General features: G+C 43.5%; 10 protein-coding genes, 3 long non-coding RNA genes and 2 other non-coding genes across 45 annotated transcripts; 7 read left to right on the top strand and 8 right to left on the bottom strand.

Annotated features, from left to right (window-relative positions):
* The first annotated feature begins 4,448 nt into the window (after positions 1 to 4,448).
* DUSP27 (dual specificity phosphatase 27, atypical) lies at positions 4,449 to 36,420 on the top strand. Of its 2 annotated transcripts, XM_032680619.1 has the most exons (7): positions 4,449 to 4,584; positions 6,974 to 7,068; positions 7,991 to 8,222; positions 8,977 to 9,194; positions 11,296 to 14,590; positions 20,403 to 21,594; positions 36,408 to 36,420. In XM_032680619.1, exons 1-5 carry the CDS (start codon positions 4,460 to 4,462, stop codon positions 14,118 to 14,120), a joined length of 3,495 nt encoding a protein of 1,164 aa, XP_032536510.1. In that variant the 5' UTR covers positions 4,449 to 4,459; the 3' UTR covers positions 14,121 to 14,590; positions 20,403 to 21,594; positions 36,408 to 36,420. The 2 variants fall into 2 exon arrangements, with proteins under 2 accessions (XP_032536510.1, XP_032536509.1); XM_032680618.1 differs by lacking the exon at positions 36,408 to 36,420 and having other exon boundaries at positions 20,403 to 25,733.
* A 4,736-nt stretch (positions 36,421 to 41,156) lies between these two features.
* POU2F1 (POU class 2 homeobox 1) lies at positions 41,157 to 145,472 on the top strand. Of its 7 annotated transcripts, none has more exons than XM_032680625.1 (17): positions 41,157 to 41,277; positions 101,521 to 101,586; positions 108,396 to 108,496; positions 111,401 to 111,454; positions 113,106 to 113,225; positions 114,893 to 115,072; positions 120,524 to 120,650; positions 129,662 to 129,756; positions 132,030 to 132,203; positions 135,990 to 136,131; positions 138,273 to 138,418; positions 138,928 to 139,107; positions 141,920 to 142,025; positions 142,457 to 142,802; positions 143,573 to 143,661; positions 144,310 to 144,396; positions 144,808 to 144,922. In XM_032680625.1, exons 1-16 carry the CDS (start codon positions 41,214 to 41,216, stop codon positions 144,384 to 144,386), a joined length of 2,067 nt encoding a protein of 688 aa, XP_032536516.1. In that variant the 5' UTR covers positions 41,157 to 41,213; the 3' UTR covers positions 144,387 to 144,396; positions 144,808 to 144,922. The 7 variants fall into 7 exon arrangements, with proteins under 7 accessions (XP_032536516.1, XP_032536517.1, XP_032536515.1 ...); XM_032680626.1 differs by lacking the exon at positions 144,808 to 144,922 and adding an exon at positions 144,494 to 144,786; XM_032680624.1 differs by lacking the exon at positions 144,808 to 144,922 and adding an exon at positions 144,480 to 144,786.
* Positions 145,473 to 158,154: 12,682 nt separating this feature from the next.
* CD247 (CD247 molecule) lies at positions 158,155 to 197,738 on the bottom strand. 3 transcript variants are annotated; one of them, XM_032680958.1, is made up of 8 exons: positions 197,653 to 197,738; positions 165,056 to 165,162; positions 164,288 to 164,341; positions 163,289 to 163,372; positions 162,554 to 162,589; positions 161,451 to 161,507; positions 159,921 to 159,962; positions 158,155 to 158,474 (listed from the first exon to the last, which is right to left on the bottom strand). In XM_032680958.1, the coding sequence occupies exons 2-8, from the start codon at positions 165,080 to 165,082 to the stop codon at positions 158,409 to 158,411; spliced, it is 366 nt and encodes a 121-aa protein (XP_032536849.1). In that variant the 5' UTR covers positions 165,083 to 165,162; positions 197,653 to 197,738; the 3' UTR covers positions 158,155 to 158,408. The 3 variants fall into 3 exon arrangements, with proteins under 3 accessions (XP_032536849.1, XP_032536851.1, XP_032536850.1); XM_032680960.1 differs by having other exon boundaries at positions 159,921 to 159,959; XM_032680959.1 differs by lacking the exon at positions 197,653 to 197,738 and adding an exon at positions 172,745 to 172,852.
* An 18,534-nt stretch (positions 197,739 to 216,272) lies between these two features.
* LOC116782488 lies at positions 216,273 to 237,973 on the bottom strand. Its single transcript, XR_004355251.1, has 3 exons — positions 237,963 to 237,973; positions 223,369 to 223,376; positions 216,273 to 216,766 (listed from the first exon to the last, which is right to left on the bottom strand). It is a non-coding gene; the product is annotated as an uncharacterized LOC116782488 (long non-coding RNA).
* CREG1 (cellular repressor of E1A stimulated genes 1) lies at positions 216,277 to 222,616 on the bottom strand. 3 transcript variants are annotated; one of them, XM_032679233.1, is made up of 5 exons: positions 222,244 to 222,579; positions 219,962 to 220,081; positions 218,439 to 218,623; positions 218,274 to 218,306; positions 216,277 to 217,864 (listed from the first exon to the last, which is right to left on the bottom strand). In XM_032679233.1, the coding sequence occupies exons 1-5, from the start codon at positions 222,562 to 222,564 to the stop codon at positions 217,828 to 217,830; spliced, it is 696 nt and encodes a 231-aa protein (XP_032535124.1). In that variant the 5' UTR covers positions 222,565 to 222,579; the 3' UTR covers positions 216,277 to 217,827. The 3 variants fall into 3 exon arrangements, with proteins under 3 accessions (XP_032535124.1, XP_032535125.1, XP_032535126.1); XM_032679234.1 differs by lacking the exon at positions 218,274 to 218,306 and having other exon boundaries at positions 222,244 to 222,616; XM_032679235.1 differs by lacking the exon at positions 218,274 to 218,306 and having other exon boundaries at positions 217,744 to 217,864; positions 218,366 to 218,623.
* On the top strand, positions 232,197 to 264,981 carry RCSD1 (RCSD domain containing 1). The gene is made up of 7 exons (XM_032679232.1): positions 232,197 to 232,380; positions 255,543 to 255,650; positions 258,177 to 258,266; positions 259,479 to 259,550; positions 260,831 to 261,034; positions 261,398 to 262,121; positions 262,951 to 264,981. The coding sequence occupies exons 1-6, from the start codon at positions 232,375 to 232,377 to the stop codon at positions 262,106 to 262,108; spliced, it is 1,191 nt and encodes a 396-aa protein (XP_032535123.1). The 5' UTR covers positions 232,197 to 232,374; the 3' UTR covers positions 262,109 to 262,121; positions 262,951 to 264,981.
* Positions 264,982 to 266,521: 1,540 nt separating this feature from the next.
* Positions 266,522 to 266,593, top strand: TRNAP-CGG. The gene has a single exon. It is a non-coding gene; the product is annotated as a tRNA-Pro (tRNA).
* A 402-nt stretch (positions 266,594 to 266,995) lies between these two features.
* TRNAP-AGG lies at positions 266,996 to 267,067 on the bottom strand. Its single transcript has one exon. It is a non-coding gene; the product is annotated as a tRNA-Pro (tRNA).
* Positions 267,068 to 271,619: 4,552 nt separating this feature from the next.
* On the top strand, positions 271,620 to 308,863 carry MPZL1 (myelin protein zero like 1). Of its 5 annotated transcripts, none has more exons than XM_032677866.1 (6): positions 271,620 to 271,720; positions 286,431 to 286,591; positions 289,377 to 289,590; positions 293,560 to 293,692; positions 297,018 to 297,123; positions 302,899 to 308,863. In XM_032677866.1, the coding sequence occupies exons 1-6, from the start codon at positions 271,648 to 271,650 to the stop codon at positions 302,998 to 303,000; spliced, it is 789 nt and encodes a 262-aa protein (XP_032533757.1). In that variant the 5' UTR covers positions 271,620 to 271,647; the 3' UTR covers positions 303,001 to 308,863. The 5 variants fall into 5 exon arrangements, with proteins under 5 accessions (XP_032533757.1, XP_032533758.1, XP_032533756.1 ...); XM_032677867.1 differs by lacking the exon at positions 271,620 to 271,720 and adding an exon at positions 283,024 to 283,047; XM_032677865.1 differs by lacking the exon at positions 271,620 to 271,720 and adding an exon at positions 283,624 to 283,738.
* A 973-nt stretch (positions 308,864 to 309,836) lies between these two features.
* On the bottom strand, positions 309,837 to 317,407 carry MPC2 (mitochondrial pyruvate carrier 2). Its single transcript, XM_032677870.1, has 5 exons — positions 317,196 to 317,407; positions 313,451 to 313,491; positions 312,067 to 312,151; positions 310,727 to 310,838; positions 309,837 to 310,088 (listed from the first exon to the last, which is right to left on the bottom strand). Exons 1-5 carry the CDS (start codon positions 317,299 to 317,301, stop codon positions 310,043 to 310,045), a joined length of 390 nt encoding a protein of 129 aa, XP_032533761.1. The 5' UTR covers positions 317,302 to 317,407; the 3' UTR covers positions 309,837 to 310,042.
* Positions 317,408 to 317,983: 576 nt separating this feature from the next.
* Positions 317,984 to 399,462, top strand: DCAF6 (DDB1 and CUL4 associated factor 6). 7 transcript variants are annotated; one of them, XM_032680362.1, is made up of 22 exons: positions 317,984 to 318,115; positions 333,366 to 333,427; positions 339,739 to 339,831; positions 342,851 to 343,036; positions 347,753 to 347,866; positions 348,991 to 349,126; positions 351,044 to 351,258; positions 353,588 to 353,681; positions 354,962 to 355,081; positions 355,319 to 355,564; positions 360,358 to 360,528; positions 367,600 to 367,659; positions 373,455 to 373,560; positions 376,071 to 376,186; positions 376,979 to 377,062; positions 377,235 to 377,556; positions 382,398 to 382,439; positions 388,173 to 388,311; positions 393,816 to 393,972; positions 395,381 to 395,469; positions 397,969 to 398,074; positions 399,016 to 399,462. In XM_032680362.1, the coding sequence occupies exons 1-22, from the start codon at positions 318,022 to 318,024 to the stop codon at positions 399,078 to 399,080; spliced, it is 2,817 nt and encodes a 938-aa protein (XP_032536253.1). In that variant the 5' UTR covers positions 317,984 to 318,021; the 3' UTR covers positions 399,081 to 399,462. The 7 variants fall into 7 exon arrangements, with proteins under 7 accessions (XP_032536253.1, XP_032536257.1, XP_032536255.1 ...); XM_032680366.1 differs by lacking the exon at positions 360,358 to 360,528; XM_032680364.1 differs by lacking the exon at positions 367,600 to 367,659.
* Positions 396,168 to 424,257, bottom strand: LOC116783101. Of its 6 annotated transcripts, none has more exons than XR_004355467.1 (6): positions 423,950 to 424,257; positions 421,991 to 422,135; positions 421,466 to 421,595; positions 409,567 to 409,731; positions 409,103 to 409,326; positions 405,843 to 407,626 (listed from the first exon to the last, which is right to left on the bottom strand). It is a non-coding gene; the product is annotated as an uncharacterized LOC116783101 (long non-coding RNA). The 6 variants fall into 6 exon arrangements; XR_004355468.1 differs by lacking the exon at positions 405,843 to 407,626 and adding an exon at positions 420,810 to 420,903 and having other exon boundaries at positions 408,400 to 409,326; XR_004355471.1 differs by lacking the exons at positions 405,843 to 407,626; positions 409,103 to 409,326 and adding an exon at positions 396,168 to 399,702 and having other exon boundaries at positions 423,950 to 424,255.
* A 741-nt stretch (positions 424,258 to 424,998) lies between these two features.
* GABRR3 (gamma-aminobutyric acid type A receptor subunit rho3) lies at positions 424,999 to 457,064 on the top strand. 5 transcript variants are annotated; one of them, XM_032680374.1, is made up of 10 exons: positions 424,999 to 425,822; positions 431,254 to 431,606; positions 437,893 to 438,005; positions 445,324 to 445,391; positions 446,334 to 446,557; positions 448,954 to 449,036; positions 449,763 to 449,903; positions 452,597 to 452,749; positions 454,948 to 455,144; positions 456,122 to 457,064. In XM_032680374.1, the coding sequence occupies exons 2-10, from the start codon at positions 431,479 to 431,481 to the stop codon at positions 456,410 to 456,412; spliced, it is 1,398 nt and encodes a 465-aa protein (XP_032536265.1). In that variant the 5' UTR covers positions 424,999 to 425,822; positions 431,254 to 431,478; the 3' UTR covers positions 456,413 to 457,064. The 5 variants fall into 5 exon arrangements, with proteins under 5 accessions (XP_032536265.1, XP_032536263.1, XP_032536264.1 ...); XM_032680372.1 differs by having other exon boundaries at positions 431,115 to 431,606; XM_032680373.1 differs by having other exon boundaries at positions 424,999 to 427,744.
* Positions 457,065 to 462,793: 5,729 nt separating this feature from the next.
* LOC116782693 (maestro heat-like repeat-containing protein family member 9) lies at positions 462,794 to 470,859 on the bottom strand. The gene is made up of 10 exons (XM_032679540.1): positions 470,821 to 470,859; positions 470,389 to 470,706; positions 469,894 to 470,041; positions 468,318 to 468,427; positions 464,619 to 464,767; positions 464,044 to 464,191; positions 463,611 to 463,798; positions 463,385 to 463,522; positions 463,005 to 463,120; positions 462,794 to 462,912 (listed from the first exon to the last, which is right to left on the bottom strand). Exons 2-10 carry the CDS (start codon positions 470,659 to 470,661, stop codon positions 462,896 to 462,898), a joined length of 1,287 nt encoding a protein of 428 aa, XP_032535431.1. The 5' UTR covers positions 470,662 to 470,706; positions 470,821 to 470,859; the 3' UTR covers positions 462,794 to 462,895.
* Positions 470,860 to 473,993: 3,134 nt separating this feature from the next.
* On the bottom strand, positions 473,994 to 474,590 carry LOC116782694. Its single transcript, XR_004355318.1, has 2 exons — positions 474,536 to 474,590; positions 473,994 to 474,144 (listed from the first exon to the last, which is right to left on the bottom strand). It is a non-coding gene; the product is annotated as an uncharacterized LOC116782694 (long non-coding RNA).
* Positions 474,591 to 491,676: the final 17,086 nt, after the last annotated feature.

Genomic DNA, 491,676 nt, shown 5'->3' with positions numbered 1-491,676 from the left:
CTCCTCTCCCCCAGTGCTGCAGGGAGATGGGAATGGGGGCTGTGGTCAGTTCGTCACATGTTTCTGCTGCTGCTTCCTCCTCAGGGAGAGGAGTCCTTCCCCTGCTCCAGCGTGGGGCCCCTCCCATGGGAGACAGTCTTCCATGAACTTGTCCAGCAGGAGTCCTTCTCACAGGCTACAGTTGTTCACAAACTGTTCCAGCATGGGTCTGTTCCATGAGGTGCAGTTTTTCAGGAACAGACCCATGCTGGAACAGTTTGTGAACAATTTTAAGCAATGTTAATTTTGTTTCTGGGTTGATTTTCTTTCCCTCTCTAGTGTGAGCTGCCAAAACTCACAGGCTCACCACAGCTGAAAGAACTGCCATAGGTACCAGCAGCACTGCCAAAGCTTTGCAATGGCCCTACTTAGGCTGACACAGGCCTGTGTCCCAGCAGAGGCTGACACATACCAGCTGCTTCATCCCTCACCCATGGGCAATGCAAACCCTGGAAGTCTTATTTTTGCTGATGACTGCAGCTCTGGGGAATCTTTTTGCTGATATGTAGGGGTTTTAGGGGATATTATTAGGTTATTTAAATGAAACTACCGTTGATACGAAAAGCTTAACACGAAATCAGGGTGACTTCATTGTGTTGCCAGAAATACACACTGATAAAGCTTGCCTGTAAAAGCCAATGAGGATTAATGCATTGGTAGCATAGTGCTAACACTATAAATTAAAGTAACTTCTGTTAGTTAAGAGAAAGAGGAACCTCCCATCAAGATCCCACCTTTCCCACCCAAGAGGGCAGCACCTGGCCTTGTTCAGTTTGGGTTCATTTATGAATGAATACATTAATCTCCAATGACAGAGACACAACCACTTACAGCACAAACACTTTTTGCTATGTTAGCATGTGTAAACATTCCTTAGCCAAGCTTCCCCTCATCCTTGCCTCTGCTCTACGTGATCATCTTGATCCCAAGAAGCAAAAACCTGCATCCAGCAGTGAGGAGGAGCTGCCAGGCTGCCTGCTCTGAGTATTCTCCACCAGTCTGCAGCCTACGGGATCCTCTCAGCATCTCAAAATCTGAATGGTTGCAGTGGGCGTGGCAGGGCCTTCAGGTCTTGCCACCATCCCTCTGCTGCTAAAGATTCACAAACAGGATTTTCAGAAGCAGCTCAGTGACTTAAAAGCATCAGTTTTTATTGGGTGTCAGTGGAAAATGTGCTCCCACAGCATTCAGGCCCTTTGAAAGCTCTGTTCTCCGATCATAAGGCAGTCCATAAGCAATCATCTTTAGATCACCTCCTGCCTCAATTAGCAGTAATTAACAAGAACACATATCACACATATGTCCCTGCATTGCAGAAGTGGCTAAAAATTGCATTGCCCAGAGGAGGCAGCTGCAGGATCAACACAATTCATCCTCTTTTTGTCCATGAAACTGTTGGGATCTCTCCAAGCCTGTAATCAGTCCTCCATTTCTCCCCTTTGATATGGCACCTGAGAGTCAATGTCCTGCTTTCTCTTGTTCCTACTTGCTCACCCCAGTAACTGTGCTAACACAAGTCCGGGACGTGGGCACATGAAGACCCGAGTGCCCATTTCATGGCTCTTCCCTGCCATGGTGTGGCATCCCAGGGAGGTGGTGGATTCACCATCCCTGGAGTTTTTTAAAAAGAGATTGGACGTGGCCCTTAGTGCCATGGTATAGTAGTTGGAGTTGGATCAGGGGTTGGACTTGATGATCTTGGAGGTCTTTTCCAACCCAATCTATTCTATGATTCTATGATCCCTACGGATGTGGGGATGCAGCACTCAAGCAAGAAGGAAGGGCGGAATGCAGGCCCTTGCCCAGCACGATGCAGTAGCAAAGGTATCTGTGGTATGAGATGGGTGAGTTTCCCTTTCCACTTCCTTTCTTTGCTTTCTCGTTTGCTTGTTTGTTTGCAGAGGGAATCAACAGTTGGGATGTCATCGCGTGACTCAGAACTGGAGCCCCCAGTGCAGGCAAACAGCACTTTGGGCTTTCACCTGGCTGTGCCCCGGACCAGCCTGGCCTGTGAGCTTTGCTGGGGAGTCAAGAGATGGGAACCAGGGTTTCCTTTTTGAAAAGGCATCAGAGAAGACACGGTATAGCTCAGTCCTAGCTCTTCCAAGGACAAAAATCAGCTGATCATATGATCACAAAACCACAGAATCGTTTGGGTCGGAAGGGACCTTTCGGGATCATCTAGTCCAGCCTCCCTGCCACAAGCAGGGACATTTTTCATTAGACCAGGTTGCTCAAAACCCCATCTGACCCAGCCCTGGACACTTCAGTGATGGGGCATCCACAGCTGTCTCCAGGCAACCTGTTCCAGTGCCTCACCACTCTCATAGTAAAGACCTTCCTCCTTTTATTTAATCTAAGTCTACCCACTTAGTTTAAAATCTTTGCCCTTTGTCCTGTTACTACAGGCCCTGGTAAAAAGTCTCTCTCCTTTTTTTTTAAGATCCCCTTTAAGCACTGAAAGGTTGCAATAAGGTCTCCCTAGAACCATCTCCTCTCCCACAGGAACAGACCCAACTCTCTCAGCCTTTCATCATAGGAGAAGTGTTCCAGCCTTCTGATCATTTTCATGGCCCTCTGGTCCTGCTCCAAGAAATCCATGTCTTGTGCTGGGGGGGTCCAGAGCTGAACACTGTCCTCCAGGTGGGGTCTCACAGCAGCAGAGTGGGAGAGTCACCTCCCTTGGCCTGCTGGTCACAGTTCAGATGCAGCCCAGGATATGGTTGGATTTCTGAGCTGTCAGTGCACATTGCTGGGTCACATCCATTTTTTCATCCACCAGTACTCCCAAGTCCCTCTCCTCCAGGCTGCTCTAAACCCCTTAATCCCCAGCCTCTATTGATATTGAGGACTGCCCTGACCCCAGTGTAGGACCTTGCACTTGGCCTTGTTGAATTTCATGAGGTTCACATGGGCCCACTCCTTCTGAATCGAGTGCACCCTCAGCCTGGTGTCATCTGCAGAATTTCTGGGGGTGGCTCAGAAATAATGACACTGTCTGTGTCGTTGTTAAAGATATTGAGCAGTACTGGTCCCAGTAGGGATCCCCGAGGGACACCACTTGTTGACGATCCCCATTTGGATCAACGCCAAGCCATTGACTGTAACTGGATCCCATCCAGCCACTTCGTTATCCATCAAATAGTCCATCCATCAAATCAGTCTCTATCCAAATTGGACGTAAGAATGTTGTGTGGGACCATGTCAAAGTCTTTACAGAAGTCCAGGTAGCTGACAGGTAAAGACTGAATGGCTTATCCTGCACTGCGATTCCCAAGGACATCAGAGGTCATACCAGCATTTCAGTTTGTTCCTGGCAGGATCCCACTTGCCTGGAGGCTCCCTGCAGGCAGAGGTCCAGCCTCACGGCTCTGGGCTCTTTCCTGCCACTGGGAAATGTCAGAGGATCAGCCCACAGCAGGGAAGGAGTTAAGTGCTTGACCAGCTGCTGTCTGTGAGGCACTAAATTCCTTCTCCGTGCAATGCAGCAGCCAGTGTCAGGACAGCTATATTTAGAGAGCTGATAAAGGTTTGGTGCCAACAGTTGTCCTGCCCCTCGATGAAGAAGCCGCAGAGAGAGCAAGAGGGGGCAGCTGATTGCTTTCTTCCCAGTGCCATTCCCTGCTGTCTTCAGTGGACTCTTTTGCCGTGTCTCCAGCAGGGACCCCCAGTGGAATCGTCCAGGCACAGGGGGTAAGTTCCCTTTCCTTGCTCCCCTGCCTCGTGGGCGGCAGCCACTCCTCAGCCCTGCTGGTGACACAGGGCTGTGATCCTCCCTCCCAAGGCTGGTGCCGGGGCCCTGTGGAGCTGCCACCGCTGTTGTGGCACAGTGAGGTGACAGCCCGTGTGTCTGGACACGGGGAAGTGTCGGCTGCGGCGTTTTCACGCTCCTGCCTGAACTACGTCCCCGTCGCTCTCCCACGCCCAGGGCGAGCGCGGCAGCCTCCACACAAAGGAGTGAAGGACAAAATCCCAAGCCTGAAAGCGCCTTTGGCCTTAAGCTTGAGGAGCGTTTCATTTTGGGGAGCTCTCATGTTTCTTTGCCCCTGACACTCCTTCCAGCCCGGCTTCGGCTCTGTACAGCTCCTTCCAGCCACCACGTGCGGTCAAGGGGGGGTATAGAGTTTCTGCCCCTCCACCCCTTCCTTCCTGGCCTTCCTGCACCCTTACTCACGGGCAAGGAGGGCACTGGTGCTCGCTGGGCAGCAGCCAGGGAGCTGCGTGAGGCCCTGGGAATGGCAGGCACCCCGGTGGAGGAACCAGTGTAGATGCCTCGTGGCCAGGGCTCCTTACAGGAGCAAAATGTGGGAGCCCCTTCTGCTGTACCCCCCATCCCTGCTGCCCCACAGCTGGGAATGGCCTCTGTAATGGTTCTCCCTCCTGCCCTGCTCCCTGTGCAGCGGATCCTCTGGCAGCCGCCATGGCCAGCGGCAGGGACTCGGACAGCGAGCCGGCCGTGCCGGAGGAGGAGGAGGAGGAGGAGGAGGAGGGCCCGGACGTGAAGGCCGTGCAGGCCCATTACCTGCGCAGCCCCTCGCCCAGCCGGTGAGTACAGGACCACTGCCACGGCCTCCCGGGAGCACGTGGGAGACAGGGCTCCTGTGCTGGTTAATCCCACTGAGAGAGTACATGCACACGGGGGGGGGACAAATTGCATTACTGTGGGGTGGTATCATCCCTCTTCCCTGTCTCACCCTCTCATATCCATCCCCATGCTGAAACTTCTGATCCGATTTCAACTCTTCCCAAATCGTTCTGTCCATTATAAGGACTTGTGGATTTTTTTAATGTCAATATTAGGCTTTCCCAGCCCAGAAAGACCAAGGGTCTTCGGATTTGGGTTTGGTTCGGAGCCAACTTTAGCTACAGGCTTCAGGCACTGAACAGGAGGCTGTAACAGCACAAGCAGAAATCGAGTTACCCCAAGCAAAACAAGCATGATTAGATGTGTTTTCTCCTAATACAAGGAAAAATACATCCCTTTGTACTCTTCCTAAAGCAAAATGCTCTGCAGGGCTTTCTGTAGCCTTTGAGATGCTTTAGCTGAAAGCAAGGGGAAGGGATTGAGTTTGAAAAGAACCTGCCCCAGTGGCCCTGAACAGGTAGGAGATTATGAAATGTTTCCTGTTGACTGTGGGATACTGCAGAAAAATCAAGACAGAGTGCTTATTGCATTTAACTGCAAGCATTTCAGAATTGATGAGGAAGATCATTGAGCTAACATAAAGAAAAATTATGTATTCAACTTGGTAAATCCTTGTCCATCTGCTCATCACTCACTGAAAATGAACAGAAGCACCTCTCCAATTTATTTCCCTTGCCTTGCCTTCCCTGTTCCTTTTCTTCTCCCCTTTTTCTCTCTGTCAATGATAAAAGCAGTGATGAAGTTGATAAGATCCATCCCATCCAGAACAAGGCCCTGGAAGCCTCCAGGGTTGGGCTGTGCTGCACCCGTGTGTTTCACAGATGCTCAAGGCAGCCACAGGTAAAATGTGTTGAGGCTGTGGTGGCAGGTTATTACCACTTGTTATGATTTTATTGAGCTTGGAGGCAACCTTTACAGCAAAAGGAATCGAAGGCAGGGCATAGCTGCTAATTTGTGTCAGCTCCAGTAAATGAGACTGAGACTCCCCCTGCTCATCTCATAAACTCCTTTGAAGAACTAGAAAAGGATTACTTTCAGTCACGGTTGACAAGTGCTGGAACTCAACTAAATGACCTAGATGAGCCTGTTAAGTGGTTTCCAATGGCTGTGCCCTCTGTTTTGGTTCTGGAGCATGAAAGCAGTTCAGCTCTCCAGACACTGCTGCACCCTGACTGCGTATTAATCACCCTTCCTCACCTGCCTTAATTAAACAAAAATAAACGCTGTTGGAAGTACACAGAGCTTCTGTGATGGCAGCAAACTTGTCCTAATGACCTGTACCATCTATTTGGAAGGAAGTGTAGACGGTGTAGATGAGGGAAAAAGCTCTGTAAAATATTTTGTTAAGATGGTCTAAATGAGAGCAGATGTGCCTGGATTGTACAGGTCGACCGAGATGGAAAGATAGTTGTTTTCAAGACTGCGACCCCTTTTTTGATTAACAAAAACTTATGTGAATCACACTGTGTGTCAAAGAACTCCCTTCAAAGGTGCTTGTGGGTGTCATAATGGTTCCTGAACTGCAGTTGGACAACACTGAGATTGAGTCAGCTGGTTAGAGCATGGTGCTAATAACACCAAAGTTTGATCCCTGTACAGGTCATTTACTTAACAGTGGGACTCCATGATCCTTGTGGGTCCCTTCCAACTCAGAATATTCTGTGAAATCTGTGAAACACTGTGTGAGTGGAGAGACTGACCACAGATTCATGCTATGAAGTGACCAATGTGCTGAGGGAGAGAGTCACGGGCTTCAATCTCAGTGCTTGCATCGCAGCTTGTGGTAACTCAGAGGATGCTTGTGGGCAGTTAACCAGCAGAGAGAAAACCCAACACCCTGGTGTAATCTGGTGTTTTGAATTGTTCAATGAATTCTAGTTAGGACAATGTTTTTATCTGTCTGTCTAAGTGAGAGCTACTTGTGAGACTGCTCCTTGTGATCCATCCCCCTCCCAGTCTCAAACCAGACACTGATCTTCTCCACCCAAAAAACTTCTCCACCAGGCATTGGTTTTGCACTCCCAGTCCATGAAGCTCCTCTCCATGAGACCTGTCTCCATCCTGCAGACACTGGATACCAAGAGCATATTTAAAGTCTGTAGTGCCATGCTGGAGAGCAGGGTGGGAATGAGGGGTGGGAGAAGAGCTGGGGCTTCCCTTCTGCAATTAAAGGATCCTCTGTGCTCCAGTTCCCTGCTGCTCCCCTCTGGAATGGGTGCAAAGGGCTAAAGTCCTGGGGGTAGGATCCCAGTGGAGGGCATTGCCTAATAGACAGTGGTTGGTTGGCAGGTATTCCATGATATCAGAGACTGATACAGAGAGCATCTTCATGGAGCCAATCCATCTGTCATCTGCTGTGGCTGCCAAGCAAATAATCAGCGAAGGTAAGAGGAGGAAGGATAAGAGAACTGTGTAAGTAATAGAGGCCTGAGTTGCACTAGTTTTGCCTTTTGTCATCCAGAGATCCTAAAATGATAAAAAAGCCTTTGTGAGAGAACCCCACCTGAGGTAGAGGTGAAAATCACAAAGAAATAACAATTTACAGAAAGGTTTGGTGACTTCCTTTGAAGTTGTGCAGTGAATCTGTGGCAGTGGTGAATGTAGTTTGAGTGCTGGTTGCTCACTGCAACAAACTGAATTTAGAATAGAATAGAATAGAATAGAATAGAATAGAATAGAATAGAATAGAATAGAATAGAATAGAAATAGAAATAGAAATAGAATAGAATAGAATAGGAGTATTTCAGGTGTAAGGGACAAACAATGCAATGATCATCTGAGTTCAGCTATCTAACCAAAAGTTAAAGCATATTATTAAGGGCACTGTTTTACTCCTCTTAAACACTGACAGGGCTGGGGCATCAACCATCTCTCTAGAAGGCCTTTTCCAGTGTTTGGCCTCCCTCTTGGTGAAGAAATGTGTCCCAGTGTCTGGTCTTAACCTCCCCAGTGCAGCTTTGAACCCTTCCCACCTGTCTGATCACTGGATACCTGGAAGAAGAGCTCAGCAGCTCCCTCTCTACTTCCCCTCTTCAGGGAGGTGTAGAGAGCAGCTGCATTCTTCTGGGGCTGGGATAAGGGTGCCCTTAACTCCCAGGCCTTTGGCCAGTGTGGGTCTCTGGACTGAGAGGGCAGTGCCATGTGCTCTTCCCATAAGCAGGTGCTGCACACATTGCAGACAGAACAGTGTGATGTTTCTGGGGGAAAAATAGTAAATCAGAAGGCCTGTCCCAGACACAACTAATGACAGGTCATATGTTTGCATTGTTTTTACATGCTTTGAGTTACACTGTCAGTTTATTCCAGAACTGAAGACAAAGGAGGTGAGGGTAGATTCAGTGTGTCCCAGGATGTTGGAGTCTGCGCAGCAGCTGATGGTGGAAGACCTGTACAACCGAGTTAAGGAAAAGATTGATGACACCAGCTTGTTTAACACGCCGTGTGTGATGGACTTGCAGAGGGCACTCGTGAAGGACAGGCTGGAGACCCCCAGGGATGCTGTGGATGAAGTCTGGCCTAATGTCTTCATAGCAGAAAAGTGAGTGTCGGCTTTTGCCATCGAGTTGCGTGAGATTCCCAGTGAAGGGTCAAATGGAACCATCGAAGGCATAACATGTATTACATGTATCTAATTCCTTTCATCCCTAGAGAGCCCCAAAGTGTTTTTCAGACTGTGCTCGTAGAAATCTCCATGCACTGTAAAGTAAATATTTCTGGAATAGAATCAGCAGCTTTCCTGTGCTATTTTGATGCTGCAGCAGTTTAGGAGAGGAAAAGGCAAATGAGCCCAAATTCCACTGTTCTGATTGGAATTTGGCCCTGAAATTGGAAGTCTTTATTATGTCAAAGAGAGTTAAAAAAGAAATGCCATAGCACGTGTCAAGTGGAGATAGTTAAGACTTCTGTACCATGGTTCAGCTGTCCGAGACACCTGTGTTAGTGACCAGACAGAATTAGAAGTGGATATAATGTAAAGCATCAGTTATGGAGTGATAAAAGTGGGTAAATCAGTACACAGCCTGAACCCAGGATGGCAGCATGAGTTTCAAATCAAGCTGTAGTGGAAACAGAGCATGTGGCTCTACAGGTGAATGCAGGTTTCTCATTGTCTTTTTCCAGTGAGTACTGGAAAGAAATACCTGTAGGACTCTCACAGGACATTAAGGTGTGAGTGGAGCCACATGTTGGATGAGTAACACGGATGGAGAGTTCTGTAGACCTTGCAGCAGGCAGCTCCTCTCCTACCCACCACAGGAGCACTGGTGCCTCACGTCTCTTTTTCCTTCTTGAAGGAGCGTCGCGGTGAACAAAAGCCGTTTGAAGAGACTGGGCATCACACACGTCTTGAATGCAGCTCATGGTACAGGGGTCTACACAGGACCAAGCTTCTACAACGGTCTCAATATCCAGTACCTGGGCATTGAGGTGGATGATTTCCCAGATATGGATATCTCCAAACACTTCCGCCCGGCTGCAGAGTTCCTTGACGAAGCACTGCTGACTTACAGGGGTAAGGGGAGAAGGTTGCAGTGGTTCCAGAATGCCTGGGAATTATGGGTGGAAGCGTTACTCTGATAAACAGCCAATGCCACGTTTGCAGTGGGGTAGGAAGAAGGCAGAGCCTTCATTCCCTGCATGCAGCACCAGTGACCTCTTGTTCCCTGTCCTGCCGTGCCTCATCCAAAACAGGAGGGAGCAAACTAGTAAGGGGAGGGAGCCCAACAGCCCCTGCTGCAAGCCCTGTGTTTTCAGACTCAAAGTGGCTGCAAGTCACCTCCCTCAGCTGCTTTGAAAGAAACCTAATACAGCAAAGAGCAGAAGTCTTGCTCTGATATGTATTTTTTTAATATTGATGTAATACTAAGTATATATAGTTATATTCCTGTACCCTGCAAGCTTCAGTTTTGCCATGATGCAAAAACCAGGCTGATTTACTAGAACAATCCAAACAGCTGAGCTGAACCTTTGGATGTCTGTCTAATTTGCTGGACTCCAACTCCATGGCAGCTGTTATTCTGTGGGCCTCCAGTGCACACTGGTCATTCAGCTGCAGCTTCAGTGGACAGTTCAATATGGAAATGAACACTATGATCAGTGATATTATTTATATATTTAGTCAATTAATTTAATTATTGTAGAGAGACAACAGATTACCTCCTAGCAGAAGTGACAGTAAGACAAGTTTTGTTAGTACACAAGGAAAGTTGAGACAGTGTTAAGAGCTCAGCACCACAAAGTGGGACACTGCCTATCTGTGTTCTTCCTCACAACTCCCATTACTACCCTTGGCATAGTCCAGGTGCTTACTGCTGCTGCCATTCATCGACCCTTCAACTCACTACCCAGCAAAAATGACAGCCCAGCAGGAGAGAGAAGGTTTTCCCCTGGGCTGGTGATCTGAACTGGCTCGTTAAAGGGCCAGTAGTAGAGTAGCAGAACCGACACGGGAAAGGGTGCACGGAGGCAGAGGAGCCTTGAAAGGAAAGAGAGGAAGGAGATCTCCCCCTGTTGGTGAACTGTTAGATTGGCTTTACTGCCCGGTAAAGTACTTGGAAGGCAACCAAGACTTTTGGTGCTAAGAAGGGTGTAAAAGACATTTCAGGATTGTAGGAAGAGGTTCATATAGGTAAACACTTGGGGTAACATAGCAGCAGTCAGAAAGGTGGTGTTTAAACTGGCTCCATGAAGTTTCAGCGCAAACAATTTGATTAAAGTGGGGTTTATCACACATTTAGAAACAGTAACTTCAGTTATTTGTAAATTGGCAATGCCTCATTTGCACTCTTCATATTTCCAAGCTTTTCTTTAGCCGTAATTTGCTATAAAAGTAACTTTAACGTTTTTCGGTGTCAAAGTGTGGTTTTCTGCAAGAGGTAGTAAATGCCATGAAATAAAGCAGATCTTCAGTTTTGATTCTTGCTCTTACTTTTACAGGACAGTGGGTCCCAGTGGTTTGAAGCAGCTGTTTCAGTTTGTCAGAATCAAAATCAGCTCTTTCCTGCCAGTTGTTTGGTTATCCTTTTCAAAGATATACTATGACTTTGGCTTCCTACATATTCCTACATTTGAGGGTACCTTGCCAAACTGATCTGGATTCTGGCAAAAACCCAATCAAATTAATATAAAATTGTATTTAAGCCCCATAATGTGCCTTATGAAAAACTAAATTATTCTCTTATCTTCCCAATACCTTCCTGGAGGCTAATGCTAATATCTCCCTTTTTACATATTGAGAAACAAGCTTGGAAGGCTTTAATGTCTGACCCTATATCAGGCAGCAAGTCAAGAACACTGTATTGCTTCTCTTTCTAATAGCTGTTATAAGCTTTTTGACTATTTGAGTACGTGAAGTGTGTAGGCAAAACTACAAATATTATTTAGCTTGTTTTGAAATGTGCCTGCCCACAGCTTTTGAAACTAATGTGCTTTTTATTCATATTTTATCAAGGTAAAGCTATCAAATATTTAGTATTGGTTTCAGTCACTAAAACACATAATCTGTCTAATTTTTAACACCATTCAGAGAATGCTTTTGTGCTACATATCAGAGCGTATGTACCACGTGTCTGTGACTGGAAATAGCTGAACTCTTTCCTGTTCCACATCTGTAGGCAGAGTCCTGGTCAGCAGTGAGATGGGCATCAGTCGCTCCGCCGTGCTGGTGGCTGCCTACCTGATGATCTACCACCACATGACCATTCTGGAGGCTCTGATGACTCTGAGGAAGAAACGAGCCATTTACCCCAACGACGGCTTCCTGAAACAGCTGCGGGAGCTCAACGAGCAGCTGCTGGAGGAGCGGGAGCTGGAGCACTCTGGAGACGAAGAAGTGACTCCCAGTCAAAGCCCTGTGGCTCGTGCAGGGGCTTCTTCCCGTTTGTCTGGAGCTGGGGACGCAGAGAGCGTCGTGGGAGCCCGAGCCCACTCCATCACAGTGGAAGAGGAGGACACGAGCAGCATGCTGGGTAGTTTTATGAGCTCTTCGTCAGTGTCAAAAACCAGCTGGGTTTCCAAACGCTCCACCCTGATCAGCGAGGAGGAAGAGGAACAGTTGTATGAGGAATGGAGGAGAAAACAAGGCCTGTCTGCAAAGGAACCAGGAGTTAACCATGAAAGAAGAGCATCTCCAAAGCATCTGGATCGGGAAGAGGAACAGTCTGATGAGGATGTGGAACAGAGGATCCACGACTGGCAGCGCAGAAATGAGAAATACCAAATGGAGGGTGCAGCCAGGGAGGAGGATGGTGATTCCAGCATGGGAGGAAGACCTTACCCACCAGGTGAATTCAGTGATGTTGAGAGTGTGAGCAGTTTTGAGATCCGAACCCTGAAAAAGCAGCTGGAAGCCAGTAGCTTTAGCAGGATGAGGAGGAGCCGCACAGGCTCTATGTCTTCTGAGAGCACTTGGGACATGTGGAATCAGAGGCTTCTGGAGATAGAGAAGGAAGCTGCTCAGAGATACCATTCCAAGAATAAAAATTGTGGGGAAATGGGAAGAAAGGAGAGGGATGTGGATGAGGAGAGCGTGCTTTCAGACAGTAGCTCCTTCTACAATTTCTGCCAAAAGAACAAAGACAAGCTGACTCCTCTAGAAAGGTGGAAGGTCAAGAGGATCCAATTTGGCTTTCACAAGAAGGATTTAGAACCATCATCATCAGCTGCACCATCTCCAGCAGAAGATGGCAACCAGGCAGGTGAGGAGGGAGCAGAAGGGAAGAGTTTGTCAGATATTGACCTGACTGCTTACCAGGCTTGGAAAATGAAGCGGCAGAAGAAGGTGGGCAGCGAAAGCAGCAAGGAGGAATTCGTGGAGTTTGCCAAAACCGAGGATTCTGCTTCAGCTAAAAAGAGGCAGAGGCGTGTAGAGCTCCTCGAACGTTCAAAGAAGATTTTAGAGGAAAGCCAGTCCATGTGCAGCTGGGAGACAGACAGCACAGTGAGTGGGAGTATCCCCCTGTCGGCTTTCTGGCCCTCGGCGCCTTCTGCAGATGGTGCCGACGATGCAGCTTCTGCCCTGAGCATGCAGACAAATCATTCATCTCTGTCACGGACCAGGAGCAGCACAGGAGCAGTGCAGCCTCAGATGCCGAGTGTACCCCTTCCCAACCTCCCGGTTGGTCCGGGTGACACCATATCCATGGCAAGCATCCAGAACTGGATCGCTAACGTGGTCAGCGAAACCATCGCTCAGAAGCAAAACGAGATCATGATGCTGTCCCGTCCGTCGTCCGCGATGGCCTCCCTGTCAGGAGACCTGGGCAGGCGAGGAGATGATGATGACAAGGTTTCTCTGCTCAGTGCTCGGAGCGGCTCATCTGTGGCTGCCTCTCAGCTGCGCCAGCAGGAGCTGCGCCGGGCCGAGTCTCAGTCTGTCCTGTCCTGCAACACCTCCGGGAGCGCAAGGACAGAAGGGACTGCTTCAAACATGAAGACTACACAGACGAGCAAGCCTCTGTACAGCCTCTTTGCTGATGATGTTGACCTCAAGAAACTCAGGAGGAAGGAGAAGGAGATGCAAATGGAAATGAGAGAAAAAATGTCAGATTATCAAATTGAAAAGGTGATCAGAGACAATAAACGCAGCACTTTATTCAAGAAAAAGGTGACCAAAGGAGAGGAAAATGAAAGGGAAGATGGCACAGAGAGTACAACAAACAGCCATGGGCGTCCCTTGCAAGCAGATTTTGACAGAACTGGTACAGTCTTCGATCTGTCCAGTCAACCTGCAAACTCAGGTGCACGAGAGTCAGAAATAGAGACTGATATTAGCAAGTGGCTCAATGGCCTGAAAGCAGAGAGAGAACCACCATCTTATTATGAACAAACTGAGAGAGCTAGAGAGAAATATAGCAGATCATCCAAAGTTAGACAGATGGATTCTGAGACATCCAGTTACAGATTCTGCAGGTCCCAAAGAGAAGAGGTAGACAGCTGTTCTTCCTACGAGTCAAAAGGAGATTCGCTGAGAACCACGTCAAGATTTTCCTCCGCGTCTGCGAAAGAGGACAAAAAGATGTACAAGTTCACAAGGTCGAGGGTCAGTGAGACAAGTTCCAGGGAAAACAGCCCAGAGCTGCATGTTTTCAGCCGATCTCCTGAGCCACCCTTTGACTCTGAATCCCCCGAACCGTCTACACAGAGCCGAGTCAGATCCCATCACGTGGAGGCGTGTGAGGAGGAGGCCAGGTCAGACGTGTCAGAATTTGGAGCAAAGAGAAAGTTCACCCAGAGCTTTTCGAAGTCCGAAGAGGATGGAAAGAAGGAGGCAAAAGTGGAGCAAAGCGAGGAGAGGTTTGCATCTAGACAGCGCTCTCAGTACAGGCGAAGCACACGTAAAGAGGAGGAAGAAGAGATGGATGATGATGCCATTATTGCTGCTTGGAGAAGCCGACTGGAAGAAACTACAGCAAAGCTCCAGCGGAGAAGGGAAGAGTGACCAAGATCAGACTACAGGAGCACAAGCAGAGCCAGAGTCCCTGAATCACTCACTCATCATTATATTTTTGATAATCCTTTGTGGTTTGTAGGGCATTTCCTGCAGATAGTTCTCTTCTTAATCAAAAGCGATGAAGGGAAGAGGTCAAGTTCTGCAAGTGTTTGTGGCTTGTCAGAAAGAAGATGCTAGAATTAAATGATCAATGTAGGTAGGAACACAATGTTAGAAGCCATTAGGAGCCAGACAATGTTTCAGCAGCAAAAGCAAGTAACGGTGGCACCTCAAGTCAGAAGACCAATCACATCCCATTTTGGTTATTTCAATTTCCTAGTGTTGTTAAAAACTGGACATATTTTTTTCTCGGATCTTTTTGATCATAAGTGGAAGAAGCCAACAGCCTTTTCTAGGAACTTGAAGAATGTTTCTCTCTTAATCAGCTTTACTTTATGCCACTGAGAAGATATTACCAGGTAGGCTCCATTTTCTGCACCAGCCTTATGAATGTCTACAGAAATAAGACAGTTCGGGGAAATACATGTTCTGTTTTACTTTGCTAAGTAGCAGAAGCAAAGTAAAATGCTAGGAAAAAGAAGATGCCTCCTTTTTAGAAGTTCAATGCAGTAATGAATGTATTCCTGTGGCACCATTTTTTCTCTTTTCTATTAGATAGAGTCATCTCTGCTCCATTATGGTTGGTTCCTGCTAATAACTTTGGGTCAACAAAGGACAAATGCAGTAATATTAACAGCCATCTGAAAATCATGTTTTGATGTAGTTAAAGAGATGGGGTTAGGGCTAGGATTAGTTTTAGGTTAGTCTGGGTTTCTCAGTACTGACTTCACTTTGGTTTATGTATGCAGCTCAGCTAAGTCCGTGCTTTCGTGTTCGTAGTCAGATTGTCGTGTGTTAATTTTCAGCATGATTGCCTTAAAAGAGAAGAGTGGTACACAGACTGACCTCGAAATAAAATTGTGTGTAACTGGAGCATGGGTATAAGGCAGCATGCACCAGCTGTGTGTCTGTGAAGGTGGTAGCTGGAAGCTCGATTTGAGAGGTGGTAGGTCTGGTTGGCACGTTCAGTTAATGCGTATCCTGAGCCACAGGGTACACTTTTCAGAGGGAGAGGGGAAAGCACAGTCTCCACGTTAACTGAGTGCACCAGCTTAGGAGCCTGAGGTCCTTCCATGCCCTGCAGAGCCTGGTGAGCTTGTGTGATCCACCAGACCTGCCTCAACATCCCCTGTGCGGCTTGTGTGACACCGTGTCTTTGACGCACCAAAGCACCCAACTCTCTGTCACCAGTCACCAACGTCCTCCACCTCTCTCTTGTAAACACATAGGCCAGTTTCTACTGACTTTGACTCTGGAATTATCTGTTCCCTCCTCTGTACAGACTGTATTTTGAAACAACAAAGCCCTCTGGCAGAGCTGAATATAAAACGACAATGGAGGGATGATGCAGTAGTGCTCTCTCACAGGAAGTTTTTCTTTTTCTTGTAATCTCCTCTCCCTCCCACTGTGATGCTTAGAGCTCACTATTACCATTATGCTAGTCCCTCTCCCTGTTTTAATTGTGTAATACAGACAGCAAGCTCCACAGGGCAAGGGCCTGCTCTTTGTCCCTGTCTGTGTGACGCTACGCACATCAGCAACGCTATCTAAATAATGGTTACTGATAACAAAATGCAGCTGGCAATCTTCCTAAACTTAGAATCATTTCTCTCAACTATAACTCACTGATTAGACATTATCCCTGCTTCTCTGAAGATAAAGATGATTCTTTCTGACAGCCAGGACTGGGGTAAATGATAGCTACTTATTGTCAGGTAAATGGAGCCTCAGAATCAGGTGATTGAACAGTAACAGTTGTAGAAAAATAAGAGAAAGAACACGTTTTAGTTGTGTGGGTTGCTTTCTTGGTTTTGGTTTTTTGGTTTTTTTTTAGTAAACTCAGATTACATTTTGAAGTGCATAAGAGGCATGGTCTTGTTAATGTTTCAGGCACGCAGAGATGCTCTGAGGTTTATAATGCTCTTCTACTACAATGTAATATATAATACAATGCATCCCTTGTTTCTGCATACCTCTGTGAGTTGTTATTTTTTTTTAAGCAGTGGAATTCCAGGCCTTGATCCACGCTCTGAGATTTTATATTAAATTTCTGGAATTTGTGTTAGGATAGGCGTTTTCCTCTTCATCCCTGGTAAAGTTGCTCTGTGTGGAAAACAGCCCTGCATAGACGTATTTGGAGCTTGCTTTCATTTCAGCCTAGAAAAGGTCTTAAATTTCGATGGATCAAAGTGGAAGTGTGCAGTACCTTCTGGCACTGAATTTACTTTTTTATCAAAGGGCCGATTCCCTCTGAAAAATCCCTCTCCCTCTTCCTGTGCCTGGCTGTTCCCAGCAGACAAGCCTGTCCTCTGCAGTACTGTAGGGGGCATCTCGCGCTGTAAAAGAGGAGCAGTGGATGATGTGGTAATTGGTTTCATTTTGCACTGTACAGCACGGCCTTTGTTTGGGCAGCATTTTGATTTAAACACTAATCTAGGTCTGCTGCACAAATAAATTATTCAAGACCGAGGGGCAGAATATGGTTCTGTAACAAGTCTGAGCCACACCGTCCTGATAGCGAGTTTTGACCCTTGTGAGAAAGGGTTAAGTGGGTTCTGCTGACTCATTGAGGTAGGTGGCTTATTAGTTCACTTGTGTAAAAGGGAGATAAAAATGGTTTGCTGGGGAGAGGCCATCTAAGATGCTGGCTGAGCAGTCATGAGGGAGAAGCCTTAGAAATAGCTGAACTTTATTTTCTTATTGCTTATATCCTTGTTAATAAAGCCAAACCCCCAAAGCAATAAGGGGGTGGGGATCATTTTGGACTCCGTGCAGTGTACGGCCAGTGCTTGAAAGCAAGATGGGAAAGGCTCCAGCTCACAGGTATAAATTACATGAAACACTGACATAAAGACCTTGCATGGTGAAAATATTAAAGCATTCAGTCATAAGACCAATAACCAGGAGAGACAGAAATGGAGAGGTTGAAGGCAGGCTAGAAAGTCAGGTTTTAAGATGAGAATTTAGAAGGAGATAAGGAATTGTGGAAAGGGGAGAGGTCTGCACAGATTGTTTCAGGTGACCAGAGCTGCAGAGTGAATGGTTTTTCAGCAACGACACCAGTCTGACACTAGATTAAAAGAGTAAATAAGTACCCAAATTCATCTAGGAGGGATTTTTCAGCAAAGATGCGCTGGGACTGATATTTTTGCTCAGACTCAATTTGCTGCTGTAGGAAGGAGGGCGTTTTTTTGGCATTGTGTAGTGGAAGGTGAAAGTGCAAGGAGCATCCATACGGTCAGTTAAGAATATAAACACAGGAACATCAGAAAGGCTGTATGGGGTCAGACCAGAGGTCCACCTGGCTCAATATCCTGTCTCTGGCAGAGAACAACAGCGAATACCTAGGGAAGAATATAAGAGCAGTGATATAAGTGATATTTCCCCAGCATGATCTTCCAGCTTCTAATAATTTGCAACTCAAGGACTTCCTGAGCCAGGTGTGATATTCTTGTATTTAATAGCCCTTAATAGGTTTTCCTTGTATGGAGGTGCCTAGTAATTTTTGAGTTATAGCCATAATAGCCTTGTACCCGCTAGCCTCTGTAATCTCCTGTGGCAAGAAGTCCCACAAGTTACTCTACATGGAATGCTAAGCCATCTCCTATTTTTTCTGTTCTGAACCCTCTGCCCACTAGCCTTTAATGCCAGTGTAGTATCTGTTTAGTATCTACATGTGCCATGAGATTTTACCCCCTCTCTGTCATTAAATCCCATCCTTAGCTCTCTGGTTCTCAGCCAGAGTTACTCATTCCTCATACAGGGGTTGCTCCATGGCTCTCATTATCCTGGCCATTGTTCTCCAAACACCTTTCTAGTTCTTCTTTGTCATGCTTGAGATGAGGGACCAAATCCTCACACAGTATCCAGGGTGCAGGTGTGGGAGGGATTAATCCTAGGGCATAATGACCTTCTTTTTTCTGTTCTCTGTTCCTTCCCTATTAACTCCTAACAGTTTGCATGTTTCTTTGGCTGTTGCTGGGCACCACAGTGATATTTTCATAGAACTGTTTATTATATACACAGAATCTTATTGTTGGATGGCAGTGGTCAGCTCCAAGATCATCATTTTTTATGTCAGGTTTTCTTACATGTAGTGCTTTACATTTATGAGCCCTGAATTTCACCTGCCATCTTAGTGCTCAGCCTCTCAGTCTCATGAAGTCCTTCTGTGTTTTCCCACAGCCACCCTCTTATTTCCACTGCTCTGTTTCCTTAATGTCCTTTAGCAGTGTAGAAGCTCAGAGGATACGGGAAGCAAAGAAGTTAAGGAGGGATAGATGAGAGAGAAACCCATTTGATGCTGGTCTGCTTGAAGTAAGAAATAAGAAAGTGATGAAAGCTGGAGAGCAAGGAGATAAACGTTCAAAAAGAGATCTGAAGACAATAGGCAAATTGAGAAGGGGACCCACACTGGATGGAGACAGGAAGATGTAAGATGTAAGCCAGAAAGGCTAAAGCAAAATAGTAATTTGTTTAGATGTATAAAAATCCGGGGAAAGGTTATGAGGCAACCTCTGTGGGAAGGATGGAGATTTAAAGATTTCTCACGGATCTGTGAGAAATGCGAAGAGGATTGGGAGAAATGGCAAGGGTGAGAGACATTAGTGGGACACAGATGATAAAATGACATCTGTGCTGGACTGGGACTTCAGTGTGGCAGGAGCAAGTTTGGCAGGAAGTGGAAATGTGCCAGAAACACGTTATTCCTCCTGTAACAGCCGCATCCTGCGTCCTGATACTGATAGGTGTGGGGCCATGGCCCATTTCCCCCATCCAGGAACCTCAGGGAAACGTGATTTATTGTGTGCAGCACCAGCTTAGACTGGATCGTTTGAAAAGGAGTTTAGCACCATTTCCTTCCTTTACAGCTCCATGAGAAATGGGTACACATTAGCTGTGGTGGAGAGCCGGGTGAATGGTGAGACAAAAAGTTTTATTTGGGGCTGCTTATGTTGCACTGCCTGCCCTTCCTTAAAGGGTTTAGCTGGGGTCCATTCAATATGGACATTACAATGTGAAAACACGATATCCATGACCTCCCTAAATTTACAGACAATCCAACAGAGATACTGAAAGCATGTGATTAGTATAGTTGAGGGCTTGGAAACAGACACTGCGTGCTCATGTGCTCCAGCAAAATCTCTTTGAGTGCTACCTACCCATTCTCTGGAATTTCACTTGTCATTTAGAAAAATGAAAGTGGGTCAAATCTCTCTCTGTTCTAATTGTGAAGAAAACTTCCAAAATGGGAACTATGTGTAACAAATAAACAGCTCTCTGGAGAGGTGGGAGTGCAGCTCTAAAAGGTGTGTGAGTTGCCCCAGTCATCTCAGCAAGGTGCTGACTTATTTGCCCAGGAGTAGTAATTTAAATGCCAATAATATTTGTTACGTTGTTCTTCATGTAAAAAATTGAGAAAGATTCAAAGTACACGTACTTAGGTTGTGAATTGCCAATACCAGCAGAAGCTACTTGAACAATCACCTGTACCTTTTTGGCTATCCCTAGGAACAGAAATTTTTTGGACATGAAAGCACTGAAGGATCTTATCTTTTTTTTTTGTTCTTTGTTACATTTCAACCTATTCAGGAGCTGAGTTCATGTTACTTCCATCTATCTATCTATCTATCTATCTATCTATCTATCTATCTGTCTATCTATCTATCTGTTTATCTATCCTCATTACAACCTCTCAGTGGCTTCTGAGCTTGGTGTGTTCCTGTGGCTGCTGTTCCCCTGCCACAGGGTGCACACACAGACACACACACACATAAACAGACATAAAGGAAAAACATTGCTTGTGACTTATAAAAGCAGGCAACAACATGAATTCACTTCTTCCCAGGACTACCCAGGTGTGGCGATGTGAAAACTGTCTTAGAGAGCAGGAGAAGGGACATCCTGTCTGTGCTTTGAACCTTCCCCTCTGGACAGCATTTCATTTTTATTTGCGTGTATCTTTAAAACAGACAAACTTGATCCTTAGACAAGAGCTTCCATATCTTGATTCAGACCTGCAGGCAGACTGGTTTTCTTTTAATTAAGATATGTATTCCCTGGAAGACACAAATGAGTGTAATGGAAAACTAGCTTCATTTTTAACTAGGAAGAGAACAATGTCTCTACACAATCAATCAATCAATCAATCAATCTCTTATTTTTTTCCAGTGCACCCTTCATGCCAACATGCCTGAATGCTTTATGGTCATTAAATTAAATCAAAGAACACACCACAGAATGGACAAGGCCAGATCAATAAATCTTAAAACTGATTCAAACTTACCAAGGACTCTGCACAAGTAACCATGAAAGGAAGGATGACTCCAGCCAGAAGGGTATTTGTGTGGGCATAAAACTGAACCAAGACATAGGTGATACTAATTAGAAGACAGAAACATTTAAAGGAGCTGGTCATTTTTATAGCATCACCCAACTACCAACAGCATTGACCTGCAGCCCAATGTCTTAAGGGTATTTTTGGATTTCTGAGTGATACATGAAAATAACCGTGGTGGCAAGAACTTTTTGCAGCTGGCTGGAAAGCTGTACAGCTCCAGGTCACGTCCTGCCACGAACATGCCTAATTTTAGAGATTTGCCTATTTGTGACCTCCCCATTTGATTATTGCAGGGCACCACATTAAAGAAGGATGCAGTGCCCACCAGCTGGCATGAACCATTGTGTGACTGTTCCGTCTTCATGGACCATCCCAGCAATTTGATCTTTGCAATGACTCTATACTGAACTTGGATCCAGTTGAAAGCCATCCATTAGTTTGGCAGAACATTTCTCCCTCCTTGCTGGAGAGGAGAGCTTTACGAAACTGCAAAAGCCTTTATGAAACTGCCAATTAATGGGGAGCTTTGTACATTTGGCTCACAGAAAAATCCCAGCAGCTGTCATAACCTATGAAGGTTCATTCCCAAAGCGCATAAAATGACCACAGGCCTAACTACAGTCAAAACTAAATGCAAACCCCAGTTCTTCAACTTAAACTTCCCTCCCTCAATAATTTTGCAAGGCATGTGCTCCTTAGTCTGTGAATTGCATCAAAAGTATTGCCCAGAGGCAGAGGGTCAGAGGAGATTCCACATATGAAAAACAGGAGGCCCTCAAAAGGGTGCAACCTCAGTTGCTGAACAGACACCACAAATAGGATGGATAAAAGCCCACATGAGACTGGTATATGAGCAAGCAGAAGCTGACAGTTGCCCCTCAGGAATACAGTATAAAGCTTTCAGTTCTGCAGGAGACGTGATCTGAAAGTTTGCTTCCTGGGAGCAATCACACCTGAACTGTTGCATGGTGCTGCGGTTGCATAATTTAATAGTTGTCATGTTTCATCCCAAGGTGAGTGGTGGTGGTGGTAGTGTACACAAAAAATTTGTACGTCATTAGGGATAAAAGGGTCCATGCAAGAAGAGGTCAGACATTATCCTCATGACCAGCAGAAGAGGTCCGTATTAAAACAAAGGAGGTGTTTGATTTTCTTTTGAACGTGGGCAGATGATTCAGACCCATGTGCCCTTCATATGCTCTGTCTCTCCCCTTCCCATCTCCTTCCTTTTGAAACAGATTTAAGTCCATCTACTTTTATATTTTCAAACAAAACCCATAAAAGGGCCATAAATATCATGACTCGCTAAAATGAAAGCTGTTTTCTTCTTCTCCCAGGAGACTCCTGCCTGAGAGAGAGACAGAAAGAGTTCACCCCTTTGAAAATTTCCTCCTCTGTCGAAGTAAAGCTCGTATCTAAAAGCAGCCTTCAAGGCTTTGTTCTTATCATCTTGACCTGGCTTTGTACTGGCTTCTCTCTGTATTGCTTGTGGAAGTGTGAAGGACGGGGCTAGGGGAAGGAGTTTTGGCTATCACTGGCAGAGCAAGGGTCATGCTTGGAAAGGGATTTCATTGTGGTTTCAGAAAATGTTATAAACTCAGCACACTGGCAAAAAGAATGAAGAAACTCATTCCCCTCCTGGATCAGACCAGTGATCCACCCCTTCTGTCTCTGATGTTGGCCAGAACCAGATGCATCTCAGAAGGTATAAAGGAAGTTTAAGTGGGTAATTATGGAATAACCTGCCCTGAGTAAAATTTTCTCCCCTTCTGGCCCAGAGCCCTCCTTCATCTCTCTCCTTGGTTAGAGTTCAACTCTATGCCCTGGAGCATGACGGCTTCTCTCCCTTCCAAACCGCTTTTCATCCTGGCCTGTCTCATGTAACTGCCTGTGACAGTGATGGGATGTATAGGTCTTGTCCAGTGAGAGTCTGTGACAGATCACAGCCTTATTGGAAAGAGAGGCAGAGAGGCCGAAGAGAAGGTGAGGGAGGAGAGCATAAACTCAGATGAAATATCCATCAGGAAGATGGAAAGAAGAGTGAGTGCTTGGGAAACTAATTGCTGCCTGCTGATCTGGGCTGTGGAGATAGCTTGCAAGTGAGCATTTTTGCTTTTCAGAGATTTCAGCCTGGAGCACTCTAGGAAAGTCAACTCTTTGGGTTGAAAATACTGTTCATCAATACTTCCCCTTATATTTTTTTTTTAAAGCTGTGGAAGTATAAGAGTAGTCCTGAGAAAACTGTTCTATTATATGCTGAGGGAGCTTTTTCTTCCACTGAAGTTCACTATGCATTTCTGAACAGGTATTGGCGTAGTTTGGGCCTACTAGACGTTGAACACCGATGAAAATCGGGCTGCTTTTCTGCTGCCCAAAAAGGGTTTGGGAACCCAAAGTCAGATATTCCTGTCTAGGTCCCTGTCCAGGCCTTACAGAGATGGCTGCTCATACTCCCGAGCTGAGCACAGAGCGTATCCAGAAGTGTCTGTGGAGGTTACAGCTTTTGTGGGTTGGTTTGGTCATTGCACAGGCCATCAGCATTTGTGGGGCACAATGCCAGATGCCCCAAGGTGAGGGTTAGAATTATCCGACACACTGAGACTTTTTAGCCATTGTCAGCATTTCCTCTGGTGCCTTTACCACTGAAAGCATTAACAAAGTTCCAGGGAATGCTTAGTGTACTTTCTAAATGGATACTTCCAGTAATACACAGGTTGAACAGCAGCTTTTATTTATCCAGGAGCTCAACAATTCCTAAGGAGGGGGAAAGAAGAGTTAGGTGTTTGGTCATATCCAGGCCTCAATAATCATTAATTTCACTCCCACAATATCCACAGTTTCCCATATTCCTTTCCCTCAAAAGTGTGGCAAAGTGATCTGGAGTTTCCCAAGTGATGGGTGTTGAAATCTCACCCCATCTCCTGGATACCACACTGAGGTTCAGAGCATCCTGCTGGTGTTGGCTGAGCACAGGAGATTGTTCATTAAGAAAAATGACTGTATCATTTTTACTGAGAACAGCTGCAGTGAGCAGCTCAGTGCCAGTGTTCAAGGCTCTGTAATCTCCTGTTAGTTGCCACTTGCCATTAGATTTTTTTACTGGCCATAAAGGAGAATTGTAGGGGAAATGAGACGTGACAATGATTCGCTGTTCTTCCAGCTCCTTTATCAATTCAGTAACAGGACAAATTGCTCCAGAAGGTAATGGGTATTGTGGAATATTAACTATCTTGCTATGGGGTAAAGGAGCAGCTGTTTGCAACAGATTAGCAGTCAGAGATGCATTTGTAGGAGGTAAACTCTGGGGCAGAAAGGGTGATGTCCCTATTTCCCATTTTCCCCACGACTGACCCTTCAATACATCCATACCCAATATATTAAGGGCACTTAAAAGTAAGGTCAGGTGGATTGTCTGTCCCTCAGACAGAATTAGTTTAGCCCTGACCAGTGGGTGGTTAGTGGGTTTCCCATTAACTCCTGCAATAGAGACTAACTGCTTGCTGCCCTTTGTAAGTGTGTTTACCTCCCATCGATATCCGGGCTCCCGTGTCAATGAGGAATGTTCTAAAGTAGGAATGGATCATTAACTGCCACCAGGATCCTCAGCAGTGGGAGTAGCACCCACCCTGGTTTCCTGCATATCCGCAGTCCAGGTTTAGTGGTGATAGTTTGGTTACATCCCTGAGCTCGCAGCCCTTGCATGCTCTGGCTCTCTAGTTATTATCCTTTCAAACCATACGGTGTCATCCCATCTCCAAACACAGGTCCCAGAGGGTTATCATGAGAAGTAAATGAGGAAAACCTGTCCAGCTGCCACAAAAGGGAAGTTGGCAGCTCAGAGACAGCTGCTTCTCTAAACACATTTCCCATCGTCTTTTACGCTCAGTACTAACTGATGGTGTTCCTCAACTTACCCTTTTGCTCTTCTGCATTTACTTTAGCTGAGGTTGTCCCTCGGTTTTTATCCTCTGGGATGTACAGTGGTAAATCTGCTAGCCTGCACTGAAGGACCTCTTGGAAACTAATACCATTTAAGCCTGTCTTGATGGCTAACACTAAAGACTTCCACACCACCTCCGCTCCCACTATTATGGGTCAGAAGTGTACAGGCTCCCAAATCACCTCCCAGGGATGCAGTTCTCCGGGAAGGGGTTGTCCAGCCCCTGGAGCAAGGTGTGCTGGTCCTTCTAATTCAGCTGAAATCACAGGTTGCAGCAGGGCACTCTGCAGACTGGCTGCCAAGGCCTGGGGACACACATTTTTCCTGCCATGGGCAGTGCACAAAATGCAAGTCCACGAGGGACTGGTAATATTTGGCCCCGTGGTATCCAGCAGTATTCCTGGGCCTAATGCCCAGGATCAAGCCTCAGCTGGGGCAAGGGGAAGCTCATTGGCTCTGGCTATCCAGATCCATGGTAGCCCATTCACAGGTGTTTTCCCTGGTTTAGCTCAATATCTCTCCCCCAGACCTCTGAACCCGAGGGCAGTAAACCCTGCCGTGGTTCCTGTGGAGGGAGGTGAGTTCTGTGCCCCTGTGGGAGTGCTGTGTTCAGTTTTGGTTAGTGCTGCTGAGAGCAGGGGGCAGGGAATCATCATCACCTGGCTTTGAGGGGAGGGGTGCAGGTCTGCTTGTTTCCAGATATCCCTCTCCCAGTCAGCATCGCACTTGGCACAACAGTCTTTAACTGGGTCTCCTGCAGGAGCTTCCAACAGCCTCCTCCTGCACTCCTCAGCTTCAGCAATTGTCTGGGGCTGAAGCTGGACTCAGGTGGTCTGTTTTGCGTTTCTAACTGCTTACACTTCCCAAGTATTCTTTCCATTTTCCTTTTCTTGTTTTCCCTTTTCAGTTGTACGTTTTCCCCTTTCAAACCATCAGTCACATCCACTGCTGCCCTCTGACAGCTGCCTAGTAGCCAGCATATTGCACTTTGCCCTTCTCCCTTCTTTACCTTACAAGAAAACTGCCCTCTGGCAAACTCCTACCAAATACCATCAGCATCCCTGCAGTGGCTCTTGACCGCAGGACAAATCCCGCTTGGGATTTTGCCACTCCTCTTTCTCAAAGTCTTCTCCCAGTTGTTGTCACTCAGTGTCTGGTTTTTCGTGGCACAGACAAACAGACCCACAGAGGCAGTAATTTTACGCTCACACCAAACTGGCTGCTTTGGCAGGCACGGCAAAGCACCTTGTGCTTGCCAGCAGAGCATGTCCAGGGGAGATCCCACTTGTGACACCAGTAAAATGTCACAGTCTGTTTGGATGTCTCAGTTTTACAGGGAACCAGCAGACAAAAGGTGAGAGCTGCAGGAGGCAGCACTTTGCAGGTGACCACGGCTGCATAAAGGCCCTTTAGCTCTTCCTGACCACCTCTCCTGCCTACCTGGTTCTCTGGCTTTGACCTGATGACACTGCTCCCAGCACACATCAGGCCTCAGCATGAGCTGGGTTAGCCAAAACCTAAGCAGGAGTTGAGTGAACAGTCACAGAAAGGCCAGGGTCTCAGACAAACAAAAACAAAAAAAATTAATAATAATAAAAAAGGTGTTGCTATTTATCAGGGAATGCAATGATAGAAGTTGGGGTAACCATTTTAAAATGAAAGAGGGTAGATTTACTTTAGGTATTAGGAAGGAACTCTTTGCTGTGAGGGTGGTGAGGCCCTGGAACAGGTTGCCCAGAGAGGCTGTGGATTCCCCATCACTGGAAGTGTTCAAGGTCAGGCTGGATGGGGCTCTGAGCAACGTGCTCTGGTGAAAGGTGTCCCTGCCCACGGCGAGGGTTTGAAACTAGATGGTGTTTATGGTCCTTTTCAACTCAAACCGTTCTATGATTCTATGACAACTGTTTTCCTCTAATCCAATTACACAGTGCCACTGCCTCATATGTGTGGGGTGAAAAGAATATTATTTCACTGAACTGACCTTGTACATGTGTCTACAGCTCTGTCCGATGATGGTTACACACTAAAATAATACCTCATCTCTGTGGCAAATCTCTCTTCTGTCCACAATTAAGTCCACTTTATAATTCCATTTTTTGGCCATGTTTACAACAATATAGCTATTGCAAGCGTGTAGAAAATGTAAATAACTTGCCTGTTATTTTTCCCAGTCACCTTTCTCCTTGTCTCTCCCTCAGTTATGAATGCCTTGGAGAACAGATCATACTTGCTTAGTGCCTGAAAATTCTTTAGCTGTTAGGGGGAGCTACAGTAAATAAAACTAAAATTATGCTGAATTCTGTTTTCACTGAAACTAAAAAAGAAAGCCATGTTATAACCTGATTTGGTGTGATTATACTGTAAATAGGCCATAAACAGTCAAAGGGAAAATAACCCACAATATTCACACCATTGAGAGACCGAGGGGGTAATCGCTGTTCCTCCCTGCTGTTCCAAATATTTTCCAAGTGTTCCCAAAACTGCATTGGCAGCAGAATGTGGCCCAATTCGAGGGCTTTAATGCTCCTGCTAAGTAGAAATGATTTTTCTCCTCGAAATTTTCAGTGAAGTAGTCTGTATTTTGCAAAAAAAAAAATCATAGCTATTCACTGCAAAAGCACTAAGGAAAAGGCAGAGACCATCAGAAATCTTTCTGACAAGTCAGTTCCGTGTTATAAAAGAGATTTGTCCAATTTAAGAAAAAGTACAAATGTTGAATTTCAAAAATAGGCACGTTCTGTCTTAAGATGCCAAAGAATTTCAGTGTTGATTGCCGAAGCTAATAGGGAGCATAACCTCCACTTTATGCGTGGGGAAACAAGCAGAGAAATTTACCTTCAGCTCATTTTTCCCCTTTTCCCCAAGAATTGTTACACTTCCCGTGCCACACAGAGAACTGGCATTTTAAACTGGCGGTGTAGCTTACCTTTAAGACCACAAACCTTCCTCACAAGCAGCATGGCTACCTCTGCCTGTCGCAGAGCTACGGAAGAGCAGGGAGATGCAGGGAGATGCTGTGCTTTCCCTGCCCTTTGTGGTGAGAATCTTTTTCATCTTATATCCACGCTCACTCCACGCTTCCAAATATTTCCCCTTCGTGACCTATTAGTTCTCAGCGTCCTTTTGGGCTCAGTGATAGCTAAGGGTATAGTTGTTTACTGTTATTCCATTAATATCCAGAGGCCTTACCCAGCATCAGGACCCCACTGCAGTGTGTCCTGCTTGCAGCACAATTCTGGATGTTCTCACCCTAAAAGACTTGCAACAGACAAAATGAACGAAACAGACCCAGGCTGGGAGAAAGAGTTTGCATCTTGTCAGTGTCTTTGAGACCCAGGAACCGAGCCCAGCATCGTAAGTGGGTACTGCAGCAGCAGAAGTCTGCAGAAAATTTCAAAATATAGGGCTAAATTCATCTTGCTAACAAAGTCGTTCTCCATGAGCAATCACTCAGCTCTCTGTGGCACAATTAAACACTCACTGGCCTCCAGAGAGCACAGGCACGACTCTCTAAACTGGTGATTAAGGCGTTTGCCTGTGAGGGGCAGACATACCTTTCAGGCCTTTTTCCAGAGAGTGTGCAGTGTGAAAGAGTTAAAGTGTTCATCCGTGCAGGCTTTTCCCCTCCCGAGTCGTGGCTCCTGGCTGCTCACCTGCAAAGGTGTGCCGTGCCTTTCTGGCCCAAAGAATACTCAAATAACCAATTCAAAAGGAAATAGTTGATTTGGGACTCTTTAACAGAATAATCGACAGCAGAGGGAAAGAGCCTGACACGTCCTTGGACTTAGATTCAGGTTCTCTCTGTGAGTTTAAGCATTGTCTTCTGAACACTGAGCTACTGAGTTGAAAAAGGCCACTCTCTGATTTTTGTCACCTGCTGCTTACGGGCTCTGTCTTATCCGTGGATAAGGTTGGTGTAAGAACCGAAGGTAACTTCATGTCTGTCAGCATAGGCTGGGGAGAAATTCTTCATTGCAGTTTCATGTTTATCCATTATAATCCAGTGTAATTGCAGACTGTCCCTAAAATATGCTGCACTGAATTTTATAGGGCTTCCATCATCTTTTGGATCTGGGTCACGCTGATGGTACAGGTGGCTTCAAACATAAATACGGGCCGTCACATGGATGGGACGTACATTCCTGGCAAAACCGGCAGCTTTACTTATGTTTTTCTGTGTGAGAAATGATTCAGAAACAATCAGATTGGTTCTGGCTCAGTGTGGCAGATTGCACTCGAGCACGCGGCAGCCTCCCGGCCAGCGGGGAGCTGGGCTAAATCACCCACTGGAAGTACGAGCCTGCTTTAGCATTTAGCACTTCCTTAGCATTTAACAGCAAAAACCAGCAGAACCACGGCTTTTTTTTTTTTTTTTTTTTTTTGCTTTGTCCTACTCCCTCTCCCAAGGCTCAAAAGATTGCAAATGCCTCTGGAGTATCAAAGCTTCAAATCCAGTGTAGCCCGGTTATTATTCCCTTCAGCCGTGAGCGTGGCAGTTACGGGGATGGGATGAATGCTCCCCATCTGGATCATTTAAAATCTGTGTTTAGTATTAATTCTGCGGCTTTTTAACCTGACTCTCAGTTTGGAAAGCAGGCAGCTGTCGACACAGGGCGATGCGATGCCCTGTGCTTCTGCTGGACTTGCACCTGCCCGTGGTAAGAGACCATCTTGTAAGATCAGTGTGCTTGCTGGAATGGGAGGGCTAGTGTGGCTTTGGCTGAGATTAGCTACTGGCCAGAAGAACCTGCTCTGAGGGAAGGGTCTTGCCGAGAATTATGCAGGCAGTGACAGGATTATAAAGATATTGCATGTGGCACGTTACAGTGGACACACTAAGAATCTTCCTGTTCCCTTATTCTGTCATATGGACTGAGTTACACGCTGTGAAAACCACGTTCCCTGCACGAAGGAGCAGAATAAAATACTGTTTGGCTTAAATCTGTTCCTGCTTGTGAATGTCAATTAAATCTGTTCTCCTTCAAATTTCTTTTGTTCTGCTGCTTTTATCTTTGTGCAAATTTGCCTTGGTGACTCCTCTGTTCTCAGCCTGGTCCTGACAGATGAAAATCATGAACCCTTCTAACGTTACAAGCTGTAGGAACGTGCACTTGGCTGAGGGTAACGTGGAGTTACAGAACCCCAACCAGAGTGCACTGGTACACTGGCTTTTCCTGCCCTCCTCTGTGCAATTATTTTGGGGAAAGTTCTGTAGGCCAGGGAGACTGTATTCATAACATCCACTATTTAAGCCTCTCACTCGGGCTCTTTCCTTGCAGCGAGAGCTGACACACTGTCAAAGTTGACGGCACTATGCCAGTTTATTGCACCAGAAGACCTGGCCTTTCCTTTCCTCCCAGCTCCTGATCTCGGCTGCTCCCATTATATGAACCCTGTCTCAGTCCTGCCCTTAATAAAATCTCCATGCTCCATATGCTCCCTCAGCCTCCCTTTGATTAGTGCTCCCAGAGTCTTCCTCGCTGCTGACGTCGGGGGCATGCACAGCTCTGTAATTTCCCGACAGCCCTTTTCAAACCCTGGCTTTTAATCAGGAGCTGTTTTACCAGCACTTCCTTCTCTCGCGGCGCGCCTTTGAAGCGAGGCCGCCAACAGTGGTGGGGTTCCTTCCCCGCTGCCCTTTTTTGTTGTTTCCATACAGGATTCTGGGACAGAATTTCATAGCTTTTTAAATGCTCTGATTTTTTTTTTTTAATTTTTTTTTTTTTTCTGTGCTGTGATCCTAATTTCCTTCAGGATTTCTTCTTCATCTCCTGGGAAATTTGTCTCTATTTCTGGCATCTGTCCTTCCTAACCCTTCCCACGTTTCTCCCCTTCCAAAGACAGGGGAAAAGAATCCATTTAATATTTTTCTGTAGTAACGTCTATCTCATCTGTCAATAAATTACCCTTTGCCATCTCTGGGAGACCCCTTTGTCTCCCTTCACTGACCTTATTCTGTACCTTGCCTGTTTTTTTTTGAGGGAGGATGCAATATCCCTGGGCTGTCATTCCATGAAGAACAGCTGTCATTCCTCCCATAGTGCATGCGTATGTGTTTGAGGAAGGAGGGGAAAGGGAGGGGGGAATTAGGGGAGGACGGGGATCTGCTATTGGGAAATATGGCCCTATTCACAGTGGTAAATGTTTTTTCATTCATGATATTCAGCTGCAATTCTGTCTTTTTCTTCCCGTGGTTTTAGACATTCATTTTCAGATTAACGGAAATCTTAACGCTCGTCTATCTGAAATGTAACGACAAGATTATTTATTAAACATATTTTTAAAACTTATTATGTATGCGTTTTATAAATTTCTAATTTTCTTCGTGGTCTCTGCTACTGTGGATGCCATCTCACTGTGAGAGCTGCAGCCTAATGCTACAGAGGTGGATTCAGGAAGCGTTATCTGTTGCTAAAAAAACATACGACTTCCATACATTTTCAGCATTACAGACTGAAATGCTCACTGAGAGGGTCAGAGAGCATGGCATAGTCCTGCATGTCGCTAACTGGCTGTGCAGACCTGCAGAGGGCAGAGGCAGGTCCACCAATCCAGCAGTTCCTGCCCTGTCCATGCTGTTCCTTATGCTTTGTGAAGCGCTGCAGACTCCCAGAGAAGTCCTCGCGGAGCGTTCCCTGTGTTTCTCGTGGTCTGGCGGCTTTGTGCTGGTCACACGTAGCACAAGTACACGCTCCTTTCTTCCTGCCCCTGCTCCCACACACAGCCTGACCATAAATTAGTACAGCTTAGAAAAGCAAATACTAGTTTTGATCAAATTTTACCGACGTATTATTTAAAGAAACAAAAGAACTGAAAGAAATCCACCAAAGACACCCTCACCCCTGTAGCATCTGGTAATTACACTTCTGACTGCATTTATTCTCACAATACGGAATGAAATAAGGAAATGCAGTTATTACCTACGGTGTGCAGCGGGGACGCACCAAAGTGACCTGGTGCTACAAGGCACGGCACGTGCTGGGGCCCTCATTCTCCACGTACCCGAGTCAAAAAGCTGGTGGAACACACTGTGAGTCTTGTCTGATCCAGCCTTGGCGTTTCCTTTGTTTGGGAACCAGCAACAGGCACCATGTTTGTGTCACAGCCCAGATCCAGGCATGGCTTCTGGACCTGTGAGCCCAGAGGTGTTCCAAAGCCCCGGATTAGCCAACACTAGAGAGAGGCTGAAGAACTTAAGCGAAGTCAAAAAGAATGTCTAGATGTGACGTACATACCAAACTCCTCACTTCCTTGCTCTGTGCTAGCGGGACATCAGCAGAACATCTTTTCTCTTAAAAGCACTATACTACTTATTTTACAACTGCTTTGCGATTGATGTCCGCTCTGGCCCTTTCTCTCTCATCTGATGGCTCTGACAGTCCCTGCTGGGTTTAGCTGCCCTAACTGAAAAGGTAACCCATCTCCACAGCTAGAGGTAATAAATTCTTTAGCCACCACAGCAAAATACATTGATATGATCTTGAATTAAATCACTGGTGTCTGCAGTTCTCAGTCCAGGACGTCACCGCAAACTGGTATCAGCTGAAATCAGATTTACATGAGTGCATCAGGCTCAGGGCTGAAACAGTTTGCACTGCCCACAGCAGTCATTGGGCCACCTCTTCTTTGGGATAGCTGCCTCCAGCACTTCAGTAATGCAGAACGGTGATATCCTAAACTTCTCCAGGCTGAATCACTAGGGCTTGGGAACAAGAGCCTTTACTTCCCTGGAAACAGTCCCTGTGCCTTCAGGGACTAAGGCTCTGCCTGCATATGGAAACAGGGTTTTCAAATGTGTCCTACTGGTAAAACCAACCCTGCTCAGCACCAGGAAGAACGCTGGGAATCTCCTGAAGAATGGCTCCTGGCTACTGCCATCTTCGGGACTATCCCATGTTAATTATTCAGATCTTCTGTAAAAAGACACACCTGTGGCAACTGGCAGAGTAACTGCACAAACACTACCAGCCTCGAGGCTGAGAATCTGCTAAATAGCCTTAGCAATAGAATATTAACACCTTGATGATGAGTAAGTGTGGGTGGAATAATTGTCTGCCCAGAAAGAGGCACCTTTTTCTCATTCTATTCCTGTAGTTGAATCCTTATCTCCTGGATAAATAAAAACAAACCTCCCCAGTTATTATTGTTCTTGTTCACCTTTTGACTCTTGATTAGATTTACCACAGATACATCCCTTTGGCAATGAAAATGGAATCAACACATTTCTGATGCACTCCAGTGGAATTCTCACCCCCTGCTCCACCCTCAGACCGCCGAGGTCCTGGTTTTCTGAACGGCTGTTAATTACCTGTCCCTCCAGCCCGTGGATGAGATACCATTTCTGAGAGATTACTTGCCCTGATCAACGGACTGTTCTATATCGCTTTGAATCTTTATCTTATTTTTAATCCTTGGCACTTGGAGCCAAACCTGATACCTTTCTGAAGACAGAAACTCATGGTGATAGAAGCTGCCTCGCTTGGGCTGATTCTCCCTTCTATATTTTTCAGTGTTTTCCCAGATGAGGCCCCAGGATTATTGCAAACCAGTCCCAGGAAGAAATGCTGCTCAATTAGGCGAAAAGAAACTCGAAGGAAAAAAGGAGTAGAGCCAGCAAATTGCTTGAGATAACAATCTCCCTCCACCCGTGTGTCTCTGTAACTAAGAGGATTAGCTGAACTTTCTGTGTCACACCAAAACTGACAATAAGCAACAGTGACTTCCCCCCGCTGGCACTTGTACCTTCACATGTTTCATTTTCTTGCCCACACTACTGCCTTGCCCCTTGCTGATTGTATGACAAACTTGGGGATGAACATGATGGCTCTTTCCTTTCCTTTAAGATTTATGACTCAAAGCCAAATAAAACCCAACTCAAGTTATTACATGCTCTGTTTCCTCCTAACAACAACTCACTTTTAACAGTGTAAGCTAACCAAGGAAACATGGAAATATGGTCTCCTTGATCTCACCTGATCTATCTGCTGTTAGAGACACAAACAGCAGCCTGGGGTCTGCCAACACAGGAGCAGGCATAAAGACATCCCTTGGGAGCAGGACCAAACGTCTGGAATATATAAAGCATAAGATCCATCAAAATTCAAAGTAACTGAGGTTCTGTGTAGATACAGCACTGCCAGCAAGGAGTTGGATGCTTATTTCGAGTTAAGATTTATCGTTGCCTGGTAGGAGGACTACCCAGGGTACTCTTGCAGTGAAGGGAAATAAACTCTGGTAAAGGACTCTGTTGCCAGTCATGGAATCAGCCTCGTGTTCCTCTGACAACGGTGTACAGATGATGAAAAGTACATGGCTTGTGGCTGAAGGTGATCAAACATCAAACAATTCCAGTTTCTACAGTAAACGAATCCCTTTTGCTGAGCTGCGTAGAACATCACTTCAAACCAGGTGAACAACTCCTTTCCATGGGCCTGCCACAGAACTTGAAGGAGGAGAGGAAGTTTGTTCTACAAGACAAGGCAAAAGAGGAGAGTTCTCCCACCAGCACATGGTCCCTCCCCTTCTCCACCCTGAGCTTCCACAGAAGACCCCAGCAGAAGGTGGTGGAAATACAGAGGATGAATGTCTCTGATACCCAAAGGGCCGCACAGGGGCACACTGACCAAGTCAGCACCTGAGCCACGGCGAGGAGGGAAGGAGGAAGCAAGAGGAGGCAGGAGAAGCAGAAATGTTTTCACGTTGACGTAAAGTAGATACTAACACCCAAAAAGGGAATGCTGTGATAAAACCAGTTGGGATGTGGGACTCAGGTGATCGCCACCAGGGTAAGGACTGGGGGAAAATGCCGTTACGACAAAATATGCAAGAAGTGTTTGGGTTGGATCATAAAATGCATGGGGCTTGCCAGTTCTTGTAAAGCATTTTACTGAACTAGGCATCTGTGCCACGTGCCCTCTCATTGCTACTCAACTCCCCGGACCTAAATTAAATCACTATGGCACTTCTGCCATGTTAAACGGTGCGAGCAGGTACTCTCAGGCCACATCAATTCAGTGAAGTAGTGGTTTGGGGGTCCCTGTACAGCTTTATTTGCCATCAAAGGGTATGGTGTTGTGGGGGAGAAATACTTCCAGACAGATTTAGACTTTTACTCCAAAAATCTCTTCAGACTGAGGCATTGTAAAAACTGCCCAGTGTATTGCCATGGGGTAAGACTGCCTTGTCACTCTGTAGCAATCCCTGTCTCGCCTATACGGAGCAGCAGTTTTAGTTCAAAGGGGTCCAGGTCCATTCTCTTTCCCCATTTACATGAAATGGGACTAGAGTGGAGCGTGGCAGCCTATTAACAGTGCCCCACAGCACTGCAAGAGTTCTGCCTAGAGAGTGAAGGACACCGTGTCCAATTGAAATTACAGAGGAATTTGGGGTAGGCAGAATGTAATTACACAATTGAAATTTAAACTGTGAAATTAAAAGGAAATATTCAAGGATGAAGGGGCAGAGAGAATCCCTAATCTCCAGCCAGGCTAGGCTGTGTGACAGAAAAGTCCCTTTCTGAAGAGGGAATAAGTGAGGAGCTGTCCTGGAAGAAAGGGAGGTAGAGAATAAAGACAATGTTTTCAAAAGCACCCTAACTCCAGCTGTGTGTTTGTTTCATAGGCTGTGTCTGTTCTACAGAAAACCTTGCGGTTGCTAAAAGGTGTCAGATGTGTCCCTCTTGGCCCCCTCTCCACCGAGGTCAGAAACAATTTGGTTCCTCATGTAAGCAGCACCACGGCATTCCCAAGGTCCACAGCAGAAACCATGCTGGACAAAAAGAGGAGTGCAGGCCTCTTTTTTCAAATGGGTACAAAACAGAATTTGCCCTTTCTGCCTGGAGTTTGTCAGACTGCTGGCGCTGCCGCTGCAGTGCCTGAGGTTTTACCAAGTCTTAGTTAATAATCGTCGGAACAAAAAGTATTTTGCATTTTTAAGGGTTGCCCTGTAGGAAAGGGAGGCAGAGAAACCCGCTGAAAGCAGATCTGTGACAGTTTTGAGGGGCAACTTGAATCAGGCAATTGCAAATCCCGCTGCCCCAGAGGTCTGAATCAAGTTGTAGGACCCCGCTGTTGTCCCTCTGGGAGCAGAGACAGGTAAAGACGGAGACAGCCTTGTGGATCTCCAGGAGAGGAACAAGGACAAACTGAACGGGGTCCTTCAATCAAGGCAAAACAGATCGAAACGGGGGCTCCTCTTCTTGGGCTGCCCAGCCACACATGCAACTGAAGGCAAGTTCCTTAATTTCTCTGCCTTAGTTTATCGTTGCTAAAAAAGCACAGTAATAATTTCCTGAATCTTCTAAGCTGGTGATTTGTAAGATGTAACCGGTTAAAATTGGAAGGTTCAGAAGCTGCATTGATGGCAACCATTGAAATGCATACAAAAAAACTGAGATAGAGCTAAAGTAAGTGCAGCCAAAGCAGCAGAGAGTGAGAAATAGATTGAAAAACCCACCTGAAAAGATAAGTGTCCTCTTAGTAATTACCTCTCCCTTTCCTGAGGATGTGTGAAGGTTCTGAATTAAGGGGGTTTTTTTAAATATGAAAATGAAAAACATGCTTCTTTTCGTCCGTGCTCCATTTCTTATCTCCAAAAAAGCAGTTAGCTGCACCTGGGAGGGGCAGAGTATAATGAGATGGTACAACTTTCCTGCCACAATTTTATTATCCGAGAGCTTCAGAGGATCAGCAACAACTCTCAGAAATAAGAGATTCGGGGTCATCCTTTCTCCAATTCAGAGACAACAGAATAGGGGCAGAACCAGAGCTGGAAAGCAATCTGGTCAAAGGCAGCCAGAAGAGTGTGCAGGGGGAAAAAAGCCAGCCAATCTATGCAATGGACAGTCTCCATTTCTCTTCTGCTGTTCGTGCTCAGCACGCACAAGGTGCGTAGGAAGGAGATCTGAAGAGGGGGAAGAGCATAATGCTGGAAAGAGAAGGGATGGTGGGTCCCAAGCCTGGGGCACGAGGATGGACTGTCGGAACAGGAGGAGGGCAGGGAACAATGCAGGAGAGAAAGGAAAAACAGCTTTGTGGTTGAAGTGCTGCAATGCACAGAGCACGTGGTGCAAGTCTGGGTCCTGCTCTATCTACGGTGACACTGGAGGGACTACGCGTGGTCCTTATATTGCTTTTCTTCACTTCTCCTCCATCAAGAAGGTACTAATCCTAATTTTCCCTCGTTCATTCCCTGCCACGTCTCTAAATTGGAAGCTTATTGAGACACAGACTGTTTTTTGCCGTTCCTATCGATAGCGTGCTCAAAAAATGAGACTAACAGGGAGACTGCAGTTGCTCTGTCGGGTAAACAGACAGAAACACACAGAAAATTCCATTAGCAGTCAGACAATCTGTGCGGTCTCCGAGCGAAAGGCACAGAGAGGTTTGGGGGAGGTATGCATGAAAACATAAGGGGCAAAGAACAACTGTTCTGAGGCAGAAGCCTCTGTTAAGTATCTGCAGGACCAAAGGGAAAGCTGAAGCAAACATGATTCTAGAGACAGGCCCTCCTGGAGGAGAGAAATCTGATGTGAACAGGACAGAGAGAAGGGGGACGCCGTGTGAGAAAAGCAGCATCTGGGATTCCCATCTGAGTGGCACGGTGGAATTGGAGCAGAGCAGATAAGTTTGCTCTTAATTTCCTTATACACCAGGGCTGTGTGGGGGAAACGATAATTTCCTTCCCAGTGTGCTTTTTGCTTAAATATTGCAATTCGTGTTTCTTTTGCCCCCTGCCTTCCCACCTTGTGTTTCTTTTGTCCCCTGCCTCCCTACCTTAAAAAAAAAAATCGTCTCTGAAACACTACTGAATTAATTCTAACAGGAGACAGAAAATTCAGAAGGTCACAGCAATCACAGAAAATTTGGTGTTATGGGAACAAGTCAAGCAGGCCAAGGAGGGCTGGGAATTAGGAGGCATCTGGATCAACATCAAAACAATGGACACAGAGATGCTGCAGAGCTTTAAAAGACCCTCAAATACCATTTCTTCCCTTTACGCATGGTGTCGATTTTGAGCACCGTATTGCTTTTCACTGCCAGAACATCTTTTTAAAGCAAAACCCCTGCAAGAGGCGATTCTGTGAGGCTGACAAGCCCAGTCAGAGAACGGAAACACGGAGTCCTGCACGGCCCTGGCTGCTTTGGGCTCTGTTTCAGCAGAGGATGTAAGCAGCACGTTCTTAACCACCACTGTGAGCCCAGTCTCGCTGGCTGCAGCTGAACAACTCAGTTTCCTACTTGCGTCTTTTTGTGAAATGAATCCAAAGTGCTCAGCTTCTCGTAAGGCTAAGCTTTGTATCATCCTCGCGTCCAATTATCTCAGATTTCAAGTATTTCTAGCAAGTTGCTCATGAGTAAGACACCAGTCAGGCACTATGTGGCACTCACAATTGAAAGAGAGGTAAAATTTATCTGATAAATTATTCATCACTAATGATTTGGCCAGCTTTCCTGGATATATAGCCACAGGGATGTATGACACCTTGGGGAAGGCATCAGATAGAGATGCATTCAAAGAGAACTAGAGGAGAGGATGCAGACACAGATCCAGAGTAATCTTTACAGACACAGGGAGAGCACCTATGTGGCCAAAGTGAATTAAGTTCTCTTTATAGCTGGTCAATTCCAAAACACAGAGCAGATTAGTAACTGGTGAACTACCAGGAAACAAAAAAAAAAGCCCCAAACAAACAAAAAACCAACAAAACACAGACAAAAAACCCCGAACCACCAGCAACTACTTGTTTTCAGACATCTTTTCTTCAGCAGCTGTGGGTTCCAGCGAACTGTGCAGAAGCTGAGCGAGAGCAAAGGCTAAATCAGGTGTGGTAATGGGAGCAAATTCTCCCCAGCGAGAAGCTGCTGCTGCTGTGAGGGAGGAGGTTACTGGGAAGTGGCATGCAGGACTGAGAGGAGTCTCTGGGTGAGATGGGGAGATACGGGAGAGAATATTCAGCGTAGGCAGGATTAGAGCTGTGCAGAGTCTTAATCTAGGCAGCCCTTTCTCTACACCTTTATCTGTCCTGGTGCAGCCCCTGCGTGCTGCAGTGCTGGTATAACCTGGCCATAAAACTGGATTAACTGGCCCGCGAGGATCATGGCTGAACTGAAGAGGAGCACGACAATATGCCTTTGTTTACATGCTCACTCCTGTGAGTGAAACACAGATCTGCACGAGACAAAGTGCTTAATTGCTGGTGTAGAGTATCATCAAATGAATGTGCATGAGTAAGAATCGGTGTTAGGGGGAAGGCTTTTGCTCTTTCACAGCACACTCCTCATCTCTCTTAGTGTTCTCTGCAATGAGAAGAGGTTATTTTATAGTACGGCAAGGAAAAAAAAAATCCCATTATCAGAGGAACTTATTTTTAAATAAGAACGACAAAATTACCTTGCTGATTCACCCCTTGGAGATAAAACCCTGCTGCTGCCTCTCCCCTTCAGCCTTTCCTTTCTGGCTCTTCCCTAACACTGAAAAAAAAAATCTAGTGACTGCCTCTGATACGACTCGTAATTTCTTCAGCAACAGCGTGCAAGAACAGATCCCTGACAGTTCCTCTCACTCCACAACCGTTTTTAGCCCCAGAAAAAAATCTGGCTTGGACTCTGACCCGTTGGAGTTAATGACTCTTGGAAAACATTAAGACCAAGTCCTTAATGAATGCCACTCTACATCACCCTCCGTTTCTTCTTTTTCTGGATGCACGTTACAAAGCTCAGGGATAACATGCAGTATTAAGAATGTAAGCACATTTTAGTTTTACTCTGCCAAATCTGTCGAGAATTAGAAGTTTTGCCACTCTGGCTGATTGCTTGTCCTGATTTGAAAGTTTTGAATCTAAAGCTGATTTTATTTGTTGGTCCCTCTGGTCTCTGATTTGCTCCCCTTTAACGAGGGAGACATGAAACCCGACTCCCCTTCCAGGACAGTCAAAATTTGATGCGGGAAGCGTAAGAGGATGAAATATTTGGGAAAGGCATCCCAGGAGCGTTGTGCTGCCCGGAACGAGGGGATCTTACGGCGGGTTTCCTAACAGAGGGGAAGCGCTTCGGTGCAGTCGCTCTCTTCTGGAGGAAAACCAGACCCCCCCACCCAGGCGCCCACCCTCCTCCACGGGGACTGCAAGTTCTGTGATTCCATTTTCCTGGAAGCAATCCCTCTTTATTCACAGGGGCTTGGTTCTGCCCAGGGTCTGGGCTGTACCTGGGTGTGGGTGCAGTTTGGACGGGTATTTCCACACCACCACTCACAGACACAGCACCTTTGGAGCACCTGTTCAGGGACAGACTCCTGCCAGGCGCCTCCCCCATGCAGATTGTTTGAATTTTAACTCCCCAACAATTTCCCTACCTGTCCACTACTGATTACTTCATTTTTACCTCAAAATGTTCATTCTCTCCCCTACAGATTTCCTTACAGATTTTGCCCCCCAAAAATATAATTTTTGTCTCCTATAGATTACCTAGATTTTAACCACCATAAAACCCCAATGACTACGTTTACCTTATTCCCAAAATGTTCATTCTGCCCCTAAGGATTACCACAGATTTTTCCTTCAGAATATTCCTGTTGTCTTACAGATGACCTCAAGTTTTACCCCCAGAACTTTCCCTACCTTTCCATTACTGATTATCTCAGTTTACCTCAAAGTGTCCATTCTCTCCCCTCAGGTTTTACCCCTAAAATTCTCCCTTCCATTCCACTACTGATCACCTGAGTTTACCTCAAAACGTCCATTCTCTGCCCTCAGGTTTTACCCCTAAAATTCTCCCTTCCTTTCCACTACTGATTACCTCAGTTCACCTCAATATGTCCATTCTCTCCCCTCAAGTTTTACCCCTAAATTTCTCCCTTCCTTTCCCCTACGGATCACCTCAGTTTACCTCAAAACGTTCATTCTCTCAAGTTTTATCCCTAAACTTCTCCCTTTCCATTATTGATTACCCCTCAGTTTACCTCAAAACGTACATTCGCTCTCCTCAGGTTTTACCTCTAAAATTCTCCTTTCCTTTCCACTGCGGATTATCTCATTTTACTTCAATACATCCACTCTTTCTCCTCAAGTTTTACGCCCCAAATTCTCCCTTCCTTTCCACTACCGATCACCCCAGTTTACCTCAAAACGTTCATTCTCTCAAGTTTCACCCCTAAAATTCTCCCTTTCCATTACTGATTACCTCAGTTTACCTCAAAACGCCCGTTCTCTCCCTTCCCGTCCACTGCCGACCACCTCAGTGTGTCCATTCTCTCCCTTACCGACTAACTCAGATTTTACCCCCCCAAAACATTAATTTTGTCCCCTACAGATCAGCTAGATTTTAACCACCACAAAACCCCCAGTGATTACGGGGAGGACCTTTATCTTTTGGGGGGGGGGGGGGAAGGCGGTCGGACCACCCTGTGCCCTGAGGGGGCGCGCGGGGGAGCCCCCAATGCGCATGCGCCGGCGGCGGGGCGGGAGGAGCGGGGGGGGGGGGACGGGGACGAGCTGGTCCGCCGCGCGCTGCGCATGCGCGGGGCCGCTCCGCGCCCTTGCCGGGGAAGCAGCCGAAGGAGGGGGGGAGAGAGGGGCGCCGCGCGCGCATGCGCGGAGCGGCGCCGGCGGGCGCGGGGAGGGAGGAGGAGGAGGAGGGAGAGAGGGAGGGGGAAGGGGAGGGGGGAGGGTTTATCGCGCGGCCGATTTTTGGTTAAAATATTCAAAATGGCGGACGGAGGAGCAGCGAGTCAAGATGAGAGTTCGGCGGCGGCGGTGGCGGCGGCGGCAGGTAATCATTACTGCGTTTTACATATTCATATTCATACTCGCGCGCGCGGGGCGCTCCCCCCCCCACCACCACCACCCCCCCCCCGCCCGCCCGGCCGGCCCCGCTTAGCATAATTTATTAGTACTCAGGATTATTATAATTAACGGCACAGGAGGGAGCGGGGGGGGGGGGTGGAAAGCAGAAGGAGAAGCAGAAGCAGAGCAGGCTCCCCGCGCTGGGGAGACACACACGCACACACACACGGTCCCTCCTGCACACGGAGCCCGCACGCCGGGGCACCGGCCATGGGGGCGATGGGCGGCGGCGGCGCGGCGAGGCGGAGGGGTCGGGGCGGGAGGGAGGGAGGGGAGGGAGCCGTGGTGGTGGGGACACACGCGCCGGGAGGGAGGGAGGGGGGAGGCAGCCCCGCACCCAAAAGCGTTCGGGGGGTGGCTCGGCCGCCACCCGGCCCGCACGCCCACAATAAACCCGCTTTACATATTCATAGAGCCGGGGGGGGGGGGGGGGGCTGGGGGGATGCTGGAGGAGCGGTCCCGGAGGGTCCCCGTGAGCGGGGCAGGGTCCCCCCGGCGGCGGGGCGGAGGGGGCCGGGGGAGCTGCCCCTCGCCGGGGCCGGGCGAGGCAGAAACCCGCGGTTTCCTTATCGCTCTTCTCCTTGTGTCGTCTCCCCCCGCACCCCCCCGCAGCCCCCCATCCCCAGCCGGGCTTATTTCCCCAGAGCCTGGGCCTTGCAGCGTGGGGTGGGTGGGTGCGGGGAGGGGGGCAGGAGCACGGCGTGGTTCGGCTTTTTATTTAAACCTCCTTCCCCCCTGCTCCCCTCCCCTTTCCTTAAGGGGCAGGTTGGGTGGGGGGCGATCGGGGGGTGCGCGGGCAGAGCCCCCCCCGTACCCCTCGGGATCCCCGAGGGCTGGGTCTGCACCGCCCCGAGGGCTTTGCTTGTCCCCCACCCCCTGGAGCTGGATCTGCACCCCCCCAGGGCTGGATGTGCCCCCCCAGGGCTGGATGTGCCCCCCCAGGGCTGGATGTGCCCCCCCAGGGCTGGATGTGCCCCCCCAGGGCTGGATGTGCCCCGGCGGTGATTGCCCCGCTCCCCCTTTGCCCTCGGGCTCCGGGGGAGCCCCCCAGGGCACGGTGGTGCCGGTCAAGTCCCTCTCCCCCGCGCTCTCCCTCTCTCTCCCTCTCCCTCTCTCTCTCTCTCTCTCTCCTTCTCATTTGAATAATGTCTAATTCGGGGAGGTTTATATTATTGAAATGGCCGCCCGGCTTTCCCCGCCTCTCATGTTTAGTAATTCAGACCTTTAATAACAGCCACTCAGAGCCCAACGCCGTGTTTATATTTTACATTCGCCCCATGTGCTTTTGTGGTTCAATATGATTCTTCTTTCTCGCTCTCTCGCTTTTTTTTTTTTTTTTTTTTAAATTTTCTTGGCAAACCCACAGGGCCCCGAGATCAAACCCAGGCTGTGTGAGGAGAGGAGGGGGAGAGCCAGGCCCTGGCTCCTCTGGCAAGTGCCTAGGCCTCACTCTGCTGCTTGATTTATTTACTAATAACCAAAATGACCCCCCCATCTCCACTCCACCCCTGCCAGCAAAAACAAAACCCTCCTGGGGCCTGAGCAGCATCAGATCTGCTCATAGATTCTCAAACACTCATGTCTTTTAAATAAGGAGCTTATTTTTAATTTATAGCAACTCAAGACTGTAAAGCTGTTCCTTTCATATCTGCTTTTCAGAGGCTTTGGCATTTTTGGTCCCTTTGTCCTTGATTCTTTTCCTTAAAGGAGAGTTGCTTCTAATTTACGTTTCCTGGCACTGAGAAAGCTATAGAAGACACACTCAAAATCTGAACAGCTTTCCTCCTCCCTCTGAACACAAACAGAATTGAATACATTGAAGATAATCTTATTCACCTTCTTTTTACTTAATGTGGATGCAGTTTAACAGTGCAGTGTGTCAGATGCTTTTGTCGCTGCTTGTATCTTTGACTGTTCTGGGTTGGGTGGTTTTTTTTTTTTTCCCCCTTTCATTTAGATTTGGCTTTCAAGACAGAAGACACCACTAGGCAGCACAGGGTCTAGAAAGGAAGATAAGTTTTCTGTGATTGTGTCATAAGAACGCCAAGTGAAAATTGAAATTAATCCTCTTAAATGGTCCGGAGTGATTCGGTTTTAAACCAGATATTAGTCTACTTAGAAATAAAACAAATGGGCTACTTTGTTAGAAAGAGGCAGTAATTTAAAAAAGGGAAATATTTATGCGGGGCTGGGTTTCAGATAAAACTATGTGGGTTTTCATTAGTGACCATTGTTTTCACCCTGTGGAGAAAAAGGACCGAGCAGCAGGGTACTTCAGAGTAGCAGTGCCAGATTAGCATGTAAACATCTCTGAAACGAGACTGGGAAGCGAGTTCACGTGCGAGTGCAGACGGCGGATTCCGTAGTTTGGTTCTAAATTTAATTTGTCACAAAAAGCCGCGCTGCAGCTAATGAAAAGCATTTTGATTTAAAAAGTAGCGACTCAGATTATTTATCCTTTTTCTTCACCCTTGGCGAAGACAGGCCTTGAATACTAGAAGGAAAAAAAAAAAATAAAAAAATCTGTAGAAGCAGTAATGAGACTGTTCAGGTGACTGACTGTTTCACAGACCAACAGCACAAGGCTGGCTGGACAAAAAGCAGTAATATGATTTCATGCCTTAAATAGCATATGTTTTTGCACTCGCTTCACGAGATGTGGTCAAGCCGATGATGTCATTGGCCAGAGGACAAGGTGCAGTTAATTTGATTTATTGACCTGAGGTGAGGTGTAGCACTGAAACCTTCTCATAGGGAAACCATTTATCTGAGGACAATTTCCTTTATAGCAGCAATTTAACCACTGCTGAGACTGTAGATATTTTATCCAGCATGATAAAAATGTACATTGTGCACTGCAACCAAAATTTCTTTGTCGCTGACGTTTTAGTAATTTTTATAGAATGGAATACTGGACAGTGGCCTTGTGCAGTCTTAAGGCTTATGGTGCTGAATTCAGGTATTTACATGCCAAAATACAGATGTGTTTCTCTCAGACATATAGCTGTGTGCCTGTGTTGTGGCTTAAAATTTTACTGGAATGTGCTGCGGATAGAAATGTGTCTTCCCCAGTGAAGCCCATAGGCAACATGTTAGTGGGAAGCGCCTTTTCCCAAACCTTGGCATCATCTTCACTTCTCAGAAGGTGCCCAGACTGGTGAGTGGGTATTACCTCTCAGTCTTGAGTAAGGACTTCTGTGTTAGTTTATCACTGGTAGGTGTCAGATTTTAAGCTGCTTCTTGGACCATCTTCGTGTGTGTTGGGTCAGAGGGTAAAAGAAGCTTTTTTTTCTTCCCTATGGACTACCTGGCTGTGGTGGAAGTGGAGGGTTGTGCTACTGTTGCAGTGCTTTCTAATTTTTATCAGGGAGAGTATATTCTGTGTTGGCTGTCTTTTCAGCTTTTGAGACAGAAGTAAGACTTGTTCTCCCTATGAAATAGTTCCCCCACCTGATTACATCTGCTCAGTTATCAGGGTGATGCTGCATTTTTTTCTCTTTTTTTTTTTTTTTCCCCCTTTTCTTTTTCAAACCTGACCAAAATTTAGCAATCTGACAGCTGGTTGGAAAACAGGCTAAGCTGTGCCAGTAGCCGTGTGGAGCAGAACTGGGGAGGTGTGTGTCAGTATGGTGATTTTTTAAAAACTAGAGGAGCTAGACCTTACCCCTCACTTCCCAGAAAGAAGGGGGAGAATCTAAGCTTCCCAACCTGTCATTTCAAGAGGGGGGGAAAAAAAAAATCTCAGGTTTGCTGTCAGTATCAATTTCTCAAAGATTAGCCTGCAGCCATAATTCAAGCAGTAAGTGTTAATACTGACTGCTGATGCTGGACGTGGGTACCTTCTGAGTGCTTGTCCCAGCGAGTGGCAGTGTCTGGAGGTGCCTCACTTGATGGAATCAGGGAGGTTCCCTTCAACTTGGTCTGCCTGTTAAGCCTAAGGAAGCACCAACATAATCTGTGTTGGGAGTCTCTTACATGGTGGTGAAGAAGTGCTGTTCTTACTTCAGCTTCGTTATAATCATTTGTTGCCCAGAAAAAGGGGATTTGGAACACCATTGTCACTTAAATAATAGTTTTCAGATTTTGAGCAGTAAGTTCCACGTTTAGAGTAGCTCACTTTTGCTGTTTTCTTTATATTCAGATGTGTGAGGATACGAAAGATTCTGGGGTAAATGTTTTGCCTGTGCTGTCCGGGATGTTTTGGTTGGGTTCATGTATCATCCAGTTTCTTTCTGTTAAAGAGGGTTCAAGTCTCCCCCTAGGTTTGTTTTCTCTCCTGGTTCTCTGGCAAATTTGCCGTAGTTTTTTGTAGCATCCCGTAAGTTTTCATTTGTTTTCCTAAATTATGACTCCTGTAGAGTTCAAGACTTCAAAACAGGTTGCAGCATCCTTTTCTATTCTTCTTAAACTGTCGTTGCCCTCAGGACAATAATCTTGATACTGCTATTTTATACAGCTGACAATTAGGCAGCCTCTGCTACTTGCACGTACAGCTTTATTATTTTTATCTTAGGAGAATCAGTGACAATCCTGGCAAACGACTGTCTTCTATGCCACCCGTGTTTTTCAGTCTTGGTGACAAAGCTGTTGTCTAAAGAAGGTGTTGAACAAAATTAAGTATGACTTGAGTGTCCCAAATGTGATCTGCTTGGCTGTGCTTAAGCTGGAATGTGAATGAAAGACTATCTCGTGCTGCTGGATAGACTTACAGTGCTGGCTGCTCACTGCTGCAGAGATTTGCTTCTGTGTTAACAAATTCCTCCTCCCCCCCTCCCTTTTCCAAATGTGCTTCCTTGTTACACAGGGCAAGTTAAGTGTGGGATTTGTTGGGCTGAGTGCAGGAGATGAATTTAAGGAAAGATACTGCTCTTGGATCGTGTGTATTAAGTAATTGCTTGTATTTCACACGAAACAGTTTGACAATGCTGATCTGAGAAAAAAGATGCATTAGATGTATTTTCCTTTCTGGAGCTCTTTGCATTACATTTCCTGAATCTTGTGAATAGGCCCTCATCCTGCTTCAGGCACACTTATTTTTCTCTATAGAAAAGGAAATAATTATTTAACTCTCAGTATTATTCCTTTCTCTAGTTTCTTATTTTCACAGCTATCTAGGAGATGCCCACGTTCGTTAACTGTATTATATCTGTGAGCTTTATAGTGCGTTACAAAGTCTTTGCAAAAGGAGGTTTTTGATAGCCTACTAATTGAATTAGTTTAGGGTTAATAACACAGCTGAGTGATGAAGTGTTGGTTTGCCGTAGAGGATTTACCAGGTTCCAATCCTGAGTTTGTCACCGGTTTCGCTTGCTCTGCTGTTCTGGGCTAAATCTGTGTGATGGGAATTACAGAGCCCCCATTTTCGCGGGGGTGTCGCCAGGGAGAGAATTGGCTAATGTTTCACAGTATTTCTGAAGGTGAGAGCGCCGTGGCTCTTCTGCTTTGCCGCGTAACCGCGCGGGCTCGTGCCCGGGTTGAGCCTGGCGCGGGTGTTTCGGCGCTGCCGCCGTCGGGCACTGCCGGCGGTGCCGAGGGCCTCCCGTTGTACGGGCGCAGATTACTGTCAGTTCTAACTACGGTGCGATGCAGATCTGCTCCAGGGGATGCGGTTCAGTGACAGTTTAAATCAGCCCCGGCCTGTCCTCATCTCCCTGTGTGTTCCTGCCCCCCCTCCCCTGCACCGGTGCAGATGGCTCGGGCCGATCCCTTTGCCGAGCTGGTGCGGGGGAATTGAACTGGCAGAAAACGAACCCTCGCCAAAAAAACGATGAATGGTTTTTTTGTTGGTGTAGCTCCCTGAACTGGCTTACGACGAGATTAGACAAATAGCGGCACCAATCAAGAAAGAGAACAAGAAGCACACGTGTTGACCCGAGTCTTCTCATAATTTTGTTCTCCCCTATGGCTTTCCTGCTGGCATAAATGGGGAGTCATGCTCTCAGCCATGTGATCCTACCACTTACTTGGCACCCATCCCAGCGCTTAAATGGTTTCCAGGATGCTCTAGCTTAACTTGCTAACTTGGTGGAAAACTAGCCCCAGATTATTTTACATCTTTGGTTTATGAGTTGAAGTTGACTCCACAAGTGCAAGAGAGAAGATAGAAAGAGCCATGTGAGTGAAAGCGGAGGAAAAGGAAAGGAGGAAGGGAAACGAAGCTTCCTCTTTTCAAAAGCAGCAGCAAGTGTTCTGGTTAGCTTAATTGTGTAGCTTTGCTTTTAGATTGACATAAACCACTCTGAAACCACAGTTGATTGAGTTGATGAGCTCAACTTGATCTAAAACGGTACTGGCCAAAGGGAAGCCAGTGTAGTTGTGGGCACTATGCTGGATCTCCTGTTCTAGCAGTGGGCTGTGCATACATCACTGAAGCCAGAAAAGAAACTGCTCCTAAGCAGAAGAGTAGCTTAGAAACCGATAGATGCTGAAAATTTGATGTGGTTTGTGCTGTCATAGGTATGGTTACATTAACGGTAGCGGGGACAGAAGCTCAAATAAAAATTTGTGGATGAGACCTTTAAGTGGTTCCCGTTATTTCAGTGCTGCTCACGGTGAGACGCCTCTCCAAAAATGGACTGTGGCTTAAAAGGACATATCGACAGAAGGACTTGGGAAATTACAGACACCATTACTCCTGCTAAATATTGGACTGATATCCCTGTAAAGCAGCCTTAAAAGAACCCTCACCAAACCCAAGCATAACTGCTTCAGCCACTTAATATGATCACTCCGAGACAGATTCATCTTTTCTATAAATTGTAATACCGTGACAAGGAACCTTTTGCTCATCGTTCCTTTTATTTTTTTTCTTCCCAGAAATCTGATTTGGCTGTATAGAGATGAAGTAGCATATATAGCATGTTTGACACTGTATGACAGGGCATGAAGCTTTGGAAAAGGAAGATATGAACATCTGAATTACTAAAATAGTAAATACAGTTGAAGACTTAAATATAAGTGTAAAAAGCCCTGTTGAATCAGGCTGAAGATGTAGCTTGTTTCTTTTTTCCCCTCATTTTCTTTGAGGGTTGGTAGGAAGTCACCATGTTTTTTTGCAGTGAGCTCCTTTGCTGTTTGTTCTCTTTGTCCTTTCGATGATTCAGTTTTATTTGAAAAATACCACGTGACTTAGTAATTTGTGCCTGACCATACCAGTGTGAAGTTGTGGCTTTATACTACTTGGATACAGCTGAAGGGAAGGAATATACAGTGGATGCAGGTAGAAATGACTCAGATGTTTGAATCACTCATTTCTACATTATTAGTTAATGCAGTCTACTGAATGGGAAATGAGATTCAAGTTTCTTTCAGGAATTCTGTTTGCAGACTCCCTTCTGAGCATTTGTAATTTTTTCTTACCTGATGATCTTCAGTAGTTTATCACTGTTATTTGAATTTTCAGATGTAAGTTTGAATAGACAATTTTCCAAGGCTGTAGGGAGATGGATATGCCAGTAAATGCTATCTCCCTTCCCTATCAGCTCCTCTAGGAGTGTTTCCCACCCCATCCTCCAATGGCATGGGCATAAGCTTTGGGAAAAGTACCAGAAAGCTTGGGCTGGGGACAGCTTCTAGCTCTTGGTTACAGCAGTAGAAGACATTACAGCTTCTGGCTGTCAGAGTTTCCTGTTCCCCTGCATCTGTTGGTGTGTCTTCCCACTCAGGTACTGTTTAATCCGTTTCAGTTCAAATTAGCTGGGTTAGGAAAGGCTGTGTGTGATCTGCGCTGCCTGAAGTAGCTCAGATAATTCGGATTGAAATCTGTGTGAGGGATCCTCTGAGTTGCTTTGTCATCACACCTGAGAGTGCAGTTCATGTGAATCAAATTTAGGGGTGGGCTGCTGCCCAAAAGAAGAGGGAACATAAGCAGGGTATGTATTTAGCTGTCACTTTGTGGACTGTTTTCCGTGACAGAGACTGCGTTAAACTGTCCCAGCTTCCTGCAGAAATGTGTTTGGGATTGTGTGAAGAAACTGGAGGTAGAAGGGCAAAGGGAGCAGTAGCTTTCCACTTGTAACTTTTGTTTCTGAATGAGGGTGTCTGTTCCCAGTGTTGGAAACATGTGGCCCTTTTTGGCTGTTACTGAACTTTCCAGTGATACTTTTCTGGTTTATTGAATTTATGTTGATCTGAAGTACACAGTGTAAATTGCTACAAGTATTTCCAGTATCTCAAGTGAAGCCTGCGACTTAGAAGTCATTGCCCTTAAACTTTATCATTACCTGCTGTTCCCTTTTAGCCAGAATACAGTTATGTTAGACAGGTTATGGCAACAAAGTTAGCTAAATTTGGGAGGGTAGGAGTGTCTTTTGGAACAGTGGAGAATTTACTCCTCTGTGTGTTTAGTCTGAGGTCCAGTTTGTGCAGGTGGTACAAAGAAGGGCTGAGCAGTCTGTTGCATGTTGTTCTTTAACTCTGGCTCAGTCATGTACCGGGCTGCAAATTCTTGGTGTTTGGGAATGTAATCAAAGGAACTGTTTCTGTGCTTGCCCTGTTTTTACACTCTTTCCTAGGTGCCTGCTGTTGCAGGAGGGTCAGGTAGATGTTTGATCAGAGCCTGGATGGTGATTTTAGTTTTTTCTCTTTCAAACAAAAAGAAAACACTTTCCCACTCATTTCCCAGTGCATCCTGAATTTGGTACTTGGCTCCTTTCCTCTCCTGAGGTGCTCAGGAGCACCGTAAAAGAGTTCAGGTAAGATGATGTTCCTTGTCTGCTCTGCACATTTCCAGCTCTGGGAAACAAGTGTGAGGTTGCTCCAAGGGCTTTCCTACTAATTTCTTCCCTACCAGGGAACTTGAGAAATGGAAGCTCCTTTTGCTCTCTTAGTTTGTGGAGATAAGAGGGTGGGTGTTAATGATTCAGCCTTGGTTACTACTTCATGTAAAAGATCCACAACTGAGCAGATTCTCAACTCCTTAAGACCAATTGAGGGTCTTGAGTGCAACAATTATCCTACAGACAGGGACTGCAGAAATCTGTAATTTTTGAGCTAATTTTATTTCAAGTCTGTTCCTTCTCTCATCACAGTGGGATACAATGGCATTGCACAGAATGTCTCCTCTCAGTTCTGAGAGATGAAAATGCTGTGGTTTATCATTATATGGTTTAATTTGGTTTGGACCCTGGTTGCAACATAGGTGCACCTTATTATGTGGTTCAGGTCAGTGATGCATAAGGGACTTGTTCCAAATATACTAAGGCATGACTAAAGGCCAATGCCCCAAAACTTCCAGAGAATGTGCTTCTGCCATGCCTGTGTTAGGAAAAACTACTTCTTTAATATTGTTCTCAACGTAGTCAAAATTGAAACGGGATCCAGGCACGCCTTGTAACGTTTTTTAATGATATCTGTAGTGTTTCTGAACTAACAGCTAAATTTAACGGCATATCATCGTATTTAAGTGCTTTTACACTTAAGTTTTCTGTAATTGTGGATGATGAACTCTCAGCAGTGGGAAGAATTTGCTATAGGGAAGTTTGAATAAAGGCATAAGGAGTTAGAATAGTTGTGTGGCATCTTAAATCCCCGAGCCTTTCTCAACTTGATTTGTTGGGGGAGAGAGGAGGGACAAGTAGTGTTTTTCGTGTTGTGGTGTCATTAGTCAGGTTTGCAAGTGCTGTGGGCGTCTCTAAGGATCCTGGCAGAATATTTTCAGTTGTTGCTTCTGTTATAATAGTGATACATGATTAATACAAGGAAAAATATCATGTGCAGAGGTGGGCCAGCACTTACATATTTGCATTCCCCTGTCAAGTGTTAACATAAGCAGAAGTTAGACTTAGCAGAAGGACTGTTGGAGGAAACCTAATTCAACAAGTTCATTTTAAAGTTATATAAAAAGCTTTTTAAACTTTTGAGATAATCTGTAATTTTCTGTGTGCACTCAGAGAAGCAACATTAGTTGTTTAAGGAGTCAGTTAATCTGTGAATCTTTGAAAAAGCAAAATCAGCTGCAGACAGTGGTTTTATTTTTCGTTACTTATAAAGTGGTGATTTCATATTGTGTAAGTTAAAGATAGAAGTGCTGTGTTTACTAGTGAGGAAGGGAATGTCATTGCCATTTGTCTTCTTTATATGACAAACAGGTTTGCCAGTTGTACAGTACAGAGACTTAAATTTATACTCAGTTGCAGAGAAGATGCGAACTCTGCATTTCTCATGTAAATTGTGTGAGGTTTTATCAACTTCCTTAGTTTTCTGAGTTTGTGGCAGTTGTTTTAACTGTATTTGGTGTATTAGGATATATGGTTGGAGTCATCATCAAAGGCAGCATCTGTTCCTAAGGTTTTTAAAAACGTGTGAGAGACTGTTCATTTCCTTAGGCTTCTGTGGCAGGGAATAGATTGACACACTCCATGATTTCCTTAGAATGTGTTGTCAGCTCTAGTAATTTCCTAAGTACACTGCACATTGTGGAACATTAGTTTAAACTTGGGATTTTTGTGGTGTCATCCTTCAAGTAGTGGTCATCATTCTTGGTTGTGTGAAGTAATACTAAGGGAATACTGAAGACAGAGGCATATGGGATACAGCTGTCTACTAATCATCAGAATTTGAAACTCCTTGTTTTATTGTTTGTATTCTCTACTTTGTTGCTCATTTGTTGACCCTCTTTATAAAGAGAGCAGAGCCTGGAGAGGCAGGTTACTTCAGTGCTTTTGGTTTTGGTGTAATCAGTGAACTTGATATCAGCAGAGAGAGTGGCCTATGAAGGCATGAAGCCAATGTGGAGATGTGGTGCTGTTGTTTAATTGGTGACTGGGGCAGTTTTGTTTTCTTAGAAGCTGAAAAAATCCCCATCATTGTGTACTGAAACCATTTAGACACATTGACTAATTACAAGTAGTTGTTGTGGGAGTGTTCTTTGGTCCAGCAGTAATTTATAGATTGCTCTTTAAGAACCACTGAGGTAGCAAATAAGTATACTTTACTACACAGTGTGGTCTGTTTGTTAAAATTTGTTTTGAAAACAATTTCTTTGGTGCTAATCAACCATGAGGTTGAACTGTGAAACGCCCTCTGGTATTACTGACCTGCAACTCTTGACTTTTTCTATTCAGCAAGTTAATATGAAGAAGTTATTTTCCAGGTGCACTTTCCTTCATGTGCCTGGGTGATTTATTTCAACAGATATTTCCTCTTGCAGCATCAAACGGGGCACTTGTGCATTTTATACTTACGTGCTGGTCAACAAACATTAATTGCCATCTGAGAAATCGGCAGCGGCTTTTTTGAGTTTTTGAAGCGTTTGTGTTCGTGCTTGGTGAGAAGCTGGGAATAGCAGATGCTCCTCATGTAAAACAGGGCTGCTTAGAGGAAAAAGGGAATGACATTTTTATTTACAAGGAAGCCACTCCGGGGCTGTTGTCGGGGCCGTGCGGGTTTGATGCGTTGCATGAGAACCGCGACTGGAGTCTGAGGGCGCTGCTCGTGCAGCCCTCAAACAAAAGGAGTTGTGGGCTCCAAATGTGGAATATGCTCTCTATCAGTTAGTCCTGCTGCTGTGTGACATTTCCAGTTTGACTGTGTCTGGCTGGCTGAAGTAAGAACTGGAAAATGTTGTTGGTGGAGGTTTTTTGTCCAAACCCCCCACACACCCCCCATTTCACGTCTAAACTTGTCGTGTATGTTTTGTTGTGTATGACTGCAGTCATATGCATAGGAGAGGAAAACACGAAGAGAAGAATTACTCTACTGGAGAAATTGAGGAACACTGGGAGAAAATGATAATTTTTTTTCAGTTAGACTCTTTTTATCATGTATATCAGAGCTCTTTATATGTGCCAGGGTGTTTAACCAGTCTCACACCAGGTGAACAAAACAAGAGGTATTGAAAAGGCAATCCACTTACAGCAATATCTTATTTCCTGTGTTGTTGGCTGGATTTTTGTTCGAATAAGAACATCTATTTTGTGGCAGCACGGGTGCTCCTTGATTCTGCAGTGAAGGCAGTATTCTGTGCTTGATACTGGCTAGTTGCCATGGCAACAATTATGATGTCATGAATCCAGTACAGTGACTTCACTGCAGTGTATTTTATCTTTATTTTCAGTTTTCTTCAGATCTTTCTAGCAAACCGAAAAGCACCTACATGTCATAGTGTGACTTGTTTGTTATGTGATTCAGCTGTACTGGTCCAAAAAGTTTGCAGATAGGCATGAAGAGGAGAGAATACTTGTTTTTTTTTTTAATCACTCTAATGTGGTTATTTTCACTCTGAGAGAGAAATGTATTTTTAAAACTCAAAATGAGAGTTGCAGTGTCCCGTCTTGTCTCTTCTCCCAAAATAATTTTGTTCAATCCTGGCTTGCCTTTCTTGGTCCTGTTCTCTACAGAAGCAGGTGAAATGTTTTCTCAGTCTCTTTTCATGGGTTTCTTGACCTGCAAATTGTAGCAGGAAACTTCCTGCCCATCAGCCTTTGGAAATGGTCACCTGTTTTCTGCTCTCTGAGCACTTCCATTTATCAGCAGGTTGTGCACCTCCATTTCACAGGTAGCAGAGCTGACTGTTCAGTGCACACTCTGCCCTCTCTTGCTTTCTGGTAGTCAAAGAGAAGTGTTTAGCATTTTTTCCTATTTTTTGAAAATGATATGACTTCCAAATTTAGCCTCAGTAAAAATGCCAATAAAAACATTTGAGTTTGACTGGCCTGCATTTCTCTTGTTGACATAACTGTGTGTCTGTTTAGAACTGGCTTATTGGCTTAACTCAAAGGTTGCCTGAGACTCCTGGGCCATCAGACTTTGCATTATCAGTGAATAGTACAGAGTGTGTTAAAGTGGTATGCCAGGTATTTTTTGTAAGGCTTTTTTTTGCCCTTGATGAGTAAAAGGTTCTTCACCTTTGGCTTAGTTTGACAAAGGTAGTTTCTGTGTATAGATAATGCCTGTGTTGTAAGACTAGAAAGCCTTTCTAATAACAGGAGAAACTGTGGGATGTGCTGATTTCTTCCCATGGCTTATTGCTGCAGTGATCATTTGCATTAAATTATATTGAGCATAAATCCATTTGGATGAGGTTAGAATTAAGTGGCCTCTTCATATTTTTCTCCTCTGAAGAAAGATGGAGACTTGGAAAGCACCCACTGGCGAATGGGAGGGTGTCACGGACAGCGCGTAACGAAGATGAAAAACATAACGGGGGAAAAAAGAAGTTGCAGTTGTCTTTCTGCAGAAGAGGAATAATACCCTCTGTAGCCTGTCATTTGTGATAAACACATCACGAGAGTTGAATTGTGACACGCTGCAGCTGGAGTTAAAATGTGTGATTGAGATGTTTTTGTTAACGAGCTACTAATGGAGCAAACTACAAAGCACTGTGGCAGGTACGGTTGTTCCCGTTCCCTCAGTGCAGAGGTCCTGTGCCTGAAGATTTCCTGGTTTATGTTGGTAACAGCTGTCCTTAGTAGCTCTTTTCTTTAATCAGCATAAATGTGCTGGTGATGGGGTAGCTTGTGTTAAATTCTCTGAATGCTTTTTCAAAATTGCAAACATTGTTATCTTGTTATAATAATGCCTGTGCACATGGAGGGGTTTATTTACTTAAAGAATACTGGCTGCGATTTAATTTGTTAAAGCTTTTGGTCTTTAGACACCTCAGAGTAGCCTTTTGTAATTTAGGTGTTGGGATTTGTTTGTTTGTTTCTGTTAATTTGTAAACATTAGGGTTTTCCTAAATATGTAGGTTTTCAAGATGCAATTGGGCATGGAACTAGAGGATCTCATCTAGGCTTTCTTTCCCACAGGAGGTTGGACCAGGTGATTTCTTCAGGTTCCTTCCAGCCTGGGCTAGTCTAGGATTCCAGGCTTGAGCTTTTCAAAGGAGTAGGAGCTTTCTTAATGGCAAACTAATATAACCGTGCACGAAAAATTGCCAGCTCAAAACTAAGTTTTTAGTCATGTGGAGGTTGGATTACTCAGTTCCCAGCAGTATTTGCATGAATGAGTGTTGCATTTAGAAACAGCATTATGGTGGTTAATACCAGACCGAATATATATGGAATTTAAGAGGCTGGGATGATGACATGGGAGGGAGCAACAACAAGAAAACACTACCACCCACCCAACTGTTTTCATTTAGATTTACTGAATGAAACCACCTAAACTTTCAGCGCTCTCTTTTATTGCACTCCAAGTGCTTCTATGAGAACCAGTTGTGTTTTTGCCCACTGGGACTTGGAAAGTAAATAAGCAAATTGGAATTGCCTCAGTTAGTGCTGTTGCTTCTGCTTAAGAGTACAACATAAACCGAGTACAGACCATTAGTGCTGAGTTCTCATTACAGTCTCTTCTACATGTTCTGTTCATCCAGGGACTGTAGAACTGACTTTGTAAGTTATTACCAATACTGGGAGTGCGTGGAAAAATGGCAATATTGGTGAAAGTATGGGAAAGTGTTCACCTTGCATTTCGGGATAAAATGACAGATGGAGGCTTGAGTTTGTGTTTGTTCAGTGTCTGGGACTAATGTGTGTGGTTTGGTGCTATTTTGGTTGAAGCTTTGAAGAACTTTTCTCCAGGTCAGCAGTTTCAACTGGATTTCAGCGGAAAGAGTTAAAATGCTTGGATGTGTCTTTTTGCAGTGCCTGCTTCCCAGTCCAGAGCCAAATTTGGTTCCAAAGTGGAAAGAGGAGTCAGCAGAAGAAAGTGGAGGCTTGAAGGGCTGCTCGCTGCTGTAGGAAGGTTGGGAGGCTGGAAGTGCCAGGGAGGTGTTTCCCAGGCAGTTACCTGGAGAAAAGCTGAGCTTCTAAACTTGGTCCTGCTCAGGGGTCCCTTCTGACCTATCAGCCTATCAATGGGTTCATCTGTCATCTTTCTGAATATCAGGTGACCTAACCAACCAGTCCTTTGCTGCTTCCAGTCTGCCAGGGAAGGCTGTGAACAGCATCACAGGTAGATGTGTCCTGTCCTCTGACAGAGACTGTCTTTAGAGAACTGGCTTCATAAACTGCTGCATCTCTTGCAAAGACCTATAAAGAAAACTCTATATATCGCCTCTCAAAGCTGTAGGGGTTTGAAATTCATTGTTTTGAAAGCAGTCAGGAGAATCTTCATCGGTACAGAGGGGCTGGCCTTAGCAAGCCTGTATTAAAACTGTTACAGATGAGCTTTGAATTAAAAATTTGCATCAGTCGGGACCCATGTGAAAACCTCAGTGACAAATTGGTAGATGGGTGATTCCCCTCCACACCCAGGTCTACGACAGGGAGTGCTGTGGGATGTGGGGTGACATGGTTATCTTGGCCTCAGCAGGCTGCCTGGTTCCCTTTTGCTGCAGCTCTGATTCAGATTACCCAGCAGTCCCTGTGCTGTGCTATGATCAAACGATACAGCCCCTCACGGAAAAATGTGCTACTCAAAGCTCTGTGTGGCTCCCGTAGCCAACTTGATCTATACAATGGGAAATAGGAAAGCCTTCTTTATCTGATTAAACAGCCGACTTTGGCATGAAATCTCCTTTTTAAAATCAACTTGCTGGAAGTGCTATGACAATAAAAATGCCTTTTTTTTTTTTTTTTCTTTTTTTTCCTCTTGTTGTGAAAGCAAAAAAAATTGACTGACGCTTCCTCGTTTCATGTATTACTGCCAGAGCCTTCTCTGACATTCTTTGAGTTTAATCATCAGATGTGATGCCCTGGTTGTACTTAAGCACAGAACTTTTCAGCTCCCTGTTAACTGCCAGCATCTGTGTTACATGAGGGTTTGTTCATGGTGACCTCAACTATTGTTTCTTCTTCCTTTCTATATTGGTGTTAAATGAATCGATAATAAAGTGAATTATGTCTCAACAGTAATCATTAAATTACAGACATTGAATCATCAATTTGGGAAATTACTGTGCCTGCTTTAATAGTGAAACACTGCCTTCCACGCAGAAATCTAGAAGTGCAGTGTGTTTTCTTCAAAAAATGGGGATTCTTTTTCAGCTGTTCCTTGAGAAAAAACTTTCCTGTCCTTCTTTTGGCACTAAGTTAAGATTTTACTGAAACAGAGGCATACCATTAGTAGTTGAAGTACTGTGTTACCATGCATATTGTTTTGTCCCAAAGCACAGTAGAAAGTACTGTACTTAAGGTACAAAATTGAAGAAACAAGCTGACCTGATATCCCACTTGAATAGAAGGAAAAGGGGAAGGTTTACTATATAGCTCTTTTGGAATTTTCAAGGCTGTTATATAAATGGTGTCAGGATAAACACATTTGACTCCTGAATTTCTCTTTAAAAACAAATGTAAATTTGGGGAATTAACTTTTAACACGCAAACTGTATTTTAAAAGTAAAATACATACGTGGTTAATAAGAAAAAGTTTGTTGGAGTTGTCTGTATACACAATAAAGCAAAAAAGGCTAGTTCATTGTGTATCTTTTTTTTTTTTTCCAGAGAGCTTTATGAATGTGTGTATCTCCAACTAATTTGAACCTACTGAGTTTTGCCTAACGAAGCTCCCTCTGCAGTCAGTGTAGCTGCATAATAAGCATGCCTTAATGAACTTTCAAAGAATAGTCTAGTTTATGGTTCTGGCCTGGTTTCTAGTTTTGCTTCCTCTAGATAATTTTGGGGTTTGGGGGCTTGGGAAAGGAGGTATTATTTACACACTTTTCTTTGGATGTCTAGCTTAAGATTCTCTCCTTGTTCACCAAACACAATCATGCTTCTGCTGCAGTGCAGTGGTGGAGGAAAGATTTGGGGGAAAGGGAGAGGAAGCACAAAGGTAGGGGCATAAGCCATCAGAAGTGGTTTGGAGAGAGATACATCAGGGAAAGAACAGCTCTGTAGGAGAGGAATATTCTGCATATTCTTAATAAATAGTTCATCCCGTGGGTGAGCGTCTTGGCCACGTCTGCGGTATAGCAGGTAGAGGTACCTGCCTGGTTGTGATTGCCAAGTACTGTTGGAGTAAATGCTTCTGAAGAGAAGAGTCACAAACTGTGAAGGAGAAACCTTAGCATCTGTGGGCTTTCTCCTTTGTCACTCAGATATCTGTTAATGCTTGTAGAGCAGCTGGCCTAAGGGCGGTAATGCAACCTGAAGACTTTCGGCAGAGATTGCCATTTCATCTGGCTCCCCAACTTTGTGGTGTTTGCATTGGCTCCTGCTTCTCAGATAGCACTGATTGAGGAGGAAAAAAAAATGTTTACAATGAACACTGTCTTTCGTGTAGTGTTTGCAAACACTGTAATTAGTTGTAGAAACAGCGAATTAAAGGATTAGGATAATAAACAAGGTTGATAATAAATAAGGTTGGTATCTAGTCAGACTGAAGAAAAGTATCATTGAGATGTTCCCAACCCTAACAGCAGAGGGAACAGCATTTTTTGGGCTCTGAGGGGGATCACAAGGTTCCACATGTGATTTCTAGGGGCGAGTTCAGTTTTGAGAGCACGTGAAGCGTTATGTGTGTGACAGATCTCTTTCGAGCTGAAGGAATTCCCTTTACCATCGTGTTTTACTAAACACACGTCCATTATGATAGTTTTGTTCTTTGACCCAGAATTAAATTAAAACCCAGAGACTGTGCAACTCAAGTGGTTGAGCTCTGTTGGTAGGTTTGTATTTTAATTTGGGCAGTGTCTACAACGAGGAGAAGACATACGGACTTCTTAGGAAGAAAGAACACGGATGTTTGATATTTCCTGTTCCAGAACCTTTGCTTGAGAAGTCGTGTTGGATTTATTTCCCTTTCAGAATTTATAAAAGCTATCCTGAACACTCAGCTGTTTAAATACTGGTCTGCTGTGCTGCTGCAGAGGCGTTTTTACTTTCATATTGCTTTCATTCAATAAGATGCGCATTTTTTCTGTATAAATGAACTCATATTCAGTAGTGCAATTGATGAATTCTCCTCCTCTTTTTTTCCTGCTGTAACACTGGCAAGCAGTTCAGTTCATCCAGGTGTCAGTGCTTTTAGTTGTGTGATCAGAATTTTCTAATGAGGGGAGGAAACGGTAAGAACTGGTTTGAAATCACTTTTCAAGTTCCAAAAAGAAAAAAGAAAGCAAAGCCATCTTAAAATTAACAGCTGGAGTATTATTCTTTATGGCCTTTCAGAAGGGAAAGAATAGAGATGGATTTTTTTTTTTTTTTTTTTGGGGCTTGTGTGAGTGCAACCTTACACAGTTTTCCTCTCATTTTTCTCTCATGTTCACCCCTCATCTTTATCCTAGAAATGTAATTCCTCTTCTGATGTCTTTCCTCTGAGGTTTGTCCTCTGTGACGCAGACTTGGTTCGGTTGACACAATCTCTGATTCTGTTCAGTTTTGCTCTTTTTTTTTTTTTTTTTAAACACCATGTCTCACTGTATTTTTGGTCAATTAATTTTAATGATCTTTTTAGAGAAATTTTTTTTCCTCTTTTTTTTTTTTTTTCTTTTTTCCCCTGAAGCCCAAGTAAATTGAAAGCAAAAATAAAGCCATGCCAAGTGGTTTCAGGGTGCTTAGGACAGAGTAGTGTCTGCACAAGGGCACTCCACCCCATCTTGTGAATAAAAAGCTTGAGTGAGGTATGTATTGCTAGGCTTCAATTACTGTTTTCTCTTGGCAGTGGGGGTGGGGTTAATCACATTTAAATAATATTTTGGTGTGGGGTCCTTTTTTTTTTTTTTTTTCCTGTGGAAATGTTTCTACAAGGAGCTGTCGATGTATTTTGGTTTTCCTCTTCCCTTCCCCCAAAACCACAGGACAGAAATGAGGAAGTACTTCAGCAACCAGGTGATCATAGATGAAATACTGTGTATCTGATGTGACTGGCTCCTGACCTTACTCATTGGTTATGAGAGCTTTTTTTTTTTTTTTTTCCTGCTACAGGATACTTGTATCCTACTTGGAGTAACTTTGTAGGCTTTATTAGGATCCACTTGGACAACAGTGGGATACAACACTTCTGCTGGGCAACTCATGATTTTTGTACAGTTGAATCGTTGGGTGGTTAAGGCAGATGATGGCTTTCATGTAAATAGTTTTTTTTTTCCTAAAGCCAGTGTTTCTGGTGACTTTGAGCAGCAGCACTGATGTGTATTCTGCCTAATTAAAAGTATTTTGAAATGGGCTTTGGGACAGGAAGCTGCATAATAACCAGGTGTAATTTCTAAATACAGCAGGTTGTTCAGATAAGAATATTTGGTGCTGTTAAAGACTCAAGGTTGGGGGTAGAAAAACATGCTATTCAGGCTGCCTTGTAGCATTGATGCTTCCAGTGAGCAGAAACAAATGTTTGGCATACGAAGTCTTATGACTCTTTGATTTCAAAAGATAGTCCAAGTTTACAGTAATAAAAGCCTATTTTGTATTTATAGTGTTATAACAAGGAGGGTTTTTTTTTTTTACCCTCAGAAAGTCCCTGTAGGAATAGAGAGTCTGTAAATGCATTTACAACTTGGGTCTGTAAACTGGCAGCACAGTGCAAAGCTGCAGAGTTGAGTGCCAGAACTTGCATTTGTAGTAGAAACAGATTTTAATAGACATTTGCTGCAACATGATGCATTCTGGTATTTAAAACAGCCACTTGGAAATGCCCTTCCCTGGGTTTTCAGGTGGTGGCAGTTTTAGAGCACCTTTCAGTTGAGTAGCAATTCAAAGGTACCCTCTGCCTTTCTGGTCTTGGATGTGAGGCTGATGCTGCAAGGACGTGCTTTGCTTCTTAGAGGAGACTCGTCAGTATGATGGGCTTTAATTCGAGGTAAAACTGAGTGGATAAATAGTGAGAAATGATATGACACTTCCTGCCTTTCTTCCTGAGAACCCAGCTCTTGGTGCCTGCTGTTCTGTCTCAGGGCTACCATCATAAGTGATCCTCATGTGCAAAGAAGAAATGAGGACTCTGTGATTTCCTCTTCCATTTGGTGGAGTGTCAGCTGACTGCTTGCCCTTATACAGCAGATATTTTATCAGTTATGCTGTTTAACAACAACTTGAGGGGAAATTATATCATAAGGTAAAGTCTGGTCCTCTTATGAAGTAGCCATAGTTTCAATTACTTTGTTTCATTTCGGAATGGGGATCTTGTAAGAGTTAAAACAGCTTTGGCTTCCTTCAGTGCTGTGCTGTGAATGGGTGTCATCCAGCAAAAATGTGAAGCACACACTTGCTCTTCATCTAAAAGGAGAAAGTGTTTCAAGCTGTAGTATCTCAAATTAATTTAATGACATCGTGACAGTATAACAGAGGGTCTGGGAATGCTGTTATAATTCATTCATATAATTCATGCTATTTTAATTCAGTCATAGTTAAGAACTCAGTTTTGCGTGTAGATCTTGGGGAACAGCCTGTCCATTCATCAGGATTATGGTGAAACTTGAAGATCTGTAAGGATAAAAGAATAAAAGCTGATGGGGGGATGAATAGGGGTAGTTAAAAATTCCTTTGTCGCACTGTACAGCAGTTCTAGCCATGAAAATAGGCTGGATGTTATCTCTTTTAAATCAGAAATTTGTGGAAATCAGCTGAAAAGTTCAGCCTTTCAAAGGGGCGTAATAAACCAGAGGTCTTAGCACTGTCTTTCTGCTTTTCAAGTGAGAGACTTCCAGGTGTCTGAGCTTTGATCTCGGAGCCAGCAGTGAGAGGCAGTGCCTATTGCAGGATTGTTGCAACTCCCGGCGTCATCACCAAATTTTAATTTTATTGTTGGTTAGGGGTTCTTTTGTCTCAGCTGCAATTCCTTGAGGGGTGTTGTTTCATAAGTATTAGCGGATCTTCCTCTTTTTCCCTCAAACATAATTCTGCCCTGAGGTGTTGCTGTTTCTTCCCTGCATTAAGGTTGTGTGTGTTTACTCTGCACATATTCAGCTGAAGGTATTCCAGGCACATAATGTATTGCTATTTAAGGGTTTTGGATGCTGTGAGATGGGAAATAAGAAAACCAGTTCAGTGGGATAACTGCTGTGCTGTTAGCTGAGGAGCAAAGAAATAAGGTACAGAATATGTATTAAAAGAAGTGGTTTGCAGTATTGTTTTGGCAACAAACTTGTGTGTTGACAGAGCAAGGGAAACTCTGAGGTACTCGGTTCCATAGCGAAGCAAAACATGAAATGAAGTAAACCCCTTAAAATAAGGGTTGATTTGCCAAGTAAAATATTACTATGCTGCTTTTAAATATGTTAATGTGAGTAAATTCAGAGAACTGAGCAGAGATTGTCACTGGTTTATGCTGCCTCTAAATGGTATCTTAGCAAGTTGCCTTGCTCATGTGTTCCTCAGTTTCTCAAGTTGCAGGATTTTGATTTGCTTTAGCTTTTTTCCAAGTTAAAAACCCAAACAAAGAAATAAAACAAAATGACAAACAAACAGAAACCAAGCAAAAAACCACCCCCAAACCAAAATCCTAAATAATATCCTGCCTTGTTGGGTGCTTGAGATTTTAACGTTTGGGATGTATTTTGTAACCATTAGATAAAATACACCGTATAAATGTGCAGTAATAGATACACAATTTTCCCCTTCTTCCCCTAATAATTCATTTAAGTGCTTGTGTAAGTAATCCCCAGTGTTGTCCCACTGATAAAAGATACTTCAGAGTGGATATGGCTCAATATACAAAAGTGTGTTCTTTTACTTTTCCTGCCCAAGAAGTAGCAAGTGTCTCGATTGCAATTTTTCAGATTAGGATTTTTTTTCTTCCTCTGAAATCCCCCATCTGCTTTATGTTATTCAATATTCAATCTGTAGTTTTCAGAGAGTGTTATTCAAGCTACAGTAACCCTTTGCAGCAGTTGGCTTGTTTTGCACTGTCTGGTCAGGCTCTGGTCTTCTGATTGCTGTCAAATATCTGCATTGTGCTGTTTGGTTAGCTCTGGATAGTCCTCTTGGATGTTTTAGAGCTCACTAACACGTAAAAAAATCACAGGTATAGTAATCTAGCACTGATGGAAAAAAAAAATCTTTCCTTTGAATTCTCGAAAATCAGAATTGGTAAGAACAGAAAAGTATGGCTACCAAGAAAGCTTTGGCTCTGTTACATCGGATTCCTGAAAAAGAAGAGCCATACAGATATAAAAGCTGTTGTAGCAACATGCTTTCCTGGTGGAATTAATAGTGAATGCTCCTCTAAAAGCACCCTTCCTGATGAACCCACATCAGTTACTGATAGGTGGGGATAGCTGAGTGAGGAGTCACCAGCAGTGCACTGAAGAAGGTGAGTAGTTGTCAGAAGGACTTAAGGAATGCTCTTCCTACGTGGCATTTGTAAACTGCATGGTGTGAGCTGCTGCTGTTGTGAAGCAATAACCATGTGTCTGTGATACCTTAAATCAGTTGCTGTCAAATGTTTGCTGTTGGCATCTCAGTATAGTAAAATAAGTTCGAATAAATTGGCAGGAAATGAGTCAGTCTGTGTTTAAAAACCCATTAGCATACAGTGCACAAAGCCTTGTCATGAGGGAAGTTGTTTCCTCTACTCTAGTTTCCTTTATGAGTCTCCCAGCTTCTCTAAAATAAGCATGAAGGGTTTCTTTAGTTGACGTGGAAGTTGTGTCATGCCAAGACAAAAGGTGGACTCTTCTGGTAGAGTAATTTTAGACAAGGTGTCAGGGAGATATTGTTCTTCTGATGTGAAAAATGGACAGTGGTGCTATCAAGATGCAGTAAAACAATATGCAGTTTTTAACTGCCTTTAGCTGAAGCCTTTGGATTACATTGCAGCCACAGATCTCAAGGCTGCTGTTTCCATAAGCTGCCTTGACTGTTTTTGATAAGGATGTGGTTCTGTGGTGCCAGGTTTGGGAAGCTTACAGCAACTCCTCGGCAAACTTTGAGACCACTTAATGAATTCTGCTCTGCACGGACCAGATCTTACTTTTTGAGGGGACAGAAGCAGTATCCATTTGTTTGTGCAAGCAGCAGTGTATCCATCTCCATCACTCAAACAATAGCTTCTCTTTTTCCAGCGGCCGCAGCTGCTGCGAGAGAAGGATGGGGAGGCCGACTGAAAGGGAGGGTTTACAGCTCACAAATCGGAGGGTGTTTGGCAACGTTGGCTTGGGGAAAACTCATACAGCAACTGCCCAGTGTTTTTCTGCCTCCTTGGTGTCAGTAGCAAGTCTGTCTCCAGATAAGACTATGCATGTAAGAAAAGCTGAGCTGTCTGGGCAGCCATTCCCTTCTTCAAGAGACTTTCTTGAAAAGATGGGAATAGCTGCTGAGCAGGTGTTCAGCCACGCTGGTTTTATGTTGACTTTTGAGCTGACAAGTCTTGGAAGACAAAATAACTCAACTGGCTTAATACTGCTGCAGAATCTCCTGATTGTTCAGGGCTTGCTAGTTAACAAAGTGTCAAGGGCAGAATTTGTCATGGTAAAGGATCTCGTACCAACCAAGTTGAGGGGTTTGTATTTTAGAATCTGTTGAACACAGCATTTTTTTTCCCTCCTCATGGTCTCTTTTTTGAGGATGGATTTTATCTAAACTATGGCTTCTCCAGTCACATTGGCTTTTAAATCCTGCAGAAAAGTTACTTCTAGTGCAGTTTCCTGTTAGTTCATCTGGTATCTGGCCCCCAACGAAGGGCGTCCCCGTGTCTCTTTGACTTAGTTTTCTGAACGTTTTGTTCTGTAATTGAACAATTAAAATATGGCTGTTCCAACTTGTTGGTTGGGTGGAAATCTGTCCCTCATTCAAGGGTTGCTTTTTCTCTGTATCAAGCAGGGGAACCAATTCTCCTGATGTGCCACATAGTAACCATGTGACAGAGGGAAGCGGTGGGAGCATTTGCTCTTTGGGAAAATTTTATGGCTTCACCTTTGTGTTTCTGGTCTGTGTGAGGTTCTCTTTAAAGAAGCAGTCTGATATAAGTAAAGTATCTTCGTAATGAAGAAGTGGTTTTGTCTGATTGCTTTCAGTTCTGGTTTGATTTTTGTAGTTTTGCTTTCTCTACAGACGCCTATGGGAGGTGGGGCTGTGGTTTGATCAGGAAAGAATGTCAGAAAAGTGAGAAGAAGATGAGAATGTGGAGGGATGATGATGATTATTATGATTATTATTAGGTTTATTTTTGCTTCTTACTCTGGGTCTATTATAGCCCTGAAATATGATGTATCTTAAAGTAAAATAAAAAAAAAAATGAGAGCAATTACCTGGTTTTGGTAGCGTGGCAACATTTCTGGAGACATTCTCTGAAGTATTCCCAGTGGACATGCACAATTAAGGGAAGTAAGTAGTTTAAGATAGAATACATAATCTACATAGTGACTTCTAGAATAGAAAGCCTCTAAGTAGACAGGTGATTACTGTGTGCATTACAGGAGAAGGCAGACTGTATGAAAGCTATTTACACAATATACATATTCCCTGTCTGAAAGCTAAGTGAGCATATGCCTGGGAGCTGCACTAACAAAATAAACAGATGAGGTTTCTTTTTAACTTTTAAATAATACAACTGCTGCCTCCAGTCAGTGTCAGGATGAATGACTTCTCTTTTGTGATCCGTGTGCTGGATTAATGCAGGAAATTTTTGGGGGTTGCTTTCTGAGCTATTTCTTGATGACTGGTTCAAATGTGGTGTAGGACTATACTCTACTTGTTGCCCTAAATATTAAGGGGTAGCTGCTCTCTACAAGTCTTTCCTTCAGAAGCTGTGCTTAACACCCTGTTCTCCTGTGTGACAAAATGATTCAGGGCCTGTCTGCTGAAGGAGTGGTTTGACTCTTACATCAGTCAGTACTGTCATGATGGGTATTGCTTGTCTAATATTTGGTATTTTCTTTCCATATATGCAAGGTGTTCTACTGCCTAAAGCTAGTTTTGCTGTCTTTTCTTTAGGCTGAGAATTGCCAGAAGTCACTTGTTGGAACTTTTAGGCTTAAGCCAGAAAGGTTTTATACAAATCGAATCTCTTATTGCAGGAAATAACTAATTTTTAACTTGGCTTCTTAACTAATGGTGTGTCTCTGTTTCCAGTTCCCTGGTTAACTTTCTGATCTTTTGGTTGACTGTGACCAGTTTGGCAAAAAGGCAGGTGTGCTTAGAAATTTTTCTGCAAGTTCCATGGAACTGAGCCAGGGGAGGAGGGGAATCCTCTAGGAAGGCTCAGAGAAGAAGACAGTAAGATGGACTCACATTGCAGAGTTAACATCAATAAATCTGTCCTCAAAAACATCCCAAACACAAGAAAAGCTGTGGTCAAACGTAACATACGAAAAATTAGAAGACAAGCCAGTGTTCACAGAATGAGCTGTTTGAGGTGGTCAGAGCTCTGGGTTTTGGCAGAATAAAAGTAATTTTGACATGTTTGTGGGGGGGGTTCTTAAATATATGAGAGTTCTTGTAAGCAGCCGTAAACCTCTGCAGTTATTCTTCTGTTTTCTTTGCCAGCTGTAGGAGCTGAAGTGCTGTCCAGCATCACCAGGTTCTTGTGAGTGCAGTTCTCTTCAGGTGTGTGTGAGATTTTTGGGTGGCAAAGGTTAACTTCTTCTTGTGATGAAACAAGTGTGAGGGCAGACAAGTTCCAACAGAATGTCTGAAATCAACTCTTTTATGCAAAATTATGTTAATAATGGTCTCAAATATTTTACATTTCTGTAGTCAGTAAATCACAAAATATTCCAGTGCTGGCTGCTTTATATGGCTGTAACACTGACAGTATTCAAAGTGTTTTATAAATTAATACTCAAAGAGACTCGTCGTGCACAAAACAGATTGAGTTTTTTGTCTTCAATTACTTAAATTGCTCTGTGAGCTATTTACTTCCATCTTTTTTTGCTTCTACTCAATATCTATAATCTGAAATACAGTGTCTGACTTGTGAAGTTGATCTAATTAATAGGTGCAGGTTCTGTAATTCATTCCAGGGGAATTCCCCCAATTTATTATTATTATTAAAAAACCCCAAGCAAAGCCCACATAATTACTTCAGAAAACACAGTTCGTAATCACAGAAAACAAGCTTGTGAAAGATTTCTACCAATTCTGTTTCATGGTGTTTCCCAGGTCACCTCACAGGTGACATAATAGGATACAATGTGAGACAGAAACCTTTTTATAAAGCTCAGTGACAACTAAACTCTGTGTCAGTGGCTGCACTGGCAATCTGCTGGAGACTTATTTGTCTGTCAGTTTATGAGAATGCATCTTTCATATCATTTGCATAGTCTGTGTGTTGACTTTTAAATAAAATTAACCTTGTGCTGGCTAGTTAAGATTCATGTCCTTAGAAACAGATGTGCTTCATAGTGCCATTTGGAAAAGGAAGAGAAGTGCTTCAAGTTACTGAATGAATTTTAAAATTTTGATTTTTAGGGTACCTCTTTTTGTTCAGATGAAGAAAAGATCTGTCCTCAAATTAGAATGGTCAAGTAATGAAGAGGGCATTATCCAGTAGGAAAGTTTAGATTGTGGATTTAATGTTACTTTCTGCACTCTGGAAATAGCATGGTCTAGGCAGATGCTTATGGTTGTCAGAAGATGTAAATCAGGGTGGAGACGGGTTAATAGTTGATAAGGGACAACTTAGCATCATTATGCATTAAAAATCTTTTATTGAATTAAGCTAAAACAATTAACTGTTAATAATTTATCGTGGTATTGACACAAATCTCTGCATTTTCCAATCTCGTATTTTATTACAAATACTATTGGCAGACATTTTCGGTGTATACATCAGAGGTAAAAACCCACAAAGGAATATATAAATTATGTGTAAGTAGTTGACTGCACGGCACCGAGGGGAGGAAGTGGTCTAGTGGACAGAAAAAAAAACCCAACCAAACGCTTGGGAGAAGCACAGTCTGCAGTTATGAATTATTTCATATAAATATTGCCTATGGCATGGATATTTAAAGAGGGTGAAAAGCCGAATATATTACAAGAGCTCATATGAGCTGCTGCTGGAGAGCTCTGGGAGCAGGGAGAGAGAGGAGGGGACCCAACTTGGGAGCCGGGCTCAGAGACACCCCGGCGTTGTTTCCTTAGGTAACCAGGCCCGAGTCACCTCGTCTTTTTGAGGAGCTGAAATGTGTCGGTTCTCCCCGGGAGCGAAGAGAAAGGATTTTTGAGGGGCGGGTGGTTTTTCGGAGCGGTCTGCGCCGAGCCGGAGGGCGCGGGCAGCACCCCCCAGATGGCGCTGGCCCTGCTGCTGCTGCTGCTGCTGCTGCTGCTGCTCTCCCGCCGCTGTCCGAGCAGGAATCGGCTGTGCTGGGAATTCTGATGGGGCTGCGTGGAAAATGTGTGCCTCTCAGGTGACTGCTGGAAACCAGATGTTTTTGATAAGGTTTTGATAAATGTATCGGGATCCATTGAGAATAAGATTTAACATGAAAGTAAATAAAAAGCACCCAGGGGAGTGATTCTATTTTATTTATATTCCTTAGCTCAGATGGATTTATTTTTAAAATTTTTTTTGTTCCGTTCCTTTCTTCCAGCCTTCTTAATAAGAGCGTTGGACAATTTATCCCCACGATGAAATTATATGAAATGTTTTTTTGCCCTTTTTTGAATCTAAAACCTTCAGCAATGCATACAGCACAACTGAATTTTCAAAGGAAAACTCTTTGAAGTCCTTTTTTCTTTTTTCTTTCTTTGTGTCTCTGTCTCCCCCTTTCTCCATCTCTCCCCCCTCCTTCTCTCTGTCTGTCAAGTTCAAGAGCAGCTCAGATGCCATGAATTAAGTGAAGCACAAAAGGGGAAAAGGAGACCCTTTTGAAGAACAAAGGCCTCCCATTAGGCTGCCGTGTTCTTTCTCTGACCAAAATTGCTCCCTACATGGTTTTTATTGCTGTCCACATGCTTGGCACATAAGGTAAATACAGTAGGACCCTCGTTACCTCACACTCTCTCTTCCTCTTCCCCCTTCAATAAATGTTTTGTCTCTTTGATGTCCCTAGTAATTCTTATACTGATTGTTCCCACCCTCATAAAAGCCCCAGGGGTAGTCATGGTGGTGGATAGCATTAGATACTGTGTAAATGCTTCCAGAAAAGAAGACAAACTGCAGCCAAAGAATTTATTTCAGGTGGAAGAGAATGGGAAGGAAATACAGATGTTTTCTTCTCAACATGTTGTCTCCATGCCCCAGCTATGCTTGTATATCCCAGGGAAGTTCATAATTTCTTCCTGTTTGTTTCAAAAACAAACAGGGAAGGAGGGCTAAATCAGAGTTAGGAGAAAATTCATGGCACAAGACTTTAAAGCTGTGTAAGTCTTAAGCCTTCTTGATTATTTATTTGTCTTCAGTTAAGACAGCTCTCTGTGTCAGAGTTTTGGTGAAAAGTACCAGCTAAGGTTCAGACCTAGGCAGATTTTAAAATGTGAACTCTGCATTGCACACCTTTTAAAAGTACATCAGCCAGGCCCTTCTTACTGAAGAGAAGATTAAAAATAGCACTGAAATGTATGCATGCGTATAAAAAACTGAAACCAGTGTAAAACACTGTCTTAAACCTAAAATTGCAACTAAACCTTTTAGTACTTGAATGACAAAATTTGTTTCAAAGACATCTTTTGGTGAGTTGATTTTTATGGCAGAGTCTTGAGGGGTGAAAAAGAAATGATGTGGGATAGCATAATTCGTGCCTAAGGTGCCTGGAAATCGTAAAGTATACAAGTATTTTTTAGAATTTGGAACTATGTTCTCCCAACTTCTTCCCAAATAAACAATTTTCAGAGACACCTATTTGGTTTGGTATTTGTGCTTGCTTTCATCTTCTAATTCTGCGTTTTCACTGACATGAAGTATTTTTATTAGCTTGTGTAACACAGTTAAATATGTGATGATTAACAGAACATGCCCTGCCATTTTTATTTTTGGCACTGCTTCTTAATGCTTCCACCTCACCTCCTGGAGTATATTCTTTTATGAGCATCTACTGTTATGAACGTAGTAATTGCAGAGAAAATGTCAACAAGACTGCTTAAATAACAATGACTCTTATCAGTCTTATTACTAGGCAAGGAAAATCACCTTGAAATCTGACTTTTCATGGCAAGTTGGATTTTTTCTTTTCTTCCCCTTCCCTGCCCCATGTTGATCATGTTGCATAAGAAATGTTAAAATAAATTATTGATTGTAATCAGTCACTCTGTGTGAGCAAGATTTTACATACCCGTGTCTCTGCAGAGGAATTAAACTCACTTCCCCCATCCACTCTTAATTGGCCCACTTAGCTTCCTGCTGTGTATGTGTGTGGTGGGGGGGGGGGAGGAGGTGATGCTGCCACTTATTGAACTTCCAGTGTGTAATTTGCCATATTTTGAGCCATATTTTATGCAGGAAGGGATGGTCTGAAGTGGAGTCTGTAACTTCAGGTGTTCTGGTAGGATGCCCCCGTAGGTAGCAGCAGCACATCTGCTCGTGGTGGATGTGGATGCTGTGATTAATGGCCGCGGCTACAGCTGCCTGAGTAGGGAAGATGAACCTTTGTTCTGCCTTCCCCCCTCCCTCTTGCCATGCCCCATTTGTCATGTAGCCTCTCCTGTTGTCGTTTAACCTATGTCCTCTTACCCTGTCGTGGAGCTGTACCTGGAGCCGTCTCCCCCAGCCTCACAAATCTGTGCCAAACCCTCCCTTCCCATCTGCCCGTTCCCTCAGCGGGTCCTCGCTCTGCTCCTGAGCAGCAAAGGCAGGTCTGGGCTGTGCCAGGATGGTCGTGGCAGCTGCTGGAGGTGGAACAGAGGGTGAGGAGACACTGCTGCCACATCACTGTTTGGCCACAGCACTCGCTGAATGGTGTTATCCACCAACCACAGCACGGGGATGCTTTTGTTGGGAACTGTGTGGAGTGTGGTGCACACACCACAAGCCTGTGAAACGCTGGGCTCCAAGGCTTCATGTTGGGTTGAGTAAGAGGAAGACTTTCTGAGGGAGGTGGGGCTGCATCGTGCAATTTAGTAACATGATTTTAATGCTACTTGGAATTTCTATAAAGATGAGGAGTAACTTTATATAAATAAATTTTACCAATGCAAATAAGCAGCAAGTGTCAGCTTCCGAGTATTCCTTCCAGCACTAACAGGAGAAGGATTTTCCCAGGAACATCTTGTAGGTAACTTTTTATGAATTCTGTGAGATTATATCCTTCCTTACCTTTTTTTTCCCTGAGAATATGTAATGTACACCCAGAAGAGAACACTGTGAATTTTCAATCTCATGTCTGCACAAAACAGGCTTAGGGCCTGAACTTTGAGTTTTATTTGGCCATTTCCATGACCTAGTAGATATAAAAACTTGGTGGCTTCCATTGAAGACTTCTTGAAATAAGTAATGAAAAATGTGTTAGCAAGAGGCTTAGTTTTAATTACTCTGAACCACGTTCCTTCCTTACATAGGAACTGCAAATCTTGAAGTGTTTTGGGGTGGAATCCCTCAATGGAAAACACTTATATTGCTACTCTTGAAATAAGCTGAACATTTTTAAGAAATGGTGATGTCTTCAGAATGATTTTATTTCTTTGGCATGGATGCTGCCAGAAGTTTCTCAGCTTTGTCTTAATTTTGAACTCTTAGACATTCAGGAAAGGCTTGCTTAGCAGAGCTCTGAAATGTTAGGTCAGTTGTCCTGGTCGTTGAATAGTCGTATTCACAGCATCAGTCCAGGATAAGAGGTTCATTACATCATCTGCTCCTTCCCAAAGGGATAATGTTTCTTATTAGATTCTTAGTAGAGCTTTGAAGCTGTGTAACTTACTCACATCTTCATCACGCAAAACATAAAATTTCTTACGTTCAAACAAATAAAATTTTCTGCTCTTTGGTTTGCAGGCAACAATAGGCAAGGCTCCTTGCACTTTGGACTGTAGCTGGCATCTGAGTTCTCTGCCACTGGAACGTGCTCTTTTTCACAAGTTTGCTTTAGGTTATAATATGGAGATTATTCTTTTCACTTTTAACTTCCTTGTTTCTTGCATTTAGCATTTTTTTTTCAGGCAGCAGCGTAAAACTTATGCAAAAAAGATTGTGTTGCATCTTGGATTTTGAACACTGAGTAAAACTTCCAAAGTTTGTTACCATTCCTCTGCAAGAGGAGGTTTTGTGTACTGACACTTGGTGTTTTCTATTCTAAGGGCAAAACAAAGTGTTAAATAAATTAGAAATAGGTGTAGCAGAATCCATTCAACCACATTCAGTAAAGGGTCCTCTTTGGTAGGTGAATTTTTCAGGCTGTAATGGTTTAGGAAATGATGACCTGTCTCTTTTGCCATGACACTGTGGTCTGTCCTGACTGGCCATAAGAAAAGAGAAGACAGGACTTCACATACAACTGACCTTTTGGTAACCTCTTGCTCTGAAGGAGATAGAGGAACTGTCCATGTATAGAACAGTCAACACCTTTTTGACTGTAATCTGCTTTTATGAAGTGCAAAGATAATCTAAGTTTTGTACAGCTGCAGGCACACGGCTGTTTAACTCAGGTTATTGACACACTATAACTTGTGATGCTGGAGACTCTTTTATTTGCACTCCACTCCCTGGATTAGAACAAAAGAATCATTGTTTTCTCCATGTGTTTCTGTTTCTGCAGTCATCAGGAATATGAATAAAGGTTCATCACCTTGACTGAGCAGAGAAGTGCTGGCTTCTGCTCCCAGCTCTGTTGCGTTGGGGTTTGTTTGGGGTTTTTTGGGGGGCATGATGGGGTTGGGGGGGTTATTTTGTTGAGTTTTTTGGGGGGCATGATAGGGTTGGGGGGGTTATTTTGTTGGGTTTTTTGGGGAGTTTGTTTGCTGTGTCCCTTCACTATTTCATTATAGTGTCCCTTCCTCCTTTTCACACTTTTGTCCCATTTTTATTGTTTGAAATAGAGGCAGCGGCAACCAGTTTTGGAGGTTTTGGAGATAATTGACAAAATCAGTCTCGATTTAAACTTGTCAGTTTGATTTCTGTTGTCCAGTCACTTGACTGATCTCAACAGTACTTCACCATGTTTTTGAAGTCTGAGTGGTCTCTAAAAATTACAGCAATGCACAATCAGCCCTCCCAGTTCAGATTACTGGTGTCAATTCAGTGAGCTGTTCTCAAGATTTTGTACCTTGTTTTAAAGTGAAATATGTTGTTATTTTCCCTTCACAAAATACCCCATCCCAGCCTAATCCATGAACCAAAAAATCCTCAAACAGTAACAGAAGCAAAACCTCCTGCTGTACCAAAAACCTCCACCAACTCTTGTAATTCTTCACCTTTGGTGTTTTATTTTCCATATCAATTCTCACTGATACAGTCCAGGTTATTCTTATGCATTACAACCCATTTGGTTTCACCACCCTTCCAGTTTTTTGGTGCTGCACGTCCCAGTGTAGAGATTTTTAAAGACTTGTCTTGCATTCAGAACCATTTCTAGCTGATCTTCTCTGTTCTGGAAGTGGAACCAGCCCAATGTCTCTGGTTTAGACCATTGCAGCTGCAGTATCTGAGAGCCTCATGATCTTTCCTCACAATACCCTGTGAGGCAGGAAGGATTTTTATAGACAGTAAACTGAGGCACTAAGGGCAAGTCTATAAAGATATTTAGATATGGTTGTGGGTATGTCTTCTCTCTTGTTGTGGAATTACCTTGTTAAACACTGTATCAGGTTTGAGTAGGTGCTTAATTATCCCTCGTGGATTTTCTCCTGACTCCCCTTGACGTGGGAAGTCTAAAACCAGGTCTCCCATGCCCAAAGTTTATTAACTTTGTTGACAGGGAGCTTTATAAGTGGGTGGATTTTTTTTTTTCTTGATAGATCAGGATTTTAGTTCTCTAGGAATATTAACCCTTCCGTTGGGATTTCTTGTTAAAAGCGACAATAGTACAAAGAAAGCCATGAAACCTATATTCTGATTAGATCTCTTCCTTTTTCTATTTACCATGACACAATAATCTTTGCAGCTGGAGTAGGACTACTGCCATATTCTGAACTCCTTTCAGTTGGATCCTTCTTTCTGTGTGACTATCCCTGCTTACGCTTCATTTTTGGACAAGTAGTCTGTTGGGTTGATTTTTGTTTTTTTTGATGTGTGTGTAGCATTAGAATTCAGGAAAATCCATTCTCAGGAGAAGATTTTAGATGTGGAGCACTCCTTAAAATGTAGCCCTAAGCTGTTACCCAGAGAGAGAGAGAGAGAGACATGAGGTGTTTACACTTACCTGTTCTCCATGGTTCACGTTTAGGGAACACCCCCCCTGATTTTTTCCTGAGTTACTTAGGAATTTGTATGAGCATGTGTTGTAATATTGTGTTGCAGTAACTGTCAGTATTCTTGGTGAGGTCTAGAGAGTTGTGTAAATGACTTTTTCACTTCGGAGCTCCTGCATGAAATTTGCTGTCTAGGATTAAGCACTCTGATCCCAGATTCTGTTTTTGGACATACAACCCACACTGGAAGAGAGTAGCCCTGCAGTATGAAATTTTACATTATAGTCTCGTGGATATCTTCCATATCCATACTTGGAGAGCTTAATTAACGGAACTAATTACTGTTCCAAATAGATCTACATGTCCCGACGTGAATTAACACAGAGTTTGAGAAAGCGGATAGGAAATGAAGCTGTCATGTTTGTGGCTGCTTATCAGCTGTTGAGTCTAAACACTCAGCTCTCCGTGGGAGTTACAGCCGTGGCCCAAACAGTTCTTTTTCCCAGAAGGCATGATTTTCTCAGCTGAGAGAACACAGGTTTCCTAAATAGAGAATCGCTGCTGATAATCCACTTCAAAAAACAGGGAGCGAACCCCCGTCTTCTGGCTTTGGAGCGCACACTGACCCACCCCTGTGATACCCACAAGCTGAAATGTTGCACCCGTGGTTGTCTTTGCTGTTAGAAGAGGCACAGGAGCCCTTTCTGAGAGGCCAGTCTGCTTTTCTTTTTGCTTGCCTCATAGCCAGGGTGCAGCTGGCTTTGTCTTCACAAGGAAAATTGCTGCTGCTGTTGGCTGCGCGGGTTCGCTCTGTCTCGGGAGGAGAGAGACTCGCAGTTCTAATCTCGCCTTGCCTCTGGTCAGGCAGCCGATTGTTTTTCTGGTTTGGTTCCTCCGGGTGGCATCTGTCTTCAGGAAAAATTTCCTTACAGCCCAGTGTGGGCTGCTGAGCTGTGGCTGCCTCAGCACCGCTGTTTCTGGCTGCTGCGCTGAATTAATTATGTGAGCAGTTGTGATGTAGGTGCTCGAAATGTTTGTGGCTGTTCAGAACGGAGGAGCTGCTTTTAAATGAATTTCTTTGTCATCCTCTGAAGCCTTTTTTGGTTTGTTTTGACTTTACTCTTTTTTTTCTTTTTTTCCCTGAAAAATAATACTTCATATTTCATATGTATAAAAATAGGGGTTGTGCCACTAAGGGTGCCTTTCCTATTTGTTAATGTCTTTTGTGATCTTATTCTCAATATTGAAAGTGGTTCATATGCTTACATAGTACTTCACTTCTGTCTCCTAAGCTTTATCTTACTGTAACTTTCTATGTGTATATGCTCGTTTAATACTAAGCAACTGTTCCTTTGTTGTTCAACATGTTATATTTTAACTGTGTATAATTGCCTCGGTATTACTTGAAGGTTTCTCATAAAAACCTGTTTTAAAGGACTGAAAAACAGTGTTCTTTAAAAGATTGGGTTAAAATCGCTTGATGTACAGAATTAAAAATATGTGAACAATGTGGCTGTACACAGCCAGATGTTGCAAGATCAGCATGAACCTAACAAAGCCTAGAAGGGATTCTGCTCTCAATAGGTAAAGACTTGAACAAATACATGGGACTTGCAGTGTTCCCCCCAAAGGCCAAAAGAAATGAATTCTCTCAAATCAGAATGTGATTTCTCTGGAAAAGTTTACTCCACTGAGAACACCTTCTCAGCATCTCCTGGGACTTGAACCATAAAGGTCTTTGGTTCAAAGCAAGCTGGAGTTTGCACAGGGCAAGGGTAGAGAAATAATTAATCTAGTGAAGACTGAGGCGCTCAGTTATCTTGTGTTTCATGGAGAGAAAATGTGTACATGTGGTTGTGTTCTTGCCAGATGAATTATCCTATTGTTTTCTGTTGAAATATTCTCATATTAACAAGGGAAGAGCTTTAAAGGTTCAAATGTTGTGTGTGTGTGTGTGTTTCATTTTTAAGAAGTTATAGTGGTTTTGGCTGGCATAGTGATTTATGCCATTCGTAGCTGTAAAACTGAAGTTCTTCATAGTGTTAAATTCAACTCATATAATAGCAAACAATTTTCCAAATACAAAACAAACATGTGTTCTGCAATGTTTGGATTGCTTTGCCTGAAGTCAGCTACTGAGATGCCTCTGCTGCTCAACAGTTTTACTAGTCAGTGGCTAAATAAAGTTAATAGGACTTGCAGGTAGTAAAAACCTGTTTAGGTATTTAAAAAAAAAACAAAACAGTAGCATCACTTTTATGCTCTGTTTTTGTTCCTAGGGAAACCACGACTAAAGACACACGTTAAAAACGTGCTGTAAAGAAATGGGAAAATTCTATTAAAGTAACAGAAACATTTCTTAACGTTTGCTGGTGTCTAATATATGTGGTGTGGTGTATTGTAGCCTGCCTTCAGAGAGAACTACTGTATTTTTTCTGTTGAAAATTGAACACAGCCCAACTGTTGTGCAGCAGATACTTAAAGCATTACTGGGACAGCTTTGCCTACTCCACTCCTACTATCACTTTATGTTAACTGTACCAAAATCTGGATTTTGAGGAAATGCGTGTGCTGAAGTTTCCAATACTGTTTCTACAGATGTTTTGAGCTTGACTGATGTGTGTAAAGTTCCAACTGCAAGTGTTGCTTTAAAACGAAAATTAAAATTAATTTTTTGCATTTAAAAAGCACGTTGTTCCAAATAAAGGAAGGCAACTCTCTTATTCTATTTCAGAGAAATTTCTTGAGGAGGAACCTGTAAAAATGCTGCTTGTGTGAAATTTCTCCTCTTTGTGGGCAAGGTGGGGAAGTGGAGTGGAGCAGCAGTTGGAACTTGAAAATGGATATTTCCTTATAACTAATAAAATTACTCTTCAGGTCACCAGGGCTGCAGAGTCAGCTGTTGTGTCCGGTGGATTTTGATTAAATTGGAGCGCAACATTTTCTTTTCCCCTTTGTGTGAATCTGGCTCTTTGAGGCAATGCCCTCCTAGAGCATGTACTGTTTCAGTCCTTATTTCAAACATTTCCATTCTTTGTACCTGCTTTGAGCACTAGGAATTTTTTCCTTCTGCCTTGACCTTGGTGTACCATGCATTTGTGAAGCTAATAAGGTGGATTTAAGAGAGTAGCCTGTCCCTCAAGTTGAGGGTGAGAGTCTGTGAAATAAAAACACAGTGTGTTGTAGAATGGAAGAGAACAGAAAGAGATGTTTAAGAGGAAGGTAAATATGCCTTTACACAGTTTCTAAGTGGCAGGGGAAAAGATGATGCACTGTCAAAAGGTCATATTTTCTTTCTTTGGTAATGTATTTTTGTTGTTTGTTAACCTGTTTACAAGCTCTAAATTATATTTTTATACTAAAAGTCTCTGAGCTTAAACCCCCAAGGCTGGCTGGATTTTTTGGGCAGGGGGATGTTTAAGCCTGTTTTTCAAAGAATGTTGAGATTATTAGATTATGCTGACTGTTAATTCCATTTCTTGTGATTTTTTTTTCCATGCACTGTCCAGTTGGTCACATTTGTCAGGAACATGGAAGTCTCAAGGAGAGTAGATTCTTAGGCATTCCCCATAGATGGTTAAGTAGAGGAAACTGCTACTGTTCACATCAAAGGAAAGAATTAAGTAAGAACACAAGACTCATCAGTTGTTGGAAAATTAATGCAGAGAAGAGACCTTTTTAAACACACTTATTGCAGAAATTCAGCAAATCAGAGAAACTCATCCTTACTCTATTATGTGTGTGTGTATATATATATATATGTATGTATGTATTTATCATGCCCTTAAGGTAGACAAGTCTTTTGTATGTTTAACTGTACAGTTACTTTTAACCTGTTTGTTGGGGGACTGTAGAAATGATTGTACTGGTAGAACTGAGGGAGTAGAGTAGGGGTGGAAACAGTGCCAAAAGAAGTGCTTCGCCAAAAATGTGGCTCCTCTACCCCACCTCTTGTTCTGAGATGACACAGATTTTAAGAATTTTTGGAAATCAGGATGTGAAGAACAACTTTCTTGTGGGTGGAGTCTCTGATGTATCAAAAGGGGCAAACTCTTGCTTTAATCATAATCGGGTTAAAAACTCCAAAATACGACAATTGCGAGGTACAAGTAACTCAGAAAAGAACGTTTGCTGGTTTAGTTGCCCAGTGAATTACATTATCACTGCCTGTGGTTTAATAACATTTTTATCTTGCTTTTTTTCAAGGGCAGAAAAGTTTTGGACAGCTTTTAACCAAAATATGTAAATAGTATCTGTTCACCACGTGTTCTTGGAAGCTTTTGTTCTGAGAAAGGAGGTGGTACCTAAACAGGTTGAGAACTTAAGGAAAGCTCTTAAGTTGAGCAGTGCTGTGCCAGCTTTTTTTTCTATGAACTTCCCCTATTAGAATATTACATGTATCAGTTTCTAATTCAGCCTGAAATAACTGTGTTTATGCTATGTTGGGCTCTATTTTGTTCTTCATTACCGTGGCAGGTAGTAGAAGAAAAAGGAAAGGTTTATGGGTATCTTTTCCTTCTCTGTTGCTGGCAAAAGAGTTGATGTAACTCAGACTTCTTTTATTTTTTTCAGTCAGAGTAGTATATCAACTAGTTTTTAACGTGCTTATCTATGAACTGTTGATCAAAACCTAATTCTCAGAGATGAGCATTACTTCTGCTGTCTTGAGTCAGCGTTGACAAATAATGACCCAGCTTCAGTGGGTCTCTCTTGACATTGCTTGGTGCACTGCATTTTGCACATTGCCTTGTGTTTGAAGGAAGCTGAAAACATAGGAGTGCAAGTGTATTTTGCAGTACAAAATTTTTGGGTGGTCACATACGTGATGCAAACAAGGGGGAGATGTTACATCTTACAGTGTCTTACACACTGTAAGACAATGTTTCTGCAGGCCCGAGGAGGGCTGAGTTACAGTGAGAATTGTCAGGGGGTTGTGAAAAATATGAATCAACAGAGGAGATAGAGGAGGCTCTGATGGATAGGAGGTATTTAACTGGAGCTTCTGGGAGTCAGTATGAGATGTTCTTGGTATATGTTCTTGGCAATCACGTTCCCATGGTGATAGGAAAGCACTCAGTTTTCTGTGTCTTGGTCTGGACTTGTATTGGACAGATGGAAATCAAAATACAGATCTTATACTTCTTGCATAATTAACATTTGCATCTCACTGCTGTGAGATGTAACTGAGGCCAAAAGATTAACAGGATCAGGAAAGAAAAGGGATTATTCATTTACAGTACATTATGTTAGGTTAAATGAAAGTTTTGTAAAGCCTTTGTGAGGAATTGAAAAACCATTATACAACAGGGAACAAATAAAGTGCTAACCAAAGGGGATTAGGAAGAAACTTCTCTGGTAAGTAGGCTATTCCATGGGTGTCCACTGTGAGGTTTCTTGTACCTTGTATTAATCATGGTCAGGCAACTTTTAGGTTAAGTGATTCATCTCTTCACAACAACTCTTTATGGCCACTTAAACAGATGCTCTCTGTTGACTTGAATAGAAACGTGTAGCTGGAAAGACTGCTTAGGGAATCCAAGTTTAAATTTAGTTATACACGAGATCTCTTTCCAGAAGAGAGAGCCTCTGGAGAAGGGCCAGGGTCTGCCCCCATCAAAGTGTAACCAGAAAGCTGACAAAAGGAATAGCAGGGCTGTTATTTGCAGTAGGGGTGTGTGGTCAAAGTTGTGAGCGAGGGGGAGCATTTGGAGCATCACATCTGTGCTAGGGAGGCCAGTGGTGGTATCAACCTTACCAATTAGAGAATTTTTACAGCTAAAATAGTGGGTATGTGATGTAGAACTGAAAGCATATCTGATTTCAAGTGTGATAATAAAAAAAAACCAAACCCCTTGTTAGTAAAAACTGGTATTAAAAACAAATAAGGTGAGCTCAGCAGCAATAAAAAAGGCCTTATTTAATATGATACATATGTTTCTGTAATTAGGCAGGACAAAACCCTAAGAAATTAATTATTAATTCGACCATTAATTTAATAGCCAAACTGATGATTCATTACACAGGTAGGATAGATTAACTGTGAGCTGAAGTAATACTGTACAATTTTGAACTTGCACAGTGAAGTAAAATTTGAAAGAGGAGTTGTTTGAAGGGACTTCCTGATCTTGTAGTCTACCTGTTGACTCCTGCAGCCAAATTAATCTCTGAGAGCATAGATCTCGGTGAAATGTGCAAGTACAGAGGGCTGATATTTTCAAAATGATGTAAAAATGAGGGACATCAAAGAATGAACTCGGTGATGATAGCTTATCTAAATTGTACCTCAGCTACGGGGTAATTCCATCAGCAGAACCTGCTTGACAGAGAAGTGGCTGTCCATACTCTGCTATTTAGAATGATGCCATGGACTTTTTACATTTAAAAAAAGGGAAAAAAAAGGTTTATCGAAGGATAAATATAGTAAATACCTTACATGGCTTCCTTCCTCCTCATGAGGCAAAGAGTAGTCCAAATGAGGGGGCTGGTCTTCACTGTTTTTCTGCTGCCCTGGGAGACCAGGGGTCCCAGCTCTGCCTTCATCAGTTTGTTCACTGTGCTCTCCTTCTGAAACAGCAGCCTGTGTTTTCTCCTCACGATGGTTATGTCCTGGTCAGCAAATAAGGAGGAGAGGCAGTGGCATGGTTTGGGAAGCACTGTTTGATGTAGCCATGTGGAGTTACAGTATCTGCCTTTCTCAAGCTATTTAAATGCAAGTACATAAGAAATACCCTAATCTGTTTTTCCTGATGGTGTTTAGCAAGCTGCTAAAGCTCAAGTAATGCCAATAAATGCCTTTATTTCAAAATTTACATCTAACACTTGTTGTGACTGCGTGATGAAGGATGAATGTCTCTGCAGGCGGGATTTCATGAGCCAAAGGGAGTCATCATAGCAGATTGTTGTCTAAAGATGCAGCACCTCTGCCCCTGCTCCCCAACCACCCCCTTCATCTCACTTATCAACTTCTTGGGCTAGTTAAACAGCTCTGTGGCCTGATAAAGCAGTGCCAAAAAACCACACCAACCCCCCCAAGAAAAGAGGAAATGGTGAGATTTCCACTCCCCTCTTGGGTGGGAGGCAACCGAAGGGTTGACTAACCGTGGAGCTGCAGTCCACAGGCACCTTTTGAAACGTGCAAAAGGATGAGGACCTGTGTCCTGACACAGATCACCACCTGCTTTTGAATGGCCTTAAGTGTTTCCAAAAAATGAAGAGAAAATGCCATTGGCAAAATAAATGGGAATGGGGAGAAAGCGGAATGCTTGAGACTGGATGAGTCGGATTTCTAAAATCTGCAAGACAAAGCAGCTTGCATTTAGTAATTTAGACTGACTGGAAAGAAATCTCTCTGATTTGTTGATGTTATGTATTTGTTGATGTCAGTAAATCTTAAGTGGCCGAGGAAGCCGCAGAGGGAGTGGAAAAATGAGTGAGTCAATAATGTCAAAAAATGGGGCAGTTTTATTTTAAAAGCTGGAGGTCAGTTGCACTCGCTTGAGTGACTAGATAATTTTATTTGCTGATAGACAATTTTTGGTCAGTAAATATAATCTAATGTCAATTCATACAGTTTTCTGTGGTAGGAGAGAAAGTCTTTTCAGATGAATTTGCTGTAAGCTTTTTCAGTTCTTGTTAAGATTAAAGCTCTGTTTTGTAATTGTATTGATAAAATGCACTCTTCTATAATGTATCTGATTTAGAATGGCTTACTTCATTGATTACCAAATTAAAGTGATACAAAATCAATAGTAACACATACTAAAAGGATTAAGGACAGGATAACTGAAAAATCTCTATATAGTTGTTAATGGAAAGTCAAAATCTACTGGCTGTGTCTTTTTCTGCAGCAAGTACTCTTCCATACCTGCCAGTGATGAGGAAGAAATACAGAAACTTCATTGGTAAAGTTGTCATAGGATGCAGAGATGGTTGGAGTTGCAACTTGCAGATCAGTTACTGCAAAGGGATGTAAGAGTTACCAGGTTTTTTCCAAGAAAGTGACCCACGTATTTTAATTTAGCTAAATACAGTGTCTGTTAAACATATGACAAAAATGATGTAGATTTTTTGACAAAGGAGTTTGTGCTCTGAAACGCATACACTCTAGAAATCAGTTGAATTTTGATGAATTGCAGTCTGGAAATGGCTTTTGGAGTGAGACAGTACCTGTGATAACAATTAAAATACTTGAATTGCAAACACATTCGAGTCTAGCCTTATGGTGCTGCTAGGAAATTTGTAACATCAAAGGAGTTGCTAACAAAGCCAGAGGTGTTTCTGAGAAGAGTTATTCTGGATTCAGCATGTGAAAAACCTGTCAAACTGAATTTAAAATTCAGAATCTTTGGTTACACCAAGTTTGACCTAGTGAAGAGTGACTTGCTCACAGAGAATAGGGGGACTTCTGTTTGAGGAAGGCTCTTTAAGCAGCCCAAGGTGCATAAAAAAATCCAGTTGCTGGAAACAGGTCCTAGGTGATTTCAGTCTTAAAGCATGCCTTATAAAAGAGGGACTGCTAGTTAAGAGCTACAGGTAAGAAAAAAGTATATAGCTCTGCATCTTAAATTGCATTAATGAGAATACAGTGTTCTTAATCTAATATCTGTCACCTGGAAGTTGAGGCCCAAGTTACCCAGGAGAGTTTAATGGCCTTCTTTTATTACAAAAGTGCTGTGCTCATCTCAAAGTCTGCTCAGAAGTCAAAGCCTTCACTCCTCCCTGTTCTTCCTTTCCCTCCATCCCCTATCCAAGTTGTTCATAAGCAAGTACCACGTGTAGGGTTAGTGCTGATCAGGCCAAATGACATTCAAAGTGCAGAGGGGCAGTTCCACTGCAGGCTTGTCCTCAGCGTGCGTGAAATACTGTGAGTAGAAACCACAGTGGAGATAAGAGCTGGAAAGGACAGAACCAATCTGTATTTAAACCTTCTGCATTTTTGAGGTGTACAAAACTTACCTGTTTGTTGGTACAAAAGACACATGTGAGTGCAAGTGTGTGTGTGTGTGTGTGCACATCCACATTTGGTGTTTGACATTAAATATTTATTTGGAATACCAGTATTAGCTGGTAATACTGCTACTAATTCTTTCAAAATTACGTGTCCACTTCCAGTTCACATCCTCTTCATTTTTCAGCTTCTCAGGTTCCACACTCTGCCACCTGTATGTCCATTGCATTTCATTCTGTAGACTGTGTAAACCCATTGGCTTGCAATACAGACAGAGAGCCTTCGGGTTTTAATTCTTTGGCTTTTATTAACATGCAGTGGACTGTTAATGTTAATATAGTGTGATTCTTAAAGTGCAAATTATGCCAGGCATATAGGGGAATACTAATTTTTTCTTCCTTCTAATGGATTGTGATTTTTTTTTTTTTCTTTTTTCCCCAGTTGAATGGGCTTAGAGTCATCATTTTTAACATTAAATGGCGTGTTTCTCTTGCTCAGTGGTTGTACCCCGCTAAAGCTTTGTGTGTTTCCCTGGTCATTTTAATGCCACCAGCTCAGCTGTTGCTTTGAAGTGCTGCTGATTAGTCTGAAAAGAAATTTGGAAGGGAATGCAGAAAAGGGTAGAGAAGAAAACTAAATCTACTTAAGCGAGCGAGCAGCTTTCAAGTTAGTGATGGATTAAGGCCACTTCCCCCAGGTGGGGTAATGGATAAAGCTCACAGGTGTACAATTATTGGACGAATAAAATTTATAGCTGATGTCCAGTTTGCACATTAAACTGCTCCTGTTTGCTTCTACATAAATGTACATTCTCCTGTGAGACAGCTGGCCTGGTGGTGGCCTCTTGGGAAGTTAGAAGTTGAATGTTCCTGGGTGAGCTTGCCGTGCCCTCCCTGAAACACAGGCATCACTTGCAAAGGGATGGTTAAGGCAGGTGCAAGAACAGGCATTTTGTAAAGTCAGCACAAACAGAAGTGGCTGATACTGAGCCTATTCCTTATCATCTGCCTGCTCTTTTGGAAGCAGATAAGCATCATGTTGTTATTTGTACGTTCAGCAGATTTCTAAAGGAAAGAGAGGTTTGTGTTATTTCTTTCTGACTTTTTCTTTCCGCTCTCCCTCGTGAACAGTTGTCCAGTTTTAACCAAATTGAACAAATGATGACATTTCAGTGATATTAAGTTCCTGTTGAATAAGTTAGAGGTAAGATCTTCAGTTCATGTGCAGTAGTATAGGCATTCTTAATGCTCCAGGTACAAGATCTTTCTTGTTACGATTTTTCATGGAAACAGCTACTGTATTTTCATGCTCAAAAGTAGTCAAAAAAGCAAATCAAACGCTAGGACTTAGCAAGAAAAGATCAGAGTGAAAAGCAATACAAGAAAAAATAGCATTGTGCCACGATCCATTAATGCTTCTTTCTCTTGGGCACTGCACTGTGCAGCTCTTCCCCTCAGACATCAGAAGAAAAAAATATGTAGAAAAGCAGCATTAGGAATTACTTTACGGAATTCATTCACACGTTTTATAAACATTCTTGAAGATAGAGCTAAGGGGGGATATGACATAAGTCAGTGAAGTGTCATGGGCAGGGAACAGAGGCTTACAGTTTATGGTCTCTTTTTGTGCAAGAAGTGGGGGAAATGGAAGTAGTGCTACAGAAGGAGATAGAGTCAAAGCAAAATAAATAAAAATGTTCTTCGGTGTATACTTAAGCCATGGGACTCCTTGCTGCAGGCTGCTTCCTAAAAGTTTGCAGGGATTCAATGAGGTGTTGATGTGGATTCATGGCAGAGAAAAATCTTTTGAGACTTACTTTAGTGTTTAGCAACATCCTCTGTCCCAAAAATTGCTCTCATTTGTGACTGGGGGCAGGGGAGGGTGGGCAGTGTCTCAGGTGCCTTCCGTGTTCCTGCACTTTTGCCTGAGAATTAGCTTTTGGTTCCTGCTTCCCAAGGTATCCATAGGATATCAGCAGGGATACATGGGCCCTTTCCCCTAAGCCTGTAGGGCTGTTCTTACTTGAAACCACGGCGTGAGCAGAGGAGAGGAGTTGCAGGCTTGGATGCAGGCAAAAGTAGTGAGCTGTGCTTGTAGGATGCAGAGGGGAGTGGAATGAACCTGTGTTTGTAGGTAAGGAACAAAGGACAGGTTTTGTACGTGATGAACGGTGGTTTGTCAGTCACAGGGTAACTCTGGATTTTTAGAATGAGACTTTGAAGGCTGATACAGGAAAAAATACAATGAAAATCCGCAATATTACCAAGCACTTGTCAGAGAGGTGCTATCTTGTGGAAGTCTTAAAACTTGTCCAGAAGGGTTTGAGTTTCTGACTTCTCTCTGTGAGAGAACTGTGTGTGGTTGATGGCAAAGTGCAGAATAACAGGCATTTTCTAAATGCTGTAGTGTTCCTTAAACTTCAGTACCTCGCAGCAAAGAGAGAAGCCATTTCCTTCACAGGCATCGCCTCCCGTAAATAACAGATATTCACTTTACATGCTGAGCCAGCCTCCGAACTAGGAGCATATCCAGAGGTTTATTTTCCTGTTTTAATCAAGGAAGAATGGATGTGCCTTTTAGTCGATGTTTCCTTTACAAGATGCCGTAATTGGTGTTTCGCTGGCTGAGTGTTTAAACTCTGTAGCCAATATGAAGCAGATACAACCTCTTTCTCATGGCCAGCTGTGCAAGTTGCTATGGGAACTCGGTGGGGACTATCTGCAGATTACTGCTCCGGGGACCACACCTGGCTTATTTGCATTCAATTTAAGTTGGGGGAAATTCAAAAGAAGAAAAAGGGGAGTGTGGACCCGGCCGGTAGGCAGGCAAAAAAAAAAAAAAAGGGGGCTTGTCATTCTGAGACTGTCACGTTGGAGGGAAAAGCTGCTCGTGTTCACCGTTCCTGCAGACTCATGCAGTGTTCTGAATTTTGTAGCCTTTTTTCGTGCATTTTGCCAGTGTTGTGAGGCTTGTTGGAAATGTAACGTCAAAGAGGGTTTGTTTTGGGGTTTTTTTAGGTTTGTTTTTTTTTTTTTGGTATTATTGCCTCTGACTTAGTTAAATCCTGGAGAATTTGCTAACTTTCTCTGCATTTTTAACGAGTAATCTCCCTGTGGTGGTGAGGGATTGTGAAGGCAATATGGAATACAGGTCCTTCTTTTAAAATGGCATGTTAGATCAACTCAGTGCAGTATTAAAATGTCAGTGCAATACTGAGTGTGGCTGAAGAGCTTAGCTTGAGGGGGGGTTTTTTCTGAATACTGAATTGCTCTTCTTTCAGTGGTGACTGTGACTTCCTAAGAAGGCTGGGGAATGATTTCCATTCAAGTCAGCAGCAGTGGTCAGTTGGCAGCTCTGGAGCTGTTTGTGGCTGGATTTTTAGGGATGATGGTATCCTGGCACTTAGGAGCTCTACTTTTTTCTTCTTGCTTGTTCATTCTCACTACAGCAACTTGCCTTTTGACCAGGACTGGACAAAAGTGATGAGAGCAGCACTGTATGCTGAATTGCTCTTTATGCTTATGTTTCTTCCCCTGGGTTGGCAAACTGCCTTGGTACCTGTCTGCAGGAAAGCAGAACATGCAAACTATTTTCAGAACAGTAGGCTTAGAAACTTTGAGAAATCTGAGATCACTGTCTCAGTTCTTAAAAAAAAAAATAAGCATACTACAAAATATAAACATACTATATATAATGTTTTGTATAAAACTTAAAAAATAGTATAAATGCACAAAAAGTATATACGTTTCTATATTAAACATATAAAGTTCATAGAAATATATACATTACAGGTATATTTACATATTTAAAAAAATTCAGAGGGTTAATGTCTGGTTATCTGCTTGTAAACTTTTTCAGTTCTGATTTATTGTTAATGGCACCAGAGCCACAGTCTACCTTAAAGATCCCAGTTTTCAACCTGTTGTGATGCTGTAGGCCAACCTACAGGCTTTTTATATAGTGGCCTCAGATATTTATAAGGTGTACTTCTTGTTTAATTCTGTAGATTGGTCTACTGTGATATCTTAGGGTTATTAGTTGTTATCTTTAAATTCATCTGTGAACAGTTCCTTGAGTTTGGGGTTTGGTACTTGAAGCTGGGTCTGTGCTAAACAACTTACCGGTGTAATTTTAGCTCTTACTGTGCTGCTACTTCTGTTTCTCACCAACAATTCCCCATTTTTTTACTTTCGAAACCGTGTGGTTCTAACGCCTTCTTCAATGCATCTGATGAAAACAAGTGATTATAGATGGTTTGGGAATCACATTTCCATGTTTGAGCGTGGAAATGGTGTGTGTGAGACCAGAAATCAGAGTATTCTCAAGCATGGCATTGGAGGGGCACGTGCATGTTTAAGTGTACTAATTGATACAAGTTGTCAGCCTTAGGGGCTGAGAGTCAAGTGTCTCAAAGAAGAAATAAGTAGTCGTTGTGAGGGTTTAGTTTCTTCTGTTTGTCACACAGATGCATGATAAGAGTTCATAAGATGGATGTGGAACGTATCAGTGGGCCTAAACTGCAGGCAATAAAAGTTTTAAGGCATCATTCCTGCTGAAAACATCTTTTCCTAGTTGTTTATCTCTGCGTCCTCGCTGCTTTTGTGCTTCAACAGGGTAAACGTTTCTCCCCCTGGATTAAACAGCAGATTTGGGTCAGTATTTCTCCTTGCAGTAGGAGTAGTTTTAACACAGTTGATGTAGTTTTAATTCTCTTGTTCAGCTGTGTAAGAGGCAGCAGTGCTGGATTTTTGCTGACTCAGCGTTCATGGCCCATGGCCATGGTACTGACAGGCATCTATTCAGGATCCTAAATGAAGTGTCCTGCTTTTAATTTTTGGTTTCTCTGTGCAAACGGTGAGATATGCATATAAAACTTGTTGTTTTGTTGAGGAATGGGCTGTTAAGCATTAAAATATTCTGGGCGTTGCTTTTAAAAAACTTTAGGCCTTTTGACCTGATTTTTTCAGCTGGCTTCTTTTACTCTGTAATTTTTGAGTAGATCATGACTTTCTTTTGAGAGGATGGATGCTGTATCTGTCAACCTAACACTTCCAATCAAAATAAGTTACAGAAAGTGAGGCAGTGTGGAAAAGTTTACCTCTTGTCTGATTTGTTGGAGACATAAACAAGACATTCCCGTCTTCAGTGGTGCGTCCATGGGCCTGCAAATAAAATGTGCTTGCCTTCCCAGCAAATCCTCTGCAAACACAGCCACAGGTGTCAGGCATACTGCCTGCACTTCAGCACTGCTTCTAGTAAACCTGTTCTTGTGGTTATTTCCTGGAAAAGCTAATCAATGCCTTTTCTGCTTTAGCACAGCATAGCTGCTAAAACGGGCAGAAGAGGGCTTGTGAACATTTCCTGGAAAAGCTTACCTAGGTAGTACTTTAGATGTGTAGTTATGCTGTGGTTTTCACTTTCTACTGTTCCTAAATTATTGTAAACTAAAGACCCAGGTGCCCAAGCACTTAGCTGTTGGGGGGAGTGGTTTGTTTGTTTTTGTTTTCCTCTGTCTGATAGCAAATACAGTCTTATGTTAGCTCTGACCATCCAGAATGACAGATACCTGGATAGTGTGCTGATGGATGGAATCAGTGTCTGCAGTGTGAATAACTCTGTTTCTCTCTTCAGATCTTGCATCTGGCAATTTTTTGTTCGATTTGTAACATACAAAGCAGCTTGTCTGGAATTTGGCCTTTTCCTCTTTTGAGATCAAATAATTTAAGCTTCAGAAAGAAGCGTTCTCATGACATGTCTGGTGGTTCCTACAGGTGTTAATAGTGTCTGTATCAGTGTGCTGAGGGCATTAAAGCAATATCCTCCTTCAGATTTGAGATAGTTATTAAGGAAGAGGGAGCAAAAGCAGTTTCTGCAGAGCGTGGTGATAGCAGCCCTGCAACTGCGACTCCTACGATGAACTGCAGAGATTTTGCACGTGCTTCTTTCTGTTAATTTTGTTTGTCAGGCACTCTAATTCTAACTAGAGCTCAATAGTATTTGTGCTGTTGATCTTGATGAATCCAGTTGGCTTCAGCAGGAATCGTAGCGAACTTAAACCTGCGACTTTGATTTATGTATTTTGAGAGTGACCTGTCGTGTAGTTAATGACAAGTAGTGTGGAGACTCTGGGTTTTGAATTGAGCAGTGCTATATGGTTAAGTCATACACTGAATTAGTCTGTTCTTTGTAGAGACCCTATTCATCAAGCTGGACTAGTAATTGCTACTTTGGCAAAGTGGAGAACAGAGGAACAGCGTGTTTGCATAAGGCATTATGTTTTGGTTTGCAAGTGAATTTAAAAATAATGTTTTTAAGCTTTGAGGACCTGCCCCTGCTACATTAATGGACATGGGGAGGCAAAATCAATCCTTTTGGAGGCACCACTGTATGTGTGTTCCAAAATGTAATATGTCATACAACTGCTTAAACAAATATTGTTTTCAGTATTTGAGCTTGGCATAAGTACCCTTCATATGTTGTCGGATCAATTATGTTGTGATTTGCATATTAGTTAATATTTTTTTAACTGAAATATTTTTAGTGTGTATTGCAATAACAATTTGTAGCTAGCAATATTTATGCCCCCTTCTCTGCGTGGTGTTCTGGCAGTTTGAGCTGCATTTACCTTCTCCGTTCAAATGTGTGCACAATTCCAGTAGCCACTGCATTTTGTGGAAGACACTGACCCCACCTTAGGTCCAGGGGATACATGAGGATTGGCTGGTATTTATTCCCTGCCAAGGGAAGTTTGGGATCACCCCACTCCTCATGGGGGCTGCTGCCTGGTGGTGCTCCAGGTTCTCCAGCTGCCCCAAGCTGCAGCATCCCATAAAAGCTTGCAAGTTTTTCAAGGTGCTTTTTTTGTTGTTATTTGGTTGGTTGGTTTTGGAGAGGGGGCGATGTGGTCTTCCCCCCTACCCCCAGTATTGCTATAACAGACCTGTGTCCTTGAATTGCCCCTTTTTTTCTTATTCTGATAAATGTTGAAGTCCTACTGATCTTGTTCTTCAGCCCTCCCTTGTGTTTTGTTCATGTAACTTCACTACCAGGCTTCATTTCAGACTTTATTTTGTGTCCTCCAGTACTTTTTTGAAAAGCAAAGTGAGGCATGCAAATCCTGTAAAAGTAATCAAATATAAGCTATGTTTGCTAATAAGACAATGTACCTCTGCCCAAAGTGTTCAGTACTTGTCAGTGTGAAGTATTTTAGATTTGCCAAACCAGTAATTTTAAAAGAAAATGAGACCCACATATGTGGGCAAAAACTCAAAATGGGTGTTTCCCATACAATATTTACATCGTAAGAAATTTTTTGTTTGTTTGTTTGTCTGTTTTTAAATCCCGCTTGAGTTTGGATACTACTTTTCTTATGCAAGTTTACTAGAGCAGTGTATATGTAGTGGTATAGAACCATGCCTCAGGTGTGGTGGAATCAGAGCATGATTTGCTCATTTTCTATGCTAACTTCTAGTTAAATTGAAAGGAGGTGAATGCCCTGCAGACAATAAAATGTGCTCGTGTGCAGCAGCTCTGTGGCAGGTGGAACATGCTAGTTAAATAATACACATTTGTTTTCAAATGTGTGACACTTTGGGTTGTTTTTTGAATTAAGTTCCTGGAGTCAGTGCTTATGATGTGGTTGTTTGGTGCATGCAAATAAGTAATAATAAAAAAAAACAAACAGAAAAGGTCTCAAGCCATTATGAAATAGTCATGGAAACCTTGAAAACATGATACGAGTGAAACGAGTGTTTAAATCAGGAGATATAAAGACCTAATGTTTGCTATCTTCAAAATATCCCATAATTTCTAAGTAAATGTTATGACAATAACATTTACTTAGACAACAAGGGTTGACTGCACTGAACTTATCTCCTTTGCTGTGGAAAAGAAAACATTCAACTGAATGAAAGAAAAACTTCTATGTAAATATAATATGGATCTTTTCTTATGTGCCATGGCTTGTGGGCAGTAAGGGAAGGGCACAACTGTTCAGAGGATGCCCCAGAATGACAGAATTAGCCTTGAGTTTCAAATAAAGCTCAGTTTCCTCGTGAAAGCTATAATTCTGTAGTTTTTGAGTAAGGGTGTTTATTTTCTCTTGTTGTATCTGCCTCCCTTTTTTCTTCCCTCCTCACATGGTGGTACTCTCCTGTGAGTTTGTTGTGGCCATGGTTTTCTTACTATAAAAAAGAAAAAAAAAAAAAAAGAATTCATGGTAGTTTCTACCATGTGTGGACAAAAATAAGTTGAGACCTAAAAAGCCAAACCCACAAACAAACCCCTTTATATTAATGTGTCAGGTGCTTGTGAGTATCTGCTGTCCTGCACTGATACCATAAATTAGCATCCCTGCTTAGCTCTCCATGTACTTAATTTCCTTCAAAAAAACCGTACACTAAAGAATTTTTAAAGGTATTTTGTGCGGTGGGAAGTTTTAAAGGATAGTTATGTTTTGAGTTTGTGAGAAGTAAAATTAGATGTAGATTGAAATTCCAATTCATGACCAGTAATTCTAAACCAGACCAATTTTATTTGACTTTTCCAGACAGCTGCTCTTTGGCTTTACCAATTCTCAGATAAAATGAATTCTGTTGGCCAAAGTCAAAGGTGGTGGCTAAAATTAGAGCTTAGTTTGCAGCCCCAGCTATGAACAGGCCGCTGTGTGTCTGTAATTACTCTTAAGAGGATTGTGCCAGCTTTAGTAACAGTTAATTTTGTTGACACGTAGGTGATTTTTGTAAATTTTTTTTTTTTTTTTAAATTTTTATTTTAGCAGCACGTCGGAGTTCTGTTTGTTGAAATTTTTGTGAGGTTTGGGAGCTTGGGAAATGTTTTGAGTTGAAATGTAGCTGTGTGTGATGCCCCTCCAGGGCAGGCTGTGCCAGTGGTGTGGCACAGGGAGGGCAGCTCACTCTGGCCTTTGCAGTGTTGGTTGGCATCATATGTCATGCTCTGGTCTCAAAGCTTGGGTGACCACCCTTCTTCAGTAGTTCTTCAGGGCAAAATCTCCTAGGCAGTGATGCTCTAATGAGGGCAACACGCCAACATCACAGTTGATACCTTATTTCCCTTCCCTGTAATTTTGTATTCCATTTGTATGTGTTCCTTTGCACTCTGTTCCAAGCACGCTGTTCCAAAGGGAAATAATGAATTAATGGCTTGTTGGGTAATCTCTCCATGTTGCATCACAAAGTGTGCCCCTGAAGTTTGCAAAGGTCATGCTTGTCACCAAGCTGGCTAGGGGCTGAAATTTCTTCTACTGTCACAGGAAGGCATGTAGTAAATGGCATTTTACTAACATATGCAAACACATCCATATAAAAATGAAGATTCCTTTCCCCCATAAATGTGTTGAATAGAATAATGTTGATAATATCTTTGCCCTTCATCCCTTTAATTCAGCTTTATTTGTATTGTTGGGGGGTTTTTTGTTGGTTTGTTGGGGGTTTTTTTAAGAAAAAAAAGAAAAAGAGAGACTGACCATCTGAAGATAAGGGTTTAAATGTCCTTTCACCCTAGTTTGGAACAACTTTTATTATCTATAGCACTTATTTACAATAGATGACATTGGGGAATGATTTTGTGGAGTTTACAGTCAATCAGTTGGGCATAATAAATGAAATAAAAGAGAAGATGTAAAAGGAGGTCTGGCTGAGAGTTGTGTCGCCTGCAGGGAAAAATGAGTTTCCCTTTCCAAAAACAAAGTTATTAAGGGATCAGGTATGGTCATTATAACTGACTAAATAAAGTGAAATGTTGGTGGGACAAACAGCAAAAGGAAAGCATTCATTTGAAAAGGGAAAGTGTGGAAGATGCATAAAGAGTGACAAAAACAAGAGAATGGGGTAGAAAGAGTCTCCTGAAGTGTTACCTGCAGACTCTGAAGTGTTTGGCTGAAGGACATCTGCCTTTCTCATACCTGAGTTAGTGGCTTAGTTCCTCTGGTTTTAAGGGTGAGTATGAACAGAATTATGGGAGAAAAAAAATCATCAATGTAAGACCTGTAGAATTGGATGAAGAGGAGAGAGACAGTTTTTGAGATATCTGCAGTTTGACGGGATGTGGAGCGATTTTTATGCTGACGATCACAAGGGGCACCACTTTCTCCTCTTAGAGGTGCCTTTGGAGGGAAAATGAAACTTTGTGTGCAAAGAGTGCTATTTTTCTGAAACGTGAGCACCAGAAGTATGACTTTGGTTGAGGGTGTTAAGTAACCTTTAACATAAGAAGCCAGAAAGAAAAAAAAACGAGCAGTGGTGTGGCAGAGCCTAAACAGAACTTTAAATGAACATATTCCACCACTGGTGTTGGAGCAGGGTGGAATGCACCATTCCTCCCCAGACATTTTCCTTCTTATGTCTACAGGCCTCCTTCAGAAGACTCTCAGATAAATAGCTGCAGTAGTGTGGCATAAATGAGACAGTAGGGTGTTTTTTGGCCAGAAATGAAGAACTTGGGTGCCTTCTACCATGCTCACTATGGGAGGAGCAGCTGGAGCAGCAGGGGTAAATTTAAAAAGAAAAAAAGTGGATATCCCATCCCTGGAGGTGTTCAAGACCAGGTTGGATGGGGCTTTGAGCAACCTGGTCTAGTGAAAGGTGTCCCTGTCCAGGGCAGAGGGGTTGGAACTAGATGATCTTTAAAGCACCTTCCAATCCAAACCATTTTCTGATTTGATGAATTTACGTAAAGGAGGAGATAATAAAGTTGTCAAAGAACGAAGTGGTCACTGGAAGAGCAGTGTGGTTTGGGGTGGTTTTGTGGTGTTTGTTTATGGTTGGTTGGCTTGGGGTGGTTTTTTTAATTAATTTGTCTGGGTTTTTTTTGGCCAACAGTTGGTTTGACAGGGCAATGTACAAGTTTTTATTTCGATTAGCAGGTTAGTGGATGTTACAGCTGAAATGCACATTTGTGTGGGGGTCGGTGTTGGTGAGGTGGGTTCACTGACACAGTTGGGAAGGGGAAGAAGCTTTCTGCCTTGTCTTTCTTAGCTGTCCCTGCAGTGTTGATATGCTGGCAGCACCAGCACGCTTCCTAGGGCTGCTTCAGGCATGTCCTTACCTGGCCTTTCTTTGCTGTTTGCCGGCTCTGTTGTTTGGTAAAGTCACCCATCACTACCCACGTGCCCGAACTCAACGGTCCCTTCCTGTGGTCTTGCACTCTTGACGCTGCACCTGCGCTCCACCAGCTCAACACTCTCATTTGAAGAGGACCCCAAAGAGGACACTGCTGTCCTCCCACTCTGCTGCTGCTGCTTCCTCAGCTCAACCACTGCCTAAACCAACCCTGGCTTTGTGAAGGGTGCGGGTTGTTCCACCGTTTGTGTGCAGGCTCTTCCAGTGAAGCAAACGGATTATCTCCCGGTGCGCTCCAGAAGCACGTGTGCAGGAGTGAAGTTCACTGAAGGTCTGTGAACCATGAAGACGTACCTCAGAGGTCTCAGTGGGACACGTGAACGAGTAGAAAACCAAGTTGGAAACAAGGTGTTAGGAAAACCTATTCAGTGCACGCAGTTGTTTCCCTGCAGTAGGGAGCACCTTCTCTTCTTGCAATCTTTTTCAAGTGTAGATCACTCATGTTAAATATATAGCTGGGAACATCTTGTGTTAAGTAGAGATATGAACCTGAACAGAAGAAGAGGTCAAGCGTGGAAATAAATTCCAGTCAGTACTGGATGATTGAGAAGTCCCTTTTCTCTCGCTCCCTCTTGTTTGGAGAGGCGGTGCTTGAATTCACTTCAGAAATGAGGAGAAAAGTACAGCTAAGGTTTCTTTTAAAGAAAGAAAAAACCCAAACAAGCAACAACTTCCTCTTTAAATTCACATTAACATCTGGAAGTGGGTGGCTCAACCCTGTAATCATCTGCGTCATCACATTACGTTTTCCTGATCAGCGTATGGAATATTAAGTGTTGTGATGTCCCACACCACGCTTGAATTTTTTATATAAATGTTCTTGCTGTTTAGGACACTAGTATTTGACGGGTAAACAAGCTGTTTGAAATGGTTTAACGAAGCCTTATAGGTGGTACTCTTAGTTCTGTGGCCCGCCTTTGGAAAAGAAGATTGATTTCTCCATGAGCCAAAGCCTCTTCCCAGTTCTCCGGTGCCTCAACGTACTTTGTGGTCACAGCAGCGAGCACGTTCTGGTTGTCACTGGGTGGTTCAAAGATGCAACGTGGGTGTGACGTGCCCCTTTCACAGACCATAGCTCCACAGCAAGCTGTATTTAGCCATACTGTGTGTGTGTTTGAAGGGATTAGTAATAGATTTTTGGTTTTCTTTTTTTTTTTTTTTTTTTTTTTCTTGGAAGTCATCGGAAAGCGAAAGACTTAAATCTATTTTGATTTCGCCCGGGATAGATTAATGGGTGTCAAATGTTACACAATACTTGACATATCCACTGCTGTTAAGTTGGCCGTGGCAAAGGGATTACCCGATAATGAATCACCAAGCTGTTTAGCTGTTTAAAGGGAATCCTGCCGCTTCCTTGCCCTGGTGGTACTCCCTTCCCTGCCCAGGACCTTCCTGTGACGGTGCGTGTTCGGGTGTGGAAAGCTCCACGCAGATGTGCAAGCACCGGTTTGACAGCTTTGTGTTCGGCTTCTACCTTGCTAATTGTTTTCGTGGGATTATTCGGATTGTGTAGAAAGCTTTTTCCAAATCCCCTTTATTACCGAAGTTATTGTTGCCAGCAGGAATAAGATTAAAGGTGCTTAAGTCTGTAGAGTTGTTTCTAATTTGTACGTGTCATTTCAGTGGCATTTGAACAGAGCTCTGTCTCTTCCCCTCCCTGCTCCCCTGTGGTACTGTGCTTGAGTTAGGGCTGAGAAGCCAAGCTATTGGAAGAAAATTCATTTTGTTCCCTAATTATTATGCTGGCACTCGGGAGATAATTTTTCCCTTCATGCACTGCCAATTAATATGCAAATGAGCTGATAAATATTTATACCGTGATTTAAATTATGCAGGGAGCGCTTTCAGTGTACTCTGCAAATGAATTGTTCATGGACTTCAAAGTGCTGGCTGCTGTGCTAACGAGAGGAGATTTGCATAAGGCCCTAATCAGGCGCATACTGATTAAGCTTCATTATGGAAACTGCCAGCTGCAATCTTTGTTTCTATTTTATTACAAAAAGGGGAACTTTTCACGCTTCAGTCGCCTTGACAATGTCAGACACAGCTAGTAGGAGAGACTAAAACTCCACACAGCAACCGAAGTTTCCCCGTTCAGTTGAAGATTGCTATGGTGTAACTGAAGTTGTATTTCTCCCCCCACCTCCCCACTCCCTTTCGTGCTCGGTCAGAGCAGTAGTGTAGATTTGATAGAAATTGCCATTCTCCCGTTCCTTGGACTATCTGAACCCGTAGAGGAGACCACAGCAATGCTGGACTGCAGCGACTACGTTCTAGGTGGGTACCAGCTCAGCTCTTTCTTACGGACACCGAGGCTGCGAGATTGACTATGCATAGAGGCTTAATCACATATGCAGAGGCTGGAGAGGGTATTTGGGAGGCTGGAGCTCACCACTGAATCGGCAGCAAGTAGCTGCCTGGTAGATAGATAGCTAGATCTGTACCAGGGAAATACATGGCTTGTTTTTTGTTGTGGTTTGTTTTTTTTTATTTTATTTTATTTTTTCCTCCCACCTTTCCCTCGCTGCAGGAGAATTCGTTTCCGCTGCACAGACTTGGATGATATTAATACAGACCTTTTGCTTTTAGGATTTCAATCTCAGAAGCATTTGGCTTCTAACAAACGCTGGACTTGACTTGCACGTCCCTGTGTTATGAATTTTAAAGCATTAAAATGAATGAGAGGGAGCCTCAGTCTCAAAGAATTTAGTAACTGTATTGAGCCATTCCACAACAGAATGCATGTTATGTCTGTGTATTTTTAATACAGCAAGGCTCTTCGTGCGTAATAGAAAATAAGGTGGAGTGCACAGTGGTTGCCATTGAGACCGTGGCAAGCTGTGCTTAAGGTTACTGGGATAATATATTTCCTGCGCCGAGATTCCACCAGGGCTGCAGAGCAGACATGCCATAATTTCTTCTCCATGTCTTCTAAAGTTATTTATAGTAATGGATCATCCCAATTTTACAACAGGTTTTATTTATTTTCAAGGCTTTTTCCACAAAGCTCAATGTGTGTGTGTATGTGTGTGTATATGTATATTTATTATTCTTTTCATTCCATCATATAAGTTCAGGTGAGAACTTATGTGTCAAAGAAACAGAATATATTTTTGGGCGGTTAATTTTAAAGCAGACACCTGAATGTGTTTGTTTCTGAATGTGATGTGGTTTTTTAAAAATTAATTTCTAGGCAATTCTTGACGTGTTTTCACTCACATTAAACTTCGGGTTTTCCGTGCGCGTCAGTGAATCATTTATTCCTGGTGCTGATGGAGCATTAGGCAGTTTCACTTTGATGGGTGAAAGGAAACAGCTAATGGCAATACAACCATGTTAAGATTTTCGGTGTTTTACCAGCTGTGTACAGTCCCTGATACTCCAGGTTGGTCCGGTGTCCGCTGCTTCTTTCTTCTGGATGCCTTTGGGAACGTTCCTGAGGGTGTGTGAGAGCCTGGCACGGCACTGCCTGGCGACACCTCAGCCCTGCCAGCAGAGTAGCTGCACGGAATCTATTTGCTCCTGAGAGTTTGATTTCAATCATGCACCTGCTGCTTTCGATCCTTCCTTCTGTGGAGTTTGTTTTTTAGATAATGTTGGCAGAAGTTGTAGCCCAGGGCCTTTATTTAAAACCCGAGCAAGATCTAAAGGAAGAAGAAGAAAAGGTGAAGGCATTAAGGTTTGGGTTTTTTTTTTTTAGCCCACTTCATTTGTTTATTCTTTTACCTTTAAAGCAGAAATTGTATGAGCATGCATAAACCAAATAGCCTTTTTATTTGACATATAATGAGTCCGTAGGTTCAGTATCCCGCGGATATGAGTCTGTTTTGCTGGTAGCAGTTTTGTGCTTCAGATGCATGTTCATACCATTTGCAATGGAAATAGCACCATTGTTCTTGATGCTTTACATGCAGAAGGCCCACAGATTGAACAAGAAGTAGTCAGCTGGTGAAATAATGGATGCTATCCTTCGTTTGAACCTGAGCACTACCAGAAAGATGTTTCTTCTTCCAACTTGCTGCTTTTTTGCAATAGGAACATTTGAGGTCTTTGTTAAGGACGGATCTTTACAATAAAATATTCCTCATCTAGACAAGCTTTTAGTAGATAAGTAGTTCTGTATGCCTAGTACTAGAAAACACTGGAAACCTTTTCTAAAAGGGTTTATTTTGCAGCACAGTCTGACAGGAAAACATCTTGGCTTGCTTTATGGAAGGTGTAACTGAGCAAACTTGCTCATCATGCAGGAAGGCTCCTTGTAGGAGCCTCCTCATACAGACAGAACAGTCACTACCTTGCTTTGAATTCTGTGCACAGGACACCTGTGTCCCCTCCTCTGGGTTTCTTCCATTAGTGTACTGCACTGCAGCTCCAATACTTCAGTTTCTCCAGCAAACCAGCAACAGGAGGCCCTGTGTTGTTTTTCTTGCATGAGTTTTCTGAAGTGACTCAAGGAATGGATCCCATGCTGTTGAGAGACAACCTGCTCAGCCTGTGTTCTTCCCTTTTGTGGTCAGTTGTATAGTGAGTTCAGGCCACCCCTCTGCTCTGGGCTTAAAAATGTGCATCCTACATCCAGTAGCACCATGAGTTAGCCCAGTTTCCACAACCAAATGTATTTTACTTGAAAGTGCTTTTGCTCATCTTCCTGTTGGATGGGGACTCTTGATGTTTGCATCAAAAGCAGAGAGTCCCATTCAGTGCTCTCTAAACATAAACTACTTTCAATCGCCCTCTCTGTGTAAAAGAATGAGCTAATGCTGTTTATCAAATGCACGTTGCCTGTAATCATTCCAAATAAATGTGCTGTTGCCACAGGACTAAACTCAATTTAAGGTATATGCAATGTCTAGATAGAAATGTACTTTGTATTTATTTTGCACAGAGATCTATCTGCAGAGAGGGCTGTGTCAACAGCAAACATTTCTGTGCAGTCAGTGGAACCCATGTTCTGCTTCTAGAGTGTGGATCATGCTATCCAAATATGGAAAATGACAAAATAAGCAAAAGGTTCTGCACCAGCAACCTTAGCACAGTTCTGTCGTTCCAGACTGAAGTCACAGCTTGAATGTGCTAAGCAGAGGTTGTGAAAAACAGGGCAAAACTTGCAGCTTCTTGCTGAAGTGTGGGCCAGCAGTGCTTAACTGCAAAGTTTCTCCTCACTCTCTCTCTCAAAAAGCAGTTTAACACATCTGCCTTTATACTAAGAGTAGCACTGATAGTTCAGATCTCTTTTACATGTGGCTGAACATCTGAAAGATGTAAGGATAGGCATAGGAACTTTCTGAGAAGAGTTGAGGCTCTGGAGAGGATGTGTTAACTTGTGAGGGGAAGTTTCCTGCTTGTTACAGGCCTCTGGGTTTTCAAGGCTCTACTGGGTTCAACTGCCACGGTTGTTTATGTGGAAAATTATATTAGTTTTAAAAATATTGATCACGGAATCACAGAATGGTTTGGGTTGGAAAAAGATCATCTAGTTCCAGCCCTTAAACCCGTGCCAAAGGCAGGGATACATTCCACTAGACCAGGTTGCTCAAAACCCCATCCAGCCTGACCTCGAACTCTTCCAGGACTGTGGCATCCACGCTGTCTCTGGGCCTAACCACCCTCTCATCCTAATAGCCAGTGCAAACCTACCCTCCTTCAGTTTAAAGCCATTCTCCCTTGTCCTGTCACTACATGCTCTTGTAGAAGTCCCTCTGCAGCTCCCTTGTAGGCTCCCTTTAGTTACTGGGGGGCTGCTGTAAGGTCTTCCTGAGCCTTCTCTTCTCCGGGCAGAACAACCCCAACTCTGTCTGTCCCCATAGCAGAGGAGCTCCATCCCTTTAACCAGCTTGGTGGCCTCCCCTGGACTTGCTCCAACAGGTCCACGTCCTTCCTGGGCTCTGGTGCCTCTGGGTAGTAGCAGGTGATGGTACATGGCCACAGTGCATCTTCTCATTCCCAGCTTTCACAGACTGCCAAGGAATGAAGGGTCTGGGCATTCCTGGGACTGTCTGGGGTGGGGGGAAAGATGCAGCAGTTAGTGCTGTTACTGTATTCTTCTTCAGTCCATTGGTGTTTTGGAAATCACTGCTTTGATGAAAGTACATGGCAGAGGTAACCTTTTAAACACCTTGCAAGAGAATATCCTGGAATAAAGGGTTCATTTTAAGCTCATTGAACTTGATTTTAGCTCGTTATGGGAATGAAAGAATGGGCTCAAGGATTTGCTTACAGTTCATTTTATGATCTGATCTGTCTTGAGGTTCTGTTTGTAATTTTGGTTTGTGATAATGTGGCTCAGTGGGGTCAGTAGCAAGGAATGAGGAGGTAATAAGCTGGAAAGCTGATGCTGTATACAGGACATCTGTATAGATTCCTTTATGAGGGAACTATGTTCTCTGTCTGCTGTCTGGAGAGGCCCTCTGCATTGCACTGCATTCAGCTGACAGGCTTTGAAACCAAGAACAGACTTTGCAATAGACTCATCCAGAGGGAGATAGAAGATGAGTTGTTTTATATCTATATGGTTTTGCATGAATATATAGGAAATATAAAATAACTTAGTGTCAGTGACATTCCAGTAAAACAGAAATGGCATCCATTTAATTGTAGTGACTGAATTTCCTTTCTCTTATCAGGGTAGAGTAGGGGGAACAAACACAAGAATAATGTAGGCCATGGTGGTCAGACTTCACGTTTTTGAATCTTGGTGTAGTCATTATTCCTTCCTCCCCCCCTCCTTTTTTTTTCCTTCTGTGACTTTCATTGTATTGAAAATTAAGTTCCTACCTATCATTGCCCTCCAGCATGCTGTCTTTTCTTCCCTTAATACCTACCTTTTCACATATGGGAATAATGACATAGAAAATTTTGAAACAATATTTATCTGGAAGATTCAGTGTTGTGTTCTGCTTCTGGTTGCTCTTTTTGTGTTATAATCTGAATTAGGGTAAAGTACATAGCAAATTTCTGATGTTCTGTACTTCCCCTAGGCAAAAAGGTGTTAATAGATTTGGGGGTTTTTTTGGCTGTATTGGTTTATCTTTATTTCTGTTTTAATGCAGACTCAAGAATGAACAATCCGTCAGAAACCAGTAAACCATCAATGGAGAGTGGGGACGGGAACACAGGTAAGAAATGATGAATTGGTGCACAGATATTTTCTGGTGGAATTGAATGAATGTGAAAAACCAAATTTCTTTACCAGCTTACTGGGATAAAAAAAATACCAAACCAAAAAAAAACCCCAAACCCCACACCCACTGTTTTTAGAGACTTGGGAACACTTTTATCATTAACCATACTGTATTGGAGCACTACCCACACAGTCTTAGATTCCCCTTCCCCCTTTTTCTATCTGTAATGTTTATGATACTACAGAAGACCTGATGGCACTGGCTCTCCAAAAGTAGTCTCGTTTTTTCCTGGCAGAACAGACCTTCAGCACTTCTAACTTTGTCATTTATTTTTGGGTTGAAGTTTTCCCTGGCAGGTGTGGGCCACTGCCTGATCTTGTTTCCATTTTAGATTTCATTCAAGCTGTCACAACAGTTCTCAAGAACAAGTGAAAGGGAGAAAGCCTGATTTCTTAACATTAAAAAAAAAAAAGTTGCCCAGCTTTTCTGTAAGTTCCTTGTGTGTTAGAACAGAACCTTGAAATTTGGTCAAATTTAGCCTTTGTGCCAGGGCCAATGTGCCTTTTGGTGCATCCTTAAGATGTGCCCAAATTCTAAGCCATTGGAGAAGGTTGTTAAGCCTCTGTAGCTTAAGCATTCTATCTTATGCTTTAATTCCTTTCTGGAAGTAATTTAATGTTCACTTTGGAAGCAAGAGGAATGACAGTTCTGAATGGAAGGCAAATAGTTTAACCTGACTCAGAATCTTTTCTGAGCTCAGAACAGCGTTTGGGAAGAGAAAATTTTAATGAGAAGGAACTTGTTGCTTTGAGAGAAGTCTGGTTACCTTGTATGAGGGAATATTATTTTTCCTTCTCGTGGTTCAGTAATAAGAGTTTTATTTTAAACTCTGGAGTTGTGAGAAAATTAACACTATGTTTCATTCTGTACCACTGTCTCCTAATTCTTTGTGCAAGGCTTTAGTGCAGCTGAGAGTGACTGAATGTTCCCAGTGCTGATCTGAGAGGCTGGATGTTTTCTGCCAATGCATGGGGTCAGTCCAAAGGAATTCTGCCTGCTTATTAATGTGTGTTTTGTCACTGGCTTCTCAGGTTTTATAATTGCCATTGTATTTTTAGTAGGAGAGGTTTCAATTCTTTCTGTGCGCAAAAGTGTTTTGTTATGTGTTTAATATAGGATGTATAGGATGATATAAAACCATATTTCCAAAACATATGGGCTGTAAATATTTCATGATCATAAACAGCATCAAGAGAACAATGATTTTTAAATATCCCTGTAGACTCCTTGTAGCTGGAGGTTGTGCGTAAACTCCTGAGAAAATTCAGATTTCCTCCTCTGTATGACCACAGTTCCCAGCATATGTTTGTTTTCTCCAGGGTGCATTCCCAACACCCTTCCCTCAGTGCAGCCTGAACCAGCAGTTTGACCTAAACTGAGCTGTTAGGAGGAGGATTTGCTTTATTCAGAGGTAATCCTTAAAAATAAATCCATTATCGTGAAAGCTCTGCACCTGCTTCTGCAGAACCCTGACTCGGCTCTCCAAGGCAAATATTTCATCATTGTGAAGGTGGGGGTCATGACATAGAAGGGATGGATTGTAAAGCTGCATGTAGGTCCTTTCATGTTAAAAGGGGGTACAATGTCTGTATTTTTTTATACTCTAATACTAAGGTTAGTTATTACAAAAGTTTGACTCATATTGGTGTTTGGAACTTTGGAACATTGCTTCTGTAGTTTAAATGTTACCAGTCTTTCCTTTCAGTTTTGTACTCTGATTTTTTAAATTATGTGAACTAAAATAATCTAGAATTTTTGAGCACCCTTTGTTCTCCAGTCATTGTTTTGTTTTTAAATGCAGAATTCATAAACCACTGGAGATGGTGATTGATGGCATTTGTGACGTTCTTTGGGAGCTCAAGCATCAGTTTTGTTGGTCAACTTGGCAGATGTTAAACCCTGAAAGGAATACTCACAGAATGTAATTTTAGGCTTCTGATCAGGGTGCTTAGATTACGGTTCTGGACTCAGTGCATCCTTAGTGGGGAAAAAAAGTCAGCTTTCAACTCAGATGCCGAGGAACTGGGAGTGCCATCGATTTTTCTTCAGTGCCTGTGCTCCCCAGACCTGCTCCCCAGACAATGTGTGAAGATGGTTTTTTATAAACACTCAGAGTTCTTATTTTTATAACTTCCTGCAACTGCCTGTTTTCCAGCAACATTTGTAAATCATTTGAGTCTGTTGTGCAAACACTACTGGTCTATCTTTTAAACCTCAGCCGATGTTTGTTTGGGTCATTCCTGTTTTAAACTGTAGTGAGATGATGCAACTTGAAAATTTTAAGAGAGATTACTCTAGGGCATGAATTTACATTTGGCAGAACTAGGAAAAAACAACAGTTGCCACTGGTAAAGATGACAACATCAGTATTTTTCTGACCTAACAACTAAGTTTCATGGAGTTAAACTAGGGTTTTGTGTTTTGAGTTCTGACTATTTAGGGAGCACCGTGAAGTCCCCTAAATATGTTGGACACAACAGAGTCCCTGAAATAGATTATAAATTTAAAATCTTTGTGCTAACTGGACTTCCCTTTTAAACATCTGAAAAAGCAACCCATATTTCAGGCCACTTAAGAACAACAACAGAAAAATGAGTACAAGAGTTGTTGGATGGCTGTTTCCTTAAGACTGTGAATTGATCCATTGGTCATCAGTATTGTAGAGTTACAGAAATCTTTTCCAGTCTTGCAGTTGTGGGTGGACAGTCTATGTAGTAGCTACTGGAAAAAAAGAGAAGTAAGAAGAATGTCTTACAGTAAATGGATAGTCTTTGGATGTCCTTTTTACAGGCTGCAGCATAAAATTTTCCAAAACATCTCAACCTTTCTGTTTGTTTAATGCACCTTCTCTTTTAAAAACTGTGTGAATGCAGCACTATGAAAGCCAAGGTTATAATGACTATGGAAACTGTAGTATTATGACATGTGTTGACATAGCAGCAAAATAATAGTTTTTGTAAGTGTAGTATTTGGAAGGATTTTAAAGGTTCTTGTTTGCATTGCTTCATTTCCAGAGACTGATTTTTCCGGTTTCCATAAGAAGGAAGTCTATAGGAAAGGGACCATAAAATATTCTTCAACTGCTAAAATTCTGGGCAAATATCAATGCTAAACTTCTTATTAATAAATGTGGACAAGGAATCAACAATTCCTGAGCATTGGGGGTATCTCTCTCTCTCTCAACACATGCAGAGAGTTGGAGAGCCAGCTGGGGAAATGCAGCAGTGGTGCTGGGAGATGCACGATGCACATCCCCACACCACTCAGCTTTCAAATCTCCCTTCTTCCTTCCTTTCCCTTTCTGAGTTCTTTCTTGTACCTTACTCCACGTTTCGCCAGACCTGGAGTTCCTCACTCCTCTTCCTTTCTTATGCAATTTGCAAACTCAGGCTGAAGTCTGATGATTATGTTCTTGAATTCTGAGAGTCAAGTTGTTCCCCTGACTGCAGGTGCAATGTTACCTTTGCCTGCTCCACTTTGCCTTTACCCTCCAAGATGGCATAAACTAATCCATGTTCAGGGTGTCCTGGTACTTAGTGTTCTGTTCCTTTCTCTGGAGAGGCACTGTGTTAGTCTCCATCCAAACCACCTCTGTGAAGTAGTTAAGCACATGACTGAATTTATGCCAGAATTTAAATGTGCTTAAGCTGCATTGGACCTCGACTGTAAGGGTAAAATTTCATCCTACAGTTTGATTCAGTCTCAACAGTTTGATGAGGGTGGAGCACCCAAAACAAAAAAAACTACTTATGAGCTACCAGAAAGGGCAGGGCAGCGACAATGTAGTTGGAACCAAGAAGAAGGTAGGGATGGGACATGGAGAGGTCCACTCCTTTTGAGGAGGAGATGGAAGATACATGAATACTTGGGATTGTTAAAACCCCCAATGCCTGTGATTGCATCTGCTGTGTCTGTTAATCATCGTGGCTTTTTGTATTGAACTCTTATCTTGAACAGAAGTGGCATTTTGGTCTTTCCATGTCCTTAGAATGTGCTGAGCTTCTGCTTCTGACAGCTCTCTTTTCCAGCTCCTTATCACATTTCTAGATTTCTTGGATTCCACGGGAGTGGCATCACATCCTTATCAATACCTTAAAAACAAGGCCTCTTACGTGCTGGACTCCCTTCATTTTCCTTTCTGATCTTCAGAAGCCAGAGGCATGCTGTAATAAATGCAAGCAACCCGGGGAGCATTCCTTCCAAAACTAAAGCTTCACCCAAAGGGGAGGGAACGCTGTGCTTCCAAATACCAAAGAAAGTTTAAGAGGCAAGTACAGGAGAGGTGAACAGGTGTAGTGTGGGGGTTTTTTTTTGCTCTGGGTTTGGTTTTGGGAGGCCTCAGAAGAGGGAGTCGAAGTCTTTCAAGATTGAATTTAAAGAAAATGTTCTTTTCTCTCAGTACCCAGCTAAATTCTTTATTGGGACCCATGGAGATTTTAAGCTCAGTCTTGGAGCTTGCCTTGTTCCAAACTGTCACGTAGGAGGCTCATTTCAGGTGTCCATATTAAGAGTCAGCAGGAGTGCTAAGTGGAGCATTTCTTCTGCACACGTGCTCAGGGGTGTTCTTTTAATATGGTGTCGTGATTTGAGGCTCCTTTTGGAAGACAGTTAACTAGAACAGCTTCACCTATTTGCTTAAGGTGAGGCTTCCAGCCAGTCCTCTCAGAAACAGACAATTTTTGTAACCCCTGCAAGTTTCCAGTTGGAATAAGGAGTATCTGCCTTACAGTAGGTTTTCTTATCTGGTTTCTTTTTGTACTTTGGAGTCCCTGGCTGTACATTGAAAACTAATTCAAAGCTTCTACTTAAAAGAGGAGGTGGTAGATTGTTTCCTTTGAATTACAGTAGCTGTTTGTCAGGAATTATTTTTATATACTTATCCAATCATCTTTCCATTCCCTTTGGCCTTCTGCATGAAGAGAATTCTGCAGTTTACTGGAAAGAATGAAAATAGATGAGATTCTTCTAGCTCTTTCCAGCAGACTTTTTTAATCTACCTTTCTTTAGAGAAAGGCAACCAAGTTGCATTCATTCAGGATCAATTCAGGCCGGTGACAGTCCTTCCATTCACTTTGAATTGGAATTTTAAACTCATTAAAGAAAATAATTTTACGTAGTTTAAAGTTGGAATATCTTTAATGCCTGTGTCTCCTAAGTTTCTAAACCTTGGCCCAAAGCATAGAGTTGAAAACTTGAGAGTAGACCAGCTCTCCTCCCACAGCACCTCCACCAAAGATGCATCAAAGGGCCACCTTTGTATATCTCACATGGATGCCAGACTATCTCTGTTATGTCTGTATTTAATTGAACAGTGAGTCAGTCTTTGGAAATGTTATCTGTGTTAAGCTGTTTGTAGGTCAAAATAGCAATGTAAAATACTGGGTAGTCTATTTTACTAATCACATTTTATACCTACTTGCTTTTGCAGATGTTTCTAAGGAATAGCAACCCCCTGTTGTTGTTTAACAACTGTGACTCTTTTGCTTAGTAGATAACCTAGATTTTTATGGCAAAGAATGTGGATGATGGAAGGAATTTTGAAGTAGGAGTCGGCTGAACACCTGTCCACAGACACTGAACAAAATCTGATTGTCATGGAAAGTAAACATGCAAGTCTAAAGCTGGTTTTGCTTCATTTCAGTCATGCAATTTTAAAGATTGCATCATCTGTTCTAGAAATTCCACGCAGCCTGATACACTTGGAGTCTCCCTTCTCATTATTAGCCATTGTGGGTAGTAACACCCAACACACAAACCCACTTTTTGATAATTGCTAATGTTGATTTTATCATCTCCCCACAGGATGATTCTTAAAAGTTTGCATTTATGGCACCTCTTGGCAGAAGAGAATTCTGTGGTAGTGTCTTGTGGAAAAAATGTTGGGTATTTTTCTTTCCCTTCTCAGAGCCAGGTTATTTTGGGCTAGTTTGGGGGTTTTAATGTTTTTTGAACTGTTTAGGAAGAAATCTTCAAAAATGTAGGAAAGTAATCGGGTTTTGGTTATATGAGAGGGAGTGAAAACAGAAGCAAGCCTAGGCAGTTTTCTTACCTAATGAGAACTTTGCACACATTTTAATGGAAATGGGAAGGTATCTTTTATCAATAGAGTAAAACTGTGTCCCATAACTACTATGTGTATGTGGAACCTCTGTTTTCATCAAGTATTATTTTACCTGTCTTTAATGAAAGGTGACTTGATATGGACCTTGCTGCTGGCACGTTCTGAACTTGAAGATAGTTTTCAGTTGCTGATTAGAGAGTGCATGGAGAAGGGAAACACGGTTTAATCTTAGCAGGGTGCACTCATTTGGTTCTCAAACCATGTAGAGAATGATGAGGTGATAGTGTAGATTAGAAACACAGATCACAGAATCATTTAGGCTGGAAAAGAATTTTAAGATCATCAAGCTCAACCGTTAACCTGGCACTGCCAAGTCCACCACTAAACCGTGTCCCTAAATGCCACATTTTTTAAACATCTCCAGGGTACACAGAGTAGGTAAGGTAACAGAGGCTGAAGAAAATACAATGTTGATTTTGTTCAGCTGACAAATGCTCCATTACCAAAGCTGGGTCACTGCTTCCTCAGCCCCCTTTTCAGCAAAAAATTCGATTCTTGTTACTCTCAGAGTATTTTTCTACGACGTAGTACTGAGAGAACAGCAGGAAACTTAGGAGTATTAATTCTTAATTTGCTTCTTAAGAGTAATAATTAATAGTTTTTAATCTCTCTCTTCCTCCAGGCACGCAAACAAATGGCCTGGACTTTCAAAAGCAGCCTGTGCCTGTCGGAGGAGCAATCTCTACAGCCCAGGCCCAGGCCTTCCTTGGGCACCTTCATCAGGTAAGAGAAAAGATCCATTTGAAAGCAGGGGAGACTCAGACAGCTGCAAATGCAGCTGCCCTTGGTTGTGCCTTGTTCTCTCTTTCTGTGAATGACAGGGAGTCATGTAATGGAACTTATGGGTAGACCATGTGCTTAAATAGCACGGATGGGACAAAGTTCTTATCGTGGCACTCACTGCAGTGCATTGGGCTGCAGAATACGTCAGGGTAGGGTGAGACCTGTCTGGGAGAACCACAAATCTTGGGGACTTGAGAATGCCTAAACTTTGTGGTGTGTGTTTTTGAAGGTTTTTTTTTTCAGTTGTTGTTGATTGGGGGTTTTTTGGGGGTTTTTTTGTTTGTTTGTTTTAACCTTAATAGAGATACCAAACTGAAAGGCAAGGTAAAATTTAATGTTTTTGGGAAAGGACTGTATCGGCCCAACAGCTGCCAAGGTTCTGAAACTGTCACTGTCTAGTTAAAAGTGAGAATTGGTGCTGAATGGTAGTCAGCACTACACTTTGCTCTTGCACATTAACTAGAAAGAAAGTTGATCATACTTACTAAGCATATATGGTTTGTGAGGTTTTTTTTTTTCCTTAAAGTTATTTCAATGACCTGTTTGTCAGATGATATTCAGACTTCTAATGCTGTCCCTCTGTTCTGCTGCTGCTGCTGTGTTTAGGGAATCAAAGCTGAATTTCAGATGTAGGCTGAAGCAAAGTGGGGCATCCCTAGGTGAAGAGAAGTATAAGGGGCATTTTTGTAGGTTTTGGGTTTTTTTTTATCTGTTCGCACTTGATGTATGAAAACAAATGTCCTAATTTCTTTCCCTTCCTCAGCACCAAGTTTAAACTTTAAAATACAGTACCTAATTGGATGACCTTGAATGTTTGAGGTCTGAGGTTGCACAGTTATTGTGGTATAATTGAAGTACCGAAGCTTTTATGCCCTCTTTTAAGAGCTCTGAAACTGCCGGTTTATTGTATGGAACATTCCACACGTCTTGTCACATAATTGCAATTTTCCTAGTAGATTGGTTTATGTGGGACCTAGGGAGTGCCACTGTTTGAATTTGCTGAACCAATAGGCTGTTGTAGGGTGCCTTTCTGTGGAGGGAAGGGGACTAGTTTTCATGGGTTGCCAGTGTGTGTTTAACATGGAGACACAGAGCTGCTCTGCAGAATTTTGTGTGTTTGTTTTACTCTTCGTTTTGTTATAATAGATCGACCCAGGACAGTAATTGTGTTTAGCACACTGCTTTATCCTGCTTGGGAAATGTATGTATTTAAACAGTTGTCAGGTTCTTTATAACTTCGTGTTTGATAAGGTGTGATTCATTTCTTGAAACTGGTTCAAAGGGAAATCTCAGGTATTCTTTTATTCACCTGCAGGTGTGTGGGGATCTATTGTCAAACTGTCCTCTGCTGGTGTGGCTGCTCTTAGTGGGGTGTTATTCAACCTTAACACACAGTGCTTTCCTCTAGACTAATGCAAAATGTTAGGCTGTGGACAGCATTCGGGGACAGTTTAATTTCTAATTTGAAAATGTTGGTTGTGTGGTGAATGGGGTGTCCAAATTGCATTCAGAGAGATTTTCAGGACTATGTTGGCTGTACCTGAGATACATTTGTGGTGTTTTATGCGTGTTTTCTGTCATTTTAATGTATTATTTCTGAGTATATTTTTTTGGATGGCGGGCTGGTGTTGTTTAGGTTATTCTCTGCTGTTAATCCATGTTAAAAGCTGAGATTTACATCAGCTGTGTCAAACTATATTTTGCTTGTGATGAGGAGGGGCTTTCCTGGGAGTGTTTGCTTAGATGTAGAACATGCTTAGTAAATCTGGTACCTTCATTTAGAGAGGCAGGAAATATTTCCAAGGTGACTTTTAAGGGTCGCCTGTTCAAATATTCAGTTATTAATTTCAGGTACTGCTGTTTTTCCCATGCTTGAAAATGTGTACTCTTTATGTGGGGACAGAGGCAAGAGTGCTACATTTTGCTTTGCTTTATTGTATCCTCACATGTTGCCTTGTTTTCAAATGAGCAGCGGTTTTCAAACATGGCCAGAGACAGAATTCTCTACAGGCTGTAACTCTGACCTTTGAAAGTGTTGGTAATTAATTACATAGCATTCCTTCTTTATAACTAGGAGTGCTGGTAGAAACAAGGCAAGACTGATTAAAATGGTCTTGAGTTAATGAAAATACAGTGTTTGTCGTACAGAAAAAAATCCTTATTAGAGATAAAATAACACTTTTTAAAAATCTCACTTTCTGAAGCATCTGTTTTTCTTCACTGCTAACCCACAGGACCTTCTTTGGACCTGTTAATCACAAACACCAGATTCAAGTTTTAAGTACACCTGAATCAATACAGCCTTTGTAAAGGGTCTCTGGTCCTCTGTGTTGAGATCTTCTTTTCAGTGGCTGAGGACTGGAAATACTTGAGCAGGTGGATTTGAGGGAGAGTGTTTATGCTCTGGGTTCTGTGCTGTGCAGGTGATCGCTCCTTCTGTCATGTAGGAAAGTGGGTGAATGCAGTGTTGGGGTAAGACCCATCCTGAAATATGGGTAGGATGGTGATGACTGGAGCTTAATGGAGCTCCCTGGAGCCTGGATTTTTTGAACAGGAATAGGACCAGGTAGCCTGTCCACCCAGTATGCTCTGTTTCAAATTCATTCATGATAATATCTAGATCCCTAGGCAGGAATGCCTTCTGCAAGAGGTAGACAAATAACACTTGTGGAAGAGCCTTACAGATCTTTTTCAGCCTGGAGCCCAACCCCTATTTCACTGATTCAGGTGTTAGAGGGGCGTGCAGTGTTCTTGTTGGGACGTGGGTGGGGAGATGGTTCTTTTTACATTGTTAGTTTTCTGTGGATTCTACATTATTTCATTTCCATTTTTGCACTGTTGTAGGTCCAGCTCGCTGGAACAAGTTTACAGGCTGCTGCTCAGTCCTTAAATGTACAGGTAAAGACAGTTACCTTCTGCTGCTTGTCCTTCTCTTATCCCAAAGAGCATCCTGGTCCCATTAGAGATAGTTTTTAACCTATGATATGTTACTCTGTGTTTTCAGTCTGACTGGTTTTGCAAGTGATAGGTATGAAGGAATAATAGTTTTACAGCTGTAAATCAGGTTCAGGATAAGTCAGCATTCAGACAGTGGAGTTGTTTAAGACGTGCAGCAATCATAACTTAATGCTGAATTTCAGTCAGGTGTCACGTCATGAAAACTATGAAAATCCAGACATATTTCATGTTCTTTCATTTATTCACTTATTTTAAACATATCAGGTGTTACTTTGTGATTTTTCTGGTACCTGAATATGGGACTATAACGTAACATTAACTATGTAAGGTGACAGGCTTAGATTGCTTGTGTAAATAACACCAAGTGATATCAAAATAAGTCAGAGTAATTGTTGTTTAATAACGTACGTGAGCCAACAGAGCTTTCAAACTTTTTTATGATGCTGAACACTTCAGTGTATCAGTTAATGTTCCACTTCCTCTCAGTACTATATTAAAGGGGCAAGGGATTCAGTTTTATTGAAGACTGGTTTCAGTATTGCTTGTTATTAAAGAATGTAGGTAGTGCATTACATGAAATGCAATAGAATGTGGACCCACTTATACATAATAACAATTTGGAAAGAAGAGGAGGTATAGTGACCTTCCTTTCTAAGAGGAAGGAGGCAGAAAATTGCCTTGGTTGCCATGGTAAACTTCCATCCCTGAGAGAGATGTTGGCAAACAGGCTGTATCTCCAGTGCAGAATGTTTACAGTCCTGCGCTGTAATTATCACTCAATGACTGGCAGAATTAATCAGAGCCTTTATGTTAATTAGCCCGCTCTGCAGTCCCCAAAACAGGTGGTGGAAAATATGCAAATCTATGCAGAATTTTAATGTTCTGCATAACCAGTTTTAATTATCATAAAACTCTCTCCCCCTCTTCATGCACTTGCGTTTCCTCCCTCATGTCTTCACAATTTCTTGTGTTTAAAAAAAACAAACAACCAAACCACGGAAATAAATCAAAATAAACTCGAATCTTTTTAAATAAAGCAGCATTAATAAATAAACAGAATAAATGCTAAACTTTGATTATTTAAAAGCACTTTATGTATTATGTATTCTGCTGTCAGTGGATAAACCTGTGAGGATTTTTCAAAAGCAGTTCCATAGAAGACAACAGTATGATGACTTAGAGGTACAGGATGCAGATAGTGGAAACAAAATCTCCTTTCCCTGGTTCCATTGTTCAGGATTTTAGGCAATGAATAATTTTAACAGCCCTCTCTTTCTTTATGGTGGGAGGCAGCGTCAGCTTCAGTTGCATTGCACAAGATGAGATGGGACCTGAAAATAACGTCAAAGAGTTACACAGGACCCGAGAGTCTCTTTGTTTTGTTTAAACTGCATTACCTACAGACATGTTTGAGCAATCATGGCTGAGGTGGTGGGCACACAGAGCCATTGCTTAAACACACTCTTAAAATAAACCCAAGGGCTTTTTGTATGCAGATGAAAGATTTTTATTGTGCGGTGTTGAGATAGCAGTGTGTTATACATTAACATCTGTTTTACACTATAAAGAGTTGTATTTTTTTTTTGACTAGTCTAAATCTAATGAAGAATCTGGGGACTCTCAGCAGCCAAGCCAGCCTTCCCAGCAGCCTTCAGTGCAGGCGGCCATACCCCAGACCCAGCTCATGCTGGCCGGAGGACAGATCACTGGGGTAAGGTTTACCCAGGTTTACTGCAGTCAGCCTCCTGATGGCAGTATCACAGAGCCTGTCAGTGAAGGGGATTGTCACTAACACAGGAAGAAACTTCAGTGGAAGTGGGGACAGAAGGCATCTTCCTAGGAAAATAAGCAGACTTTAATATTTGGGGTTTGTTGCAATAGTATTTGCTTCCAAACAACAAAGAATTGTTTCTCTCCGTTCTCGGTACCCGTCTTGACTCTGCAATGACAGGAAAACCTGGTGTGTGTACAAATAGGACAGTCACTGATGTGCTAAAGAGGAATTTTTATTTTTTTTTTCAAGATTAAAATGGGACGTGGGAGAACGAGACTAAACCTTATCAGATAGCTGGGTGTAGAGCAAAATCATGGGACCTGCTAATTCTTCCTCTTCTCAAATGCATTTCTTTTTTGAGTAACTGTATTAGTACTCCTTAAGCCTATTCAACCCTTCTGTTTTAACCTACCAGTTTTGAGGGTTTTTTAATTGCAAGGCTTTGGGAGTAAATATGAGATAACTTGGTTTAGACTGTTTGGTGTTTCTGAATTGTTGTAAAGGCTTTCAGTCATTTCATGAAAGGAAGTTTTGTGAAAGGGCTCGTTAAAGAATGAGCGTTTACGTAGTCAGCTTTGCAGTTTTAAATGTTTGTGTGTTTAGGGCAGTTGCTCCAATAATGTATTTATGATTAGATCATCTCTACACTTGAATGAAACATCTTCTTAATTTCAGGCTCAATTGTTAAACCTTCTTCTATGTTAATGTACAAATAAACATCCTATTTAGTTTTCAGTTAACTGCATTTGAAAGCTTTAAAAGTGAGACTGTTTTAATATGTTGTTAAAACCTGGCATATCTTATTATTTTTTACATTCCCAAAAAATATTGGTTTGTTTTAATTCATGATTGTCTGCTGTAGTGAAACATTCAAAACTCCAGGCCCATGCAGATACGGATTGTAGTAAATATGGGCATCAAGATTCATTTACATGTAAAGGAGAAACTGCTGCCACCTGTTCCTCAGAGATAATGCGTGTTTGGGAAAGGGAAGGGATGTAAAGTTGCCAACTCTATTCTATTTAAAAAAAAAAAAAAAAGCAGATGGGGAGACTTGGAGAGAAACAAATGGAGCTCATGTTCTTTACTTATATCTTAGGGCATAATGGAAATGATGGAATATGGCAGGGATTCATGCTAATGTGAAGCAGCTGGGGTGTTATCAGTTTGTTCAGTAGCCATAGCCAGCATTCCTGCCTCGCATTCATCTGGCTAATCACTTGCTGTTCTGCTGGGTGTAAATTTCTTTTCAAATCCTGGCAATACTGATTCTTTTCTTTTGCTTGCTACTTAATTACCTTTTCCCCGAAACTCCTGGTAGAGTTGTGAAGACGACTTGGGAGCGAAGCTAGGGTTCTGTAGGTTCCAGTAAGTGCAAATGTTTGCTGTGGTGCACTTTGGTTTACGTCAGGCCCGCCGTAGGTTGGTTCCTACCCTGTGTTGAGTAGCCAGCTGCCCTTACTTAAGGCCAGAGTCATCGGCTGAACCGTAGCGATAGTTCTGGGGTTGTCTGGTTAACATAACTAGTAACGAGCTAGCTAATGACTTTGTAGCTGAAGTGGCTCTTTGCATTATTAATGGCTGTGTTTTCTAATTGTTTATAGCTCACGTTGACGCCAGCCCAGCAACAGTTATTGCTCCAACAGGCGCAGGCACAGTTGCTGGCGGCTGCAGTGCAGCACTCAGCCAGTCAGCAGCACAGCGCTGCTGGTGCCACCATCTCAGCCTCTGCTGCAACGCCGATGACGCAGATCCCTCTATCTCAGCCAATACAGATTGCACAGGTGAGCCTTGAGGCTTGAGAGGGTGGAAAACAAAAGACCTTTGACTTCGTTTGCACCATTTTTTATTTTTTTATTTTTTTTTTTAATTCCCTTGTTCGGTGGGTTTCTGGAGTTCCTCGAGCGTTTTTAGTCGTTCCTCACGCGTCCTCAGCTGGTGAGGTTGAAGTTGGTAGTCTTAGCTGCTCGTCACTTCCACTGGGCTTCTGAGTTTGCTCCAGCATCTGTATTTTCTGAATTTTCCTCCTGGTAGTTAGCTTGGGAAAGGAGGAAAAGAGGGTATAGGGAGATACCCACAGAAATTGTGCTTGTTGAGACCTGGGTGGATGGGAAGTGATGCCTGTGTATCACAAAGGATACTCGTCAGGCCCAAATGGTGCTTGTTAGAAGCAAAATGACAGAGCTGAAGAAAGGCAGTTTGACTTGACAGATTTGTGTGCTGTTTTGGCTTGGTGCTTTATGCTCAGAGTTCAGTGACAAAGGATGGGCACTCTTCTGTGTCTAGGGAAAAACTTGCTGGAATGTGTCTGGAGTTGAAATCTGTCCAGTTTCATGGTCTGGTACTACTTGCCAGTTAATTCTGAAGAACTGCTTTTCAAGGCAGTTCTGCATACTAGAAGCAGCAAGGATTGTCCTGGATCTTCCAGGACTGGGATAATTCCGTGTGGAGAATGCAGTGCCACTAACTCCATGCTTAGTGTATGTAGTGTGGAAACTCCTTAGACCTGTGGAGAAGGGTAAACAAATGTACAGCTGAGGCATCTTGAGTGCTACTATTAGGTTGTTGTGTTGCTCATGCTGAGGTCCATCTTTCCATAGAATAAGGTTCTCAGTACGTAGTATCAGTTTGTGTATTAGTGTGGCTGTGCAAAGTATGTTGGATATGTAATCTCCAAAGTTGCTTCTTCTTAGAGTGAGCAGATTCTTTATGACTGTCCGGTGCTTTCTGTTTAGGCTGTTTTCTCTTGCATTCAACTGGAGTGAAGTGTCTTAAAAAGTGAACATGAGGTCTGATTAAGGACAAGAATGGAAATGTCACAATTACTGTGAAGTCCATTGGTGAAATGTGCAGTTCCTTTATTGTGCTAGTCCACTAGCTGAATAACAGCCTGCCTGTGCTATCAGGTTTCGATTAGCTGAAGTGGCAAATTTCTGTGGGGTTGGTCTTGAAGTTCTGACCTCTCTGGCGGTCCTTAGAGAGGCCAGGGTGATGCCATCCCACATTTAAGTGAGAGATCCCACAGATCTCTCACACTGAACCTCTTGTTGGACTGTGACAAGTCGTGTGACCGAATATTAACAAATCTTTGAGCAAAGGATCTCTGGCATGACGTGGAGATGACCGAAGGATGTAGCATTCAAGGAAACTTGTAGTTCTCAAGATCATCTCTTAATTTTGTTAACTCTTTGTAGCCAATAATACAGACAGATTTCAAGAAAAGAATGGGAAATGTCCTTATCAAGGGAGTTGGTGGTCAACTTCTAACTTCTTCCTATGTATCTGTCACAGAGTTCCCACGTGATACTGTGCAAGTCTTTTAACCCAAGTGTAAGTAATCCACAGGTGTGTGCCTCTTGTCTTCCAGGTGTGCAGCTTAAGATAATTTGGTCTGCTTTACTGGAGTGTGGCACACTAAAATTTCAGATTAACAAAACCCGTACCTTGAACTTTCTGGCTTTACGTTTGTCAAATGTGCCGCCAAAGCAGTGAATACCTCTGAACGAGCAGATACCTCTGAATGCAACGTGTGAGATGTTGCTAATCCCTCTCTTCCACAGCAGTGGAAATGCGTGAAGCATTTGCAGTTATTAATTTTGTGCTGGAGAAAATCTCCAGAGAAGTGTTTGAGAGGAGTCGAGAAGATCAGGCGTGTGCCGTCAAACAGGAGCTGCTGAAGTGAGCGTGTGCTCTGTGGGAAATAGCATGTGATCATCATGTTGCTGCCACATGGGGAACAAATTAAAGTTGGACTTGTTTTCTGGCCTTTCTGGTTACTGAAACATTTGACTTTACAATTGATGTCTTTTAGGATAGGTTTTCTTGATACCTAAATGAGCTTGGTTGAATCTTGTTGGCTGCTTCCCATGATGAAAGTGCAGGGCATAATTTGTGCAGGGCTTGGGTATAATTTGGGATACTTATGGAAGATGTCTACCATCTAGGTTCATAGGTAGGTAACACCATGCTTTTTGATCCAGCTTGGCAACGATTTGTGAGCAGTGCTCAGCTTTGTTTGTGTTGCTATTGTAAACATATAGCTGATTGCACAAATAGCTGAATGTTTGTTTTAATTGATGATTTTTTGAATAATTGATTAACTGGCAGGTCTCTGCTGCAGGGGGATTACCGTATTTATTTTAATTAACTAATTGCACAAGCATGACTTCTTTAACGTGCTCTGCAGTTCACGTAAGGTATCTGCTGCAGCAGCCTGGTGAGATGCTTGTGCTGCTGCTGGGCTGCTGCTAAAGTGACACTGAACAGTTGTACCAAGCTTTGGGGTTCTTTGTAAACTTTACTTGTTTTCACAATCTATGATCAGTGTTTTTATGATGTAAACCTCAAAATTACAGAGGTGCTGAGGGTGTAATTAGAGAAAATGACATTGAATGTAGAACTTCAGATGATTTATTTTGGTTTTTTTAACAAAAATCTTCATGGCAAGTTGTAGCACTTGACAGATCATTCTGCTGAGGTAGGATTTGGATTGTTTTGATCTTTCTAAATTGTTAGGCAGCACCAGAAGACATGCATGTTTTCCTGAAAGTCTTTCCATCTCTTTCTGTGTGCTTATGCTTGCACAGGGACTTTAACACTGAGGGGAAAAAAGATCGGTATAGGAAAACAGTGTCAAGTTTGTTCATGTGGTTGCTATTGGGAGATTTACTGTAGTGGTATAATTAACTAAATAATAAAACTTTCCCAAGGTGGAAATAAAGTTGGATTTCAAATGAATTTGAGGGGCTGGTAGGGCTATTTAAGTGTGATTAGCCTTGGAGGTATCATTTTCATTTTGCGTTACGGAATTATATTTTTGTATTTAAACAAGACTTAGCCAACACACCAGTTACCAGGGCAGATGCACAGAATAAGATTGCTTATACCAGTTATCCCTGAGGCCTCAATTTAAAAACAGTTTTCTCATATTAAAGTGTAAGAGCCTGATGATAAGAGCTGTCATGTCTTAGCTGGGTAGCCGGTGTTATGAATACAATAGTCTTAAACAAAAAGCTCTCTTGCTTTGATCTTACAGATACACTGCCACTGTTTCTTTGAAATCTTTCTTCTACATAACTCCATCTCCTGTGGTGGTGCTTCAAATCATCTGAGATCTACTTGGTCATCTTGCTTTTGGTGGGAGAGGTCCTCCACCTCTCTGTTTTTCTGTTGATACTTCTTCCTTCCACAATTTCTTCCCGACTCCTCCTTTTGTGTTTGTACTTTTTCTCTTATCTACCTCTGTTTTCACCCCGCAGCCTCTCTTTATTTCCTTTCCTTCCACCCAGTGTTCACACCCTCAGTCAGCTTGCCCTACTCTTTTCATTTCTGCTTTTAACTCTGCATCCAGTCCTCGCATCAGTTCGGTGTGAGCCCCTCTGTGCTGGAGGGTCGGCACAACCTGCAGAGGTAACCAGTCAAGCACCGAAAATCGATGAATAAATGAGTGGAGGCCCATGTTGTGTTGGGCTCAAGAAGCAGCAGTTTTTGTTAGCAGTGCTGACCAGTGTGATGTTAGGACACAAAGTCAGGAGAAATATGGAGTTCCAGGGAAAAACTGGAGCAGTTATTTCTCCCTTTTTAAGAGGGAAATTGGCCTCAATTTCATAGGAATAGTTGTATTACTACTGAAACTTTCTGAAAGCAGACATTACCGTTGACCTTGAAAACACTTTGTTGCGCTCGTGGGCACTTCTTAAAATTTTACCGTTCTCTTACAAAATGGGAGTTTCCTTTTCTTAAGAGCACTGCTTGGCCAATCCATCTGGTGTCTGCCTGCCATATTATTACACTGCACGCTCTTGACTTAACACAACTAAGTTGCCCAAGTGATTGATGTCCAGTGTCTGTGTAATGCAGGTTAAGTAGTCGTTTTCCTATAATGCATGTCTATGGTCTCATAAATCAATGGACTCCCTTTTTTTTTTTCCCCCTCCCTAGTCTTCCTTTCCACCCACTGACACTCCCTACCCCTCACCCCCAAAAGGAGATCTCTGCAACCTTGAAGTTATAGTTTAACAGATTTAAAAATAATGCGACGCTTTAGTCTTCTTGTTTGGTTGGTTGGTTTGGCTTGTTCCGTGGGAGGTTGGTTTGGTTTGTTCAGTGGGAGGTTGCAAGTATGGAAAATATTTGATTGGTGTTTTGAAACAGCTTCTTCTCAGAAAGATGGAAAAATTCTACTTGTATAGATAGTTTTCATGGATTACCACTATTATATTGGCCGACTTCACAATGTACTTCAGTTCTCCATTTCAGTTACTCTTGTTTTTGTTCTCTTTGGAGAAGATGAAAAGAAAAAGGCTATTGGGGGGAGCAATATTTTTAAACAGTTCTCTATGTTTTCATTCTCCAGCTAAATGTCAAGTTGAAGCATTTTTCTTGAAAATCCAGTTTCTCAGAGATTAGCATTTTATGTTGAGACCAGTCATTTAATTACAGAAAATTAACAGTTCTGAATGGTTTAAATACATGAAAGTAGGGTTCTACAATAAAGCAGTGATTTGGATTATTCCTTTTAACCTTTAATTATAGTCATATCTATTAAGCTTATTGCAATTTGTTTCAGAACTAATCAAATATATTTATTTATTTATTGAGTTAGCTACTTTCTGAAATTTGACCTGAACAATCAGCCTGCAAACAAGGAATCTGTAATATTTTGCTTTCTTGTTGTTGATTCAAATGGTAATTGCAGATTGTTGTTATAAACAAAAATAGCTCCCAGCTAATATACTTGATTTGTAGCAGAGTTCCATCCTCAAAAAAATAAATTTGAGAAGTCTGGGTGCTGAAGAGACTAAAGTATTTGAAAACTCCTGCATTTGGTGGGGATGGGAGAGAGATGGATTTGTTTGTTTATTTGGTTTTGTTTTGCTTTGTTTTTAAAGCAGAACAGGGCTAGAAATACTTTGCTGGGTTATTTACTAAATAACTTTTGTTTGGTTTTATGAAGGACAGTGCAATTCAAATTGCCATTCTAAAGGATATTCAGTAGCAGGACTGCTGCTGTGTTTGACATCCACTTTTATCTCTAAACGTTGGAGTGTAACTGGCTGATAGAAAATCGAGTTACATTGGGAGTCATGGCTGACCTAAATGTCTAACACACAGCTCTTTCTTTTCTTTTTTTTTTCTCTTTTTTTTCTCTTTTTTTTTTCTTTTTTCTCTTTTTTCTTTTTTTGTTTTCTTCTCTCTCCTTTTTTTTTTTTTTTCTCTTCTCCTGTTTCCTTAAGGATTTGCAGCACTTGCAGCAGCTTCAGCAGCAGAATCTCAACCTGCAACAGTTTGTGTTGGTGCATCCAACAACCAACTTGCAGCCAGCACAGTTCATCATCTCACAAACACCGCAGGGGCAGCAGGGTAAGTGCTTTGTGCCAGAAAAGCAAATCATGCAGAGCTTTTTTAGAGGATAAGGTGAAACTGAGGTGGTTCATACACCTTCACTAACTATTGATAATCCCTAGGAGAAAACCAGCATTACAATTAGGAAATTCTAACAGGTTGTCCCTTTGTTGGTGTTAGACCTCAGCCTTGTCAAAATTTGTGTAGCTCACTTCTCGGGGGGGGGGGTCAATCCAGGGAGAGTGTCATGGGAGCATTTGTTAACAACAAGGCTTCTTGGAAAACAACGCAGCATCTGAATTTTTGGGTTAAGTTCTCAAGAAGCAAGAATACTGGGAAGAGAAGTTGGAGAAGACAACTCTCCAGAACTCAAAGGCAGAGTCCCATGAGGTGGAGGCCTGGAGGGTGCCTTGGCTGTCTGCATTAGGTCAATGCTCAAAGGGCTACAAAATCCTAAGGCTGTGTTGTGGTTTATACCAATAAGAGATACAAAAAAAGTGATGCACAGTGCAGCCCCTCACCACCCACCACCCGATGTCCAGCCAGTTCCCAGCCAGCTTTCCCCCCCTTTAGTTTATAAACTGAGCATGAGACCACAGGGTGTGGAATATCCCAGTTTGGGCCAGCAGTCCTGGTTCTGTCTTCTCCCAGATTCTTGTGGCTCACAGCCTCTTTGCTGGTGGGGTGGTATGAGAGGCTGAAAAGTCCTTGAGTCCGTGATGCTCAGCAGCAACTCAAACATCGGCGTGTCATCAACATCGTTCTCATCCTAAATCCAAACCACAGCACTATACCAGCGACAGAAAATTAACTCTCTCCCAGTCAAAACCAGGACAGACAGGAAAAAGATTACAGAATCAAAAGTTCTTGTGGGAGAGTAGAAAAGTACTTAAGCCTAAAGCAGGTACAGTGAATTTTGTCATAAACTGAAATAATAATTACGCCTTGGGAAAAGAGCTAGAATGCTTGATTTGTGTAACAGCTCTCAGAGTAATAATATTTTGACAATGCACTGGGTATGACTTACATGCCCAAGACAAAGCAGGGCAGTGGGAGGTGGCAGTGTGCCAGACCAGTTAAGATGTTGTACAGTAGCTTTGCTGTAAGAACTAACGTGTTCTCCAGTTGCAATGCATCACGGTACTGATTGCAGCCCCATTTGTTGATGCCCATGGAAAACTGTGTTTAGCCATGGCCTCTTATGCTGATATACTCCAGTAGTCTTTTTTTTCCTCCTCTCTGTTCTACATGAACTCTACTCAGTTGTTCAGGTCTGGTAATCCAAAGATTCTTGCTCAGAAGGCAAATCCTGTTATGCTTGAAGAGTCCTCCAGAGCCTGGCTGTCCTGTAAAGCAGCTCTTTGCACCTCATTTTCTTCTGTTCCTTTCAATTTTTTCATGCATCATTCCTTCTTACATACTCTGACTTGGATAGAACCTGGCTTTCCATTATGCTGAAGCGCTCTTGCTGTCTCAATGCTCTCACATTTGAATAAAGGGTTAGTCAAAATTAACTTCCTTTTAATAGGGCTTGAATTAGGAGAGATTTTATACCAGTACTGGTAGAAAATGGCTAAAAGGCTGTTCATGGAAGCATTTAGTGATATGCTGTTTTCTTAAAATGAAGCAGAACTTATAGACTTAACATATTGTTCTAGAAGAAATCAAACCACCAAAATGTAGTTCAAGGATTCTTTAAAACAGCTTTTTTTAAAAAAAATAAAGTCTTTTAATGAAACAGCAGGCACAAAAGCATTGTATTGAAAAACTCATTGGTATTAAGGTCTGCCTACATTTTTCAGCAAAATTCTGCTGGTTTTCTAAAATACCTCTGAAGATGCCTCAGAAAAAGGGAAAACTAAGAGAAGCAAATTTGTATTTGCCTCCCAAAATGAGTTGTTTGCATTATAGAAAGGAAGGGAGGTTTTTCTGTTTGTTTAAAATCTCCTGAAGTAGAATTAACTGCTAGAGGAGGTTTCCATAGCACCTTTTTTCAGGGGCCATCTGTAAAATTAATTCTTCAGTGCAATATAAGACTTGCATATTGCTGTCATCCAGTGACTCAGTGTGTGTAGAAACGTAGTGTTTTAGTGTTAATGTGCAGCCTGGACAACTGAAATGCTCAAAAACGTGGGGAGATTTATGTGCTGGGTTCTGACCATAGGTCATTAGTGCGTGACAACCTTCCAAACTGAAATGCTTGAATGGATCTCATTTTCTTCATGAGCACTCAATGATAAAGCAACATGTGTGCCATAATACCCCTCATATCACTTTTTGATACGGCTTTTTTGCAGTATTTCACAGTTATTATTCGAAGATCTCGAACTGTACATTACTATTTATGAGAAAGATTGAGAAAGTGTGTGGTTTTACTTTGTTGTTTGCTGTTGCAGCTGACTTTTCCAGGTTGTTCTTGTCCTATTGCTCCATTAGTCAACTTCATAAAATAATAAATATTCTGAGGAAACTAGCATAGAGTTTTCTTTAAAACCAAAGGCGTTCAGATTTCTTTTGATGCCTCATTGGTACTGCATGGAGCTTTATATATGTGTATGCATTTAATAACTAACATGAAAATTCAGATTTATGTATAGATTATGTATTCTGGAAGAAATTTATTGCTTTACAGACTATGCTGCTTGTTTTGTGTGTGCCATGTAGTCATATAAATGTTTTTAAAGTGAGAAGAGTTTTGAGGGAAGTAACTAAAGAACAGTATCTCTAAACAAGATTTTAGAAGACACGTAGACATTTGGTAAAGAAAAAATCTGTTACTTCAAGAGGTGATGGGGTACAGAGAAATAAAAATCATCAGCAGTTGTATGTAGATTCTTGAGAGGGTTGAACCTCATGACCCTACATCGAACTTCTGAAAAATTTTAGAAAAATTTAGAAAATTTTAGAAATTTTAGAAAAATTTTAGAAAATTCAACACCTCAAATATTAATCAGTTCTCCTGTCTTTCTTTAACACACACATTATAGCACCCAACAACAGATACGAAATTTTCCCCATAAATCCACTGCCATGTGTCTGACATAGTCACCTTCCTTTTCCAGATGATTTCTGGCTATTTAGTGGCTTATATGAAACGAATTTACAAGTTCTCATTTTCCGTGGCTGGTAATTGGTAACATCATAACTGAAGGAATGGTTTCAAGCCTCAGCAGTTATGCAGAAGATTGAATGGAAATAGAAATTTGGAGCAATTTCTTATTCAGAGCTACCGTTGTCCAAATTATTGGTGAAGTCACAGGCAGTGACTGTAATGTCTTTATACCTCTTGTATCTGTTCTTGTATCTAATAGATCTGTCTCTAGAACAATCAATTCAACATCCCTTACTACAATTACAGCTGCTTCTTAGAAATATTACCCTCATCAGGTGACTGTTCACCTTTCTACTCGGGAGATGTTGCCAATAAAAATCATATCAGTAAAAATCTGAATGGAGTGGGGAATTGGTGCTGCATTTAATATAAATTAATCTTGGAAACAGAAGTTGTTAAGATCTAAGAAAATACTGTATCATTGTCAAGGAGATTTAGAAACAGTACTTATAAAGAAAATAGCCAGAAAGGCAAATGTGGAAGACAAGCTACTAATTACCTTTAAACACTGAAACTGCCCCTACCTAAAGTTATTGCTGTTTATTATTAAAAGCCTTGTTTATGATTTCATATTTTTTGTTGTGAAGTTACTTGGGATAATGATAGCAGGCCAAATTCAGTCCTGTTCTCTTTTTCTCCTGCGTGTCCTACACACTTTGAGGCTTCACTTATGTGAAAGCTGTTGTAATGGCTTTGTCTTGCAAGCTGACTTCCAGGATATGTCTGTGAGAAGAACAGCAGCTTTGGCAGAGATAGAGCAGTCAAGTTCTTAGATGAAAAAATTCACTCTTTAGGGAGATCATTTAGGAATGAATTATGTATTATGCTTCTGGGCCAACTTTCTAAAAAGTATTCTGAAAAAGTCTGCACTTGAATGTTTGTTTTATCTTTTGTTTAATTTTAGATAGTAAGAACTGAACCCGAGATCAGTCCTTGGGGACTGTTGGCTGGCAGGAAGAGTTTTTTTGGCTTGGACCATTATTCATGCTACTCATAGACATTACAGGAAAAATCCTGAATGATGGTAGATGCATTTACTTTAATTATTAAAAAAAATTAAATACCTCTAAACTGTCATACTTTTGCATAGATCTTTACCTCATTCTTTCAGCGTGTCACACAGGTAATTTGTATGCCATATTTAATGTAGTAATACCACTGGGCTCTTAAAACCCAGGGCAAAGGGTTAGGAATAAGACCTCTGTAAAGTATGCAAGTACACTATCAACTTTTACAGATTCCAACAAATCATGTGGGCTGGAAGGGACCTCCAAAGGTCATGAAGTATTGCTCAAAACAGGTCCAATTACAGCAGAGTACTCAGCACCTCAGACAGTTGAACTGAACATGTCCAAGGGTGGAGTTTCTGCAGCCTTTTCAAGTACCTGTCCCAACAACTGACTGCTGTCATGGTAAAAAAGAACCCCATATAACATTTCCTGCATCAAACGTCATGAGGTTCCATTTGTCCAGCCAGCCAGACCCTGCCTTCTGGCCTCTTGACCACTTTCCCCATATTTGGTATTGTCCACAAACTTGCTGAGAATACATTTTGTCCCATCAGCCTTACTGGTAGTAAAGATGTTACAGAATCACAGCACCAGTTGTGTTGGAAAAGTCCTCTGGGGTCATCGAGTCCAACCTCTGACCGAACACCCTCTCCTCAATTAGATTATGGCACCGAATGCCACATCCAGTCTCTTCCTCACCTCCAGGGACAGTGACACCATCTCCCTGGGCAGCCTGTTCCAATGTCTAATCACCCTTCCTGTGAAGAAATTCTTCTTAATGTCCAACCTAAACCTCCCCTGATGCAGCTTAAGACTGTGCCCTCTCGTCCTATTGCTTCTTACCTGGGAGAAGAGCCCGACCCCCACTCGGCTACACCCTCCTGTCAGGGAGTTGTAGAGAGTGAGGAGGTTTCCCCTGAGCCTTCTCTTCTCCAGGCTAAACAACCCCAGCTCCCTCAGCCTCTCCTCACAGGACTTGTGCTCCAGTCCCTTCCCCAGCCTTGTCGTCCTTCTCTGGACCTGCTCCAGCACCTCAATATCCTTCCTGAATTGAAGGGCCCAGAGCTGGATCAGCACTTGAGGTGTGGTCTCACCAATGCAGAGTACAGGGGCAAAATCACTTCCCTGGTGCTGCTGCCACACTGTTCCTGATCCAGGCCAGGATGCCATTGGCCTTCTTGGCCACCTGGGCACACTCTGGCTCATGTTCAGCTTCCTGTCAATCCCAGCTCCCAGGTCCCTTCCTGCCTGGCTGCTCTCCAGCCACTCTGTCCCCAGCTGGGAGCTGCAGGGGGTTGTTGTGGCCAAAGTGCAGGACCTGGCATTTGGCCTGGTTCAGCCCTATACTGTTGGATTCAGCCCAACTCTCCAGTCTGTCCAGGTCCCTCTGCAGAGCCCTCCTGCCTTCCAGCAGATCAACATTCCCCCTCAGCTTGGTGTCATCTGCAAATTTGCTAATGGTGGACTCAATCCCCTCATCCAGATCATCAGTAAAGACATTAAACAGAACTGGGCCCAACACTGATCCCTGGGGGACACCACTGGTGACTGGATCACAACTGGATGCAGCCCCATTCCATTCCCCACCACTCTCTGGGCCCGGCCCTCCAGCCAGTTCCTAACCCAGCACAGAGTGCCCCTCTCCAAGCCGTGGGCTTCCAGCTTTTCCAGGAGAATGCTGTGGGAGATGGTTTCAAAGACTTTCCTGAAGTCCAGGTCCAGGGCTAACTCCACAGCCACTTATTGATAACTTGGGTTTTCCTGTTCCTTTCATCATTCATCCCTGCTACTGAGGGAGCTGACCAGAACACCACCTGTGCTCCTGTCCCCTCAGCCAACTGATATCCCTTCCATAAGCCCCAAGGAGGCAGCAGACTTCCCTGTAGGATGGTTCCAATTGGCACACAGGGCCCTCAGGTCCCCTCAGAAGGGAGTCACCTACTACCACTACCCGTCTTTTCTTAATACCTGAGGTTGTGATCTGGCTGATAGACAGAGCACAAATGGGAGACCATCCAGATAGATTTTTTTTTTCTCTAATGTTATCTGCCTGACTCTCTAGATCCAGGGCCTTGTACCTATTCTGTAAGGGCTCCTGGGAGGGCGATGGGGGGTTGGGAGGGGATTCTTTTACCTCCCTGAGCAGAGACCCTTTTCCATTCCCCCCCATCTACTACATCTTCTCTTTCTACCTGAAAGCAAGAGGAATGGGCCTTCTCTGACTCCTGCTGAGCTTCTCTCAGGGTTGGAAGGGTGTAACTCCATCCATTTCCATTTCACTCTCCCCAATACTCCTTAGCCTTTCCACTTATTCCTTAAGCTCTGCCACCAGACAGAGCAGATCATTCCAGTATGAGTCCCTAAGGAAACAGCGTTGTTTGAAACACCAGTATCTCAGCAGGTGCCTAAAAGTTGCAGGCTTGGACTTACTCTGGATGTAAAAGGCTGTGCCCTGTAAGTTAGATCAAAGTTATCTCAGACCACAGTGGGGACCAGTGATTTCTTCTTAGAGAAGAAATGAAGGTGAAGCTTAGACCAGTTCAAGTCATGTCTGAAAGGAGTGAAACTGCAGCTGCCCACCCATGAAAGCCAACAAGTGCCCAAAGTGTGGGCGTGGCAGCTGCCTGAAAAGGCTGTAATCAGAAGAGACACATGCTTTGCCAAAACAGTTCAGCTGCTTTCCCCATCCCCTGATTGTTGCTTTAGTCAGGTTGAACTAACTTGTTCTGTCTCCAGTTTCTTCCTGAGACAGCTTGTATCATGTGTCTTAAGTAGGATGAAATTATGTTAAATCAAAGTAGATTGAACATGTTCAGATTGTTTTAGGCTGTCATTCCATGGTACTTACTTCACAACGTGTGAGCGAGAATAAAATCAGGAAGAGCGTAGTTATTCTGTGCTCTTTGAAAAAAGTGTTACTGCCAGAAAAACATCCTCTGAGATTTCTTCAAAGACAAAAAAAATCCCAAAAGGACAGCCCTAATTACTCTGATTGCAGTCGTAGGACAGGTCAGTAACTTGTAATCGATGGTGTTACCGCTGGACTAGAGCTCAGGTGTGGTCCCTGTCAGCTGCCTGGGTTTTGTCTCCTTGGTGGTCAGACCCTGCAGTGTGGGTGTGATGGGTTTGCCTCTTTCTCTTTCAAGCTGTCAGTTAAAATTCTCTGTCACTGAATGAAGGTCAAAACCTCTTCACTTAGAGGTGACTGTTCACTAATTGGTGTTTAGATTTGGGCGGCTAAAATAATCTTTTAGGTGAACAAATATTTGCATTGTAAAAAGCACCATGTAACTGTAGTAGGTAGCTGTCTTGGAAGTTCCTTAAGCAGCTCTGTTCCCTCGCTGTGGCATTTCAAAAACACAGCTGGAACATGTTGATTATGTGGTGCAAAGCAAATTTACATAGTTGTCTGTGCTGTGCTATTATGTTGCATAAGCAGCTGGCTGTATTCACTGGGTCTTGAGCATTTTGATAGCAACACATTCTGTTTAAATTACATTTTCAACTCTTTGTTAAACAGAAAACAAGTATCACTGTCAGAAGACAGTGCTTCTGTAGCTGTGTATCCCTTACTGAGGATTCATTTTCTCCTTCCTATCCATGGTAGTCCCTCTTTTCATGTCTTCCATGCCCTTAACCTTGCATAAAACATCAAGTTTCTCACTATTTATCAAGTCCTAAATTCCTGTGTCCCCTACCTATGTTCTGCTAAGAGGTAGATCAGGCAGATGATGATGTTGAATTTAAGTGGCACTTAGTTGGTGTTCTATCCTCTGAGTGGCACAGTGTCAGTCTGTTCTCCCCTGGTTTTGGGAACTTGGTATATTGAAGGTGCCTATGAAGTGTAAGTTTAGTTAGTCAGGTCCTTAAGTTATGATAATGGAAATTGATAGTCATAGCCAGGAGTTACCTAAAAAATAACAGTTAATATTTTTCACAATAAAATTGAGGGACTTGACTAACTGTAGATATGTTTTTGTCAAGATTCTGTCCCTTAAAAATATATGTTTTTGTAGTAAAAATAAAAAAAAAATCATACGGATTTTAGTTAAAATGTATAGATGCAAGCAAGTATCTTAATTTCCTCGGAAATTTAATAAACTATGCAAATAGTGGACTACTAGAGAATTTATTTTTAGATTGACAGCATATTGTGTATATTGATTCTACCAGTTGCAACTGTTCTTTAATGTTGTCACTTTTCAGTAGTAGCAGGGTTTTCATATATTCAGTGTAGTGTTTATATTCCGTTTGTTCAAATCGAGCTGTGTTCAGTGTCTTACCTGGACTTAAATTCCAGTTACTTTTCCCAAAGATGCCTACTTTATTTGACCCAGGAGAGAGTTATCTAGGCTTGTTGTGTCTTCTGGTGTGGTCTGCTTAAGTTTGCCAGAGGGAGTTTCCTTCTTGTTAGGCAGCTGGCATAGGGTCATATGGAGAGGAAGGAGGTTGATCAAGAAGCCAAATCTGTGGCTTTGATTAGTATTCAGTTGTTGAATTTGATCTGATTAGTGCTCAGTATTTTTATATGGCCCTGTAATTCTTTGTCAGCTGCTGGTTATCAGAAGAGGTGTATCCAAAATCTGCATGCTGAAAAGGGGCAACAAATGATTCCTGCACATGGAACTGGGATGACCTAGAGCAGAGGAGACCAGTCCTCCTGCAGAGGGGACCAGTCCAAGACTCCTCTCTCTTACCCTTCTATCACCACATACAGTTCAGGAAAACGCAAGGGGATTTTGGCTGCCAAGCCCAAAGTCTGAAGATACCCATGCAGGGATGAAACAAAAGCTTGCATCTCGAATTTTTTTCCAACTTTTCATCATTCAGCAAGAGCCTCGTTTCACCTCGTTTCGTGTTTTAATCTTTTCAAATGACAAACCAAACCCACACTTTTCTCTCACCAGGTCTCCTGCAAGCGCAGAATCTCTTAACGCAACTACCTCAGCAAAGCCAAGCCAACCTCCTGCAGTCTCAGCCAAGCATCACCCTTGCCTCGCAGGTCAGGCTTATTTCTACAGTTCATGAGCTGCTTTGAGGGGATTTAAACTGTGGCAAGTGAATGGACCCTTTGTATTAGTTACCTGAATAGATGTTGTAGCTATAACAGTAAATTTGTCTTTCTAAATAGTTCGGTTTTATGGTTCCCACCCCAACGTGCCTGTGTGTTCAGGCTTTAATGTTCTAAATTTTTATTTTTAGCTGGAAATTTTTGGGATTGATAGCTTGAGTTAATGGCACTAGAGCATTGTTTGATTTCCTGTAAGATTTTCTTGGATAATTTACAAATTTATGAAATTCAGAGCAGCAGGGTGTGGGCTACCTAAAAAGCTCAAAAAGAGGATTACTGATAAGTACTTTTCTGAAGATTGCAGTGATGATCTACCTTTATTATAATGTAGTTATTTTGATGTCATTGCTAAGTCATTGCCAGTCTTACCGGTTACCATCTGTGGAAGTGAAGAGATTGTTAGAAATAAAATATTAAAATATTCTGATGTCTATTAAAATATTAGAGCTCTACAGTTAAGCTTTCAGACTGTAAGAAAAGCAATTTAAGGTTGCACATGTCTGTAAATTTAGTTGTGCTTCGCTCTGGGTTTTACTGTGCAGTTTAGTTTCATGACTGCATGCTGTTTCTCAAATACCATGTTATATCATATGGTATCTTCCTGCCAACTTGGTTACATATAAGAATTTTCTAGTCTGCAATAATGTGTCCGAGTCTTAGAAAACTACATTTTCTATTATACCACCTGTGGTAGTTTTCACGTACCATATGGAAAATGGAATTTGTCTCACCTCTGTAGTTCATACCTCGGGTAGCAGCATGATTCCTCACTAAAAATTACAGTTGGGTTTTAAAAAAATGTTAAAATACTAATAAAAAATAAATTATGTAATGTGGGTGAAATCAGTAAAGACATATTGCAGTAATTCCCCACTATGATTAGTGTAAATTAAAAAAAAAAAATATTAAAAACCTTTCAGTGGGACACATGTACCTGCAATCCTAGAAAGATCATATATGATTACATTATTTCTCAAGTAATGGAATTATAGATCTTGACCTCCCTCTACCATCTGCTGTGCACTGCAAAACACTGCAGTAACCCAAGAGAAAAACCACGTAACAGGCTACATAAAGACTCAGCTCTGTGTAGGCCATTTCTTGGAGAAGAGCCTTTTCTGTAGCTTTGCATGCACTTTGCATGATACTGTAGTGCTGCCCAGACCTGAGGCTGTTCTTACTTGGCCTGAAGGAGTCTGTAGTTTCAGAGCTGGGCATAGGACATAAAAAAGCAGGAAATCACCTTTACTGAGGACCCTCAGCTAAACTGAATAGACTTCAACCAGAGCAAATGATTTGTCCCTGCATCTCAGTTCATCAGGGCATGTAAGGAGGTAGAGTTATGCATTCAAAACACGTTTCCAGTGTTCCTGTTGCAGGTAAAGCCTGAACTGTGCAATACCAGATATTTTGTTCACCTGTTACTATTTTCCACGGTGCTCATTTCTTTTCAGATACTTGCTGTTGTTGCATAGCAAAATGCTCTGGTATGCCAGTGTTCAGGAATAGTGAACCTCTTGTGGACTTCCTGGAAAATTAGCCTTTTATATAGAGGAAAAATGTGACCTAAAGGGAATTATTTTCTGCACACTGTCTTTGCCTAATGTCTCGTATCATCAGTACGTTTATTCTTACTGTTGCAACTATCAATAGAAGGGCTACAGGTAGATCTGGTTTTTTCATACTGGAAGAGTCAAGTCAGTCACAAGAGATGGAATTAGAAGAAACTTGGCATGTTTGCTGCACCTGTGTGTGCTGCTCTTAGGAGACTTGAATCTTTTGGGCTGATGACAATCTGCCACCTCGCACGAGCAGTAAATTCAATTTTAAAATGATTAAAAAGGGATGAATGCCAAGCTGTCTATAAATGTTAGAAATATATCAAGTAAGAGTGTTCAGCCTTTCTTTGAGCAGCTTCTGCAGCAAATGAAAGTTGTAGGTTATCACTGAACATCTCTTCTTTAATTGGTTATGACAGAGCCTTTAAAAGGCTGTCATACTAATAGAGTTTTCTGGATTGTGATTGCTCATTCTGGAGAGGAATGTAAATAAACTGGAGGAACTTTCAGATCGCAGGAAATGTCCAATTCATCGATCTTTCTCACCAGAGAAAGGCTTTTTTTTTATTTTTTTAAATTTAATGTCGGTCGATTATTTTTTTTTTTTAAGTCTGATTTTCATCTCCTCCTTGCTGTTCCTAATAGCCAGCAACCCCAACACGCACAATAGCAGCGACCCCCATTCAGCCACTTCCACAGAGCCAGTCAACACCAAAGCGAATCGACACTCCCAGCTTGGAGGAGCCCAGTGACCTTGAGGAGCTTGAGCAGTTTGCCAAGACTTTCAAACAAAGACGGATCAAACTTGGATTCACTCAGGTGAGACTGCGTACCTTAGTGCCTGCCAGTGTGGAACCCGAGGTCTCATCTTTCAAGTCTGGAGGGAGACTGCAATTCCATCTTTTCCTGGGAGGACTTGCTTAAATAGGGTTATGCTCTGGCCTTTATGTAGGGGATTTCTAAGAAATAACAGAAAAAGCCATGCATCCGTCTTACTTCCCTGTTGGTTTTAAAGCATAGCCATTTTCCCAGCAGGGGAAAACGTGCATTTACCAGCTCCAGATGTCGTTGCATGTGCACTATTCATTCTATAGGATGTGACATGAATGGGACAAAGCACTTTAAAGCTGCCTTCAGAAGTACAAAGTTCCAAAAATCATACAGCACAATTAACTGCTCTGTGTGTTTAAAAAGTGTATCACATCTGTGCAGTTGCTTTGGATATCAAAGGGGTTTTATCTCTCAAGTGTATTTTCCTATTAAACATCAATGATTTCTGTATTTAATGCTTTTGCTAAGGTTCCTAAACAAAACCTGAAAGGACTGTCACCTTTGAAGTTTTCTCCTTACAGAGGTGAACTGGAGTTGTGGTTTGTTTTCGTTTGTTTAAAAGCTCAGAAATACCCATAGAGCAGAAGAAAAGTAATCTTGAACTTAGTGAAAATGGTTGAATGGAGAGCACAATTAAAACTACAAAGTGCATTTATATGTTCTGTTATTCTGTTGAAAGGAAAAGCTGCTTGAATCCAGGAGTCCTTTCTTATTAATATCAGAATGAGCTTTTTCCCCCTGCAAAATTAAAATGTCTGTCCAGGTAAACAGTTAATTTTGGCAGGGTTCTGTGGTTAAGCATAAGCATGTTTTTTGCTTAGAAGAAAGAGTATGCAAAAATCAAAGTATTTAGAAGTCTGAGCTCAGAGCAGTCAGTCCAACATACGTGATTTGTTCTCCCCCCAGAATATATCTGCTCTAGCTGCAAGTATGTGCTGAAATCAGATTTATTTTTCTGGCAAAGTCTTAAATGTTTGAAAAATCAAAGTTCATAATGAAAGTTCCTGGCAGCATCTTAATTATAACTCAAGAACAGAATGTTCTTAGTCAAATGAGGTGCATTTTGCTGGCGTGTGTGCCTCCTTCCCTCCGTTCTTTCCACTAGAGGGAGGCACAGAAATACGAGTGATGGACACACACAAAAGCCCGAATAGAGCAGAACAGAATAGAGTAAAATACAATAGCTTTCCCATAGCCTGACTGAGGAGGTTCATGTAGATCTCTCGTTATTATGTTTAATCTGCCCTCCTGTGAGATGATTATAAAGGCTCAACTGGACTTTTTAAGTTGTATCTTAACCCTTCTTTATTGACCTTGTTGTGAGGAAAAACGAACACAACTGCTCAGGCTTACATTTCAGTATTTGCTTTTGAGATTAAAAAAGGGGAATCTTGAGAATGTGCAAAAATTGCATTTGGTCATTCCTGTCCTACTCTGAGTTGGTATGTGTGTAATTAGGCTGTTCTAATAACTTCTACCTAATTGCATAATTGGATGATAATTAGAGACCCTGATTACTTTGGTTTCCTATAGTTGAATAAATAGACTGCCTTTCAGAGGATAAAAGAAATTTATTTCCAGTGGCAGTGCAAGCTTTTTCAGACTCATGCCACCCCTGCATCTCAAAAATAATTGTAAGATTTAGTTTGCATTGCAAACTAATCACTTGCTACATTCTGCCGTGAACAATATAACACGTTTTGAATTTCAGCAGTTCTGTCTCTTCTCCCACCCTGAAAAGTGGGTGATGGATTTAAATCCTTCTGTTTGTTTCCCTCAAAAATATCTCCATGTTTGACATACAGAGACACAATGAACATACTGCATCTTAGCATGATTGCAGGCCTGTGACTAATTGCTTGGTCTAATTCAAGCTACGTGAGTGTACTTTTTAGACAATGTTATTTTTATTCTGTGAAAGATATTACCTCTGCTAGTCCATCTGAGCTTCTTAACAGACCAGTACACACAACAATGATGTATCTTATAATCAGTTGCAGTTCATTACCAGAGCTTCATTCAACGTGCAGAGTAGATCAGATGTGTGTACAGTGCCTTTATGCTCTGTTCGATCCATCCTTTCAGTGGTCCTTCCCAATATATAAAATTCTCATCCCCATATGGAAATTCCTTTGCCTATAGCTGAAATGCTGCCACCTTTTGGCACTGACAAAGAAATGGCTAACTATTCATTTTAAATCAGATGGCAAATGTTAGTAAGAACAACATAAATACCAGAATTAAATTTAGTTGGGGGACTGCAGCAAATTTCATAACTCTTTCCTGCCAAGACATAAATCAACTTATCTCTAAAATGGTTTACATAGCCAGGTTTTCTTCTTCATAAACCCAGCAGAGCATCCACGTTACTCTTCTTGGAATGATTTATGAGTTTTAAAATGCACAGAATCCTGGCATACAAGTAGAGAGGTATAAATGTGAATTCCCACGTGTTTCCTCTGATTGAAGGGCACACAAACCAATTGTTCTGGTCCTCTTCTAGGGAGGAAATTGTTTTCTTTGCACAACCTGCACAATTCACGAAGCTTATCGAAGGTTGTTTTCTTCCTCACTTGTGTGTGGCCACTCTGCATGCTGTTAGTGTACTCACACCAAACTGTGGGTGTGGATCTGAGCTAAAAGAAAGGCAAGCTTTGTGCACAACCCAACTAACCTATTTGCAATTAAACTCCACTAACGAAATGCTCAAGCTTTTCAATCTCTTCTTCTAGACTTCTCGTACTTTTTTTTTGTGTGCTAAAAAATAAAAATCCAAGTAAAGCTACTTTAGATCAAACAGTGTACTTGAAGTATAAAATACACTTTTTTTGAAGGGCAGGACCTTCCAGCTTTAAAACAAAGCAAGAAAATGCTATGGTGTTTTTAATGGCCACAGTCAAGAACAGATTGATTTTTTCTTTTAAACAAAACTTTCAAAGTATATACTGCATGGATAGATAGATGGATAGATAGATGGATAGATGGATAGATAGATAGATGGATAGATGGATAGATAGATAGATAGATAGATAGATAGATAGATAGATATTAGGATAAGCAGAATGTCTCATAGCTAGCTAAAACTGGGTTTTGAAAAGCAGTAACAGATATAAAGAGGTGAGCATCTGTCTGTAAATCTCCTGGATAGCTTTTTGGCAGATGGGTAATGATAGTCAAGACTACAGTTAATCATTACTTGAAATGGTTCAACTTCTTATCTGCTTTGAAATATGTATCTGTTGGGGAGAAGTTTGGCTTGAACCTCAGAAGATACTAAAAGTTCAGATAAGAATATTTCTGCATCTGTTTAACTGTGATATGTGTTTGCAGCCATCTTTTCAAAAGTGTTTTCTAGCAATTTGACAACATGAATTCACTGCATTTCTGCTTATTTGAACTTTTTTCCTTCCGTGTGAAATATGCAGAAACTTAAATCTGCTCCTAAAGAGAGCTTGGCCTTTTTTTTTTTTTTTATTTTAAAGAACTAAGAAAAAAATCACAAGTTAATATTCAGTGGAATGTGCTGCTCAGTGATAATGCTAAGAAGACAAAGCATCAGGGATTTCCTGGAAAGAGTTACATGGTTAAAGTGAGGTTTGACATTTCTCTATGATTATTGCTTTAGCATGAATCTTGGTAGCACTGAGAAAGCTTCTGTGCAACTGAAATCCCACACAGCAGTGGAGTCACTAAGAGAACACGAGAATGTGACAGGATTCCTTGCTTTGGAAGTGCCTATGTCAGTGAATCCCTTTTTTCTCTTTCTTTGTCCAGGGTGATGTTGGGCTCGCTATGGGCAAACTCTATGGAAATGACTTCAGCCAAACTACCATCTCTCGCTTTGAAGCCTTGAACCTCAGCTTTAAGAACATGTGCAAGTTAAAGCCACTTCTGGAAAAGTGGCTCAATGATGCAGGTGAATGAGTCTGTGTATTTCTTCACCAGCCTACCAAAGTCAGTAGGATTCGGAAAAACTGCTTCGTTGGTGCCCTTATGGTTTTATGAAGCTGCCAGTCTATGTAACTGTCCATGGGACAAATAAGGGTGTAGAAATAAGGGTCCATGCTTCCCTTTCCATGTGCCTGTATGCATCCAAAATAGTTCCAGTATGAACTTCTAGAAATGTGTTCTGCAGACAGATGAGTCATTGCATGGGATGAGGTACAATATGTGTCATGGTTTTCCTCCTTCATGTGTGTTAATGCATATAACTTCTAATCCTCTTCCAGCTTTCTTTTTCAGATGTGTATTAGAGAGAGGTTTGCATGATTTGTTGTTTCAGTAGGCAGAGCTTATTGCATCCATCTCCTTCCACACCCCTATGTGCATTCTTTTCATCTCTCTCCAAGGGTCCATATAAATACTCTCTTTCTCCCAACAGGAAGGGTCTTTTGGTGGGTTAGGTTTTGCTTTTTCCTTCCTATAATATTTTTTTTCCTGGGATATAAGTTATTCATTATGCCACTGATGGTAGTGTGTTTGTTTTTTTTTTAAATCTTCCACCAGCAAAAGGAGCTTGTACAGTGGTGCTAGGTGTCAGGATAGAAAGTGTTCAGGAGTTCTGTCAGCCAGTTTTTTCTTCCAAGAATGCAACTGTGCATGGTATAAAACTGATGGGTATGTTAAACAGATGGCAGGGATGGTGTGTGCCTTCCTATTTTTACCGAAATGGAGAGAGCTTTATGCTGGTGCCTGCAGGATTCTCTGAAATTTTGAAAGTAATTGCATGCAGTGTTGAAAATTTGTCCTGCCTTGAGAAAGGGAAGTGTCATTCTGTTGTGCTGTCAGGGGTTATCTTTAGGTATCTAGATCTGCGATAGAAAACATAAAAATCTCCACACTGAGTGCTCCAGCCCACAGGCCAGTGATCCCCAAACCTTCCAGCAACCCTGGAAGAGTCCAGTGCTGCAGGGAGTGTCGTCGTTTGCTTTTCCTGCCAGCCTGAAGAAATACTTGGATCTGTAAAGTTAAGGACTCTAAACGGTGTTGGGGTCCTTCACAGCTTGGAAGTGAGGAACTATTGTCTCTGGTTCTGACTCAGCTTCATGAAAACCTTTGGGAAAAAAGATTCAGATGACTTCAAAGGCTATTCATTTTACCTTTTGGTAAAAGTAGGGAGGAAAAGCATACTTATGGTTCCTTCCATCACACTACATGGGAGTGTTGTAGGATTTATTGTCACAGAACTCAGCTTGTTCTGACAGGTTTCAGTCTGAGGAAGGGTTTCAGCACATTTACGGTGCCATTTACTGGGAAAGAAAAAAATCTAGAAGATACTTGCCCATTTGAGTCTACCAAAATGATGTTAGGCATTGTGAACTTTGACATCTGCTTACCACCCACAAACCCCAGGGCAGTGAGGGAACTCCAGGCATAAATTCCCTGTTTAAATTCCCTGCAGGAACTTGCCAGTTGGTTGTATTGCACTTCCTGCTACAGAGTGGGGTTAAGTGTTCTCTCTTTGTTGCTCTGTGAAGCCAGGAAGACAGGATTAGGGGTTAACAGCTAGAGCCCTGGTGAAGCTAAGGAAGGGGAGCTGCTTGCTGTGTAGACTGTTTGGTAGCACTGAACGTCTGCTAAGATGTCCAGAGAGAAGAGTTGGAACACTGTGAAGCTGACTGCGAACTTCTCTTCCTCTAGTGGGTAAAAGAAAGTTCAGGCTGCTCAGATTTTTTCATAATTGCCTGTGACTTTCAGCTCTGGCTCGTGGATATCAGTTGCTGCTTTTTTTCTTTAAACTGGGACTTGCAGTGAGTGAGCGTGGAGTGGAGTGAGATATGGGAGACAAACTTTGTATGGGTGTTGTAAAAGGGATAACGTGGTAGCATACAGGAGCAGAGAGCACCCTTTGGGCTTACTTGTAGCTCTTTAGTTTCAAATATATGTTGTAATTTGTAGATACAATGATTAATGCATGTGATCTCCATGAATCTCTCTGTATTTGGAGTAGATACAGAATGGGTCTTAACATACCTTGCACAGATGAAGAACACTTGCATTAGACTGCACTGCATTCAGAGAAAACCTCCTGATCTGTGTTACTTTCTTCTTTTTCAGAAAACCTCTCATCTGATTCAACTCTCTCCAGCCCAAGTGCCCTGAATTCTCCAGGGCAAGGGATCGAAGGCTTGAACCGTAGGAGGAAGAAACGCACCAGCATAGAGACCAACATACGTGTGGCCTTAGAGAAGAGTTTCCTGGAGGTCAGTGATCCTGTTGCTGGGCTCAGCCTTTGAAGAAAGGAAGAGACTTTGGTTAGCAATTAGAGCTGTTAGAGTGAGCCCATTACTGTGCTATTTAGGACAGTGTTAGCACTGAACAAGGTGAATACAAAAGCTGTGCCTAGAAGCCCACATCAATGTCTGCTTCACTTTACAAAACACACACACACACAAACCCCTTCAGAAAAACTCATTGGTTTTTGCAGTTTGCTGACTTTGTGATTTAGTATTCCAGTATACTGAGCAGTAAATCTAAACATTACCCTTTCTGAGGATGGATAAATGGGACAACAGTCTATACATGTATAATGTGAGGTTTTTAGCTGGAGGGCAGAAGCACCTATTATGGTTTGTCTCTGCTGATCTACCACTGATTCAGGTTCTGGACCTGAATCACCCCATCCAGATTTCTGCCTGCTGAAGAAGAGGCTACAATGTAAAACCTCCTAAGGTAATTCCACGGCTTTTTAAGCACTGTTTCCTTTCCCCAGAACCAAAAGCCTACCTCGGATGAGATCGCCATGATAGCTGACCAGCTAAACATGGAGAAGGAGGTGATCCGCGTTTGGTTCTGTAACCGGCGCCAGAAGGAGAAAAGGATCAACCCACCCAGCAGTGGTGGAACCAGCAGCTCGCCCATCAAAGCAATTTTCCCTTGCCCAACCTCACTGGTAAGAATTAAGAACTGTGTTGGCAAAGTTCACTCAAAGAGGTAGTTCTACTCTGCTCACTGGGGAGAAGTTACACATGCTGCACCTTCTTTGTACAGCAGACTTGTTCTCACATATTTAGGTTTTACTGGCATTTTAAATATTCCACTTGGATACTGTCTAGGATAATATTTAGAGATCAGGCACTAGTCAGGCCTTCAGTGTGGATGTTTTATTTAGTCAGCTCATAAACAAATATTCTGGCTAGCAAATTTGCACTTGGGTTTATTGTTCTGAACTTATTTCAGGTAGTGCCTCCAGTTTATATCTGGACCTTCCCTCTAACCCAAATTTTTTTTTTGCAAAATAATAGTAATAAAAAAATGTTTAACAACTCTACCCCTCCCCTCTTGTTTTGGCTGCTCTGATAAGCGAATGAGCAGCAGTAAAACGTACCATGCACTGGAACAGATTGCCCAGAGGGGTTGTGGAGTCTCCCTTGCTGGAAATATTCCAGAACTGTCTGGATGCAGTTCTGTGCCGTGTGCTCTAGAATGACACTGCTTGAGCAGGGAGGTTGGACCAGATGACCCACTGTGGTTCCTTCCAGCGTGAGCCATTCTGTGATACTGCATCATTTGGAGACTTACATGATGCAAATCCATTGATACAATTGTTGTCACTTTTAGTCAGAAATTATTTATATTAAAAAAAAGCATGGAACAAAGAAACAGTTTAGCTAATACTCGTGTTATTAATTTCCCACACTTGTATTTGCCTCAGGTAAACACAAACTTCATGAAAATAAGAGTAACAAAACACATGCATCAAGGTTCCTTCAGCATCTTTGCTACCAATGCCCATGGAGGTCTGTTTTCATAAATAGAAACAGTAGCTATTAGATTTCATAGTAGCTATGCTAATAGGAATGTGGTGGAATTTATGTAGCCTGTAGCTGTCCTTTTGTAGTATTTATTCCACCCTCATCACCGTAGCAGCTAATATCTTCCAGTACTTCATTAAACCATTAATTTTGGTGATGTGTTATTCTTTCCCCTCATCCTTGTCTTAGGGTGTGTGCATGCAACCTTTTGTTTCAAGGGAAGGGATTTGTTAAATGTACTTAGTCTCTTTTTCTATTACTCTTTATTTTTTCCCCAGTTGCAAAGCAAGGTTGCATGCCTTGCTGCCAAAGCAGGGAGATTTATGATAGTGTGTTCTAGTAACTGTGCAGGTTCACTCAGACTGCAACTTAAAAGAAGCTTTCCTACAGAAATTTCCCTGTTATTATAATCTGCCATTGTATGTAAGAAATTGAGGTGTGAACCATGGTCTCCCTTTTATCAGTGATGTTCCACGAAGCATTTTCACTCATTGTAAACTTCTCCTAAGGCTGTGCTGCGGCTCAAATGGATGTTCCAGCCCTGCTGCCCCCAGCCTTCACTGACTGTGTGCTTTGTTGATTCCTTGTGTCAGCTCTGGAGATTGTGTCCATAGGATGCTTGGGCTGAGTCTACTAGTTTGACTGCAAATTAGCCATGTGAGGAACAAATGATGAATTTTCCATATGGCTGGATAACCAGTGTGAGTTGCAGCCTGGCTGCACGAGGGCAGGGGCCCTGAAGCAGGATTGGAGGGGAAGGCCCCTTTTGGTGGCAGCCTGGTTTTGCATTGGCTGAAGTCAGTCACTGTGACCACGGGGTGAGCTGTATTAATTCTAGGTCATTCCCTGCCCTGAAATATGGATTGTGACCTTGGCCTTAACTGCTGGGTGGACAGATGACAGATGCGACGTCTGGGCCGCGTTAGTGGGAGGTGTGCTGTGTATCCAGCTCCTCTTTATCTCATGCACTATTCCAGATAGGCAGAAAGCTTTTAGATCTGTCCCAGTTGCCCCAGTCTTGTTTAAAATGCATGAAGCATTTGACTCCCTATAAGAGGATATGCAGCATGAGAGATATTTCTCTGATAATAAACTTAAGGTAAGAGAGGGGAAAGGAGGAATGTTTTAGCCTATATCCTTGGCTACATTCTCTTGGGCAATTCTAAAGGATTCATTTCTCTCATTGATGTATAACAGCCTTCAAATATTACTGTTGGACACCATTTCTTGTCCATAAAAAGTCCTTTCTCTCCTTATATTTCATTTTTCCTCATAAGCTGGTTTCTCCAGCCTTAAATCTTTCGTGTTTATTTGTGATATCTTTAGTTTATTGTAGCTTTCTTGTAATAAGCCATCCACAAGTGAAAACTGCGTTTGTATGTTTTAAAATCCAGAGATCCTTCCTCTGGCACAAGGAAACTTATCCAAGTAAAGCTTATAGTTTGGTCAAGTAAAAGTGAAATGTTATTCTGCTTCTCCATGTAAACACATTACCCTAAATACCTTTGGTAATGCTGACATTTACATAATTTTATCATAGAAAGAGATGTGAAGCTGAAAAGTTGTTTAAACAAGAAAAAAATATAGAAAAATGTATTTTCTAACTCTTTCTATAAGAATGACTCTATTTAAACAAGGTGCTCTCCTCGAGGGGAGGCAAAGAAAGAGAGAGAGAAAGAGAGAGCTAACTTGCAGTCTTGAGACAATATGGTTATATTTCCTTCCAAATACTGAGTTATTAAGAATAAAGATATTGCTGGTAATTAGAGAAGGTATTATGGTTGTTCCACTGAATGATAAAGTAATGGAAATACAAAAAAGTTAGTTCATATGCAGTGTTTTCCTTGATAACTTCCTCAGCTGAGGACAGGAAGAAAGAAATCCAGCTCTAGTAGCTAACTCTGTCTGTCTCTGAGCAGTTGAGCAGTTTTATTTGGTTTTGACCTCCAGGTGGCAACCACGCCAAGCCTTGTGACTAGCAGTGCAGCTACAACCCTGACTGTCAACCCCGTGCTCCCTCTGGCCAGTCCTGCTGTAACTAGTCTGTCAGTCACAGGTAAGGGCTGATTTCTCCTGACACTGCATCAACCTCTACCATTTTTCCCTTTTTATTCTCAAAAATATCATTCCGCGTTGGTCGCTGGTATCCCAGAACATTCTTGTCATTGTTCCTTGTTGTTCTGCTCGGAAACTTTTGTCTTTGTGACCGTTGAGTTGACTTGTCTGGGGATAAAATCACAGGTGATGCCGAAATGAAATACTCTGTATTCCATTGCTGGCTTCTAGAGCTCCTCAGCCCCTTCTGCTGGGAAGTGTCACTTCATTGTAGTCCAAGCTTTTCATTTGAACCCCTGGTGCTTCTTGGTACTACAGAAATGTGTGTTTGTGCCTCTCTCAGTTGGGTGTACAGCTCTGTTCAGGTGGGCAGGGGTTTCTGTTTAGCCATATCTGCGTTTTGTACTGATCTAACCAGGATCAATCTTCCAGGCACAACAGAAACCACCTCTAACAACACGGCAACAGTGATTTCAACAGCACCTCCAGCTTCTTCAGCAGTGACATCACCCTCCCTGAGTCCTTCCCCTTCTGCCTCAGCCTCCACTTCAGAGGCATCCAGTGCCAGTGAGACCAGCACAACACAGACAACCTCCACTCCCTTGTCCTCCCCTCTTGGGACCAGCCAGGTGATGGTAACGGCATCAGGGTTGCAAACAGCGGCGGCAGCTGCGTTACAAGGAGCTGCACAGTTGCCTGCAAATGCAAGTCTTGCTGCCATGGCTGCTGCAGCAGGACTAAACCCAGGCTTGATGGCATCCTCGCAGTTTGCAGCTGGGTAAGGATGAATTTTGCACGCCCCTTCTTGGTGAGGTGAACAGAAGAGGGAAGGAGGATTCTTGGGATAAATTGGTGTTATGTATCACTGTTTTCATGGTGATTCTAGTGCCATTTATCTCAGATTCTGAAGGTTTACTCATAGGTGGTAATTTGCCATTCCCATCGACGTACACAGATGTTGTGTTCACTTTGAAGGTGAAAAAGCTGCGTTGCAACAACATTGTTATTTGATTCATCCACTGCAGAGCTTAAGAGCTGCAACTTACCACTGAATCATAGAATCTCTCCAACTAATTGTAAAATGGAGAGAGTGCCTAGACCCACTTCACCCCTCTGTATTCATTTCTCCATCATGAGCAAGGAATTGTAAAAGATGCACGATTGTTGGAGTTGTAGGTTTAAAAATGTTGCTCAGACAGATGACTCTTGGTCTCTTTAATTCCTCTTTGTTTACAGATTTCTTAACTCAATTTGGGAGAGGATGATAGCTCTCTAACAAGAGACACTTTCCCTAAAATATTCTACAAAAATATTTTGCAGCAACAACCAATGCAAGTCATGTATTTCCAGTGCCTGTACTTGTCACTAACCACTCACGGAGGGAAAACTAAAATCAACTAAAAATAGTCCTTATTCTCTGGTCTTTCTTTCATCCCCCTTTTTTTTTTGATTTTAAATATGATTATGTATTTATGAACAGTGACAACCTTTCCTAAAAAGTAACACTCTTTCCCTTTTCCCCTTCTTCTGTGATCTTGCTTCCTGCAGAGGTGCCTTACTCAGTCTCAATCCAGGGACATTAGGTGGTGCTCTCAGCCCAGCCCTGATGAGCAACAGTACACTGGCAACTATTCAAGGTCAGTAGTGTTCATGTTAATGCATCTCTGTCATACAGCTTCAGTTTACAGGCTTTGTTTTTCTGTGCCAAAGAACAACACTGACTTCTCAGCACTGGACATAAATTTTATAGGAGTTGAGGTTTTACAAAATTTAAATGTGTATCACAGAGATAAGAGCAGGTGCAACTACAGAAAGGAATCAGATGTGTATGATCTTAGGGTGATTTACAGGAGGCACTTAAGATATTGAATGTGTTCTAGAATTTATTTTGTTCTCCTCCCCTCATTGGCCTGTATCTCTAGCAGGTTAGAGATTTGCTTTTTATAGCTCTTCTCTAGTCTGCTTGAGCAGAATTGCACCATTCTGAGGTCTGTTAGGAGGGCAGTTCTCAGCAAGTCTTGATCCTGAATTCTTGTCCTCTTATGTGTTTAAAAAGAACCTACAACAAAGATCCTGCCTCCTAAAGTCCTTATGGAGAACTTTAAATACATAAATCCTCGTTTAGAAGAGTAAAAATTTATTTTGGGAGTGCCAGACGTGGCCAGAAATTACCACTGACTTTAGCAAGAGTTGTTCTCAGTTCATGGTCTATCATAGTACAAGAGATCTAGCTAACCTGTCTGTTCAAATATCCCCCAAACTAGCTGAACAAATCTTGTTTGCAGGTTACAAGAAAGAACCATTTCATAAAGCGTCAGAGATAAATTTAGGAGATCATAATCTAAGGCAGACTGAACACTAGACAGGTGAGAGTAAGTTGCAACAGTGGTTGGTTATATGTCAACATTCAAAATGTTACAATCAAGGTTACATGACCTTCTTCTTCTTCTGATAGCTGTCATTTCACAGGAACACTCATCTCAACCCTTTCCAGTGCAAGCTGGTGAATGTACAGGCTCTCTTTGACAGGAAACATAGATCACTGTTGTGCTTAAAGGTCTGAAGAAAGGCACAATGGGGTTAGCCTAGGAGCAAAAAACAGAGGCATTTAGTCTTGTCTGATTGTTATTTAAAAAATAAACAACCTATGATGAGACAGTGGTGCAGAGAGCAAAGGTGTCAGAGAAAGGAAAATGCAGATGCCCCTTGCTTTTAGGCCCGTTTTGCATTGTTGCTTACTGCTAATGTTATCTCCTCCCTGCTCGATTTTTCCCTTTTTTTAGCTCTTGCATCTGGTGGCTCTCTTCCAATAACATCACTGGATGCAACTGGAAACTTGGTGTTTGCCAATGCTGGAGGTACCCCTAACATCGTAACTGCCCCTCTGTTCCTGAACCCTCAGAACCTTTCTCTGCTCACCAGCAACCCAGTTAGCTTGGTCTCTGCAGCTGCAGCCTCCGCAGGGGCCTCTGGACCAGTCGCCAGCCTTCACGCCACCTCCACCTCAGCCGAGTCCATCCAGAACTCTCTCCTCACGGTGGCCTCTGGGAGCGGGGCCACGTCCACCACCACTACTGCCTCCAAGGCACAGTGAGCCGGGCTGAGCTGTGCTGCCAGCAGCCTGTTTCACTGTGCGGTGGGATTGGCTGCCAGCAGGGTTTATAAACTGAAAATGCCATGGGCATCCTCTCACCGTGTTGCTGGGGACAAGAGAGAGAGAGAGAGAGAGAGAGAGAGAGAGAGAAAGAGAAGGAAAAAACAAACAAACAAAAAAAAAAAGAAAAAGAATAAAAAAAAAAAAGCGAAACAGGAAGGATTTAAAGCTGGGACAGACATTTGCCTAATTTTATAATAAACACTGTCTTTTCAGGATCGCTTCATGGATCGGAGAACTTTCTAACCAAAAATGTAAAAAAACAAAAAAACAAAAAAAAAAACCACAAAAAAAAAAAAAAACACAAAAAAACAAAAAAAATGAAAGGACTACTTATCATTTCCAGCAGTCACAATGACAAGTTAAGGTGGGTTATCAGTTCAAACATAGGAAGGGGATTTCTTGGTTCTTTTTGGTCTAAATATCTTTCTTTTTTAATTATCATTTTATAGGTCTGTTGTACAGGCCATTATGTCATACAAGGTGTTTATAATCGTATCAATCATGTTGGGGGTTCCTTTCTTAACTGGTACAATTTAGGCAGGCCTGTATTACTGGTGTATCTCTATTATTATTATTATGATTATTATTATTATTATTTTTATATATATAGTTTGGACGCGTTTGTCTTTGCTCCTGGATTATTTTCAGCGAGCTCCCACACCACGAGGGGGAGGGCGGGGGGGGGTGGAGAGGAAGAATGGAGCACAAATAGACTTTCTGTCCTGATCTTCTGGGAACGTTCTGAACAGTTTCCTCATCCTTGAATTTGTCTAATACCTACTCGTAGGGGTCAGAAGGATTTACGTTCATCGTTTGCGCAGGAGGCTCAGTGTAGCAGCAGAGATCGTTGTGTGCAAACTTCCAGGCTGGTCTCTGCCCTTCAAGCAGAGGTAGGAATTAGTTCCGAGCTGCAGTTCTCTCAGTTACTAGGGCAAAAAGGCCAAATTCTGCTCTGAGCTTTGTGTGCTTGGCTCCTTTCACTTCAGAGAGCGGGATGTGACCTCCCGAGTGCAGGTTGTGCGACGACGTAGCGATGGCTCTTCTGTTCCGGTGATTTCCTTTGGCTGTGCAAGAGCACACACAAAAGTTTAAAAAAAGTCAGATTACCCAGGCTAATTGGCAGTATGTAAAGCAGCATTTACAATCCTAAATTCCCACCAGGTGAGTTGGCACGGGATTTCAGAAGGTCGGATTCTCCCCGTTCATGGCAATATTCCTTTTCCGATGCTTTCCAACGTCCTATTTAGGAAAAATTGTCCCATAAAGGAGCGCTTCTGGCTGCCAAACACAGAAGCCAAGAATATGGGAGCAGAAGCTGCCGTTGTTGATGCCAGCACAGCTCTGGGGCTTTGCACACACCCGAGTCATCTCACGTGGTCTCTGAGCTGCGGCGCCGCTCGCTGAGTAAAACCGGGAATAAGCGTCTCTGAGCGGCACGTCGGGGCTTGCCTGTCACTGTCACTGCCTTTGCAAGGTCGGGTCTGATCCGTGTAGCAAAGGGATATTTTTGGGGATGAGGAAGAGGTAATGAACTCCACAGAAGTTAGAGCCGTGTATTCTTAAATATACAATCCAGGATCTGAACCAAAAAAAAAACAAAAAAAAGATTTTTTAAAAAGAGAAGACTGGATCACTGCAATGCAGTTCACTTGGAACTTTCCATTCCTGATGGATTTAAAGGTTTCTGCCATGTGTATAAAACTAAATTACTTTTAGCTAGTGAAGAAGAGTCCCTTTCCCACCCACCCCCCTTTCTTTTGTCACCAGAGTGTCCTAAAATAATGAGCTGATGCAGCTATATTCATTATGTTGATGATTCAGGGGGATCCTGGAGCTTCTCATCCAAGATCCGGAAGGCAGCAACTTTAAATTCTACATATGCTTTGGTTTGTGACCTGAGCATGTGGGATTTGTGTTTGCACTCAAGTGGCAGAACCCCTTATCTCTCCCCCCACCGCCATGGTTTTGCTCTGTTCATCTCTAACTCTCCACCTTCCTGTTTTACTGATATTTAAACCAATTACCCCTAAAACTTCAAAACTAGTGAACTGCAAGCAGGGAAACTAACAAATGTCCGTCCACCGTTTCTTATGTGTTTTTGATTTTTTTATGTTTTATTTTTTTAAAACTAAGCTTGAACCAAAGTCAATTTCTAGCAAGCTGCTGTACTAATGGACTAGTTTGTGTAAGTGCAGTTCAGATGCAGAGAGGCGATAGATGCTACTGACAATTTCTTTTTCATTTGTCTTTTGTTTTTATTAATTTTATATAAAAGTTGCTGCTTGTTTTTAATCTTTTTTTTTTTTTTGGTTGGTAATTTGTGTTATCCTTGGGGCAGACTCTTAACTTGATTTTGTTTTCTTTTATTTGATGTGTAAATAGAATGGCGATGTCAGAGGATTGTTAATCCAACAGGTCCCACCTTTATCCCCCCCAGCGTGGATGAATCTAAGTGTTTTTTATGTGTCTCTGTGTCTTCAGGCTGTGTGGGAGACTTTTAGGGCTATGAATAATACTGCAAAAGTGGAAATGGCCCACAGTAATGTCTTCAGAGCAGTAACAGATATAGCTGGGTGAGCTTCAGGGAGGCAGGGGAGAAGTAGAAGAGGAGATGCTGGTACCCACTATGTTGCCTGGAGGCCATAGCATGGACTATAGTTTCTACCAAAGGAATGCCAAGTCCTTGGGACTTGTCTTCAGTGAAGTAAGAGGATGGGGAAAACTGCAGCTATAGCGTTGGTTCCTGGCTCTGAAAGTTCCTGCTTACTTCCAATGCCTGTGCAAAAGTACAATTTATCAGGAAGCTTTTTTTGTTAAAGGGAGGATACTCCTGGTCTTTTCTCCAGTGTATCCTCTACTCCCTAAGGGTTTTGTGGTGGGGTGGGGGGTCGTGGTCCTTGCATATATCTAGGAAACACAAAGAAAGGTGGGCCTTAAATCAGTGGAAAATCCTCTCTCCAAAGTTCAAAGAGACTGTGCCATTAGCTGTCTGAATGAGTTTTCATGTCCCATTCTTGCTGGTTTGTGGTTGGGAGAGGGTCTTGTTGAGTACATATCTGGAACACTAATGCAGCTTGGATGGTTTATTTATTATAAAAATCTGCTTTTTTTCCTGACTACCTTTGCATTGGTCACATGGCTTTGGTGTGAGCACCTTATACCCCCTTACCCTCCTCCTCTCTACCCCATTCACCCTCTCTGGGGCCCAGATTCCAGGGAATTTCTTAGCAAGTCTTTTTCTGAGAGAAACTGGAAACTCAGTAACCACATATCCAAGAAAGAGTTTGGTTTTGCTTGCAAAAGCTGACATATTACCCAAACAGCACATATCCCATGGCATCCATTGCCAGTGTGCTCTGATTCATTGTCCTAAAACATCCCTGTGACTGACTGACTGTTGTTCCTGGAGCCTGCTTTTTGTCCCTATCAGTGTTTTTCCTTGTGGATGCTGGCTACCTCTGGCATTTTGGTGAAATATGGAAATCAGATTGGCAGGGAATGTACATCTGCCTAGTTAGAGCATATGTGTTCCTTCAGAGCATGAAAATATGAGGTCACGTACTATAACTTAGCAGAAGTTTCCTTTTAAATCATAATCATGCTGGCAGCAGAAATTGATGCCTCTGAAAAGAAACAATAACAGTTGTATACAGGCCCAGTAAAAGGATGATAGCATCTCTTTTTCAGAGCTCCATGTCCCTGTATTTAAAGGTGAGAGGGTTGCTTTTCATAGTTACAATCATGTCACGGGACACGTGCAGGAAAAGAGAAGGTGAAAAACTCTCTCATTAGGGATGAGAACAGTTAGCTCAGAAAGCAAAACGTTTACAGAGGCACAAATACAGAAGATCAAGAATAATTTAGAAAATGGCTTCGGGAGGAGGTGTAGCCTGGTGATGACATTTTTTTCTGATGTTAAGAAGAACATGTTTTGCTTTAGCACACTTTGGCTTTAGCACACTTGATCTCCTCAGAGCACAACAGTCACCATAGAATGATTTATGAGCAACCCATAGAAAGTACACAGAGATGTGGCTGCTTACAGTAGTTACATCTGTGTGTTTAAACCTCCTTAAGAGGATTTATTTTGTTTCTGAGTTACTGTACAGTATATGTTAGTCTAAGTACGTTTTTATCATGTTACTCTGAGATGATGTGTATGTACATACACACTTCTCTTGGAACTATGACCTAATGTTTAAATGCCACTGTGTTGACACACTTCTGCAGTCGAGTTAGTAAAGGATGCAGGAGTGTTAATTCCCTAACTCTGTCCACATTCCTGTAAAGCAACATTCTTTAAAACAGAAATTCCCTTTTTTTTTGTTACAAATGGAGCAGCACAACCGTTACAGCTGGAATCATATCACAGATATTAAACCTAAAACGACATCTGAATTAACTTAAATATTAATGTTTTCTTAGATAAAGGTTTACTATACAAAATGATCTTAGAGAAACAAGTAGCTTCTCATGATCATTAGAGTGCTTTAGGACAGACAGAGTAGTGCATCTGGTCTGAGCTTTCAGTGATACTTGTTTTCCAACTGGAAGCTTAAAATTTAGATCTATTTATTGCCGTGTTAACTTGATGAAGGATCACTGTTCTGCTCATGTTCTGCTCGAAATGGTTAAAGCATGTTTATCCCCAGGGCCTGGGTATCCCTGTTGGATGTACACCTGACTGTTGTCTAGGGTGGAGTGTTACCAAAGGAGTAAGCTGGCCTGCTGCCCCCATTGTGTTCTCACACAGCCAACTCAAATTCCTTTTTATTTTTGCAACCAGTCCATCTTACCTGTCCCTCCCAAAGTACTATAGCAATACAGAATTCAAGATACCTGCCTTGCACAAGTTCCACCCTTTTCAGTCGTTGAACCTCCTGTTGCTGCTTGTGAGTTTTTCCTCTTCTTTCCAGCAGGGAAGTCTCCTAAAATACTTCAAAGATATTTGACAGAGGAGGATTTGTGGAAAAGTTGCTGGCTCATGGTTTGCCGTTTCTTAAAATGTTCATATCTTTGTGATCTGAACGGTACCTGGTTCCCTCTGTGTCAGTGCAGGCAGTTTCAGTGCTTTTGGAACAATGAAAAGCAGTTCCTCTGCTTGCATATCTTCACACATGAGCACACGAAGTAACACATGGAAAAAAAACTTGGTATTTTTTTCAGCTTATCTATTTTTATTGGACCTGTCTGCCACTTCTCCCAGGATACTCCTTTTACCCCCATGGGATGCTGTTAGGAGGACATTAGGAATACTGCACTGTGATTAGAAATGGTTTAACTGTGGGAGAAAAGACATCTTTTAGTCAAGTAGACAAATAAGGTCAGCGTGCAGAACGTATCAGGTACTTCTTTTCTGACCGAATTCCTAAACCCAGAGCAACTACTGAGCTTTGTCTCGGGGCTGCTTTTAACTCCGTCAGTGATACCCTGCTAAGAACCCTCCATAACTGGAATAATCTGGGCCCCCTTCCCTCCTTCCCTCCTCCCTTCTCCCTCCGTGTTCCTTCCCCATCTTCCCTCAGCAAAAGGTAGCACCATACAGCTCTGAGAACAATACTTGTGGGTAGCAGCTGGCTTCTGGCACCTTCATAAAATACCTCAGCATAGCTTAGCATTGTCGCAGAACTGGTTTTAAACTGAAAAAAATCAGAAGAGAAAAGCAAACTTTATAAATAGTGGAGATAATTCTAGCTGTAGAGTTTAGTTGAACTGATGTTTATTATGATTGATAAACATGATTATGCTGTATGTATTTGAGATCCTGTTTATAGGTTACAACTTTATAGGGTCGGGTGGGGGTGGGTGGATGTTGGGGGCAGAGAAGGGGGGTTTGACTGTGTTAGAAGGAAAATGTTTGCTCATGAATTTTTTTCCTTGTATCTGTCTTGCCAAAGGAAACATTTTGTCGCTCCTGGGTTTGGGATTGTTGTTTGGTTGGTTTATCTGTGGTCTAATCTGCAGCACAGCACGTGGTGGCATGCAGGTTACTGATGGGGTTGCTGTTCAGGGTCCTTTCGAGTGTGCGCACACTTCCCTCCCTCTTGGCCTTTCCTTGCCCTTCACTGGGGTCTAAAGATGAGGCAACACGTACCTGGGAGGCTCGGGGGAAAGGAGATGGCTGTACTGGGTTAGAGTCAACCTCGGTGGTGTAAATCCGTTCCAGTTGAGTTGCTCCAGAGCTGAACTGGGTCCATGGTGTTTAACTTCGGGAAGGGACAAGAATGGTTGTCGCATCTTAATCTTATCTGGGAGAGCAAAAGTGAAACAGGTTCCTTTTATCCCCCTTGTCTTGTTACTGAATGTAGGGCTTGTAGTGCTTGATAATAGGTGGAAAACTTTTTAAACACTTCCTTTTCTAATAGCAATGCTAATCCTGTCTAGACCAAAAACTATGAAAGAAAAAACCAAACTGAGAGGTGAAAGCTAACCTACTCCTAACACCTGGCTGGTCTGCCTGAAAGGGTTGAAAATACTGTGAGACGGTTGTGGGAGAGGAGCTTTGAGGTGTTGTTGGCGAGGGAGTGGGTCGTTCTCCTGGCCTCTGTCTTGGTGTTGCGCTGGGAGTAGCAGAAGAGCGAGTGGTTGTTGCCTTGGGAAGGGCGTCGCAGCCCGCTCCGACCGGACTCCAAGGCTCCCTTCCCGTTTCCCTTCCAGGCTGATGGAGCAGGGGAAGAGGGGAGGGGTGTGCGTGGGTGTGTGTGCGAGTGCGTGTGTGCGCCTGGCTGTGTGCGGTGATCCAGAGAGGTGGGTTTCTAAAGGAGCTCAACTCCACTGGGGCGGGAGAATTCCCAGTGGCCTCGTAGGGAACCAAAGGCACTGATAAGTTGTCAGCTCTGCTGTTCTCAGAGCGGGTAAGAGGAGAAGCTGGGTGGGGTTTTTTTGAGCTTTGGGTCAGTGTCCCTTTCTCTAAGGACCTCATCTCTTTCGGGTACTCCCACCTTTTCTGCACAGAGTTGCTTCGGCTCTGTGAAGACAAACAGTATGTGGGGTTTGCCCAGTGCTGCAGGTCTTAGGCTGATGTTGGGATACAGTCAGGGAAAACTGTTTCTTTCCTTCAAATGTGGAAGCAGTGTAGTCCAAGGTCAGAGTCTGTTCAACAGCTTTTGCATATGGTCTTTCTCTTAAGGGAGGGACCTTGAAGACTCCTTTCTTTGCTCCCCAAAGCAGCCTTGTACATGTTCATGTATTGTGCTATTGGGCTGAGCTGTTTTATCAGTGAACTTGGTGAGCTCTTGTGAAGAAAGGGAGGGAGGAAGGGGGAGAGGCGAGTTGTCCAGCTACTCTTCCTCCGGACACCAATCGGGTTGCAGAACTTCACTGAAAGCTTTACTAATAGAATTGTTGTTCTGACATTATGTAAAAGTGGTATTAATATTGTGTGACTTTTCAAAGAGCTAGTTAGATTTATAGATAGGTAATAGGGATATTGAAGAAATGACTTCTCAAAGAAAAGAGCACTTGGAACAAAAGAAGTGGAAAACAAGGTGTGCTTTATGGAAAACAAATCTGAGGAAGGAAATGAAACAGCTTGTGGGAGGCGAGGGAAGATGATACCCTTTGGCGTTCCTTAGTGCTGCTGAGGCTCAGCCCCAGAACTGGAACAATACCCCCTCTGCCTTATTTCATCTCTCTACCAAACAGGACATTGTCAAGTAGCTCAGACCAAAATGCTGATCTGTCTTAAATCTGTGTTGGTCTGCTGGTGAATATTCTCCGGCAGAGCTTTACATAATACCGTAAGATACTTAATTTATCACGTTAGTTTCCCCTTTCCTCCCAAAATTGTCTTATCTGTTGTAGGCCCCACTTCAGGATTCACACTGCCTTTGCTGAATTTCGTAGCAGTAGCTACTGAAGCCCCGTTCCCTGAATGTCGTAACTCTGTGCGCGTTCAAAGCCGGCACGTTGCGGTGCTTTAAAGACCTGAAATTATGGAACAGTAGGAATCCTGAGACCTCGGGAATGGCACGGCCAAGGGGCAAATCGTGGAGATCGCACAACCCCCTTGGGAAACAATTTAGGAACAAGAGCACCCGTGACGGTGTCCTGAGAACAAGGCAGTTGAGACAAAAAAACCTTTAGTTCTTCCCCCGTTCACTCTGCGCGTGTCGGCCTCTGTGACCCCGGTGCTCCCTGCACCTGAGCGAGTCCGAGGGGGAAACGCAAAGCGAAAGACTTGGAGATCAGGGCCGCTCCCCGCGAGTTCCCGGGGAGCCGGACTGCGCCTCCCTGCGAGCCGGGGAAGGGAAGGGACCGCTGCAGAGCCCCCCTCGGGTGGCTTGGCGAGGGCTGGAGCAGCGCTGGGCCCCTGGGGCGCCTCGTGCGCCGGTGGTCCGTGGGAAGGACCTGGGCAGGAGCTTCTGCGTCCCCGCCAGTGCTGTTGTTCCATTTCCTTCCTCTGTGGTAGTGTCTAAGGCTAGGTGTGAGTAGGTGTGGGGTGTTTATCCGCCACAGGTACAGGAGCTGTCGTATACCTCATTTCTAACTCGTAACTGAGTAACTTGCTTTAACTTTCTCCAAACCCCACAGAGTTGCCAAGTCTGCCCTCCCTCCTTTGATTAACACTGAACTCTGGCCTATAGCACCCCGTGACCTGCAACCTGGGGAGGTGACCCCTAACGCCTCTGAATGTCGCTGCTTAAAAGCTACTGCAAAGTGAGGGCAAATTGCAATCTTATCTTATTTCCTTTGGTTACAAGGGGTCCTCTTGATTAGTCTGTGAATATCCACCCCCTCCCCTCCTCTCTCTGGGGAAAAGGGCCGCCCCGCGCTGCCTTTTCCCACCCCGGGGCCACACTGAACTCCAGGGCCCCGAGGCACTCTCAGCCCAGTGCTGCGTACATGCTACTCACTTTTTAACATGACCAAAAAAAAAAAAAAAAAACCACAAAGGAAAAAAAAAATAGAAATCTCCAAATATTTAATTTTCTTCTTTATTATTTGACAATCCTGTATCCCTTCCCCCACTCCCCAACCTGGCCAGAAGCTGCATCCTTAACCCGGTCCATCTTTATTTGAATGTAGTTCCCCTACCCCCATGGGAAAGAGAAGCTTTGTCAGGTCACGGTGGCTGCTATAAGTCGGGAGGGGGCGGTTTCTTTGTTTTGTTTTGTTCCTTTAAAATTTCCAGCCAAAACCAAAGATTTCCTAATGATTGTATAAACTCAAAACAAACAAACAAACCAAAGACAAAGGGCGTCTTCAGCACCAAGCCCATCTGTGAGGCCGGTCTGGCCAGGGCAAGGGGCTCTGCCAGCCCGGGGCTCCGAAAACACCCCAGGAAGAAATTCCCTGCTCCAGGGTGAAATCTGGGGCGCAGGCCCTGGGAGGGGGCAGCCCGGGGTGGGGGGCTTCGCAGGTGGGTTGAGGAGCTGAAGACTTGGGTGCAGGATTGGCTGCTCTGCTGGGTGCTTTAACCCTCTGGGGGCTGGGTGATGTTGATTAATACACGCTGAGGTGCACTTCTGAGCTTCCCCCCCCCTTCACTGCTTGGAAGAGGCTGTCCTGTTGTGAGAAATCCCTGAAAGAAGAAGCAGCTTTTCATTTCTCCTCTAGTTCCTTTTTTCTAGATTTCTTTTTATTTTTGCAGCACCACTGTGCAACTATGCATTGTATTTCTCAACCTTTTATGCTAGGTAGATGCCTGTGACTTTTTAACTTTTGGGGGGGGATTGCAAATGGAGGAACTTTTTACATGGATCTTTTTAATCTCAGTTGATTGGGGGGTGTTTGGTTCTAGGGTCATACAAGCTCTATCCCAAAGCAAAATCCAAATGTTAATATTATTAGCCTGATGCAGATACCAAAGATAATTTCTTTCCTGCAGAACCTTAGACTTGTGTATTAAGTACGATTACCCAGCACTTGCATTAGTCTAACCTCAGTAATTCCAAAGCTTAGATGTATATTTTGGTATATTTCTGGGATATTAAAAAATTGTCGTTTAAATTCTTGTTTGTTTCAGTGTAATGCTCTTAAAGTCATAGCATGGAGATAACTGAACTTGTCCTATTCTTAGTAGTTTGAAATAATAGTATTTTTGTATGTTTTGGGTGTGTCTATGTATGTATTAACATAACAGTTTTCACTGCCTAGGTGTTCATAAATAATAAAAAGAAAAAAAAACCAACTGCAAAGGGTTTTTAAACTGTACATAATATTCCATGAGGAATTTCCACCAGACCGCCAATTTGGATTGCATTTTCACTGATGGCCGCTCCCAACTGGGATTCTTTCTTTGTTTTTAAAGAGACAGCATGTTCTTTTTTTTCCCCCATTGACCTGAGGTTCTTTCTCAGCGTAAAGGGGTTTTCACTGTTTTTAAGGGATGGGCCAAAGAGGAAGTTGCTTAAATTTTATTTAAAAAAAAAACAAAAACAAAAACAAACTATTTAACATGTTAGTTTGAAAAGTACCCCTTTGTATGAAGAATTGAGAGTGGAAAACCAAGCCCTTTCTTTTAAATGCGGTTATAGTTTCCAAAGAGATGAAGATTTGTGAATGTCTGGAGCATCTGGGCAGTCCCTTTTTGCTTTTTTTTTTTCCCCTAAATAAGGCAAGTTTTCGGTCCTAATGGTTTCACTGCTCTGTGCAGCTGCCTGCTTACACTGGCTGGGAGGTTGGTTTTTTTTCTCTTGCCCTTCCTCATACACTGCATTTATATACACTTGAGGTCAGCAGAACACTTGAAATCAAGGGCCATGTGGGAGTACCCTACCCAAACCCAACCCAAGCTTTTCTTGAGACTGAAATGTGAGAGTCCCACACATTTCAAAACCTTGCTGATCACACTAAGGGTGAGGAGGAAGGCGAAATGCTGTCTCTTTAAAGATGTCCTTTATAATTATTATTATTATTATTATATTATTATTATTATTATTTTCCCAGTGGTTGCCTACAGATAGCTGTAGGCATTGAGAGATTGTGTAGATTACAGTAAATCAGAATGAAAAGGTAGATTTTGTGTAGATGCATTTGTCTGCTGTAATTTTTTATATATATTAAACTTACTGTAATTGTACAGTTAATTTCTGTTGTAAACATCATTAAACCATTTTCCAAGTGTTTTAACATGTATGCACTTGTTTGTAGTTTTTGAATGTATTGGGGGAGGTGGATTCCCCTTCCCCTCCATGGATCAAAGTGGGCCAGAAGATTGGTCCTTCGTGCCCTTTGTCTCAAACTGGAGGAGACAGAACAGGTTTTTTGCACTCTGCTTGAAGCTTTTCTGCTACATCTCTATTTCTCAGCTCCTCTCCTAAAAGCAGAAACATCTCCAGTTGCTTCCTGAAGGCAAAGGGGAGACTCAGCTCACACCTACGGCAAGTGTCCCTGAAACAAGTGTTGGATGCTTTTGAGTCAAGATACCCATTTTTATATATATATAAAGAGCATAAAAATGATATTTTTTTCCCTAGGGAATTTCATTCCTATTGTTTAGTCGTTGGTATTTTATGGCTGCCAGAACTTGTGATTTCTACATCTTGCAGATAGGGTTGTGATTATTTAAAAAGAGAAAGCTGTTTTCAGTACTGTTTGTTCTTGCATTGGTGTTTTGTAGTAGTAACTTTACTGTAATTTTCGGGTCAGCTGGCTGAGGTATGACCCACTTCTCTCAGATTTTTCTTGTCTTTGCAGAAGAACAGTAAGGGATCTAGGAATTTGGGGGTTTTTTTCCAAGAAATACTCGTTACCATCTCTCAGTTTACTTTTTTTTTTTGCTCTAATTTATTGGAAATATTCTTGAAAAGCTACGAGCACCTACTGCAGGTACAGTTTTACTGCTGAAGATGTAAAACAACCTCGTCACTTGCACAGCAGCAACTTCAACAAGTTTTTCTGCTGCTAACCCACCCAGTCCCTGAAAAGAAGACGTGACTTCATCCGGGCAGAACTTTTGTTCCCACAGTTTTGCTTTAGCTCTGCTTCTTCTGTGAAGACTGACAAAATGAGCTGGTCAGCTCCTGACCCGAGGTAAAACAGGGTTTGTTTTGCTGGGCTGGTTTTGTCCTTGGCTGAGTTCTTGCAGGTGTCATTGTGCAGCCTTTTAAGTCACAGGCAAAACTGAGGTTGCAGCAGCGGGAGGTGAGTGCCCCTTTTATACTTGGGCTTGGGGCATTTTTCCAAAACCCCATCCTGCTGCTCAGGATGTGTTTAGAGGCTCCTGTTGGAATATTGTCCTCTTCAGCCTCCCTGGGAGATGATGCTGCTGGGTGCAGGTCGGTTCAGCCGGGCTGAACGTGGCGGGTCACGAGCTCAGGCCCTTCTCACAGGTGATCCCTGCACACACAGGGCTGCCACTGCCTTTATTAATTCATCAAAAGCACATTGATTATTGACCTAGAACCTCTTTGGAATCACACCTGCATCTTTTAGAGGTAACCTGATGATACACTGGTCTGGAAACTGGATTTACGTTGCCTTTTATACAGTTTCTGTTGCCCAGAAGTGATATATGGGAGTCCATTCTCCTTGTTTTCATTGTAACAGGGGTATCTTCTGCCTTTTGAGAAGTCTCTCCTGCAGATTACCTGGCTCATATTTAGCTCCAAGTGCTGCCTGAGTGGCAGTGCCATTGCTTGATCTTTTCTGGGAGCTCGGTGCTCATTTTCCTCATGTTGAAATGTTGCCAGTCAGCCTCTGTCCTGCACTACACTAACATCACCTGACTTTTTACAATTAAAGAAAAAAAAAGTAATCTGGAGCAGTTTTGTAAAAACTGAAGCAGTTTTTTAAAGGTAAATTTAAAGCAAAAAGTGTCAGTCTTAAGATAAATACCACAGGAAATAACTACAGCCCTATCTTTACAAGTTGTTTAAATGCAATGAAACAATAGTTACATGTCATGATACCCCTGCAAGGCAAGGAAGAGCTGTGAAAACAGCTGTGTTTGTTAGAAGGTGTGGTCTGGTCCCACAGCACAAACCTTACCAAAAAAAAAAAAAAACCAACAAAAAGAAAATCAGCCTAATAACGACTATTACTGGAAACAACTTTACAGATATGTACATTTTAATAGCAAAAGCTTGCAGTTGCATGATTCAGGAGGAAAGGGAGAAGGGACTGGACAACCCCAGACACGCTCCCTCTGTGCACCAACCAAAGCAGGTTATTGCACAGAGAAAACACACAGTGCTTGTGTGGGATGAAAAAGGCTTCCCCTCCTCTGCCCCCCAGAGCCTGTGGGCATCTCTCCTTCTTGCCCATCCCCTCTGTGACTCCCACTTAGCGGGGGGGCAAAGCCTGCATTTGAAGAGCATCATAAGTGTCCTTGGTGGCTGCACTGAGTCCCTGAAAAAGAGAAAAACAGGTGAGGGACGAGTTCTCCCTAAAATTCACCTCAGTGCTGACTGGCCAGCCACAGGGCAGCAGGGGCTCCGTAGCATAATTCTGATTTTTTTTTTTTCCCCCGCAGAGAAAATGAGCGATTCCATAGATTTTGTACAGTACCAATAGCTACCTGTCACTCACCTGAAGGCAAGGTACATCCTGAATGACTGTTATGAACATATGACTACAGCAGCTCGTCCTAACTGGTTATGAAGATTAGAGTGCATTTTATTTGCATATTATTAAGACCTAACTGATGCTGGAGTGAAGTAGGGTAACAAAATGAAGACATCAAATCATGAACTTTGTTCTCTGGACTTCTCTTTGCTTTGGAAAGGAAGTCAGATGCAGCTCTAGGTAAGTAAGTTGGCAGCAGAGCTTCAGATGGGTGTGAACCCTGGGAAGCATCCCCTCACATCCCCTCCTGCCATTCCAGGAGTCCTTTTCCTGCCAGCCTGCTCTGGTGAGTCAGCTGTGACCTGTGTGTTACAGATCCCTGTGGCAGCAATGGGAACAGCTACTCCAAGAGCAAGGCAGTAGAAGATGTAGCAGAGTTGCAGGTCAGCCCAGGAGCCTTCCAGAGCAGAGGGAACTGGGGCTTCCAACAGAGAGGATCTACTGAGGCACCTGGTGCCTGCTTGTAAAACTTCCAGCTACCCTTTTATTTAGTGGTGTACTGAGAACACTGGGAGGCTGGTGCTTCTTATCAGGCTCCTGTGATATCTCAGTAGAGCTGGGCTTGAAGAAAGGTGTCTTTAGCTGCAGAATCACCATGTTACAGGAAAGCTCCCTGGCATGTGCTGCACCCGAAGAACTTTTTTATATGTACTGTATTTTTGTCATCTCGAGACGTCAGTGGCAATGTACAGGCTTCTACAGAAAGTAAAATGCATTTTGGAACAGTTATGCATGGTGACCCAGCTAAGGCCTCACTGAGGGACTCCTTGCCCTTTGTCAGGTGTGTGCAACACTGAACCCCCCCAGTGCACCAAGGGACTGGAGGTGCTGAGCACCCTGTGCTCTGTGCTATAGCGAGGGGCCCTGAACCACTGATGCCTTGAGTTACAAGAGCTGCTTGGCAACCTGAAGGTTTCCATTTAAGCACTAAACAGTTTGGAGGCAGAACTCTGTGCATCGTCTGCCACAGTCAAAAGGTGCTTCTCCGAGGTGCAGGACCATGGAAATGGTTCCTACCAGGGCAGCAGGTGCGTTTGGAATGTGCAGCCACCTTATCAAAGTGCCATCAGTGTGGTCTTTGCCCTGAATCTCAGTAACTGCCCTCAGAAGGATGCTTTGAAAGCTCTGTTCCATCACATCCCACTGAGAGTGCAGCTGGATATGTAACTACAGGCTACAATTAACCCATGAAGACAGATGAGGGGAGCAGCTGCTGGACGTGTTGCCTACCTGGTAGACACCTTCATTGCCTTTGCCTCGCCGCCTCTGCTGCTTTGGGAAAGAAAAACAAGCGCAGATTAATGGGTGTTTTTCCTTATCATGCAAAAATAAAGAACCCCCTGACTTCCCCCGTCCTGTACTGAGGGTTGGCAGCTGTGCTTGGCCTGGACCTGCTCTTCACAAAAGGGAAAAAAACACCTGCTGAGTCTGGACCAGCCCAGACATGCTGCAAGGGCTCTGAAGGAGAAAATAGGGTTGGAAGTAAAAGGAAATTATTTTGGTTTGCTGACATATTTTCCTGTCATACTGTTACAATGCTGCTATTCCTTTGATTTATCAGATGTATAGAGATTTGGAGGCATTCCTATAGACACTGACTATTTAGTATTAGACTATCAAAAACATGTGGCAAGGAGTAGTGCCTGCTACAGTTACAATTGCAGCAACCTCTTAAATGATCATATATCTAGAATGGGACACGGGTTTTGGTGTTCTCATCCCTCCAGGAACAGAAACATTCATAAAAACACAGTGCAACTTTATAGACCCATAGCTCGTGAACAGAGCTTGACTATGGCAAAGGGGCATCAGAACATAAAAGGGGAGGGGATTAAATGTCAGTGTTACTTCAGCATTTCTCAGCACTAAACCTTGCTTTGAAATGCCCCTTTTTTCATGTTTCAGGAGGAAATGAAAGGTTATATATATATATATATATATATATATATGACATTTTGACATAATATAGAACCTCTGTAGGTCAGAGCAATTTTTCATGTTGCCATAAACAAGTGTCCCCAGATGGTTTGTTTTCAACACAAGCTCCCCTCCCCCAGCAGTTTGTGCACAGAGCAAAACCTGTCCATTTGCTGTAGCTGGAGATACGACTGGTGTGTACCTTCCTAAATGTTTGAGAGGGGAGCTGGGGGAAGGAGAATGTGTCCCCCATTCCTTATCTGAAGGCAGGCCCAAGGAGGAGCTCGCACGTGGTTTCCTGTGCCTGTAATGCCATCCAGGCTCAGCATGGATGTTCCCCCCATGGAGGGGGAACGGTGAACCTCCAGCTCCAGATTGCTCTGGAGGAACATGCTCAGCTACTGTGAGTTGCTGGGCCACAGACATTGCAGCACTTGACAACAGACACTCCTTCAGCTACTCCTCACCCATCTCAGGCCCTCTGCCCGCTCAGCCAGGGCAGCCAGCAGAGTTTTCTGTCCAAAAGTTGGAATGTTTTCTGCTGACGTTATTCAGCGCGCCCGGGGACGCTGCTGGTGTTTGTAATGCCAGTGGGACAAAGCTGCCTGATCTCCACCTGGGTTTATGGCTTTTCTAAGACCAGAGCTACGTGTCTGTCCTGCTGCTGCACTGAACTGGTTACTGCAGGAAACAGCTCCCAGCTGTGCCTGTAAGTGCTGTGCAACAAGGACACTGCCCGTGCAAGGGGCTGTGTGCAGCCAGGACTGCTGCTCTGTAAGGGAGCAGCAATGAAAGATTTTTCATCCTGGGAAAAATTTCACCAGGAAGGAAAGTAAAACTCACCTCTCCCTTCATTCCAATTTCACTGTATGCCTCACCCATCTTGTCCTTCTGCAGTGCCTGCAAGCAGAGAGGGGGAAAGAGTCAGCTTGTTTCTAGAAAAGCCAAGCCAGCCCCTGGGTGACCACACTCCAAGCCTCTGCTTCTGGGGCTGCTTTGCCTTCAAAACTTCAGTCTGTTCCAGAGAAGAAGGGATAGCAGTGGGACTTGTCTGATGTGCAGGTAAATAGATGCTATATGTGATGAAATCTGTGTAGCATATCAATACCACCTCATCTCCAAACACTTGAATATATCTCTGCTCTCAGCCAAGCCATTTATCTAGATGAGTGCCAGACACTACAAGCAAAGCTCCCCAAAGTAAAGCTTTAAGCAGCATTTGTTCAGGAGACAAACCCGACCCTGAGGCTCAGGCTCAGAGAAAAGGGAATTCTTCACACTGTAGGGTGAAGATTAAGAAAAAGGAGCTCTTCCTTTCTTCCTCCATCTGGGGAAGCAGTTCCCAAACACTTACAAACCAGCTGTGATTAGAGTGTCTGACTCAATAATGATGGAGGCCAGCCTTGGAAACAAGGCAAGAACACCCAGAAAGACCTGAGTTAAGACATGGTCATTAACATTAATGTATCAACCCTTTGGAGCACAGACCACCACATCTAGCTAAAGTCAAATCAATTAAAGAGCTTCCTAAGAGGTTCCTAAGCAGCCACTCTTAGATGCACTGGCACTTGGCCTTTGCCAGAGAGCAGTCACAGAGGCTGGAGAACAAGCACATAAAATACTGCAGCACTGATGACATGGGATAAAGGTTGGTTAGTCACTAATGGCTAACATGAAGGGATAAGCAGGTGTCTTGATCCAAATTCTTTTCCACATCTCCCCAGACAGCCAGTGTTTTTCTCTTATCACAGAGAAGAGAGCAGAAATTTTCTAGCCAAAAAAAAAAAAAAAAAAAAGGCTTGGGGGGGATTTTTTGTGTAAGAGGAGAAGTCTTGGAAAGCAGCTGTTAAATTTGAATCAAAGCTGAAATTGGGTAGAGGGGGAAAAGGTCTCCCATGAAACAGAAACTCCTCTTTCCAACCACCCCTCCAGCGCTCTCTACTCACACTGTAGACAGTTTCCTGGGGATTCTTTCTTCTCTGCTGTAAAACAAAAGAAGAACGTTGCCCACAAGCTGCACCACCAGCATCCCCCTCCGCTTTGTAAGTGCCTGTGCATTTGCTCTGTGGCACAGCTACGGCTCTGTGGACTTGCCCTGCCCATCACAGCCCATCTTGCCTCCCCCCACAAGGCTCTGTTCGGGCAACTTGTTCTCTGGAAAACCGATTTCCTTTTAATAACTGGCAAAACTTAGTTCTTCTCTGCTCAGTCCCTACCGCTGTCACCTGCGGGCAAGCCCTTACACGCCGATGCAGGAGGTTTTTCCCTCCCTTTTCCTTTGAAAGCGATGGGCTCTTGCAGCAGAAACGATTGTTTGGGCCGCTGCTCCACTTCGTGGGCGCTTGTTCGGCGGCAGCACATGCAGCGAGCTCCGGTGGAACACCCACCGCTGCCTCGCCTGCTCCGCATCCGCCCCGGGCTGGGTGTCACTTCCTACCCCGGCTGGCTGCAAAAGCTCTCAGCAAAGAGACCAAAGGGCAGGGGGAGGTTTGCTCCTTCCCCCCCCCCCGCTTCGCTGCCAGCTCCCCAGTTACGACGCGGATCGTGTCGTTCCCTCTCCAGGAAGGCACCTTGTGCTCAGCAAAGGCGCGGTGAGTGCCCGGGTGTCTGAGCCGCGGTTACACGCGAGGTGGAAGGGACCAGATCAGAGGGAAGAAGGGGCACGTGTGGGAGGAGGTTACCTGGTGTCTCCCGCCCAGCTCAGGGTCTGCACCTCGCTTCGCCCCCAGAACATCGTAGTCATCTCGGTGCCCACGAGTCAGCTTCTGAAACAAGGAAGCAAGAGGCTCGTTATCATGGACGTGATAACGAGGTAATAGATCTCGACTTAACGCAGGAAAGAAAGGGAACCCAGCTTGGTTCACAAGTACTGTAGCTGAGTTAGAAAGTAATTTTACTCCTTATTGCAACTGTCAACAAAAACATCTACAACTAAGCCATGGAAATGACTAACAGTGGTCTGTGCAGCACAAAAGTGCAAGCTGTTGCATCAAGAACCTTTCCTAAGTAGAAATGAATTGAAAATCAGAGAGTGTGAGGAGGAGGGACTGACTTTCATGCTTTCTCTGCCACTGGAGAGTGAAGATCCATGAGCTTTGTTTTTCTTGCAGGGCAGTTCATCTAAACCTGCATCAAGAAGCTGCAGGAATTTTATGGCCAACACAATTCTCAGCTGGGAACGGTTACCTTAGACCAGGGCAAAGGAGGGATTTCAGGTCAACATAACACAGCTGACAGAGTGCTACTGAAAAGGTGACAGGCTACTCTTAAACTGAAAAATATTGCATTATTGTTCATACATTACACAGTTAAACAGAACTCACAGCAGGATGTGGCTATGGCCAAAAGCCTGAGGAAAAAAAAAAATTAAAATCAAAAGACAACTAGACATAGCAAAACTAGCTAGAGTTTAATGCTGCCATGAGTGAGCAATTTAGTTAGGAAAGACAGGCAGGATTTTAGCTCTGTCCTCTTTCAAGTCAGGAACCTACAGCCCAAATATCCATCTACCATCTGGCCAGATTGGTGACAGCAGAAGCTGCCCCTGTGAGGTTTTATCTTTGCTCATTAGCTGGATCATCCAAAGTTTTTCTAACCCACAGGCAATTCACTATTTTATAAGTGCCCAAAAAGGTCTGTCTGGGTAACAGATTTAGAAACAAAGACCAGCAGTTACTTACATTGTACGTGTCATCCTGGCCTGGTCTCAGCTGAGGTTCAGAGGCCTGGCTAAGCTGGAAGAGAGACCAAACCATGAGCAGAGAGACAGTGGCTCCCTTCAGTCCTTTCATTCCCTCTCTCCTACGAGTTACTCTCATCAGAAACAGGGCAACCCTATGGCACTGATGGGGCTACAGGCAGTACAAGCCACTGCTGCACTGGCACTTTTGTCCCCACACCAGGTTGCTCTCAGCAGTCAGGTCATTTTGCTTGCACATAACACCAGTTTGCAGGTCAAGACACCTGCGTTTGTTCCCTGCATTCCCCCCCTCAGATTTTGTATCTGCATCATCATGCTCACACTCTCAAAGATGTCTGAATTACTAAGGCATTTTAATACATCCTTCACAAGCTTGTAATCTCTCCTGAACTTTCTGTGTATCCCTTTCCAATGACAAAGCAGCAGAAAATATCCACATCACGCCTGATCAGGCATTTCCAAGGTACAGCATCCAGAATCTCTGATGGCACCCATAACTGTAGCATCAAAACACTCTCATATACTCTTCCTCTCCATTCATGAACCTTTGGAAAGAGCTTTCCCCAGGTTGCTCAAGTGGACACCACAAACAAACAAACAAATGAAAACAAAAAAAAAAAAAAAAAGGAGAGAGAAAATAAAATAAAAATGTCTCATTCTAAGAGACATCCTTGCTCTCCACTCCCACTTTCCAGACCAGCCCAACTAGTTTGCACCAGCAAAGCCATCTGTGTTTGGTTAGACTGACCTTGGCTTTCACAAACAACGCTGTCATGACGACTGCGTAGAGGAAGAGGAATCCATCCAGTAAGTAGCAGAGTCTGGGATCTGTCAGTCCAAGAACTGATGTAGCTTCTGTACAAAAACATCAACAAGGCCATTGGTACCACTGGGTGCTTGAAGGCATAAATGTGGCAGTGCTGCATAGCTCTTCTTGAAAAAGTAGCCAATATGAGGGCAAATGTCCCTTTGCAAAGGAGATGGAATTTGGAATATAAGAATCCTGGGATTAATCAGGTAGAAAAGGACCAGGGGAAGTCCAACCCTCTCTCTAAACAGGGTGAGTTAGACCAAGGGTTGCTAACACTGCAGTCACTGCAAGAAAGCCTCACACAGAGCATCTATTTTCTGACTTCTTTTATATTTCTGAAAAGAATCTCCTGCAGGGATTCATTACTGGTTGGGGATTCCTTTATCAACTAACAGTTGAGTGTGTGTGAGAAAATACATCTGTTTGGAAAAAAGTTGTAGAGAAGAGCTTCTTAGGAAAAAAGATTTGTGTTAAATGTAAAGAGAGATTCAGTGGGAGACTCAGGCTGAAATCACTACTCTGCTTTATTTAGAAGATCTCCTACTACCCTAATTGAGATCTTCATGTTCATTTACTCATCCATGTTGCATATATTTATATGTCAAAACAGTAACACTGTTGGGTCTTAGCAGCTAAAACTGATGAAACTGCCCCTGTATCAGTTTGTAAACATGTAGCAAGTTCACAAAGTATAGTTAAAAAAATCAAAGCCTAACTAACTAGAGATCCAATATGCAGCTCCGGGTCCATCCCCAAAAGGAAAAGCTGTTATTAAAAAAGAAAATAAAATTACTTAGTAATGAATCTGAGTTGTGCTTTTTGCAAAAAATTCAAGGGAGTTAAAAAGAGAAAGACAAAAATGATCAATAGCCTGTGAAGCCCTTTGATGAAGATAAATTGAAAAGAACAGGTGTGATTCATCTCCTTCCTAAGGTGACCAAAGCGTGGCAATTCTTATTAACCACAGGTGATGGAGGGTAGTTGAACTACCCAGTGCTGAGTTACTGCAGTGCTCCATTCCACAGGCTGGGATTTCTCCCCAGCCCTTCGGGTCACCCTGATGACTCCTTCAGAGGACATTTGCAGATGACATTCAGGTGTCACACACACCCCACCAGGAGGAAAGTCTCCTTAGCAGAGATATAGTTAATGGTGGTGGCCTGTTTCACTGCTCAAGTGTACCCTCTGAATAAAGCTTGACTGAAAAGCCATGCCTGGATACTTGGCAGTGTAATTACAAATTCTCAAGCAGGTGATGATACAATCAGTGTTCCCACTGACAGCCGAACACAGCCAGGAAAAAAAACCCAACAAATTAAAAAATTCCAAAGAGTAGATTTGTTTGCTTGTGTGAACTAGGAGTTCACATTCATTTTTTTTAACAAATAGGATTAAATTCCTAGGTGGTTTCTCTTCTCCCCACCTCTTTTTCTGTTATTTAAAAAATATAGTTCGTAGCACTTTACAAACAATAACCTTCACCACATTTCTTCAGGATTATAGAATTTCACATACATGGGAGAAATAAAGACAGAGAGATTAAGTTATTTGCCCGACATTGTATATTAAACCAACAAACAAGCTGAGGTGAACTTCCCAGAGTTTTTCTTCACAGGGCAATATTTTACACCAGAGTTGGTTCAACACAAAATCAGCCTGAATCACATTTGACTTGGTAGGTAAAATGCAGCATTAGGGAATAGAGCTCTGCAGCACCCAGAGGCAATTTGTTTCTAGCTGCTTCTCCATAGTGCAGCAGTCTGCCCAGTGTGCCCTGGCCTTGGGCTGGATGTGTCCAGAACACTTCCAGGGATGGTTCCTCCTCCCTTGGGAACCTGTTCCAATGCTTAACCACCCTTTCAGTGAAGAAATTTTTCCTGATATCCAACCTGAACCTTCCCTGGTACAACTTGAAGCTACTTCCCCTCATCCTATCTGTTAGTTCGTGTCTTTTCTTTCCTTAATATGTTTAACCTCTGCATTCTTTAAAAGAAAAAAAAAAAAAAAAAGAAGAAAGAAAAGTACAGAGCACTTTCTAAATAATAAACTTTGCAGCAGGTTTCTGGAGTAGAAAGTGAGAGAGAAAAAGACAGAAGATACAAAGCCTATTGAAACAAAGGTCTAAGAGAGATAGGAAGCATAGTGAACGAGTAGCAGTTAAAGCAGTGAACATCCATTCACGTAAACAGGACCAGACTGGGTTTTTAAATAGCTAGAGGAGAGGTTTACTGCTTCTCCAGTATTTGCACAACACGCACAAACAGGTCCCTTGGGCACCACCAAAATGTATGTTCTGTCTCTCATCAGCCCTGAGCCGTGGCTGGAGGGGCTGAGGCCAAGGCTGCAGCACTGCAAGGGATTGGAGCTGGGCAGAGCCAAAGCTGCCAGGCTGGAGGGAGCAGTCACACTCAGATGCCTCACACAGAGCAAAGCACAAATCATAAACATTTCACTGATAATTCCCACTTTTTTAACCTCACAGATTACCCAGTGCCTACTGGAAGTTGCACAGCATCTTTCCTGTAGTAATGTATCAGTGTTTTACCAGTCCAAATTTCAGCAGTCCAGTGAAATACAGAAGGGTTTTAGAGCAAGACGTCTAAATACAGGCACAGAACAGGGCTAATGTCAGGTCACAGGCCGGTAAGGAATGGGAACCTTGCATGAGAAATGATGACAAACTCACTGCTTAAAAGTGCCTCAGTCAAACAGCATCTCTGTCTCCTGACATCCAAAAGCAGCTGAGGCACAAGTCGATGCCTGGGTGCACAAACACACAAGGGCTCGAAGATGAGGTCACTTGGTCAAGGGGGAAGGAATAACACAGAAAGTTTGCATTTACTCTTGCTCACCACGTGCTCCTCTGCAAGGAGCTGCCCAGTTCTAGTGCCTGTTGCATGGCAGGGATGACATTTAGTGGGAGACCATGTGGATGTTGAGGGCAAACAGAAATAAACTTATGCAACTTACAGCATTTGGTAATTACTTTTTTTTTAAGAGTCTGTGCAGGAGAAGCTCTGGAAAGCTTTGTACAAGGAGCTGACACAGCCTGGGTAGGGATATACAGAGCCGTGGCAGATGAAATGGCAGAAAAGGAGATGGAGTCAATAAGTGGAGCTGCATTTCATGACCAGGTTGCCAGCCCTTCTCAATCCCAGTTGCCTGCCAGTACATTTGGAATTCCTTCACATGCTGTGCTTCTGCTGCTGAGAAGTTTCTTCCCAGCACTTCCTCCTTCCAAAGCCTGGACTTCTGCTCCCCTCCTCTTCTCTGCTCCCACCCAGCCGTGCAACCCTGCTCTCCCCTGTGCCCAGGCAGTCTCTCCTGCCACTTTAGGTCCCTGCACTCACATATCTGGACCCCAGGCTGTCACCTCCCTCATCCTGCTCCACACTCACACCTCTAAAGCAGCTCTGCCAGCACCTCTGCAACAAACCTCTGCGGCCTTTTACTTTTTTAAGTACGGCGGGGAGGGGGTTAGAAAAGAAAAGGTCATTTAGACCAAGTGCTGCTGACAAGAAGGTAAGAAAAAAACCCTCCATCAAGACCCCAGCAGCAGCAGCTGAAGGAGAGGAAGCCCTGGGGCCGGGTAGGGAGGCCGTGCTGCAGGCGCCCGCCTCGAGAGCCCTTGGTGGCAGCTTGCCCGGTGCTGTGGTTTCGGAGAGCAGCTTCAGCCCCCCGGCCCGGGCCCAGCAACAACCTTCCTGCACATGGCCCTGGGTTTGTCTCCAGCCACCTGCCCACCTGCTGCCTGCCTGCACTGCCGGCAGCCCCTTGCTCCAGACTGGGACAGAGCTGGGCAGTCCCAACGCCCCCATCCAGGCCCATCCACGCTGCTCCTCAACGTGCGCGAGGCAGGGAGGGTGCACACCAAAGCTGCCCCTCACTGCTGGCTCAGTGCACGGGGTTCACCCTGAAGTGAATCACTGAAACGTGGCCTGGACCCTTGAAACATGCCAGCACATTGCTTTTTAATAGGATTTTCCTCCTCTGACGTTTTTAGTGCGCATCTGGATTGAGTTAGACCGTGGTTCCTGGTAATAGTTTGAGAAATACAGACCGTAAAAGCTGAGCTACTTGTAAATCCAGATTAAATCTGTCCACCATAAAATTTTCTCTCTCCCAGGGCCCTCATTAAGTGATTCATTTAAGAGTTTTACTTTTAGGGGTTACCAAAATTCAGTAACATGGCTATAAATGAAGCGTTTTATCTTCCCCAAAACCGAGTTTCTCAGTAAAGCCCGGGAAAACCAATCCCAGCACAAGAGATTTATTGATGCAGCTGTGGTTACACTCAAAGGCAGATCCTGCAGTGCCTTCTCCCAACAACCAAGAGCTCCCACAGCTGCATGCCAGGGCAAAGCAGGCAGCGTTTCTCTGATGCCACCATCAGACAGCCCAGCCCAAATGTCTGAAAGTTAGCCAGCTAAAATTATGGAAGATAATCCTGCTCATAAGGAATGTAGCTATCCTGGGGTTTATTTATATATTTCTATGGTTTTTTTACTTGTAGATATAAATAACAAACAAACCTGGGACACTCCAAGACTGAAGAAGCAGAGGCCAAATCCTCCTTCACTCGCAGAAGGAAGAGGCTCCTCCACCATTGTTTGGGCACACTGATGGAAAAATCTGAGCAAAAACAACTGAGGGAAGAAAAAACCTGGATTACACCAGGCATGGTATATTAACAGCTCTGATGGTCGTGATAGTCAGTCATGAGAAATAAGTGAATGGAAAGGTGTCCCTTGCATCAGACCCAGTGTGTGGAGTCAGGAGGCTCCTCACTTCATGCAGGGACCAAAGGTAGTCCTGCTGATCATTAAATTATATTAAGATTACAGGGTCAAATAAGACTTTCATCTTAAAACTTCTCCACTACCATATCTGCAAAACCAAGACACCGAAGGAAACGCAGCAGGAAAATGCAATAACTCCACCACAGCAAAATGGCATTGAACTGGCTGCCTGAAAAAATGTCCAGCCACTTGCTTTTTCAATAAAAAGCTAAAAACTATTTACATTACTGGGTGGGGTTTGGGGTTTTTTTTTTCCCTCACCACCAGTTCCTTTAGTGCTGAGGAAAACTCTTGTATTTGTCATCAATACCCCATCAGATATTTATGAAACACAAAGGCAGAGCTCGTGCCCATGAAGTTCAGCTTTAGGGTTTGTTGTCCTCAGATTTAAATCCAAGGAGGAAGCTGCTGATACGGTCAGGATTCAGGTTACAACACCAGATGTTAGGCAGCCTGAATGATGACATTTTTTTATGTTTTAGGTCATTGGCTTCCACTTTTTTACACCAATGAATGTTAGCACTATGGAAAGTCAAGTTAAGATGCTTTAGGATTCTTGTGAGCCCTTCATACTCCTATTAGGATCCCTTTTGGGGAGGTACTACTACAAAATTTAAATAATTCAAGTTCCCCTCTGGTTTATTTGGGAAGAAACAGATTTAAAAGAAGGAAAATATTATAATGCCACCAAGGGCCAAACATTGGTGCCCCTGCCTGTGGCAGGGTGGTTAGAACTAGATGATCTTTACGGTCCCTTCCAACCCAAACTATTCTATGATTCTATGGCTTTCATAGCACATCATGGAATAAAGACTCTAATAAATAAAGTCCAGGGTACTGTAACAGGAACAAGACAGGTATCTCTCCAACAGCTGTTTGATTTGTGGGAAGAGGAATCAATGTGTGCAGAAAACAACAATAAATGATCTACCTTTTGAACCTGAAGATGAAGAAGATTAACTTTGAGTATATAATTAAATAAAGCAATTTTTTACCCTCCAAATCCTTCCAGAGCCTCCTCAGAAACAGAAAGGAGGGGAGTGCCTTGCTCATCTCTGGAAGGGGACTCCTTGCTTCATCAAAACAGTCAGTCATTCTCAGAAAAAGCAACTGCTTTCACTTCTCAGTTTAGCAAGAACTTGGTGCAGAGGGCTTTCCTGAAGCAAACCCGCTGTTGCCTCCTAGAGACAGCAAATCCTGTGCAGGGCAACTGCAGGACCTGGATCTCACCAAGCTTGGGTGACAGATGCCACCTATGCAGCTCTGTCAGCTTTTGTAGGGGTCTTAGATCAGGCACATGTGCTTTTACAAACCCATCTTCATCAGGGATAGCAAAAGTTTAATCTAGTTAATACAAAAGGTGTTCCCTGCTGTAAATTTCCTGTTGTCTAATCCAGTCTGGTGCTAAGTGTACAAAAAGGCAAGAGTTATTATTCAAATGGTTGTTTCTAGGTCACTTAGCCCTTCCCTTCCCCTGCCAAGTCTGTCTCACGGCAGTAACTCACCCCAGAATGATTTACTACCAGGTGGCCTTTTCAAGTTTAGCTTCTACAACCCAATGCATGTGATGGAGGACTACTTAAAACATTTCAGCCCACAGATCTCACTGGGAATCCCAGAGAGGCTGCAAGGCTGAAGAGACACTAAGTCAGACGGGAGATGCTGTTGATCACAATCAGATGTGTTTCTCTGTTCAGTGAACACTTCACAGACAGTGGCAGAAGTTTGTCTAAGCACTTTCAATTAGCACTTTTAAGTCAGACTTTTACAGAAAGCAGTGGAAAATAGGGTTATGCTAAACAGCTTGCAGCTTCCTCACTGCCAATGGCCCCAGTAATCAAATACAATGATCAAGTGAAGAACAATTCCCGACCAGGAGATTTATAAGGCAACTCCACACCCTTTCATCCCAGTTTCAGACTTCCAAAAGTCATTAAGCTTATGCTGGCTATCATTATTGGGGGGAAACAGCTTTCTAATTGGCTTTCTAATAACAGCTTTCTAATGGGGAGTAAAGTAGTAGAAATATCCCTGCACAAAATATTCCAAGACGTATCAGTGTGTTTTCTTCTTGTCTCAGCGCCAGTGAAGGGAGGGACTGCTTTGATTTCACAGCTCATGTCAAATTAAGTGTAGAGATGCACAAGCCCAACAAGAGCCTCAACAGGGCTATTTTGTCTCAAACTGAGCTGAATTGCCACTCCCTTGATTCACTGCAGGCAGAGAAGAAAGGTAAAATATCCATCACGACAATGCAAGCTAAGGGTGGAGGTGCTGGAGTGCTGGAGGGAGAATTGCAGCTACAAGGCTATTTACAGGCAAAAGTCAGCCCATGAGCAATTCCTTCCCTTGCAGCCAACATGGACCAAAGCTGGGACAATTACAGGAGCCATCCCTGATGGATGGTTAAAACCATGACTGTACACTCATGACAGCTAAACCTCCTGGAATGGAACCAGCTTTCCTTTCCCCAGGATCAATTCCCACCTAAACTTGCTGATAGCACCGGATCTAACCGGTGCCAAAAGAGCCAGAGTCAGGAAGGGGGCCAATCCCCAATGCTGAAAGCCATCCTCTTTTTAGGTTAAGCCTTACAGGAACATTTTTCGAAACCAATGTCATCCAAGGCTTTCAACCTATTCCTCATAAAATGTTTTTCAGCAGATAAATATCATGACTGAATCCTAAGGAGGGCAGACACACGAGAAGCTATGGAAAGGCTGCAAGATTTACCTCAGCTCATCCAGCAGGACAAGTGGGAGCTGCCTGTTCTGAGACCTGCAAAGCCTCAAGGTGTTTCCGTTGCAGTCCCTGCACAGACACCCACTTGCAAGAGGGCTTCTGAGGGTGAAGACATTATTAGTGAAGCTTGGTGTCGAGCAGAGAAATAGTTAAATCATCTACAGAGGCAGTGGCAGCCTCAGGTTATGAAGCAGGAAGGAGGTTATACCGGCCCCAACGGCTGAGGCTCTAAACCTTGTAGTAGCTACACACATCAGGGAGGCAGAGGTTTAGGAGCAGAACCCTGCTGCTGACCCACTTAGTGGAGAGCTGTGCATGTCATGTCATGCCTCTGGTAGAAGATGCACAGACCAAAAAAAACCCCCCGTGCAACAGCAGTGACGTACAGAGGGGAGAGAAAGGTTGGTTAAGGATTTGGTTTGGCATCGATTCCCTGCATATTCTGTTTGCAGCGTTGCTCACCAAAGCTTGGCCACAGTGGTAAGAATTTTGGGGAATATTCCACTCTGAACACGGAGCATTTCACAGGCCTCAATAAAAAAAAAGAGTCGATGGACGACCTGTCACAAAATGGGAATATCACAACAAACCTTCCCTGGGTCCTCGACGGAGTCCTTCAGCGAAGGGTCCCAGAACAAACTCTAACTCCATGAATTTAACTCTAACTCATGAGTTCCACTTGGGAAAAGAAAGAATTGCTTCTTCCACCTCCGAAATGTTCTTCCTCCTCTGTTTTGGGAGCGTTCACATTTTCACAGCATGTAGCAACTACACAGCTAAAATTTTACAGCAAAGTAAAACACCGCTAAAGAGAAAAGGGCTTCAGTCATGGATCTGCAAGTGGGGCACAGGGGCATGGCTTTATTTATCCCCATTGACACCTCACTGCTGAGGCCTGTGCTCCTCTGTCAAGTGATAAAACTGTGGCTGGCACACCTCCATCACTGCGTTTTATTACAAGCCACCGGAGGGTTTACACTCAGTTTTAGAAAACCTTCTCAGATGGCATTACAGGATAAGGCTGGGGGACAAAAAAAGCTATCTTTTGAAACATACCTTCTCATACATAGGTAGGAAATGGCAAATGTGAAGAGTGCATATATAAATTTTGACTAAATTAAAGCTTGTTAAAAAGCAATACATTACTGTGCGGGGTGGGGGAAATAGGGGGAAAGAATTTCCTTATCATTGATGACTTTATGCAATATATTTTACCTGTTAGCTGTCAAAAGTATTGAAGTGCTCTCAAAACCTCAGACTCTAGAAGCTAGTACCTTCTTAATTGCTTCTCCATGGAGTCAGACTTGTGGAAAAAAACAAAAAAACAAAAAACAAAACAAGAGAAAAGACCCCAATCTCTCAACAGGAAGAAAATTTCCCGTATATTTACAATACGAGTTCAAACCATCCTATGTCAGTGTTTGCAACTGAGACGAAACAATTATGATTTACCCACATTTACACTGCATGCAACTAAATATTAAAATTTAGCAAGTTAATTCCAGTAATCAATATATACACAGTATATGTAGTATACAATACTACTGGAAACTTGGAAACTCATGGGCTGTCACAAATGATTTAAGCTAATTTCATCCACAGCACTAATTTCATCCCGTTGTTTTTTCTTCTGCATTTTTCACTAAAATATTTTCCAGAAACTGTGCACACAGAAGTCCCACTTTGTTGTTTATGACTGGATTTAGTTTAGTTTTGTTTCCCTGGAGGAATGTCATAGCTATTTCAGAGGATTCAGATTCCTTGTATTTATTCTTCGCATCTTAATGTAGACAAGTAGCTCCCTGCCAGTGTAGACAAGTAGCTCCCAGCCACTTACCAGATATAGTTTAGAGAACAATTCTGTTCACATCTTCAAGTTTTAGAGCACCTACCTGAAGCAGCCACTTAAGATGGTATATTATGTTGTCTCTGATTTTTCTCACTCAGACTAACTTTGTAAGTGTGGCATCATGCACTGCACCATCACTGCACTCATCTAATTGCTTGTCAATCTCATAAAACATGTTCCTTTTAAGGTATTTAATGCTGCTTCTAAAATGGATGAAAATTCTGAAATTATGTTTACTTTACACACCCCCTCTCTCCCCACAAAAAGCCGTATCGGGAAGCCTCTGAGATGTGCAGGGAGATAAAAAGGCTGCGTGGAAACTGTGTTTGTTTTCTCTCTATGTGCGGCTGAGATGGAGTTAGAATGCAAAGGAAATTTATATGAGTTCCATTTTTCATAGCACTGGGAGTTTAGGTAAGCTTTATTCAAAGCACAGTGTTGGAAAGTGCAGTCACAGAACTGTTGGATTGTGTGAAAAATTGCCGAGTGATCAAATGCCCACAGAAAATAAATTTTCTCCTAAATGTGAAAAGGATCCTTAGCATTTCATTTACTTTTGCTGTGTACTCTCTATGAAAAATCTTTCTTCCATCTGTTACAATTTCTTCTTGCCGCAGAACCATTTATTGTGTTTTGTACTCCCTAAAAACACGTAACACAAAAGCTGGGCTGCCCATGGGCTTGTATAGAGCAAAACACTCTCCTCCCTCCACACAAATGCTTTTCTGAGATTAGCTTTGATTAATCCATAATTCATTCACATCTGGACTTTGTGTGTGTTCCTAATATGATAAAGGGGAGGAGGGAAGGTACTAGGGACAAATATTACTTCAGGGTGCCTCGTTTGTGCCTCCAGGAGTTTCATGTATATGCAAGCCTGGAATTAATCCCATTAAGCAAAGTGTTATCCCATAAAATTAGCCATTAGATGTGCATTAATTATTTCAATCTACCTCCTTCAAAGCTGTTGGGAGAAGTTGCCCTGTTTTTACAGACAAAAAAAAAGTAGAGCTATTCAAACTGACAGCACTCCAGAGGGTTATATTGAGGTTTATCGCATCCAAACGGAGGAATAAACACAAGTGAGTGTGAATGAATGTCCTGGCTCTCTTCCCACTAAAGACCAGATTTAGTAGTGGGGTGAATTCATTCTCCACACCACTGATTTCAAGAGAAGTGAGCGCAGTCCATTTAGTAAGAATAGGTTTAGCCCCAGACACACACCCACCTTCAAGGACGCACAAGAAACGGGGAGCGATAGTCAATAATTAAAAGACAGATGCAAACGTGTTTTTCTAACACAATATCCATTATACAAGAAATCTTAACTCACTGTGACAGACTGAAGTTTGGTGAGTGTGATGCTAAGGTATTTTTTTCTGGAAAATAAAACTTTTCAGTACTCTTTAGATTCATTGTATTCTAACCCTGCTTTTAGAGTAACTTGTCAGTTTGTTCTTCTGCAATTCATTTTCACGTGCCTACACGCCACAGGTCAGCAAAAAAATTAGTTGCCTCTGAACCCTTCAATTTAAACAGCATTATTTTTCTAGAAATACATCCCAAAGTTACATTTCTATTTTATCAAGGAAAATTAGCAACGGTTTACTCCAAGTCCATTGCAAGAGCTACATTAGAATGATTTACTACAGGGCAAAAAAGTCGGGAAGGACCGGATGGTTCAGCTCATTGCACAGGACCAAATATATCTACTTAACTCTCCAAACATTTTCTCTGAAGAAGGGCACAGGACATGCACAAAATGCAAGGGTCTGAGGGAAAAGACCACATGCATTAAGCAAGAGAATTTTGGCTTTGTAACCTGCTCTACCTGCTCATACCGCTGAGAATGTAAAACTGATGCACAAAACACGACGGATGAAAATTCACAGTATCTTTGTCCTGTCAGTCAGTGTTCTGCTTGGACATGACAAAAAAATTAATTACCTAATAGATTCCACGCAGTCACCTGAAATTTCTAGAATGCTGTCACATAGTGGGTTTTTATCAAATTAAATACATACACAGAGATGTAGGTAGAGCTATAGAGCAAACATTTTTTAAATTAAAAGGATAAATTTAATTTCATGTGCTGGAAAAAAAAAAAAGAGTAAAATTTAAACAGAGAAATAATAAAACTGCGTAGACCTTAGATAATTTTATTTTGCGAAATTATTGCCTAAGCCCTCACAAGCCAAATTTCCCTGCTAAAAGCCCTGTCCTCCTCTACTTACATATCTCAGTCTCATGAGTTTATGATCAGAATAGTTGAAGTCCCAAAAGAGAAAAAGTCTGACCAGCAGGGACAGCGAAAGTGTCTGTTCAGTTATTTTATTACCATGCCAACAAGTGGTGATCCAAACCCTATGGTTTTAAGACATACTTCACCAGCATGGAAGCAGTATTTCTTTTCTTTTCCCTACCACATTTCCAGCAGTATTATAATGCTTAACAAATCTATGCAAAACTATTATGTATTCTTCAGAAGGAGAAATTGGATGACAGTTTTATGGTGCTATTTATAACCTGGGTAAAACTAAACAAAGTATCACACTGAACATACTGCTTCACTTAAAATTCTCAGCTGACTACGACACAGAAATACCCTCTAGACAGGCTGTTCAGAGATTAGTGTTTCTGCAGCTTTTAAGAAATTAAATTATGCAGCTGATTATGCTATCTGCACAATAACCCAATACAGAATTTATGCACAACCAATTTGTAATTCAAAGCACAACTGTATCATCAAGATTTTTAAAAAATCATGTTTTGAAGTCAGTTGTGCTTTCATTTTTTTATGAAGTGTCAGTAAATTATATCTTAAACCCAAAACAAACTCTGCCATTTGAATCTATTTTAGCAGATTACTGCAATACTAGTGAAGGGAGTACATTTCTCTCTTTGCACACAGACTCACTTCTAATCAGGAACATATTCTCCTTTTGCAAGCTCAGAAAGATCAAGTCCTAATGGCATATGGACAGCTTAAATTTTATCATCCAGGAAGTTATGCATCAGTGTTGAAATCAATGACCAAAGCTCTAAATAAAGTTATTAACACGTGGGTCAACGTGTGAACTCCTGACTTCCAGAAACCCTGACTGATTCTACTGATTTCCACAGAAATGTTTTGTGCCTACTCTGGTTTGATGGTGTCTGATGGCATCAGCATTTTCATGGAAATAATTTATAGTCATTTTGTTCAATAATTACTCACTTTGCAACTGATAAAGCAAAATTAATATAATTGTTTTCAGTCAGGGATGGTATTTTATATTTGTTACTGGGCAGAAGTGTAAAAGTGAAAGAAGTCGGTTCCACGTGTGGCTTGCAATGTTACAGAGAATTTGACATTATTCTCACAGCTGTTTTTCTCAGGTTCCTCAAGTGGCAAATGCAGCCATTAATTAAGTCAAAAGAGCAGGACCCTAGCAGTTTCTGCAAAACCATGCCTGCCTTTATTTTAAAATATACTTTATAACGTTATTAGGTCGCATGGGAATCAAAACCTATAGCACTGAGGTGATAACCATGTGTTGAAATCAGAATGATCCTACTCAGACAACTGATGCACAAAACTTCCTGAGTTCTTGTCAAAAGACCAAGAAAGTGCATTTTATGCAGACAATCTTAATGGTGAAAAATGATAGAAAACAGAGTGATGTCATCAAATTATTTTCTATAGTTATCTACAGACTGTTCACTGCTTGTCCTATTTTAAAAATTATTCCGTGCTGTAAAAAGTTAGACAAAATAGGACTTTTGAGCACAAAAAAGTGATTGAACTTGCAGTTTAGTGCCATTCCCAGTGCTGGTCAGGATAGTCCAGAGAGGAACAGAAAACATGGAGCCACGACATCAGCCAAGGACACTTTTATGCTTGCTGCTCCCCTGGGCATTGCACACTAGACACTCTCCAGGTTGGTTTCAATAATAGCTTTATAGCCATAGTTAAGTAGAGAATTACTACTTTATTATCCTTTGCAGACAGAAAAACCACATTCCTTTCACCTACATGACTGGCTCAATTCTGTGTTACAGCTTTCCATCCTGACCACTAATTGTCCTCTTGTCAGGTTTTGTTAACGACGTGCTTCTCTCTGTAAACATTGTACAACACTATTGATATTACATGATTTATGCTTGTCTTTTATATTCTAGATATGCTGTGCTTTGATCAGGAGGGACCAGATCTGTGTTTCGGTGTGGACCATACAAATCAGAGTTCGATGCCATACCCTCTGAAAACCAAATGTATTTTCCTGCTCTGACATCCAGCTGCTGCATCCCGGTGCAGCCTCAGAAAATCCCCCCCCCTCGTTTCCCACAGGGAGCAGCTTTCCCTGCATGCTGCATGAAACCAGTCTCAGGCCAGCCAGGCCATTTTGGGAGCTGCTTTCCTGGCAGATCACCTGTGATTTTTCTGGTTTAGTTTCTCCTGCCAAAGGGCAGGACGCAGGGTCAGCGGAGGAGGGACCTGCTCCCTGCACTTACTCCCCGCCAGCACTGCACAACCTGTGCCCCATTGCCACAACACAGGCTGGCTCCTTCTGCCAGAAATCTCCATCCTCCTTGTCTCTTGGATCACTAAGGCTGAGTTTATTTTTTTCTATTCCTTTTCTTCCACCTTTTTTTTTCTCCTTGTTCAAAGCAACCGATTTCCGGGAGACCTTGCAGCATTTCCAAGACCTGGTTATGAAATGAACACACTTTTTACACGGATCTGTTCCCATGTTGCTGGTCTGACAGCAACCACACCATCCATGCCCATCGAGTCCTTCCACTCCTGAGCTGCAGCAACAAAACAAGGCTCCTGGTCCCTCCCTCACACACACCCCAGCCCCTTCGTAGCCTCAAAGCGAGACATTTCGCTTCCCCTCGACAGATACAAATCTGCTCCCCCCACACACCCGCCCCAGCAAACACACATCTGAGACTCTCCTCTGCTCAGAGAGGCAATACCAGGTGCGCCTGAGAAAGCACTTGCTCAAAGCAGCTGAGAGCTGCTCTGACTGAGATAGAAGGTTTTACCTCAAAATGAAGTAAGTGTAGGAGACAGCTTTATCATTTCAGGGCTCTTCAACCTCTCTCTCTCTTTTTTTTTTTTTTTTTTTTTACAGGAGGGAATAAAAAAAAAAACCTGCAAAAAACCAAGAAGTACTTGACTAAAACAGGGCGACATCTTAAATCTGGGTCACAGGCATCCTTTTTCCCAAACTTGGGACCCTAGGGAGACTGAGCAAGCAAGCAGTGCCCTGAGAGAGACAGTGAACAATCAGACAGGCGACCCCACGGGCACAAGAAGCAGCAGTAACACCCGAGATCAGCGTCCCAGTGCTTGATGTCAGACCCTGGAGAAAGACTGCACGGGTTTTCAGCCAGCCAAGCAGGCACAGCGCCAACCCCACTACACAGCGTGAGCAGGGACTGCTGGTCCTTTGATGTTTCTGGCTCCAGAGAAAGCCCTTTTGACACCCTCAGGGCAATACGTGTATGACACGTTCTCACACACCAGCACTTCTTTTTAAGCCAGATGTTGGTGGCAAGGGGTTGTTTGTTTGCTTTCAAGACGTGGCTGTCTTTGCAGGAGTGGTTGCGTTCATCCACGGAACGGGATATTCCTGGAGAGCTCAGCGGGGAGAACCAAATGCCTCGGCATAGAATGTTGTGGACCTCTGCTGCTGGAGGTGAAAAATTTGGCCCTCAGCACATCCTGGGAGCTTGGAGGAAAAAAAAACAACACTAAACGATCTTGTGTTGTAGAGCCAGACTCAGAGCTACACTGCCAGGGCAGCGTGAGTGCAAACGCTGCCAGACAGGCTAAGGCAGAAAGGGAAGGTGGCAAGGTTGTTTCTATCTTTTTCTTCTATTATTTATATAAGTCAAAATACAGATATTTTTCCAGAAGGCAGCTTTCACTCCAGAATCAAAATTGCCAGAGGGAAACAACAAACTCACATTCATGCAGAGTAACCACTAATACACAAATTCTCTCTCCTTCTCTTTTGTAAGAGGCGCCACAAATAGCAGAATGAATTTTCTGAATATTTTTTGCCAACTCCCACTCCTTCATAATGAGCAACTGGAAAGTTTCAATCTGAATAATTGACTTCATAGATTTAGGGAAAAATAAGTCAAGTTGCTATGTCAAAGGGCAAAAAAGCCCTGTTTGTGTTCTCTGGAATATACTGTACTGGCTCCCATGAGTAAGCAACAAAACACAGCTTCTGTCATTCAGAAGGCAGAATAAACATCCAGAAGTTTAAATTCAAGTCATATGAAGTTAGGCTATGTCTTTCTCATAAGAAATACAACTTCCAGGTAAACACACAATACAGCACCGCTCACACAGCTGCAGCATTTTAGAACTTCTGGTATTAGCTGCAGTCAGAAACGCAAAGGCATCAAAATGTTTGTATTTGAAGGTTTTCTGCTTGTTCAAGAAGACTACACCACTTCATTCCAAACTGGTAGTGGCGTTGGAAAAATCAAAATAAAAATCTGTACTGAACTTTTGCTGAACATCTACTATTCAACAACGCTGGGTTTGCCTTTTTCCCGTTATTTTGCATAGATGTTGCCTCAGAGCATTCTGCTCCTGAAGTGACTATTGATAAGCCAGTGACAAATACACTGAAAGAAATACAGGGATATAACAGGGTTCTACTTGGATGCCACCTTCCAGAGCTGCAGGACTTGGCTGAATCAGTGTTACCTCGGTTGAAATGAGCACCTCAAACTTTTTTGGTTCGCCCGTTGCCATTTTCTCTCACTCAGGTGCAACGCGCTCTCTGTCTTTCCCTTCCACACAAACATGCATGCAATACCACCTACCAGGGCTGTATGTGCATATATACACATCATATCAATATGTATGGGGGAGTGGTGGTGTACCCATGCATATATGTATACAGAGATATATCCACCTTCCCTCTCCCAAGCCATTTCTTCTCACTGCCTTGGTGGGTGACAGAGCAGAGCAGGGAGGATGCTCAGCCAAGCAAATCACCCGTGAAACACCAGCGAATTCCACTCAGGGGGGAAAAAAAACATGAAAGGAGGAGAGGTTCAGCCATGGAGGCAGCCACCTGCCCTGCTTTGCCCGGGTGCAGGAGAGCCTCCCTGCCTCCCCTCTCACCAGGTGCCGGGCACTGCACCGCCTTTGAAAGGGGTCTCAGCACTGGGGGCTTCCAGCCCCGGGGGTTTCCTTCTGCAGGGTCCCTTCCCATCTGGGCTGGGCTGGAAATGTGTGCCTGTCCCAAGCATGAAGCCGTTTTCATCATCCAAGCAGCCTGACTTCACCGCTGTGTCACCCTTCCCTCCTTTCCCATCAGTGTCTGGGAGGATGGGAGTGGAAGGAGCTTGGGGAAGGGAAATAAAAAGCTGGATAACAGCAAGAGAAAGAGTCAGAAGGCAGCTACTGAAGAGTAAGCAGCTTTAAATGGATTCATAAAAACAGACAATAACATATTTTCCACTTGAGTGGAGAGGAACTGCAGATTCATTTATAATTTGACTCCTGTATTTAAAGGAAGAGACCTAAGCAATACAGACAAAACAGTGGAAAATTAAAGTATGTCATCTGTTCAGCATTTTCTGTTCTGATCTTGCTAGTGGTAAACACCCCTGTCACTGAACAAGCCCTGCTTCCAGCTCTGGAAGCATCCCTGAACATGTCAGTGTAGTCAGGGAACAGCTAATGACCAAGGCACACAGTGAGGGTACAGCTTACAAAGGGACACAGAGCTGTTCTCCCTGGCCAAAATAGGTCATTTTCTGGGTAAGAGTGTGGTGTTTTCTTACACACAGTCTAGGCTCTGCCAGCACTCGTGAAGTGCCAACTCAGCTACATCAGGGACAACGTTAACATTTAAAACAACACGCACTTGTTAGTACTCACATCCACGTGCCAGCTCTGTCTAATTCACTGTATCTGTTTCAACAATCTGTTATCTGGGACATCTGTTTTCATGGGTGATCAAAAATGCTGCAGACTACATTAATTCCCACCCCAGGATCATGGCAGAGAGAGCAGCATCCCCTGTTTTCTTTCTGCTCAGAATCTTTGCCATCCGCTCTTTCACATTTTTCTGTCATCGAGCGGATGAAAAAAGGGTACACGTGTTTTTCTGAAGAAAAACCCCTAGAGATATGGGCAATCACATGAACCCCAGCAGTCAGGGTTTGAAGAAAAATTATCACCTTTGAGGCAGGTGAGAAATTGATGGCAGATCAGGAATGTGTTCTTCAGAGGCTAAAAAACCCGGGTTAGTAAATGAACTCAGCAGGAGGTGTCTTAGGTTATTAGAGAGTTTGTGTGGTGCTTTACAGAGAGTTGTGCTGCTTGCTTCCTTCCCCGGGAGTTTATTTACAACATTCCTAAATTCTGGGTACTGGCCAAAGCCCAGCCACCACAACCCAGGAGCCAAGAAGTTAATCAATAAGCCAAAAGCAAAGTCTCGGTGGCAGAGCATGTTGCATCTCTCCTTCAAAATGCTGCATTAGGACAGCCAGAAGATAGCAGACAGCAGAGCCCCAGATACCAAAAGGTAGTTACAGGGCATCAGAAAACAAGGTGATAGAGTACATAAACTACATTTAGTATGGCCTGTTAATGTTTGTGATAAAAAGGACTAACTTGTTAACGAGAGTAGAGAAAAAGGACTTTTAAATAATGTTATTTAAAAAAAAATTACACGTTATTTCTCCACTTTCTTCTGATCATAAAGTCTTCAACTGTGAGCACGTTACTGTTGCACATGGCATTTATACCATGTTACCACAAGCACATTTTTCTTTGCAAAAATAAGAACAGATTAAATTTCACACTAGATGTGTTTATCTCTGCTAAAGGAGAAGCAACTGCCCAGGGCCCAGATTGCATCCTCCTCAAAGCAGCAAACTAAGGCTTTAATTTAAGCTGGTAGGATAATTGTCTGCTTGAACCTCCTTCTCAATGAACCTGATAACTCACTCAAAAAAGGTGAAAAGCTGAATTATTTTGTCCCACTGCAGTTTGAAGGCATCGGTGTGTGTGCTCTAAGCCACTCTAGGGATGGAAATTCATATCTTCAGATGCTCCAGACTGTTAGCTGAGTTTGCATGCTAAAAAGTTCAAGTCACATTTATCAATGTGCTATAAATAAAAACTATGTTTTCATTGCTAACACTCCTGTTGTTTTTATTTTAAAGATACAAGATCTTACAGCACCAAAAAGTGTCAAAAATACAGTTTTAATACTTCATGCTGCTGACTTGCATCCATCAAGTTGTTAAAGGAAAGGGAAGGCTCTGTCTTTACTTAAAAGCTCATAGAGCACAACAGCTCAGAGCATCTGTTTGGAGGAGATTACGATTTAGAGGCGTTTCCTTTCTGAAAAACTAAAACTTAAATATTTTTTGTGTTATAATTTTTGGTTTAGTTTTCTGAAATATCAGAAGGAGAAGTAAACCCATGTTCACTTTCATGTAGTGTTTCACTTTTAATTCTCATGAAGTCTCTTTTTAAAATATCAAGCAATACGCCTTTTCTGAATCAAAGAACCTTCTGGTTGTTACAAGAAAACTCTTGGGGGAAAAAAAAAAGAAAACAGATGAAAGATTTCCAGTTGACTCCAGAAAAGAATTTTTAAGTTTCTCTATTTTGGGATCTAAGTTCTGATATGATTCAATAGCATCTCTTTGCTATGTTGGTACTAAAAGATCAGCATTGTTCAGTTTAATTTGCTACAGTTATGTGTGAAACTTTGTCGCATCCTGAATTTTAAATTTAGCCTATGCAGTTTCAGATGGAGAAAATCCAACAGCTGAGTGGCAAAAACCCCAATTTTTTAAAAATTTCTCTGGATTAGTCCACCAGGACCTTCTCTGGGATATATTTCCCCTTCTTCTCTATTTCCCAGACCCCTGTCCTCAGCCTGTACTCGAAAGGGCGAGTGGGAGAGGCCCACCAGACTGCAGACTTCAACCCAGCTGGTTCACTGCAAAGTCAGAGCTGAGTTTTCTGTGGCTCAGGGCTGCCTGGCAAGGCCCCAGTTCAGCTGCCTGGGGCTGTTAACGACAAGAGGCAGGGACCCCGCGGGGCTCACGCGAGTTCACAGAAGTCACCGTCTTTCTGGCTCTACGTGGGGTTTTCTGGGGCTTGTTTTCGGTGCAGCCACGTAAGTTCCAGTGCCCCAGAGTCACAGCCTGGCAGGGCTTCAACACTCGGAGGAGTTCACAGAACAGCCCTTGTACCGAGACCTTCTTCCACCTCAGCCCTGCCCTTCCCACCACAGAAAATCTCTGCAGCGCATCAGCAAGTTTCAGATCAAATACCACGGGGTGCAAGGAGGACGACAACAGCACGGGTGACCATTAATAAGCATTCAGCAGATCCCAAGGCTACATACACAGCCAGGGGCTCATGTGCCTGCTGCAGAAGGGCAGACAAAAATTGTGGAGGCAAGCAGGCTGTGGACAAGGTCCAAGCAAACTTAGATAGGATGTGGTGGAAGCAGCAGAGCCACTGAACTGCCAACCTTACATGCTTAAAAAAAAAACCAACTCAGGGTTATACAAATAATTAAATTGAACTCAAAAGTAAACAAAAACAGAAGCCAGGATACTTGAGGGAAATATGACATATTGACATTAATCCCTGCCTCTCTATCTGCATAACTAAACTGAGTCCTGCAAAATGTATTTGCCAGTTCTGTTTGTTACAGAACTGTCCATCTCGGGCACCCTGACACAAAGCCAAGCTATCACCTTCCTTCCAAGAGCCACGTTTTCCTCACAACTTATCATGCTTTTAGCACTGAAAAGAAATACAGAAAAAAAATCACATATATTGGTTTAGGCTAAAGTTCTTACCCTGCTCCCTCTGAATTTCACAGTGCGCTCAAGGAACAGGATCCAATGTTCGTGTGTTAAAGACACTTAAGTATTTCATATTTGATGCTATCGATGAGTTTCTTTTGATATGCATTAAAACACATTGAAGGCAAATGAATGCTTGATATATCCAGTAAAAGTCACTAGTGGAAACACTGAGTGGGGCCTCAGAAATCCAGGTTAAACTGGCAATAGATTTAAAGGGGGGAAAACAACAGAGCACACTTTCCTGTTTTTGTTTTAAAAAGCAAACAGCCATCTCCTCTTGTTTACCAAGGCAGGAGGCAGCACATTCAAGCAGCGAGCATGAGATTCCTGATATATCTGAGTTACAACAATCTAATCTTGTTACTGAGTAAAAGGTAGCTAAGGATACAAAGCACTGCAACACTTGCATTCAATTCGGATAAAGTTTAAAAATTATGTCAGTTCACAAAGCAGTCAGTGAATTTAAACACCATTAGAGCTGGTACCAGCTGTCCATCACCACCCTTGACCTTCATCTGCTGCATGGCCTTGGTCCTCCAGGCTCTCAGAGGCTTTAACCTTTCTCTTCTGCCTTTACAAAAGCACTTGTTGCAGAAAGGGCAGCAACGTTCTGCTGGGGGCCAGGCAAGCCAAGGCCCACAGGTCCATTTCCCTAATCCTTCTAGCAGCTACTGCCCACACCTGTTCCACTTGAATTATTTCTTTTTGTACTTGGGTGATCAAAACAAAATACAAAACTTGTTCTTACCAATGTTTACCCAGTGACATAAATTTTATTCCGGTTTATGACACATACAGCTTTCAAAACATCCCGGAACCGCTCTTCACAAGGCTTGTCTCACTTCTAGTTTTGGTACCACAAAAAGTCAACACAGTAATCCTTCTCCTTCTCTGTGTGCCCAACTAGTGTGGGTAGAAATTCATTATAAATTCCCACAGAATGTCTATCCTCTCTGTACTGTAACCAGTCCACAAAAATCTGTCTGATGTTGCAGTCTGCTTGTGTTGAAGGCACATTCCTACCTTGTGTCATCAGTAAATTTTATTCACACACTCCTACTTTTTCTGCCACTGCTATTAGCTATAATATTAAATAGTAATACCCATTTTGGCTCTTGGAGATCCTCACCAATCATCTCTTCAGACCCAAATTTTCACCTGCACGTCCTACTGACACTTTCTTGTGAGCCACTAGGCTCTTCACAAGACCTGTACTTCAATAGGCACAATTCCTCCCTCCTCTCTGTTCCATGCAGCACCATGGAAAACAATCCAGATGAATCCACCACCCATTCCTATGTGGAGATAATTAATAATGCTTTACAGGGTAATCAGTTTAGTTATCCTCATAATCTTCGGTAAAGCTGCTTTGCATTTTATCTTTCCATAGTCCTCTCTCGTGTCTTTCCCACAGAATTTACCCTGAAGCCCAGCCCACCGAGGCACAAGGTGAACAGATTTATAATTGATCCTGCTTTTTCTGTTCCTGAAGTGTTAGCAGCACATTCACCATTCTTCTGCCATGAACAGAACTGACCCTACAATGGTTCAAACCCAATTTTAGCAGTCAGTGAGGGATGGTAAGGATTACTGACATACAAACAATTCATAAGTAACTGAAATATCTGAGTCCACAAAGTTTTAAAAACAAACTCTGGTATGGACAGTTCAGAAGGGCAAAACAGATGTCTATCCAAACCTATGTACTTCCCTGCAAGGGAGGTACTGCTATCCCAGCTTCCTGCTGTGGACATTCAACCACCACAATCCTCATGAGATGAATCCAAACCTCTCTCTGGGATTCTGTGCTCTTCCTCATCTATGTAAGGAAAACTTTAGGAAGGTCATTTCTACCTTTGCCTTAGAGGTCACTCTCAAAGCAGTGTTTGAATTGCATTTTGCCTCTGAACCACAGCTTGGCTTCCCAGCATCATTTCTGACATGAAGAGGACAACACAAAGGTAAGTCACTGGGCCATCATATCTACAATTCTCTCCTTAACCCCGTGCTTTGCTGCTTACCTTGTGCTGCTTTCCCTTTTATTCCCACCTTGGCTGTCTCTGCAAGTAGTTTAACCTTTACAGAATATTTGCCTCATTCTCTCCTCCCCTTCTTTTAATCTTACCCTCCACATACATCTTACAGAGAAGCTTTCCAGTTTTAAATCATCCAGCAATAAATTACAGTCAAATTCCAAACAGGACATCAGCAACCACATAATCCCACATAACAGCATAAGGCCTCATTCTGCACAGCCATTGAGGTCTCACTGCTCTCATTCATCCCGGTGGAAGGTCCAGGTCCGTGTCCCTCACAGCATCAGGCCAAAAGGTTCACCTGCTGCTACCTTGTAAACAGTTTAATGGGTGTCTGATGACACCCACTGTATCTTGGAGCTATCCCACCTGCCCTCATGTGTGAGGCTTCTGTTCCCATTTCCTCGACAAACAATCTATAAACCCTTCAGAGTTACTCTGTCCTTCGCTTCTTCCCTGACAGTCCTCACACGAGCTCTACCTTGGCAGAAGGGAGGGCCCATAGTGACTACTTTTGGCACATTTTGTTGCAGCAGCAGCATTCCCCAGCCCTGGTTTGCCCTGTCCCCTGAAGTGTTTGCTGCATCTGACGTGCCACAGACTCAAGGATGCTGAGGTACCCACGGGTGTGTGACAGTTCATCTGGAATGAGCAGCCCTAAAACCTCCCTGCCTCTGTCTGTCACTCCACACCAGGACCTGAGCAAACCAGGCATCTGACAGAAAGATTTTAGGAAGTCCCTGAAAACTATCCCAGCCTACTTGCTGCATTTCTACACACAGAGACAAACTTTGCTGACAGAAGCCCTTTTGTTGAGAGCGCCGAGGGAAATCTGTCAGATGCCTAATGTTGCTTTTCTGTGTGAAAAGAAGTCCTTATTTTAATGGCAATAACCACAAAGACTTGCCCCAGAGCCCAGCTTTGAGACACATGCCATATATTCTCTTGGAAAGGCTCAGCAATACTAGAAGACACCTATTTTTAGCATGCAGCATATTTTATATACCAATTATATATTAAAGAGAATATAAAAGAGATGTAAAATAAAGATAATATATAATTATATATTTTTTAAATGCTTGTTTTATCAATATGGGGTTAACTAAACCAGGAGGAAATAAGAAAACATGCTGTAATAGGTTATATTGGTGTAAAGCTTGGGTCATTAAAATTGCTTAGGATATTTGAGTCATTCAAAGTTATTTAGTAGCAAAGAACAGTCGACAGTATTGCCAGAATTTAAGTAGTTTAAGTTATAAAAAAGTGAACTATGCCTAGTACTTGAACATAGTATGAAAGTTAAACCAAAGGTTTAATGCACCTGATGTTATCATAAAAAAAAAAATCTACTTTATTTATTCAAAATAAGTCAAGTATGGATGCTTTCTTTCCAGTGGTTGGGATAAAAATAAATACATACCTAATTATTCTTCTCTCCCTTAGCTATTCAGGGAGTAGCTGTCCCCCAGAAGTACAGGTGAGTTTCTTACCACAAATAGCATGATACTTAATGAAAAATTTAAAAATACTGTTTATTCCCACTCAGCTGTAGTAAGTGGTAGGCAAAACATGTCAGTGTCAGACTCAAAACAAGATTCTCACTTCCAGGAGATAAGCCACTGAGCAGTATCAGCCTAACACTACAGGGACAAAGTGAAGAAAAATAAGTTTATAATCCAGAGACACTTAGCACACTGAGACATAACACAACAGAAATAAAAATAAAAATTAAATGTATTTGGATTTGTGCTGGTAAAATGTGAAATAGATTACACTAGCTGTGAGTCCACATCATCCATTCTCATATATTTGCATTTTTTGACAAAAAACTGGCATAAGAACTGTTAACAAATTCTGTTGAATATATTCCAATTAAAACACCAAAGACTCTTAACAAAAAAGAAGCCCAAAAAACCCGTAACAATGCTAAAAAGCAGTTTCATGTGAGAGAAGGATACAAGAGGAAAACAGAAAACCGTGTCCAAAATTAGGATAGTTAGGAAGCAGGAGGAGATGAGAACTGCTGTATAACTTCATTTAAACAAACTCTTAATTCCACAAAATGCATTATCCCTGTGAGCTGCAGACCCAGTAATTCGTGTCCCCACTTGTTTTTCCTTTCAGCTGAGTCTGCAGCTCCCAGAATAAAGCTGTCACTCGAGCCAGCAGGTGCTTCCACTCCCTCCTCCAACCTGCAACAGTTATGACAAGAGATTAAGAAAAACAGCCACCCCTGGCAGCCCGGGCTGGTGCGTAATGAACAGTTTAACCCTGGATAAATCTAATGACAAGTGTGGGTGGCTTTGATTGAAATGACAAGGCAGTTTGTCACCCGTTGCTCTGTCACAGAGATCAGCAGTGCTAACATTTTCTGCTGAGTTGAGGGGAAAGCAGCCTGAAACTTCTGCGTTTTGGAGGCAGCGCGCAAAAAACCATTGAAAACAAAAGGAGTCAGACTCAGTGTCAAAGCTCCTCTCTGGCCCTGAACAAGTCAGCTGTGCAGGAGACGTAGTTTGTAAGATGCTTTTGCAAGAAGATGCAGCTGTCTCTGGAGACAGACAGAAGATTTTAAACAAAAACCCAAACCAGACCCACAAACATATTGAGCTCTCTGGCTTTAAATTACCCAGAGGCTTTCAGCAGAGGTGCTCAGCTGCCCAGTTGACCTTCACATGAAACTCTCAATAGCAACCTGCTTTACTATAAGGGTTGTGTTTTGCTCACTGATGAGTGTTCAGTGCCCATAAAATGATAACAGCAAGGCTTGATTGCTATTGTAAATCATTTAATAGTCTTGAGGGTCTGGCCATCAATCATCACAGTTTTAGATGATCCTGTTTATGGTGTTACACGTGTACCTGCTCAAATACAGCAGTTGTCCTCCAAAGGCTGCACGTACCTCAGTCCTGTAGAGACTCGTGTTTCTGTTTAATCCTATTTTCAATTAGTGCATTAACTCCTGCACTGTATGAGGTGCAACACAACCAGAATCCAAGTAAACGAGTAATAACTAAGGCTGGTAAAGGGCACAGGCCCAGAAAGAGGCAATGGCCACCTGAGGTTCATGTGGCAGATCAGTGACAGTCCTGGACCCAAAACCACCACAAGTGGGAAAGGTGTGTGACAGCATCATATGACAACCAGCAATGTGAGAGGCACCGTGGTTTTCCTGTATAAGAGGAAAATTAATATCACAACCTCAGACCCCAAGACATCATTGAACTTATTCACGGTATGAATTTGAAAAGTGTGGCCATACCATATTTTCATTTTCTACACCCACACACAGCTTTCCTGAAAGCCCCTCTGGTTCTTGCCATTAACTTGTCGTGGCAAGTCTTAAGGGGAAGAATTCAAAACATTTTCAGCCTCTGTACCTGGAGAAAATTTATGGTGGCTCCTCTGCCACCCACCGTCCCCATTCCTTTTCAACACCTTGGAAAACCCCTGCTGTTTTAAATTTACATACCTTTCCAGTTACTGATGCCATTATTTTGAGGCAGTCAAAGGTTCATCATCCTGCTGCTTTGCTAAGACCAGTAGCAGCCCAGCTGAGGTTTTGCTACCCAGCAGTAATCCTAAGACATCTGGGTTGATGCATCCACATTATCCAGTCTCATAGGAATCCTTATGACTGCTTTTCATATGTTTTTTGCTTGACATTAAAAGAGAATGCACTTCTCTATTAAAAGTGTTGCCACAAATAAGAAACAAATCAAGAAGGTGGACTGGTACACTTTCTCCACTGAAGCCTTTAATTCAAGAGATACAGTTGCAGTATTGCCTTTTCAAGAGAAAAACAAGACCCAAAGCAAGAAGATTTCCCTTCTGGCCAGAACAGCCTTCTGTCAGTTTGCTACAGAACACCACAGTCATGGCAGGTTTTTTAGTGGGTATATTCATCTTGACCCCCTTCTAATGTGAGCTGTTGGTGTCCAGCTCTTTCAAGGTAAAGGCAACTTCACCATTTCCATCCAACAGATGGTTGCTTAAGGGGAATACTCCTGCCTTAGTCTTGTGGTTTCCAGCACATCTTTAGCATTCCCAGTAACAAGAATGGTATCACAGAAGGGTGTTATCATCTTAACAACCAGTCTCAAACCCTGTGTCTAATATCACTTGGGACTTCCCTTTCTGATGCCCTTTCTCTTTTAACCTAAATGCTACCTGACATATTCACTCCTTATCTTCTTTACATGTATCCTTTTGGACTCTGCTGTTTAGTAACCTTTCAGCATTCCCAGGATCCTGTGATGAGTCCCCAGATGGGTTTTAACCATATCCTGTGCCATAATGCTATGTCTGGGCCTTCACATGCTGGACATGGCACTTATTTGCTGTCAATCAGGTTTTGTTTTGGCTGATGATTTTTACATTTCTTTTAATTTCGTGGTTGCAAAGGTGTGTAGAATATCTTACAACTCATCTACCACATGCTTCAGCACCACATTTATCTTCCAGTCTTTCATTCTTGCTGCAACAGTTTGTGTGGAGATACTTTCCTTATCTTACTACGAGTTTCTATCTACATAGGAGTTTTTATTCACAAATAGCAACATGAAATGGCTTCCCCTTGCTTTAGCTGAAAGCTCATAAATGTGGGTCCTGAAATATACTTTTGCACAGTTTCTTGCCCTCTCTAGTCCAGTCTTCTGTTCTATTAGTACCTCATGAATTCAGACATGGAAATGTATTTTAGTTAATGGATAAAGCAATTGGGAGTTCTATTGCTGACTTTGACAGAGACCTTCTGAAAGGCAATTAACCACTCTGTGTTTTGATTTACCCCATTAGAATAAAAATTACAAGAACATATTACTTCAGGAGAGTAGTGTAAAGATCTACTAGTGGTTATGAAGTACTTTCAATTTCTAAGAAATCATTAGATTAATGAAAGCAATGAGATTAGTAGCAAGTGCTGATTCATTAAAAAAAAAATCTTAAAAATTCTTCACTGGGGGAGGATAAGTACTCATGAGACAAAAATTGCTGAACTGTGCTAGGAACGCTGCTTATTCTGAGGTGTAGATGCTGTCAAGCCACATTCCCAAATCACATTACAACCCAGCCAGCACCAAAGGCTATCACATAATCCAGGGACAAGGTAAAGACACGAATCACAGCCCTGTCTGCATTGCAAGACCAAAATGTGTTGGTCTCACTGTAATGTCAACTATCAAAGAGCTAATTTTACAGCATAGCTTGACTAATTTGCACCACAACTTCCTTCTGTCTGCTTTCACAAAACAGTCCATCTACAGCAGTACTTCTAGATTTTCCATTCATACTGCAACACTGGTACCTGCTGAGGTGCTAATAATGGCCAGAGATCCAGTGTAGCCAACCAGGCTAATTCCAGCACTCACACACCTAGTTTTTGATATATGAGGCTGGGTATGAAGGCAACATCTCACACACTGGGGCCTCTGTCCTTCCATGATTCTGTACCACCAGCAGTGGTTCACTTGGAGAAGAGGGACAATGTGGCAATGACCTACACCTTGGGATAAGCAATGTGAACAGGCTCTTCTGGTCAAAAAAGACACACCAAAGGTGTATTTCCTTACAGCAGAGCATCAGCCCTACTCTCCCCTTATCAAATGGCACAAAGACTTAGACCTGCCTCCTCCCTGCAGTCCAGTGTGTCTCACTCTTACACAGCCACTTACATTATGGTACTGGTTGAATGGTTCCCTGTCCTGACTTCTTTCTCCTCTAAGAGACCAACTCAGCAAGACCTTTCTGGCGTTGACAGAACTGCCATGGCTGTGATCAGCTGTCTGGATATCTTCTGTCATGAATTCAGACATTTTATTGAAGTAGTATGTAAATAAAAGTTTATGGCTTTTTTTTTTAATTTTGAATTCAACAGGCAAGCTGTCTGAATTCAATGGTAGCTGCAGAGGCAGTTATTGCTATGCCAGAGACTTCAGACTTGTTATGATTCAGAAAACTGGGGCTTGATGTAAATTTTAGAACCCACGTGTCACAGAACTGAATTATGTTCATATTTGAAAGCTGGCTAAAAATGTTGTCAACAAAAATTCAGAAATTAAACATATTCATGTCTATTATTGTTGTTTGATGGATCCAAGCAAGAATGCTGCTGAAAAGCCCTTTCTTTAAACTAAGTTGCAACTGCCATTGCTCTTCCCACATCACTGATGGTTCGGAGAGCCTGTGTATGAAAGGTATACACAGGGGGGGAAAAAAACCACTTGTATCTCACAATTCCATTAAAAGGATCTGTACTATTCCTTTCTCCACTCAGTTTAAAACTCTCTTGAAGCATCAGCAGTTTTAACCAGAGCTTTCTTACAGCAGGGAAATTACACTTCTCTCAGACAATATCAGAGGTGTTTCTCTTAACGGGCTCTTGTTATTCAACAAATTCAATATTTTAAAGGCAGGAAACGTGCTAGTCCTTAACTTCCAATAATGTAATTTTAAAAGGTGACAGGCACACACAGACAACGTCCTTTTTTTATGTTGGAAACATATGTGTGAGTAGAATATTCAGGGATATACACCTAATATGGTCAGAAAAAGATAAACAGAATGAAACCTGAAAACGTATTTATAAATTCACATTTCTGGATTTCCCAATTCCTACTTGCATTTTCAAACCATTTACTATTACAGAAATGATAATAAATCTCAGATGTGCCACTGGTGGGGAAGTAAACAGCTAGAAAGGTATACCCACACTGTTTGCTTATAAAAGACAAAATCCAGGTAAGACTCAGCAAGGGAAGAAGTAGGACAGAAACAGAGGAGATCCCATCAGCAATAGCCCTTACTGCCTTTGAAATAGTAATGTCAAGCTTAAAAAAAAGAAATATTCCATTATTCCTGCCACCTGCTGAGAAAACATTATTCTCTCCACCTTGGGTTGCGTGTATCTGATACTAGAACTTCACTTAGCCACAGAAAACCGCTGTTTATCTGGTAAAAAGTGAAAGATGATCAATAGATTTTGCAATTTTAAAACGTATGTGGACTGTGGCAAATAAACATTAAAGACCATCTTCAATCCTTATGAAATCTACACTTAAAAACACCTTCAGCAATGAAGGCAAAACACATTTTCACGCTGATATACCAAACAGCACATGTGAACTTCATGGTTTTGCACAGATCTGCTCATAATACACGTGCAGGCATTTTTATCCCGCTCTCCACACATCCATTTGTGCAGTGCCAGGAGCAGCTGTGTCTGTATCCAGCCATTAACTGAGACAGCACAGATGCGTCTGTAATGGGGTTGATCAAACATTGCTGTTCTTGCTGTGCACCTCCCAAAGGTGTAAATTAGAACCAAGGACTGAGGAAGCTCTCCCTGGCAAGCTTTTGCTCCTACAGCCAACCACCTGAAAAAGTCCATTCCATGAACTCAGACTGCTCCCAAATAAGAATTTGTTTTCTGTCCCCTTTGCCCGAAAAATAACCCATTTGATCCTCCTGAAGTAATTCAGAAAACAGTTCACAGCTTTTTTTTTTTAATAACAAGTGTTCTTATTTTCATCTTCTCTCCCTCAGTGCATTTAAGACAGCAATCATCACCTCTCCAGTCCCTTGCATCAATACTCAAGTGGGTGCTCTTTTACACCCAACATACAGATGTTGGAGAGACAATGTTTTGAATAATTATATGTAAACTCCGTTCATTAAGTGCCACTTGAGTTAAGGGCTCTATTACCAAATACTTCACACTTTTCCTTCTCAGTTTAAGACCCCCAAGACTGAAAGGCTCTGGGGGAAAACAAATAAATCTGAAGTAGCTTTCAAACAAGATCACGCCCCTCTGACACAGACAATAGGGAAGAGCCACACACGGAGCGTTTTCCAAACCCCATGACAGGTATTACCTTGCATAAGCCAAAACACAGGGAACAAGAGCTCTCTCTGCACAACTGTAGCTCCCCTTCAGCAAATTCACTTCTCAGCAGGCAAAGACCGGGCAGTTCAGGACCAAGGTGCTCTGTGCCCGAGGCAGCAGAGGCCACTGACACCGTGCAAATCAGCTGCAGCCCATCCCCAGGGGCGGCCCTTGCCTGGTGCCTGGTTCACAGTTATTGCTCAGGAGCCGCCCGTGAGAAAAGCAGTGACAGGCAGACCGACACTTCCAACACCTGCTGAAAATACCAGCAGCTGCTTCCATTAAAACATCTCATTTTAATTAGTCTAAATTAGATATTTAGGCATTGCAATCATCGGGTCTCAGCGTTATGTGTTCCTGGAGGAGTAAAAGGGAGCTGGAATCACTGCTTAAATATTTTGGGGATCCCGGGATGGCTGTGTCTGAACAATAACACTTGGAGGCCAATCAGGTAAAGCACCATCACGTTCAGAGCCGTGCTGGCCAGAACAGTGACAGTGTGTGTGTGGAGTGCAGTGAATGTTCTTCACCTCTTGAGCACGCTTTCTAAAGAGCTCAAGATGCTTTTTATGCATGAAATAACACACAGTCTGCACAGGACACTAGTTTTGACTCTCCCAACTTCAGGAAGACTAACAGCATGTCCATAACTGATCTTTTTTGTTTCTCTCATCAGTTCAATTGGATCTTGAATGATAAAGGCTTTTTGAAGAGCGGGAAGGGAAAAGGTTGACCACAGCCCCAAGGCAAGTAAAGGCTGTCTGTGAGCACCAAGAGTCACTTTATGTGTGCATGTAGCAGCAAATTAGATGCAGGCATCATTTTAATTTCCCATGTATAAACTTCCTATTTAATTTCCTATCTATAAAATATATTGTGTTGGAGGATCTAAAGGATACTCGATAGACCACAGTTTTCAAAACACCGTCATGAAAGAGGCAAATAAACCTGTGTGTTGGTTAATACTGAAATAGGATATAGTCCATGTATCAACACTAAGTGTTATTTGTGTATTAACAACCTGATAAGTAATGTACAGTTAACCAGAAAAGCCAAGAGAGTGGCCCATCTTGATTAAACTTGGGTACTGGTTTATTGGAAAGACTAGGAACATTCCAGTGGATTTCTAAAGATTGCACAGCAAATCAGCCACAAGTAAAAGCACAAAACCTGCAACCCCATTTTTCCATTTTCTTCCATTATCTAAAAACCAGCACTGTTTCACTAAGGGGAGAAAGACTTTGCAGAGCACTGAGGATGATTGGAATTGTGAGAATTATCTACAAATCCTTCAGAAAAGACCCCAAAGTTCAAACTGCCCAATTTAAAAATGTTACATTCGACTCATATTGATTTTTCTTAGTATCTTAATAGCAATCTTCCTAATCAGATAGATTAAAAAGCACCAGGAGATGCTTTAAAAATAATCAGAACTACAACAAAACAAGATAATGGGGAGTTAAACAAAGATGAAAACCTCAAAACAAGACTTCTGTAGGAATTACACATTATTTAACTGCAGATCTCATTAAAACTATTTCGTAAAATCGTCTATACAAGCAATTTGACAAATAAAAGCTAGATAATATAACTGCTTATAGACACCCATTTCCTTGGGTATAAGATGCCTTCTAACTATGGATGAAGCTGAGCACTGCCATGTTTTTATTACAGTATGACCCTGAAGCTTCAAAAGAGGTGAAAGACCCCACTGAACCCGAGGGCACAGAATGAGAAACTCTCTCCTTTCCAAAATGTTTGTGTACGCTGCAGCCTTTATGGGGGTGGCAGCGGCTCACGAAACCATCACTAAATTGGTTTTCAACCATCTGATAACGGCGCCTTTCCTTCATCAGAGATCTTCGTGAGAGCTGCAAAAATCTGGCTGAGCAGCTTGGTGAATGCTCGAGCAGTTCATCTGAGGTAAAACTCCTGCTGGCATCGCTGGGCAGCTGCCTAAGCAAGACAGCTAAATTAGTTTTCAATTGGCTATGTTTAAATAAATAAAACACTGACGTGACCTAATCAGAAGGGGAAGGTTCCACAGAAAGTGATTGCCATCCCCACGTTACAGTTACAGCACATTTAGAGGTGATGCCATGTGCCAAATCTTTCTGAGCACCCGAAGCCCTCCTTTCTGGCTCCAGATAATCCTTCTGTTCAGGAAAGGTCAGCACATGTGCTGGGCTTTCTCAGATTGCCTCTGCTGATCGCATTTCGTGTTGCTGACTCCCTCAGTTCCCTGCATATCTTTAAGATTTAGTAGCCCAGGACCTTCTTCTAAATCTTCCAGACCTGTATAATTACATGGGGTTTCAGAAGTGGCAGAAATCATCCATATATAAGCATATTTTACCAGTGCTCACATGAATGTTATTTTTATATATCCACGTATAAGAGAACAGCACCACCTCTATGCCCCATTTTGCAGAGAGCCTCAAACACAGAAACCTGCTTAGGGATTCTGGTCATGCTGAAATACAGTTGCTGCTAAAGGGAACACAACAGTTTTTGCAAGGGTGGATGGGGAAACTCTTAGGTACACATACTCCATTAATCCACTGCAAAGGATTAGAATGACTCTAAAATACTACAGCTGAAATTGAGATTTTTTTTATTTTTTTTTTTTATTTTTTTGCATAGGTTTGTCAAGTTCATCAGGAACATTTCCCAGAACAAATTCTGATGACCCATTTGCTAGGGAATCTTTCTAGACTCTATTGGAATTTCTCGCCAAAATCAGCAAGTGTCTCTCCCATGGCTTAGCAGGTGTAAGTCCCATTCAAGCTCCTGCTCCAAATCAGACAGAATAAGGAGCTAAACTGAGGTTTCCTTCTTCCCAAAATGCAGAACACTAATTGCTCACAGACTGTTTGGTGTCTCACAGAAATACTTTGAGTATTTTTTCGAGTATTTCCCAGAGGAAAGCAAGGGAAGAATTAAAATATCTTCCCCCTTGGAAGAATTAAAATATTCCCAAAGCTTTGCAGAACTTTGCTTGCCTTCAAGCTCTATTTTAAACCTGATGCTCGTTCTGCTAAAGCCATCACGTCTAACAAATAGACATTTGATAGACGTAAAAAGAGGAGTGAGAGAGAAAGGGGGCAAACCTGTTAGCTACTTCTTTGCAGCTGAAAAAGATAAAATCAGATAAAAACACCCTGGAAAAGATGTTACAATAAGATAGGGCTGAAGGCTCATATCTGTAACTTCTTTAAGACAGTTATAAAAAGAAGAAGAAGAAAAAAAAAATGTCTCAAGCCTGAAAATTAGCACTGCTGCTTTTCTGTCAGAAGAGATGTAGCTAACAGGAGCAACAATTGCATTATAGTGCTGCTGGGGTTTGAGTGAAGTAATAAAATAACACCTGAGTTATTAGAAAAAAAAGAGATTATTTTAGCTGCATGAATAGACAGGAGATGGAAAATTGTGGTTCTGCCTAGTTCACGGTAATACTAGTGACATCTGAAATTTAAAAGACAATTCAAAGCAAGGTAAATTAAAGCTGCTGCTTCTAGAGAGAAGTAATTTTGTGAGAGAATTTTGTTTTTTCAGCATTTTAGTCAAGGAGAAACACTTGGAGATGGGATCAAAATGAATCCCATTTTGGAGATGGAAAAAAGTCAAGTAATGACTCATGAAAAAAGTCAAGTAATGACCTCGGTTTGCATAGCTTTGAATATTTCATTATCTTTCAGGCAAACCATCTTGGAAAGAAAAAGCAAAACTCTTGAAGATCTGTAGTTCTTTCCAAACTTTGGGAGTGAATCATAACTGTAAAGATACAAACAGCCTTCACCAGACATTTAGACAGACATCAAGATGGCATTGTTAGTTATCTGGGAAGTAGTCACCTTAAAAAAAAAAAATTACTCTAAGATCTCTTGCAAAACTTCTGTATAAAGAAAATGGACAACGTTGTGCTATATTCAATAAAATTATTCCTAATTTGCTAGGGACAAAGAAACATATACTCTCAGCAGACTGCATTGAGCTTGCTGCAGAAAGTAGAGGTCATCTGCCAAAATTGGGGATGGAAAAGCAATCACCCCATGCGGGGGGTTGGGCTTTCAAACGAGGGCATTTTACAGCTCGTCAGCAGAGCACGGCCACCCACGTGTGCTCTGACCCAGCTGGAGCAGGAATCAGCATTCCCTGCCCAATTCTGCTCATACAGGGCACGGGGGGGGGGGGGTGTAGGCAAAGCTCCCATCGCCTCCCTACTCCAAGAAGAGTGAGAGCGGGTCCTACTGAAAACATAATTAAAATTCATTTCACTGAAAGAGATTTAGAGGTATTTTTTTTTTCTTTCCTGTTTAGATGCTTATTCTGAGACGCTAAACTCCAGAAAGCCTTTCTGGCATGTGTTAGTTGCTCAGTTTTTTTTAAGTAACTTGTAATGGTGGTTGAACTTCTGCTTGAAATCCAGCTGGATTAACCTTGTTTATCTTCTCTGGTCCGCTGATATGCTCATAATACATGAATGCTCAGTTTTATATTTAAAAAGGTGAATTGTTTCAAGAGGTTAAACGTTAGGCAACTAGTGATGGGATACAATAATTCCTTTTCCTTCTCTGAAAGTTGTTGAAAATGATGGGGTCTTCCCACTTACTTTCACTAATTCTCTTAAAGCTTCCCACCTGCAAATATTTCGCTCTTTTACTTCATTCATCAGAGAAAGCCCCCAGAAAAACTTAGGCAGAGAATTTACATTTCCAGAAAGAGATTGAAAGAACCAGAAATCCATGCCTAATGAAGGGTATGTTACAGGTAAATGAGGGGAAAAAATGGCAGGTAACAAACAAGAATGGGGTCAAATCCATCCCTAATATAAACATCCAAAGTCAGTTAATTATCACATGGATTACTGTGGTTGTGTTGCATTTGTAACTCTTCAAATGCCCATAGACTAGTAAGTGCTGAACCAACATTAATAGCAGGTATTTTTGCCTTTCCTGAGGAATATGAACACAAAAAGTCATAATAAAAAAAATCAAACAGCAAAAAGGCACACTGGCATTACCTCACACAGCACTGCTCCCATAAACCTCTTCTGAAGATTCCCTTAACAGATTTTAGTCTATAATGGTTGAGGCTTGAGGAATGATTTTGCCTGTGGACACTGAGTCAGGTATCACAGCTCTAGATAATAGACCATAAAATAAAAAATGAACTGGGAAAATTAACAGCAAGTTTTTAGAAAGACATCTGTAGAGTTTAAATAACATTCTTTCAAAACTTATCAAAAGGCGCTAAGTTGCTACAAGACATTTTATGAACAGAGCAACTATTCTCAGAGTAATTCACAGAATGGTTTATTTGCTTCTTGGAAGCTGCCTTTAGCTTAGGTAGGCTCTTATACAAGTTACCAATGATACAGTATTTCTCTCCCTCTGTGTTCCACCTTCCTTCCTTTAGAGTGTGATCATTAACCCAACTTGCAAGCTGTTATTCTATTTCTGCAACCTCCAGAAATGCACCTGCACGTTTGCGCGAATTGCGGCCGAAATTACCTTCCTTCCATAAAAGCCCAAAGTGGTGATACTGTGCAAATTTGCACAAATGGGGAGAGAAACAGAGACAGAAAGAGAGGGAGAGGACTCCACATCCTTCTGGTGAGGCTCCTTTCCTGAAGTTGCTTCCACACGGCTGGATGGTAAACAACGTACGTTGCAACAACACACAGCGGATAAACACGGAAATTACTCCTCCCAAAGACTTGATATTGGGTTCTCTGACTGAAGCTTGCTGATACGTGACCAAACAAATGAGCCAATGTTATAGTAATAACATACTGCAATGTATAATATGATAGGAGTCTCAATTTTTAATTTGCAAAGGTTTAAAATTCTGCTGTATTAACAGGGAGCTGCAAGGTCCCAAGCAGGGAATCCAGTTTATGTATAATTTTTAAAGGAGTCATTCTAACCATTCAGCTATTTCTGAATGGCAAAATAAACACTTGATGACTAGGAACTAACTTTAGGAAGTTGATCCCTTTGGCTGAAATGACATTTGCTGACAGCATATAAAAGTGACACTGTCGAACTATACCAAACTCTTGCTTCAAATTGATCGGAGTAAATTACTGGATAAATTAAATTTTAGTTAAATTTTAGCTTGAGCTGAATTTCTACATGACCTGATTCAATACAAATGCTTTGCAGGCAAAGTGCCTGGTCAGTTTGGGCCCTGCTCTTACATCCACATGTAAGAGCATCCCGCCCAAAGAACCGCGCTCCGCTCGCAGGATCCCATTAGGAAAGTGCTTCAGACCATTACTCTGAGTTAAGTAGCAAAATCCGCTAATTCATTTTTATTGTACAAGTTTTGGGGGTCTTAAAAAACCCCCTTTAAGTGTTCTTGGGTTCAGAATGCTTGGTGGGCCTTTCTTTTTGATGAGGAAACTATTTGCAGCGCTTACCAACCACGAGCGTGGCAGCATTTTGAGTCAGGCTGGCCTATCACCCCCCAAAATAGCAATTGCCTTAAAAAAAAAAAAAACACATAAATTTTAAGTGACAGGTTATATAGCAGGTTTTCTCTCTTTCTGTTTCTGGAGCCATGCAGGCTTGCATTTTAAAGGCTTTCTTTACGAGCTAGAAAAGTTTACTAGGAAACTAGAAAAGTTTACTTATGGTGAAAGTTAAGATTTTCATCTAAGACAACAGCTCGAATTTTAAGTAAATCCTGTATGGTGAGATTTCCTAAAAAAACAACCCCAAACCCCACAAGTGTTGATAACTAGCCACCCTCTAGACTTACTTGGTGTGTCCTATTACAGTTTACCCTATCATTTGTGGAAAAGTTTCCAACCATTTTCCCTTGTCAGCTTCCATCAAATTCTAATTTGGAATGTATTTCACCTCTGTATTATCCGAGCTTTCAAAGAGTTGTGTTGTCGTTGTGGCTTCTCCTTCGCTTAAAAATACAAAACAAAGTAAAAGGAACATTCTGCTACTCGGAAAGAGTCGGGATATAGGTGAAATTTTCACTACAGGTACATCTCATGAAAGGAATAGGCCAGATAGTATGAGAATTCCATCAGGCTCCACAAACTGGTCACCAGAAGCCCAGTGTTTAACATACGCTCATATACCGAAAGTACATAAAGATGGGAAAGCTCCAAACTTCTTGTTGTTCTTCTTGTAAGACTTAACAGGCTTACAACAAAGAACTGAGAAAAAAAAAATACATGAAGGGCTTCCAAAGTTCGTTTGGTGGTTTGTTTATTCCTAGAAAATCTGTAGGGAATGAAATATTTCCCATTTACACGGTTCAGGAATTGAGAGGGCTTCTACCACTGAAACAGAACTTGCACAGACACCGTGCTGGTGATCTCTGAGGCCCAGGAGAGCTGGTTTTACTTCTCTTTTTAATAGCTCAACTGCCAAAGGACTGAACAACTGCATATTGGTAAGTCTAACTTTCACCAAGATGGATATATCCATTGTGGATAAACACAGACATTTCCACTGCCTCCTGAGATCTGTGTGTTTGAGTGAGTAGATCGAAGAACTGCAAACTAAGCTTTTCATTTGCCTGCACATTTTATCTCTAATATGAAGTTATAAACAAATTGCATAGGGCAAAGTAGAAATAAATGCATTTGTTGCTTTCCTGAAAAAAAAAAATAAATCTGATTTGGACTGTCATACTTTAAAAGCTAAAAATTCTATGTATTCTTTAAAGGACCAGAGATGAATTTAATCAAGAAAACAATATTCAAACTGAGTCTCGAAGCATTACCTTATACAGGAGCACAAATTAGAAAAATCTGCAAAATTCCAGCTTCTCACAAAATCTGGAATAGCATAAATTTATTAACGCTAAAAACAAACAGCAGTGAAACTTTAATTTAGCTGTTGGCTAAAGTTGTATCAGTAGAACAGTGAAAATCAGCAATACCCTTACAAGTACACATGCACGTGGAAAAAGCAGACACCTTTAATAGGATACCTCTTTTAAGTAGTATTTTTAACAAGTTGTATCTTCTATTCATGCCACCTTAAAAATGTGTTCTATTTTCTTGCCAGAATAGCTGATGCATCTCACAGTTCCATGCACAATACACACATTCAAATATATGGTGAACTGGGGAAGGGCAGGGGGATTCAGTGGTTGCCTGCAACCGTGCAAACAAGTATTTATTCTTTCTTTTTTAAAGGGAGACTGGTTAGAGTTTGGAGATACATAAGAAATAAAATATTTGTTTCCTAGCTATGTATTTTTCCTTACTGCAGGGTTTACCCATCGTGCTAGCCACAGTTCAAGTTCTGTGTGCACAACAGAAAATGGCTGTCAAAAATGTTTCTCACGTGAATGTTCATTTGTAAATGAATTTCTCATCCCCTTTAAGCTGCTAGTGAAGCTCTTTTTTAACCCCACTTCGGTTTTTTATCCACATAGCCTTACTTAAGCAGGACACACACACACAGAAGAAATATAAATATATTTTGCAGACGGCCTTCTCCATTTTGTATATCCTTCCCATCTAGCACACATAAAACCCCAAGAGGAATGCAGTCGTTAGCTCGTTACTTCACTCATTAGGAATTTTGCTCAGAAGGGTTCAGATGGAAAGCACTTACTCTGTAACAAGCATCAGAGAATTGAACATGGCACTGCAAGAGCTCAGAAACCTCCCTTTACAAAGAAAGGCTACGTTGCCTGCACTTTGTTCCATTCACCAGTGGGCCAGTTCATAGTTTTCCCCCCATGAATTATTAATGAATCACTGTGAACAGGCGGGAGAAAAAGGAAATAAAACACGTAAAATTAAGCCTTTAAATATTTTTTCTCCCCCTAGGTGTAACAGGGATTCAGCCAGGAGAACTTCAGACGGCGCCAAAGGGCGTGGGGATGGTAGAGGAAATAGTCCGAATTTACTTGTTTGGATTTCTCAGACAAGCTTGTAAACAGCTTCTGGTTTGGAAATCTTGTAGTTTGTAGGCCAGGGGAAATCATCTGATGAAAGGGAAGGAAAAAATTAACACTAAGACCTTTCTGTGAACTGACTGAAAAAAGGCTGCTGGCATCATGGCACCCAATGGGCAGAAGACACGGTCATGCAGAGCAGAAAAATACTGAGAAAATAAGCTGTGCAAGTAATATCTGGTAAAGACTGACATTTTTAGTTCCCATGGAGTCAGCAAAAAAACCAGGACACTGCCCAGTTCTGGTTAGCAGAGCATTCTGAGAAAAGTGGGTTTGTAAAGAAGTGATGAACAGGGAAGGGCTGTTCTTAAACTCTTGCACATATATTCATATGTACGTGTGTTGTGTATTTGTACAAACCAAAGTGTCATCTCAGCCTTAAAAAAAGCAGGGGAGCAATTCTATAATATTGCCCACAGAACTGTTTTATTGCTATTGAAGCCTGTCATACTTCAGACTAAAAGCTCTGTAAACAGTATGAACACTTTTGCCATTTTAATTGTGATATTTGAGTAGAAGTCTTTTAATATTCTTCTTATATCTCAATGAACAACACGATTGACAAAGTCATCTGCTCAGAAATTCAAATTGTTAATTTTTATGCAGTTTTTAACAGAGGGGCTATAAGGGGACTTCAACTGAACTTCCAGATGTACACCTCTGTACCTTTGAAGGGGGAAATAAGGAAAATTAAATGTGCATATGATATGGCTGCCTTCTGTTACTGCTCAAAGGTCAAATTTGAGCATTTTGAAATTCGTGGTCTGGTGTCAGTAATTGAAAATCTGCATCAGAATTCATGGTCCATCTCTAGAATTACTTATTTTAAAACATTTCTTTTTCTCATGCGTGACATTTACTCCAGTACTCAAAAGTTCAAAAAGAAAGGTTTTGCAAGTTCTTCAGTGCTAATCTTGGTGGCATCTTTCAACCAACCATTTGAAGAATAAGCACAAACACATTACAGTGAAGTGGAATGAACTCACTGTAAGGAGATACCCAGCTTACTGAGCCTGTCCACTCCCAGTTTGTTTTATAAAAAAAAAAAAAAAGCTATTTTCTCTAGAAGTCACTCTAGAAGTGAACTCTAAGGAAGCTTGAAAACACTCCAGGCAGCAGAAAATATCTGTTTCTGTTCATAACTCAGAGCAGAACCCCCCCTTTTTTTTTTCAGTCTCATCTTTGAACTAAATTCATGCCAATCTTACATTTTTGTTACTGTCTATTTTGCATCAGTAACATAGCAACAATTCCACACGTTTTGACCTGTATTTCTTCTATTTCTTCTTAGGCTAAATATTTCAATACTTAGGCTAAATTCTTCAAGCTATTCCAGGTATCCAGTCAAAAATACCTTCCCTCAAATCCATAGGCAAACATCTCCAGCCCAGTGACAACAGTATCCAGTTTGAAACTTGATCCCATGTATTCCTTGTGAGTGTGAATAAGAGTTTTGCACCAGAGACTCCTATGGGTTTTACCCACCTGCAAACTGCATTACGTATTTTTCAGTCGTTTTCTGCTGCAAATGTACAAAGAGGGGCCTGAACTGGCACTCTGTGACAGGTTAAAAGGAGGAGATGCAAAAAAGATGTTTTTGCAGGTGCAGTTTGACCTGAAGTAATTTCCATACCTTCATAGCCATTACGTGTATCTATGGATACAAGCAATGTAGAGAATATAAGTACCAGAAGTATGCTGTAAGTACAGGATCATACTTGGGTGTCAGGGAGGGAGAGAGGCCCCAGAGGTTGGACAGAGGGTGACCAGAAGGCAGGGTCTGCCACAGAGCATAAAACCCCACTTTAAAACTCTCCTGAAAGAGAACCTCCACAAATTAACCAGAACTGGCCCGAGGGCGTTAGCAAGCAGCTGCAAAACCCTCCTGTCATCTCCAGAAAACTCTGAAATAAAGTCTGTGGCGGTCACCAAAGCTCTCCAGTGGAAGGATGCTGTGTTTGTTAGATGCAGTTGGGGCGTCTGTCATGGGTGAAACTCTTCCGGTGGATTTTGCTTTAATGCAAGCTCAGACGTGGTCTGACTTCTCCACGTTCAGCGCTCGGCTGAGGCCTTCTCCAGATGTAAATTTTGTTGCTCTTTTGATCTACTATGCTACTTACTAAGAAACAAATTTCTCCTTCCCAAACTTGACACGATTTCCGAAGATTTGTGCCCACTGAAGCTGCTTCACTTTGTGCCCGAGTGGGGCCAGTGTATGCAGCACACAAGCAAACACATGGAGGTAAAAGTGGCTTAAATTTTGTGCTGTGCCTAGTGGAGGCAAGCATGAAGGCAGGGGCGTGGAAGGAAGGTCCCTACCCTTTCTCTCACCACCTGTGCCCCCGTTTCCCGCCTGCCGGGTGTGCCGTGGGCTGCAAACCAGCCACCAGCACGGCTCTCATCTTGCCTCACTCAAATTAAAAGCCTCTCCTGTGCAGATTACTGCAAACAACTAGTTTTTCATTAGTGTCTCAAATTTCCCCTTTTAAATTGCAAGGAAAGCTGCCCAGCTGAGGGCCTTGTTTAATCAGCAGTTGCTGTTCAGCCGTGGCAGTTGCTCCAGCAGGAGAAGGGCATCTCATCCCAGCCCTCCATAGCGTCTCTCCACCCCAGGGCAGTTCCACACAGCCGGTCCCGCTGCCTTGGTCCCAGCAGGCCACGATTCCAGCCACGAGGAGGAGGACAGACGTGGCTGAGGTGCTCGTGCAGACACCCTCCTGCTACCAAAATGGTGGGGGAACCCACCGCAGGGACGTCGTGCCCTCTCCTCAAAAGAGCTTTGAGATAACCCCTCATGAAACCAAAGCCCGCCTTACCTGTGGCTGGGAGCTGTGCCTGGAGGGTGGCAAGGACGGCGATCCTCCCCCACTTCATCTTGCTTGCCCGGACGGTGCTGTGGGAGCAGGAGGCCACAGGCGCGGAGGAGAAGCGGCTCCTGCACGGGCTCTGTTCGTGTGCCGCCGCCACAGGAAGCAGCTCACCTCCTGTGAGGACTTTTGGAGTCCACCTGCCGGCTTCCTCTGCCTTCACAGCCTCTCAGGGCTGGGGTTTGCGTTCTCGGTGTTGATGTTTGGGGTTTCCTTTTGTATTTTTATTCACCCTTTTGCTCTTTGCGAGATGGTTTTCGGCGGGGTGGCTTTTTTCCACTTTGTCTGGTGCTTCCTGGGTCATCCCCAAGTCAGCAGCTGCTGGTCTCTGTACCTGGCATCCAGTTTGGCCTGACTTCAAAAGGGGTCTATGTAACTATTCCCACTGTGCAGCACATGGCATAAATAGTAGTTTAAAAATAAGTTGCTCTTGAACAATAACTGGCTAAACTGGTACGGATGTAAAGCTCATTTCTAAATCTAATGGAAATACAGCTTTGCCACTAGCAACTGGAAGCGGCTGCACTCTGAGGGCCGTGGGGTGGACAGCACCAGGGAGAGCTGGGCTTTGCCTGTCCTTGCAGAGAGCACCCACAGGACATAAAATACCAGCTCAGCTGGCCCTGCCTGGCTCTCTGCAGTGGTACTTTGAAATGCAGATGCCTTTTTATGTGAACACATGGCACCCTTGTATTTTGAAGGGGTGTCAGTGCCTGCAGAGCTCGAGAGATATTTTGTCCCCTGAGTCCCCACAGCCTGTAGGGAGCAGAGCCTGGGTCATTCCTGTGGGAGAGCACGGTGTGCATCTCTTCCTCACTCCATTTGGAAGAGAAAGCCTGGCAGCCTGTAGCTATGCCTGACACTCCTACCTGCTGAGTGGGCCCCGGGATTCAACCTGCCTGTTGCTTGGAGCTGTCCTCCAGCGACAGATCCCGAGGTGCACCAGCACATCCCAGGAGCAGGATGAGTGGTCTGAAGGTGACTACAGATAACAAGGGAGATAACAAGGTTTTTCAGCCCCATGTTGCAGTCCTTGGAGTGACAAAACCAAGCAGGTCTGCCCAGCAGCCACGTGGGAGAGGCCTGGCTTCCCACAGCTCCATTTTGTCCATCCAGCACAATGGCTGCAGTGATTCCCACATTGCCCTAAGCCCCTGCCACCCCTTGGCTCTCCTGTGCCTGCCTACATGGGGCAGGTGGCTGAGATCCATTTAGAGCAATAGAGCAGGGAAAAAGCCCAGCATAGCAAAATGAAACTAAGAAAAGTGAAATCTGGAGTTTTTTTCTAAAACTTCTTGAGGAGGAGGTATCAGACAAGTCATTTCTCAGCAAAGCATGTAGGGCATTTACATGAAAATCACAAAACTTGACACAGTGGTGCCATCTCCAACTTTGTAAGAAATCTCACATTATTGTGCTCTTTTCAAATGTGGACAAATAAAAATTTCCACTTTTATTAACAACAACAACTAAAAGCTCATTTTAAACAATCATGAATTAGAAAAGCTTGAAAACATTAATTAGATGAGCCTTAAGGCCTAAAGCTCAGCCTCACTCCCATTAAAACACATCTAGCTCAACAAAACATCAAGTGTTTAGTGTTTATAACAGCAGTACTACTAATACACTTCGGGGTCAGGGCTTAGGCTGAGAGGAAGCACCAGTGTGTAATTGAATATTTTTTTCCCCCCACTTCTAATTCTTAGAAAAGAAAGAGGAATGTGTATCTCCAGCAGGTACAGGAACAGGGCTGGTGATAACAATTTCCCAAGAGTATGGCAGCGTGAGACTTATTGTGCACACATGAAGTAAGTATCTATAATCTTTTGAAAGAAAAGTAAATTGAAGTTCTTGCAGGAAATTCGTCACCTTGCTGTCTGTAGTAACAAAGGCTTTGATAAAACCATCCTTCCCTTTTATGTAGTAAATATTGTGCTAGTCAACACAGAAGTTACTAGGCACTAGTATTACTCCAGCACCCAAAACCTAGTGCAGCATGCCATTCTGTGATACCTAGACAGCATTGCTGAGCCTCTGCTCTCTCCCCAGCCTCGGGGAGGGTTTTTTTTTGTGATTCTTCTACCCCAAAAGCTACAAGGAAAGGCTGGAGATGGGCTCTGAGTCACCAGCCAGCAGAAAGCAAAGCACAACCCATGAGAGCTGCCATGCACTGAACCTGAAAAAGGTGTCATTAGTCCCAGAAATGGCTGTGCTCAGGTACATGTTCTATATTCCAACACAAGCTGGATAAAGCCCTTTCTGTCCACTCCTCTGTGCAACAGAAGATTGGCTGAAACAAGGAATTAGTGAGCAGGAAAAGACCCCTGCTTTCACTGCAGGCTGCCTAAATCTCACAGTCATCTTATCCAAAAGCCAAAATAATACCATCCTAGTTATTGATATTTTTGGGTAACGGTGTTTTCAGAGGAGCAGATGGCACTGCTCATCACTATTCTGCTGACCCCTGTCTCCTCCTGTTATTGATCATAGCTTCTCCCTCCGGCAGAAAGCCAGCAAATTATCACTTTGAATAAAGAGTTGAGGCCAAAGGTAAGGAAAAGAAATGAAGAGCTGTATAAGAAAGGGAGATTAATGGCAACAGCAGGCACACTGGGAGAACAGCAGTTGGGCCAGTGTGGTTTGATGTCTAGATAGGGGAAGGTCAGAGGAATGGAGTATATGGACTTCAGTTGGAAGTGTGGGTAGAGTCAGAAAAAGGCTTTGCATGACAGTTCTCCTAGAAATTCTCACCTCCCCATCCCTCAGCTTTTGAATAAAGGCAAGCTTATCATTATAATTTAAATACAATGAAAGTATACAAAAGAGCACTCATTCTTGTATTACGAGTTACTCACACCACAAGCATGGCATGGGAGATGCAAATCATATGCAGTCGAGCAGTACAGGAAAAGAAAAAGGGGAAGTGGTCTCCTGGAGAAAGCTTTTCTGTGTTCACACAGCTTGCAATTACACAGTGAGGAATTGTTTGCTCAGAGTGTCGCCTTCTTTTCAGCCTGTCTATTCTTTGCATCTCTAGGAACTACATAGCACATAAAACCTTCGGCATCTCCTGCCACACTGTGCATTGGACAATCTCACACAAGCATTTTTACCAACAGTTTAAACCATACTGACATTTCAGTTTACTCACTTCACTCAGACCGTAAGAACTTCGTTAACCCTGGACTAGAAATGAATGCCAACCCTAGTTCAGCTGAACCAGAAGCTATTTTTCTCAATACAGACAAGGCCACAGTGGAAACATAAAACCCTCCCTGCTGTGTTTAAAAAAAAAAAAAGCTCTCAGCTAAACTTGACTTTTTATCTAAACATACAGGTGGAGGAAAGTGCATTTCCGAGAATTACCTGCACTGGGAAGACTGCAAATATTTGATCTGTGGTTCCTGAAACAGAATGGGTGAGGGAACTGAAGTGGTCCCCAAGTACAAGTCAGTGTGTTTAATGCCAGTTAAGGTGCAGCTCATTATCTGCAAGGATAACATCTTTCATAAAATAGTTAAGGTATACGTTCAACAGCTTCTGTGCATCCATATGCCATTCTTCCTCTGGACACAAGAAATCCTGGAGCAGCTCTAATGCAAGGGGCTGATTCATCCCTAGAAACATTCCCTTTTCACGCTTGCTGGTTATGCTTTGACAGTGCTATTAAAAAAAAAAAAAAAAAAGCAGCAGTGTTTGCAGTTTTAACAGGAAATAAATGAAAACTAAAAAACAAACCCACACCACAGTCAAGCTGAGGATTAAAAAAATAACTACACACTGCCCTCTGGCTCGTGTTTTGCTACCACAGAGATATGCCTGTAATCATCGCTGCAGACTGCTGGGACTGAGCACAGCTCGGTTATCAGAAGCTCTCCTAAGCCTATTTGATACAGGTAGCACTTGCAGGCAAAATTAATTCCCACATCACCTGATGGAGGAGCTGGCCAACTTTAGAGACAGGAGCATCCAGACAGACTGCAGAGTCCTGCCCCTGATCCAGCAGGGAGTGACACTTGGCAGCACCGTAACCGACCCGACAAGCATTAAGAACATTTCTGGAGATGTTCACGTGAAGATAATGGGTGTTAAATAAGCGACAATTTTCGCTGGTGGGCAAGCTGTAGCCTCCAGCCAGACATGCCATTCATGCAGGAGACTAATACACTGGAATGGTCTGCTGTTTGTAGTGTGTAAGCCCACAATTTTTATTGACAAAACGTTGCAGACTGACAGTCCTACATTGCTTCACTGCATTTCAATGCACTGTAGTGCCTTACACTCCAGCTTCGATTTGCCATAATTGGGTTCAACTGTGCTAATCCCCTTGGAATGCAGCAATTAATACTTATTTAGTGATAATTGCTGCATTCCAAGAGGATTAGTCCCTGCCCTGCACTTTTGCCAGCATTGCAAATGGAGAGCTGGAAAGAAGACAGGTCTAACTACAGGTCTTGCTTTGGCAGCTCCCAACAGGGAGGCAAGAGAAGTTGGTCTTGCTACGACCGCTCCCCTCTGTGTGTGAAAATACTACTTTTCTGAGGAAAATCCACTCGACTGTCACCACTCCTTGCAGCTGCACTGAACAAATAGAAACCCTGACACATGCAACAAGAGGGAAAAAAAATCCCCAAGCATAAAAAGGAACACCTGTGCAGTACCATAAAGACAAACACAGGCATGAGCACGTTTCCTATGGGATGTTATCAACAGGCCCTGGTGTGGTGCAAGAACAAGTTTCTATTCATTATTTTGAGGATTTTTGTGACTGACCATTTCCTGTTCCTCCTATGGTCTTAAAATTTTCAGTGCAACAAGGGTTTTGGAAACCTCTAAAGGAGTTGTTAGTAGAAAGTTAAAATACACACTCTTTGCATGCTCAGTTTTGAGACTACTGAATCTGTATTGTCCTATTCTTTCCTCCTCAATGAAGCCTTTATGATCTGTTCTGGTTTATTTTTTTTTTAATGCACTCAAGAGAGTACTGCTTGTGTCATATCTTAAGAAGGAAGAACAAGGTTTCTTTTCCTTTAGGGTAATCAAACTGAGCTCTCTTGCATCATCAGCATTTTCACCTGTTAATTGCAGGTGAAATTCCCCAATTACATTAAAATATACGCGGAAAAATCCTGGGACTTGACCACTAAACACATTTTGGAAACACTCTTTTTAATTATAGAGCAAGTCCATTATTTTCTTGCATGGCTGTACAGAATGTAATTTATCAGTAAGGTTATGCATTTTATGAATATAAAATTATTGAGAAGTCAGATTTTAACGCATGTGACAAGTATCTTCATTTCCTTTATTTTCTTCCCCTCTTCATCCCTAACACATACTTCTGCATTTTTCAAATGCTCATCTGGGGGAAAACTTAATTAAATTATCTGAAATTCATTTAAGCTTTTAAAACAAATCAAAAATCCAATTCATGCTTGATTAGGCAACTGCTCTTGGCTAAATGACGCCAGGAGAGAAGTGCACATTGTTCTTATAATCATATACTGCAACTATTTCTCTGTTTCTTATCTCTAAACAATTGTTACCTTTCAGTCTAGAAACGGTTACTTTTTAGCACTGAGTGATGTTAAATAAATTCCACTGGCATAAAAACATTCCCCAGATGATTTACAAGTATTATGACATGAATCTTACTAACTGTCATGTATTTACATTTTTATAAATGGGGGGTGGGGTGGGAAACCGAGGGTGCAAAGTTTACAATCTGAGTCAGTGGCAGCAGCAAAAATAACGTGAAGCAATTCTAGACCTCAGTGGGTACACACACAATGACAAATTATTGAGGTTGAGGGAGAGACTTTCCTCTCTCAACAAGACCCACATCAGCTGTTGGACCCACCACCACGAACACGGCATCTGTTTTGTTTAAACTGCAGAAACTCTATGCAAAAGAAATGCTAACAGCTGCAGGAATCAGAAGCAAACAGTAGTGGGGAATTGTTAAGGCTTTTCTATAGGATACTAAGAGCTAGAGGGAAAAAATAACTCAGAGCAATCATTACAACTATCAGGTTCTTTGATTAAAACCTACCATCCACTAAATAATATAAAATTTCACCCCTTCAGATACTAGATGAATACCTGGTTGCACTCAAGCAGAAGGCTCCAGCCCTACGATCAGCACAACTAACGAAACTCCAATTTTTAAAACTCATTACTTTTGTAACTTTAATAGACATGAACTGGGTTTTGTTTCCCCTCTTCAGCTCCCAGTTGTTGTGACATAGATAGGGACTGGGTGGCTTCAAGTTGAGGCTTCTGATTTCAGATCTGAATCCAACTAAGTAAAAACAAATCTGACAAAAGCAAGTACCCAGACAACATGTTACCTGAGCTTTATTTCCATAGAAAACCAGGCTACAAAGAACATTAACCATTATACCCAGAACAAACAGTCTCACAGTCTAATCTTCTTACACAGTAATTCAACTCAGAAACCCAGAGGAAGGCTCTAGACACAAAAGTTCTTAAGTCAAAAAGCCCTGGGAGCAACTGCAGGAGTCTTGCTTGAGAGGCTCAAGGACTGAGCTTCCCAGTAGGCAAAATACAACTATTGGGGAGCACCAAGGACCAACTGCTCCACCCAAGCAGAGGAGCTGGAAGGGATGGCAGGGCAGGGGCCTTAACACCAAGACACACAACCCCACACTGGGAGCTCTGGCACAAGCCCCAGACAAAGAGGGGAAGCTCCAGGCCTTTCCCAGCTCTACCTCACCACCCAAACACCTGCACAGGCAGCCCAGACCACTGGAGAGGGACCAGGGGCTCTCAAAGAATCCAAGATTAATTAACTGCTGGAAATTACAAACCAGAGTCAAGTGGTTTAATCCAGCTAACAATAAGCCTAAGCCAAAGCACTGCCACGCTAATGAACACTCTCTCTTTGGATTCTCATACTGGCAGAAATAAACGCTGCAGAGTCTGGAGGTGGCAGCTCCCAGCTGATGTTCCGAGGCATTCTATACCTGTCTCCATTTCCTTTACTAGAGTTTCTTAATTTAAAACCCTTTAAATCATTTTCATGGATATTACTTCTGGCTCTCCACAGCACAGAATGATTACAAAACACAAAAAAAATGATGAATGCTTCCTTTTTTTTTTCCCAGCCAGCAGGCTGCTGTGTTTATGGAGGGAAGCATTCATAATGTAAAGCACTGTAGAAAAAGAATTTCCTCGTATTATACCCCCGTCGTTTGCTTTTCCAGCATCTTTGAGTTATGATGAATTCAATAACCACTTTTAAGTATTAAACATTTAACACTCAAGCCGAATGTGAGTCTATGGCACCCTCTTGTGTTCAACAATAATATATCAGTTTACTGGATTTTTAATCTAGATTCGATGGTTTTTCTCATGAAAAGCTTTTTGAAAACAAATTAATCTAATACTCTGAGCTACCTCTATTTTATTGCGAAGATCACTAAATAGCTAAGAAATTAATTCCAGAGAGAACTGACTAAAAGATTAAACAAATGCCTGATATATTTAAGTTCTAGTTTGTAATGATGTAGCGCGTTGCAAGAACCTCCTGGGCACAACTCTTGCATTAAAATGTAAGAGAGAAATTGAAAATCAAGAATTGAACGCCAAGAAGAAGCACAAAGACGGAAGAACGTGGAGTAGGAAGTAGAAGGAAGAAGATGACTGTGTCGTTAGAGAGACAGGCTGTGATTATCCTTATTAGATTCCCAGCTAACAAACATCCTGTGAATTAGTGAGGTGCCTAAATTATCCTGTGACTCACATTCCTATCTGTGGATGCAGGTACTTATCTCCCCGGGTATGGTGGCTGATTTCATTGCTGTCGAGAATATGACCTGATACTTCCACCGTGCCATGGCAGAGGACACAGTCAGAGGTTGAAACACTGATTCATTGCTTGCAGTTGTATCAATTTCTTATCCTTGGCCTCTTCTAAGCCACAGTATTGCTTCTGGATATGAGGAAAAAAGGAAACATGCTCACAAGCAAGTTCCTGAATGAGCCAAATAGAACAAAGGGGCACAGGACAGGACAAGCTGGTGACTTTCTTGAGTTGGTGATATTAACATTTACATACCTATCACTAGGGGAGATTGATACCCTCATCTCCTTTACATTCCACTTCTACATATAAAAACACACAAAAGATGTTCAATGAGATGCACAGACACAATTTTAGATAGTGCTTCTCAGATCAAAATCTCAAATTCAGGTCTGTACATCTATCTTAACCATTCTGCTGTTCACCACTTTCAAAAAAAAAAAAAAAATCTGGTTGGGGTCCTTTCAAATTTCAAATGTGAAGAGATTTGGACGATCTAAAATTGTTCCAATAAAATGCAGTAGTGTTACAAAACTGGTTTAAGATTGTTACTGAAAAAAGCCCTTCCACTCACAATCAGAAAAGACTTGGGAATTGGTACTAGTGAGACAAGAAAACCAGACAGGTACTAGTGAGACAAGAAAACCAGACACAGAGCAAGCCTTATGGAAGTGGTACTTCTGAAGGTGGTATACTGGTTAGGGCTGGAATGGAGAGTTTTGGGGTTTTTTTTCAATAGCAGCTTGTTTGGGGCTATGTTTTGAATTTATGCTTTAAACGGTCCTGATAACACACAAATGTTTGTTATTATTTATGTCCTGCCCTACCAGCAAGGAGTCTGGGGGTGCAGGAACAGCTGACCCCAACTGACCAGAGGAACAGCCCAGGCCACAGGATGTCATGCTCAGCAATAAAAGCTGCTGGAGGAAGAAGGGATGTTGAGAATTACAGCATTTGCCTTTCCAGCTAATTGTTAATATGTGATGGAGCCCTGCTTTCCTGGGGATGGCTGAAAACCTGCCTGCTAATGACACAGATTTCATGTCAAAATGCAGAAGCTCTGGCTGAAAAGCATAATCAAATAAGGCTTCCTTGTATTCACCTTCACAAACTCCACTGTTATTATGTTCCATTTCACAGTGTTAGATGCAGGAAAGAAAGTGAAACACAAAGATGCTTATTTCATCCATGGAGGGGAAAGCCACGTGTAAATAGGGATGTTTCCCCCCTTTATCCTTGCAAGCATGAAAGACTCCAGAGGAACAATAAAACACAAACATTGAAGAGAGAGTGCCTGCATGAAAGAGAGCAGGAGGGAGAGAGGAATCCTCAGACGTGCAACAAATAACACTTGACACCGCTTGTCCAAAAATATTTTAATTTTAACAAAAGCTCAGCATCATCAGTCTCACACATGAGAAGTTACAGGGTGACATGTAATGCATTCAGGTGTTCTCACAGTAAAGATTAAGTCCATGACAAAGATTCATATGAGTTTCCACAACTGTCATGCCTTATATAAAAATACTTTTCAATTTCATATTAAATATCAGTGTTACCTGTTCAACATAAATTGTTTCCATATTGTAAGGGGTTTTTTTTATCCTAAATTAGTTTTAAAATAGAAGAACAGTAAAAAGTACCTTCCCCCCCCCACCTTCTGGAGAAGGAAAACTTAATAAGTCACATAACAAATACTTTCACACATCATTCCAGTATTTGAGAAAAGGAGTGATATAACAACAACATTAAGATGTAGGGATTTTATATGAGAAATCCCACTGTTCTGTATAAGAATCTGCCTTTAAGGAGTCTAAATTCTCACATTCTAAGTCAACCAGGTAATATGTCCTATAGTTGTTCATAAATAGTTTTCAGTGTTTGTGAACTTAGCACACAGCAGATGAGAAAGAATGTAAAAAGGTGTTAATTTGGGCTTTTTTTTGTGGTTGTGTGCAAGTTATTTTAACACAGAAATAACTATGCACACCTTTCATTAATTTTCATTCTCTACAAATCATGAATCATGTGTGTCATACTGTATTGCTTATTTTTCACTTCTGGTTTACTAACCCAGAAGTGATGTGTAAGGCTTCCAAACCCAAAAATCTTCTCAGTTCTACTGCTGAGGGAAATAAAAACTGACACCTTGCCGAAGCTGAAGATTTCAGAATCCTAATCAGAAAACATTTATCCTTTACAACAGTGTCACTGAGTTTACAAGCCACTACTCTTCTCATACTCAAGTCAGATACTTGAGGTATTATCAGCCTGTTTCTATTAAAGGGTCAGGGCATGTAACCACTGAAGAGGTACCAAGAACTTATCCTGAGGTACATGTACAGTTTGCATAAATACAACTGTATCCTACAGCACATTCAGCAAAATAAAAAAATGGCTCAAATGAGCGAGTGCATCAGCGTGCAAAGGAAATTCTTAACAGGATTTGGGAACTCAGCACATCATTTACCCTCGTAACACAAGCAGTTCTTTCCATTCCACTGAGGCGAGTCAGCTGAGCCATCCCGTGGTACTTTGCCATAAAATTCTAAACTAAACTGGTTATTAAAAATAAAACGGAATTGGAGAGTGCTCACAAACAGATGTTATTCAACTAAGGCATTGAAAGCTTTAGAACTGGACTAATCCTTTGGATTCCAGTAAACACAACACTTCTGAATGCAGACTGTCAGCCACCTTTCCAAAATCACATCCAATGAATAAAATTTAGTTATGGCTCATGCACAAAGGTTTTTGAGCACGACATGATTCAAGTTAGTGAGAAGTTAAATCTGCCTCATAAGGGTAATGCATGCTCATTAACAATGTGAGGTGTTTGATTTACTGTGTTATTAATTCAGCTCTACAATACACAGGAAAAATAAATCTTTCGTGAAACAGCCGAAGTAAATTCATTTCCACATCAGCATCACACGGATCTTCTCCCACCTACAAGGAGCAAGAATAAGAGTGAAATGATTGCATAATTGCTGGCTGAGCTAAAATACATTTGAAAGTTTTGAAGACTAACTTCTATGTAGGCAAAAGAACACAATTTCTCTATACTTTAATATCATAATGATGGATTCAACAGCAATTTTGTTCTGGAATACATTAGTGGTATTGCTGCAATCCCATTAATACAACTTCATAAATGCTGAATAGTCTTGTTGCTTCTAATTATCACACCAAAACATCATCTGTCTTGCAATTAATTCAGAGGACAGTGACTGTGCCCACTCTACAGGAGTCCCTCCTCCCAAGAAACTACTTAAGCTGAGGCGCAGTTAATCATGTACAGTTCTACAGATACTATATTTGATACTGTTACACAGTTGGATCCCCTATTCAAACATACCTTATGACTTCAGACACTGCATCCAGTAGACCACTTAGAGAAAAGACATAAATGCATATAAAAACCAGAGACAGGTAGTATATAGTACATACTGTTAATAATCAGGAGAAGTTTTACAGGTTTCAAATACAGCGAGGGTTAGGCATGAAAAACTCCAATACTTACTAAGGTTTGACACTGTAATATTCTTCTGGTGTCACAATTTTCAATCCACCAAAGTAGTCGAGGACCCAGATGTTTGTGATGTTGAATTTGGCAAAGAACCAATCATGATCCTTAGGCCAACTTTCCATTTCAGGGTGGCGACTGAATAATGCTTTTTTTGCCAAGACTGCTTCTGAATCATTCACCTAAACAAAAAAATAGCAAAGTATTACAGTAAGGTAGTCACGTAAAGACAGATTTTAGTTTAAAAAAAAAAAAAAACCACTGCTGAGTGAAGTGTGCTCTTTTCAGTTCTGCCATGCCCTGTCACAGGGGACTCTTTACTGAGGCAGAGTCCACTCATCTTCAGTGTGGTGTATGTGAGACAGACAAAAATTCCAAAGCAGCTGATTTTAACATTAAATCAAAAGGGTGCTTTTAAAGTTAGCATGAGCAAGAAAGTACTTCATCAACATAAGAATAAGTCTTTCAACAAAACACAGAACAGAGGAGTATGGATTCTTGCTGAATTATTACAAAGTGATGTTTTATGTGCAATTTTGCCTCCTCTGCACATGCTCATTCAAACTGACACAGATCTGAACTGTGTTCAGTCCTTTGCAAACACACACACACACACAAATAGGATGGTATAGCAGAACCTACAGAGAAGGGAAGCTGAAAAGTGTGACAGCACTTAACATACAGTGTGCAATGTGCAAACGTTTAAAGAGTTAAATTAACAAGCTGGAGCTCCGAGTATGGTATGAGAAGAATTAACTAAAATAACCCAACTCCATTATCAACGAGAAACTCAGGAAGGCAACTGAAAGATTGCTGAGTGCAATGTGCAAACACAGAGGTGTGAAAACACTAACATTTAGACTATTATCATCTAAGATCTAAGTCATCCAATGATGACTGTTTCTCATCCTCAATCATTGTCCTCAATGAAGGGATTAAAATCTTCAATGAATAACACGTGCAGTTCTAAAGTACTGGTACACAAAAGAATACTGCCCTGGCAGCAATGCCATCAGATATACACTGCACTTTTTTTTGTCTCTAATACTGTAACTTTATTGTTGTAACTTTATTGCTCTAATATTGTAACTTTAATATTGTAACTTTATTGCTCAGGCAAATATTTACTTCAACAAAGTTTCAGAAGCACGTTTGTCACAATGCATGGACCAAAGAATTTAGCTGGGCAGGAGGGATGTGAATGAAGTATGAAGGCTTTTCCAAGTGAGTTGCCTTAGATTTCTTAGTTTCAGAACACATCTAGGGGAAGGAGTGAGACTTCCTAGATTACAGTGTTGTCCCCCCAAATTCCTTGTTAAAGACTTGCCAAAAAAGCTCCTGCAAATATCAAGGGGTAACTTCATTTTCCTCAAACTACGAACCAGCCTTGGGATATCACAGCACATAACATCTCTTAACATGCTTTTGCACAGAATTTCTAAACCTTTCTCTTCTCCTCCCACTAAACAACACTACTGGATGCACACAGCCTTGTCCAGTGCCAGCTTTCAGCTGCTTACCTTCACAATGCTCCCAACGAAGATTATGTGGGCACAGAGGGGATTCTGGGGATCATATCTGTGCCTCCTGCAGTAAGGAGTCTGTGCCAGAGACACAGTTAAGGAGGCATTTGAATTGACCTGAAATGCAAGAAGTAAGATAAGAGGTTTACATCCTTTTTGCAAGAAAAATGTCATCCCCGCCACACTTTCAGCTCTTGGTGCTTTATTCAGCTCTTGGTAGTTTCTTCAGCTCGGTATTACTGCCAAAAAGAATAAAGCTGTCATCACCTTTTCCTGACTGTATCTGAAAGCCTACTTAGATGAGCTCTGAATCTGAAAGAATGCCCAGTTTTGAAATGTGCTGAAGCTTTTTAGCATAAAATGCAAATGTCACAAAACAGCACTCCTCAAAACTCTGAACTCAATATACTGTCCTGCTATTTCACCTTCAAATGATGGCATATTCTTATAACTACACACAGTACAGAAAAAAAAAGGACATACAGTGAATTTCATTAATTCTGGTGGAAGGACAAAGAGTAACTGAGAAGGTAACCAACTGAATTTCACAGCTGTTAATAACATTAGTTAAACCAAAATCAAACAACTCCTTCCTTCAAAACAAGCTGCTCTAAGCCAGTCAGCTCTTTTGAAATTTGAAGTGAATTTTAGACACACTCATAAAACCTAAGAGAAACACCTAACTTGAAAAATTAAAGAATCTGTGTCTGATTGCTTTTCTAAAACTAATTTGGTGAGCGTGGCTTGAAAAGTGTTGGTGCAAAACAGGACTCCCTAACGCAGAATGTCACATCCCAAGGTTCATTATCTCCCAGCAAGGAAAGTTTCACCTGCTCTGAGAAATTTCACTAGAAGGGCTCATGCCCAAAAGAAACCCCCAAAAGTCACTCAAACACTACGCAGAGTGCCGGGCGAACTCGTGAAACAGGAGCCACCACCCGACAGAGAGGAAGTCGCTTAACTACAGAAAAAGCTGACTCATGATTGCTCGGCACCTTCTCCCTTGCACGTGACTATCACACGTCAAGTGTCTCTGCCCTGTAACAGCAAAATGAGGATCTGCTGAGGAGCCTTCTGAAGGGAAACGTCCAGCAGCAGTTCACACCGCAGTTTTTAGGTTATTCTGAAAACAAAAGGCTGTAGCTGGGGGTGGAGGGGGAGATACTATACAAGATAAATTTCTACAGCACTTAGATCCATAACTAAAGCATTTTTATTGTAATAAAGTAAAACCTGGCCCGGAACAAACAAAAAGGCTTTATGATAAAACAAAGTCAATAGAAAATTTTCGATTATTTTGTGTTTTGTGTTTCTTTTACTAACACTGCAACAGCTACTGGAACAAAAAAGGTTTTCTTGTAAAGGAGGCACACGATTGCTATGTCCCTAAGCTTTTAGTCAACTCCCTTGGCCACAGGTAGGCAAGAGAACTGGGACAAGGCCAATTACACACACTCAGAGCCACAGCATGCCAATGCTGCCTTTCCTTGTGTGCTTCCCTTTACGGTAAGCTCCAGAGATTTAATCACTATTCCTTCAGCAGCTTGTGTAGGAGCCCTCTTTGTTTAAGTCCCACACTGCCAATTCCCAATCCTTTTTTTTTTTTCTTTTTTTTTTTTCTTTTTTTTTTTTTTGACGTTCTGTGGGGCCTCATTTCTCTGCTCGGTGGTTCTGGAAGTTCCAGCCACTTCCTCTGTTTGGTGCTGCTTCTGCCATTTCTCAAGGCCAGGGTGAGCAGGAACTTCTCAGGAGGCCTTTTGAGTGTCAACACGGACAGCACTGCTCATGCTGAGCTGCTCAAGGGATAATAATTGCTCAAGGGATAATAATAAATGAGGTGAGATCCATGGAACAGCCACAAACTAAACCACAAGAAGTGTTTCACCTGAACACAAGGAACAACTTTACGTTGAGGGTGGCAGAGCACTAGAACAGCCGCCCAGGAAGGTGTGGAGTCTCTGGAGACATTCCAAACAGCCTGGATGCGTTCCTGTGTCACCTGCTCCAGGTGACCCTGCCTCAGCATCAGGATGATCTCCAGAGGTCACTTCCAACCCTAAGGGATTTTGGGATTCTGTGAACTCAGTGCTGTCGCGCTGCCTTCGCAAGGCTAACGTGAACTTAAAAAATAAAAGAAACTCCAACCAGCGCTTGCCAGTGAGATGAAAAAGCGCAGGCAACCAAGCAAAACTCGACACTCCCTCAGTACCCCGGGCGCTCCTCTGGGCGTCCCGTGGGTGGTCACCGCTCACGCTGTTCACACCCCTTGCCCCGCTCACCTCCAGGTCCTGCACGGAGATCTCCATGTCCGTCAGGTACAGGTAGGGGACGCCGCTGCCGCCGAAGGGCCCGGGAGGCCCGTCGCTGATGGAGAAGATGTTGGCGAAGGGGCGGCCGCGCAGCCCCTCCTGCGCCGACAGCGTGGCCAGCGCGCCCCAGTCGCAGCTGTGCAGGACGAAGCGCGCCATGCGCGCCGCCTCCTCGGGCGGCGGGATGGCCCCCACGGCCGCCAGCAGCAGCGCCGAGGCCGCGCAGAGGAGCAGCAGCCCCGCCATCCTCCCCCTCTCAGCCGCGCACTCGGACATCGTTCCCCGCACCATCCCCGCCACCGACTGACGGGCCGCGCCGCCGCGTCCCGCACAGCCCCGGCCGCGCGCCGGGGGGGGCGGGGCCTCTCCGCTCCCCGCCAATGGGAACGGCGCTGCCCGCCCGCTTTCACCAATGAGAGGCAATTCTGGGAGTGAGGGGTTGCCCCGCCGGCCATCAGCCAATGGGCTCGCGAGGCTCGCGCTCTTTGGCCAATGAGAAGCGCAGGGGGCGGGTCCATGAGCGCAGTAGTTGTAAACAACCTTGAGGGCGCTGACACGGCGTCCGGCGGTCCGTGAGGGAGGGAGGCGGGGCGGAGTCGCCTGCAGCCCGGCAATTACCGAGAGGCTGTTCAGAATCGCAAGGTCACAGGATGAATTAGGTAGGAAAAGACCTCTGAGATCACCGAGTCCGACCTGAGACCGAACACCACCGTGTCAGCCAGACCGTAGCACTGGGCTCCACGGCCAGTCCGCCCGTAAACACTTCGAAGGGAGAGTGACTCCACTGCCTCCCTGGGCAGCCCCTTCCAATGTCTGATCACTCTTTCCATGAGGAAATTACTCCTAATGTCCAAACTAAACCGCCCCTGGCACAGCTTAAGGCTGTGTCCTCTCGTCTTATTGCTGGGAGACGAGCCCGACCCCCACCTGGCTACAGCCTCCTTTCAGGGAGCTGAAGAGAGTGATAAGGTCATCCCCGAGCCGCCTCCTTTTCTTCAGGCTGATTCTCCCCGGCTCCCTCAGTTACTTCTTATAGGACTTGTGCTCCAGACGCTTCCCCAGCTCCACTGCCCTTCTCTGGACACGCTCCAGCACCTCAGTGTCTTTCCTGGAGTGAGGGACCCAGAACTGGACGCAGCGCTCGAGGTGCGGCCTCAGCAGTGCCGAGTACAGGGGGAGCTGATCCAGCTGGTCACACTCTTCCTGATCCAGGCCAGGATGCCACTGGCCTTCTTGGCCCCCTGGGCACACGCTGGCTCCTGTCCCGCTGCTGTGGACCAGCGCCCCCAGGTCTGTTCCACCGGGCCGCTTTCCAGCCGCTCTGTGCCCATCCTGCAGCGCTCCGTGGGGTTGTTGTGACCGAAGTGTTGGTCCTGTCGAACGTGGCAGCGCTGGCCTGGGCCCGCAGAATTCCCTGGCAATCAATCACGGGTCGGCGGGGCGGCAGGAGCGGCTCCCCCGGGTCCATCGGGGCAGGGATCCCGTCGGGCTGCGGGGGGCGCTGGCGGGACGCGGCTCCGGCGGCTCCCGGGAGCGGCTCCCGGCCTTTCTCGGCGGCTCCCGGCGGTTCCCGGGGCAGAGCCAGCCCCGCACAGAAGCGCTGCCCACCCACCCTCCGGCACCCACCGGCCCGGAGCCGGTCCGTCCTGCGGGGCCCGGGTGACCCGGGATAGCCCATGGCACGGTGCCCCGCAGCACCAGTCCCCCCTGGCGTCGGCCCTGCCTTGTCTGCCTGTGGAAGTCCGTCAGATCCTGGAAGTGTTCAAAAAAACCCACGTGGATGTGGCACTTGAGGACGTGGTTTAGCGGTGCACGCGGCAGTGCTGGGTTAGTGGTGGGGCTTGATCTTAAAGGTCTTTTCCAACCTGAACAATTCTGTGGTCAAAGGGTGGTCGTGGCACCATCAGCCCCGCTGTCCCTGCCCACTGCCAAATCAGTCCCAAGGGCTGGTTCTGTGTCACCGCAGGTGTTTGTGGCCCAGCTTTCCCTAAGACAAACTTTGTCATTTACTTACAGCAAGCGGGGACTGTCTCGAACTGGTTTAGGCAGCAAAGACTATAGGATGATTTGCCATTAGGCAGAGCTCAGGTCTTATATCTCTTGCACACTGCAGGCTCTGTATGTCAGAGCCCTCTCTTCTGCAAGACTTGGTTTTCCTAGCTGAACACCATTCCGCTGAAGGCCACTTAATTGCATTACTTACCGAAATAAACACTGAGCTATACCTTATTGTAGCCACCACTTTGTGCTCAGTATCCTTACAAAGATTTGTATAAAGAGATGTTTTTAACTGGGGTAATACTGAGACTTGATTCAACTTGCCCTGAAAGACAGTGAATTTTCATTTTTCCACTTCAATCCTACCAAGTGTGTCCTGCAATATACCACTGAGAAACCCAAATTAACTTACTGTGCAACTACAGTCTGCCCTTACAGCACCCACAGCTTGTAGAAGGCCAGATGGATCATTCTGTTGGGCTGAATTCAGGAAGAAAAACACACCACACATCCCTCTCCTACCATTTATCTGCTGTCCTATACAGGCAGAACCAAATAGTTTTTCCTCCAGCATTCCCCTTGCCTGCAGAGCACGGGCAGAGATTCCTGCCTCTCCTCTGGATCCCAGACACACAGAGCCTTCTGCTGCTGCCTTCTCCTGGAAAAAAAAAAAAAGAAAAAGAAAAAGAAAAAGAAAGAAGGGTGCTCTGAACCCCCTGATGTGCAGACATTCAGCTCAGGTAGGTGGTTGAGCTTGGGAGTGACAACCACTCCAGCAAATAAAGCCATACAGGTGACCTTGTGTGTAGTACAGGACAAGGGATATTTCGGGGCAGAGTGCTGAGGAGAAAACCAGAGGGAGAAAAGGAGTGAGTTATGAGAGAAGAGACTGTGCTAAAGGTTGTCTTTGTGTATGCAGGATTATACAACTTGTTCAGGTGAGGGGCGGGAGTGGAACATGTTGGAGGGGAAAAGACAGGAGCTGCTCTGCACGAGTGAGAGGAGTGTGGAAGAAAGGGTCAAAAATGGTCTAGAAGAAGTATAATAGAAAAGAAAAGGGGATGAGGAAAACAAGATGCAACAAACTCATTTTGTTAAGAGTTTTTTATGGCTAAAACAGAGACATTATAAATTGCTCTTTTCTGTCCCTACCAACATGTGTATCTGTGCACACACAAAAACTGCATGTTTCTCTCCATTTTCAGTCCTGCCCTTGGAGGGCCTGGGAGCTCTACTTGATCTTTTTGATGCAGCCAAAGGGATGAGTGGGGGTGGTGGTAGGGTATAAGTGTGTGAATGGTGTTACTGGGGAACAGCAGGGCATGACAGGGAACAGGCAGGAGGTGGTTGGTGGGGTCAGCACAGGAAAGAAGGGATACCATAGGGAGCATGTGGAAGTAACAAACAATAAGTGCCACAGGGGGAGGGAAAAAAAAAGGATAGAAAGGAAAGAAGATAGGATGTGGCAAGCAGGGCTAGCAATTCTTTATTATTGTTATTATTTTGCTCAGAAAAAAAAAATCATGTTCTGGATTTAGATATATGTATTTGCTGTATGTGGCCATCCCTCCTGTTATAGGAAGGGTGCATGTTACTGGAGCCACACAGCCCCTGTGGCAGGAGAGTCAAAGTGAACCTCGTAGAGAGAGTGGGAGATCATTCCTCAGTCCTCCTGTCACTGCTGGGAACACATGGTGGTGTTTTTCTCAGGTGCCAAGAGAAAAGGTCTGCCAAACAAGGTCTGCCAAGTTTTCCTTGCCTCTCCCTGCCTTTTTACAGCCTTGTGGCACATCTGCAGCCTTTCCTGTCCCCAGCTGCCAAGGGCTGCTGCTGCCCAATCCCAGTGGATTTGGGCTGATGAGTCTGGTGGGAATTCAGTGCTTGGCAGGATTTATGGAAGCAAATAGCACTGGCTTTCCTCTATGGAGAATGGGATTTATTAATGGATTTATTAGTCTGAGTGGTCTTTGCAGTGGACAGTACACAGTGATGTATAGAGTGTCTTGAACATTGCAGTGAAAAAAGGGGGCTTGTTTTGGTTCCCTATTTCTTGGATGGGCTGTGTGGAGTGAACCTGAAGGGTGAGGGATAAGGTCTTTAAGTCTTTCAGCTTGCTCTGAAAGGATGAGTTATCTGAAGTCAATCTCCAGGCTCTCTCACTTGCTCAGCTGGATCTCAGAGAAAGGAGAAGGATTCTCTCTGCTGTGGTGCAATATGTCTAGAGGCTCTCAGCACCCTTGCATAACAAGGTCAAGAAAGTATTGCCAGCCAGTACTTCTCATTTTCAACTCATGTGCTTTATTGCTTGAAAAAAACCAGTAAATAGACAGTTAATATCTCACCAAAGATGGAGCCAGTTTACTCCTTCCTGCAGGAGTTGGCCAGCTCATGGATCAGTCTTTATTCCACTGTGTTTTACACGTGGTGGGCTCCAGGCTGTGTCTCTGGAGAAGATATAGTTTAGCCAGAGAGTGGGCTAGTGTACCATCATGTTTTGTCTGCCCTCTTCACAGCTGGATTTCCCCGAGCCAGCTCTCTCTTTAGACGGCCTGGCTGTGGGCTGGGCTGGGCAAGGTTTGGCTGTGGGCTGGGCTGGACAAGGTTTGGCTGTGGGCTGGGCTGGGCAAGGTTTGGGTGTGGGCTGGGCTGGACAAGGTTTGGCTGTGGGCTGGGCTGGGCAAGGTTTGGGTGTGGGATGGGCTGGGCAAGGTTTGGGTGTGGGATGGGCTGGGCAAGGTTTGGGTGTGGGCTGGGCTGGACAAGGTTTCTCCTCAGACGCGCAGTCTGGCTGTGCGCTGGTCCAGGCTTCCTGTCTCAGTCATGCGGTCTGTCCGTGAACAGAAACCTGCCTGTGTCCAGATAACACTTGCAGGCTGTGCAGCCTCGCTGTGTGTAGAGCTTGGCCAGCCCTCTGCATCCAAATGACAGCCAGAGCGATTAAAGTGATTAAAGCCACTTGCCGCTGTGTGTGACAGAAGCGACTGACCTGTGAGTCAGCTCTGGCAAAAGCTGAAGCACTCAGTGCTTTGAAGTGCCAGCGCTCGGTGCCACATGAGACCCACCATGCAAATTGTTTCTAAAAATGTTGGTTAGATACCCTCCTGAGGAGATATCAGTCCCGCCAAACAGTGTAGCACTGCTGCTGTTAGGAAATGGCACACAACACAGACCTTTGCTGAACACAGAAAGGTGTTACGTGCTTTGTTCTTACCCTCAGAGTTCCCGAATTACCTTGGTTGGGAGTTTAGCTTTTTTAACTGACCTTTTCATCAGTGTTGTTTTTAGAAGATAGTTACAATGAACGTAGCTGGTATTCAGCTGAAAGTCCTCTTACCTTTTTTAGCAGCCACCACACAGGCAGTGGCAAGGCAAGCTTCCCTTCTCCATAACCAGCTGGGGACCAGAAATGTTGTCCCATTTTCAGTCAGAAAATTGTGCTGTTCAGTCAGCACTTGAGCTGAGGAAGCTGTTGACGAGGGCCACTGCTTATGACACTGCTTTCTAGGATGTAGAGAGACAGGCAGTGGGACTGGCCTGAGAACAGTGTAATCAAAAACATGGTTGTATCTGACACAGACACCTGGGATTGTATCAGCACTCATGTTCTGAGTGGTTTGGTTTGTTCATATTAAGCTTTGTTGTGTATTAAAACTAGTAACTGATAGAGGGATTGTTCAGTCTGGAAGCAAGGTTTCAATGGCCGATGCTGGTAGTATTTGTCCCATCACTATATTAATACAATGGGTTGCAGCCATGCCTCTTAATACCCAAGCTCACTTTGTTCTCTGAAGTTAAGCAGATCAGCAGTGAAGGAAGAGCTTTCCAAAGAAAGAGATGACACCAGCTGCCTGTACACCACCCACCAGCCCCAAGTGGCCTGGTATGAATGAGGGTGAGCCACCTCAGTGTGACCTCATTACTACGAGCATCACAGGTGACATGCTCCCTGTACCATACAGCATTTTCCCCTAACTTTACTCTGCTTAGGGACAGGCTTTTGCTCAGAGCCTGGGAATTAAGAAGCCTGGTCCACGTGAACCATGATTTTAGCACTCAGGTGCCAGCTGGCAGTCAGGGACACGTGAAATGATTCAATATTTCAGTTAGTCTCCGTCACCTACTTTTCTGTGTATGAAAAACACACGATCTCACACTCCCTGTCCAACACAGCTCAGCAAGAGTCACTTATAACCTTTCATTTAGTGCAGGCACCTTTGGTAACGGGGCTTTCCCTCTGGCCCCGGTCCCCAGGGGTGCTCAGTGTCCGTGTGTCCGTCTGGGTGCTGGCACGGTGTGTGCCCGTGTGCTCCCAGACGTGCCTCGCTGCAGCCGCGCGGCACAGACCAGAGAAATGCCGATGGTACAGAGCGTTCCAGCTGACTTCATTTCCTGCTGATAACTCCCCGAAGAGGAGGGTGAGGCTCGGCGCCGGCAGCGTTAGTTTAAAATGCTGAGGGGCGAGGGCAGAGGCTTCAGAGCACAGTGAGCAGAATGGTGGGTTCAACAAAGGGAGTTTCCCCTAGAAAAACGCTGCTCACGTTCGCTTCCTGTCAGGTTGCCATTGTCAGAGGGGCTGGTGTGCAAAGCCAGCCCAAAACAGGATGTTGGCTTTCAGAGTTGATTGATCTTTGAAATGCAAATGCTTTTTTTTTTTTTTTCTGTGGTTACCTTATCCCCCTTTTTTTTTCAGTTGAGAATTGAGTTGCTTGAGTGGGAACAGGAAGGGTTGAGACCCGTTTTCAGGCAGTCGAAAGCCCAACATAGTAACAGCTGCTGGGTAATAGTATGAATTCTGGGAAATCATGTGGATAGCAGCAGCCAAAGCCAGACAGAGAGGTGGACAGAATGATTTCAGATACTGGCATTGACAGGTGAGCTCTACCAAACCCTCGACAAATGCCTTGACGAAGTACAGAATTTCAATCTGTCTTTCAGGAACCCACAGCTCCCTCCACCCTTTGCTCATCCAGCACCCTGACAAACATACCTTCCCAGATTTGGCAGCTACGCAGACACACCCGAATGAGGTTGCTGTGTGGGCACAAATGCCAGAGTCAAAGCTTCAGATGCCCTCAGAAACTTTTTTTACTAGCTAGTCTCTGAATAAAGAATTGCCACATCCCTACATCTCCTCTCTGTCGCTCACTCCAGCACCCTGTGGAGGTTCCACTGTCTGTCCTCTATAGCTAAAATGCAGGAGGCCAGCAAATATTAGAAGTGGTATTTCTGAGCATGGCAGAACTACTTATGCCACCTGTTTTGCAGGAATGCCAGGATAAAGGAGTTCCTTGCACCTCTCCCCCACGTGGTGCCCGTAGCAGGAGTACCAGTTCATTTGGCCTGAAGCAAACTTGCTGGTTTGGCCTCACATGTCTTGAAAATAATGAGCTGGGAAGCTGCAAAATCCAGGCAGCCACAGTTGCAACATTTTCTCAGTCCAAGGAAATTCCCCCCTACAACCCCTTTTAATGGCACTTGTAGTGATGAGGATGGTTTTTTTTTCCTCCAGAGCAGAACAAATGTCGCAACTTTTTTTTTTTTTTTTTTGCATATAAGAACAAGTTAGTCTCCTAGACACTGCTGTATCCCAGAAAGTCTCTAAGCAGAGATATACACAGGGATGTAGAGAGTCATACTCACAGATACCTCACATCCGTACTTGCATATGTGCATCATGTAAAACACCCAGTTTCTCAGTATAACCTCCCCTAATAACGTTTGTTACAAAGTCCTGGCAGTTGAAACATGTGGGTTGTTTGCTCAGAGTTTCTAGTGGTTTTCAGTCCAGAAAAAAGAAAGAGGAGAATCAAGCCACACTTCATGTCTTCCTGCGTGGAGAAAAACATGTACCTTATTTCTGTGCATTCCCTCCTTGCTCCTGAAGGAAGAAAGATTTAGCATTAAAAAACTGTGTACTGTGCTCAGAGCAGTGGCATTTGGGAATCCTGCTGGCAGAGAAGATTTGCTCTGTGGCAAGATCCTTGGGAGCAGAAATAGAGTGAAGAATTGTGGTGGGGGCAGCTGCAACTACCTTTGCTTTATTGGTATGGGTAAAGTGATACTGGTTCTGTCTGGCGGTTTCCTTTTCTGTAGAACTAAGCAAACAGTTTCCTCTGCAGAGTACAACCCCTGAAAGCAAAAAGAAAATACTGAAACAGAAGGTGAGCAGCATGAAGCAGCCATTGCAGGTGTGATTTTGACAGTCTGTTACATGACAGAAATCTTGAAAACAACACTTGTGACCCATGTCCAGTGAAATCCCTGAGCTTGAAATCCTGCTTCTGTCCTGACAGCAAGCAAAGCATAAGAAGAATCCTGCCCTCCCTGCTTCTCAATTCAGTTCCTATTCCCTCTCCTGACCTATCACTGTCAGGACTTGAAGAAATGAATAGGATTTCCCATCAAGCAGTTTCATTTTTATGTTTCTTTTAGATCTTTAATCTCTCTTCTTATATCTACAGTTGCAGTATCTTTTGGTTACGTACAGCAGAGGGGTTTCAACTAATCTAGTGTTTCAACAACTGAAGATTAATTAGTCCTCTTGCCCAATCTTCAGATTGCAGCAACTCAGCCTATCGCTCTTTTGGCTGGGGACAGAGTAACTGTTGTACATTGAATTTGGGGGATAATGAGATCACGATTTAAAGCTGCTAATTCCACAGGAGTCCCACAGCTTGCAGTACAGCAACAGTTAACTACACTGTAAGGACGAGTGTTGGTAACAGTAAACTGGGATATCGTGGTGCTCACATTTAAATCCATTCTGGAGTGTTTTCAGCCATAGCCAGCAGGGACTTGTGAAACACTGCAAAGCAAAAGTATACATCCCTTTTAGAAAAATATGCTTTAACCCTCTTCTGCCCCCAAGGTATCCTGCCAAAATGACGATATGACATTGTGTCACTCTGCAGCTGCACACAAGACAAGGAAGCCAGCAGAAGACAAAGGGAGTGTTTCCAAATTCCTCTGCACCACCCTGCTCTGAGAGGTGGGGACTGAAATTCTTGAGAAGGAAGCATATGCAAACAGTTGCTAAAAGAGATGTCCGGTTTGCAACACTGTGATCAGAATGGAAAGGGAAACTGTAGCAAAACATTCCAGAGGCTTCGTTTTCCCCCGTCTGAATTTTTCTATCGCCGTGGAAGCTTCTCGCTTCCAGTGCACAAGTATGTCCATCCCTGTGGAGGGAGGGAAGAACAACCTGCACCTTCTGATCTGGTGTTGTGAGGCACAAACTCAGGGTGGAAAGAGCTAGTCCTGCTCTGCAGCTGGACAGTGACAACCTTGCATGGGGACCCTCTGTTTGTGCCCATATTTGAGCAACACCCTGTTGTCTCTCTGGGGAATCACCCAGCAGATATTGTCCTTCCTGGGGGTCCTAGCACCAGGACATCAAAGCCTTAAACTCTGTTCAACCCCAATAATCACCCTCTCTCTCCTCCTATTCTGCCTCTCTAACCACTCTAAAGACTGCTGACCGAAATTACTGAAAAGTGTGAAGGAAGAGAGAAGGGAAGCTGCAGTTAGAGGGAAGGAGATCGTCCTCACAAACGACGAGGAGGAGACCCTGCAGACTTGGAAAGGGAAGGCTGGATAGGGGAGATCCAGGCAGGGACACTGGGGCAGCAACCAGAAGGAGCGGAGAGAAATAAAGACAAAACAGGGGTGGGTGGGTGGGAAGGGAATAAAGATAAGGTGATAGAAAATACAGAGGGGAGAAAGAAAGGAAGGGAGGAAATGCACATGTGGTGTCCCCAAGTTTGGGCGCAGCGGCAGAGTTTGTTGCTTGTTGTCTCCTGAGCCCAGCACTCCGGGAAGGACAGTATCTGTTTAGATTTGTGTCTAAATTTAAACCCTGATTGCCTTGCCTCCCCCTCCTCTCCCCTCCCTCCCTTCCTCTCACCCACCCGCCCTTCTTCCTTGTTCGTAGTGCAGGGCCACTCGCTGGGCTCTGTCCGTTTTCAAGCTGAGCAGGGGCTTGGATATAACACTCCCTCCACGGCGGCACGATTTTGCTCTGGCTCGGCTGAAGTTTTCCCACAGATAAGAGGGAAAGGGGTGGGGAAGAAAGATTGCCCCGAGGACACCTCTTTCTTGCAGGACATGGAGGTAAAGAAAACTTTTATTTCCACTAGCTTGTGACTCGCTCCTCGATCTGCTTTAGCTCCACCTTGCTAAAGCAATTTCTCACTAAAGGCAGCTTCAAAATCTCTCTTCGCTGGAGTTCAGATAAAGGTCTCTCCCCTCCTACCCCCTCAGCCCCTGCCATGCACCTCAGACTATTTTGTGGGTTTTAGTCCAGATTTGGAAAGTAGGGGGATGTTATGGGGAGAAATTACATCTGTGAAAGGGGAACGAGGAAGGACTGCCATTTACTGTTTTAATCTCGGGGATGGGAGAGTTAGATTTTAAAAGGTATCATTTTGAAAGGGGGTTTTAAGAAGCCTTTAAAGATGGGGACATAAGGAGAAGGAACAGGCTTGGGAGGCTGCTTGGGGTTGATTCCTACCCAACCCGTGCAGCAGCAGCAGCAGTGATTTGGACCCCGAGCTGTGTGAACCCCTCGTTCCACGTGGATTGGGAGGTGTCACTTTTGTTATCAACAGAGCATTTTGGTTCACGAAAGAGGACCCAAGAACTGTTGCTTCAGCAAGGTAGATGAGCACCACACCCCTGGAGGGTTTCCTGTCCTTTTTTCTCCGTGCCACACGTCCCGTGCTTCGGGAGAGTTGGATCTCGTGTCTCGGGGGGGGGGGGGGGAGGGTGGGCACACAGCTGGTGGACAGCAGTCTGGCTTCCTTCTCCTGTGTAACACCCTCTTGGGCAAGGCAGTTCACCTCCCCTTGGTTCTTTTTCCATTCATTCAAAATGGGAATGATGGTGCTGGTCATGTCAGACTGGATTTGCAAGCTTTCCGAACAGGTTTTTTTTTTTAAGTGGCAAAGGAATAAAAATATTTATTTTTAGGAGGGGCACAGGAAATAGAAAGGTGATTACAACATTGGCAAAACCTCAAATGACGAAAGAGAGGACATTTGGTATTTCTCTTAGCTAAAGAGAGATCTTACTGAACACTTTATATTAGATAAGCATTTTTCTGCATGGATGCAGTCCCAACAGCAGGGGACACGCAACAGAGCCAGGGAACAGAGTGCTTGAAGCACCACTTAAGTTTGCCTTTGAAGATTTCCAAGGCATAGCTCAGCTGGGCAGTTCTGATAACACCCAGGTGCTCACGTTGCCATCCTTGTTATCTGTGCTGACCGTCCCCACAGGCAAGGGTTAAAGAGCTGGTGTGTTCAGGCATGTTCATGACAAAAAAAAGTCCTCAACCAAACTATCTGAATAGATTTTGGGGTGGAGAAAAGACCAAACAGTGATCAAACCAACTCAGCACAGACTACATGTGGCATGACAGATGTGTAGCTTTATAAGGGTTTTCAGGTTTGACAGAACCCGATTCAGTAACTGCTAATACTCCTTTTATTCTTTTTCACTATATAATATCCTGGGATGTCTCAGAGGGAATGGGGAGCTGAGCTCTTAATTTTTGTGTCCTCTATGCACAGTAAGCCACATATGGAGCAAAGACTGACTTGGGGCTGAAGCAGATATTTTGTCATGTTGAGGACACTCTCCCCTACCCCCTCTCCTCTTCTCCTCTCCACACACAGAGGACTGCACCCCTTGAGTATTTTCTGTTGTGTGCCACAGCGGTGTTTTGGAGTAGAAAGTGACAGACCTGCCATTTCCTTTGGGAGATGTGTGACACATGTGGAAGGTCTGATGGTCAGGAAGCTTCTCTGAAGTATCCGACCTAAAAGTTCCCTGCTCTTGATTTTGCCCCTTTACCTCTATTTCACACTTTTTGCCCTGGTTACCTTTTTTTATCATCTACAGATTGCTGTTTCCATTCTTATTTTTAAAACATCTCAATTCCCAAGCTATTTTGTAAGTAGTGCATTTGGTCCTGCCCCAAGCCTCCGAAAAGCTGTTTAATGTCCCAAAGGTAAGAAGATATTAGACAAAAATAGAGCCAAGAGCAAGAACTTGAGTTCCCATCAGTTGATTTTCTCCACTCTGTTTCTTCCTGAGGGCTTTTCACAGGCATGGTAAACAGGACCCAGGGATTCAGCACAGTCTCTTGCTTTAAAACCAGATTTAATGATCCTGTGCAACAGGAACGAGAAGTCCTGTCATTTCCCCCTTTGCTTCATCGTTGGCAGGCAGGGCTGCTCTGTGCTTTCCTGCTGGCATAACTGGTAAGCTCTTTGCTCTAATGGGACACATGAGGATTACCAGCATTAGGGGAAAAAGGGCAGAGGGCTGACCTAGACAGCTGATTTCCATCACGTCTCTGGCAGGAAGACCCTAGTTTTGAAAAACCCACAGAAGTGAGATAGCTGGGATTGCTTTCTCGGAGTGGTCAGTGTGGGTTTGCCACTCCTTAGGGACTAGTACCTTAGCCATTCTGCTGTCAGGAATGTACCACATCGAAAGCAGCAACTGAAACCATTTAAGACCCTGAAGAGGGAGAAAAAGGCAGCAAAATGCTGTTCTTGCAGTTCATGTAATTTTGGGAGTCTGCCGATCTTCAGTTTGGGATTTTTTTTAAGATGCAGCTTCTTGATGCAAGATAGATTTCAGAATCAGTTTTCTTTCCAGTGTTAGGGCTGATGAAAGGAACTTGAAATCACAAAGCTTATACCACAGACTGTTAACATGAGGAGTTCATATCAAAAATGTGTAAAGCTGCACTGATGAAAGCTAAGCCATTTATAAAACACTAAACATTCTTTGCACTCCTGGTACAAAAAGGATCAGAAATTTTTGTGTTGCTGTGTTAGTTTACATCTTCGGATTTGGTCCAAGCTGTCTAATTCCCAGAGCTGCACCAAACCTTGCTGCAGATGTGAGCTAAGGCATCCGCTCAAAGTGCTTGTGGCTTTCTGCAGCCCAACAGCAGTCATGGCATTCCTCTTCCCAGCCTCTCTGTAGGAGCTTGGGAGCATGGAGACACTTGAACTCTGTTCACACAGCAAAGGGAAGCAATCCAAGACTGAGTTTTGCTTTAGTGGCTCCCTGTGGTGTGATGGGTTCCTAAGCCGCAAAGGTGCAGCAACCAGGTTTATTTTGGGAAAGCTCCCCTCTTCTTTGTGCCTACCAACAGCTGTAGTTTAATTCTGTGACATCTCCATTCCCACGTCTCTTTTCTGTAAGTACTCCTGCTAGATCTTCCTTTTTCCTGTTGATACACTGGCTCAAGAGAGGGACAGCTTTTCCAGGGCTGAGGGAAGATCTCTGCTCACTTCACCACTTCCCTTCTGGGCAACCTACTGGGCATGGCTCCAGCCCCAGGCCCTGTGCTCTCCCTGCACCAGTGTTTTCATCTTGGACATCTTGAGTAACTGCTTGGAGTCACTGCTTTTTTCAGTAAAGCCCCACCTCCTGTGTCAGGTGAGGGTACCACAGAGGGGTCCTGCCCCACTCCTCCAGGGAGCAGCAGAGCAGTGTGGAGAAAATTCCTGAGTCCACCATTCTCCATCTCACTGAGAGACTGCAGAAACTTCCTGGGGTTCAAACACATTCCTTCCCTCAACAGGCAAGGTCAGAAGCACTGTTTTTCTTTGTGCTGTGGTCTGCCAGACATCACAACATTTCCAGGTCCAGTATCCCAGTTGCTGCACCATTCCCACAGCCACAAGGAATGACACCCTCACCCAAACGACAGGGCAGCTTGCTTTCAGAACAGGCACTTACCCTGTCCTTAGGAAAACTGCACGAAGGATATGTGACCTGTCACCCAGGAGGACTGAAGTGGAGGGGATGTGCAGATAAAGGGGCTGAAATGTGTGACCATCATGGTCCTCAGAGCAGCAGGACAGTAGGTGAGCTGGGCTGAGAGAGGTCTCTGCCCACCCTTGCAGCTGTGGAGCAGAGATTAACAGGCATTATGCCATGGTTAGGCCTGCCAGGAAACAATTTCCCTTTCTCAGGAAACTCTGATGCTTGACTTTCACTCTGAAAGTTAAAACAATAATTGTCCCCTCTTTTTGGTTTTGCTTACAGAACAGTTTAACCTCAAATACACTTGTTTTCAGTGTTTCCTCCCAAACTCATCAAAGCGACACATTTGTGCAGGGTGCCTGTGTAGATAAAGGGAAGAGTATTTAGATACATCAGGAGAGGTACCATATGACCCTATTTTATTCCTCAGGTCTGGGCAGATTTAGGACCTGCACGTCTGCAGCAGAGGGTCCTGGAAAGGATCAGGTTTGCCAGACTTCCATATCACAGCAACTGGAGGCCTCTCACTTAAAGGACAGAAAACAGCAAACCCAAACCTCATGGGCTGTGCTGTGACCCTTTCTTGTACCTAGCAGAGACCCCAGAGTAAATGGAATTCAGGCTTTTCCCGTGTCACCAGGGAGGGCTGATTCTTCTGAACCCCTCCTCACTCCCCAAGTGTAACCTTTGGTTGTCTGAGTGTCCCAAGTCATGGGATTGCATTTTGGAAACACCTTCTATCCTGTACTCCACAGTCTAATCGAGCAGCATATTATGCATACCTTCTCATACATTCCCAGCATCGCCTTATCTGAAGAACAGGGGAAAACATCAGCATTGCTTTATCAATACCTGCTGCTAGAAAACCTTTTTGTCATGGAAATAGCCAAGCCCATACAAACTAGGGTTGATTTTCCGTTCTGTTTTCACCTGGTTAGTTAACAGTAGTTAACAGACTTGCCAGATTGACAGCTGGTGTAGATGCACGGCTCATTCTTTCGTTCTTCATCATCAAATTTCAAAAGAGCTCAAAGCCTATACAACTTACAAAGTTGTGAGCTGGTTTTTGTTGCACACAAGAGTCCTCAGGCAAATAAACCTGTTTGCCCTTTGTAACGAGCTGCACACGATATTGTGGTCAGTGTGGATTACTAGTGGCCAGTCTGCAAAGGATATTGATTCACCACTGCCAGCTTTGACAAAGTTCATCTCAGGCTTCTCAAATGCACAGAGAATTGAAGTGTGTGGTTTGGAAAGCCTAGGTATCTGAAGGGTGCAGACCAGCGACTTGTTGTGCACAGAAAGGCACAAAAATGCAAGGAAGGAAATCTGGCTCAGGAGAATGGAGTTAAACAAGTCAGTGTGGCTTTGCAGGGAGACAGAGGACAGTAGTCTAAAACTTTCAACACAGAGGAAACAGAAGGAGTTAGTGCACTGGAAAAGCAGCATGCCTGGGAATAATGGGATCCAATTAAAGGGAAAATTTATATCTCACCAAATAGCAGGAAAGATTTGTAACAGTGAGGTCTGGCAGGGTTTGGGATAGTGTGCTGGAAACCAAATGTAGTGGAAATCTCTTTCCCATGAATGATTCAAAAATAGACTGGGCTGACCATAAGAAAGATAATGGCAGGAGTGATCTGTTGTATTCAGGCAGTAGCACTGACAGGGCCACCAGAGGGGCCAGGACCATACTGTTTCTGCAGTTCTTCCACGTGTGGGGCTGCTGGCAGAAGCTAGTGGCTATTCAGCATCAGGCCTCAAAAGTGCTTATGATTCCTCCCTGCTGCAGTATGTTGTTCCAGCCCAGCAAACTACTGCCTGTGGGAAGCTTAGGTCAAAATAAATTGGCATCACATCTGCAAGAGTCTGGGAATGGTTATTTTATTGCCCGTGTAAAACACAAAACCAATTTTATTTTTATTCTTTCTTCCTGTTTCTTTATCCTTTAAAACTGTGTACTGCAACAGCAATCATGGCTTATTCAAGTCAATCATCTGGAAACACCTTTCTGCTCAGTGCCATGTCCCCCTGATGTAAGTTCAGGTGAAACATGTCCTGTTTTAATATACACACACTTGAGCTTGTGTGCCAGGCTTCCCAGGAATTTCACCCCTTGGGCCCTACAGCGAGTGCATGTTTAGCTTGTGAAATGTGCCCAGTTTAATCTGATTTCCCACTTGGTCTTTACGAAGCACACAGAGTTGTCAACACGGTCCCTCCACGAAAACCCAGTGTTTTCATTCCCAGTCTGGAGCTGTTCGTTCCCAGTTAGAGGCAGAGGGGCTCTCCATGCAAACAAACACGGGCATGCACATGGTCCTCAAGGTGGAAGCTGGAAACCTCTTTTTGTAGCCCATGGGAGAGAAAAGCTATCGAGTAATGAAACTGTCATGTTTTATTTCTTCTGACTCTGCTCTGCAGCAGAAAAATCGTTGGCTCGTTCCAGCAATTCCAGTGGTTGTAAGTTGGATATATTTTTTTCTTCTCAACACCTTTCATTTTAAGATCTGTGAATTCAGTGACATGCTGGCCAGTGACATTCCTAGTGCTGCCTTGTTCCCTGAGCAAGTGGTGTGCAGGCACTGAGCCCACACTTCCTGGACACCTGGTTCCGGTGGCCCAGCTTATGTCTGGAGAAACTGTGCCTGAGGTTGAAGGAACTTAGTCCCTCTTCTTGCCACAGAGAGAACGTGTAAACAGGTTTCAATCAGCCAACAGGAAGAAGAAACAGAGCACTGAAGTAGGTAGAGTGTTTTGAAGCTCTTACAAACGTTGGGTTTCTCCGTTACAGCGTTTGGGGAGATTTTTATGATCAGGTTTACTCAGAAACAGAGATCATTATCTTCTTCAGATCACCCCCAAAAAAATTCTACATTGAAGGCCAAGCTGCAACTCAGGAGTTGCTTGTGTGCATTTTCCTTAAGGTATCTAGAGTCATTTAACTATGGAAAACACTAAATTTCTAGTGCATCATTATGGCTGACCCAGACTGGGCTGAAAATTCACTTAGGCATTTTCAAATATAACAGCAAATTAAAGCTGCCTGGGTGCATTTCCCTGGAGTAGGACCTGATTTTCAGGGGTCTCACAAACTGGAGACTCCAGGTGAAGTCAAAGGGTGCTAAGACCTGGATCCTCAGTGCTGCTGGGGCTCCCCAGGGTCCCACTCACAAGATGCCTCCGTGGGTATAACTTAACATTCACACCTCAAGCTGGCTGCCAGATGAGTGCTTGCTATCACTTTCCTCCACTCCATATCTGCATACCTTTTGAGACTAAATTCCTGGCTCAGATAAATACGAACCCCCTTCTCTGATCTGCCTGTATCCAGTGAATACCTAATTTAATAGCAATGTGTTACAAAGATAGCACAGTCCTAACTGATGAGTCCTGGAAGCTGCAGCAGTTGGAAGCTCTGTGTAGGCTCATTTACCCTTGTGATTTTCTATTCCCAGCGGGATAAATTAGGAGGAGTTGAATCCCTTTGCTGCTACAACTAGACTGTCTCTAGTGTTGAGTTTAAATTGGGAGGTACCACAGTCTACTTTACACCATTTATCAGAAGTGTTTTGAACTGTCCCTGCTTCTTGCATTCTCTGTGTCCCTTCTTTGGCAGTTCAGTGACTTCAGTTTCTAATTTAACCTTCTGAGTAGCTTCAGATTAGATAATTTATGCATATTGTGTATGCACCTGCTTAAAGTCCATCCTCTTCAACCGCTCCTTTGGGCCGAGAGCAGCCTCTTCCTCATCCCACCTGAAGCATCTTGAGTCTGAGCCTCCTCCTGTTGAAACTCACCTTTTTTTCAGATCTCTGCTAAAAGCAGGGTTTTTTTGCTGACCCCAAGCAATGGAGAAGCTAGGCTGGGTAGCAATTGAAAGGTGAGACCTTCCCTACTGCAGGGATTGTTCCACTCGCTCGTCCCGCTTCCTTCTGGACAGCTGCCCAAGCGTCTCCGTGTCCGTAGGTGAGAGCAGGGTGTAGCCTCACGTTGTGCCTACAACTGCAGGGCTGTGTGCATCACTTAAAGCAAAACTGTGATTGAGATGGCACAAAGTAATGATTTTCTGCAAGGCACGTTTTAAACCAACAGAAAGCTTCTCATCCCAGAGGTTCGGTATCAGAAGGTAACCACGGCTCATGCATTTTATTCCCCACTGAAATGGTGCACGTGCAAGTCCAGCCTTCCTGGCCAAATCTCACTCTATGTCTTAGTCTAGAATTCCTTGCTCTCATGAGATTGGATACACTTGCCCTGCAGACTGCACTGTATCTCCTCTCCCTGTGGGCAGCCCCTGGGAGGTTTTTCCGGTCGTTCCTCCATTAGCTCACCCCTTATCCTTCAGGAGCAGCAAGAACTGCCCAGAACAAGGCCTGGAAGTACACACAGAGAGGCACCAATTAATTTGGGGAAAGTTGACAAGCTGTGTACAGTTCCCAGACCATTAAGAAAAACAGATGTCTGGGAGGGAAACATGGGGAAGCTGAGAAGGATCCTGGGGAAAACCCTGGCCAGGAATAGAGCTCCACAGAAGCAGCTGGTGTGAGCAGTTCACTAGGAAAGCAGCTACGTGTTATGGTGGCCACCTCTGCTCTTCGTCAGAAGAACTGCCATGTCACCCATCAACCCATGGAGGAATTTGGTAGTAGTGAGAGTGAGTATCTCGAGGGCAGATCCCAGATCCTGGCTGTACAAGCTGCTAAGGACACGTGGGAAGCAATAATCTGCAGGCCAGCCAGACCGACACCCTGCTCACAGCTGTTGTCGGCTGTAGATCAGGACATCAGCATCGCTCCACCAAGGGTACAGACCATTCCACACAGGGAGTGTCTGTGGATTCCTAAAACAACACAGCCTCATCAGTTTACTTTCTCAGTGGGTAATTCCTGAGAAATAACCCCTTTTTCCCCACATGCCTTTCATGTGTATTATCTGCAATTTAGATGTCTGCAGTAGCTCATGTCTGGTTGTATCAACCAAGATTTCAGGCAGCAATTATTGCTAGAGGGCTCCCATCAGATGGGGAGAAGGAGTTAATGACAGCACTGTATATCCTGCCTGACACACCAGGAAAGCCAGACATCTTCCTGAACTAAGCTGAAAGCTGTGTAGGTGTTCATCTAATTTAATTTTTGAGAAATGAAAAGTAGCGCTGCTTGAAAGAGAGTGGGAATTTCAATTATTTTAGGAAAGTGGTGCATTAGCTCTCAGATGACACTGGAGTCCTGGTGCCAAGTTAATCACAAAACTGTTTAGGTTGGAAAAAACCTCTAAGATCATCAAGTCCAACTGCTAACCCAGCGCTGCCAAGGCCACCACTAAACCATGTCCCTAAGTGCCACATCTACATGTGGACTTTTGAACACTTCCAGGGATGGTGCCACCACCATTCCCCTGGGAACCTGTTCCAGTGCTTGACAACCCTTTCAGTGAAGAATTTTTTCCTAATATCCAATCTAAAACTCTCCTGGGGCAACTTGAGGTCTTTTCCTCCTGTCCTGTCAATTGTTACATGCCCACTGTCCTCCTTCATCGTGACCTTATTTAAGAGACGAGCTGTGGGCTATATTTGACAGGGCATTTCAGAGTAAGGGACCTTGTTTTCAGCATCCCAATCCAAATTTTCATAACCTCAAATAATAGGAATGCTTAGTGTATCTGCTGCAGGATTCTGGCTCGCTGGCAGCACTCACATTTAAGAGGCACAAAGCATTTCCCCAAAACCACTTAGAGTTATTGTGAACTTTAGGAGCTCTGGAAAATATTTCAGATGTGTTACTGGTGTTCATTTGGAGCAAGGAAAGAGCTCTGCAACATCGACATTGTTCTTGTAAGGCCAAATGCTCTCATTATAATGAGAAAAAAAAAAGAAGGGTTTTTTTTTGAAACTGTTTGTTCCAGATAAATACAGCCCTTATTTTTAAAACAGACATATTAACTCAAAGGAAATATCAGGACACTGAGTTTCCAGTGCTTCATAAAGGGGAGCCATATAAGTCTAGCCTTCTAGTACAGTCTCACTTAGTAATTGCAGAGATCTTTGTTAAACTAGTTGTTTTTGTGATTCAGTGCTTACTTAAGATTACTGATGGCTGAGCTCAAGTTTGCAGTGGACAAGGTAACTCTGAGCAGCAGTTGGATGGTTTGAAACAGATTTCCACCTACAATAGCCACACAGTGAACTATCAGCTTTTGAATCTTTCCCTATTTATTTTTTATTTCTCGTATTTATTTTGATCATCTTAAATACCTCATCCTCCTCTAAAAAAGCGTGTCTTGCCCCCACTGCAGCAAAGTCCTGAATGGAGACACTAAGTGCACCCCAAAGGCTCAGGAGGGACAACCCCTGAGGTGTGGTATGTCTGGGCTAAAAACCCGGGATGGGTGAGTTCCTGTGCTCTTGTTCCTTGTGCTCTTCCAGGTGACAGGAAAACCCCCCTTGCAAGGAGCTTCTGCAGGGACGGCTGCCGTGCTGCTTGTGTGGGCACAGCCCCTCTGCCTTGCTTCGGTTTTCCACTTGTGTGGCTGGGTATGACTGCATCCAGCCAGATATCAACTTTATCCACAATCCTTTTCCTGCTGCCTGAAATTATTTCCATGGTGGCTGCCTGGCCTGTCTGCAAGCAGCTGTGCTGGGCTTTTAACGAGGCAATTACAGACGCACGGCCCTTTTACAGGAAAGGCGGGGCCGTTTCTCCTTGGGCTGATTGGACTCCTCAGTGAGGCTTATGTGTTTTCCCTTCTGTTTTGGACACCCCAGTCGCCTTGTCTGTAGGGAATTGGCCTGGCTGGCAATGTAGATTTTTGCCTCTCCACCTAGCTCTCCTTTTTTTTCCTCTTCACTGTCTGCAGGCACATGTTGTCATGCATCTTAAAAAAACCAGTAATCCCGATGATCATGATCTCCATTTGCTGTATGTCACACAGCTTCTCCCCACTGTAGCCTCAGGCCTCGCTGGTGCTTAACAGCCTTTCAGCTTCCTACCACTCATCCCAGCCTCCTGTCTTCTCACTGCAGCAGGATTCACCTTGCCCTTTCTTGAGTACCTTTTGGGTCTTTCCTCTTGGATGTTCCGGCACTAAATCTCATTTCAGTTGTTCCGTTGTTGCTACTGCTTTCAAAACCTTTGAGCTTCTCCTTCCTCTTTTATTGTTGACTTAGTGGCCTAGGGAAGCCCTAGTCTGACTCCTCTCGCTGAGCCCATGCCAGTCACTGCACCCTGGTGATTGCTGGGGTAGAGCTGTGCAGCTGCAGGCAGGAGGGGTGAGCTGGACAAAGAGGGGCTGAGATGGGGAAATCTGTTGTCTCACTCGCAGAGTTTCTTTGAGATACCCTTATAATCCTGCTGGATATTATCAAATCCTTAAAAATCTTTAGAAATCACACAGAAATCCCATCTAAAGGTTAGTTGGCTAGGAAGGAATCGGTCCTTTGTGGGTGCTGGACCCCGTTAGGACTTGCTTAGGAAGTTTTGTGACAAGAGGTCATCTCAGTTATTGTGCCCAAAGGATCCTGTACACACAAACTCCAGAAGGCCACTTCCCACAGACACGGAGGTGAGATGCAGACACCTGATCTGGGTGCTGCTCAAATGCAGACACCTGATCTGGGTGCTGCTCATGCAGAGCCATGATGGGGCTGATGATCCTTTTGGTGTGAGCACAGCACCCAGTGCCTGCATCCAGTTGGATGCTACCAGGAGTGGTTGTGCAGCACCGTGACTGTGGGGCTCAGATCCCTCACTACAGGTTTCCTTGGGCTGCTCTGCATCACAGTGTAGCTGTTCTTAGGATGTGTTGTTGAGACATAGTCTGCCATGAAGGTCCGAGTGTCAGGATGGAGCTTGTGAAGCCCTGGACTAAAATTCTCTCCTGGATTTTGAGTAGCTGAGGGCAATTATCATGTCCTACATCAACTACAGAACAAATGAAGAATGGAAAGGCTGCAATCCACATCTTCAGCCTGGAAAAAACCCCTTGCAACCACTGTAGGTTCCTCCTAATTCACTAGGCACCTGCCTGCTCACGTTAAAGTTTAACCGGTGCCTGGGCTGCTGCTTCTGCACAAGCCTGGATTTGCCCTGCCTGACCTGTCCATGTGTCCCTGTTACATTCCCCCTGTCCCACATCCTCATCCCTCTCCACCACTCCTCTCCCCATGAGAACACTCTGAGCGTGGTGAACACAAGCAAACAGGATTGGGCAACTCACAAAAAGCACCTCTCTCAGAAAACAAAACGGTGCCACTCATGTCTTGCTGGAGGTTTGTACAATCACCTCAGTCATGGGTTGCCGAACCACTATGCATACACACCAAATGACTGACTTACACTTTAAATGAACTCCTTCCCTGAGCAGCATGTTGTGGCTGGACAGCCAGAAGCCCTGCCCAGGGCACAGCAGAGCCAAGAGCTGCCCGTGTGTGTCTGTCGGGTAGGGGCTGAGGTTACACACACGCTGCCCCTGCACAGGCACCGTGCCCAGCAGGGACCAGGTGCTGCAGTTCACTGCCTCTTTTGGTAATGATGGTCCTTGATCAAACCTCTCTTGGCAGCCCTTGCCAGGTGCAATAGGACACTTGCTCAGTGGCCTGGGCTCCATTCTGTACTCACAGGGTGCGGGCTTCAAACTCTTTGGTCTGCCTGGTTTTTAATCCAGGGCTTAGGGCAAGGCTGGGTCAAGCACTTGCCAGCCTACCTGTTACAGCTATGCCAACACTTAGCAAAGAATTCAGGGCTTCCTGAATTCTTCCAAGGCCGAGGGGTTCTCACACACCTGCCTGCTGGTCTGAGTGCTCTCCTGACAGATAAAACCCTGGCTTCCCTCAGGACCTGTGGAGCTCGCAGCAGTGGCTGATATGCATTAAAAAGCACAAGCCCATACATTGCCCTCTCAGCAGATGCTCCTAACAGAGAAGGTCTGGGGTGATGCTGCTGAAATGGATCAGCCCATGCAGTGTTGGGAACATGTGGCACCAGGCAATTGCCAAATACTGTCGTTACTAAAAGGTTGACTCAAGATCTCACTCGTGACTTTCACAGTGATATTTTTTTTGCTGCTTTTGCTAATCTCACCAGGTAGATCTTGGCAAGCAGACACCAGGCACTCCTGAGAGCTTCATACCATGGCACAAAGGAAAGAACAACTTGCCACAAATCCAGCCTCAAAAATTTTCAACACCAGCCACAGATTAGTGCGAGGTGGCTGGCATACCCTTGCTATACAAGGGCCTTTCAACCCCTAACATGTTAGGACACGTTGCTAACAAACTCCACAGAGGCAAGCAGGAGGCTGCTTTCTCCACTTTGGGCCCAGGGGGCTGTGAGGACAGCAGCAGCAGTCCCACATCATCAAGTTAAAATGAGACTTCATGTAGTTACTCTGCTGAGAAGAGATGTTTTTTGGAAGGCGTGGAGAAAGCCGGCACTGGTACCGACCACCCATCGTGAAAAACGACACTGTAACAGCAGCATCACACCCACTTTGCAAGCAGGAAAGCATCGGCAGCAAAGGGAGGGACTCCTCATAGGGGAGCTTAAAATAATGATTATCTCATTTTATTTTCATTGCAGTCACTCTCTGAAACAGAAGGTAGATAGTTTATTCACCACTTCTGATTTCCTGATGTCTGCAGGTGTTTCCTATAGTTCTGTTGTGAAGGACACAGCTCCTCGCCATCGTGTCTGGCACTGGCTGCTCTGCTCTACCTGCCTCCTCCTGCCTGGCTCTGCTGACAGAGGCACCACTTCACCTAACTCCAGCCACCACTCAGTGGCCACGTTGGCCCAGCACAATTTGGGTGTTTTCTCACTCACAGTAACCATTTGCCTCCATGTTCAGGTGCCTTGGGCAGTCCCAAGGTTACTTGGAGGACAGAGAAGGACTCTGAGCAGGGGTCTGAGCCAAACAGCAATGCTTTCTTGAGGAAAGCTGATTCCAACCACTGTGCTGACTCTTCAGGCTGTATTCCACATAGGCATGGGTACCTCAGACCACTGAAAGATGGAAAACCATCAGGAGTCTCCCCTCTACTTTTAGCAGGCAAGGTGGGGAGTACACGAACCATTTATTTACTGCATAGTGGACAAGTTCAATACAGTGCTCCTTCCTTTGAAAAACATTTGTTGTCCCTTTGCTAGTTCTGGATACTTATCTCCCACCTCCACCCAATTCCCAAATCTTGCTTTAGTGGACTTTTAAATTTTGGCAGATCCGAGTCTCTGTAGTTTTGAAATTACTGCACTGCATTTGGGAGCTGCTCGCAGTCTTCTGGATGGAAGCTACTGAGCTAGAATATCCTCACGTTACCCTTTGGGCAGTGCTTGACCCTGAGTGCCAAGATGGCAGCAGTTCACAAGGGAACTCTCAGAATGAGAAAATCAAGACCAGACCCGTTGCAAGTCTTGAGAAAAATGTTGCCCTAAAGCAAGCTCTTTCCAAACACAGGGAAATGTTACATATTTTTACATATTTTATGTAAAATGGGATTTTTCTGCCCTTTCTCCTAAAAGCAAATAAACATACAACCCTTCTTTGTAGTCTGCATTCCTCATACTATTCTGACCTGTGTTACAGTCAGAGCTCCTTCTTCTTTATCACCCTTGTTAAGGCTGTGCAATAGCCTTGCAGTTGAGGTCAGGCACACACTCACCCTGTGTTCGTTCATCTGTGGAGGGATAGGTGTTGACATGGGTGCCACTCTGGGGAGGGATGTCGTACTTCTGAGAGTTGTTCCTGCAGCAAACTTATTTGCAGATTCCCAGAGACGGACTGGAGTGATTTACACTCAGGCAAGAAGCTTGGGAGTGTTTCAAAGAGGAAGAGTTTTAGAGGAGACCTGACATCTGTATTCCTGGGACGTGAATTTCAGGAGTTCTAGTCAAATCTCTGTAAGGGCTGCTGTGGTTTTCATTAAGACTAGAACTGAAGAAAGCTGCCCCACATCACTGGGCTCTTACAACACTGACTGCCTTGAAGGTAGCACGTGTAACCAGGAGTCTTTACTTCCTCCTGCCTGTCTCCAAAACTTCCATGTCCTGTGTTTTTGACTTTTTTTGACATTTCTCAATTAATGAGCATTCCTATGTCTGAAGGAAACCAGAATGTACAGCTGTGTGGAGATATGTGCAGAAGAGATGTGAGCCAGAGGAGTCTCAAGGCCTTCTTTGGGGCTCAGGAGCTCAAACTGGTCACAAACCTAATCTGAGGTCCCATTGTCTTCGCAGAGTATTCAGAAATCTGGAGCCCAAACTCCAGCATTCACAATTCCCACGGGCTGCAGGCTGCCTTTCCTTGAAGCTGCAAGTTTGAAGATTGAATCAGTGGCATGTGACATCAACCAAATGTGGAGGCCTTCTCCGCACTGGCTGAGGTTTGACAACGTAAAAAAAAGCTTTATCTTGGAAGTGCAATGTTTCTGCACAGTTGTGCACCCTCTCATGTGAGACATTAACTCCTTTTGTTGCAAGTCAAACTAGAAGCCTGTTTGCACGACCTTTAAAATGCCAACCTTGACAAACAACAGCCAAGGATTTTGCAGAGCGTGCTGGGGTCATCACTGTACACCCCTACAAACCCTTAAACTCTTTCATAACCAGATTGTGCGTCCTGATATCAGTCCCAGAATCCTCTTTGGATCTTTCAAGTGGAGATTTCACTTTCTTTTCTCAGCCTTTCTGTTATGTTTCACTCTTGCATCCTGGCAGAGAGGGACCCGTGGCTGTTTGAGGCCAGTTGTTCCTCTTTGCCCAGCCATGGCATAGCAGCTTGGAGGAACAGGATGAGGACTCTGTGCATGCTGACACTCGTAAAGCTCACAAACTTCTCATCTGGGGTGTGAAATGGAGAGGTTTATCTTCTGGTAGAGGTTGATCAAAGAAAACACAACAGAAAGATGGAAGTAGAAAAATATTTTTTTTTTTCTAGCATTTAGGATACACTTGAAAGATCTCCAAGGTATCCTGGTCCTCTCCTGGAAAGTAACTGTGGTACAGCTCTGACAAATGAAGTTCTCAGAGGTAGCCTGGCCCCACCAGAGGAAGGTGCAGAGGTGGCTCACACAGTAGCTTTTGCTCTGGTGGAGCACAGCACAGTAACTATCCCTCCTGTTCTACAGCACGTGGTAGGAATTGCAGGTAGGAGACTTGGCCTTGCTTCCCAGGGTGCTACAGGCTATGCTGACACAGTGATGGACAGGACTGGCTATAGGACATCACAGAGCCACAGCTGCAGCCACTTCTAGCTGGGGCTTCTGCCAATAATTAAAATTTACTACAATGAGACAAGGAGCAGCTTCCTTACCGGATAAGATACCAAGTGAATAAATAAATCACATAAATCCCTCCTGAAACAGAGAGCTGGAAAGTGTCCAGTGAGAATGATGTGTGAAGAAGAGTAAAGAGAGAGATGGGAAGAAGGATGCTTCTCTGGGATGAAGAGGGGTCAGTGTAGCAAGAGGAGTTTTGTTTATTCAGGGCTTGCATCTTGGGATGTGTTGCTTCTTGAGCCAGAGGCCCAGCGTGGTGCTGAGCTCCAGTTGGAACAAGCATCGTGAGATTTCCTTCTAGGGATGTAAAAATGGGCCAAGGCCATTGTGAGCCCACCCACTTCCTGGGCAATCTCTCCTCAGCCTGCATTGATGCTTTTGTGGATCACAGGGAGAACAGGCAGGCTCAGATTGTGGGTAGCAGCATCTCCTGATTTTTGCTGCCCGGCTCCTCACGCTGTGATTTGGGTATTTTTCCACCTTCTTGCCTTTCATTTTGCTCTTTGGGGGGAGTCTGTGTTTTAAACCTACCCTGCTAATTTGCCTCTCCCTTCTCAGCCCAAACAACGTTCCCCTTTCAGTATGATCCTGATGCCACTGAGGTACTCACATGGATACAGATAAACAAATTAGTTCAGGTTCTGTTGGCAGGAGGGTGCAAACCAGGATTCATCTAAATGTCTGATACAAAGAGATGGCTTTGAATGAAATTACAAACTACATATTAGAGAGATTTTTCCATTGGTAACTTAGGTCCAATATTAACTAAAAACTATTCTTGAGCTTTTTTAGTTCACATAAAGAGGAGTTCCTTATGAGCTGCCCCACCTAATCTTATCTGCACTTAAAAGATGTGAGAGCCAAAATAACTGAGATGCATTCATGGTGCATTCTCCAGAGTAAAAGTTCATGTCCTCTGCAGATAGACAGGAAGTGTACCTTAGATCATGCACTGTGTGAATATTCAGTGTCCTTTTGCCTCCAGCTTTCCTCTGCAGTTGAACAAAAGATGGTTCTGGTAGAAGGGATTAGCTCTTGCTGATGGAAATGGTCACCCCAAATAGGTGGGAGGAGCTGGTGCTGCCATCACTTCTCCACTGCTTGGTCTGTGAGTGTGCAGGACACCCTCAGTTCATCAAATCCCATCTCTGCAGGGGGGTCTTTTCAGGAGAGAGGCAGCACCTCACCATAGGAGTAGGAGACATTTACCCCTGGGGAGCCCTATTCCCTATTAATGCTACAGCTTAATACACCATTCCCAAAATACTGCTTTCTGTCTCAGAAACAGGTACTTGAGGGTTTGAGAATGGCTCTTTTCAGCCAAGCTGATTGCAAATGAGTTCAGGTAGGTAGAACAGCAGGCACCTCTATCTGATTAAGCCTGTATTGCTCCCTGAAAGCTGAGAGAGCTACCCCAGTGTGCTTGATATAAGCTTTCCCATGTAGACAAGGCCTGTGACTGTCTGGCTCCTCAAATCCTGCAGCTACCTTGCTGAAAAACGAGAGGGGCAGGTGTCCTGCCGGGGCAGGCTTTGTGCAGAAAGCATTCCCTCCTCCTTCAGAGAGCTGAGACAGGCAGGGAAGAGGAGATCTGCAACAGGCTCCTTTCCCTCCTGAAATCCAGTGCCTTGGTCAGAGGTGATGCTTTAATTTCAAAGGAAACCACGGCACTGCTTCCCAGTGCTTCTTGCAGGCCTCCAGTCAGATTGTGATGATGGTTTATTTTGATTTCAGTAGTTTGCTCCCCACAGATGCACCCCCGTCTCTTCCTTGGCTGAGCAGGTCCTGCAGGCATAGAGCTTTTCCCCTGCCATGCAGGAAGGAGAACCTGCTCACCAGCCACAGGTGTGGCTGCTGCAGTTTGAAGTGGGGCTTCTGAAGAGACACAGTATTTATTTGTGGGGGTTTTGTGGGTGCTGAATGGAAACTTCTGGTTCACTGGGCTGCTGGTAACGTGCTCCCTGCGGTGGCTCGCAGGTGCTCCCGGGGTTCACAGCCTGCACTCGCTGCATCTGGGCTGGGTGGCAACAGCTTGCAGGGCAAAACACCAGTGCCACAGACCAACACAGCCTTTACCATGCAAGCATGCAAAAAATAGGATTTTACTTCCCTATCAGCCCTCTGAACAGGAGGACACATAAGGATGTAATTTCCTTGTGAGAAAGGATAAGGCTCTGGCTGGCGTGGTTAAAGAGGGGCAGGCTGCCCCTGCCACCCCACCATCCCCTCCCACTACAGCACTGCAGGGCTGTGCTGTGCACTCCGTTGCTGGAATGATCTGGGTTAAAAATAACCTTGTAAAGAGTTAAGGGATGTATTTTTAGCCCAGATCGTTTCAGTGATCCAGTTCACAGCACAGCCCCACCAACTCGCACTGGTGCAAGGGAGGAGGGGAAGGGGGAAAGGAAAGGTCAGGGGAGAATGAGCAGCTGGAAACATACACTTTCTCTCTGCTGAAACCAAGACCTTATGAAACTGCACCCCAAAAGCACTGGCCATCTCTTGTTTTCTTCTATCAATCTGACAACTGCCTTCTCGTGGTGCAGTGTTGAGAGCTGGGTGCTGAATATCACTGTTTCTGGACCCTGCTTCTGTAATCAAGACATTAGCCCTGAGCCTCGAGTGCCTTTTTGTATCTGCCTCTGAGACATTATATTTGTTATCCCTTTTGCCCTATTTGCTTTTGCTGAGGTGGGTTGTGTGTGCAGCAGTGAAAAGCCCCTGTGAGAGTCACAGTGGAGCTTTACAGACCTTGTGGGAGCACAGGGTGCAGGAAGGCGGCTGGCAGGATGGACAGGCTGCAGGGAATCATTGCTGCAAAGCTCTTTGGAAACAAAGGGGGGATGTGGAGGTCAGGGACTGGCCTCAAAACCAAGTCTAGATGCAGCTGCACAGGAATGGGGGTGGCAATTGCACAGGACCCATAACCATCACTGATTTCACAGCCACTGAATACTCCGGCCTTGCAAGGTGCTGTGGAGCTCGTGCATCTCAGAGAAAAGGTGCTCCATCTGGCCAAACTATCCCACCCACAAAAGCAACCAAATCAGAGGATTCATACAAGAGGGAAGGAGAGTAGGGAAGCACAGAGCTCTGCTGTTATTCAGCTGGTATTTAAGTGCTGCTTAAGGCAAAACATTCCACTGTATGACAGCTAGCAGAAGGTTGTTCTTTTCATCAGTCAAACCAGGTACACAAGTCCTTCAGTATTTGCTTCTGATCCTTTCAGACTTGCATTTCCAGTATCATGGACAATGACTAAATTGGTGGGATACCAATCCCATGGGATGGCATCATGACAGCCTTCAATAGCTGAGGGCTGTCGGACCGTTGTGCACCAGTCCCAGCAGAGCTTTCAAATTCACACCAAAAGCCACCTCAGGCTTTTCCAGTTTTCCACAGGAGTGGAAATTCTCTGTGATTTTGATTTCATAAGAAACTCATTGCCTGTAGTGACACTCAAATCCATCACCTTTAAGAAAGGCTCTTTGTGAGTACCCAAACAGTATGCACAGGTCTCTTGTGTGGGTCTCTAACATGCACCTTTCTCTCACCTGGTGCCCACAGTGGGTCCATGGGCTGTAGCAGGAGAATTGGCAAATGTCACCGAGCTAGGTAATGACACTGCTGTAGTGAGGGGTCCCCTCTGTGAGACATTACTGCTCCCACATCAGGCAGCCTTACTAGTCATCTTCTGGCACATCAAATTACTGGTGAAGCTGGGATTGTGTGAGCCAGAGCTGACTGTGCCACAGCTTCAAGGAGTCTCTGCTCAGGATCTTCTCAACTGCCTTGAAAAGATACAGCAGGGATGGCGTGGGACATTTCTAGCGGTGTTTCCACCAGGCAGCCTGTGAGAGGAGCAGGGATCTGTGCTAAATATTCAGTGGCCCCCTTCAGGCAAGCTGCAGAATCAGGGATTGGTGGGCAGCTTTGCTCTCACCACAGAGGCAAAGACTCCGAGGCACAAGGGAAGAAGAGGTTTGGTGGGAGGCTTGAATTGGCACATTTGTACCTAAACCACAAAGGCAGAGCTTTCTTCTACAGTGCTGCTAAAAAGAAACACGGTGTCGAAAACTATTTTCACATTTACTCAATTTTATAAACTTGTTTGGAAGAGGAAAGTGGAACAAACCCTTTACAGAGAACTTGGTAGTTGCACTTCCTCTTTTGCAGACAGTGCCATGCTTACATTGATGGTATAATTCAATTCCTGTTTATGGCTCTGTCTGACATTTTTCAGAACACAGAATTCTTGTACACCTATTTTTATGGAACAGTAAAAGACCTCAGAGTAGCAGTTACCAAATTACTGATGGGCGAAGCCTTTAACATTAGCTCGCTGCTTTTAGCCTGTGCAGGCTGATTGTGGCTCTGTTCTGAAAAGGAAAAGAATCAGCAGTTGGCTGCAAAAAGTGTTTAAGAAAAAAAAAAAAATAGCATCATTCAGAAAAGTGTTGGGTTATATGACCAAAACGTGAAATGTGACCAGGAATGGGGGAGGAAGGGGCAGGAGGGAGCCAACACTGAGCTCCTGGGCGAGAGAAGCAGGTGCATGTCTTGGTTGTGGAAGAGGCTGGTACAGGCTCTGGGGTGAGAGTGGTAAAGTGAGGTTTCCCCCCTTACCCACAGTGGTGGGAAGGAGGAGAGGAAGACTGACAGCCCAGCTCCTGGAAGTCAGGGGAATGGTGTTCTCTTTGCAGTGCAAGGAGTGGAACTTTTTGCACCCAAGTGCCCCGTTTCTGCACTTTCCCCTGACTAGAAGATACAGAGCCTGGCACACCATCTGGAGGGGTGGGGGGGAGGAAATGCAGAAAAAGCTGGATACAGGACACCAGTGTAATTGCCAGAAAGGATCTGAGAAAGGACTTTTCCTGTTGCAAAGCGTGATCAGAGAGTCTGCAGCTGGCAATTTCGGGAGGACACAGCCCGTGGGCTACTGGTGCTAATCTTAGAATGGCATGTTCGCTGCTTCCTGCGCCCTGCCCGGCCAGAGCCGCCTCGCAATCAGTGCCTGCCACCAGCAAAACAAGAAACACGTGGAACCCTTCTAACCTCACAGCTCTGATCAAAGAAAGAGAGCTGTGTTTTCGGACTGTAAATTCAAAAAAAAAAAAAAAAAAAAAAGAAAAGAAAAAGAAAAAGCACAATCGCCCCAAAAACAAGAGGTCAAACGGGCCAAGGCCAAGAGGAAGTACAGTGTCTTTTCTGAGTAAAGACAAAGGGCTGTGAGGGAAGCTTTTGGAGCAAAAGGGCCTGTGAGGGAGGCAACCCTTCCAGCACAAACACTGAACACCTGCAGCTCCTCGGTTTCAGCAGAATCCTCACTTCAGGTGTCTGTTCTGCCACTCCCACGTATCCTGGGAGCTGGTATGCTGAGAGCCAAGCCTCCCAAACCATCTTGCCTTCTCCAGGTTCATTCTTTGCTCCCTCCCCTTTCCAGCCTGCCCTCCCTTCAGAGCAGGGAAGAAGTCTGCAGCTGGGAACTGCTCTTCCTCCCCACTTAGCCCAGCCATCATTTTTCATGTGCAGCAGGTTGCTGATCTGCCTCCCTCACTGTTTTTTCCATTCCCCTTATCTGCCACTTTCCCTGCTTGTAGTTACTCTTATGGAAGGTGAAAAGATGAGGGGAAGGTGCATGAAGGTCACTTGAGAGGAAGCAGCTTGGTATGGCTTTCCTAAATGCAGGAAAGCTAGTCCAAAGTGCAGGAGAAGCTTAAAAGTGAAGATATAGTCAGGATCCTGGAAGCAGGGAATGGCAGACATCTACAGGAGCTTGTGGGCCTGGGGAAAAGAAGATAGCATTTATTGGGAGCGTTTATTTACAGCTCTCTGAGAAAGGGAAAGGCCCTTTTCAAAGATGCAAACAGGCCTCAGCCACACTGGTCTGTACCAGGCATTTCAGACTAGAGACTCCTCCAAGCTGCGGATTATGAGATGATCCTTAACGTAAGCACCTCGATTTGCTTTTAGTCTAGAAACTAGGAGTCTAAAGGAATCCCTTCCTTAACATGCTATCGAGTTCCCACAGCCATTTCTTCAGTCCCTGTGGCACAGTTACCCAGAGGGAATGGTCCACACATGGGCCAGGTTGGTGCTTCAAGGGCCTTTCACCTCCAGCGGCGCTGAAGGAGCGGTCGTGTTCATAAAGCAGCTGGTCCCTCCCAGGCAGAGCAGCGTGAAGGGAGAGGGGAGAGCTCTGCTGGAGTCTTTGGAGAAACAGAAATATATTCCTCTAGCAATGGCCTTTGGGGAAACTTTCTGGCTGAGTACTGAGGCAGTGGGGTGAGAGGTGTGGTGCTGGTCACGCACCACGCTGATGGTGGCGGTACAGGGAGCGAAGGTATGAGGTTTCTTACAGACGGTTCACAAGCCTGGTTTCTTCTTCTGAGGTCTCCGCCTCTAACAAAACAAGGATTGTTGGTTACTTATTCTCAGTTCCTCTGGCTTGGTTTTCCCTGGCATCAGATACCAGAGATGAAGAACAAAGGTTTCCTTTCATCAACTTCGATTTCAAGGCTTTCTACTCACATTGCTCAATACACACATAGCAAAGAAAACAAGGTAAATGTGGGATGACACCGGGGCAGTGTGGTGTGGGAAGAGCTGCATCATCCACACTCCAACACGAGCCTCCTGCTTCTCAGCCTGTTGTCGACCCAGGGGAGGGGAAGCTTCTCTCAGCCGTGGTATTTCCTCCCTCCCCCCCCACCCGCCTGAGTATTTCATTGCCAAAAAAGCAGAACAGCACAGGGACACATCCCCAAGCGGATGTTGCTGCAAGGACTGGGAATGGCTTCTCATAGCAGAAGTGCTGGAAAAGGAAGGATGGTGACCAAGGCAGTGAAAAAGGTATGGGAGAGCTGAAGAGGTGCATGGGAATGTACTTTATTGCCCTGCTCCATCTGCTCACTGCAAGGATAAGATGGGGAACAGACACTTGGTTTGAAATGCCCAGTTTTCTTCCATTGAAAAGTACTGAGTGTAGGCTCTTCAGCAAGAGCTGAAAGGCTCTGCATGAATATCTGATTTTCTGGAGTATTTGACAATGCTGCTAGATCCTGTCATCCCAAACCTCTTGCTCACGGGCTAGATGATTGATGCCAGATGTGAGGAACTCTGCTTCAAGTCTGTGCTTACTCTTGAACTTTAGAACACATACACAGGCTTGCCTTTCCCAGACTTTGCTCATAACGTGTTGTTCCTGGTTTGTCAGAACAGGCCAGCAGAGACCAACTCAGAGGTGGACAAGTCGGCATCACCCTCAGTGGCTCAGCTAGCAGGGAAATTCAAGGAGCAAGCAGCCAATATCACTGGAAAAGAGGTAAGGAACTCTGCAGCCACTGGTAAGAAATCACATGGGAAATCAGGCCCTCACCTCTGCCTGTTGGAGGATCAGTGACCTGAGCATGAAGCCACCTTGACTTTGGATCTTCGCAAAGGATTCCTCTCCTCATGCAATGCAGGCTGTGGCAGTATCTTCCATGCTTTGCTGATTTGTGGATGAGTGTTTTGGTAGAGCTGCACCTCAGGACACCCCAGGCACTGTAACTGAGATGCTGTAAAGCTTGGTAGGGTGCACATATTTAGCCAACAAGAGCAGACAGCAGTGCATGCACTATTTGGGCTTGCTTTTGTGGGCAGACAGCAGCAGTGAATAACGAATCAGCTATTACTGAGCCACAGGAAAAGAAAGCAAACAAGAGATTATGCAGTGTAGGAAGCCAGTGGCAGGTCATCAGCACCTCATTTGCAAAAGGAGAAGGTTTCCTCCAGTTATTCCTTCTTTACTGGTCTGAGAGAAAGCTGCCTTTACTCACCTTCGTTGCCTCTTCCCAATGACATTTCAGACTCTGTGCCTGTCTCTATCATGCTGAAACTCTGATTTGCTGAAAGCCCACTATGCCAAACATTACCTCACAAGCTGTCTTTCACCAGCTAAGCAAAGCACTAGAATACCTCTCTTAGGAAGAAGGGAGAGACATGGTGTTTATGAAAGGAGATTGACACTTTAGGAGAGCCCCCTGTATCATTATGACTCTTTTTTACTCCTTTTTACTGGTGGCTCTCTTCTCTCTTAAAACTGAACTGCTCCCTTCTGCTGCTCAGCTGATTTCAGCATGTCCCAGGCTGGGCCTAAGGGGACCCTCCCTGTCACCCCTCCTGCCTTTGGCTGGATGCAGTGGTGACCTGTGCCCTGCAGGGCTGGCACACCATCATACATCAGAGGTCAGCACTCCCACAGCCAGGCCCCAGGACGGGAGTAGCCAATCTCTTCCCAAGCACTATTTTTTTCCCCTCTAGTCACCAGTGCACCACTGCATCCATCCCATTACAGTGACTTCCTTTTTTTTTTAAGGTATGGGATTAAATTGCAATAAGTCCCTCACCCTAGAGAAGGCAGAAAGTTCCCAGACCTCTCTTGTGTTATCTGCAGACCTCTGCTGCTCCCAAGCCAAGGCAGCGTGGAGGGGCCTCACTATGGGGGGAAACTCATTTTCTCCAGGGACAGAGGAGGACAAAGTTTCCTGTCTTTTCTCTCCAAGCCATCTGTCACTTCCCCACTGGCTCTCTCAAGCTGGATTCAGATTAATGGCTCAGTGGATGGTCTTTAACTCTTACCTGCCCCATGCCAGCAGAGAGGATCCCCTCAACCAGGGAACCTCTGACACATCCACTGTGGCACAGTGCAGCATTTCATGCTTGCAGAATGATGGGGTTTCAGTGAGACATATTATTGCTTCCTAGCATAAAGCTTCCTTCCTATAAGGATATAAGGGCAGGGCTGCCCTTGGCTGTTTAGAGATGCAGCATTGCCATGGCAGGATGCAGCACCAACCAGAAGTTAAGTGACATCAAGTCTACAGGTCCTCTATGACGACCAGCTCTACAGAGGGCAAAGACACCCTGATCCAATTTTTCACATTGCCAGCCTGTGAGAAGACAACAAAATTATCCAAATATTTTATTGTGGATACTATCCAAGATCCACAATATTATCCAATTATTTTGCCTGTTAACACATAAAAAAGTGTGTTAACAGCTTGGCAGGAGACTACAAACCTGGCATACAAATAGAGACAGCTTGGCTTCAAGACCAGAGCAATAGTGATGTGCTATGCATCTCTTCCTTCCTAGGGAGCTCTCTTGTACTTCTGAGAGCCTGAAGACATTCAGAAGGAACCAGTGTCTCTGCCACCAAGTTGTCTTGTTCTTTCTCCCCTGGAGAATCTGTTTCTTAGTCAAATTAAAGGTTACACCTGAGGACTTATCCCTGTGAACGGCTTTTTTTTCATTCAAGAGAAACAAGTGGAATTGAAATTCCAAGAAAGTCAGAATTCCCCTTTTTGTCCTTAAAACCTATCAGATGCAAAACAGGAAATCATGAACCAGGTAGGCAGCTGAGAACTAGAAGGAAATCCTGGTAATGACAGGAAAGAGAACAGTTACAACCTGTTCCAGTGCGAGGGGGTCTCCAGCAGGATGCTTTGAAGACAAAGTTTCTGGGAAGGTTTCTCCACCCTCCAGAGCTTGGAAGAGTGTCCTTTGCACAAAGCCTGAAGTGTTGTGGCTCATACTGTGCAAAAAGATACAGACTACTTTTCCAACACTAGTATTGGGCTCAAGATGCTGCAGGATTGGGCTCTAGGTGCTACAAACACAGCTGGCATGCTGGCCACATGCCCATGTGCCAGTGCCTGGTCCTGCCTTTGGATGACTCCTTTAAGCAAGCTGAGCCCTGCCACCCAAGCAGGTCACTGACACAGCATGCCCTTTGGTGCTTGAGTTTCACTCCCTTTTTAAGAAACCTGATTTCCCTGCTGCTGAGTTGGTTGTTTTCTTCTCTTAGGTGCCACCACATAAGCCAACTCGGAGGAAACCACCATGCTCCCTTCCATTGTATTCCCACAAAACTGAGACAAGTGACAATGATGAGCAAGTGAGTATCAATTTAATAGGGGGCAAGACCTTTCCTCTCTGCAACCTGCTCTCTCCTGAGACATGGGTTTGGAGGTAGCAGAGAGGTCAGGCTGTGCAGCAAAAGACATCAGTCATGCAGAATCAAACCTCCCCCTGCTCACACACACGTGTACTGACTCAGAGTCAGCTCCATGCTGTTTTCTGTAGCATGGATGCACATCCCATTTCCACTGCTTTCATTTTTACCCTTAGCACTCTGATGGATCCATCCAGTTCCCACTGTTCAGGAACCACTGGAATTTGTGAGATTTGAACAGTTCTTAGCACAGGGAGCATCCGTGGTGTGTGTTGCCTTCAGGTGAACTTTAGAGGTTTGAGTATAATGGTGCAATAGTTCTGCTTGTGAGATTTTTCCATCTTCGGAAAAAGGGAATAAATAATCCAGAGTGAAGAGGGGGTTTGTCAGCAATACCCACAGAATATTTTCTTTAGGCGTCCTCCATACAGCACCTTGGAATGAGCAGGTCCCACTAAGCTGGCTGCTCCTCCCTAAATTTTGTGCTCAGGCCCTTTCTGGTCACTTCTGTCCTTTGTACTTTAAGGTATGAGGTCTACCCACCAAATTTCACATTGTCACCTGCCCTTAGCAAGGGAGTACCTCTTTGTCCTTATATGTCAGCCACATGCCAAAGGAGCAGCAAGCTTTAAAATCTTAGACTCCTTCCTTTTCCTTTGGATCTGAAAAAAGCAATGTTCCCCTTCTCAAAGCAATGCTTTCCCTTTCTCAAACTGTTTTCAGCCTTTCAGAGCTCTGCCTTTCCTGCCACATAGGCCTTTCCTGCCTATACTAATTGGATATCCTTTAACTCTCTTAGTCAAGTGGCGGCAGAAAGTCTTTCCCCTCACAGAAAGTTCACAATGTTTGCCAACATTAAGGCTTTAAGAGGTAGAATTTTAACCTGTCTGGTTCTGAAATAATACCAGGGGAAACTATGCCATAGGCTACATACCTTAGTGAAGGCAGTGTAGAAGCAAAGCCATTACACATCACCTAGCTCAGATGCTTCAAACAGCAGACAATCTCCTTTTTTCCCAGGGAAAGGGTACATGTATCTAGTCCTAGGATGGCTAGCACTTTCTGCTTACCTCTTCCAAGTTTTCTGTCTTTATTAGATTTCCTCTTTCCCACCTATTTTACTGTGAAGTGTTCGTGTTTCATTTTGTTTTGCAGAAGCGGTCTCCAAATGCTTGCCCCCTTCCCAAGGTCAAGGTGAAAAGCTCTCCCATGATTGAAAAGCTGCAGGTAGGTCCTAGAATAACCCACATGGCTTCCTCAGCAAATTAAATCTGACAGGCATTTGTCACAGCTACTTCCCTTGCAGAGCAGCCACAGGGGAAGGGGATCCAGGAGCCAAGAGTGACATCTGGGTGAACAGAGCAGGACCCACCATACATAAAAAAGGAAGGCAGAGCAGGTCTGGTAAGGGTAACAAGCATCAGAAGCAGTCCAGTGATCCCCAGGTGTGTCCATAAACACGTCAGTGCATGGGTCAGGATCATTTGGATCTGTGGAGCCCATGGCTGGGCATGGGCATGGCAGCAACCCTGCTCAAGTAGGGAGCCAGGGCTGGAGCCTCAATTTAAATGCAGCTCTCCAGAGAAAGTGAGGGAAACCCTGACTGAGACTTCTTCCAGCTCTTTCTTTGCAGCAGTCTAACTCAGACTGAGTCACCTGCACCCTGTCAGGGAGCTGGCCTTCAGCACAGGCAGTTACAACCCTGGCAGTGGGGAGTGCACTCCGGGCTCTGGCTCTCCCCTGCACGTGCCTGGAAGCTCTGCACTTCCCTCATCTGGATTCCCCCAGTTACTCAAAAACACACCCAGTGCTTCCAGCCCTTTCTGTATGTCTCTGTGGTGCCCGATCCATGCTGCTGAGGGCAGCTCAGCACCCGATGGCCTGAAGGCAGGGTGCCCTGGCCCTGCCAGCTGTCCTTCCTGGCAGCATGTGCAACTCCAGAGCTCCTGGCCACGCTGACACAACGTACCCCTATTCATATCACTGTCCCTCCTGAGGCACCCAAGGACATTTGCCTTTGAGAGCTGCTGAGTGAGAGCCCAGCAGGAAATGTTTTGCCACAGTGAATTGCAAGCTCGCCTCTTTCCATGGTCTTCTCACAACTGTGCAGCTCATTCAGAAGATCGGGCTGGAAAATTGGGCACACACAGGGATGGTTTAAATCTTTTGGTTTAAAAGTGGTTGCTGGCTGCTTGTTCAGATTTGCTCCCAGCTCAGCCACTGTAGACTGTGCTGGCTTGGCTGGGTCACTGGAAAATCCCGAAAGGCCCAAGGATGACAAAAGAACACGTCCCGAGTTCCAGCTGCCGGGGAAGGACAAATGTCCAGTCATGACTTCTCTGCCCAGACTTGTTTGTTGACAGTGTCACCAGGAGAGACCCAGGACCAGAAGGTCTGTGGGCTGTGACAGCCGAGAGCTGTGGCAGAGCGAGGGTTCCCCTGCGTGGCTGTCGCGTGTAGCGCACGCCGCTGTCATTCACGCGCATGACGGCGACTTTTCTTTGCAGGCCAATCTGGCTTTTTCTCCAGCTGCTCTGCTGCCGGGAGTGTCTCCCAAAAGCCCTGGTCTGAAAGCCCTGGTTTCTCCATTCAGCACACCTCCCTCGACACCCACCAGCCCAGGGACTCAGACCCAGCCCAGCGAGGCGAGTGAGACGCCAGTCAGCTTTGATCAGCCCCCGGAAGGCACCCAGCTGCAGTTCTACAACAAGGTAGGATATGTGCTGGGATTTCTTGCTTGCTTATCCCCTGGGGATGAAGAGGAAGAGCAGGCTGAGACACCCAAAGTCAGCAGTATCTGTAATGAATGCAGTGTCCTTGGTTTTGGGATTCTAACTTGGGCGAGGAGTCACAGTTCCAATTGGATGGTCTCTGGCACCATCTTTGCAGAAGGGAGGCTTATATTAGGGTGCTGCTTGTCCTTTAGAAGAGTCCTTCAGCAGCAGGGAACCCTCTTCTCCCTAGCTCTCATTAGCAGAGCAGGAAAAGTGAAGCCGCCAGGGTATCAATTAAATTTCCCACGTTTTCCTCTGTTGTGCTTTCCTGCTCCAATGTCTGCTTTTCCTGCCCCCCAGGTGCGGACGCGAGGATCGATCAAGCGCAGGCCACCCTCCAGGAGGTTCCGAAGATCTCTGTCCGAGTACGGAGACAGGGAAGATTTAGGGCTCAACATCTCCTCTCCAGAAAATGGTGCCAGGGAAGATGAGGTCTTTAGGCCCAATGACAAGACAGAGGAGGCAGAAACAGGGAGCAAAGAGCAAAAGAAACAGGCAGGGTCTGATGAGAAGCCCCCATCAAGGAGAGGATCCAGCAGGTCAGAGGATGAATTTAAAGGGAGCAAAGAGCAAAAGGAAGAGTCAGGGTCTGATGAGAAACCTCCATTAAGGAGAGGATCCAGCAGGTCAGAAGATGAAGAAAAAGGGGATAAACAGGCAGAGGAAATGAATCCTTGCAAGAGTAACAAAGGGAATACAAAGGAGGAGGAAGTGTGTCATGATGCCCCAGGGAAGGAGAGCTCTGCCCAGCCTACCTCTGGAAACAAGGATGTGTGTGAGGGTCCCAAGGGAGAAGAGCAGCAAGGCACTGCCAGTGAACAGGAAAAGGGGGACAAGGAGAAGGGAGAAGCTGAAGCTGAAGCAAAGGAAAGCAGTGAGAGCACAGACACACAGAGAACATCAGACACTGAAGAAACACCACTGGCACCTGAATCACTGCAGGATGCAGTGGGATTAGAGACTGGCAGTGAGGCTTCACCATCAGCCACGCAGGAGCAGGGCACAGCGTAACCCTGACACACAGGTAAGGCGGGTCAGCGTGGTGTGATGCCTCCTAAGACACCAGAAGGTTTTGCTATTCAGGAAAATGGCAAATGTGACGGAACACAACAACAATTTTGCTGCTCCCCACATGTCAAAAGTCTCAAATGTCAAGCCTGCAGATGCTGCAAGGCAGGGCATCCCAAACAACCAGCCTTTCTGGGTGGTGTTACAGGGAGAAAGGATGGAAAAGAAGCAAAGCTGACTCTGCATTCAGCATAATGGAGAGGCTCTGCTCCATTGCTGTTTTGAATGCAATTTGAAAGTACTTACAGTAAAAAGCACATTTCCCCAGCAGTAACCTTGTATATACTATATCAATTATGCCTCCTTACATACACATATTTATATGTGAGCACATGTTGTATATATACATGAATACATACATATATTCTCTCCCTCTGTGTGTTAGGCTTGTTAGCTTTGCCAGCAAAAAGTGTGTTTGCACACACACACCAGTGCATGATCAGCCCTAGGAGCATGGAAACATGGCCCTTTGCCACTTGAAATAAAAGAGGATTTCCACTGGCTGAAGCAGGGCTTAATTCCATGTACCTTCTTATGTATTCTGTAACCACTGATAACGTAGCCACAGATGCCTGAGGAAACATCTCATTCCACCTCACCACCTGCCTCCTCTTCAAATGTTTCCTTGGTTTGGCAAGGAGCAACTGAAGGAAGGAGGCTGGTGCTCAGGCTGCCTTTGCCTCCTAGCACAGAAACTACCAAAGTACCCCCAGGACTTCCCAGCACTGTGTTTACTTAGACCATGATTATTTTTCATGATTTCCTTACTTTCTCCCTCTCAAAAGGACATACCCAATCAGGGTAGAGGAGACATAACAAGTGAATAGGAGCCATCTAACCCAATCAAGGTGGAAGCTACTGGAAAACCTTCAGTGGCAGGAGAGGAGCAGAGCACAGATATCCCCTGAGGTCCAGACTCCTCACAGAGCTGAGCGGCTCCTTGCTGTCTCTCTGCTCTGCACCATCATATTTTGGGACAGCTGGAACAAGAGACTGGTTTGCAATCTCTTCAGAGTTCGAAACTCAGGTGTGTTGGCTGATGTTCCTCAGCGACATTTGGGGACTGAGAGACCTGATACTTGCTGTCCCAGAACCAACAACCATCACCACTCCTGGTCCTTCTGCTCCTTCATCCTACTCCAAAATGTCTTTTTCTTCTCCCCTGCATTGGTCTTAGACGAAGTTCATCAGCTACAAACACACATGTAATGGTGCCTTTCTCATAGCTTCTTTTGAAATACTTTGGGTTTTTAAACTTCAGTAAATAAGGTTTTAACAGTAGGAAACAGTATGTTTTCTCCATATGTGCTCTGTGGCAGACAATGTGAACCCTGAACACAGGGAAAACTCTTAAGACATTGATTATACAACATAAAATCCCTCTGAAGTGGGTCTTGAACTGGCTGGTCTGTGAAACAGCCAGCAGGGGCAGGCTGGTAGGTTCTGTGTGCTTCAAATTTGGGGTGTTTTTAGTGCTGGTGGAAAAGTGACAACGAGCAGATTGGATGCAAAGAAAAGATGTGCTGAGTAGGTCAACAGGGCAAGTTTTTTATCTGGCTCTGGGCTCCAGTCCAGATTTAGAAGGCCTGCCTGTCCATCAGTCTTTCCCACTTCCAGACCCTATCCAGTCTTTTTTTGAAACTTTTAGAGTATGGCCACCGAGAGCCACTCAGGATAGAAACCATCCTGGCTTACAGGAAACAGCCTATTAATTTTGGGCAGGTCAAAGAAGTCTTAGCTGGCTGAGTTTCCAGTTGTATGGCCTGACTGACTGAATTGCTGAAGGTCAGACAGCCAGTCCCTCCTCAATACTTAGGCACTGTACTGGATTTGCATTCACCCCTGGGGTACTAGTTAAAGTCATGGGCGAGCAGTTGCCAAAGAGAAAAGACTTACATCTGGAGACTACTGGTTGCCTGTAAGAAATAAGTTATTTGGGGAAAGATAGATAACAGACCCTCACTTGACCAGTTTCCTGACAGCAGTGCTTGAAGCTGAATAAAAAGCTGCCTTGGCTCAAGACCACGGGGGTCATGTCCACAGCACATTGTGGAGCTGTGGACAACTCTGGGCTCACTGGAGACAGAGAGCCAGACTTGCCAAAAGCTGAGCCGAGGTGTCAGCCAGCTGTTGGGTGGTGTGAACGGTCAGGGGCCAGTGCTTGAACCCCACCTGAGTACTCAGCAACACAGAAACAGCTGCAGAGACCGAGGGAAGAACCAGCCATCCCAAAGCTCCTCCTAGCAAACGTTAAGCTGAGCAGGGTCAGAGGTTTGGGTTGTCCCCGTCTCTCTGGACACGCACAAGTGTTTCACACAGCACAGCTCCCTTCTGCCCTCAGGCGGGCTCTGCGACACAGCAGAGTTACAAACCGGGGGGGTCTGTGGGATACTCCCTTTGTGTTCACCAGCTCTAAAATCGTGAGAAAAGGAGAGGCTCTGTGCCCTGCCTTTCTTTTTCCCAGGTAAGAGCTCTGAGGTGACATTTGCTGAGAGCCAGCGGCTCTGACCCTCCTGTGTGACGTGGGCTTGTTGGCAAACACAACCTCCACATCCTTTTGAGCCATGCCGTGGAGCATTGTTGCCTTTGAATCCATTGTAATCTGTTTGTTATAGCTTGTATTCCAGGGCAGGCTGCAATCATTCACTGTACTCCGTTTCTTCTCCCAGCAGAGTGTCCCATCTGTATGTGAGCGACTGTGCCTTACTGTGTATACAGACATATGTGTGTCTGTTTAAAGAATGTGTGTGTGTGTCTCCCCAGCACGGGAATGGAAATCCGAGGGAGAAACAGAAGAATAAATGGTGGAATAAAAGCAAAGCAAAAAACCTGTGTGTTTTGTTTCCTCACAGAAAGATGAAGAAGTCTGAGGAAGGATGGAGAGAGCTGGTAGCAGCAGGCAAAATAGGGGTGGGATTTCCACTGCCATTAGAACAGTTTAACGTTTTAATATGTTGTGGTTTTTATGTTTGGGAGACAGCAATAACCAACGTGCTCAATCACAAAGGAATGTGTTCCTTGGGGCAAGCAGTGACACTGGAGACTGCCACTCTTCCTGCCCTAACCCTGCAGGTATCTGGCACCTGGGAACAGGAGAAAGCAAAGCCATCTATCCTGCTGCCATTTCTCCACCAGCATCCTTGAGAAGCATAAATAAACAAGGCAACACACAGTGATTTTTCCATTCAGATTTCCCAGCTTTTGGCAGTCAACAGTTTAGAGACTTTCTGGGCCAGAAGTTGCATCACCACCTTTGTCCCGGATGGCTGTAAACACACCTGGTCAGATGGGAAAATGCCCTCAGCAAGATTTAATTTATGCAATCCCTCTGGTATGGATGGTGCCTGAAAGATTAAAAAAAAAAGTTAAAGCATAAACGTTGTGGGCCAGAAGACCTTTATATTGTGGGGGTGAGGACGGAAGACTGAGCAAGGAAGAAGCGGAGAGGGGAATGCAGCACAAGGGCAAGGAGACAGTGTTCGTGTGTGATCTCGGTTCTGTGGTTGTTTCTGGTAGGGCTGGATTCAAACTAGCGTGAACCGCGGGAAAGTATTGGAAAGGCCGAGCCTGAGAGCAATTACTGAGGGGAGGAACGGGGTTTCTTGAAAGATCTGGGGTGCAGAGGCACGGAAATATGAGGGGGAAGCATTGGCAGGATAGAGCACATCGGAGGCAACGCGGGATCCAAACGAGCAGCGTGGCGAGGGCTCAGAGACCAAAGGCAATGCTTGTGGCTCCCGTGGGCCCCTCTCCCGCCCACGGGTCACCCCGGGGGTCTCCGGTGTTCCCCGGGGATCCCTGCGTGTCCCTGCGTGTCCCTGTGGGACCGCCCGCCCCGCCCCGCCAGGGGGCGCCGCGCACAGCGCGGGCCGGGAGAAACCAAGGCCGCTGAGGGTGTGTGTCCTATTCCCCCTCCTTTCCCATCCCCTGGGAATGAGCTCGCCCGGCTTCGAGCGCCACCGGCCGTGGAGTAGGAATGGGAATGGGAAGCCGGGGACGGGGGGGTGTCGCTCCTGCGCGCCTGGGACGAGCGCGGGAGCGGGGTCTGCGCAAGGGAAGAGAGCGGGGCGGCGCGGGGGCCGCCGCACCCCCCGCGGGACTCGGAGTCACCGCTGCCAAGCGGAGCCGAAGGGTCGAGGGAAGGGCGATGCCCCGGGTTACCCTGGAGAGGGAGGGAAGGGGGAAATGGGATCAGTTATGGAGAGGAGCGATGTGCTCCGGAGCGGCGGGCAAAGCCACCGCGGGTGCGGTGGTGGCGGGGAAGGGCAGACCCACAAAGGCGCTGACGAGGGTGGCTGGGGCGGGAAGGAGGCGGGAAGGCAGTGAACTGCTGAGGCGGGAAAGCTCCGTCAGAGCGGCTCGTTGGTCTAGGGGTATGATTCTCGCTTCGGGTGCGAGAGGTCCCGGGTTCAAATCCCGGACGAGCCCGCGGCGAAGGTGGCGCTCGGCGCTTCCTGTTTTGCCGCCGCTGTTCCCTCCTGGAGCGCTTTTGCGCCTCGGGCCCGCCCGCAGCGCGGGGAAGGCGCGGGAGCGGGGCCGGGGGTGGCGGAACGGCGAGGAGCGACCTCCGGGACGTGCGAGGCGGGGAAAGCCGGGAAAATTCGGGGTAGCGGCGCCCGGTGCGAGGCGAAGCGAGGTAGCGGCCTCTCCCCGGTGAGTTGTTAACGCTTTTCTTTGCGCTGAAAAGGAGCGGGTGGGTCTCGTTGTCCCTTCGCTGCTGCCACCGCCGCCGCTGCCCGAGGAGCGCAGGAGAGCACGCGGGGTCGCATCGCTGAGCGGAGAAAGGAGCTAAAAGAAGAAAGGGAGGGGAAAAAAAAAAAAAAAAAAAGCGGGCTCGTCCGGGATTTGAACCCGGGACCTCTCGCACCCTAAGCGAGAATCATACCCCTAGACCAACGAGCCGCCATGGTTGCACCCTCCTCTCCGTTTTACAGGAACGCTCCGGTGCTGCCGCCCGCCCCTCAGCGCGACAGATCCCGGGCGCGCCGCCCGTCCCGCTTTTCCCGGCGCTCCGGGTTCCTGCCGGGCACTGCGGCAGCCCCTTCGCCCGTGGGTGCGAGAGCTGCCCGTACATGGCGAGCGCTGGACCGCGGCAGCCGGACCACAAACCCCGGGTGAAACAAGGGGGGAATTCGTTGTTCTTTTCCGTAATTCCGAACTGTGCGACGGCCAGGCAGTGGCGACGGTACTTCCCGACCTTACAGGTGAAGATTTTATACGCAGACCTGTTTAAACAGAGTCTTCTTACAGCGCTGGTGCTGGTCGGTGCTACCCTGGCTCATCTCCCTGCGGTGACTAATTTTGCTTATATTCCAAGAAACTGAGGGGAAGGTAGGCGGCAGAGATGGGGAAAAGAATTGCTTTCATTTCATGAGCTTTTTTATACATCAAGGTTATCAAGAATACTCATGGCTCAAATTGTTCCTTAGCTTCAGTTCAGCACTGGAGTGGCTCATCATTCGCATCCCTTACCATCGTAAGTTTTCCTCAGAACACTTATCCTTGCATAGTGGGTGATCCAAGACGTTTTTCCTAATCAAATTACGGAAAAATCAAATTATGGAAGAGAAGACTAAGAGTGGATCTCATCAACGAATGAAAATTTCTCAAAGGTGAGTGTGAAGAGGGTGGTGCCAGACCGATTTCGGTGATGCCAACAGGACAAGGAGTAATGACCATAAACTAAACCACAAAAAGTTCAACCCCAACATGAGGAAGAACTTCTTTCCATGGAGGGTGGCAGAATGCTGGAACAGGTTGCCCAGGGAGGTCATGGAGCCTCCCTCTGTGGAGACATTCCAAACCCACCTGGATACGTTTCTGTGTAACCCGCTCCGGGTGCCCCTGCCTTGGCAGGGGGGTTGAACTGGATGATCTCCACAGGTCCCTTCCAACGCTAAGAATTCTGTGACTCTGTGAAAAACAATTACCAAACTCTCCAAGGACCACATGCAATTACTGTGCTGCTGCCAGCTCTGAGTTCTGAAAGAACCACTGCAGAGTAAACATGAATGTGGCATTATCTGCTAGACACAGCTCCTCCCAATTTGCAGAAGAAAAAGAAATGTTGTAATAGACGCCCAATACTTTCCTGTACAAATAGAGCCTGCTTTTTTTCTTTCTCTCTCGTGTTCTTCTCTCACTCATTCAAAATGAGCATGTTGATTGGGGTATTTTTTGCAGGAATGCATATCTTTATATGCTAAGCAGTGTCTACTGTACAATTCTTCTAGGAGATACAAGATAAATAGAAAACAAAGCCATTAAAAATGTAAAATCGGTTTGGATATATTTGTTTCTCCTCCTAGAAGATATTACTTTTATTTTTCTTTTCACATCATAATCCTGCTTGCTCTCTCTGTCAGCCTACTAGAGATGTCTCCAAAACAGTAGGATAACAAAGATCTGAATTTCTAACACAAACAGCAGCCATGAAAAAAATTATTTAACCTCTTTCCCAGTGACACGCACTGGTTTCAGTCTTCCTTCTGTGATAAGCAGAAGAGAAAAAAAAAGAGACAAAACCCAAAAAAACCAAAAAAAACCAAAAATGTTTTTCCTCAATGTTACTGTGTGTGAGAAAGCTCAAAAACCAGTTGGGCAACTCGACAGCAGCCTGCCAGGTGGCTGCTGTGATCTGAGCAGTCCTGCCCTGTCACTGCTGCTTCTCTGACCTGAGAGGGAATGGATTCAGCATGAAGAGAAGAAACAACTCCCCTGGTCTCCATATGCAGGCAGAAAAAAAATGAGTTCGTTGCCAGCTGACCTGAATTTCTAAGAAATTCAAATAAATACTGGTATTATCACTAGGTGGGGTAGAGTTGCATAGCTGGAAGGGAAAAGGACAGCAGCAACTACAACTGCATTTGGGTGTATTTTAGCTTCTCAGAGATCTGGGTGCTGAGGTGAGTTAGGGAACTGTGTGGTACATTTAACAGGTTACTCTGAGAAGTGTTCCCAGTTCTTTATGTCATAACCTTCATGGTAGCATTTCGTAGCATAAAAATGCAATATATGTTCCTCAGGACAAATTAAGTTGTTCCTGGACCCTGTTTCCTCTCTGGAGATAGCAGAAGAGAATAATTTGATCATATCTATTTGGATAAAGAATGTTCTGCTGTAAGCAGACCAGATACTGTCCCAGATGTTTTCTGGATGGAACAGCTGTGTTACTACACAACAAACAGGGCTGTACCTGTGACAGTGTGATCTCAGCTCTGTTGGGGAAGGGAGAGTGTAGGAATCCTCTGGTAAGGGACACGTGTGGCCGGTAAGGGACACGTGTGGCCAAATCAGGCTTATTAGTACATAAAAGGGAATGTGTAAGCTCTGTGGAGGACAGTAAATTTGAGAATGAGAAAAAGGCAACATTTAAAAAAAAAACAAACAACACTTTAGGTTTGCTGTCTTGCAAAAACGCCTAGAAAGGTGAGGCTGCCTATAGGTTTCTGCTCCATTTGGAAAGCAGGGGTATTGGTGAGTTGGATAAAGGGAAGTCAGAGGGACTAAATGAGGTACCAACCAAACGAGGTGGTAATTCCCCGTGATACAAAGAGTTGCCCATGTTGTTGATATTTGTTCCCAATCCCTGCCCTGGATTTCTGGTAGCCTGGGTTTCTAGAGAACGTGTACAACAGTTGGCTGAGAAACATGCTCCAGAGCTTCCCCTTAGGGTGTAAATAATGAATGCATGAGCTGTTACATTTTAAATCCCATCAGCACTGTAACCTGGCATCTTGCATCACAGCTGGAAAAAGATAATCTGCCTGTGTTTTTGCAGGAGCTTGCTTTGTCATGGCTCTCCTCAACATGGCACATGGGAGTGGGGCTTTCCTGTGGCTTCTTTCCTGTGCAGATGTGATGAGGTGGCCAGAGAGCGGCAGAGAAACTGGTGGCACAGGTCCTGGGAGAGGACCAGCGTCCTTGGAGCACTGGGCAGGAGCAGAGCACACCACAGGCTTCTGAAGTCTCATGGATGCAGTGAGCAATAGCCTTGTGATATGACTCAGCTTGTGCAACTTGTTTAAAATACACGGCTTAGGAAAAGACGTAACACTTAAAAAGAGGTTCCCAAAAGTGAGGGGGAAGAAGGAGGGATGAAAGTGTGGTCTCAGGAGGCGTGCAACAGCAGGGAGTCCAGTCAGCAAGCTGAGGGAAATTCCAAGCAGGTATTTTCAGGCGAAAGGCAAAGGTGGTTATGTGACTGGCGTAGCAGAACTTCTGAAGGAGCCTGCGCTTACAGGCAGCACACGCCGAAACAGGCTCTCTGAGCTAACAGGGAAAAACAAGCAGGATCTCGGTGGAGGCAGGGGAACCACCGCTGTCCGTGCTCAGAGCTCGCAGCAGCGCTCTCCTGCTTCCCTTGGGGTGAGCACCTGGGGGAACTCAAGGCTTGCCCATGCCCCGAGAGGCTGGGGCACTAAAGGGGTGCTGCGGGAGCACACTCCGTGGAAGCGTCTCTTTGGAAAACTGGGCTGAGCGGTGCACAGCAGGAGCCTCGCACAGCTCAGAGCGTCTGGGACACCACGCTGTGCTGTGATCAGACCGCTGTGGTCCCTGCGGGCCACAGCCACCCTGCAGCTCCCGTGGGGGTTTTGACCGAGGGAAGCGCAACACCCACTGGTGTGACTGGCGGTTATTTGCAGACGGATTTAATGCCGGCTTGGATGGTCGGTACAGTGCCTGCAGAGGCACTGGGATAAGCTTGGGGCAAGCAGGTTATCTCTTGGGCAGCACCGGAGCCTGAGCTATGGTGCTATGATAGCGGCTGAGGGAGCTTGGGGGTGTTTATCCCGGAGAAGAGGAGGATCAGGGGAGACCTTATCACTCTCCATAACTCCCTGAAAGGAGGTTGTAGCCAGGTGGGGTTCGGGCTCAGCTCCCAGGGAACAAGTGACGTGGCCTCAAGCTGTGCCAGGGGAGGTTTGGGTTGGACATTAGGAAGAATTTCTTCACAGGAAGGGTGATCAGACGTTGGAATAGGCTGCCCAGGGTGGTGGTGGAGTCACCGTCCCTGGAGGTGTTTAAGGAAAAGACTGGACGTGGCGCTCAGTGCCATGGTCTGGCTGAGACGGTGGTGTTCGGTCACAGGTTGGACTCGGTGATCTCAGAGTTCCTTTCCAACCTAACTGACGCAGTGATCCAGTGATCCCCGGGATTCACCGGCCCGCGGGATCGGCGCCACAGCCCCCGGGCACGGCGCCCCTCAGCTCCGCCCGCCGGCCGCGGGGGGGCGCTAACGCCGCGCCCAGCTGGGGGGGCGGGACAATACGTTCCCCGCGCGCATAGGTCACCCGAGCTTGACTGATGCCTCTCTTGCCCAATCACCGCGGGGAAGTGGGGCGGGGCGAAGGGGGTGTGTGTGACTGACAGCGGCGGCGACCTATGGGCGGGCGGGGCAGGGGGCGGGAGGCGGGCCCGCGGGCGGCCGGGGGTGGACAATGGGGGCGCCGCGGGGAGGAGGCGGCGGTGGCGGCTGGAAGATGGCGGCGGGCGGAGGCTCCGCGGGCCGGCCCGGCGCGGCGTGGGTGCTGATCGCCGCCGCCCTCGCCGCCGGTGAGTCAGGGACGGGGGGCCGCCGGGGCGTCCCGGAGTGCCGCTGCCGGGGCGGAGGGCGGCTCCGCGGGCAGGGCACGGCGCTGCCCGCCCGGCTCGGAGCCAGGTTCGCGGCAGGCGAGGCCGCCCGCCCTCACCGCGGGAAGGGTCGGGGTGTGGGGATGAGCCCCGGGCAGGGGCGGGGGTGCGAGGCGGCCCCGTGTCAGCGCTGGTTTCGCCGAATCCCGGGATCGCCGAGGTTGGAAAAGAGCTCCGGGATCACCGGGGTCCGACCTGCGAGCTCACACCGCCGTGGGGTGTGAGCTCCGGGTGCGCGGGTCGCCTTTGTTGGGGAGAGGCACAGCGGGAATGGGGACGCCGGGGTGGTGGTGAATGACTCGGAAAGGGAGCTTTGGTTCGATCACGGGTGAAATATTTGGGTGGAGGGGGAATTGTGTCAGGCAGATGATGCGGCTGTGACTCGTGCAGGAGGAGGGAGAGTCAGGGCAGAACCGCAGGATCACAGACTGGGTCGGGCTGGAAGGGACCACGGCGGGTCAACCTGGTCCAGCCTCCCTGCTCCAGCAGGGTCATCCCGGAGCACATGGCACAGGATTTCGTCCAGACAGTTCTGGAGTATCTCCAGGGAGGCCGTACAAGGCCATGGAGCAGTGGAAATGGCAGGGATAATGCTTAACTCTTCCGTGGCTCGTGTTCTCGAGGGCAAGGAGTTCCATGTCGGCTAAGTGTGTGTGGATGCTGGGCGTGGGTATTGATGGAATATCCAACATGTACATATTCAGGATGTCCAGTGGTGGGTACTTTTGGTTGGCAATACTTGCTTAGAGGGTAAAACTTTGGCAGGTATTTCAGTAGGAATCGGTAAAGAAGCCTGATGCCTTCTCAGTTCACATGCTTGGAAAACTGTAAAACTATAAGCCCATCTGGAAGGAGGTTTAATAAGAAGCTGTGCTGAGCGGTAAGAAGCTTAAAACTTATTTCACAGAATCCTGGAATGGTTTGGGTTGGAAGGGACCTTAAAGATTGTCCAGTTCCAACTCCCCTGCCATGGGCAGGGACACCTCCCACTATCCCAGGTTGCTCAGAGCTCCATCCAGCCTGGCCTTGGACACTGCCAGGGATGGGGCATCCACGACCTCTCTGGGCAACCTGTTCCAGTGCCTCACCACCCTCACCACAGCAAAGGGCTTCCTCCTAATATCTAATTCCTATTATTATTCCGATTCCTAAATCTATTTTCAAACAGCATTGTGCGTATTTGTTTGAGATTATTGCATTTTGCAATAAACATAAGTAGAGATTGCTAAGGCTTGCTGTATACCTTCAGAGACAGCCTTGATATTTAGATTTAAGTAGGTAGGTATGATATATGCATAGCTTACAGTAAAACTAAGTTCTTTGGAAATAAATATGGAGACAGGAGAAGAAAGAAGCATATTTCCCCTGACCACAACAAAAGGTACAGTAATGCTACAGTAACAGCTCCAGTAGCTGGGAATAGTAGATCATTGTACAAAGTCTGAGGTATGTGACCAAATACAGTGCCTTAAAACCAAGCAAAGCTACAAGATACTCTTTTGAAAGAGACTCCCTAGGATGGAGTCTTGCCAAAAAGTGAGGTTGCAATTTAAAGGAATAAACTAATGGGTGTTAAAATCACTGTCTTGTCTGTGTTGAACTGTGTTTCTGTTCCCATTCCTACAACTGTTGATTTTGTTTTTAACTCCGGATCAGAAGTTATGTCCATGTTGGCTTCTTCTGTCCGTGCTTGTACTGCACATCCTTAATCCTCCTGTCTACTTTGAGAAGCAAGGTTTACATCTCTGCAGACAACAGGGTTTTAAGCTTATTTTCCTGTGTGTTCCTGCATGTTTGTGTTAGGAGTTCATCTTGTTTGCTTATGGTCAGTCATCTGAAAACTCAATTATTCCATTCCCTTTTAAGAATGAAGGATCGTTGTCAAAGGTGCTGTCTGTGATTCTGTGGACATTTGTAGCATAAGCAGTTAATCTAGGTACAATCTCTTCTGTGCATGGGTGAGCCTTGAACAATCAGTCAAGACTATCAAGACAGTGGATTATTTTGCAATCCTGCATTTATAAGCCATGTGAGTATCACTTTAAGTGGTATCCTGTCTGTGTCTGACATGAGGGTGCTGCCTGATTGCTTCTGAAAGTCTCAAAGAGTGTCTAGACATTACTGGAAAGAATAATAATGATACTTTTACTAATTTTTTTTTGGTACTAACAAAGCCTAGGCGTTTTTAAATTTATTTTCTCCTTTTATACACGCTCATACAAGTGCACATGGGCACACACACAGGGGTTAGTAACAAGCAGAGAGGTATTAACATGTTAAATTTTAACTCAAGTGCCTGCTACTGCTTTGAGCTCCCCTGCCCATCTCAGTTGCTGCTTGAAATGTTTTCTGAAAATAACAGTGTAAGTCAGGAGTTGCAATGCTCAACTTCGTGTTTGTGCCAGGTTCAGTCAGAATTCCTGCATTCACCCCGTCAGAAGCTGTTAATTCTTCTAAGCTGAGCCCACTGATCCTGCAGGTGGGGAAACTTCCTTGCCTGTAGAGCTCAGCAGGGAAAAGGTGGATAAACTCTGCTGGTCGGGTTGAGGGTGGGCCTGATGCTCAGCTCGCCTCGTTTGCTGCAGCAAGAAGTTCTTGAATGTGTTGAAAGGTCTTTGCCTCAATATTTTGGTGGGAAAATGTCTTGTTTCTTCTTGCCCCCAGCCACCCAACATCCTCAACCTCTCTGCCAGTAACAGCACCCGGTGACTCTTTTGTTTGTTATCTGAATTGCAATCTGTGTTAAGCAACACAGTCCCTTTGTGGATTTACCTTTTACTGACTGATAATAGATGGTGACTGTCCCGTGTCCCATACAGAGCACCTGCAGCCAGGATGGATGACCAAAAAGAACCATGAAAGCTAGTTTTACAAGGCAGATGTCACGTGCTGTTTGTCTTGAAAGATTTTAATCTGAGGAGTTTCTAAAGAATTATTGTTTTGATAGAGAAGTGCCCTGTAGGTCATCTGTCTAAAGCTTATTACTGGACCCATAGTGGGAGTTCTCCAGGTGTGATGTGATGTGGTTTACTCATGTGTGGCTCTTTCTACGACCTACATGTAATTAACTGGTAAATTAACAAAATAAACAGCCTTGTATGCAAAAAAGTTTTGTTTTTTTTTTTTAAGCTGTTGAATGCTAACTCAGGAAATCCTAGGAATGCATCAGATAGCTGGAAGGTCTGGGTATGAAAACATTTACATCCTTATGGCATGTGTCCTTTTTGTGTGTGTGTGTGGTTTGTTTATCTTGGTTACTTTGCTGACCTGGGCTGGTGGAACCCCCCAAGCAGCGATTAACACAATAGAGAAAATGGGCATGTCTTGTGTGAGAGGAAGCTGTGGCAGGAGAGGACAGGCAGTTCTGAATTGGTTTTTCTGCAAGCAGAAGAGGCTTGTGGAACTAACTGCAGTGATTTACTGTTATCTCTTTTCAGCAGTCATTCAGAAGAGCAAGTGTTTACTCAGACTAGGGCTTAGCAGTAAGCTGCACCCACAGCACAAAGGATATGCAAATGCATCTTAAGGCAGGGTTGAAATCAGTATGTTTTGCTATCTGAGCAGGTGGAAAGATGACCCTTCAATCAGGTGATTTCACTGATTTATTTATTCCCCCCCCCCCCCCATCTCTTTTATATTTAAAATGGCAGGGCCATTCTGTTGCTTGTCCTGAATAACCTTTTTTTTTTTCCTAATTGAATATGTTTATGTCAAGTAAACGTATTGGTACCTTTTTGGCTGGGATAGAGTTAATTTTCTTCATAGTAGCTTGTACCGTGCTGCATTTCTGATTTGTGATTAGAAGAGCCTTGATAACAGTGTTTTAAGTTGGTTACTTGTTTTACATTGGCTTACACAGCCCCAAGGCCTTTCTTGTTTGTCACCCTTCCCCTGCAGTGAGTGGGCTGGGGGTGCATGAGGATTTGGGAGGGGACACAGCCAGGCATGACCACAGGACACCACACTCAGCAAATAAAAGCTGGGGAAAGAAGGAGGAAGGGGAGCTACTCAGAGTTGGGACATTTGCCTTCCCAAGTCTCTGTTACACCTGATGGAGTCCAGCTTTCCTGGAGGTGGCTGAACACCTGCCTGCCCATGGGAAGCAGTGGATGATGGTTTGTGCTTTCCCTGTTCAACTGTCCTCATCTCCCATGAGTTCTCTCACTTTTATGCTCCAGTTCTCTCCCCCGTCACCCTGTGGGGAGGGAGCAAGTAGCTGTGTGGGGCTGAGCTTCCTGACAGGGTTATATCCCACAGTCCTTCCCTTTTGCTGCTGTGCCTTTCACTTCTTGTATTTTTTTATTTAGCTGTTGAGTTGGCACTTTCCAGTTGGTGCTGCTGCTCCGTCTTGGCTTAAAGTGCGTAAGGAACAGGAAGGCTGGTGGTTCTCGTGAATTCTCTTTCTTCCAACCCTGCAGAAAAAGGTGCTTTGTAGTACACTGGCATGCTTTGTGTGCATGATGTTAAGGGGCATTAAGGGAACTCAGCCTGAAACATTGGTTTCACCCTACCTTCAGTGTTTAAAATCAGATTGAGATTCTGGTCCTTAAGGGAAGGTTAAATTCTGGACAGTGTGGCTGTTGTGGCATTTTCACTTCATGAGATGGAGGTAAATCAGGGCAGGTGGGTGAAATGGCCCACGTTGGTGTTTTTAGTTGGCTGCAAGCCACCTGTTATTCAGTAACTTGTTTTTGTGAAGATGGTGAACAAGGCTTCCTCTTGGTAATAAAGGCACTGCTCTAATCCAAGGGATGGCTCTAGAAATGACCACACCTCTAAACCAGGGAAGTGATGTAGAGGATGCTGCAAGGGAGGCCATAAATACTTCTCAAAAGAGAAGCATTCCTGGGAAGAATGAGCTGAAGCAGCTCCTAACCCTGCTCAGTTGTTGTGCAAACCTGGTGTACAGTGGCCTGGGCTGGGTGTTGGTCTGGTCTAAAGGAACACAATGGAAAAAGGGCTGTTTTGAACACGGGTTAGTTCCTGATCAGATCCACCTCACTACGTGTGCATGTGAGCTATTTAAATTGGCACCACCACTGACAAATTCTTGTGAAACAATGCTTTGAAATACATAGCACGGGCTTTTCCTTTTGGTTTTGTGGTTGTGCTGCTGCAGGTTAGAGCTAGTTATGAGTTTCCTCAGCAAAGAAGTTGGCAAGTGAGTGCAAGACTGCTGGGAGCGAGGTGCCGGAGTTGGCTGCAGGCGTTCATGGATCAGTGAGGAATCTGGCCCTCCAAGGGCTTTGGATTTGCTTGAACTGCTGAAGTATTGGCTGTGTGAATACCCTATTAGCTGAGGAGGGTGATCACCTGGGTGACTTAATTTGATCCACCTCTAGCTCCTGCTCTGCTGAGTGATGGTATTTTGTTTAACAGGTTTTAATCGAGTCACTCTGTACGCAGGAGAAAACCCCCGTGCTCACCCTTCAGGCTGGAAATACCAATACTTGGCAAGAGTTGGACATGATGCTGGTTCAGGAATGATGACTGGTAATGAAATGCTACTGATACCTTGGATGGTTCAGAGTGTGTCTTCTGCAAATGTTTCTTGATGTGTAAAGATATGTTGTCACTGAGTTGGTTACAGCTTTGTGGATTGATTACTGTAAGAGGGGGAAAAAAAAAGGGCAAATTCTTGATGTCTGTTTGTTATGTAGCCTTTTGCACTGTATCCCCTTGTGAAATTTGCATATCTGCATCCTAAATTCTGCTGCCTAGTTTGTTTTGGAAATTGGTGGCTTCCATGCTGCTAATGATAGATTTTGTCAAAAAGATGCTGCATGCCATCGGCAGTTGGCAACATGATTGGTATTTTTAACACAGTTTCACTTGAAATAGTATCAATAGCAAAAAAAATATAGGTAAGTTAAAAGCCTAGAGGGAAGCTTTTGTTCCAGCCATTGACACGTCCGTCTCTACTGTCCACTCCCTGGGCTTTGGGCTTTGTTTTTGTTTGGTTGTGCTTTTTTGTGTCTACACTTCTGATCCTTACCACTCTCATTTCTTTAGTAGTTGTTGTGACAGTTTTAGTGGATTGCTCTAGTAATTTTAGGAAATGTCTGTGATGGTGGGATGCTTTTTTTCACTCTCTCTGCCATGTGTTGAGCTTCTTGTAGTTCTTTAGTCAAGCAAGCTTCATGATATCCTATTTGTGGGAAAAACCTAGTGTGTTTCAAGGAGACTCTTCTAAGATGTACTCCTTGTCTGTGCAGCCCTTCTGTAACCTTAATTCCTGTTTTCTGGGATCTTTCCTTGTGCCCGGGCAGTAATGTGCTGTGTTTGGTAGTGGCTGTGTTAGTATTGCGAGATTAGAGGCAGAGCAGCTGCTGCCATCACCTGATCCAGTTACCCTTTGCACTTTGAACAGCTTTGCATGACTTGCCCCTTTGTGGTTTCCAGTCTTTTGGTTTGGTTTTGTCAAGAAGAACTGCTTACTTGAATCTGAACACTTGTAAACTTACTTGGTCATGGATGGAAAAACCACTTGAGGGCTGCTGAGCGGAAAAATGAGATGTGTGCTTTGGAAAGTACCTGAGATGTTGATGGGAATCCCATAGGGAGGGAATTATTGCTTTGTGATCCCCAGGGAAAAGTTCCCAGAACAAGGCTAGAAGTTACTTGCCTCAAACTAAACAAGCATCTGCCCAAACCTGACATATAACTGATCCAACGTTGTTGGAACATGGAGCTGTGCACATATAATGCTTGCCTGTTCATAGATCTCAGCACCTTTACAAGCATCTCAGTTTTATGAGATGAGAGAGTGATGCAGCAGTTAAATTATTTACTCAGGATCAAACAAATCTGTGGCCTGGCTGGCAAGGAAGCTCAGGCATTCTTTGCTGTTCCTCATGTTTGTTCTTAGTTACTGGTTAAAGCGTGGCTTTGAAAATAAAGCTCAGCAGAGGTTCTTCTGCTGCCCCTTGGCAGAACAGTGAGCAGCTCTGTGTTATTTGGAGGAGACCACTGGAAAAACTAACTCTGCAGTGTGGGAGCAGAAAGTGGTACCCAAGTTTGGTGACTCTGAAGACTTGTCTTTAGGTTTAGGTCAAAGTAGGTGCATGGAGGTGTGCAGGGCTGAGATACGTGGATGTTACTGGCTGCTTTGGCAGCTTTGCCACAGCCTGATTAAGGCTTCTCAATGAAGCTGTTTTCCTTTCACTTGCAGTGACAAAATGCTATTTTTTCCCTCGTGGTTGAGTCAGGCAGAGCTCAGCTGAATGCGCGAAGCGGCCAAGAGAAAGTGATGTTGTGTTAGCAGATGCTCTTCTGAGCCTGTCTGAGCTTGGGGGTTGAGCGTTCCCGGCAGCAAGGCACCAGGAGGTGGTAGGTGTTCATGGTATGGGTGTCAGCAGCTTTTCTCTCCATTTCCTGGAGCTGCAGGGTGCTGCAGGACTGGCTGTGTTGCTGCAGACAGGAAGCTCTTCCCTTCAGCAGCCTGAGTTACTCGACGAGGTCGGCAACCTGGGGAGCTGTTGTGGCAGCAGCGAAAGGCTGTTCCGGTGAATCGGCGTCTGAGAGTGAAACTAAACTCTTCCTTTGAGGCTGTGGAATTTAGTTTTAGTTGCTCTGAAACTTAGATGTTAAGGTTGGTTGGTATGACTTCGTCTAGTCGTCATTTCTGCAGCTGATGCTGGTTTGTGTCCTGTGTAAACGAGTGGAGTGTAGACATCAAGGTCTTGGTGGGCAGGGGGGCTGCAGGGACAGCCTCCATGAGGAGTGGCTGGGGCTGCCTTGTGCCTGACACATCCAATTCTCTGCCTGAAAACGTTTTAAAAAATCTTTCGTGTTTCCCAGAGACCATGTTCCTGGTGGTTAATGTCCAGTTTAACAGCTTAAAAGCTTTATTGATTAGGTCTAGCTGAGAAACAGGAGGAACGTGTGTCAGTCAGTATCTTCGAAGTTGCTTAAGAAAAATTTATGAGAAGCCAGTGGTTTACTACGAAAGGAAGAGGAACTATATGAAGACAAACCCAGGAAGCATCAGTCATGGAAGCTCTGCAAACCCACACCAGGGCACAGCTGAGCCCTGCAGCCAAGCTGGTGGCACTTCTGCAACAGTGTTTGAGAAAGGACAAAGTACCTCAAAGCACCACATGGGCAGTGAGGAGCAAGGGGAGAAAAAGTGTCAGGAGCAGCATTACAGACCTCAAGGTGAGAGAAAGAGGAGGGGAGAAGGTGCTTCAGGTGCTGGGTCCTGTAGGCCCTGGAAGATCTGGGAGACCACAGTGGATTAAGTATTCCACTGCAGCACATGGAGAGGACTGAGGTGAAGCAGATATCCACACTGTGGCCCATGGATGACCCCAGGGTTTTCCTGAAGGACTTCAAGCTCATGAGAAGAACCTGTAATGGAGGAGGGAAAGGTGTGAGGAGCAAGGAACTGTTATGAACTGACCACAACCCTCCAGCTACCTCTACCTGCCTGAGAGTGGAAAGGATGTAAAGGAGTTGGAAATGAAGGAATTAAGTTGAACTGGGGGTGGGGAGTAAGGGAAACGAATTTTAGTTTTTGTCTTTGTTTTACACCTTTCAACTCTATTTTAATTGGCAATAAATTAAATTAATTTTCCCAAAGTCAGGTCTGTTTGACCTGGGACAGTAATTGAAAGGTGATCTCCCTGTCCTTATCTCTATCCATGAGCATTTTCGTCTTATTTTCTCCCCTTATCCTTTGTAAGAAGGGATAGAGAGAAAGTGGCTGAATGGGCATTTGACATCTAGCCAAGGTCAGCCCACCACAATGACATGCAAGATCATATATATAGAGAGATATATGTCTATATTAATTTTTATATCTATACACTTAATAAGATTTCAGAGCAGATAACACCATGCTGGATTTCGGGTGTGGAGGTGGTCAGACATATGTGGCTCCTCAATACTTGTGTGTTGTCCTTATAAAGTACACCATGGTTTGCTCCTAGGTGGAATTGCAGGCATGGATTTCACTTCTATGTTAAGGCTAAGTGATGATGATGATGAATTCTTTGTATGGAAATTCTGTCCAACGTCTGGATGCTTTAGCAGATCTTGTGGAGTTTCAGAGGAACAATTTTGGCATGTCTAATCCTGTCTTTTGAGACATGAAAGCTAGGATTTCTGCACCAGGTGTTTTATCCACAGTGAAGAAGTGATGGCCTGTGGGGACATAAGTGCCTGTAATTGCAGTAGGGGACTATAACTTCGTGCTGGATTTCTGAGATGTTTTGTAGGGTCCTGCAGCTGTTTGTCCATGCTGACTGTACAGGGAAACTGTGCTTTGCAGGAGAAGGAACTAAATGTCATGCCAGTGTAGTTGAGAGTTCTGTCAACAGTAGATGTTTCACAACACACTTGACATTAAGTAAAAGTATTTCTTAAGGAAAGCACTGTTTCACAAGTGTATATTGTTTTTGTGACTTATGACCCTTAGTCATTAGAAAACCCCACATCCTCCTTTCTCATGAACCTTCTGGGCTGATAGTGAACATATCAGTACACCGAATTTTCTGTCATTTTGTCAAGACCTTTAAATGTGAACTGCTCAGACCCTGTTGAATTAATGCATTCCTTTCCATTTTTCTGATCTGTGACTGTCATCAGCTTGTTACCTGTAACAGCCTGTCTGAATATTTTCAGCTTTCTTTCATCAGACATTTTGATTATTTCCTGATCTTTCATCCATGAGAGACTTGGTTTATGTTGTATACACGACTGTATTACCAGGCGTCTTTAAGATAAATGAAATAAGTTACTTGTGTTAATTAATAAACTGATGACTGGCCATTTCAAGAGGAGGGGAGTGTAATGCTTTTCTCTGCGTAGGATTAGGAACTGTAGCAGCCATAAGCATCCAGTATTTAGGGATCTGATGAAAGTTTCTGCGTGGGCTGTGTTTGTGCTGGTGGAAATAAGATGCCTGTGCTTACAGCGTTGGCTGTTTGCATTCGTGGTTTGTTACGACTCCTAGCGATCAAGTTGAGTTGAATCCAGGGGAGTTGAGTTTATTTGGGTGTGTTCATAGCCCTAATTAATGGAATGTTTTCATTGGGTCCAAGATCTCAGTGGAGACTGTGGTCTACGAAGAAATTTTAATTGGGTGTGTGTTAATTTGAGCAGAACTTCAGTGTGTGGAAGGATTTCTTTGTGACACGCTACCAAACCAGATGTTCAGTAAGCTTGACTGCTCTTAATCTCCCTGAAAGCTAGATGGTTAACCACAATTTGGTTAACTAACTAGATGCAAACTCTCGTGGTTGTGAATGCTGGTCTGCTGTCAATTCTGAATGCCCTTATCTTCCCATACATGGTAACCTGTGAAGGTTTCTTCCACAGGGGTGATTTCAGAGCGGTGTATCGGTGACACTGAAGAGTACCAGTGATGGCACAGTGCCTGAGGGTTCTGAGCTGGGATAGGGCTGCATTACCTGCAGTGGTGTAGCTTTGTCACCAGTTCTGTGTCACCCGGCAGACGTGCCGGTGGTATTACGAAGAAATCAAAGCTTGGCATCTTAAGATCTTCTTAAGCTCTTGGAGAGAGCTGCACCTTCAGAGTTAGGGAGGTCTTATTCCTTCACAGCAAGTAAGCTAAAACAGTATTAAGCCAGTAAAGCTGATTATTATGTGGTGATGCTGTAAGGAGTATGTTGAGTACATCAGTAGGCACTTCATGGAAGGAAGCAGTGATCCTGCACATGTCATGTCTTCCTCTTCTTAGGAGAAGAGGAACTGTCACCCTTGGAGCAGTTTGGTTACCAGGAACTGCAGTACTTACTGGTCTTGCTGACCATCTCTCCAGAGCAAAAAGGACATCACAGTAATGAAGGCCGAGGTACAAACAGGAGTTTTTAGACTGGTGTCAGCTGAACAGGTGGATAGAAACTCTGAGAGACTCTGCCTTGACCTGCAAAGAGTTCAGAGATGCTGAGCAGGTTTTGAAGTGGAGAGACACGTGGCAGGCCCATGGTGATAAAAGCAGTTGTGCAGGGCTCTGGGGGGAGATATGAGCTCTGTTTTAGTCCCATTTAGTTGTGAGCTGACAACTTAGCACTGACAAAGATGTCAGACTGAGACTGTTCTTTGAACATAAGGAGGCAGATCCTGAGCAGAGACGCAGATCTCAGTAGTCAGTGCAGTGATGGGAGCTTGAACTTGTTTTGCAGATGAGATCCCTGAGACAAGATACCGAGGACAGAGAGACCTGAGAATAGAGAGAGCGTTGGTGAAGAATGAAGATCCATGATGGGAAAAATAAGAAAAGATTAGTAAGTAAGATTAGTAAGTGCAGTAAGAATACGAGTGTCTTGTCCTATTTCAAGAGTAGGAGGATTGTCTGAAAAGGAAGATGCGGCTGGAGAGTTTTCACTGAAGTGTGGGAGCTGGTGAGAGTTCATGTAGTCGGGGTAAAACTGCTGCAACAGCACTAGAGATGAAGTAGAAAGAGGTGAAGAGGCACAGATGGGGGTTTTTTTCCAATTATTTTGATGGTTGGTGAGAAAAATAAAGGCATCTTCCTGCAGAAGAGTTAAAGCAGATGAAGGCTAGATGAGGTGGTCAGAGGGAAATACTGGGGCTGTGGGCAGTTGGACAGGAATGGGATTAGTTGGCAGTTGATGGGATCAAGGAGGATGTATGGGAGAAGGGCAAATGTTTATCTTTGCCCTATGTACCTTGCAGACCTTCCCTTCCTAAAACTCTTCTCTCTCAGTCTCTTGTGATGATTTTTTCCTCTTGAGAGGAACTAAGGCTGAGTAAGCTTGAGGAATAGAGCAGTGGGTAAGTGTGACTGAAATGTGACTCAAAATTCAACTTTCTCTAGCTGAAGTATTTAAATACAGGGAAGAGGTGGAAGAAGGATGGCAAATCCTGGCAGATGTGGAAAGAAGAGGAAAAGAGCTACAGCTGGAGGTGATCCATGTGGATTTTATTGTGGCAGAGGAGGCCAAAGAGTTCAAGGTAGTGGCAACAGCCACCGTATCAGTGAGTGTGGGAGTAGGGGGCTAAGGGTGAACAACTGACAAACGTTATAGTTCTCTACCACTTCTCTACCACTTCCATACAGTCACATTAGGATTTAAGGAGCTCGTGTCTCATGCTGTAAGACAAGAGAGGCAGGAAAAATGTTTCTGAAGCAGTGAAAGAGGCAGAGGGAAGAAAATGAGCAAAGAAAAACATGGAGTTGAGACAACAGTAGGACATAGGAAAATGAAAATGAAACTTGCTGGAAATAGCTGTAAAGGATTATGTAGTTCCTATCTTCCCAGGCTGTAGGGAGAAGTATTTTTTTTTTCCTTTTGCTTCACTACAGTTCCAGTGAGTTAGAACAGTGACTTCTTTAGATTAAGCAGATCTGTACTACCCACTGCCTGTGTGTGGCAAGCAGTTCTCTGTACCATGTACAAGCAGCCAATGTCTGTGCAGACTCTTTTCTTCCTGCACAAATGCTGAGGGCATCTTGCTTGTTTTATGCTTGAAAGGGAGGCTTGTTCTGTGGCTTGGACTCAAAACAATGAGTTTGATTTTATTTTATTTTTCTTTTCTACTCCATTAGCTGCAAAAAATACATAAAGCACAGCAGCTCTAAGTTCACTTAATTTGATTGCTAGAAGTCTTCATATGTTCCAAGTAAATATTTGGTAATTGTTCTACGAAAGAATATTTTTTTGCCCACAGCCAGAGTACGTACAAGAGAAGGGAAGTTCTGATACAACCTCTTGATGAAAAATTCACTGCCCCCGTTCCCCACCCCCTTTAGGGTGCTTTTTCTCTCTCACTTGTTTGAAAGGAGAGCAATGGCAGGGGAGTTCAAGGGATCAGAGATAACCTGACAGGACTGAGGAGTTAGTGAATTTTGGAAGTAAACTGTGTGGCCTCTGAACGGCAAAATGAATGAATGGTGGCTTCTTCTGGTTCTGGTTGTTGTAATTCATCTGGTATGCCTAATTCTCCCACCCCTGCTGACGTGCTCATTCCGTGTCCCCTGGGCGTGTGCTCTGCCTTCCCCTGCCCTGCCACGCTGGCTGGCTGAGGTGAGAGTTCCTTGGAAGCCATGCCCACGGTGCTTGTTGGGTGTTCCCACGTGGCCAGGGGGCTTCAACTCCCACTGTTTGGCCATTTCATTGGATGAGCTGCACCTCCCTGTGCTGCAGGGCCAGCTGGTGTTTGTGGCTGGACAGCTCGAGTGGCCCAGTGGATCTGGCAATCTCGGGGTGAGGAAGGAGGATTAGAAGTGGCACACCTCATGAGAGCTTTGTTTTCCTGTGCCTTGCTCAATTTTAAGCTCCCATAAAATAACCTGGTTAATAAACCTCCACTTTAAGATGGTCATACCACTTGAAAGAAGCTTGCTGTCTTAACTTTTGAAGGCTGCTGAGCTGGTTGCTCTCGCTGACTAGAAGCACAAACCCCGTGATTTAAGGACTAATGTAGGTGGATTTTTTTTCTCTTTTTTTATTTAAATTTTCTTTGACTGGCATATTTCTATTTGCTTTGCCTACTTCAAGAGCTAGTTTATTCAAAGCTGAGAAATAAATCAGCTAAGATAACGAAGAAGCGGGAAGGTTTGCTCTCCTCTTCTAATAAGGGGGGTAAACCCCCTGAATTTATGTAGCCCAGAAACATAGAATCATATGAACAGAAGTAGATTGCTAGGCTGAAGATCATGGTTTAATAAAAATCAAAACTTAGATTTAATGTACTGGGGGCACAGGTCACATGTGCACCCACCCACAGGGACTTCACAGGATTTTTGCTTTCGTTTGGTCATGACATGAACGCTGAAGGACGTTCTTTTGGGATGTCACAAGATCATGCTTTGTTTTTTAGCATGAACTCAAATGAATGTACAGGTCTTTGTTTAAATCTGGGTAGGGATAGTGTCTTTGGAGTTTAGAAGGTGCCAGTTAAAGAATATCTTCAACAGGTTTTCCGAATCGTGATGGATTTTACTGACTCGGTAGGAAAACTGCCAGTACAAGAGCAATATTAACCTTAATTTCTTTGAATCTGGGGAGTGGTTGTGGTCTGCTTGCTTGGTAGAAAAAAAAAGTTAAACTGCTCTCATGCTTCTGAACTGTAACTGAGTGATTCTTTCTGAGGTCTTGCACAGGAAGGCCTTGAAGCATGCCAGAGAACAGGAGTAGATGGCATAGCTGGGAGCGAGAGCAGTTTATTCCTCCTCAGCTTTCTGGTGGCGAGCTTTTGTTCTACCTACAGCTAGGAAAAACTGGAGATGGGGAAACAAGATGTGAGCCAGAGAGGAAACTGAGTAATAGCTGGGTCCACGTTGTTAGTTCCTCTGATGGGGCTTATTTATTACAGTGTCTGGTGGAACCTCGTATGAAAGAGTTTCAAACTCACCCCTTGAGCCATAGAATTGACTTCCACAAACTGTTGCAGAGGAAACATCTGTGGATGGAAAAACATCCTGTGACAGATAATACAAGGAAAGAGAAGTGAACTGGCCCACTCTATCCTTGTTTGTATTGCAGGTATAAAATGCAGTGTCTGTGCACATGCCTGACGTGGGAGTTATTGATGCCTCTTCTCTTTTCCCCTCAGAGGCAAGGTGATGTGAACTCCCTGGTTCTCGAAACAGCACTGATGTCTCTTGTCCTCCTTCTTTCTTCCCTTTGCCTTTCCCGTGCAGTGAAAGTATCAGCAGTAGAGGTCAACACGCCGGAGGAGATGTTTGTGGAGAACGGGACGGACGCGAAGCTTCCCTGCACGTTCACGTCCGTGGAGGTGATCAGCAGCGCGGCGTCCGTGTCCTGGAGCTTTCAACCAGAGGGAGCCGCAACTCGTATCTCGGTAAGGAGTGGCTCTAGGGGGGGGACAAACCTGGGAGGGGAGGCTGCCATAAGTGGGCAGTGGTTCTTCTGGTTGGTTCTAAGGAGCGAGCAGATTATGGATTCGAGCCTCCTTCCACGTGTCTTGTCTCCGTCGCTGTGGTTTTAGGGGGGTCTCTGCAAAGACTGGAGAGTGCAGTGAGTGTAAAACACACCGGCTGCTTTGTTAGTCTGAGGAGAGGGGTGTTGGTGTGGTAGCACTGTGTATGAAGTAGATGAGCATCTAGGAATCTTCTAAGTTCTCTATCCTCTTGCACTTAAAATGAGAGGTTGCAGGATTTGAATCATCACTGGAATTGCAGTGTTACATTGTGTTGTGCTTGTTGCTTATTTTGCTTGTGTACTGTGTAGCCTCTGTTAGAGAGGGCTTGCAGTAAGACCAGTCTCCCTGGTTTCAGAAGAGAATTGAATGGCTCAAATCAGTGAGCAGTTACATCCTCATATTATAGTTATATGACAAGTGAAAAACCAGGCTATCAAGGAATTTAGGCAGATAATATTTGCCATCACTCATTTCCTGTATGTTGAGCCCAAGTGGGCTCAGATCCTTTGGATGTGAATCTTAAAAGAAACAGCTTTGGTAGGTTGTTAGCTGTCTTCTTCCTCTGTTGCATAAGCTGGGTACATCTGAGCTCTCTGACACTTCTGCTTCCTTCTGGTTCCTTGTCCTGAGTGAGAATTCAGAGGAAGCCGAACAAGGGACTCTGAGGCAGCAGGGAAGATGTGGGGACAGCAGGGTGCTCAGCCTGTCTGCTTCCCCTCTGCTGCAGACATGGGATCACTTAAACTCTAGGACCCCTTCAGTGCTCAAAGCAGAGATGATCCAAAACACAGTATGAGCATCTTGCTCAATATATAGAGCTCTGAAGAACCAGCTTCTCAATTTTCAGTGAAATAAATATTTAGTTTTGAAAAGGGTGCTCTTCTCCTTGGGACACCAAAGCAGTAGTTTGTCAAAAGTTTAAGAGAGTAGGGAACATTTCCTGCTAACATTGAACAGAGTGGGTGAAATCAAGCTATCCGTCTGTACATTTTTCACTCCCCATAAATCCTTCCATGGCCTTTCAGCATCACTGTCCAGTTGTGGAAATACAGCTTCAGGAGATAACATTTTTTGGAAGTGTAGTCAGTTCAGACGTTCCACATGGATGTAGTTATCAGCACGACTGAGAGAAAAGCAGAAGTGGCCCAGCATGATCTGATGTTAATTCCTCTGTTTCTTATGAGGGGCTGGGGGAAGGATAGAGGGAACATTTTTTCTTTTGTGAGCCCAAGTCATGTCATTACACATCTTGGTGGGTTTTAATTTGAGAGATTGGTCTCATGATCAGCTCATGTCTGAGCTAAGTCCATGCTTCTCTTGACGAGGATGGTCCTGCGCCTCCTTAGAATCACATTGGCAATCTTATGGCCATGTGGTGAGGCTGACTTGACCAAGAGCTTCCCCTCCTTGTCCCCTTCCCCTGACAGATGTCCAGGGATAGAGATATCTCTGTGTGAATGAAACATCTGATCACAGCAGAATTTCACAATCGGCTCAAAATCACAGCCGGTCGAAATCCATCAGTTTTAGGTTTCAAAAGAAGCCTCGTGTTAAATCACTCAATCATAGGCAAGGAGTGGCTTGAGTCACTTAGCCTGTGTTTCAGGACATATTTTACTTTGTGGTTTCTCCTCCCCCAGGTGAGGACACCTAGAGAGCTGAGGAATCTACCTCTTGCCGCCTTCTAGACTTCCAGTCGGATGACTTCCCCTGTGCACAGGGGGGTGGTAATGCAATACTACTGTGCTAAAGGTTATAATCCAGCTGGAAAAGCTGCAGACTGATGCAGTTCCTCCAAAATGTTGAAAGATGACGGTGTGCTAGCAGACTTCCTTCCACATGAGATAATTTGTTGGATTTATGCTAATCTGTAGACCTCTCTTAGGGGATCCCATGTGTTTGAAAGCAGAAGTGTCCTGTAGTGCACTTCTACTGCTGTAAATTCTAACTTTGGCCAGGTATAGTTAAGACACATGCAGTTTTTCCCTAGACTGTACTACACAGGTTCATTCTTCAAGGATTTTTGGTCTTGTCTGGGTTGTGCAGGGCCAATGTGCAACTTGCTCATCTAAAAACTGGGAAACGGTTCTATTTAGTTACTTGAGGGTTTCTGGAAAACAGCTAGATACGCTCTAAATTGCTCATGGGATTTTTTGGGGGGTGGAAGGAAGGAGGATGTTGCATGTTAGTTTAGCTGTGCTTTAGTTGCAAGTAACACACAGCGAAACACGAGATAGGAAACTCGGTATCCTTTTCCTCCGAGGATGCAGGCGGCTTCCTGTGCCTAAAAGACATATAGCTGTGTTCCAGAACTGTTCTGTCCTTTAATTATTCCCAGGTTACCAGCCCTTTTCTCTTCCCCCCCCCCCCCCCCCACCTCGTGTGCAAAACTCTATGTCCCTCAAAACAGGAAAAAAATAAACAACAAACAACGAAGCAATCAAACCACAAACCAAATCAAAACCAACAGAAAACTGGAACTTGTGGTCTGCTGCGCTGGTAGGGTTGAGGTATAAGCCACAGCATGATTATGTGATCAAGAGACAACAAGCCAGACTAAAGTGGTGAGGCAGGAGGAGGAAAAAAAGTTTCAAATATGTGTCATTCAGTTGGTTCTGGGAGAATGCTGTAACAGTGAGAGAAGGGTGGTAGCTCTCTAATCTCTAATTGAATTGTTCTTATATCCTCTTTTCCTTGACTACAGTTTTTCTATTACTCTAATGGAAAATCCTACCCCGGAAAGGACATACCATTCAAAGACAGGATCACTTGGGCTGGAGATCTTAACAAGAAAGATGCTTCTATCACTATATCGAACATGCAGTTCCGGGACAACGGCACGTACATTTGTGATGTCAAGAACCCACCTGACATTGTTGTCAAACCAGGAGAAATCCGAGTTAGAGTTGTGGAGAAAGGTATTCACCCTATGTGATTTTTTTCCTTCAACACCTTTTTTTAATTTTGTTTTATTTTCCCCCTTCCTTGTCTGTGTCACTTTTATTGGGGGTGGGGGAGTAGCCTGGAGGGAACAATTATACTTTGAATTCTCTTCTTCCACGTCCTAATGACTGAACCGATATCTGTCAGCTGTTTAAATAACTGAATGTCACACACTTTTCCTCTATACCCATTAATTCCTATGCTTTGAACAATTATTACCAAAAGCTGGTGGAAGACTTGATGAAAACCTATCCTCTCATTTCAAAGTCCTGTGAATGTATTTCCTGCATTTCGCTACATTGAGGGCTAGGATGACGTTTGAAATCTGGGGAGCAAGGAGACAAAGTGGCAGACTCTTTCCTTTGGAACCCTTCTGGTACATATAATGGAATACAACACCATAAATCTGGCCCAAGCACCTACTGACAGTGAAATGCTGCTGTCTTCCCTGCACAGGTGTTTGTGTTGGGTGTACATTCAGTCTTTTCTACTGGGATGTTCTTTCGGTGGTGACCCTTATAAATGGCGAGGGCTGGCTGCTTGCAGCCACATAAGGCTTCTGGTTAGCATTTGGCAACATCACTCACAGTCCAAGCACTTACATTCTGTGTGTCAATATGGCTCTTTATTTCCCTTGATCATCCAAAACGTTTGATTGTTCTGCCAAAGCTGGAGGTCAGCCAAAGTGAGATGCTTCCTGCAATGAAATGATTCTTACAGTGATTGGATTTCCAAACTCATGATTGAATAAGGACGAGAATAAATGTTGAATTCTCAAATGGCAGTGCTGATGCAGCTGTTTCATTAGATTTTAGTATGTTAGGGAAGATACCTATGTGTATGCTCTAATTAGAATGATGCTGCTGCTATAGCAGGTGTGTACCCCTGCTCATGAGGTCATTCCATGTTCTTTTGTAGGCAAGGTCTGTGTCTAACTTTTCTCTTCATGGAGCAGTTTGAGTTCAATGGGACCTCTGGAGGTCCGAGCATCACTTAGAACTTTCTATGTCTTGGAAGTTTGAAGTCTGTATAAAACAGGGGCAGTTTATTTTCTGACAGTGTATTGATGGTCACCAGGAAGAAGCAGTAAAGCGACTGCCAGTTTGGCAAAGTCAGGCTGTTCTTGGCAAAGCCTCTTCAGATTTTAACCCAGGTGTTAAGCAAATGAAGACTGACTTAGGTCCACTAATTCAGCTGATATTTTTTCAACAGACTTGCACGCTGGCTTCCCCATAGGTGGGGCACGTGGACAAGAAGATCACAGTGATTGTGGAGGAAACCCTGTGTTCGAAATAGTTCTCATCCTGAGAAAAATGCTGCAGCAGTTGTCTTCGAATTCTTAAAGAAGACTGTGAAAACAGGTTTTCAAACTATAGCTGCAATGCTGTCTTGCATTCTGACTTCACCTGAAAGTACTGCTCCTGTAATAAATAGGTTGTAACTCTAGTTGTGTTCGAGACAGCTGGTGTTGCCTGGAGGTTGTTCGTCTTTGATCTGAAAGCACATGGGGGGAAAAAATGAGAATTGTGTGAAAATCTTTATGCTTAGGAGCAACGGAAACTTCCCTTTCCTGCCTGTTTCATAAAACTGATGCTGACACGCTTTCAGTGAAAATGGAAATTGCTTTGAATTACGGTGATAATTAGTGGAAAGTGTTCTCTGGATGGCTGGATTTTTGGTTTGTGTTGAGCTGTTAACTAAAGTGTTAGCTTTCAGAGCTGGTGTCCTGTTATGTAGCTGGGAGTCTCTGTTGTAATGAAGTCATTGGCTGCTCTGGAAGTACTTATGAGGAAATCATGTAACCGGAATGCTGGAAAATGTAGGAAAAACATGGGGGCGAAACATTCTTTAGCTGAACTAAGTGATCATAAAATTGTGTGAGCTCTTCTGTAGTCTGCTGGACCATGTTCTGAGAAGCAATAAAGCCACGCTCTAGTTTCACATGCAAACAGTTGCATTTTTTTATACGGTCTTAATAACCTCTGTCAACAGAATGTAACTGCTGTCCATCACTCAGACTCAACGAACCAGAAAACCCCTGAGTCAAAGTGACAACACTAGCAAATTTTAACATCCTTCTTCCAGCAAACTCTCTGCTCTCTAGTTTTGGATTGTTACTTGATTTCTTGCTCTGAAAAAGTGTGTGTGTTTTCTTTTGTGGTGTTCAAGGCAGCAGCTGCTCTGCTGACAGAAATGCTTGTCTGTTTTCATGCTTTTGCACTTTTGGAAAGGTGAAAAAGCACAGAAAATAGGGAACTCCTACTTTTTATGTGCCTCAAAATAAATTTATTTTTGCATGGGGCTCAAACACAATCACCTTAAAGTGAAGGTTCTGAAAAGAAGAGATGTCTTCTTTTAAGTTGTGGCACTCAGGTCTTCATCTGTAATTTCTTAGAGGCAGCTCTTCTCCTGAAAGTCACTGAACCCAAAAAGAACAGAACTAAGTGAAAGCCCTGTTTTCTTAGTATGATGTCCCCACTTCAGGGTACTACTCCCTTCTACATAAGTGTGCCAAAATGGACTTGGTCAACAGACTACAGACTGGCTGGGAAGGGCTTGAATATACTTGGTCTGTGGTCCTTGCTGGAACAAGTCTGGCAAAGAATGACTAAGATGATTAAGAGACTGAACCACCTTTCATACGAGGAGAAATGGAGAGAAATGGGGCTGTCCAGGCTGCAGAAGAGAAGAAGGGGTGATATAGCCTGCAAAAGAGAAGAAAGGCTCAGGGGAATCCTCTCACCAGTGTTTATGTACATTGATGGCATCTAAAGAAGACTGAGCCAGGCTCTTCAGTGTTGCCTGGTGACAGGACAAGAGGCAGTAAGTGTAAATTGAAACACAGGAAATCCTGTCTGAGCTGAACTCCACGTTTTCACTGCGACTGAGCACTGGAGTAGGTTGCCCAAAGAGTCTCCCATCCCTAGGGACAGTCAAATCCCAACTGGACAGTGTTGAGCAGACTGAGCTGCCTGATCCCACTTGAGCAGGGGGCTTGGACTGGACAATCTCAAGATGTCCCTTCCAACCTCAGCAGTTCTGTGATAACCAGACGAAGGTGAGAGGAAAGTCTGAGACAGATTTGTCTGTATAAGTTGTTTTACCTGTTGGGTCTTCTGCTGATTCACTTGTATTTGGTGCAAGTAGCTGGTACAGCTTGGAGTCTGGTAAGAAACCCTCTGGCCTAAGATGTTCCTTGCATTAAACATGGTGCAGGGGGAAGGAAAGGACTTTGTTTCTTACTGGGAAAAGCTATAATGGTAGTCTGTGCATTCTTGATCTTGTAGGTCTTTTGTACTCATTCTCTTCTGATTGGCTTTTGTTTCTGACTGCTCTTTCTTGGCCTACATTCCCCCAAAATGATATTAGGGAAAATGTGAGTAAAGCAATAACTGCATTCCTCTACGTATATTTCTGGTATTGTCCAGTGATCCTGATGCAAGAAGGAAAAAAATGCATCCATAAAAATGTATAGAGCTGTATTTAGAGACACCAGAATCATGTAAAAACACTAGTAAGAGTGATCATGGGTAGGAACTGTGCTGTCTGCTGCATGCTGCCTGGAGAACACCCAGCCTTCAGTGGGTTAGCAACGCGCTGTGTTCAAATCTGCTTTCAAGCGTGCCTGCCTTTTCCTGTTGAATTTGCAGATGGATGTAAGTTCCCCCCCACACACACCCCTTCAGATACAAAACGAGACAGGGTTGTCCTCGTTGTCAGCTGTGTTCCCTGACAGGTAAAAATTCTCGGTTGGATGTGAAGGCGGTTCTGAAGGACGGTGGCACTGAGAACGCTCCCGGTGCGTGCTCTGTTCACACACTGTTCTGCTGGCTGCCTGCTGCCACCGCCTCTCAGGCTGCAGGTTGTGATTTCTGGATACTACACACAGTTCTGTTGCTGAGGGAATGCAGAAGAGTTGAATGTTTTCTCCCTTCTCTCCCCAGACAGCCTGCCTGCGTTCCCCATTGCCACGGTGGCGGGGATAGCCATCGGTACGGTTACAGGTCTCTCATCGCTCATCTCTATTGTCGTGTGTCTTGTCATCAGAAAGAACAACTCTAAAAAACGATACTCTGGGTAAGAGATCTCCCTCCTCACCTCTGGGTGACGTGAGGAACAGCAGCAGGAGCAGAGGGAGGGCTTGAAGGGGGGTAGGAGTTGTTTCGGCCAAGTCTTGGCAGCCATGGCTACAGATAGGGTATGGCCATGTGGAGCACTGATCATCTGCCTTTAATGAATTGTCTCTGTACTGTGCTTGAAAAGGCATACTGACCAGGAGTTGTACCTGAAAATCACTAGATATTGAAGTTGATCCCCAGCCACAGGCATATATGCCCTAAGAACATTTAATGCAAGATCCCCTAGCTCTGGTCTGTTCCCCTTCCCTCCAGCTCTGCTTTCCCTACCACCCCCAAAGGAAAAGTGCCATATGTACACTTTCAAGGAATGCTCTGTGTTGAGATTAGGACTGGATTTTTCAGTCTGACTCCTAAGCCTGGAGTATACTTGCCAAAACCCCATTCATCACCACACTTCAAAGTAAGGAAGGAGTAGCCACTCTGCATCCGTTCTCATTCACTGTCTGGTTTTTGTTAACTGTTCCCATCCCTGCAGGTTTTTTAGTGTTAGGAGGGTAACCCCAAAGTGAAGCACAGTCCTTTGCATGGGCGTATGAAAAAGCAACAAGAACAAACAAAGGCAGACTTGAGTCCTGTGGTGATGAAGCTTGATACTGGTGGAGGAGGTGCCTCCTTTTTTCTCCTCTCTAATTAGATGGTAATTTGCTTCTATAAGAAAGAATGAAAATTATGTATGGAGTCTTAGAAACAAACCCCAAACTTATAACTTTCTTCTGTTCTTTCCCCAACAAATATTCCTGCTTGCTGCAGGTCCTTTGGGTTGCCCTTGGGATAAAAGAAAATAACTCCAAAAATAAACTTGTGGGGATTTCCAAATTAAACTTTGCCCTGTCCTTTTCCCAGTTGGAGAGCTTAGAGAAAGGGAGTTGGCTATTGCCCAATGGTAAGGCTAAATACATCAAAGGCGGCTGTGTGTGCTCAAAACTGTGTGGAAAGCCTGGTTTTCCCTCTCTGCATGTGTCCTTCCCCTAAGAACTGAGAAGAAGCCTGCAGTGTCATGCACCAGCAGTGTGCCTGAGGTGGCCTGCTTGCCTTGTGTCCCACTGACCTGCCCTCCAGTGTCTTCCTGCTGGAGGACACGCGCTGGTGCCGAGCCTGGAGCAGTAGTTCATGCACTGTGATTTCTTGCAGTAGGTTTAACTGCTCTCTTGGGAAAGTAACCTCTGGAGGTTTAAATTCTGCTTTCACTGACCATGCCAGCTCTGCATGATGTGTAGAGAGAAACCAGCTGTGCTGTGACCCCTTCCAAACTTATGGACTGTCTTCTATACGATGCTAACTCGGTGTGTGGTGGTGGTGGTGGTGGAGAGATGCACTTACTCCCAGATAACCTTTCTGCCTTGAACCGAGGTGGGCTGGGGCCCTGCGCGGCATCTGGAACCCCTGCATGGCCACAGTCTCCATTCATGCTCTGACTTTGGTGTTTTCTTTTGTTTTGTTTTGTTTTGTTTTTTTTTTCTTTCTGCCTTGGTGTGCTGGGATCGGATCCTGCTTACCTTCCTCTCCTTACAGAGATCCTGATATAGACGCCAGATTGGGAATGTAACAGGGCTGGGTCTTCTCTTCCAGTCCCACTAGACACCATGGTAACTAATCAAGTTGGTGGTTGCTGTTAATACCTGTGTGTGTGTACACGTTTCCTCTTCCTTTGCTGACTAACCAGCTAGCTCTCTACTAACATAACTTCACTGTAATTTGTGCTGGAATCTGTTGGCAAAGGGATGATGCATTTCACTGGGTGCTTGGGTTTCATTGTCTCATGTCTAACTGGGGTGGAGTTTGCTGTTTAGCCCGGATGGTGTCCCTCCATCTCTTCCAACAGTGAACTCGCCAGTGCATTGACTAAAGCACAGGAAATTCAGAGCCCTTTCTGTTTCAAAATAAAAGGAAATTCCCTGGAAGTGTTCCTCTGTCTCAGACAGCTTGGGTGTTTGAAAACTTGGAGGGATCTAAGTGCATTAGTTGCTTAAACCTGAGCGATAACATTTAGATAGTGTAGATCTGAGGAATTTTGTGGCCAAAAACAATGAGTGATACATAATTTTAGTAACAGAAAGGCTGCATTGTCTCTAATACAGTAGAAACCTCTTCCATGATGGCTGGGGCAGTATTTTTTTTTTTTAAATTCTTAACTGCTGCATGTATGAGGAGCTAAGTCTGCTATGGTTAGACTTATCAAAGGGTAAAAAATGCTTGCCCTGTGAGGATGTGATCTGCTTAATGTCACTGTCCTCTTTTGTTTGCTTCTGTACTTGCTTTGTAGATTATCTGTCTATGAAGACTGAGGAAAAAGGAGGCCCAGTGGTCAGAGGGTTGTGGTAGCAAAGGGAGCTCCCGTGTCTGCTGCCAAGGAGATGGGTAGTTTACTTTCCTGGGTGCTTTGGCACAAGGAGGTAGATCTAGCACTGAGAGACCCATTACTGCATTGCCCAGAAACTACTGACTTTAAGGACATTTGCTCCTGTGCTTAGATCTGTGATATTCCTTTCTCTGTCACAGGCTTACTTTCTTTTCAGTCCTGCTTTAAGCAGGTGGAAAGAAGCAATCAGAGAGTGAAAACTGGCAGCCTTCTTTTAGGGCTGTTGGTTCTCACCACAAGACAGTTCTTCTGTTTGTAAAACAAGATTTGCTTGATTATTCAGGTAGCCATGAGGGCACATAGCTTAAAATGTCCTGTGGGACTCTTGAGGTGATTGCTCCAGAGACCAGTATCTGCTGTGAGCGGGCAGCATTAATTTGGGATCACAGCCTAACCAAAGCAAGGGAACTAATGTGGAGTTTGGTAGGAAGTACCTTGCTGATATGGAAAGCTGGTGGCTCTTGCAAGTGTTGGCTCTAACACTGGTTTAACACTTGACTCAGTAACTAGGACTGTTTAACTTCTAGTTAGAAGATAATTGCCATTTACCACTGTTAGTCGAGTCTGAAGCCCCAGAGAAGAAAACACGTGGGTTGGGTCGAATGGGAATATCTAAGGAACAGGGATTTTGGAGGAGCTGCTGTCCTGTGTTAATAGTTGCTCCTTCATGTTGCTTACTAATAAAACTCGGAGGAAGGTTAGAGAAATACCTCGGGAGAGATGGAGAATCGTGCGCATTTATTTTAGAATCCATTGTGTTCACTTTTACTTTGGCGCGATCTGCCACTCTCATCTCGCCATCACTCGTCTTTTTGTTTTTTGTTCTGTTTTGTTTTTTTTTTTTGGGTTTTTTGTGTTGCCTCTTGAACATTGTCGTGCAAACTCTGCTCTGCCACCTCGTCAGCTGCAGTACCTCTGAGAGCTTGATGTCTCCGGTTAAGCAGGCTCCGCAGAAGGCGCCCTCCGACACAGAGGGCCTGGTAAACAGCGTGCCCGCCAGATCACACCAGGTAAACTGCTCCCTGCTGCTTCCCCGAGCAGGATCCTCCCAGAGCGTGGGGAACACGGTATGGAAAACATAAAGGCAGGGGGGGATGCGTGCCTTAAAGTGCTGGGGGGTGAAAGTGTGTGCTGCAAACCAGGGGTGGACAGTAAGCTGGGACTGGTGGACTCTTCTGCAGAAGGCTTAGTGCAACTGGAAGATCAGCATCTTGCTGCTAGCTGGGATGGAGTTTTATGCCCTTTTAATCCTAAAGGTTGTGGTCTTGTGTGTCAGCGTACTCAGGTCATAACGCAGTGCAGGGTTGGCAAGGATCAGGAGTGGGCAGCGAGTAGCTGTTCAGTGCAGAGACAGCATTGTCTACTAGATGTGTAATCACCCCATAAAGCTGCCTAATCTCTTTTGAGGTTGCAGTGGGGAGGAATTTTACTCTCTCATGCTCTGTGGCGTGTACCCCCTTCAGAGGGCGACGAGGCAGCGCGGTGCAGACGCTGAGCAGCGATGGTCAGTTTGCAGACGGCTCGTGCTGCTGGGAGCTCTCCTTTGCAGAGCCCCCCAGCTCGTGTGGGCTTGAAAGTGCCACTCTTCGTGCTTGCTGCTGTTGGCAGTCCTACTGACTTTGAAGGAATAAGCTGTCTCTTGTCCAGAGTTAACGTCCCATGGGAAATTAGTTAGAGGGGAGAGGGCGTGAGTCAGACAGGGATTCTATGCAATGTATGATTACCTGTTAAAAGTGCGCAAGATTTCCTAATTTGGAAGCCGTTTCTTACCTCTTGATTCATGTATTGTCAGCAATTTTCCTGTGGAGGTACGGACCTTGAGTGAATTTAAGTTCAAAATGGACTTTTTCTTGATTAGCCACCTTTTAGAAAGTGGCTGAAGGGTAGTGTGTGAACTGATGAGTTTCTAAATCAAAGTTAATACCTGGGTTCCTAATTTTTCCCGACAAAACAGTGGAGATGTGTGTTAATGTGTTAACACTACGGGAAAAAACCTAAATGTGCTTTATCCAGTGAGCTGGATAAAGTCCAAGTCCCTGCTCTGTTGGGCTTCTGGTTTGGTTTTGAAATGCATTTTGTTCTGGGCCTTGCAGTATTTCCAGGGTTTTAGCACAGAGGCCCACAAAGCTGCCTTCTGACTTGGGAGATCAGTTATTCTCTGAACACAGAGGCTATATACTCAAGTTATAAGACTTAAAGATAGGTTCAGATTTTGACTGGAATGGGTCTAGTAGCAGCAGCTTATAAGGCCTAGATAAAGCTTGTCTTTTCTGCTTCATGGGAGGAGCTTCTAGAATGGGTGAGTGAGACAGGTGCTTCCTGCTGTTCCCCCTTCCAAAAAAAAAAAAGGTTTTGTGGGATTTATATTGCAGTAGGTGTTGGAGTTGATGTCCCTAGGTCACAAGACCAAGATGTTTTGTCTAATTACTGTCATGGTATGAAGCAGTACATGGAAGTGCCCTGACAGCTACAAGGATTAAGAGTTTTGCTGTTCTGCATTTAAATGTTAAAAGACTTTAATGTTTTGGTGTGAAAATTTGCAGTGTCCTCACGTTCCCATGTCCTCAGTGTTCTGGGTCTCAATGTACTGAAGGAACATGTCAGAGTAAATCTAAACTGTGTAAAGATAACTCAGGATCAGTGAGCTTTTGCTCTTCTGTAGTTACTCTGCTCTGCTTATTCCTTAAGAGGGCCCTCCAGGGTCTTCCTGCAGGTAAGTTCCTAAAGAAAAATCCAGAGTGTGAACACTACTGATCTGAAAGGAAAAATACTGCAAATGGCTTTTGTTTCGTTCAGTTTTTTAGATTTTTAGTCTCTTAGGCAAAAAAGAGTTTTGTCTGGATTTTCTTTTCTTGGCAAACATTTGTGGCAGCAAGTGGTTCCTCTGCCTTCTGTTAAACGTTTGCCCCATTTTACAGAATAAGCAAACAAATTTACTTTTCTTTAAAAACATCCACAATGAAATCAGGGTAGATCAGATTTTGAACAGAATGTTTAAATCAGTGAGAAAACTAAATTTCAGTTGCATTTCTATATTTCACTTTATATTTTTAACTTCTAGCCTTATTTTTATAAGGGTCAAATCAACATATTTGAAATCTAGCATCACATGTGAGCAAAACCCAGTATTTCTTGGTAATCAAGAAATTAGTTGCAGTATCCAAGTTTTTGAGGTGTTGTGTAGGTGAAATGCAGATATCCAGATTCCTGGAGTTCCCAGAAGCTGCTTGCTGATTCAGGCACACTCTTGTCTCTTGGAATGCCTGGCAGTTTTACACCAGTGGTTCCCACAGTCAGTGCTGTGGTCAAACAGCAAAGGCCTGTTGGTCTTCCTTGGAGCCTTTCACTTGGTGGGATGTGTAGGAAGTGACTGAATGCTTCGTGCTGGAAAAGAACTGTGAATACAAACACACAACCCCTGCCTCTGCAAGTTAAAAACAGTGACAGAGGTGGTCACTCTCAAAGAGCGGCATTTAAATTGATTAAGTTAATTCTTTTTTTTATTTATGTGTCAGTTTAAGTATCAGTGGTGGAGTATTTGTCCACATCACTTCTCAGCTGAAAGTGCACTGAGGCTGCATTTCCTTTGTGTGTTTTGAGTGCAAGTTAATCAGGTGTGGACCTTGCTTTCTGGAGTGCCCCACAGTGCTGAAAGCGTGCAAATCTGATTCTGTGAGTGCTCAGCTGATTGAATCAGCCCCACTTGTTTTCACTGTGCCTTCCTCCTCCTCAGGTATGTTCTGTCCTGTCAAATCTGTGTGTGGTGTTTCTTGTCTGTACCATCACTCTGTAGTGGCTCCTGTCCTACCATGACCATTGTTTGAAGGCCAGAACTACACGTATTTCCCACATGGATGTCCTCGTTTAGTAAACTGGGTTGCAGCAGTCAAACGGGAAGGCAGATTGTCCCAAAATATGCCAAACTCCAAGGTGGCTGCCACTTGTCTTTGTGCTTTGCAAGGAGCTGAGTGTTCACTTCTGGGCAGGCTGAAGGACACTGATGCTCAAGAGTGACGTCCACAGAAGGCATTTCTGATGTACAGAGCGGGTTGGTGCAGAGGTCCCTGAGCAGGGAGGTCTCTCAGTGTAGAATTGGGGAGCACTGAAGCTGCATTAACATCTGCTACAGAAGTGCAGATCTCTGGCTTTGCTCTTTCTGGTTTAAGATAGATCTGAACAGGCTGTGTTTGAGCTCTGTTCCAGGTTTTAAACTGGTTCTCACAACCCCGAGAAGGAGCAGTTCATAGTGCCAGGAATCTTGATTTAAATTTCAGATAACTTTCCTGGAGCTGGAATCTGTGGTAGTTGGAGTAGCTTTCAGAATGTAGAAAATTTGAAAATACTGTAGACTCCTCTTAGACCATGATGGTCTAACTTTTTAATTCCTTTTTCTTTGCTGTGACTTGCAATTCATGACTGTTAACAAACCCGTAGCAGGTACTCCTGCTATTCTTTTCCCTTCAGTTCTAAATGGAAAAATTGCAAAGCTCTGGGAAAAATTGCTGGTTTTGTGTAGCAGTGCTGGTCTGTCTTCTGGTTCTGAAGAGTCAGGATGAGCTTATTTGGGATTAGATGAAAGTTCTGAATTGTTTAGGCTTTTTTTTTTTTTTTTAAGTGGCCCTGAATTAGTTGATTTTAGTCAGCTAGAAAATCAACTGACAGCAAATAAAATAGATGGAGCATTGCAATAAATCCTTGGTCCTCCTTTGCCCTTTGTTAGCTAACCTACCACTTACTTAGGTGACTGACAGTGAACATATTGAGACAGTGGTAGCTTGGTTTGGGTCAGGTGATCAGGCCAGTCAGTCTCTCCACCACCACCTAACATTCTGGTTGCAGCAGAATAGCTGTATTTAAATGGCATAAACCAAGAACAGTGATAACTGATCCTGAGAGGACAGGATCAGTTAGGTCAGAGTAGTGATAACTGGTCCAGAGTGAACTCCATGGCAGAAAATTGACCCATCAGAATTACTTGAACAAAACTGGGAAAGTCATAATGAGTGCTTTATGCAGTTAGAGATTTATTAATTTTATTTTTATTTAACTGATAGGAAGTACTCTTGAGCTGAATTTATCCTACCTCTGGCCTCAGGCAGATGAGACTTCCAAAATTGCTTGCAAATAAACTTTAAGGTTCCTTTGCCTTGAAGTTTATGTAGATACTGCACTCTAATTGGAATCAGTAATGTAATCCTGGTACAGTGTTGGAGACCAGAACAACATGAAAGCAAATAGCAGCAAAAAGAAAAAAATGGCTATATTGAGATTTAAAACCCAGGTTTTTCGAAGACATCAGTGTCCTTTTTTTTTTTCCCCTTCATTTTCTCAGTCTGCTGTTTATATTCAGTGTTTTATATCCACTCGCAAGTTTTTGCCCTTCTGTCTGTCTTCTGCTCTTTTATCACCTTGGACATACCTTACCCAGAAGGAAGAAAAATGTGGATTTAAATTACTTCTGAAAGAGAACAAGGTATTTATCAGGTGTGTGCTTTGCCACTGTGCTGGGGGGGAAAACAGCTGTGCAGGAAGGTACTTTATGGTCCTTCAAGGGCTTAATTTTCTGTACAGAAGGTCTCTTTTCATCTCTGGCTCCTGATTGGTTTGGGAGATAGATGGAAGGATTTCTGGGTCAGTTCTGTAGAAGTGTTTCCTAATTTGCCAGGATTCCAAAAGTATTGGTAAGAATGGAGTAGGAGAAGTGCCTGTGAAGGCTCCTTCTTCCTGGGACATGAGGGAAACTGAAACAGTTAAATGGATGAAATGTTTTGAAGGAAAAACTGCTAAAAAAGCCACAACCAAACTAAAAGCTCTCTCTCTCTCTGTAATTCCCCCCACTCAGCCCCAAACAGGACAGTCCCTTTCCCTCCTGCAGGGAGGTGTGGGGGGTGTTCTCTGTGCTGAGGTGGTCCCAGCCTTGTGCTCTGTGCTTGTGTCAGCTGGGGGGTGCAGTGTGGGAGCTGCAGGTCAGACCTGGCCATAGGGGTCCCACCTGTCTTGTTGGGCACCTGTTCTGTACAGGCTCCAGTCCTGTCTCCAGTAGCTGCAGTTTTCTCTCCTGTGGGCTGTTTTGGAGGATGTGGTGTTTTAGGAAGGCGCAGGCACGTTTGCTCAGCTGAAGGACAGTGCTGGTAATGTCCCCCACTGCACCCCAGCAAAGGTAACAAAGGTGTGTGGCCGTGCCTGCCCAGGGTGTTTATGGAGCTGTGCAGAGCTTGGCCTGGTTCAGAAGTCAGGTAAGAATTCTGTATTGCTGCATGTAGTGCTTTCTGTACTACACTGCTGTGTAAGTCTTGATCTCATCACTTGTTTGGGCAGTGACTCGTGTCACAGGGGGCTGCAGGTTTATTCCCTCCCCTATTATCCAAGTGGTCCAGCGGTGCTGGAAATTCACAGGAACTGAGTGGCAGAAGGGGAAGTACCCTCTGCTGTGGACTGGTAAATCTGTAGTACAGTTCCTCCTGAACAATAACAAATCTGGCGTGCATCTGACTAAGCCACGTGTCTTTACTCCATAACACGCAAGAATTGCTGCATTTCAGAGCAAAGGATTCTAGATTTTGCTTTTTGTGGGAAGAAGGTCTCAGAGGGAGGAAAGGGCGCTGTTGGCATTGCTCCCGAGAGCAGAAAGGTGGCAGACTGGAGCTCATTCGTAGGCCGGGGTTCATTCCACCCGCTTCCAAGTGCCCGTTCGCAGTCATTAAAGCTCCGTGGTCTTGCTTTGGCTTTCATCTTGCCGCCTGTTTGTGAGAAGTCCTGATGGCTCCTGTCTGTTGTGTCCCCAGGGCCCAGTCATTTACGCGCAGTTAGATCACTCCGGGGGACAGCACAGTGACAAGATCATCAAGTCAGAGTCCGTGGTCTACGCCGACATCCGGAAGAACTGAGATGAGATCCTAAGCTGTCCAAAGGAGAACACACACACACACACACTCTCAAGACTGGAATTGCTTGAACAAGATTTGACCCAGAGAACTCACATGTGGCCTTTGATGCCTAGGCTAGGACCAATGCATGTGCATACAGAGGGAAAGATATATATGTATTGTGTGTAAATAGTCTATTTAATCGTACAGAAGTGAGACCAATGTTGCATGTTGAAATGCGGTAAGAATTTTTGCTTATAAATCGCCGATACTCTTTTTTGTATTATCATGTGTGACGAGAGAGAAAGTGAAAACTCGCATCACGATTTTTAAATATTTTTATCTTGATTATTAATGGAGAAACTGGAAGATGCCTGAAGATTCTAGATTGACCTGGAGATTCCTTCTTTCTCTTTTTTTTTTCTTTTTTTTTTTTTTTTTGCTTATAAGGCCTTCTTTTGTTGAGATGAATATAAAGGAGACATCTTCTTTATATCCACTGAATTCCTTATGTATACAGGGTATTTATCTTTATCTTTCTTTGGTCAGATTCTCGGTAAAAGCTGCCTTCTCATGTAAACTAGACCCTCTCACTTGGTCTTGTAAGCCAAATTGTGACTCCTAGCTGTCAGAAATGTATGTCTTAGCAGTGTAAGTGAAGGAAATCTTTAGGCCTACCTGACCTGTGTAACACGGGTCACAGAACTGTTTACTTCTCTATGAGCCCAGCTTTTCAAGATTAGTCCTTTAAGGTGCAGGGATAGTGTTGATCTAATGAATTTTGTGGAATGGTATGAATGGATTTTGTGAACACTAAGGAGATAGTGAGTTAAAGGCATAGGAAGCTGTAGCTGTAGGTGGTTACCTCAGACTCTGTTGAACCTTTCAGTGAAATGTTTCTTCCTCAAAGCTGTGTCATTTCATGTAAGTGTGAAAAAGGGCTCCAAAGGATCTGGAAGCTGTAGTACTCCCTTACTTCTCCCATGGCTCCGTTATACCACTGTCACCTCCTTAGAGGTGCTTTATCTGTTCTTAAAAGCCTGTAGTGGATGCTGAATGACCTCTGGAGAATGTCTAGGGCTCTTCGGGTTTTTTGATGTGGTTTTTTTTTTTTTTGGTGTAACCTATATTTGCACAGAGGATGCAGAAGGGCAGTTTATTTCCTTCATCTCTGCAGGTCTACTGCTTGAGTATAGTTCCCCAGCTTCTTGTTTCTAGGTTAAACTCCTCCTAGATTGTTAAGGATCTCTGCTGATGAGGATCTTTCTTCTGCTGATCCACAGTACCCTGAAATCTGGTGCTCAGAGCTAGAAGTGGCATTCCAGCAAAGATCTTTTCAGAGTAACATTTGGTAGAAGGATTTCTGTTTTGTACATCCTAACGTGGTGTCGTTTGGCCTTTTTTTGTGGCAGCAAATGATTTTCAGTTTGGTCTGTCATAAAGGCCTTGTCTCTGATTCTTACCCATTTCCTAGTTCTGTCTTGTTGCACAGAATCAGTCACAGAATGGTTGAGGTTGGAAGGGACCTCTGGACATCATCTAGTCCTCTGGGTCAGACAGAGCAGGTTGCCCAGCACTGTGCCCAGCTCTGAGTATCTCCGTGGGTGGAAACTCTACAGCATCTCTGGGCAATCTGTTCCAAACAAACTCAAGCCTAATGTAACACCAAGTAAATGAGAAATAGTTATAGGCCCGTGGAAGACCCTTTCAGAACCACATTAGATAATCCTTTCATTATAACAGTGGAACTTTAATAGCTGGTTTTTTGTACAGTGGGGGTTTTTTTCCCAACAAAGTTGGGCATGCCAACACTATATCCCTTCATCAGGATCAGACTTCACAGGTTTTCTGACAACACCTGCCTTTATTAGAAGTCGACAGCTTTATTTTTGTATACATGCACTGGCTAGATTTTAAGACATTGTCCTCAAAGCCAGAACCAGCTTCTTAAAACTGAGGCTCAAAAGGAAACCATGGATTAATTTATTCTGCTAGATGTCAGTTCCTAATCCTGCAATATCTGAATTTGTGTAACCCTTGTTCTGGGACTTGGCTGATATCAAAGAATGGACATGTTTCAGGATGTTTTTAAGATATCAGTTTTCAGACGTTTGCCAAGTCCTGTTGGGAGCTGAGACACTGTGCTGTGGCAGCTCTGAAAATTATGTAGCATTTTATTTTTTGGCAGTAATGCATACAAGATGAAAAATGAACAACTTTCTTCTCCACAAAAGGCCTTTAAATATCATTTTCTACTTCAAGGATTAAACAGGGGTTTTAGCAAGACTCCACATGATGGGCTATGATGCTTCTTCCCAGTGCTGGAAGCTGATGGAGTGGGACCTACTTGTCCCAGACACACTCAGGGGCAGTTTTCCAACTCAAGCTTCCATCTGTTGATACAGTCCAGTATCTGTTGTGTGCCAAAGCACTGTTCTTGGTTGCTGCAGTACTCACACTGGTGACTGTAGCCAGCAAATTCTTTACTCAGAAGGTGGGGACGCCCTGGCACAGGTTGCCCAGAGAAGTTGTGGATGTCCCGTCCCTGGAAACGTTCAAGGCCAGGTTGGATGGAGCTCTGAGCAACCTGGTCTAGGGGAAGGTGTCCCTGCCCATGGCAGGGGTGTTGGAACAAGATGGTCCTTAAGGTCCCTTCCAGCCCAAACCATTCTGTGCTTCTGTATGATCTCCTCAGGTGCTGGATTCTGCACCTGGGACGGGGCAGCCCTGGATGCACGGACAGACTGGGGAATGAGATGCTGGAAAGGAGTGCCACGGAAAGGGCCCTGGGGGTCCTGGTGGGTGGCCTGCTGGCCCTGAGTCAGCAGTGCCCTGGCAGCCAGGAGGGCCAGCCCTGTCCTGGGGGCATCAGACAAAGCATCGCTGGCCAGGCCAGGGAGGGGATTGTCCCACTCTGCTCTGAGCTGGGGCGGCCTCACCTGCAATATTGGGGCAGTTTTGGGTGTCACAGTATAAGAAGGATATTAAGCCACTAGAGAGCATCCAGAGGAGGGCAACAAGGATGGGGAAGGGTCTGGAGGGGAAGTCGTGTGAGGAGCAGCTGAGGGCACTTGGTGTGATCATCCTGGAGAAGAGAAGGCTGAGGGGAGACCTCAATGCAGTTACAACTTCCTCGGGAGGGGAAGAGGAGAGGCAGGAACTGATCTCTTCATCTCGTGACCAGTGACAGGACTCGAGGAAAAGGTGTGAAGCTGAGCTGGGGGAGATTTAGGTTGGATATTAGAAAAAGGTTCTTTACCCAGAGGGAGGTTGGGTACACTGGAACAGGCTCCCCAGAGAAGTGGTCACAGCACCAAGCCTGACAGAGTTCAAGAAGTTTTGGACAGCACTATCAGGCACATGACTCTTGGGGATGGTCCTGTGCAGGACCAGGAATTGGACTCGATGGTCCTGGTGGGTCCCTTCCAACTCAGCACGTTCTGTGGTTCTGTGATTAGGAGCAGAAAGAATCCTGCTGCTGCTGCTTTCCTTAACTACCAGGCTATTGCTTCCCAACATTTGTTTTACACTTAATAATAAACTAATGCTTTTGATGTGGTTGATGGAGAACCTTGATTTTGATCTACCTGTGTTCATCCCTGTACATCACCATGTTTCTCCCCAAGAAAGTATTTTCGAGTAAGAGGGAGAATTGCGATGAATGCAGTGATCAAAAACTTGCTGCTATGAGAAGATGGGGCTGGCCTTGCCTCTGAATTCTGCTACTAATGTTTGTTTCTTTTCCTGCTGGGATATACTGGAGAATCTGAGCACAATTCTGATGTGGTGCTAACTTTAGGAATCACACTAATCTGGTGCTAACTTTGGGAGACGTGCTGATCTGGTGCTGACTTTAGGAGAAACACTGATCTGGCTGATGCTGACTGATGTAAGGAGACACCTCCTTGCATGGCTTTTGTCTGGCTACGGGTACATGAATATTGCCTGGACTGAGGAGGCACCTTGCAAGGCTGCTTGGGTCCTCTTTGTGAAGGCAGAATGAGCTTTGAAGTATTTTTAAGAAACGCTGAACATCTTTTTAGAAAGAAACAAAAATCTCTTTCCCCAGGAATGGCAGAAATCAGTCTGAATCCCTCTCCAGTGGTAGGGCTGTTCAATTTTTTTTTTTTTTTTTTTGGTCATAAAAATGTGAATAATGTAGCTATTAAGTAACAGACTGAAGTCAAAAGGACTTCAGGCATTGTGAGACAACACTTGTGAACTTTCTGTTCCATCAGGTTATCTTATCTCATTTAATGATACAATAACCTCTGCTGATGAAAGGGACTGATGGTGAGTTGGCTTACTTAGTAAAGTCACAGGAGACAGAGGACTTCTACTTCCTTGATGGGTAAAGCAAGCAGAGGTTAAAGTCAAACAAGGTCATCGTATCCTGACGTTGTGGTGACCAGAAGTTTAGCTCTGCTTGCTCTGCTGCTCCTTGCAAGGTGGAAAAAGAACAGCTTGAACTTTGAGCAGCACGAAGGGCCTTGCCCTTGTCCTGCTGTAGGACTGCTGCCAGCTCTTTTTAGGACCATCTATTTTAAAAAGAAGTGCTGCTTGCCAAGCTTGCAGCAGCCCAGCAGAGGAGTAGGTGCCTCTCTTGAGGCAGCAGCCTCAAGGAGTAAAACTAGGTGGGTCATTGCTCCTGGATAGTGGACCTGGGGAAGGTCTGTGTGATGGAAAAGACTTGCAATGAATTCTCTTTTATTCATCATGCAAACAAAACTGGGATCAATCTGAAATCTTCCTTATTTTTGAGTACCATAAATGAATTTCAGGAGAAGGATTACAAATAATTGTAAGGTACCGATGGAAGTAATTTGGGAGCTGTACTCAGTACATCAGATTTCCACTGCCCCTTCTGACTTCAGCAGTTGTTCTGTGGGGAAGATGGTCACCATGTTCACGAGGTGGCACTAAGAGCCATAACAGGGTGGCAAGTACGTCCCTGTAACTCATTGTCCAATGTGTCATTTACAACCAGAGACCTGCAGGGTTTTGTTTTCTCTCAAAGCTTTAGTGATATTTCAGTTTGCGACTAGAAGAGCTGTAATTCGGTTTTTAAACTTTTTAAACCTGTGAGAACTGTTTAGGTAACCATCTGTAACTGCAGTAAATATGTATGTGCAACTTGGGAGCTGCATCGCCTTAGAGTGGATTCACTGAGGTCAGGCACAGACTGATTTGATTTGTAACCAAAACACCTTCAATCTCTATTGAAATCTTGTCTTGGAATTTTGCATTACTAATGTATCTGCCTGGGACCTCAAATGCTCTTATTGTATAATAGGTGATGGAAATATTTTCTCTTTAAAACCACCAAAGTGGAGAAGATGGGTAAGACTTCTGGGCTGTTCTAGTATTTAGGTGACATTTTTATATGGGACACTACAAAATCATGTTAACTACGCTCAGCAATTATACTCTTCTTGAGGCTTCTCTTTCCCTTCTCTTCACTGCCCTAAAGCTAATAAGCCCTTTCATTTACAGGTATTTTTGCACTCTAAAATCTTAAGTTCCATGCCTTTGGAGATCAGTGTGCTGTGCAATGTCTTCTGTCTCCCTGCAATGCCAGCTGTTCTTACGTGGTAAATGTGACTGAAAACAGAGTACACGGGTACTTGTCTTTTGTGAACCTCTGTCCTGGAGGTGTGCAAGAAAACAAACACCTGTAAGACAGGTGTATAATCTGTGTGAGGGAGCTAGATATGCATTGCATGGCCTGATTACTTGAAGAGCCAGTGTACCAACTGTTAGTGCTTTTGCTTTTACAGACTCATCTGGAAACAGTTATCTTGGATATTTTTTCTTGAATGGACTTCCATGTTTTGTATTGTAATCTTGTGAATATTTTAATACACTTTTTTTTTTTTTCCCATTACTGGTTTGCTGGATGAATTTTACCTGGTTGAGGATTGGGAAGGGAGGGGGACTGAAACACAACACCTCTGCCTCTGGCAATGTTCTTCAGTCACTGCAGCCTGTGTCCACTCAGCAACAACACAGCTGGAGAGCTCACCCTTGGAATTCACACCCTGTGTTACTGCTCCGGCTGGAAGAGCCAAGGAATGCAAGTGGAACTGTAGCAGAACACTACTGGCTTCACTGTGGGACAGCCTTTGAAAAAGGGGAGCTGACAGAGTATCAGGTGCATGCCTTGTAAGAATGGAAAATGCTTTCCTTGGAGTGTCCTGCACAGATGCTTTGCACAGGATAATAGAACACTGTACAAAGGGTGAGTAAAGGAGGGGACCATCGGTGCCACAGCAAGGTGCAGTTCCTTTCCACCCCTGCCATGCTGGAGTGATAACTCACTTGAGGCTAGGGGAGAGTAGGGGTGGAGAGAGACATAAAATAGGACCTTGCAAAACTCCAGTATTTCAAGGCTTTCATTTTCATGAAAGCTCAATCCTGAAGAAGCTACCTGGTCCCTGTCATCGTCTCCCCTGGATATAAATTCCTGAGCTCTGGTACTTCAATGCAATGCTCTTCTGCCTCGAGTTATAAAGGATGACAGAAGCTAAAACACCAGTGGCACATACTAGTTTGTTCTCCTTTTGTGGTGGCTGAGAAACAAATGAAGATACACATAACTGAAGCTGGAAAGGATGTCCTTAGCTACCAGGAAAGAGCATCAGGGAACGAAATATGAATGCTACTCTACTGTTGTTTTCTGAAAGTGTGGTAAACCCCTGCCCAGGTCTGAGTGTGACAGGAAAGATCACTTCAGTCTGAGGCTTTGGCTGTCACCAGCACTGTGTCACTCCTGGAGTCAGATAAGGTGAGACCCAGCAACTCATTCCAGGCACAGTCCACAGTCAGTGTCTCTTTAAAGAGACAATACAAACACACAGTTTTGCTTTGATTTAAAAGGTCACCCTTTATTGAAATGTGTGGTGATACTTCTGTTATTTGCACTTAGAAAACATTTGCTCTCTAGGCATTTAAATTTCCTCTTTGATTCTTCTCTGAGGAAAAGCACATTAAAATTAGTGAAGCTGGGTCCCATGGGGATGGGTTTGTGCGTTGTTAGATTTGACCTGTTGGGTTAAGCATCTCTTTACTGCACCTGCTCTTGTTGTTTTGCTTTTAGCTCCTGATTATACCTATAGGAAAAAAACAAATAGCACAGGCTAAGAATAGAATAGTTACAATAACAGTGTCTTCCTAACAATCTGTTCAGCAGAGGAGGTTTAAAATTACAATGAGCTTGAGGGTGGAAACTCAGCACAGGATAGCTTAATTCATGTAAAAAGTTCCAAAGTAGCTAAGTTTGCTACATTCCTGGCCAGTCCTGAAGCCAGAAAACTCCAAAGTTTCCCTCTAGAAATAATTAAAAAAAAATGAAAAGTGCTGCTCTGCTTAAGAATCCTTTGATGCTGCTGGAACTGACAAGATTCAATGCTGAAAGCTGAGAGAAGTGCAGAGCTTATGAGGACAAAGTCTAGGCTGTTTGTCAGTCAGAACCACAGCTTTTAAATGCCTTAGACCCAGAAACTGCAGCTTACATGGAGCATTCCTTAACACGTGCTCTAGTTGGATTGAAACTATTTAAATCTTCCCTCCAACTGAACTGGAAAACTAACAGCGTAGCAAAAGAGTTGTGCAGTGTTTAATTAATCATGCAGTTCCTCTTGCCTGATGCACTGACATTGAGGCTGGCAGCATTTATGAATTCCTGGTTAAGAAGAGGTGGTTGGAATGCTCAGTTAGAGAAGGTGGAGAAGCCCCTCTTAACACTTACCTCCATATCCGGAAGAGCTGAGAGCCACCGGCACAGCCAACAAAGAAGTTCACAGCAAACAGACTCCAGTTTTTAGGAATAATAACTAGAGAGTATCGTGACCAAATAAGGCCTGTTGAATCAAATGGAAGGTTTAAAGATGTTAGTCCTTCAAAGCAAAATGCTCGGGCATTTCCCTAAGTTTGGAGACTGATACGTGGGCCGGTCTAAGGAGACAAGTTTTACAACTTCATGTTAGACAACTGCTTTTTTCATAGCTACCTGTTTCTCAGTGATAAGTGCAGCAAGTGCCACTGGGATGGCTACAGGTATGTACTGCATTTTCCCAAAATAACTAGACAGTAAGGTCAATCGTAGTCTGAATATCAAACAAAAATCTCTGTACTCTACAGAGTAGAAACCTTAATTCTCCAGCACAGTTGCAGGGTAGTGGTATTTTGCTGTAGTATGTCCAGCTTGGATAATTTAACCTGAAGAAAAGGAGGCTCAGGAGTGACCTTATCACTCTCTACAACTCCCTGAAAGGAGGTTGTAGCCAGGTGGGGTTTGGGCTCTGCTCTCAGGGAACAAGTGACAGACAGGGCGAGAAGAAATGTCCCCAAGTTGCGCTGATGGGGTTTAAATTGGATATCAGGAAAAAACGTCTTCACTGAAAGGGTTGTCAGCATCGAAACAGGCTGCCCAGGGAAGTGGTGGAGTCATAAGATGTGCAGATGTGTCATTTAGGGACATGGTTTAGTGGTGAGCTTGGCACTGCTGGGTTATTGGTTGGATTCAATGATCTTAGAGGTCTTTTCCAACCTAAATGATTCTGTCATTACAGACTATTGCTTCTGCCAGTGTGAACGTTCTTGGCAGGCAGCAGTGCAGTAGTCCATGTACCACTGCTTCCAATTCCTTGTAAGATCTGCAGATTCCTTCCAGTTAGTGTAAATACCCTGCCATTCTTTAATCCCTAAAGTCTGTTTAAAAAAAGTCACTATATCCTGGCCCGATTTCAAAATTACTTGATCTGAAGCAAAAGAGGGCACCTACTGGAATGAGTGGTCTCATGGTAACTTAAGGGATGAAACTCATGTCCTAACTCTTAGCAGTTTGGTCTGGACAATTGCAAATTGTCCAGACACGTGTAGAAAACTGTTACATGATTACAGAACACTTACAGGTTTGATAAAAAGTATACAGCTGTCCCAGAACTATCATCCAACAGCAATAGTGAGAGCTGGCATGTTACAGATAAAGCCTTTCTATAGAAGTGCTGATTAGTGCTGATGGAGGATTTGGAAAGGAGTGTATTCAGGTTCAGAGATGGCAAAAACATGGAGTAACTGTGGCTTTACCTGTGGCCATTAGTACTGCAGACTGTGCTGTGCTGAGCTTTTCTGCTGGTCTGGCCATGTCAGCCAGTCCAGCACACACCAAACCCTGTAAAGAGAAATTCAGTGAGCACCAGTGCAGGACCTCCTGTAACAGGTCAAGGGATTTACAAGGGGAAGTTGCTTCCCAGCTACATGCATTATGCAGGAGAGTGGATGCACTGTGTGAGCAATTAGACTCTTGGAGGCACCACCCACTTCCAGTCCCTTGTGGTAGGGATAAGGACACAGTTATGAGGGTTTCAACTGGCTGGCAATAAAATCCCAGGCAGTGGCAATTTTTTTATTAATTCAAGAACGAGGTTAATTTTAGCACAGCTGCTTTCTTAACCAAACCTGGGTTTTTTTGTAAGCAACAAGTACATGCTTATCTAAATAAGGCCCTTTTTCCTACAGTTCAGGCTAAGATATTGCTGGTAAAGATGTAGGTGTGACACCGTACAGTCTTCACTCAGCTTCATTTAAAGGGGATAAAAGTGCTTATTTTTAAATATAATTTCAGTAAAAGTGGAAAACTTCTAGGTGAACTGAGGAATAGCTTGGCTGATCTACTTGTGACAGCATTAGTAGTAAACACACTGCCTGACTTGTTTGTTGTGTTATTGCCCTCTACTGGACATATAATTTCATAGTCATGTTACAGGAGTTCACAAAAAAAATCCACAATGGCAAAGTGAGGAACCAGCTGGCAGTAGCAAGAGCAGGTGACATCCTTGCTGCTTATCAAACGAGGAGATCAAACAGCTTCTGTGGGCTTGGAGGTCGTTTTGTTTTGTCTGTGCCAATACAACAACTATGAGGAGTACAGTGAATTAGGAGGAGGCAAATACTTCACCTGGGCACAAACAGAGGCCAGAGGTACAGCCAAGTGGGAAGTGGAACCTCACAGGATTCAGAGAGCCACTGACAGCCAAAATGGCAGCTGCCTTTTTCTTCTGTTTTCTCAAGACTACCTTGCACTCTGACATGCTTTAACCTACCTTCAAGCTTAGGAGGCCTAGGGATTTAGCTTCCCTAAGATCCTCTTCAGATTCCTCAATCTCTGAAGAAATACATGCTTTAGGGGTTTTGCATTATGCCAGCTCATGCCTACCTGGAGCTAGTGTTCCACAAGAGAAAGCTTTTGTGAAACTTGCAGTGAAAAGTACAGTTTTTCCACAAAGCATTTTCTCCCTACGTGTTGTGCTCTGGGTTACCAAGGTTAATTTTGTTCCTCCACATATATTAAAAATTAGAGCCCCAGTGTTGAATCTTTCTGTAGGCTCAGATATCTGCTGGGAAACCATTGCTTTCTCAAATGGATTGCTGCTGATTGACACCCAGACACCAGCTGGGATCTTATACTTACCCATTTCATAATCGGTGCCCAGAAAAACACTGTCTTGGGACCTGAGGGAGTGGGGGAGGAAACAGAAAAGAAGTTAAATTATTCAGTGAGATGTAGCTATTTTAATACCCACAGTAAGTTTGGGTTGGTTTGGGGCTTTTTTTAAATAATGAATTGTGTGAATTAGCACAGTTTCTACCACTGTACAAGCTCTAGCACCTTATATCCATAGTTCATCAACCTTCAGTTGTGTAATCAGCCCACACACTTCTGCAGCAGGTGAGTAGGATTTTGCATGTCCATTCGAGGACACCAGAGCAGGCAAAGTTGATTTATGAGTGAAAAGAATCAGGATAAGGCCTAGGAATAGTGAATACAGTTTCCAAAGAATGATTAAAACTTACTTTACAGCTGCACTAGCAGAAATAGTATTTTAAATCTTTGCGAACTGAATATTGTAAACTAAAACTCAAAAATATTTTATTACTAGGACTGTAACAAGCCAGTCCCTCCTTCCTTTACGAAATCACAGCCCACCCCTTCACGGTGCAGGCATTAGATGGTTCAAGTGAGAGCACAAATCACAAATAGAAGCAGCAGTAAGTGTCACAAGGAGAGTGTTCTCTAACCTGCACCTCTCAATAGCCTTGTCTTCCTGGCAGAAACAAGGCTTCAAACCCACACCCCAGGAATCTACCAGGAGGCAAAGGAGGATTATGGAGGAAGAAGAGTTAAAAATCTCCAGGAGAAAGGGAGAAAAATCAGTGGAATGGGCTCTGGGGGAAAACAGCTCTCTTACAAATACATGTATCTTGCAGTGGTGCCAAAGTGGCAACTGGTTGGTTAAAACAAAGCACTGTAAAGCCACAGCTACAACCATGCCAGAAATCATCAATCCAAGACAACAGCTCCAAGTCTTGAATGGGAGCCCACAACCCAAAGTCAGGACTGTGGTTCCAATTCCATCAGAACACGGGGTTTAGGTCTCAGTGTGCCACTGTTCACCACTCTGGTAACATCCAACATGAAGCCAAGTTTTCACTGTAACGTGTAACAGGTGTAAAACGTGTTACACATGAGTAACCGCCAGGACTCTGCTTGCTTTTTATGTGAGCTACTTTTTTTTTTTTTTATGTGAGCTACTTTTTCACTAACAATTCAGCCTTAAAAAGACCTTGCAGCAACTGTTTGTGCTCCCTGTTTTAAGCACCCTCAGGTTTAAAACTGTGACTTGGGGCAAATGTGACCGCTGGGGTTTCCACGGCAGGCACCTGTGAAGCAACTCATAATTTTGGGGGATAAGACTGTTAAAAATATCAACTGCTCTGTCACCTTAAAGGCAGCTGGGACCTCAAAAGGGCAGGGCAGAAAGCAACAAAAAGTGGCCTGGCAGCTTTGTATAAAGCCCTCTTTAACCCACGCTGCTTGCGATCAAGCTTCACGCTGCAGTTAATAACTACTAGCATTACTTTTTATCTAATATTGCTGAATAAATACAGTATTATCCTTTAAAGATACAAACTTAAGTTGCTGCTCTCTCAGGCAGCTGCTCAGTGTAGCAGTATCAGGCTGCAAATACAGATTGTTACAAATCAGTCTCACGGAGGCCCTCTGTAAAAGGCTTTAATCCCTATCATTTAATTTATTCTAAAAGACAAATTCAGATTTGGAGTACCAGAGAATGTGGGACGAGTATAAATTATTAAACTGACACTCCATAAGCAGCCACTAAAGTTTTCAAGAAGGCTGACGTTAATTTTTATTAATAATAGATAAATAACTCCATCATTTAAAACTGCTGACTACAGAAGTAAGAAACAATGCAAGGAGGCACAAAGGGAAGGTACCAATCCAAGCTGGTAATTAGGGAATACTGTCAAGTGCCTGGAGCAGAACACCTCTCCTGGAAGCACTCCAGCAAGCACCCAGCCAGGGAGAGCTCTTCCCTGATCCCGACATCCAGAATTTCTCGAGGAGCAATTCGACAGCAGCATATCAGAGCAGGGGGAATATCACAGGTGTGACCAGGTTATAGGATTTATGACTTCTATTAAATGCAAGAAGTCTTTGTGCTGAAAAGTTTGGTTTAATCAGGCAAAGTGAACCCAAAAGGCCAAAGGGGAGGGGGGACAAGCTGAGCCCAGGCTTTCCTGTGGCAGCCTGGGGAGTTGGTGTGCCTGGCCCTCCACTGTCCTCCAGCAGTGCCAGCCAAAGAAACAGATTTTCAGACCAGGCATCAGTTATCTCACTGGAAGCTTTCTTTGTGCCAGGAAAGAAGAAAGCACATTCTCCATCCCTCACAAGTGATTCATAATTCCACGACAATGACACTTATATTCCTAAATTAGACTAGAAATCAGGATATCACCAGAGATAAAATGCCAGCCTTTCATTTTTAACCTACTGGTTTTTTTTTTCCTAGTCAGAGTGACATCTATTGCATAACTTTCTCACAGACACACCTTCAAGATGTTCAGAGCTGAATCAGAAGTGGCAAAGGTTCAGTTTCAGGACCTGCTTAGGGCTTTTCTCATGCAGATAAATATATGTGTGTGTGTGTGTGTATATATATATATATATATATATATATACACACACATAAAGAGTCCATAAAAAAGGATTTATTAATTACAACATTATGGTGGTGAACAAAAGTGGCCCATGGGCAGTTCCATGAAGTGAAAAGCACTGCAAGAGAACCCCCAAAGCCTTATTCAGTTACTACTGCAGATCTGGTGAACAAGGAACACAGATATTCCCAGCGCTTTCTGTGCCTTGTATCCTACAAAAGCAGCTTCCAGCTGCTTTTCTCACAGATTGAATGTGTCTCTCAGCACCTTTACAATGGAAGTATTGGATATATTGGCTTTTCATATATAAAAATACATTAATATTAAATATATTGGCCTAGTGAATTCAGTATAAGCCAAACATTTTGACAACTGCAGGTTTTTCATTCTTTGTGATTTCTGTAGAAAAACAATTTTCCTCCCAAGAAAGACACCGTTTCAAGAGGACAGACTGAAAGCCAAAGTCCATTTTCACAGTGCATAGTCACTGGGTGGGTGAAGAGTCAAGGATGCCTATCCCACTGACACGAAACAGTGGGAACAGCAGCCTATGGAATTCCAGGACTTTATCGAGCACTGCTTTTAATTGCCCGACACAGTTTGTTTACAGGACAAACAGTACCTAAATGGCACCGAAGGAGATCATTTTACAGGAGGCTTCTCCCTAATAACACAGTCCCCCCTGTTTGCTCATGCAAAGGCAAGCCGTAGGTCAGGTGAGGGGAGCTCATTCCAGGGAAATTCCTTACCCCCAGCAGCCCTGTCAGCGCTCTCCCCCGTCCCTGGAAGTGTCCAAGGCCAGGCTGGATGGGGCTCCGAGCACCCTGGTCTGGTGGGAGGTGTCCCTGCCCTTGGCAGGGGGGTTGGAACGAGATGCGCTTTAAGGTCCCTTCCAACCTGAACCATGCCGTGCTTCCACGAGCCTATTTTCCATTCTGTTTCCCCAGCACATCCACTTGGCTGCCGGGGCCTCCAGGCTCCTTTGGAAGCATCGAATTCCCCCGGAGGGGCTCTTGGCAGCGCCGCCGCTCCCCGCGAGCGCCGTGACAGCGACACCCGGCTGGGACCACCCGTGTGGCGCCTGCCTTTTTGTATTTCCCCTTCCCAGACACGCTCACGTCCCCGTTAAGGAGCGGAGCCACCGCACCCGCGTCCCCGCTCCCGCCCCCCGGCCAAGGTGACCCCCCGCGCGTTACCCGCCGGGTGGTTGTAGAAGGGCCGGAACCGCGGCGGCAGCATGAGCTCGATGCGGTCGAGCAGGCGGTGGTAGGAGGCGCGGAGCCCCGCGGCGGCGGCGGCCATGGCGGGACGAGCGGGGCGAGCGGGGACCGAACGGAGGCGACCAAAGGGGACGGCGGCGAGAGCGGGGACCGACTGCGCGTCCTTCCCCCGCCGGCCGCGCCCCCGCCGGCCCCGCGCGCTGATTGGCTGTCCCCGCAGGGGGTGGGGCGGGGCGGGGCGCTGAGCGCAGCGCCATTGGCTGAGCGGGCTGGCCCCGCCCCCTGAGGAGATCTGGCGCGCCGTCCGCCCGCGGGAAGGGCACCGGCGCCCGGCTTAAAGATGGCCGCCGGCAGGGCGGCTTCACTCTCCCGCTCAAGATGGCCGGCGCGGGGGAACCCTAATTAACCCAAACCCAAGATGGCGGCCTTGCGGCTTCGCCCCGGTTTGACTCCAGAGAGTCAGTTCGGCGGCCGGCCACGCCCACGCTGCCCTCACTTGGGGTCGGGGTGACGTCACTGTCTCTCGCGAGACGCGCGTCAGTCCCGGCGCCCCCTCTCCCTCCCCCCCGATAGGCGTGTCCCGCCGCGTGCCCGGGGGGCGTGTCCCGCTGCCGGCCCCGCCCCCCGGCTCGCGGTCGGCGGCGGGGCGCGCGGCGGGCGCGGGGCGCGCGCGGGGCCCGCTCGGCGGTTCCCATGGTGATCGCGCGCGCCGGCCCGTCCCGGCGCTCCATCGGCCCGACCCCCATCCCGACCCTCATCCCGACCCATCACCGCCCCGCTCCCCCCGACACAGCGCGGGGCCATGTCCCGCGGGCGCTGCCCGCACCTGCTCTGGGACGTGCAGAAGCGGAGCCTGGGGCTGGAGGAGCCCGGATTGCTGCGGAGGCACTACCTCGGTAAGGGCGGGCGGGACGGGGGGTGGGAGCCCTTCCTGGCGCCCCGCGAAAGTGAGGAGGGGGCCGGGAGCCCCTTCCCGCCACCGCCGCTCCGCCCCTCGGCCGCGCTGTCCCGCAGCTCCCAAGTTTCCTTGGACACCCCCCAACATTCCGCTCGACCCATCCCATCCCACCCCGGCGGTGCTCCGGGACCTCCGTCCCCCGCCCCAACCCCCGGCGGTGCCCCAGGACCCGGCGGTCCCTCCGCTTCCCGGAGGAACTGTTGCACGCGGGGATCCAGCCGGGAACTTGGGCGGCGGCGGCGGCGGCTCGGGATAGCCCCGGGATCATCCTCGGAGGCCGGGCAGGGTCCGGGTGTGCCGGGAACAAAGCGCGTGAACGCCCGTGGGATAATGGCGCGGGCGATCCCGGGGTGTTCCCGGGGGTTCGGGAGCCGGGACGCGCCCGGTGCCGCCCGATCCAGCCGGGATTTGTGTCCCCGGCTCTCCAGCCCCGCGCTGCCCTCGCTCCCACACCCCATCCAGGTTATTTCCACTTTGGAAGTTAAACCCAGCGCTACTCTCAGTTCGCGAGGCCGCGGGGACGTTCCTGTGGTGCAGAAGGAACTATCGGTGCGTTCTTTGTCATGGCGCAGGTTTCGTGCGAAACGTTACCAAATATATTTAAAAAACCTCCACAGTATTTATTCCCGTGCCTTTGGAGGTGTGGCGATCCATGGTAGCGCCGCCGTGGGTTTTTGGGGAGGGGAGGGGGGGTAGCTCTCCAGGGAAAATGGGTTGTTCTTTTGTGCTCGAGTGGCAAAACAATTCCTGCCTTTTTAGTCGAAACCTCCGAGTGCTCGAGATGGAGCTGATTTACAGCGCTGTAAAACGTGTGTCTCCTTGTGCCTCCCAGGCGTTTCTGACCGTGGACGGTATTGGTTTTCCTCTTGTTTCGTGGTGGAATTTAAGGTGGGATATCACATTACCGAGCCTAACTCGGTAGTTTTCTGCCCGTGGTCCCTGAGCACTCAGTAATCCACCGAAGGAAATCAAGGTCATTGCTGGTTGGTTTTCACACCAGCGAGGGGTGTGTGTGTGTGGAGGGGGGTGTGTGTGTGTGTGTCTGTAGCACCCACATGTGCAGAAGTCCCTTGGAAAGGAATTTTGAAGTCCTAAAATTAAAAAAAAACCCTAATGGTCTAGCTGCTTTTGACTTTCGTTATGTCTCAACAGCTGCTTTTGGCCAAGTCTTAGCTGAGGGTTGTCCTAACTTTCAGTGATCAATCCTTCTGATTTTAGGGGGTTTGGGGTTTTGTTTAGTTTTGTTTTTGTTTGGCTTGAATTTTTTTTTCTGCTCCAGTCAGAGCAGAAAAGCTCAGTGTTAAAATTAGGACCGTAGTGTGCAGATTCTGAAGAAGTGCTCTAAGACCTTTTGGATCTTTTTGCTTTTGCTATTGCATGATTGTGTCTCTGACAGCTATAGTATTAAGATTTGATCAGTTGAAATCATCCTCCTGGATTTACTAAGATCTCTTTTCTGGATGCTGCTCCAATAAAATGTACATAACTTTAACTAAGAACAAAATTCCTCTGGCGGCTTAAGGTTAAGGTCTCGCGTTTACTGTTTTTCATTTAACCTAAACAACTTCAGTAGCTTTATTGCCTTGAGAAAATAGGACCTGGGAGAGCCTTCCCACTGAATTATGTTGAGATCCACGTTGGTGGTGGCAGGACATGCTCAGTCCTTACTGACTCCTGCTTTTAAATAAGGGGTTGGTACATGGTGTGCTTGTCTTGTGGAGCCACTGCACTTTTGCTCAAAATAGTGTTTATGGCCTTAATAAACCAGGTGTAGTTGCTTGTGTGCAGACTTACAAGACAACAGGCCCATTGTTGTGCCCTTTTTGTCTGTAGTTTGGTGTATATGTGGGTCTCTTCCCTTTCAGACTTTGGCAGTTCCATGCAGGAGCTTTGTTGTTTGGATGGGTAGCCCTGGTTATTGGTCGTTGCTGACCTGGTCTGAACGGGAAGGAAGGTTTCTTCCTATTCATAATTTTTTTAATAGCAGTGTGGCTGACAGAACAAGTGCAAGAGGAGCATTTCATTTTGGCTTAGAAATAGTATTGAGAGACTTGAGACACTGCCCACGTGCATTTTTTTTGCTTTTTGTTTGTTTGGATGGATTTTTTTTTTTTTTTTGGTAAATTTGTCAAAGCCCTTATGGATGTCAGTACAAAATTAAGAAGTTTATGTATATCTTCATTATCTGCTGCTGTTTTTCAGCCACCAAATCAAATGAAAACCCTCATAGCAAGTCCATAACTACCAATGTGTTGGAGGGAAGAGGTGTCTGCGTGCACAGTGAAACCTTCATTGGGATAAAATCGTAGTGTTATACAAAGCACCAGAAGTATTGAAAGTGACTCTGTATTGAAGGAAGACATCTGAGAGCTAATTGCTGTTTCCTATTTACTCCGTGTTTTAGTTTCATGTGAACTGGCAATCAAGTGACACTCTATTTATAGCCCCTTTCAGCTTTTGCAAGCAGCTGCTCCAGGAAGGGGGTGTGCATCGTCCTGTACCTTTCCACGCGGGTAATTCACCCGCGGAATTCATGTCCTTGCAAAACTCCGTCTGATTTTTGCAAGATCCCTGAATAATTGCTCTGAATCCCAGTCAGTTCTGGACAGAGTTCCACAGAAACACCTCGTGAAGGTGGGGCAGTACAAGCGTGCCTGGGATGTGTCCTTCAGAGGTCGTCCCTTGGTGAGGATTCCCCCTGTGGTGAGAGAGGGAGAATGGGGGTCTTAGCAATGTATCTGTTAGCTACGTTTTCTTCAGCATTTGTAGGCTAATTAGTCTCAGTTTCAGACAGTGCTTGTGTCTGTATCTGAAGTCTCCAGAGGAAGCCAATCCTCAGGGAGGGCTGTCAGTAACTCTTCTTTTCTTGGATTCCGTTTGGGCGTCCTCTTAGCCCAGTGCTCGTGGGAGGAGTCCTGCTGCTGGGTCACTGAGGGACTCCGTTGTTAAAAACATCACGTTGCTTTCACACTGGAAAACATTGATAGTAAACTGTAGCACTTAAATTAGTGAAGCACTTAAGTTCGGCTTTGAAAACTGGCAAGTGTAATTGTCAGCAGCGATACTTTCAGAAGACTCTCAGAACCTTTGTTGCAATTTTGCATCGTTCTTTCAGTGACTCGTGGACTTGTAGGTTCTCATAACAGGGGAAAGGTTCAGTGCCAGCACAGTAAAAGACTTCTACGTGGATTAAATGCAGCATATAATGATTTGACTGGAGAAATGGTAGCATGGGTTTCTTGCAAGAAAGAAGGGATCCATAACTTCCCTGAAATATTTAATGTGATGGTATTATTTATTTGTATTTATTTGCTTTCTTGTGAAGGGTCATGCTGGTGAGAGTGGCTCTGTTTAGCCAGTAGGAGCAATGAAGACTTTTCCTTTTCTTTTCCTTTTTTTGTTAGTTTGTTTTGGGGATTTTGTTTGTTTGTTTGTTTATTATTTTTCTTATCTGACATAGCAGGTTATCCAGAGAAAGTCTGCCAGTCTAAAATAAGCTGTGGAGAGGAACTGATGCTGGTTTTTAGCTTGGAGTTGGAAGTTGTGGTGCTTGACAGAATGGAAGCAAATATCAAAATAATCAGTTCTTCCCAATCTCTGATATCCTTGTTCACATACTATATTCTGAAATCTTCTTTTCTTGTGATGTGAAATTTTTAAGCTTACCAGATATCTTAGAGATAGAGCCGTGATGTCTGAGCTTCCACTCCCTCCTCTTTAAAGATTGTTTCATATCTTACTAAGTTTTTATCATCCTGTTTTTTAAGTTTGGGGAAAGGTTTGAAAAATTCACTATAAGAAAACCAGTAGTGAGGTTCATCGTGGTCAAATTTTGTAAAGTTTCAACTTACTAAAAAGACAGCTGTGAATATATTATGTAGGTAGGGAGAATTTACTGGGAACTACTTAGGTTTCAGTAGTTCCCCCTCTTTACAGAGATGAACCATAGTAAAAGCAAAACTAATTAGAGTTTTGAAGTTGATTGCCCTGCTCATAGGCAGGGTTGAAGAACAGGAAAAACAGGCAAGAGCAGCTGTTTACATGCGTGGACAACTGATTAGTTTTGACATTGACTGTGTCACATTCATTAACATATTAGTTTATAAAACCAGTAGTGGTTTGTGGAATGTAGATAGAATTTGGTTCTTCCTAAAATATATTGCCCTGGGTGCGAGGGTGAAGTCAGTTCCTTAAAGTGCTGTAAACTTTCATTCTCTCTTTTGCTTTTCTTGAACAAACAAACAAACAAACAAACCCAAAGCCCAGCAGAATGGAAACTAGAACGCTAGGGAGAACAACCAGAAAGAGAGGTGCTGTTTTGCCCAGTTTTTGCTCCAGCTATATTTGAACGTGTGGTGTCTTGGTCTTCGAAAATAACGCAGAGTAAGAAGGGTTAGACAGCTTTGCTATGATCAGCTTTGTAGCTGGCGCTCTTGCAGACTTGGCAATGGTCACAGTGTATTTAATCAACCTTTCTTCTTTAATTCTTTGCATAATACCTTTGATGTTTAGTTATTTTCAGCTGGACTGTTACATTTCGTATCCTAAGCCTCCTGTATTAATTTTCTCTTCCAACGTGGGTTAAAAACACTCACCTGCCACAGCTAAGCTCCAGAACTGCTAGAGGGGGTTTATGTTATTTTTTTCTTCTACAAGTCTATCAAATTAACTTCTGCTTGAAGAAGGACAATTATAAATTAGCCTGATTGCCTGATTATGAGGACACAAATCTGCTGTTTCAATGTAAACAGTGTAACTTCCTGATGTGCATCATTTTCCACTGCACTTCAGTGTGTGCCCAGAAACCAGTTCTGCAGTGATATATTCTGTCACACACCGAATGGGAAACTGGGCTAACTGAAGATTTGGGAAAGATAGAGCTCAGCTGTATCTTCTTCAGATTTTTTTCATCAGAGATGTTTTCTGAATAATAGAAAAAGGCAGAGTCAGAATTGAAATTCAGGGTGTAATAAATGAGTTGGAGGAAAATACATCTGTGAAACATCTTTAACATGCTCGATCTAATTTTGGAAGGAGGCAGGAAACATGAGGAGAGCAGGAAATTTGGTACAGTCGTTGGATTTTCACTGGTTGTGTAGAAAAGTTTAAGACACATAAGAGCATTGCAGAAAAGAGATGTTACTTCTTAATTGAAATAAACACAAGAGAGTACAGTGATCAAGTATTGCCTTAAACTGGATATGTTTGGAGTTTCTTCACTGTTAATAAAAGCAAGACTTAGTGACTACAGTCCTTAAAAAATTACAGATGAGCAATTCCAAGAACAATGTGTCATCGGGACCTGTTGATAACAAATTGAATTTGGAGGAGTTTAATAAAGAGACTGTGTCTGAAACGAATTCCCTGATATTATCTCATTTAAATGGGTACCGAGGAACAGAAAGGCACAATGTGTACATCTCAAACAGCTTTTGGGAAAAGATGTTAGGGCTGATCCCAGCATACAAGATTAATGATTTTTTTTTTTCCCTCTGCTTCGAAGTAAATCACCTCAGATAATAAATACACCCAGGTTAAATGCTTTAATATCAGTAAAGCAAAATAAAAGCATAGCATAGGAGAATCATCTGGACAAGGCAACAAATCAACGCTGGGGGGTTATAATTTGGTACATAGCAGAAAACCAGAAAGAGATGTGAGCTGGGAGGGAGGATTAAGGTTGGATGAGTATTCCTGGTGCCTGAGTGCTGAATACTTAGTTTTAATTTCAGTCTAATCAGCCTTCTGTTATCTTTAGGATTATTTCCCTTGTAGACTAACCGAGCTATGGAGGTGGAGGTGCAGGAACCAGTTGGACCTGCAAGTGAATTTGGACCTCTAAGTAAATTTGATAGCTTGTTTTGCTGTTATCTCAGGAATCTTTGCTTGTAGTTAATGTCATCGACCTTTTTTCGGTTACACCTTTCCTGTGTGTTTTGTGGTTTAATTGCTATGGTTTGTGCTACTACTTTTGTCTCCTGAGTGTTGTCCAATTTTGCTACTTCTGTGACAACATGTTGATGATCATTTTTAGGTATTTTCTTTTCTAAAAAAAAAAAATACATGCAGGATCTGGGATTACTCGGTGCCTTCTGTCACTCTGTCCTGAATAAAGAGAATAAATTCCAGTGTTTGTTTTTAGGACGCTGGGGATTGATAGGAGTACAGTTTCTGGTTTTTATATACTAACATCAATTTGTAAAAAACCGTAGACCCTTGCAGATCACATTTTTATGTTCTTCAGTGGCATTAGTTTGCAGAAACTTGGGTTTGGGGTTTTGTTTTTTCCTTTTCTTTTTTTTTTTTTTTAATACTACTGTGTATATCAGATATTGTTATCAATTAACTTATTGAGTTTGGATGTTTTAATTTACCAAATCACCAAAATTTTTGCTGCTGTTGTATTTTGCCATATGACAGCAACATTAATGGAAGGTGGATTTCTGGCTTTGCATTCGGCTGGAAGGAAATGATCAAAAACTGGTACAGCTGTTTGAGATTGCTATTTTCTGTCCCTCAAAAATTCAAGAGGCATTTTGTGTTTTTGCAGTTTTGCTTGAAATGGGCTGAAGTACGCAGATGTACTTGTGCTTTTTGATTTTAAGGGATTAACCTTACGTGTAATGTCTGTGCACTGAACATTAATCATGTGTGTTAGTGGCTGCCAAGAAGTGTGAGTGTGTTGTAGGCTTTGCATGTATAATTATTATATTTGAATTAGTCTCAGGATGCAAATGTATTTGCTTTATACTCTTTGGAGCCTCAGTGTTCTCATGCAAACAGCTGGAAACTGCAGAGGTTTGTGTCAAACATATTTTCATTTTTGATTGCAATATTTCATTGAATTTACATTGTGTACAATCTTTGTTCCAGGAATGTGCTTGCTTTGTAAATAACTGCCTGTGTCTTGATCCTGAGTGTTTCAGACAGCTCTGTAGTTAAGTTGTACCTTGATCTTCTAATAATGAGCTTTGGTTACATGAAAGCTGTCTCCTGCTGCAAAAACAAGTCGTGTACAACGTGTACTGGATTTGTATTTCAGGATGAGGCAGTGATGTGAGAGATCCTTTAGATCTCTTTCTTTTATTTATTTATTTCAATACCCCCTCCCACCCCGTATCCTTCTTCCAGTTGGATTGCTTCCATTAACTGCATTAGGGTAGACCATCAAACAAATCTGTGTTCGGTCTCTTTTAAGTTGTTGCACTGCAATACTATGAGTTCTTGTGACTTTGCATGTGATTCCTGATCTTCTATCCTTGAATGTCCCCAAAATAGTCCGGTGGGATACAACTGATCGTGTATCAAGAACCTGTTGACACTTGAGACTAGTCCTGTCCCAGCAGTAAGGAAAAAGATCAATCCAGACACAAAGTGGGCCAGCCTTCAAACAAAGCTCAATTTTTCACAGTTTAAGTGCAAGTCTTACTGTTTTCGTGTCTTTGGGGCTTAGTGAGGTGCTGATTCAGACGTGTCCCAAACGCTTTAGCGCGCGTTGAATCGTTAAATATTGAATGCGAGCATCGCGAGGCTGATCCGCGTCACATCAGTGAATTTTAATATCCCCCTTCTTCCCTCATTTTGTTCTTCAAGGATTTGCAGGCTTTCCTCTGGGAAAATTGAATGTGTCATTAATGCTGACTGCTCTCTGCTTAGCAGATATCATGAGGCAGATGAGGATCCATCCTTCTCTTCCCGGCGAACTGAATGTGTTCAGAATCATTAGTGACATTTATTCAACACTTGCTAAATTATGAACCTTCACTGATATAGAAATTAAAACCTTTATGTCTAAAACAAATACAGAAATTAAACCATTAAACCAAACCCACCTCTTTCCTTAGGTTACATGGCTTTGTTGTTACTGTTATTGTGATCCTGTTATTTACCTTTCCCTGGAAATGAGGAAAAATGTGGTTCCTTTTCAATTTCTTTTTATTTTAGAAACACTGTTATGTCCTGAAAACTCTGTTCAGTGGAAAAGGAGTCCCTTGAGTTAAACAATAGGGTTATTTTGTCATCTAGGATGTTTAATGCAACAAGCTGTATAATTTTTAAGAACAAGGGGTTTTTTTTTCCTATTTGCTTTTAAATGCTCTGTGATAATTTAACCTATGTCACAGTGTTAACGTAATAGGCATCTACCAGCAAGACTCAGCTTTCTACTTGACCTCAACTTTTGACATAATCTATCTTCAAACTCTAATCCTGGGCAAATTCCAAGTGTTTACACTTGGAATCTTACGGGGTTATGACCTGTGTCTGTTGTGGTACCTAAATCTCTATTTATAATTTCTCATGTTCCCCCAAACCCAGCAGTGTGCAGTGCCTGTGGTACTCAGGATTGAGTGGTATGTTTAATTAGGTAGGTGTGCAGAATGGTAAATGCTCTAAGTCAGTTCCCTGTGTCCAGGTTCTCGTTTTCACTGGGACACCCTTGTGGGAAAGGCAGGCCCTGTTTCATTTTTTTTGCTGGAAGACATGTCTCTTTAGATACCTTGGTAAGCTTCTATATAATCACTTAATCTCTTTAAAAATGAGTATCCAGTGAGCTTAAGCAACTTTAAATAGTAGGCTTTTGTTTATCCCAGAACCTTTGTCTGAAATTGGTGCGAGTGGTCCTGGTGGCTGAGCGGGAGGATCAGCAGCCTCTCCCAGACACTCGGAGGTAATGGAAGCACTGGCAGCAGTAATGGACACACACCTCTTCAGCCTGGACATGCCTGCTAGGAATGTGCCCCTCTTAAAAGCAGATTCCAGTATTTTTTCCTTCTGCTATGATTTTCCACGCCCCAGGACTCGTTTTGTGTGAGAGCCCACAGGTGACAGATCGCGGTTCTGCTGCCAGCGGTTCGGACTTTTGTGCTGGGGCAGAGCAATCCCCCTGTTCCAGCTTCTTGGAATCATCTTCTCTTGCTGGAAAGTGGAGCTCCTAATTAACCTAGGGTGTTACACAGATGAGTAGTGCTTGAGAACAAGTACCTGATGGGTGTTTCCCAGTGTTGTAAGGATTGTCTGGGTTACTACGTTGATATCGTTTTTAAAAGAAAATATTCCACATACGTTGCTGTTCCACGTAACAGTTTCAGATGAAGACTTTTCAAAGTCAACAAAAAGAATTTCCAAAGGCATGTTGAAACCTACAGTAATGCTCCTTACTCTGACTTGCAACATTCTGCATAATATTCCTTTTTTGCCTTCAGTTAGTGGAAGGCTCCTTTGATTCTTTTGATGAGAAGAAAGCAGGGCTCGAGTGTGTTTTTCTTGATCTGATGACTCTTCGGTTTTGTGCCGGCATCTGTTTCGGAATTTCGAGGTGTTTTCTTGGGAGACATATTTTAGTGCTGGTGGAGAAAACAGAATAAACCTCTTGCATGTGCCTTTTATCTCAGTGAGCAATTTGTATATGATCATTGGACTACTTTAAGGGATCCAGTAAATATCAAAATTGCTGAAAACTGGCATTTTTTTCTCCTGTTGGAAAACCACACCTGTTTTACCTTCTGCTCAGCTGCAATCTGTGGCAGGAACAATACAGAAGAATTTACTATGGGCAGTGTGAGGGGGCAGGAGAGCTGTCAGAATATAGTGTACTTGTGAATGAAATCCACTTAGCACTAGTCAGCACAGCACACTCACCTGACAACTAGTGCTCAGAATGAACAGATAAAATGCCTTCTCTGAGAGAGGGAGTTGTGCTTTATGCCACACTTTTGTCACTGAGAACACATTAAACAATTGATATTAATACAGTTGGATTTTAAGTGTTGAGTATCTTTCGGGCGTGATAAAACATGGTAAATATCAAACAGAAATTAAACACATTGGTTTAAAGCTCAAATGCTTGTAGATTGTAGCATGTAGTTTGGGAGCCCAATGGGAACTTATATTCAAGAGTGGACACTCTTGATATCTGAAATGTGTTTGCAACTTAATTGCAGCCTTTGCCACAAATGCAAACAAATCTTATCTGATGTTACAGTAGAAGCAAACCTAAGCAGGAGTATTTTTCAAAATGCTTATTAATTACCCTAAAATGTATAAAACATTGCTGAGCTGCTTTTTTTTTTTCTTTTTTTGGTGGGTTTTATTTGAGGTCAAATTTTGCATCAATATACTCACCATGAGATGTTACAGGCTTGCTGGATCGTAATTGAGGGCATAGCATCCTATCTTCTGTAGTTTCTGTCTTAGTGTTGAGAGCTGAAGGTTTTGTGTTTCTTAACACATAAAGCTCATTCCTTAAGCCTGTCTTAGGATTTGAGTTACCAGCTTGATTAACACCAAGTTGTTTGATGCTGGGTGTTTAGTAGCAAAGCTCTTACGTATTAAAATGGCAAGTCTCTTCTGAGACACTAAAATATCTTGTGTTTTCTCTACAGTGTTCAAACTTTCAGGCTGTGATGCATCATTAAGAGCAGAGAAAAAAATCAGGTTAACCTGTTTTGAACTCAAACCATAGCAAAGTAGTTGTTCATAGTCGCTGGAAAGGTATTCTTTCAAACATTGGCAGAGCCAGGATTATAATTTTTTGGCATTTATACAGTAGTACAGAACAATAAAGAAATATAACTCAGGGCCTTGTTCAAAGGACTGGAGGTCACACCAATGGATCTGGTTTCTGTCAGCACTGCTGGTTCACTCTTTCCTTTGATAAATTGCTTCAGTTTCCCGTGTCACAGTTTGAGTGACTATAAAATGGGGCCACTGTCAGCCCGTATAGCTAACAAATTATTTTCAAGATTTTAATTCATCTTCGAGAATTTTAACTTACCTCGCTGAAACTTAATTCAGTGCACATTGTGTACAGTCCTGCTTACTGTGTGGTAGATGGAGAATTCTGGTTGCTGAGAAACCAGCCAGTTAAGGTGTGGATCAGAAGTTATACTGGATAACGATGCAGAGTTTGACATATGTAGAGTTTGAGCAAAATAAGCCGTGTACAGAAGAACTGGACTTGCCATCTTTTCGTGGAGTTACTTCAGAAACCCGTAAACTCTACCCTGAAAAATCAGGAGTGGTTTTGAAATGCACTGAGAGTGCAAGATAACATGTGCTCTGCATTGGGAACAGATGCTGGCTCCATTTCAGTTTTAAACTAGGGCATTCCAAATGTCACAGCAAGCCAGCGCTGAGGGACTTGGCCTTGGAAAGAGCCAGCTTGATATAAATGAGTGTTCATTTGATAAATGGGATCTATTACTGAATAAGGGTTGTCTTTTAGCATCTCATACCACGGCGGTGCTGCTTCGGATCAAAGTGTGGTTGTGTTTCTGTAGAGCACAAATGTACTTTAAAGCTAAACCTTCATGGTGAAATGATCTTCAGTGGGAAATTCTGGAGCACAGTTTTAAATTTAAGAAGGTTTTACGTGCTCAAAGCATTTAACTTCTCTGCTGTCATCGGTTCTGAAGCAGCTTTGACTCAGAGTTGCTTACAAAAGGAAGGCATGTGCACCTCTGCCAAAATAGCCACGTAGAAAGCACCTGATCAGCGACTCCTGAACTGAGGATTGTGACCTAAATGGTGCCATGAGGATGGTGAGCCGGGAATACAAGGGACATTGGGGTATTTTGGTGTTGCTCCCTGAAGCGAGATTAGAGCTGTGAATGCTTCCAAACAACCAAGTTAGGTAATTCTCCAGATGGGAGCAGCAAGGCAGCCTTTGGTTTGACCTTGTGTGTGCAGGTTTTATTTCTCTGTAGAAATAAAGTTACAAGGAAGCAGCTGCAGTTTCTCTTTTGCCCGCTTTAAATTCATATTATGAATGACTCAAGGTGGTGCTTCTTTCACAAATAGAACATGGCCTTGGAAATGCTCCTCTAGTCTCTAGATCAATATATACTAAAAAAAAAATTACTGATCACTGTATTGAGGGTTTCACTGTACCTTGAGGCTTCAGCAGTGCATAATGTTTGGTGAAAATGGGTAGATGGATAAAAACTGAAAGTATTATTGATCGTTCTGCTGAGAGTGGTACTGGACCTTGAGGCTTCAGCTGGTGCACAATGTCTCGTGAAAATGGGTGGGTGGGGCATTAGCTTGATAGCTTTCCAAATTTCAGCTTTGTAAACACTTCACAGGGGGCTCATCATTGCCATTTGAAATTTAAGAGGGTTTTTGTTTGTTTGTTTTATCAGATTCTCGTCCATAGCTTTACCTGAGCAGCTTCAGAGCAAACCCCATGTGTGCTCCACTGCCCAGTGAGATAATCTTGGTGATGACACCTTGATGGCTTGATCCCTGTCTTAGACAGGCCCTGTTTGAATATAGGAAACGATATATTGAAGCACCCTCACAGAAATAAATGATTCTGTTTCTAGTGGCAGTTCTTAGTTAAGGGGACAAAGAAATAGTTTCTGGCTCTCACGAGAGCCTGCACACAGTATTGGGTGGTGAAAAACCAAAACATGACACAGGTCTTGATGCTGATTTTGAAAGAAAAAAAGTACTCTCTGGGGTTCTGTCAAAGACTGGGGTCTCCTCCATCATCGTAGCTGAAGGGGAGCCAGGAGGGCTCAGGGATTAATGGGAATGAGAGTTAAGGATTGTGAAGATTCTTGTCACCTGTGAGAGCAGAGTCCTTGGCAGTCCTTTGACTGTTAGAACATCCAACAATAACAGTTGTGATGCACCTGAAGAATAAAACAAAACAACCCAAAAAATATTGGGTTTTTATTTTTTATTTTTTTTACTGCCATAAAAATGGGTCAGTGACAAAAATAATCAAGTAAAAAGTACTCTAGTACTTATTGCTGGGCTTTGTTAGCAAACCAGTGAACCTGTGGAAGTCATTGCTGAAGTACAAGGAACACAGATTCGCTGCTTTAACTCAGCTTTTAACAACAGAGGCAATATTTTCTTCAGGTCAGTTTATTAGAGTAGTTCAATTTTTTCTTTCAGAAAAAAACCCACAGCTTAGAATCCGGTGGTTCTAGTTTTAAGTGATAAGACAAATTAGAAACAATCCATTCCGTTGTCTTATAGTGTTTAGTACTTAATCAAATAGGTTTTTGGAGGCAGAACATTTTAACTGTTTTCTCCCTTGCTCCCTCTTTACTTTAGGGAATAATGAAACTATAAGTGTTGTAGTTTTGCTTGTATTTAATTCCTTCTTCGAATGAGTATTTAGATAGATAGTGATCAAATGATAAAAAACTAATCACATATATAACAAATAACATATGCTAGCATGTGCAATCCCAACACATGTTTTTAGTGTTTTTAAAATGGGCAAGTGTTAAATATGTGAGACACCTTATGTCTGCACCTCAAGTTAAACATTTACTGAAACTTGTAGAGGTACAGTGGTCTTATTAAGACCAAAAAATCCTAATCTAACAGCAAGAGCAAGTCAGTTCGTGTATAATTTTATCAACAGACTTCTCTAAGGAAATAAAAATTGCAATTGAAGATGGGATTGGAACCCAGCTACTGCTTCTTACTTGCTGGTTTAAGTGGTTTGGATTAAGACTAGAGCACACAGTAAGGAGAGAAAAGTCTGTTGCTCTGCTTGTTTTTAAAAATTAATTAGTGATCCTTCAGTGTGTGCATCCAGAGCATTCTGAGCAAGCACACCTCACATCCAGATCTGTTATATGCAGTGCCCAAGAATCACCCACTGCTGTCAAACTTTTTTGTTCTGCAACTGGAAGTGTGATGGGACTGGCAAACACTGGATTTTTGTGTTGGCCTGTGGAGTATACCTTTCTTAATGAAGTTATGCTTCTGGGGGTCATGTCTTACTGCATTTTGCATTACAGTAGCAGCCCAGCAGCAAATTGTTGGGTTTCTGTCATACAGAGTGAGATACAAGGGTGCAGCAGGTGATATTTCCCACCTCTGTATTCACACTTACTTACAAACAAGTGAAATCAAATTAGCCCGAAAACAGAAATCTTCATTGAAAATACAGAAATCATTCTGTGATTTGTAAAAATAATAGGATTTAACTGAAAGGTGCAAAACCCCGACCGTTAAGAACCTACGGTCAAATTTGTTCCTGCAGGGGAAAAAAAAATGGATAAAGAAAGAATAGTGAACTAGAATCACAGAATGGTTTGGATTGGAAGGGACTTTAGAGATAATCTAATTCCAAGCTCCCTGCCATGGGCAGGGACACCTTCCACTAGCCCAGGTTGCTCCAAGCCCCATCCAACCTGGCCTGGAACATTCCCAGGGATGGGGCAGCCACAGCTTCTCTGGGCAACCTGGGCCTGGGCCTCCCCACCCTGACAGCCAAGAATTTCTTCCTAATATCTAGTCTAAACCTGTTCTCTTTCAGTTTAAAGCCATTCCCCCTTGTCCTGTCGCTACATGCCCTTGTAGTTCTTTTCCTGATTCTGTTCTTTCTTCAAAGGAAGGTCAGTTTTGAGTGAATTCCATAGTTTCATGTTTGAAAACAATGCAGCCCAGCATAGGTCTGTAATCTGATATTCTTACCTGGAATTTTGTTCTGAGAGTTGTACAAACACAGGGGGAAAAAACCTGATGATCCTTGAGCTTAAATGCTTTTAGGATTGAAGTAAAAATATCAGGTTCATCAGTATTTGTCTTTTCTGAAAGTGCTTTCAAGGGAGTATTAGGTTCATTATAACCTGCTTTCGTAGAATTGGGTCACTCTGAATTAAATGAAAGCTGTGTGCTTAAACATCTAGTTCAGGAAAAGACCACATTTTTGTCAATATACTTTATTTTTCCCTCTTCATGTCTTTTGTACAGTGGTGCTTTTAAGTGCAGTGGTAAATCAGTTTGTATATGGGGAATAAGGACATAAATTTCTGGGGGCCTTGCCTTATTAAATACTCATTTATAGATTCCTTGTTTCCCCTTCATTTCTTCCTCTCACATCACCTTTCCAAAAGTTTCCACTGTATTTTATCCCTTAAATATATGGGAATGTTACTGGTCTGAAATATTACTTTTCCAAATGCAACATTAATAACAAAATTGAAGCTGGGTTTTCTCTAGTTGAAGAGGAGATGTAGATTTGTAGGCAATGTTTGGAAGATCACTTTTCAGTTCTTTACTGAAATAACAATACCATATGAATTGTTTCAAGATTTACATTTATATTCTAGTTGTTTATTTTTAGGTTTTTAGCTGTGAGTGCTCATTAGCAGGGTCTTAACTACTTCTTCAGTGTTACTGTTTTTAAAAAGTAATTAATTGGTGTTTTTTCTTTACAGGGAGAAGAGAATTTATCCAAAGATTAAAACTTGAAGCAACCTTGAATGTGCATGATGGATGTGTAAGTCACCTGTCGCTTTTTTCTTTGTTGAAAGAGGTTAAATTTTGATTTTGTTGCCATGGTAATAGTTCCTTAACTTAAAAATGCAAATACTATGCATTAAAGCTGAGCAGGACAACTCTGTTTGCTGAGACCTACATCTGAATTCTCTAGGTATTTGTTTCTTAAACATCTGACACTTTATCTTTGAACCAAAGTATCTGATCCTTGTCTGTGTCTAGTGCTGAATGAATTAATATCCAGTGCCAGTAAAACACATTCGTGCCTTTTCAGTTAGGACTCATGCTAAAAGGTATTTTTAGCAGTTTCTTGCTCTGTTGATATATTTTGTATTAGTGTTTTGAGTGATTTATCCTCCAAGTCTAAAAAGCAAATGATCAAGTGCTACATGCTTAGTTAAAGAGATAATGAAAACAAAACCAAGCCTCCCCTGAAAGGCAATACCATAACTCGAAATATTGTTTATTTGAGTACTTAATTATTGAAAGTGGTCCAAATATTTTAAATCATATTCTTTTAAATAAAAGGTTTCACTTAAACTAGGTAGAGGGCAAAGAGGTTGCCATGTTACCTTCGATGAATAGAGCAGAAATTCATGACTCTCTTTGTCATACAAGATATATGAAAAGTGAAAGTATGCTATAAAAAAGAATATGAAAATTTAAGTGTAACTTTCATACTTTACCGTCTTTATTTCTAAAGCTGTTCAAATGTAAGGATTATTTTAGCTTGAGTTGCTTACACCTATAGTTTTAAATTAAGGAGTGTTATAATTGCTAACTGACACGGGAGTAGTTTTAAAGAAAAAGTGTTGTTAACATCCAACCTTCTTGAGATCAGAAGGATGATTTGGATGTGCCTATATTTTTGAGAGACTGGAGAGACTGGGGAAAGCAAGGATTGGGATTGATGTGCATAAAATATCAGCTACTTCTCCTGTACTGGCTACCACTGAAAGTTCAATGTTCTGGTACAGATGGTGTTGACGTAATGAAACAAATGCATTGATTTCTCTTTTTTTTTTTTTTTTTCTTTCAAGAAATGTTATAAGAATGATGTAAGGTCTCTTCCAACCCAAACCATCCTAGGAATCTATATGTGGAAAGTTATATATCATTTTTTTATATTCAAGATTGTAACAGTGATTTTTTTTTTACTTTACAGTTTCTCTTGTAATTTTTCTTCTCCTCAAATAGTTAAGATGAAATTTTTCAAGTTTCTTTTCCTGAAATTGATTGGGTTTTTTTATTTTTTTTTTCTTAGTTGTCTTGTAAAAATAGTATTTTTTTCCTCTAAAACAGAGGACAGGAAAATAGTGTTGCTTCACGACATGTTAAAATGGAGTGACTGACCTCTATTTTAATTTACATCTGTTTCATGTAATGGAAATTGCAGATTTGGTGTTGGCTATTTGGTGTTTCTTGGACCTATCTAGTGGATATGTATTTGAAAGCTACTTTTGATTTGATTGTGCTAGCTTTTAAAAAATGCTTTAACATGTGGCTTAACTTAATTGTTTCCACGGGAGGACAATGTTTTAGTTGCGAATTTACAGCATCATGTGCAGGTGTTTAAAATATTGCTGTGGTTTGAAAAAAATGTCTCTAGAAGTTGAATTTGCTCAGAACTCTCCACCTTTAAAGAATGGGGCATTGGGAGTTCTGATGTCCTTTGCTGTGTGGTCTTTTGTGAGGAATAATCTTGTATGGCCAACAACCACTCAGTGTAATTTCTTACTATTTGCTTTAAAAACATCTGTGAAATAAAAGTCAATGATATTACAATGCTGTTACTGATTAAAGTCGTTTTACAATCAGTGGTAATTAGGGTCTTTTGTTTTTTAATTTCCCACAACTGCTGAGTCAGTATGCATTTCAAATGTGGGGAACAAATGCTATATTGTCTTATTAAGGGTGTTCCTGGATTTGGGTTTTTTGGGGTGGTTGGGGTTTTTATGAGGATTGGATGGCAGGGGTTTGTGGGTTGCTTTTGGTTGCTCTTTGATTGTTTGGATGGGGTTTTTTAGGAACTTTTGCATTGTTCTGTTGAATAAGTTGTGACATATTTTCTGTATAAAGCACGCTGTGTAATTGGACGAGGTGGGCAACTTACTTAAGGCAAGGAATTTTTTTACTAATTGAGGATAAAAATAAAGCCCAGATTCCTACCTGCCATTTGGTCTCTGTTACACAAAAGAGAGATCTGATGGGAAATACAACAGTATGGTCACACTCAGGTGGGGATATCTGTGAAGAAGGGACTAGTTGTTGGAATTACTTCAAGTATACTTGCTCTTGTAGCACTAATATTACCACAGCACCTTCTTGTTTGAGGTGTATTTTCATCTCAGAGTTTAGGTACCATTATCTTTGAAAGAGTCCCATTTTCCACTTGGTTTGAAGTCACATTTCCTAACAGCAGTATGTGAGGTAATTGAATTACTCTACTGATGTCTGCTTGTAACCTTACCATCCTTCCAGGGCATGATTTCCCTCTTTCAACAAGATTCACATTGTCAAATTCAGTGAGGTCATATGTGTGCCAGAAGTTGCCATTTTCTAAGCTCTAAAGGGAGCTTAAGATGATGAGGAAATGTATGGAGTTACATGAGCTGTTTTCTTCATGAAGTAATTAAATCCAAAGGAGAGACATTAAAAGCCAATCAATTTGGACCAGCAACAATGAAGCCTGAGGAAAGCAGAGGATAAAGCAACTCTAAACCATATTGAGTTGTATTTAAAATAGGGCTTATTTTCTTCCCGTTTTGGCCCTTTGAAAGCTGAGGAAGGTAGAGATGCAGAATATAGATGGAGCCTCTGACATGAGCAAATAGCACATTTTTGAAGTAAAGAGGATTACCTGGAAGAAAAATTTCTCATCTCTTTGTTCAGACATTTAGATCAGTAGCAAACAAGCATCCTTTGTGGCACACATCTCCTTCAGGATGGCACTTGGGAGCAAGTCATTTTTAGATGTAGTCCTCAAAGCAATGCTTGAATTAGTACAGGAAGTCTGTGTATTGTTAGAATGTGCAGTTTTTACCTCGTCCTCCACAGATGAAAAGCACTGCCTTTTCCACCCCTTTCCTTGCTTGGGAGGTCTTCCTGGTGTTCTGAATATCTACAGTCATTTTTGTTTCCTTTCCTCTGTTTCTTGTATTCTGTTAATTCATCCTGTTCACAAAAGAGTTGATTCTCCTGTCACTTGGCATAGAAGTGAGGACTTTGCTTTTTCAGTTTTTTAAGATTGGCTGCACTGCCTCCTGCATTGTCTTTGATAGTAAATTTATATTTGATTAATTGACTAATGAATCAAAAGTGCCCAGTGCAAGGCTAGATGAGTGACAAATTAAATTAGATACAATTAATAACGTGGAACACTTCATAGAAAAAAGCTAATTACACACACTTTGACTTTTCTTACCTTGTTAGTAACTGTCTGCCATTTGTGATTAATATATCCTTTCTTTTGGCTCTAACACCTTTTCCCAAGAATTCCAAACCCTCGGTGGAGTTACTGTTACATTATGCTTTTAGTTGGGTGTTAAGTGGCTGTGAAGGCAGCACATATGTAGCTTTTCTACACAATTTTGAAACACAAACCAATTTTGTAGCTAGTCCTCATTTTAGAGGATATTTTAAAAATGGGTTTGCTACCAGTGGAATGAGATGAGAACTTTTATTTATCTGCTTTTATTGAGCATCTCTTTTCAGTGATCCGTGTGCCATTTTATTTGGGTTATTCAGAGCTGGTCAATAGGTTGTACTGAGCACTGCATGTGTTGACTGATCACTTATTGGAAAGCCAGTGTTGTCTGGAAAAAAAGATCAAGCTTATCCCACTGAGAGCCTTTGTTATTTTTTGGCTTATTTATGGCCAGCAATGTCGAGAAGGCGATTGGGTACAGAATAAAAAGCCTGTTTAGTTATAGGCCTCTAGTACACATCTGGTTGTGTCATCTCACTTCAAGATTTTTTTTGAACCAACTTTGGCCTGGGTGGAGTGTGTTGAAATTGCTCCACTGAGGCAATCAGTGCAAAGAAATTGGAATTTAAAAGGAGAATGCTTGATGTCTTGAGTAGGCTTGTGATGCTACAATTTATATAATCTTGTCTCCCCTTTGCATCTTCGATGCTTTCTCTGCTTTCCTGTCCTTCTGATTTTGATTTTGTACATAAATATACACATCCACCCCCTCAATTTGTTTAATTCCTTTGCTAACTCTTCTTTCTCACATCGTGCTTTTAATTCTTTTTGGTAGCTTCCTCGTTTTTTTTTCAGTATTTTGTTCTTGTTTCTATTCCTGTATTCCTATATTAGCATTTTGGTTTCTTTAGGGCAATGATAACATTTTTCTGCCTGGAGGGAAATGTAGATGAAAACAAACATTCTTGGGGTTTGTGCTTGCTCTAGCTGTAGTAGTGTGCTATGTTTGACAACATTTTCAGAGCACAGCCGCTGTCAGGACAGGTTATTTCAATGGCAGATGGTTCTGGGGGCTGGTTGAATGAGTGGTTCTTGGTGATTGACAGCCAGAGTTATAAGATCACAAAAGTGGCCATGCAAGGTCACACCAATGCTCAGCTGAGCCCAATAACTTGGCCCTGAGAGTGGCCAGTACATATTTTTGAAGAAAGCTGAGACAGGGGAAGCAGACAGTGCTTGATGGGTATTTTAGAGAACACATCAGACTTTCATGGATAGATGGAAGTAAAGACAGTGCATGCTTGTTTCTGATCATTTTTCATTTTTCTTTGATAAATATGTATATTCTTCCACTTCTGACGTTCAGAACGTTCCATGACAATGATTTCCAGTTTCATTAAAATGCCAAGTGTGTCATGTGATGGTTTCATTTAAGGCCTTCCATTCCTATACTGTAAAGATCCACAGAAAATTATTTCTTACTTTTTCCCTGTCGGTCAGGATTTCATAAGCATCAGGGTAGTACAAATTATTTGGTTCTTGCAATAAAAAATTATTAGATAACTCTTTGTAGTAATTTCTCTTTTTGAATGGGCACTAAATAGAAAAGGGGAATATGGGAGCAGGATATGAACCAAAACTGGATAGTGTGGAAGACATGGAATTGCCGTGCCTGGATGTGTACTCTGACAGAATGGTGTTTGCTTTTGTGTGCATTTCCTAATGAGTCCCAACAATATTTAACTGCTGCTGAGCACTGAGCTCACTCTGGCACAGGCATGTTTGTTATAAAGTTCCTAGACTTGAGTGTATCAAGGTGTTCTCCATATGATCCACCTGAAACAGCTAACTCTGGTTGTGCAACTAACCCCAGCTAAGCTTGCAATTAAAGCAGTAACTAAAATGGGTGCATTTATTTTAAACAAAAATTGGTTTTGTTTTTTGGGGGGCTCAGAATGAAATACTTGAATTTAAAAAAAAACAAAAACAAACAAGAGCAAAACCAAAAAGAAAAGGATTTAGAACAAAGTTCTTTTTTACTGATTTTATAATCCATTCTGATTCATCATACTAAGGCAGTTGTTCTGCCAACAGAATATAGCCAGCAGAAAATGATGATGGCTGCAGTTTGGCACTTGAAGGTATTTTAGAGGCTACTTGAAATAATAATGGTCATGCATGCAGTCCTTGGTGCTTGTGCATGAGCCTGTTGCTTGGAGGATACTTTTTGAGCTTCCTGGATGTTTAGTGCTTTCACAGCTTTATTTCACTGACACCTTATAAAACACAGGCTTGTGAAAAGGAGAATTGATAAGGAAATATATTGTAAAGCTCTTCCAATAAGATTCTGTACCTCCCTGTAGGATTCTTCTTTCCCAGCATACTCTTACTTTTCAAAGGGGATCTGGGATGGATTCTGCTTTTCCCTGAGAAAGTGTGGTCAGTGAAAAGTGCACAAAGCAATGGATGGTCAGAATTTGGATATGGTGAAGCCGCAATAAAGATTGTGATGCCCTCCAGATCAAATTTGGAGAACTCTATGGAGTAGATTTGGTACATTAAAGCACATGAATATGTAAAATTGTGGCTGCTGAGGCCCTTGTGGGAAGGCTTAATTTACCTGATGAACTCTTGAGCAGAGAGAGTAATTGAGATGCCATAGGTGAAGCAGGTGATTCCCTTATCAATTTATTTTAAAACCACAGATTTTATTTTTTTTATTTTTTTTTTTTTTATTTTTTTTTGTGCTAGCTACTTAGAAATTACATCATTTCAATTGAATTTCTTAACTCCTATTTCTGTAGTGTTGGGTGAATATAGATGTTTTAATACAGGGAAAATTGAATTGCTCTAAGCCTAAACAAGTTTTTTTTTAATTCATGCAGGTGAATACAATTTGTTGGAATGATACAGGAGAATATATTTTATCTGGCTCAGATGACACCAACCTGGTAATTAGCAATCCCTACAGCAGAAAGGTAGGTTTGTTTCTGGATACTTGCTAATTTTAAAATAAGATGTAAGTTATTATTTTTCAACATATTAAAGTTCTTTTTCAATCTGTTAGTTTTCAGATATTAATTATCATCTGACAGAGATAATATCATGCACTTCACAGCGTTTATAAATGGGAATAAAACCCCACAGTGCTTTAAAACCTTAGGATTCTAATCCCTTGCGACATAGGTATTATCCCATTTTACGGTGCGTGGTCTGGCACAAAAGGAACATGGTCTCACAGCAGATTAGTGTCAGGACTAGAAATAGGATTCAGTAATTCCTGTGAAATCTTATCGTCAGATAAATTGTTTTCCTTTCACTTTCGGTTTAAAATATTGCCCTGGCCTTTGCTCTGTGTCATGCACTGAGTTGGTGTGGTTGAGGCGTTAATCTTGATTCAGATGGTTCACTCCCACTTGAAATTACGTGGCCTTGTGTGTACCTGTGTGTGGATGCAGCAGAATTTGTGCTGATCCAAGGGAAGCAGGTTTGTGAAGCAGAAGGTGCTGTAGAGGTCTCTGCCTTTCCACTCCTGCACTCACGGGGGTTACGATGCAGTTGGATGGTTTCCAGAAATGCCAGCTGGCATCCATCAGGTAGTAGCAGTGTCCCACACTTTGCTCTTTAAGGAACTGCTGTGGTTTGATGGAACAGATGCTCTGAACTCTCTGTCCTCTCTCCCATGCTCGCTCAGAGGCTGAGAACTAAACCCTGAAGACGTGATAAAAAAATTAAATGTGGTGAGAGAGTCAAAATGTGTGGCTGTGATGGTGGAAGAGAGTTTGAGTAGAAGGTTTTTTGCTTTCCTGAAGAGTTTTGGAGGGAAAATTATAGTGATTTGGAGAATTGCCTGTGCCTATAGATAAGGCCATTTTCCTCACTTCCCCAAATAAATCCATAGCTTTCAAACTTCATCTCTTCCTTGCAACTCTTGGTGTCAGTCTGACAGAGTTCAGATCAGTGTCATTAGACTCAGATTTCTCTTGGCCTGGGAGTTCAGCTGAAGAAGAAAAGGTGTCTAAGACAGCTATGAGGCAGATGATGGATATATTCCAAAGTGAGTGTTGTTGGAGAGATTTGCAGACTAAGAATTTTTCTTGCAAGTAAAGGATGTTCAATATTATTTATTGTTCAGGGTTTATTTTAATATCTCAGTATCAGATGGTTGCGACATTATTATCCTATTCTATAATTATTGCATTAAAATATCGTATTGTTTTAATAGATGCAGCAATTTAAGCTTTATGCTTTCATGGGACAGTTTTGGGGTTTTTTTCTCCATTGTGTACTGCTGCTGTACTTAAGCCTAATGAAGAATATAGGAGATGTCTTGTTTCCTTATTTTTTACAGTTAGCTGAGTTATTTATTTTACATAACTGCAGAGGAGGAGATAGGTTTTTTTTAATTACTATTATTTTTTTCCCCTCAATACATGCAAATGCAATTATAAAACAGCAGGTACTAGCAAGAAGACTTAATAATCAGTTTTGTTCCTGAAATATCTAGACATGGTGTTTTTAATGACTGTTAGAGCTGTGTTAGCTGATTTTCTCTGGCTAGAATAACAGAATCAATACAGGAAAAGGGAGCAAATTGGTATTGGTATCAGAACTGTACTGTAATCTGTCATCTTGGCAAATACCCTTATCACCATATTTTCTGTTATGAACTAGCTAGAGCAGCAAAAATAGACTTCTCCCACCAATGTAGTGTCCTGTGTTACAAAAATATCTAATTTAATAAGGAAGCATTTCACAGAATGGGTGAGGCTGGAAGGGACCACGGTGAGTCACCTGGTCCCACCTCCCTGCTCCAGCAGGGTCATCCTTGTTCTGAGTTGCTCTGATACAGAGTTCCTAATTTGGTTTTTAAATGTTTTCAGTAAAATGCAGAGATCTGAACGAACCTTTATTTCTCGAAATAAAATGAATGGGTTATATTTCCTGAGTTTGATAATTATTTTTTTATTTTTAACACTAAGCCATGTGTACCATTCAGAACATGCAGATACACTGTTAATCTTTCTTTGTGTGAATTATTTAAAAGGTGGGAAATAGCACTTCTGAAATGTTAGGCATGAGCTATTACTAACAGAACAACTTCATTTGCATAATGTTTTCTTTGATTAAGTTAATTGAGTGGAAATTTGGAAGTAATTTTCATACTGTAAACAACTTGGGAAGTATTTTTTCCTAATAGAAGTGGTGGAAAATGCAGTTTGGTTTAAGTGCTGCAGCTGGGGGAAATAAGGTAAGAATAGAATGTTCACTAGTGCACAGGAAAGCACATGGAGGGTTTTTACAGTTTTGATAGTCTAATAAGAAGTATGTTAGGAAGTATAAAGGGTCACCACAAAGTGTTTAAAATCAGCTGTGATGGTGAAGTAAATCATGTGCTTCTCTGCTTGTACTGTAGATGAAAGACATTCACTGAGACCAAGTCTTGGTTATCGCCCTTTAATCATGTTCTTAAATGTTTATTTATTTATGGCTGGTTTCAAAACATCCTTCCCCGTAAACTTCGGTTCTTCTTTTTAGAGTGAGTTTATTTTATGAGTAACATCAATTTTTAAAGGCTATAAAGTTGGCTTGGATTACAATGCTTTATTCTTCTTGACCTACAATATTCCAGGTCCTCTAAATCTCTGCTCATGTCCTGTTGGCTGCACCATCACCCTGGACTAATGTTTCACTTCGAGAAACCCGATGTGATGTGTAACAAGCACTGTAAAAACAAAAGGTGGCACTTGCATTCCAGTCCTTTTATTTTGCAGACAGCTTCGTGCAAAGTGCCTAAGTGAATGTCTCTTGTGGAACCACTTTGTTCTCGGAAGAAATTCAGTGTAAAAACAGTTTCTCTGCTCTGTTGCCAGGTCACTGGCAGCCTGTGCATAACTCACGTTTCAAAGTACCACGCTCTGTGTTATTGTCCCACTCTTTATTTGCTCAGAAACATCAGCCTGGTACAACCTTCCTTTTTTTTCCTTCCTCCCTCAGGTTTTAACGACGATTCGCTCAGGACACAGGGCCAATATTTTCAGCGCCAAGTTCTTGCCGTGCACCAACGACAAACAGATTGTATCCTGCTCTGGAGATGGAGTCATTTTTTACACCAATGTTGAACAAGATGCAGAGACCAACAGGCAATGCCAGTACACCTGCCACTATGGAACCACCTATGAGGTACCTCACACGAGTATATGATCATTTAAGATGGGGAAAACACATAGTTTCTTGTGCTGTTTGATTCTAACCAGAGCACTGAAAATTTTATTTCAGTGAGAATTATAGAGCTTTTCTTCTATCTTTTTTGAGGGGTTTTGTTTTTCCTTTTTTTCTTTTTTTTTTTTTTTCCTCTTAGAGTAGGCTTTAACAAAGAAATGTGCTGTCTAAATTAAATGGAGGACTACCCAGTTGTTAACATACCCCTTTTTTTTTTTGCAAATATGAATTCACCTTCACTGAATGAATGTGCTGCAGAGCAAAACCGATTTAAATTGTGCTGTGAATTTTTTCCTGAAGCAAACTGGGAGGTGGGAGCAATGGCTGTTTGCATTTTTATTTTTATTCTTCCCCTCCCTCTTCTCTCCCCTCCCGAACTTTTCAGCAGTTTAATGCCTTTTTCACAACTGAAATCCTTCTAAGAAATGCTTGTTTCAGCATGTGTGAACAGCTTAGTCTGAAAACTGTGTTTACAGTTTTAGATAATTTTTCTATCGTGTATTCTAGTTAACTCTTTGGCTGTAAGTTTAATGACAGTGTTTTCAGTTGTCCCTTGGAAGTTTGGTTCATATAAACTAGGCAAGTGAAGGAGCAAAGTGTTAGTTAACTTAGGAAGATAATAAGATTTATTGATCTATTTTTTTTTTTTTAATAATTGATCTGTATATTTTTTACAAATAGCAAAATGTGCTGCTTGTAAAACTTAGTGTGGTTAAAATAGGAAAAAATACTGCTATTTTCTTCTTAGGTCATAAATGTTCCTTTTTTCAAATTATTTATTTGTTTGGGGTTTTTTAATACTTCCACAGTATACACACAGGGGGAAAAAAATCCCAAATCCATTGCTTTTTTAACTATTTAGCTCAGATTTCGTAGCAAGTTGTTAGGTCTCTTTCTTTGCCTGTCAAGTGAACAAAATATTTTAAAATCTCTGCTAAAAACAATTGGAGTGTATGAAAAGAGAAAGTGGCTGAGGTACTGCCAAAATTAATTATTGATCGTGTAGTAAAAGTATCCTTATGGTTGTAATTACACATGTTCCACTAAAGCCTTTTGTCAGAACACATCCTGTCTGCAGGGTCACTTTTCAGGGCAGTCAAGTGAACCCTGTGATATTCCCTCTGTTTCTGGGATTTGTGGTTTGGTTTGGTTCATTTCCCTGGGTTTAACTCAAGACTGGGTATTTTCAGTTTTGCAAAGTGTGATTCCGGATCCCAGGCTTGCATCGCCTGCTGTTATTTTTGAGGGTTTTTTTTTTGATTGAGAAACTCCTGTTTCCTTTGAACATCATCAGTTCTCAGGGCCCCCAGCCAGAAGCCTGAAGTGCCTCTGTTCTCTCTGAGGTTGACTATATATAGCAGTCTGTGCTGCTCTGGGAACTGCCCTCGTCAACTGGGTGTTCTCTGCATCAGAAATAAAAACCTGCCTTTTCACAGCAACATCTGGAGACTGAGATGCTGTTTCCTAAAGCTGAAATGTCCTTGCTGGGGAGGGTGTCTGCCAGGTCATTGTCACTTCCTGAGGAAATCACAACTGAAAGCAGCTGCCAGTTGTGGTTGTGGGTGAGGAGCAGCAGCAGAGACCAGAACTGGCCTGTCACAGGGGATGCAAAGATTGTCTCTTTGCAAGGTGTTGTTTGTCATCAGTGGTGATGGTGTGCACGCTGCAAGCTACTGAACCAGATGATAAATACAAATTTCGTGGATCCAACAAGTTAAACTTGTCAAAACAAACCAGCAACAGTTTAGAAAATATTTTAGAAGAAATATGGAGAGCCCAACTGTCTGACAAATGGAGCTGCAAGTTTTATTGTTGTCCCTAGAGAATGACTATCACTGAACAGTAACTAGTTGTAGGAGTGTAGTTTCTTTTTTTTTTTTAAATCATTACTTGAAGAGGGCAGGGACATTTGCCTGCTATATTTCACAGTTAAAGTGGTCTTATTTGGCATGATTTTAATTCAGCAATTTGCTTTAACAAAATGCCACACAGTAATACACGCATTTAATATTCAAGTGTCAGGTTTAAGACACAGTAACAGAATTTATAGCCTTTATAAAAAGTATTTCCCAAGATGTATTATAAACCTTTGTTTTTGAAGAGAGCTCAAATTTAAATATATTAAACACATTATTATTGTTGTTTTGAATGACAGTAATGTGATACAGTTTGGTTGTTTATAGTTTTTAAACACAGTTAATGGAAGGAATATCAAAATCCCTGCATGACAATGACTATTCTAACATCTGTGTCTCTGAAGTTATTTTTCTTATCTAGTTTTGCACTGAGGTTTAACATATCTAGATTTGAGCTCCCTTCAAAAACATAGGTTTATAAAACATTTTTGGGAAATACTTTTTTATGAAGGCTATAAATTCAGTTACCGTGTCTTAAACCTGACACTGGAACACTAAATGCATGTGTTACTGTGTGGCATAGCAGACCTTTTTTTGATCCTTGACACATGAAATATTATAGAGCAAATAACAGGGAGTTTTAAGGAAATGGCTGAGGTGCAGCTTCAGCTTCTGACATAACCCAACCTTGTCACTGGGAGTTTTCTGGAGTGGGAAGATAATTTCTAAGTATCGTGATGTTGCTGCCCAGCTGTATGTAACCACATCACCACATTAAATATAGAACTTTGACTCACTGGATTCTCTAAGTAACAAAAGCTAAGAGCTGCCCCTGAGGTACTCATTCTAAATTTGAATGTGGTTCGAATTTGAACTGCTCTTTAAACTTGGAGTTTGTGATTGTTCAAGGCATTATAAAAACATCCAGTGAAACAGAGGAATGTGGAAATTTGTTTAAATTGTGATAAACTCTGAGATAATTGTACGATTGTTTTTAATTCTGGGTGAGAGGAGAATAAGTAGAGAGAGAGAGGGAGAAGTTCTTGAGACATGTTTCTGAAGAATTTGTTATTTATACAAGGCCATGACAAGTTTATTTTTACTCAGCCAAATGCTTTTCTTTATTGCCCTTCATTATGAATTGAATTTCAGAAAGAGAATGTACTTTAATGGACAACTCTTACCTTCTTAAATACAGTAAAACAATCACATAACTGTATGCTTTTGAAGTTAAATAGAAGACTTTTTTTGTAGCTATTATAAAGGATTTTATAAATATATATAATGTGTTCTTGTTGAACTTAAATGTAGTAACAATGACTCTTAGTTATTGGAGTTTTCAGTTCTCTGTTTTAGTGCTTATAAATTACTGAACATATTTGTAAACACCATACATGGAAGTTGGCACATGGAAGTTATGTTACAGGTATTCTGTGAAGTAGCATTAGCATGAACAAAACCAAAACACAGCTACTAGAAATGAGAGCTTCCCACATTCAGCACCACTCCTGGAACAAAGCAAATATTTTCACTGCAAGCTCTGCATGGGAATCCAGCAAACGTGCTGGAAGAATTTGGTGGACTGAAGAATGATTGATGGCTTTTATAAGGACACAAATAAAGTCAATTTGAATGAAAGGTGTAGTGAAAACCAGTCTTTTAAATATGTTACACTAACATATAGAGGAATAATGGTCACAGCTCAGAAGTTTGTTGTTCTGTTGTTGCTCAAACCTTGGCTTTGTTCTGCCTGTTGAACTTCTCATTGGTCAGTACAACGATTTGGCACAGCACACATTGTCTCAGTACTACAAGAAATGCTGAATCCTGCAGTGATTACCTTTGTAACCCCACTTTTGGTTGCAAGACTTATAGATATCCTTTAGGTTACTTTTAATAAGAGTTGGGGGGGGAATAATCATCCCATTAAAAGCATTAAAGAATCACTCATTTGCTCTGTGTTGAATGAGTGTATTGCACTATTAACCATTTTTGTGGCTTTATAAATTTCTGTGAAGTTACTGGTAGTAGCAGCAGTGTAGTTCTACCACGTTCTCTGTTTCCTGTTTGAGAGGCAGAGTGTGAGAAACGTGACGTTTCCTGTGCATTCCCTGACCTGTGGAATTCAGCTTTAACATTTTGGCCTCTTGCCTTTTTATTTTGTCTTAAGGAGGCCTTCTTGAATTAAGCCATACATGTGGGACTCCTTCCAAGCCTTCCCTACTTGGAGTAGGGCTGAGCTTAGGAAAACAGTTCAGTACAGTGCTCTCCTAAAAAAAAATTTAAAAAATAATTTGCAGTGAGGAGGTGGGTTAGTAACAGCCTTTATTGCAGAGTTACCTCAGGGGACTACTTAGAATGCAAAGGAATGGGGAAGGAGAATAAAACCCATTGAGTATTTTCAAGTCATTCAGACTTGAGGGTTTTGTTTGTTATTGTCTTCTATAACTTGATAGAGAATAAACTGAGCTTTTGTTGAATGATTGCAGGAAAATTGATTAGCTATCTGAAAACTGATAGCAGTAAATGCATGTTGTGTGTTAAAAGATAATAAAAATATCTGTAAGCTTTGACCTACAGATATTTAATCTTATGTGACATTTAATAATCTACTTCAGTAGTCCAAACCTTCTCTTGAAAATAAAGAAACATCACCAGTTTTTTGGTTTTCCTCTTTATTTCAGTGGAAAGCTGGACTCGAGTAATAATTGCTTCAGTCTGTACTGCTGCTCAAAATGTTGATGCTTTTATTTTTAAATTAATGCTATTTCTGGCTGTATTCATACTTTTATTTTTTTCATTCTTTCTTTCTTTTGTGCAGATTATGACAGTACCAAATGATCCCTATACTTTCCTCTCTTGTGGTGAAGATGGCACTGTAAGATGGTTTGATACTCGAATCAAAACAAGTTGCACAAAGGAAGATTGTAAAGATGTAAGAGTGAAATCTTTTAATAAAGATGACCTAAATGTAGAGCTGTACATCATACAAACATAGGATATGAATTCTGGTAAGGCTTTTAGAAATAATAGGTTTCAGGGTCGTTGGTGGAGATGACAACATGTTTCCCAAGAAACAATAAAAGTTTGGGGAGTCTTTTTATTTTTATTTTTTTTTTAGTTTTAATATCTCCTTTGGGATTTTTTACTTTACAAACTTTGGTGTGAGGCTGCAGATAGGTAGAAAATACTGTACATTGAAATGGAATCTCTTGGTCTGGTTTACATTAGTACTGTAGAGTGTAGAGTTGAAGGCAGAAAATGAGCCTTGAAAATCATCTGCAGCCCTTGTGTTCTTGAGCATCCTTTGCCCCTCTGTGAGAAAAGATTTGGTAATGAATTATACTACCTCACTAGTATTACTCCCTACAAGGTAAGGTATTGGTGGTGTCCACTGTGCTTGGATTTCAAAAACAGTTTTAATATTGAATTGGAGAAAAGCTACCAAAGTATGGATTGCTATTCTTGATCAGTTTTATTCTACTTTGTGCATATTGACCAGTTCTAGGGGTTTCTTTCCTCCCCTTCCTCCCCTTCCTCCCCTTCCTCCCCTTCCTCCCCTTCCTCCCCTTCCTCCCCTTCCTCCCCTTCCTCCCCTTCCTCCCCTTCCTCCCCTTCCTCCCCTTTCCCCTTCCCTCCCATAGATGAAACCTATGCTGGTCCTTTAATGAATTTAAACTGTTTCTGTGTATTTAGTACACTCCTGACTCAACAGTTACTATGTTTCAATAAAAAAACCCAAGGTGCAAGCGAGTTTATAAATCTACACTTGCTGTGTTTATCTGGTTTTGAATGCTCATTCTGTGTTTCTGTTTTGGTTTGATTTCTTTTTCAGTCGATCTGGAGCTAGTTTTCTCTCTCTGATAGTTCTCCTTCTCTGCAGTGGCTTTTCCGATAACACATTTATGCTCAATCTTCCCAGGGCCAGGCTTAGTTTTTCTCAAAACCTCCTTGACTAAGGGGCCTCTGTCCTGAAGTAAAAAAAAAAAAAAACCAAACAGAATCGTACTTCAAATGTTCAGAGCTGTTATTTGAATGCTGCATTTCTGTTTGTTGCAGGATATTTTGATAAACTGTCGTCGTGCTGCCACCTCTGTTGCCATCTGTCCCCCCATCCCCTACTACCTGGCTGTGGGTTGTTCTGACAGCTCAGTAAGGATATATGACAGGAGAATGCTTGGCACAAGAGCAACAGGTAGGAACCAAACTTCACAGTAAGCCTTTCTAACCCTTATAGCATTTCCAATTTCGGGTTCTTTTTTTTTCCCGTAGTAGGTGGTGGATGAGCAAAGTGTGACACTGCATGAAGTGTAGTTTTCTGCTCTGGGAACTGTGCTTTGTATGATAGTCATTTCACTCTAATATTTGCTAATGCAGAAATCTTCAAGTAAGTAAACTTAACCTCTTCATACATTGAACACTGAATGCAGAAAAAGACATTTTGTAATGTCTCTTCTTTTGTCTCAAAACACCTGATTCCAGTATTGCAAAAAGCCAGTCATTGCAGCCTGCAGTGGTGCACCTGAATTTTAATTAAGTTCTTATCTTCTTGTACTCTGCCAGGCTGGAATCTCTTGCTTCTTATGGAAAGAGATCTTAGGAACTCCATAATATCATGCAATATGCTCAACTTTGCAGTAGATACTGCTGTATCTAACATAATTTCACTGGAAAGCCTCAAATTCTCCAAGTGAAAGCTCAGTGTGCTTCAGAATCTTACTTAAACATTTTATTTAAAAATTGCAGGTGGCAAGCAAAAGTGTTTTATGTAACTCTAACATATCTCTTGCTTATAATGTATGATCAATGTCTGTTTGGACACACAGGAATTAATACATTTAGCTGTGCACACACATTCCTGCCCACAGTCAGTCACAAAATCTGTCATTTTGTGCAGCATTTTCCTGTTCCTAATTGTGTTAGAGGAGAAAGGGAACACAAAAGATCACTTAGTAAATATATATAGAAATATGTATATATAACTAAAAAATAAAAAGTACCCTTCTCATCAGACTAAAATTCTCTAAGAGCCCTCCCTTTCATCAGAGAGGTCAGCAAAATTCTGTGAGAACTGCCTGAGGAACAGACCCTGGGACTTGACTAAAAAGTCCTGTATGTGCTCTTGTATTGTAACAATACAGGAATTAGATGAATTTGGTATGCTGGCCTATACAATAAAAGAAAAGATTTTGAAGACTAATTTTTTGATATATTGGTGTAGTGTTCTGTTCTTTGAGTGTGTATGGAGTTTTTGTTTTGGGGTTTTTTGTTTGTTTGTTTTTTTAAGAGGTGAAGCGTTCTGTGTCTAGTGAGCAACTTGTTGATTTTCATTTAAAGTTTTCTGTTTCATTCCTTACATAATGTGAGATGATAAACTGTGAACTTGTCTGTGGTCGAGGACAGACTGTTGCAACAGATAGGCCATGTGGGAAACAGTTACATGTCAAATTAGGGGATTTTGGGACAGTCAGTTTTTCTCAGTTTTACAGCTTCTTATAGGCAACTTTTATCTGCTGACAAACTTGTAATTCTAGAGTTTAAGACTGTTTCAGTGTGTGGATTGGAGGTGGCTTGTCAGGAGAGCATGATAAGCCCAATGTAGTGCATAGTTCTGCAGCTCCAATGTGACAGTATTATTATGTCTTGAAGAAAAATTAGTGTTTTTTTTAAAAAAAAAAGGGTAGAAAAGAGATGTATGTCCTAAATTTTCAAAGTTTCATATAATGAATCCCTTTCTAATTTATGTGTAGATACAGATTTGTGTTACTATTTTGTAAATGTTTTTAAGTTCTAAAATTTCCATTTGTTCTACATTTGACAGATAGCCACACCATCATGGGGTGGGTATGTGATGTTGTGTGTGTGCTTTCATACTTTTATACAGACATAAAGTTTGTAAGCAAAAATATAAAAGAGCAGTAAGATCTGATATGTCATTCCTCAGATAAAATTTAATGCAGGAACTGCGGGATATGTAGCTTTTCCCTGATTATCTTTTGTTGGATATTAAAGAAGGAGTTTATTGAAGCTGTTGAAAATTCACAAGAGTAAACATGTCATTTCTTTTTCTTCCTTCTCTCCTCCCCCTCCTTTTTTTTTTTTCCCAATAAAGGGAATTATGCTGGCAGGGGCACTGTTGGAATGGTGGCACGTTTTGTTCCTCCTCATCTCAATAACAAATCCTGCAGAGTGACATCCCTTTGTTATAGTGAAGATGGGCAAGAGATCCTCGTTAGCTACTCTTCAGATTACATATATTTGTTTGATCCCAAGGATGACACAGCACGAGAACTTAAAGTTCCTTCTGCTGAAGAGAGAAGGGAAGAGGCAAGTGATTAAGATGACCTGTTTGCTCATTTTATATTTGTTTTTCTGCAGCACACAAGAAATAGAGTCAGTTGTATTTCCCTTTAAATTAATCTGAAAACAATATTGCTGTTCATAGACTAAGATGTGGCAAGTAGATTGTGTCATAAAATTTGTGTATTTATAATATTTATTTTTGATGTATGTATTTGTTTACAATACTTTGCCACTCTGGTTTTCTTTCTTGTCTGGTTTCCCTCTCAGAGATGAGAAAGCATCTGCATGAATCTTGGGTTATATGACCAGCAAGGTCACTCTTGTAATTGAGGTGTATGCTCTGTTATCTTCCATGCCACCAAAAACACATTCCTTGAAATCAAGTATTGATACTCCTTGTTAAAAATTGCCATTTAATGACACATATGAGGGAGTACAAGGTGTTTAGATCGAGGAGGTGAGCCACTGTTACTGAGCAGTATTAAAATCTTCTGTAGTGTAGCCAAAACTCAAGCAGCTGTTTATCAGCCCAGCTACAATGTTGCTGACCCTTCCAGTCTAAATTTTCTGATCAATATAAAAAAAAATTTCTTTAACTACAGCAAAGTTACGTTGTGTCTCTCCCCCTGCGCTCCCCCAAACATCCACTACTTCTTTTTTCAGTATAGCCTGGTTTTGCTTTTAAATGCTTATTCTTTGTCCTTGCTGTCATCCCTGAAACAGTTGTTGTTTGGCTCCAACCTTTACAGCCCAGGTGAGGTGCTGAGAAGGTGTCTCTGGTGTCCTCCTGTATCCACCCCTTCTGCCTGTGCTATAGGTAGTTCTACCTCACACACTCTGGTTAATTGTTATTCCTGTATATATCAAAACTGTTAACAAGAGGTTGTTAACACCACACATCTATGCAAATCTAAGTAAAACTAATGCAAATTAGATGGTAATTTGACCTGGTCACTGGACAATTGCTGTGGCAGCTAAATGAGCTAAAAGGATGCTCCAAGCAATTAAAGTCCAGCCAAAGCCTGGCAAGTGTCAGGCTGGTGTGGCTTCAGTGTCACAGCCATGGCTGGGCTGTACTCCCTGGGCCAGGGGCTGCCATTACTGGCACAAATATTGTTGCTCAGAAGGGCTTTGGATTCGTAGGACTGGGGAAGAATGTCTGAGTTACACTGAAGCAGGAAAAAGCAAACAGGAACCCAGAAAAACCCATGAGGTGCACGGATGGTTCTGCACTTCTCCCTTTTTCCTGTGTAGTGTTAATCTGGTCTGAAGCAGTTTGGTGGAGAATTGACTGCCCAGTTACTAGAGAGAGGGAGGATTGTGACCACCTGTTACCAACAGATCCTATGTATTCTTCTGTTTTGTAGGCACAGAATATGTCCTGTAATCTTTTCTTGCCAAATCATTTTCCTTAAATGTTATTTTCATTTCAGCCTGGCTTTAAGTTCTGTAGAGTAGAAGAAATGTAAAGACTTCTTCCTGAATCTGCTGGCTCATGGAAGTTGACACTTTAATATGCTTTCACCACAGGGGCTTTGCATTTACCTTAAAATTGTCAGCACAGCTATTCACTTTTTTTTGTTGTTTTCGGTTTGTTTTTGTTTGTTTGTTTGTTTGGGTTTTTTTGTTGTTTTTTTGTTTGTTTTATCTTTTGTTTTGTTTTTTGTTAAAGCTGAAAATATCCAACCAATACACTCAATTTCAAACTCAGAGCTGCCTTTCTGAATGTTCAAAGCATTCGCTGTTTCTCTTCAAGTCACTGAAAGTAACGCTCCCTATAGAGTACTTTCCTGCTGCAAAATAAAAATGTTTTAAAAATTTAGAAGAAAATAGGTTAAAAATAGAGTTTATTTTCATAAAATTTCTTTGTTTTGTTAATGTATGACTTTTTTCCTTTTTTCTTAATTGCAATCCACATTTCATATAGTTTTTAATGTGAAGAAATGAATATTTTTGCAGAACTCAGGCTGAATTCGGAAAACCTTAATTGTTATTGTTCGCTGTGGAAAGCCTCAATTAACATAATAAAGTTAGTATGGCATAAAATAGAGGGTGAATTAGTTCTGAGAGGCATTGATTTAGATAGTTGTACTCCTGTGGAGCTAAAACTCTTGCATTCTGTCGATGCAGCTTTGTGCTTATTCACAGTCCGTGTGAACACGTGGCTGACACTCCATTTTTTGGTGACGGATACAAATGGATGTAACTTAAGAAAACCGTGGTAGTGCATTTATATTTAAACTTAGAATTCTGTACTGTCCAACATGAATAGCTTTGTAATGCCTTTTTTTTCTTTTCTTTTTTTTTTTTTTTTTTTGTTCCTTTTTCCTTTTCTTCTCTCCCCCCTTCCCAGTTAAGGCAACCTCCTGTCAAACGTCTGCGCCTCAGAGGGGACTGGTCGGACACTGGGCCAAGGGCAAGGCCTGAGAGCGAGAGAGAGAGAGATGGTAAAAGCTTTTGCACTTTTGGGGTTTGTTTTCCATTTTTTTCTGAAGTATTCCTGAAAAACGTGCCTCAGATTAAACTGTCCATGCTTTAAGAATCAGCCGAGACGGTTTCCTCAGAATTTAAAACAGAACTGCTACTGTAAAATGATTTTTAAGAATGTCTAAATTGAAAATATTCTTACCAGAAAAATTATTTTGCTTCAGTTAGGCTGAGCCTGTTTCGCTGTCGTTGGTCAGGGAGTAACACAAACACTTATTTAATTTTTTTTTTCCAGTCAAACCTCACATGCAATCACAGTTACAAATGAATTGCTCGTTAGTGGTTACATTAGGGGACTGGAATTCAAAGCAACAGGATTCTAATATTATATCTTTCACTGCCTTAATGTCATTTAGTCACACGGGATGACTAAATTTTTATGCTTATATTTTTATGTTTATAATATATTACTCAACTGCTTGGGATTTCAGGAGATAGAACCTTTCTAAAGCCATGCTTGAGTGTCAGAGAATGGGATACCAAAGCCAGGCAGAGGATGCTTTGCCAGTCATCTTACCATTTATCTGTTCCTTTTTAAATCTGACATGTTGAGGGGTTCCAAGTATTTGATTCTAGTTCCCTTAGATCTGTCTCCCTTTTCTGCCTACAGCTTCCCTTTCCAGATTTTCTGTGTTGGTTTTCTCATTTTCCTGATTCCCCAGAGTAGAATAGAAGTGTTTAGCTATATAAGATTAGTGGTCCATGTGGAGTAGGATTCTGTATCCGACACAGGCAATGAGAAATGCTGTTTAGGGAGAGAACATGAGTCTGTCCTCTTACCTTAGTCTGTCTTTGTTGCTCCCCCAGTATTTGGAATTGCTGGATTAGAAGCATTAGAGGGTGTGTTCCCATCTCTTCCTTTAAAATCTCCGTGTAGTTCTGTTGCCTGTGAGTTTCAGTCACCCTTTTTTGAACCTGTTGGTATTATTTCCTATGGCATCATTGGCCACCTTTTGTCTGTTTTCCTTGGCCACTGCATTCCATTTTTCTGTGTTTCAAGGCTGGAACTCCTCTGTTTGGGGTACAGGAAGAGAATGGGGGATCCCAGCAGAGAGTCAGAGTCCTGCAGTATGGAAATGGGGATAGACATGGGCATTGGGATCAGCTGGAAGGGCATTGTTGCTTGGCAGGGGGTGGAGGTGTTCATGTGTTCCCCTTCTCCATTTCTGGGAGAAACGAGGGGGGAAATGTCCACTTTGGTAAACTCATAGGTAAAACTTTAACATTACTTATTTTACAGGGGAGCAAAGTCCCAATGTGTCTCTGATGCAGAGGATGTCAGACATGCTGTCCAGGTGGTTTGAAGAAGCCAGTGAAGTTGCACAAAGCAATCGAGGGCGAGGAAGATCACGGTCCAGAGGTGATTTCCTTCTTTTCCAGAATAATAATTACAACAGAAAGTGTGTTTGCACTGGATGTACAGGCCTTGAATGTCAACCTTCCTGGGGTGTGAACTAAAATCCTTCTAGTGCACTCTGAAGAACCGAACACTTTCATTTGCAATAGCGATGGTAATGCAAAGAGATCTTTAGAGGTAGAGTAAGTTTACCTTTGGGCTCTTGTTTTTCTTGCTTTTTTGTTTTATTTTTAATCAAAGGTGGGACTAATCGGACAGATGCTCCTGCTGCCAATAACATGCCACCTAGTGCAGAATCAGAAACTGCAATGGAAGTAGATGGTACCGAGCAGCTTCCATCATCTTCCTCCTCTACAATGTCAGCTCAAGCTCCTTCAACATCATCTTCAACAGAAAGTCCCCCTTCAACTTCATTACTGTCCTCTCCTGATAATGAACAAAGGCCTTCTTTAGGGGCCTCAACTCAGCCTGTGCTGCATCAGTCTGGTGAGAAGAAATCCATCTTGTCATTGTTTATGAAAAATGCTTCCGATAAGAAACGACTCTATTTCAAGATATTTTGGTTAATAGATCACAATCTGCTTTCTTCCTTGCACACCCTTAGTGAGACTAGATATTTTATAGGTACCAAGGGATTGCAGCTGTGGTTTGAAGAAAGAGTAAAACATCAACTGTGTACATTTGTCTCACCTTGCATGGCGTTCCTTTATTGGTTAATACTACATATTGATATTTAAGTTTGTACATCTTGAAGAAATTAATCTGTATTTAATACAGACTTACATTCTTATTGGGGGAAAAAGATGAAAGTATATCCCACTGCCAATGTCAGAAACTAATTTGGACACCTTATGGTTTGACTTGACCTTTTCCATCTCAGTGAGGGAAAAGATGCCACAGCCTTTAGAGTTGAATGTTTGCACAAGAGTTTATTTTTTTGCTTTTTTGAAGTGAGCTTCTGGGACTCACAGTTGTGGTGGAAAGGCTGATGTGCTCTGAAAGGCCTACAGGGTCAGACCTTTTGTCTTATTCTGTTGTAAAAATACCAAGCTGTTTGCCACTGGAAGAGATGACTGATAAGCATCTTCAAGCCCTAAATTTGATGTTCTGGAGTATAGGAGAGATGGGGATTTTCCCAGGAAGAGTGTGCCATTCAATGTACTGTGGCTGCTGTAGCCAAAGTCTTTGGGACAGGTGAGAAATGATGGGGCACCTGGTACCTGAAAGGCAGGGAAGGTGAAGACATAAGTTGAGATTCATGAGACATGTCATTTTTGCTTTTCAAACCTTGCAACTAGTCTGATACTTATTTAGAGGAAATAAAGCAGTGATCAGAAGCGTGACAACACACCCAGGAAATTCAGAAAATGCCAGAGTTTATTTAGTATCAGAGGCTTTTAGTCACCTATGATTTTTATTAGTGTTGGTGTGAGCTTGCTGCAGTGTCAAGTTTTTTCACAGTGCACACACAAGATGATTAAGGGGTCTACTCTAATTCAGTATAGCCCAGTTTAGCTGCCATCTTGGTCCAGAGGCACTCATACCATTACCAAAGGTTCATTTTGATCTATTTATTTATTTTTTTAAAATATGCAGTGTATTCTGGAAGTTAGAGTGGCCAGGAGACTACCTACCATATTAAAAATAATTGCTTCAAGCTACGTCATTGAAACTCTGTGGGTTGCATAATGATAATGCAATTTTTGGAATTGTGATGCATTTTCTAGCCTGCATTTTAAGGAATCCGTGGTGACCAGAAAAATATTTTTCTCTGAATCTGCCTGCATTTCTAAGTAAAAGTTTATTCTGCTAGCATGAGGTTGTTATTTCTTGATCCAGCTCTTCTCTGAGAGCATTTCCTCTTTCCCAGTGTTACTTTGGACTTGTGATTCTCCATATATTTAGTTTTGAAAGGGGTAGTGGTGGTTGTTTTGTTGACAGACAGTGGATATACTTTCTAATTTGCTGTATAATATTTGGAAGGCTCTTTGACTGTACCTAAACAGGGTGTCAGATTGGCTGCTTAAAATTGTCTACAGGACTCCTGCAGGAGCAAACTTGATAGTACTGGGTGTTTGCACCTGGGGTTTCAAAGGCAGTGCAAACTGAAGTTGCTGTAAAACAAGTCTTTGGGTAACATGGGTGAGTTTGGGGAGAGGGGAAGCTCTTGGGCAGAGGGAGCAGCAGTTGTGGGTTTGGGGATGAGGAGGCTTGGTTGGGAATGTCCATTTTGCAATGTTTGCATGCTTAGGTAACCCATGAGTTGTGCTCAGTTTTGAGATTTTATTTACTCCTTGTCTGTAGCCTGTAAAGGTGGAAAACACTGCCCTCTGCACCAACAGGATCCCCTGAGTTTGTTCAACTGCATTTAGATGTGATTAAAACCTGCTGCTTTTTCTGGGGTGAAGGGATGGGGAGAGTGATAATGGGAATAGTAGTTTAAATACAGTGGGGTTAAGTAGGAAGACCAGAGAGAAGGTGTGTTGTAAAAGATGGATGGCTGGGGGAGCATTTTGGAAAATGGAAGAAGGAAAGCAAGAGGTTTTCAGCCACCATTTTGTGTGAAGTGGTGGGAGATACAAGTCTGAATATCATAGCTAAGAGTTAGCAAATACAGAATATGTTTTCAGGAGATTACTTCTTTGGAATCAGAGCACGAATTCCTAATACAGGCTTGTGAACAGCTTTCCCTAAATCATTCCTACAGATTTCTGTACATGGGCACCCGTGGTAATCCTGTCTTTAAACAGCAATACCTTTGCTTAAGTGTTACAGTTCAAATGTATTGTTGGTGTGGTGTTCCAGAAAATGTGCCATGTGGTGAGCATTTGAGCCTCTACCTCCCAATTACTTTTTTAAAATTAAGAGATGAACGGTTCACGTTCAAAATAGAGTCAGTACAAAAATGGTTCAGTGCTGGAGCTCGTTAGGATAATTCTCTTTATCTGTATATTCTAGAAGTTGGAATATCTGAGTAAGTTACAAATAAACAACAAGATCAGTGCAAAATCTCAGTAGCCTGTTTTTGTCAGTACATTTGAATAATTTTTTTTTTATAATGAGAACAATTGCTGGAGATTTTCATGCTTATCACTAAGGAAAAATATAACAAATTTACTTTCAGTGGAAACTTTCAATTAATTTTTTTGCATTAGTTTTAAGATGCTGACGTTTTAAACCACTGATGAACATCAGATACAACAAACAGTATAATATAAAAAATTTTTCCCCCATAAATAAAATTCACAATGGTACCACTGAAGGGAATGCAGAGGGGCAGTTGGCTAATTAGTACAAACCTTAATCCTAATATGTGTTCTGATATAAATTTTGAATGGGAAAGTGGCAATAGCTGGGTTTTTTAATTTATTTCCGTTTCTGTTTCCTCACTCCAATTGCTGGCAAAATAAACATTTGCTTAGGTATTCTGAAATGCATTAAAAGGTGTTGTCATTGAACACCTTCAGGATAGTAGTTATGTCTTTACATTTTGTACTGTAGTTCTTGTTACATCTTAAATTGTAACTGTCTCTGAACTGAGTGGAACTGAATCAGCAGCAATTTTAGGCATCATTGAAATTTCCTTAAAAGCATTGTCTGGACTGGTTGGAGTTCTAATTTCTGTAAGTGTTCATGGAACATGAAAACTATTCATAGCAAATCTCTTTGATGCCATATTCCTTTTAGGAAGTCTATCTTTTTATTCTTATTATACCTGATCAACCATAAACTGGCAGGATGCTTTTCCCAGAAAATGGCATTAGACTGAGGACATTAGAACTCATGACCATTCAATATGAACTGGTGCTTGCCACTGACTTTTCAATTATTGGATTTTGTCTCTGGGTTTGTTCCTCTTTATAAATAAAAATTTAGGATTTGTTTGCTTCGCTGCCTGGATAAGGGTTACGGATTATTTGCTAAGCCTTTGTTTGGATGAAAGGTTACATGCCAGCATAATTCTCTCAAATATTTTAACATTGCAGCTTGATTTCTTTTTTTATTTGCAGATTTCCTCATATCTACAAAATATTTCTGAGTGCTCTTCATGTAAATCCTTTCAGGATAGGTCTAGACAAGCAGTTTATAGCAGGACTAGCTGGAGCATTTGATGTGAATATTTGAGCCTGAATTAGCTCCTCTACCCCATATATCATAGATGGGAGTAGTTCAGCAGTGCTTCAGGTCCATGTGCTTCAGTTACTGCCAATAAAGACACAGTCTGTGTTGTATAGGAAGAAGCACTTGCTATCCAGCACTTGTGCACCTGGAGAAAATCTGCCAAGAGCATGGAGAGAATAAAAGGTTGCTTGGAAATGTGGTTTTATAGCAGTTTGCAAAAATGCTGTTAGTCAGGCAGTGAACTGGTGCATTCCAAAACAGTACACGTGACAGATGAATAAAGGCAAAGGGATGAAAACAGTGAAGCCTCAAAAATGGAACTGAGAGAATAATCTGTTAAGAGGATGATACTAAGAATTGCTAATGATCCAATAAATTACTGTCTTTGTAGGACCACTTAGCAGTGTTTTCAGACTGTGAATCTTCATCCACTGGGAATTTCTGAAATTAAAAAAAAGGGTTCATAGTAAAGTTGTTGCGGGTTTTTTTTGTTTGTTTAGCTCTTGTTCTGCCACCTATTTCCATAGTCTGAGTTTACTTTTGGCACAGGTTTGCTGTGCTGAAAATTTTTTTGGTCACATCAGGAAGCTATCACATTAATTCTGACAGCTTACCTGTTTTCAGGAAACCAGAGTTGCATAATTTTACACCACAAACATACTAATTTATTCTACATGTTAGGAACATGAAAATGAATACTTCTCTTGTTTGTTTTGTTTTGACTCAGTCAGGCTGTACCTACTTTCATTAAACAATTCTTTGTTAAGTAGTTCAATTCTTGGAGATGGGAAGGGGTTTGCACTGAAGGACATAAACCTTCAACATTTAAGTCCTGTGATTTGTGCCTTTAAGGAGAGAAAAAACAATTTCAGTATTTTATTTTATAATTTCTGGATGTTAATAAATTATTCACTTTTTATTTCTCACTGTAATTGCATCTAGTATCTGTTATTCACATAATTTTTTTCACTGTGATTACACTTAGTATCTTTTATTCATATATTTCTTTTACTGTAATTACACTCAGTATCTGTTTCTTCTCTCTTCGATCAGTCCCCCCCACCCCTCCTCTCTGTTCTATATACTGTATGTTCAATTATTCTTTCTTTTACATACTTTTTTTGTTTGTTTGTTTTTCCCCCCTCCCTGTCTGTCAGAGTTGATGGGACCTGAGTTAGCAATAATCCGTAGGGGTCTGCAGCGACTGAGGCTTAAGAAAGAACAGCAGAGACAGCGAGAACGAGAACTAGCTGAGGGTTCTGCTCCACAGGCATCCTCCTCTGCTCAGTCCTCCTCTAAGGGCTCCTCACAGGACCCTCAGGCATCAGGTTGTCCTTTGCCCAGGTTTCCTGAGCAGATAACAAAGCTCCAGTTTGTGCTGCTGTTGTTTGCTGAGATGCTTCTCCTCCAGAACAAGGCACTTTAATGCGTTTGCTGCTTGTCTTGCCTTGCATGTGGTGGTGTCTATCATCACATGGTTAGGGAAAAGAGTTGTGTTGGCAGGTTTGGTTTGTCTAACATGTTTGGATTACAATGATAATATGTGGAAAAGGTGTTCTAGGTGCATGGTATCAGGTTTGTGCAACGTTTGTCAGAGCAGCTGAGCAAGAAATTGCCGTGCCTTGAATAGAATAAGAATTACACACTTGAAATCTTATTTTGCCTTTAATTGTATCCAAAAGCAACATTTGAGATTTGGCTTTGGGTTAGCATATGTTCCAAATCAGAGTAACAACTCAGTAAAACAGAGTTTTGGCACTCCTAAATGCTATGGTTTTACAGTAAGTACAGTGAAAATACTTGTAACAAGCCAAAGTCCCCAGAAATGCTCCCCTTCTTTGAACAGAGCGACTTTTCATTTCACCATCCTCTTTCTCTTGTTTTATTGAGTTTAACAATTATTACAAGAAAGCCTCAGATATGTTTATAATAACATATTTGAGAAAGTTAGGGTAGAAGCATGCATGTGAACCGAGAGGCAAACCCTAAAGCATAAACTTGAAGCAAACTTCGTCATGGCACCGTGTAAGAACGAGTGAGCTGCATGCTGTGTGAAAAATCAGCATATTTTGTGTTGAGAAGTCGTGTCTGGCAATGTTTCCTCTGTGGATAAATTCTGTGACAGTTGAGATGTAGCTAAATTGCTTATTACAAAGATTGTGTCATAAATTCACAGCTGTCTTGCTATAGTTCAGTCCATTCCATTCCTTTATCTGAAGCCTTACAGAACAGCTTGATATAACAGTGGCTAATGCTCTAGTTGCAAATATGTAGTTACTGAATTTTGAATAACTTTCTTCACTAGAAAATTCTCCTGTGAGTTTTCAGAATGTTTGGAAACCAGTAGATCCTGGAAGGATATGTGCTCATCCTGGGGATGGCAACCATAAGTGCCTGTTACCTGTAGGAGAAGAGCAAAAAAACCAGTGTCCTTGGAGGTGACTGCAGTTTCCTACCAGGCCAAAAAAACCCCCAAAACCTGAAAAAACCCAACCAAAAAGCTACCAATGTTTGGGGTTTTTATTCAGCAAACCGAACATCATAATTTATTAACTCAAAGATATTGAGTGATGATAGAGGCAAAACCATAACTAAAACAGTCATCAGGGCTTGATCTTCCATTTTCTTTTCAAAACAGCTTAAAAGATTTTTTTTTTCCCCACTAAATTGCTTCCCATTGAATTGAGGTTGGAGGAAAAAAGTTTGGTTACAACCATATCTGTAAATTTTCACCTGGAGGTTTGTCTGTGGGTATTTTACTACCTCTGAAGCGTGTGTTGGTCTGGGTTTTACTTGATACATCTTGTCCTTCTCTTTTAGTGCACTTTCAAGGATGCAGTGCAGTTTTTTTCACTCCCAGTTGCTTGTGGGTCAACATCCTGCAGGATCCATAGTGCCTCAAACTTGAAGGTTTAAGCTGAGGAATTGCTTTGACTGGGAGTCAGGGGTGTATTGTACTTGGCTTGGAGCCCCACCACTGCCTCTTGTAGTTGTGAGTTTGCACATGTTCTGCATTTTAAGGGAACTAGTGGGAATATCTGATCCTTTTGTTTGGAATCACCAGCAGAACACATACGTAGCCTTGGAGGAAACTGGCATTCAAAATTTCAATATTCAAGCATTTACCTCTTTCTTCAGGTGATGACAGTGAATTTGCAAATTAAACCATGAAAGACAAATTCACTCAGCATTATGGAAACAGTTATTTGTGGGGAGAGAAAGAAGGGAAGCATTTTTACAGCTGACCTCCAGATCCTGAGGATATGAATCTTCTTGAGGTTTGGTCTGATGGGTGGAATTTGTTGCCTTCAGCATTATGGACAGGGGAAGACTTAAAATGAGAAATTCAAATTGAAATATTTAATATGTTTGGTCAATTATTCCTCAAGAAATTTGATAAAAGATTGCATTGCCTTTTCCTTTCTAGTTGTCTATGTAAATACAAGAAATTCTTGTTGCACTTCATCAGCTTCTTTCCTTGTATTCCTCCTACCACTGCTGTGTGAGGGAACAAGTGAAGCTCATTTCTTTAGGCTGGGGAATCCTTATTTTCTTCATAAGATTTCTGCACTCTGGACATGGATATATTCTCTGTACTTGCTCATTTCTTTTTATGCAAGTTACTTTGTTTTGTTACCTTTTTCTGAACTCCCAAGATTTATTTTTGGAAGTTGTGTATTCACAGTCTATTCATTTGGAAAACCAGAGCTTCAGACTTTTGGTCTCTTGCTTCTCCATAAACACAGTTGGTTTCTAACCCTGTGGTAAGTTGACATTTCAGAAATATGGTAAGAAAAAAAGAATTTATTAGTTTTGGGTTGTTGGAGTTTTTTTTTTTAAATAATAAGTTCCTATGCAGAGAAAATCTCTATATTTAATTTTTTTCCTGCAAGGCTGTCTTTGTTGCTCTGTCATGAGGCAGATGTTCAGTTTTCAGGCACATATTCAAATTTTCAAACAAAAAATTACACTCCAAAATGTGTCTGCCACTCTGTGAAATGGCATCAGAGCCTCTGGCCCAGGGCTGCAAGTTCTCAGTCCCTACTCTGGTAAACTTGTTTAATTTGCACTTGCAATTTCGGAGGGAATTCAGTGTGAAACCGAGGCCATTTTCTTCCAACTTGTATTTCATTTTTAATCCTTACCTTTGCAATCACAGAAGCTCAATTATGAGGAGAAACAAAATATTCCATCCATGTTAGAAATTACCCGTTGAAAACATCAAGAGCTGAAAGCTTTTACAGTATCAATATAAAATTAGACTGTATGGTAGTTATTCTGTCTCCCAGTCGAATGAATTGTAGTAATTCCATGAGGATTTGTAAGCTCTGTCTGTAGTAGTTAACCTCCACCATTTAGAAAAATATGGCCCAAAGTTTGTTGTTGTTGAAAATGGAGGTGAGTTAACTGAGTAATGATTCACAGTGGGACTGTTTGACACGGAGAAAAAAGGTGGTACTTCCTCAGATGCAGAGAGCCTTTGTTTTAGTGGATACTTCTCATAATTATTGTGTAAATTTGGCTGAATTTTAGAAGGTATAGGCTGGTCTATTTTATCTTCAAGCCTTTGCTTAGGTATTGAACAGATTCAGATTTTTTTTTATAGCCAATTTAATTAGGGAAGCTATGGTAAATTTTTTGGTTTAGTTTGTTATTTTTGAGGGTTTTTTTATTATATACTTTCTCCCACAAATACTGGTTTTTACTTACGTTTTTGTGGCATTTCATAATATTTAGATCCTGTGCAGTATTTAAACAACAGCATCTATGTGCTATATGCAAACAACAAAGAAAATAAACCTTCTTAACATGTTGTTATTGCTGCTCTGCCCAGTGCTGATATCCAGGTATGCATCACCATTACCTGCATCACTTCTCCTTTTGAGAACTTTCAGGAAATCAAATGCAATTTGAGAAGTTACAGAAACATGAACCAGCTAAACTTGAAGAGAAAGAACTCCACCTTATAGATCAAAGTGCATCAAGGGTTCCTGTAGTGGTCAGTGTACATAATCTTACCCACAAAAACTAATGTGAACCCTTCTTTTCTGAGGGAAAAAATTTGATTTAGACTGCATTTATTGTAGAATGAAGATATAGACATGTGCATGCAGGCCTGTTGTAGAACCTGTGTTGCAAATTGACTTTTTTTTTTTTTTTTTTTTTTAACTCTTGGGTTGTTTCAAAACTCTCTATGGTCCATGTCTTTAAAGCAGAACAAATTGGACCTTCATTTCTGTGTTAAAACTTTTGGAGAAGAACGAGGGAAGGACTGTAGCTTTTCTTACTAGATCCTTTGCATTCTTCGTAAACACCCAGGTGTAGAAACGTGTCCATTTGAAGTCCAAAATATGTAACTGAGAGCTTATTCACTGTGCAAAGCAGTTATTTATAGTTACTAAAACAAGTATTTAATTTTTTAGATTAAAGTCCACTGTATATACTGTGTCTGGGACTTTTAGAACAGGTCCCACTGCTTTAGACCTGGCTCTGACCCTGGAGCTGGTGTTACAGAGATATAAGGAGGAAATTTTTTTAGCCAAAACAACAGAGGTGGCATGCTAATATTTCGATGAAGTCAGCTGCTGATTGCCCAAACTACAGGAAGATCCTTCAGCATGTAACTGACCTTAAAATTATCTTCTATTTTCTGTTTGAGGTTCCCCAAATTTATGAATCTCCAGTTCCCTCTTTAAGTGGTGCTCCAGTTTAGAATGTACTGGTGACATTACAACCAGTGGTGAACTGCATTGGGATGTAGACCCAGCCTGTGAAGGCTCAGGTAAGAGTTTGGATTTTTGTTTGTTTTTTTAACTATATGGCACAGTTTTGGTAATACTTTTTTTTTTTTTTTCAAAAGCTCTTTAAGAAATTATGAAAGTATTTTTTCAGATTTTTTTTTTTTTTTTTTTAACAAAACAAAGCCATATATTAAAAAAAGAGGCATTTACCTGAACTTCCCTAGGCTGGTTTCATGGTCATGGTTGTTTCTCAGACTGCAGTGCCACTTCAAGAGGTGCTGGTGATCTGTGGCTTCAGGGAACTTGGAAAGGACACAAGTGAGTTTAAAATTGCCACAAACTGAGCTATTAACCATGTTAATTTGAATATTTAGGATGCTTCCTATGTGTTGCTTAAATATTCTCTTATTACAAGTAAAATGCATTCACAAAGTTGTATGAAGACATCAAAGTCATAGTGAGATGTAAGAGGTTTAAGCCTACACTGGCATGGGCTACTACCTAGAAAAATCTTCATTTTCACTTGATTCAATGATGCACATGGTAAAACACACCTACTTTGTTACCTACTGTTGCATAGCATGAGGTCTTAATAAAATCAGAAGTGCTGATAATAGGGTTAGTAAATGTGATTTCTTATGCTTCTAATAAAAATACGTCAGTTCAGTCATGTTTCTTCTGTTCCTCGGGGTCTGAATGAAAGAGCTGATGATGTTGGCTTTTCCAGCCCAGTGGAATGTTTGGCAGCATGAGAAGCATTTTAAACAAGGGCATAAAACCTATGGAAAGAGTTGGAGTGCGGGAGCAGAGCACGACTGGGAATCTCTGCGCTGCCTCGTTTGGCTTCTCAGCTTTCAGTCCAGCACCTCCCCTCCCTCTGGCACTTTTGATACAAGTTAATCCCAAGCGTGGACTTTGTGAGTCAGAAATCAAAGCCAGCCTCGGAAACTAGGCAGCAGATTGATTCCTGTGCTGAGTCAGCTGGAATACAAGTAGATCATCTTATTACATGAAGCATCTACACATCAGCTCTTTGCTCTGATTTATGGTCCAAAAAGTGGTTTACTACTGCACTGGAAAAACTCCACTGTAAAGACTTCTGTTCTAATTTAGAAATTGTATGGAAAGCACGCTTTGCTTTTGCAAAGTGAAACATGTTAATGTTACAAGTCTGCTACTTAAGAGCTGCATCCCATCTGAATTTAGGGGGTAGATTCTGTGGTCTGTAAATTTGGGGGTGTTTGGTGCCAGGCAGAGGCATGGCTGAACAAAGAAGACCAAACAGAAGCAATTTTATGTTCCTCAGTTATGGAAATAAACCCTATAAGCCCAGTTACCAAAACAAGCCAAACCACGGTGCCCCAGACTGTCCTGGTCTCTGTTCTTCGCTCCTTCTCCCCTTCCCTAACCCTGGTATCAGTGTAAGCAAGGAACAGGCTGTGATTCTTGCACCAGTGGCTGGGAGTGAGGTATTGCTTGAGGATATATATATTTATTCAAATCAGCTTGACAATTTAGCAGGTTTTATGGCTGTACTACAAAATAGGTCATGCTGGTGATTCTGGCCCAAACCTGGAAGGGAGTTTTGTGTAGGAGAGAGTGTATTATTTCATTGCTTTCTTTGTGTAGGATTTAAATGTATGTTAAAATTCCTTTAGCGTGCTGTGATGCTGATGGACTGTGACTCAGTTTGTAATACAGGATATTAAATCCTTTTAGCTTAGGATGAATTTGTTTATAACAGAAGATTAACAAGTGGAACCAAAATATGATAGTCTAGCCAATATCTCTGAAATACTGTGTTCATTTGTGTACATCAGCTCATCTTAGGATAATACAGAAACATGATCTGCTCTTCAGGGGTGACAAGGAAAAGAGACTCCCAGGAGATACCAAATGTTGCATCTGTCATGTGTCTGCACAATGAATGTAGTGCTGGTGATAGTCATTAACTGGTAGTGTCTAGGGGGGGAAAAAAGTGCACTTAACTGCTGGGGAGGTTGATTATTTTATTTATTTATTCATGTATTTCAATTGGTATTTTTATAAGACAGAGTGGTGGGGTGCTGTGAAAAACTCACAGACTTGTTCTCGGTTATGAGGTGCCTCAGAGGTGCAGCATCTAGGAATGCAGAACTACCAAACTCACACAAGTGGGATGTATTTTGGTGCTTTGATGCTTTAAAACATCATTATTGAAACAGTATTTAAATATTGAAGGTGCTGGTATGCCATTGAGTATTCTGTGTTGAAGGATAAGTATTCTGAAACTTACATTTATCACATGGTTTGAAATAACTGTGTCATTTGGTAGCTGGGGCAAAGGCTTTACAAGCCATGACTTTTCAGTGTTTTTCCTGAAGTGTTAAAAAATTGAAGAACACAGTAAAATCTTTGGTAATGGACAGGAATTTTTCAGTATCAAGATGTCAGCAAGCTTCAGGCTGTTCAGTGAATAAATAATGACTTGAAACAAGTGGCTTTGCTTCTGTCATGCCTAGAAAATGCAATACGGCTGGCTGCTCATAAAACAAACCCAAAGCTTCCTTATGTTGCTGCTTTTTTTTTTTTTTTATTTTAAACTAACCTATGATCGTGACATTGCTGTGCAGTTCTCTGCTGCTTATGTTTTAAGTTGAAATCTCGTTTTTGTTTCAGATTCTCCTTCTTCAGTGGTTAACAAACAGCTTGGATCCATGTCACTTGATGAGCAACAGGGTGCGTGTGACAGGAAATGCGCTCTCCCCAGCCATAGCTGATTGCAATGCTTCCTTTTCAAATTGCCTTTCACGATGATAAACAGTCTAAAAACGCTGTTCATCTGCATAAAGTAGAGTTCTGTAAGCAGATCTGCTGGAGACTCATTAATTATTTAATTCTCAGTACGAGTAACAGAGTAAGGTTGTTCTCAAAAGCCATCCCTATGCTCGATGCTTAATGCAATTACTAAAGTTCAATGTAGGTGCAGTAAATGTCTTCATGTACTCTACACACATTTAGAATAATTTTCTAAAGTGAGAATCAAAATTAATTCTTTAAACAGGTTTGGTTTTGTTTTTGTTTTTTCTGAATGATTCTTGGATCAGAGTGCAAATACCAAGATTGAAGTAATGTATAATCACATAATGCCAAATTAGTTTATCTTACAATCTCAAGAGAGATGTGCAGCTTTGTTATTCTTGCAGTTTGAGTAACTGAGGAGCACCTGTGGCACTCGGGTGCATCTTTACTCCTGTAACCCCTTGTCCTACCCCCCTTCTGCTAAACAAGGACTGGTGTTGCTCTGTAGGATTCCTGTGGGCTGGGGATTCCTTGTGAGCTAGGATTCCTTGTGAGCTTTCCCTATGCCCAGTCTTCAAATTGTGAGCAGTGAACTGGGTCATAGGTGACTCCAGCCCAGCTGAACCAGTGCCACCTGTGGGGAGTATTTATGCCTGAATAATTAATGAGTGATAGATGCTAATTTAAAAATAGCTTTCCATACACTCTGCATTATGCTTACTTCCATAGCAAAGCCTCTGTAGAGATTTAATAGCTCAAATCCCACAAAAGAGCTTTCTGTTGTCCTGTTGCACATTCTAATCTAGAAAGCCATTTTGAAATCCCACTTCTGAAAAATAACCCGTTTGGCAACTGTTTAAAGTGTGGTTTATATTAGGATGCCAGAACAGAGGAGGAAAAAAAATGATCAAGCTGTGTTTCATGTTGACAAAATAAACTCAATTTGTGGAATTATATTTTGTGATGAAATAGCCTTAAACCTCAGCGTGTAAATTTGCTAATTCTTCAGGGTTCAGTAGCCAACATCAATCCCAACAGTCAGGTTTAGCTGCAAAACTTGCTTGTAATTAGTGGCCAAGTTATGCTTTTCTGTTAGGAACACAGGATAACACATTTTTTGATCAGAGTAGAATAATGTAGAATTAACGTTAAAGGTCTATGTGTTTACTGAGGTTCTTACAACTGGGAAGCTGTTAAATTGTTCTGTGAAGTTATGAAATCAGCCCAACTGACAACAAAGATCAAACCAGAAGTTTTGGTCCCAGAAATCAGTTGCCAAGTTTGTATCGTGTTCTTCCTCAAGCAGGATCAGTTGTCTTAACAGCTAGTTTGTATTTTTAGTTGCATAATTGTAATAAACTCATAGTTTTAATAGACTCTTAGGGGGTTTTTTCTAGTAATTTTTTGTCTGCATTTAAGAAATTACTTGAACTAATGTGAAGGGATTTCCTTTTGTAGAAGCACTCCAGGTTTTTCAATATGCAAAAACACCTCCCCAAAATACATTTGTTTATCAGTACACCAGTTTTTCTGTTTCACTGGTAGACAAAGTCACTTCTAATTTTGAAAACTAGGAATTTGAAATAGGAGCAAATTTATTAGGAAATCCATTGTTCAAATGATAACCAGAAAGAATAGTTTGCTGATGTCCAGTTGGATTTTTGAAGTTAAACTGCTTTAGTTTCACTTAGCGTTTGAACAGAAATCTCAAAATAGTGTAAGTAGCTAATGAAAGAATTCATAACAGTTCTTTTTGTATAGAAATAGAAATATTTTGTTCTTATTCCTGTCTTTTCTTAATTTAGTACTGAATCAGCTGCTGTGTTCTGTTGAACCAGTCTCTCCTGTGGGCATTTATGTTTTAAGACTGTTTTTGGGTTTAAAGATCTCATATTGCAAGCACATACATTTATAAAGCCATAATTCTGGCAGTCCAGCAGAAGCTCTAAGTCATTCCTGTCTGTACAAAATGGTTTCAAATGCATTACAGTGACCTACCCTGGATTTTTCTTTTTTAAATTTTGGGCTTTTTTTGGACTGTGATTGTAAGAATGGAGGGTTGCCTGTTGGATCTCTTGCAGTGTTAGGACTTTAAGGTACTGCCTGAATTAGAGTGAGTGAAGAGGGAACTTGAGGCTCACACTGTAAATGTGCCCATGTATCCCAAAGCATCACAGTGCTGCTTCCTACAGACACAGAATACTGATATTTCTAGATATTACTGTGAGGGTTTAGTAGTCTGTTATGGTGATGGGATCATCTAGACAAAGAATTTATATGCCCTGGGCTATAGGTTAGGCTGGTCCAAAGAATTATTTGATTTTTCAGTCTTCCCTTATACTGACTGGTATCAGTGTAACAGTGTTTAGTCAGAATTCCTCACTGGATAAAGGAATCTCCACACTTCCCTCCAAGTTCAGCTGCTTCTGCTGAATTTTCATGTGTTAGGCCTTCCCAGTGAATTCCTATTTTCTGAAACACACCACCTATTTTTTTTCTCTTTGGATCGATTTTTCAGCCTTCAGAAGAATCTTTCTTTGGTCTTCACACAGAACATGGTGCTGTATAGGAATTATTTTGGGGATTTTTTTTTTCCATGAGGAATCATCTATCCTCTTCTCATGGGGTTGCCAATAGACTAATGACCAGGACAGCATTTGAGATGTGGGAAACCAGCTTGAAGTTCCTTAGGGTGTTAGTTTAACTAGGAAATGCACTCTGTAAGCTTGTCTTTATGCACTTCCACTTCATAGCTGGGAGCCCCAATCTTTGTGAAGTTGCACTTGCACATGTTTCTTTTCTAAGGGAAAAAGTGTCTCTGAGGGGTATTGTCATCAATTGTGCAGTTTGGGTTTGTGTTTTTTTTTTAATCTAGGGTTATGAATGAAATTCTGTCTTCAGTTTTAAGGGTGGTAGTTTAAAAGTGCTTTCTTCCTGTAGGCACCTCGAGAATGAACAATTTAATGGGATTGTGCTTTAGGACAGGGCTGTCTGTGAAATAAGACTGTAAGTTGTTGGTAGTATCTTTAAAGTATAATGTGTTTGGCTGTAAAGCTAAGTAAAGTTTCAAGGCATTTTTGAGGAATTTGAAATCGTTCAGTAAGGTGTTGACAAGCTACAACTTCTGCTTGAAGCAGTTTATTACCCTACTAGAGCTTGCAATCAGAAATAGTTTTGGCAATAGCTGTCCCCTAAATAAATGGCAGAAGCTTTTCCTCTTCTTCCCTTCATTATCAGTGTGAAGTAGATCTGTCCTGATGGGATGAACAGAGTAGAGAAAGAGAACAATTCTTCATTCAGCTCTAGGCTGTCTTTGGCAATCACATTTTCCTTTCCTGAAAACAAAGAGTTCATGACTTCTGGGGTTTATGTGGCTTCTCTGAAAGAATGTTCAGTTGTGTATTAGGCAAAATTTATTTGTTTTCTTCACAGAGGCTCCCATTCAGCTTTCATAAGCAGTGTAAGTTTTATACAAAATACTGAACAACACAACTAATTCTGTGCAGTTTATTGCCAGACTGTTGTCTCATCTGTCTTTTAAAATGTTTCTTGTCCTTATTAGTGTCTATGTTATGCCCTAAAGCTAACTTAAAGAAAAAACTGACCCAGTCCCAATTGTAGCTCATGTTGTTGTAGGTTTAAGAAAACTCTATTACCCAATATATTTTAACAGGTCTCTGTTTCCAGAAATTTGTAAAAGTAATTTCTCAGTCAGTGCCCCCTTTGGATAAGTCTACAGCAAATCTTCCACCTGTTTGGGTGTGAACAAATATCAGCATTGCTTCCAGGGTAAGTGTAGGCACAGGGCAGCCTTTATACATCTTGGTTAAATTTTCAGGTGTTGAGATTTTGAGAGAGGAAAGCACTGTAATGATAATGTGATCTGAGCTTTATAACACATTAGGTCATTTTTGGGTAGCAATGTTTGGTTACTGTGGTTGGTGATATGAACTGGGTTTGTGCTGAAGCAAACGTTGCACAGCACAGACATTGTTTGGTGCTTGTCTTGGACTGTTCACAGCCCTGAGTGGTCTTTCTTTATCTGGGTTCCCAATTCCAAGATAGGTCTTCTCTGTACCTATTTAAAGGGAGCTAAAGAATTCCCCAGCTCTGCCTCTTTTGACTCTTTCAGTGTCAGCTCCTGATGACTTGTGCAGTGATTGGAAGGATCAGTATTTGTACTTGCTTAGGGGTGTTTACAGTTTGACCAGACTTTTATACAAGGAGATGTTTGCTCATAGGTTGTCAAAAAATGGAGAAAACACCTGTTTAGTTAAGAAAGAACATGTCATTTTTGTTCAAACTATCTATATAGAACTATAAACTATTTTCTTAGATTTTTTTCTTACTTTATTTCAGGAATTGGAGACACTGCTTTTGATCAGCTTTATCCACTCTGACAAGAGTGTAACTGGAATCTTTATTTTAGAAGGACTATGACCTTTTCTTTGCACAGAATGAGGCCCATACCATGTGCACAATTAGGATCATGGTTGTAATTGGTTAATTCCCTTTCACATAAAAATATTTTATTTTTTCTTTCAGGGTTTTTGTGGTATGGTTTGGGGTTTTTTAATTTCTCTTCAGAACGTAGACATAAGTATTTAAAGTTCTTTGGCACAGTTGATCACAGCTCTGATCCTGTGAGTGGGCTTCTGCTTGTCAGCAGTTTAAAAATATGAGCATTGATTGTTAGGTTAAATTCTTATTTGCTATTTCACACTTACTATAATTTAATTGCATCTTCTAAAATAAATATCCCGTGGCAGTATTGCAGCCATTACTGGTATGATAATGGCCTTTTTAGTGGGGAAATTTGTAGGTTTGTGTTTAAATCAAATGTTAGGTTTTAATGGATTTACACAAAGATGATCTGAAGCTGTTACTTTATTGCACTTGTCAGAGTGCTGCCAATACTGCAAGTATATTTATAGTCAAATTTCTATATTCTATAGGAAAATATGGGATGGTTTTGTCCAAATAAAAAGCTCAATATTCATGAAAAGCAAGACTTACATGCTCACATGCAGCAGAGGACTCATGGACTTGCTGTGGTTTCAATGTGATTCACTTCTGTAGCTTTTGGATATCGTGCACAGTTTGTTTTGCCAGTGCTCCCCTTCTGCTTGCAGTTATTATAATATGAAAGGGGGTTTTTTTAATCATGAAGCTCTTGGAACACGAATTAACAGTGTTTTATGACAACTGGCTGACAGTTTACAGCAGATCTAAGGGTATTGGTAGTTGTCTGGTTTCTAAGTAGGCAGCAAAGTAAAGGGGATGGTGATTTTTCTAGACTGCTGATTGTGTCTGGATCTCATCATCTTTTTTTCCTGTGTATTTACTGAGGCAAAAGGACTGAACACCACTTAATTTGTAGTCTTCTTATTAATATATTTATTAGAAAAGGGATCTGCTTATTAATGATTAGATTGTGTGTACACATACCTATCTGCAATTTTATTTACTTGCATGTTGAAGGACAGCATCTCCTTTGTTTGCTCTTATAATTAGAAATAATTTTAGGCTGTTTCTCAAGCATTGCAAATTCGGTGTGTTCACTCTGAAACTTTTTAATTTTTTGCTTGGCCTGTAAGAGACCTTAAACTGATATTATACATGTTACTGCTACATTTGGCTTTGCTAGGATAACTAAATGAACCTTCAGAATCAGAACAACTTTGTGTATGTCACTAATTCCCCTTCAAACTTTATCAACCCCATATTTACAGAGAGTGATAAGCCACGAGCAGGAACAGGTGAACCAGTGTTGAGTTTGCACTACAGCACAGAAGGAACAACGACAAGCACAATAAAACTGGACTTCACTGACGAGTGGTAAGAGGTTCATTTTGGTTTCGAGTGGTTCATGAGCAGCACATCAGTAATACTTGTCAGGCACAGCTGTAGGTAAATTATTTTCCATATGATTTATGTCTGGTTTTAGGTGTGTATAGACAGATGAAATGGCTGTAGTCCATAATGCATTCAGAACATAAGACAGCCATACTTTACCATCAAATTTGTACAAGAGGGGTTTTTTTGTGTGTGTATTTACTGTGAATCTCTTTAATGCAAACATAATTTGAAATGTGCTATTTTTATCAAACCTGGCATAATATCAGTGTCGTATAAAGCAGGGTAATACAGGGCAGTACAGGATGGTGCTTATGTTTTAATTCTCTGGTCTACCAGACTTCTCATATGATATTCTGCAAACTAGTCTTTCTGTGGCCCAATTCCTGAGTTGAAAACACTGAAATTAGTATTTCTGTGTATTAGGAGTGTTGATGAATTCATAAGGTTACGATATCAACTTTGTGGACTGCTTAGATATTACAGTGATGACATCCTTTTCAGATAATAAATGCACTGTCTAATGGCCTGACTTACTTGGTTTTGTATCAGTCTATCAGCAGAGCATCTCAGGATCTCCCAAAATAACCACAATCCTTACTTCATTTCATTTTACTTCTATTCCTCTGCTTATGTTTTCAACATTATTGTAGAAGACAGTAAGTAGAAACACTTGCTGGCATTTGTTATTGAGAGGGGAAAAAAAAAACCCCAAACCCAAACATATTTAGCTACTCTTAAGTGCTGTGGCTTTAGACATAAAATATACACTTTGATCACAGCAGTTTGGAAACTTCAGACAGTGATTCATAAGAATGAAAATTTTGCCTGTGTGAATCTGAAATGCTCTATTTAGAGTCCAAATCCAGCAAGCTTTGAAAAAAACAGTTCTGCTGTAATGCTTTTAAGTAATTCTGCATTTAGTTTTGTAGTCATATTTGTGTAATGCTTTAGGATAGACGGGTTTCACGAGAGAAATCAATAAAGAAACTGTACGTGGTGGTCAGAGAACTTAATGCAGCTTTGGTGGTGGGTGGTGTTGGCAGAGGTTCAAAGAAGGGTTGTGTGGAGAACTGGGGAAAGGAAAAACCTGCTGTGGAAGCAGACAGCAGGGCTTAATGTAATGAGAGCATAGGGGGTTATTTTGCTCTCAAAAACATCCTCTTCGTGTAACTGGTGGGGTGAAAAATAACATTGAAGTCAAAATTAAAGCAGGGTAATAAGTGAATGCGAATTGAGCATTGGGCTAGAAAGTAGATTACTAAGAGTTAAAGAAATCTTAGTGTTTAGACCATGATTAAGTTTATAAATGAGGCATGAAATAGTAAAAATGCTCAATTTGGTGTCTAGCAGTACCCTTCTTGTCTGGTCATTCAGAAACGATGCTGAAAATCCTTGGTTTAGAAGAAATACTAAAAGGACTAGCAAAAACTTCCCTGTGTTCTGCAAATTCAGTACAGCAATGACATGAATGAGCAAAGAATATTGCTAATCAAGACGAGTCAAAGCTCTCATTTAATTTAAAAAATAAAAGCACTGATTCTCAAGTCCTAGATTCTCAAGAATTTAGACTAAGCATGGTTTGTGCTGCTTCTAGCAATGTAGCATATGAAATATTTAATAATAACCTACACAGGTAAGAGGATATTTGTAAAGAGTCAGTCTAAATTCCTGAGAATCGTGTTTATAATTGTTTTCTGCTTTTGTCCAGTGATTTGCATAAGTTTGAGGCCACATCACAGAATTGGGACAGGAGAGACTGAGAGAGCTCAGCAACAAGACTTTGCATTTCCTAAAAGAAGATCTTTACTAGAAAGTCTAAAAACACTAGTTTTGATGACATTCAGGACAGCATTTTACGTATTTCCAGAGGAATCATTTTCCTTATTGTAAACAGAAGTTGGTGTTCCACAGTAGTTATCTAAATATGAATGGGGAGTAAATGTCAAATACCAGCCTATAATAAATCCTGAGAAATAACAAAACTCTGAGAACTGAAAGTCCACACCTCAAAAGGTACAGAAATTATAACTAAGGGTGAAGGGCCTGGAGAATTTTATCAGAATCAAATTTTTTAATTGAATGGGATAAGGTTATTTATTAGTGCTCAGCTGATAGCTTGTCATACCTCTAATAAGACCTCTGAATATTTATACGTGTAAAAAATGTGCAAATAGTGAAAAAGACTGAATGTTTTTGAGTTCCCACAGTATTTGGAAAAGCAATGAATAAATTCTTTGAAGGTTAAAAAAAAGGTAGGAAGGAGAGAGCAGGGTTCTGTGATGCAGGGGAATAGTGTGGGATGAGTGGCAATGGACATAATAAAAGAGAATTTTGGAATTGCTGTGGAGGTTGATGGTTGTAGCTGCTGCCAGGAGTTATAGAACAGTGGGACTGCAGTGAGAAGGACAATGGTGTCAGGCTGTGCTTTGCAAGGATCTTCTCTATTTACATGATTGTAAATTATTTTCCTTTCACGTGTACGTTGACAGGAGCAGCACAAATTCGAGCTCAAGAGGGAGTGGAACTCACTGCAAAACCGAAGGCCAAGAAGACTCTGTAAAAACAAAAGCTTTGGACGAGTCGGGGCCTGAAGGTGAAGAAGGAAGTAAGATCCAGCATTATTTCTGTATTACCAAGGCAAAGATTCTGCTCTTGTGTGTTCCTGGCTATCAGTGCACACAATGGGAGCCTCACAGACGTGCATGTGAAGGCAGAATGCAGCCATCACAGAGCATGAGTTTTTTAGGAGAGAAAAAGACACCAACCTGAGATGGTTGCAAGTAAATAGCAACAAAACTAACTTATCCTGTCTTGAGTTCTAAAACCATTGTTCTTTTTTCTTAAGGGCATACTGTACCACAACTTGTGGACAACTGCACTTTGCAATCATAAATGAGTGCTCAGTGTTTTGTTACATTTCTTCCAAGCTCTCACTGGATTTTGTTACATGGGGCTGTCTTGTTCAATTCATTGCCAAAAGGGCAGTCAAGTCAAATGACTGGTTCCAGAGAAACGTTTAAAAAAAATAATTCCTTTTAAGAGAGGGATAACTTAATTTATCTTCAGAAATAATAGCTTTCAGTAAGTGATCATCTGTATCAAGAGTATTAATGCTATTTTTGCAGCTAAAGTTCTCATAGGATGTCAAGTATATTAAGGAACAAGAAAGAAATAGTTTTTTCTTTGTTAGTGTATTGACCTGGTCAACTGGATAGGTTTATATATATTGACTTTTATGTGACTGATATCTGAGATTTCAGTAAAGTGACACATGGACTTTGAGGGCATTGCTTTGGTTGGTTTGACCTGGGAATGCTGGTGTCATTTAGACTTGTTTGCATTGTAGATGTGCATCCAAATGAAATCATGTGATTGACTATTAAGTTGTTTAATTCAGGAGTTCCTGATGAATCTCACAAGGAAGATGTGAGTGCTGAAGATCTGAAAACTACAGATGAAGCTGTAGAGACAACAGAAGCAAGTAGGTATCTGTACTCTTTCAAATAGTTATAGGAAGAAGTAGAGAATGAAAATCTAAATTTTTTATAAGAATTCAGTATGCATAATTTAAATTCTGTGACTGTTTCTGGTGTCTTCTAAAATGGACTCTAGTCATTAATGGTGGATTTCTTTTCCCCAACATTTTCTGTTAGCTGTATCAGATAAAGCTGGTCCTGAGCATTCTGGAACTCAACCAGAAAAAAATGGCCCCGATGCTGACGCTGCCTCTGGGAATGCAGAGGAAGAAACCTCCTGTGAAAGGAGTGTGAACCAAGACACTTCAAATGAAAGTACTGAATCCACTGCCAACTTGCTTGCTGCAAGTGATGAACCTCAGTCACACCCAGAACCCTCAGGGCTTGCAACTCCAGAGGATTCCTCCACCAGGACCTCAGCTCTCCAAGAAACCGATGACAGTGACGATGATCCTGTTCTGATCCCAGGGGCGAGGTATCGAGGAGGACCAGGACACAGGTGAGGGGAACACTGAGCTCTGCTGTTGCTTGGCAAAAGGCTTTTTATGTTTTGGGTGGGTTTTTTTAAATTTTTTAAATTATTTGTTTTGTTTATTTGTTCGAATGAAAGATCTAGAAGCTCATGCCTCATATCATTAATTAAAATAGCCAAGAGCTTGATGGCTGAGTCTAATTTGCCTGTATGTAAGACATGTATAGCTATAATTTCCCTCCTACCCTGGCAGGCTCTTACAGATCTAATGCTCTTTGTGGTTATTTCTTGACTGCTGAATACCTCAGTGCTAAATATTCGCAGTTAATTTTTTATTGTTCTCCCTGTAGTCATAAGTATAGAAAGTCCATAAATTCGTATACAGGGTACAGGGACTTACATTTTCTTTCAGCTATACTTTAGATGTTCTTACTTTGGCAAAGCAAGAGCTTTTAACTGCTGTTGTTCAGCAATGCTGTGTTTGTAGTACGTAAATTAAAACTGGTGTGTTCAATTTTTCACTCTACTTTTTCTCTGAAAGAGAAGCTGTAATCCTTTTACTTTTGTCTGTCATTGAATATTAGTGTGTATGCCAGTAAAAAAAAAAAAGTAGACTACTAGTTGTTATTAATAAAAGGCATTTAGTAAGCTTTGTGCTTTTTTAAAAGACGTATCTAGTAAGCTTTGTGGTTTTGTAAAAAAATATAAACAGCTGTACATACTTGTTTAATCATTCAGTAAACTTAGCCCCCCGTTTGGTATTGTTGGTTTAACACCTCTGTTCACTAATTTCAATTCTTGGACTTTTTAAAAGCTGTAATAATTATTTAAGCAACATCTTTATTGCGTGACATAAGACAACACCTTTTTTACTAGTTTCAGATGTAACCTGGTGTCAGGTTCCTTAGCTTTACTCCTGTCCTGTTCAAAGGCAGCATCATCTTGCTACTAATTCCTTATGCTGGCAGTGCAAATTCTTTCCAGAAATTTACAACATGTTTTCATTAGGAAATCAGGAAGAATTTAATAGTTGTGTACAGAAAAGGTTGTGAATAATTTGCAGTTCAAAGTTGTAAGCCACCACACTGTCAGCAGGGACAGAAAGAACAGTCAGTGGTTGTTTATTACGAAGCAATTGTGCTCACTGAAGGACAGTTTTTATGAAGAAGCCAATATATACAGACTCTGTCTTAATCCATTGGCTTCCCATGCAATGCCAAGTAACTGGAGATAAATATCAAATGGCAGAAATATTTTCCACTGCAGAGCCAAGGTTCATTATGATCCAGTGATTGAAGAGCAAGCTGTGAAAAGCCCTGCAATTTAAATCCCATTTCCATTTCTGAGCAGGAGTTAGAGCTTCTCTCCGTGCACCACGTTGCCTCTACAATGTAATAGTTTTTGTAGTAATGTGATAAGAATGACACTTCCAGGTATCATAGAGCAGTTACAATTTCCCACTAGTGGGGACATCTTAAATGAAGTTGCAATTCATCTGACACGCTTCTTTGTGTGCAGGGAGGTTTCTTCCTGTAGCAGTTTAAATTCATCATATAGGAAAGAGCATTCAACTAAATGAATGGTATAATTAAAATTCTCTATGCAGCCCTCTGCTCACTTATTCTTTCCCCAGATAAAATCTGAAAAAAAAGTAGTTTTTTAGTCAATGTTGGTTTAGGCTTGCCTGCAGGTTTCCACCACTCAGCTTTAATGCCTGACCAATTCATATTGTTCTGCTTTTGTGTGTGTGCAAGCAGCGAGGTTTTCTAGTTTAACTTCCAAGCATTACATTCCCTCCTATGCCCTCTGAGATACTGAGGAAAAGTAAGACATCCTGTGTGTGCTCAGAGGAATTTGGATTTCCACAGAGAAAGCAGACACTGGTGGTCTTAAGGGCTGGCTATAAGCCCTCTGAGTATTTATATCTCATATGAAACAGAGTGAAAGGAACTGGAAGTCCTCTCTACTACTACGATGTTATAGCCTATAATCCCTTTCACAAACTGATCAGAATTACATAAAACCCCCCTGGCTCCTTAACTAGTAGGAAGCCAACTCAAAACATTGCTGCTGTGATGGGCATAAATTAACTAAAATTAGTCATTTTGTTTGGTGCTAACATACTGTTTGGATTGAAATAATTTTTCACGCCCAGTGCTTATCATTTGAATGATGTTCATCCTGTCCATTTTCAGCTTTTGTCTCATTAGACTTAAGAGTGCCAAGTTTTTCTCACTCTTAGCAGTAAAAATCTGTGGGTTGCCTGCCATCCTGCTGGTTCCTGTCAGCTCTCCTCCATGTTTCACATCTTTCCTGAATATGGTAGACCAGCACTGTTTGGATTCTGCTGGGATTAATTCTGGGTTACCCTTGGTCTAGAGAGGATTCTCTGAGACACGAGTGAGCTGCAGTTACATCCTTCTCCCCTCTTTGCTTAGGGCTGTCTCAGTGGTGGCCCGTGGTCAGACACGAGCTCAATTAGTGCACTGCAGTCTTTCCCACTTTGTCATTTCTAATTAATGTGTGTTATCTTTCACCAGCAGGAAGCTCAGAACTGTATAACTCAACCTTATACTACTGATTTTCCACCCACCTCTTTTTCTCAAGGTCCTTCAGCCCCCTCTACATTGATAAAGTTCCCCAACCTCACACCCTGCATGAATACATTCCCACATCCTGCTCAAAGACTATTAGCAACATATTAAACAAAACTGCCTGCAAGACTGGTGCTTAACTCCACCAGTATGCTTTCTATAGGCTTATGTTTTCTCTTTTCTCACTTAGTAAATTGTGTTACCTAACAATTCCTTTACTAAATCTCATTTTCTCAAGTTTACCTAATAATTTAGTTTCCAATGTGTCATCCTGTAAGATAATTAACGCTGTTAATACATGAGTAATAAAGTAGATTTTTCTCTCTCTAGAATATCTAGGGGGATGCTGCTTTGGGCTTTTTCCTTTGTGGTTTTGTTTTATTTTCTCTTTCTGGAGAAGGTTATAGTACTGGCCTGCAATAATTACCTTTTGTGAACATATTTTATACAGTGGAAAAAAAAATGTTTAATTTTTCTACAGGACAAAAAAATAAAAAAGAGGCCACAGCCTTCTGAAACAATTCTAAAAACTGTTTGACTAATAAACCTCTTCCAGTATGTAACATTACTTTCCTTTTGCTGCAACCAATTTATTTTTCTTTAGGCTGTGTTTTCTTATTAACCTAATAGCTCTTGTTTACATTGAGCAGAAACTCCACAGTTGGAGAAATTAAGACAAAGGAAACTCTCTGAGTCACTTCCCCACTGTAAAGTACAACTTTCTCCACTGAGGAATGAAGGGTAAACTTCTGTACTCTGAAATTATGATCTTTAGCTTCCTCTTAAGGAAAGGAAGTGGCAGAAATATCCTTTTGGTTGCTCTGTTGGCAGTACCTGCAGTTAAATAAACTGACAACTTCCTGCTGCATCAGTGCTGCTGGTCTCACTTTATTTTTAGTAAGGTGGATGTAGATTTCAGATTTATAAGCAGAATGTTGTCCATTTTGCATATCTAATGTTTACAAGGCTTCCATTATTTGAATTTTATTCGGGTACAAATCCAACTTTTAATGTTCTCAAGCTGAGGATTTGATCTTTTTCTCTCTTTAAATAATCTAAAAATAGATACAAGGCGCATAATATCTTTTTGGGGATGCTCATAAATCTCAAAACACAGGGAGGATAGATGGTCTCTCACCAACTCACCTGAAACTGAACTATCAGGAAAGATTGTGCAAGGTTTGCAGCTGCTTTAATATTTTGAAAAGGACTTAAATACTATCAGCAAAATGTGTAGGAATATCATAATCCTTTGGTTGGTTGGCTAAGTCAGCTGCACGTTGACTAGGAATCAGCTGGGAATAGTTTTGACACCTGAGGACATTTCTTTAAAAGAAATAACTGAGAATGTGACATCTGATTTTTTTTCAGTAGCATTTCTAGAGCATCACTATAGGAATGGCCTTCACAGGTGACTAAAATAAGCTAAATAGTTATTTCATTTTTTCACATCACTGGGCTAGTCAGAACATGTTCTTTTTAAGAAATTATGTAAGGAAATGCACAGAATATTTTGAAATAAATAAAAATAAAAAAAGAAACCTGTTTTGTACAGCCAAATAGTTTTGCCAGATACTCATCAGAGAAAACAACCTTCTCTACATTTTGAGGAACCCAGAGGAAAAGATCCTTTCTCTTACAAATCTGAGGATATGTATAAATTACAAATATGTGCAGGTCTGCACAAAGCATATCTTGTTTAAAACTTACTGAGTCCAGCAAGTTGAGTTGGAACAGAGACAGGGAGCATGGCTTGCCTTAGCACTGTACATTGTAATCTGTGGGAGGGGGAAAAAAATCTAGGCAAAATGTATGTTCTTCATGTCCAGAGTGCAGTTTTTAATAGATTGATCTTAATTTTCACAGATTACTCAAAAAAGCTCTCTGGGGGCTGCTTTTCTACATAAACAACTGAATTAATTTTCTTTGGACTTTGACAGAAGCTGATCTGTGAGCAGAGGCTAAGCCTGGAAAATGTTACAACTAGCAGGTTCAAATTTAAAGAAATATGAATGTAAAAAGGAAACGATTATGCAGCTGCTTCCACATCTGCTGTGATCTATGAGGAATTACTGTATCTTATAAGATCAACTTTGTGTACTGTTATGTCATCTGAATATTTTTGCTGAAATCAAAGTAGTCTTATATATTGACACCCTGAGAAGGAATCTTCTCAGCTGGAATACATAGAGCACATTTTGTAATAGATGTTAACCTTTAAAAACATGATACCCAGCATTTTTGAATGACTTCAGTTGTTATTCCCTTTACTAGATATAATATCAGAGGAACAGCGATAGGTGATAGAATAATGAGGTAATTAATTATTTTATTCCTCCCCTCCTCCTTTTTATTGCCATATATTGGATTTCTTAGGTTCTTGTTTTTCTTATCTAACTGGCATTTTAAGAATTGCTGTACTTCAATTGCTATGAATTACAGAGCATATTGCTTGAGTTATATTTAGCTGCATGTGTTGCATGGAAATTGAAAAGAAATGGCAGTGTATACATTTAACAACCTATTAACCTGTTTACTGTGTGCCATAGAAATTAATGGAGTTTGAAAAGTGTGTAGTTTGTGAAAAGAAATACCTTGTTTTTTTTTTAATGTAGCTGCTGAGGAACGAGTTATATTTGCATGTGCCACTGCTGAGTTGCTTTGTCTGGTAGTAGAGAACATCCAGTTCTAGGCAAAAATATAAAAATACGTGTATCAAAGACTATTTATATTTGTCTGAAAAAGGTTATGGAACTGAGCACAATTATTAGAGCTGTATTTGGCAATCCATATCGAGCAAGACACGTGCTGGATCTTAGACCATACTTCATTTAATGAAGTTAAATGAAAAAGTCACTTGATCTCGTATTCTTCACTGAAATACTTGAGTGAAGCTGTAAGAACATATAAGGCAATTTGGGTAATTGTGTCTGGCCACATGCCATAAGAAGGAGAAACTCTACTGTGATTGAAGTCCAAGGCCATATACAGGGGAAATGGCACAGAGTCACTCCACTGACGAGAATTAACATCTTGGCCTTGTGTGCCTGGAAGGGCAAAGACTCAGGATGTGCTTCATAAAGACTTACCTTGAGTCCTATATTTTAAATGCCTACAGGAAAATAGTGCAGATGTGTAATTCTTTGTCTTATATTTCCATCTTAGCTGCAATTGGAATACCTGGATTTAACTCGTCAACTTTCTTAGAGGTTCGGGAATCTGTGTCCTTTTTGTACTTTAAATTTCACAATAAGCATTCTTTAAACATGCTTGCCATGGAGTTCTTCAGCTCTTCAGCACAGCCCAGGGGGACATTTATTTCATATTGCTATGAATTTAATATAAAGTGAATGATGCATCCAGCATACAATTTTTTTATCAGTGTTTTTTTTTCCTTTCTAATTTTCATTGTCATTTGGCAGCATATCAGGTGAAAACTTAAAAATGTTTTGGAGCTGAGAATAATTGAAACATTGTTTGTGTTTGAAGGCTGGGAAATGATCTAGGAGTGAGCGACAGTAAACATTTCTTTTTATATGATCAGCAGTGAAATAACTTGGGCTTTAGGTTACTGTCAATGTGCTGTTAACATGATGGGTTTGCCTTTGTTTTTGAATTATCTCAACGCTTGAAATTTGACAGCAGTAGTAAATCTCTTCCATAGGTTCAGAGGCTTCTAAAAGAAGATGGTTATTTGGTAATTAATGTCAGAAATATGATAAAGTCTTGGTATTTAGAAGAGGGATCTATTTTAATATGGTGGTTGTGGGTTAACTGCAGCAGGCAGCTCAGCCCCACACGGCTCCAGGATCACTCTCCCCCAGGGAGGGAGAAAAATTGCAAGAGAAGCCATGGGTTGGGGTGCAGACCAGGACAATGGCTCATTAATTAGTCATCTTCCTGAGCCAGCTTTGACTTTGGTGATGATAGCCAGCTTGTTACAACAAGCCTTTGGAATTCTTGGGCAGGAGCATCGGACCTGGCAAGTGGATTCCTTTACAAGATCAACGAAGAAAAGGCAGAGCTTGATTAAGGGTTTGCTGTACTGGTCTAGATACACACACACACACTCACAAAATATTATTAGAAACACAGAATATACTGAGTTGGAAGGACCCACAAGGATTATTGAGTCCAACTCCTGGCCCTGCACAGGACAAGCCCAGGTATCACACCCTGTGCCTGAGAGTGTTGTCCAAATGAACAAAAGGCATTGGAGAAATAGGATCTAAATTAATGGATATAAGCCTCAGGTTCCCTGCAATTGTTTTGGACAGGGAAAATAGTTCAAACAAGAAGATGGCAACAGCATGGGAAAAAAATAATATCTTGAAAGAGCACAGGAGAAGGAACCAGGGCTTGTGGTAGGCACTGGTCTGGTGGGAGGTGTCCCTGCCCCTGGCAGGGCATTGGAACCAGGTGATCTTTAAGGTCCCTCCAAGCCAAAGCAGCCTGCCAGGAAAAAGACAGTTTGTCTGTGTGAAAGTAAATTTGGAAACTTCAGAAGCAGCAAAAAGCCTTAATACTGGAGGAATCAATACTGAGCTCAGCACTCAATGCAGAGCTGAGACAAGAAGGATGGGAAAAGGAAGCAGGTGGACATGAGCCTTGCATCCAGCTCTGCAGCCCAGCTCAGGGGATGGTCGGTCTGGGATAATGGGGTTTGGAAGAAGCAGGATTATCTGGGGTACCAGATTAATTTTATGGCAGCCACTGCATTATTGTCCTTTAACAAGCTAGTTATTTAACTGTGCAAATTGTACAGATTTTTGTATAAAAAAATATCCTCATTACACTTCAGAAGTTCTAAACGTACGGAAAATACCCTATGTGACAATTTAGTTACTTTAGGGCTTAACTTCCATTTCTCTCCATATATAGCTGTGCATCAGTCTGCATCACAAGATTTTTGTGGGGTTTTTGTTGTTGCTGCTGTTTGTAACCTATGTTTAACTGAAAAAAAAATAACGGCTTCACTTCTAAATCCCCATTCCCCTCATCTCGGGCTTCATTTAAACGGGCTTTTGATAATTAATATTTGCAATTGACTTTGAAGACTTCAAACCTGGCTGATCATAATGGGAAAAGCAGTGAACACATACTACAGCTGTACCCATTGATGGAAGCTGGCTGTGCATAAACCTCCTTGTCTGACATTTTGTGCTTGGAAGAGCACACAGTTTGGAAGGGAAGCAGCAGCTCCCGGTCAGGCTTAGCTTAAGCTGAACTCTAGAACAGAACAAATTGCACAGCAAGCTTCTGTATCCATTGATGCTCCAAGTGGCTAGGCTGCTATCTAAATTCGTGTTGGCACAGACAGGAATTGCTTACCACAAATACAAATGGAAATTAAAACACCATGAAAACAGTTATGCTGGATTTTTAACATTTTCTGTGCGCGCGCGCCAAAAAAAAAAAAATGTATAGGAAATCTGTAGTCATGAAAAAGTAATACCTCTCAGGGGGAATCCTTTTTCCTGTAATGTTCTTTGTTCTGAAAAGCCATTAGGTTGGGCTCATATTTATCTTTTCTGGAGCAGACTTGCCTCTGCCAGGTGTCTGCTTTTTGCAGTGTGTTGTTAGAGGGCTCCATACAACAGTCTCACAGTCAGAGCCGTGTGTGCTTGGCTGCATTCTCCCTGTTGAAGGTAATCATCCCCTTTACAAGACAAATAAATGTAAATCCAGTCAGGCATTTTACAATAAGGCCCAAAAATCAGGATTTTAAATTCAGAGCTCAATTTAGTTGGAAGACAGCTTTTACCAAAAGTTGCTTCTGTGCTTCAGCTTTTATTTAAAAATGTGTGACTCGGAATGCTGAGTAGTATTGAGGGTTTTTTTGAAATGTCTGCATATTCAAGGCCTAGGGGAATTTAGAGGAGGAGATTAATTTTTCTAGAGATGTTTAGATGAAAAAATGTGCAAGAAACTACTCTGCCTTACCAGTTAGTTACTTTAATACCATCTTCTAATCCCAAGACTTGTTACTGCTATCCAGCAAGTCACCCTTCTGAAAGAGCTGGACAAGTCTACTGCTTTGTCAGTCCTAATGATGTTTAACTTCTCAGCTTTTTCACTGCACATCTTTAATTAATTAAAGTGAATAAATACAGCAAAAATACAAATAGCAATCACAAAGGGTCTCACTGTGCTGAAGAGCTGTGTGTGCCCTTTCCAAAGCCGTGGGATCACTGATGGGATTGGTAGCAGAGCAGTTATTACGTGATTCTTGCTCTTACTTTCTCACACAGAACCCATCTTTTTTTACAAGCAAATACAACCCCAAATATGCACAAATAATGGTTTGAAGTTTCTGTAAGTGTTTGATGTAGCCTGTAATGTACATGCCACCCTTTTTCCTTCATGTAGAAGTAAACTGGTGAGGAGAATATTCTGTGATCTTTAAAGCACGGTAGATAAAAAAACATAGGCTTCTTTTTTCCCCCCCCTCTATTGTATGAAGATGTTGTGAAGAACCCTCTTCTTAAATCTATTGAAGTTGAAACTCTCTGTATTATAAGGACTAAAACATACAATGTGTTTATTTAGTGTAGTATAAGAAGGAGGAACCAGAAAATTTCCTAGACAGGAGATTTTGAGGGAATAGAAAACTCTCACCAAGGAAGTAGCAGTAGTCTATTTTCCCTGGGACTGTTTGCTTGGCAGACATCTAAGAAATATATTATAATAAATAGCACAGTGTTAAGTGGATCTATTGGTTAGTGCTTTCAAATCTCTTCTAGTTTCTATTAAAAAAAAGTATTAAAATTTATTTTAAAAGCTTAGCTGTATTATCTGTCTTCGTATGACAGTTTGTGGTTTGTTTGTTTTCATAATAAATCTATATTAATGACTCATTACCTGCATTCATTTTCCTTCTTTGCCTGGCTGTAAGATAGCACTTCACTTTAACTTTTTGGTGCAGCTTTCTTCTGTGGCAAAGATTAAACAAAAGTCTAAGCAGACCACTGGCTGAGAAAATGAGTGATGAGATAGATCTGGTGGGGTTTTTTTCTGGAGTAAAGGACTTGTTGCTGGAGTCTCCAGGATCAGTGACTAAAACACTAGACCACATTACCTGTGAACAAATTCAGGTTACTTTCTGAAAGCAGAATACTCAGGTTCCAAATATATTCTGTTCTGGCTCAGTTTACTTTTTAGGATCATATAAATTCCTGTAGTATTTTGACACCTTGCATTCTGCTAAACTCTGTACCTGGTCCATCTTGAGAGTGACGTTCCCCTTGGATTGTGTTCCGGACTTCAAAGCCCATAGCAACCCTGACAAGGAATGATGGAAGGAAGAGCTGGAATGTGATGGTCTGGTTATAGCTGGAATTATGAGGATCTGCAAACTAAAGAGCTAAACAGGAAAAATTTGGCACCAAGGTTTTTTCACAGATTAATCAAAAAATAGATTCCTGGAATTAAACGTTCACAAAACAAAATATGTAATTTAGCTTTTTTTCCTCTGTCATTCTAGGAAATATTAGCTGCTAACATAAGGGATAGCTGCTGCAGTAATTGATCTCAAACCATCTTTTGCCTCAGTAGGAACTTTTTAAAAGCTGCCTAAATCTTCAGTCTTCTCATACAGAAACAGTGAGGAGAAATACATTGAACAAAATTTTATGGAAAAACCAGATCACTCTGGAAGGCTCACTAGATCCTTAACAATGTTTTAAAATTGAAAACCTTCTGTTCTGGCAAAGGTTTTTCACTTCAGAGCTCTGCTACCTCATCATGGGTGGAGGGATTTCCCTAGCACTGAAGAATAAAATAGCATGTGAATTTTGCCAACAGCTGAAGTTTGTTCTACAGAGGGGGAATAAAACCTGGCATCACTTGACATTCCACTGCCTTGCATGCTATTCTTGTTCTAAGCCAGGATGGAAAAAATTCAACTCTGTAATTTCACATTTGGGATAATGTCGATGTCTGTTTCAAGCTCATGGAGAATGTGTTTGAGTGCCTAATTATTATTTTATAGCCCAGCTCAGTGTTTAGGGGGGGACTCTCAGTGCTGTTCTCTTTGTCTGCACTTTGTAGACGATCCGCTGTCGCCCGAATCCAGGAGCTCTTCAGGAGGAGGAAAGAAAGGAAGGAGATGGAAGAACTGGAAACGCTGAACATCAGACGTCCTTTAATAAAGATGGTTTATAAAGGTCATCGGAACTCCCGGACAATGGTACAAATGCTTTGGCTCCTTTGGGAACTGTCCAGGTTTTAGGGACTGAATCAGTGTAGCTGCTCCATTGATGTGCTTCCCCAAAAAAGGATATTGCAGCGCATTACAAGCACTTTTTCTTCTGCATTCGTTTATAAGGCACATAATTTGCTCTAAATGAAAATTTCAATGAATGTGACTCCTGTCACTGTGCTCAGCATTTAGTGTTCTTGAGTTCAAGACTTTCTCCTCTTGACTTCCTTTGAAATTTTGGGTATTTTTTCTTGACTTCTTTTTCATTTTGTCTGTCATCTTAAATGGTATAAAGCGTGCCTACCTTCCAAATTATGATTTAATCCTCACTTTCCCTTCCAAGCTCTTTAAATTTGAAGATTAAATAATAATTTTGAACAGCTTGGAAGGGAAAGTGAGAATTAAATCATAGTTTTGAAGAGCCTTGACATCTCTGAATTTAAAAAAGGAACTAGTGCCAGTTATTAAATCACAACCTGGCTACCAGATACTTGGTCTTTTTCATACAAAATACCGCGTTTTAAGAAAAATGCAACTAACTGTGTTTGTAAAGCGACGGTGCATGAAAAACAAATGCAGTTTTCCTTGCTATTTCTTGTTTTGCTTTTTACAGTGATTTGAAGCTGTGAAGTTCTGAGTACTAGGTGGTGTTCTGTAGAAGTAGCTGGTGTGTTATTTTGCAGATGATCTGACGAGTTCCCCCAACCTCCGAAAGTGATTTTCTAGAGTTTGTATGAATAGCTTTGATTACACTGGGGAAAATGCTTCAATAAATGCATATTTCAGGCTATGTAAGCAACAGGGCTTAGAATAAACTTTGATTAATGACAAGGAGTTTTGCACTGTATTTCAGAAATCAATCTTAATTGCTCAAACCCCCATTAATTTAAATGTCCCAGCACGAAGCACTTTGTAGTTCAGAGATGTTAAAGGTGAGCTCATCTAAGGGGTCTTAATTCAATCTCCATCTGCATATGTGTTATTATATAGACGGTTTCACAGATTTTGTTGTTTAGTTTCTTTGGGTTTTGTGTTGGTCATTTTGCTTTTGTTTCACATGAGCACCTATGACAAGGAACACACAACGAAAGACAATGTGATGTTCCCTGTTGGTCTCTATGGTCTCAAACTCCATTTTGATTTATTCTTCTGAGTGATCCCCTCTTTCCTGCAAGGCAAGGATTGATGACATTTCCCTTCCAATATACATAGTGAATTAAGATTGTGCAGGCAAATTGAATAATTCTGATAGTTCCTTACTTTTGAGAATTTAATTTGGTAATCTTAAATTTTTTTTTAAATAAGCATGTTCAAGTGTAAGTCTTGCATTGTCAGAAAGCAAAAGATAAGTACTGTTATACTGATCTTTGCTTGCATCATTTGTGGGGTTGGAATGTTTCTATAATCTTATTTTTTTATACATATGACATTCTTCCTTTAATCCACTTTTCCTAAGTCCAGAGTCCCCCTTTTAAAGTGTGGACTTTAAAGTAACTTTTCTTCAGTGGAGCATCTGAGTGTAAAGGATAAATGGGATAAGTTGTGTATTCGTACACTAGAAGTGAGTGTGTATATGAGTTTGAAAAAAACTCCAAAATTTTTAAATGTGAATTTCAATTCTGTTCATTTCTGTGATGCTAAAATTGAATTTTTTTAATATTAGAAAGGTAAAATCAGCAGTTACATAAAAGAATACAAATTAAACAGGAAGAGGTCATAACTGAAAATTAAAATATAAAGTTATTTATTATTGGGGATAATTTAGATGTAACAGGATAATGAAAATATGTACTAAGAGGAGCTATAAGACAAAAGCTGCCAAAAGTTGATATATTGAAATTCACTACAGAATTCAGGAATGCAGTTTCTCTGGCCTATTTTTAGACATCAGGATGACTTTATTGCACTGCCTGCAATCACTGGTACATATTCTGTAGACAAAGATCTACCAAGCCTGAAATTTAAAACTGGATATACTTGTGCTGGAAATAAAGTACATATTTTTAACAGCATTAAGGATTCAACTTACTAGTGATTCTGTATCAAGATAGCTGAGGCAAAACACAGGGCAAGGCAACGTCCCTGTCCTTTTCTTCAGTGCATTTTCTGAGGAAACTGCAAAAAGAAATATAAGGATACAGGCACTGCCTTCTTTAGAGCTTTATTACAAGGCATTACTTGGAAAATAATTCATAGTAGAATCCTGTGTAAACAGTCTCAAATGCAAAATTCTGTCCCTTATACCAGTGTTATTCTTAAACACCAAAGTAGACTTTGAACACTGGAACTCACCTGTGTGAACTCTGAAAGCTGCTGCACTGGGAACTTCTGTCCACACAGAAATGCAAACTTGCCCAGTGTGTGTCAATTTAAAGAGTTTGTAGGAGGCACTGGGAACTCTTCAAACAACGATCCTGCACACAAGACAACACTTCAACCCTCCAGGCTCTTTCCTCCTGCACAAACATGAGACTGTTGTGGAGCTCAGAGCTCACATCTCGTGGCTGAGTGTTTTGGCTGTTGTTGAAGCAATGTCCCCTCTCCCTCTGCCACCCCCTCCACCCTCTCACCCTGTACGTGACACAGTTGCATATATTCAACAATGGTTATTTTGAAATCCTGCTCTGAGTAAAACCAGAAGTGATTTCTGAAGAAGATTCTTACTATTAGTGAGGGAAGTGACCCATTTTTGTTTGTTCAGATGAATTGCTGGGCATCATTTGGGTTACAACTTTTTATGAAGGGAGGGCAAGAGAGGCCTTGGCACTGAAAGATCACTCTACATTTAGCAAACCTAAGAGTTGTTTCTTGGAAAAAAAATATTCTAGGGTGGCTTTTTTTGGCTCAGAAATTGAATAAGCCACATTCTTTCAGGCTGTGATCATAAGGGTATCTTGAAAGTAGCAGGTGTAGCATAGTATCAACATTATATTTCAAGGAAACAGATATCTGATACTACCACCGTTTTTCCTGGCTTGCAATTTCCATCATTTCCATTCTGATGCTGCTCTGTTTCATGGCACAGAGGCTGCTTCAGCTGCTGTCAGTCCCAAAACTCCTGAGATTGCAGATCTCTGAAACGCTCAAGGAGTAGTAAATACACAATTAGTAAATACACAGTTAGTAAATACACAGTTAGTAAATACACAATTAGTAAATACACAGTTAGTAAATACACAATTAGTAAATACACAGTTAGTAAATACACAGTTAGTAAATACACAGTTAGTAAATACACAGTTAGTAAATACACAATTAGTAAATACACAGTTAGTAAATACACAGTTAGTAAATACACAGTTAATAGATACTACATTTACCACACAATTAATTACTTATAAATAACATTTAAGAAATATAAATAGTATAGTTAATATAAATGTGTGAATCCATACCAAAGTATAACTCATATTTATAAGTTATTATCAGAGAATAATGTTATTCTTATAATACTATGGCAATGCCACATTTCAGGGATAGGGATGGGAACAAAGGGGGGGGGAAAGTGTAATTTATTGACTCCCTTGTCTCCCAAAGACTTTTGCAAGTCAAGTACATGTCAAGTTAGTTGTCTTGTCATTGACTATCTCTTCTGTTTTGTTTAATTCTCAGAGTAAGGGACAAGACAGTCTGGCCATCACAGCATTGTCAGCAAAAGTGTGCCCAGAACAACCAGGCTGATGAGCCCAGGAATATCTTACAGAGCTCAAGAGCCCTTCACAAAAGGAAAGGGAAATAGATTATGTAATAAATCATTATATAGTATAGTAGCCTGGAGCATGAGTGTAGTGTTTCCTAAAACCCCGGGATCTGGTTTTCTGGAAGGCTTCCCAAGGCCCTTGGACCTTTCTCCAGTCCCTTCAGTCAGTGGCACATCCAGCCCAGTTGTGTTCACCCACAGATGAGCACACTTTAAATCACAGTTCTGTGTTTGTGAATTGCCTCCCAGATTTTCTGGTTTATGAAAAATTCTCGAGTAATTTGTGCATTCTTCATGCAGAAATGATTACCATGTTATTCTCAGACTCTACAATTTCCTTCTTCAGATGTTCTCTAATCAGAGAAGCCTCCCTTGAATGTTTAATTACAGCCAGTTCTAATCCAGGGTCAAACTACTGCATTAACAATAACATTATAGAGGATTTAGCTCTAGGCCAAACCCAAATATCACCCAATTATAATTTCTGACAGGTGACTTAAGAATTAATATAGTTTGTGTGATGCCAGTCTAGTCAGTGCAAAGTAAAATTCCATAAACTGGCCCAAGGTGCTGGAATGACCTTCAGTGTGAACTGTGGGCCCTCAAACAACTCACTGCCTTTGCAAGATCAGTTTTAGCTCACTCTCTAAATTTATACACAGCAATATGTGTCATTTAAAAAAAAAAATAAATTTGAAATAATAAATAGTCCTCGTTGGCCATGTACTCTTTGCTGATATCATGGGGACACTTCTGATAAGGAGACAAATGTTAGCCAGATCATTCCAAACATTTTGCTCAAATGCATCAACAAAGTAATGATAGGAACAACTGTGTGCTGTGTCATGAAAACTGGGATATTATTGGTTCCACTTGCAGGGAGAGATGCTTCTGCTTTCATCTGCTGTTACTGTAATAGCTGAAGGATCACTTCAACCTGGATGCCTTCAATGTTCAGTGATTTTTATAACTTGAATTTTGGCATTGGGTTAAGAGGTCTTAGTTTTTATCTTATTTATTATAGAGGGGGGAGGAGGAAAAAATCCTTAAGTTTGATTTCATGAGCCTGTTTTATCTGTCAGACCCAGTTAACTCCCACCATCCAGTTTTCATAAATCCACCCAGGGATTAGCCTGTCACACACTTTAACTCACCAAACTCTTCCTGAAAACTGTTTCACATACCCCTGTCTCCAGTATCATTCCTGTCACTTTAGAAAGTGGCAGAGCTGACAATTATTTTCAAACTGCTCAATCTGCCCTAACCCTTTTCCTTTTCCTTTTCCTTTTCCCTTTTCCTTTTCCTTTTCCTTTTCCTTTTCCTTTTCCTTTTCCTTTTCCTTTTCCTTTTCCTTTTCCTTTTCCTTTTCCTTTTCCTTTTCCTTTTCCTTTTCCTTTTCCTTTCCCTTTCCCTTTCCCTTTCCCTTTCCCTTTTTCCTTTTTCCTTTTTCCTTTTTCCTTTTTCCTTTTTCCTTTTTCCTTTTTCCTTTTTCCTTTTTCCTTCCTTTTTCCTTTTCCCTTTTTCCTTCCTTTTTCCTTTTTCCTTTTTCTTTTTCCTTATTCTTTTTCTTTTTTTTTCTGTTAGCAGCTACTTTGCTCTGGAGACCTATAACCTTCTGAAATTTCTTTTTTTCCCAACCATTCTTCTTTAAACGTTTCCTTTAAATTTTCTTAAATCTCATTTCTGCATATGCAGGGCTCTTCCTTCAGCAGCAGTGGTACTGCAGAAATGGGAGCCCGCTCTGAGCTTTTCACTGGATAGTCTTACAAAGTCATTTTTGTTTTTATTGCAGATAAAGGAAGCCAACTTTTGGGGATCTAGCTTTGTCATGAGTGGTTCAGACTGTGGCCATATTTTTATATGGGACCGACACACTGCTGAGCATCTCATGCTGCTGGAAGCTGATAATCACGTGGTGAACTGTCTTCAGCCTCATCCCTTTGACCCAAGTAAGATCCTGATTTTTCACACTCTGCATCTGTAGTGTAGAGCATTTTAAAGCTCACTCCTAAACTCTGTGCTCAATAGAGAATTGCAAAGATTAATGAACTATTGTTCATTTTTTCCCGTGTAAATTAGATAATACTGCTTTTAATTTTGCCTCTTGCTAAAGGACCTTTGGCCCTTAAACCCCTCCTTACTCAATAATGTATTGAAATGAAGCTATTACTGACGTAGTATTTATAGGAGTATTGTCAGATGTAACAAGAAGAATCTCCATTTCTTGCTGCCCTCAGTATATCAAATGTTTTCCATGACACTAATGAGGGAAACGTGGGGTCACTGAAATGCCAGCAACACTTTGGGAATTTATATTGGAATCTGGTCTCTGCTTGGCTCTATTAAAAAAAATTGAGTGAAGTGGGTGTCTCCATCTCACTGGCTTTGTGAGATTAGAAGAATTTAATAAAATTCATAGAAATTCTATTAATTTATATTTAGAGGAAAATATTTATTGGAAAGATGGACTAAAGCAGTAGAAGGAATCACATGTAGCTGGAAAATCTGAACCATTCTGTAGCCTCTGACACAGTCAGAGAAAGTATTGTGTTATTTCTTCTTTCATAGTTTACATGGCTGTATAGGAACAGTCAGCTATAAATAAATTAGCAAATAAAGCTGTTTTATAATGATACCAAAAGAGGCTGAGGGTTTTTTGGACAGTTTGGGGAAACATGGAATATTGCCCTACATTGGATAAGCCTTGAACTTTTAAATTTTTAGTTGCAATTGAGTTCCTGGACATGTCCTGAGTGTGTGGCTGGGTTGGATACTTCCTTTGGAAGCACCTTTCCAAGTGCCCTCATTGTTTTGCTCATTTCTTGCTGGAGTGCAACTCTCCCCCTGTCACAGACTGAAAATGTAATGAAGAGGTCAATCTCCTTCTAGGACAGTTAATCTTGTACAGTTTTCCAGCTACTGAGATGTTTCTATGGAATTTTAATTCCTGTAGTGGTTTTTGTGCAATGACCTAGAGAATGTTCTGCAACTTTTTGTTTTTCGTATTTTAATAAGTGCTTATAAGAACATCCATTGCATCTTCATATTTAAATATAAAATAAATTTACATGAAATACACTGAAATTATCAAATGTCAAAATACATTTGAAATTATCTTGGTTCTGCCTTTGTATCTGGGTCTGTGAATCCTAAGGCTTTATTATTAATGTATGTAATGTATTATCAGACCGTCAGCAGAAATGCTTTAGTAGTGGCTGGGTTTGTTCTTACTTTCTGCTTCTATCTTTTGCACAGTCTGGTGCTTTTGTAATTTAAAAAAGAGGGCTGTTGATGTTTGCATGTGTTTTCTTCATGTAATTCATAACACACACAAGAATTACTCTTACTCACTTCCAGTTCTGGCCTCTTCGGGTATCGATTATGATATAAAAATCTGGTCACCATTGGAAGAATCCAAGATTTTTAACAGAAAACTTGCAGATGAGGTAAGAACCTTTCCTCCTTTTTCATAGTAATGTTGCATCTTCTAAGGCTATAAAAGCCTTTGGTACATATTACTGATATTGAATTAGCAGAGTTACTTATTGCTCAACAAATGAGCTACAAATAAAAAGCTGCCCTTTAGAATAGTTAACTTTCACATCCTTGGCAGCACACAGAGGCACTTTGCATTTCATCAGCTCTCCTAGAAATGTATTATGTACAGGGAAGAAGTGAACAGGCAGATACAGAAGGAAAACTGGCAGGAATTAATAAATTAAGGTACTGTAGTGCCTGTTTCTAAACAAATAAATGAAGGGAAAACTGAAGGAAATAAACTGAAGGAAATACACTGCTATACAGGAGAACAGAGAGTGCAAAAATCAATCCTCTTAGATGTTCAGTGGGATAAAGGGGAGTTAAGGTTAAGATTGCAAATTGGGAACTTCCTGGAATAAAGCAAACATTGCAAGCCCAACCAGTTATAAAAGTCTGTCTGTATGTGAAGTTATGTAACACATTGTTTTTGTGCCCTCAGAGCAATAACTGTATATAGCAACTGGCCTGGGGTGATCATATAGCTGAGTGCTGAATAATCATATCAGTGGCTTACATAACATAATTTATTAAAATATTATGTGTTTTTCTGTAACTAATAGTACAGGACAGATTTGGTTGTGGGGTGGCTAGTTTGGGGTATTTCTGTGAAATCTCTTGGGCAGCAGGGATATAGTAGAGGGGGGGGTTCTAATTGTTATAGATGATATATATATTGTTATTAGTGCTATACATATTTTAAACAGAAACCCACAACCCTTAGTCACAATTCTACATTCCCTGAAAAAAACCCCAAACCATCCACTTATGGGTTTTGAACCTTTCCCATTCTTTTAGCAGCAGCAGTAACACTGAGTGAAGCGACACTTCTTTGTAATGTTGTGTGACAGCTTTAGTATGTGATGTGCTTTGGAGCCTTTGGGGCTTAGAAATATTGCTAAACATAAATGTCTGCTAAAAGGAGTTAATGTACTGTCATTTCTGTCATTTGATTTTTAATAATAACGAAACATTTAAAGATTTGATTATTTTTTTCTTTACTAAAAATTGTAGAACTTTCAGAAAAGTCGACTGCAGTGTGGTTTGTAATTTGACATGTTTTTTGTAGTTTAATTTAATCCCTGTATTGAAAAACTTATGTAGAGTACAGGAGATGTTTGTGGCAGTAAAATAGTTTTCAGCATGTTAAGATTAGCTAGAGTAAATGTGGAACATACCTAAACTGAATTTTCCATGGAAGGGAAGACCTAGGTAGAAGGTGTTGTGTTTGGGGAAACTGAGAGAGGCCGTGACCTCAGTGAATAGGAAAAGACAGCAGAGAATAGAGAATATTTTCTCTGAATAGAGAAAAAGCATCAGAAGGAGGTTGTCAGGGGTGTTACTGATGATGCACTGGAGAAATAGGGGGTGAAAGAGGAAAAAATGGCTTCCTGCTGCCTTCTCAGCTTGCTTCTGTTAGGGAGTGATCAGCTGTGCAAAGTGCCTGGTGAACAGCTGAGAATGACAGGGAAGAGGTGATTTGGTTTGGCTGGGAGAAGGGCACTGCAAACATTTGCAAGAGCTTGTTCCTTACAAGAGGAACAGGCTTGGAGAAGGAGCCTCAAGGAGAAAAAGAAATGCATTATTTTCCTGTCTTACAGCAGCTGATCTGGGAGGAAGGACTGAATAACAGGCAGAACTTGTCTCCACCTAAAGAAACTCTTGTGCTTAGTGATAAATGAAAGAACATGGTCAAAAAGCTGAGAGACCAGCAACAGTGTGGGATTAGAACTCAATGGGGAAAAAAGAAGGATGGTAAGGAAGTACCATGAGGAAGGAATGAGGCAAGAGAGCTATAAGTATTCATTAGTGGATTTTTTTTCCCTTTAAACTAAGACAGCAGGAACTGGCTCTTTCAAGTAATTTAGAGGCAAGCTGTAGATCTGTTTAGAAAGAATTATGGAGCTGAAGAATGTTCCAGAACTGGGATAGAAAATTGCTTGTGTTCCTTGGATTTTCTCCAAAAGTTTCAAGCAGCATGAAGGTAGGAGTTTAGGGTAACCTCAGCTCTTTTTCCTTCCCACATTCTTGGCCAGAGCTGGTGCTGGAACTTGTTCTCTCCAACAGTTGCCATCTGGAACAGCACTTTCTCTCATCACTCTGCTTTACTTCATGCAAGAACTCATTTCAGAAGTTTTTCTCAGATATCTACTGTGCGTGTGGACAATGAATGATGATCTTACTAGAATGTTCTTTAGACAGACAGACACTGTAGGCAGAGTCCACTGTCTGGCTTTTCTCACCATATACAGTTAAAGTAACTGTATTCAATAGTAATTATTAAAATATTGGTCCCTTATTGTAATTTTGGCTTTTGCATAGGAGCTTTGTATCTACAAACCCATACTGATGCAGTACAATTTTGTGTTTATTTCTGGTGCTGTTTTTTTGTCCTTCCCTGCCTCCAGGTTATAACCCGTAATGAACTAATGCTGGAAGAGACCAGAAACACTATTACTGTTCCAGCTTCTTTCATGCTACGAATGTTGGCTTCGTTGAATCACATAAGAGCAGGTGAGAGACTCCTGAACAGCTCTCCCATGACACTGGTCTGTGAAATAGCAGATGGACTGGAGAATCATCAAGACCTTCAGCTGTCTGTGGCTATGCTTGGGGCTGGTGAAAAGATTCAAGGGTTGTTCACGGTTCTCTTAATAGAAGTGCTTAGGTATTGCTTCTTGGTGTGAGGCTTGCAACATTCTTGTAGCTGTTTTTACCTCAAAACAAAGATCAAAATGTATTTTTAGATATTCACCACGCTATCCATCCTGACAGAGCTGCTGACAGACCTGTAGGTGAAGGTGACTGCAGATATTGAATATGGGCAGTCTCTTTGGAATAAAACACCAAAAGAACTGCCCAACACTTGATTCTACAACAATTTCAGCAGAACTCTGTGTTATGGCTGAGTGGAGTGTTTCTTAACCTGACAGTGGATGTTGTTTGAGGGACTGATGTTGATCCAGTCGTGTTGCCTCGCACGTTTCTGTATTTGCCCTTTTCTAAACATGCACATCCAAAGGTACTTTTTCTGATGCATTCAGTGACAGACAGTGATCCCCCAGTTTCTGGAGTATTCAGATTTCTAACTGCAGCTATTCTAGTGTCAGTTCCCCAGAACAGCACTTCAGTCCCTTGTACTCACCATCTCATTTTAATGTTTCGCTTGCATTCATCTTGCCTGTGCTGACAGCCAGTCAGCAGCTACAAGCTTTTTCCTTCTGTACACAAATTTCCCTTTTATGCCTGGAAATCCTTTAGGGCTTTTCTCCTCTTCTCCTTTCTTGTGGCATCATTCCTACCCACTCTCTGCTTGTCAGTCCACACAGACTTTCTTCTACCGTATAACCCACAGCCACTGCCCATTCTGTAACAGCCCAGGGAGGCAGTATTTTATAGTTACCAGAAAAAGACAATTTTGCAAGTTCTCTTTACTAAGTCTCTGTGTTTTACAGATCGATTGGAAGGTGACAGATCAGAAGGATCTGGTCAGGAGAACGAAAATGAAGACGAAGAGTAACTGGCAGTTGTGTGCGAGCACCGAGACATCAGTGGAATTTGTATAAGACATTAATTATATTTTTCCTTACAGAGCTTTAGTGCAATTCTAAGGTATTGCTTTTGGATAACCTAACCTTTTGTTTTTTGAATGACTGTGTGCATGACTTGGGGAGAGTGTGCAAGTTAAAATAAGCAAAAATGTTTTTCAAACGTTTTGCCATGTATGAGGGGTGCTAGAAGATGCAAAGTGCAATATTTTCCTTAACCTGCAAATGTGGGAGCTTGGATCAATGTTTTAAAGTAACTTTCATTATAGTAAAAACGTTGGTTCAAATAAATTTCTATACCTGCTGTTTGCATGTTTGTTGCTTTCTAATTAAAAGATTTGGTTGTTTTAAGTAGTTCTGTGGTTTTTTCTATGCAATTTATCACCTTGTAACTATAACCCCATTACTGCCTTCATTTGCATTCTTTCTTACCATGTTTGTGGAGTGACAAATACAGTTATTTCTTATAGTGAGCACTGGGATTCTCTGTGACTTTGGGACCCCATATCTCTTGGTTCTTGCACTTCCACAGGCAACCCACATATCTGTAGGCAAAATCCATCAGTTTTATGGTGCCACTTCCCATTCTCCAGGCTTGAATCTGTAATGCTGGTGAAATAGTTGCATTTCACTGACCTGTGAGTTTCCATTCTTTGCAACATCAGCAGATATATCTTCATTTCCACTGGATTTAGGAAAGGCTAAATGAAGCGCAAAGGAACGTGAATTTGAAAGTTCCCATGCATTGCTTCATAGGAGTAATTACTTGGGAAGGAATATTATTTGGGAATTTCCCAATTATTTGGGAAGGAAGGTAGTTCAGTCTGCATAACAGGCTTTCCCCTTTCTCCATACGTTTTTGGATGGCAATGGGGAAGAGCAAGTGAAGGAAGGAAGGTGGAGCAGTGGAGAGTGGTTTGCTCAGTGCTTATTGCCAAAGATGGCAGACACTGAGAGGCTCCTTTGGGGATTACAGAATGCTGGGGAGAATTCTAAATCAGGGGGATGAGGGTACTGGAGGCTTTATTTTGTCGTTAAAATACACATTCATCACACAGCCTTGACAAACTTTGCTTACCTCAACAAAAAGAATTCCCCACACTAAATGAAAAAGAACATTAGCACAACTTTCTGATGTCCTGATTCACAGTGCAGGCAGGCTGAAGGGATGTGGGGAAGGGGTATAAAGCACAGAAGTAGAGGGAGGTGGGAACACTAAAACAATTGGAAGAGATGAAGAGGAATTTGTGAGGGAGGAGAAGTGGGAATTAACATGGAACTCAGCCACCAGTAACAGTGAAGATACTTGGGCAAGGGAAGAATAACATGAGGGGAGAGGAAAAGTGTGAGGAGATGGATGAGGGTGAGTGGGGTGGGTTGGTTTGTTTGTTATTTCAAAGGAGAAGAGAAGAAATTACTGAGGAAGAGCAAAGTATAGAAGCCTTGAAAGTGACCCAGTGAAGAAAATTTAGAGAAGGAGAAGAAAACTGTTGGGAAAAGAAGTTTTTGGAGGCAGGAGGTGCTGAGAAGAATGGCTGTCTAAAAACACTGGAGCCCTGTGGAAAACAGGGAACTTCGCACCCAGAGGAGGTCACTGCACCAGAGGATGGAAATCTGGTGTTTGAGAATGGATCTAATGTGAACAAGGGAAAAGAAGTCAAAGTAAGTTGCTTGTTTGTTAGGGAAATGGAGTGAAAATAACAGCTGATATGGATATCTGTCTTTTCTGATGGAGTAAGTGGCCCTTTTGTTGGAGAAGGGGGCAAAACTTTTTTTTTTTCCTCATGATATAACATTTTGGGCAAGCATTTTTAGAGCAGCAAGAAATGAAGGAATATTTTATGATTTTGTGGTACATCTAGTTGGGAACAGGGGGAACACAGTGGTCTAGAATTATTCAAACCTTGCTGAGGTTTGGCTCACTGCACTGAGCAATATTTTTAATACCACGTGTAAATTAGCCTTGAATTTTTATAATGGGAGTTCTCCTCTTATTAGACTTAAAAGAACTATACAATAAATACATATGAGATACTTAGTATATAGATAAGGTAGGATTGTCTGCTCCACTTTATCTGTTAGCAGTAAGAGGAATAAAGCCATGTTTCTGTGTGGCAAAGGGGGACCTCTTCCCCTCTTGGGCCCTCTGAGCAGTTCTGTGAATTAAATCCAATAGCACAGTGTTTGCTGCAGTTCTTAGGTCCTCTATAGATGATATTTGAGATGTATTTGCTTTCAAAAGGAGTGACCGTGGTGTTTCAACGGAAGCCTGACTGTTCTTATTTAGAAATTATTAACTTTTGCCTTGAAAATAAATTCTTCCTGAAGTAAGTATCTGGAGAGGATACCTTTTGTCTTCCCTAGAGAGGTTTAATAAATCACTGCGGATGTCTTTCTAAAAATAACAAAGCTGCTTCTGCCACTTTAGTTTTAGTCACAGCAATTGCCAGTGAAGATCATAGAATATAAAATAAAAGCAATAATTTTGTACGTCTTTTTTTTTTTTCAGAGTTCCCCAATGAGCACATTATTCCCAAAATGTCTCTTATTTATTCAAAGGCTAAATATTAACTTTAATTTGCAATGCTTAGCTGTGGGTTTACTGATTAAAAGGAGGGTTGAATCTCAATAAGGGAAAAAGTTGAATACTTGGAAGATTTCTTAAACTTCAGTGAAGCTTTCAAGTAGTTTTTTGAAAATTAAGATATCCATAGTGTTTGAATTAGGTTTTTTCCATAAACATTTAGTTAGTGGGCTAAATCTGAGTTCCTAGAACCATGCAGTTACAGCAGCTGTTGGCAAGAGCAGAGGGGATGCTGGTAATTCCAGAGTTTGTAGCAGAAAAAAAACATTTGAAAATTATATTCAAATGTGCATAGAAGGTAATATAAGGAATAAACCACCAGAGAGTCCAAACCTTCACAATTTTAGAGGCAAATCTTGTGATCTGGGTCTGGTTCCAGAGTGGGGGGCTTGGAGGTGGGTGATGCTGCCAGAGCTCCCTCTAGTGCCACCATTCCTGCTGCACCTGTAGACCATAATACTGTTAAGCATCAAATGACCAGGTGATTTGGGTGGAAGCTAAAGACCTATCCAAACCCTTTACCTTCTAATAACAGCCAAAATTTGATGGACAGGGTGGTGATAAGAGTAGAGGGAACACCTTCTCTTCCTGCTTTGTGGACTGAAGATGTGCTAAAGCTGGTCCTTGTGTCCTGCCACAACCTGCTGTCAGTGCTTAAGTCCTGGGAAGAGTGAGGGTTCAGGTGTCACTGAGCTCACTCCTAGGACAGATATTCCTTAAGGCCATTGCAAAGACCAAAAGCAACTTCTTTGAGGTGTTGTTACAGTTCCTGGTAAATAAACTGGTGTCCCTGTAGGACACAATCTTTTGTTTAAGTGTAGAAGATGCTGAGCTTGTTCAAATCACTCTTAAGTTCAGTTCTTCGTGCCTTCCCCTGATGGCAGGAGGACAAGGTTCATTAATGGCATCCTGCATCACTTTTAGTGTGAATTTTTCTCACCTAAGCAGTAGATAAACGTTGCAGTGAACTGTTGTGTACACCTTCAGGTGTCTGAGAACATCCCAGAGGATGTTTTTGAGGAAGAAATTCCACAAGTAAATGTTCAGTAGAGGTATCACTCTCCTTGGATCAGCAAAATAACTCTTGAGTCTGTGTGCTTGTGTGTAAGGGATGGATGGATGGATGGATGGATGGATGGATGGATGGATGGATGGATGGATACACACACTCAGAGGTGTTGCCTTGGAGAGCTGAGTGGCCATGTCTACAAAGACACTTTTTTTGTGGAAAGGTTATGAGCCAGGTTCAGTCCCTGAGTCTCAGGCCTATTGCTAAGGCCATCACTGACAATCCTTAGGGATACTCCACACAGCACTGTTTCATGGGCCAGACCTGGCAGCACCGTTGAAAAATTGAGGTGCAATTAGCACCAGTCACACACCCCTACAAGAGGCCAACTCTAAATCCTCAGCTGAAGTGCAGGACACGACACAGAGGTCATCTGCCCTGCCTAAACAGAGATTGATTTAGTCTTTGAAATGTGGGGTGAAATCAATTTTAAGCTGTTTTCATTAATTATGACATGCACAAATGCATGTTATCTGTGTGAGCATCCAATTTGCCTTCTCAGTGACACTCTCTACTATTGAGTCCGAGTTATTTAGGGTAATAGAGACTTATTTTCCTTAGGTTTAAATGTTCCATTTCTTATTTGCAGTTGCTTTGTTCTTTTGATGAAAAGGTACCATCTACCTTCTCAGTCCTTTTTAAGAACTTTCTGTTAATGCTCCCCTCTAGAATAATTTCCCATTACTGAAGTCCAAAAAACTACAACTACTAAAACTACTGAAAGACACAACAAAGTGTTTTGATAGGAAAAACAGGGATATGCTACTCTTAAAGCAAGTTCCTTTTTTTCTGATTATGACCCCCTGCCCTTTTTTTTGCAGGAGGAGGGCTGTACACTGGTATAATCCATGGAATTTGACAGATTCACTCTCCGAATAAGAACTGATGGCTACTAATTTAGGAAAATCTCACTCAAGTGTAAAACCTTCTAAACAGACTTTGTTAATGTGCTTTGTTACTAACTGGAAAACAAATCCCAGGGGATCTGCAGCTGTTCACAAACAGCACTGTAGATCTTCTTCTTCTCTGTGGGATGACTCCATGCTCAGACCCCATTCCCAGTATTTTCTCCTTCCTGACCTGCCCCAGGCAATCTGGCCACCCGTAGCCACTGTTTTTATTCCCAGTGAGTAGTGAAAGGAGGATTGCTGGGAGGGAGTTGAAGGGATCAGAAGCAAATGGGCTCTGCTTTTGCCTAGCCAAGGAGGCAACCCCCGAAATCTTTCTGGCTTCTTTACCCCCAGTGGCCTCAGAACCCTCACCTCAGCTCCCTAACTCCTGTCTCCTAGTGACCCTGAAGACTCCTTTCCTAAGCAACACCTCAAACGTGGATGGTGAAGCTTGTGTCAAAAAGATGAGGAGTTGCAGTTGTGAGTTTTTAGCAGCAGCAAACAGTGCTGTGCCCCAGCCCTTGCCAGGACCCTCCTGCTCTGATGAGACACCAGCAAACTTGATCTGGTGCAGCCATGGCAGTGCCACAGCCCCATGACAAAGAGTTCTGCCCCCACTCTGCATCTTTGAAACCAGCTCTGGAAGACAGAAATCTTCTAGTAATTACTTGGCCATTTGTTTCTAACTGAATAGAGCTGCTTCATGTTCTATAATAATAATAATTGTTAACTGGCCTTTTTGTTCTCTGGCTCTCACTTGTTTCCAGGGGTAGATACATCACTGAGCAGGATTCACCAGTTCCTTATCTATCTGATGTTCCTTATCTATCTTATATGTAATATTTCTTGCATATCTACTCTTCATTATTGTCCTGGATCCCCATGCAAACCTAAAGAACTTTGGTTAAAAACAACGTACATTAAAAATGAACCTGTAACTGTTAAATCATCTAAAGAAATGATAATTAATACAAGGTACCTTTAATGGTGGGTTGAATGTCACACTTGCCAAGCTGCCAGGTGGGATTTCTGTTCCTCAGAGTGTGATGACCCTTAGGTAGTAGGTGCAAGGTGAGTTGGTGATCTCACTTCAATTCTTGCTGACTTAAAGTTGTCGTGGTTGTCAGTAGCCAGCTCTGAGGGCATAGGATGATCCATGCAACCACTTCTGCTCATGGAAAAAAATGTCTGGGACCATTATCTGTTTAATTTCATGAACATTTCAAAGGGAAAATACTGCACTTTAAAATAATTCATGGCTATTTTACTCAGGATTACAGAGAGTAAAGAAGGGTTCTGTAAATCTTTAAATGAATATGGCTTTTAAAATAAAGTTAGGCACTGTGACAAAGCCATTTGGCTTGGATGTTGGTTGCACTACAGAAGCTTTACAGGCTCCAGGATGTTACATACAAGACTTCAAACTTCTTTCCAATTTTTCTCAAGTGAATTTTCTCTCTTTAAAAATATAATTATATTGTGCACCTGCTACCGTTGCTGTGCAGTGAGTAATGTGAAGAGTGTGACTCTCCCTGTGGCAGCAGCACTTGCTCAGTCCAAGTGCAGGGAGACTCTCACACAGCCCCAGAGTTCCAGTCATCACCTCCACCAACACCCCCTCACCGTGGTAGGAGCAATTCCCAGCCCCTCACCCCCTCACAGCCACAGCCAGGCCACGTGTGCCTGCTCCGGGTCCGTGGGTGCCACCGAGGGTGACAGTCGCACGCCTTCCCCCACCACTCCGAAAATCCATGTGAGGGCTCAGGAATTCAGCCTCACTCACACCACAGGAATTTCACATCCCTGTGCTGAATGGATTTGATTGCAATCTGGAGGCTCTAAATTTGGCCTGTTACATACTCTTATGGAGGAGAGCTGGGCAAAAGATGCAAAAATGAGAAACTGAATGAGATTCATCATGTAATTTCTCTCATCCCACTTCTCACACTATCTTTCCCCTCTGGCATTCTGTTTGCTGGCATTCTATCGAGTAGTTCAGAGTAGTGACTCAAAAGTGTGAGAGAGTGAGCCTGAGATGCAGAGGTGGCTGGACCCCTGGCCTTTTGGCCTGTCAGTGGACAGGCAGAGAGCAGACATGAGGAGCAGGAGAAGAAAGGACTCCACTTCCCCCTGCCTGTTCATTCCCTGGAAAGCAGAGGGCAGCTGAAAGCAAGCAAGGTGAGGATAAATCAAAAGATGAACCAGACCCAAGGAAGGGGAAAATTTTCAATGCAGCAGTGATTTTTTTTTGGTTCACTGAAGGAGCCTAAAAACAGAGGGATACTATAGGGAAGATTGTTAAGCGTAGCTGGGCTGCAGGGAAAGCTCCAATGCCACCTGCCCACAGCATGGCAGGGGGTATCCTGCATTTAAAGCTGCCTGTCAGATTAATGTGACCTCCTGTGCTGCTGTGTAATGGCCATATGACACTGTCACAACAAAATATTTTCATGTTGCAGAGCTATGCAGGATAACAAACTGCTGTGCTATATATCTACAAGAGAAACAGGCTCTTCTCCTTTCCATGAGAGTGTGGCTGGCACCTCAGTGACACTGCAGGTTGAAAAATATGGGACATCCACTAGGATGTGTTACTGGAGAAAGAGGAGATGGGAAAGCGAGGCTGGGAACCTCTTCTGTCTGGCAGCAGAGCTCCAGATTTGTGCCCACCAGGGTTTTGAAGTGTATAGCTAAAGTTTCTGGTAAAAGAGAGCAAAGGGGATGCTCAAGCAGCCAGATGTGAGGCTCTGAGTCAATGCTGCCATTCTCTTCTGACAGTGCTCTGGGATCAACTAAGTGATGATGTAAGTGGTCATGATGCTAATAATTAGCTTTTATACAGCTTAGCTTTAAACTGGTGTCAGATCCAGTTTACAAAGAGAGACACCAACATCAGAATTGCCCTTCAACAGGTGGAAGAAGGGGGCAAGAAGGAATGAAAAATTTGCCCACCATGCCTTAACAGAACAATAATAAAACCATAGTTTGGACCCTTTAACGTGTCTGAGGTGAGCCCCCATCCCATCAGCCTTTTAAAAACAGGAGGTGACTCAGTCTGTAACGATGCCCCTCCACCCTGGCAACTTCATATTAACCTCTGGAGGTGAGGGAGAGAGCGTGTTCCTTGGTAAACCATCAGTGGCACTGCTGCTGCACAGATGTGCTGCCTGGTGAGCTGTGTGATAGCAAAGCCGAGTGCTCCAAGGGCTCTTTCTCAAAACAGGAAATGTAAAAAGGCTGGTACAAAAAATGTAATTACTTGTCATCAGTACGGGAGTATCAGCTCTGAATGGGGTGGGTTAGTGCAGGTGTGACCTGAGCTCTGTATTCACCTCAGACCTCACAATAAAGACCATAAAATATGCCTTCTATTCCTTAGAGATTTAGCTGTATCCTGACAGCAGCAGAGTTGTAGCAGGATTGACGTCTGACAGTCGGGCCCTGGGTTGCCATGGTAACTGCCTAGGATGGGGTGCACTTAAGAAAAACGCAACTTCTGGGCTAAATTGTGGGTTGGAGGGTGGCAGACGGATGGGATTCAGCTGCCTCAGAGGGTGGTGCTCCACAGCCAGACATGCAGATTCAGGAATCTACCCAGGTGGTCGATTTGGCGCATCAGAAGCAAAATTTAATTTAAAACATCAGTGTGTTCCCAGATTTGCTCACCGAGCCGTGAAACGTGCTGGGTTAGATAAATTCCCACGTAATCCAAGCCTCGTGGATTGCCCCAAGCAAGGGACTTGTGCACTCACAGCACTTTCTCAGGAGCAGCCAGCAGAGACAGGGAGGGCTTCCCATTTTTCCTGGGAAGTTAAGCTTTTGGCAGCCTTACACACATGCAGAGCCAAGGGCTCCAGATCCAAACGCAGCTGTGAGCTGGAATCGATGCTGTTGGAGTCACCGAACCTCTCTTAAAACACAGGCAACATATTTTGTTGCAGAAATGTTTCCAAAACTAAAGGTCCTTAGAATTTTCTGTTCACAAAACAATTTGAAATGGGAAAAAAAAAAAAAGGAGAGAAGAAACATCTTGTTACAACATGGCCCAGACCCATGTTTTATCCTGTTTTGTCAGCCAGCTGTAGGGAGTCCTCAGGACCTGAGCATGGGGGAAACATCTGTATCTAAGGGCAGAAATCAGGAGAAAAACCAACCAGCCATCCACCCAAAATAACCAGCTCCTTAGCTGTATAAAAAAGTCAGCTTAGTTTTAAATAATTGCTGCTCTTTGGGTCGGGGTGTTTGGGGAATCACATTTATTGTGGTTCCTTTATACCGTGCGCAGTGTTAAGTCCATTGTAATAAATGTGGTGTTATATTAAATTAATTTTCCAAGGTTGTTTTCTGAAACACAACATGCCTCAGCATCCAAAATCTGTGGAAAACTTGTATGTAGCACCTTTTCCTTGCACTGCTCAGCTACACTGTTGCTTTCTACCTGCAGCATTTCTTAATTTTTTCCTGATTTACGGGCATCTTGTGTTACGTTTATTGGATAACAGATTTATTATCATTCAAAGGTAAAGAACTCATATTTGTTTAACAGAGCTGAATAGACTTTCTTTGAACTAACCAGATTATACACAGTGCACTCTACACTTTCAAAAATGTAAATAAATTTCAGGCCGAGCAAACGAATATTTTTTTTGCAGGCAGATATTTCAATTCTCACTCATATTTTCATTTTCTGAGAAAGAGGAGGAAGCAAAGACTTCTTCCGTGCCTTCTTTTCTTTTTTTTTTTTTCCCCCCCCGAAGAAATTTGACATTCCTAATTATGACAGAGCAAAGGGAAACGAAAATCTATTTCAAGAGATGATTCTTCTTGTAAACAGTGCCTGGGCACTTCTGCCTCATCTCATTGCATTGGGGCTGTCAGATGGGCACAATAAATAACACGTCCTCTGACCCCTGTTTTGTTGTTCTTTTTTTTTCTGTTGCAAATAATTGTCAGCTCCAGTCTTTGCCTGCATGTCACTGAAAGAGTTCCTAAATGACAAGGATATGGGAGCCTTGGTTTAGCTGGAGGTAATTTTAGCCTCCCTCTTCTGGCAAAAAATTGCATGGGCTAAATCTGGACACCGGTTTCTTGCAGAAATAACGTTCTGTTTATCTTTTGTTCTGTTTATCTTTTGTTCTGTTTTTATTTTTAATCCATTCAACAGCTCCCGTTATTTAAAGTATTTATTCAAGAGAGACCATTAGTATGGGGGTTTTTTTTTAACCAAAGTATCTAACTATTCTGCCAAGAAACACGACAAATGTTAGTAATTTCTAAAACATTTTCCTGGCTTTACAAGAACATTAAAAAAAAAAAAAATCAGATCCACTTGCTGAAAAATGCAGATTATGAGGAAGTGAATTCAGCCTTCAGGAAATCTTTTTTCGTTTACAGCACAGTGAACTTCTCTTTACCCATTTTCTAATTGTACTTAGAGCTCAGCAAACCCACCTGAAACCCTGCACATCTTCCATCCTTTCATTTGAATTCACTTGTATTTACTGAGTTTCTTGATTTTTAGTCCTAATCCTAAGAGTCATTCTGGGCTCTGGGGTCCAGCACAAGCCGTAAGGCAACTGAAAATGCATTTCTTGTCTTAGTGGTTTCCCAGGGACAGACTGTAGCAATAAAATCTTTTTGATTTCAGGTGAAACTGGACCAAAGTATCACCAGGACTGCAAAACATAAGTATAATGCACCAAAATCAGTATCATTAGACAGGCCATATAAAAATGATACACGAGAGGTTAAAATCATGGTGGATGCAGCAGAGATCCCAAACTCATGTAATAGTTTGTTATTATCACCATCAAACATCAAAAGGGGAAAGTTTTCCAGGTGGGAATAGCAAACCCCAATTCCCCAGCTGGAAACAAGGATGGTGTGTGATTTTTGGTGTGCTCTTTAGAAATTACCTTTTGTTGGACTCCTCTTCCTTACATTCCATATGCAGCAGATGAGTGAACATGTGAATTGTATCAGCTGCTTCCCCCAGCACCCTCTGGATTTGCCAAGCTGTACTTGAAACTTCTCATCTGTGAACTGGGTTTTCAAGAAATGGTAGAACCAGGAAGGTCCCTCTGCTAATGGACAAAGGAGAGAGAACAGAGGAGAGGACAGGAAAGGGAAGAGTTAAACCCAGCCCTTATTCCAAGTAAGTGAGTAAAAATTACCCCATAATAGCAGCAGCACAGAGAGGCTTTTCAGTTCTCTACCTAATTCCATGTGCACGACTTTGGGTTCTGCCATTGTGAACAACATGTGGTCTCTTTAAGAGAAAAACAAAAAAAGGCAGATTTTTTTTTTATTTTTTTTAGGGGTAGTGGAGGTGTTGGGAAAAGAAAGTGTAGTTCCTATTTTCCCAGTTTCTGACGGGAGGAATTACTTCAGCTCTGGCATCTCAGCGCTCATAATGACACGGTGAAGCTTCAACTTTCAAACACTGTGCAAATGGAGTTCCAGCTGCCTGGGAGAGCCCCTCACCCCGGCTCCCTCATCACACCTGGGCTCTCTTTGGGTGGTACAACCTGAAAAGTCCAGGACAAATACACCAGCTTTTTTTCATTTATCATCATCATCCCTGCTTGAGGAATGAATTCAGGGGTCTTATGCAGCAGAATCTGCAGATTAATTAATCTGTATTGAGCAAGCAGTAATCAAATTCCAGGCCTTTTTTATAGATTAATGTTCAATCCTATAACCAAGACTGGGGAGGGGGGAGCTGTCAAAAATCAGCAGTTGTAAAAGGAATCAGGATTTTTCCCAATGTCATAGTGCAGTTTGGCTTACAATGAAAAGTGAAGAATGCACCTGATTTCTTATTAAATAACACAGAGAAGAAACCCCAACCAACCAACCAACCAAACCCACAGAACTTACTGTTTGCATGAGATAAAGTTTTTTGCTTGGTTTCACTGGAGAGATCAGCAGCAGTATTTTTCTAGCCAGTGGGAAATTGTTTTTGCTCGATGTTTTTGCTAAACTGCCAGTTTTTAAAGGAACAGGATCAAAATCCTACACCTGGTCAGAACAAATTTGGATCAAAACCTGGCATCACTGGTTTTTTTGTCATTTTTGTGAGTATGACTTGTTCAGTTCTTCAGGCTACTAGGAGACATGCATAAAAGGATCACTTGCCCTTATGCTCAGGATATTCCTGAGAAAATAAAATACAGAAAAGACAATCAGGTGTTTGTGTGTTTGTTTTTAAACCATGCATAACGCTTTATCAGTTCAACATCCTTTAGCTATCTTCAGTTCTCTCTAACTTTTATACTGTTTACTGCACTGTGACTGCACTTTTATTTCTATTAGGCTTATTGTGACCTGACCTGGGCAGCAGGATTTCACTAAATCACTGTGAAAATATTACTGTATCTGTTTCCTGACTTTTCTTTTCCTCTGGGAAAAAAAACCCCACAATAATCTGTAACTTCTATTTGATATACAATGATTTGCATATACATAATGATCTATCTTCAAGTAATATAAATTTCCAGATACCATTTTCTCACATACATCTACATTTATAGAAACTCTTCTACCTCAGCACTAAACAGAGCTGAATTTCAGTCTAACATTATACTTATCAGTCCATAGTTTCACTTGTAAAGATGAATAATTATGGCACTGTCTACTGGGGTGCATGTAATGCTGAATTCAGGGTTGTTTTTTTCATTAGATGAGCCTGGTTAGTTCTTTCTGCTCTAAAACATGGTACTGCATTTGTGTGCATTGTTCCTGGCCTTTTAAACATTGTCTACATAGAAATGTCACTGTTAAGGGTCTGTACTGCTGGTCTGCACCAAGACATTCATGTGATGCCTCTCAGCAGAGATATGTTGGTGTCAGCTGAATTCCATTTGGGCTGTCAGTCTCTTTCTGTTGTACCATCAGCTTGGGGCCGTGGTAGTAGGAGAGGCAGTGATAAGTGGCAGGTTGGAGTCCAAATTTAGTCTCTTAATGATTTCTTCTGGAAAACAAACAAACAAACAAACAAACAAAAACCCAAACCCCCTACCCAAAATCTGTGGAAATAATGGATAATTTGAGATATTGTTTCATGTTCCTTTCTTAGGAGTTTCTTCATCCCCTCATGAGCAGAGTCGATGCGTTTTCTTTCACAGGGTTAAATTTCAGTCAGAAAGCATTCCAGGCCTTATCTCTGGTATCCTCATTTCCCTTGGTGAACAGCAATGCTTCTTCTCACTTTCTTTTGCTGTCTTTTCACTTGCTGAGTGAAGACCATTTCCAGGTCTGGTCTTTAATCAGACCCTCTGGAACAACTCCAAGTGCTGCAATCTGAGGTCACTACCGTGGCAGGAAATACAGCCAATGGAGCAACAAAAAAATGACTTGTATGTAACCACTTGTGATTTGTTTCCTTTTCTCATTCTAGTTTTCTGTGTCTTGGAAGGAGTGCTTGAAGAGCTCTTACTGTTTTCCTAACTGGTCTATCAGTTTAACAGATTTTAAAGCTTGAAGGTGCCAGGACAATCCTCCTGCCCCAGGCCACGGAATTTTTCTTCAGTTTTTTGCCATTGGATCTTGTATGCATTTTTATGAGAAGTCATCTCTGTGTTAGAATGCTCTCACTGCAATATTTTAATGTGTTTTTATTCTTCCAACACCTTCTGAGAGAGGGAAGCTGGTACTCTGAACCTGGATATGATCTCCATGAATTGGCATACTGATGCAATCAATTTGGATCAACTCTAGATTTTTATAGACAATTAGCTTTTAGAATTGCTCTTTCATTACTTGGATTGTATAATGCATGTTTTCTTGGGACAGCTGTAATAAGGTTTCAGAGGAAAATGGAATGAGACAATGCAATTATCACCCATGATTCCTCTTTTTGTCCCTGTCTCAGTCAGCTCTTGAGGGAAGGGAGGGCTTCTTGTTCAGTGTTTCATAAATTATCTCCTGTTGTAATGGTTTTAAGGCTAAATTTCATTATATGAATCAAAGTGGTGGAGATGTCAGCACAAAATAATAATGTCTCACACAGAGACAGCTAATATGAAATGTAATGTGCCAGCAAAGGCTGGTACACACTGAGAACTAAGGAAATGCACACCCTAAAAATAATAGATGAACACCAACTCTACAGCAGAAGAAAAGCAAGATGAAGTACACGCATTGGGTTTAGAGAGATGTACACATAATGCCTTTGCATATTATACATGATGCTCTCAGGAGGCTCTTCAGTGTCTGCAGCATTTGATTCAAGGTATCAGCAACTGTACTCTCAGATATGAAAGTTTTACAAATGCTGCCAACAAGCTGCAAAATGGAAACTGCCTGAGGTCATGGCTGGCCAGTGAGAAAAGGGTTCCTGATCGTATCATGACTTTTCAAGTGAGCAAGCTGCTGCCAAATCAGCAACACAGGAACAGGATTTTCCAAGCCTTTTTGATGGCTCTGAGCCAGCTGGTCACCTCCTAGCTTTGCTTTTAGCAAAATGGGTTCCCAGGGCCAGCGCACGGCTCTTTCGGTGCCACTAATGTTTTCTCCAGGAAAAATATTATCATTCTTAAAAAATCCCAATGGACTTAATTTATAATTTACAGAGATACTTTAGCATAAAATTCGTATAACTGCTGGTCTCAAAGTGATATCACTTGTGTGGCTTGTTGTAGCTACTAATAAATATTGTTTTCTGGAGACTTACATCCCTCATTTTTCTCCAGACGACTGAAACTAGAAGAGCTCGTAAACCACAGAGAAGAGGACCTGAAGAACCTTTAATAATCCAAACTATCTTCTTAAAGAATAATTAATGAAGAAAACACATTTTCTTGTTAGAAGCCTGCAAAGATACTGAAGGGTCTTGAATGAATTGACAGCCAACTACGAGTTGGCTGAGCGATAGAAGAAAATAAACCCGTGGGAAAAAAAACCCCACATCCAGTTAAAATTACTGACAGGGTAAAGATCTGTAAGGAAATTTCATATTAAAAAAAAAATGCATTAAGCCAGTTTTTTAAAATTATGTTAGTTCTTCCAAACCAAACACTGGGGAAAGTAAGGTAGTTGTTTTGTTTGCTTTGATTTTTAATTTAAGGAACTGATCCCCAGTATGTCTGCCCAGGAGATGTGAAACATGAAGAAATTTCTCAAGAAGATCATGATTATTGCTTTTTGTTTGTTTGTTTATCAGTACTGACAGTTCACAGAATTATCACTTTGATGGTTTCTGGGACACAGATTGAAAAAGAAGTGAGGTTGTGTTAGGATGGGAGAAATGGGCTGCTGCTGCTAATTGCCAGATAACCTGTTTACAGTCTCATTTGCAATGTGGGCTAATTGCTAACTGCAAACACTTCTCAGTTTCCCCTCCAAAGCACTTGCTGTGCAGTTCTGTTGCTGCACAGCCTTAGGAGGAAGGGGTATCCATAAGAGGGAGAGCTTGGCACACATCTGATCTTCGCTTCCTGGTCATCTGCAAGCTTTGGGGAGCCATGCCCAGGGGATGGGGTTTTAGGGTGGCAAAGCCAGTCCCAAATCTGTGTCTTTTTAGGCATCCAAATGGGCAAGGAAGCAAGTAAAACCATCAGCACTAGTACTGCTGAGGACCCTCAGCTTTGGCACCTGATCTTCCCTCTGTGAGAAGGGCGATTGCTCAGTAAAATCTTAACAGATTTTAAACCCAATTCTGCTTTAACTCACATCACCAAAATCCCACTGCACATTTGGTTCTTAATTTTGCACCAGCCATTGTAATTAGTGCGATTCAATACAATGTACTTCAGTATTTTATGTAATGAAATACTTCTGAGAAAGAAACTTGTCTTGGTTAAACAAGAATTGCAAAAAACTCGTCAATTTTAGTGCAAATGGAATGAAACTGTATTTTCATGACCTTATTTTAATATAACATCTTACTGATGCATTTTATATAATACAGCCCCGAAGTTCAGAAATCTTTTCTGTCTTTGCCTAAACAAGGAAAAATCAATTAAGTTTTGGATGGTTTTGGGGCCTTAAACCTGTATCACTTTCAGCCGGGAGAAAGACGGGGCTTGAAAGCGGGAGCTGGGAAAGAGGCAAACAAGGTTGTGTCCTGTTTAGGAGGAGTGTTGAATAAAGAAAGCCTGGACACAGGGGAAAGTGGTGCGTAAGGGTTGTGCCACCGTGAGAGGGGGAGCTGTGTGGTTAAGAATAAGGCAGAAAGAATGCAAATGTATTTTTAGCTGAAATTAGAGCCACCTTTCTAAGTCTACAGCCAAATCATCCTGGCTCCTCTTACGCAAGGCAACAACTATCCTGGGGACTTATGGTGACAAATGAGCCTGTGAAGCAGCTAAAAAGCTCACTCGTGTGGTGTTGAATTTTAGTGCTGTACATGCAGGGCTTTCCTCCTGTTTTTACTTTCTCCAGAAGAAACACGAGTCAGAACTTGCAGAGGAATAAGACAGTAAAAGAGCGTGTTATTTCTAGGTTTCCCGAACTGAGGAGCCGCGCAGGAACGTTCGGGTTTCTGTGGGCTGGGAATGTCAGCTGGGAGCAGGGGAGCCACTCTCACACGTGACGCACGGGAGCTATTTAGAGCAGCGAGAAGCCGATAGCCCTGGTACCGCACAGCGAGGGGCCAGGAATCTGCAGTGTGGCTGTGGATGGAAACTGCTGCGAGTGTGCAGCGGGCAGAACATCGCTAAGCTGATTACCAACAGCATTTTGAACAATTCATTCAGAAGAAAGGACATCCAGGGGCCTGAGGGAGGTAGTGAACCAGGCCAAGGCCATCAGCACGGACCTCCACTTGGCCAGGGTGTGTCTGTACGTGTTTTTTTTCCATTACTCAACAGGTGCTTCCCAGTGTTCTCAAAGATGTTTAGAGCAGAAACATGCTCCCCAGAAGCTGAGAAGAAATGAGATGGCAGCGTGCTCTCTCTGGAAAGGGGATTGACAGCTGTATAGTCATGAGCCACAGCATTCCCTGAGCAAAGAAAAGCCCAACCTGCTGCCTACAAAAATCACTAATAAAGTGGGGGACTTTATTTTTTTTAACCTCTGTGGGATTAGAGGGTTTATCACCCCATAGCAGGTGAGGAGATAGAGCCTTGTTGACCATGGCTCCTTTTCTCACTCTAAATCAAAAGGCTTTTTCAACCTTAATTTGCAGGGGCTGGACCTACTACCTTTGAGAAAATCTGATCCATCTCTGGTCTACCTTTGGACAGCACAGACTTTGTTTCTCACTGTGCTCCACCCAAGTGTCCCTCATTTTTGTCCAAGCTACAGGTTTGACAGTAGTACTGGATTCCTGCTGTCTGCAGAAACAGCAGCTACAGAGCACCATATCCTTGTGGTTCAAGAAGTGACAAGGCAATTAATGGAACAGTTGATTAAGTTTTACAGGCCTCCCAAGCCAAATGATTTCAGACTGCATTCTGCTCGTACTGCAGAAAGCTTGGGCTACTCAGTGGGTAATTTGGTGGTCTGCTCACCTTCATTTTTTACCAGATCCTCCTTAGGTAAGAGTATCCAGGCTATGATGATAATAATACTTTTTAAAGCCCTTTCAAAATCCTGATTTGGCTGAAGTGCTGAACATTAGTAATAGCTGGTCTTCTACCCCTACTGCAGGCTTGCAGACAGACACCTCCCTTGTGGAACAGTTAATGACTTTAAATGACCTTGGAAAATATGAGAAGCAATCTTCCTCAACTGGCTTTATTAGAAAACTAGGCAGTAAGTCTACAACACAGAGTTATGAAATCTGTTTCCTGACTCAGCTGAGCTGCTTAAACTGTAAGGGAGGAGTGTAAAAGCTGAATTACCACCTGCATTTTAACTATCACACCTGGATCTAAAAAGTAAGGACCTTTTAATCTAGTTTTGTGAGAGAAATGGGTGAGAAGATGTTGAGCAAATGGCTGGAAGTACAAAGCTATCCCAGGCTTTGGGGCACTGGGCTAAAGAGAGATGGATTTGGCTGTTAGCAGCACAGAGCTGCTGGGTGAAGTTAAGGAGTGAGAGGGCTCCAGTGAGAAAATGTAACAAGTAAGAAAGGGGAAACACTGATGCTGGTTGAAAAACAACCAGAAAGTTGCAAAACTTGAAATCCGTCAAGCGGGAGCAGCCTGTGAAGCAGAGAGGATAAAATGAGAGCAACCACTGAGAGCCAGGGAAGGAATGTTCGTTGAAGTGTGAGAACAATCAGGTACAACAGCACCAGAAATGTCTCCTTTCGCTCAGCAGTCACTGTCCAAGAGCACTGCAGGATAACCAGGGCCTGAGCTGTCGGGGAAGACAAGGTCCCACAAACAGACAGATTGCCTGTGACCTGTGGAGACAGCTTGAGGAGAGATGATCAAATCTGTTGTCATGGAGTCACCAGCTAATTTATTGAAAGTCAGAAAGGTAGAGTGTAAGGAAGGGCAATCTTTTCCAAGATTAGAGAAGTAGAGCACTTGTAAGCAAAGAAGATAAAACAGTGTAAAATCATGGAGAGAACACTAGGACATGGAAAGGCAGAGGGACAGTTTAAGAAGATGCAAAATGGATTACCTTCCCCTGAGGTGTTGTAAAGACAAAGCTCTTGGCACAGCTGATATATCTGTAGAAAACGGAATCTCCTGAAAGCTGGGAGCAACATCTACCAGATCATAAATTGCTAGAAAATATCTGCTTTACTGGATCTCAAGAATAACTAGCAGTATTCTAATGTACAGACACTGGGATGACCAGACTGTCAGAGGGATCTATTCCACTTTCCATCACCCCCCCAAATCACTTAAGATACTGGAACCTCTACCTGCTCTTCACAACAAAGAAAAGCAAACACTTGTGGCTTTCCTTAGAAGGAGTAGAAATTCTGCCTCTTTTTCGTGGTGATGCTGCTGGGTAAGACCAGTCTTTGATCAAAGAAGAGCTTCCAAGACTCTTTTCAGGAGTTAAGCACACCTTAGAAAGGAAACACTATCACCAATAGAGTTTGTACCAAGGATATGCCCCGAAGTGAACATTTCATTCTGTGAGAGCCTCCAAATTTTTATATTACAGCTGTCCCTTTCATCAGCTTCTCTCTGAGGAGCACTTCTTCCCTCATCTGCTTGTGGCACAGAATTTCTTTGTTTTAAGGTCCTGTGGGCATCCAAACTTGCCAGTAAGTAACCTGGACATTAAAAGTATATTTTAATATATTTAGTTATATAGGGCCTTTACTCTTTAAAAAGAAAACACAGAGAAAATGGAAGCATTACCTTTAAACTTAATTTGCCTCACTGCGCCTAGGGATAATGGCACTAAGGGGATACAAGATCTTAATTGCAGAGGTTTAAAAAGCCTTTGATAGTTCAACAGAGAGCGGCAGTAGCAGAAGTGCCAGGCTCTCACCGCTCTCCTTTTCCTCGCTAGCTTTTCCTTCACAGAAAGGAACACCATCTTCTCTGGAGTGACTGGCGCTTCTGTAACTGCTGAGGGGTTATGTTACTTCCAGGATATCATCCTTCCTAGTTTAGGGGGGCTGCTCCATGGCCCACATCTGCCCGTGCTGTGAGTCTCGTCCCTTCTCCCTGCCTGCCTGGGATCCGCCCGCTCCTCGCCTGCAGCGCAGGCTGTGGCTGCAGGAATGAGGTGGGAGTGGGGAACAGCGATGCCTCCCGTAGCTTTTCAAAGGCTCAGAACGACTTGTCACTCGTGCAAGTAAACATCTGACAGAAGCATATGGCTCGGAATGAGCAATAGCCCCCCACGCTCGCTCACACGGGAGCTGGCAGGGCTGCTGCGTGTAACAACGTGCGCAACAAAGAAAGGGGAAATGCATTTCGTTAAAACCGGGGAATGAAAATGTTCTCGGAAGTGATCTGTGCAAAGCAGCTGCCAATTCCAACGGTTTGCCTACAGTGTGCCTCTCTCTCTCAAATTCTACCTCTCCTGGACCCCCACACTGACTGTGGCAGGTACCAAGCAGACACATACTCACTTTCCCCATCCTGTTGTACCTCGCATTTGAGCTGGTGATCCCTGCTCCACCCTTCTGCTGTGCTGGCTCATCACTTCTGGCTGCCTGGTGTCCAGCTGCAGAGTATCCGTGTAATCCTCCTCCTGTGAGTTTTGTCCAAACATCCAAGCTTTTCTGAGCCTGTCTGGGTCAATTATGGTATTTTTTATTTTTTTTTTATAAGCAGTAATACTCTTCTGTGGGACCAGGAGACAGAACTGCTGAGATTCAAGCAAGAGCAGAATGGCAGCTTTATATCAGCATGTCTGGTCACAGGGTTGTCTCAGAGACTCCTCCAACGTTTTGAGGAGGAGAAAGTGCTGCTGGAGCAAGTGGTCTTGGGCAGCCCCAGCCCACTGGGAAAGACATGAGGATCCAGGCAATACCCACCATCAAAATTCTAATTCAAAAATAGAATGGGTTTTTAAACTGACTCGTAATCAGCGTGATTCCTAAAGAGACAACATAAACATCCCCAAGGTTTCACCCACACTTCCAGCTCTTAAATCCTCTGGAACCAAGAGCTTGCAGGGGACACTTGAGTTGTTCTGGGGTGTTTGCATGACCACGGAGTCTGAAGAATTCCAGGGAACTGTGTCTCAGACTTCTCAATGCTCATTGGGTATGCTGTGCTATTAATTGGCAGCAAATCTCATGAAGTCAGTGGAGATATTGTGTCTTGGTTTCAGGTCAGACTAAATTTAGGAAAAATTCTGAATGAAACGGACTCCTTCATTTATCAGGAGAGCCATTAGGAGAAATTTAGTTTTTGAGAGATGTTTTTCCCTTATCATCCTTCACAGATGAACAGGTATCTGTGGTAGAACATCACCACTTTATCTTTTTTTTTTTTTTTCCTTAAGCCCTAGAGCCAGGTAGCTTTAAAAGAAGTGCTGATATTTTGATAGGTATTTATTTAACAGCTCACTTCATGGCAGAAACCCTTTCATATCAGAAACTTTTGAGAACAATCTCTTCCATCAGCCCAGTTCAGCCTCCAGAAAGACTTTTCCTTTCCATGAAAACTGTATTTTCTGGTTTTGACTAAATGTAAAAGTGCCTTTCTGTAACTCTTTTTTAATCTTGCTGGAGGCATAAAACGAGATATAAGCAGATATTTGATTAATTTTAGTCTAGATGCCAGACTGAGGCAAACTTGTTACGAGTGTGTTGCCTTCAGCTCTGAGCTAAGCTTAACACGTGAAGTGTCCACTTGATGGTGGCTCCTCCTTCCTCCATAGATGGATGGATCACAGGAGTCTGCAGGCAATGACACCGAGGAAATAACGTGCTGCAGGCAGCTCTATGCTTGGCTCTGCCTGTCAGCTTCAATTCCAGCCCTTTAATTTCCTGTGCCTGCAAGTGATGGTGAAGGGCTGTGCTATCATTTAAAGACTCTGCCTTATACTACGTGTTCTTTTGGGATGGAGTTTGTAATATTTTAGTATCCATCCCCAGGATCTCCATCTGCTGCTGTTCTTTTACTGAAGTCTTTTGAAACTTGCCTATATTAAAAAGACTAATTTTTATTAAGGTTTTTTTTAAAAATATATTCAAGGGGCTTTGAGAACATATAGAAAATCACTTGCCTTCTAATCCAATCAAAATCACAAACCACTGTGTTTTACCTCCAAAACTCAGCACTGAAGAAAACAGGAATTGAGTTTGGCCTGACATATTTCATTCTACTGGACTATGGAGCTACTCAGATGAGGTGTGTCTGCATTTGTTCTCTTCCCTTTCTCCTTACAGTCTCTTACTTAAAACATTGGGCTACCTAAAATGGAGGCAGTGGAATCTTACATTTGTTTTGAAATGAAAGCCAGTGGCCAAGGCACTGAATGGCCCTTTTAGAGCATTATAAAGTCTCCCACCACCACCAGAAAGGGTGAAGTGGATTTTTGACAATCCCTTGTTTTTTATCCGGAACTTTTGCATGAATAACAAATACTCTGCCTTCATATTAAAAAAAAAAAAATGCTTTGACACTGTGTAAGACACACTGGAGATGATTCATGAGCTTTTACTTCAGCATGACTGTTGTTCCATCCTGACCTATACTTCCCATTTTAATTTGAATTCTCTTACCTGCATCATGGTAGAAATCAACCCTTTGTCTTGTGTAAGATCTTAGAAAAAGTTGGCTATTCCAGTGTAATGAAAATGCATTATTTCCAGCAATGACAAAGCCAATAATAACACCCTTACCTAATCCTTTTATATACTTGGGAAGATTTGCTGAGAGTTACAGCCTTTGCTTGACTAGCTGTGTTCTGGGCAGGAGAAGAAGTGAGAAACTGTCCTGCAAAAACACATGTCCCCAAGAGAAAATTTAAGGCAAAGAGGATTTTCGAAGTGTAAACAAAAGTGTGAATCATTGCCAGTGGATGTTAAGCTTCATGACTCCTTTTTTACTTCAATTTGCATAGTTGCACTTTCAGACTGACTCTTAGTGACGAGGTACAAACTTTATAATCCCTACATTTTCCTCCTGTAGATAAGGCTTTATATCAGAGCTCTGCTGATCTAGTGTTTAGTAAGGAAAAGTATTTAGCAGTAATGATATTTGTATTTATATATATTTTTGTATTGGTTTTATACAGGTTATGGAGTTAAGATCCTCACTGCTGCTGTAGTAGTAATATTTGTATTTATATATATTTTTGTATTGGTTTTATACAGGTTATGGAGTTAAGATCCTGCAGGATCAGGGAACTGACACAGAAGGGGCAGAAACTCTATGAACATTGGGCAGTGGGTGTTTGCCCAATGGCCTCAACTACAAATATGCTAAAAAATACAAAAGTATGTATGTTCACTTAATGCTACAGGAGAGAAAGTAGTTTTCCAACAGCTTTCCTCACCAAATGCTGAAAACCCTGCAGGCTGACGACAGTTTAATAACTGACCCTGTCTCTCTGCTGCACTGAATCGTGATAGGCTGGGCTCTCTACACCATCCTTTTCTCTATTGATGGAAACCTTGATCTGCAGCCTGAAAAGCAAAGAGGTAAAAGAAGCATCGTGAAAAGCAGAAAAGAGAGAAATAATTTTTCAGTGACACAACCGGAATCAAGTTTCTTTTCCCCTGACATTTCACAAGTTGTGAAATGGAGCCCTGAGCTTCCTGACTCTTTTTCAGTGCTCTCTCTCAGATGCAGTGGGATGAGACTCACATGATGCAGACGGGGACGCTCTCACATGTATTTGCAGTGTGATTTTTGTTTTTTTTTTTTTTTAAAACACCTAGGAATAAAATCCCTCCCGGTCGCCATTGGTGGGAGGCACCCACACACCCAATAATCCCAGCAGTGCATGTACATGTGGTGCATCTTAGCAGCTGACAGGGCTGGGAGCTGTGGGGTGTTGATTGAGGCTGCTGCCTGTAACTCTGGGTGTGCTGGGGACTCTGCCTGCCCTGGGCCTGAGTGATATCTCCTGCTCTGGGAGGGTCACGCTCTCCAGGCACGATCCAGCCCTTGTGAGTTCCACTGATAAGAGCTGCACCTTGTCCTCCCTCTGCTGAGTGAAGCTCCTTTGTTACAGAGAGAAAAAAATTCCACTTCAAAAATATTGGAGAGGATTCTTAGATGCTGAATCCCCGGGCCTGTGAGACCTAGTGCTTTGCTACAGGTTTTAATCATCTCACTGTTTATTCAATAAGGGGCATAAAGCCAGCGCCCCCTCAAATTAACCTTATTTTTGACTAGGACTCAAGGTCAAGTCTCAGCTCATACTTCTGGAAATGTCTCAGCCAGAGTTAGCACATACATTCCTCCATCCACACAGGATTAATCATACTCCTGCCATCTCAAGGTGTTGGAGTGTCTCTGAATTTCCCAAGCATATTTATTTTTTATTTTTCTTCATATTCTCCAAGTCCACACACTATGGTGACCCCCAAAGCAATATATATCACCTTCCCTTCCCTTCCATGTTTCTGAACACTGTGGATCTAGAACAGGCTGTAACACAATACTTGACAAACCTACACTCTCTGTAAAACAGAACTTTGTTTACTCTTGTTATTGGAAAGCTTTTAAATGTGATCACTCAAGACTAATGAAGTAGAAGGCAAGCAAAACAGCATTTCATAACTGCTATTTAAAATCACTTATCTTCAAGTCTTCAAGTCATCCTGAATTTTCACACTTGACAACTTTTGAAGTTTTGGGGGCAAAATGCCTCTGATGTTGGCCCTCAAATTACTTCCACATCAGCAAATCTGTGATGTTTATTTCCACCATATATACCCTGACACTCCTGCTAATATTGGTGACAGATGAAGGCCGCTGCTGAGTCACCAGGAATGCCTTGTGCTAACGTGATCAAGATTAAAAGTGAAAAAAAAAGGACGTGGGATGTAAGGAGCCTCTTCCCCTTCTTAAAAAGTGCTACAGAGCCATGCCACCTGCATCAGGTCACAGATGTCAGTGCAGATGGTGTGTCACCTTATGTAACCTGGCAGGGGCCGTACGGTACTAGGACACTCCGTCTGTGTCAGGTTATACAACTGAGGATGTGCTCGAGCCTGATGGCAACAAACAGGCATCTCGACCGGGGCCTGGGTCGCTTTATGTGCAACGTGAATTACAAGGGTTCAAAGAAAATGGAGCCTTTTGCAGTCAACAGATTAAATTATTTTACTTAAGATGTTCGAGGCAAGCAACCACAACTAAATAAGGATCGAAACAAATGTACAAAGAATGGCAGTAAGAGATGGTGGCGGTGGCACGTTCAGAACAAAAAAAGGGAATATTTATCCCTGGGCTGGGTAAGGAGGATGTGGAGCTCCCTGCTTCAGGCTGCAGCCAGGAACACCATTTCTGAGCAGACTTCTCCTGTGTACTATCACAAACTAAAACATTCTTAATGTACATAAGGTAATTAGGCTATTACCATACTTAAATTATTTGTGAGGGAGTGTGCTCATTTCTTACTAATCAACGCCTTCACCTTTTCCCAGTGTTCCCATTTCCGATCAGCCCGGCCAGAGCCCATCTGTTCCCCTACCACTTCTGTCATACTTTCTGAAGCTTCTACCTTTATTTCAGTTTTTCATTCCTTCTAATGGTCTCTCGCACCATGAAATACACCAAGAACTAGTGAAGGGATTAAATTACAGCCACCAGAGACTACTTTATCCACGTGCTAAGGGGTTGGAAGCCAGTCTCCGTACGGAGTGTCAGGGAAGCTTCTCTGGACGAGGTGTGGCAGAAGCCCGCTGGAAAACACAAGGCTGCTGGACACGGACTCGTGAGTCCCCTTGGATGGTCTTGGACGTTTGGCCAGCCTCACAAGCACATATTTTTTTTTTTCCTTGTTGCTGCCCCCTTCTCTTTTTATCACCTTATACTTCCCGCCCACTGGTCTTTCGCCCCACACGCTCCTCCACGCGCGGCCCCCCTCCCTCAGGTGCGCTGAGGGGCCGCCCTCCCTCCCCACCACTGGCGGCCATTTTCTCTCCTTCCCCGCCTCCCCAGCCCTTCTCGCCCTCTCAACCGCCTTCCCCACCGGAGCCGCGGGAGGAGAAAGGCAGGGCAGGGCAGGGCAGGGCAGCAGATTTTGCTCACAGAATCACAGAATGGTTAAAGGTTGGCGGCTCCCGGGAGACCGGGGACCGGCACTTGCGGGCGGGCGGGGTGGCGGCGGCCGGCGCTGCCATCTCGCGGCGCTCGGCGGGAGCGGCCGGGAAGGCGCTGCCTGAGGGCGCCGCTGGGAGCGGGCGGGGGGGAAAATACCTGTGGTCCCCCCCGTATGTTTCGAGGATGCGGAAAGGGTTTAGTGAAATCGCCAGCAACCCTGGGTTGTCTGTGTTTTTTGTTTGTTTGTTTGTTTGTTTGTTTGTTTTTTGAGGTTTGTTTTGTTTTGGGTTTTTGTTCGTTTGTTTGTTGGGTTTGGGGCTTTTTTCCCCGGCAAAAATAAAAGTGGGAGAAAAGGAGAGTTGGTCTGCCTTGAGTCCCGTGTCAGGAACCCAGGGGCGAGGAGGAGGCAGAGTTGGAAGACCTGTGGCTTTGGATTTCTCTGCGTGCTTGTTTTGTCTTACAGAAACCGTATACACAGGTTCTGGGATCCCCCACAGCTTTTCCTGTGCCTGAAGGCAATTTGCTGGATCAGGATTTCTGCACTGAGGGCAGCACAGCAGGGTGATCTTGGAGTGAAGGCGGCTCCGTTTTCCTGGGGATCTCAGCTATGCTTTACATATCTTTTTACGTCTGGAACGTGGCATAGTCCTGATACCTGTGTTGTATCTCCCAGACCAAATATTTGAATGGCGTTATCTTTACGTTGACAGTGAAATAATGAACAGAAGCGATATAAAGCTTTCAGAAGAAATTGTTCCCTGTGAGGGTGGTGAGGCCCTGGAACATGGGGCTCTGAGCAACCTGGGATAGTGGAAGGTGTCCCTACCCATGGCAGGGAGGTTGGAACTTGGTGATCTTTGAGATCTCTTCCAACCCAAACCATTCTGTGATTCTGTGAGCAAATTTCCCACCAACCTTCATTGCTGCTGCCCTTCACTTTGCTTTCCTCTCCTTCAAGATTTTGTTGATGTGAATTGTTCAGATGTTTATTGATTTAGGAATACATTCTTTTGTCAGCCACTAGGGATGCAGAAGTTGTGAAACCTTAGAAGTCCCAAACGTGGGCACCCTCTAGGAAGTGTTAAATGTCTAAAACTTATATATTTACTTTAGCGTACAATTCTCGTAGTTAAAATTGGCTTTCCAGTTTGAAATGAGCACCTGCTCTGTGATGTTAACATATGTTTCTCTGGAAGATATCAATGGGAAAGAAAAGCCTGGAAAACAGCCACAGAGAGTTGTGCCTGATGGCTTCTGAAGCTGTTTTGTGACCAATAGAGATTAGACTTTAATCAATAAATCTGTCTCTATTTTGACTGCAAGATGAAAAAAGTTTGCAGTGCCAAAGCTGAAAGGCACTTTTTTTTTTCCCCTCACTATTCAACTTTTTTTTTTTCTCTTCATGTTCATTGATGACAGAACAGGAGCTTTGTAGAGATGCAATACATTTCATAAATTAGTTCCCATCGGAGATATTGTTGACTCCTGGACAGCAAACTGGGCACACTGCAGGAAGTGCTTAATAAACATCACTGTGGCAGCAAGAAAAGAGTAAACACAGTTGCTGAATTGTTTTGTTTCCGTCTGTGGAGGGAAATGAGCCAAAAGAACTTCAGGTAGCAGTTAGGATCTGGCTGGTAAGTACTGCTGAGAGACCACACTACTTGCCAGACTGCCAGGGAAATAAGGAAAAAAAAATAATCTCATGCAGTATATATTGCTTTTTGGATTGAAGTACAGTATTCAGGCCATACATATGGCAAACTAGCTTACTTTCTGGGGATACATTATGGTCTCTCTGTGAATTGCTCGGGCTTATGGGTCATCCCCTTGATCTTCCCTCTCTGGGGAGAGAGGCCAAAAATTTTTTTAAAGAAATATATCCTACAAAGATAAAGAAGCAAACTGTAGTAACTCCTCCTGGGAAAAGATGGCCATAAATGCAGGAGTAGGGTGGCTGTACCCCATGCCTGTGGTCAACACGAGGTGGCAGAAAGGCAAAGTTTTCTGCCCCTGAGGTTGTGAGAAGTGTAAATCTGTGAAGAATGTGGCTGCTTGTTTTGCCAGAGATCACCCTAAAGATGCAGCTGTTCCTTAACTGGAGGCAGTAAAACTGATTGTTTTACTTTCCGAATTGTCGCTGCAGAACCTAAGCAAAGGGATTAAGGGATGAAATTAATTCAGTGATTGTTCTGTCCGGGGCAGAATGATGAAAGGGAGAGAATCCCTGACTTAAAAGCTCTGGAAATAGGGAATGCAAAGAATTGGGGAAGAGCGTGGCTTTTCTTTGTTATGCATGACACTTTTTGAACCCAAATATCTGAGTGCAGCACTTTAATGCAAAATAACAAACAGTTGTTCTGTAATGAGAAGAAAAGGCAGACCACTGAAGTTACATTTGATTTCTGGAGTTTTGATCTCTTGTCAGCTGTGTATGGTTTTCAGAGTGCTGATTTTAAGATATGTTGACCACTCAGTTGCTAATGAAGCCAACTGGATGCCAGATACTTTGCATTTCTTGTAGGGGTTTCTGAATTCACATTATTTCCCAATTTTGCTTTAGAGTTTAGATTACAAGTCTGAGATTTAACTTTACTACTAATGGGAATGATTGAGGGGTTCAAAAAGAGGAATAGCCTCAGATCCACGGCTGGAGAAGCTGTCAGAACAGAGAATTTCTTTGGAAAACATGTTCAAGACTCTGTGTTCAACACACTAAAGCAGTTTAGAGTCGAGCCAGACTTCCCAAGCTTCAGAACCAAGACCAAACTCCTGGGCTCAGTCTGGATCCAGGTGATGTGATGAGCCCACTGCAGGTGGGGACTGTGCATCTGTAATGCTTGGATTTTTGGTTTCCTTCACAGCAGTGTTTGTGTGATATCAGGAACGCTCCCTTTGATGATATGAGAATTCCACAGACAGTGAGGTATTAAGAAAATATAAGAAACAGTAAGTCCAAACCCACGATTTCACAAGGAGTTCGTACTTGAGCCACAAAAAAAAGGATGTCCTGTAAAAGGGAAAAGAAAAACATTCAGGATTTTTTTTTTTTAAACAGTATAACTAAGCATTTATCAGAAATATATGATGTGCTTACTCAAATATGGAATCATAATGCTCAGTGTCTGCTTTCCTCCCACTTCTTCCTGTTAGGAAATGTGAACAGATACCTTATTCTGGGAACTTGGTTTGTCATTTGCATTAATATAAGCAGGACAAACTGTCCTTAATTCTGACATTAATTTTGCAAGTCACCACGATATAAATGGTAAGTGCTCTGCACCGAGTCTGTTACCATAGAAAAGCAAAATGCTGCCTATTCCTGTGCTGTGGTGGTGCATTCACACTCTCACAGACACAGCTCTGCTTAATCTGCTTTCTGTGATTTGCTGGTTGTTTGTCAGAAGTGAGTGCCTCCTATGAGACTCTTATTAATGAGGTGTTTTTTTTTTTTCCTTGTGTTTCGTTCTCTGATTAGGAGAATAAAAAAATTACATGCCAGTTAAACCCACACTACCCATTCCACTTGGCATCTCTCCTCACTGCAGCTAATTTACGGGTTGGTAACTGGAAGTGCTGGTGTGCTGTGGTGTTTCAGCTCCATATGTTTAAAGTGGCCTATAGGTGTGATCAGATTTCCTGCAAAATTCCAGCCTCTGGCGTTCTTCTGTTTTCATTTTTATAATAGCTGTTGTCAATTTGCTTTGCCTTGTGATCTCTGGTGGAGGGGGGTCTGTGGTTCCAGATTGCAGTTACCAGGAGCAGTGTTTTATTTCGCTGACTTAAAAGAAGGCATCTCATTTTTTTTTGATACCTTTGTTTCTTTTCTTTCCCTGCTTGTTTGTAAACTGTTCCAGTGAGCTTATGCACCCTCTGCTGGGTTTTGTCCTGGAAAGACAAGCGCTGCAAACTCTTCATGGGCTGCAGAGAAGGGATAATTTTAAAGAAATATTTTACCGATACCGAAGAGAAAATGCTCTGTGTTTAAACACAAGAACCAATCAGCGACTCACCCAGCAAAGTATATTACCTTGTCTTTATTCTTCTGCAAAGATGGATCTTCTTAGAATTTATTACTGACAAATGCCTGGGAGATTAACCTGTTTTCTTAATGGCAATTTATAATGATATTATAATCTCCTCTGTGTAATGCTCCCTTGCCCAGAGGAAATGAAAACAGCTCTAGCATGGAGAAACCCCGTTGCCGTGGGTGACAGCGAGTTGCCCTCACTGATATTCCCGCTGGTCAGTGGAAGTGTTTGCCATTCCCCTCTGCAGGAATCCGTCCTGAGGACTCCACGTGTGGGGGCCGGACCGTTTGTGGAAATACGCCACAGTCAAGGGCAGAGGGGTAGTGCTTAGATTTTCAGTGTGCTTAGGCATCAACCTCGTGAAGGTGTGTGTGATATATAAATAATCGTGATTCGTGAGACAAATGGGTGATTACATCAAAATAAAACAAATGGATTGTAAAACTTAATTGCACCCCCATAAAGAAATAAAACAGACCCTCACAAGGTCAAGAGGCCTAAACCCTCCTTACTATCCTAAGAATGAAATATAGTAGAACTTTAAATCTTTAGGCGCCTGTTCGTCCAAGAATACATGAATTAGGACTGGTTGTAGAGATAACCCTTTTAGCTTTAACTGTAAGAAAACCTATATATTAAATACTTAGCAAAAACCTGTAGAATGTATATGTATATGATATAATTAATATGTATGAAGTAGCTAAGATAAATACTAAATGTACCCTGTAGTAAGGGTGTGCAGATTTGGGAAACTGGTCCCATTTCTGTCACCCAGCCAGCTGCTTGCTTTTACCATATAATAAACTATTATTCAAAAACTTACAGAAACTCGAGACTTTGTTTATCACAGTGTGGAATGTGTCAATGCACCCAAGCCCTTTCTTTTTTTTTTTTTTTTTTTTTTTTTAGTAAAGCTGGTTTCAGCAGGGGCAGTCAAAGGAGCATTCAGCATGTTTTGGAAACCCTCCACGGAGCAGTCTTTTCAGCACCACAGTTCTTGCTACAGCCGGGAGTAATAAAACAGCAGGGTGCCGAGAGCTGAATGAAAACAGCAGCTGATCGCCTCTTTCTCTGCTAAAGACTCCCCTCTTCTGGAGGGAGAGACATCCATATGCAGCTTGGCCAGAGGTGTGCCAGTCATTCTGCAAAACCTGTCTTTGCCATCTTTCTGGAGCAGGGGTTCTAAGCACCCCCTTTTCCCTCTGGGAAATACATTCTCAAAGCAATTTTTCCTTACTTGTTTTTAATGGACTCCTTTGACTTCCTTGAGGTCAGTACACAAAATTTCTGCAGTAGCCTGAAGTGATCTAACCACAGACGACCCCTTCAGAGCTCTTGGTGGATAACCTCAGCTACTGTTGGACCTGTGCTTGGGTGGGGAAAGAACAGGATCCAAAGGCTTTTGTTTTTTTTTTCTTGTAGGTAATTTAATCAATGGTCTGATACTTTGATATATGTAGGCTGGGTGAGGCTAGGGAACTTAACCAGACTGGCTCAGGAACTCGTATTATCTCCTCCTGGAATAAATTCTCATTAGAGTTATTGTTTATTTTCCCTTTTCCATTCAAATGATAATGATTAAAAGTTTGTTAAAGGTCTTATTAAGTACAGGTTCTGTGTTTACCCTGTCTAGAAACTCCCTCCTGGGAATACACAAGATCTGCTGGAAGCACTGTCTGACTATCCCTAGGTCAGGCTACAAATGATCTTCCCTAAGTTTGCTGAACAGGAAAGGATTAAACCATGAACAGTTGAATGAGATGGATAATAGGGTTGAAAGCCATTGATCTAGGTCACCAAACTCAATCTAACACTGTTAAAGTTTTATGGATGGTTGGGAAGGGGCTTCTTCCCCCCCACACACCACATTTTTTTAATTTACAGGCAGATAGCCGTTCAACTCCAAATGGAAAAAAAAACCCAGTGGGAATTAGCTGTCAGTTGGTAACCTCCATGTGGAAGTCATTTACGTCTGGGAATTATTTCTTGGCTCAGCTGAAGTTAGTTGGAAATCTCAGGAAACTCCTGAGGAGGCAGTTGCCCACATCACAGAATCATTGTCCCAGGGTGCCTGGGTGTTAACAATCTCAGCAGACGCAGTGTTGGGCTTAGTTTTATTATTCCTCTGTTTTGTTTTACTTAGGAAGAAATCTACTGCTGGGAGACCCCAGTTACTCCCCTATCTGTTAGACAGAGGTTGGGTATTTTCATTTCCCAGACTCTCAGTCTCAGATCTCTGATTATCTAAATAAAGAAAAATAAACATACGCCGTGAATTGTGATAATGGCTGAGCTTGCTGATGGCTTGAAAAGGATAAATTTGACATCTAAGAAGATGTGTCCCCAGCATTGCCCACTTTTAAGCCCACAAGAAATCTTACCATCTTTTGTAGCTGGCATGCACAATTTATTGCTTAAGCAACGTTTTGTTAATAAAATGCTTCGCAATTCAGCCTGCTGTTGAACAGTCAGGGCAGGCTAAATGAGGTAAAGATAAAATTGGGGTTGGTGGAAGATACTGGATCTTAGACATACCTCTATTTAGCATAGATTAAATAGCTGCAGAGCTCAGTTAAAAAAAAAAAAAAAAGGAGGGAATATTGAAACAAGACTTCATTTTTTAGTTTGGACTGGTTCTGTGATATTGTTCTGTCCAAAGGTAGTTCTGCATGTGCAGATAAAATGCTTGGAGATCACAGAGGCGGGAATGATGTTGGGAAGACGGTGCAATGTTACCAGAAGAGCTTGATCTGCACAGAAAATGATTCTGAGCAGATAGACACACATATACATAAAGCAAGATTAATTTAGAGACCTTTGTCATTAAGGCAGATTTTTGTATGGTTTTGTGTGGGATTTAAGGGGGATTAAATGTTTGACATCACTTTGCCTGCACAGGCGATGTGGAAGAGGTTACTGAGCGGGTGATGGAGAATTTAAAAAGGAGTGGAAGCAATGGGTCAGACTGCAGCCTGGCCAAACAAACTGCTGGATCTACCACGTTTCTGAGAACCAGGTGCTTCTGTTTTCACAGCAGATGCTGCAGGGATGTACAGCTGAAGAAATATTTATGATTTGCCAAAGTATGAGGGGAACTCGGTGAGGACGTCAGGACTGGGATGCCCCTGTCTCCTCTCTTCAGTGATGCCTTGCTTCACGTGCATCTTTTGTGTGCTATGCTGTTGCTAAGCAGTAAAAACACTGAAAACAGGAAGTCAGCAAGGTGGATTGGGTGATCAGGTGCGTTTCTCTCTTGGAAGAGATGGTCCTGGTCATGAAACTTCTGTTCCTCACCTGCCTGTGGCCAACAGCAACGCTGCACAGCTCTCACAGTCAGCACCACCACCTTCATCATCGACAGCAATTAGCTTCCTCAAGAAAGCACACCAGGTAGGCAACATACTTTATCTGTCAGTGTTCCTCTGGTGAACTTCATGCTGTCAGACACCCTTTTTGTTCACTGTCCTGTTTTCCTGCTTCTGGATTTATAGTAACACATAGTAATGCTGGAGTGTTCCCCAAACAGAAGTGGTGAAATATTAATTCATTTTTTGTAACCAGACATTTCCTATTGTGATTTCATGAATGCTTCATATATATATATATATATATATATATATATGCAGGTATGTGCCCACTTGCACCCAGCTCTTTTATCTCCTACTATATAAGGCTACTAATTGTGACACCGGACTACTGCTGTGATGCACCAAGTATTCTTGCCCTCTACTCCCATTACAAGAAGCAGAAATGCCTTCCAAAGTGATTTCAGGTTTTCAAGTGACTTCCATTACCTAAACAGCAGAGTAGCTACATTGTAAAGATACAGAAGACGTTTTTATGGCACTACATGAGGTGAATTATAGCTTATTTACAGTGACAACACGGTGTGTTCCCTTTCTGGAATATACTTGTGCTTTTATACACTGAAGATTGTCTTTGTTTCTGCTTTTTCCAGTGAAGTAGCTGGTTGGAAGTGAATAATGATACAGAGGGTTTTACATGTGAGTTTCTGTGCAAAGTGTTAGTGCTTTTCCCCCCCCAAATGCAGTATCCCATCTGCCACGTGAGGTCTCTCAACACGTTTCCAGATTGATCTAATAGTATGTGAACAGACCAATTACTGCCAGTGACAATCCAAGGAAAACTGCTCTTTGTTGGGAATAAATAGCTCCATTTAAGGGAGGAGAAGGGATACAACTGCTAGATTTTTCAGTGTGCTTGACCACCTACTAAAATGAGCAGGGGAGCTCATAGTTTATTTGCACAGTATCACATATTGAGGAAGAGTAACATAAGTGGACTCCTCTGATGTGTTCAAGTTGGTTTTTTCTTTCCTCAAGTTGCATGCTTTGTAACAGGGCTACAGCTGTTCACCTCCTGTCCCACTTCTTATGTGATAATCCATCAGTGAAATATCTCTGAAACCCTACATGTCTTGATAAAATCACGTTTAAGCCGTGCAAGGTAACAGATTACACACCAGAGGTGCCTGGAGATGTTGCATCACTCAGTACCTCTGGCTTTCTTTCTGAAGGTATTGGTTCAAGTTTGGTCTAAGCCAAAAGCTCATGAAAAGCATGGCTGTTCAGCAGATTGTTTCAAACCCACTGACAGCTTTTGTGAGTGGGTGCTCACAGGAAAATAAACAGAACTAGCCCTCGTGTCAACATAAGGTTTAATCTGGTGCTCTGCTTGTCTCAGGAAGCGGTTAAAAATCAAATGGAAACAGCATCAGATGCCTTGTTATTGCTAATGGTAGTGGCAAGGAGGGTGTGTTTCAAGCTCAGCTGATACACTTTTGTCTGTGCTAAAGGGAGAGTATATGCTCCTGTTTGCATTTATCCTGTCCTGCAGTAGCTGAGAGCAGTCGCTCCATCACTGACGTAAAAAAATCACAGAGCAGGAAAGAATCCTGGTGGTAGGAGACAGCAGATTTTGAGGCACCCTGCTGGACATCCTCTGGCACGGTGTCCTCTCCACCTTCACAGGTCTTTGCTGATGCATATAAATGGATCCACGTGACAATCCTGTGAGACAGGCAGGGTGTTAACGGAAAAGGAAGAACAGGAACGAGGAGGAATGCCAGGACTGCAGTTTTCTTTACACAAGGCATGCTTTGGCATCCCACATATTCCACTTCCGAAGTCCCAGTGATTTCAAACTAGGAAGAAGCCTGCAGAGTCTGAGCCACGCAGGATCCCAAAGCTTAGCAGCTGCAAATCCAGCTTTTCTCTGCAAAGGATCCAAGTGTGTTTAATTTCTCTTTGTTTCGTTCTCTTTTTTTGTTCTACAGGAAGAATTATCTTCATTGCAACAGGGTCTGACTTTCCACCAGCCTCTTTTTCTTTCTGGGGAAAAAATCTTTCAGCCAGCACGAGGGTTATTAGGGACACAGCTGACAGATGGCCTTGGTTAAATGGGTGGCCTTTTAAAAAGAATCCCATGTGAAAATGTTACTTAACCTACAAGTTCCACTGTTTTAATAGAGTAACCCAATTCTCCCTCCAAAGCTATTTGTCTGCATTCTCCTGTAAAGAAGATTTTAAAGCATTAACCAAAAGTACATGAGAAAGCGATTATTCTCATGGTCCATTTCCTGCAGCAAAGAACAAAACATTTGATTGTCAAAATATTGGGCTTTTTGACAGTGCATGTTGCTGATGTTACTGAACACTTAGAAATGCATTTTTATGTGTGTGAGAGAGAACTGTACAACTTTGATTTTTACATTTGTCTGGTCTTCAAGATTTGGTAAATTTGTTAAAACACTGCTGTGTAACCCCACAGACTCTTCTGGCAGTAAGATTTCTGTAACTTCTACCTTTTGGATGCCTCTGATTTAGTAGTAGATAAAGTATCTTAGGAACACAGCACTGGAAAGAAACCTATGGCCATGAAATCTAGGGTATTCTTTTTATAGAAGGGTCCTTAATAGTATTCTTTTCATAAACTTATCTAATTTCATTTTGAGTACCACAAGATATGTTTTCCCTACTAAAACAGAAGAACAGCCACGCAGGATCTTACCAAATGTCTGTGTACTCCACTGAGTTTATAACAAGGGCTTGTAAGCACAGGTTTGGAAGAATAAGGACAGGGCAAACAAATAAGATATTTCTCCCTAGTACTTCCAGCTGCATCAAGTCAGCAAATTTTCTTCACATACATCCTGTGTTGGATGTAATTTCTGTAGATTTAGTGATCTTCAGTGGATTTCTTTTCCATGAACTTGTCCCATTGCTCCCTGAACCAGCATAAACTTCTGATAACCTGGTTAGGTTGAAGACAACCAGCTGGGATACTAACCACAGCAGTGCCATGAATGTCATGGAGCTACACTGGTGGCATTAAGTGATTAAATGCTTTAAACAAAAATGATCCAAGTACCCTTGAGCAGACCTTTGACCTTTCATTTGCTAATGGTAATCAAGGTCAGGTAGGAGCAGCTAAATTTACCTTTAAAAACCTGACATGTCTTTGTCCATTTTTCAGTAATTCTGAATTGGTTGCTGTGGTTCTGTGGGCAGTGAGTAACTGCTCTTTGAGAGCTCTGTCAAATAAAAAGGTCCATGTGGTAGTACTGGCTAAGGAAGTGTCAGAACAGTATTCCTCACTTTTTTTTCATCCAAAAAGCTGGTGCTCCTATTAACTTACTGTATAATTACCAACAGGGGTGTCCTCCCTGTGTGATCTGAAACACTTCAAGTGCTTTTTGCGACCCCTTTTGGAACGTAGTCATAGATTACCATTTCATTTGGGTCATGAAAGATGCTGCCTGGAATACTGGAAGCAGGAGTTTCTTGAACATGTGCCTCACTGAGACCCACAAAGTGGTATTGATCATTGCCCAGATCTATGCTAATACCAAGGCATCTGTCAGAGTGCACCCAGGGAGGTGAATTCCCTTTTTTTTGGATACATGTGTCTGCTGATGGATGCATCTGCAAATGATTTCACAAAAATGTCTTCGCTCAGGGGGCTGTCAAGGCCTGGCACAGGCAGCCCAGGGAAATGGTTGAGCCACCATCCCTGGAGGTGTTTAAAAGGCACGGAGATGTGGTGCTTAGGGATGTGCTTTAGGGATGGGCTTGGCAGGGCTGGGTTAATGGTTGGACTCGATGATCTTAGAGGTCTTTTCCAACCTGAATGATTCTGTGATTCTCTGTGGGCTTTTCCTCCCAGACACCTCTTCTGCTTTTTGATGGAATTGGTACCATGGGAAGGAGCATGAAAACATGTGCTGCTGATTTCACAGTGCTGTGGTGCTGATCAGTAGTTAGCTCCTGGTCCAAGATTTATTTGGAGTAAACAAACACATACATGAGACTCCCTTTTAATCATCAGTTAAATAACTGTAATGCTGCAGTGAGGACAGTTTAATACTGTAACTCTTTGCCAAGGAGCAACATCTGGAGCCCAGATGCTGATGTTAAAGGAGTATCTGCTGGAGAACACTTCTTAGCCCTGGGCTGGGGAAGCAGTCAACAGGAGAAAAAATGTGAAGCAGAAGTGTATTATTTTTTAATTATCTTAGAAATTTTAATGGCATTTTCCCATACCTTCCATACCTTTACAGGTGGAAGGTTACCAGTGTCCATGAAATTCATCCCAAGTACCATAAGCATATATCTCTGCATGTAAGCCAATTTTCCTTTACTGTAAAGGTTTATAGGAAGGTATTGAAGAGAAGATGTAGCATGTTTGTAATAATGCTAATAGTGCTCTTCTGACACCTGCAAGATGTTGCCTGGCTTGAAGAACCACTTTTGATAGCAGCAAGAAATTATTATAGAATTCCACCATTTGTATATATAAAACATCAGCTGTTCCAGTAAGTGGGCACAAAAGATGCTTTTCATAGAGACAGCATTTCTGTTTATTTTGTCCTCATCTGGGAAAATAGAAGGAATATCAAAGTCCTGTGGCTTATTAAGTAGAACATTCCTTGCCTGGTGGCTTATGTTTTGCCTCTCATGGCCAGGGAAAGCCTGTCTCAGTCACACACTTCTAGTAAGAAGCTGTGACAGATGAATCACAGTTCCAGGCTGCTGTTTCCAGTGAAATCATCGGAGCATCAAACAGCCCTTTTTTTCTTGGCGCATCCGCTGACAAATAACCCGCTGCTTCCAAAGTGTATGAGCTGTGCCACGGCATTCTGAGCATAATTCATCATCTCCTCCTGTGCTGGTTCCCAGGCAGCAGAATTTCCCTGTTGCAGAGCACTGCAGGTGTTCAGTCCTGCTGCCCATCCTGCTCTAGCACAGCCTTGCTCTGTGGTGGTTTTAATTCTCTGAAGGACGGGGTCTCGTTTTAGCATCCACGTGATTTTCCTGCTTGGAGGACTAAAGGCCGTGTTTGAAATGCCTGATGGGCCTTCTGATTGCCCTGATAATTTGATTCAGCCAACATTGACACAGACCTTCAAGGGTGCTAAGGTCAATTAATTTGTTCAAGCCCAGTGGTCCTGAGTAGCCCCACGGCCCCCTCAGCGTTCTTGTAATTTAAAATTAATTTGTTGGGCTTCATTGTCAGGAAAAAAAGGGGGGAAGGGAGAAAAATAAGTAAATACAGGCCCACACCTTATCCTGAGGTGTTCCATACTTTGCCTTAAGCAGTGTTTGACTACAGGGCCAAATCTTCAGAACAAATATCTATCAGTCAGTCTAAAGTAATAATTGGAGTAGCTGGCAGCAAAGTCCCAGAGAATCACAGAAAGCACGAAAGAAGTTGTGCCTAGGGAGAGCCCCTTGCCTGTGGCAAAGCAACTGTATTAAGTCATGTGTACAAAGAAATGTCTGACCTATTCTTAAACAGCCTGAGTGAAAGGAGTCTCAAAACCTGCCCAGGCAATAGGTTCCCATGTTTCACTATTGTCACCATGAGAAAGGTGATCCTAATGTGTACTATAGAACACTGACTCCCAGGATGATACAGTTCCAATCCCCCCTGTCTTGTGCAGGGACACCTCCCATGAGACCAGGTTTCTCAAAAACCCATCCAGTCTGGCCTTGAACACTTCCAGGGATGGGGCATCTGTAGCTTTTCTGGGCAGTCTGTTCCAGGGCCTCACCACCCTCTCAGCCAAGAATTTCTTCCTCATACCTAATCTAAACCTACTCTCTTTCCATTTAAAGCCATTTACCCCTGCAAGTCCCTAGATCCAGGATCCTCATTTCTCAGTCCTTCTTAAAAATTATTGACCCATCTGAGCTCCTAGGAAAAACCCCACATTTATAATAAAAGCAATAATTGTCTCTGTAATATGGATAATGTATGAAGTGGTTAAGCTGTGGGTACGTGGTGTTATTTCCAAGTTGGAGTTGCAAGTGTTTATGTGAGTAATAACTTTTTCTCAAACAGCTCTATTCTCTTGTATAATGATAAATACAATCTCTGAGGGGAACAGAAGGAGATCATGATGTTTTTCCTGGGGCTTCTTATAAATAATTGGTGTTCTTCATGGACCTGGGCACCCTCATACCTCATTTTCCAACGTTTCCCAATATATCTTTCTCCAACTTTATTGGCACAGTTGTTACCCTTATCATACCAGATTTAGCTGGTGTTTTTGGGTCCCTACTTCATTTAACCAGCAATCTTGAATGTCAGGCAGCAAAAAAAAAAAAAAAAAAAAAAAAAATTTCTTACCATTTTTTCTTTTTTTAAAACTTAGCAAACGAGAAATTAAAATGAGGAAACTTGACAGCACTAAAGTACGGCCACTTAAATCTGAGCAGCTGCTTCACATAGAGGACCATGACTTTGCACTGAGACCTGGATTTGGAGGTAAGCAGCACAACTGTGCTGGTTGATACTTTATCCTCTCTCTGGAATGACAGACTTAATGGCAGAGCACCTCTTTTGTACTTCAGGACATAAATAAAGAAGAAATCTAGAAATACTTTTAGGCAAGAGGAACTTTTGTGTGTTTAGCATATCAGTAGGAGAAGTTTGTCCTTGTCATATTGTCTCCTTTCCAGAAGTAATTAAAATAAAATATTATTAGAGTAGGATTCTTTGAGAACAGGGATTAAGGTATCCCTGTAAACTGCATTGTCTAGTAGCAATTAGCAAATTACTTAGTCACCAGATTTGTTTTGGGAGATTGAAATGAACCACCAGTTCCTAAATCTGCTTGCTCTGTGCAGAATTAAAAAACTACCCACAGGCCTTCAGTGTATCACCATGCTGTTTCTGTGTTGTTGGGCACTATGATGATTATTTCTTCATTTAACTAAATTGCATCTGGATAAAGGGAGTATTTAATGGGATGTTCACAGTTTAGATTCAGTTTTGACTCTCCTTCATGAAAGGGGAAATGAGAAGGCTGCCCCATAATAAGCTTTGTCTGAGCCTTTGCGTCACCACTTCTGTTTTCATGATTCATGAAAATAGACAGAACTGCTCTGGATTATGAAGCCAAAATAAAGTATGAGGACCAATAATCAGTTGTGTAGACAAACATAAATCTGGAAGGCTGGCTGAAGCCTGTGGAACTGTTCCTCTTAACTCCAGCTGCTGGGATCTGGGGCCTGACAAGCATTCCAGGAGATGTGGGGTAAGAAGAGCCTCTCTGGATACACTGGCACAATGTGAGAGGGTTTCTTGTTACCACAGAAATTATGTCTTGGCAGAGATCAGAAATCTTGCCTGATTTTGAAGGATAGTTGAGATACAGTCTGTTTCTTGGCAACAGAAGTTCAAATTACCTCATGCCTGATACCTGTCTAGTCTCAAGAGTTAGTCTGGACCTCTTCTTGTTGCCACCTGCTTTGCCACACAAGGAATTTAAGTTTTTGGAAGTGTCATCTCAGAAAGGAAGTAGCATTTCCATCAAAGCAGGCAGAGGTCTGGGATTTCCTTCATTGCTGGATCATCCCAGAAAGCAATACTTATGATGTACATACATAAAAGCAGCTTTGAGAATGTACCCTGTGATCTGGCAGTCGTAATTTTCCACGGGCAGCGAGGATTTTTTTACACCCAGAAAATCTGCACCGGGCTTTTCCCCCTTGCCCTTCCATTTTCAGATGACTGGTCCTTGAGCCCATTCAATTCCTCTTGCAGCCAGCTGCAGTTTTTCCACTGACTTCACTGCACGGGCCTCCCACTAATCACATTGCCGTGGGTGTGATTTCAGCTGCACTCCTGTCTCTCAGAAATAGCTTCCAGCAGGAGAGCACATCAGCTTTGCTCTTCTCCTCTGTCACCCACATGCCATAGTGGCATGGGAGGCACTTTTTTTCAGTCACGTCCAACAGTTCACACACTTCCAAATTTTCAGAACTCTCTTAAAAAGTGGAATACTTATGCCTGAATCTCTCTTAGACTGAAACAGATCCGTTAGCATTTTTACAGCACAGAGTGAGAAAAGTGAAATGAACACCAATCCCAAATTCATACTCCACTGTTCCTGTTTTACCATTGGTTCCAGTGATGTTGCAGTAGTAAAGAATGGTTTGGTTTTCAAGAGGCAGAGGCAGAGAGTTATTGCACAAGTGTGCTCTCATCAGTGGACAAATATCAGAACTGAAACATGAATCTGAATAACATACTCAGAATTATTTTGTGACAGCAGAGACAGGGTATGGGTTTCTCAGAAGAATGCTGGTGATTTAGTGTGCAGCAGAAGGAAGCTCACCTAGAGGAGAAGCTGAAATCAGAGATGTCATTGCCACAGCAGTTATAACATAGCCTTGAACTGCCCAAGGACTTACTGTGGCTTTATGTATTTAAAGCAGGTGAAAGTTTGGGTTTGTTTTCATCGAATCTAATGAAGCATCTCAGCACTGTGATTCATGAAGGGCTTGTATCTGTCACACGCCACGTTGCATGATTTATTCAGCTCAGCACCATGAATCAATTTGAAACAGAGGAAAAGAAAGCAGGTCAAAAAAGCTGGATGAGAAACAAGAATTTATTCTTCACTTTTAGAAAAGGGACAATTTTTCCCCCCTCTCCTATACCCTGTTGGGATTTTCTGGGTATGTCAGGGAGTTGGAATGACAGATTTTGTTAATCTGACTCCATTGTGCCCCTTTCCCTCAGTAGGTCGATCATCCTTTGCACCAGTTTAGGAAAAAAAAAGCAGCTGGAAAATTCGTGCTGTTTTGAACCTGCTGGAGATTCCTCAGTGCAGAGAACTCTTAAATCTAAGTTTGATTTCATTTAGCCCCACACATGCAATGTAAATGAGGCAGATTAAAGGACCTAGAGTTTTTAGTACCTATAATTTAGTTACAAATGAAAAACAGAGCACAGTGATTTGTAAACTGAGCAAACATGCACAGGGAAAAACCTGGGGGAAATGAATGTGGAACTGCTGGATACTGGTGCTACTGGCTGCAGTGTTACTAGGAATAATTGTGACTTTGCTCACATGACTGGTTGCTTTGTCATGAAAGTTGCTCTGTGGAGGTAAGAGATCTTTTTTTCTTGACCAAATGGACACATCTCTTCTGTCATTTATGTGAGTTTATCTTACTTAACATCCTCCCTAAACCAGGCTGTTCGGTTGTTGGTGGAAGGGGTGTGGTGTTGGTGGTTTTTTTTCCTTTCCTGAATTTTTTGTTGTTGTTTGATTGTTGCCTTCTGTGTAATGTCGTGGTCTGGCATTGTTTGGAAGCCTTCAGTAGATGGATCCCCTGCTGATGCAAACAGTAAAGCGAACCTTAGAAATACTTTCTTTTCTACCATACACCTATTTATCTACATCCTTTTATTTTCTGAACTATCATATTTCAAAGTACTGGTAAGTGGTGTGAGCTCTTGGTTTCCCGAGTTCTGTCTCCACTTACTGAAAATTAATATTGCCATTAAAAAAAGGTCACAGGCCAGCATATAGAGGAGGTCATGCTTTTATTCCTCTATACATTGGTTTTCCCGACAGTGAAATCCTTCCACTCACTCTCTGAACTGTTTTGCATTTTAAAATTCGTGGAACCCCATGCTCATAATCACTGTGTACATGGAAGTTCTCACTGAGTGTTTATGTATATATATTTATATAAGTATGGCAACTTTATTTTTCTTTTACATTGTGGCTTAAGGACCTGTAATTTCCTGTACTAATGGCGTGTTAGTTAAAGTTTTAAAATTTCTTATCCCTGCTTTCTCAACCAGTGTAGAGGATAATAACATCAGAAATGATGGAAAAGAATTCAGCAGCATTTCGCTGGTCAAGAGCCCAATTGCATCCCGATGTGAAAATAAGTATAATTTGAATTTTCTAATATCTCTTTTCCACCCAGTTGTTTTATTTTTTGCACCACAGCTCTCCCTGAAAGATGAGAAATATCTTCTCACCGCGGTGAAGACTCACACTGATGAAAGTGGAATGGCTTTTTATCATCTGTTACTGGAAGGAATAGCTGGGGTCCAGGACAGGAAGGAAATATTTTGGTTATTTGCAAGACCTCTGATAGTCATCTACTGGGGATTTTTTTTTCTCTTTTACATTGAGAAAAAAATCCAGAACATTGCTAGTTCTTCCATCCCAAGAGTTGGCTGCTGCTAATACCAGTCCACCTTCATTTCTCACATAAATAAAAAAGAAACAGAACAGTACCAAGAAGAAAATATCATTGCCAGTAATTCTCCTGTTTCTATCCTTGCCAGGGGAAAGTAAACACATCCACATATGTTCACTTCTCTGGGGCTTGTTTACATTTCTATCCAGTTTTCTTCCTCTACAGGTCCACAAACCTTTTTAGAAGAAATTAATCCCATAGGCCTTAATCCTCTCCTGGTCTCTGTCTCCTACTGGGAACTTTCTGTAGGCTTTGCTTTTTTTCCCCCCACATACACTGTTACAAATCCAACTGGGATACAGTGGCTGGTTTTTCTAAATTCAGCATTTATTTTATGGAACTTGCTGTGTGCTCGAAGGTCTGACTATTACAAAAATATCATAGAATTCCAGTCATTATTACTGTAGAAATTGATCCTAAAAATGCTAAAAGGGTATCCTTTTTACATAATAGCCCTTCTAAAAAGGGTTTTATGGAATTTGGCCTGACGGACTGTCTGTTAAAAAGATTCCATGCTCATCAAGGAATTCTTTTGCAATGTTTAAACCTTTAAAATGAAAGACTGGCAATGGCTTGTGTGAAGATAAACCCATCTGAAAACAATGCTGTTTGTTTTTGGTTTTTTTTTTTTTTTGCTGAGGAGTAATTATCTTGAAAATCTGCGGAGCCTCCATTGTGAAATCACTAATCCCTCTAAAATAATGATTTCTAGTGACTCTCCAGAAGCAACTGAAGCTGCTCAATTTAATAACAAAATCCTCTCTGCCCTCCCCAGTTTTGTCAAACTGGGAAATAAAACCCACAGCTTTGCTCTGGTTACTTTTTTTAAAAGTGACTTTGCTGCTGTTGTCTGCTGGTCAGCCAGAGACTGAAATTCTCAGTATAGCAGGGAGAAAGATGTGGTGCAGACACAGGGGCTGGTTTAGGAATCTTTCCAGTGCTTATTGAAATGATGTTTTTTAAAAACATCCTCTTGCGGTAAAACAAATCCAAGGAGGAAGAAAATACAGTTCTCAGCAACTTGTTCCCGATAGCTAAGTATTACTGCTTCTAGTGGACTTGGTTTTTGGTCACAGAAAGGCAGAAGTAAGGCCAGCAGGTATCTTGGGGGGAGTGTTGGGTGTGTGTTAGTGACAACAGTATGAAAAGTGCTCCAGATGAGAAAACTGAAGAGCACACTGAAGAGATCAGGGCTGTGTATATGTGCAGTGATGAATGTCTTTATTATCTCCTTACACTTATTGCCAAAATAGAGTCAGAATAGGAAGGAAATATTTGCAGCTGCTGTGATCTGTCAATAACAGGTCAGGGCTGGGGTGGGGGATGTGGTTTAATAACTGTCTGGGGTGAATCCAGGACTGAACAGTGTTTTCTCCTTAAGCATCATGGGTACAGTCTTTGGCCTTTCTCCAGACAGAGAAGAGGAATCTCTTATTGAGGAGTCTGTTTGACAGTTCTAGCATTTCCACTAATCGGGAATAAATTTAATTGTAACTGTTCCCTTTTTGTTTCGTTCACTTTGGAATAGTTTACTGTGTTTCTCCTGGCCACAGGTTTTGATCTCTTTTATGCTGTTCGTTGTCCCCACTGAGCTGGTTTTATAAGAGCTGCCAATGCAGTGCAAGCTTCCTTTCAGAGAATCACATGTCCCTGTGTGTGTTCATGTGTAAGTGGCACTTTGGTTTGTGTGCATGCAACCATCATCATCATAAGCTGCCACTGATTTCTGCTTCTGTGATCAGTTTATATCTACCCAGAGGAGGTGAATTACCGAATGAAACTGTGCCCACACTGGAAAAATGCTTCTTTGATAAGAAACTGTCTGTAATTTTTGAAATTCCAAGAGATATTAGGACTGCCATCATCACACTTTGAGCAGCTGTCACTAAGGAAAGCCTTTTCCTCACTGCACATGGCAGAGGACTTAGAAAATTTGTTGTCCTATTCTGGGATATGATTTGTGGGTAGCTCCTTGTCTTGTTTGAGGAATGTTGATGGTAGACATTTAACTTGGTTTGCTTTAGGTTTGGCCTTGGCTTAGAAAATGGTAAAACTTTTTTTTATGTTGGGAGTTGCTCCACTCTCCTCCTGTTCCCCCCACACAGTTCAACAGAAACTCTTTGCATTTAAATGATGTGCAAATGCCATTTGTGAACGATGTTCACATCAGGTATAAATCCAAATTCTCCCAAAGAAGCAGCATTTTCTGAAGTGCTGGTTTGTGTTTTACTAATAAACCAGTTGAACTTTGCACTCTGGAGTCCCGAGCCTTGTTTTGGGCTTTGGCCACTGAGGGATGCATTCTCCTCAAAGGATTTCCAAGCCAGCCAGCACAGCTCTTGTCAGTGCCTAAATATGTTCTGCTGTGCCCTGCTAACTCTAAACACATCTTATCTTGCTTTCCCATGCACAGGGCATCTTCATCTGTTCTGTGCAGGGTCAAACTCTCCATTAAAAAATACAAGTCAAATCGAGGGATTATGCCTCTAAAATAGTTCAAGATCCCCACTGGTAAGAACTGGAGGCAGCTGTGTAATCCTCAAAGGCTGCTATTTTAAGGATAATTCCCAAAAGAGACACAGTATCGTGGCTGGATATCACGGGAGCGATGTTTCTGGACTGTTTTGACTTGGCACTGCTAAAAGGAAAAGACAAGAAAAAGAGAAAGACAAATTAGAAAAGCTGTTTCTATCTGCTGCTGTTCAGACTTCCTTCTAGCCGTGTCTTTACTAGGTTATTTGAAATGTGTGCTTTAAAAATATTTTAACTGACTGGTTTTTACAAGTGTAATTGGAATCCCACGTACAAGAATTCCTACTGATTTTCATGCCAAATGCAGAATATCCCTGGGGGTGGGGTGTATGGTGTATACACACACATACAATATTCCTCTCTCCCTCCTCTGTAGGGAAGTGACCAGTCCATTAGTGGAATGATGTGCTTGCTGAAAATTGCAGAGGTACATAACCCGTGGAGAACTAGATCCATCATTCTTGATAGTGTACACTGACAAGAGTGGGAATAGTTTCCCACTTGGCTGCAATTTTTAAGTGATTTGTAGTCACTTCATTCTAAAAATGCAAACACGTGTTTGTAATTTGTTCATTCAGATCCCGCTTTGTTAAAGGCTCGCAGCCTTTTTCGGTGGCATGAAATAGTGGGGTGGTATGTAAAATAAAGTTACAAGTGTGGCAATAAGCATTGGAACTGGTCATGAAAGCTTTGCAATCTTTGAGGTATTTCATAGGTTTATTCAGCTTTTCCCTGTTCTAAATAGCACTCCAAGGAGTTCCTTCCCTTTGGCATCACAAGGATGCTGTTCATTGCTGTCCAAGCTGCAATGCCAGTAACAACCAGTCTGGCTGCAAACAGATCACTGAAGATTTTGTACTTATTTTACAGCTGTTTGGCATCAGGTTTTATTTCGTTGCTGTGGACTTCCTCATTCAGTGTACTAAGCTGGAAGGACTGTAGTGAATGCTGGGATGGGGAACTCTCTGCATGTTGCTAATGCACAGTCTTCCCTTTCAAAATGTGGATTTATGCTCCTCACCACTTGTTCTGTTGCACTGCAGGGTCACCTATACCTGTGGGCATTGATGTGCAGGTAGAAAGCATTGACAGCATATCTGAAGTTGACATGGTAAGTGGATGAGTAGAATCAGAATGAAGGATTTCAGTCAAAATTCGAGGTCTCAGAAACATCCTGATGGATGATATAGAATAATAGAGTTAAAGAAGGCAGACCCTTAAAGAGTACAACCTTGCCTTGAAGCATGCAGACCATACTACAGGGGAAGACCTAAATATCTTCCCAGTATTCTTATGAGAAGCACTTGTTACAGTGAGGTGAATGATGCCAAAAGTGATAGAGGTGAACACAGAGCAGCCAGGCTGTGCAGAAGCTCAGACTGAGTTTGCAGCATCCTCTTCATCTCTTTCCACATGTATATTTGCAGTCGTGGTGTTGCTCTAAATAGGATGATAAAATATTTGCAACAATCTTTTATATTAAAAAAGATTTATTGTAAAATCTAATTGCTTACTCTTGTGAGATTCTTCATATTGTTTCTTTGTGATGCACTTAATTCATAAATGTTCTGATCTAAACCCACTGTACCATATTGGCACAAGATGTACAGATTTATGGATTTTAAAAATTGGCCTCGTGCTCATGAAGAACTCAAACCAACCCCTTTGTAAAGGAACCACAGCCCATTCTCAGAGAAGTTTGTGAAGATTTCCAGGGGAAACCTTTTTCCGTTGGTCTTTGGCTGGTTTCAGAGCTTCTTTATCACTTCACTGCTGGCCCAGTTCAGAAGACCACTGGATTATGATCTAAATATAAATGAAGTATGAACCTCAGACTCAGCCACCAGTGCCAAGGCAAACAACCAGTATCTCAGTGATAGTTCCAGCCTGTATTTTAACTCATTGAGTGGTGTTTGGTTCCCCTCATTGAGGATCCTTCAGATAACATCCAGAGAAGAAACTGATCCTTTGCATGAGTCGATGAATTTGTTCTGCCTTCTACTGCATGCAACTAAAACAAGCATTGTCTTCTTTTATTTTTCATGAAACAAAGGACTTCACAATGACTTTGTACCTCAGACATTACTGGAAGGACGAGAGGCTTTCGTTTCGCAGTAACAAAAACAAGAGCATGACCTTCGACGGGCGACTGATCAAGAAGATCTGGGTACCTGATGTGTTTTTTGTGCACTCCAAAAGATCTTTCATCCACGATACAACTGTGGAAAACATCATGCTCAGAGTGTACCCTGATGGCAACGTTCTCTTCAGCCTGAGGTAAGAAAATACGTCACTGCAGCTGGGGGCAGTGAGAAATTACTGGAAATACTTGCAGTGAAGGTTCTCCTACTGGACTGGCATTAATCCAGTGGGCATTAATGGGGAGCTGGTGACCAGTGTAGCAGTGGGAAAGTAAATTTAGGCTTGATAACATGTTTTTCTCTCCTTCCCATATTTTTTCCTGTCGCAGGATAGTGGCAGTTTATCAGGTGTTAATTCATTGCCAGTGGTACTAGCAAGATTGCAGTAGATTTACTGCTGAGTATTTAATATTTATATTACTATTTATTATTGTATATTATTATTTATATTATTAGCAAAGGAAAAAAAGCAGTTTTTTTCCTTTTTAGCTGAGTATTTTAAAACTATCTCAGCTATTTTCTTCCCGGGATACCCATAAACCATTGATATTCCTCAGGGCTCTAGACAGGCACAGAAAGCAGATTACTGGTGCTGATACCAGCAGTGTTAAGCAGGCATGTTGTGGGACTACAAGGAACTGCAAAGTGAAACAGCAGTTCCAGAACTGGAATAACAAGGTCACTAAATGTGTCTCTCTTCCATCTGCATGTTACTGCTTTGCTTTATGAAGCAGATTTGGAAGATGTGGCAGGAATAGTTTTAATGGAGGAGGGATTTTCCCCCAAGGGTAAGGACTCTGAGGGCCATGCATTGTGGAAATCACAGTTCTCCAGTTGGTTACTAATTAGCCCTGTACACAGAGGTGATATTTCATCTAATCTGGGTAGTCTGAAGATTTATGGAAGCCCCTGAGATTTTTGGCTGTGTAATAGTTGTTCCAGCAATTAATGAATTTATCTACTCTTTCATGAGGGCATGCAGGACCCTCCCAAACAGCAGTGCACCACTTTAAAGTAGTGCATGTTCAAGAATCACACTGACCAGTAAGAAACAATGAGGTGAAGTATGCTTTTATTGTTCTGTTTATTAATTTCCATGATTCTTGAGAGAGGGGGAGTGACCAGAGGAACTACACTACTGCAGTAAGGCTTTAATCAGGGATTCTCCATGTGGGGGGTGTGACACATTCAGCTGGGGGAAGGAAGAGAGGCAAAGGGGCATAAGATGGGCAAACACTTCCTGGCAGCTGGCTGGAGAGGTGAAGTGTCATCAAGATTAATGTGCACAAGAAACTGTGCACAAACCACAGGGAGCATGTGATGGGAAGGGCAGAAATGGAGTGGTGTTAATGTGTGTGTGTTCCTAAAGAATCAGATGTTCACTAGGACACCCTTTTTGTATTGCCAGTTTTACATGCAATGAGCAGATTATATTCCAAATACTTATGTGCAATAAATCTGCTTATTCCACAGTTTTTCTTCAGTGCCCAGCATCCAGGATTTTAGTGAAGCAAAGTGAAACAAAAATCCAGATTTGTCGCTAAAATAGTCTTTCTTTTCCTGTTGTTCCCCTGATACCTTGGTCAGTGGCTAAAAGAAGGAAACAACATCCATAGTCATATAGTCATATCCATGTACCACTCTTACAATCTTATTTCAAGCCAGCAAGATCTTACACTTGTAAAAATTCAGCTACAGAGTGATCGCTGACCACAAGTTTTCAGATATCACTTACATAATCAGTATAACCCTCACTTAAATTCTTGTAGGATTATGTCTGGGGAAAACTGAAAAGTTGAACTAAAACATCAAGTGACATGCAAGCTGTGACAAGAAATAGAAATTTAGTGATAGGTACCATATTTAAATTGCTGCCTCTAGCAGGTTTGGGGGTTTTTTTTGTTGTTTATTGGTTAAAATGCCAAGGGGTTGTTTATCCTCAGAACATTTGTGAAAAAAACCGGGTGGAATGCAAAATAGTCTTTACCTAGATTTCCTTAAGCTTTTTAGGGCATAAAACATTTCATTTCCATGATGTTGAAGAAGAGAGTAGGCTTCCAGACATTGCAGCTAATCTTTCTGTGCAATTACATATTATAACCATTCTAGCTGGGAAAATAGCACTTGCAGTAATATCTGCTCTAACCTGTAATGTTATCTACTTCAATCTATGAGAAATCAAGTCAAGAAATGTGAAGTCCCTTTGTTAATCTTCATAAGTGTAACCCTTCAAATCAAAACATGTGAAAGGCTAATGAAGGATCAGGCCAGTAAAGGGTTTAAAAATCTAAGGTACTTTATTTAATAATAAAGGCTATTTCTGTTTTAAAAAAAAAAAAAGGTGATCTCTCACTGATTTAACTTTATCTCACCACCTTGAAGCAATTTCAGGAGCAGCTGAAAGGGCAGAAAAACTCAATCATTAGGATTCTAAGAAGCAGATTGGCTGGGGATCTCACTAAGATGTCTGCACAGCTCTAAGAAAACGTGGAATTTTCCATTTTATTTCTGTTTTTCTGTTCCTTTCTGCAGAATAACAGTTTCTGCTATGTGTTTCATGGATTTCAGTAGGTTTCCTCTGGACACTCAGAACTGTTCTTTAGAACTGGAAAGCTGTAAGTTTAATTCATAATTGTTCTTCACGTGTGCATTCTTCCCAGCACTCATAACACCCCTTTCACTTATTCTGATGTGTGACCTGAACCCTTCAACATGTACATGCTAAACTGTAAACAGCTTGAGATCTTTCCAGAAATCAGTGAGCTTTGGAAAGATAGAAAAACTATGATGCACCCTGCTTTGCTTCCCCTGGGTTAATATTCCAAGGCCTAAATCTAAAAATCTGTCAAAAGCCCCCACGTTTGGGCTTTTTTTCCATGAGAAAAAAAGTGCAAGCTGAAAGTAAAATATGATGTCAATGTGCCTTTTCACATGTCAAAATTCATTCTTATTTGGATTATAAGTAAAACTGGTTTGTTGTTTAGCCTTGGAAAAGGGAACAGATCTGCTCAGTGACAGTTCCAGAGCTCTGATCCCGTGTGCCCTGTGACCCTGAGCACACCCCATGTCTCCCATCTGTCAGGTAAGCTGCTGGCAGGGCACAGGGCTGGCCTGCACTTGGAACAGGCTGGAATATGGTCTTTGCAAATTTTTTTCATGCCAACTAACTGGCAAGTTGACGTAAAAAAAAAATAAATGTTTCTTTGGGGCTTTCCCGGATTGAGTGGTCTCCTCTCCCTAGGAAAGGGAAACAGAAGCGTTATTCCAGCAGAAAGGGTGACTTACTTTAGTAACTTCATAACTTCAGTGACTTTATAACTTTAGTTTCTGCTTTCTCACAGATGCATACAATGAAGATGATCTGATGTTGTACTGGAAACATGGAAACAAGTCCCTGACCACAGATGAGCAAATCTCCCTCTCCCAGTTTTTCATAGAAGAATTCAGTGCTTCCAGTGGATTAGCTTTTTACAGCAGTACTGGTATAGTAAGCCCCTCTTTAGGAGAGACAAGCACAAGACACAATCATGCAGAATGTCTTTCACATGTAAATTCAGTGCTAATAAATGACTGTTGCTGCTGAGAGATCAGTTAAAATGAGGTCTGTAAATCACACTGCTCTGTCAGTCTGGGGCCTTGGTTCTCTTTACATTGCTAATATAGCACTTTATTATCAGAAGAAGAGATCATAATAATACTTGTAACTTAATATCTGACATTAAGAACCTGAAAAAAAATGCACACATGCTGTTGTGAGCTCTAGCAAAATCGTGGTACTTCTCTGAAAGCCACTGGAGTATTGAATTTACAGCAATCTCTGTGTCCTGGCTATGCAGAAAAACTTGAAAATGCAAATCTGGAAGGGTCAAATACTAGAAAGCAAACAAGAGGAATCCCAGTGTGTTTTATTGGCTAAAATATCCTTATTTTTTGAGCTGCATAATGTCATTAAAAGTCCTCTAACTGGAGGATTTCCACTTGAGACCATTTATTACCTGTTGAGGTCTAATTCATGGTTTGCTTTATGTTCTGTGTTTATACATAAAGTTGCAGAAAAAAAAATCCCTTTATGTCAGTACTACATAGTTTAAATCCAGGTTAATCTGCCCAAGGCAGGTTTTTATTTCTCCCTATAGATCTTGAACTATACCTTCTGGCAAACTGCACAAGGCTTTAGGAGTTTATTGTAGTCTTGATTTTATGCAAGGTGGGTTTTGTTTTCTTTGTACTTGTACATGCAATCATAAATTTTGAAATATTTCTCTATGTAAGTAGTCTAACCATATATTTTTAACCAGAGAAAATAGCATGCTTGCAACTGCCCTTCCTGGTCTGAGTCAATTCATTTCAGCTTGGATATTGCCCTTTATATCAAGACAAATTCATAAAATAGAAATTATTCCATGTAATAAAATGAAGTGCATAACACTTTGGGGGGGAAAAAAAGCCTTTAAGCCATGCAGGAAAGCAGCAAATAGATTTACTGACTGTATTTTATTTACAGGTTGGCTTCTTTTTGCATTTCAAAAAGAGCCAGCGGAGGTGGCGGTGGGTGACACTGAGTGCAGAAATTCCGGTTTAAATTGTGATGCAGCCTAAGCAAGGAGGAATTCACAGCTTGATCAGGTTCTTCCTCCTTATCTCTTGCTCCTGTATGAGCTGAGAACGGAGCTGCAGCTCTCCAGAGCCACTGCCCTGTGAGAAGAGGCGAGGGACACCTGACCACGATAACTGTGCCTTGCTGAGAGCGACATCACGTTTGTCTTTGTTGCAAGAGGGAGACTGGGATGTTTTCCACCAAACTGCTGTCACTGTGTGTTCCAGCTGGGTTCTGGGAACTCAGCTGGCTTCCCTCTGCCTTGCCATTCTCATCACAAAACACTTAGGCAAGCAGATACAGCCTCGTGCTCAGCAGTGCACCCTCACAGTGCCCCTGTGCCCAGGGCTTTGCAGCAGCTTTGACTTCACAAAGTGTAACTGCTTAACACTCACATGCAAATGTTTTGATGATGACCTCAACTCAGCAACATAAAAAATGTCTTTCCTTTCACCTTTAAGTCGCAGGGACCACTGGGAAGTACCTGAACAATGCTTAGTAGCATATCTGTTAGAATGCTGTCCTTTGTAGACTTAAGCTTTTCTTTGGCTTTGAGGTTTTGTTTTGCTCAGGAGGTTCCACTTTCTCTTGCTCTTTTGTTTTGCTTTTTGTTGGAAGAAAACTTACCCTCCAAGTAAATAACAGTGGAGAACAATCAGCACAATTCTAATGGGAGTCATCTCCCCCTAAAATCTCATGAAAAAAACGGACAAAAATGCTGCTCACAAAGCAGCTTTCTGCATTTCAGGTTCCACACACCCTTTCCTGTGAATCTCAGTGTAGTGTTTAGGCTTTTGGAGTTCCCTGGCTCCAAAGGAGCAACAATTAAATCCACTTTAGAGATTCTTCAAACAAAAAACTTTCTCCGCAACTGAAAACACAACAGAGTGTGTTTAATATTATTTGGGGTTAATTTCGACATATTCTTTTCTATAAATTCACTCGTTGTGATGGTGTGAGTGCTCCAGCATGGGCTCATGGATGTCCTGGACAGGCAGCCACCCAGTTTTTGCCTTATTTTCACCTCACTTTTATATTGGTTTCCCTGCCGTGGCAGGAGGTACAGCACACAAGCTGTGCTGCACAGGCAGAGCACGCCCCAAAATTCACTAGATGGCACTCTCTCCTCTAAAGTCAGCACTGCGATGGCAAGTTGCTCCGATCGAGGGGAACGAGGGGGCTGCTTCTTGCGGGGTATTTGCAGCCTGAGAGAAGGCAGGATGCTTTTTGGAGGAGGCAGGGTGTTGGCTTCGTTGGGAAATTATATCCTGTGTGTGTTCTCCTGGCAGTTTCACCTGAAGTCGGTTTAATCTTTCCCATTTCCTAACCTCAGTTATAACAGTATTTTAGGTGCGGGGTCGTGATGCTTCACTCCCAAGGCAGCAGTGTTTTGATGAGGTACAGAGGGCAGTTTGCAAAGCACTGTGTAAAACTAAGGTGGTGACAAGTTTTCTTAGGCATTTACTGTTCCTGATGTGGATACATCACTCCTGCTGGAGGGAGGGGGCCAGCAAACAGCTCACGAATAACACAACTCTCTTCTCTTCCTCCCCACTCTGTTCCTCTTTTTTTCAATAGGTTGGTACAATCGACTTTTTATCAACTTTGCCCTCCGGAGACACATTTTCTTTTTTGTGCTGCAGTCCTATTTCCCAGCCATGCTGATGGTGATGCTGTCTTGGGTTTCATTTTGGATTGACAGAAGAGCTGTTCCTGCCAGGGTATCACTAGGTGAATCTTTAATGTATATTCTTTGGGAGGTGTGGAATGGAGGGGGGAGAGGCTCTGAAGTTACTTTAGCTTCTTATTTACACAGGACATAAGCAAGTATATCAGGTAATTGCCTCAACAACACTATTACTGCCACTGTTGTTGCTACCTTTAGTCAACCTCTACATTTGGAAATGGAATGTTTGTTCAGACTGGCTTTGTTACATTAGAAAACAGCTCACACAGCACAGAAGCAAAAAGGGATGATTCTGCAGACTTCCTGATGTAGAATTTTACTTAATTGCAAAGCCTGGGTTTTTTATCTTCCCTCTTCCCAGCAAACAGGTAGAACCAAATCCATGGTTCATTAGGCATAGCATAATCTGTCTAAAAGCTCTGCAGCTCTTCTTTTTATCTAGAAACGTTTCTTATCTTCCTGCCAGGTTGGAACCAGTTGCCCATTGTAGCAAAGCCTTCCTTTGTTGGGCACCTTAAAAATATTTGATGTCTTAACTGTGCAAGGCACAGTCTTCTGTGGAAGCCAAAGAATAAGTTGGGCATCCTTCTGCTCTTGCAGTTTTAGTTCTGAACACCTCAGCTCAGGAGAAAAGGACCAATTACAGTGTTGTTTTTTTTCTAGAAGTTTATTGGTTTTTTCAGTGAATGCCACTTCAAGACTGCCTTTGTTGGGAATTTAATTCTGATGGCCTTGGAATGACTATATTTTTTCAAAAATTCTGAAAGAATCATCTCTGAAGATCTGATGGAAATTTGCTAAGATATCTAATGTAACCATAATATATCTGAGTCCTGCAACTCTTAGTTTAATAACTAGTAAATAAGCTCATGTACTTTCTTCTCACTGGTGCTGGTCCCAGAAGCTAGTTGTGTGTTGTCATATTTCTTAGATAAGTGAAAAAGCCCTCTATTTTTATCTATAGCTTTCTCAGTCTAGAAAAAATGGGACTGAAGGTACCTCAGATCCCTTTCTATTGGCATGGTAAAGCTATTAATACAGGGGATATAAATCTGAAAACATGTTAATCTGAAAATTATGGTACCTCCTCCCTACTTTTATTAATGCATCTGCTAATTCCTTTTATTTATAAGAAATTTAACTTCACCTTTAAAAAGAACTTTTTAAATCTCAGTAGGCCATTTTTAATGTTGACAAGATGGTTTTGCTGATCATGTTCTTTATATATGGATTTCTGCAGAAGGTTATTCATGAGGAGTTCTATGAATAAGGCACACTTCATCAGCATAAGTGTACATAATTTATAGGCAATGTTAACCACAAAGTTTAAAAAGCTTAGCTCCCAAGCCCAGAGTATATGTATTTTAAATAAATTGATTTCCTCTTATATGGTATATATTTCAAACTCCACCTTTCAACCTAAGGAACTTGGAAAGAGGGAGAGGGAAAACTTCTGTGTGTGTTCCAGTGGACTCAGACTAGTGTAGAACTGGAGAAGGGCTGCTCTGGGACCCAGCTGACAGGCCGGGGCTGTCTCACTTGAGATGTCTTCGCTTCCACTGTCACATTCGTTTCTTTAAAAGCAGGGCCTGAGTCAGGTGGTGTTTTTTTTTTTTTCTGAGGTGGAGCAAACCAAAATGAGAGGAATAGCTGATGTAAGAGGAGAGATCGAAAAGATGAGGGTGAAATTCTGGTCACACTGAAGTAAACAGGAATTTTTTTCCTAGTTTCAATGGATGTAGCATTTTTATGCTGATTGTGTTCAGAGAGCCAAGGAGTTACGACCGAGACATACAAGCTGGTAAATGTTCTCAAAAGGTACAATTTGAGAAAGGATTGGGCAGGGAATTGGTGATTGTTTAGGGGTTCTCCTGGACAAGAAAGTGTGCAGTGGCGACCTTGGCTGTGGGAAGTGAGGGAAGCCCACAAACACCTGCTTTCACCTCTCCACAGCGGTGCCCAAAGCTGCCAAAGAAATGTGCTCCTTACGCTGCTCAATCACCATCCTTGTTTCCCTGCTGTGCTGCAGCTCTGACTGCATGCACTGAGCAGAGGGATGATTTACTGGTTTCAGTATTGCTTGTGATGGGTCCTTCATGGTTCACTCCACTTCTCAGAGCCTGTGTGATGAAGTTAAAGGCGGTGTCAGTCGTACGCCCTCACAAAGCCGAGCTGTCCAAGGGACGGTGATGAGCTGCACGGAACCAGCTGGTCAGCGTTAGGATAACTCTTTTTTTGGCAGGTATAACTACAGTGCTGACAATGTCAACCATCATGACAGGAGTAAGTGCCTCAATGCCTCAAGTGTCTTACATAAAGGCTGTGGATGTGTATTTGTGGATCAGCTTCCTTTTTGTCTTCCTGTCCGTCATTGAATACGCAGCAGTGAACTATCTCACCACGATTGAAGAGAGAAAGCAACTCAAAAAAAGGGGCAAGGTACAGTCCTCTGTGTTTTGTTGCCTTCAGAAAGCACCATAGAAGCCAAAGAGTAATCCCCATACACCACTGTGATAACAGAACAGTAACTATCTCTGTGTCACTCCATATCTCACCTTTTTTTGACTTGGTTGAAGGGAGGAAACGTATCATTCTCTCCGAGATCCTGAGAAGCTCTGTGCTTTTTTTCCCTTCGTTTTTTTTCAGCAGATGTTAGGGAATACTCACCTCCTGATTTTTTTCTCCCTTTTTTCCCCCTCAGAGGAAGGTAACCTTCCTTCTGTTCTCAAATACCTATCTCAATTCCAAATCTCAAATATTAAAAAAGCGTTTTGCCTGTCTCTGAAACAGACCCCAGAATGCGCTCATGTGATATTCCTTCCTGTTTCCTGTGAAGCAGAGTCCGTTTTTCCTTTTTCTGCTTTGCCATTTTCTATTGGAAAGGCGGGTTTAATGATGCCTTTTCGTCCCAAGACAAGGTCATTTTTAGAAGAGTGTGCCTGAAGCAGAAATGGTCGCAAGTTAAACATCTGCTTTCTGTGAAGCACTCGCTTAAAACCTTTGCTTCAAGAATATCCCCCCATGTAAACTCATTTGCTGGAATATCACAAGGGGAAAACCACAGAAAGGGTGCATGTGTTGCTCATATGATCTGATGGAAATGTTTGAAGTCATTTCCCACAGCTCCAGCAGTGCAGACCTACAGGAGAGAGTTTGACTCTTCTGTTTCAGAAGCTGGGGCACGTATTGCCAGCCAGCAGCTGGCAGTAATCAGTCAGACAGGAGTATTTTATCACGTGCACCCCCTTCTTTGCTCACCTCCTGCCCACACACTGCCATACTGTGGGGTAACCCTCTTCTCCATACGCTCTCTAAGAGGGAACAACAATGAAGGGAGAGCTTTCTTTACTTCCTCTTCGTTTATAATTTACTGAAATGTCTCCTGTAGACACAGACTGACTATTCTTTGTTGCCAGGCCTCAGGAGTGTATATGGATGCAGTGCAAGCCATGGCTTTTGACGGCTGCTTTCATGACACGGATGACATGGACCTGTCTGGTTTCTCAGACCCCTGTGAGGAGAATGAGACTCGGACGAGCGAAACCAACATCTCCAGTGAGGAACCAACTCGCTTGAAGAAATCTCTGAAGGGAAACGTGGGCAGGATTATTTTACAGAACAATCACGTCATTGACACGTATTCCAGGATTATATTTCCCAGTGTATATATTGTGTTCAACTTTCTTTACTGGGGTTTGTACATATGAGCAAAAATCCTTGTAAGCGAGACATTATTTTGCGTGTGAGAGTAGAATCGTACTTTGAAAATAATGCAACAGCAGTAGAGGAAAGGGTTAGAAGTTTTCAAAACAGGCTTCTGCCTCGAACCTGGGCTGGTTTGGTTAGCAGCAAAGCTGCTAATGAAAAACTTTCACATGTCTGGTTCTTTTTCAGCTGGACTGTGCAGTGCTTCACTGGGGCAATCCCATGCATAAGTTCCTGCTGTAGTAGCATAGAAGCAGTTTGGTCACTAAGGGAGCCCCTTGTCACACACTTGAGCAGACAGCAGCTCCCACCTGAGGTATTATCCTGTTTCTATCTACATTAAACCATTCCTCTTCAATCAACCTTTCTGTTCTCCACTTGTGGTCCATTTTTGTAGGAATTGGCACCAATCACCTTCAGATATCTCCTATCCTTGTTTCACTTGCTGCAACCTGGGCAACCTGTGTGCACCTCAGCAGCCTCTGTCCTCAGATGGTAACCAGGGGAAAAAATATGGTTAAGCAGTGGAGTAGGGACCAGGAGAAAGCAAGAAGCAAGGCTGATGGGGCTTTGTAGGTTGTACATTGTCAACACCTCAAGAAAAACCCCCTCACCCTTGTCAGCTGTCCATGACTACTCATGGGACCTTTGGGTTTGGGACATTGTTCCTGTGCTGCCTCAGGGACTAGGGAGCAAATTTTCTCCAAAATGTCTTACAGCCACCTCCCGGGTGGATGAGCAGCATCCCTGGCACAAGTTGTGCCCTTCATGTGACACCCACACACCTCTGCCTCACACAGACCTGCTGTAATCACCTGCTTTCTGCAGAACTGCCTGTGTGATGAACACAGGCTTTGAGACAGAGATTTTAGAAAACTTGGTCAGGAGAACAAGCCAGCCACATCTTCAGCAGAATCTGGTTCTGCTTTATGTTGCACATGAGTTTGGGGTTTTGCCCCCCCTCCTTCTCCCTTTGTCTTGAATATTAAGGTGAGGAGAAGCTGCACATGCCTGTTTGCAGCAGTGATCCTCAGCACAGGTCCAGGGACCTGGAACACTGAGACACACAGGAATAAAAGGAATCAGCTGTGCCAAAACAGACGTACACAGGAATCCTGTCAGTCTCAGATGAATCCTGCATGGAAATATCCTAAGGTTCAGGCTAAGGAGTTTGAATCAAGAATGTTCAGGGACACAGATAGAAAGTGTTCACAGCTCCAAAAAAGAATCAAGATTACTTTTACCACTTTCCCAAATAAGAAGCGTTTTCCACTTACATTCACTGGGTTTGTCTGTCATTTAATGAGCTGAGTTTTTATTTGGAAAGTCGGTTCAAAAGGATCACTTGTGGTGGCAAAAAAAATGTCACAAGGTAAATGCTTGGTCACTGCTTGGTCAAGTTTATTGGTCAAGGAAATGGGAATAAATCTGAAAGCCTGAACGTCTCTCTGGTTTATTTATTTATTTTATTTACTTACTTTGTTTTTTATTTCTGTATTTATTTTTCCTGGTCCCAACTTGTTTGCTCATAGCATGACGATGTCTCTTGCTTTTTCAAAAAGCTGCATTTGCCAAGCTCCCAGTTCCAGAACTGGGGAAGCTGGTGACACACTGCACACTGGGTGACTGAAATCTCCTGGAGTGAGTGGGTACTTGGGCAGACAGTTGACTGCCAGAAAATGTATGAGAGCTAAGACAGCTTTGATACTCTTCCAGGAAATCCTGCCATGGAAAGCAGACCCATATCAGGAATGACAATACTGGAAACACACAGGCTTTGGCAACAGCAACAGCACATTAGACCTCAAGCTGAGCAAATGTGTAACGTAGATATATATAAAAATATACCATCACGGCCTGTTTCCTGCACTGCCACTGTGGAGGCATCCTGCACAGATCTTCCAGATTGCCCAAGAAGATCCCATGTAATTGCTGCAGATGTGTAATGTGTGTCCTAAACTTTTCACATGAATATAACATCGTTTTCACATTATTTTTTATCTGCCTTACAAGAAGTATTTGTGTAGCCAACAGTGAATCCTCAACCTCCAACAGAAAAAATTCCCACATACTTCTTGACCCAAACCAGTTCCCTATTCTAAATTTCCTGCAAGATCTGCAGCAGCAGAAGTGCTCAGGGCAGCACAGCATGGCCAAGCCCTGTGTAGGCTGTCCAGCAAACTGGTCCACAGGTGGAAGTGTGGAGGAAAAGACATTCCTGCCTGCATTTACGTCCCAGGCATATCCTACACAGGCGCTGGAGGGCTGCACAGCTTGCTTTGGTGGAACAAACTGTTGGCATTTCCAGCTGTGAATGTAATCATTGCAAAAGGGTTCTTCCCTTTGGGCAGGGACACCCCCACAAGGAAGATTCCTCCAGGACAAAAGGTGCCAGGACAGAAAGCTCTTTATGCCCACGGAATACCAAAATTGGCCCGCCAACTGCACATGAGAGATGTAGGGTAAGGGCTTTCTTTCCTGGGTGGAAGGTCCGTCATTCCCTTGTAGATGCAGCCTGGGCACTTGTTGGGCAGCAAGAGCTTTCTGTGCTGGCACCTTCTGTCTGGCAGGAATCTTCCTTTGGATTCAGTTCTGGGGAGGTGGGATCAGCAATTGCAGCGCAGGGCTGAAGAAGCAAGAGTTTTGTGTGGTGGCACCTTTTTCCTGGGAGGACTCTTTGTCCGTATGCAATTTTAGGAGTCGGGCTGGTAGTTTGAGTGTGGGACTGAAAAATCAAACAACAGCCCTCACCCCCAGGAAAGAAAGCCTGGAACCTTTGGCATTCAGGTGCACTTGGTGGGCCAGCCTGGGCACTCCATGTGCAGCAAGAGCTTTCTATCCTGGCAGCTCTGGTCTGGGAGGAATCTTTGTCTGTATGGAATTTATCGAGTTGGACTGGAATGCTGGAGAAAATAGAGATGAGTGGGAGCGGTTCCAGGCGTGGAGGAGGATTTACGAACCCTGAATAGACTTTTATTACCGGAATGAACACTGTTCACCTGGAAAGACACTCATTTGGCCTGGACTGTTCACCCCAGTTATACCCAGTTGTCCCCGGTTTATTGTTATGTTGTTCTGATGATGTTTGTACCCCTAGTTGCTGTTTCAAAAATCAGATCCTCCATGTTGTTGTCTTCTCCCCTCACAGTTTTCCCACCTTTCCCCTGCTTTCCCGCTCCTCTGCCTGCGAATGGCTACAGTTTGGTGCAGTGCAGAGGGAGCTCTCATTGGCCCTTTCCCCTGGATACCCAGAGTTGCCACCCATCCTGACCCTGATATCCAATCCCTGTTTTCCCTGAGTTGTCTCCTCCCCTAGCTTGAGCCCACCTCCTGATCCTACCCTATTTAAGTCCCTGTATTCCTGAATAAATTTGGCATTGCTTCACCACCCTCAACTGTGTCCTGACCCTCTCTGCAGTGCCCTGTCCCATTCCTCTACCCCCTCGAGCCGTGGCACTGGAAAGAAGAGCACAGGGCTGAAAAAAGAGAACAACAGCCCTTTCCCCTCAGGCTCTCCCCCAGCCCCACCAACCTGCCCAGCAGCGGCACAGCCCTGAAGGAGCTCCTCAGGAGCCACCTCCAGAGGCACCTCCCAGCCCTCAGCAATCCCAACAGCAACACACGGGCAGGCCACAGATGCTGCTTCCCGGCTGGCACAGGGTTTGTGGCCACCTCCGAGGATCAGGTTCTCAGGGATCCCCACAGCTGCAGGCTCTGGCCATGTGCTCTGCTGGAAGTGTTGAGGCTCCAGCAGAACCCCCCCAAGACCAAGGGTCTTTGGGGCACTTTCCCTTCCCCACTGCACCTTTGGGCAAGTGTTGCTGAGCACAAGGGCCCTTTTTCCCCTCTTCCCCTGTGTGGACACCAGACTGTAAAAAAACTTCCTGGGCCTCTGTGTTTCCTAAGATGTATAGATGTATTTGATATTCCCACCCTGGTGGGGTAAAAGGCCGTCCATGAAGAAAAGAGGCCTTTTCCTCCTCAGAGCCAGTCTTGGAGCTGCTGGAGTCTGGAGCAGGGAGCTGTTTGTACAGCTCTTAGCATGTACAGTTTGGAATGGCCAGGCCTGCAATGGCGAGTCTGAGGTCATCAGTCATTCCTCTCAGGGCTGGAACGGAGAGGAATGGAGGCTACCGGAATCTGGTGGATTTAGGTTTCGGTGTCGGTTTAGGTTTAGGTTTCGGTTTTGATTTCTGGATATCCCTGATGATTTTCAAGGTTTCAGCTGCCCGCTTTGAGATGGTAGGGCTGTCAGCAGTCATGCCTTGAAGGGCTGGAAGAGAAAAGAACGGAGCCAAGATCAGAGCCAGCATCTGCAGGGACGCGAGGAGCCCCTCCTGGCAGAGCCATCCCACCCAGCTCTTGCCGCTGCCAGGAGGGAGCAGGGCCCAACGGGATTAGCCAGAAGGTGCTGGCCACCGATCCCTCTGTACTCCCCAAATCTCTCTCTGCTCTGTCCGTACAGGGAGCAGAGCCCTGCACAGTTGGGGCAGGATTGCAACTCCCTGCCCAGGCTCTGTGCTCCTGCCGCCAGCCCCTGCTGACAGCCCATGCCCACACTCACTGTCAATGATGACCTCTATGATGAGCTCGTCCTCCTCCTGCCCCTTTCTCAGGTACTTGCCGGCGATCCCTGGGAACACAGATGCTGTCAGGGCCCCAGCGGCACAGCTCCCCCCCAGAGGCGGTGCCGGCCTGGCCACACGCCCTCCTGCCCCGGCAGGGCTGAGCCCGGGGCCTTCCCGCCTCAGGACTCCCAGGGCTGGGCTGGCACAGGGCGGCAGCAGCCGCCAGGGCACTCGGGGCTCCCCAGCACATCCTGCTGCCGCTGCAGCAGCCGGGGCTGGGGCCGAGCTGCAGTGTGGGGGGAGGGACCTTGTGGCTCACCAATGAACCTGAGGGCCAACTCTTGCAGGGGCTCCTGTGGGCTCTCCAGATACGGCAGGGCCTGCCACATGAACTCCACCACTCGTTTCTTCTCGCTTTCCACCTGCAGAGAGCGGCAGGGCACGGAGGGAAGGGTTGGCTGGGGCTCTGCCCCTTGGCCGGGTGCTGCCTGCACCCAGCACTGGCCTCTCCTGCCCGCACAGCCCTGAGGCCCGGGCAGCAGCCGCTGGGGCCGGCTTTGGAGGGAGCAGAGGGCTGGCTGCTCCCCGGCAGCCGCGGGGCCGCCCTGCCCCACAGCCCAGCTGGGCCGGGGCTCCATGGCAGCCTGGCTCGGGGGCAGAGCAGCCTGCAGAGGAGCCCGCACGCCCCAGGCAAGGCAGCAGCGGGTGGGGCACAGGCTGCTGTCCCACGGGCGGCTGCAGCAGTGGGCAGGGCACAGTGCCAGCCCCACACGCTGGCCGTCGGGGACTGGGGGCTGCTCAAGCCGGGGGCTGGGCCTTCATGGCCGTCCTTACCAGGCAGTCGCAGAACCACCACGGCTTGTCCGCCTCCAGCATGTTCTTGAGATCCCTTCTCTTCAGGAATCTGAGTGCACGAATCAGCACTTCCCAAGAGGCCTGCAGAGCAACAGGGAGCAGGACATGGCACCACAGCCCAGGGCACAGGACCCGTGTCCCTGGACCAAGACCAGGAGGAGGCTGGAGCCCAGGAGGTGCCAGGGCAGGAGGCAGCCCGGCCCCCTCCCATGGGGACACCAGAGTCCAGAAAGTCCTCACGTCTGCCAGATGCTCGTTCTCATCATGCGAGAGGAAGAAGAGTGGCAGCAGGCTCTGGATCACGTGCGTCTGCAGGGGTTGTTTTCCCTCCTCCACTACCAACTTCAACACCTTTCGGAAGAGGTCAATGGAGAGCAGCTGCACGTGGACGTTGTCCTGACGGAAAGGAAAAGACCTCAGCACCAGCTGCTCCAGGCCCACTGGGCCACAGGCCTGCAAATCCACAGGCTACAGTTTCCTGGCAGCACCCAGCGCCTGGTGGGGGGGCACAGAGCCTTACGTAGCCAAAGAGTGTCTGGAGCACCTCAACCAGCTCCAGGGCAGTGGGGGTGGAGATTGGGATGCCTCTGGCCTGGACTTCATTGAGGAATACAGAGAGGGCCATCCTGACCAGCTCTCCGTCTGCATCCCACAGTAGCTCCAGGAGCTTTTCTGTCAGGCTCCGCACACCGTCAACCTGTGTGGAACACAATGCTGTGCTGGGAAGCCATGAAGAGCTGCACCCCCAACCCCGCTCCGGCAGGGCAGCCCCACATGCTGCCGCGGGGCCCAGAGGCCAAAGGCCTGTGCCGAGGGACTCGGGCAGCTGAGCGGGGAGGCAGCAGAGCTGGGAGCAGCTGCCACAGCTCCCAAAGCCCAGCCAAGCCCAAGCGACTGCGTTCCCCAGCCCCAGGATTCCAGCACGGCTTCAGCCAACTGCCCCTTCTCACCATCACAGGATCCTGGCTCAGCACCAGGAGGCCTCGGAGCGCCAGGCGCCGCCTCTCTGGGCACCCACTCCGGAGGTGCCTTGAAAGGCTCTGCAGAATGCTCTCTCCCCAGTCACTCATGTCCAGGCAGTCCAAGACCTGAAAGGCACGGAGCAGTGACGGGGTGCCCGGCCGGCAGAGGTGGAAGCAGCTCGGCCAGGCAGCGCTCGCCATCAGGCTCACCTCCACAAGGAATGCCAGGGTGAGGAGCTCCAAGTGGGGCTCCTCCCTGCTCAGCAGCTCCAGCAGGTGGAGTGTGATCCGGGAACACAAGGGGCCGGAGACACGGCTCATCTCCCTGCCAGGGGGAAAAAGGCACCCATTGACCGTGAGCCCGGTAGGCAAACCTCTCCTGGGATGGACTTGCATAGGCCTGGTCTTTCCCCAGGACAAAAGCACTCTGGGAGGCAGCTCCTCCCGTGCACCCGCCTCTCTCAGCCTTTTCTACTCTGCTTGCCCATCCCTCAGTGAAAGGCCCTCTGGCCCACGACCACAGGCACCGTGTGGAGTGCCCCATGCACAAGCAGAAATGACAGGGGCAGTGGGGACAAGGGGGTCTCACCTGGCCAGCAGACCCACCGCGTAGTGGTGGGTGTCAGCGCTGAGGAGCGTGTCCCAGCCGCACTTGCGTTCCATTGAAACCACAACTTCCTCACACTCCAGATGGCAAAGCAGGGCCTTCAGGGTCAGCAACGCAAACCTGTGTGCAGAGCAAAGCCCGGGTCAAGCTGGGAAGCCTGAGCCAGCCCCGAGGGCACAGAAGGCAGAGGAGGACTGGGATGGAGCACCTGTTGGGCTCGGTGGGAAGGTTGTGTTGCTGCCGGCATCCCCTCCAGAAGGTGTTGACCTCCTCTGGCGTCTGCTCTGTGCTGACGAGAATTTGGAAGAGCAGAGCCACGAGGAGATGGGGGGAATACTCTATCCATGACTCTGGGAACCGGAACATTTGCAGAATCTCCCAGATCACCCTGGTTGCCTGCAAAAGACAAACCACCCAGACACAGCTCTCAGTGCCCAGACATCCATGTGGCAGGGCCCGAGCGTGGCAGGGAGATGCCAGGGAGGATGCAGCGGGAGCACCTGGCCTGGTGCCCCTGAACCTGCCCCTAACCTCCATTTCCAGCCCAGTGCCTGAGGCAGGGAGATGCAGTGCTGAGGGAGGATGGAGAGCCACTGCAGAGGTGACCTGGGGGGGAGCGAAAGCCCTTTCCAGAAACTCACAGCCAGTGCAAAGACATCCGTTTTGTCCCCGTCAGAGGCGGACATGCTGTGCAGTGGCCAGTCCTCCATCACACAGAGCAGCTGTGGCAGCACCTTCACCACTGTCCTTCCCGATGAGGTGATGGTTCTCCACATGATGGCAGCAGCTCTGTGGGACCAGAGTTCTGTGTCAGGGGGGTGCTGGCCAAAGTGCCTTGAGGAGAAGGGAGGGACCATGGCAGCAGGATTGGGGCTGACATGGCAGGGCTGGGAAACAGAGGGGGCGGGGGGTCCTGGAACTCTCTGGCCGACCACATGGGACGGCAAGAAACAAAGCAGAAGTACGGCTTTAGTTAAACGTGGGAGACAGGTTAAAAGAGGAAGGTCTAAGGGAATTCAGGTGGTCAGTGTCCATGAAAACCAGCTTTTGGGCTCTTAAAGGAGAGTTTAAAATTTAGCTATAGCAAAATTTATGTGTGTTGCTGGAAGTCACCTGGTAGTACTGTTACACAGAATCTCAAAAGTTGATTTTCAACACATCTAAAGGGTGATGGACTCTAAAGGCTGGCGAGCCCTGAAGGCAGGGGGTCCTGTACCTGTCACATGATGGGGCACAGTGCAGGAGGGTCACCACAGCATCAGCAGGGTGTTCATCAGTCACCCTCAGAAAGTCCAACAGCAGCTTTTCTTCTGGAGTCGCACTGCCTGTCAGTCTCTGGTGCACGTTCCTGACGAAGGCTGGAACCTGGAGGCAGCATGGGAGAAGAGCTGCCAACTTGCCCAGCTTCCCTGACAAGTACTTCCCTTCCCACCACACTGGGCTGGCCTCAAAGGCTGAGAGGGCCCAGGAGAACTGGCTAGAGGGGCCACACCATTTTCAGGGGCTTGAGCCCTGGCCACAGGCTGCTTACTTGCTTTAGATCAGAGACACCGTTCTCCTCAGGAACATCTGGAGGAGGAGCATCATTCCTGCTCTGAGTGGGCCTGCTGTTGGTGTCCGCACCGCTGTCCTGGCCTGGATCTGGCAAAGAGCGAGAGTGGTCAGAGCTGAGGGGCTGCAGGAGAGGCCAGAGAACACAGCCCAGCCCTGTGCTCCACAGGCAGGGCCAGCCCCAGGATGCCCTGAGCATGGAGCTGCCAGGGGATCAGCCCCGGACCCTCTTCCCCCTCCCTTTCCCTGGCCATGTCCACACAGAATAGGATGGCAAGAGGCCCATCTGGCTGCAGCCACCAACCCTGTGGCCCAGCTGTGCAACTCACCCTCCTGCAGGGGCAGAGACTGCTCCACTTCCTCAGGGTGTTGTGCTGGGGCAACTCCAGGGCCTTCTTCCTCCTCCTCCTCCTTCACCCAGGACACCTGGGGCATACTGGAGGGTCTCTGCTCCATGCCGCTCTCTGACTCCATGGCTTCCTGCAGGAGAGATGGCACAGAACAGCTCTGGGTCACCAAGTCCTGCAGAAGTGCCCTGAAGGCTCCTGCAACAGAAGACTTGGGAACTCTCCGGCCCATCAAGTCCCATGGTCTGGCCTCAAGGGCACCTGCCACAGGGACTGAGATGCCTTGGAAAAGCTCCAGTTCACAAAGTCCCACTCTCTGGCCTGGAGGGGGCACGTGGGAGAGTGGCCAGAGGGAGCAATTTGCCCACTGTCCTCCGAGAAGTGCTTCCCTTCCCACCACACTGGGCTGGCCTCAAAGGCTGAGAGGGCCCAGGAGAACTGGCTAGAGGGACCACACCATCCCTGGGGGCTTGAGCCCTGGCCACAGGATGCTTACTTGCTTTGGATCAGAGACACCGTTCTCCTCAGAAACATCTGGAGGAGGAGCATCATTCACGCTCTGAGTGGGCCTGCTGTCGGTTTCTGCATCGCTGTCCCAGCCTGGATCTGGAAAAGAGAGAGAGTGGTCAGAGCTGAGGGGCTGCAGGAGAGGCCAGAGAACACAGCCCAGCCCTGTGCTCCACAGGCAGGGGCAGCCCCGGAATGCCCAATGCATGAAAGTGCCAGGGGATCAGCCCCGGGCCCTATGCGCCCTCCTCAGGGGGTGGGATGGGAAAAGGCCAAGCCGACAGCAACCACCAGCCACCAGCCCTGTGGCCCAGCTGTGCCACTCACTCTCCTGCAAGGGCTGGGACTGCTCCGCCTCTGCAGGCTGCTGTGCTGGGGAAAAACCAGGGCCTTCTTCCTCCTCCTCCTCCTTCACCCAGGACACCTGGGGAATGCTGGGAGGTCTCTGCTCCATGCCGGTCTCTGGTTCCATGGCTTCCTGCAGGAGAGATGGCACAGAATAGCTCTGGGTCACCAAGTCCTGCAGAAGTGCCCTGAAGGCTCCTGCAACAGAAGACTTGGGAACTCTCCGGTCCATCAAGTCCCATGGTCTGGCCGCGAGGGCAACTGCCACAGGAACTGAGGTGCCTTGGAAAAGCTCCAGTTCACAAAGTCCCACTCTCTGGCCTGGAGGGGGCACGTGGGAGAGTGGCCAGAGGGAGCAATTTGCCCACTGTCCTCCGAGAAGTGCTTCCCTTCCCACCACACTGGGCTGGCCTCAAAGGCTGAGAGGGCCCAGGGGAGCTGGCTAGAGGGGCCACACCATCCCTGGGGGCTTGAGCCCTGGCCACAGGCTGCTTACTTGCTTTGCATCAGAGACACTGTTCTCCTCAGAAACATCTGGAGGAGGAGCATCACTCACGCTCTGAGCGGGCCTGCTGTCGGTGTCTGCACCGTTGTCCCAGCCTGGATCTGGAAAAGAGAGAGAGTGGTCAGAGCTGAGGGGCTGCAGGAGAGGCCAGAGAACACAGTCCAGTCCTGTGCTGCACAGGCAGGGCCAGCCCTGGGATGCTCAGTTCATGGAACTGCTGGGGGATCAGCCTCAGGCCCTTTTCCCCTCCCTTTCCCTGGCCATGTCCAGACGGAATTGGATGGGACGAGCCCCATCTGGCTGCAGCCATCAGCTCTGTGGCCCAGTTGTGCCACTCACCATCCTGCAGGGGCTGAGACTGCTCCACCTCTGCAGGCTGCTTTGCTGGGGCAACTCCAGGGCCTTCTTCCTCCTCCTCCTCCTTCACCCAGGACACCTGGGGAATGCTGGGAGGTCTCTGATCCATGCCGCTCTCTGGTTCCGTGGCTTCCTGCAGGAGAGATGGCATGGAAAAGCTCTGGGTCACCAAGTCCTGCAGAAGTCCTGCAACAGAAGACTTGGGAACTCTCCGGCCCATCAAGTCCCATGGTCTGGCCTCGAGGGCACCTGCCACAGGGACTGAGATGCCTTGGAAAAGCTCCAGTTCACAAGTCCCATTCTCTGGCCTGGAGGGGGCACGTGGGAGAGTGGCCAGAGGGAGCAATTTGCCCAGTTTCCCCCAAGAAGTGCTTCCCTTCCCACCACACTGGGCTGGCCTCAAAGGCTGAGAGGGCCCAGGAGAGCTGGCTAGAGGGGCCACACCATCCCTGGGGGCTTGAGCCCTGGCCACAGGCTGCTTACTTGCTTTGGATCAGAGACACCGCTCTCAGAATCATCTGGAGGAGGAGCATCATTCCCGGTCTGAGCGGGCCTGCTGTCGGTTTCTGCATCGCTGTCCCAGTCTGGATCTGGCAAAGAGCGAGAGTGGTCAGAGCTGAGGGGCTGCAGGAGAGGCCAGAGAACACAGTCCAGTCCTGTGCTCCACAGGCAGGGCCAGCCCCGGAATGCCCAAGGCATGAAGCTTCCAGGGGATCAGCCCCGGGTCCTTATCCCCCCTCCTCAGGGGGTGGGATGAGAAGAGGTCAAGCCGACAGCAGCCACCAGCCACCAGCCCTGTGGCCCAGCTGTGCCACTCACCCTCTGCAGGCTGCTGTGCTGGGGAAAAACCAGAGCCTTCTTCCTCCTCCTCCTTCACCCAGGACACCTGGGGAATGCTGGGAGGTCTCTGCTCCATGCTGCTCTCTGGTTCCATGGCTTCCTGCAGGAGAGATGGCACAGAATAGCTCTGGGTCACCAAGTCCTGCAGAAGTGCCTTGAAGGCTCCTGCAACAGAAGACTTGGGAACTCTCCAATCCATCAAGTCGCATAGTCTGGCCTCAAGGGCACCTGCCACAGGAACCGAGATGCCTTGGAAAAGCTCCAGTTCACCAAGTCCCATTCTCTGGCCTGGAGGGGGCATGTGGGAGAGTGGCCAGAGGGAGCAATTTGCCCAGTTTCCCCCGAGAAGTGCTTCTCTTCCCACCACACTGGGCTGGCCTCAAAGGCTGAGAGGGTCCAGGGGAGCTGGCTAGATGGGCCACACCATCCCTGGGGGCTTGAGCCCTGGCCACAGGCTGCTTACTTGCTTTGCATCAGAGACACCATTCTCCTCAGAAACATCCTGAGGGGGAGCATCATTCCCGCTCTGAGTGGGCCTGCTGTTGGTGTCCGCACCGCTGTCCCGGCCTGGATCTGGCAAAGAGCGAGAGTGGTCAGAGCTGAGGGGCTGCAGGAGAGGCCAGAGAACACAGCCCAGCCCTGTGCTCCACAGGCAGGGCCAGCCCCGGAATGTCCAGTGCATGGAACTGCCGGGGCATCAGCCCCGGGCCCTCTTCCCCCTCCCTGTCCCTGGCCATGTCCACACAGAATGGGATGGCAAGAGGCCCATCTGGCTGCAGCCACCAGTCCTGTGGCCCAGCTGTGCCACTCACCCTCCTGCAGGGGCTGGGACTGCTCCACCTCCTCAGGATGTTGTGCTGGGGCAACTCCAGGGCCGCCTTCCTCCTCCTTCACCCAGGACACCTGGGGAATGCTGGGAGGTCTCTGCTCCGTGCCGCTCTCTGACTCCATGGCTTCCTGCAGGAGGGATGGCACAGAACAGCTCTGGGTCACCAAGTCCTGCAGAAGTGCCCTGAAGGCTCCTGCAACAGAAGACTTGGGAACTTTCCGGCCCATCAAGTCCCATGGTCTGGCCGCGAGGGCACCTGCCACAGGGACTGAGATGCCTTGGAAAAGCTCCATTTCACAAGTCCCACTCTCTGGCCTGGAGGGGGCACGTGGGAGAGTGGCCAGAGGGAGCAATTTGCCCACTGTCCACTGAGAAGTGCTTCCCTTCCCACCACAGTGTGCAGGCCTCAAAGGCTGAGGGGGCCCAGCAGACGCAGCTTGAGGGGCCACACAGTCCCTGCCCACAGGCTGCTTACTTGAACAGAGACAACTGCGTCCCCAAGAATGTCGCAGCTGGAAGCATCGGACAGGCACTGCACGGGTGTGCTCTCAGTGTCTGCGACGCCCTCAGTTGTTGCACCATTAGCCTCTGCGGTGAGCTCAGGCAGCGCCATGTTGGAGTTTCTCCCATCGTTGGTCACCGCACTGTCACAGCTTCCTCTGTCATCAGCTGACACAGTGCCAACATCAGGGTCTGGCTTGAGCTCACTTGGCGTGGGGTCAGGCTGTGCCATGACCTGGGTTTTTGAGGTCCTGGTCTTTCTACGCCTAATACCCAAGAACGTCAGAAAGGCCTGCAGGAGAATGGAGAGCAGGGAAGAGAGGGATGTGCCCTGGAAAAGTTCAACAGCAGGGCCGGGCTGAGCAGTGACAGCAGGCCCAGCCCAGGAGGTGAGGGCTGCAGGTACCTGTGCTGCCCTGCGGAAGCAGCCACGGGCACGGTCCTGCTCTTGTGTCCCGTCCCGTCCTGGATCTGGCAAAGAGAGAGAGTGGTCAGAGCTGAGGGGCTGCAGGAGAGGCCAGAGAACACAGCCCAGCCCTGTGCTCCACAGGCAGGGCCAGCCCCGAGATGCTCAGTGCACGGAACTGCCGAGGATCAGTCCCGGGCCCTCTTCCCCCTCCCTTTCCCTGGCCATGTCCTGATGGAATGGGATGGGAAGAGGCCCATCTGGCTGCAGCCACCAGCCCTGTGGCCCAGCTGTGCCACTCACCCTCCTGCAGGGGCTGGGACTGCTCCACCTCTGCAGGCTGCTGTGCTGGGGCAGGCCCAGGGCTTTCCTCCTCCTCCTCCTTCACCCAGGCCTGCTTGGGCACGCTGGGAGGTCTCTGCTCCATGCCTCTGTGTGGCTCCATGGCTTCCTGCAGGAGAGATTGCACGGAACAGCTCTGGGTCACCAAGTCCTGCAGAAGTGCCTTGAAGGCTCCTGCAACAGAAGACTTGGTGAACTGGAGCTTTTCCAAGGCATCTCAGTCCCTGTGGCAGGTGCCCTCGAGGCCAGGCCATGGAACTTGATGGGCCGGAGAGTTCCCAAGTCCCATTCTCTGGCCTGGAGGACGCACGTGGAGGGCAGCCAGAAGGAGCAACTTGCCCTCTGTCCACTGAGAAGTGCTTCCCTTCCCACCACACCATGCAGGCCTCAAAGGCTGAGGGGGCCCAGCAGACGCAGCTTGAGGGGCCACACAGTCCCTGCCCACAGGCTGCTTACTTGAACAGAGACAACTCCGTCCCCAAGAACGTCCCAACTGGGAGCATCGGACAGGCACTGCACGGGTGTGCTCTCAGTGTCTGCGACGCCCTCAGTTGTTGCACCGTCAGCCTCTGCGGTGAGCTCAGGCAGTGCGGTGTTGGAGTTGGTCCCGTCATTGGTCACCGCGCTGTCACAGTTTCCTGTGCCATCAGCTGACACGGTGCCGACATCAGGGTCTGGCTTGAGCTCACTCGGCGTGGGGTCAGGCTGTGCTATGACCTCAGCTGGCATGATCCTGGTCTTTCTACGCCGAATGGCTAGGGATGTCAGACAAGCCTGCAGCAGAACGAAGGGCAGGGAAGAGAGGGATGAGCCCTGGAGAGCTCTGACAGCGGTGCCGGGCTGAGCAGGGACAGCAGGCCCAGCCCAGGAGGTGATGGCTGCAGGTACCTGTGCTGCCCTGCGAAAGCAGCCACGGGCACGGTCCTGCTGTTGCGTCCGGTCCCGTCCTGGATCTGGCAAAGGTGAGCACGCTCAGAGCTGAGAGGCTGCGGGAGAGGCCAGAGAACACGGCCCAGCCCTGTGCTCCACAGGCAGGGCCAGCCCCGAGATGCCCAGTGCATGGGGCTGCCGGGGGATCAGCCCTGGGCCCTCTTCCCCCCTCTCCTGTCCCTGGCCATGTCCACAGGGGATGGAATGGGAAGAGGCCCATCTGGCTGCAGCCACCAGCCCTGTGGCCCAGCTGTGCCACTCACCCTCCTGCAGGGGCTGGGACTGCTCCACCTCCTCAGGGTGTTGTGCTGGGGCAGTCCCAGGGTCTTCCTTCTTTTTGTTCCCCCTGAGGAACCTGCACAGCCTGAAGCGTCTCTCTGCCATCTTACAGTCGGGCCTTGAGGGCACCAGCTGCAGGGACAGGAGACGCCAGGGAAAAGCTCCGGGGCACGAAGCCCCAGAGAATGGCCTCGAGGGCACCTGCCGCAGGGATTGGAGACACCTCACAAAAGCTCCGTGTCACCAAGTCCCGCGGTCCGGCCTCGAGCACACTTGCACGACAGAAAAACCACTAAACCGCTACGGATCAGGAAGGAACGAGTTGGCTGCACGGGGTCTCCGCACAGCACCGCTCTGTCCCGTCTGTCCCGTCGCACGCTCCGAGGAGCACTGAGGCGTGGCCACCTCACCACCAGTACTATGTCCTCACGTGTCACAAAGGGCCCTGTGACACCCTGCCCTGTACCATGGCACTGGCCATGCCCACCGTGTCACAAAGGGCCCTGTGTAAGGGGGATACTTTTGAATTGGATGATGAATGGAGCATAGAGGCGTGAGAAAGGAATCATATTAGGATGTGAAACCAGCTAGAATAGGTTACAATGTAACTTCATAGCACAAGCTAATTGTAAGGTCCATTGTGCCTTTAGAGTCCATCACCCTTTAGATGTGTTGAAAATCAACTTTTGAGATTCTGTGTAACAGTACTACCAGGTGACTTCCAGCAACACACATAAATTTTGCTATAGCTAAATTTTAAACTCTCCTTTAAGAGCCCAAAAGCTGGCTTTCATGGACACTGACCACATGCATTCCCTTAGACCTTCCTCTTTTAACCTGTCTCCCACGTTTGACTAAAGCCATGCTTCTGCTTTGTTTCTTGCCGTCCCACGTGGTCGGCCAGAGGAATGGAGAGTTCCAGGACCCCCTGGCCCCTCTGTTTCCCAGCCCTGCCATGTCAGCCCCAATCCTGCTGCCATGGTCCCTCCCTTCTCCTCAAGGCACTTTGGCCGGCACCCCCCTGACACAGCCTGGGCACTTGTTGGGCAGCAAGAGCTTTCTGTGGTGGCACCTTTTGTCTGGCAGGAATCTTCAGTTGGATTTCTCGCTTGGATCTAGTTTGCCTATGAGGGCAAGGCGAAAAAGGGAATTACCAGCCCTTTCCCCCAGGAAAGAAAGTCCTGGATCCCTTTGCTCAGGTGCAGTTTGTGGGGCAGCCGGGGCACTTGTTGGGCACAAGAGCTTTCTGTTCTGGCACTTTTGTCTGGCATGAATCCTCATCTCATCGGATTAAATTTTGGGAATGCTGGGATCGGCATTGCATTGCAGGACTGGAAAAAAAGGGAATTACAGCTCTTTCCACCAGGAAAAAAAAGTCTGGAAGCTTTGGTTTAGAGGTGCAGTTTTTGGGGCAGCCTGGGCACTTGTTGGGCAGCAAGAGCTTTCTGTGCTGGCAGCTTTTGTCTGGCAGGAATCTTCATCTGGATTCAAATTTCAGGATGCTTGGATCGGCCATTGCAGTGCAGGGCTGAATAAAAAGGGAATTACAGCTCTTTCCACCAAAAAAAAAAGTGTGGATCCTGTGGCTTTGAGGTGCAGTTTTTGGGGCAGCCTGGGCACTTGTTGGGCAACAAGAGCTTTCTGTGCTGGCAGCTTTTGTCTGGCAGGAATCTTCATCTGGATTCAAATTTCAGGAGCTTTGATCGGCCATTGCAGTGCAGGGCTGAAAAAAAAGGGAATTACAGCTCTTTCCACCAGGAAAAAAAGTCTGGAAGCTTTGGCTTAGAGGTGCAGTTTTTGGGGCAGCCTGGGCACTTGTTGGGCAGCAAGAGCTTTCTGTGCTGGCAGCTTTTGTCTGGCAGGAATCTTCATCTGGATTAAATTTTGGAATGCTGGGATCGGCCATTGCAGTGCAGGACTGGAAAAAAAGGGAATTACAGCTCTTTCCACCAAAAAAAAAAGTCTGGATCCTGTGGCCTTGAGGTGCAGTTTTTGGGGCAGCCTGGGCACTTCTTGGGCAGCAGGAGCTTTCTGTGCTGGCAGCTTTTGTCTGGCAGCGAATCTTCATTTGGATTCAAATTTCAGGAGCTTTGATCGGCCATTGCAGTGCAGGGCTGAAAAAAAAGGGAATTACAGCTCTTTCCACCAGGAAAAAATGTCTGGATCCTGTGGCTTTGAGGTGCAGTTTTGGGGGCAGCCTGGGCACTTGTTGGGCAGCAAGAGCTTTCTGTGCTGGCACCTTTTGTCTGGCAGCAATCTTCAGTTGGATTCAATTTTGGGAGGTGGGATCGGCCATTGCAATGCAGGGCTGAAAAACAGGAACAGCAGCTCTTTCCACCAGGAAAAAAAGTCTGGATCCTGTGGCTTTGAGGTGCAGTTTTTGGGGCAGCCTGGGCACTTGTTGGGCAGCAAGAGCTTTCTGTGGTGGCACCTTTTGTCTGGCAGCAATCTTCATTTGGAGTCTGTTTTGGAAGTTACTTTGGCCTATGCAGGACGGCTAAAAAAAGGGAATTAGCAGCCCTTTCCCTTAGGAAAGAAAGTCTGGATCCTTTGGCTTCAGGTGCAGTTGTTGGGCAGCCTGGGCACTTGTTGGGCAGCAAGAGCTTTCTGTGCTGGCAGCTTTTGTCTGGCAGGAGTCTTCATCTGGATACAATTTTTGGATGCTGGGATCAACCATTGTAGTGCAGGGCTGAAAAAAAAGGGAATTACAGCTCTTTCCACCAGGAAAAAAAGTCTGGAAGCTTTGGCTTAGAGGTGCAGTTATTGGGGCAGCCTGGGCACTTGTTGGGCAGCAAAAGCTTTCTGTGCTGGCAGCTTCTGTCTGGCAGCAATCTTGATTTGGAGTCTGTTTTGGAAGTTAGTTTGGCCTATGCAGGACGGCTAAAAAAAGGGAATTAGCAGCCCTTTCCCTTAGGAAAGAAAGTCTGGATCCTTTGGCTTCAGGTGCAGTTGTTGGGGCAGCCTGGGCACTTGTTGGGCAGCAAGAGCTTTCTGTGCTGGCAGCTTTTGTCTGGCAGGAGTCTTCAACTGGATACAATTTTTGGATGCTGGGATCAACCATTGCAGTGCAGGGCTGAAAAAAAAGGGAATTACAGTTCTTTCCACCAGGAAAAAAAGTCTGGAAGCTTTGGCTTAGAGGTGCAGTTATTGGGGCAGCCTGGGCACTTGTTGGGCAGCAAGAGCTTTCTGTGCTGGCAGCTTTTGTCTGGCAGGAATCTTCATCTGGATTAAATTTTGGAATGCTGGGATCGGCCATTGCAGTGCAGGACTGGAAAAAAAGGGAATTACAGCTCTTTCCACCAAAAAAAAAAATTGTGGATCCTGTGGCTTTGAGGTGCAGTTTTTGGGGCAGCCTGGGCACTTGTTGGGCAGCAAGAGCTTTCTGTGCTGGCACCTTTTGTCTGGCAGGAATCTTCATTGGGATTCAATTTTGGGGAGGTGGGATCGGCCATTGCAATGCAGGACTGGAAAAAAAGGGAATTACAGCTCTTTCCACCAAAAAAAAAGTGTGGATCCTGTGGCTTTGAGGTGCAGTTTTTGAAGCAACCTGGGCACTTGTTGGGCAGCAAAAGCTTTCTGTGCTGGCACCTTCTGTCTGGCAGCAATCTTCATCTGGATTCAAATTTCAGGAGCTTTGATCGGCCATTGCAGTGCAGGGCTGAAAAAAAAGGGAATTACAGCTCTTTCCACCAGGAAAAAAAGTCTGGAAGCTTTGGCTTAGAGGTGCAGTTATTGGGGCAGCCTGGGCACTTGTTGGGCAGCAAGAGCTTTCTGTGCTGGCAGCTTTTGTCTGGCAGGAATCTTCATCTGGATTAAATTTTGGAATGCTGGGATCGGCCATTGCAGTGCAGGACTGGAAAAAAAGGGAATTACAGCTCTTTCCACCAAAAAAAAAAGTCTGGAAGCTTTGGCTTTGAGGTGCAGTTATTGGGGCAGCCTGGGCACTTGTTGGGCAGCAAGAGCTTTCTGTGCTGGCAGCTTTTGTCTGGCAGGAATCTTCACCTGGATTAAATTTTGGAATGCTGGGATCGGCCATTGCAGTGTAGGGCTGAAAAAAAAGGGAATTACAGCTCTTTCCACCAGGAAAAAAAGTCTGGAAGCTTTGGCTTAGAGGTGCAGTTTTTGGGGCAGCCTGGGCACTTGTTGGGCAGAAAGAGCTTTCTGTGCTGGCAGCTTTTGTCTGGCAGGAATCTTCATTGGGATTCAGTTTTGGGGAGGTGGGATCGGCCATTGCAATGCAGGGCGGAAAAACAGGAACAGCAGCTCTTTCCAGCAGGAAAAAAAGATTGGATCCTGTTAGTTTGAGGTGCAGTTTTTGGAACAGCCTGGGCACTTGTTGGGCAGCAAGAGCTTTCTGTGGTGGCAGCTTTTGTCTGGCAGGAATCTTCATTTGGATTCAATTTTTGGATGCTGGGAGCGGCCATTGCAGTGCAGGGCTGAAAAAAAAGGGAATTACAGCTCTTTCCACCAGGAAAAAAAGTCTGGATCCTGTGGCTTTGAGGTGCAGTTTTTGAAGCAACCTGGGCACTTGTTGGGCAGCAAAAGCTTTCTGTGCTGGCACCTTCTGTCTGGCAGCAATCTTCATTCTGGATTCAATTTCAGGAGCTTTGATTCGGCCATTGCAGTGTAGGGCTGAAAAAAAGGGAATTACAGCTCTTACCACCAGGAAAAAATGTCTGGATCCTGTGGTTCTGAGTTGCACTTTTTGGGGCAGCCTGGGCACTTCTTGGGCAGAAAGAGTTTTCTGTGCTGGCAGCTTTTGTCTGGCAGGAATCTTCATTCTGGATCAATTTTGGAATGCTGGGATCGGCCATTGCAGTGTAGGACTGAAAAAAAGGGAATTACAGCTCCTTCCACAGGAAAAAAAAATCTGGATCCTGTGGCTTTGAGGTGCAGTTTTTGGGGCAGCCTGGGCACTTGTTGGGCAGCAAGAGCTTTCTGTGCTGGCAGCTTTTGTCTGGCAGGAATCTTCGTTTGGATTCAAATTTCAGGAGCTTTGATCGGCCATTGCAGTGCAGGGCTGAAAAAAAAGGGAATTACAGCTCTTTCCACCAGGAAAAAAAGTCTGGATCCTGTGGCTTTGAGGTGCAGTTATTGGGGCAGCCTGGGCACTTGTTGGGCAGCAAGAGCTTTCTGTGCTGGCAGCTTTTGTCTGGCAGAATCTTCATCTGGATTAAATTTTGGAATGCTGGGATCGGCCATTGCAGTGCAGGACTGGAAAAAAAGGGAATTACAGCTCTTTCCACTAAAAAAAAAGTCTGGATCCTGTGGCCTTGAGGTGCAGTTTTTGGGGCAGCCTGGGCACTTGTTGGGCAGCAGGAGCTTTCTGTGCTGGCAGCTTTTGTCTGGCAGGAATCTTCATTTGGATTCAAATTTCAGCAGCTTTGATCGGCCATTGCAGTGCAGGGCTGAAAAAAAAGGGAATTACAGCTCTTTCCACCAGGAAAAAAGTCTGGATCCTGTGGCTTTGAGGTGCAGTTTTTGGGGCAGCCTGGGCACTTGTTGGGCAGAAAGAGTTTTCTGTGCTGGCAGCTTTTGTCTGGCAGGAATCTTCATTGGGATTCAATTTTGGGGAGGTGGGATCGGCCATTGCAGTGCAGGGCTGAAAAACAGGAACAGCAGCTCTCTCCACCAGGAAAAAAAGTATGGATCCTGTGGCTTTGAGGTGCAGTTTTTGGGGCAACCTGGGCACTTGTTGGGCAGCAAGAGCTTTCTGTGGTGGCACCTTCTGTCTGGCAGCAATCTTCATCTGGATTAAAATTTTTTTAGGTTTTACCGACCACTGCAGTGCAGGGCTGAAAAAAAGGAACAGCAGCTCTTTCCACCAGGAAAAAAGTCTGGATCCTGTGGCTTTGAGGTGCAGTTTTTGGGGCAGCCTGGGCACTTCTTGGGCAGCAAGAGCTTTCTGTGCTGGCAGCTTTTGTCTGGCAGGAATCTTCATCTGGATTAAATTTTGGAATGCTGGGATCGGCCATTGCAGTGCAGGACTGGAAAAAAAGGGAATTACAGCTCTTTCCACCAGGAAAAAAAAGTCTGGATCCTGTGGCCTTGAGGTGCAGTTTTTGGGGCAGCCTGGGCACTTCTTGGGCAGCAGGAGCTTTCTGTTCTGGCAGCTTTTGTCTGGCAGGAATCTTCATTTGGATTCAAATTTCAGGAGCTTTGATCGGCCATTGCAGTGCAGGGCTAAAAAAAAAGGGAATTACAGCTCTTTCCACCAGGAAAAAATGTCTGGATCCTGTGGCTTTGAGGTGCAGTTTTGGGGGCAGCCTGGGCACTTGTTGGGCAGCAAGAGCTTTCTGTGCTGGCAGCTTTTGTCTGGCAGGCAATCTTCATTGGGATTCAATTTTGGGGAGGTGGGATCGGCCATTGCAATGCAGGGCTGAAAAACAGGAACAGCAGCTCTTTCCAGCAGGAAAAAAAGTCTGGATCCTGTGGCTTTGAGGTGCAGTTTTTGGGGCAGCCTGGGCACTTGTTGGGCAGCAAGAGCTTTCTGTGGTGGCACCTTTTGTCTGGCAGCAATCTTCATTTGGAGTCTGTTTTGGAAGTTACTTTGGCCTATGCAGGACGGCTAAAAAAAGGGAATTAGCAGCCCTTTCCCTTAGGAAAGAAAGTCTGGATCCTTTGGCTTCAGGTGCAATTGTTGGGGCAGCCTGGGCACTTGTTGGGCAACAAGAGCTTTCTGTGGTGGCACCTTTTGTCTGGCAGCAATCTTCATCTTTATAAAAATTTTAGGAGGTTTTACCGACCATTGCAGTGCAGGGCTGAAAAACAGGAACAGCAGCTCTTTCCAGCAGGAAAAAATGTCTGGATCCTGTTAGTTTCAGGTGCAGTTTTTCGAACAGCCTGAGTACTTCATGGGAATCAAGAGTTTTCTGTGGTGGCACCTTTTGTGTGGTGGCAGGAATCTTCATCTGGATTCAATTTTTGGATGCTAAGATGAACCATTGCAGTGCAGGGCTGAAAAAAAAGGGAATTACAGCTCTTTGCACCAGGTAAAAAAGTCTGGATCCTGTGGCTTTGAGGTGCAGTTATTGGGGCAGCCTGGGCACTTGTTGGGCAGCAAGAGTTTTCTGTGCTGGCACCTTTTGCCTGGCAGGAATCTTCATTTGGATTGAATTTTGGGGAGGTGGGATTGGCCATTGCAGTAGCGGACTGAAAAAAAGGAACAGCAGCTCTTTCTACCAGGAAAAACGTCTGGAAGCTTTGGCTTAGAGGTGCAGTTATTGGGGCAGCCTGGGCACTTGTTGGGCAGCAAGAGCTTTCTGTGGTGGCACCTTTTGCCTGGCAGAAATCTTCATTTGAATTGAATTTTGGGGAGGAGGGATTGGCCATTGCAGTAGAGGACTGAAAAAAGGGAACAGCAGCTCTTTCCACCAGGAAAAAAAGTCTGGATCCTGTTAGTTTGTGGTGCAGTTATTGGGGCAGCCTGGGCACTTCTTGGGCAGCAAGAGCTTTCTGTGGTGGCACCTTTTGTCTGGCAGGAATCTTCATCTGGATACAATTTTTGGATGCTGGGATCGGCCATTGCAGTGCAGTGCTGGAAAAAAAGGGAATTACAGCTCTTTCCAACAGGAAAAAAAGTCTGGAAGCTTTGGCTTTGAGGTGCAGTTTTTGAAGCAACCTGGGCACTTGTTGGGCAGCAAAAGCTTTCTGTACTGGCACCTTCTGTCTGGCAGCAATCTTCATCTGGATTCAAATTTCAGGAGCTTTGATCGGCCATTGCAGTGCAGGGCTGAAAAAAAAGGGAGTTACAGCTCTTTCCACCAGGAAAAAATATCTGGATCCTGTGGCTTTGAGGTGCAGTTTTTGGGGCAGCCTGGGCACTTGTTGGGCAGCAAGAGCTTTCTGTGCTGGCAGCTTTTCTCTGGCAGGAAACTTCTTCTGGATTAAATTTTCAGATGTTGGGATCGGCCATTGCAGTGCAGGGCTTAAAAAAAAGGGAATTACAGCTCTTTCCACTAAAAAAACAAAGTCTGGATCCTGTGGCTTTGAGGTGTAGTTTTTGGGGCAGCCTGGGCACTTCTTGGGCAGAAAGAGTTTTCTGTGCTGGCAGCTTTTGTCTGGCAGGAATCTTCATTTGGATTCAAATTTCAGGAGGTTTGATCAGCCATTGCAGTGCAGGGCTGAAAAAAAAGGGAATTACAGCTCTTTCCACCAGGAAAAAAAGTCTGGATCCCGTGGCTTTGAGGTGCAGTTTTTGGGGCAGCCTGGGCACTTCTTGGGCAGCAAGAGCTTTCTGTGGTGGCAGCTTTTGTCTGGCAGGAATCTTCATTGGGATTCAATTTTGGGGTGCTGGGAGCGGCTATTGCAGTGCAGGGCTGAAAAAAAAAGGGAATTAGAGCTCTTTCCACCAGGTAAAAAAGTCTGGAAGCCTGTGGCTTTGAGGTGTAGTTTTTAGGGCAGCCTGGGCACTTGTTGGGCAGCAAGAGCTTTCTGTGCTGGCACCTTTTGCTGGCAGAAATCTTCATTTGGATTGAATTTTGGGAGGTGGGATTGGCCATTGCAGTAGAGGACTGAAAAAAGGGAACAGCAGCTCTTTCCCCCAGGGAAAAAAGTCTGGATCCTGTGGCTTTGAGGTGCAGTTATTGGGGCAGCCTGGGCACTTGTTGGGCAGCAAGAGCTTTCTGTGCTGGCAGCTTTTGTCTGGCAGGAATCTTCATTTGGATAAAATTTTTGGATGCTGGGATCGGCCATTGCAGTGCAGGTCTGAATAAAAAGGGAGTTACAGCTCTTTCCACCAGGAAAAAATATCTGGATCCTGTGGCTTTGAGGTGCAGTTTTTGGGGCAGCCTGGGCACTTGTTGGGCAGTAAGAGCTTTCTGTGGTGGCCCCTTTTATCTGGCAGGAATCTTGAGTTGTATAAAACTTTCAGGAGTTTTGATCAGCCATTGCTGTGCAGGGCTGAAAAAAAAAAGGGAATTACCGCTCTTTCCACCAGGAAAAAAGTCTGGATCCTTTGGCTTTGAGGTGCAGTTTTTGTGGTAGCCTGGGCACTTGTTGGGCAGCAAGAGCTTTCTGTGGTGGCACCTTTTGTCTGGCAGCAATCTTCATCTGGATACAATGTTTGGATGCTGGGATCGGCCATTGCAGTGCAGGGCTGAAAAACAGGAACAGCAGCTCTTTCCACCATGAAAAAAAGTCTGGATCCTGTGGATCTGCAGTGTAGTTTCTGGGGCAGCCTGGGCACTTGTTGGGCAGCAAGAGTTTTCTGTGGTTGCACCTTTTGTCTGGCAGGAATCGTCATTTGCATTGAAATTTCAGGAGGTTTGACTAGCCATTGCAGTGTAGGGCTGAAAAACTGGAACAGCAGCTCTTTCCACCAGGAAAAAAAGTCTGGAAGCTTTGGCTTTGAGGTGTAGTTATTAAGGTAGCCTGGGCACTTGTTGGGCAGCAAGAGCTTTTTGTTGTGACACCTTTTGTCTGGCTGGAATCTTCATTGGGATTGTATCTTGGGAGTTAGTTTGGCCCATGTAGGACAGGGCTGAAAAAAAAAAGGAATCAGCAGCCCTTTTCCACAGCAAAGAAAGTCTGGAAGCTTTGGCTTCGAGGTGGTCTTGGTGGGGCAGCCTGGGCACTTGTTGGGCAGCAAGAACTTTCTGTGGTGGTCCATTCTATCTGGCTGGAATCTTCATCCGGAGTCTCTTTCAGGAGTTAGTTTTGTCTATATTGAGGATAGGGCTAAAAAAAAGGGAATTAGCAGCCTTTCCATCCAGGAAAAAAAGTCTGGAAACTTTGACTTGGAGGTGCTGTTGGTGGGGCAGCCTGGGCACTTCTTGGGCAGCAAGAACTTTCTCTGCTGGCACCTTTTGTCTGGCAGCAATCTTCATTTGGATTCAATTTTGGGAGTTATTTTGGTAATTGCAGCGCAGGGCTGAAAAATGGATGAGCAGCTTTTTTCCACAGGAAAGTAAGTCTGGATCCTTTGGCTTCAGGTTCAGTTGGTGGGGCAGGCTGGGCACTTCTTGGGCAGCAAGAGCTTTCTCTGGTGGCACACTTTTGTCTAGGAGGTGTTTCTTCCCTCTTAGCAAGTCCCTTATGGCATCAATCAGAGAGCACTGGGACTGCTCACAGGGCATGATTAAGGAAGACACCGGTAGTCGTCAAAGAGGGGCTAGAAAAATACATTCCTGTATCTAATTGCCTTCCTCAATTAGAGAAATCTCTACTCTTGTGACATGATCTGTGCTGGACCCTGCTAAGGATGTACTTTTGCCCTGACCCCTTGCTCCAGATGTGCCAGCTACACCAAAGGAAACAAGAGAGAATCTCAGCGAAGCCAAAAATCAGCTCTTATGGCAGTTGACACTCTCTGGGGTTTAGCACTGGAGCTCAATCTCTCTGGGCTGTCTGGTCCAGAACAGCGGATTTACTGAATGCTGCTGTTGCTGAACTTCCCTGGGCATGTTGCAATTGGCTACTGAGGCTGAAAGCTTTCCTCTAAGGATTTTTATCTTTTGAAACTACAGGCTCAGTTTGAGGCATAAACTTCAGTATTCTCAAAGTGGAAAGTTGATAAAACAGAAAAGACTGTTTCTTCTAGAACAAGTTAACGCTTGTTTCACTTTTCAGGCTTTGCATTTCAAGAATGGGGAGTTGTTATTGAAAATTCTGCCATGGCTGTCAGTAACAGCCTGGGAAAACAGTTTTTCTTATTTCTGAGGGAGAAGTTTCCAACTTAGCATTGCAATATGCAAATAGTTGAATGACTTGTTGTACAATTGTAAATAAAAATCCATACATTTGCTTTGATTAATGTCTTAACTTATATTAGGCTAAAGAATATTTTTCTTGTTACCTTCTTTAAAAAAAAAGAACCCATAGGCAGAAAGGTGATCTCCTAAAGTCTTGTAACCTTTTAAGTCCACTTGTTGCCACACAACAATAGCATGCCAATATCACATCCAAAGATACAGAATCTTAGAGAGATACACACAAACAGATATCTAGACATATCTATGTGTATATATACATATATATCCAAATACACACAAGAAAGTTTGGGGTTTCTGATGAGAGTTCTACATGGGTAACAGAGGACTGGTTTGATGTGTCATACAACTGTGGGGACCAGGAATGTAAGCTCTGAGTTTTGATTTCTTGTCCTGGTTTGTAACTGCCTGCTTTCCCTTTGGGGGGAACACAGGCCTCTATTTTGCACGGTCTGTTTTGTTTTCCTTGGCAGCGTAGACTAGGGGCAGAAGAGTTTTTGGAGCCCAACAGCTCGATCCAGATTCAGTTCCTTTAGCGGTGCCTAAAACTCAGGAGCTGGACTCCACGGTGCCCATGGGACCCTCCCAACTCAGCAACGTTCCATGATTCCATCAAGTCCAACTGTCACCCAGCACTGCCCCAGGAAGCCCCAAACCACCAAAGCGTGTCACCCATTGCCAGATGCAGGCGCCTCTCAAACACCTGCCGGGGTGCTGGCTCCGCCTGGGCAACCCATTGCAGTGCCCGAGCCGGCCCCGAAAACCACAGCGAGAAACCTTTCTCCGGGAGCTGACCTGAAGCTCCCCTGCCTCAGCCTCGGGCCACGTCCCCCGCTCCTCCCAGCGCAGGCTCCTTTCCAGCAGCCCCCTCGGCACAAGGCGGCTCACGGCTCCCCTCTGCCCCCCCGGCCGGCTCCGCTCCGGCCCCGCTCCCGCCACGGCCCCGCTCGGCTCTGCACGGGGAAGGGACGCGCCCAGCCCCGGCCCGACACCCCCGGGGGCCGCGCACCGGGGGACCCTGCCCGGGGCTCACTCACTGCGGGTCCCTGCCCGGGGCTCACTCACTGCGGGACCCTGCCCGGGGCTCACTCACTGCGGGTCCCTGCCCGGGGCTCACTCATTGCGGGTCCCTCCCCGGGGCTCACTCATTGCCGGTCCCTCCCCGGGCTTCTCTCACCGGGGGTCACTTGCCGAGGGTCCCTCCCTGGGGGTCACTTGCCAGGCTTGTTCAGCGCGGGTCGCTCACCGGGGGTCCCTCCCCAGGGGTCACTTACCGGGGCTTCTTCACCGCGAGTCGCTCACCGGGGGTCACTTACTGGGGGTTGCTCGCCGGGGGTCGCTCACCAGCAGCCACGCGCCGGGGGCCGCGCACGGGGGGTCCCTCCCGCGGGGCCGCGCACCGGGGGCCACTCGCCGGGGGTCTCTTCCCCGGGGCCGCGCACCGGAGCCACTGCCCGGGGTCGCTCAGCGGCAGCGCTCCCGCTCCCGGCCCCGCCCGCGCCCGCTCCCACCCAAACCTCCCCAACCGACCCTCTCGGCCCCGCCCCCGCCCCGCCCAATCCCCGCCTCGCCCCGCCCACTCCGCCGCCTCCCATTGGCTGCGCGCGTTCGGCCCCGGGGCGACGAGCGCGCGGGGAGCGTTGCCTGGAACCGGGCGAGGGAATCCCGGGAATCCTCGAGCCGGCGACGCTGCCCCGCCACTCCTGGAACGGCCACTCAGCGCCTGGCTGCCGCCGCCACAACGCCCAGGGAAGCAGGCGCGCCCAAGGCGCGCTTCGGCCCCCGGCCGGCGAGGAGCCCTGAAAAGAACAAACGTGTTCAAAGACAGGGAACTCATCGCACCAGCACAGAACAGGCTGACTTGGAAGGGACCCACAAGGAGCGTCCAGTCCAAGCCTTTGCCCGGCACAGCACCGACCCCAAGACTCACACCCTGTGCCTCAACTCTCTCAGCCTTGCTGCTGTGACCACTGCCCTGGGCAGCCTGGTCCAGTGCCCAACCACCCTCGGAGGGAAGAACCTTTCCCAAATATCCACCCTAAACCCACGTGAAAAAAACGAGTTGCAACCAAAAAAAAAAAGTTTCTATTTTCTTCCTTCCCCTTCTCCTTCTTTAGTGTTTACACAACAGGACTTCAGTGCCCTACTGGCTCCAAACTGAACTACTTCAAGTCCTTGCCGTATAGGCTGGCTTTTGTCCCTTAGGCAGAGGCTAATCTGCCTGCAGTCCACCAGGACTGCCAGAGTTTGGGGAAGGGATGGAGGCTATCGCAGGAAGGAACAGAGATGCGGAGATATTCCCTGAGATTCTACTCCAGAGCCGGCTCAAGAGACAGCCCTGCAGTTGGAAACACTTGCCTTCCTCGCTGGACGATCTTGTCCAGCCCCACACAAAGGATCTTCCCTACGGCAAAGCCGCAGCTTCCTGGCAGCCGTGCATTGAGAAGCGGTGTCTTGGGGACAGCAGCTGCTGGGCCACCTGCTCCTGGCAATCTTACACTGCAATGGCCTGGGCTCCCACTCTGACCTGCAGCCTTTGCCTGGCCATGTGCATCCTCGGCGAGGAGCGGGCTCTGCTCTTTCCCGCCCCTCCCAGGCAGCAGGGAGACCTGGCCAGAGGGGCTCCTGTGTGTGACTCCAGCAGGTCTGCCAAAGGCTCTGGAGGGATGGAGTCTCTTGCCAGAAGTAACTGAGATGCCGAGATACTCCATCTCCTGCTCTTGCCAGACTGGATCGGGGAAGAGCCCTGGAGTCGGGAACACCTGCTTTGGCCGTAGGAGACAACCCAGCACGTGTTGCTGCACACGATCCTGATGTGGCACTGGCACAGCATCAAGGGACGCATGGATTGGGGACCTCATGTTTGGGATCAATCTTCATTTGTCTTCAATTCTGGGAGTCGAGTGCAGGGTTCCGAAAAGAAAGAAACAACAACCTTTATCCCAGGAAAGAAAGACTGCATACTTTCGATTTGGGGGCAGTTGGTGGGACAGCCTGGGTACTTCCTGGGCAGCAAGAGCTTTCTGTGGTGGCACCTTTTGTCTGGCAGGAATCTTCATCTGGATTAAATTTTGGGATGATGGAATTGGCAATTGCAGTGCAGGGCTGAAAAACGGGAACAGCAGCTCTTTCCACCAGGAAAAAAAGTCTGGATCCTGTGGCTTTGAGGTGTAGTTTTTGGGGCAGCCTGGGCACTTGTTGGGCAGCAAGAGCTTTCTGTGGTGGCACCTTTTGCCAGGCAGAAATCTTCATTTGGAGTGAATTTTGGGGAGGTGGGATTGGCCATTGCAGTAGAGGACTGAAAAAAGGGAACAGCTGCTCTTTCCACCAGGAAAAAAAGTCTGGATCCTGTGGCCTTGAGGTGCAGTTTTTGGGGCAGCCTGGGCACTTGTTGGGCAGCAAGAGCTTTCTGTCATGGCACCATTTGTCTGGCAGGAATCTTCCTCTCGACCAAATTTTTGGATTCTGGGATCGGCCATTGCAGTGCAGAGCTGAAAAAAAAAGGAATTACAGGTCTTTCCACCAGGAAAGAAAGTCTGAAAGCTTTGACTTTCAGGTGTAGTTTTTGGGGCAGCCTGGGCACTTCTTGGGCAGCAAGAGCTTTCTGTGCTGGCACCTTTTCTCTGGCAGGAATCTTCATCTGGATAAAAATTTCAGGAGGTTTGACTGGCCATTGCAGTGCAGGGCTGAAAAACAGGAACAGCAGTTCTTTCCTCCAGGAAAAAAAGTCTGGAAGCTTTGGCATAGAGGTGCAGTTTTTGGGGCAGCCTGGGCACTTGTTGGGCAGCAAGAGCTTTCTGTGTTGGCGCCTTTTATCTGGCAGGAATCTTCATCTGGATTCAATTTTTTGATGGTGGGATTGGCCATTGCAGTGCAAGGCTGAAAAAAAAGGGAACAGCAGCTCTTTCCACCAGGAAAAAAAGTCTGGATCCTGTGGCTTTGAGGTGTAGTTTTTGGGGCAGCCTGGGCACTTGTTGGGCAGCAAGAGCTTTCTGTGGTGGCACCTTTTGTCTGGCTGGAATCTTCAGCTGGATATAAATTTCAGGAGGTTTGACCAGCCATTGTAGTGCAGGGCTGAAAAAAAAGGGTATTACAGCTCTTTCCACCAGGAAAAAAAATCTGGAAGCTTTGGTTTTGAGGTGTAGTTTTTAAGGGAGCCTGGGCATTTGTTGGGCAGCAAGAGCTTCCAGTGGTGGCCCCTTTTGTCTGGCAGGAATCTTCATTTGGATACAATTTTTGGAGTTAGTTTGGCCATTGCAGTGCAGGGCTGAAAAACAGGAACAGCAGCTCTTTCCAGGAGGAAAAGAAGTCTGGAAGCTTTGGCTTGGAGGTGCTGTTGGTGGGGCAGCCTGGGCACTTCTTGGGCAGCAAGAACTTTCTGTGGTGACACCTTTTGTCTGGCAGGAATCTTCATCTGGAGTCTCTTTCAGGAGTTAGTTTGGCCTATTGAGGACAGGGCTAAAAAAAAGGGAATTAACAGCCTTTTCATCCAGGAAAAAAAGTCTGGAAGCTTTGGCTTTGAGGTGTAGTTATTAAGGGAGCCTGGGCACTTCTTGGGCAGTACGAGCTTTCTGTGGTGGCACCTTTTGTCTGGCAGGAATCTTCATTTGTACTGAATTTTCTGGAGGTGGGACGGGCCATTGCAGCTCAGGGTTGAAAAAATAGAACAGCAGGCCTTGCCATGAGGAAAAAAAGTCTGGAAGCTTTGACTTGGAGGTGCTGTTGGTGGGGCAGCCTGGGCACTTCTTGGGCAGCAAGAGCTTTCTGTGGTGGCACCTTTTGTCTGGCAGCAATCTTCATTTGGATTCAATTTTCAAGAGGTGAGATCGGTCATTGAAGCGAAGTCTGGATCCTGTGGCTTTGAGATGTAGTTTTTGCGGCAGCCTGGGCACTTGTTGGGCAGCAAAATCTTTCTGTGTTGGTACATTTGTTTGGCAGGGATTTTCATTTGGATTCAATTTTTGGAGGTAATTTGGCCATTGCAGTTGAGGGCTGAAAAAAGGGAACAGCAGCTCTTTCCACCAGGAAAAAAAGACTGGATCTTTCTGTGGTGGCACCTTTTGTCTGGTAGGAATCTTCATCTGGATTGAATTTTGGGATGCTGGGATCCACCATTGCAGTGCAGGGCTGAAAAAGAGGAACAGCAGCTCTTTCCACCAGGAAAAAAGTCAGGATCCTGTGGCTTTGAGGTGCGGTTTTTGGGGCAGCCTGGGAACTTTTTTGTCAAAAGGAGCTGGCAAGAGCCCTTCTCCCCAGCCAAGCAAGCCTGCAAACTTTGGATCTCTGGTGCATTTGGTGGGGCAGCCTGAGTATTCGACGGGCAGCAAGAGCTTTCTCTCCTGGCCCCTTTGCTCTGGGAGGAATCTTCGTCCAGACGTCATTTGGGCAGTGGGACTGGCAGCTGGAGGTGTATAAAGCCAAGGGCCCTTCTCCCCAGCCAAGCGAGACTGCAGCCTTTGGCTCTCGGGTGCATTTGGTGGGCCAGCCTGGAAACTCGACGGGCAGCAAGAGCTTTCTGTCCTGGCCCCTTTGCTCTGAGAGGAATCTGAAACAGGAGTCCAGGCCCAAAAGTGTTAACTAAGAAATTTGGGCCTGCTAACGAGCTACCAACATTGAAGATGATCTGTGCTCATTCTACTTACTGGACCAAAGCTTCAGAGAATAGTACAAGAACATGTAATAGGCCTAGAAGCAATAAATTAGAAATATAACAGGATCAGGTAGACATTTGAATAGGAGAAATAGGCCTGGAGCCAGGGCTTCTTCCAAGCTTCAGTGAGAGGGTCAAGAACAATGGAAGAGAAGGAAGGTCAAGCTGAGGAAGATGAGTTTAAACCCCCAGACCCACGAAAATTGAGGGCCAAGAGAAGCACCGCCCCAAGCCCTGCCTGAGCTCCACCTGTACTCCGCCTATTATTAGTAAGCATTGATAGATGTTGTAATCACTTGAATATGCATTTAATCACATCTGAAGATTGTATAAAAATGCTGATTTTGTGTGAAGCCTTCGAGCAAGTTTGTCCAGCACGAGCTGGCTTGCTCCCAACGTTGAATAAACAAATACCTTGCTGCTTAAAGATAAAAAGTCTCTGAGCAGTTTCTTGGACCAATTTTTCGGATTCATTTGGCGACCTGCGGCAGGACACCTTCTCCACCCAGCTGCAGAATCCCTCGGAGGACGGGACCCCCTTGGGCACCCTCGGGTAAGTCTTTTTACCCGAAGGGGCTCCCTTCTTCGGTGGCTTCGTGCGGGGGCTGGACAAGAACACTGCCTATTGATAAAAGGTATTTGTATCTGGTTTCTGGTTTTGTCTGGTTATTCTGGTTCTGGATACCCGTAAGTCGAGGCGGGACGCCGTCTCACAGGGAACACGGGAGAGGACGCTCTCCCAGGGGAATATCCCCTCTGGTCTGGTCTGGTTTTGTTTGTATTTGGCCAAATATTGTTATTGTGTACCTGATATATCTTGCTTACCTTGAAACATCCAGGAGCACATAGTTAAAGGTATTATCATGCTAAGAGTTGCTATATGAGAGGTAGTGCTGAAGAGTTAACTATAAGCACATCACTTTGGATAAGACCTAGAATTAAGATTTGTCAGTTTTGCAACTATTAGTTCTATGTATGAACCTTGTGTAACAGATGTGGGGTTTACCTCCCTGACAGACAAGGCTGGGTCAGAACCAGTGTGCATATTGCAGAAAAGAGGGACACTGGAAGCAAGAATGCCCTGAATTAACAGGTGGAAATACAGGCACAGGAGAGGCTGTTGTTGCTTACAGAGTACTGAGTGAAGGGGGGGGGCCGGCAGGCCAGTGCCTAGGGGACCTGCTGGTAAAAATTAAGCTAGGGGAAGAAAAAGAAGAATTAGATTTTCTAATTGATACCAGGGCTACATTTTCTGTTTTGAATTAATACCTAAAAGTGATAAGTATGTTTAAGTCGTGGGTGCCACTGGCCAATCAGAAAAGCTTTCTTTTGAAACCCCTAAAGTTCAAAATTGGAAAACAAATGGGAGTGCATCAGTTTTTGTATTTACTAAATTTATCCAAACTCTTATTGGGCAGAGACCTACTAGAAAATCTGGGAGCTGTAATAGAATTCAAACAAGGTAAAATTGAACTTAAGGTAAAGGAAGAACAATTAATAGCAGCTCTGAGTTTAGCAATGAGCTATGTGGAGCCAAGCCAAGGTAATTCAAATGTCAATCAAATTTTAGATCAGGTATACCCAGGAGTTTGGGCTACTGAAACACCAGGAAAGTCGAATAGGGCAGCTCCCTTTGAAATAGAATTACAGCCAAGAGCAAACCCAGTAATTAGGAAGCAATATGCACTGAGGCTGGAAGATAGAAGAGGAATTGAGGCAATAATAGATAACTTTTTGAAATTAAGGCTTTTGTAGAGTGTGAATCAGATTTCAACACCCCAATTTTACCAGTCAAAAGCCAAATGGAACACATAGGTTGGCTCAGGATTTAAGAGCAGTAAATAAAATAGCTAAAACATACATCCAGCTGTTGCAAACCTATATACCCTACTAACAATATTAAAAGAAAGTGTAATTTGGTTCACAGTATTAGACTTAAGAGATGCCTTTTTCTGCCTTCCCTTAACACAGGAAAGTCAAAGGATATTTGCCTTCAAGTGGGAAAATCCCACCACCGGAAGGAAAACTCATCTCATTTGGACAGTGTTACCTTAAGGGTTTGAAAATATTCCCACAATTTTGAGAATTAATTAGCTAAAGAATTGGATCAATGGCAGTCACCACTGGGAAAGGGTGTACTTTTATAATATGTGAATGATCTATTGATTGTTACCAATGGACAGTAAACCTCTTGAACTTTTTGGACTTAAATGGGTATCGAGTCTCTCAACAGAAAGCACAGCCGGTGCAGAAACAAGTGGTGTACCTGGATTACGAAGTATCTGAAGGACAATGATCACTGGGGACAACAAGAAAGGAAACTGTCTGCCAGACACCGAAACCACAGAGGGTGAGAAACCTTCAAGCCTTTCTAGGAATGACAGGTTGGTGTTGTTTATAGATATATCAGTATGGACTAATTGCAAAGCCTTTATATGACCTGCTGAAAATGACTAAGGGCAACCTCATCTGGACCCCTGAAGCAAGTGGAGCCTTCAAACAACTGAGATGAGAACTCATAAGGACTCCGGCATTGGGATTGCCTGATGTAACGAAGCCCTTTTGTTTGTTCTCCCACGAACGACAAGGAATGGCTCTGGGGGTCCTGGCTCAGCACCAAGGGCCATACAAAAGAACAGTAGCCTACTTCTCCAAGCAATTGGATGAAGTAAGCAAAGGATAGCCCACCTGCCTAAGGGCGGTAGCAACAATGATCATAAACATAGAAGAAGCCAGGAAATTTACAATGGGACAGAAAATGACTGTGTTAGTGTCCCACACAGTATCTACAGTACTGGAACAGAAAGGAAATCATTGGCTGTCACCCTCCCAGTTTCTGAAATATCAGGTAATCCTGGCTGAATCAGATGACATAACCGTTCAGGTGACTAACATTGTTAACTCAGCTTCATTCCTAGAAGGAAGAATCTCGGCTGCACCTGTCGTGCACAACTGCCTGGAAACCATTGAAGCAGTGCAGTCCAGCTGCCTGGACCTTAAAGAAGAACCACCCCTGGATGCAGAAGACCGGTTTACCGATGGCAGCAGTTTCATAAGACAAGGTGTGAAGATGGCTGGGTATGCTGTGACCACTACTACTGAGGTAATCAAATCAAATCCTTTGCCCGCAGGAACCTCAGTCCAGAAAGCAGAACTGATGGCTCTCATTCGAGCTTTAGGATTGGCAGAAGGAAAACAAATTAACACCTGGACTGACTCCAAATATGCCTTTGGCATAGTTCACGCTCACAGAACAATTTGGAAAAAGAGGACTTTTAACTCTTCAAGGAAAAGTTATGGAATATACTGAAGAAACTCTACGATTATTAGAAGCTGTACAACTCCCCTCTCAGGTGGCAATTATGCACTGCCAAGGACACCTGAAAGGTAACACTGTCCTGGAAATAAGAAACAGAAAAGCTGATGCAGAAGCTGAATTAGCTGCTGCAAGAAGTAAAGAACTATCAGTAGCAGCTTTAGTGCTAGAAGAACTCAACACAGATCAACAGGTAGAATATCAAGAAACAGATTATAAGTGGATACATGAAAATGAAGGTAAGGTGTTAGACAATGGGTGAGGTTAACCAAAAACAGGTCAGTTAATACTATTAGAAAAATTAGTGTGGCAATTTGTAAAAGTAAAACATGATAAAGCTATTGGGGCTTAGACTCACTCTATTAGCATTTAAGGACCAGAGTAGCAGGATCAAATTTATTTACCACAATAGAGCAAGTCACATCTCCATGTGAACTTTGTCTGAAATACTGGAACAAAAATACACCAAAGGGCAATAAGTAAAGGGCATTTCCCAGGTGAAATTTGGCAAATTAATTTCTCTGAGCTCCCAAGAAAAAGGGGGGGTCCTGTTATCTCTTAGTTTTGACTGACACATTTTCTGGATGGCCTGAAGCTTTCCCATTGTAGAAAAAAAATGAATCAAAAGGAGTGGTTAAAGTCTTGTTGAATGAGATTATACCACGGTTTGGAATGCCTAAGAGCATCTCTTCAGATAGAGGTTCACACTTTTGTGCATGAATTGAACAAGCAATAAGTAAAGCACTAAAAATCAATTGGCAACTGCATATGCCCTACAGACTCCAAGAAAATGGGCAAGTAGAAAAGATGAATCTAAAATATGTCAAGAAACAAATTTTCATTGGTTGATTTTCTGAGGA

This window comes from Chiroxiphia lanceolata, chromosome 2, assembly GCF_009829145.1.
Source record: "Chiroxiphia lanceolata isolate bChiLan1 chromosome 2, bChiLan1.pri, whole genome shotgun sequence".
In the NCBI taxonomy this organism is placed as follows: Eukaryota; Metazoa; Chordata; class Aves; order Passeriformes; family Pipridae; genus Chiroxiphia; species Chiroxiphia lanceolata.
This window is presented reverse-complemented; position numbering and strand designations above follow the sequence as displayed.

Excerpts from the sequence above, each read along its gene's own strand:
- DUSP27 (XM_032680619.1), top strand. The coding sequence starts at position 4,460 with ATGGCCAGCGGCAGGGACTCGGACAGCGAGCCGGCCGTGCCGGAGGAG. Across the intron at positions 4,585-6,973 it reads CGCAGCCCCTCGCCCAGCCG|GTATTCCATGATATCAGAGA; the intron begins GTGAGTACAGGA and ends GTTGGTTGGCAG. Across the intron at positions 9,195-11,295 it reads AGCACTGCTGACTTACAGGG|GCAGAGTCCTGGTCAGCAGT; the intron begins GTAAGGGGAGAA and ends CCACATCTGTAG.
- POU2F1 (XM_032680620.1), top strand. The coding sequence starts at position 41,214 with ATGGCGGACGGAGGAGCAGCGAGTCAAGATGAGAGTTCGGCGGCGGCG. Across the intron at positions 120,651-129,661 it reads AACACCGCAGGGGCAGCAGG|GTCTCCTGCAAGCGCAGAAT; the intron begins GTAAGTGCTTTG and ends TTCTCTCACCAG. Across the intron at positions 129,757-132,029 it reads GCATCACCCTTGCCTCGCAG|CCAGCAACCCCAACACGCAC; the intron begins GTCAGGCTTATT and ends TGTTCCTAATAG.
- CD247 (XM_032680958.1), bottom strand. The coding sequence starts at position 165,082 with ATGACAGCGTTGTTTGTGAAAGCCAAG. Across the intron at positions 161,508-162,553 it reads CCCAGGAAACTGTCTACAGT|GCACTGCAGAAGGACAAGAT; the intron begins GTGAGTAGAGAG and ends CTCTGCTTGCAG. Across the intron at positions 158,475-159,920 it reads GCAATGAAGGTGTCTACCAG|GGACTCAGTGCAGCCACCAA; the intron begins GTAGGCAACACG and ends TCTCTTTTTCAG.
- CREG1 (XM_032679233.1), bottom strand. The coding sequence starts at position 222,564 with ATGGTGCGGGGAACGATGTCCGAGTGCGCGGCTGAGAGGGGGAGGATG. Across the intron at positions 218,624-219,961 it reads TCGTTGGGAGCATTGTGAAG|GTGAATGATTCAGAAGCAGT; the intron begins GTAAGCAGCTGA and ends TTTTTTGTTTAG. Across the intron at positions 217,865-218,273 it reads GCAGTGTCTGAAGTCATAAG|GTGGGAGAAGATCCGTGTGA; the intron begins GTATGTTTGAAT and ends TGCTCCTTGTAG.
- RCSD1 (XM_032679232.1), top strand. Across the intron at positions 255,651-258,176 it reads CCAATATCACTGGAAAAGAG|GTGCCACCACATAAGCCAAC; the intron begins GTAAGGAACTCT and ends TTCTTCTCTTAG. Across the intron at positions 259,551-260,830 it reads CCATGATTGAAAAGCTGCAG|GCCAATCTGGCTTTTTCTCC; the intron begins GTAGGTCCTAGA and ends TTTTCTTTGCAG.
- MPZL1 (XM_032677864.1), top strand. The coding sequence starts at position 286,280 with ATGCAGTGTCTGTGCACATGCCTGACGTGGGAGTTATTGATGCCTCTT. Across the intron at positions 289,591-293,559 it reads AGTTAGAGTTGTGGAGAAAG|ACAGCCTGCCTGCGTTCCCC; the intron begins GTATTCACCCTA and ends TTCTCTCCCCAG. Across the intron at positions 297,124-302,898 it reads TGCCCGCCAGATCACACCAG|GGCCCAGTCATTTACGCGCA; the intron begins GTAAACTGCTCC and ends TTGTGTCCCCAG.
- MPC2 (XM_032677870.1), bottom strand. The coding sequence starts at position 317,301 with ATGGCCGCCGCCGCCGCGGGGCTCCGCGCCTCCTACCACCGCCTGCTC. Across the intron at positions 313,492-317,195 it reads CTTCTACAACCACCCGGCGG|GTCCCAAGACAGTGTTTTTC; the intron begins GTAACGCGCGGG and ends CCACTCCCTCAG. Across the intron at positions 312,152-313,450 it reads GGGCACCGATTATGAAATGG|GGTTTGGTGTGTGCTGGACT; the intron begins GTAAGTATAAGA and ends TTCTCTTTACAG.
- DCAF6 (XM_032680362.1), top strand. The coding sequence starts at position 318,022 with ATGTCCCGCGGGCGCTGCCCGCACCTGCTCTGGGACGTGCAGAAGCGG. Across the intron at positions 355,565-360,357 it reads GCCTGTGCTGCATCAGTCTG|AGTTGATGGGACCTGAGTTA; the intron begins GTGAGAAGAAAT and ends CCTGTCTGTCAG. Across the intron at positions 377,063-377,234 it reads TGTAGAGACAACAGAAGCAA|CTGTATCAGATAAAGCTGGT; the intron begins GTAGGTATCTGT and ends ATTTTCTGTTAG.
- GABRR3 (XM_032680374.1), top strand. The coding sequence starts at position 431,479 with ATGGTCCTGGTCATGAAACTTCTGTTCCTCACCTGCCTGTGGCCAACA. Across the intron at positions 449,904-452,596 it reads AGCTTTTTACAGCAGTACTG|GTTGGTACAATCGACTTTTT; the intron begins GTATAGTAAGCC and ends TTTTTTCAATAG. Across the intron at positions 452,750-454,947 it reads TCCTGCCAGGGTATCACTAG|GTATAACTACAGTGCTGACA; the intron begins GTGAATCTTTAA and ends TTTTTTTGGCAG.
- LOC116782693 (XM_032679540.1), bottom strand. The coding sequence starts at position 470,661 with ATGCCAGCTGAGGTCATAGCACAGCCTGACCCCACGCCGAGTGAGCTC. Across the intron at positions 470,042-470,388 it reads ACGGAGTTGTCTCTGTTCAA|GAAGCCATGGAGCCACACAG; the intron begins GTAAGCAGCCTG and ends TCTCTCCTGCAG. Across the intron at positions 463,799-464,043 it reads CGGATGTCTTTGCACTGGCT|GCAACCAGGGTGATCTGGGA; the intron begins GTGAGTTTCTGG and ends TGTCTTTTGCAG.